Here is a 572,752-nt window from a genome sequence, read left to right on the forward strand (position 1 = left end):
TTAGCTTCATGATCAATACATCATTTCCACGTTCAGACGAGGAAACAAAGTCTGAGGGAGATGAAGTCATTTGCTCAAGGCCATGCAGCTAATAAATGATGAGGCCGGTAAGTGGAAAACATGGTCTCTGAAAAACAGCAGAGGTCAAGATGAATGGATTCCCTTCTGTCAGCCTCCTCACCCCTCTGTTGGGCCTTGGAGCAATAAAGACACAAGAGATATTAAGGAGTTGGCATGAGGTCTGACTAAGAGCGAGTGTCCTTGCAGCAACCAGAACCCAGTGTGCCTGATTCCACCCCAACAAGCATCCTCTGTCTAGGTGTTAACATAAATTAGTGGTCTTTGACGGAATCCAAGGGCTTCCCTGGGGGATCCACCAGAGCCAATGTGGAGAGTCAAAGCTCTGGAATTCAAGCCCAAGCCTTGTTTATGATCTTTCCTCCTCCCTGGGGAGACTGTGCTATCTGCTATCTCTTATGCCAGAGCTTCTCCTTTTCCTGAAGGGAAGGTCCCTGACTCCTGGAAAGGTGGACAGGTGCAGGATGTAAGAACCTCTCCGTGTGACCTTGGTGGATGATTCTGGAATTGCTATAATAGGAAGTAGAATATTGAACAAAGTAGGACATGTATCCTCTTGCATACAGAAGATTTGGGCTTTCATCTCTTTAAAAGCAAAAATACAGGGAAATGTTGGAGCAAGTATGGTCACTTTCCTTCCTCAACTCTTCATTGACTCTGTGTTTGAAAATTGGGCCTCATATATCCATCCCACCATGCCTAAAGGGTGAGCAAGATTCCAGGACAGAATCTCCAAGAGCTTCTTACTCAGTGATCATTGGAGACAGACATGCAATGCACCGTGTAGTGTTAACACGCAGGAGGTTAAGTGCAAGCTCTCAGGCCCTTTGATGTATTAAACACCAAGGACTTTAACGTAATAGAACTGTAAACCTCAAATCAGAGCTAATCACACTAATTTGCTGAACTCCAAAACCAAACCAAAATGTTCATTTCTTCTTAAACTAAACCACAGATCCAAGTTGTTTTGATCTACAAATCTATCTAACAAAAGATTTGAGGTGGCTTACAAAAAACTACATGCAATAAAACAAAACTCTAACTAGATAAAAACCAGGATCAGGGGAAAAAAATCAAAAGAATCAAAACCAGAGGGAATATTACAACATAGATATGCAAGACCTATGTAGTAATTTAAGTTGAATCGATGAGTTCCTGAGCCCCCTGGCAGCCAAAGCAATATGGAAGACATATTGGTTACATGACATACATTATTCATAAAGAGAAATAATTTTTAAACAGTCTTTAACTGGTTTAAAATGAAGCTAAATCTCTTCCCATAGTAGGAAAGAAAGATAACAAAATATTCTCTGAATCACACTTAAAGTACTTCATTTGCTTCAAGATCCTGTTTAATACACATAATGGTTTCAAACACATGAATTTATTTACCATTTAGTTTCCATTTCTATTGGCTTTCAAACCTTGCTTAAAGATATTAATATAATTTCCATAAACCCAGTGGGTCCAGATTTTCCTTTTTCGCATACTTGCCTGAAACTATCTCAAGCTCTTGCTGTATTGGTTTTGTACACGACCTCATTGTTTTAGCAATTAAAGGATAAAACTTGCACGCGTGTCTCCAGGGAGATGAGAATTCAAGAGGTTAAGTGTCGGCCTTGCACTGCTGAGTGTGGTTCCTAATCCCCAGAGAGCTCCCCTAAACTGTTTGGATAAACTGAGGAAATGTCAGGGGGAGTTCTGACACTGAGCATGACATTAATCTTCGTAACCATTCCTCCAGATGTGCACAAATGTTCCAAGGATGCTGAATATCCAAGCTCACCACAGCAGCCCACTCTTCTAGGCAGTGGGGGTGGGGAGAGTGGGGCGGGGGGATCAGGAGGGATGGAGGAGGTTGGGGGTGGGGCAGCCATTTCTGTTCTCTTTCCTAAGTATTCTCATGGCTTAAAAAGATCTGTGTGCTTACACTTGCAGAGATGAACATTAACATTATTTCAAGTGACCATGAGAAAACGCTCAGTACCTCCGTTTCATGTAACAATATTTGCAAGTCATACAGCTATAGTTATAGCTATAGCTCTACCTAGATTGGGTGCATATATACTCAAGTGTCAATAATATTCATAAATATTTATTTAAAATAACACCCAATCTCTCTGGGTGGAGGAAATTTTACTATTCATACTTTTCCAAGTTTTCTACAACTAACATACATTGTTTTACAATGACCAAAAAATGACCAAAAAAAATAGTTTTTTCTTTTATACCTTAAATGTAGTCATTTTAGAATATCCAAAGGGTCTCACATCTATTTGTAGCAGGAAACTCTCTGTACATCCAAGATGTATGTATCATTTTTTTTCCTAGTGACCCTATGAGGCTGTGGCTAATATTTACGTGGCGATATACACACTACAGGCCAGGCATCCTTTAAAGGTTTTTAAACAGCCCCACCCTTAAGAGACATTGGAACTGGTTCTCAGATTGTACACTTGCTCTTATTGCTTCTGGGGGGCTCAGATCAGTTTGCAAATACTGTTGAATTTAAAAAGGAGTTTTAGTACCCACTGTGTAATTTGTCCTCACCCCATCTGTCGACTGCAGAAACAAATTAGCTTCTCTCCACATGGTCTGCCGCTCCCCTGTTCCTTCCCCACCCCCCATCCCCAGCTGCAGTCCCTTTCCAAGAATCCAAGACTTGGGAAGAAAAGCTGAGTGCAAAAAAGAACTTTTCTTGCCAAGACAATAAGCAGTGCGGGCAGCATATGTCTGCACGTACATGTGTGTGCATGGTGCACATGCGTAAGTGTGTTTACAAGTGTCTGTGTGTATGGACACTTCTGCAGGTAACCAGTGCACAGTCCTCCAGCTCAAGGCATCAGATGAGGTCACATTTCTGCTAAGAGCCAAATTATAGCATCTCCTGCTTACTGTAAAAAAGTCATTTCTCCCCAGTGGCCCTTCTGTGATGATCAAGTTGTCCAGGGCCTACTTGGACCAGGACATAAGGCCTGGTTACTATCTTCTGGAAGAGAAAACTGGGAAGTCTGATGGTGTCCTTGGCTGCAGCCACATGACGTTTCTGGATAAAACAGGGAGCTTACCACTCAGAAGCAAGGTTTCTCTCACCCCATGTGGGGTGCGGCAGAGAAACAGGCGGTGTGTGGGGTTTTGTCTGCTACAGTGGTGACTTCAGCAGCTTAGACCCCTTGAGTCAGCATTTCTCAGTGTAGAATGGGACAGGAAGTCCCGTGGTTCTAGTGGTGTGCTCAATAGGCCTCTGTGCCAAAGGAGGCGATGCCAGGTGCTGGACCCACAAGGCTGGGTTCAGCATTGGCACACTGGCGGCCTCACCTACCCACAGTGTTGAGCTTGGGTTCCTGAGCCAGACCTCCTTTCCGGCTGGACAGGGTGAGGGAGCGTTTGGTCAAGTGCTGTCCGTCATCAGAGGCCTTCTCACAACTTTGAACCTCAAAGATGAGTGTTGGGGTCTCAGTCCCATTCCTTCCAGAAGTCCTCTGGGCCTGTATGCAGATAGCCTCACCTTCCTCCCAGTAACCATCAAGCCCCATGAAGTAGGAAGGAGTAGCAGGGGAAATGGAGTCCACTAAAAGGCCGAAGCCCTCGGCTCTGATGAAAACAAATACCTACCCGCTTCTAAATTCGAACCCAGACAGTGAATGTCTGCTTGTCTGATGCCCACATAATTAGAAAAACAATTCAAGTGCTTTTGGCTTAAACACAAAAGACCTTTTATGCTAGGAACAGAACTGGATGACACTTTTAAAAATGACAGTTTTTGCTTTTAAAAAATAATAAAATAGAACAATAAAAATAAACCCTGCATCAGTAATAACCCCAGTACATGTGTATGTGAATATATGCCTATAATAATACTTATCACTTAACGAGTGCTATATATGTAGCAGGCACTGAGCCAAGCACTCCACAGGCAACACATTCTTTTATTCTCCAAACAACCCAGTGAGTTAAAAAAAATTTAAAACTATTCTTAGCCCTACACAGCAAATGATGAAACAGAGGCGTAAAGAGGTTAAAATAATCTGTCCAAGGTTGCCCAGCCCAAAAGTTGTATTAAAGGCAACAGGCAAATCCAGGTTATCTGCTTATCTGACTTCAAAGTCTTCATTGTGTGCATGATTTTTTAAACCGATGAACTTCAATTAATAATGTTTACTTTTTAGAATAGTTTTAGATTTATGGATAAATGGTACATAGTACAGAGAGTTCTTGTCTATCACCTCTTCTCCCGCCAACACCTGCGCAGCCTCCCCTTTTAACATCACACATTAATGCTGTTCATTTGTTACAATTAGTAAACCAATGTTGACACTATATGATTGACTAAAGCTCATAGTTTATATTATTAACTAAAGCTCATAGTTTACTCAGACTTCCTTAGTTTTTACCTAACGTTCTCTTTCTGTTCCAGGACCCTATGCAGGTCATCATATCGCATTTCATCATCAACATTTCGTCGTTATGTCTCCTCAGGTTCCTCTTGGCTGTGATAGTTTCCCCCAGACTTTCTTTACTTCTGATGACCTTGACAGTTTGGTAAGTTCTGGTCAGGCACTTTGTAGGATGCCCCTCTATTGGTATTTGCCTGATATTTTTCTGGTAATTTGACTGGGGTTTTTGAGAAAAAGATCACAGAGGTAAAGTGCCACTTTCATCACGTCTTATTAAGAGTACATGCTGTCAGTGTGATTGGTGATGCTGATATTGACCTTGGTCACCTGACTGAAGCAGTGCTTTGGTGTAATTTTGAGACCCAGGCCGAAGTAACTTAGTGGGGGGCAGAGTGTGTTGGTCTTTGCTCAGGATCCTACAAAGCCTTCCAGTCAGCTTCATGGTGGTTCCCTAAGCAGCATCCACCCCTACACCACGGGCCACCAACACCACTCCCTCCACAGGGCTCCAAGCAGCAGGACCAGGTCCACTGTCTCCATAACTGGGATTAAGGAGGATCTTCCCTGTCTGACCCTCGAGTCCCCTCTCATGATTCTCTTTTTTTCCCTTAATTACCACAGACATTCCAGGCTAGACATTCAGGTTAAGAAGGCAGTGATGAGGTCTTCCACTGTTCTTTATTCCAGAACCTAAGGACTGTCACTGAACTCCAGGCAGGTTGCCTGGGCTGGGGCCTAGAACTGCTTTACCTCCATATGGCCACTTTTATTATTTTGTGCTAATTAAAACATCTGATGGGCAGGTACAGGCATCTCTGGTGGTGACTACAACCTAGAAATGTGAAGACACTTTCACCTAATATGCGTACCAGGTTGGAAAGATGAAGTCCTGAAACCAGGTGGTGCTTGGCTTTGAGAAGGTGGGCTCTGTTTCTCAGGAATCATACACTGGCAGCCCAAGGGTCCTCAGATCAAATCCAGCCCATAGGTAGGTTGTTACTTTTTTTTTTTTTTTTTTTTGAGACAGAGTCTCTCTTTGTACTCTAGGTGGGAGTGCAGTGACGGGATCTCGGCTCACTGCAACCTCCACCTTCTGCGTTCAAGTGATTCTCCTGTCTCAGCCTCCCAAGTGGCTGGGACCACAGGTGCACACCACCATGCCTGGCTAATTTTTGTATTTTTAGTAGAGACGGGGTTTCACCATATTGGTCAGGCTGGTCTCGAACTCCTGACCTCAGGTGATCCACCCACCTTGGCATCCCAAGATGCTGGGATTACAAGTGGGAGCCACCACACCCAGCCTATCCTTTTTTTTTTTTTAATTAATAGATTTGATTTTTTGGAGCAGTTTTAGGTTCACAGCAAAATGGAGAGGCAGGTACAGAGATTTTCCTTATTCCGCTGCCCCAACACACGCATATCCTCCCCCGTTATCAATGTCCCCACTAGAGGGTACATTAGTTACAACTGATGAATCTACCCTGACACTGATGTATCACCCAGAGACCATAGATTACATTAAGGCTCACTCTTGGTGTTGGACATTGTATGGGTCTGGACAGATATACAGTGACATGTATTCCCTATTACACTATCATGTGGAGGCATTTCACTTCCCTAAAGGTCCTTTGTGCTCCACATATTCATCCCTCCTTCCCTCCCTTTAATTCCTGGCAGCCAGTAATCTTTTTACCGTCTCCAGAGTTTTGCCTTTTCCTGAATGTCATTCCCTTGGAATCATACCGTATGTAGCCTTTTCAAATTGGCTTCTTTCACTTAGTAATATGCATTTAAGTTTCCTCCCTATCTTTTCATGGCTTGATAGCTCTTTTTTTTTTTTTTAGCACTGAATAATATTTCATTGTCTGGATGTACCACAGTTTATGTATCCACTCACCTATTGAAGGGCATCTGGTTGCTTCTACGTTTTGGCAGTTATGAACAAAGCTGCTGTAAACATGCAGGCTTTTGTGAGGACGTTAGTTTGGATCTGCTTTGAGTAAATACCAAGGAGTGCAATTGTTGGATCGTATGGTAAGAGTATGTTTGGTTTGTAAGAAGCTGACAAACTGTCTTCCAAAGGGGCTGTACCATTTTGCATTTCCACCAGCCATGAATGAGACTTCCTGCTGCCGCACATCCTCGCCAACATTTGTTGTTGTCAGTGTTTTGGATTTTAGCCATTCGCATAGGCAGTTAGTGGTATCTCATTGTTGTTTAACTTGCAATTCCCTAATGACATATGATGTGGAACATCTTTTCGTATGCTTATTTGCCATCTGTATATTTTCTCTGGTGAGGTATCTGTTCGGATCTTTCCCCATTTTTTAATTGGTTGTTCATTTTCTTATTGTTGAGTTGTATGAGTTCTCTGTATAGTTTGGATTAATAATCTGATATCTTTATCAGATATATCTTTTGCAAATATTTCCTCCTAGTCTGTAGTTTTTCCATTCTCTTGATGTTACTAATTTTTAAAGTTTTGAATTCGTTGCCAATATTTAAAAGTTAGAAAATTTCCTATGAAAATCTGATTTCTAACTTTTCCTTAAAACCTCAAAGATCTGACAACACGGGCTGCACCTTCCTGCATGGCAGCACTTGGCTGGAAGGGTCATGGCTACAGCCTGTATAAGGTGCATGCTCTCTGCTGTGCCTCTTTCCCTACTGCTTCAAGTCATTGAGCTCAGTGTCACTTCCCTTGCTTGGCCTTTCCTTACACTGGGCCCTCTTAATTCATTTATGTCACTGTCAGGCTTCTGGAAGCATTTGAATTTGAGTGTTATGTCTTCTTGTTTCAGATGTCAAGTATATTCATTGTCACAAACACAAAATCCTTGAGAGGGAAAATAAGTCAACTTGCTTATTCAGCATTTACCAGGCTCCAGGCACCTAATATGTTGGATATATTCAATTCCCACATCGCCCTTCACAAAGGAGGCATTATTACTTCCGTTCTATACCCGAGGAAACAGGCTCAGAGAGGGGAAGTCATATCTTCAAGGTCACACACCTAGGAAGTGGTGGAACAAGGATTTATATCCAATTCCGACTCCCAAACCCCTGTTGATTCCTCTAAGCCAAGTGGTTTCCCTGGAAGGCAGGCAACCTGGATTTTCCCAATGGAAGAGCTTTGACCCAAAATCAGGGTGCCCCCTGCCAGCCAGTGCTTTCTGTGGCTTGGTTGCTCATCACCATCTTCTGGAAACCATCACCTGGGCTTCACCCTCCACCCAGGGCTCCGATAAGAGTTGTCATATTAGTACAATGTGACCCGACCTCTTGAACCTGCTCTTTGGCATACAATGAGCAAGTGACCCACACCAGGCCAATTCCAATTGTTCCCCATGGATCTGACATTTGGAACTGAACTGGTAGTTGCTGGAACTACTGAGCCTGGTTGTTGTTGGAGGTGAATCCCATAAAGGGCGATGCTATAAGGAAAAGGTTCTGTGAACCCCAAGCATGGAAGACCTGTGGCCACTGGGGTCCTTCTTTTCTGTGACTCATTGTTCTGTGCGTCTTTGAATTCTATGAGAGCTCTTGAATACCCTTCCCAACAACAATTATTTTTAGAAAATCTACTTACAACCAAAATCATGTAACTCATTCACCTCACCATCAAATCATCTATGAATCAGGCTCTTAGATATAGGAATCAAGATGAAACAGGCCAAGGACACTAAAAGGATGACCTAGAAACAGGCTTATTGTCACCCACTCTGTTATGTTATTGGAGCAGCACCTTCTCTTCTGTTTTCAGCTTCCCTGGGGATTTTCTATTTAGACTGATAAGGGGGTGAAGTTGGGAATCCTGAGCCCTAATATTGACAGTGGCCATGATCTTATTGTGACAAGGGAAAAAAGGCCAGCCCTAAGAAGAAGAGGCAAAGATATGATATATAGAGAAAGACTCTTTGCAGTGCTTGAGGCCGTCCCTGTGTTTGATGATAGGTGCTCATCAGTTCCCCCTTTGCCTGAACCTACGTTTTCTCACTTGGCCCCATGAGCCTTCTAATGAATACAGACACTTCTGGCAAGGTTGCTCCTGACTGTGGGCTATTTCTGCCTTTCTTTTTTCTTTTCCTTTTTTTTTTTTTTTTTTTTTTGAGACAGGGTCTCTGTCTCCCAGGCTGGAGTACAGTGGCACAATCACCTCCCAAGGCTCAGGAGATCCTCCAGCCTCAGCCCCGTGAAGTAGCTGGGACCACATGCATGTGCCACCATGCCCAGCTAATCTTTGCATTTTTAGTAGAGACGGGGTTTCACCATGTTGCCTAGGCTGGTCTTGAACTCCTGAGCTCAAGCAATCCGTTCACCTCAGCCTCCCAAAGTGCTGGGATTATAGGCATGAGCCACCGTGCCCAGCCAAGTGCAGTCTATTTCTTACAACTACAGGACTTGGCACACAGTGGACACTTAATAAAGGTTTGTTGAGTGACTGGATCAATGAGCAGAATACAGTTGGCAACTTCCTGCTCCTGGTGATTGGCACCACTGGACTGACTGGGGTTAGGAAGACTGGTGAAGAATGGGCAGAGAAGACCAAGGACTTCAGACAACTTCCTCATCCCAGACTCCTCTGAAGTTAGACGAGGCCCCCACAGTCCCACCCATCATGGTCACAGTGAGCACCAGCAGAGACAGCTGCTGCGGGATGCTACCGTGGTCATTCCTGGGGGTGGGTCATGGTTGGACTTGCCTTTGTATCACACCTCTTGGCCAGAACCTGGCACAGTGCCTGGCACATAGTAGGTGCTCAATAGAGAGTAATGAGGGCAAGAACCAGTGAGTGATCATCCATGGAATTAGCACCTCTGTGTGCCAAGCATAGCCGTGCCTATGAAGGAGGGAGAAGATCCCATGTTTACCCTTCAGTTGAGGAGAGAAAATTAATAACCCAGTAACTGTAAACTAATAATGAAGGATTAAAGTGCAGTGGCTAATGGCACAATCAGACGCTGATCCATTGCTTCAACAGATATCCTTAGAGAACCTACTTTGTTCTAGGTCTGATGTTGGACACTGGGGATTCAGATATGAGTAAGATACAGTCGGGGTAACTGAGGTCTGAGGGGGAGTGTCACAAAAAATTCACTCCTTCAGAAATATCCACTGAATTCGTACTATGTGTCAGGCGTGATGCCAGGGGCTGGCACGACGTGGTGCCCCACAGAGGCAGGGAGCTGGGTCTCCTGCTGAGGCTACGCCATCCTTTATAGTCTCAGGGACGTCTTTCCCTGTCCAGGCCTCCGTTTGTAGACCTGTCAAGTCAAGTGACAAGATCAAATGGCCAATGGGCTCTTTCACTTCTGACAGCTAAGGCTAACCCTGTAGGTAAAGTCCAGCTGAAACCGAATCCCGCCACTCTTTAATTTCCTCATCTGTGAAATGGCCTTGTCACAAACAGCACCTACTTCACAGGGTGCTTGTGATGATTAAATGAAAGAATAGATGTAAATTACTAAGTATGTGCCTGGCATCCTCTCAATGCTGTCTGTTCAACAAGCTCCTCATTCTTGCTACTGTGATTCTATCTGACACCTGCCGCGTGCCCTTCCTTGTGCCAGACACTAAGCCTGGCTCTGTGGAAAGAGCATAAAAGACCCTCCAGGGTACACCCTCCAGGAGTGCTGCATGGAGTGGGTTGAAGGAGGGAATTCACCCAGGGTGGTAGGGTGGGCCTGGAAGCCTCTGAGCTGAGCCGCTCAGGAGAGAGGAGGAGGGGTCACTGGGGTTGGGGGACAGGATTGGGGATCAGAGGAAGCCTCCCAGCGGGGGAGGGGCAGGGCCTGCGCCCTTCCCCTCCGGGAGCCCCCGGTGGCTAGATCTGGTCTGGGCGCAACCCCTGACTGAGGCTGCGCTGGGAGTGCCGAAAGGTGGCCTTGTGGGTAAGTCCTTCCAGCTGCATCCAGGTAATCCCGGCCTTCGAGCGGGAGAGATGATACCCCCCGAGGGCCGGGCCTGGTCCGGCTCAGGATGCGTGCCCTGTGAAAATGCTCAGCAGCCCTCGCCTTTAGGAGTGCTCAGGTCCAGCATGAATCATTCCTTTTTGAACTTGTCTAAATGTGTTTATAAAATAAAGCTGCGGCCCAGGGCTGCTCCTGGCGGAGCGGGAAGGTAATATGTTTTTAATTGGAGAGATTGGGGGAAGGAGGCAGCGGGCCAGGGTGAGCTCACCCCGCATGAATGCGGCTGGGCGGAGAACAATGTACGTTCACATTCTTTGACTACAACGGGCCTCCGCAGGACCTGGCTCGGTGGGCAATTCTCCGGCCTCGGGGCGGGCGTCCGGGCCCGCGCCGTCTGAGGTTAGCGGGAGCGCGTACCCTGGGAGGTGGCCAGAAGCCCTACATTGAAATATCACAGTGGGTCAGAGCAGGGGTCGCAAACTCCAGTGCACCCAGGAACCGCGCAGTATCTCAAACCCACGGACACCCAGTGTAGACCTGGAGAACTGGAAATGCGTGGCCTCTGCAAAGGGGACAGGCACCAGTGGACTCCACCAGCCCCGTCACCAGATTGAATGTTTCTCAAGAAAAACCAGAAATCATATCTGGATGTAAAAGCTCCTCTTTTTAAACGTTGTCTTTATTTAATTTTATCCTATTTTCTTACTTATTTTTGGTTATGTGGGCCAAATAAAACAGATGCCTAGGCCGTATTTAGCCCTGCAGCTGTCCCCTCTTTTAGATCTTGGGAGTGGACCTCATGCTGTCTTTTACCAGCTACCAGGACTTTAGGCAAGTTACTTCACTTCTCTGAGCTTTGGTCTCTTCAACTAGAAATCTGATAGATTAATGCTACTTTTCCTGACTTTTCAAATGCTTTCTATGTTGAGGATAAAGAGAGGAAAGAAGATAATTGTAATATTCATTGGGCATCTGCTATGTGCCGCGCATGGTGTTAAGCAATTTACGTATTTTGTTGTTGTGATGTTTTGTTTTGTTTTTTAATCATCATTATTCTGTAATCTAGGTATTATTCCCATTTTGCAGATTAAGAAATACAATCTTAAAAAGCTGAAGCTGGAATGTGAACCAGTATTTCCAACTTTAAGCTGAAATCATCTGAATTTAAAGAACACATCGTGGTAAGAATGGGGAAATGGAGTCAAGAGTTAACTGGCTGACTTAATGTCACAAAGCCATGCCCAGTGAAGGCAGTAGCCATTTTGGGTCCTAGCTCAGGAATGATTCAAGTAGCAATAGCGTTTTGCAAAGTAAAACAGGCAGAGCTCTCAAGGTTAAATCAAGGGTATAATGGAGTAGGTACCCCCCTGCACTGCTCCAGTTACAGCCCTTCCAAAGGACGACGTAGCAGTATGTGTTAAAAGATTCATATTCTCTAAAAGATTCATCCACTTTCACCCAGTAATTCCTCCTGAAGGAATCAATCCTAGAGAAATAAAAGAGCTGTGGGCAAGCATTTGTAAAAAAAACTAATGCTCAGAAAATCGAACATTCATTATAAAGGAAGAGTTAAATAAGGTAGGTAATGTCCATACCCAGGAATATTATGTAGCCTTGAAAGAATGTGCAATAACGGGAGGAAATGCTCATGACATAATGTTAAGGAAAAAAAGTAGAATGCAAAATTAGGTAAACATGTGTATGATAATCAAAGAAATGTAAAGAAAGAAGATGGGAAGGAAATTCACCCCAATGTTAATTCTCTACGTGGTGGAATTTTAATTTAATTTTCTTCATCCTTGTTGAAATTTTTTTAGATTTTCTCTAATGAGCATATTACATTTTACAATCTGAAATATATATATTTTCAGGATGTTACAGGCCTCATCTCATCCAGTTTGGGAAGTGGATGGGTCTCAAGCCAAGTATCACATTTATTTAAAAAACAAAAGCCCAGAGAGAAACTCTAGAGAGAAAAATACCACAGTGTAAACTGGTTATTACTGGATGATTGGATTATGGGTGATTTTTTCCTACTTCTTTATATTTCTATGTGTTTTTCAAACTTTCTACATCAAGATTTCTTTGAAATTGGCAAACAAACAGACAAATCATAAAATACTCTCTTGCATTTCCAACTGTTCCAGGCAGGGAGATATTCTTGGCAGTAGAGCTATACCAGAATCCAGGTTTTTCTCACACATTGCTCTATCCTCACTCTGGTCTTTGTACTTGTACCCACCCCCACCCCCGCCACCCAGCTACCATGATGATAGATGCTGAAGGGTTTAATATACTTAAATTGGTTTAAAGCTAAGGAACTGTGAAATTAGGGTTCTTTTGTAGTTTATGGAGGAATGGCTTGGCCCAGACTATTCTTGCAACCTGTTTTTGACCACTTTGCCAAGCTAAAAGTACCTATTGCTTATCCTATTAATTGAGCCAAGGCCGTGTAATCAGGGCCTTGCTGGCCTAGAAGGCACATTTATTTCCCGGACATGGCACTATGATCTGAGCCGCGTGGTCACTTCCTATACCCAACCTTTCACGGAGCTGGTCACTCTTCTGGCTTGGAAAACCATAAGGTCTCCAAGTGACCTTACTAAGAGTCAAGATACCTGGGTCCTTGTGGGGTTTACCACCTGATGGTGCTTCACTCCTGACCAAGTCATCATGTTACATGTACCCCCGCCTTTATTTCCTGAGACCCCTCCCTCCCAGGCTGTGTAGCCCAGAGACCGGGAACTGAATCCTCTGTGAACCTGAGCTCACTTCTGCACTTCCCTCAGCCTTCATTCTTCCCTCACCTATAGAAGGGGAGTAGAACACCAACATGGGCCTTTGGGTACAAAATAGATTGTCTTCCTTCTTCCCTCTCTAGCATCCTCTTTCCTTCCTAATTTAGGAGCTTTTTCTAGTCTGCTTCTAAATATGCACCTTGGCCAATCTCGGCACGTCACCAAATCCTCGTGGTGGGCTTTCCTCATAGTACCAATGTGGGAAGTGCCTAACAGAATGCAGAGATGGCTCTTAACCGGGTCAGGTGCCTGGCGTGCCTGGGTTCTGTTTTAGGTGATCCTCACCATGGCTCGTTCTGCAAAGCAGGGGTCAGTCAGTAGTCCCATTTTACAGGACACTGAGGTGCAAAGAGGCACTGTACCATGCCAGCAGGTCTCTCGGTGGGGAGTCAGTGTTTACTCACATTTTCCCACCTCCTTTCTGCTCAGTCTTTTCTTTTTCCCTTCACTGGGTAGTCTTCCAAGTTCACAGAAATGAAAATCTTCCTAAAACAGGAAGGCAAATAAATGAGAATCCCCCTTCTGACCCAAATCACTAGCAATCACCCATGTATTTAGATTCACATGAGCTCCTGACTCTGGAACCTGGAGCTAATTCCCCTAAAAGTCAGTTCATGTAAACTTCTTGTTTACCAAGGTGACAATGGTAATTACCAAGGTGACAAGGGGAAAAGACTAGAATGTTTATACGACTGTTGACGAGATCTGTTTAAATCTAGAAGCATCAGAAAATATCACAATGGGATGGTGTCAACCTCTTTTGGGAGTTTCTGGACCCTCTTCAGTATCTTTTTCTACTTTGGGGGCTCTTGAACATTTCAAAGTTGCTTTAAAAAAAGTGAATTCATCTAATGTCATTCTACCTTAATTTCAAGAAAACAAGCATGGTTTAAGTTAATAGCTAGAAGGCAAGGTCATGAATAAGCAAAGAAAGTGAGGTGCGCAAAGAAAAAAAATAATAATCACCCCAGTGTGTGACCTTGAGCAAGTCACTTAAGCCTTAGTTTTCCTTCTCTGTAAAATAGGGGTAATGATTTCTATCCCATGAGGATGTCTGATGGCTAATTTCAGTGACACAATTTGTGCAAAACAAAGAGAACTCTACTACATGGTAAATGTTCTATTCTGCACAACAACAATAATAATCTCTTCAATTGGGGGAAAATGATCACAGCCTTATACTTTTTGTCACTTATAATATCTTTGCTTCTTTGGGGCCTGGAGAAGAAAAAGCAGCTCAGGATGGGGTAGAAGGGGGTGTAAATGACTTCTTGCAACTTATAAACCTGCAGTTAGACCCTTCCATGCCATACTATGCACTGAAATGCATTCCAGGTGCACTAAAGAACTGAATGTTTTAAAAAATCAAACCACAGAGGGGAAAAGACATGAATATTTATCAGACCTCTGGGAAGGTCTGGTTAAATCTACAAGCATCAGAAAAGATCACAAAGGAAGAGATGGACAGAATTGGCAGCAGGAATATTCAGCACATCTGTACATAGAAAAGACAGGAAAATGCATGCAGCAAAAATGACAGGCAAAGGCATCATATCTTTATTAGATAAAGAGCTTTTACTATCTGTATGTATATATGTATGTGAAGCCATAAGAAAGTTATTCAGACCCTACTAGATAAATGAATAAGGAATTCAAGTAGATAATTCACAAAGGAAGAATATATTTGGGGGAGAAAATGAGAGAAGGCAATCTCATTAGCAACCAAAGAAATAAGTTACCACTTTTCTACCATCAAATAGCACTGACTTTTTAAATAATAATGTTAGCTGTTAAAGAAGGCGAAGTGAAACAGGCATATGCATACATGGTAGTAGAAAGGTAAATTGGTTTGACCCTTTTGGAAAAAAAAGTCATAACATCAAGTGTTATGAAAAAAAGTTGTCTAGTATATGGTTTGGGGAAAACTAGAGAAAACTAAAACTAGATCCCTATGTTAAAGTATGTACAAAGGTGGACTCCAAGGGGACTAAACATCTAAACATGAAAGGTAAAAGTAAAAAGTCAATTGCAGAAAACGATAGGAGATATTCTCCCTCTGACACATATGAGCTGTGTCACCTTGGGCAGGACGTTTCACCTATCTGAGCCTCGGCTTTCTCATCTTAAAATGGGAATTTTAACACCTACCTTACAAGATAATGTCTATAAAGCGCCTGGCACCTGCTTTGACAGAGAGGGCTTTCCTCCTGGGTGCACAGCTGGGTCAGCCTTCCTGGCCTCTCCTGTGTTGGTATGGCGATGTGAGTGAGTACTCTGGCCACTGGAGAGTGGGGACAAGTGATGGGTGTACTTCCAGGGGTCACCCTGCAAGGCCTCCCATGCGTAATTCCATATCCTCTTCTCCATCTATTGGTTGATTAGAGAGGATTTAGGACTATGGAAGAGGGAGGAACAACAAGATGGAAGGAGCCTGGGTCACTGAATCCCTACTTGGAAGTCTGCTTGGCCAAGAAACCCTGATTAGACTATGTGATAAGATACAAACTTCTGTTGGGTGAAGCCACTGATTTGGAGATTGTCTATTACAACAGCTAACAATACCTACCCTAAGTAACAGTGCCCAGTAATTATTCTGCAATTTGACCAACAAATTCCCGTATTGGGAATCTAATCATTGGGGTTCATTAAATGTAGTTTCTGATGAAGCCCTTGGTGGGTGGCAGTGGGATTTCTTAATCCAGTCACTAATCAAAACTGCACACTGCAACATTTCCAGAGAAGTGGCTAATAGAAAAATAGATTCTGTTAGTTGATTTCAGGTTTCTTTCTAAATTGTTAATGTTGGGTTTTGCACACTCTGAGATTGGGATTGACTAGAATGCTTTGACTAGACTAGACAAGCACTCAAGAAATTTTCAAAGGATAAACCAAACCAAAACAAAAGTAGGAAAGGGGAAATATGGAAGTAATCAGGTTGTCTGTATCAGCTGATAATAGTCTGTCCCTGGGCACACAGCCAGAAAATTTGAACCCTGGCCAGCAACTCACACACTCCAGGTGATCTGCCAAAACAGAGGGCTGTGATGACTGGCCTAGGAGCAGGGAGCCTGCAGCTCACAGGGGTACTGAGATGCAAATAACTGCTCTGGCCATGCAAAGGAATATTTAGGGCAGTATTTACATAGTGCAAAACTTCTGAAGAAACGAAATGTCTGTGGCAGATGCTGCTGGTTCTCTACCCAACAGCCATTTCCCCTTCTTCCTTAGAAAACGTATCCCAATTTCATTCTGGCCTCAAAGGTTGACTCGTGATTGTTCTAAGCTAGTCTTTGTCTTTCCATTCCCCCTTGTCAGTCATTGGTCTAGGACTGAATGTGTGATCTACTTCTGGCCACCAAGATGTTAGGGAAGATTTGCTAGGGCCTTTTGGGAGAGATAAAAGACAGAGGGAGATGGAAAGTGGCCTTTCCTCCCACAACCCCCTTTCCTTTTCACTTTGGACTTTGTGGATGAAGATGTGATTCCTGGAGCTGCTGCAACCATCTTGTCACCATGAGGGTAAGGCCAAAGAGACTCATAGAGACACCAATCCAAACTTACTAAGCCTCTGAGCCAACCTGGGAGTTTGTTATATGAAATAATTATGCCTGTACTATTTGCTTTTTTTCAGGGGTTTTGCTGTAGGTTTATCCAGTAGTGCTGTCAGGGTTAAGTTGATAGAAGAATCTTTGATGAAACTTGACTGATTTTCCTGGAGTTACCTAGACATGGTTCCTGACTCTCACCTGGAGATGTCTAAAGGCAAAAGCCTGGTTAGTTTGCCTGTGAGGACTAATGAAAGAGTGGGTGCTGCTGTGGGAGTAACTTGCCCATCCAGAGTTTCGTGGGGCAAAGAAACGTTGACTTTTCCCATGGGCTAAGTGAACGCCATGAGACTAGCTAGGCTAGAGCCTTCTGGAAAGGACCTCTCCTAAAAGAAAGGCCTTCCAGGGCAAAAGGACCCCAGCAGGAGGTCTCTGTGGGGTGCATATCACAAAAGCGTAGGAGCTGGGGACATTGTATGTTGCCAGCCAGGGACTGTCTCTTAAGAGAAAAAATGGGAGTTTCAAGGTCCCCATCAGGAGGTCCCTGAAGAAGCTATAAAAGAGAGATGCAGCATTTGCTCAATGGCTGACCAGAGTATGGAGAACCAATCCTCTATTGCCCAACACCAAAGTAGGCTGGAACATGTGCTTAGCGGACTTCAGACATTACAGGGCATTCGGCCTGTGGGGCTCTTTACTGCTTCTCCCGTTGCAACCCAGCGCTGAAGGAGCCACAACAAACATAGGGAGTGGAGGAGGTATGGAGGGGCAAGGGCCATGGGGTCATGAAAGAACAGACATGCTCACGTGATATCTACCATTGTCTCTTGGCTCCATACCTACCTTCTAGCGTTCGCCCTGCAAAATGGGGTCTGGGAGTCTATAAGCTAAAATTCTTAGCATTAAAAGATGCTTTCTGAGTTGACTTCCTTTCAGATTCTGTCAATAAGAGGCCCTAGTACGAGATCAGAAGGTAGGAGGAGGGGACAGAGGAGTGAACAAACCATTGTTTGTTCTCTCTCTATCTCTCTCTTTCCTTCTTCTGGCAGTGTCTCTGCAGGTGGTTGCATCTCTTCCAAGCCCCTAGCTTCTGAGCACCAGCTCCTCCCCAGTGGCCCCAGCTCTGAAGATGACAAAAATTCTTCCAAGCTTGTAGAATTTAATAACAACACCTTCTCTCTCCCCACTCCATGGCCCTAGGGGTGGCAGCTGCTTCCTGCAGTTATTGATCTCTGTTGCTGTGCCTTCCCCCTTTTTGCTCCTCCATCTTCTAACACCCATTTAATCAATTTCCTGTATTCAGCCCCCTTTGTTGGAAATACCTGGCATGATTTCTGTCTTCCTCATTGAACTCTGATTGATACATCTCTCTTCTTAAGGGCTGATCTGAAGAATTTTCAGGTGAGGCTAGACTGAGGAGAGGAAAGAACTTTTCAATTGGATGAGAAAATCAGTTTTAATATTAGATGTGGCTGAGTTTTTAATAGCTGATAATGATATGTTCTAATGCCTGAAAGCGATTGGGAAACCCAAGATATCATCTAGAGGCAGGGGAGGGAGATGGAACAGAGCAGGTTTAAATGGAAATAGTGACAAAGAATAAAGCCATTTCCTTCCCTGTGAGGTCTGACTGTATCAGAAACCAGTCACACCATGAAATAAGATAAAAAAGCATTACAATAGGGATTGCAACCTGGAAACTCCCACCAAATGTAATCAACAGACTTGTTTGTGTAGTTCAAACAGTGTTTTTCTATTCAAGGTTTCTCAAAGTCGCATTATTGACATTTTGAGCCAGATACTGGGAGGAGGGGGCTGTCTTGTACATTATATTGACATTTTGGGCCACATGTTTTTCTCATACAGGATGTTTAGCAGCATCTCTGGCCTCTAGAAGCCAGGAGTGCCCTCCAGACATGACAATAAAAAAGTATCTAGATATTGCCACATGTCCCTTGGGGTGCAAAATCTCCCTTGATTGAGAAATATTGCTCTAATTGGAAATTTTGCATTAAAAATTAGATTTCCAGTCAGCCTTCCTTGAAAAATCTACAGACTTGTAAACAATGGACCTATGTTTCTACCTGGCTACAATCAGCTATTGTTAATTCCATCTGTTTCTGTTATATGCTATATTGGTTATCTATTGCTGCATAGCAAATTACCCCAAAACTGAGTGGCTTAGAACAACGTTTATTATCTCACAGTTACTGCAGGTCAAGAATCTGGGTATTGCTTAACAGGATTCTCTGGCTCAACATCTCTACAAGGTGGTAATCAAGGTGTTGGCCAAGGCTTCAGTCATCTAAAGGATTCGCTGGGGAAGAGTCAGCTTCCAAGCTCACTGATGTGGTGTTGGCAGGATTCAGTTCCTCATGGGCACCAGACGGAGAGTCTCAGCAAATCACTAGCTGGTGACTGCAGCCACCGCAGTTCTTTATCACGTGGTTCTCTCCATAGGGCAGTTCACAGTGTGGTAACTTGCTTCATCAGAGCAAGCCAGGAAGAAGACCCAGAGACAGACAGAGAGAGAGAGAGAGAGAGAGAGAGAGAGGAGGCCTCTGAAAGAGAGAGAGAAGAGAGAGAGGCAAAGAGAGAATGAGAACTCCAGAAGTCACTGTCTTTTATAGCCTAATCTTGAAAGTGACATTCATCACTTTCACTACATTTTCTTCCCCAGCAGTGCTCAGTGGGAGGGGATTATACACGGCCATGGATACCAAGATGTGGGGGCCACTGGAAGCCATTCTAGAAGCTACTGTATTAGTTTCTTAGTGCTACCATAGCTAATTACTGTAAACAGAGTGGCCTGGAACAACAAAAATCTATTCTCTCACAGTTCTGGAAGCGGGAAGTCTTAAGTCAAAGGATCGACAGGGCCATGCCCTCTCTGAAGACTCTAGGGAAGGATCCCCTCTTACTCCTTCCAGCTTCTGGTGGTTGCCCTCGATCCTTGGCGCTCCTTGGCTTGTTGATGCGTCACTTCAATCTCTGCCCCCGTGGTCACTGGCATTTTCCCTGCGTGTCTGGGTCCAAATTTCTCTCATCTTATAAGGACACCTGTCATTGAATCAGGGCCCATCCTAATTCAGTATTACTTCATCTTAATTTTATTACCCTGTTTCCAAATCAGATCACATTCACAGGTACCAGGGGTTAAGCCTTCAACATATTTTGGGGAGCAGGCACAATTCAACTACAATACCTTTTCTGTCACAGATGGAGCATGTGCATCTCTGTTGAAGCATGCTGCTGTGCTGTGGGACAATTTTGTCTGCCCACTCCGCAATGATGCCCTATGAATCAAGATCCCTGTATCATTGCAGGGGCTCCTTGAGGGAGGATCATTCCTCTACCTCAGTGCAAAGTTTGACAAAAGTGCTCTGTGCTTTGGCCCTGGGCTCCAGCCCTTCCATTTGTACTCATGGGGTCAGCTCTTCTGCCCTGTGCTTTCCTCTGTCATAGCTTTTATTAGTCTGATTTCATGCTAGTTTCTTGCTAGTCTCTTTGACTGTTAAATCCTTGAAGTCAGGGATCTCACCTGATTCATTTCTGAGCTCTCAGTGCCATTTCTGAGCTCCCAGTGCCCACACATGGCCGGCCATCTCGTGGATGAGTTGATGGATCCATTTGACTAGTAGATAAATGCATACATGGAGAGCCAACATACATAGTATGCAAAGTCATGAAAAACAAGGAATGACTGAGGAACTGGCACAGATAGGAGGAGACTAAGGAGGTTTAACAACTAAATCCAACATGGTGCCCTGGAGTGCATTCTGAAACAGAGGATATTAGGGAAAAGCTGATGAAATTCAGGCAAAGTCTGTGAGTAGTTTAGTCAATGGTATCATATGAGTTTTCTTAGTTTAGACAAATGTTATGGAAGATGTTAAAGTTAGGGAAATTGGGTAAAGGGTATATGGGAACTCTTAGTACTATCTTAATAATGCTTTTGGAAATCTGAAATTATTTCAAAATAAAAAATCTAAGTAAATCAGAGTTAGGGAAAGGCAGAAGCTAGGGTCATCAAGGGGATTTACTAAGCTGATGAATAAGTTCGAATTTAAAACAGGAGAAACTGGGAGCAGGAACCACAGAGAACAAGTGCCTAATCAGGGCCCAGTGGAAGGAATGAGCCAGTTTTGTCCAATTTGGCAAACTCTCTTGGCTCCTCATCTGTAAAGTGGGTGAAAACCCAGATGTTGGATGGGGCTTTGACAGCACTTCAGGTCTAACTAGGGTGGCCTGAAACCCCCAATCCCATGGACTGGAACAGACAAGAACTTCCAAGACTTCTGCACATTTGCAGAGGTTTGAGGTCCCATCATTAGCCATGCTTCTTGGTTCCTGCACTATGAGTATACGTATGTGGGCTGATGGCCTCATTCACTGGATACACACACACACACACACACACACACACACACACACACACACCTCACCAGGGACTTGGGAGTATCTAAATGTTTGAGAATCATAGAGCAGGGAGACATCCAACACAGCACAGCCTTCCATTCACTGTCTGGCTCCTCTCCCCTTTACCTCTTCCCTCCTGGGTTATGTCTGGGGACTCCACATCTTCTGTCTCTATTGTGTGGGGGCAACCTAGCTCTCCTCCTGGAAGCCCTGACTCCCAGGGCCCTCAGGATCACTGCCCCCACCCTCCCCTACCTCAATTAAGTTCACAGTAAAACACAATTCCTTTCCTAGAAGGAATCTGGACACCAGCTATTAAAATGCCATTTACTATAGCTCCTTACACAGATGTGAAGCCTGTGCTGTCTCCTTTTGAGCTCATTACAGCCGTGGCTTTGATCCAGTGTCTAGACAAACTTGTGGATCAGAAGCAGTTGGGAAAAGCCTGGCAATGTAATTATAGGCTTACAACAAAGCACTGATAGTTCAAATGATTTGGGTTAAAATTATATAACTTAGAGCATATCCAAGGTTAGCCTCATGACAATGTCATCCCTCCTCATTTGCATTCTAATATGTTCTCTTAAGTGGCATGGAAATTGTGAAACTACAGCTAGCCAGTGGAATTGTGGAGAATACCAGGTACGACAACCTCATTATGTGTGTACCAACAGAAAATAGGTTGAGAACTGCCTCATCAGAGGACCAAGTGAGATCTTTACAAGCTATAAAATGCTTAAGCGAAATTACCAACTAAAGTTCATATTTGACTTGGAAGAGCCTTAAAAGTGAGCTAGTCCAGCCCTGGCTCCTGGCATATTACAGATGGCGGCACTGAGGCCCACAGGAGGGAAGTGGCCTGCCCATAGTTATACCTTGAGCCAATGATAGTCCAGGCCTGGATCCCAGGCCTGCCCCCCAACACATTGAAGCCTCTATTCATACCTGGAGATGTTCAGACGAAAATAGAATGGCCATAGGGTGAGATCAGCAGCTGGGAATGTGGCCCTTTGTTTTTCTCCTGAATTTCTAAGAACAACGGCAGGTGAACATTATTTTTAGTCACTGAGAGACAGTGTTGAGCTGTAACACTTTTGCTCTCACTTCTCACTGGAGTGTGTCTTGTTTGACAATTTTAGGGCTAATTAGGACCAAACGCAAGGAGTCAGCCAAGTTCCACAGAGGGAAGGATGTCGCCAGTTGGGAAGGGTTGGAATCCTGGCTCTGTGATGCCTTTATTGCCTGACCTTGGTCAGGTAGGTTAATTGAAGCAGGCCTTGCTTTCCTCTGCTGTAAAACAGTGGCAGCCGAAGCTCTCTCAAAGGTTGATGTGAAGAATAAGTGTCCCTGGTGCATAGGAGGTGCTTCTGGAGGACTCTCTACTATCTGCCCCAGCCCAGAGCTTGCAACTTTGCTGCTTAAAAGAAGGAGCATTACGGTACCTTACTCCTCTGTTTCCACAGGTGAATGGGCTTTGCTGTCCCCCTCTCCTTCCAAAGACCTCTTCTGTAAGAGATGAAAACACTGCAGGACTTCTGTGTCAGGGCGTTTCCAGAGTGGGGAGGAAGAGCACATGAATGAACTGGAAGTTTTCTTCTTTGAGAAACAGATGCCCAGTTTGAACCATCATATTCATCTCTTCAAGGACAGCCCCTTTGCCCTGAGTTCCACATTTTAACATTGTGCTTTGCGATCCATTGAGAGTTAATTGGCACCTTCAATAATAGTGCATCTTACAATCGATGGCATGTTAGACGCTATGAAACATGGTACCTCAAGCAGCTCAGCAAATTCATTAGCTCATGGAACCACAGAAAGGAGCAGGGGCCACAGCACCCAAGAACTGGGAGTCCGTTTTTTCTCCCAGTCTCCTTCTCTGTCTTCCTCCTCTCACCCTCCCTAGCCCACTTCCCACTTCTCTCTTCTCTACACCCTCTTTCCCTCTCACTGTGTTATCTGTGTGTTATCTTGGCTTCATCCCATCGGGTCAGCTCACCCCACGAAGCTGGATGCGTGGCCCATGCAACTCCAGCCTGTGTGTGGTCTCACAGCGCTGAGACAAGAGAGGAAAAGACAGCTCTTTCCGCCAACTCCAGTAAGAAAAAATCTCAGCAAAGGGACCTGAGTGGGTCATGTGCCCATCCCTGGACCAATCACTACTGAGCCTCAGCCCCACCCCGCCCAGCCCCACCCCTGTGGCTGGCTGGGAAGGTGGTACCCTGAGGGCCCACCTCTGCATGCCCACTGGGGGCACTCTCCCAAGTGCTGGGTCCACATGTTCTGTGGCTCCAGGAGCTCGTGGTACCTTCCCTTGACTTTTGTTCCTCCCCAAATCAAAGTAAGTCAATCACTTCCACTTTAAAACTCAGTAACTATCATCACTATCATTATTGTTATTTATCACTATGGCCCCAATTTGGACTCTACGTTTACTGAGGACAAGCACATTTTCCTTCATTTCTTTTGAGATGGAGGTCTCTTAATGCAATGAGCAGTCACTAAATTACTCTAGAAATGACTAATAGCTAATGTTTATTAAGCACTTGCCGTGTGTTAGGCACAGTTCTAAGTATATTGCATGCATTAGGTCATTTAATCCTGAAAACTCCCAATGAGGTAGAAGCTGTTTTTATCTCCGTTTTATAAGTGAGGCAACTGAGGCATGAGGAATTTGTGTAACTTGCAGAGTAAGTGAGAGTTCCAAGGCAGGCAGTGAGACCACGTCGGGCACACCCTCAGCCACCACAGTGTCCTGGAGGGAGGGCCGAGTGTGTCCATCCTGGAGTCCAAGGCCCTGCTGCCTCCAGATGACCAGCTCAGTGCCAGGGCAGCAGGGAGTTGAAATCCCTCATGGATTTTATTTTAATCCTTAAAAATAATAGTTCCCATTTGTTGGCACTGGTCTAAAAGCTTAAATTACATGATCTCATTTTTCTTCTAAAAAGCTCATTTTGAATATGAGGAAAGAGAGGTTCAGGGAAGGTAGGTATCTTGCCTAGAGACACACAGCTAGGAAGTTGGGGAGCCAAGGTCATAACTCAGGACTGCCTGACTCCGACGCCTGAGCTCCTAACAATGCACTTCTCCCCAGAGCAAAGAACCCCAGCTCTGAGTCTGGAGTGAGGGCATGGGGGCTGGTCATGGGGAGAAAACTTGGGAGGGTGGATTTTCCTTCTCTGCTCACACACCCATGCCCACTCCCTCCCTGAGAACTGCCATGGCCTCAGGGGCAGGGCTGAGAGGAGCTGCCCACTTCCTCCCACACTCCTAAACTCCTCCCAGCCCTGAGTCTCCAAGTATCTGGGAACAACGCTGCTACCACTTCGGGTAACTGTGGCTATGCTTGTGTGTGAACCGTCCCCACCCTTGGTCTGCCATGCCATGATCTGTGATTCTCATAGGACTGACTCCACGGGACCAACGTGTAATAATAACCACAGTTACCCCTTATGAAATGCCTCACAGAAGCCAGGCACTGAGCTAAGGCAGAGGAAATGACCTCATTCATTCTTAATAATGCCCCTTTAGAATGAGCGTTCAGGAAATTGAGACTCAAGGAGGTAGAGTGAGGAACTTGGCTGAGGCTTCACAGTCAGCAAGAGGCAGAGACAGGATTTGAACCCAGGTCTGATTGACTTCAATGTCCATGACTTTAACACCAACTTGCTGCTTCTTAGCCTGACCGAGACAACAGAGATACAGAAGTCACTGTCCTTGTTCTCAAGAAGCTTGGGATCCAGTAGCGGAGTTACATGAGTGAACAAATTGCAATTAGGTGGGAATACCAGAAATGATAGAAGTGACACTAGGTCCTGAGGTGGCACAGAGCAGGGAGGTGTGAACCTGGATGGTGTGTTTTTCATGACTGCTGATGGCAAGTGACAGGACTCCAACTCAACTTGGTTTAAGGAAGGAAAAAGGCAGGGGTGGGGCAGAGATTGATTGGCTCATGTTTCTGAAAAGTTCGGGGCAACTGGCTTCAAGCATGGCTTTATCCAGGAACTCAAGAACGTCAACAGGAGTCTCTCCCCTGCTTCAGCTGTGCTTTCAGCCACACTGACATTATTTTGAAGATGACGCCACTCTCTGACAGGCAAGTTGTCCACCAGAGGCACCCTCCAAGGTCAACATGGTTAGCAACCCCTCTGAAAGGAGAGCCCCTGTTTACTCTTAATTTCAGCCAAATTCCCAGGTTTGAGTGTTGGTGAATTTGCTCAGGTCACATGCCACTCTCTCAATCACTCATTGTAGTCTCCATAAAGATGGAATCATTGATTGACTATTGGCCAGGTCTGGGTCCTCTGCTCAGTCCTGAAATTGAAGGGAGCCAGCCCCATGCAAATCAGGACACTGTCACGGGGAGAAGGGGAAGCAGGATGCCAAGTGGGCAAAGACAGTGGCATTCCACAGGTGAGGGAGGCTTCCGTAAGAGGAGCCCTGGAGCTTAGTCCCGAGAACGAACAGAGCATGCTGGGCAGAGCTGGGGCTGCGAGGAGAGGGTGTTTCCTACCAGAGAGAACAGACTGTGGACGTGTGAACTCATAGTTTGGCATAGCTGGAGGCTATGGTGGGTGTGGGAGAGGAGTGTGAGGTGTGGCAGAGAGGGGCCCAGTGAGGGTCTTCAAACCTGTGGACCACGCAGGCGTTTGGACTTGCTCCTGCAGGTACCCTAGGGAGGTAGCACCTCAGGCTCAGGGCGGAGGCTCTGGACTGGATCCCCTGGCCTGACCCTGCCTCTCTGAGTGACTCAGTCTATCTGATTCTCAGCTTCCCCATCTGCAAAACAGGAAGGATGGAGGACAACTTCACAGAATGGAGGTGAGGGCAAACTGAGGCAAAGCCATGATAAGCAGAGAGACAACATAGAGGAAGTGTTCAAAGACACAGACCATTATTGTGGACCAATCTTAAGCATCAGAGGAACATATCTAATCTCCACTCTAGAAAGCTCCCCCGGGGGTGCAGTGGAGGGTGGGGACAGGAGACCAGTGGGAAGAGGTGAGTTTGATGGTTCAGGTCCTAGAAGATGTAGAGAAACACTGCTTTGGGGGAGATGGAGAACACAGAGAGAGGGCTCAGGGAGAGAAAATTCCATGGCACTTGGCAAAGAATCAAATGTGGGGAGAGGGAAAAATCCAGGATAAAAATAAACACGGAGACAAAAATCTACCCTTGACCTTGGATCCCTTAACTTTTAACTTTTGAACAAACACATTTTCTCTTAAAAGCATTCAACCAATTTCCCTAGGCTTTTTTTTTTCTCTTCAAATACCCTCCCCAAAAAACATCCCTAGACTGCGCGATTCCCAGTGTTGAAATCTTAGGTATCTTTTTCTTTTTTAAATTTCAGCCTGAACATGCCAAGCTGAACATGCTCAGAATGTCCTTCCCACCTTGGCAGCCCCTGAAGCCCACCTCCTCCTGTTTGCCCTACTGGGTAAGTGTACCCAGTTTTCTAGGAAACCAGTGTTTGGTACGATGGGAACATGCGCTTGTTTGGGTGGGTTTACGAGCAATTTCATTCACCATGCTGAGTCTAAACGTCAAGTAGGTTTTCAAGACCCGAGTTCTACTGAATTCTACAAAATAAAAATACATTCAGTATTTATTATGAAAAAAATAAAAATAAAAAAATAAAAGAAGAAAAGAAAGGAAATGGGGGAGAAAAGAAGTAGGAAGAAGAGGAGAAAAAGAAACAGCAGCAGCCATGGTGAATTCAAAAGAAAACAAAATTTTAATCCAAAAAGCCCCTCAGTCACTTCACAGAATATTTCACAAGAGCTATTTGATGTCCAAATGTAAATAATCATGGTGCTGAGATTTTGTGTGAAACTTTGTCATTTCAAAGCCATTTTTACAGTCGTAAATTAGCTAATCAGCAAATGAATCAGAGACATACGGGTCATATTTCACTCAAATCATATGATTTTAAATTGGAGAGAAACTGCTGTTGGAAAACAAATAGTAAAAGTGCTTTTAAACAGATTTTTATTTATCTATTTTAATGTTTTGATTTTGTGAAGGCCCGGAGCTTGATAGCTGGATGAAACGAGGTTGTACACCAATAGGATCGGGTTGCTCATCACGTTTAATGAGAATATAAACCTCCGATTTCCATTACGGCACCTATGCTTCCCTGGGTGGAAACACTCGAGGGAAGGAAGGGGTAAATAGGCATGCCTACCTGTCCCTGTACCCAATAAAGTCTCAGAGAGAATTTTCCCTGGGGAACCAGCTGCTGAGTAGACCAAACCAGATTCACCTGGGATACACGTCAAAATGATGTAGACGTTTCTCTAAAAAGGGCTTTGAGGCTGGTGGCCTTTATACACATTACTCTCTGCTGACAGCTGATGGGCAGTTTCCAGACATCTGAGGCCTGGTGGTTAGTAAGAATCATAACAGGTCGGGCACGGTGGCTCATGCCTGTAATCCCAGCACTTTGGGAGGTCGAGGCGAGAGGAACACCTGAGGTCAGGAGATCAAGACCAGCCTGGCCAACAATGGTGAAACCCCGTATCTACTAAAAACACAAAAATTAGCCAGGCGTGGTCATGGGCGCCTGTAATCCCAGCTACTCCGGAGGCTGAGACAGGAGAACCACTTGAACCCAGGAGGCGGAAGTTGCAGTGAGCAGAGATCACACCACTGCACTCCAGCCTTGGCAACAGAGTGAGACTCCATCTCAAAAAAAAAAAAAAAAAAAAAAAAAAAAAAGAAGAATCATAGCAATATTAGCGGAAGCCTACTACATTGTTACTAAGTGCCAGGCACTATTCCAGGTGCTTGGCATTCATTAACTCATTTAATCTGATGATGACCCTATGTACTGTTTTCCCCTCTATGTGTAGTTCAGGAAGGGGAGGTTAAAGATGGTCATGTTATCCAAGATCACCAGTTGTTATATGCTGAAATGATGTTCAAACCCAGGCAGCAGGGCTCCAGAGTTCAGGTTGTTAACCGCTGGGCTAGACTGCCGCCCCAGGCACAGTGGAGGTCAGGAGAGCCTCCTCTCCTTGCCGCCCAGCACCCGTGGGGGAGTTAAGGCATTCCTTTGCAGTTGTTCCCCAGCACTGCCATCTGCCTGGGTTTCTCCCAAAGATGTCATTTCATGAACTTGGCTTCTCCAAGGCCAAGTCTGGGGACCCTCTTGGTCTTTCTGGGCCCTGGAGAATGAGCTCTCCCCTGGGCTTGGCCTCCCCCTCCTCCTGCACAGGCCCTATCTGTTTCGCTGACAGAGTGGAAACCTCTTAGACGGGGAGGAAGATTGAGAGGGAGTGGGCAGTATATACTTCCAGAAAAGAGCCTCATTTTTTGTTCCACGTCCCAAGTCTTCCATAGTGAGAAGGGCCCTGAGCTCAGAGGAGGCTGAGAGAACAGGCCTGAGGTTGCCTCCTGCACCGGCCCCACTCCTCCTCCCTCATGTTACTCCAGCCACACTGGCCTCCTTTCTGTCCTTCAAAACCACCAAGCACTTTCCTACCTCCTGCCTTTGCCCATGCTTTCCCCTCTGCCTGGACACCTCTTCCCTAAGGCCTCCAGACTTCTACTTACAGCACTTTGGGAGGCCGAGGCAGGCGGATCACGAGGTCAGGGGTTCAAGACCAGCCTGAACAACATGGTGAAACCCTGTTTCTAATAAAAAATACAAAAATTAGCCGGGCGTGGTGGTACGCGCCTGTAATCCCAGCTACTCAGGAGGCTGAGGCAGGAGAATTGCTTGAATCTGGGAGGCGGAGGTTGCAGTGAGCAGAGATCACGCCATTGCACTCCAGCCTGGGCGACAGAGTGAGACTCCATCTCAAAAAAAAAACAAATGCCTCCCTTTCCCAGAAACCTCTCACCACATCGTCCGAGGCACCCCCAACCCTCTACTTGTTGCTCCTGGTTTTTCCGACTGGTGCCCTTAGGCAGTTTGCAACATTTATTCATTCGCACATCTAATTGCTCACTGACTTGTGATTCTCCCTTTTCGCTTTTGCCCTCCAGGAAGCTGTGTCTCTATGCACCTATATAATAGTATCCAACAACACAATATCTAGCCCAGAGCCCCACGCTAAACCTGGAACACAGTACATGCTCAAGAAATACTTACTGAACAATAAAAAGATCAATCAGATTCTGGTTTCAGAGAGGAGCTCTAATAAAAGAATTTTCCTCCTCTTCATCTTCTGTTTCTGGGCTTCAAACTCCATGAGAGCTGGACTGGAGTCCCGAGATGCATATGCAAATTTATTTTCATTTCATTTTAATTTGACAAACATGGAAAGCTGGGACATGGAATCCAGGTCTACTGGTTCCTGCCCTCAGGGAGCTTCAACTTGGTGAAGTGGGCAGGGTGGGAGGGGGACAGACAAAGGAGGCAGGGTGTCCCCAGCAGAGGAGTGGAAGATGCAAAGGCCTAGAGGTGGGAAAGATCATGGCGTATTTGGGGAGCCTCTGTGGCTTGGCATGACTGGATCAGGAGGACAGGTGGCAGAAAACAAAGCTGGAGAGTCCTTCAGTGTGTCAGTGTGAAGGACAGTCAAGTCCTTCAGTGTGTCAGGCTTACACAGTAGGGACCCCTGAGGGTTTTGCACCTCCAAGTGTGGTGGGGTTGACCAGTGTGGAGCGGGCAAGACAGAGGCAGGGGGTCCCACAAAGGGGCAATGACAGCCATCCAGGCAGGACGAGGACTGAGCGTGCTGACGGGAGAACAGAGGTAAGGGCTATTCAGAAACAAATGTCGGCCTTTCCATGACGCAGTCAGGGAGAGGAAGAAGAAAGGGCAAGGAAGACCCAGAGGTTCCCGTGGGAGACTATCTCAGGGACCCACACTTCCCAGTGGCACCCTGGCCACTCCCACAGCTCTCATCTGAATAAGCTTTGTCCTCAGAATCCTGAACTCATTGTCCCCTGGCAAACCCTCCTCAAGCACACAGCTCCTTCCTGCGCCTGGATAGTGTTTCTGGAAGACCCTGAAACGTCAAGGTCTTTCCCAATTCATCATCGCTGGGGCAAAGCCGCCCAGCTCTCTACCCACAGCAATAACTCTTGGGTTCGAGGGCTGCAGGGAGTGTGATCTACTCTTTGGCAGCTGAAATAGCCATTTCCCTCACGATATAGAACCCCCAATTCACGAGGGTGAGCAGGCAGGGCTCCAAGAGCAGAATACTGCTTCTTTGCTCTCGGTTCAGGGCCAAGATTTAATTTTTAATTTTCAAAAACGTGAGTGGTCAGACCACGGCTTGAAAATTGAAACCATCCTCTGAGCACCTCTGCGTCTCCCGCCTAGACCTTCTCCACTGCAGAGCATGACGTGGCTTGGATGGGGCAGCATTTCAGAGTTTCCCAGCTATCAAGAGTAGGTTTAGGTTTCCACCTTGGGCTGCAGCTGACACTACCTGCCCAGCTCCAAATTCTCTAGCTCTCTGTGACCTTGGGCGTGGTTTTCAACTTCTTCGAACCTCAGTTTTCCCATCTGGTAAAAAGAAGCCTTAAGACAATACTTGATAGAGCTGCCGTGAGGAATAAAAGAGATACGAATGTTAACTCCTAAGACATGTCAGCCAGGCACAGTGGCTCACGCCTGTAATCCCAGCACAGAGAGTTAACATTCTCTTAAGACATATCTTAAGAGCTAACTCTTAAGACACGCCTGCCATAATGGGGAATAGTTGCAATTTCTCTGAGTTATAAACTGATCCAGGACTTTTTAGAGGAGCGAAAATTATATAAACAGTACCTTTACCCACGCATGCTCTCATTTCCTCACTTCTCTGGCCAGGTCTACAGAAACTCTGAGAAGAGTAGGAAGATGGGAGGTTCTCTGATCATTGGCAAGACTCTGAATCTCTCTGGATCTTAGTCTACTCATCTTGGAAATGGAAGCAATAATGCCCAACTTCAGGGTGTAGAGCCAGGTAGGGAAGGGACCTACCATTTATCTAGCGCTGAGGGAGATATTCTCTGATGGAGGGATGAGCTGTGTGAAGTATTCAAGAGGTCTCGCCTTGAAAGAGTAAGAGGATTTCCTCCTTTTCTTTTTCGAGAAGGAAAGGAAGGCTTTATGTCTTGGAGTACCAAGGTTTCCTTGTCCCATGGGGGAGTAAGGGCCTGTACTTTCAAAATCTTAGGTTCAGAGACACAAATAACTGGCTTGCCTAAAAGGGGCTGTTTCCACGGGATGAAAAAGGGGTGAGATTTCTAAGAGTGAGCGTGTGGTTGGGGGAGATGGCCCCACTTGCAGCCAACAGGCCTCCCACCCCCGTGAAGGCCCTGGGAGGGTGGAACCTCCGAGGATAATGACACATTGTTGGACTCCTGGAGAAGGACTGGCCTCATAATTTCCAGAGCCCAGCGTATAATGCAACTGTGGGTCCTTTGTTCAAAAGTTGTTCTGAATTTCAGGATGGTGGCAGAGAGAATGAAACCAAGAGTGAGGCCCTTCTGAGCATGGCGCCTGGGGCAGTGGCATAGGCTGGACACTTGGGAAGTCAGCCTTGCCTCCCTTGGGCCTCAGAAGCCCAGTGAAGACTTCATGGCCCAGATGGGCACTGAGGAGTGGATGCCACAAGCAGAGGACTCCTTGCCTTCCAAGAAACCGTGGCCCAAGAAGATCAGATGACTGGCTCTCATTTTCAGTCTGAATGAGGTTCCTGGAATTCTTTTACAAGTTTAGGGAAAGGAAGCCTCCCCACTCCCCACCCCTAAAGCATTGAGACTGAATATCCTGAGTCAGATTTCACATGACACAAAGTGGAGAAACAAGCCTTGCGTCCGAGTACCATGCGGCAAAGGCTGCTCAGGCCGCATTGCATTTAATCCCCACAACAGCCCTGCTGGCACCAAGCCAGCACTTGTTTCCATGAAGGCTCTCAGCCTCCCAGACTCTCAAACCAACCAGCCAGAGCCTGGGCATATGGTGCGTGCATAGGGGATGTGGGGCTGGAAGGCAGAGCCCAGGCCCCTAGGAGGAAATGCCCCCTAAGGACAGGCACCTTCTGGGGAAACGATGAGTGTATGAGGGAGGTCAGGGCACGTGGCAGGGATCAGAAGATGCTCCCCCATCTAATATCAGTAACATTAATAACGATGGTACCAGCAATAGACAACATTTACTCAGCACTCACTAGGCGTGTCATCTCATCTATTCCTCAGCACAGCCAAGTTAATAGCAACGCCATGGCCCAGAAGAGGAGAACTAGTCTGGGTTCTCCAGAGAAACAGAACCAATAGAATGTTTACATATATCTAAATGTCCATATAGATACACATGTACTATATATGATAGATAGATAGATATGATAGAGTAGATAGATGATAGACAGACAGATAGATAGATACAGTAGATAGATGATAGATAGATAGATATAGATAGATGATAGGTAGATAGAAATGACAGATACAGATGACAGAGATAGATGATGATAGATAAATATAGATGATTGATAGATAGTAGATAGATGATAGATAGATAGATAGACAGAGTAGATAGATGATAGGTACATAGATAGATACAGTAGATAGATGATAGAGATGATAGATATAGATGATAGACAGATATAGATAGGTGATGATAGATAGATAGATACATAGATAGATAGAGATGATAGATAGATAGATAGTAGATAGAGATAGATGATAGATATAGAGATGATAGATATATAGATACAGTAGATAGATGATAGATAGAGATGATAGATATAGATAGGTGATGATAGATAGATATGATAGATAGAGTAGATAGATGATAGACAGATAGATAGATACAGTAGATAGATGATAGATGAGATGATGATAGATATAGATGATTGATAGATAGTAGATAGATGATAGAGTAGATAGATGATAGATACATAGATAGATACAGTAGATAGATGATAGAGATGATAGATAGATATAGATAGGTGATGATAGATAGAGATGATAGATATAGATGATAGATAGGTAGATATAGATGATAGAGAGATGATAGATACATAGATAGATACAGTAGATAGATGATAGAGATGATAGATATAGATAGGTGATGATAGATACAGTAGATAGATGATAGATAGATAGATATGATAGGTAGAGATGATAGAGATGATAGATAGATACAGATAGATAATGATAGATAGATAAATATAGATGATAGATAGTAGATAGATGATAGATAGATAGAGTAGATAGATGATAGATACATAGATAGATACAGTAGATAGATGATAGATATAGATGATAGATAGATAAAGATGATAGATAGATATATATAGGTGATGATAGATATAGATGATAGATAGATAGATAGATAGATAGATAGATAGATAGATAGTAGATAGAGATAGATGATAGAGTAGAGAGATGATAGATACATAGATAGATACAGTAGATAGATGATAGAAATGATAGATAGATATAGATAGGTGATGATAGATGGATAGATAGATAGATAGATAGATAGATAGATAGATAGAGATTTACTTTAAAGATCTGGCTTGTGCAATTTCGGAGCGTGGCAAGTAAAATCTGCAGGGTGGGCCTGGCAGGCTGGAGACCCAGGGAGGAGTGAATGTTGCGGTTTGAGTCAGAAGGCCATCTGCTGCAGAACTCGTTCTTGCTGAGGGAGGTCAGGCTTTCTGTTCAATTCAGGTCTTCAGCCGAGTGGATGAGGCCACCCACTATCAGAAGGTCAATCTACTTTACTTAAAGTCCATCCATGTAAATGTTAATCTTGCCCAAAAACACCCCCACAGAGACATCCAGAATAATGTTTCACCAAACATCTGGGCACTATGGCCTAGCCAAGTGGATACATAGAATTAACCATCAGGTGAGGTGAGCACACCAAGCAGGCAGTGGCCCCAGCTGTAACTCAGGAGGTCCAGCCTTAGGCCCACGCCCTACTGCCCTCCTTGGTGTCCTCTCAAACCATTGCCTGTAATAGATGACTTCAAGAGGCGCATGGATGGACTGTCTATGAAATGGTAGTAGGTATGTATCCACTCAGGAAAACAATATAACTAGCACGTCGACCCCATGAATTTTTGGACGTTATTTCATAGGAAGAGATCAAAGTCAACAAGTGAATCTATTTTAGGATTTTAAAACATGATATTAAGTGAATATTATTAGGTTGAACCATGTGATATTGTCATTTTTGTAGGCAAAAATGGTCAAATAGCAGCAGTTTTCTATGGCTCAAACCTATTGGAAGTTCCGTTTTTCATCGCACTGCCTCCTCTCTAATGTAGCAGAAATGGTTCACAGACTGTCTGTTTTCACCTTCATGTGGCTGCAAAGGGTCTGCTCACCAGAAAGTTCAGATCCAACATCCCTGGCTACTGCACACTTGCCAACATATGGGTCCGGGGATGGAAGGTTGCTCCCATGCAGATGCACGTAGGCCAGCCATGCATGGTGACATGGTATCCTGTGATCAGCCATCTTAAACAGCAGAGAGGCCTCAGGCTTGGGAAGGGGGCACATCAAGACCTAGCTAGTGTTTGCTAGCTTATTAGCTGTGTGACCTTGCTTGAGTGGCTTAACCTATCTGCATCCCCTTTCTCTCCATAAGTACAAAGGGAATTGGGGGCCCAGAAAAATAATTGTCTGTCTCATGTACTTCTAGACAATGAAAACCACATAATCTGTTTCTCTCTGGCCTGGCCATTAGGAAGCTCAGAGCTATACTCCAGGTTTAATTTTCATAGTTTCCACAACTCCTCATACAGCTGGGTGCTGCCTTATCTGTCTCCACACTATATTGTGAAGTGTTTAAGGACATACGTCATCACAGAGGTGGCACATGATTCCCCAGGCCCTGACCCAGAGCAGGTGCTCAGCAAGTGTGTGCTGATTCAGCAATAATACCCGTATTCTAAGCCAGGCACTGTGCTTCTTGCCTTGGCCCAGTTAACCCTCACAACCATGAGCCTATGGGATAGTCACTGCTATTTGTCCCACTTTGCAGATGGGAACACAGAGACCAAATACTGTTCCCAAAGTCCAAGAACTCTTAATAGTAAGTGGTAGTGCTAAGATCGGAGCCTAAGCATTCTGGCTCCAGAGGCCCCTGCTTAACTACACTGCAGGAGAAGCAGGTGAAGGAGAGAGCGACTATCTTCTCTAGGCCTCGTGGTGTAACTTCTCTCCTCTCCTCCCATTCTTTTTTATCTTTTGCCCTGCATTGCTGGGTCTTAGTCTCTGTCACTCTAAGGCTCTTACTGTTGGAGCCATAAACACCTTACAGAAGCTGATGGAGCCATAGTAATAATCACGGGAACTGATCCCCTACAGGCTTTGCTCACTCATCCCTGCCAGACCCTGTGTCCAGCCCCTTTTCACTTAGAACCCCTCACAGCTGCACAGGGGAGGGCATGGTAGTCCCATTTCACCTAGGAGGAAACTGACACTCAGACAGCTGGAGTTGCCTGGTTAAGGTCACTCAGCTGGGATTGAACCCAGGTCTGGGTGACCCCACAGTCAAACAAACAAAAGGCAAAGATTTTTGTGGATTTTCTTCAACAACGAAGTAAAGCAGGAAAAGACCTGGACTTCTCCCCCCTCTGGCCTCAGCTTCTCCGTATATAACACAGAGCATTAAGCCCATTAAGTTCAGTTGTCTCATTCAAATTCCAGCACTGCTGGCTGTGTTACCTCGGGCATGTTACTTAACCTCTCTGAGCTGCAGTTTCCTCATCTGTAAAATGGGAATGAGGATAGTAACTGTCTCTACTTCGTAGGGTTGTAAAGTTAAGTGAGATTAAAGCAATGTAAAGCATTCAGCCCAGAGCCTGGCATATGGTAGGCAGTGGGGAATTTGGGATATTCTTATGAAAATGAAAGTTTTGAGATCTTTTCCAGCCAGGTTGAGATCTTTTCCAGCCAGGACCTCGTATAGCCTAAACACAGGCCTGAGCCCTGGCCCCTGTTCCCTGCAGCCTTGGGGCAGAAGCCCAGCTGGGGTGAATACTCCCCCATCCTCATTGCCCCTGTATGGGGGCACTGGTGGGAGAGGCAACTGCCTTGCCCTGTGCATGAGCCTGGCAATGACCCAGGAGGTGTTTCCTGGGCATGAGGTAATGGAAGGCTGGAGCCTGCCCATCATCACTCGGGCAGGGCAAAACAAGAGTGACAATGCGCCAGGGCTTCCCACGGCCAAGACAGGCACAGGCCAGCCCAGGTTCCAGCAGGAGGAAGCCTGAAGCTGCAGCATGCACACTGTCTTTGTGTCTTAAAAGGAGATGACCAGCAGGCAGCAGATTAGTCTTGCAGTGAACCAGCCTCCTGCTGGGGGACCTGGGCTGGACTCAAACAACTGAAGAGACCCCATAAGCAAATGCCTGACTCAGGAGTGGCCCATCCCCATTCCTAGCCTGGAAAAGAGAGATACAAACAGAATCAAGTCAGAATAAATGTGTGGAGTGAGTCTGGGCTTTCTCCTCTGTCAAACTGGCCAGGTGTCTGACTCCATGCCTGGCCCTTAAGGTTCAAGAGGCAAGAGAACCTGACCCTGAACTAGCAGGTGTTCAGGCATGGAGGTGAGACAGGCTTTGGAAAGTTCAGTGGTGCCCTTTATGATGATTGGGGCAACAAAGGGGAGGAAAATCAGAGAGGGCTCCTCAGAGGAAATGACCTCCAAGCTGGGTCTTGAAGGGTGAGTAGGCTGTCGAGGCAGTCGTCACAAAGAGGGTGTTCTAGGCAGACGGTACTGTATAAGCCAAGGCAGGGAGGCAGGAAATAGTAGCAAGCACTCCAGGATCTACAGGTGCTAGCTGTGAAACATACGAGTAGGTAAGAGAAGGACAATGAGGCTCGTGAGGTTGTCAGTGGCCACAGATTTGTCACTTGTTGGAAGCTTCTTGGGGAACACAGACATCATCTCATTTCCTGTGCCCTCTTTACAGACGAGGGAACTGAGGCTCAGGAAGGTAAAGCAGTTTCTTTCTCCAAGGTCAACTAATAGTAGGGCATCTGAGACTGGAACCCAAGTCTACCTGCCCTCCAGCTGAAGGTCTTTTTTTTGTGTGCAGTGGCGCAATCTTGGCTCACTGCAACCACCGCCTTCTGGGTTCAAGCGATTCTCCTGCCTCAGCCTCCTGAGTAGTTGGGACTACCGGTATATGCCACCATGCCCAGCTAATTTTTGTATTTTTTAGTAGAGATGGGGTTTCCCCACACTGGCCAGTCTTGAACTCCTGGCCTCAGGCAATCTTCCCACCTTGGCCTCCCAAAGTGCTGGGATTAGAGGCATGCGCCACCACTCCCGGCCAAGCTGAAGGTCTTGACTGCTTACTCCATCACCTCTTACCACCCTGGGACCCTCAAAAGCCATGGTAAGGAGCTTGGATTTTACCTGAGAGTAATGGAGATCTAGAGAGGATTTAAGCAGAAGGAAAAGGCGGCCACATTTGCAATTAGCAGCCTCACCCTGGGGCAGAGCAGAGAATGGACAAGAAGGATCCAGAGTAGAGTAGGTCAGAAAATCAGGCGAGCCCAGTGAGCACCAGCCCTGGTGTCAAGCCCTGCCCCAAGGACCTCAGCCCCAACAACCTGGCCCCTGCTTCTCTTTCCAGCTCCTTTACTCCCCGGCTTCAGCCATGTGAAAATCATTCAGCTCCCCTCTGCTGTGGGGCTTCTGTCGTCTTTTCAAATCTGCTATTCCCTCTGCTCGAGCCTTCTCTCTGTTGCTGCTCACCTGACTAATGTCCACTCCACCCCCAGGTTCCAGCTTGAAGATCATTTCCTTCAGAAGCCTTCCTTGACCACAGGGCCTGATATCTGAGTTCTGTGACCCCAGTCACCCTACTTCTCCCCTGGAACATCATTCATTGTTTTCTCCTTTGAGAAAGGGAGGGCACTTGCCCTCGCCCACCCTGGCCCCTCAGTGCCCAGCACAGGGAGCAGTTCCTGGACATCCAGCCAAATGAGGTCTCTGAGGTGGCAAGGCTTCCTCAGATGACATTCAGTGTTGTGTGCCTCCCTCAAACACTGGACTGCCCACCCCTGCCCTCATTGACAGTGACTCCCCAGTCATACAGACATTGTCTCATGAGCCAGGCCCTGGCCACAGTTTTAAGGGAAATTTTTAATCCCGAGGCCCAGGCAATTAATAATGTCATCGTGAGACTTGGACAACAGTGGTCAGTTTAAGGGTGTTCTACTCTGAGAAGACTGCCAGGCCCACTCTCACCCTGTTCGGCCTCTGTCAAACTGGGTCAAGGTCCCTTCTTGGGTTCCACCAGCACTGAGCCATCTCTTGGGGTTTGCATGCCTGTCTGTCCCACCAGGTTTGTCCTATTGAGCCCCATTTCTGAAGCCCAGCACATGGATGAAGCCTGGAACATGGCCAGATGGATAAATGGATGGATGGGAGGGTGGATGGATAGATGGATGGGTGGGTGGGTGGATGGGTGGGTGGATGGATGGTGGATGAGTGGATGAGTGTGTGGATGGATGGATGGATGGAAGGGTAGATGGATGGATGGATGGATGGATGATGGGTGGATGGGTGGATGAGTGGGCAGATGGATGGATGGTGGATGGATGGATGGGTGGATGGCTGGGTGGATGGATGGATGGATGGATGGATGGACGGATAGATGGATGGATGAGTTGCCTAATAAGCATGGGCCATCATAACGAACAGCTCAAACTGAATGATGTCCAAGGTTTACTGTGGACATGGAGGCTGCCCTGCTCAGCTTGGATGGACTGGAGGGGCCCACATAAGAGCCATCTCTACCTCTGATCAGGACAAGGATGAGCAATGCCTATGAATGACAGAGACTCACTTGACAAAAATGAGATGCCCTCCCTTCTAGGGCATCCCTTGCTCCTGTAGACTGGTTGCTTCCATTCTTGATTCCCATCTGGGTGGGCCATACAGTGTCAGCCCACATCAGCCTGCTGTGGGCATCTTCTAGCCCAGACAGATGGGCACAGGACTGGCCCCCTATCTCGGAGAGACCCACAGACTTGCCTTCCTTCATCTTAGGAGGTGGAGGGAACAGGAGATGCCAGATGATACCTATTCCTAGAAATATTGGGACAACCACTGCTTGGAATGGAGAAGGTGGGCCCTAAGGCACAGCCAGATTTTTCTGTGTTAGCAAGGAGATGGGGAATTAAAATCTGTTAACACCTCCCATGTGCCAAGCACTTTACACACTTTGTCTCTAAGCTATACACCAGCTTTATAGATGGTTACTTACATACACACACATGCACAGACACACACCGATTTTACAGATGTGAAAACTGAGGCTCAGAGAGAGGTAGAGTGGCAGGTCCAAGATAACACATTGAATTAGTGGTGGAGCTAGGGTTTGATCCAGGTTCCATGTGGCCCCACAGTGTTTTCAGGGACCCTTCAGCTAGCAAGAACCTCTACCTCGAGTGTCCTGTACCCTCTTCTGTCACAGAGACAGGAGTTCCTGGCCTCCTCCCTCTTCTCTTGCTGAGGCTGCCCAGTTCTCGCTGCTGCTGCCAAGTGCTGAGACCTGATTTGAATTTGGGGTTCTCTCCACTGCAGCCCAACAAAGGTTTTTATTGGAATGCCCCTTAGATTTCCAGATTTTGAAGATGTTTCAACAATGCAGTAAAAGGCAGGTCTTTGCCACAACAAAAGGCAGAAATATCACCAAGAAGTAAACAGAATTCCTTGGCCACTTCAGAGCATGTGTCAACATCTCTTTCCCCTCCTCTCCCCCTGCCCCTTTTCTTGTCTTTTCTTTCTTTACTTTTCTCTTCTCTTCCTTTCTTGTCTGCAGATTCAGATCTTGTCGGTAAAGGTAGCTTGCTGACACGAATGGGCTGAGCCGTGGTTTGCCCTAAACTCAGCAGCTCTGTCTCAGAACAGATGCCGGGGCTTTGGTAAACTGAGAAAGCATAAACTGCTGCGAGACGCTTTCCTGATGACCACAATTACCCACATGGAAAAGCCATTCTGCAGCTCCAGTCCCTCGCCCTACCCCCTGGCACACACATGTAGTGGCCTCAGCTTCAGAAACAGGGCTTCCCAGAGCAAAAATATATGTGACGTGTACAAAACGGCTTGCTTTCAACCCATGGATGGAAATTGAATGCATTTGGAAAGTCCATGCTTAAAAACAATCTTGGTAGAAAGCGTGCCTGTTGACAATGGTGCCTCTAAGTGAGGCCTCACTCCCCAGGCAGGCTTATGAGGGGCTGAGAACAAGCAGTCGGGCCCCACCTGGGACCCCCTCTCACTCAGGAGACAGTCCCCGGGGCAGAGTGTGTGGGAGTGTATAAGAGTGTGTAAGTGTATGAGCATATGGCAGTGTGAGTGCATGTGGCGTGTGTGTGTCTGTGCGTGAATGTGTAAACGGTGAATATGTGTAAGCATGTGTACAGCCTGTGAGAGTGTGTGTGTGTGGCAAGTATGTGTTCACTGCATGTCTAGTCTGTGAGTGTGTGTGTATCCACGTGTGAGGGCATGTGTGTCTGTGTGGGGAATGTGAGTGTGTCTGTACGTGTGTGTGAATGGGTACAATGTGTGCACAATACACACATGCTTGTACAACTGTGTGCATGGCTGTGTGTGTGTGAAGAGAGACAAAGAGGGGCAAGATGCAACCCTTCCATCCTTTTCCAAGGAAGCAAATGTCACCGAGCACCTCCCTTGTGCCTGAAGGAGGAGGAGCTGGGGAGAGTGTTGATCTCAGGAAAGGTGGGGTCGTGGCCTCTCAGAGCTTAGAGGAGATTTTGAGACAGAGACCAGGTTAAGGACATCATCGAAGAGCAAGCCGAGACCATTTTGAAGGGTGCACTGGAGAGGGGAAAGAGGAATGAAGGGATTAGGCATAGACAGCATTGGCATAGAATGGCAAAGAAACCTAAACTCAGACCAGTTAGTCCTGAGTGTGGGCTCATCTCTACCCCTTCCTGACAGTGAGATCTTGAGCAAGTCACTTTTTCCCAGGCCTCAGTTTCTGCAAGTAAAGTAGGGCTAAGAAAACATCGCATTCATGGAAACATGGAAAAGAATGTGTGCAAATCAACTGTAGGCCAAGCATTCAAGAAGTCGCAGCTGGTATTCTTATTATAATCACGTTCCCCGGATGTGACCTGGGAGGAAGGCATCATTTCCCCATTTTAGGGATGAGAAAACTGAAACCCGACGGCCTCACAGCCACATGGTGACAGAGTTGGGGCTGGCCCTCAGAGCCATCCGGCTTCGAAATCTACCGCCTCACCTTTTCTGCTGAGGCTCTGACCTCCAGAAATCCTGGAGGTGGCAGAGCTCAGCCTTCTGTGAAGCCCTCTGAGATTCTGTGGGAAGGAGAGGCCCAGCACAGGGCAGGGGCTTCCCTGGTGGGAGAACATTTTGGATACCAAGACAGGAAGTGGCCTCCAATGAGGAACACTCTGTTTTGGAGTAAGCGGGGAGCAAGCTCCTATCTGTGAGGCCCAGGAAATGCCCTGGGGGTTGAGAGGTGACCAAGACGCAGACCGGGACCCTTTAAAACACCGTAAAACCCTGGCCGTACCATTCCCCTGACCAGTGGTCATTCAACAGCTATTAGCCCCTTCCCATGAAAAGGGGCTCCAGACCACGATTAGACGCCATTGCCCTTTCCAACGTTTACAGTGGTCCAAAAATAGAATGGACTTTGTGAGGGAGTGAGGTTCCCATCAATGGCAATCTGGGATATGGTTGTAGAGCTGAACACAGTATAGAACATTCAGCAATTCAGTGGCTGATGCAATTTAGTGTGACATTATCTACCAAGAGGCTCTATTCATTCCATCAGACACACGACATGCATTTATTAAGCACCTGCTGGATGCTGAGAACTGTGCTGTGCACACAGGAGATGCAAAATTAATATAACATAATCCATGCCTTCAAGAAGCCTCTGTTCTAGCTTAAGTCTCTCTCTCTCACTTACGTCCCTCGCTGGTTCTCATTTTGTTTTAGTCATGGATGAAGTTTGGTGGGTCATGGCTTTAGCATTCTAAGCAAGTATACTGCATATTTGGTATTCATTGTTCTGTTTTTTTAAAAAGTATTTAAGACAAGTGACTTAGGTTGTTTTTGTGAACATGAGGCTTGATCTGACTGCTTTTCTTCTAAAGCAGGACTTCTCAATCTCCTCACTAGTGACATTTGGGGCTATAGAATTCTTTGTTTTGGGGGCTGTCCTGTGCTAATGGCATCCCTGACCTCTACCCTCTAGATGCTAGAAGCACCCCCTCCCTAAGTTGGGACCATCGAAACATCTCCAAGTATTGCCAGATGTCCTCGGGGACAAAACCATGCCCAGTTGAGAACAACTGTTCTAAAGGAGTCTCTCCACTAAGGCAAGGCCCAAAGTGAGGAATAAGATACATACAGTAAATCCAGGGTCCCTGCACCTGAGGACCTTCTAATCCTATAGTGCCTGCATTAACTAAACACATGGAAGATAAAGTATGACCATGGATGGTGTGCTGAGCACTGAGCCACCGCCCGCTGGAGAGGAGAGGGCCTAGGTGCTAGGCCTGGAGGCCGGATCATCCAATCCCACGGAAGAACTGTGGGATTTGAATACCTGTTTCCTCACCAGGAAATGGCATTATTGTGAGAATTTGAGTGAAATCCAATTTGTACAAAGCACAAAGTAGGTGTCCCATCAACATGAATTACCTTCCTTTTTTCTTCAACTCCAATGCCACTTTTCCTAACTCCAGGATCAGCAGCAGCAAATGCCACCAGCTAGCAACTTCACTGTCCTGCCTCACCCCCTCTCTCTGGACAAACGGCAGAGTAAAACAGTGTCCTCTTGGGAGTCCAGGCACATAGACACCCGAGTATCTCTGAGTTGGGGATGTGTAGAGCCTGGAGCAAAGGCATCACTCCCCTGACTGCCCATCTTTTGTTCCACACACAGGGCAGTTTTCAGACTCATCAAACAAACAGGAAAAAAAAAAAAGGTTTCCACAAGCCAGACTTCGAAAGCATAAAATCAGCTGCAGAAAACTTCTGAACTTGAGCTAGCATGTTATTGGGCAAATTTTGAGTGCCATTTGCATTTGTTGCAAACAGCTCTTGGAGGGTTTCTTGGAAACCTGTTGAGCAGTGATTTTTTTTTTTCATTAGCCACTAGTTGCTAAATGCATGGGCATCATAGCACTCTGGGCATCATGGTTTGTAAGCAGCTGAAAACCTGAGATCAAGTGCAAGGAGGACTCTGGCTGCCAAATTTCAGGGCAGGGAGAAATAAAAGGAAAAAAGAGAAATGTGGAATGTGTTTCTACTTACTGTCCATTCCAGTAAAATGAAAAGATCTCTCCTCCAAACATATGTTACTGCTTAGGCCAGAAACTGTATATATTGGTCTAAATCCAGAATGGTCTGTGTGACATATTACTCTGTATGACAAAATTACTACAACCTGCATTCGCTATAGAAATGCCTGCTGCAACAGTAAAGGATGATAATTTGTTGTACAACAGAAGTACATAATAATTTCATGTCAGTGTGGGCCAGGCCTTGGGATTTTCAAAAGGAAATCTCAGATGCATGTGGACCAGTGTTGAATAGGCACCCCCGATCCCTCCTCCTCTACCCCCACCCCCCCAACACTCATATCGTGTGTGATCAGAATAGGAGAAAGTGGGGCTTTATTTATAACATACCATATTCCACTTGAAAGTGACAAGAACACACACACACATACACACACAGACATACACACACAATCAACACTAAAAATAAAGTCAAGTGGCAATCTGGTGTTCTCATGCATGAGGCACCAGTGGTCAGAGCTGGTTCACCAACCAAAGGGTGAAGGACGGTCAAGGAGCCAACAGACAGGAATGTTCATCTTTCAGCACTGAGCTGCTTCGAACCCGTCCAGAGTGAAGCCACGTGAATTCCTCAAGACCCCTCCTTCCTGCACCCGACAAACCACAGCCCCCTCTTTGGCCCTTGTCTGGGCTAAGGTTTCATTACAAAGCCCGGGCCCCATTCCAATCCTCTCATCTGTCCCTCTAATGGGCTCCGACAGATCACTCCACAGTACACGGATTCTCGTTGGGATAACGTCTTGGAGAGTAGCAACCTGAAATATGATCTAGTCAGAGTGCGTTAACGGTAAAGCATTTCTTTATGACACTTTTCACAAAGCAAGGTTGCAAACCAGGGAGAAATATACGACTAGAAAAATGGAATGCAGAACACAAAAGCAGCCCAGGTGCTGAGACATGTTAGCGCGTGACACAGTGTTTCCCGATGTGGACACTTCAGTTCCAGGAAAATGTTAAAACATTCTTTTCTCTTCCTTCTCTCCCTTTCCTTCCTTCCTTCCCTTTCTTCCTTCTTTCTTTGTCTTCCTTTCTTCCTTTTGCTCCTGCCTTTCTTTCCTTCCATCTTTCCTTCCGTTTCCTGTCATGTTGGGCAGATTTTCAGAGTGGGAAAGAAGAGACTTCCCTGGGCAGCGTTATTGAAGTGTCCTTTTCTGGGTGTTACCCCGGATAATCTGGTCATCCAAGCACTGCTGTCCTCCCAGATCATATCATCTAAATTTCAAACCTATTGTTCCACTAGAAAATTAGCTAGGCTCTTCTCAGACACACTTAAAATGTTCCTACAAAGGAAAAGATCCCATAAAACCCTTTTATATCTCAATTACATCAAAATCTCACTTAATTTGTCTCTCCTATCAGGGGCAATGACTTAAGCTACCGTGGCTTCAGGGAACCAAGCCTTCTCTGCTGTCAGCTGGGCAGCCAGACCTGTATTCTGGGTTTGGTGACCGTCGAAAATCTATCTTCTTAGAGTTTTTTGGTTCAATAAAACCTGAAACATATTTTGCCTGGCGTTTTTCCTCAGGATTTTTAAGCCCGTGTGTACTTTATGGCAAATGGGATCCATATGTCCCTGATTCATTGATACTTAAGCCATTAGGATGCTGTGTTGTAAGAACACTTTGATGTCCAAGGGCTGTCTTGCCATTTGCAGGACTTTTTTCTTCACAAACAGGAAGTTTTCCCTTCTCAAGGAGTACACAAAGCAAGAGGCCGGCTCCCCCAGAATGTGTGACAGTGAGTGGGAGGCAGTCCCGGCCTCCAGGATGTGCTTGTCTGGCCCCCAGACCCTGCCCCGGGGTGGGGAAGGAAGGGGCCTTGTGTAAGGAGCCTTGGAGCCAGGATTGGGCCTGCCCCTGGCGCCTGGGTCATTAGTCCCCTGCCCGGCAACCCTGCGACTCAGAACTGCCTCCCGGAGTGGACTCAGCGTGCCTTGGCATGTTTACTGCTTTTTAAGGGACATCAAAATAACACTCAAGAAAAACAAACAGCCAAGCACCATGGCTGAAGAGAAGGTCAGGGACGTCACTTGCCCTCCTTTCTTCAGGACTGCTGTGGAGACTGCCTTGGGCTTGGTTCAGGGGATAGACCAGTTCCAGGTGCAGCGGACACCATTCCCCAGGGCATCTGCAGGTTCTCTCGATGATCACTCTTTTGTCAGGGACCAGCGCATACCTCACAAGGTCCAGACGGGCCTCATGACCACCAGGTAAAGGCAGGAGACAGCCAGGGCTTTGGACACTGGCAGGCTTAGGTTTGGGATCCCAGCTCTGCCACCTACTGCCTCGGGTGCATGACTTCACCCACTAGAGACTCAGTTTCCCTTTCTGCAAGCTCTAAAAGCCAGCCTGCAGAGTTGTTATGAAAAACATGCCCAGAGGTGGATCAGCTGCGGTACCAAGCCCTCCTCACTTCCGTCTACACGGACGTGGTCACCTGTTTGGCTTTCCAGCCTCTCAGCCTGCTCTCTCCTTCTGCCCGTGGCTCTCTCTCATGTGTTTTCTGGGTGGGAGTGTGGGCTCTCTCCCTCGCCCAAGAGGCCAGTCAAGGGCAGGCCCATGACTTAGGCCCAGCCAGAGGAGGACTGCATGTGTGAGTTTGCGTTTCGAGCTTGTGACCTCAGCACATGAGGGTGGCGGGGGTCAGACTCAGTGCAGCAGCAGTGGCACTAGGCGGCCAATGTGTTTCTGCTGTGTATTCCTGCCTCCTCCATCCCGAGACATTCTTGGTCCCATTCACAGTCCAGTCCCAGCTCTCCAGCCTCCTGTCAACTCTGGGAGTCTCCGAAGTCCTGCTGATGGGAGTCCTTATTGCTCAGGATGGAGAAAACTTTTGTTTCTTGCAGCAAAGAACCCTGACAAATCCATACCCTTAAGCCCAGCTCACACATTCATTCTAACATCTACCCTGGTGATAATCCTTGTTCAATGTTCGCCACAGCCTCTGCTCTTCCTGCTCTCTCACTCCCTCACAACCTCCACACTTGTCCGTCACCTCCTCCCTCATGGCCTCTTTTCCTCTGCTCCCCATGTGTAGAAGACACCCACACCCTTTGGGTCTCAAGTAGAGCTGACTCTAGGGGTAAGCACACAACCCAGACATGGCCAGTTGGAGAACTGCACCCCTCTGGACAGGCTCATTGGCTCAGGAATAGGCACATGACCTAAGTTGATCCAGTAAGTTGATCTTGTATGACATTTTCTGGAACTCTTGGAGCATGAAGCACTCTTTAAGCTGGAGTTGCTAAACTAGTTGGTTATAGACCTGGAGCTGTAGCGGGCAAAGATGGACACTGCAAAGGGACAAACTGCCTGAAAAGGAAGCCAATACAGGAAAGTAGAGTCCATAGATAAAGACAGTGTCTTGATGACATTGTTTAAACCCCTGGATCCAGCCATGCCTGAAACCATCACATCCCTAGACTTGTTGAATATGTAAGCAAATCTACTTAAGCCAGGTAAAATTGGGATTTTGTCACTTACAACGGAAAGAGTACACTGCCTTAAATCCTACAGTTGCTTACTTGAACCAGTCCTTTGCCAATATATGTAACTTCCTTGGTTCCATTCTTCTTCTACTACCCAACCTAGGAAAACCCCAGTCCTGGATGACTCCAACAATCAACCTTCCTGGCTCCAGCTCCCAGGCTGCAGAGAGCTGCTAGGGAAAACCACAGCAGATGTACTGGCTGCATTTCAACTACTTGGTCTCCAAATTCAACCCGGTCCTCGATGGTGCCCTATAACACTACGGGTCACTGGCCCCAGCCCAATGTAGCTCTCCGCACATGAAATTCTTCTTTCAAACCCCCAGACTCATCAGTTCTCTTCTGCTCTCAGCAGGTGTTCCTACCTCTTGCTTCCTTAAGAAGCATTTAAGGCCACCTTCAACTTCTGCCCTTTCTGTCCACACACTAGCCCCACAAAATTCTACCTGTAGGTACAGCTATCCTTTCCTTCTAGGCTCCTGCCTCGGAGGGAGAGGTGGACTGCCTGTTGTCCAAGGCTGAATCTTCCTCCCTTCTGTTTTGGCTTTGGGAAAAGACAGACCTGAGTTCAGCCCCAGCTCTGCCACAAAACTAGCCACGTGGTTTATGGCCACCATGACTTGGCTCCCTGTGATCAAGCTTTCCTGGGCTTTGTGGCATTGCAGAGGACAGCACCTATTCCCAGAATGGGCATTGTCACATAATCACAATGTGACTGTTCATTTTAAAAGTCACATCCTTATTATATGATTATGCAGCAATATGGTCCTGTTGTTATGGGAACATATTATTCCTGTAATCCAATTCTTATAACTGTACAAATATTTGTGTTGGAGTTCCTGGGGGAGGGGGCTGGGAATAGGGCAGTAGACAAAAAGCCTGAAAGGCACTCACACAAAGCTTCCCACCACTTGGCGGGACCCAAGACTGGACAGGCAGAAAACCACCCCTGCCATCGCCCAAAGGCATCCTTTGAAAGGGAGTTGGGAGAAGCTGAGAAGGCATGCCACCTGCATCCTCTGACCTAACGTCACCCGGTGTTCCTCACTGTGACCAGCCCCCTCGTCGCACTGCCATGGACAGCATTGCACAGATGTGAGTGTGCCAGGTACTCACTCTGCCACCAGTGTTCATCAACCCTCAAATGCAGCATTTCAAAGAAGCTTTCACTGTGTGATCTCCAGCAAGCTGTTTCACCTTTCTGAGTTTGGTTGCCTCATCTGCAGGATGAGAATGACGTGACCCTCTCCTCCCAGGGCAGTGGGAGGCATGGAGGAGGGTATGGAATGTAGCCCTCCACATGGCTCCTGGTGTGCGGGCAGCACACACGGAACAGTGCCTGCTGTTGCTCATCTCATTCCCTACCCACCCCATCAGGATGTGTGGCCTCTTCCATCCCATTAACTCCTCCTCCTCAACCTATCAATCCATTCTAGTTTCTCAGCTCTGAAATTAAAATAAAACCAAAACCTCTCCTCACACCACATCCAATTCCCACCACCGTCTCCCTCTTCCTTTCTACAATCACATTTCTTGAGTATTTCTTCCCTGACAATGTCTACGCCTTTTTTTCCCGTTCATACCTCAAAGCCCACTCAAGGCCAGCAGAGATTCTCCTCAGATTTACCAAGGATGCCTGGGAAAGCCTATTCTTATATGTACCTTAGCAGCACAAATACAGAGGAAGCTGGCAGAAGACTGAGGGATGTGTTGAAAGAAAGCAGCCCCAGTAGGGCTGAGACTAAGGTGTGGTGAGTGAGGCACCCAGGGTGCAAAGTTTCAGGAGGCGCTCACTCTCAGAGTTGTGCAAGAATGAGCGCCTCCTCAAATTCTGCAGCCAAGGCACCTATTTGCCTTACCCTAGTCATAGCCCTGCTTCTCAAAATAATCCAAAGTTTAGTTTATTTCTAACACAAAAAGCATACAAAAAAGGATACCATGCGGTCACTAAAAGGAATGAAATGGATCCTTTCATACAGCTTTTATGCAGCTACTCCCTCTGGCCACTCGTTGCCATAGGAACAGAGGCCCAGGGTCGCTGGAGGTTCTAACGTTTCAAGAGAAGTTGGAAATGTTAATTTTTATGTGAAAGCTTATGACTTTGGAAATTGCTAACAGAATAGATTTCAAGTGTTCTCACCACAAAAAAATGGTAAGTATGTGAGGTAATAGGTATGTTCATTAGCTTGGTTTAGCCATTCCACAGTGTATACCTATATCAAAACATGCTGTACACCATAAATATATATGACTTTTATATGTCAATTAAAATAAATAAGTAAATAAACCAAAAAACACACAAAAAAGGAAGCTCATGACTTTCAAATGTCATCAAAGTCAAATTAAATATCGAACACTTCATCTGCCAAATAAAACTTATCACTAGGCTAGATTCAGCCTTCATTCGGCAGATCACAGACTTCTAGGATCTGCTGGCTAAAGAGATGATGATCAGGGTCTGGGAGGTGTAGATGTGTGTTGAGGGTGGATGCAAAAAGAGGCAAAGAGTAAGGAAAGTGGTATCTCTGGTTGCTGGGAGGGCAAGGAATCAGGCCCCCCACCCACAGCAGTAGCATCCTAGGGGATGGCAGAACCCCAGAAGTGGCTAGGTGGTGCTATCCTACATACTGGGGTTTCCAGTCTCAGCAAAGACTCCATCCCCATGTGGATCTGAAGAGAACATGCCGGCCGGGCAACAAGTGTCTCCTTGGCAGCCAGTGTGCACTGGGGGAGATGGATGACCAAAGGCTCTCCCTGACATAACCCAGGAGTAGGGGAGCCCCAGGGATGACTGAAGTTGAGTTTCCTGTTAGGCCATCAGAATGGGACCTTCAGATCATTTTAAAGCTGATCAAAAAAGATAATAGGAAATGGTTATTTCTTGCCCACCTGAGATTCACATTCTCTATGCTTTTAAGTGCATTTTTCTATTTTTGTCTATATTTAGCCTTTTAAGTAATTTTTTTAGAGTTGTGCCCTGGCTAAGAACTGCCATTCTTCATATCTGTCTTCCTCACCACCAGATCCTGAGAGCCTTTACCACAGCATTACCCAATAGAAATAGAATGTGACCCACAAATGCAAGCCACATACAAAATTCTAAATGTTCTAGTAGCCACATTTAAAGAGCAAAAAGAAACAAGTGAAATTAATTTTAATAACATATTTTAGTTAACCCAACAGATCTAAAGTAAATCATTTCAACAAATATTTTAAAAATTGAGACATATTCTAAACTGCTAAGTCTTCAAAATCCCTTGTGTATTTTCTATATACAACCCATTTGTCTGCAAAGGGACAGCCACATTTCATGTGCTCAGTCATGTGGCCAGAGGCTGGGTGTGGCAAGAGCAGGCCAAGCCCAATGTGAGTGCCCAATGAATTAATAACTTGGGGCCCTTGAAGAAGTCACTGAATCGTGCTAAGCCCCAGGATTCTCATCAGGGGATGGCACACACCTTGCAGGCTGCTCTGAGGATCCACTGGGGTCACCCCTAATCCAGCAGGGCCTGGCACACAGGTGCCAAAAGAATTTTGTAAAATAAATAAATGTTAGCTATTGTGTTGTTATATTTGTCTGAAGTCGTGATTCTTAACCTTTTTCGGGGGTGACAGGCCCTGCTGCAAATCTGATAAACACTCCTCTTAGCAAAATATATCCAAACTTAAAATATTGGATAAGATTTCATATTCACAGCCAGGTGTAATGACATGCACCTGTAGTCCCAGATACTCAGGAGGCTGAGGTGGGAGGATCCCTTGAACCCAGGAATTCAAGACCAGCCTGGGCAACATAGCAAGACTCTATCTCAAACAAAAAAAGATTCTATTTACAGAATCTCTACAAACCGACCACAGACTTCCTGGTGTACAGACTCAAGTAAGAAATCTATGGTCTAAAAACATATCTCTATTTCCAACAAGTGACTATATGAATGATACATTTTCAAATGTATATATCCTGGGCTCAAGAGATCCTCCCATCTCAGACTCCTGAGGAACAGGGACTACAGGTGCATGTCACTGCACCTGGCTGTGAATATGAAATACATTTTCAAATTTATACATTGTTCATACTCTTTATGCTTTATTAAAAATATTCCTGCCTTCAATTGGTGAGTTTCTCTTTTCTTTTTTGTAGAGTCATTTTTTAAATTGGAAAGCAGCCAGTCTTCTTTCCAGCTGAGTGAGGTGCGATGGTTTTGCCAGTGAGGGAAAGATTTTGGATATGTCCATCAAAAATCCATGTTTCGCTATATACCTTGATTTTTTTTTCAACATCTAAGTCATGTACCAGGACTGTATCACCAAATACAAATCTGATGGTCATAAATCATTTTGTCAGACTCGTTCAAATAACACATACTTATTAAGAGAAAATACAATAAATACAAACTAAAATGTGTAAAAATAAGAACAGGGATAATACCACAAATGGTGCTTACCACTCAGACATCTGTTTATGTTTCAATGTATTTTTCCAGCATTTTTTCTATGGATACATTTTTGATAATCATTATATGTTTATCTATATTTTATAAATTTACATTTTATATTTATATTTGTATATTTACATTATTCTATGTTATACTTACTTTTATATATTGATATATTTATATGTATTTTAAAATTTCATATATGTATTTGTGTGTGATACATGCATATTTATTTATTTACTTATTTCCTGCTTTTTAAAATCTTATTATTTCTAAGCATTTCCCTGGATTGTCTTAAACTCTCCTTAAACCTTATTTGAAGTGACTGTCATATATTCTAATAGTCTACAGAATGGAGGCACTGTGCTCTCCCTAATCCTTCCCCTACTGCTAGATTTTTAGATGTTCTCAATTAGTTGCTCTTTTTTTTTTTTTTTTTTTTTTTTTTGAGACAGAGTCTTGCTCTATCACCCAGGCTGCAGTGCAGTGGCATGACCTCAGCTCACTGCAAGCTCTGCCTCCTAGGTTCACACCATTCTCCTGCCTCAGCCTCCCGGGTAGCTGGGACTACAGGCGCCTGCCACCATGCCCAGCTAATTTTTTGTATTTTTAGTAGAGATGGGGTTTCACCATGTTAGCCAGGATGGTCTCGATCTCCTGACCTTGTGATCTGCCTGCCTCGGCCTCCTAAAGTGCTGGGATTACAAGCGTGAGCCACCGCGCCCGGCCCTCAATTAGTTGCTTTTATAAAGAGCCCTGAAATGAATATCTTTCTGTAAAAAAGCTTCCATCTCATTGGGCTGAGGGATCTGTTATGGTCTGAACATGGTCTCCAGAATTCATGTTGAAATTTAACCTCTATTGTGGTGGTATTAAGAGGTGGCACTTTTGGGAAAATGATTAAGTCATGAGGCTTCTACCATCATGAATGGATTTGAGTGGGTTACTGCCTTAAAAAAATGGGCTGGAGGGAACTTGCTTAGGCCCTTTTTGCCCTTCTGTCCCTTCCACCATGTGAAGACACGGCGTTCGTCCTCTCCAGAGGGCGCAGCAGCAAGGTGTCATCTCAGAAATGGACTCCAGGTCCACATCATACACTAAACCTGTGAGAGCCTTGATCTTGGACTTCCCAGCCTCCAGAATTGTGAAAAATAAATTTCTATTATGTATAAATTGCCCAGTTTCAGATACTTTGTTACAGTAGTGCAAGTGGACTAAGACAGGATCTGATCTAAATAAAACATTTTACATGTGTCGCCTTACTCTTTCCAATTTATACTCTTTTCCCAATTATATCTTTCCCATGAGCAACACCAGAATCAGCCAGCCTAGAGCAAACGCTTTGGATGACATCATACTCCAGGTCATCCCCAAGGCTCTCAGGCACCGGCCAGGCATCTGGGTAGCCCAGGCACCCTGGGAGCCTGTGACGAACATTTTACAAGTATTCCTGGAAGTGCAGGGAAGAGAGAGCAGCACACCCGCAGCATGACATTCACCCCAAATCACCTTCTTTTCTTTCAGCAGATATGCAAAGCACTCCTGTGTGCTGCATGGCAGCAGGAACTGGTCACAAGACTGAGAGCAAAACAGACATGCTCTCCCTCTGGGAGTTTACATGCTGCTGGGGGAAACAGAGGTGAAAGAAATAAACATATATTAAAAATGGAGATAGAAATAAGTGTAAATTATGACTGGTGTAATGGAGGAAAATAATAGAAGCATGCCTAATTTAACCTAAGGCCCCAATGGCCTTGTTTTGAGCAAAATCTGAAAGCGTTAAGCAAGTTGGATTGGCGAAGAGCTGGTGGAAAGGTGGTTTCAGGCAGAGGGAACTGCACGAGTTGAGTTCCCAGGGCAGAAAGAGCTCAATATGCTCTAAGAACTGAGAGGAGCTCAGGTGGTGGCCTTGTCACAGAGGGAGGGCAGAGGGCTGGGATGAGACTGGAAGGGTTTTCAGGGTCTGGCCCCACAGGCCTTGTCAAGGGGTTGGGCTTTGCCCTAAGAACAAGAAGAAACTAGTGGCTAACTGGGCAATGGCATGGTTGGACTCACTTTTGCCAGACTGGATGCCGTGTGAGGAGTACATTGGTACAGACAAGGTTAGAGGCCAAGAGATTACATAAGGCCAGTAGCCATCATCCAGGCAAGAAATGACAGTGACTCAGAGGGACATCCACAAGGGTTGGGATTGATTAGATGCAGGTGACGAGTGTGAGTGAGGAGTCAGCCATGACTCCCAGGACCCTGGCATGTAGGCCCTGCTCCCTGAACTGTGGGTGGAAGGCAGGCACAATAGAGAGAAGAATAAGGGTCCTCACTGGGTCCCTACTCAAGGGTTTCCACTGAGTTTGCCCTTGAGACAAGGGAAAGCTGCTGTTAAAGATGCAAGTCTAAGGAAATAACTCAACTCCAGTTTTTCAAAAAGTATGTTGTACCAATGACCCAATGCTCTTGGTTCAATGAATAAATAAGTTTGGAAATGCTGTAGACCATATATCTCCCAATTAGAGCTTCACAATCCAATGGGGCACATACAGCTTTCCTTGCAGGAAAAAAACCTGCTTAACTTTGTTTATTATATATTATTTGATCTGTGCTTCATATATTATTCATATATTATTTGATCAAGTTGCTTCATGTATTATTTGATCAAGGAATCATGTGTGTCTACAGCACCTATTAAAATTCCCTGGCACTGAAATTCTGTAGAAAACCATTTAGGAAAAGTTGATCTAACTGTATAATTATTAGTAAAACATATACACACACACATACACACACACACACACACACACACACACACCACAAGCAAACAAAAAAAAACCACCTTAATGGTCTCCTAACCAAGGCAGACCCACAATGAAACACAGCTGAGAAGCAGTTTGTGATAGTTATACCCACTTTTATTTATATGCAAATTAAAGAGTGGTTTATGCAGAAATTTCTAGGAAAAGGGTGTTAATTTCCGATTCATGGGGTGGTTGCTATAGAAAGGGATGGTAACTTCCCAGTGTTGCCATGGCAATGGTAAACTGACATGGCCCACTGGTGGGCATGTCTTATGGAAAGCTGCTTCCGCGCTGCCCCTGTTCTAGCTGGTCATCAATTTGGTCTGTTGTCTGAGGACACCTTCGTTGCCAAGTCCCGCCTCCTACCTCACTGGCCTTGGAGTAGGACTTTGACAACTGAATGGGTAGTTTGCAAAGAGAAGGGAGACGGAGAGGACAGCATAAAGGTATTTGGGAGGAAAAGTCCATGTCCTTAGGCTTGTTATAGCAGCTGCTTCCTTTATAAAAGGAAAGACCCAGGGACACTGTGAGACCCTGCTTGCTCTCCCTGCCTCCACTGTGAGACTCTCCAGTCCTCTCTGCCACCTGCAGCCCAGATCATCTTTCAAGGGGAAACCTGGTCATATCACCTATCTCCTGAGAAGTCTTCGATGGCTTCCCAGAGCTTTAAGATAAGGATTGAAATCTTCCAAATGGCCTGTATGGCCCTGCCTGGCCCACCCTCAGCCTGCCTCTCATTTCCTTCAACCTCTTACTGCTCTGAGCTCCCCCATCCTGCTACCTTAATCTCCATCCTCAAACCTGCCATTCTGCCTCCATGTCAAGCCCTTCACTCATGCTGTTCCACCTGGAATGCCTGCCTTCTTAGGCCATGCCCACACTCCTTAGTTGAGTGCACTCCTTCCTTCTGAGCTTGGTTCCCATGTCACTTATCAGGAAAACTGTCCCTGACTCTTCAGATGATATCAGCTCTCCTCATAGGCTTGTGAGCTTTTCCGTCATAGCACTTATCATAGGATGTCACTCCACATTTGCTTCTCTGATCCTTTGATTGAAGCCTGTCTCTTCCACTTGTTCCAGAAGGTCAGAGACCATTTTTATTTGTTTGCTGCACAGTAACTGGTATATAATAAGTGCTCAGTAAAAATGTGTAGCATACATTAGTAAACAGAAGTGGAATATAAGGGACTGTCACAGGTGGGGAGCTTAGGGACAAAAAATAGGAAGAGGATAAATGATATTGTTCAAGCAGCAAAGCAGAATCACTAGCAGATACACATTAAGAAATACATGGCAAGGAATTGGCTTACACAACTTGGGGGCTGGCCAGGGAAGTCAGAAATTCACAGAGCAAGCCCTCAAGAGCGGCAGCCTGGAGCTCTCGGCTACAAGCCAAAGCTGTCGCCCACTGGCAGAATTTCTTCTTCAAGGAAACCTGTTTTCCTCTTAAGGCCTTTTAACTAGTTGAATCAGACCCACCCAGATTATCTAGGATAATCTCCCTTACTTAAAGTCGAATATGGACATTAATCACATCTATAAAATACTTTCACAGCAACACCTAGATAACACATTGATTGAATAACTGGAGGCTGTAGCCTAGCCACATTGACATATCCCAACACCATCACAGACATTAAACAAAGTCTAAAGTCTTTGCTTCAAAACTGGGAGGCAACAGAGAGAATGCAAATTACATTTAGCTTCAGAATCAGGTTGACCGTTCACCTTCTGTAACTTCTAGCTAAGTGAGCCCAGTGTGGCAGAAACTGGCTGGCTCTTCAGCAAAATTGTCTCCTTTTCTTCCTGGGCACACAGCAAGGCTACCTTTCCCAGCATCCCTTGCAGTTAGATTTGGCCATGTGACTGAGTTCTAGCCAATGACACATGAGAAAGGGGTGTGCCAGTTTCAGATTGGTCCATGAAACCTCCCTACCCTTCCCTGTGCTCTTTCCCCCTTCTGTCTGGCTGAATGGAGATGACCCCAGGGCAAATTTGGAATTTCCATGTTGAAGATAGAAGCACCTCCATTATCCTGAGTCCCAGATGGTCGAAAAGAAAAGGCTACCCTACTCACTTGTTACTGTAAAGTGAGCAAGAAATAAACTTCATAGTATTTAAGACCCTATTATCTTTGGTATTGGGTCTACTTGTTACAGCAGCTAGTGTTATACTAACTAATACACTTAAGCAAGTTACTACACCTTTCTGAGCCTCGCTTTTCTCATCTTAACCTAAGATAGAAGCATGTTCTTACAAAAATGCATATGTATTGGTTAGGGTCTCTTTTACAGCAACAGAACTCATGTTAGACAATGTGGAGATCCATTTATGTCTCACATGAGAATTCAGGCATAAGCAATTCTGGGCTGTTATGGTGGCTCCATGGTGTCACGATCCTAGATTCCTTCCCTCTTGTTTGTTCTGCTATCTCTAAGGCATTGCTCTGTCCATGTGCCCCAAGGTAGCTTGCTGTCATGTTTGCATTCCAGCCTGCATATAGAGGGAAAGGGGCATGCTCTTTCCTTTTAAAGGCATGATATTGAAATTGCATGTATCTCTTCTCCTCACATCTCATTAGCCAGAACATGGTTCTACCTGGGAAGAAGGAAGAGGGTAAGATATTCTGCCTTTATTCTGGACAACAATGTGCTGAGGTTAAAATCAGGGGTTCTACACCCAAGAAGGGAGAATGGATACTGGAAAATATCTTGCAGTCTCTGCCCAGATGTAAAGCATTTAGCACAAGGCCTGACCAGCAGAAATGGCTGGATAGATAGATGGCATTGATAATTACCCCACCAACCACTCCCCTGACTCCTCAGTTTTCTGGGCCACCTTCTGCTTCCTTCTCACCCCTAATCACTCAGACACTGTAACCCCTCCAGTGTGCATTGAGACAAGATTGTTAACAGGCTTTCATTCAACAAGCCACAAGACACCAAGCTGGACAGAAACCTGCCCCACCCCTCATGCAGATGCTTGATGGGCTCAGCCTACTGACTGGCCTGGGTGACTTGGACACGTCCTCAGTACTTGTTTCTCTGAGCCCAGATGTCAGCCACATGAAGCCTAATGGTCTGCAGCTGGTCCTTGGCCATCCTTGGACTCCCAGAGGCCCAAGCCGGGGAATGATAATAATTATAATCATAATTGCTACTGTTTAGTGTTTGCCAGCAGCTTGGGTGTCAAAGAGGGTGCACATGCTTGCTCATTTGCACATACAGACTCAGAGTGAGGAAGTGTGTTCTCCACTTTAGAAGTGAGACAGCTGAGGCTGCAATAAGTGGACTTGCCTAAGCCCACATAGCAAGTAAGTGGTAGAGGCAGGATTGGAACCCAGGTTTTTCATACCACCCATCCCTGTTCCCTAAAACACCAATAGCAGAGGGCCTGAAGCAACTCATAGGAGGTTTCATTCATGTCTTCCCCAGCATCCCTCCCCTTTTCCTCTTGTATGTGCAATGGAGGATCCAGCACTCTCCCACCCCCAGCCCATGTGGTTTGGATGAGGCTCCATGCCAACCCAGGAAAGCATGGCCCAGGCCTAATCTAGTTAGTGCATTACACCCCCTGGCCACACCAATGGGTGCAGGAGTTGGCTTGTGGCCCAACTAAGAGGGCTGTGGCTTGGAAGGTGACACTGAATAAGAGAGTGTGTGAAGATGGGCCTCAGGCCACCAATCTGTGAGGCCTGAAGAAGGAAGGCAGTGAGCATTGACTTAGGAAGGGACAGGGAGAATATCTTGGATTCTCCGGTCCTGTTTAGCTCCTGTTGAGCTGGAATTACCTGGGCTATGCAGGGACATGAGCCCAGGGCTGCACATCTAGGAAAGGGCCAAGGTGGTATCTAAAGGAGGTCTGGGGCACCTGTTCACACACAGAAGGAAAGGTAGACAGTAGCCACACTACAGCCTGAAAGGGATGGATGCTGCTTTATCCTGCAGCTCGCCATCCACCCACCCTGCTGTTTTACCTTTTCTCATCCTCTCCTGGAACCCCCAAGGCAGTCCCAAGGCTTATCCATGTACAGCCAATGGGGCCTTGAGCAAATGACTAGAAATTCCTTTATATGTTCAGAGTAGGCAAAGTAAGAACAAAAAGACATCACCTCTCTTATACTGTTTTGGAACTGCTGACTGCCCTCACCACATTGTCCTTATGTATTCGCCCATGGAATGCTGGAGGTGCCATCTTCAGCTGCTGGGAGTGCCGGGAGGTTTCCTGATGGTGCTCGATAACACTGCAGAGTTTCTGGTGTCTCAGGGCTTACTGTTTACTATGCATCAGATGCTCTCCCAGGTGCTAGACAGCCAAGGGTAAGCAAATGCAGAAACCATGTCTGCCCTCGAGGGGCTCACAGTCTAGTGCCCCATGGAAACCACAAGACTTCCCTTCATGAAGGAGTTCAGGAATTACCAGTAGAAAACTATATCCTGCAGCAGACCTAGATCTGTGTTTTTGCATCCAGGCTTGGCAATGGAAGTCTTCAGCTTTAGCTAGTTATGGGCTGGTTTGGTGCCTAGCAGGTGTGTGCTTGAGTGTTTGGCATGAGGGAAAATAACAAGAAACCTGACTTTTTAATAAACTGAACTTTTAAAAATACCTGCAACTGGGTGCATCATTTGGGGTCTCAGGAGGAAACAGATGGCACAGTCCAAAGGGGTGTCAGCAGAGAATTGAATAAAGGGACTGATTTTAGCGGTGTGGAAGCCAACGAGAAATTGTGAAGCCCCCAGGAAAGTAGTAGTGGGAAGTTGCTACTGCTGGTAGAAAGAAGAGACAAGGGAAGAAAGGAGAGGATGCAGGACCCAGAAAGAACCCAGTTGTGGTTTTCCTGAGGATCTACACACATGTGACTATGGCCATTATTGATGCACCTCCCAGTTCTGTCTAAAGCTCAGCCTTTTCTCCAGAGCGTCATCCCCTCCAAAGTCTGATGAATATCTCCATCTGGGTTTCCCACAGGACATGCAAATACAACAGGTGCAAATCAGAACTCGGAGCTGGATTACTACACAGGCAGATGAAGCAAGTGTCCACCAAAGCAGGGGGAACAAGAAGAAGAAGAATGGAAAGTATTTAAGTATATTGTTATTTCATAAAAAAGTATTAAAGTGTGCAAGTGTTTACATTAGTGACAGAATGACTACAGAGCTATAAGGAAAAAAGTAAACGTTGCATGCATAAAATATAACTCACGCCATGCATAAAATATAACTCTTATAAAAGTTAAAAGATTCTAATTGCTAGAAGAAAACATAGGAGAAAATTTTTATATATTTTGGATAAGCAAAGATCTCTTAGATGAGGAGAAAAACCATGAGCCATAAGAAAAAAATTACAAATGGACTTTATCAACATTTCAATTTTTTCTTCTTCCAAAGACAACATTAAGAAAATTAAAAGGTAAATCACAGACTTGGAGAAGTTATTCTCAAAACAATTACCTGACAAAGGACTTGCATCCAGAATTTAAAAGAACTTCTATAACTCGGTAATAAGAAGACAAATAATCGAATTTGTTTTAAATGGGCAAAGACTTTGCCCCTGAAAAAAGTTTATATGAATCTCTAATAAGCACATATAAAGATGTTCAACATTGTTGGTCATCAGGGAAATACAAATTTAAACCACAGTGAAATACTACTTCATATCCACTGAAAAAGGCTAAAAAAATGTTGTTAAAGGTCTGAATACACTAAGTGTTGGTAAGGACAAAGAGCAAATGACTTGCTCATGTGCCACTGATAGTAAAGGAGAATGGTACAATCACCTTGGAAAGCAATTTGGCAGTTTCTTTTAAAACTAAGCATATACTTTATGATCAAGCCATTCCATTCCTAGGTATTTACTGAGAGAAATGAAAATATATGTTCTCAAAGGGCTTGCACACAAATATTCATAAGTCTTTTCATAAAAGGCAAAAACTGAAGACAACCCAAATAGCCACCGACAGATGAAGGGATAAACCAACGGTGGTATAGTCATACAACAGAGTAATAAACACACTACTGATATTCACAGCAACGTGATGAATCCCGGAAGTATGAGGCTGAGTAAAAGAAGTCAGACACAAAAGGATATTTTCAGAGTAACTGCATTGATTTGAAGTTCTAAAACAGGTAAAACTAATGCATAGTGATAGAAGCCCGATCAGTAGGGGATGTAGGTATTGTGTGGGAAGGCTCAGGAAGGAAACTTCTGTAATGATAGAAATATTCTATATTTTGACTGGGGTGGTGGTTACACAAAAGGTGTACACATTTTTCAAACTCACTGAAACGTGCCTGAAACATGCATGTATTTTATGTAAGTCATTGCTAAATAAAGCCTGTCTTTATAAAAAGCATTGAAGTCATTATCCTAGGAAAAATAAGAATACTGTAGGACTTCCTTTGGTAAGAGCGACTTTCTGAGAGTGCACCATCATCTTTCCAGTGACCAGGGTCCCACAGTCCCAATCCAGTTCTACCTAAAGTTGCCATCCTCTCCTCACTCCCCTAAACACTTCTTGGCCCTCGTTGGCTCTGGCGTGGAATCGGTGTCTATGCTGGAACACGGATGTATCCCGACAATTCCTTCTCTTCCCCCCTCACATCCTGTCCATCACCAAGTCCTCTTGGTTCCCCCTTCACATTGCCTTCTCCGTAGCCCCACCCAGACGGGAATCAGGCCCCTCCACACCCCTCCCCCACCTCCTGTTTGCCTTGCTCTTCACAGTCCACAGCTGCTTCTCGTTTGTCAGAAGAGACATTTCGATATTCTAGTGCCTACCCATTCTTCTCTTCTCCTTTAGGAAAATAACCTGATTTTGATAGGATTGGCAATGGGCCCAACTGAGAAATTACATTTCCAAGCCCTTTCAGATCCAAGTCTGAAACTTTTGCCCAAAGGCATAGAGATGGGAGCCACTGGTGGGGAGAAGAGCTTCTAGAAAAGCACAGTTACAAAGAGGTTGACTCAGCTGTGCGGTCTTTTGGCCCTTCTCCATCCCCATTCCTCTTTCTTCCTGACTGGAATGCTAATGTGATGGCTGGAGCAGCAGTGACCAGGAAGGGACCATAAGGAGATGCTGAGGATGGAAACAGGTACTAAGGATGGCTGCAGCTGAGAGATTTAAAAAAAAAAAAAAAGAGTCTGGGATGTTAACAACATTGAGGAGATCAGTTAACTGTCAGTTGCCTACTTTGGGTTCTTTTACAAGAGAGAAAAATGAATCTCTACCTGCTTAAGCCAGAGTTATCTGCACCTCTTTTATACTGAGCTGAAAGTCATTCCTACCTGTTGTAGTATCCTCACTGCCCTCTGGATGAAGTCTTGCCTTCCATGGCATGGCTTACAAGTTCTTCATGCCCTGGTCCTCTGGGTTTCTATGGACGAACTTCAGTAGGTTCACGAAATTAGACGCAAAATTGTTTGAGCATGTGTGCATTTTCCCCTAGAAAGAGGACCAACAGTTTTCATCAGATTCCCAAAGGGACCTGTCGCCCTCTCCCCAAGGTTTTTTCAACCTTACATGACAACGCCACTTGGTAGGCCTAATTGACCCCTTTTACACTTGAGGAAACAGATTCTGATCACTTCAGCACCTTGTAAAATGCTGGATTCTTTCTTTCTTTCTTTCTTTTTTTTGAGATGGAGGCTGGAGTACAGTGGCGCAATCTCGGCTCACAGTAACCTCTGCCTCCCGGGTTCAAGCAATTCTCTTCCTCAGCCTCCTGAGTAACTGGGATTACAGGTGTCTGCCACCACGCCTGGCTAATTTTTTGTATTTTTAGCAGAGACGGGGTTTCACCATCTTGGCTAGGCTGGTCTTGAACTCCTCACCTCGTGATCCACCCCCCTCGGCCTCCCAAAGTGCTGGGATTACAGGCATGAGCCACTGCGCCTGGCCTGGATTCTTGAGAAGTGAAGGGAGAAGGAATAATGGATGAGTCTGGAGAAAAAGGTGCCAGGAAAGAAGTGGACTATTCCTCGTGTTTGAAGCCAGGGCAGAGGGTCTGCATTTGCACTCTGGGCTGGGGCTTTCTGAGGCTTGCTGGGTGTCCTGCCTCTCAGCTAGTGTGGCTTTGACGACCAAGGGCACTCTTTTTCGCATGTTACCTGCCTTAAGCTCTGCTTGACTAATGTCTCCAGTTGATTTCTCAGTAATTGAGAGGCTCTGGCTTTTGAAGTCATCTCGTCAGCCTGGTTTATTGCTGCTCTGTTCAATTGGTGGTTTACCCTGGATTGGTGCACAGCCCCCATATTTCCAGAGCATGTGCTTGGAACCCTGTCCAGTGGCCACAGGGATTGGGGGATAAGAGGCCCAGTGGATTTTCTTAAACCCCTGTCTTCGCTCAGTTCCCGAAGAAGGTCAATGCAACTTCTGAAAAGTTACAATGTTTGCTGAGCTCCTGGTTGGCTGAGCCCACGTCAAGGCTCACAGACTCCCGTTGAGAGCATCTTCTCGGACTCTCAAGATGTTATGAAGGATTTTGCGTAGTGGATATTTTTCTTCCTATGTTTAGCTGCCCAGCATCTGAGCCTCCTTCCTGTGTTTGGGGCACTCCGATTTCATGATTCTTAGTGAAAGACAGGGGGGTCCACCTCCCTCTACTGAAGCTAGAAAGGCCAGACTCTCACTTTCTCCACCTCCCTCACAGGGTACATAGCCAGCGCACCACCAGCCATCTCTCCATATTATCAGCGGGGAACTGGTGACACCAAGAAGAGGGACAATGGAGAGACTGCCTTGGTAGGAGCAACCAGCACAGTGTGGGACAGTAGGAAGGTACTGTGACATCTATAGAGGGGTGGCTCTGGCGGTAGCCGCATCCTTGCAGGGCAGGTTCCGTGCTTGATGGTGGCCAAGGTTCTGGGAGACTTTCATGCCAGCCTGGCTCTCTCCTTCATTTTGTAGGTCAGGTAACTGAGGTGCCTACAATAGAAGTGACCCACATACCACAGACAGGCAGCAGTTTAGGACTATCATCCACGTCTCCTGAGTCACAGTCAAATGAATACACTCTTCTCTAATTCCCTCCTTAAACTTTGAAGTCAGCTAGGAAATACCCTAAAGCCACATAATAATAGAGATCCTCAATTCCATTCCATGAGGCTATCTCATTCCACAAAACAGGCATTTATGTAGCACTCATTATATACTGGGAGAATGTATCAGCTATTGTTCTTAACGAGACTATCTCATTCCACCAAACAGGCATTTATTTAGCACTTACTGCATACCCCATAACTACAGACACTGGGAGAGTATATCAGCTATTGTTCTTACAACAAATCATCCTTACACTCAATGGCTTAAAACAATAAGTATATATTATTACTCTTGAGTTCTGCTGGTCTTGGCTCATTCACGCCTCTGCAGTCAGCTGTGTGCCATCCAGGTGGCTCTGCTGATCCTGGCTGGGGTGGCTCACACACTTGGGGGTTGGTTGGCTATAGGATGGTCTGCAATCACCAAAATCTAGAGGAGGAAAATCCTACATTCCGGGGAGATGTCAAGGCTTCGAGAAAATAATGTTGAGGGCTGCTGGGCTCTCCCACGGCATGCTCTTCCTCCTGACACCGCCCTTCGCTGGCCCTCCACCTCCCCCACAGCCGCGAGTGTCTCCATGCCAGAAGGTGAAGCTTACTTGTCCCTTGATGGTTCCAGAGATTGGGTGCTCAGTTTAAGTCATTTATCTCCTCAAGGTTTTTTCTTTTGGGTTTCCCAGCAGCCGAAGTAGGGGTGGGGGAGCATCAATTGCCTAATATTTATTGTAAAGAGAAAATAACTCCCAGCAAAGCTTCTCTTTAACACTTATTTCTGAAATAAAAATTCATGCAGAGCTTCATCTGGGTACCCTAAATCACATAGAGGACCAAGTCTCCACAATAGCCCTACAAGAACGGAATGCAGGATATGCGGAGCTATTTCTTGGGCTGCCTCTGGATGAAGGCTAAGGGGTAAAGATCGACCAACACAAGGCCAGAGTGCAATCCAATATGATGCAGCAGTCACATCCGACTCTGTGTGGCTCTGTAAAGAGACAGAAGCCCCTGGTACAGAAAAGCAGGTGGCACTCTGCATAAGGAAGACAAAGCCTGGCCTTTGGAGGCTCAATCTGCCAGACACTGTGCTAGATACCATGCATCCGGAATCTCCTTCACTCTCCACGACAGCTTCCTGTAGCAAGCATTTCCTCTTTTACACCAAAGAAAACAGACCAAGAGAAGCTGAGTGACTTGTCCAAGGTCCCATGATAGCAAGTAAGCAGCCAAAGCCCGTCAGATTCATATCACTTTTTTACCCCTGGGCCACGGAGCAAAGCATTCATCTCCTCAGGGACCCCAGCTGTTAGATTAAACAGAGAGCTGTGTGGATCAGAAGAATGAAAATGCAAAGCTCCTATAATTCATAGCAATACCTGGATTTGAGAGCCTCTGCCTACTTTTTCAGTTTCAACTTAGAGAAAATGTTAACGTAGTTACCAGCTCTTTCTCTTCTATAATCACTTTTACAATGGTAATAATTATGGACACATTTTATTTGTTTGTTTATAACATGCTTCTTCCATTAAGAATTTGGGGTGGTATAAAACAAAAACATGTGATGTGTGTGATACACAGAAGAACCAAAGAAAAGGAAGATGAACCAATCACAAGGTAGTGTGAATAACTTGAAATTGACCTTTTAATCTGGTTCTGAGCTTCCAGCCAGCCAGAGCAAAAAGGAATACAAGATTAGTTCTTTGTGTTTATTTGTTTTTTGTTTTGTTCGGTGTTTTGAGACAGAGACTCTCTCTGTTCTGCAGGCTGGAGTGCAGTGGCATCATCTCATCCCACTGCAACCTCTACCTCCTGGATTCAAGCCATTCTCCCACCTCAGCCCCCCAAGTAGCTGGGACTACAGGTGTGCACCATTATGTCTGGCTAATTTTGGTGTTGTTTTTTTTTTTTTTTTTTTTTTGGTAGAGACAGGGTTTCTCCATGTTCCCTAGGCTGGTCTTGAACTCCTGAGCTCAAGCCATCCACCTGCCTCGGCCTCCCAAAGTGCTGGGATTACAGGCATAAGCCACCACACCCAGCCTCAGGAATGTAAGATTAGTTATTCACATATTTTCAGAAGAGGAGAAGAGTATATCCTTCTCTCAGGTTTCTCCTAATACTGAATTCTGAAAGAAGTTTACTTATGAAAGCACCACTGAGTGATACATGTAACAATATCTTCAGTGATATTTTTATAATAAATACATTCTGGAATTCCATATGACTGTCCATGTATGGCATTAAAGCTCAACTCAGAAAATTAAATTCTGAGACAGAAATTCTGATGGGTATTACAGGAAACTGATAGAAATGAGTTCTTTTATATACTGTCAGAAGGCAACACCTAATTCCCTGTTGTGGTATTCAGGCACAGTATTGTTGTTCTTGTTAGATTAAATGCTCAAAATCATCGTCTCATTCCCTTATCACATAGGACCATTTCAGCTTTTAAGCTGCAAGTAATAGAAAATCCAACTCAAAGTGCTTTATCCAAAATAGAATTTTTTATTCCTGTTATTAAAAAGTCTTCAGGCACGGCTGGATCCAAGGGCTCAAGTAAACTCAAATAAGCTTGGTCTCCACAATTAGCATGAGGTGGGCTTCGTTCTCAGGATTCTTATGGTTTCAGAATGGTTCTTGCAGCTTTGAACCTTCTATATGATCTGTTTCAGACCCGAGGGAGAGATTCTGATCCTGCCTCAGCACCCTCGGGAGGAAAGAATCTATCCTCTTCTCATTGTCCCAGGTTTTGTCATGGTGAGAGGAAGTAACACCTGCCTGGCTTAAGTCTCAATCTCTTAACCTGACCACACACCTTGAGAGATACCAGAAGAGAAATGGACAATGAGGAGGTGTACAGCATGGCTCACAGCATGCACTTTCTGCATTCGTGAGCCTACCTGCAAGCACAGAGGGTTTGATCTACAAAATTAGATCATTTTCAAAGGCCTGAGAGATGATTGATGCTTTCCAGAATTTGATTCTTTTTTTAGGGTGGGGGCGGGAGGGGGGGCGGACGGAGTCTTGCTCTGTCGCTGTCGCCCAGGCTGGAGTGCAGTGGCACAATCTCGGCTCACTGCAACCTCCGCCTACTGGGTTTAAGCAATTCTCCTGCCTCAGCCTCCTGAGTACCTGGGATTACAGGCGTGCGCCACCACGCCAGGCTAATTTTTGCATTTTTAGTAGAGATGGGGTTTCACCACGTTGGTCAGGCTGGTCTCCAACTCCTGACCTCGTGAGCCTCGGCCTCCCAAAGTTCTGGGCTTACAGGCATGAGCCACTGCGCCCGTACTCCAGAATTTGTTAAACCATGGTTTAACAGGCAGCCTTTTTTCTTCCTTAGAGACAATACTATAATCATCTTCTAATCAATAACATTATGTATTAATTGAAACATGATAGCACTTAATAGTTGATAAAAATGTACCATTTTGACTTCGCATTTCAACAATAACAGTTGTAGAAGAAATAAGAATAGCAATAGTATTAATGACAATAGCTAATATATTCAAGCACTAACTTTGTGATAGGCACAATGCTAAACACTTTCCATACCTTATATTTTTAGTCCTCTCAAAAACCCTGTGAGGGGCATTTTATCATCTCCATTCAAAAGTGAGGAAATTTAAAGAGCTACAATGAACGGCTTCCACCCCTGCACCCTCCTTCCTAGTAAATTTTAGAACTCAAACAAAGGTCTGTAAATCTGGGACCCTGCTTTATTAAATGATGCTGTCTATTGACAAAGTTTCTCTTTTTATTTTATAAATATCACATATCTTTTATTTCAGAATATGCACTATACTTCATAGTAATAAAACTTTTTTTTTTTTTTTTGGTTTAGTCATTTAGGCTTTCCACTGAAATCCAGGAAGCTTTTATCATTCATCTGATTTAAGACAGTTTCAAATATCTAAATATAGTTAGTTAACTGCTGCCTATAAATATGGCGGAATTTTTTATGTGTATTATCCATAGTACATGATATGTCATTTTTTGTTGTTCTTGCTGAAAAAAAAAAACAAAAAAACGACCATCCTACACACTGTGGGATGATTTATTCGATTGTTGTTATTCATGGCTAGGAAAAACTTAGAATGCTCAAAATAAGCAAAAACATTTCTGCAGCTGCTACAGATGGCCTACTCCCCAAGACTAGGCTGGCCCTGAACACCAACAGTCATGCAGAAGTGCCAGCCTCATATTGAAGCTATTAGCACTTTCAAGGAGCGCATGCTGCGGGTGTGTGTGTTGGGGGGGTGTCTCTGTGAAAATTCTGATGACTGGTAGAGTGCCCAAGCGAATCTTTGACCCTGAAGTCAGCCCCAGTCTTGGGGCCCCTCACATGCAAGAGCACCTTTTCTCATGCAACTGGAGCTGTGTGGAGCAGGGAAGGATGAGGTGTTAAGAGAGTCCTAATGAGCCATGTCACAGATGTGTAAAACAGCTGGAGGGATGATGTCACCACGCTCCAAGCTCACCCCGCCGCCTCTGCTACTTTCTGCCATTATTAGAAACAGACACTGGAGGAGGGCGCCTAGAATACGCGCCGGTCCCCTTCTCAACCACTCTCTGGTCCTAATTAGGTAGGCTGGGCCCCAGCTGTGCACGTAAACCTCACCAGGTGACTCCAAACCGTCTAGGCTTCTAATCCAGATGAGTCCTGCTCCAGCTTGCACTAGAGAGAGGCCATCTTCAGTGGAAGATTGATTGTACTTGTTACATTAAAAGCCTGACCTCCGGGTGGGTGGGGAGAAAAATTAAATTCTTAGGGAAAGGATCTGAAAAGGATTGCAATTAATCACAAACTCTGGACATTTTCAATTAAGAGTGCAATTCTTAACACGCCTGATGTCTGATGATGTCAGACTCTGTCATGGCTGTGAGTTTAAGACTTGTTTTCCAAAACAAACATGAGGAATCATCCTGTCTTGTGCTAACTCCAAACATACACGTTTTCTCCTTCTTTAATCTGGAAAAGGAGCCACTGAAGTGCCTAATATGTGTCAAGTGGTTACATAGAGTGGCTCATTCAATCCTTTAACAACCCTAGGAAAGATTGTTATAGATGAAGTTGAGCTCAGAGAGGAGAAGCGACTAATCTAAAATCACACAGCAAGTAAGTGGAGTGGAATTTGAATCCAGGCCAGCCATCTTACAGATCATGTCCCTGGCTTCCCCAACTACACTTACCACCCCCATCTCCATCCTAGTTCAGTTTCTTTGTTATACGTTACCATACAACTGGATTTCCTTTCCTTCAGAACACTGACCACAGTTATAAGTTTGTTAGTGTAATTAGGTAAATCTTCCCCTTCTGACTGTATGCTCCATGAGGACAGAGCCCACATCTGATTTTGCTAGCCATCCATCAGTCATCTCACCCTCTTTATTCTTGAAAGCTGAGTCAAGATTTCATTCTGTTGTATACTTCTTTTTCAAAGGACTTAAGGACAATCCAATAAGGACAAATCCAATCCAAGTCTAAACCACTCATAGTGGCCCCTTTCCTTTGTCGGCATTTGACTGACAATATGGGCACAAGGGCCAGTTCTGGCCAAAGAAGTAAGATGAGAAGTGAGCTGGTGGAACTCTGGGGAAAGTTTTTCTGCTCTTAAAAGCAAAAGCCTGGGAAGAGCGAGGCTCTCCTCTTCCTCTTGACATTGTCATGTCTGCATCAGACCCTTGATACTGTAGCAGTCGTGTGTCTACAAGAAGAGCCAGTGGAGGAGCAAATCTGTAGAGAAAATAAGGGAAAGAGAAAAAGAGCATGAATACTTGATGATGTGGGAGTTGTGAGAATTAAGTAACATTCATTCATCTTGCTGTTATTTATTGAGTGGCTACTAAATATCAGGCAACAGGAGTGTAACAGTGAACAAAATTAAAATGGTCCTTGCCCTTATGAAGCCTCCTCTAGTGAGGAGGACAGGCATTAAATAAATAAACATATTGATATACAATTACAGGGAGTTACATTTCCAGGAGAGTAACCTGTAGTATAATAACCTTCCTGCAAGTCACAATACACACTCTGGACAAAACAACAATTTGAAGGCAATTGTTACCTTTTTACCAAAAGAAGACAGAAACTGGAAGGAGGTTGACTCCATTTTTGCCTTAAAATGCTTTCCAGTTTATGTATCCCAGAGTGGCTAGAACTCAAGCAAAAAGCCTCAGCTGGCTTGAGGAGTCAGAGGATGCAGTTTGGAGCTGCCAGAAAGGTAGAAAGTGAAGAAGAAATGTGGAAAAAGAGGGAGCAATGAAATGTGAACCCCTAAAAACCTAAATTAAAAACTCTACTTCAAATTCTTGTTGACTCATGCACTGTGCATGTGTAAGGAAGATTTCAAGGTTCTTAGCAAAAAGCAACAGCTGGGAAGTTGGAGAAATTGAGCAGTTCAGCTGTTATTCAACACAAGAAAAACTGAGTTTGGAGTTTGAACTTAACCAAAGTAATGCCTTGCTGAAACAAAAATAATAACACTCTTCAAAGGAAGATAACTGAATCCAGAGGCTCTACAAGGTACTGTTCAAAACCTCCAGTATAGGCCAGGAGTGGTGGCTTATGCCTGTAATCCCAGCACTTTGGGAGGCCAAGGCAGGCAGATCATGAGGTCAGGAGATCGAGACCATCCTGGCTAACACAGTGAAACCCCGTCTCTACTAAAAATAGAAGAAGTTAGTCAGGCATGGTTTTGGGCGCCTGTAGTCCCAGCTACTCGGGAGGCTGAGGCAGGAGAATGGCATGAACCCAGGAGGTGGAGCTTGCAGTGAGCCAAGATCGCGCCACTGTACTCCAGCCTGGGTGACAGAGCAAGACTCCGTCTCAAAAAAAAAACCCTCCAGTATAAAATGAAGCATTACTAGGTATACAAAGAAATGGGAAAGTGTGAGTTGTAATCAAGAGAAGAAAACAGGCAATAGAAACCATCCCCAAGACAATTCAAATGTTTGAATGAGCAGAAGAGCATTTCAAAGCATGAATTAGAAATAAGTTTAAGGATTTAAAGAAAAACACTGTCATAATGATAGAATAGTTGAGGAATCTCAGCCAAGAAACTAAAACTATTTTTAAAAACCAAATAGAAATTCTAGAATTAAGAACGATAATATATAAATGAAAAATTTACTGAGTGGGTTTAACAGCAGATTAGAGATGAAAATATAAAGAATCAGTGAACTTGAAAATAGATCATAGGCATTATCTAATCTGTAGAAAAGAGAGGGAAAAGCAGATAAAATAAACAGAGCTTCAATAGCCTGTAAAAATATATCTACCTGTGTAACACGTTTACCTAGTAATTTTGTGGAAAATGAAACAAAAAGCTCAGAAAACACATGCAGGATAAATACAATTATACCCAGCCACATCACAGTGAAACAGCTGTGATAAATAGAAAATCTTTTTAGCAGCCAGAGGAAAATAACACTATGCAAAAGAATAACTATAAAAATGATTACTAACTTCTCACAAAAAGCAATAAAGACCAGAGACAATGGAAGGGCATCTTTATGATACTGAAAGAAAAAAAAAAAGTGGTCAACCCAGGATCTTAAGCAAAACTATCCTTCAAAAAGGAAGTAAAATAAACATTTTACAAGTAAATAAAAATGTACAGGTTTTTTTTTTTTTGCCAGTCAGCTTAGAATACAAGAAATGATAAACTAAACTTTTTCAGGATGAAAAGAAAGGACATCAGGTGGAAACCCAGATCTACAAGAATGAGTGAAGAGCACTAGAAATAATAAATATGTGAGTGTAAAAGATTATTTTTTCTGCTCTTAATTTTTTTAATGGCAGTTTAAAGAAAAAAACCCCATATGTTGTGGGATTTACACATGTGTATATGCAATATACATTATAATAATGGCACAAAGGATAGGGTTAAACTATAATCTTGGAATAATGTTTCTTATGGGAATTTATACAATATTAATTCAATAGTCTCTGATAACTTAAGGATGCATAGTGTAATCCCCAGAGCAATTTCTACAAAATACAAAGAGATATAGCTAAAAATACAACAGAAAAATTAAAATGAGATTCTAAGAAGTATTTGACTAACCCAAATAATATAGGAGAAGAAAAATAGAGGAGCAAAAACAGACAAAAATATGTAGAACAAGTAAAAAAAGTAATAGGCCAAAATCCAACCATATCAATATTTGCATTAAATTTCAATAGACTAAAAAACCACTTCCATTAAAAGGTGGAATATATGAAGACCCAGCTATATGCAGTCTACAAAAAAAGAGTTCTTAACTGTAACCACACAGATGGCTTGAAAGAAAAATAACAGAAAAAGATATATCTGCAAACCACAAGCAAAAAAAACCGGATTGCTATATTAATTTCAGACACCCTAGCCTTCAGGGAGAGGACAATTACCAGAAATACAGAAGGGTGTTTAGAAATGATAAAAGAGTCAATTCATCAGGAAGATGTAACAATCATAAATGTGAATGAGCCTATTAACAGTGTTTCCAGATACATGAAGTAAAACTAACAGAACTAGGGGGAGAAACAGACCAATTCAAAAATCATGTTGGACATTTTAACACCTTTTTCTTAGTAAGTGATAGACAGAAATCATAAAAATATAGGAGACCTAAACAAGACTATTGACTACATTTACCTAATTGACATTTATAGAACACTACACCCAACTACTGTTGAATAACCAAATGCAGGCCCATAAAACACATGTCAGAGGATTTCAAAAGATTGTACTCTAACAGTATGTTTTATGATGACACTAGAATTAAATTAGAAAGTAATAACAGTATTTAGAAAGCTTCAAATATTTGGAAATTAAGCAACACATTTATATCATTATATTCAAAGAAGAAGTAATAAACCAAATCAAATTGTATTTTGAACTGAGTAATAACAGAAATACAATATATCAAAATTTATTAGATTTAGCTAAATTATCACTTACAGGGAAATGTGTAGATTTAAGTGCTTCTATGGAAAAGGAGAAAAGTTTAAAATCAATTAAGTTTCCACCTTAAAATGTTATGGAAAGGCAGGCAAGTTAAATACAAAACACATAGAAGATAAAATAAGTACAGAGTTCAGTGAGATAGAAAACAGACAAACAATGAAGAAATTAACAAAACCAACAGTTGCTTTTTTAAACAGACTAAATAAGTTGATTAATCCTTAGCAATTCTCACCAAGAAAAAAAGAAAATACAAATTACCAATATCAGGAATAAAAGAGAGTATATAAGTACAAACTCTAAATACATCAAAATGATAAAAGGATATTTTGAAAAATTTTATTGCAATAAATTCCACAATTGAGATGAAATTATCAAATTCCTTTTAAAAATGTCATTATAACTTTGCAGGATAAAATGGAATATTCAAATATCCCTACATACACAGAAAATTAATTATTATCAAAACCCTTCCCAAAAGGAAAACTTGAAGCACAGATAGTTTCACTGGTGAATATTAAAAATCATTTAAGGAAAAGTAATATCAATCTTTTATAAACTTTGAAGAAGTCAACATAACCTTAACACCAAAATATGACAAAAATATTACAAGAAAAGAATATTACAGACCAATCTGTCTCATAAACATAGACACAAAAATCTTTGGATAAAATATTAGCAAATTGAATTCAGTGATACATAAAGAGTACATTACATAATAACCAACTGGGGTCTATCCCAAGAATGCAAGGTTGGTTTAACATTCCAAAGTCAATAAACATAATTAACTCTATTGACAGAATAAAGAAGGTAATTGATGAATAAAAAGCATTGGCAAAATTAAGCACCCATTCATTGTAAAATCTCTCAGCAAACTAGGAAAAGAAGTTTTTCAATCTGATGAAGGTTATCTATAGAAAGCATAAAAGTAAGATTATAGTAAATGGTGAAATATTAAATATTTTTCTTAAGATCAGGCACAGGACAAAAATGTCTCTCTCAACACTTATATTCAACGTATCAGTGAATATCTTCACCAGTGTAATAATTCAAGAATAGGCCACAAAGATAAGAAGGAGGAAACAAGTAAAATTACTTCTGTTTAAATGTGACATCATTATTAATATAGAAGATCCTAAGAAATACATAAAATGACTCTGAGAACTATGAGTGAATTTAGCAAGGTCATAGGATACAAAGTCAATATTCGAAATCAATTGTATGTCTATATATTAGCAGCAAACATTGAAAAATGAAATTTAGAAAGCCCATTTCCAACAGTATCAAAAAAGTAAATACTTAGGGATAAATTTAACAAAAGGTGTGTAAGACCCTTACACTAAACACCAAAATATTGCTAAGAGAAATATTTTTAACTAAATAATGGATAGATATGCCATGCTTATGAAATGGAAGACTTGGGATTCATAATCAGTTTTCAGTTCTTCCTGAACAAATCTACTGAGTCAACGTGATCCCAATCATAATCTCAATAGATTTTGTTCAGGTTGCATTAATTCAGTGTCTGGTGTCTTCTTGCTGTGTCCTTACATAGTGGAGAGGACAAATTAGCCCTCTGGGGTCTCCTTTATAAGGGCACTAGTCCCAGTTATGAGGGACCTAATCACCTCCCAAAGGTCCCATCTCCTAATAGCATCACCTTGAGGGTTAGGATTTCAACATATGAATGGGTGGGAGGAATAAACATTCTGACCATAACAAATGGCAAAAGGACAGACAATTCCATGGAAAAGAACTGAGAGTTCAGAAATAGAACTACATGGATACAATCAACAGGTTGTTGTGTTTTTGTTTTTTAACAAAGGTTCTAAAGACTGGAGAAAAGAAAGTATTTTTTTAACAAGTGCTGCAACAACTAGTTATCTATATCAGAAAAAAAATGACCCCTATTTCCCACCACACACAAGACTAAGAAAATATTTGCAAAAACAAATCTGACAACTGATTAGTATCCAGAATATACAGAGAACTTCTACAACTCCATAACAAAAATATTTTAATTACTTTATTGCCAAAAGACTCAAAAAGACATTTCACAAAGAAAGATAAACAAATGACCTTTGAACATAGAAAAAACTACTCAATATTATTAGTCAGCCAGAGGAAAGCAAATTAAAACAATGAGATATTAATACCTCTACATGGCCACTAGCATGGCTACACTTCAAAATACTGACAACCTTAAATGTAAGCTAGGATGTGAAGCAATAGGAATGCTCATACATTGTTGGTAGGAATACAGAATGGTACAACTACATCAGAAAATGATTTGCCTGTTTCTTATAAACAAATATATGTGAATTATACTTCAGTAAGGCTACTACAAAAAACATGAAAAAAGTTAAATATATATCCACCCTATAATCCAGCAATTCCACTTCTAGGTATTTATCCAAGAAAATGAATATATATGTTCACAACAACACTTACACATGAATCCTCATAGCAGCTTTCATCATTATAGCCCCAAACTGGCAATAACCCAGATATCCTTCAACAGGAGAATAAATAAACAAAGTATGGTATACTTATAAAATGGAGTACTGCTTAGCACAAAAAAGGAACAAACTACTAATACATGCAACAACATAAATTCCTCTCACGAGGAATGTTATAGTGAAGAAACTTGGTAGGCAGCTCTTTAACCAAGTGAGCAGAAGTAACAACACCAACACTGGGACAAATGAACCCCATGTGCTTCCCAGTTTGAGGCCTTGAAAAATACACATCACTTTGGTAGTATTCTTGCCAAGAAATGCATAATGTGAATATAATTGTTAGGAACCAGGAGATAAATTCAAATTTAGAGCCCTTCTGCAAAGTAACTGTCTTGTATTTCAAAAGGGTGATAAGCATGGAAGACAAGGAAGGACAGAGGGCCTATTCTATATTAAAGAAGGCTGAAAGACATGACAATAAATGCAATCCTGGTCCTGAATTGGCTCCTGGACTGGGAAAAAACGGCTATTAACAACTAGATTGTTGGGTCAACTGATAAGATTTGAATGTAGTCTGTGGATTAGATGACAGAATTATACTCATGTTAATTTTCCTGAGTTTGATCATTGCATTGTTGTTATATCAGAGCACACCTTTTTTCTTAGACAAGCAAGACACACTGAAGTATTTAGGGACAAAGTGACATAATATATATATATATATATGCAGAGAGAAAGGAGAATGAATGAATAAATAAATGAATGACAAAGCAAAGGGGCTATATGTAAACAATTGCTGAATCATGGTAAAGAATATTCAAGGATTCTTTTTTTATTTTTTATTTATTTATTTATTTTATTATACTTCAAGTTCTAGGGTACATGTGCACAACGTGCAAGTTTGATACATAGGTATACATGTGCCATGTTGGTTTCCTACACCCATCAACTCGTCATTTACATTAGGTACTTCTCCTAATACTATCCCTCCCTCAGCCCCACACCCCCTGCCCTGTGTCCAAGTGTTCACATTGTTCAATACCCACCTATGAGTGAGAACACACGGTGTTTGGTTTTCTGTCCTTGTGTTAGTTTGCTGAGAATGATGGCTTCCAGCTTCATCCATGTCACTGCAAAGGACATGAACTCATCTATTCAAGGATTCTTTACATCATTCTTGTGACTTCTCAATAAGTTTGAAATTACACCAGACTTAAAAGTCGGCCAGGTGCAGTGGCTCACACCTGTAATCCCAGCACTTTGGGAGGCTGAGGCAGGCAGATCACTTGAGCCCAGGTGTTTGAGACCAGCCTGGGCAACACGGTGAAGCCACATCTCTACAAAAAATACAAAACACTAGCAGGGCATGGTGGTGCATGCCTGTAGTCCCAGCTACTTGGGTGTCTGAGGCAGGAGCATCACTTGAGCCCGGGAGGTCAAGGCTGCAGTGAGCCAAAATCACACTACTGCACTCCAGCCTGGGTGACAGAGTAAGACACTGTCTCCAGGAAAAAAAAAATTAAAAGTCAAAAAGCATGCAATTACACATTTTGATACATGCAATGAAGAGATAATGCATGTAAGGTACTTAGCCCAGGGTAAGCACCTAATAGCAGCTATTGTTCTTGTAGGCAGAAGAAATGGGAAGGAGCTGTGTACCCACTCACACAGAAGGTAACTCGGCTAGCTTTTTGCCCAGCTCTCTCCTTATGGATAAGATAGATGAGACTAAGAGATGGGGAGCTCCTGATGAGTGGCAAAGTTCTGTTTTTTGTTTGTTTTCTACCCTATATCAGGAATATCCACGGTGTCCAGGGAAATGTGAGCTATATGATAATTTACATTAATAATAATGAGGAGATATTTTTAAATAGGCTTTAGCAGTTATATAACGCAATGCAAACATCCAAGTATATCGGCTTTATTTCTGCAGTGATATATGGTGATAGGCCCAGAACTAGTGATGGTTTAATCCTTAAAACGTTGAGTCTACACTCATGTAATCAACATGTCTGCCACTTTCCTGGAAATATTGACTGAGGCTGCAGTGAGCTGTGACTGTGCAACTGCACTCCAGCCTGGGCAACAGAGCGAGACCTTGTCCCCAAAAAGGTGGCAATTGGTCAGGACCCTGGTCAGGACCCCGGTCAAGACCCATTAGGTAGAAAGTGACAGAAAACACAACCTAGAATGGGCTAAGCTAAAATGTGTGTCAATAAAGAGTCCAGGCTCAGATGGTTTCATGCATGGCTTGACTCAGCACCTTAGACCCTGGGAGCTGGTCTTTCTCTGTCTCTATGTTCCACTCTGGCCTCCTGAGTTTGCAAGATGGCAAAACGGCTGCTGTAACTATGAACTTCCCTCATCTAAGGCCCCAACTCAGAAGGAAAGGGTAAATGCCTATCAGAGTGGCTTAAATAACAGCCTTAGGGTAGTCTGTGATTGGCCCAGTTCGGTTTTCTTTGAAACCCGCTCCTCAACCAATTAATCTGATTAGGAATATAACACACAGTGGGTGTCTTGTGCCAAAGTTAAATACTCTATTCTTGGGGCTGCTGTTATCTCTTCTGACCCTTCCCCAACTCCATGTACACACACCTCCAAACCTCAGATAGCACCTGAACCAAACGGAACTAATCCACAGGCCTGCTGAGAGCCAATCAGATCCCCTGTCTGTGACAGAACAATTACACAAGTAATTATTACCCCAAGTCCTCATGCCTCCCAGTAGCCATGCCCTTTGTAATGTGACTTTGTAGCTTCTCTCATCAAGAGGTGAAGCCTGTTTCCCCCGCCCTTGAATCTGGATTGGCCTTGTAACTTACTTTAGACAAGAGAATGCAGCAGAAGGAATGGTGTTATAGTTCTCAGAGTAAGGCCCAAGACCTGAGTCCTTCCACCTTCTCACTTGCTTGCATCTCTGCTTCTGTATGAGGACATGAGCAAGCTAGCCTGTTGGAGGATAAGCCACATAGAGCAGCGCCAAGTCAGCCCATTTGTCTGAGGTGAGGTCCAGACATATGAGAGCACCTATCCAAGACTTACAAAGCCACCCAGCTAACCCAAAGCTGACCACAGATACATGAGCAAGTCCCACCAAGCTCAGGTCAACGCAGCTGAACCACTTAGCAACCCTTAGACTAGTGGGCGAAAATCAATGTTTATTGTTGTATGACACTGAAGTGTTAATGATTGTTACACAGCATTAGTGTGGCAACAGATAACCGATACACTGTCCCCACCAAAAGCATCAGAGAGCCCCAGAGCCAGCAGCCTTGGTGGATGGTGCTGAACTTGTAGAGTCATACGGAGATGAGGCAGGAGGTGGTGCCAAAATCTTGGTGGAGGCCAAACTTGTGGAGACACAGAAACCACAGGCCAGGCACAGTAGTTCACATCTGTAATCCCAGCACTGTGGGAGGCTGAGACAGGTGGATCACCTGAGGTCAGGAGTTCGAGAGCAATCTGGCCAACATGGTGAAACCCCATCTCTACTAAAAATACAAAAAAATAGCTGGGCATGGTGGTGGGCGCCCGTAATCCCAGCTACTCGGGAGGCTGAGGCAGGAGAATTGTTTGAACCCAGGAGGCGGAGGTTGCAGTGAGCCAAGGTCACACCATTGTACTCCAGCCTGGGCAACAAGAGTGAAACTCCATCTCAAAAAAAAAAAAAAAAAAAAAAGCAAGAAAGAAAGAAAAAGGAAAAAGATAAAGAAACCACAAAGAGGCAGGGAGGCTGGCCTGCTGCCTCCCAGAGAGAGCAGAGATGGGACCACAAAGGGAGAAATGGGAAGACGAGCTGTCAGCCTGCTTTCTAGTTCCCACAGGTTGAGCTTTACTCTCTGTGCTTTCTTCTGATGAGAATCCCCTTCTTAATCCTCAGTTAGTCACCCTTTTATATGAGTGATTTTAAATGGGTTTCTGTTCTTTAAAGCCATCCTTTATTACTATGGGGTAGATAGAGCTCAATGTTTGCCACCCTATAAAAAAAGAATGAACTTCACATATACATGGGAGCCCAAACACTACCCAGAGCTTGACCACATGGTGAGAAGCATCAGGATATAGTTCTAGGATCTATGCTCACCTCCACCAGCAAAGCCACTGGGGCTTCTAGTAGGCACCATTTTCATTTCACCCCAGCAGGTCTTCTTGAAACTCAGCCACACAGATAATTCAGGTGTCCGATCATCAGACCCATCTCCAGGTCTGCACAGCAAAGGCAGCCACTGAAACCTTCCCCAAGAAGTCTGAGATTCGGTCCTGAAAGCAGATCCATTTCCACAGAATGGCTGTGGGTCCTTCCAAACCTGCGATTCCCAAGTGGTCAGGGTAGTTGGGCAATGAAATATGAACTCAGCTTCCAGTTGCTGAACGCATGCATCCAGTTTGAATGTGGATTTCTGCAATTCGGTTGACAAAAGAGTGTGTGATAGGGTTTCTTTTTCCTGCACTCTCAACTACAGATTTACTCAGATGTCTTTTCACATCATTAAGAAAGTACAAAGCTGGGCGTGGTGGCTCACACTTGTAATGCCAGCACTTTGAGAGGCCAAAGCGGGAGGATTGCTTGAGCCCAGGAGTTCGAGGCCAGCCTGGGCAACATGGTGAAAACCCAACTCTACAAAATAAAAAATAGAAAATTAGCTGGGCGTGGTGGCATGCCTATAGTCCCAGCTACTTGGGAGGCGGAGGCGGGAGGATCACTTGAGCCCAGGAGATCAGGGCCGCAGTGAGCTATGATCACACCACTGCATTCCAGCCTGGATGACAGAGTGAGACCCTGTCTCGAAAAAAGAGAATAAAGAAAAAAATAAAGTATAGTTATGAGGAGTCACTGGAGAGGCGGTTGGGGCATGAAGGCTGGGGGATTGTTCAACAGGTCAGGCCTCTTGGAGGTTCTAAAATCTCAAAATTCTTGGATTTGAGGAATTCCAAAATTTCCCCCAGAAAGCTGCATAAAAGTAAATGGGTTCTTCATACGCAGCTCAAACTTCTCTCAAATATCCCCAAACTGACAATAGAAAGGCACAAATATGAAAGAACTCACCATTTCCATGGATTTCCTCTGCCCTCACATCTTGCAATGAATCTCATCTGTGGAATTCACAGCACAGACCTTTCTGATACTTGAAGGATGAAAGGAGAATCTGGTGGCCTCATTTTCTGACTCAAGGAAAGGGTTAAAACCATTTTTCCTTTTCCCTGCAGGTGCCCCCTCTGGGGCAAATGAACTCAGCTTTTCCATGTTTAGAACAAAGGCCTCAAATTCCTTCCTGGCAGGTGTTCATGTATGTGAGCAAATTAGATTTTGAAAGTCTTTTTTGCCACAAGTCTCAGGCCATCAATGTAGGCTGTATGTTGGAAGTCCCAGGCTAGCCAGCGCCACCTCTCCGAGGCACTGCAAGCTGGAGCAGAAGAAAAAGGCAAGTAAGAAAACATGGAATTCAGAATCAGAAAAGCCTGGCTTCAAATTCCAGCATTGCCACTCTGCAGCTGGGCAACTTTTGACACATCACCCAGCTCCCTGAGCCTCAGTGTCCTCATTTGGAAAACAGGGATAATAACGCTTTCCTCACCGGGGTGTTTGAGGATCTGACAAGATGTCACATGTCAAGTGTCTGGCTCTTACTTAGTATTTAATAAGTGGTTGTGTGTTATGCTGGGTTCTTGATTGCAAGCCATGTGGTAATCAAGTGGAATTTATTGGAAGGCTATCAGGGGCTCATAGAATTGGCAGAGAAGAGTGATGAAGTCTGGAAAATGGCCAGAAACCAAGGGCTTGCCAGAGAGTTAAGCAACAGGGGCCTTAGCAAGGTCACGAGAATGGGTGGCCAGCACGCCACCGCTGCCGCTGGCCTGGAGAGCCTCCAGCCGCTCCTCCCGGCCCCAAATCACTCACTCAAGGGTCCAAGTCCTGGAGGGAACATGTGGCTACCCTAGCCTGGATTATGTGCATACCGTTTGGTTGCAGCTGGAGAAGAGAGGGGGAGAACTGGGTGTTTGTGCTTCTGTGTAAGGGGCAAGTTCATCACCCACTGTGCCGTGATGGCACACAATGGAGGGTGGGTCTCCATAGGGAATGGAAGTGCTGCTGGCCACTGAACAGTCCCAAGCCCACAAATGCTCACCACAAACGTTACTATTTAAATCCAGAAGAGAAGGCAGGTGCTTCTTGATAAAACCAGGGCAGAGTTACATGGTGTGGAGGAAAAGGGTGGGCTTGAGTTTCTGGCAAGCTCCATATGTAAGGGTTAAAATCACCTGAGGTGAGGGACTCTAAGAGGCGCAGTGCTCAAACCTCCACTTGTACTGACTGTGTGACCTTGAGCAAGTGATTTCAGCTCTCTGAGCTTCCGAGCTCTGAAGGCCCAGTTAGATGATACACCTAGAACACGCCTGGAACGAGAGCGGGTACATGGCAAACACTAAGGAAGATCTAGCTACGGTGATTGCAGTGTCTTCTGTTTAGAGAAGAGGACTGGCTTCTCCTGCACCTGAGGCCTGGAGGGTAAAGCAGAGGAGCAGAAGCAATAAACATGGGTAAGTGAGACTGATGTGTCTGGGGAAGTAAACAGCTTTCTCAGAGAGGCTCAGCCCCCTGTTAAGGGAGCTGAGTCCAAGCTCCTCTGGGGCTTCCAGCAATAACACACTGTTATGAGCAACTCCACGAGCCTGGGGCATGAATTTCTCGCCTAACATAAAGATGTCTCTGAACCTAAAATACTCCCCCAAATCACACTCAGTTCTGTCCTCGGAGGTTTTCCAGGGACATTGAGCAACTTACCTATTTTGCAGCTCGGAGCTTCCCCATCCCACCCACTCGTGACTCTGCTGAAATGTCACAGGAATCTCCTGCCCAGCTTCTTGTAACCCGAGAGTTGCCAAGGGCAGCTACCCTACGGAAAGAGATTCTGGTTCAGAGAAAATATTCTAGACAGAGCCGACATACATGTCTCTTTCTTTTTTCTGGAAGATGATTTTCCACAGTGAGCCACAAGATCCTTTTTCTAAATGAGAAAATAACAGCTTGCATGTAGCAATTGAGAGTCATCTACCCCTTATTAACCCGCAGCATTAATTAATTACTTATTCTACATGGCTCACTATCTTACACACCCTTTGAGGGATGATGGGGAAACACCAAACAAACGTAGGATTTGGTTGTCACTCATTTTCTCCAGGGTTCCAGGTTTCCCACCTTCACTGATTCCCAACAACATAACACAGTGTTACCTTATCGCATCCTCATCACATCCTCCTAGAAACCCTTGATTGGCTTTCCATTACCTTCAGGGGCCTCTTAGCACCACGTACAGTCTTCCAGGCCTGGCACCTGCCCACTTCTCCAGTCTTTCTTCTTTCCCCATCCCTCACGTCTTCTACTCTCCAGCCATTCGCTCATTCACTTTCCATTCATTCATTCTTCAAATGCGTACTGGGCAGCCACTCCAAGTCAGATGCTGTGTTAGCTGCTAGAACCACAGTGCACAGTGGGGGGACAAGACAAACAAGAGCCTTTCTCTTAAGAAGCTTACATGCCAGGGAATGTAAATAACAATGAGAGAAAGAAAGAGATGAGAGCATTTCTTTCTTTCTGTGAAAAGTGTTGCTAGGAGAATGCCACAGGGCGATGTGATTGAGAGTGAATGGAAGAGGCCGTGTGCCTTTAATTGGGTGGCCAGGGAAGGAAGGCATGAGTTGAGAACCAGCCACTCCAAATTTCTTGCAGTTCCATGATCGTCCCAGGTTTCGTCTATCCTCTGTGCACGTGCATACGCCACTGCCTCCTCCAAAATGCCCACTCCACCCCAGCCCCACAATCCCTCGTCTACTTGTAATCCTGGCTCAGTTTCATCTCCACAGGGAAGCCATTCCCAGTCTGCCAAGGGCTGACTTGGGCACCCCTTCTCAGTGCTCCCCAGATTCCCTGAGCCTTAGTGCCCACTCCACACCTACTCCATCCCTATGACGCCCAGCATCAAGAGAGCAGGACCCAGAAGTCACCCTTGCTTCACGGCGAGTACCTTGGGAAGGAGAGAAATGCTAAAGCAGGATTGGAGGGCACCCAGTTGGGGTCTGAGCTTGGTGGACATCAACGATTTTTCCAGCAATTTTTGTTTGATTAAATCCCAAAGGACATTTTTTCCTCCAACTCTTTTTCCTTTAGCATTTAAGCCATATGGTTCTGATTCATTTATACTTAACTAATTACATTGGTTTGGTTAGAGCTATTTGATGTCCGTGAGTCTTCTGAGCCTTTTCATACAATTTTCTAACTCTTTTTACTGTGAAGCCCAAAGTGGTCTTTTGCCAGCTGTAAACAGCACCAGAAGGTTACTGTTTGGTCTCGGTTTGGTCACTAGGCTGAGGCCCTGTGGTTACAAGGCCTCTGAATTTGGCAAAATGTGTTTTTTGACTCCCAGTGAAATTCTAAGAAGGTTCTCAGAAAAATATTGAGATGAGAACACATAAATAAGATATCCAGCTCTGGAGCAAGGCCCCTCCCTTTAGAGAAGCCCCCGTTGGGGTCATGGCTTCCGCCTACCTTCCCCATCCTCCCAACAGCAACTGGCAGTTGGGTCACTCAATGAAGTCCTGAGGCATTTCACTTCATGATCCCACCCTGTCTCTAGGATCTTAGAAAGTGGCATTTGTGTAACAGGTAGGATTTTATGGAGATGCCAGTGTTCTGGCCAAGTTGGCCGCAAAGCAGCTCTGTTTTTGTTACAGGAGATGGAAGGATCTGAAACCAGCAGAGGGCCCACGGTGTTTCAGGCCCTTTTCAAGGATAAAGGTGTACAAAGATGAAGAAACACAGTCCTTGCCTCCAGGGGTTTAGAGTCTAGTGTTCCTATAACGTGTAATAGCAATACCTGTTATTGATCAACTTACAATATACCAGGCTCTACACTAAGTGTTTCCAGAATATTATTTCAGCCAATGTTTGTGATAACTTCAGAGATTGGTACTTGTCTTAGTCCATTATCTGTTGCTTATAATAGAATATCTGAAACTGGGCAATCTATAAAGAAAAGGAATCTATTTCTTACAGTTATGGAGGCTGCGAAGTCCCAGGTAGAGGGGCCACATCTGGTGAGGGCCTTCTTGCAGGTGGGGACTCTCTGCAGAGTTCCAAGACAGCTCAGGGCATCACATGGTGAGGGGGCTGAGCTTGGAAACTTAGGTCTCTCCTCCTCCTATAAAGCCACAGTCCCACTCCCATGATAACCCATTAATCCATTTATGAGGGCACAGCCCTCATGACCCAATGGCCTCTTAAAGGCCCCACCTGTCAATACTGCCATATTGGGGATTAACTTTCAATATGAGTTTTGGAGGGGACACACATTCCAGCCATAGCAATACTCATAATATCTCCCACTGGCCCATGAGGAAAGTGAGTCTCCAAGAGTTCAAGTGACACAAGTGCTAAGCAGGAGAATTGGGATTGGAACCCAAGTCAGCCTAATCCCAAAGACCACAATGCATGGAACATGAATAGCTGCTTATAGAGGCTCATGGATTCTGAAAAGGTGCATGCCAAGAATCAGACCAAAGATCATCAATGCCAAGGTCAAAGAACAAGGCATGAGGCAGGGGGTGGAGGGAGCAGTAGACAGAGACATGAACTAACATCATTGAAGACCAGGCCCAATAACCCAGCAAGGTCAGCACTATTTATATCCTCATGTTTGTAGATGAGGAAACTGGGAGTCAGACTGGTGAGGTCCCTTGCCCAGGGCCTGACAGCCAGAAAAAAGGAACACAAGAGCTTGGACCCCGTTCTCTCTGACTCCAAGGTTCTCTCCAACATATCCTCACAAATGTGATCTGTCTCCCTATGGGGTTAACGATAAAATCACAACCTCCCCCATTCAGCTAAAAATCTCCATAAAGCATAACAGTTCAGATGAAATTAAGAGAAGGTCTATTTAAGGCAAGTGACATAAATGCTAAACAGGGTAAGGAACGCTGCCCGAGAAGGGCTGAAGTAATGGAAATGGGATTCAGAATGATGAACAATGCAAAAGATTTATGAGATGGAATACTCCCAAACAGTCTATGTGCAAAGTTCTCAACAAAAGAATGAGGAGGGGCCAGGCATGGTGGTTCATGCCTGTAATCCCAGCACTTTGGGAGGCTGAGGCGGGTAGATCACTTGAGGTCAGGAGTTCGAGATCAGCCTGGCCAACATGGTGAAACCCCGTCTCTATTAAGAATACAAAAATTAGTCAGGCATGGTGGCAGGCACCTGTAATCCCAGCTACCCGGGAGGCTGAGGCAGGAGAACTGCTTGAACCCAGGAGGTGGAGGCTACAGTGAGCTGAGATTGTGCCACTGCACTCCAGCCTGGGCAACAGAGCGAGACTCCATCACACACACACACACACACACACACACACACACACACGAATGAGAAGAGAGCATACAATAGCCAAATCTGGGTGTAAGCTGAGAGAATAGAAAAGTGAAACCATGAGTCCAAAACGTACCTAGGTTGGTCAAGGGAGAAGAGAGTTTGCTGATGGATGACAATTTCCTGTTTCTTTTCTAAAAAAAAGAAGAAAGGAAATCTTTACAGATGTCTGCCAAGACGCAGCTGTTTTCAAACAGGTTTATCTTATTTAGCCATTTTCTTATTTAATCTTTACAGGGTCTTTCAAAAATTGGCTCAATTGTCATCTACATTTTACAGAGGAGAAAAAAAGGCTCAGAGATATAACATGACTTTCCCAAGGCCACAGGCCTTGAAAGTACAAATTGGATCATCCTTATCGACACCTTCCTGTGGCAATCAGAATAAAACATCGATGTCGGACCAGGACCTAAGTGTGATACGAGTCCTGCTAACATCTCTGACGACATTTTTTTTTTTGAGACAGAGTCTCCCTCTGTTGCCCAGTTTGGAGTGCAATGGTGTGATCTCGGTTTACTGCAACCTCCATCTCCTGGGTTCAAGCAATTCTCCTGCCTCAGCCTCCCAAGTAGCTGGGATTACAGGCACCCACCACCACACCTGGCTAATTTTTTGTATTCTTAGTAGAGACGGGGTTTCCCCATGTTGGCCAGTCTGGTCTTGAACTCTCGACCTCAGATGATTCGCCTGCCTCGGCCTCCCAAAGTGCTGGGATTACAGGTGTGAGCCACTGCACCTGGCCATCTCTGACTACATCTTAAAACTCTCTCTCTCTCACCCAGAATGTTCCAGTCACAAAATCATTTTTAGTTCCTCAAATACAGTTTCATTTCCAACTTGGGGCTTTTAGATATGCTGTTTCTCTGCCTACCAGAGTGATCCATCTGGATCCTTTGGTCAAACTTTAGCTCAAATGACGTCTCCTCCAACAAGCCTTCTTTGACTGCACACTCTGCAATGGGCCCTCCCACAGCTATCTAGGACAGTCACTCATCTTTCATCACTGACCATGGTTAGTGTAAATGGGAGTGTCCTCTCATCCATTGTCCATCTTCCCACTTCAGCTATAGCTCCATGAGAGTAATTTGAGCCCCCCATGAAATGTTCCTATGACTCACTGACAATTAGGTATGGTCCAAATAGAGCCTTTCTTTCACACAGAGATGTCAACCCCAGCATGGCCCCCTCACAGCTCCTCCTGAAGGGGAAGCCTTAAGTGAGCCACGTGACAGCACAGTTGATTCAATACTGCATGGCATCAGACCTACCCAGGACCCCAGGCACAGCTGTCGGGACCTGAGATGGACAGCAGGCCTAGGAATCCACAGACCAACCAGCAACCCGAGATGTGTCAGGAAGGGATGAGCTGGGCTAATCCTATTCCTCCTTGGGGAGTTTCCAGTGAGAACCGAAATGGAAAGGATATCACATGCTGGAGTCAGGGCTGTGGTGGACCATCTGCTCGTGGAGATTTGAGGGAGCAGAACTCATGAGAAGGCAGAGGCCCCAGTTAATGAAACTGGAACAGAGTGCACAAGAGCAGAGAGAAACAGAACTGCCACAGAGACACATAGAGCCTCCGGCTCCAGGGCTGTCTCAGTTCCTGCCTGAACCCCAATTCCAGTTCCCATCAAGGGAGTTCCTTCAGTGAGTCTCCCTTTCCAGGAGGTAACTAACAGTTACTTGCATCAAAAAGAGCCAAACTGAAGCAGTCTCCAAACCAAAGTTACATACCAAAAAAGTGTTTGAGCTTGTGGTGGGAGGGTGGGGATGACAATCTCCTACGAACACGAAAATATGAAACAATTTTTTTCTAGCACAATTTGTGGGGCAATCAGTATATTTTAAGCATATCAGTCATGACTCTTCCCATTACAGGAGACAGCACTGGCTTCAGGAACTGATGGATCCAGGTGCTCACGTGTGTCTTCCGTCACCCCTCTGCCTCAGCTTCTCAGAAAGCCTTTCACATTTAGTGGACCCAGTAGCCCACCAGCAGAAAAGAAGCTGTCTTCCCCAACAGATTCACAAAAGTCCTAGGATTGCAGAACATTAGACAACTTGAACTTTGGTCTGATGAGAACACTCTGATTCATCAAAGCTAGATTATGTGACCACCCCTAACATGTGGGTGGGAAGTGGGGAGAGAAGAGAGGAGGTAGTCTCCTCAAACACTTTAAGAGTGGAGTTGAGGTGATTTCCCCAAAGGAAAAATTGGGGTGCTGTCACCAAAAGAAGAGAGGATGGATAATGAGCAGGCAAAAACCCCAAATGTTCCCCTATGGGAGTAAAATCCACTTGAGGCATAGGCCACTTGGGGAGAAGACCCGTAAGCTCCTTCTCCAGGAGGGTTATCTGATTATAAGAGGAGGCTGGTAACCACTGAGTCTGCACGAAAGCTTTTCCTAGGCCTGGTCCTTGGGGCTACAGCTTTATTCTAGGGCATGTTTATTTGAGGAACATGGGCTCCTTGAGAAGCACTGGAAACAAGGGGACAGAATGGCTTCTAAATAAAACAAATCCTAGCCTGGAAGTTCTGATCTCTACTCTGCCACCTACCAACTGGGCTGACCTTGGGCAAATCCTCTCACTTCTCTGAGCCTTAGCCTCCTAATCTGTGAGATGTCAGTAATAGTACCTACCTTGCATGTTCGCCACAGAGATTCAATTAATTTAAATAGGTAGAGGACTTGGGGCAGTGCCTAGGACAACATTACACTCAGGGATGGTGATGATGATGATTATAATGATGATGATGATGTTGATGATGATGATGTTGATAATGATGATGATGATGATGATGATGATGATCATGATGATAATGGAAAAGAAGATAGAGGAGGTAGAAGAGGAGACAATCATGATGTTGGAGGTAGACTCCAATCTTCAGAATCAGAAGCTCAGGGTTGGAAAGGACCTTAAGTAGTCACCCCGCCAACTTCCACAATCCACCCCAAGACCCTAAGAAATAGGATTTGACATTGCTCAAGTTGAGGAAACTGAGGACGAGCTTGCCCATTGCTGGTCTTTTAGCCAAAGAAGTGGGAGAGATGGCCATGAAACCCAAGACAGTTAGCTTCAAAGCCTGGGCTCCCTTTACCAGAGCCTTCTGCCACGAGGCATGTTGATGACTTCTACAGTCTAGAATGAAGAACTCAGGGTCTCCAAACGAGCCATCTGTGACTTTGTGACTTTGCACCCATGCATTGGCGGAGGAAGTCATTGCATTATAGGACCCTTGCATCTTTTCCTTTGGGCTTTCTTTCTACCCTCAGTGAGCATCAAACCAAAGAAAAGCTTCTTAAAAAAAAAGAACACAAGTTATAAGAGCCACCAATATTTCAAAAACAATTTCACATCTGCACTGAAACTCCTCTACTTACAAACATTCACAGATAAGAACAAAGCCATGCACTAAAGGAAAAGTAGGCCAGCTCCGCCTGCTTCCCCACAGATGGTGAGCAGCAGTCATGCGCATCCATTTTAGTCTTGGCCATCACGTTAGTCATTAGTGTTGGCCCATGAGCTGTTTAAAGAAGTGTCTTCTTACCATGAAAAGAAGAAAGTCAAAGTAAAAACATCTTTGGATACATTTCTGAATCGCTGAAAAGCACCAAGTAGAGCCAGAATCAATGCCAGCACATCACCGGTCCTTTTGAGAAACTCAACTTTATACAGACATGTATACTGCAGAGACTTAGAAAGAAATAGACTTAAACACAGCCTTTTGGATATGATGTATTTGTACATGAATGATTTCTAAATTTCTAACAGCAAAAACAACACTGAGTATTACTTTTAATGCTTTTATTTTAAGCAATGAATGGCATTTTCTAGAATGACCCTACTTTGGCAGTTGACTAGACTAGAATGACTCTGACTATGGCAGACATGGTTAGTTGCCTATTCAACAGCTATTCTCCTACACTTTCTTCCTTCCTGGTGAATTTTCTCTCCAATAGTAGAAGTTGGAAATGGCAGATATTTTCTCAGGTTCCTTTGCATATGCAGCACTGACCAATGGAAATATAAGAAGAAATCTCTAACCTTACAGACTCCTCAATTAAAGAAATCGATGCAGGAGGAAAGGCCTTGTACTTCCTGGTTTGGATACTGTCCAGTGAAGGCGTGATGTCTAGAGCCACCACAACTATTTTGCAGCCATGACATGACAAGTCTAAAAACAAAAAGCAACAGGCTATGGACGGCAGAGCTGAAGAACAAAAAGATGCTGGCTTCTTGATGACAAGGTTGAGCCATAAACCAATCCCAACACACCTACTCCAGACTTCTTGTTATTGAAGAGAATAAAGGTATTTGATAATTAAACTACTTTTAGTTGAGTATTCTTTTACTTGCAGCTGAAACCATTCCAACTAATATGTTCATGAAACCTTTCTATGTATGTCTGAGCTGAGACAGAGAGAGGGCCAGTCTGCCCAGCTCAGGTTTGTACCACATTGACCCCACCTCCCGGCCACAGCTGACTGGACCAGGAATGGACTCCTCATCCAAGCTGAGTTCATCTGAGACTCTCTGCTGGGAATTGAGGATTGAGATTCAGAGACCATTAGATGGTTTCTGCACATAACTTTGGGAGCTATGTACACAGAAAGACATGGAAAGCTCATGTGTGCACATGTAAGAAGCAGCACAGAAGATAAACTGATTGGCTTCAGAAAAGAAGAGCAAGATGGAGTACATAGTTGCCTGGTGACCTTGACCTTCCATTTCCTGGTTCCGGGCCTTCACGACTTTCCATCTATTTACTTTCCACTTTCAGGTCCCATGAAAGACTTCCATTTCCTTTGCTTAAGCTGCTTTGAAATAGGATTCTCTTTATCTCTAACAGCTTTGCCAAGACCCCAGGGAGTTGATGGCCAGGCTAGGGTGGAACTTACATGTCCTGACTTGATGCTGCACCCTGCTACCTGCCAAAACTACAACTCATATTTATTGAGTATTTGCCAAGCACCACGAACTCTTCTAAAGGACGTCTCATGTTATTTTTAATCCTCACAACAATCCTATGAAATAGGTCCTGTAGTAGCTCCCGTTTTGCAGAGGAGGAAACTAAGGCACAGAGATTTTAAGTAAATTGCCTAAAACCACACAGCCAGCATGTGTCTGAGCCAGCATTTGAACTCCAGAGCTCAAGCTTGTCACCACTTTGTTTTACTACCTCCCCTTCCAATTCCTCCTCCCCTCTGTACTGCCCTGTAGACTGACAAATTATCTACATGTTTTCAGTGAGTGCATCTGAACTATCTCCTGACCTCCTACGGCCCTCATAATAGCTCCACCTGGCAGCTACTCACTGCCTGAGGAATCCAAGAGGGCTTCCTGAAAGAGGTGCTATTTGAGTAGATTGTGTAAAGATGAGTCGGAGTTTGCCAAACATTGGAAGAAAGAGAGAGAGTGCCTTAGTCAACTGGGACTGCTATAACAGAATATCACAGACTGGGTGGCTTATAAACACCAGAAATCAATTCTCATAGTTCTAGAGGCTGGGAATTCCAAGGTCAAGGTGCTGGCAGATTCGGTGTCTGGTGAGGACCCCCTTCCTGGTTCATAAATAGACATCTCACTGTGTCTTCTCATGGTAGAAGGGACAAGGAAGCTCTCTGGGGCCTTTTTTACAGGGCACTAACCTCATTCATGAGGGCCATGCCCTCATGCCCTAATCATCTCCCAGAGACCTCACCTCCAAATACCATCACACTGGGCATTAAGATTTCAACATATGAATCTGCAGGGAACATAAACATTTTCTACAGAGAAGGGCATACTAGTCAGAGTTCATAGTTGCAAGTATAGGTGCTGAATCTGGCTTTTTTAAACAGGAAAATAATTCATTAAAAGGATGGCAGGAGCTCTCAAAACTGCTGGGAGGGATGGATAACCACGTTCTAGGCAACAAAGCTGAGAGCATTGCCCTAAAGCATGTCACAGAACTGATCCAATGAGGATATCACTGCCACCTCACCCCCAGCACAGGACACCACAGCTTCCATCACCACAGGGGGTTCCCCGGGTCCCTACTATTCTGCTTCAACAGTTCCTGATGTCAAGGCCATGCCAAGTACATCTGATTAGTAGAGTCCGGGTGACATGCCACACCCTAGCTGCAAGACAGGATGAGAAAGTAGGAGTTGGAATTCTGAGCTCTTATTCCAGGGAATAGACTCTGCACTCACCAAGACTCACAGGAAGGGCATTCAGCTGCTGGGGGCCAAAGACAATGTCAAGCATCTACTACAAGGGGCATTGAAGGCAAAGGGAACAAATCGTGCAACGGTACAGAAAGCGTATGCTTGCCTTGGCTCAGAGCGATGAGATGGTCACTGGGCTCCTTAGAGTATATATTTAGTGCTGAATTCTGCCTCCCGAATTGCCGTTTGGACAGCTTGCCTTTGCATTTCAACGTCTTCTGTCTGCAAGGGCAGACTCAGTTCTTGACAGACCTCAGAAGGCCTGGAGGGGGGCCAAATGCTCCAGAAAGAGTCAAATGCTGCTGAGAAAAAGGAGGAGGTAAGAGTGGTAGAAGGACAGCAGTGGAGAGAGGAGGAGGAAGCGGAGAGCAAGCTCAAGTGTAAAGCCATCACTCTCCTCCAGCCAAAGTTCTGGCTCGTGGCCACCATGCAGATCCCTTTTTCCAAGGCCCAACTCCCAAGAAGAGCAACTTCACCAAAGGAGCCCAGCATTCATAGAAGGTCACCCTTGCTCATGAAACCTACCCTTTCCCAAAAGACACGGAAGTCCTGCTGAGAACAGTTCTTCTTAAAGGGCCAGCTGCCTCCAGTCCAGTCCTCTAAGGCCAAGGCCTTCTCTCATGTGATGCTCAGGGAAGGGGCAGTGACATCTTCTCTAGCTCCTCATTCCTCCCCCAGCCATTAACAACCTGACTAGAAACCCTCCCCCAGGCTCTGGTCCACAAGAAGCCAAATTGAACTAATGTCAGATGGTAGCAACAGCATAGCCAGAGCCCCAGCTTTCTGCTGGAAAGATGTGAGGCTGCTCCAGCCAGGGCAGTGACCCATCAAGCCTCTGCTCATTCTCCCTGCCTTGGAGGGCAGCAGCCATGGGGGCTGGTTCTCAGAGATGCTGAGGGACAAATATCAGACAGGGCTGGAGAGGGTGGGGATGACCAGAGAAGGAGGCCTGAGTTCAGAGTATTGGCTTTCGTCCCCGCAGCCACTTGACCCCAGCTACTCCTTGTCCCAGTGCCCTGTCTTTGCTCTTGAAACAGCAGTCTGCACAGTGGTCTGAACCAGAAACCAGAAGCCACCCTCAGCTCCTCCCTCTTCCACAAACCTAATACCCAAACACCTCTCAGACCCATCACTGCCCTCCCTTGCCTCTGCCATCACCCCAGCCCAGACCAACCCCACAGACCCCACGAGGCTCTGGCCTGAGCCGCCTCCTAACCTTCTCTGCCTTAGTCCCTGTGACTCCCCTTCCGGTGCCCAGACCTCCGGCCAAGCAGCTGACCTCAGTGGTCTCTAGTTTTGCCATCTCTAAATGATCATCTCCATGGTCCCAGAATGGTGGGCAATTTTTCCTGTGGTCCTAGCAGAATGCTCCTGTACAGGAAAGCGCTGAGATTTCTCTCTATTCACCTTAAGGTCTTAATTCCCAGACTGAGGCAATTTTACCAACCCAGGAGACATTTGGCAATGTCTGGAGAGTTTTTTTGGTTGTCACAACTTAGAGAAGCATGCTGCTGGCATCTAGTGCATAGAGAGCAAGAATGTTGTTAAAAATCCCACAACCCCTGCCAGTGAAGCATTATCCCACCCCAAATGCCAGCAGTTGAGAAACCTCACATAAAGGTGAAACTGTTCAACTCACTTCCTGGTGGCCCCTCCTAGGCCTCCCAGAGACCGCCACAAAGGTTTGCCCACCAGCACTCCCATCATCCCCTCTCTCGGGCCCTGAGTGTTCCGCCTGGGCCATCACCCATGACTTTCAGGCCTGGGCATCCCCTCCAGGCAGGGAACATGGATGTCCCAGCCCCCAGCCTCACCGCCACTAGAGGTCCTCCTAGCAGGGCCTGTGCCACCTTGGCAGCCCTCCCAGCAGATCCTGGGAGACACGAGACCCAGTGACTCTGACCATTCAGAGACTGGTCCTTCTCCAAAGAGACTGGAGAGGCAAGCGCCTTCGCTGGTGCCAAGAAGAAGGGCCAGGCAAGGGCCTCTCCCTGGGAGTCACTCTGCTTTGGGCAAAAAAATACGCTAAACAAGAACAAAGCCTGAGTCATTCCTTCTGTCTCCTAGGGCCCAGTGTCACACTCACTGCCAGGAGGGTTAGCCAAGGTTGGGGCTGCAGATGGCTGGGGTTAAATGCAGGAAGCTGGGACAATGCTGGCTGGAGCCACCTCCTAACCTTCCCTGCCCTACCCCCTCTGGTTCCCCTTCAGGCGCCCAGCCCTCCAGCCAAGTGGCTGACCCCTGGTTCTGCCTTCCTGCCTCCAGGCCTTTGCTCACAGCAGGCCCTTCCACTGGAAGGCGTGACCCCTGCTAATTCTACACATGCGGATCCTACCTATTAGGTGCCGCCAAGGAAGGCCCCTGAGTCCCCTCCACTAAGAGATAACATAGCATTTTGAAGGCATACGTTCCCCTTGGTTTCTAGTTACGACTGTTCATACATCACCCTTCCTAATGGACGATGACATTCCCAAGGGCAGGAGATGTCCCATTACTCTCTTAGCCATTGATGCCTAGTACAGGGCTGGGCCCACAGGAGATGGACAACTAGTAGAATAAATATGCCACCTCAGCCATGATCCCTCCTTCCTCTTAGCTTTCTCGTGAGCTCTTCCCTCTGCCTGGAACACCATTCCCACCACCCACCACCATGGTCCGTCTCCCCTTACTGGCTTAAGAGAGTCGCTTCCCTGAAGAGGCCTCCCCAGTTCCCTGGCCCAGGTAAGTGCCCTGCAATATGAACCAATAACAGCTGTGCATCTTTTTTTTCTTTTTTTCGTAGCTTTTGACACATTGCAATTAGGCACTCACCTAACCACCTTCTACTTAGGGAGTTTCCCTGCATTAAGAAACTCTCTCTAGTCTCTCCCTCTGGGTAACGTGAAACTGATGCCCAGAGCAGGCTGAGCACTCATGCCTGCCGAGCCTCAGTGCTCTTCATACTGGGCCCCCTTCCCAACCACATTCCCCTTCCCTTCGTCTTTTCTGGCAGAGCACATATCCCTATAAAGAGGCTGAAAATGCCAGTCACCTGCTTTCCCAGCCTCCCTCGCAGCTGGAACACAGACGTGTGACCAATCCTGGCCAATGAGACCAGAGGAGGAGCAGCTGGGGGCTTCTGGGAAAAGTTTCCTTTCCCTCTTTTTTGTTGGGTGAAATTGTGTCCACTTGTAACAACTGCTAGATGTGGAAGCCATTTTGCACCATGAGCGGAGACACTCCTAATTCTCAGAAGATCGCAGAAAGAAGTCTATGGAAAATACCTGTGACCTTGAGGAGGCTGCTGAGCTACTGCAGCATCTCAAGGGCTTCTCCGTCTCTAGACATCTTCCTACATAAAATAATAAATGTCCTATTGGGTTAAGCTGGTGTTTTTCACACTGTGGGTTGCACTCCATTAATGAGACATGAGATTATATTAGTGGGTCATGATTAGCATTTCTAATAGAATTAAAATAGGAAAGAATAGACAAAAATATTAGGTAGCATCACATAAAGTAAAGGTAAGTGCTGCTTGTGAAAATTTGCTTCAGTTTATACTCTTGCATATGTGCTAAGGGACAATTTAAAATGCGTTTTTTTACTATGCACTGAGAGTTTTTTGAAAGCAAAGCTTAAAACTTGTTTCAGTTAAAGATTCTGTTCCTTGCAGACAAATGCATTATGTCCCATAGAGGTATCCTTCAGCAACCCCAAAAACTTCCACTCTCACCATGTGAGTTGTTTACTGACCAAGAGACCATTGCATTTGCTGTCTAAATCATTTATGGCAGATGTATTCAGTACTGTCATTACATAACTTAATTAAATATTATGCCAACGAATGAAATAAGAGCATTAAAGAAACATTGCTGTTTCTAAGTTGACCACTTTGGAAAGAATCAATAAAGGCAAGTCTCAGAAAACATATCTGTTGGATGGAGGTGAGGAGAAAACTCCAAACAACTGGCAACAAGAGCCACAAAATTCTAGAAAGATTATGCACTTGTATTAATTCATACATATTTTGTTTCACTTTAAAGAAAAAAGATACAGAACTTTATTCTGCAAAGTCAGACGCCACAAAAGACTCTTTCCTACATCACACTATTGGTGACTGAATGTATATGTGAATATTTTCAGTAAAAATAAACTGTGTAAAAGTCATATAGGTATTGTTCTTATAATTTCTTATTGTAACAAAGTTTTTTTTTGATTGACTGCCTACCTTTCCATATCATATTTCACATGGAGCTCTGTGCACAATTGTATGATGTCTCTATTCTACAATTGATTGTAAACTCCACAAGAGCAGAAAACATGACCATCTTGTTCATCACTTTATACTCTGGCACAGTACTGGGTACATAGAAGATTCTTAATAGATATTATTCAAGTGTATAATTAACAAAAGAAATGAACAAGAAAACCCATTAAGTATTACCTCACTTTACTCTCAAAAAAGCCTTGTCAAGTGTGGCAATTCCTCAAGGATCTAGAACTAGAAATACCATTTGACCCAGCCATCCCATTACTGGGTATATACCCAAAGGATTACAAATCATGCTGCTATAAAGACACATGCACACGTATGTTTATTGCGGCACTATTCACAATAGCAAAGACTTGGAACTAACCCAAATGTCCATCAATGATAGACTGGAAAGCATAATAATAATAATAATAAAAAGAAAGTAAAAGAACTCACAAAATTAAGCATACAATCCCCACCGCAAAAAGTGTTGGAATAGGTATATTAATATTAGACAAAGCAGGTTTTAAAAAACATGTATTATAAAAGACTAGAGAAATATTTCATAATAGTAAAAGGGTAAATTCAGCAGGATAGACATATGTCAATAATAATAAATGAATCTGATTGCATAACTTCAAAAAAAAAAAGAAAATGTGGCACATATACACCATGGGATACTATGCAGCCATAAAAAAGGATGAGTTCATGTCCTTTGTAGGGACATGGATGAAGCTGAAAACCATCATTCTCAGCAAACTATCACAAGGACAAAAAACCAAACACTGCATGTTCTCACTCATAGGTGGGAATTGAACAATGAGAATACTTGGACACAGGAGGGGGAACATCACACACCGGGGCCTGTCGTGGGGTAGAGGGAGGGGGGAGGGATAGCACTGGGAGATATACCTAATGTAAATGTAAACAAACCTGCACATTGTGCACATGTACCCTGGAACTTAAAGTATAATAATAAAAAAAAAACCTTGTCAAATAGAGAGGAGTTTTATATTTGTATCTTAAAACTGGAGAGGAATTAGTTGTGGTTCAGAAAAGCAAACTGACGTCAGTCACACTACTAGTACCAAGAACCCACCACCCACTACCCACTACCCGTAAAGCCAAGCCCCCAGAATTCTTAGCTCATGGAATTATTCTGCTGCAAGAAGGTTATGACATGAGGCCATGACATTACCAAAGATTCCTTACTGCATTTTCACTCCCAGGGCTATGATTTTGAAATTCCTTTGGAATTCTGCAGAGAATTCTGAGTTTTGTGAGTTTAATTAACATTTTGAGTGTTATTGGTGAAGTTTTATCAGAGAATCGCTTTTTTTTTTTTTTTTTTTACATGTAAGTCTACAGCCAGAGGCCAGTATTTGGATCCCCAGAGAATGTTTCCAATTTTATGGTAGGAATTGATGGGAAAAGATTATTTTTTACAGAAATTCACCTGACAGCAGAATTTCCTGGGTCACATCTCTTCAGTTAAGTAGAAGATTCCTGATTCTGAACAGTCAAACAATTTAATACCAACTGTCAACTAGCATTGAAGATTTTTATGTCCTTAGTTCAGCTTTGTGCTTGACCTTTCTTGTGCACCTCCCTTTTTTATTCTGGGACATTAATGGTTGTTTATAAAAGAAAACATATAATAAAATTGTAAAATCTGTTTATTCATGTATATATGCTCAAAAATGTGTCAAGGCATGAGGAAGTCTTCTAGGGTACGGGACAAATTCTATGTCTTGACCTGGGTATTGGTTACCCAGGGTATACATTAAAAGACCATTGAGCCACTTAAGATCCATATGCTTTACTGTATGTAAGACGCACCTAAATAAAAAGATTTTTTAAAATGTGTCTGGCTTTAATCTTACAGAGAGCCAAAACTTGATAGATGTAACTAGTACATCCTACAGTAAATCAGTTCAAACCTACAAACATTTATTAAGGGCTTACTATGTACAAGGCACTGTGCTGGACCATGAATAGGACAGAATGTAATGATGATACTAATTATAAATGATTCTTGATACACGATGAGCCCTCAAGAGATGTTGTGGAATAAAAGAATGACTTAATTAATCACTAGCACAGGTAGAGGGGCTAATTTTATTTTATTTTTTTTTTTATTTATTTTTGAGACAGAGTCTTGCTCTGTTGCCCAGGCTAGAGGGCAGTGGTATGATCTTAGCTCACTGCAACCTCCACCTCCTGGGTTCAAGTGATTCTCTTGCCTCAGCCTCACTAGTAGCTGAGATTACAGGCATGCACTACCATGCCCAGATAACTTCTGTATTTTTAGTAAAAATGGTGTTTTACCATGTTGGCCAGGCTGGTCTCAAACTCCTGACCTCAAGTGATCCACCCACCCCAGCCTCCCAAAATACTGGGATTACAGGCATGAGGCACACCCAGCCAAGAGGCTAATTTTAAATAGGAACAGAGATGTACTGTCTCCTGATGCTGAAAAAAGGAAGATAAAGCTGTGTGCATCTTTTTTTTCATAGTTTCTGTCACGTTGCAGTTAGGCACTCACCTAACCACCCTCTTACTTAGGGAGCTTCCCTGGATTAAGAAACTCTCTCTAGTCTCTCCCTCTGGGTAACGTGAAACTGATGCCCAGAGCAGGCTGAGCACTCATGCCTGCCAGGCCTCAATGCTCTTCATACTGGGCCCTCTTCCCAACCACATTCCCCTTCCCTTCGTCGTTTCTGGCAGAGCACATATCCCTATAAAGAGGCTGAAAATGCCAGTCACCTGCTTTCCCAGCCTCCCTTGCAGCTGGAGCACAGATGTGTGACCAATCCTGGCCAATGAGACCAGAGGAGGAGCAGCTGGGGGCTTCTGGGAAGTTTCCTTTCCCTCTTTTTTGTTGAGTGCAATTGTGTCCACTTGTAACAAGTGGACTCTATGCCCCCAGGGAGTGAGACGTTGTTGCATAATGGTTACATAGTTTCTGTTTGGGGTGATGGAAAGTTTTGAAAATAAATCATGGTGATGGTTGCACAACATCGTGAATGTAATCAATACCATTGAACTGTACACTTGAAAACCATTAAAATGGAAAATTTTATGTTATATATTTTTAACTACAACAAAAATATTTCAGAAATATGCCTATTCACACACAAATATGTATTATTCATCCCCACACACCACATCTCTCAGTTAATGTGGCCTATCAATCAAAGCTTAATATCTGCTGCTTTTCTTTCTTATTTGGGGCTATCCTCTACCCTCTCCATCGAACTTCTGTCCCCAGAGTACTGACCCTCATCTCCCCTCACCTTCCTAACTGGCTTTTCTTAATCCAAACATTACACACCAATAAGACGAAACTCCAGCAGTTTTAATAATGGCTCTTTTGTGCTCAAGTATCTCTAGTGAGTCTTAGTGAATTCGTACATCATGGAGCTTCCTGAAGTTTATATTCTTGCCTCTTCACCACAGGGCTGACCTATCTTTCTAGCCTCATCTTGATTGTCTCAACCTTCCATTAAAATGGACTTTTTATTTGTGTCCTTGCTTCTGTTTCTTTATTCAAGCTTCTACTCGATGAAAATTGTTATCTCTGTTAACCTCACCTATTGACATAGTGAATCCTCAAGCTCCCATCCCTAAACAAATATCCTCCAAGAAGTTTCCCCAAGGCTCTCCTCCTCTAGAACTAATTCTCTTTATCTGACTATATATCTTCCTTGGGAGTTCATCTTTTTGTTTTTTTCCAAACTCTTTTTAATTCTAAGATTCTCTGATAATTTCTGAAATATCTGTCTCGTAATTAATAAATATTTATTGCTGGACAATGAAATGTACCTGGATCCTTGGAGTGAATAGTAAAGGCAAGCCTGTGGCAACTGGAGTGCAGCTAATTAGAAAGGGCTAATTAACAAACTTTTAAGACATGGTTTGTTTACGTGGAATACTTTGGGTCTCAATAATCACTGTAAAACCAGTTATTTGCAGCTATTAGATACACATTATACAAACACTAACATTTAAAAATGTGTGGTTACACTAATGTAGTAATATACCACCAAAGCGAATTTCCACCAGAAAGTAGGACTTAGAGATACAGAGGAACATTTCATGATGATGGAAGGATCCATTCAACAAGAAGAAGACAAAAAAAAAATTTGTGTGCACTTAATAATACAGTTTCAGAATATATATGTATAGCAAAAGTAGACTGCAAAAAACACACAAAAAAAAGTTTAAAAGAACAGTAGCCGAGCGTGGTGGCTCATGCCTATAGTCCCAACTACTCGGGAGACTGAGGCAGGCGGATCACTTGAACCCAAGAGTTTGAGGCTACGATGATTTATAATCGCAGCACTGCACTCCAGCCTGGGTGACAGAGAAAGACCTTGTTTCTTATTTTAAAAATAAATAAACAAATAAAAGCAGAAATAGACAAATCTACCCATAAGCCAAGATTTTAACACATCGCCGGGTAACTGATATAAGAAGTGGACAAAAATCAATTAGGATACAACAGACTTTTAAAAATGCTATCAACAAAACTGACCTAATTAACATTTCTTGAACACTATACACAACAACTTCAGAATACACGTAAGTGCACACGGAATATAAAACAAGCATTTTAAAAGTCTCAACAAATATGAGAGGAATATAATCATAAGAGTATGTCCTCTGACCACAGAAAAATTAAACCAGCAATTTTTAAAAAGATGACTAAAGTGTTCCCACTCCTCCTCCTCCACCACCCAGCCATTCTCCATCTTAGCACCAATCATAGCATTTATCACAGCTCGAATTTTATATTTTTAATCTTTTTCATTTTCTTCTTCTTTCCCACTGGACAATAAACTCCATGAAGGAAAGATCTCATCTAGTTTCCTACTGTATTCCCCAGTGTCAGGAACAATGTCTGACTGAAGGCAGGCTCTCAAGAAATATTTGTTGAATAAATGAACAGCACTGATGGAGAGGTTAATCTGAAAAAGACTGGATGTATTGTTTCCTGGTACTGAATAAAGAAGATAAGGGTATGTGTGCACATTGATCAGGACATTTTTGGTTAGTAGTAAGAGAAACCGAGTTTAAACTGACTTAGGCAGAAAAAGGGAATTTCCTGGCCCCTTTAACTAAAAAGTACAGAAGCAGCACCTTCAGGAATAGCTTGATCTAGGGATTCAGATGACATCATTGGCTCCCTCTCTTTCTTTTTTTTTCATCTCTTAGAGTTGTGATGGCTCCAGTCTCATGTAGGACCTATCCTCATGGTATAAGCATACTCGTGATTAATGCACAAACTTTACCCTCCTAGCTTAGTCATCCCAGCAGAATGTAAACTTCTCACTCTGAATCATTCCTGAGGTAGTTTCTCATTGGACACTCTTTGGCCCTGTATCTATTCAAAACACAGTCATTCTGGCCAGGGAGATTGACTCTTTTTATTGAACACCCAAATTCAAAGGATATGATCACTCCCATTCAAAACAGACAAATTGAGTAGAGCAAGTGTTTTCCCAAAGGAAAACTGAGTCACTATTACCGGAAGAAAGGGACATGTATACTGAGCAAGCAAAACCTATGGAGGCCCTCTCTAGTGCAGGTGCAAAAAGTGTATGGATTAAAAAATAGGAAGTTGTGAAAGATTTCCCCTAATGGCCTCCACGGGCTGCTGTGAAGGAGATGGTGAAGGTTTGAATGCATCTTTGAAGTATATGGAAGATTAAATAAAAACAAGACAAAAAAGAAACCAAGACAAAAGACAAAGCTACTTTAGAAACTGCAGTGTTTTCATGATGGCACCAGTCTTCACAGCTGCATGAGTTCTAGCTTCAAGCCACTTGAGGACTTGAAAAGGTAGAGAGTGGCATCATCACAGGGCTGGGGGCTTGCCAGGTGGGTGATGTGTAGCTAACAAATGGAAAGGTCAAGGACCTAGGAGTCTCAGGGGGCACAGAGCACGCATGAAGTGTGGGGGGCCAGAGGATGAGACATGAGCATTTTCAGCTTGTGACCAAGTGCAGGGAGTGAGGTTGAAATGGAGTGGAGGTAATGTTATGAAAGTTATGAGAGTTACAAAGGCCCAGGAATTTTGAGGTGTTTGGATGAGTTGTTTAAATGGAAAAGGGATCTCTGAGAATGATGACAGGAGCTGGGGTGAAGAGGCAGATGAATGCTTTCCACACCTCAGTCTTGCCTTCATTTGCACAACATTCACCGTGGAGGATATCTGTAGACTGGCCAGCATCCATTCCCCTTCCCTCTGGAAAAATAACACCTCCTTTTTTTTTTTCCAAGAGAGCCACTCTGCCCTCATGTTTAGTTAGGCGGATCATTTGAAGCTGATCACACCTGGACTTCATAGTAGGTATGTGACAAGGCCTTAAAAGATATCATATTTTATTCTCCTGCCATAGTGATTGAATCAGGATGGACACATGACCCAAACTAGGCCAATTATTGAGACTATTGAGAAAGAGGACTTCTCTTTCTACCAGGATTGTTAATCTACTATAAGTCTGGAGTTTCTAGAGACCTTCTCTGCAACATCAGCAGAAATGCTGTTTGAGAAGCCTATACAGAGTAAAATGGAGCTGAAAGAAAGAAAAAAAATGCCTAACAATATCACTGGTCATCTGGATTCAGCTGTTTCTGTAGTTCCAAATCTATCCTTAGGCTTTTAAGATACATAATCCAGAGACTTTTGCTATACTCCCTCTGAGAAAAGCTGAAAAAGCCAGACAAAAACCCTTTTTTCCTTTTTAACCTGTTTAAAAGTATTGGAAATCTGCTGAAACAACCAGAACTAGAGGAGACAAGAGTCAGAGAGTAGGAAGTGTAAAAAAGTGATTTGGCATTGTGAAGCTACTTTCTCCTTGGGGAAAAAGTTTGTTGATTTGGCATGCAAAAAAAAAAAAAAAGAGAGAGAGAGAATGAGAATCCAGACTTTTCCTGGGCAGAGTTTACTCTGTTTGGGGACAGAGAAACCAACAGAGCTTTTGAATTCTGAAGCTAAACAGAAAGCCCTTTAAAAGCAGGATAGAGTTTTCGGCAATCTCACAGTGCTAGAGAGACAAGGATTGGAATTTTAGGCCTTACTAGGGGAAGGAAGTTCCAGTGAACACATCAGTCTCTCAACTGGCAGTCCTGGAGGACTAGAAACAAACAGTTAGATGGAACCTTACTAAAACTGTAACCTAGCCTTGACTCACCTCAGTTTCATTAGATTAAGGTGATCAGCCCCCACTCTATCTGCCTAGCATAGGAAAGAGTGAAAGAATTTTTCTCTGGAAGAAGATAATATTATCTAGAGATTCTACAATGTTTTGATACCATGTCTAGTGTTTAATCAAAAATTACTAGATATGCCAAGAAACAAGACCATATGATTGAAGACAAAGTGAAATAATAAACTAAAGAAACAAACATGTGAGCCAATAAATTCCCTTTTTTGGCTTAGGCCATTTTGAGGTGGATTTTCATCATGATAGAAAGATTCCTAACTAATATACTCACAGTCCTTCACTGTTCAGATCAGTCATCACAGCACCCATGGCAGAAATTGCACCATAATTTTCCTGTATATTTTGTCCAGATTTGAACTAGAATAGTTTAGACTACAGTGTCCTAATTTTTCAATATTAAATTTCCATTACAAAAGTTGCCATATATTTAGGTTCCCTGTTACCTTAGTCTATTCAAGTTGCCATATTCAAGTTGCCAAATTATCTTAGGCTGGATGACATAAACAACAGAAATGCATTGCTCATGGTTCTGGAGGCTTGGAAATCCAAAATTAAGGCATTGACAGATTCAATGTCTGGTGAGGGCCTGCTCTCTGCTTCATAGATAGCACCTTCTTGCTGCATCCTCATGTGGCAGAAGGGCAAACAAGGTTCCTCAGGTCTCTTTCAGGAGGGCACTAATCCCATCCACAGGGCCTCCACCCCTATGACCTAGTCATCTCCCAAAGGCCCCACCTCTTAACACCAATACACTGGGGATTTGATTTCAACCTATGAATGTATGGGGGACACAAATATTTAGACCCTAGCACCTGTCCTTCAGCATCAATAGCAATAATGCTAGGAATTTATATGGAGCTTTATCATTTATGAAATGCTTCACATATATTACCAATAGTCAAAATCATATAGAATTCTTAAGGTAAATATTAGTATCTCCATTAACAGATGAGTAGCCTGAGTATGTGGTTATGTCATGGCTATAGATAAAGAAGCTGAAGATTAGAGGACATGCCCAAGGAAGTTAAATTACTTGCACAAGGTCACACAGAAGTGGCAGAGTGGAGTATTGAACCCAGGCTTCCTTGGTGCCTTCCAGGACTCCACAGGGCAATAAGTCCAGTAGCCCTTGATCCTGGTCCTAGCTCCCGCGTTTTATGGCTTCATAACCTTGAGATGGTCACTTCACCTCTCTATGCATGAGCATATTCATCTGCCCTCCAAGGCTGGGCCTATTGCCCTTGACCTTCCCGGCATTCTTCAAAATGTATCCAGTTTGTTTCCAACTTTTAGACCAAGAAGATCTTAATATAAGATCTCTGGATTTCTATGTCAATGGATCCATTAGTACCATGGAATTACAAGTAAATTTCATGTGAACATAGGGATGTGCATTTTGTGAGGGCACATCAGAGTCACAAAGGGTTCCATGACCCCAAAAGTTTAGGAATTCTGCCTTAGAGCCATTGCTAGATGAGCAGGGACATACGACGTGCCTTAACATGTTTCTCCTTCTCTGGTAGGATTTGCATTTGAACATGAACTTTCAATGCATAACCCAAGGTAATGACAAATGTCAGACATTTCCGTTATCAGGGCGGAGCTAATTCAGAGGATAGCTTGAAATGGGAAGTTTTCATTTCCTTCAATAAAAATAATACTCATAATAATAATGCCTATAGCACTTACAACAGATATATCTCAAATTTGTTTTTAATCATTACTAATCCTGACATTAAGAAAGGAACAGAAGTAATATCTCCCCCAGTGCATGGTTCCAAGAGGTTAAAAAAAATTGTATAAGTTCAGCAGTCAGTGCCTGGTCCCTTCTTTTTCTTTCCTCAAAGGCAAAGCCAGGATTTGAAATTGGGAGTTTCTAATTGCTGGCCATGTGGGTCCTTTATTCATCCCTGGAGTGGAATCAGTGCAGTGACAAAGGGGCAGAGTCCTAAGCACATATCTTCCCTCTGCCCACACTCAATAGGCAGCCCCATGTGGCACCCCTCCCAAGATCCCATTCTCAGGCACAGAAGGATGGCAAAAGTAGCTGAGATCCACAGTACGGCGTTAACAAATTGCATTTTCTTAAGGGCATCCATCCCCTTAAGAAAACATGCGTGTTTGTGGGCATGCTGGAGATTACTAATCAAGTGCAGCTGGCCTCAAGCTGACAGCCAGGACACACGTGTGCACACACACACATGCACACACGCGCGAGCGTTCACACACACATACACATGTTTAGCGGATGCCTGCTGCCAATTTCTTGCCTGGCAAACCAGAAACATTTTAGTGGTTTATAAATATGAGCCCAATCCATCTTGGGACACTTCTCAGGTTCAAAGCCATCTGTGTCAGGTGCCCCCAGGGCTATGAATCCCTTTCCGTCCACACCCACACTCCACCCCAACCAGGCTTCCAAGTCCCATGATACACAGCAAACTCCTCAGCATCAAACATCTGAATTGGACAATTTCACAGCCTGCATCAGTCATGTCTTGATTAGTTCTTTTTTCTCTCCTGTTATTGAAATGTTATTTTTTCCACTCACATACCACCACCTCTCGCCCCTCCCAAATCAGCCTGTTGGAAAAGATGTTTATTTTGCTTTTCTTTGGCATAATTTAATATCAGACAAGTGCATCCCTGATGCACACAGTATATTCTTGGGGCATACATTTGAGATTCTGGTTGATTAGAATTACAAATTTGTCATGCAGTCCTAGCCAATTTGGAATTTGGCACCCCGGCATCATGTTTATGTCCTCTTGGCCTTGCCAGTGGTTGCTAGGACTGTCGGGGGGCTTTTTTCAGCAATAAGTTAGGATTTCATAAATAGTTGGCAGTGCTTTCAAAGAAGCCTGCTCTTTAACATGAGATAATGTATGTTTTCTTTCTACTTACTTGGAGTAGGTTGGATTGGGAGACACCCAAGTTCACTTTTAAATCATTTCTCCGCGTGCCAGACGCGGCTTTTGAAGTCGTCTGCACCAACCCACAGGGAAGCCAGCGCCCTGGCCCCAACGAGCGGCCCCACTGTGTGCCCTGTCGCCCATAACAGGAAGTGTGTCAGAGCCGGGTGGGCACGGGGTGGGTGGGGCAGGCCCACGGGGCTCAGTTCCACCGAGCGGAAAATCATCTGACGTGTCCTCGGTGTATGTGTCTGGAGCAGAAGCAGGTCAGATGTCGCCCTGGCCTCCAAGTCTCAACACGCCTCTCTGGTCTGCCCCGTTGGCCTTCAGAGGCGGCACATGGCATAACAGGAGGCTTTTTCAAAGTGCAGGCCACAGGAAATCACATTTGAAGTGCCTGGCATGGAGGGTATTTTTATACCGTTCACTTTTTCCCTTTTCTTTTCATCTGTTTTCTGCATTTTTTCAGTTTGCTTTTTCTTCTTGATTTATTGTTGTATTATTCTATTTTTAAACCAAGACATACTTTCCCATCAGACACTTTAATATAACTCATATGAAAATTAGGGATGGGTGGACCTCAGACGGTGCAGAGGCTGGATTCAGTAGGAATCAGCTTCCCAAAGTGCAGATGCTTATCTGAATCTGCACCAGCTGCTGGGGTCCAGGGGAGCAGAGCAAGGAGGAGAAAGGAAACCCTTCCATTCCTCCCTCACTAAGTAATCTGGGGCTCAATCGTGTGAGCCCCTGGCCCCGCCTTTTGCACATGTAACGAATGTCACTTGCACAGGTAACGAATGTCACGAGTTGTCTGGACCCCTCTCGTGGCTAGGAAGTCACTGCTGACCTCCCCTTCGGTGTGGGAACACAGGTATTCCAGTAAGGATCATGAAATACCCAAGACACGAATACCCAAGAAAACCAGTCCAGCCCAACCCAGCTTGAGTACTGATGGCCCTTGAGCCAGATTTCCAAGCAGGATAGGGGGAGAGGTTGGGGCCATGCGCAACCCTCTTTGTGGCTCTTCCATGTACCAAGGAGGCCAACTCAACCCTGAAGTCAGGGAGGCCTGAGCAGAAATTCCTGGTAGCCATGTGGCCGGGGCAAGCCTCTTTAACTCCCTCTGCCACAGGTATCTGTAAAATCAGAATGAAATACTTCTAATCTAGAGTTGTAAAAACTAGAGAAAGCATTTGTTGAACAAATGGTAGGTGCTCCGTAAAGTAGTAGCTGGTCGCATGATTCCAAGATCCATTCCCACCTTCTCCATTCAGCCTGAGTTCATCTCCTCTTCCCACATCTTCCAGCTGAGGACAGCAGTCTCCCTTTCATTTTTTCATGTCTCTCTCCCTACTCTGCCCAAATTGGAGAAATTGAGAACGGTAAGGACCATACACTGTGTAGCCTGGCAGTTAAAAACCAGACTTCAGAGGCCCAGCGTCTGCCTCCACTGCGTCTTAGTGCACCGGCTCCTCTTTCCAGCCTGGGCTGTCCTCATAGAGCACAGCAAGTGTGGGCCCTGCAGTGACATCCCCGCTTCTGCCCTCTTATTTCAGCCACAGCCACAGCAGACACTTCCGTACAAGATCACCTCGGGCTTGCAGCCTCCCACCTACCAGGTGCACTGCAGGACATTCTGCTCCCCGCCCCAAGAAATTTTCTGGCATAAAAGGGGCCTCTTAGAACCTTCTGTAAATGCAGCACAGAAGTGTAGGGCTAACACTCCTGGGGGCTGCCTTCAATCAATGGGGGCAAAAGCTGGCAGATAACCCTCCAGCCTCCCATCCTTCATGTAGGCAAGTCTGGGAGACATCTCGTGCACTTTTCTGAGACCCTAGGGGAATCAAGGCCCTGCTGCCTCCAGCCACAATCTCAGCAGCACACCTTGCATTGGCTTTTCCTCTTTCCCGCTTCCACTCTCCCTGCTCTCTCCCTCCTCCTTTCTGGGAGCACCTCCCAGATCTACTTGCACCTAAACCCTTGACTCAGGCTCTGCCTTCAGAAGGCAATCTCTGCTCTTATAATGCTCATAAGCCAATCTCTGCTCTTATAATGCTTATAAGGCAATCTCTGCTCTTATAATGCTTATAATTTGGTGAGTGTAGAGAGACAGTAAGTAAATTAATAAACAACAAAGTCATCACATAATATTAAATGGTACACAGAGAATTAATATCGGATGAGGTGAAAGAGGATGAGTAAAGGGCTACTTTATGCTGGGTGGTCGGGAAAGGTCTCTCTGAAGCCACAGGAAGGCACCATGCTTCTGACATTCAGGGACAGCTCATGTGGCAGCTGGAACAGCTGAGACGAGAGCCCTAGGATGAGAATGATCTTGGAACGGGATGAGAATGATCTTGGAACAGCCAAAAAACTTGAAGAAGGTCGGGGTGGTTGGCGCATGGGGATGGGGAAGAGAGTGGTCTAGGATAGGGTCAGAAAGGTAGACAGGGGCCAGGTCAAGTAGGTTTTAAATCTGACTTCTAGTGTGATTAAAGTAGATTAAAGATTTTAAATCTGACTTCTAGTATGATAGGGAGTCATTGTGAACTATTAAGCAAGATAATGTGACACAATCTGCTTTACATTAATTAACCTCTTTGAACCCCAGTTTGCTCAACTGTAATTATCTAGAGCTCTGGTGGTAATGAGGATGGAATGGAATAAAGTGTGTAACGTGCTCAGCGCACAGCCTGGAACATTTTTGTTCCATATATATGTTTGTTATAACTACTATTATTCCTATTTTAAGTCCACTGCTTATTCTACAGTGCCCAGAACAAAGCAGGCATTTAAATATTTATTGGGTGGCTTAAAACAGGAATAATGAAGGTCAAAGAATTTGTTACACTATAGACGATTTTAGGGTTCCACAGATTCAAATCATAGCTCTGCCACTTAGGAATACATTATTTCCCTCTTTTGGAAGACTTGCTTACATCCTCTGCAAAAGAGAGAAAATAATAGCTATTTCATTGGACTGTTGTATGATGATGCATTTATCACATAAGGTAGATATGGTTTCTAAAAGGTTGAGGGCAGTGATGATGGAAATATAGCTTTGGATGTACCCAAACCCCGTATAAAAACAGAGCAACCAGGTAGAAAACCCCAAACCCACGTACAATCTTTAAAACAAACTAGGTAAAAATGAATGCCCACAAACCCCAGAGCACCAATAGCCATAAGAGCTACATGTTATTGGCTTCCATTAAAGAGAAAGTAATGGAAGCAACAAGGCATCTAATGGCCCCAAGAACCAGAGGACCCTAAAATAGCCAAGAGGCATTCATGAGAAAGTGTGACAGACCAACTTGGCCACAGCAGCTGAACCTAGGAGGGCCTTTGCTGACTTCCAAAAGGGATGAGTAGAACCAGTAAGCAAGGGAGAGATTGGTGCAGTCTCATTCCTACACAATCTCAGAATGGACCCACCAGAACTCCTTTCTGGGACAGGATCCAACACTGAGGAGAAACTTCTGGGAAAAGAATCAAAATTAAATAGGACAGGGGAAACAGATAAAGGATTGAAAAAGTACAGGTAAAGTGAAAGAGGAGAACATAGCCAAGAAGTTTCAAAAAGCAAAATCCTATAATTTTTTACTTTACATGAAAATAACAGAAGAGGAACCTAAGAAGTTATAAAAGAACAACTAACTTTCTAGGAGTTCAGGAAAATTAAATTAACATAAAAAGGATAAACATTAAAGACATTAAGGACAAATGCTGTACAGTGTTAGTGCAAGAAAAAAGAGATTCAAGAACTGAAAAATAATTCTACAGTTAATAAGAACACACCAGAAAAATCCTTTAAAAAGAAATAAAAATTCTAATATACTATTTTGAGATAAATAAAAGACCTTAAGACAATGATAGAAGCACATATATCAAAAATTTAAAACCTCAGAAGTGAGATGGCAGAACTCAAGACAGAATTAGAAATAAAGGAAAAGAATGATTTTATAAATGAAGACTAAACTTGGAAGAAGCACAGTGCAGACAACACAGCAAATAATGCCTTAAGATAAATACAATATGAAAAAGAGAAATAATTTTAAAATAAAGATGTTAAAAAAGAGACTAAAAATAATTTGAGGGGAAGTTGCAAACACTGAACATAGACCAAGAAGATCCAACATATGGATAAAAGAATTCCCAGAGGAAGAAAACTAAAGTAACAGAACAAATGCTAGAATCCATGATTCAAAAATTTCCTAAACTAAAAAGAATTGAAACTATGTATTGAATGATGACACCACGTACCTGAGACTTTATTGACCCAACGTGACAAAAACCAGATATATTCTAGTAAAATCACTGAACATTAAAGAAAAAAGAAAGCCCTTCAGGCATATGGGGAAATAAAAAAACATGTGACTTATAAGATAAAGAAAATGTGATAGTCATCAGACTTTTTGACACCAACATTTTATACCAGAAGACACAGGAAAGAAAAGGTGAGCCAAGGATTTTATATCTAGCAAAACTAACCTTCAAATATAAAGGGTACAAACTGTTATCAACTCAAGAAATATTATTCCCATGAGCCTTTTGTGGAATCTACTAGAGAATGATCTTCAGACAACAAAAATGACAGAAGGGACAACTATGCATAGAACTAAGGCTAAATGAGAGTCAAAAGGGAAAGATGATAGTAGAGAATGGTTCTTTGATCTGACTATGTGGATATAGTACAACAGTTTTTTTTCTTTTCTTTTTTTAATGAAGAAGAGTGAAGCTACTATATGAAAGAAAATGAGCCGTTTCAGCAATTTTAATCCATGGTGGTAACTTTAATATTGTTATTTTGCGATGGTTGTATGTATGAAATGGAACAAAGCAAATGAGTAATTATGGTTTATTCAGATTTTACCAACTGCTGTGTCCTTAAGAACCAGGGTTCTCGGTGTGGAAGCAGATACAAATATAACATAGAGAAGCCTAAGTAATATCTCTGAAGTGCTGAATTTGAATTGGACATATCAGTATAAACTCACAAGGTATTTGTGTCTGCATGCACACACGTACACACGTATTGTTTCAGGGAAGAGGTCTAGGAACAATGAGCAGCCCTGTCACAATGAACAACAAGAACACTCAGATTGTGGTCTCTAAACACCACATCCTATCAGTAGAAACAGGGCTCCTGGGAGAAATGGCTGATTCCAAGCCTGGACCTGGAAATATACTAGATGAGCATGGAATATCTTGCATACCAGACAGCTTCAAAGCTATCAAAGGCTACTAAGTTATATCAAAAGGAACCAGAAGCCAATGTGAAGTGGCTTCCACTTGCCAAATATAGAATAATTGGAGCTTCAGTAAGGTTGAAAGTTGCAATGAATTGGAAACCTATCAACTATGTTTAAATCTGTGAGTTTTTAATTTTATATATATATATTTTTTTTTTTTTTGGAGGCGGAGTCTCACTCTGTCGCCCAGGCTGGAGTGCAGTGGCGCGATCTCGGCTCACTGCAAGCTCCACCTCCTGGGTTCACGCCATTCTCCTGTCTCAGCCTCCCGAGTAGCTGGGACTACAGGCACCCACCACCACGCCCGGCTAATTTTTTTGTATTTTTAGTAGAGACGGGGTTTCACTGTGTTAGCCTGGCTGGACTTGATCTCCTGACCTTGTGATCCACCCGCCTCGGCCTCCCAAAGTGCTGGGATTACAGGCGTGAGCCACCGCACCCAGCCTTTAATTATATTTTTAAAACTAATTTGTTGCTTTTAGTGGATCATAGGAAGGAAACAAACATTTATCCTGCCTTTCCCTTTATATACTTTCAAACAGGAAATCAAACAGCAAGTCAGGGAAAGTAACTTCTTAAAAAAATATTCTAGCCACTATACAAAGACAAAATGGTAGCATTAGGTTATCTCCATTTTCACAACCCCCAATCAATTAACAGATCTAGTACTGGGCAGCAATGGCTGCCAACATCACAAAAAAAGCAAAAATTAGATTCTAAGCCTCCTGATGATAAGTACACACTACCACCTCTAGTCCTGCTGACACACTGAATCTGATCAAGCCTCTGCCAGCTGTCAATTAGCAGGGAATATATGGGACAGGTGAACATGTCCAACTGCGCCAAGAGAATGCAAAAAAGAGCAAAATCCCAAGTGTGGAAAAACAAACAGGTCACTCAATCCAGGTTCTTGAACACATAAAATCATAAGAAAAATAAAAAGATATAGGGGGAACCTATAAATGAAAGATATTTCAAAGAGATATGTTTTTAACAAATGAATAAAACTAAAGTATAGCATCTAGGATTGCACATTTGGGTGATAAAACCATAAAGAAAAGTGTGGAAGAGATTACTCCAAAAGTCAGGATACTGGTTCCCTTTGGGAGGAGGGAGAGGTTTGATTTCAGGACAGGGCACATGGAGGGGCTTCTGGGTGGCTGGCAAAGTTCTATGTCTTGAACTGGGTGATGGTTACAAGGGTGTCCACTTAATAATGATTCAGAGGGTATGCATTTGTTTTGTGTGATTTTTTTTCTTGATCTTTATTCTAGTTTACAATTAAAACATTTTAAAAAGAAAAGAAAAAGAAAGTGTCTGCTGCACAGTAGGCACTCGAAAGTTAACTTTTTTTTTTTTTTTTTTTTTTTTTGAGACAGGGTCTCGCTCTGTTACCCAGGATGGAGTGCAGTGCCACAATCTCGGCACACTGCAACCTCCACCATCCAGGTTCAAGGGATTCTCCTGCCTCAGCCTCCTGAGTAGCTGGGATTACAGGCATGTGCCACCATGCCCAGATAATTTTTGTATTTTTTAGTAAAGATGGGGTTTCACCATGTTGGCCAGTCTGGTCTTGAACTCCTGACCTCAAGTGATCTGCCCGCCTCGGCCTCCCAAAGTGCTGGGACTACAGGCGTGAGCCACTGCGTCTGGCTCAAAAGTTAACTTCTCTTGGTTCAAAGGATGACTGATACTCTGATCCAATGACTGGAATGAATAACTCAGTTTCTCAGGAGCAGAGACCTCCTCTGTCTTTTTGCATTGCTGCATCTCCAGCACCAGCAGTGCCCAGCAAATCATCCGCACTTGAACACCCATGCTTTCTGCCCTCCACATCTTAACCACGATTATGATGCAAAACGTCTTCCTTCCTTCTCTCCAAATCCATCCACCTCACCTTCCCAAGGGTGCTGCCTAATTAACCAGTGCACCCAGAGCTCTCTCCTCTGTGCTTGCTTTCATATAACTCCAAAGCCATCCCCACAGCCTTCCTGCATAAAACCCCAGCTGCCTAACTGGACGTCCAGGCTCCAGCATGATCAGACCCCTCCTGCCCTCTGTGACTTTGTCTTCCACCACTGCCCTCCTGCAGCCAGTCTAAACTATTTGCAGTTCCTCAAATGCCCCATGAGGGCTCCCTGACATCGCATAAGCTATTCCCCAGGCTGGCCTGTAACACCCTCCCCATGCCTTTCTTACTAGCGCATTTCATTAAGATTTAACTCCTTCAGAGGCCCTCTTTGGGGGCCCCCTCCGTAGACCTCAGGCTGGGGCCCTCCTCCATGTTCCCTGGTATCTGCCATAACACTTATACTATAGTGTGACAGTCTGCCTACAGTCTGCAGACTGTGAGCTCCTTGAAGTCAAATTGGGTCATCTATGTCTGTGCCCACAGTGCCCAGCAGTGCGCCCTCAAATCTCCATTCCCTAAGGCCCTATAAGTGCCCTTTGCTAATATCCCCTTTTATTTATTTATTTATTTATTTTTATTATACTTTAGGTTTTAGGGTACATGTGCACATTGTGCAGGTTAGTTACATATGTATACATGTGCCATGCTGGTGGGCTGCACCCACTAAATCGTCATCTAGCATTAGGTATATATCCCAATGCTATCCCTCCGCCCTCCCCCCACCCCACCACAGTCCCCAGAGTGTGATATTCCCCTTCCTATGTCCATGTGATCTCATTGTTCAATTCCCACCTATGAGTGAGAATATGCGGTGTTTGGTTTTTTGTTCTTGCGATAGTTTACTGAGAATGATGATTTCCAATTTCATCCCCTTTTAAGATACTATGAGACTCTCTGACGGTGGTGCTCTTCCTTGCCCAACAAGTTTGATAAATCTGGCTTAGGCCAGGTGCAGTGGCTCACACCTGTAATCCTAGCACTTTGGGACGCCGAGGCAGGTGGATCGCCTGAGGTCAGGAGTTCGAGATCAGCCTGGCCAACATGGTGAAACCCCACCTCTACTAAAAATACAAAAAAAAAAAAATTAGCCAGGCGTGGTGGTGGCAGGTACCTGTAATCCCAGCTACTCGGGAGGCTGAGGCAGGAGTATTACTTGAACCCAGGGAGCAGAGGTTGCAGTGAGCCGAGATTGCGCCACTTCACTCCTGCCTGGGCAAAAGAGCGAGACTCCGTCTCAGAAAAAAAATAAACAATAAACAACAAACCTGGCTTGGTATGGTCAACAAATTCTCCGAGTGGTCTTCGTATGGAACTTCGGGAGAACCTAAGGCAGTGCCTGGCGCGTAGTGGGTACTCATATAAATATTTGAGAGAAGGAAGTGAAGGAGAAAGCAGGGGGTGAGATTGAGTATGTGGACCAATAATGAATGCATGGGTTAAAAAACTGACATTTTGTTATTATTAGTGATTTTTTAAGGGTACAGGGAAGGGTAGTTTGAATTGACAAATACGTATTTACCTTACTTTAGCTTAGAGGTAGCCAACCTATTTCCCAGCTTAATCTATTATTTTAGAGGCAGAAAGTTAACTTGCTTATCCTGAAAAGAAGTGCAAATATATCCCAAAAGTGCCATTCTTTCATTCATCCACTCAAACAGATACACACACACACACACACACACACACACACACCCTTTTCACCCCTTGGTAGTGTACAGTCTCTGAGTTGTAAAAAATAGTCATTCCTTTCTGCTTGAAAGACTGTATTAGCTACTCAGGGAATACTAGCCCTTTCCTTGGACTCAAAAAAGTATTTTATCCATTAAAATCTAACCAGGGTGTAGTAACCATAAAAATCCAGCCACTCTGGTAGGAAGACGGATATCCTCAAAGATTTATGTCTGGCCGTCTCAAAGAAAATGTGTAAGATGGAGTTTTCTCAGAGACTTCCTGGCTGCACTCCACCCCACACATAATTTCTGTTTGTATAAACCTCAGATCAAAATTCAGGAAGGGTTAAGGGAAACCTTTCTGAACCACAGGTTATGTCTGCTCACCATCCTCAGTTGACCGTTTGGAATGAATTAACCAGTCCCTAACCAGCCTATGACTGCTTCTTGGATGGAATTAACCAACCTCTTCAGTCCAAATGGTTGAACCATTTAGGGTCTCAGATTCCATCCAGATGTGGGGTGAGGGTTTAGGTCACAAACTATATTCAGAGTCATTTGCATATTTTTATTATTGTGGTGAGAGATAATGAAAACACACCACTTTATTAGTTTCAGGATATGGTGAAGACCATTGGAAACACCAGCATTCGGGAAGGGGTGGAGAAGGAGGTGTGACTATTTTGAATGAACCTGAAAGAAAATACTTCCCGAACCTTCTTTCAGAAGGCGATTTCAGTTCCAATTTTTCATAAGGTTGGAAAAAGTTAAGCAAACTAGAACTATAGACACTTGTTTATAGAAGGTTTTTCTCTTTAATTACTGTTTTTGTTTCATGAAAGAAAAGTCTCATAAAATAAAAGCTCGTTTTGGGTTCAGCGAGGCAGCGAGACTCCTGAGAACGCCACAAAAGGGCTGACTTGACCTTGGCCAGCCAAGGAGTCCTGACGACTTGAACGTCTATGTATTTCCACAGCAAGGTATGTGCCTTTCCCACCCTCCACCCTAAAGGTCTCTCCATACATTTGAGACAGTTTTAAAAATCTGAACTGTGGGACCGTCTGGTCGCTGGCAAGCATTCCAGACAAGTGGTTTTCTCAGAAGCCAAGTTCTGGTTTGACTCTTTGATTGGAAAAGTATCTATTTCACTAAGGGTGATAGGCCCCTGGATGCATTCTCACCAAGAAACCCATAAACCAATACTTGAAATGCCAGCAGCGAGTTGTAGGGAATTCTTTTGGTTTGCCTTCAAGGACACAAAACATCGCAAAGGTCTTCTCTTTGGCAGAGAGGGGCCTGGCGTGGAGAGCTGGCCCAGGGAGTATGTGGAAAGAGTCAGATGTGGGAGTCAACAGACCTGGGTTCGAATCCTGACTCTCCTGCCAGCAAGCTGGTTCTGACCTTAGGCGGGTCTCTTCGGTTCTCTTGAGTCCGACTTTCCTCATCTGTAGAATGCGGACATTGACCTCAGTCTCAGGGAGGTGGTGGGGGCTCAATGAGATGATACTCCCATGATTCCTTCCACCATGACTGCTGCACAGCAAGGGCTGGATAAACACCAGTCTTACGTCCACCATGGTAGAGCACTGGAGATGCACGACCTTTGAGGTCACTGAATCCCTTCCTCTGAGGTCACTGAATCCCTTCTGAGCCCCCTGTCTAGGGCTGCTTGCTTTTGGTTAATCCAATTAACAGATAATTACAGGGCATGCGCCCTGGGGCCCACACAGCCCCAGACAGGAGGGATTCTGAAGATGTGGAAGGCTTTTCCCTCACATGGGAGCTGGTGCCCTCACGGGGCAGACTGAAAAATGCACAGAAAATGTTTGCCAATGATTCAAGGCATTGTGATGAGACAACCAAATAGAGGGTAAGACTCAAGCCAGATGCCCTCAAGACCAGGCAGGCATAGTGTCCAGTAGCCAGCAAGAGCAGCCAGGCCCCATCTAAAGGAAGCTAGGCTGCCCAGCTTCAGGCAAGTGTTGGCATGCAGGAACATAGGTCATTGTGGCCAGATCGCTCATTCTTCAAGAAAAGCCGTGAAATCTAGATTGTATGAGAAAGCTCCTAATTTTTAAGACAACTTATTTTAAAAAATTAAACATCTGTCTGCAGTCCAGATGGATAAAGAGACATCCCTGTGGTTGGAGGACTACACCAAGGAGGTGGGGCTCATGCCAGGCCTTGAATGGTGAGTAGAATTTACATACGCCATTTGTGCATTTCTTGTGTGTGCACTTCGCAGGAGGCAGTGTGTGGTTTGGTGGCTATGGGCTTTGTGTCTGATTTCTTGTCTGACAAAGAGAAAAAAAATGGCATCTATTCAGAAGGCATTTGTAAGGATTGGGTGAGATCAAACTTGTTAGATCCAACACAATCAAGATTTTGGTGACATTAGCTGTTACTGTCCTAACACCTGGTTGTTGCGATTGCTGTTGGCATGGAGAGCAGGGATCGATGGCATGCAGCTCTGTCACTCTCCACCCTGGCCCATCCCATTCAGAGATCCCATGCTTGCTCCACCTTGACATAATGGCCTGTGAAATAGACAGTAATGTTGTTCCTGTTCTACAGATGAGGAAACTGAGCCAGCAGAGAGACAGGAAGGAGCCCACGCAGGGTTACACAGGCAGTTAGCAGAAACAATATGGGAACCCAGGTCTGCTCGGCTGCACAGCTCACCGTCGGACCTCTCCCCCAATCCCCATGGGCCTTGCACCTCGGATGGCCGAGGGGATCCTGGATTTCAGCAGTCCCACGCCCCTTGTGGGTTTGAAGTTCCTTGCGGGTTTATCTTGCGTAGGCCCATGGCACACTGTCCCTACCCTGCCCTGCCCCACCCCACCCCACCCTCCAATTCCTTCACAGGCTCCTTTGAACTTGGTCTCAAGGCTCGCCCACAAATCCCAGGAAGTGTCTTGGATGCAGAAGAGTTTCATGGTGTTCCTTATAAAAGCACAACCTGACATGCAGCTATTGTGTCAAGAATCCCTCTATTCCCAACTGCCAGAAACTCAAAACAGCTTAAGACAAAAACAAACTGGCTCAAGGTCTGTGGGAGCCTTGTCTTGGGCCGTGTCTACAGGCCCACTCTGTTTTTATTAACGTGGCCTGAAATTTTGACCCACAGGTCTCCCAAGTGCAGACCCAGGAGGCCCCTCAGGAGACCCCAGCTGTCTTCAGACCCCTGGGGAAAGGGATGCCGGGCCTCTGGTGGTCAGAGAATGAAGTCAGAACAGAGGCAGGATTCTCAGCCCAGAAACATGCCATACACGGATGTTTTGATCCTGTCTTGAAGCCATTTCAACCTTAGACTGCTAGTTACCAACTCCAGATGCTCGCCCTCCACCACGTTCATTTGACAAATAGACACTGAGCCCTCACTAGATCTGCTGGGAGCACCATGTGCCCGCCGCCCCTCTAACAGGGTCTTCCCATCCCGTGGGCCCTTGGCCACCTTCTTTCCTCAAATTCAAATGTACACAATTGGAGAGAGAAAGAAACATCTGGAATAGACCAGGAGGGCGCTGCCTCACACTCCAGCACCAAGAACTGAGCATTCCCCCCAACCCCCACCTCCCCCTCCTTCGGGCCCTGCTGTCACGTGTCTCCTGGAGCAGACCTTGCCCCTCTGAGGGTAACTCTACCGTGTGAAAGGATCTTGTTAGTCCTGCAACCACTCTAGCTTGTGCTCAAATGAAAACACAGTGGTCCTCCCCATCGCCACAGGAAGAGGAGGCAGTGGTGGACTTTGCCTGAGTCTGTCTCCTCCAGTTTGACTTACCGTAAGTGCCTCCCCTGAAGACCCTGATCTCCAGGGGAGGCAGTAGATGTTAAGAACTCAGGCCCTGGAGTTGTGGGTAAGGCCCCCAATGTCCCTTAGCCTCAGTTTTCTATCTGTAAAGCAGACATGGTTTTAGTTTCTATCTCATGGAGTTGCTGCGAGGATTCTATAAGGGAATGAATGCAAAGTGCTTAATTCAGTGCTTAACAGTAAATGAATGTGCAAGAAAAGGAAGCCCACGTTATCATCGCCATGCGTCAGAATTTTACACAGTATCTTTTTTTCCCTTACGACAACCCTATAAGGCACGTATTTCATTTTGTTTTGTTTTGTTTTTTGAGACGAAGTTTCACTCTTGTTGCCCAGGCTGGAGTGCAATGTGTGATCTCAACTCACTGAAACCTCCACCTCCCGGGTTCAAGCGATTCTCCTGCCTCAGCCTCCCAAGTAGCTGGGATTATAGGCATGAGCCACCATGCCCGGCTAATTTTGTATTTTTAGTAGATACGGGGTTTCGCCATGTTGGCCAGGCTGGTCTTGAACTCCTGACCTCAGGTGATCCACCCGCCTTGGCCTCCCAAAGTGCTGGGATTACAGGCGTGAGCCACCGTGCCTGGCCTAAGGCAGGTATTTTTATCCCTACCTTACAGATGGAAGAACAGAGACCTCTCAAGGTACAGCGTGCAGCCCACGGTCTCACAGTGAGCGGGGGAGGGGGGGTTGGGGTGGGGTGAGATTTGTCCTCAGGATGCCAGGCTCTGCAGCCCAAGCCCCAGACCACAACACAACGCGCCCGAGGCACATGTAACCACCCCTTCACTTTCACGTACATCGTCACTCTTGGCAGTTTTTGTTGGCCAGGGCAGAGCTAAACCCATCCCCCACTTTCCTGCATCTGCAGAAGCCATTCTGTCTGCCAAAAACCCCGCGTTCAACCAGGACTTCCAGGAACAGCGAAGTCACACATTTCACACCCACATGCACCAGGCAAAGGGTCTCGAATGGCATGGGAGATGCTTGCCTTCAAGCCACCAGAAGACCACTGATAGGGTCTCAGGAGCACATCATCATCATCTCTATGCCCATGTACAGAGCATGCTTACTCCTCAGATTCTATCAGTCCTGAAATCAAGCATCTGGGCTGTCACGTCTCAAAATTCTATTCCTACGTTAATTTTCCATAAGAGTCTTGGATTCGGGAGCAAGCGAACTGAGGAATTCAACAACCCCACTGGGGTTTCTCCCTCACCCTCCAACCCAAGACCCAATTTAACACACTCAACTAATTGAGGGGCGCTTCACACTCCAACCTTTTCCAGTCCTGCTCCTGCAGGTGGCAGCTGAAGTCATGGGCGGAAGGGCCCAGGTGCCTGAGGAATTCTCAGAGCCCTGCCGTTGATTCATTTGTCTGCAGACATTCTAGACTCCATGTCTCCAAGACAGGCCACGACAGAGTGCATGACGGGGTGAGCCTGCCTTATTTTTCCCTCCAGCTTCCCCCTCCTTTTTTTTTTTTTCCTTCTTGGCCTCAGAGCCCAAAGTATTCTGGACATATTTTTCATTTTTCCAAATATCAATTGCTCTTTTATTCCCTCTCCGAAGCAGTGAGTAATAAGAGTTGTGTCTGGTCCTGAAATTCCGACTGTAATAAATTAGCCCAATGACCAACAGGAGGTGCCTAGAACAATAACAGCGGAATACTTGGCATGTTACAAAAGGGCCCCTGGATGTCGAAGTACAGTAAGTCTAGAAGCACATTACAGAGCAGCATCGCCAGAGCGGGTATGCAATGAGCCATCCAGGCAGCCGAACGCCTCATAAATTAATCCTGTTTTTTTTTCCTTTTTGGTCCACTGTTCGCAGTTCTTTAGCCCTCTGGTTACGGGGCATGCAGAAGGGTATTTTTGGTGTGGCCTGTGGCCCTAGCAGGCAAGCCTATGCCAAGGCTGTGTGTTCATGTGTACATTTGCCCCTCAGCTGGCCTGGCCTCCCAGCCTCTGCTTGCCACAGTGAGAGAGAACAGAACCTGGAGGCAGCAGGCTGTGAACAAACACTGAGCTTCTACTCAGTGGCAGGTGCTGCGCTAAGTTCTGGAGTGCCACGGACTGTGAGAGGGAGATAGACCTGCCCTCCTGGGGCCGAGAGCTCGGACATCCCCCAGCCTCTCAGAACTAGGTCTCCATCTCAGTGCAGAATGGAGGAGGGGAGAGCGGCAACACTCAGCTGCTCCATCCCTCCTTTCCTGGAGGTAATCACCCATCAGATGAGTCTTGGGGGTGACACAGCCTTGTCTCCCACTTCAAGAGCAGCAGAAGCCTCCAGCCTCCTCCCTACCTCAGCCTAGCAGCTGTCCTTGCCCAGAGCTTTGAATCTGCAGGGAGCATCCCAAAGACACAGTAGTGGGCTGAGAAAAGCCCCCAAGAGATACTCACATCCTAATCCCTTGAACCTGTGAATATTACCTCATATTGCAAAATAGGACTTTGCAGATGTCATCAAATGCAGGGTTTTAAGACAAGGAGATTTGGCTGGGCACAGTGGCTCATGCCTGTAATCCTAGCACTTCGGGAGGCCGAGGCGGGCGGATCACCCAAGGTCGGGAGTTCAAGACCAGCCTGGCCAACACGGTGAAACCCTGTCTACAAAAATACAAAAATTTGCCAAGCATGATGGCAAGTGCCTGTAATCCCAGCTACTTGGGAGGCTGAGGCAGGAGAATTGCTTGAACCCGGGAGGCAGAGGTTGAAGTGAGCTGAGATCATGCCATTGCACTCCAGCCTGGGTGACAGAGCGAGACTCCATCTCAAAAAAAAAAAAAAGATGAGATTTTCCTGGATTATCCAAAGGGCCCCAGCATGATCCTATGAATCCTTATAAAAGGGAGATGGGAAAATTTCACACACACACACACACACACACACACACACACACACACACACACAGATAGAGACAGAGAGAAGAGGATAAGGCAATGTAACCATGGAGGCAGAGATGGGAGTGCTGTAGCCACAAGCTAAGGAATGCTGGCAGCCACAGATGCTGGAAGAGTTGAAGAATGGGTTCCCCCTGAGGGAGCACAGCCAGATGCATGCTTTGAGAGTTCAGCCCAGTGCTACTGACTTTAGACTTATGGTTTCCAGAACTACAAAAAATTAATTTCTGTCGTTTCAAACCATCCAGTTTGTAATAATTCATTATAGAAGCCATAGTAACTAACACAGACACCAAGAGAATTTAGAATTCTTTCATGGCATTGGAATCCCACCACGCAGGGTATACATTTACCCCAGTATTCCTTTCTGGTTCAGTGTCTGCCTGTGGTATGCCCCTGCCCATGGTCCCAACGGCTATTCTTCTCCCTGGAGTTTCAGCCTTCCCATCAAATTCAGGAGGTCCCTCTCTCCTCTCCAAGACTGGCCGTTTCCAATTTTAGTTAGCCATAGGGGCTTCTGTGGCTCGCCATAGCAGGTAGCAAGCTCCACAGAGCAGGGCTGTTTCGAGGATTAGGGACAAGCCTCGTTTGAGCACAGCAGACACACAATAAGAGAGTTCACAAATTGATGGCGTACGTTGGGCTCACAAAGTGAATTTTTTTCTAAGTTGAATTTGTTGCCAACATTTACAAGCCAGGAGGTTTCATACAAAAGACTGAATTTCTTACTTCTCTTGAAAATAAATCAGAAGTTCTCACCACACTGAACCCCACATTCTCATGCAACAATTGGCTGGCCTTTCTGGACACACGTGTTATGATTTTGCCATGGTCCCCACCATGCCCTTTCGTTTCACACCCAGACTACTTCTCTCATTTTATTAACTGTTCAGTACCTGTATGCATCTGAGTTTGCAATGTTTGTTATAAATACAAGTCTTTATTCTGTAGACTAAAGGCAGGCACCAGACCCAGGCTAGGACTGGGTTCTGGTTTCAGGCCCAGGTTGTGAGGTCTTTTCCCATAATTCTCAGTCTCCCCAGACATCCTTTCTTCTCCCCTCCAGCTAGCCAAAAACACCTCCTCCTTTATGAAGCCATCCAGTCCTCTTCCTTCCATAGTCCCCACCCACTCCTGTACAGGCTTGCCAATTATGTCATCTCTATCAGTTTTCTGGATAGACTTTTCATATAAACTCTTTGCAATCTTACATTACTGGGAGAATTAAATTGAATTGGCATGGGGGCAGCCCATCAAATACTTGGAGAAGTGAGGAGGAGAAAAGGAGGCAGGAGTGGGAATGAAGCGAGGAAGGCAGGGAGAGAGGGAGAGAGGAGAGGAAGGAGAGAGGGAGGGAGGGAGGAAAAGAAGGAGAGAGAGAGGGAGAAGGGGGGAAGAGAGAGAAACTACCTGAGGTTCCAGTTTGAGCCAGGCACTATCCAGTTAGTTCATCTCGTTTAGCGCTCCCAGTAACCCCGTAAGACACATATTATTATTATTGGCCTCACTTTTCAGATAACTGAGACTTAGAGACATGATGTCACTTTCCCAAGTGAATGTTACAATGATACCAGGATTTGAACCCAGGTGTGTTTGGGAGACAGGACTCAAGCACAAAGCACTGCTTGGTCTCCACTTATTAGGTTTGGGGCAGATTTCTCCCTTGGCAGAGTGTAATTTTTCAAGACTGATTAGTTATTCCCCTGGAAATCTTTATTCATTCACACATTTCCATTCATTCCCTGCCCCCGCCAACTCATTCTCACATTGACTTGCTCCCTAATTCCCTCCTTCAAAGGCCTCTCTCTCCTTTCTCATCCTCTCCCTCTTCCTTTACTAGGAAGTGTGAAGCACCCAGTGCTGTACTAGACCCTCTGCCAGTCCCCCGCCCACACCAGCTACTGGGCCAGTTCTCTGAGGGCCAGGTGGGGAAGCTCTTCCTCCCTCTCCTCCCTGCCCTGAGACCAAATCCTGGAAGCTCTGCCTTCCGAAGGAGTTTCCTGGAAGAATTTATTATGTTTCCTAGAAAAATGTGACTGTAATTCATTACTTTTTTTGTGTGTGACTGTAATTTTTTTTACTGTAATTCATTACTTTTTGTGACCATAATTCATTACTTTTGATGTGCCATAATTAGCTTAATGAGCAGTCCTTACGTACCTGCATTTGACATTTCAAATGTGTCCACCAGATAAAGCCCAAGAGCCAGCAACTGCATGGGTGCCTGCAAGACCATCAAGATGATGCAAATGGCCTTTGGAGGGCCCTCAAGTGGGAGGCAAGAGACTTGAGTTCGGTACCTTTCCTTGGACTGTCTTGGGTTGGACTCTTTCTTTCTCTGGTCTTGAATCTTCCCAGGGAAGGAGCAGTATCCAACGGCCACCAAGAGCCAGGGTGCTGTCACAAGAATGGTAGAGTCCAAATCTCAGCCCTGCCTCTTACCAGCTGAGTAACTTTGGAAAAGTGTTCAGTCTAAGCTTCAGTCTCCCCATCTGTAAAATGGAGACAAAAATATGATTTACTACCTAGAGTTGTAATATTTATATGGTGAACCAATGCATGTAAAGCACTTTGCACAATGCCCAGTACTTAGAAAACTCTCAAAATATCTTAGTTGCACATGGTAATGATACAGGAGTTAAGAAGAAACTAATTAGTCAGATAGTGAGGGTGCAGAAGTCCTCGGTAAGGTTTTCCTTTTAATGAAAAGCAGCCCCCAATTATTTTCCTTTCTGACAAAGAACAGCCTGTAAAATCGAGCTGCAGACATAGATGCTGCAGTTGTGCCAATCATGTTCAAGATGGCGGCTCCGTCTTCCCTTCTCTCTGTCTGCCACATGTATACTAAGGAGCAGACAAGACAGCCCCGGCTAAGGGGAAAGTTCATTTGCATAATAAGATTAGGGTGGGGCAGCTAGCCTTCCCCAGCTATGTAACTGTCATACCTCATGGAACCAATCTGTGAGCCCCATGTAAATCAGACACCACCTCCGCAAGCCTAACTGTAAAATTCTGGTGCATCCACCACCGGCTGGTCTTTTCCTCTGAGAAGTGCCCCCCCCCGTCTCTAGAGCTGTTTTTCTTTCTCCCTTTTTGCCTATTTTGTGTGTCCGTGTCCTAAACTTACCTGGTATAAGACGACGAACCCTGGATATTTATCCCAGACAACGTAGCTGCTTTAGTAATAATAATAAAGATATGCAGAAAAGGCAAAAAGGAGTGGAGATTGCATGAAATGCCACACGCACCAATCTGGGATAGTCATGGAGTTGGAAGTGAGAGGTGAGGCCAGCTGGACTCCCTGGGTCGAGTGGGGACTTCCAGAAATTTTCTGTCTAGCTAGAGGATTGTAAAAGCACCAATCAGCACTCTGTGTCTAGCTAAAGGATTGTAAATGCACCAATCAGCACTCTGTAAAAAATGCACAGTCAGTGCTCTGTGTCTAGTTAAAAGATGTAAATGGCCCAATCAGCACTCTGTAAAATGGACCAATCAGCAGGATGTGGGCGGGGACAAATAAGGGAATAAAAGCTGGCCTCTGCAGCCAGCAGTGGCAACCTGCTTAGGTACCTTTCTAGGTTGTGGAAGCTTTGTTGTTTCGCTCTTCACAGTAAATCTTGCTGCTGCTCACTCTTTCGGTCCACCACCTTCAAGAGCTGTAACACTCACCGTGAGGGTTTGCAGCTTCATTCTTGAAGTCAGCGAGACGGTGAAGCCACTAAAGGAACAAACTCTGGACACAGAAGGACAGGAGGGAAGATGGTTATGTTGGATATTCAAAAAGTCTAATGGAAATCTCACATCTACTTACGGACAGTGAAGCCACAAAAGACAAGAATGGCCACTTTCTTTGTTTTTAGCTGAAACTACATTAACTCCTTGTGGTAAACGAGAAGACGTTGGAGTTAAATAGACCCATACTAAGGCAGGGTATGTGCCACTGGGTAAGGAGAGTAACGTTCCCAACAGAAACTAACAGTGCCGGCCTTGCCGGGCAGTTAGGAGAATTAGATGAAATAACGTGTGGAAGGGACTTACCCTGGGTCAGGCGCACAGTAGGTACTTCGTTCATGACACCCACTAATTCCGATACCCTTCCCTAGCCACCCCGGACCTCGGCTTCTTCAAAACGTAAAAATCATACCACCTGCTTTACTCATTCGGCAAATATTTACTGAGCCAAGTACTGTGAATACAAAAATGTATTCACCAGACAAAGTTCCTGGCCTCTCAGAGCCTGCAGTTTGAGACCGTTCATTATTCATCCTTTCAACAGGTATTTTTACTGAACATTTACTATGTAACGGGCTGCGTAAGGGGCATCAGAAATGCAATGTTTAGTAAGACAGATTTAATTCCCCACTACCCACAGAATTAATAGCCTAGAGAAGCTGTAGTAAAGTAATCTAGTGAAATGCCTAGTGTATAGCCGGCCTCCGTATGTAAGTTATCTGGGTGCCAGTCAGAGCTCTGTATGTGGAACTTTGGTAAAGTTAATTCACAAAATGTGGAACATTGATGATTTCTTAACACATGAAATTTGTTTGGCACATGGGGGCTTTTAAAGTATAAGGAAAGTCCAAAGAATATGAAATATTTAGGTATATACCTAACAAAACATGTACAAAAGCTATATGCCAAAAATTACAAAGTGCTGGTTAAAAAACAAATGAAACGGAAGACCTAAATAAATGAAGAAGCATACTGTGTTCCTGGGATAGAAGACACCACATAGTAAATATGATAATTCTCCCCAAAGTGATTCATAGGTGTGATGCAATTCCTATCACAATCCCAGCTGGCAAAGTATTTTGTTATGAAGTTTATATGGAAAGGCATAAGCCCTGTGAGAGCTGAAACAATCTTGACAAAGAAAAACAAAGTGGGAAAAATCACTCTACTTGCTATTAAGGCTCACCGTAAAGCTACAGCAGTCAAGACAGTGTGGTATTGATGCAGGGACAGATACATAGATCAATGAAACAGAATACAGAACAAATGGTCCTGGAGCAACTGGACATCCATAAGCAAAAAAATTAACCTTAAACTCCACACTTTATACAAAAATTGATTCCAAATGAATCATGGGCTGAAATGTGAAGCGTAAAGCTATACAACCAAAAAAACAAAAATAGGAGAAAATCTTCGGAACCTAGGGCTAGGTGAAGAGTTCTTAGACTTGCCATGAAAGAGCACAATTCATAAAAGAAAAAGTGATAGACTGGATCAAAACATAAAACATTTTATCTGCAAAAGTCCATGTGATGAAGTTGAAAAGATAAGCCACAGACTGGGAGAAAATAATTTGCAAACCATATATCCTAAGAAGGACTAGTATCTAAAATGAGCAAAGAACTGTCTCAAAACTCAACTGTAGCAAAACCAATCCAATTAGTAAATGGGCAAAAGACAGGAACAAATGTTCCACTGAGGAAGGGGTGCAGATGGCAAATAAGCTAATATGAAAAGACGTTCGGGCAGGGCATGGTGGCTCACACCGGTAATCGCAGCACTTTGGGAGCCCGAGGTGGGAGGATTGCTTGAGCCCAGAAGTTCAAGACCAGCCTGGGAAACATAGCAAGACACTGTCTCCAGCAAAATAATAAAAAATTGCTTAATAAAATTTAAAAAAAAGAAAAGATGTTAAACATCATTAGCTATCAGGGAAATACACATTAAAACCACAATGAGATGTTACTAAACACCTGTCAAAATGGTTAAATTAAAAAATAGTGAAAACAGCCGGGTGCAGTGGCTCACGCCTGTAATCCCAGCACTTTGGGAGGCCGAGGCAAGCGGATCACAAGGTCAGGAGATCAAGACCATCCTGGCTAACACGGTGAAATCCCATCTCTACTAAAAATACAAAAAATTAGCCGGGTGTGGTGGCGGGTGCCTGTAGTCCCAGATACTCGGGAGGCAGAGGCAGGAGGATGGCGTGAACCCGGGAGGCAGAGCTTGCAGTGAGCCGAGATCGTGCCACTGCACTCCAGCTTGGGCGACAGAGTGAGACTCTGTCTCAAAAAAAAAAAGAACAAATAGTGTAAACAGATATTGGTGGGGATGAGGAGAAACCAAATCACTCATACACTGTTAATGAGAATGTACAATGGCACAGCCATTCTGGAAAACAGTTTGACAATTTCTTATAAAACTATCATGCCATGATGCTATGGCCCAGCAACTGCACTCTCAGGCATTTATCCCAGACAAATGAAACTTACGTTTACCCAAAAACATGTACAAGCATGTTCATATCACCTTTACTCGCAAGAGTCAAAAACTGGAGGCAGCTGGGTTTTGAACAGGTTTGGAACGTGTCCTTCATTATGGCATACACATATCACAAAATACTACACAGCAGTCAAAAAGAATGAACTACTGATACATGCAACAAATTGGATGAATTTCCAGGGAATTATACTATGTTTTTTTTTAAAGCCAATCCCCAAAGGTTAAATACTGTTTCATTCCATTTATGTAGCATTTGGAATAAACAAATTTTAGAAAGAGAGAGCAGATGAGTGATTTCCAGGAGTTAAGGACAGTGTGGGTGGGGTCGGGAGGCAGCAGCCATCACGAAGCAGCACAAAGCCCCTTGTAGTTTTGAAACTCTTCTGTGTCTTGACTATTGTCCTAAGTAAGCAAACCTACACAAAATTGTTTAGAATTAAACACACACACACACACACACAAATGAGAACAAGTAACACTGGGGAAGTCTGCGTAAGATTGGTAGAGTGTATCAATGTCCACATCCAGGCTGTGATCTCCTACTGCAGTGAGGCAGGATATTACTGTACCACTGGGGGAAAAATTCATAGAGGGTACACAGGATCTCTCTGTATTGTTTCTTACAACTGCATGTGAATCCACAATTATCTCCATACATTTTTCAATTAAAAATAGCTTTTATTGTTTTTTTTTTTTTTGTAATTTTTTAAAAATAGAGACATGGTCTCACCATGTTGCCCAGGCTAGTCTCAAACTTCTGGACTCAAGCAATCCTCCAGCCTCAGCCTCCCAAAGTGCTAGGGATTACAGGTGTGAGCCACTGCACCCAAACTATTGTTTTTATATTTTAGAATTAGCATTTTTATTAAAAACTTGCAAATATAGAAGAAAATAATCAGAAAAATCATCATCCTGAAACATAATCTTTTGATGCATTTCTTCCTGATCTTTGTTTTCTACACTCATGTGAAAAATAAAAATGAGGGAAGGGACTAAAAATCAGGGTGGTGGAAAGGTGGGAACCTTGCTGTCCCTACCTTCTGTGACATCAGAACTCAATGTTTGCAGGATGCCTGGTGACCACAGGTGGGGGAGGGGAAGGGTGCCCTTCTGTCTGTTGAGTGTGGTCCACCCAGGCAGCCAGATCTGAGGCCATGGCAACCCAGCAAGTGGACAGCAGAAGGCAGGTGGCAGCAGAGCAGGTGGCAGCCCAGCTGCTTGAACGGAGAAGGGGCAGCCACTGTGATGACGAGAAGCAGGTGAGGCCAGGCCAGGTACATGCTGCTTTCCTCCCATCTGGGCTCCTTTTGCCACTCCAGACAGACTAGAAGTCCCTCAAAGCCCGGAATGAATCTTGGACCCAACCGTCCCTGGATCCCACTCTGATGGAGCACAGTTTAGGGGCCTAGGCACTTCTTGCCGGGGCCATCACTGACACTGTCTTATTAAATTCTCAGCACTGCCAGCAGAAGGTATGTTCCAGGAGGACTGGGCTTTTTGTTTAGTTCCCTGCTGAATCCCTAGTGCCTAGCATGGTGCTTGGTGCCAAGTAGATGCTGAATGAACGAATGAACTGATAATACTCCTGAATTGGAGCGCTCCTGGAGGATTCATTCTCAGGGCTGAAATTCAAAACTCATGTGGGATTTCGTCAAAATGGAAAACATTAATGCTTGCTGCACACAGCCTGGTGCATCCACACCCCATCTCTTAGATGCTATCAACCTCGTTCACAGAGGGTAATCTGAGGCCCAGAAAGGCAAAAGGGCCGTACAACTGGGACATATCAGGATTTGAAAACACATCCATCTGATTTTAGAACTCCCTGAAACCAGGTTCATCTGCTATGAGAACCCTGAGCAAGGGTTTATTCTGAGGATAAGAAGAAGCTGTTGACGGGTTTTAAGCAGAGCAATGAATGAATGAGCTCTGCTGTCTCTGTTTTCAAAAGACTTGTTCACTCATTAATTTACTATACATGCACCGAGCGCCTTCTATATGCTGGACCTTGTAGCGTATAACAGGGGCCTTCATGGGCACCCATCATGCTGCGGCTTTTCCTAAAAAGTGTTCCATAGACACCAGACCCCAGGAATGCTCCTTTTAGAAACATTCTTTACAGAATTCTGTGGCTTGGGGAAGGCTGCATACCCGCATCCCCTCCTGAAGACTGACGCTGCTCATTCACGTAAGGAAGGCTCTGAGAAGTCCTGCAACAAAGAAGTCTGCATAGCTTTGTTTACCACAGCATTTCCCACCTTGATTCTACCAGAGTCCCATTGTTTCCTTTTTTTTTTTTTTTTTTTTTTTTTTTTTTTTCTGAGACGGAGCCTCGCTCTGTCACCAGGCTGGAGTACAACAGTGCGATCTTGGCTCACTGCAACCTCCTCCTCCTGGGTTCAAGTGATTCTACTGCCTCAGCCTCCCGAGCAGCTGGGACTACAGGCGCCCGCCACCACACCCAGTTAATTTTTGTATTTTTAGTAGAGACAGGGTTTCGCCATATTGGCCAGGCTGGTCTCGAACTCCTGACCTCATGATCCACCCGCCTCCGCCTCCCAAAGTGCTGGGATTACAGGTGTGAGCCACTTCTTCTTTTTTGAAAGACTTTGCAGTGTATTTCAAAATCCATTTTACAGATGAAGAAACTGAGGCTCAGAGAAATTATTTGGCTCAGGCCCCAAGACGACACAAGGAAAAGGACTCAAACTCAATCCTAGTCCATGTTCCTCCCTTTGCCTCCATGCAGCACAGTATGGAAACCAGCAGCAAGAATGCCGGGGAAGAAATCAACCTGTAAAATACATTGATAGAGGACTGGTTAGACACATAGAAGAGCTTCCAGGCCACGAAAACTCATCAGCCATTTTAAAGATTGTGACAATTAGTGTGTGTCTTCCATGAAAAGATTCCTAAAGAATATTGTTAAGAAAAGAAAAAGGACCCTAATATTACATGTACAGTGTGATGATTTTGCATTGGGTGTACACACAGATCAAACTATGGAACATTTCTAGCACTGAGGGAGGCTCTTTTGGGGCTCCGCCCACCTGGCATCCCACCCTTCATAGCAGTGATTCTGATTTGTGTCATCATAGCTGAGTTTTCTATGTTCTTGAATTTCATGTAAATGGAATCATACCATGTATACCTTTGTGTCTGACTTCTTTCTCTTATCATTGTGTCTGTGAAACTCAACCAGTTGTTGCTATGTAACATTTTTTTTTTAAGTTAATAGTAATGTAGTTGCTAGTATTATAAAGAAAATTATCTGGGGAAGAGGCAAGTTAGACACATCTTTCATCTTCCTTGTTTAGTACTGGGTCTAAATGTCACTTCACATACTTGGGTGTGTAAGAAATTTATTCTTTCTTTAAGGCAAACTAGATCTGACTCAGCCAACATCTAGTGAGTTTGGGGAAAATTCAATGTCAGTCAATATGCACACACACACAAACACACACACACACACACACACACATATTTGAAAAACAAGAAAACTTTAAAAGCCATGGTCAAAATTTCCACATTAGCAGAAAAAGAAGAATTAAACTCAATAGTATAAAGAAATAAATAATAAAGACAAAATCAGAAATTAATGAAATGTAAAGCAGACAAACAATAAAATTAATAACCATTTTTAATTGGTAAAATTAAATTAAGAATTGGAAAACTTCTAAATAGACTCAACAAAAAACATACATAGAAAGAAAACACAAGTTACCAATATCAAGAATGAAAGAGGTCTCTTGTTTCCTCTCTTGACCTCTTTTCTTTATATATATTTTTTAAAAAGAATAAAAGAGGATTATTATCATGACTCTTACAGGCATTAAAAGAATATTAAGGTAATATTAGGAACAATTTGATGCCAATACATTTAACTTAGGTGAAATGGACAAATCTTCCTTGGCAGTACAACTTACAAAATTGACTCAAGAAGAAATAGTCTTAATAACTACAGGCCCAAAAGTTTTCACCAATAAATTTTATCAATCCTTTGAGATGAAAATAATACCAATCTTACACAAATTATTTCATAAAATAGAGGAGGAGGGAGTTCTTACCAACTCATTTTAAGGGGGCAACAAAATCTTGATACCAAAACTTGACAAACGTGTAGAAAAAAAAATTTTTTTTGAGACAGATTCTTGCTCTGTCACCCAGACTGGAGTGCAGTGGCGCAATCTTGGCTCACTGCAACCTCCGCCTCCCAGGCTCAAGCGATGCTCCTGCCTCAGCCTCCCGAGTAGCTGGAATTACAGGCACCGGCCACCATGGCCAGCTAATTTTTGCATTTTTAGTAGAGACGGGGTTTCGCCATGTTGGCCAGGCTGGTTTCGAACTCTTGACCTCAGGTGATCACCACGGCCTCCCAAAGTGTTAGGATTACAGGCGTGCGCCACCGCGCCTGGCCTAGAAACAATTTTAAACCAATCTCTTCTGAATATAGAGGTAAGAAATCTCAACAAAATAGTAGCTTATCAAATCACATGATATATAAAAAGGCTAGCTAATGCATCATGAACAACTAGAGTTTACTGAAGAAGCTCATTTGGCTCAATATTTAAAACACAATTAATGCAATTTACCACAAAAATGGGGACACATATAGTTGCTCAGTGGGTAAAGAAAAGTCATTGGTGGTTTCTTATAAAATTAAACATACATTTACCATATAACCCAGCATTTGCATTTCTGAATATTAACCCAAGAGAAATGTGAACATATGTTCACATAAGGAATTGTATATGAGTGTTCATAGCACTTTTATTCATAATAGCCCCAAACTGGAAACAAGCCAAAAGTCCATCAACAGGTAAAGAGACTGATTGTGCAATATTCTATGTTCATATAAAATAAATACTCATCAATAAAATACACAATATACTCATCAATAAAATTGAGCACAAAAAAATAGAGGCATTTCGAAAACATTGTCTTAAGCAAAAGAAACTAAATGCAAAAGCACACACACTGTGTAATTCCACTTATACAAGGTTATGGAACAGGCAAAACTACTCACAGTGACAGAAAACAGATTAATGGTTCTCTCCAGGCAGGGCAGGAGTGAGGATGGAATTGACTGCAAAAGGAAACTTTCTAAGATGACGGAAATGCTCTACATCTTGATTGGGGTGATAGTCTACAGGTATAGACATTCATCAATACTCATCAGACTCATCAGACTATACATTTTAAATGTGTGCGTTTTATTATATGTAAATTATACCACAATGAAGTTGATTCCTTTTCAAGATCAATTAAAATGAAAAATGTTTACATGAGAGAAAATGCAAATTGAACATCAGTAAGTTGCAGTGTTATCTATTTCTTCAAAGTTTGGGAGTTTTGTAGTAAGTAAGTGTGACTTAGATAACTAGAACAAAAGTTAAACTCAAAAAACTGTCTTATAAGCATTCCCATGTCTGGCCCTTTGTGATGGAAGCAGGGGGACCTGGAGAGAATTCATCCTCATGTTCTTCCTCCTCTTCCTCTTCTTGCACCCTAGACGCTGTTGGCATTGCTGATCTTGGTGCTGTACTTGAGCACAGAGATATGGGGTGAGCATTCTGGAATCTGAGAAAGAAGGAACCAAATCCACATGAAGCTTGGTGGAGTGTTCCAAAGATGGTTGTATGTTAAGGGGACCTCCATAACCCACCTTCTCCCACTGACCCTTCATCACACTGGGATAACTAACCATGTTTATTTCAATTAGTGCTCATTTGCTCTTCAGAGGTGATGTTTGTGCCTGTTTCAGGAAGCAGTTGGGAGGTGTCAGAAAGGATCAGAGAATGTAACTACTACCAGAATCTTGCAGTTCCCCAGGTAACATGTCCAGCAAGGTACTGAGGTGAGGCAATCTGGGAAGGCTTTCCAGAGGAGGTGTCATTGGCAACATGGGTCATGAAAGATAAGTAGTCGCTTGTCAAGTGCAGAAGGTGGGAACAGGTACTACGAGCACAATGAGTAGCATGTGCAAAGGCCCAGGGATCTTTTTGAAACCAGTGGGGATGGGGAGGAGGGTCCTATCTGAGAAAGCACAGGATGCCACTTCTGTGTCTGCCTTCCAGGGGCTTGAATATCAGACCAACGAGCCCTCAGAAGAACCGATAAAGACCATCAGGAACTGGCTGAAGGAGAAGTTGCATGTCTTCTCGGAGAAGTTAGAGGAAGAGGTGCAGCAGCTGGAGCAGCTAGCGTGGGACCTGGAACTGTGGCTGGATGCTCTTCTGGGAGAGCCACACCAGGAGGAGCACTGCTCCACATATAAAAGTCACTTGTGGGAGTGGGCCTGGGCCCTGGGGAGAGAGCACAAAGGTGGGGAGGGGTTGCTAGAGATTTCTCTAAGCGGGGCAGAGCTCTGACTCTTGAAGTTCCAGTCAGGCAAGAAAATAAAGTAGTTGGGAAATGAAGTCCGCTGTTCACATTCATGAATGCTGACAGAAACAGCGTTGGCGGAACACCAGAGCCCGGCTGAGATATTCTCCCTGGCACCATGACGTGGCCCCCTGGAACAAACACGGGCTTCAGAGCCAGCCATAGGTTCAGGACTCTTCTACTTTCTTGAGACGTTGTGTAAATTTCCTTAACCTGAGACTCAGTTTCCTCACATATAAAAATCGGGGAAACACACTTTGCCTTATAGGAAGACAATGTATGTAGGGTGTGTATACAGAGTGCGTCTGGCACAGAGCAGGTATCGGATAAATAGCTCTTCCTTTCTCACATGCCTTTTCCTTCCTCCCTGGAGTGTGGTAAGAGGATACTAGCTCTGGCTAAGTGTGTGGCTATTATGCGGCATTCAACCCTCTGACTCTGCTGGTGGAAGTATACGTTCCTAAAATCTCTATTTGGTGATAGCTATCAAATTTACAAATGCATTTTCTCTTTGACCCAACAATCTGCTTCAAGGAATTTATCCCACAGCTGCATTTGCCCACACATGAAATTACATGTGTATAAGATTATTCACCCCAGCTTTATTTGCAGTAGCAAAAAAATGGAAGCAACCCAAATGATACCAGGAGGGCTCTGGTTATATAAGTTATGGTACAGCCAGACAATGAACAATCATGTAGCTATAAAAGAGAATGAGGAAGCTTTCTACTATGGTGTGAATATGGGTGACCCCCAAAATGCATATATTGGAACCTAATACTCAATGTGACAGTGTTAAGAGCTGGAGCCTTTCGGAGGTGATTAGGTCATGAGGATTCTCCCCTCATTAGTGAGATTAGTGCCATTATATTAATAATAGAGGCTTGAGGAGCCTGTTTGCCCCTTCCACCATGTGAGGACACAGCTAGAAGTTCCCTTTTATGAGGAATAAGTGCTCACCAGACACTGAATCTGCTGGTGCCTTGATCTTGGACTTCCAAGCCTCCAGAACTGTGAGTAATAAATGTCTATATTTACAAATTATGCAGTCTAAGGTATTTTAACTGCCCACATGGACTGATACTTTCCTTCTGCTAAAATGGGAAAGCCTGAAAGATATGTAGTTAAGTGAAAAAAATTAAGGTATAGGCCAGGCACAGTGGCTCACACCTGTAATCCCAGCACTTTGGGAGTCCAAGACAGGCGAATCACTTGAGGTCAGGAGTTCGAGACCAGCCTGGCCAACATGGTGAAACCCCGTCTCTACCAAAATTACAAAAAATTAGCCCAGCATGGTGGCATGCACCTGTAATCCCAATTACTAGGGAGGCTGAGGCAGGAGAATTGCTTGAACCCAGGAGGCAGGGGCTGCAATGAGCTGAGATTGTGCCACTGCATTCCAGCCTAGGTGACAGAGTGAGACTCCGTCTCAAAAAAAAAAAAAAAATTAAGGTGCAAAAAGGGAGCAGAAGATAAAAATATATATTTTGTTGTTGATATTGATGATGATAATGACGTTATTAAATATGCATAAAAACTCTAGAAGGATACAAGCCTGCCTGGGAGTGAGGGGATTTGAAACTGGGAGATGTGTAACAAGGATGGGAGGAAACTTTTCAGCATATATTTTTCATACTTTCTTGTTTTCAAACTATGTGAATGTTTTGCTTATTCAAATATTTTTTAAAAACAAATTTCTATTTTGCATGCAGACAAGAACTGGAATATATGTATATAAGCAAAAATAACAGTATCATTATGATGAAATTATGATTGAATTAATTTTTAAAAACAGTCCCAAAAGAAAACCCTTCTCTTTTGATTACTTTATTTTGATTAAACAATGATCATTTTTTATCTAGGACTTCCCCTTTTTCCTATTACCTCCAGGAAACTTATAGTTGTTTGTTACTGGAATTTTATCAGCCTCATTGTTTTGGGTTATTTATTTTCCCCTTTCTATGACTTTTTTGTTTTCTATTCTGATGGAGCTATTATACATGTACCAATTATTAGAACCACCTCAAATCTTTGGATAGTGATGAGGGTTTCAATTACACTAATCTCAGAGGACATCTGACTTACAGGGGATGGCACAGCAATTTGTTTGCCAGGAGGGATTAATCAATTGCCATTTGGGATGGAAAAAGTCTTTGCAAATTATGATCCCAATTTTCCACTTTGAATATTTGGCAGGAGGTTGGGACCAGAATCTATTTTTTCACATTTCCAGCTATTTCACCAAGAGTTCTACGGGAAAGGTCTGATTGATATTTGCTTGCATTTATAGTTACATATTGCCATAGAGTAGTTATGTATGTTTATATTATATTTATATATTATATATACTTATATGTTTATATTGTATATGATACATTTATAAATATATTCATAAAATATATATTTTATATATGTATACAAAATTGGGGGATACATTTTAAAAAAAAAGAAAATGAGGCCAGGCGCAGTGGCTCCCACCTGTAATCCCAACACTTTGGGAGGCCAAGGTGGGCAGATGACTTGAGGTCAGAAGTTCGAGACCAGCCTGGCCAACATGGTGAAACCCCATCTCTACTAAAAATACAAAAAATAGCCAGGCATCATAGCACATGCCTATAGTCCCAGCTACTTGGGAGGCTGAGGCAGGAGACTCTCTTGAACCTGGGAGGCAGAGGTTGCAGTGAGCTGAGATCTTGCCATTGCACTCCAGCCTCGGTGACAGAGTGAGACTCTGCCTCAAAAAAAAAAGAAAAGAAAAGAAAAGAAAATGGAGCTTAGACCTTTGAGGAGTTAAACCACCTCTGCGGGTATTAGAACCTTTGAGAGGAGCTAGCTATTTGGAACCTCCCCTGTCCCCCCCCAGTGCTGGTGTGGGCCCCCAACCCATTGATGGTGGCTACTTTTGGTGTGTTGGCTTGTGAGCCCATAAAGAACAGGGAGTCACTTGGGATAACTCAGGCAATAAGGGTTTATTGTGGTGCTACAAAGGAGCCAGAATCTCCCCCCAAATCCAGGGACATACCAGGACCTGGGATTGTGGAGACTGGAATAGGGAGGTCTTTGAAAGTTCAGGGTGGCTCCAGCGCCCAGCTGCAGGAATTCTGGAGCTTTCCCCTAGCACGCCACCTTTACGTTGCCGTTCTCCAGTGTTGGATTCCTTTGTGTGTCCGCTCCATCTCTTCCTGCTTCCAAGCTTTGTATCTCTTCTTCAACTTGGGGCTTCTGCTTCTGATTCATCATAACTCTGATATGTCCCTACCCCATGTGGCCACTTCCGCCTACTTTCCAACTTCTACTGACTGTGTGATTCTGTCCACATTCCCCAAGTCAAATCCCAGGAGGAGTGGGTGGGATATGGCTGACCCATATGGAAGAGACAGGCTTGGTCTTGTTACAGGGAAAGTGGCCAGTTGGGAAATTGTCATGAAGATCCAATTATCTGCATTTCTTTTCTTTGTTTCAGGCACCTGGAGCATGAGGTCAGCATCAGAGATCATTGGCTGGGGCCTCCTGTGCCAAGCCAGGCTCTACACGGCAGCCTGCCTTTGGGATGACCTTGGGGTGATCACCACAATGCAATCAGCAGTGGCAGGAGGGAGAGGGGAGGACCAAGTGATCCAGAACAGAGCTACCTCAAACAGGAAGCAGACTGGGGCCATTTCCCTCCAAGGGACTCAGGGCTGCACTAAGATGCCTTGACACGTCACCCAGGGTGGTCATGAATGTGGCAGAGAGTATACTTCTGTGTCCTGAGAGTCAATACCAGGGCAGCAGAATTGCATGAGACAGACACTCAGAGGTCAGACCCTGGGAAGATTCCAGACCTGAGCTAGGGCCAGTGTGAAGGGAGGCAGATGAAAACAATTGCCAAGAATGAGGTGGGAGGTGCTTGGCCACCAGAGTCCCCACAGGTGAGTGGGCCATCCTGCCTCAAAAGCACAAAATAATAATTGGGGGATATTTCACTCCCTGTTTTCCATTCCTGGGTGTAAAAAAATACAAATTACACACTTAAAAGGAAGCATATTACTGCCTTTATGACTTTGAAGTCTGTTATAATTTGAATGGGGTTAGCAAAATGTTGCCCCGTAGACCTATTAAGAAGCTCACTTTCATATCAACAAAGTAGATTTCCCTTTGGGAGATAAAATGTCCTTTGCTTGAGGAGGCCACTATTCACAGCTCCTTCCATTCAATCAAGAAATATTTATTGGGCCATGCATGTGCCAGCTGCCGGGAATGAGAAGTTTATAGGCTAATGGGGGAAACAGATAAAAAACAAGTAGAAAAGTCAAGACAAGGTGATTTCAGAGGATAACAAACAAGACCACTTAGCAAGCACTGCAGTTTTCCAGGTGAGAAACAGAGGTTTGGCATACACTGCTAGGCTGGAGCTGGCAAGAAACCCAGAGACTCAGGGTGCAGTAAGTTTAATCCACCCAGCCAGGGAGTTGGGTCTAGACAGCTACTCACCAGGCCACAGGACTTCTGCGCCAAGATTTCAGGTTCTGACCCAGGTAGCTCACGAGAGTACAATGGAAGAGACAGGCTTGGTCTTGTTACAGGGAAAGTGGCCAGTTGGGAAAATGTCATGAAGATCCAATTATCTGCATTTCTTTTCTTTGTTTCAGGCACCTGGAGCATGAGGTCAGCATCAGAGATCATTAAAAATGTTTAATTAATTTTAATTGGTGGCCATCTCCCCCATCTCTCTTTTACTTCATGGGCATATTGGGCAACCTTCCTCATACTCCCTCAGGTTCTCCTATTTTGCTTACATTGGTTTATTCCAGATTTTTCTTTTGTTTGTATTTTTTTATTGGTTTTGATCAGCTCCTTTTTTCTTCCTTTAAGGTGTATAATGAGGAGAAAAAAGCCACAACCATTCAGGTTATTCATGTTTTAAAGATAAGAATCTGATACTCTAGACAAAAACTGGATGTGGTAAAGACTACCTGTGTGTCTGCATGTGTATTTCTTAAGAACATAAGGCTTATTTGGAAGAAATAATAAAATCGTGATAGCTGACGTTTAGAGGATGCGTCCCTCATCGCTATTTTAGGGTTTGGTCAAGTGCTGTTGCTTTTTCTAGATTATGAGGTAGAAACTGAGGCACAGAGAGATTGCATCACGGTTACCATCACATGCTCAGTAAGTGGGGAGCCAGGATTCTAACCTGTCTGGCCTCAGAGCCCTCACTTTAAATCAGTGTAATCAATGCTCCTCATAGCCTACCCTCCATCGAGCCCAGCCAAGATGATGTCTTTTCTCTCTGGAAAAGTTCTCACTTTATTGTTAAGTAATCATATGCCGATTAAATTTATAAGGCCATAAATATTCATTGCATGCTACTACGTGTAGGGTACGCATATACAGAGAAGTAGAAATCACGTTCCCTGTCCGCTCTTAGCTTGTCTTTCTGCTGGAAAGCCAAGAAGCAAAGATGGGGGAAGTGAAATCTCTATGTCGATTTACAAGCCATTGGATGCAGTGCCAAAGGCACCTAATTAATTGCCAATGAGCTACATAAATATTTATTGGCCTAACTAAGAGTTCAAGGAAGGGATAGAGCGCTTGGATTGGCACTAAAATGAAAATCTGCTAGAACAGCGATACAAAAATGCTGGAACTTACACCAGGCTATGGCCAAGAGGAAATCGCAGGGAAACTGGAGAGAGAGAATGATGGGGTGAGGGCAGAAAGGAATCACATCCCAGATGTGGGTGCCCAGCCTCAACATAAGGTCCAGATTCCAGGTCTCAGAGAAGATGTGGGGACAGGCTTCCCAAAGGCCTGTGAGAAGCAGGGTGATGGGAAACAACAACAACAAAAACAAAAACCTTTGAGAAGCAAGGATTTGGGCTCCACTCAATCTATTCCAAGGCCAGAATGTCCCTTTCCTGTCTGTGTGTCCTATTTTTGATGGTGTCAAATAAAAATGTGGATTTCATTTTTGTTTTCTTAATCCACAAATTGGTTCAACAAAGTTGTGAAATTCAATAAATCCAGTTTGGCTCCAATCTGGCTGTCAGGAGGACAATTGAGGGGGATGAGGGATGGAGCCAAAGAATACACGTTTCCTGGAGCACCCAAATTCTTTCTGTTGTGACATTCCCATGAGAGAATGCATCCCTGCCTGAGGGCAGGGGACGACAGAAGGCAAGGGCTTCATCCAGACGCTGAGTTCGCCTTCTTAGTACAGGGGCTGTGCCCTTTGCAGAAAGGGTCTGGAGTCCCTGTGCGCTTGGGCCAAGTCACTTCCTACCTCAAAGCCTTTGTTTCCTCCTCTGTCCTATAAAGCTACTCCCACCTCCTCTGAGCAGCTGTTGGGATATTAAGAAGGTGTATTGACCATAAAGCCAAGTGTGGAAACCTAGCAGATGCTTAGGACAAGACAGCATAATAGAAAAAAAGATAGATCTAGTCCCAGGCTCAGTAAAATTCGGGGACATGGACTTTATCTCTCCACCTCTCAACTCGGCTTGCCTCTGGGCTGGCCCCATTCTCAGGCAGGCCAACCCCACTGTGAGGCAGGGTGGCTTCAGAAGTGCCAGGCTATGATATCATATCTGCCAAGCCTGGCCAGAAGGAAGGAAATGCCTCTTCCCCAATGGCTGTGACCAAAGTTCTGCAATTGGGCCTTGTCTGTCAGACTGCGTCACATGCCCATTCCTGAGCTAGTCCTTGTGGCTGAGGGGACGCACTGCTCTGATTGGCCAGACCTGTGTCCTCTGCCCATCCCTCCAGCCAAGGATAGAGTCAGCTCTATGGAAGCACTGACAGAGTGGAGGAGCTGTGGCCTTCCTAGGGATACTGGAGTGCTGTCCCGGAAAGGGGACAATTAAATGCTAGGAAAAAAATTAAAATACGTTGTTAACATTTCAACGATAATTATTTACATTTTCATCATAGGCTGGTGGAGTAGAAAGTGCATTCTCAGCTGTACTACCTCACTGAGACCTTAGTTCATCTAGACAAGTGATCTTTTTTTAAATACCCTGGTGCATGAGCCTGCTACAGCTTCTCCTGCCTTTGAGCCTAGACAAAGTGCACATCAGTGGAGGTGGCATGAAGAAGTTGAAAGAACCAGGCTTTGGGGGTCAAACAGACCTGGTGCTAGCCCTGCCCCTCACCCCTGCTTCTCCACCATGTGACCTCAGACAGGTGGACTCTACCCTTCTGAGTCCCATTCTGCTCGCCCATAAAACGGGATATGTCTATACATCTCCCGGGCCTATTGAGAGGATTGTGTAATAAGCACCAACTTTTATTTAGTGTTTACTATGCTCCAGGTGCTATTCTAAGTGCTTTAGGGGCATTACCTTATTTAATCACCACAGCAAGTCTGTGATGATTTGATGTGTGATGATGAGACAGTTACTGTCAGTGCCTTCATCATACACATAAGGGAACAGGGATGCAGGATGCCTAAATAGTCCAGGGTCACACAGTAAGTGCTGGAGCCAGGATGCAAACCCAGACAGGCAAACTCCAGGGCCACGAGCTTCAACCCCGCCCTGTGCTCCTTCCGGATTAAATGAGGTAATGTGCATGCAAGAGCTATGTAAACCGTAACACACTATATAAATGTCACTCGTTATTACTTCTCTCTTGCTGCCCTGGTCATTAAAGCCAGGAGGGACCTAATGAATCTACCGTTCAGATATTTTCTCACAGCTCAAGACACGGTCGCTGGTCCTTGAGCTCCCACTTCCTCCCAGCCTGCCTGTGACTCAAGGCTGCACCTAGAGACCCCTTCTCGCTCTTTCTGCTCTAGCGCACCAGCCAAGTCGTGTCTTGGATGTGGCCAGTCATGCTGTAGAGAGGGATCAGCAAAGCGATCAGTAGGAGATGATGAGCTGTGGGCTAAGAACTCTGGTGAGGGGAGTTTGTCTTGCACACGTGCATACATCCATTCAGCAACTCTTGATGAACACAAGGATGAACTGGGGCTGTACTGGACAGTAGCAATATTTTGGAGAGAAGAACCAACATGGTCTCTGCCCACATGAGAGTTCCCAGAGTGGTGGGGGAGTCAGACAAAACAGGACTCCCTGAGATCTGGGAAGAGATTCTGCACCATGTGTAGTATGGTGCATAATAGCAGAACCTGCCTGCTAGGGTGGTTGTGAGATACACGCTAGAGGAGTCGTGCAGGCAGTGTCAGAGCTGAGCACATGTTAGCTGTCGTCACAAAATGAGTTCCGCCGCCTCCCCCCTCTGACATACAGCTCAGCACTCAATGCCATGTAACTTACTTGTTCATTCTTTGTGGCTCTTGGTTTCTGCTTTATTTCACATATCAAAACACATACTTATTAACAAAAATCCAGGAAAAAAATAAAGCAGAAAAGTGTATGTTTTTCAAATAGCAAGAGAATAGAAACTGATATCATATTGGTGGTTGCCAGGGGCTGCTGGAAGGAGGGAAAGGAGAGACTGCTTAATGGGTACAGGGTTTCTGGTTGGGGCGATGAAAATGTTCTGTAATTAGATAGCGGTGATGGCTGCACAGTGGTGGAGATGTAGATAATGCCACCGAATTGTCTACTTTAAAATGGCGCAGTGGCTCATGCCTGTAATCCCAGCACGTTGGGAGGCCAAGACAGGTGGATCACCAGAGGTCAGGAGTTCGAGATCAGCCTGGCCAACATGGAGAAACCCCATCTCTACTGAAAATACAAAAAATTAGCTGGGCGTGGTGGCGGGTGCCTGTAATCCCAGCTATTCAGGAGACTGAGGCAGGAGAATCGCTTGAACCAGGGAGGCAGAAGTTGCAGTGAGTCGAGATCACGCCATTGCACTCTAGCCTGGGCAAAAAGAGCAAAACTCCATCAGAAAAAATAAATAAATAAATAAATAAATAGGCAAAAATTGTGAATTTTATGTTACGTGTATTTTACTGTAATTTTTTTAAGTAGCAGGGGACCATGACCTCACTACCCACGGTCAGTCAAAGCAATATTTTACATATTTTCCTCCAGTTTTTTTCAATGCATATTTTGCAAGAGTTAAAGTCATAATTGCAAGTACAACTTTGTATTTTCTCCTTTTTGAATCCAGCAGTATGTCCTAAGTATTTTCTCCATGTCCTGCATAACACTGCTGGGCATTTAGGAGGTCCTTTTCTTCTAAACAACTCTTCCCTAATATTAGCAAACACATTAAGAACATGAAAGGCACACTGTTGATTGGGAGAAACTATTCATCATACATGTATCTGACAGAAGACTTACATCCAGAATGTACAAGGAATTCCTACAAATCAATAAGAAAAGAACAGACCACTCAGTTGTTTTAAATGTGCCATAAGTTGGAAAAGACACTTAAGAAGAAGATACAAGAATGGACAATAAGCACGAGAAAGGTGCTCAACATCACTGCTCATCCGGGACATGCAAGCTAAAATCATAATGAGATGGTACGGCAATATCACATGTTGGCAAGGAAGACAGAGCACTGAAAATGTCATACACGCTGGTGGGATCCTAACATTGTGCAACTTCACTTCGGGAGGCCAAGGTGGGCAGATCACTTGAGGTTGAGAGTTCGAGACCAGCCTGGCCAACATGGTGAAACCCCATCTCTACTAAAAATACAAAAATTAGCTGGGCGTGGTGGCGCTTGCCTGTAGTCTCAGCTACTCGGGAGGCTGAGGCAGGAGAATCGCTTGAACCCAGGAGGCAGAGCTTGCAGTGAGCCGAGATTGCGCCACTGCACTCCAGCCTGGGTGACAGAGTGAGACTCTGTCTCAAAAAATAAAAAAAAAAAATAAATAAATAAAATAAAACTGTACAACTCACTTTGGAAATCAGCTTGGCAGTTTATTATAAATATACACCTATGCTATGTCCTAGCGATTCCACTTCCAAGTATTTACCCAAAAGAAAGGAAAACTAGTGGCCGCCAAAGCAAAAATGCACAAAAATGGTCATAACAGCTTTATTCATAAAAGACAATAACTGGAAACAACTCAAATGTCCATAAATAAATTGTGGTATATACCTACAATAGAATACTGTATACAGACGTTTTTTAAATGAACTACTGAAACATACAACAGCATGAATGAGTCTCAAAAGCATTGTGTTGCATGAAATAAGCAAGACTAAAGAGTACTTAGGCAAGGCACAGTGGCTCAGGCCTGTAATCCCAACACTTTGGGAAGCTGAGGCAGACAGATCACCTGAGGTCAGGAGTTTGACACCAGCCTGGCCAACATGGTGAAACCCCATCTGTGCTAACAATACAAAAATTAACTGGGTGTGGTGGTGCATGCCTGTAATCTCAGCTATTGGGGAGGCCTAGGCAGGAGACTCGCTTGAACCCAGGAAGCGGAAGTTGCAGTGAGCTGAGATCATACCATTGCACTCCAGCCTGGGCGACAGAGTGAGACTCTGCCTCAAAAAAAAAAAAGGATTTGCTGTGTGATTCCAGGCAAAGCTAAATTATGATGATAGAAATTAAGTCAATGTCTTGGGGGAGGTATACAAGGAAACTTTTTGGTATAATAGAAATACTCTAGCTCTTGATTTAGGTTGTGGGTTACATCAGTGTATACATTTATTGAAATTCATCAAACTGTACAACTTAAGTCTCCTCTTTATTATATGCAAGTCATACCTGAATAACATTAGTTAAAAACAATAAAATAGGCCAGGCACAGCCGCTCTTGCCTGTAATCCCAACACTTTAGGGGCTAAGGTGGGAGGATTGCTTGAACCCAGGAGTTTGAGACCAGCCTGGGCAACATAGTGAGACCCTCTGTCTACAAAAAATAAATTAGCTATGAGTAGTGCTATGCACCTGTAGTCTCAGCTACTCGAGAGGCTGAGGCAGGAGGATTGTTTGAGCCCAGGAAGTTGAGGCTGCAGTGAACCACAGTTACACCACTGCACTCCAGCCTGAGCAACAGAGTGAGATGCTGTCTCAAAACAAAAAAAAATTAACACAGTAAAGTAATACACCAACCCTATGACTCAAATATTTCACTTCCATATATTTGCCCAAGAAAAAAACCATTTACCCACAGAAAGTCTTATATAAGACTATTCATTGAAACTATACTCATAAAAGCCAAAAACTGAAAATGGACTAAGTACTCCAATTAAAACAGAAAGATTGTTAATGTGCATTTTTTTTTTTTTTTTTTTTTTTTGAGACAGAGTCTTGCTCTGTCATCCAGGCTGGATGGAGTGCAGTGGCGTGATCTCGGCTCACTGCAAGCTCTGCCTCCAGGGTTCACGCCATTCTCCCGCCTCAGCCTCCCGAGTAGCTGGGACTACAGGTGCTTGCCACCATGCCTGGCTAATTTTTGTATTTTTAGTAGAGACGGGGTTTCACCGTGTTAGCCAGGATGGTCTCGATCTCCTGACCTTGTGATCTGCCCACCTCGGCCTCCCAAAGTGCTGGGATTACAGGCATGAGCCACTGTGCCTGGCTGTTAATCTGCATTTTTAAAGGTACGTTGCTTACAAGAGATACAAAGACCCAGAAAGGTTGAAAGTAAAAGGATGGAAAAATATATTCATTAAAATACTAAAAAAGCAGATAAGTAGGTAGAAATTTTTAAAAGCAGGTATAGCTCTCCTATCAGATGAAATCGACATTAAAACCAAAAGTATTATAAGACATAAAGAATGACAATTCAGGCCAGGCACGGTGGTATGCACCTGTTGTCTTAGCTACTTGGGAGGCTGAGGGAGGCTGAGACAGGAGGGTCACATGAGCCCAGGAGTTTGAGGCTGCAGGGAGCTATGATCATGCCACTGTAGCCCAGCCTGGGCAACACAGCAAGACCCCATCTTTTAAAAAGAAAGAATAACAATTCATAATTATAGAGGGGTCAGTTCAACAGGAATACATAAGGATCCTAAATGCCAATGAGCTTAATAATATGGCTTCAAACACTGTAAGAACTAAAAGGAGAAATAATGGATTCCATAATCATAGTGGGATGTTTCAACACATGTGTCACAGTTAACTGATAACACAAATAAATACACAAATAATAAGGATGTGAGATTTGAATGACATGAATAACAAACTTACACAAATAATAAGGATGTGAGATTTGAATGACATGAATAACAAATATGATCAGACCCAAACCTATCCAGGCACCTGCCTTATGGCAAAGGCACCACTACAAAGCAGTTGGGGAGAGAACAGTCTTGTCAATAAATGTTGCTAGATCAGTTGTACAACCTTAGGGAAAATATGGGCACTGACTCTTAAAATTCTATTCCAGGTGAATGATAGATCTAAATGTAAAAAGTAAAACAATAAAGCTTCTGGAATAAAACATAGGAGTATAGTTATGACCATGGATAGACAAAGATTTCTTAAACAAAACACAAAGAACATTAATCATAAAGGAAAAGATTGATGAATTCAACCATTTAAAAATTAAGAATTGTTATTCATCAAGACATCATTAAGAGAGTGAAAAGGCAAACAGGATGGGAGAAGGTATGTGCCATCCATGCACCTATTTAAGAACCTGAATAGTGTCCATATACAGAACTCCTACAAACCAATAAGAAAAGGACAGACATCTCTCAAAAAGGCCAAAATGTGAACAGGCACTCCACAAAAGGGCATATCCAAATGGCCAATTAGCTGTCCGTGAATGGCTAATTAAAGCCACAATGAGGTATCAGCACTACAGTGAGTATGTTTAACTATTTTAACCTGACATCAAATTTTGCAAGGATGCAGAGTTACTAGAACTCTCAGATATTTCTGTGGCAGCATAAATTGCTACAATTGCTTTGAAAAGCTGTTGGCAGTACCTACTAAAGCTGAACACAGGCACTTCATGACCCAAAATTTCACCCCAAATGTATCCTCCCAGAAATGCATGTACACGCATGTTCTCACTCATAAGTGAGAGTTGAACAATGAGAACACATGGACACAGGGAGGGGAACATCACACAGTGGGGCCTGTCGGGGAATGGGGGGCTAAAGGAGGGAGAGCATTAGGACAGATACCTAATCCATGCAGGGGTTCAAACCTAGATGATGGGTTGATGGGTGCAGCAAACCACCATGGCACATGTATACCTGTGTAACAAACCTGCATGTTCTGCACATGTATCCCAGAACTTAGAGTAAAATAAAATTTAAAAGAAAAGAAATGCATATATATGTGTGTACGAAAAGTCATGACCAAAAATATCATAGCAGCATTATTCCTACTACCTAAGAACTAGAAACCGTTCAAATGTCCTCAATAGTAGAATAGATAAATAAATAGTATTATATTCATTCCTGTAATGGAATACTATCTGGCGATGAAAAAGAAAAAATACATGTGAAAACAGAGAAATCTCACAGACATGATGTTCACTGCAAGAAGTCAGACGCTGAAGAGTACATTCTCTGTGCTTCCATTCATATGAAATTCAAAGTCAGACAAACGTCTATCTATAGTCATAAAATCTGGGGTGTTGGATACTGTTTGGAAGTAATGATCAGGAGAGAGTGCAAGAGAGGCTTTGGGATGCTGGTAATATCCTATATCTTGATCTGTATGATGGGTGCATAGCTCAGTTTGTAAAACTTCATCATGCACTTCAGTGAAAGCTCATGCATGTAGCTGCATCATATTAAACTTCAGTTTAAAAGTTTGGCAAAACAGAGGCGCAGTGGCTCACATCTGAAATCCCAGCACTTTGGGAGGCCGAGGCAGGTGGATCACCTGCAGTCAGGAGTTTGAGACCAGCCTGACCAACATGGTGAAACTCTGTCTCTACTAAATACAAAAAATTAGCTGGGTGTGGTGGGGCACACCTGTAATCCCAGATACTCGGGAGGCTGAGGTAGAAGAATCACTTGAACCTGGGAGACGGAGGTTGCAGTGAGCCAAGATTGTGCCATTGCACTCCAGCCTGAGCAACAATAGCGAAGCTCCATCTCAAAAAAAAAAAACAGTTTGGCAAAACAGAGCATATGAATATTATTCAAATTCATCATACATATTGCCAAATTACTTTGGAGTAAAATTGTACTGATTCTCACCAGCAGTGTATAAGAGGTGTGTCTCTACTAACCCTCCCAAATACTGAGTGTTATCATTTTCAAAGATATTCTTTCGCTTTATCTTAATTTTTTCCAACAAGCCAGCTGCAATGACTGCAGATTAAACTATGTCACTCTCTCTCCTCTCCCGGACGCCTCCCGGCACCAAGGCAGTGGAAAAGGAGAGGAAGAAATGTAGGTGGCAGAGCCCGCAGGACATAGCATCGGATGGATGTGCCTGTACAGCACTCAGGTCCCTTCCTGAAAGCAGTCTTTAAAGAATTCGGGTCCCGGCGCGGTGGCTAATGTCTGTAATCCCAGCACTTTGGGAGGCAGAGGCAGGCGGATCACCTGAGGCCAGGAGTTCAAGACCAGACTGGCCAACATGGTGAAACCCCGTCTCTACTAAAAATACAAAAAATTAGCCAGGCGTGGTGTCAGGTGCCTGTAATTCCAGCTACTCGGGAGGCTGAGGCAGGAGAATTGCTTGAACCTGGGAGGTGGAGGCTGCAGTGAGCCAAGATTGTGCCATTGCACTGCAGCCTGGGCAACAAGAGCAAAAAACTCTGTCTCAAAAAAGAAAAGAAAAGGAAAAGAAAGAAAGAAAGGAAGGAAGGGAGGGAGGGAGGGAGGGAGGAAGGAAGGAAGGAAGGAAGGAAGGAAGGATAGAAAGAAAAGAAAATCAAGAAAAGAAAGGAAAGAAAGAATTTGGGGAAGGAGTCTTGCAGCAGAGTGCTGGGGCAGGAGTCAGGGGGTTTGGTCTTAGTCCAACTCCACCACAACTTCAAGGTGACCTTCGGCAAGTCCCTTGCCTTGTCGGGGCATCTGTTTCCTGACCTGTAAGCTGAATGATTAGGTTGGCGAATCTCCTACAAGGCTTTTTTCAGTGTGAACTGGCTATGATCACGTATGATTCTGCAGGTCTGGATGATGCTGCTATATGATTTCAATGCTCTGCAAAACACAAATGGATACAGTTATGTATATGTAGAACATTGTATTCATCAGAACTCTCCTTAGGAAGGCAAATGTATTTGTTGGGGGGAAGTGAGTCCCCATGGGGACCTGAATATGCAAGGATGGCACGCTCTCATAGAAGAAAAGGAGCAACTTCCAGAGAAAGGAGAAGGCAGAGGAAGGCCAGGGAGGTCCAGATAGACCGGCAAGGTAGGAGAAGACAATGGTTTGTGGTGCAGTAGCTTCCTGTGCCCTCACCAATCATCAGTAATGGTCCTAAACTCATGATGTGCTTGGGGGCAGATTTTCCTGTGGAAAGTGGTAAACGGGCTGAGCTTCCTGCACAGACTGACATGAGCCAGTCCCAAGGCAGCTCTTGGAAACACAAGGACCAAGAGAAAGAGGGACGAGTGAAAACACTTGCCCAGGACCTGGCACGGGGTGGTACAAGCACTGAACCACCATTGAGGGCAGAGAACCGGGATTTGAATCTCATTGAATCCAATCTCCAGGGCACAGGACAGCCATAGGTGACAAATACATCATGTTTTCTCTGCCGATGACTGCTACCCACTGCCCTCAACCTGCATGAAATGAATCTTGAGGGACAGTCAGGGCTGGTCTCATTTCCCTCCTGTCCTTTCTAACTAGAATCCGCTCACTAGCACAGGTGCTGCAGCAGCATCTCCACAACCCCTCACCCCCCACCCTCACCCCACCTACCTCCTGTTTGGGGGCGCCCCCACCTTGGCAGGGCAAGTGCCCCTGAGCCGGCCGTGGGTGCTCTGTCATCGGAGGGTGAAACATAGCACTCTCCCCCCAGCACACGGGCTTTGCACCCTGGAAACCATTTCCCCCTCCCTTGATTGGAAACAAAGTCGAATTCATAATTTTACAATTTTTCAAAACTGCCTAACTCCAAGGGGGGAAAAGGGAGCTTTCAGTAACCCCTATTCGGTAGCCAAGAATTAGCAAGGAAAACACTGCTTCCCACTCTCTAATTGATGCCTCTGCCAAGGGCCCCAGGTATGTCGGATCCTGAACACGCGTCTTTGGGGAATTAGTCTCAAGAAACATATCCTCCCAGGCCACGTGTGCTTCCTGTCGCCCGCAGGGCTCCTGCGGTCCCGCTCGATTCTAATTTTCTTAATACAAAACCATTTCTTTTTTTTTTTTTTTGAAATGAAAAATGACTTGTTAAACCCCTCCCGGGTCTCTTTTTTTTTCCTCCCAGAGAAACACATTAAATAAACAAAAGTGAGACGTAAAATGAAAACAGGGGCCCCCGTAGCACCTGCAGGGTTTTACCAGCTCACATTACAAAGCCCCGTCTGAAGTGTCCCGAGCACTGTTTCCATTACAAATAGCCAGTTCTCTTGAAAGTAAGGCAAAAGCCAAATTAGTCAGATTACATCAGGATATATTTTCCTGTAGCATAAGTTCTTTGGAAACACCTGCCTGACATATTTCAGACGTGTGCCGAGGCAAGCCCGGCCCTCAGTGGTTTCAGGGCTCGTCAAAGTCTCAACAAAAATGGGTGTTTGGGTTTTACTGAGTAAGACTCGGTGAGATGCCTGTGTGGAATGTGAGTTGCCACGGATTGACTTTCTGGAACCTTTTAGCTGGCAAGGTTTAACTAGCTCTTGTCCCTGGTGCCACGAGGGTCCAGGAACTCAGGCAACCTGTATCTGAACCTTCCTGGAACAGCAGGGGAGAGAGACGTTGTGGTTACGTGGTCAGAGGGCTTGAAGGGCATGGATGGAAATGCTAAAATAGGGAAGAGGGCAGAGTTGACGGGCACAGGGTGGGGAGAGCAGGACACCAGCACACTAAATGGAGCAGACACCTGTAGGCAGGAGACGCTGGGTTAGAGCTGGGGGAGACACCCTATCCCCTTGCTTCTTTTCCTATAACCCAATTAACACTCCGCCCTTGACAACCTTCTCCCATTTAGACTTTATTATTTATTTGCTTACCACTCAGTAACCATGGATAATTTACTTTTTCAAATGATCTGTGTTGCTGGGAAACTGCCTGGTCAAGTGGGTTAAGTAAATCATGGTAATCCATAATACGGAATACTATGTAGCTATTCCAGTGAATGAGGAAGAGCAACAGGGATCCTCCTGGAAAGACCTCTAAAGTAGTGAGCGGAAAAATAATCAAGTTGCGAAGTAATACAGATAGGATGATCCCCTTTATAAAAAACGGGGGTGGGAAGCAAAAGAGTACACATATATACATACGAGTGTCACAAAATGCATAGGAAGTGGACCGGGAGAAGCGATGGCCAACTTTCAGTAGTGACCACCTCTGCAGAGGGATGCGGGGAAAGAGAGAGGAGGAGGGCCTTCTATATTCTCCTTTGAATATGCTCGAAACATTTACAATACAAATGGAGTCATGCATTATTTGTGTAAAGAAAAATACCCATAAAGAATATTTAAAAGTGTGTGTTAATAGCATAGACATGGAATCAAACTAGGTGCCCATCAATGGTGGATTGGATAAAGAAAATGTGAGACATATACACCATAGAATACTACACAGCCATGAAAAAGAAGGAAATCATGTCCTTTGCAGAACGTGGATGGAGCTGGAGGCCATTATTTTAAGTGAATTAACACAGGAACAGAAAACCAAATACCACACGTTCTCACTTATAAGTGGAAGCTAAACATCAGGTACTCATAAAGATGCAATAATAGACACGAGTCTACCAGAGAGGGGAGGGAAGAAGAAGGACAAGAGTTAAAAAACTATTGGGTACCATGCTCAGCCCCTAGGTGACAGGATCAGTTGTGTCCCAAACCTCAGCATCACAAGATATACCCATGTAAAAAAAACTACACATGTGCCCCCGAATTGAAAACAAAAGTTGAAACTATTTTTAGAAATAAAAAATAATATTTTTTAAGTGTGTATGTTGGGAGATGGTACATTCCTGTTGAGTTTCTAAATTCTGAAAACTGAAGAATCCTCAACCCCAATTATGTGATGGGGATAGATGGCTCTAGGGCCTCACTGGGCTCTGAGTCACTGGATTTTCATGCACCCTGATTCATCCAGTGCTGGCCAGCAATGTCCATTGGCAAGAGCACAGGCCATGAGAGTGTTCTCCTGCCATGATGCTGGTGTTGCTAATGGAGCAGTGGCAAGTACAAGCTCTGGGGTCAACCAGCCAGCCTGGACTCAAATCCTGGCTGGGTCACTCACAAGAAACAGGACTTAAGACACCTTCCCTAACCTCTGTTTGCCTACAGTAAAAGCTACCTAAGAAGGGCCAGGAGTGGTGGCTCACGCCTGTAATCCCAGCACTTTGGGAGGCCAAGACGGGCGGATCACCAGAGGTCAGGAGTTGAAGACAAGCCTGGCCAACATGGTGAGACCCTGTCTCTACTAAAAATAGAAAAATTAGCCAGGCATGATGGCAGGTACCTGTAATCCCAGCTACTTGGGAGGCTGAGGCAGGAGAATCACTTGATCCTGGGAGGCAGAGGCTACAGTGAGCTGTGATTACACTACTGTACTCCAGCCTGGGCGACAGAACGAGACTCTGTCCCAAACAAACAGACAAACAAAAAAAGCTACCTAAGAAGGTAAATTAAGTAAAAGCACTTAGCACTGTGCCTGGCATGTGATGAACACTCTAAAATGTGACTTATCATCAACATACGATGCATAATAAGGGTTTTCTGCATTTATGTCTTCTAAAAAAGTACGTGGCAGGGTCCATTTCAATGGATTTTGCAAATGAACATTTGCCCCTAAAATAAAGATGTGGATTTTGCCCACTGGCAGAATAGGGCCACACTAACAGCGCATGTGGGAATGGGGCAGGACTGGGTTCCTCTGCACCGTCAGAAAACTCTTTATTGTGAAGGGAAAGATCCAAGATACACAGACACAGAGAAGCCTCCAGTCGGCCTCAGGTGAGGTGTTCCAATGGGTCACCCAGAGGCCAAAAGCAGACAGCAAAGCTGGAGGAAGGTGCTGAACCAGGACCCCAAAGCCTAGGAAAGGGGGGCCTCTGTGATCAGGGAGCTGGGGACCTCGAGGTTTGCAGGGAGGAGAGTGGGGGCAGGTAGGGAGGTGTTCCACCCCAGCTGCAGCACCTTGCCAGAGAGTGTCAGCTGTTTTAAAAGGCCATGGTTGAACTAAACAACCAGAGTCTGCTGAAAGCCAGGAAACTCTTGACCTGAAGAGCAACCGTAGACGATGGTCAAATGCAATACGTGCCAGGTCTAGCCTGCCTTCCCTCCCAACCAGCAGCGATTGTAACTGTGCAAACTCTGAAACCAGTCCCTGGACTCCTTTGTCTCATACATCACAGCCCAGATCGTCAGCACAATTCCCCTTGGTCGGGTTTTTATGACTGGTGATGATGTAAGGAGGCAGAGAAAACACAGCTGGTCCTGCGTGCCGCTTACATGGAGGGCTTTGGAAGAATGTGCGCCTGTCCCCAAACACCAGCTCTTACAGCTGCTCAGCTCCCCACCGAAGGCTGAGGGTCCCTACCACCTCTCACAGAAGGAAACACGTGGCACAGACCAATGAGACATTACTTTAATAATCAGATGTGGGCATTTTTAAAGCACGGAGATGTTTGGGGTCCTCCTTCCCCACCCCCATCATCTAGTGAATTTCCATTCTTACCAACTTTACCTATTAAATGCCTGTCTCAAATGCATCCCCTTCTCCTCATCCCCAGCCCCCTTGCCTGGATCGGATGTCATTATCTCTCATGAGGATTCTATAACCGCCTTCTGACTGTTCTGCATTCATTCCTGGGTCCTTCCTTCTAACCTCCATCCAGTAGCCAGAGGGAATTTTTCAAACACAAATCATATCCATCTCCCTCTCATTTAAAACCCTTCAGTGGCTCCCTACTGCTTCCAGGATAAAGTCTCAACTCTTTTTGCATGGTCTGGTGTGCTCTTGTTATTCACCACAGTCATGTTCTATAAAATCACCACAAATGCTGATTTAGTGAACACCAAACCATTGTTCCTAGGGGACATGCAAGGTTAGGTTCCTGCAAGCCTCTGGTCACAATATTTTCATCAACAGATCAATATATAATCTTGCCCGTGTGTCTGCTTCTGTTTAATTTTAACATGTATTTCACATATATTGCTGGTCCATTAACAGTGAACTAAGAACGGCCAACAGGACTATAGCTCATGCCTGAATGAAACTTTTCCAATGCACATATTTCCTCTGTAAGGCACATTATATCTTTTTTTTTTTCAAGACATAGTCTCACTCTTGTCGCTCAGGCTGGAGTGCTATTGTGCAATCTCGGCTCACTGTAACCTATGCCTCCAGGTTTCAAGCAATTCTCCTGCCTCAGCCTCCCGAGTAGCTGGGATTACAGGCATGTGCCACCATGCCCAGTTAATTTTTGTATTTTTAGTAGAGACGGGGTTTCACCATGTTGGCCAGGCTGGTGTTGAACTCCTGACCTCGTGATGCATCCGCCTTGGTCTCCCAAAGTGCTGGGATTACAGGTGTGAGCCACCATGCCCAGCCCCATCACATCCTTCTTACATTTACTTGGGAAAACTAGACAGTACTTCAGCACTGGTGTTATACACAGCAAAATCGTCAACAAAAGCACAAAATGTAAGAAACACAGCACTGAATGCACCTTGAAAAGGACACTGGCTTGTGGTGTGACAGCTGAGACAAGGAGATAGAGAGTCACCTTGCTTGGCTTCCACTGGGAATGTGTGCAACTCAGCCAGGCAACTCCAATTTCTCACTGCTCTCTGCATGTCCATGAATAACCACAAAAGCACTGTGAGTAATTTGGGAACTACAAGTAAATTTTAGCACATAAGTGAGTTCACAAAGAAATCTGCAAATAGTGAGGATCGACTGTGTTTATCACTGTCGCTACCCGATACCTCTTTTTCCCACCTGGGAGCAGAGTGACCCACAGAGCCAGTCCTAACGCCCCATCCTGCCCACTGCAGCGATTCATCGGAGATGGGCACTTGCCCCTAACACAGTCAATCAGAAACCTCTTCCTCGATTTTTCTACTGGAACTAGGAGGGAGGATTCTTGAATCTGGAGGATGAACTGGAGAAGATGCCCCTCTGGGCTGCTGATGACCATGTTCCATGCCGTGCTGGCCACCTCTAGTAGGAAAGGTTGTAACTGAGGATGGGGGAGAGCGAGAGAAGGGACGAGGGACTGTCAGGCCTGGGCTTTCTGTATTTCTGCCCTCAATTCTCTGAGCTATGCCAGGATCTTCCCACAAATCCCCCTTTTCACTCAACTTAGTTTAGTTGCCTCTCTTAACTAAAAGAGTCCATACGAACACTGCGTATGAGACCGCTCATGAGCCGGTCCCCACCCATCTTACCTTCATTAGGTTCCCACTTCATGAGTGTCGCCCGGGGACACTGACAGTTCCTGGAGGCACTCCTCCCCTCCACAGTGGCTCAAGCTCTCCCCTCTGCCTGGAACTTTTTTCCTTCACTCTTCAGCTTAACCCATACCTGGCCCTTCTCTGACTCCCATGCCGGGCTATATGCCTCTCTCTTCAGAGCTGCCATTGCACCCGGACCAGGATCCTCTCTTATCTCAATTCATGACATCGAATGTATCCGTCTATAGACCCTGACTGCCTTGAGGGTGGAGCCAGCCTGAATATCACGTAGCAAGAGCCTGGTGGCGGAGTGGTCAATGGTTGGATTTGGGGATCTAAGTCTAAAGATGGTGGAAGTCTCCCATTCTTTGCTGAAGCGCAGAAAACCTGCGGGATTAGGCCTTTATTAAAATATTTCCCATCTGAATGATGCCTTGCAGTTCAGCAAGCCCTTTTACACGCATGATTTCTTTCTAGGCTCACGAGAGCCCCATGAGGCAATGATATCATTCTGTCCCTTTGAGGAAACTGAGTCTCACCAAAGTAAAGTGCTACCATCTCAGTCACATAACTAGGTGGTGACGGAGCAGGACACAAAATGCAGGCTTCCTGGCTTTGGGGTCAGAAAGTTCTAGATGGTAATGAAAAGCTGGGCCCTTCTTAGATTAACTGTTCCTGAAACTCCAGAAGCCTGTCAACCTCATCTGACACAGAGGAAGAATTTGGGTGGTAAATGCCATATATGAGAGAGGAGAGTGGCCTGTCCTATGTTATGAGGAACTCACACTATCTTGAAGGAGGGATCATCTCATTTTTTACTGGCTCCAGTCAATGGGTGCTTGATCAAAAACTAGATGGTAAATAATGTACCTAGCGTTTATGAAATGTCCTTCACATGTCTTAAATACTCTGAAGGCTCTGTCTCATTTAATACTCACCAGGTGACCAGCTCATTTCCCAGGAATGTCCCAGTTTTAAAACCAAAAGTCACATCTCAGGAACTCCTTCAGTCCTGGGCAAACCAAGACGATTGGTCACCAAACCTGGCAACAATGGCATGAGGCAGGTAGTATTGGAATTGTTCCCATTTTACAGGTGAAGCAACTGAGGATCAGAAGGGAAAGTGACTTCCAGAGGTCGCACAAGTAATTAGTGGCCAAGATACAAACCAATGTCCCTATGATTCTAGAGCTCTTAACGCACCTCAGCAAAGCCTCCAATTAATCAGTCATCCAGAATATATAAGCAAATTGAGGCCTCTTGCATGAAGAATGTTGGACCACAAACACAACGCAGCCGTGTCAAAGGTAGCCAGTGCATCCAACCACCATGTTCATTGGATCTATATTTCTCAACAGATCTTAACTACAGCTGTGTCTACACAGGGCTTCAGATCAGCTAGCGGAACAACAAGCTTGACAGATGTTTTTCCCCCACCGAATTGGCCAATGATTTGACTGTACTCAATGCCAAAACAACAGGCCAATTAATCCAATTCCACTGGCCAATACAGTGGAAAGAGAAAATAAACGAAGGCCAGTTGTCTGAGAGAGATGACCCAGTTGAGGACTGTGTCTGGCTGGTTATTTCACTACACTGGGCAGTAAACTTGATTGCATCAGGTCTCCTTGAGGCCTTTAGTAGACCAGCCTGAACTAGTAGAATTAACCAGTTCTGCTGGCAAGGTCTATATGTAGCCTCTATCTCCTCGACTTCAAAAGACTAGATCAAATTAATGATGAGAGTTGCACATTTTCCATGTTATGTAATCATTGTCCATGTTAAATGCTTGCTGGGAATCATGACTTTCAAAGGCCCTCTGAGCTGCATGTAAGAGTTATGTAAGAGGCACTTGCTCATGCGTTATGAGCAGACTGGGGCAAAAATGACATTTAAGATATTGCACAAGTTTTAAAATGAGCGGCTCTACGAATAAACAGAGATTTTTAAAAGAAAGGGGAAAAAAGAATTTATAAACCCAATAAAGATGTGACAGGGCCCAAGCAAGATGAAAAGAAGTTTAAAGCTGTGGTGAGCCACCTTCCGATGCCTTCCGAACACTCAAATCCAGGCTAATTCCTCTTGCAGAAGGAGGACGGGGTGTGTGCTCAGACATGACAACAGCCACTTACTGTCCTACTGCCCCACCCATCACCACCACTGAGTTGTTTGGATTCAATGTAGAAAGCAAGAGAATTCCACATCAAGGACTAACCCAGTTTCCATTCCTTCTCTGGCCTTTTAGGCAGACTCAGCCCAGATACCTAGCCCAGCTCACCCAGGAGGAGCTGAGAACCCCAAGGTGGGAAACAGACCCCTGCTCTGCTTTTCCACACATCCAGATCACACCAGCTAACCCATCAGAGCAGCCAAGAGTGGGAAACATTTATTATGTACTTACTGTATATCAGCCCTGTTTAAGCATCTTATCTACATTATCTCACTTAATTCTGAAAAAAAAAACCTCTGTGTTAGATGCTCTTATTAAGCCCAATTTAAAGTAGAGGCACGGAGAAGTAAATGACTCACCCAACCCTGGTCTTAACACTGGTGGAGTTGGGATTTGGAACCAGAATTCTGATTCTAGAACTGAGACTCCCCATGTTTCATTCCAAGTACCCATCCTCACCCTCCTAGACTCTCTAGTCATTGGTGCCATAATCTGCCTCCCATTAACTGTCTCAGGTTCTCCTTATTTAAGTATCCCGAGGTGGAACCCTCAACTATGATTGAGCTGAGGCTGAGTGTGCAAGGGTGGTCACCACGGGTGGATTTGTGGGGAGTTTTGGTTAGAGGAGAGAGGAGATATTTGCAAACAGCAAAAAACTAAGTCTCCTGATTTGCATCTGAGTCTTTTCAAGAGAGGAGCTAAAGACAGAAGTTAAAGAGAGCTGCATAGGGTCAAAAGGCTTCAACTAGCAAATAAAAGAAAACCCAATTCAAACTGGCTTGGACAGTCTAGTTATCTGTTCATATATGATTAAATTTTGTGGGGGGTGGGGAACTCAAAATGTCCTTGATCTAGTGTCTCAACAACGTCAAGAAGGACTTGGGGCCTTTCTGCCCTTCCATCCACTGTCCACAGTGTCACCTTCATCCTGAGACTGCTTATCTGTGTCTGTGAGATGCTTTCAGCAGCAGGTATGGCTACTGTCTGTCCTCAATGTGTTTGGTGTGAGAGAAGGAGAGCCTGGCTGCCTGGGGCCCTCTCAAGACAGCGAGAAAGCTGCTTTTCCCAGAAGGCCCCGTCATGCTCTGCTTGGAACTCATCCTGGCCCCTATACAGATGGGGCCCAGGAACACTGACTGAATTGCCCCTTGAAGGGTTGTAACCCTGGGAGCGACGAGGGTGCAGCATCCTCATCCAAACATCTCCATCGGCATTGACATTGGCATTGCACTGCCCTCAGGTAGTTTTTTGGGCAGCAGACATTATTAAGGGAACTGGAGAGTCATCTAAAAGGCTGGGTTCACATGAGACACCCCTAGAGATTCCCAGAAATAACCAGGCAGACCTCAGAGAGCCCAATGTCCTACATTTCCTACATTGTGTGAATTGTAGTAAAAGTCTGTGAAAGTTGATGCATTTGCACCATAAAACTGGGATTCCTGGGAAAAATCAAATTACGTTTGCTTTAATCACCCTTTTAGAGCCACCTGTATCTTTACCTGACCCTCAGCCCTCTCCCAGACATACCCATTACATGAGAGCAATGGGTAAGAGACCCCCTCAGCCTGCACCGCCTATTCCAGGTGATCACTGATCTCTGCTTCCCAGGCAGGGGAGAGGCTCAGACACCAATAATTCAATTTATTCAACACCTTCACAGCCCAAGCAGTGTAAAAGGATGTTGGCTTCAGTAATCAAGTTTCTAGTCTGGCTCCAATCATTCCAATAACCCCATTTCTTCTCCCTTCAGCTTAATAGTCCTTTGTCTGACTCTACCCAGATTGTGTTTACTAGGGAAATGTGAAGGGCAGAAAGTGATCACCCACACAACCAGTGAACAGGCAAAGAGAAATTTAACATCAGACACTGGTAGACCTGAGGCCACTTGTGAGACCAAGGAACAACTCATTCCTCACACTGGCCAATGGCTCACATCCTAGGCATGGCCCTTGACAAAGACTCTCTCTTTGACCAAACTTTATTTAGGCTCCTCTGAGCCCTCTTCTTGACCAGGCTTCAACTTTGGGCTTCTGGGTCCATCTCTGCACGTTTTTTGAGTCCAGTCTTAGCCAGAATCTTGCTAAGTCAGTTTAGAATGAATCCCCTCATCCCTTAATATCTGACCACCCATGATACCTGGTCAAGTTCCTTATCTCCACCTTTGATGTGAAGGTTCTTGGCCTGCCTTTAGCAAGAATCCTGTTAGGCAAGTTTGGTGAGAATCCTCCTACACTTGATCTCTCCTCTTCAGCATTTTTCATCCCTGATCCCTCACCCTGCTCCTTGCCTATAAATCCCCTCTCATCCTTGCTATATTCAGAGTTGAGTCAGATCTCTCTCCCCTATTGCAATAGTCTTGAATAGCCTTTCTCACCATTTTCACAAGTGTCAGAATAATATTCTTCTTTATCACCCTCAGCTAAAGGAAACTGCCTCATCGGCAGCTATTCCCCTCCCCACAGAAGCCCATATCACTTGACTGTTAGTGCTAGGACACCAAGGCCCAGCCTCCTTGCCTCAAATCAGGACATCTTTGAAAGGCATCTCAGCTTCAGAGTTCCCAGGGGGATCAGCTGAATCCCCTGCTGCAACTGCATCATGGTTCAACCTTCCATTGGCTCAGTCTTGCTTCTCTCTACACAGGCTCTGTTCCTGAGAACCCCAGTAAGCCAGCTGCTTGCAAATCTGTCTCAGGGTCTCTTTCCTGGGGAATCCAGCCTAAGATAGATGGGATGGAAGTAGACTCTAAAATGGGATTTTAGAGTTGGATTACCTGCTGTCCAGCTGGAAGGACCCTCCTCACCATGGCGAATGGAGGAAAGTTAGCCCCTGGCGTGAAGGTTGCAGTGTCATGGTTACAACCTTTACCAGTCATGTGAGAGGGGATGGCCGGGCAAGGGAGGCACTAGTGGGTCCACTGCCTTAGGCTTCTGAGAGGTTTTGGGAAGTAGCAACTATCAGCACAATGGAACAGGATAGTGGTTGCTGCACACCATTGATGCCTGGAAGAAGGCAATGAAAGGCTGGGCATGATAAGTAATCACCAATGGAAAGCATAGTGTGAAAACCAGAAGGTCTTTTTTGGCAGTACACAGAGACTCTCATTTTCTGCAGGAGAGCTCAGAAGAAGCTGTGGATTGGGCTCAGAACTTCACAGGGAGAGCAGAACTCCAGAAAAGGTGGAATTCTCTGTGCCAGCAAGGCTACTATGCCAAAGTCAGGGCCCCGATTGGGGAGGAGGATAACTTTGAGTCGAGATGGAGACATCTGGGTTGATACAGTTGAAAATCATGAATCCCCAGAATCCCCTGAAACCACTGGCCTGCAGAAGTGGCCCATTGCTCCCTGCTAAAGGCTAGAATTCTTCCCTTACTTGAAAATGATGCAGAGGTGCCTTGCCAGAAAGCACACTGTCTGAGAATATGCCCCCTTGCCCCTTCTGGCCACTACACCAATAACTAGGTTTAAGACAACATAACCCAATCAGGGAAGAGTTGCACCTGCTAAGGGTAGAAAGGCACTGTCCCCTGAAGGAGCTGTGAGACCTAGCCATGTGAACCAGCAGGAAAAGAGATCATATGCTGGATAAAGAGGCAGAATATGGTCACTGAAATGAAGGTTTATCCATACAGGCACACTGTCTTACCATACAGGACTTACACCCTAGAGAGGACCCCAGGTGCCAACACTAAAAACGTCCCTTGGTGGCTTTTGGAATGGCTAGCACTGAGTCAAACAGAAATGTCAGCGCTGTTATTATAGATGATTGAAAGAAGGAATCAGAGGACTCGGAGACGTGAGTGTGCTGGAGTAGATATGTTCTCCTACTGTGTCCTCCCACTCTGCTCTGCAAGTGAGTCCAGAGGATGCCCCATCTACTGATGCAATAAATAATGCACTGGGAGGGACAGCAACATAACTGAAGGTCAGGGTGGCTGTTCTCATGGCCAGTGCTCTTGGTAGGAGATGCTGTTACTGGAACAGGCTCCATGATAGCAACTGAATCACAGAATAACAGAGGCCAGGCAGCAGTGCTTAACCATCAGAGGCAAGGTCGGTGGTGGCATAGTGATGAGTGGTAGGATGGGGTGGAAGCAGGGAGCCCACCCCACGGAGCCCTACAGAAAGGGTGAAGAGAATGCAGTGCCCCTGGGGGCAAAGCAAAGGTATCTTCCCCAAAAGGGCATTTCTCACTGTATACAATTAAAGGAAATCAAGGATGATTGATTCAGGAGACTAAGAGAGGTTACCTCAATTAAATATCATGGTCCCTTGCTCAGATTTTAGACCTAGAAACTGCCAACTGCAGGAGTAGAGGGGTCCTCATGAGGAAAGGCCCTGGAACACCACAGTGAGTGTTTGCAGTCATGATGCCCTCAATCACTCCCCAAGGGCGTCTAGTGCCAGGTGAGATGTCAGGGAAAATACCCAGACATTTCAAGGACTGCTGGACACCAGATCTGAGTTGCCACATCAACATAGTCCCCAGTAAATCTGGCCCAGGTCTGGCTCACAGTGGATGCAACCAGTGGTCCTTTCGCTGGTTCTCAAATGCGTGAGTGTAATGAATGCTTGTTGTAGTTAGGAGAACCCCCACATTCGTTCCTTGGCAGATGGAGCCATTCTGGTGAAGGAAGCCAAAGTGGAAGCCTTCAAAATTGCCCTCATCCCCCAGCCATGACGTTAAATCCAAAACAAAATCACAGCCCAAGGAGAATGACAGTAATTAGTGCCATCCTTAAAGACCTAAAGGAGCAGCAGTGGTAGTCCCCGTAATATCCTCATTTAACTCACCCATCTGCTCCCTACAAAAACCAGACGGATTCTGGAGGATGACAGTAGACTGCACGAGCTCAACAATTACAGCAGCTGGTCCAGATGTGGCATCTTTGCAAGAGCAGACTAACACAGTTCAGGTGCATGGCATGCAACCCCAGCTGGGATCAATGGATTATTTTCTGTCCCTGTTAAGAAAGAGTACCAAGAGCAGTCTGCATTCCCATGGAGCAGTCCACAGTGTAAACTGACAGTCGTACTCTAGGGCTATATGAGTTGTCCCATTCTTTTTCATGATATAGTCCAAAGGGATCTAGACCCCATCTGCACATTCTGCAGAACATCACATGTAACAATAACAGCCATGGCAAATATCACCATCTCGATGACGTTGTATTAGTCAAACTAAATGAGCAAGAAGTGCCAAGTAGGCAAGAGGCTCTCACAAGACACATGGGCTCTAGAGGTTGGAAAATGAGCCTTAAAAATTCAGCCAGGTGTGGTGGCTCATGCCTATAATCCCAGTTACTCCGGAGGCTGAGGCAAGAGGATCATTTGAGCCTAGGAGTTCAAAGCTGCAGTGAGCTATGATCGCACTACTGCACTCCAGCCTGGGCAACAGAGTGAGACTCTGCCTCTTAAAAAAATAAAAATCAACAACCCCCTATATTGGTGACATTTTTAGTCCTAAGCACGGAAGAGTGGGCCTTACTATGTAAGGGGCCATCCCCTCCAAAATAAAAGACAAATTAAAGCATCTCCCACCTCCCACCACTCAAAAGGAAGCACAAAGCCTGGTGTGCCTTTTTGGGGTCTGGAGGCAGCAGATTCCACAGTTGGGGAAACTTCTCCGAAACAGTTTACTGAGCGACACAGAAGTCTCCAGGTGCGAATGGGACCCAGAGCAGGAAAGGGCTGGGCGGCAGGTCCGGGCTGTGAGCAAGCAGCCCTGCCACTTGGGCCATATGACTCCGCCGGGCCTCCGATATTAGAGTTTTCCATAAGAGAAAGAAGGCGCCATGAGGAGTTTACTGAAGGCCCCAGTAGAAGAATCACAGCATAGTTCCCTGGGCTTCCAGAACAAGACCGTGCTATCTGTGGTGGAGAGCTATGTACCTTTCAACAAACAGCTCCTGGCTTACTATTTGTCTGCTCATTACGAAGCACTTGGCCATGAAATATCAAGTGAACACGCAACCAGAACTGCCCGTCATGATCCATCAAGTCACGAAGTTGGACAGGCCCAGCTATAGCCTGTCGTAAGATGATGGGAGTGGCACATTCCAGATTGAGCAACAGCAGGTCCAGAATGCACAATTCAGCTCCACGCACAGGTGGCCCAGCCACCATCCCGCTCAGCAATGTCATACCCATACCTCTCCGTCAGTTTCATGGCGGGCCAGGAGTGGGGGAGGGGGGTGGTTCCCTTCATGGCAGAGAAGGCTCATGAACAGGTCAGCTCAATACGAAAGTTCACTTGCATGCTTGCCCTCCTCCTGGCCCCGGCCCACACCATCTGAATACATACCTGAACAGGGCATTTCTTCCAGGTGAGGTAATTTTATGTGATGAGGCAATTAAACTGAGTGGTTAAGAGATGACTTTTGGAGAGAACCAGTTTGAGATCCAAATCCTAACTCCAGCACCATCAGATTGTACGAGCTGATGTGAGTCTCTTCACCGGCATGGGACCCATGGCCTCACCTGTGCAATCTGGATAAGGCTCCTCAGCCCCCAGGTTTGCCCGAGGTCTCAGTGCATGAGCATATTCACGCAGGACCGGGCTCTAGGTGAGGGCATATTGAACAGACGCTCCATGCTGAAAGATGTATGTGTAGGTGGGTTACAGAGCCCCATCCCCTGTCTTCCAAGTTCCTGCCGAACAAAAGTTGAGTTGTCTACTCTCTTCCAAACTCCATCCAGGAAACACAGTGAACATTCAATAATAACCCAGCGTTTCCTCAAGAGGATTTATATATCCATCAGGAGAGCTTATGAAGTCAGGTTGGGGTTTTTTCCCCTGAACTGTGGCTATGTTTGGAAGCTGGTTTGTGGTGTGCACACATGCCATCCTCTCAGCCTGCCTGGCCTCTGAGGGCTCCACACCCTCTCCCTGAGTTCTGCTCGGTGGCCACTGAAACAACAAACATCCCTCCACTAGTACACAGGGAGCTAGAGACAGGCCAACTCTGACCAATTGCCACTGTTTCCAAGTTCACCCAGCAAGCTCGCTGGCCCTGGTTCATGTTCTTCTGAGTTTCAATGGGGGGCGAGACTGAAAATTGGCCTCTCAAAGCACCCTTGGCTGAACTAAGTTCATGAAAAGAAAAAAAATCCTGTGAGACAACAGCTCCAAAAAAAATTTCCCCAGGCTGCAGTGTGTCCCTCCATTGACCTTTTCCAAAGCGGAGTAACCATCTTTATAAAAAAAAAAAAAAAAGGTGTCCCAAAGCAAGGGCACAGCACGTGTAGTCATGGAATGTAATGGTCTTAGTGTCAAAAGGAGCTAAATTCAAATCCTAACTCTGCCTCCTTGTAGCCTTGAGCTATCCACAGCCTCAGTTTCCACTTCTGCAAAGGACAGAGTGGCTAGGAGGTGCCTGGCACCCAGCAGACGCTCCTGGAGTCCCTTTACCATCATTGGATCAACTTTCACAGAACCAGAGCTTGTCAGAGTTGGGAAGCACCAGAGAGAGCATTCTGTCCAAATTTCAGTTGAGGAGTCCATTCTTACAGCCCCTGAGGCTTCCGTCTTATGGCTGACCTCATCCAACATGGGTAGAGAGGTCTCAAGAAAGGAAATCAAGACAATATTTTATTGAAAAGAAAAATATTGAAAAGCATGTCCCCCACCCCAGTTTCTGAGATTTTGCTGTCATCATGGTTGCTAGGCTGGTCTGATATATGGACCAGAGCAGGGGAGAAGAATGGTGTAGGGGAGGGGCTGGTCCTCAGCAGGCATGCAGGGATCCATGACCTCCTCAACATGTCCCCTGAGCCCAGGGCAGGGGCATAACTCAGAGACTGCATCTGCAAGATGGCCTGAAAATGCTTCCAAAGAGAACATAGAGGAGGTAGAAGCTCTCTAAATCACTCAGGAACAGTGCATTCCTCAATCACACCAAATGACTGTGTTAACGTATTAACTCCTGTGACTGAGAAGTCCAGAGGAGGGATAGGCTTCAGCAAAACTTTGTTAGCAGCTCTGCAGAGTCTCCAAGAACTTCATTCCCTTCCATTTCTCCACTCTGCCTCCTGCATCTGCCTGCCCTCCCTCTTGGCCACAAGATGGCTGCCAGCAGCCATGAGGGCTTCCTAGTCCAGTGGAAAAGAGGGCAGCTCTGTGAAGATAGTTTCTGTGAAAGAACAACCGAAAAAGCTTCCTTTTCAGAACTTCCCAGCAAATGCTTCCCTGAGACACCTGCCAATCGCTGATGCCAGGGCATTGAGCTGTAAGCACAAGCTTAGGCCAACCAGGGCCACCTTCTGGAGCTGGGATTTGGGCCTGCTTCCCTTGGAAACACAAGGGCTACATGGGGGACAGCACCCACATGAAAACTGGGGTGCTGATACCAAGATAAAGGAGTAGCTGCTGGACCTACAGCAGCAAATGTGCATGACACCATCCAATGCTGCATCCTCCCTAATCATGTATCAGCTCTGATCCTTCCACAAGTGCCCACCGCTGTCTGTTCTCGTGCAGGTAGACAGGTAAATCTGACCAGTTTTGGTTAGTCCAGGGTAGATGCAGCTTCTTGACAACTAATGTTTTAGTGGGAGGGGCCAGGGGCTGCCCACTCCTTGAACTCATTGATTGCCAAACTTTGCTCTAAGGAGCACTTTTTTTCTGTGGAGCAGCCTCAGGGGAGCATTGTAATTGCAACAAAAAGCGGGTGCCTGGGGATAGAGGAGGCCAAACAGGTCAGGGTCTGGCCACCCTTTTCCACTTTAGGCTCACACACCTGCCCCTGGCCCCACCTTAAAACTGGTCTCTGATACCTACTCGTTTTTTGCAGCCTTGATGCTGGACTTTGACCCCGCCCCACCTCCTATGCAAATGTCAAATCCTTACAGCCTCTGCCTTCTAGAGCTGGTTCCTCAGTCCTCAGACCTGAAATTTGCTTCCTTCATGGCCCTGAGCTGACCCCTAGGTCTTCTACAACACCACGACACCTCTGCAAAAGACAATCAGCACTCCCCAGGCCAACCTGAAACTAGCCTGCCGTGGCAACTTTCTACCCATGAGAGATCACTTCACCTCTCCCAACCTCAGTTTTCTTCTTTATTAAATTGCAAGAACAACCCACAACTTAGACCAAGAATAATGCTGCCTACTGGGGCACTGGGTTGACTGTTACATTTGCAGAATCTCTCTTTTTATTATCAATAATAGCTGGAACTGCTTGACCTGTTCAACATTCACGTTAACAGTATCCAGGCTCCGTTTAAAAAATATAAAAAAGCTCTTTATAAAGGGAATTGGAGGCCCCTAAAGACAACACTGGCACTAAGTGGGCTATGAGTGGCCCCAGGCTGGCTCCCCAGAGCTCCATAACTTTCTAGAACCTCTATAAATAGGATGCTTTAAGCTAAGTCTCCACCCCAAAGTCTGCTTTGCAAGCAACATGCCTGCTTCTCGGAGTTGCTTTCTGCTGCTGCTGGCGATGGCAACCTTAAAAGTTGATTAAGATGAGCAGGTCTGGGTCTTGTCATTGCTCCTTCATTCCTTCTACCTTTGGAAGCTCAACTTCAAGGCTCACCCAAAGTCCTGAAGATGAGCGGAAAGCAGCATGGAGGAAATATATACATAATTCACTCACCCTTTCATTCATTCACAGCCACTCTGTACAACCTGCTCTGTACCTGAGTTTGAGGATGGGTAGAGTGGGAACTATTTGATGGTGTCACCACAAGGACCCAGGAATGCCTGGATCCTGCCTTTTACTGTCACCACCACCCTCCCCACACAGAGAACCTGAAGAGCAAGGGTGGAAGAGAAACCAGAGGAGCTGCTCCATGAACAGCTGCCCAGGTGAGCCTTCTACCCTGCAGAGCATCCTAGTGAGGGTTCAGGGCCAAAGTAAGGCCAACTCTCTATGCCAGATGTTCATCTTTAAATGATCATGCCAATGCAGGCTGAGAACAAAAGCAAGAGAGAGACAGAGAGAGAAAGAGAGAGGTGAGAGGAGAGAAAGAGAGAATACCCAAAGAGAGAACCAAGTACCAAGAGGGGCCCTGAATCCCCATGATCCACCCATACCTATGGAGAGGAAAAGAAAGACAAATAAGGATGTCCTCCCTGATCTTTTGAGCCAGGCCTTGCTTAGTCAGGAATGATGCGATAGGGTTGACCAAATGTATGAGACAGGGAGGAGCATCCTAGGTCTGTGGAATAGCATGTGCACAATATGTAGCATGTCCAGGGAACACGCATGGCTATAGCAGAAGTACCAAAAGAGAAGAAGAAAGAGGTGAGGCTTACCTTCAGAGGCAGGTAAGCTCTGCACCGTCCAGATTGCAGGGGACCTATTATACAACTCCTTGACCCTTGCCATGACCCTCAGAGTGCACTCTCTTCACCTTGACTTTGGGCACAACTGTGTGACTTGCTTTGACCTACGGACACTAGCAGACAGGAGGGGAACAAAAAGCTTGAAATGTGCTTCTAAGGTTAGAACTGACCTCTTCTACTCTTGCCTTTTGCCATGACAAGAACATCCTTTAGGCCATCACTGACCTAGAAAGGTTGAGAGACACATGGGGTAGGCCTGGGACTCAACACACACCCAGAGACCAGCCCAGGCGAGCCCAGCCAAGATCAGCCACATCCTCACCAACCACGCATGCATGAGCAAGAGCAATGAATGCTTATCAAGGTGGACATGCCACTGATGTTGTGTGGTTATTTGTCACACAGAAAATGCTGACTGAGTCAGCCTTGGGTGCTTGGGTAAGATATTTGGAATTTATCCTGGAAGTGGAAGAAAATCATTTAATAACTTTTTGCAGACAGTCCTCTCACAACCTTCCGAGCTAAAATATGGGGAATGAAATTCACCCTCTCTGCAGTCCCTGGCACGGTGTTGGACATGTGGAACAGACACACTAAATCCTTCCTGGTGAATTCAGGGAAACGTATGCCTTTGCTCAAGCTGTTCTGTCTCACTTAAAAGACCTTCCCCCACCACAGCCACCTAATAGACACATTTTTCTACTTCAAGCATCCTGCTTAGAACCTTGCCAGAAACTTCTGTAAGCTGGATCAAGAACTCCAGCAGATATTCCACAATAGACTTGGTTTCTCCTCTTCTAGACTCTGAGCTCCTTAAGGGACAATGTCTATTTTCTCTTGGGTCCCCAGCACCTAGGATAGTGCCTGACATACAGTAGGTGACCAGTCAGTCTGTTCAATGAATGAACAAGTGAACTCCCCCACAGCTTCTAGCACAAAGCTGGGCCAGTGGTCCTCATGCAGCAAATACTAAGTTGCTTGGCTGCCAATATTTGTCCTAATTAATTAATACCCTCTCCTGTTACTTCTTTCTTCTCCTATTTAGAATCTTAAACTCCCTCCCCCGAGCTACTCAGCCTCTGCTACAGTAACTTCTTTATTCCATTTTAATAATACCTAGACTATGGACAGAGTGACATAAAGGAAACCCGTGAGTCAAAACATCTATGGTAGGAAAAATACAGGTGACCTATAAAGTACTTCACCAACTTTCCTGAAGACTTCATGCTTGGACCTTATAAATCATGGGCGCCTGTCCCGCACAGGCTGGGCCAACACACTGCAGTGGGCTGCCCATCTTTAAGAGGCCTGGTGACACAATGGCTTGTTGATGCAGGGTATTTATACAGAATTTCCCACATCAATCTTGGTGTAAAAAGGGAGGTGATGTCATTCAGCGGTGAAACAAGTATCATCTGTAGAAAATCCCAAGCAGCCTCGGGGACACAGTCACACTTGTTTATTTATTTAAGGTTGCATGAATCGTAAGATGAACACTGAAGCTGTGCTACAAAGACCAGGAGCTTTCAAAACATCCAGACCCTCTGACCCAGAAAGTATTCCCCTTCTAGGAATCTGTCCTAATAAAGTCATCAGGGAGGTGTACAGAGAGATGCACAAAGATTTATGTTTATAGTTTGATTCCTGGAATGGTAACTAGAAAAGGAAAAAACATAAATAACTCTACTTAATACAGCTGGGAAGCGGTTAAGCAAACATGGAGGTGGTGTAACTAGGTGGTTACATCCACATCACGCAGTGTTTTACAGCTGTTAAAATTGATCATTTGTGTTCTTTCTCCTTTTTTTCCCTTCCTGATTGAGTCTAAAAGCCATCATGTGTGGCTGAGCAAGGTAGGAGTCTGCAGAAGGTGAAGATGGGAGTTCTAGAACCTGAGACAGGTAAGGAGCGTGTCTACACAGAGTGGTGGATGTGGCAAGGATAGCCTGGCCCAAGGTGTCTCACCAGGTAGGGTAAGAAGGGGACTCATGAAGGGAGGCAGTGTTGGTGACAGCCTAGCATGGGGATTCAGAGTCTGAGTGGGTGAGGAGAGTGTCTCCATGAGTAGTGGCAGCTGCAGTGGACCAGCACAAGGTGTTGGAGCCACACTGAGGGGAGGAGGGCATCCATATAGGAGGAAGAGAGATGCATCCCAGCACGTCAGGTCAGAGCACGAGTGGGTCAGGAGGTAATTCACACGACCGTAGAATAGGTAGCAGTGGCAGTAATAACAGATTGGTTACTTGCAGGAGCATTAAGCAAATTAGTAAATATGTTCTGGGTTTCTTACTGTCCAAGAAGTGTTACAAATACGAAAAGGCAGAAAACTAGGATGAACTTGTTGTATTGGCTTGAAGAAATCAGTGTGAATTCATGAAGACAGAGAAAAAGAGAGATGATTAGATGCATAGAGATTAGAATGTGCGTGTGTGCGTGTGTGCGTGTGCGTGTGTGCGTGTGTGCGTGTGCGTGTGTGTGCGTGTGTGTGTGTATACATGTATTCCCTAGCTCTGTCCACCAAGTGCATCTAGAAGCAACAACTCAATAGAATGAGCAGCTTAGCAAGTAGATCTTGGTTTCTAAATACCATCCTCCACTAAAATAAACCAAGAGTCAATGGAGAAATGGCTCCTGAAGAGGCAAATTGCTATAGGCCCAAGAACACCTGCACATTCTTGCTTGGTGTGCCAAGAATGGAAGACCTGATTACTCCTTCCCAGGCCCATATCACGATTGTGTTTGCAGTGAGCAACTTTGCAGAGCAAGTAATGTCTCCTTCCAGAATAAAGATTAGGCTTGCTTATTGTTTGCTATAAAAGTGGTGGATCTGGGCTGGGGGTGGTGGCTCACGCCTGTAATCCCAGCACTTTGGGAGGCCGAGGTGGGTGGATCATGAGGTCAGGAGATCGAGACCATCCTGGCTAACACAGTGAAACCCTGTCTGTCCTAAAAATACAAAAAAATTAGCCAGGCGTGGTGGCACGTGCCTGTAGTCCCAGCTACTCAGGAGGCTGAGGCAGGAGAATTGCTTGAACCTGGGAGGCAGATGTTGCAGTGAGCCAATATCACGCCACTGCACTCCAGCCTGGGTGACAAAGTGAGACTCCATCTCAAAAAAAAAAATTGTTGGATCGGACTGGGCGTGGTGGCTCATGCCTATAATCCCAGCACTTTGGGACACCGAGGCAGGCAAATCGCTTGAGCCCAGGAGTTCAAGACTAGACTGGACAACATGGTGAAAGCCTGTCTCTACAAAAAACAAAACTTAGCTGGGTGTGGTTGTGCACCTCTGTAGCCCTAGCTGCTCAGGAGACTGAGGTGGGAGGATCACCTGAGCCCTGGAGGTCAAGGCTGCAGTGAGCCATGATTGTGCCACTGCACTCCAGCCTAGGTAACAGAGTGAGACCCTTTATCAAAAAAAAAAAAAAAAAAAAAAAGTGGTGGATTCCTCAAGCTCGGTGTTCTTTTGTTGCCATGCAAACACACTCCACACATGACATCCATCCAGGTCATATCACGTTGCTCCCCTAGACTGGGGTGCAGAAAAACCAATGAATTATGCTATTGCTCATGTTACTTCCTGTGTCATAAGTAATAAAGTCCTTTGCCTTGGACTCAGGAGTCTCATGTATTCTGCCAACATCCATGAAATACTAATAGTCTCTTATTAGCTTGTAGGTAGGGTAAAATAAAATCACAGACTCAATGAGGACTGATTCCAGGGCTGGCCCAGAAAAAGTTAAGATTTATCTTTTACCAAAACATAAAGTAGTGCTTAGAGAAAGATAGGGACTCATCTAAAAAGATACAGAATTCAAGGTGAAGGGGCTCTCACTGCCCAAATCTGGGACAATTTTATTATCAAATAAATGAGGATAGCAACTGATTGTAACCTGTCGAATAAGATAGGAACCCATAAATCCAATCAATCAATGATATTTCTTGTACTGAAAAAATTGTTCAGAGGAAGTTTTAGAAGACATGGGCAAAATGACCTGCTCTCTATATAGAATGGAAGACATTAACTCTTCTTTATTTGTTTCTTTATCAGAATCCATTCCCCATTTCCCAATATTTGTTTGTGGTTCTCCCCTCCTTTCTCAGGCCATGAGTTCTGGATAAAAATCCCTGTTTCAGGGGTAGAACACATAACCCAATCCTGGCCCATAAGGCACATCATGCTTTGGGCCATTTGAACTAGTTCAGGGATGAGTGCTTGACCTCACCAGTCCAATTAAAGTGAATCTCAAAAGTTTTGTGGAGGTAAGGGGGAAACTCTTACTTTTTTCCATTGGGATTGAACTTGATGTGAGTTTGGAGCTTCTCAGCCCTCTTGTCACCATAAAAGAAGAGCCTGAAACTTTTGCAGACACCACGTACAGCCTGTGAATAAAGCTGATGTGTAGATTTGTCGTGTTCTTTGCTGAACATTCTTAATATGTTTATGGAATTTTCAGCCTTATGAATCTTTTCTCTCTAAGGTAGAATTCAGAAAACTTATTTCTCTAGCCCCCTTTGCACCTAGCCGCTAGTCTATTCTAGGTGCCACCAACAAGATGTATTCATGTAGACTTTGAATATAATGTAAGAACATGGAAAAGGAGGCTCTTCTCAAAATCCAAGTTGCTAGAGAAGGTAGCACCAGAAACATCTGGTTGTGAGGGTGTTGGTAGTAGTTTAAAAGTGAAATTACTAGAACAGAAATAACATCAGTGCTGGCAGCAGTATTCATTGCACTGAAGTTGAGTTCCTGACAGCATTGTGAGATACAGAATTTAGTGCTTGGTAGTAGCAATGGCCACAGTTTTCTCAACAGATCAGTTCTCCAGCATTTTTAGGAATATTATTTCTGGAAACTTAGCCTTGAGCCTGATTCTTCTGCCTTTGCAACAATTCTACATTATTGCTATTCTTTCATTAAGCTCTTTTTCTGCTTATTAAGTCAGAGTCAGTTTCTATCATGCACAACTAAAAGTCTTCTCTGATTAAAAAAAATTTTTTAATTGGTACAAGGAGTAGGGTAATGAAAGTAACAGAACCTAAAATATGGCAGAAGAAGGATCTGATTATTACTGACAGAAGCTGATGAACATTCTTATGCAGTTGCAAACATTTGGTCAAAGTGCTGCCTGCTCTGCCTTAAGACATTATATCTATTAGGGATATGGAGTACAAAGAAATTATTGAAAATTCCAGAGTATTAATCCATGCTGGCCACTTCTTACTATTTTAACAGAGTCCTACAAGAGAGATGATTGCCAACAAGAGCTAGCCAGTCTTCTTCAAGCCAGTGGAAAAGATACAGCTTTGCTAAGGGAGGCACTATCTGACTACAACCTCTAATCTAAATTGACTGAGAATCCCATAATTTGAAGTCTGGTGGGTTGAAAAAGCTCAAGTAACAGCACAAACAACAGCCATAAAGCCACAGTGTTAGCAGGAAATTATATCAGTGCCAAAGCTGTTGTCTAGTACCTTCCCTTAAGAGTTTCCTGCCAAATAAAGAGGGAGCACCAACACACAAAGATCAAATTAAAGGAGATGTTTCTCCACCCAAGGTTGCTATTTTAAATTGCCCTGAAGAATCAGCCAATAAACCAAGGGCTAAAGGGCTGGATAGGGCACAGAGAGAGACAATGGGTTAAAAAAAAAAAACCATTTAGGCTTACCTACTCTGTCTAGATAAAATCTTTTGTGGTTACTTACATATGGAAGTCTCTGAAACCAAAGACTGGATCTCTATTACATTTTTGAGGAATGTATATTTCCAAACAATCTATGATAGCCTGTGACTGTTCAACTCTAAAAATAATCCTTGGGGATCAAACTTCTACCAAGAAGAAATGTGCAGTCCCCAGAAAAGACAGCAACCCCAATATCTTTCAGCTGTAGCTAAGGTAATAAGCAGGAAGTATCCTCCCACATCTTGTCCTGATGAGTGGACTGCACATTATTACTCAGAGATCCTGAGTTTCAAGATGGATGCAGTAACTGCCTTTGGACTTTGGACTGTACATAAAGTATATGTATAGAAATAAAAGCAAGTGGATGTTGGGTAACTAAAAGGGTGAACTATGGCAGACATTTTTAATCGGCCACCTAAAAGCCATTCATAACCTTCTTCCTTAATTTTCTTGGCAGCAAAGTTAAAATATTCACCTTCCCAGACACCTCTGCTGCCAAGGGTGGCCATATTACCCAGTTCTGGCCAATACAATCTAAGGAAAATTGCTGGACAAGGCTTCCAGGGAAGGTTTTTAAAAGAAATAGTTTCAGATGACATAAGTAAGGCAATTAACATTTTTCTTTCAAAAATAACAAAAATATTACATACAAAGTTGAAGACTCCTTCACCCTTCAACTCTAGTCTTTTACCCTCCCCTCATCTCCTGTTATCAGTTTAGTGTGCACCTTTCCAGACCTTTTCTCATGCATTTGAATACATACATACCTATACACACACACAGAGAGAGAGATAGAGAGAAAGAAGATATGTAATATTGTTGGGAGTTACCTAAATGGTATCATGCTAAGGGTATAACTCTGCAACTTGCTCTTCTTACTCAGTAACATGTTTTGGAGATATTTCCATACCATACTTGTAGATTGATATGGTTTGGCTCTATGTCCCACCCAAATCTCATCTTGTAGCTCCCATAATTCCCACATGTTGTGGGAGGGACCCAGTAAGAGATGACTGAATCATGGGGGCAGGTCTTTCCTGTGCTGTCCTCATGATAGCGAATGGGTCTCATGAGATCTGTTGGTTTTAACAACTGCAGTTTCTTTGCACAAGCTCTCTCTTTGCCTGCTGCCGTCTATGTAAGATGTGACGTGCTCCTCCTTGCCTTCCACCATGATTGTGAGGCCTCCCCAGCCATGTGGAACTGTAAGTTCAATAAACCTTTTTCTTTTGTAAATTGCCCAGTCTCAGGTATGTCTTTTTCAGCAGTGTGGAAATGAACTAATACATAGATCTTCCTCATTCTCTTTACCAGCTACATAGTTTCCCATAGTATGAATGCTCCACAATGTATTTTTTAAAAATAACTTTAACTTTTATGTTAGATTCAAAGGGTACATGAGTAGGTTTGTTACCTGGGTTTATTGTGTGATGCTGAGGTTTGGGGTGCAATTGATCCCATCACCCAGGTACTGAGCATAGTACCCAATAGTTAGTTTTTCAATCCTTTCCTTCTTTCCTCCCACTGTAGTAGTCCCTAGTGTCTACTGTTGACACCTTTATGTCCATGAGTCCCATTGTTTAACTCCACTTACAAGTGAGAACATGCAGTATTTGGTTTTCTGTTCCTGAGATAATTCACTTAGAATAATGGCCTCTAGCTGCATTCATGTTGCTGCAAAGGACATGATTTTGTTCTTTTTTATGGCTGCATAGCATTCCATGGTGCATATGTACTACATTTTCTTTATGCAATCCACCATTGATAGGTACCTAGGTTGATTCCATGTCTTTGCTATTGTGAATAGTGCTGTGATGAACATACAAGTGCATGTGTCTTTTTGGTAGAAAAATTTGCAAAATTTATTTAGCCATTTTTAAAACTGATGAGCACTTACACTCTGTCTCAGTGTTACTATGTATTATTTACTCTTGGAAACAGCGCTGCAATGAAAATTCTTGTATACAGTTCTTTGTGCACATGTGCAAGTATTTCTCTAAGGCAGATACTCAAAAATGTAATTTCTAGGTCATAGGCTATGCACATTTTTAATTTTTATGTCCTTTTAAAATTTTAATATGTCCTGCCAAATTTCCCTACAAGGTGGCAGTACAAATTTATAGCCTCTCTGCAGGGCGTGAGAATTCTCCACACTCTCACCAACTTACATTTTCTTTTCCAATCTGATGGGTAAGAAATGGCTTCTGGTTGTGTTCATTTGCAGTTTTCTGAGGAGCAGTGAGTTCAGCTTCGTTTATCAGACTCCTCTCTCAATCAGGTCTTTCCTGGAGCCTCAGCAGCTCAGTGGATTCTTATCAATGATCTGCATCATGTAAAGGGATGGACTTCGGAGTGGAAACAACAGAGTCTGGTCCTAATCTCTTTGCTGTAGTAACTCAGGGAAGTTAATGAGAGTGATGAGGAGATTAAAGGAGACAATGCATAGAAGGGATTTAGCCCAGTGCCTGATGCATCAAGAACACCCAATAAATGCTGGCTATCCTCACCAGCCTTATTATTATGATGATGATGACTATTATTATGACTACCATCTCCACTTCTCTCATGTGTGACAGATAGCTGCTGACATAATTTCCAGTGATCCCCACCCCATAGTATTCATGCCGTGTGTAATCCCATACCTTGAGTGGTGGGCTGGACCTAGTGTCTTGTTCCTAACAAACAGAATACACCAAAAGTGATGGAATATCACTTCCATGGTTAGCTTTAAAAAGACTGTGGATTCCATCTTGCTGACATGTTCCTATTGCTGTCTCCCTTCTTGTACACTTTGATGAAGCAAGCAGCCATGCTGGAGAGGCCCACATGGAAAGGAACTGAGGGAACCCTCCAGCCATCAGGAAATGAGGAGCTAAAGCTGGCAGCCTACCAGGAACTGAATCCCACCAACAACCATGTAAGTAAACTTGGAAGCAGATCTTCCCCAATCCAGCCTTCTGATGAGTATAGCCCAGATGAAGCCTTGTGTGCTGCCTGTGAGATACCCTGAAGCACAGGACCCAGCTAAATGATGTCCAGTTTTCACACCTACAGAAATTGTGAGATAATACATGTTGTTACTTCAAGGCACTAAGTGTTGGTGTGATTTGCTACACAGCAACAGCTTACTAATATATGATGTAAATTTCTTAAGGAAACAGGTTCCATTAACCATCTTTCTTAATCAGTAACATAAAATTCAGAATCACTCCCTAAAACCATGGCAATGGTGTATCTTTTACTGAAATAAACCTATTGAATACTTCCCAAAGACAAGATATTGTGAGTTATTTGGAAGAAAAGTGCTTCTGGGTATTTTAATAGCCCTAGCTTGATGTGTCACCTCATGTTTACAAAGGCAGAAGGCAAGGTAGTATGATTATAGGAGCAACGCTTGATGGTCAGACGGACTTGGCTTGGCTTTCAAGTTCAGCTCCTGGTGGCGTCACCTTGGGCTGTGTCACTTCTCCTCTCTGAGCCTCCAATTCCTCAACCACCCAGAGAGGTTAAAAAAGGAAAAGCTCCCCAACCACACATGGTTTTACTGTGGGAATGCAGAGATATATAACATCCAAGCACCTAACCCTCAGCAGGTACAGAAATACTACTCATTTTTTCCAAGACTTTTTTGACCTTGACATTTCTGCCCCTTCACAAACAGACAAAACACTGAAAAACATGTCACTGAAATGGAGAAGGAAAATGCCAGCTCTGTCGAGCTTGTATGAGAAGAAAAGGGAGGTCCAGGCTTTGCCACAGGATTAGGAATAAAAGCAGATGAAAGGTGGGACTCTATCCAGGAACAGGCCGTATTGAAAGGGAATTTTATCAAAATTGCAGTAAACAGTTGCCCTCTCTTCAGCCTTGGAAAGAAAAAAGAGAGAGAGAGATTGGAGTGTTACCTACAAGGGTGAGAGTTGATTTTTCTTTTAACTTTTCAGCTAATCTGTCACCTTCTATGTAATAAAGGGCTGAAAAATAAAAATCTATCCAGCTTTGGAGAGAACTTATCTGGGGTACTTTTACTACTTTTTTCCAAAAGAAATGCTGTGTCTAAAACCACAAACTTGCACCTGTTTCCCTTGACTTAAGGGCCCGAAAAGTGACGTTTTCAATTAGTAGATGCTTTTCTTTCCAAAACTGATCTTAAGACAAAGTTTTATAGCTAAAAAATTAATTTTCTTTCACTGCCCCAAAACCAAAAGATAAGACAAAAGAAGGAAAAGAAGAAAGAAAAAAGAAAGAAAGAAAGAAAGAAAGACCCTCTGTTTCTTCCCCCTTCTACTAAATTTTTCACTGTAAATGTTCAAGCTTTTCCTCTGCTAGGAGCACAAATCCTTTGAAATAGGAGTGAGAAACAGCCCAGGCCAATTCTGGCTGTGGCCCAGAGACAAGGCTCATCTGAGATGGCTCAGGAAGGGCTGGCAGTGATGGCTTGAGTTTCAGTTTGGCCAAAGCCCGCTTCTGTCTGCTCTCCTCCCTATCCAGAGGAGCAAATGCTGTCTAGACAGTCCAGCCCATAGATTATTTCCACTTCAGCTCCACTCCTTCACCTGCTCATGAGCGGCAAGAACTCATTGGTAAGAAGATCCTTGGATTCTCCGCATACAAGATGACCAGCAGGGAGAGGATGGGCGGGATGGGAAGGACCTATCTTTTGTGCTATGAAAAGCGGGCACAGACAATGAATGACTGTATGAGTCATTCCTACCCTCCAGGCCCTCTTTGAGTGAAGGCAGCTTTGAAAACCAATCGGGCAGGTGACTTTTTTAAAATGGGGAAATGGGACAGGCAGGCATGGTGGCTCACACCTGTAATCCCAGCACTTCGGGAGGCCGAGGAGGGCAGATCACCTGAGCCCAGGAGTTTGAGACCAGCCTGGCCAACATGGTGAAACCCCATCTCTACAAAAAAAAAAAAATTACAAAAATTAGCTGGGTGTGGTGGCGCACGCCTGTACTCCCAGGTACTCTGGAGGCTGAGGCAGGAGGATCACTTGAGCTCAGGACTTCAAGGCTGCAGCAAACCCTGACCATGACACTGCACTCCAGCCTGGGTGACAGAGTGAGACCCTGTCTCAAAAAAAAAAACAAAAAAAACAAATAGGGGGACAGGTTTAAGGAGTCGCAGTTGTATGTGCTCTTTTTCCTCTATTTTCCATCCAAACAATGTAATCAATCCAATCCAACAAGATTGACATTCTTACCCCAGAAGTGGAAGAGACAGAGTTCCTCCCCACCAGGCACCAGAGCAGGGCCCAGCGCTCTGAGTGGGGCGGCTAAGTTAGCAAATAAAAATACAGGCTATCCAGTTAAATTTGAATTTCAGATAAATAACTTTTTTCTACTAAAAAATTTTTTTCAATTATCTGAAAGTAGAATGTCACTGGGCATCCTGTATTTTATCCAGCAGCCCTGCCCATGGGGAGTTTGACTCTGGGAGGAGAGACCTGAAGCTACAGAGCGAGAGGTGACTCCCAGAGGCTTCCAGGCAGTCAACAGTCCAGGGAGCACAGCAAGACCCAGAGCCTGTAGTGCCCATGGTGGGAGTATATGTCCCACAGTGATGGTGCCAGTAGTGACATGTGAAAGGGACCATCACTGGGCAGGGTCTGCCTTCTGCCTCAGTTTCCCCCTTCCTGCCGAAAGGCCGTCTCCAGCTTTCCTCTTGATCCTGAGAGCTACCTGATAATCATCCATGAGATTCCTTCCATTATTATGCATTCTTCACTGCAGTTTTCCCAAGTGTATCCTCCTTCCCAGTTCCCAGGCCAGTCCCAGCACAGCGGTGAGGGTCAGAATCCCCACCTTGACCCAAATCCCTTAAAAAGGGCTGGCCACATCCCCAGGAGGCCAGTTCTCAGGAATACAGGCGGCAGCTCTGCTTGCTCTTGACCTTGGAGAACTCGGCCATGCTGTAGAAATCTTTCTACTTGGCCCTGGCCACCTTCCTCTCTGCTGTTCGTGGGCTCATGGGAGAGGGGCCATTTGTCAGGTGGATTTTAGTGCACCTCTGGGGCTGCTGTCCCAGTGCCCACTGCTTTTTATTTGCCTCCGAAGGCTGGTGCTGGCAGGGGCAGGAGTAGGCTTTGCACTCCATTTTTTCCCAATAAAGAGTCCCTCGAGTCCTCTTTCAGCTCAACTGAGAGTGGGTCGATGGAGCCACTTCCTAAAGAATCCTGAGGGGCACGGAGCAGGGGACACAGCACCTGCCAAATATGAGAGAAGGCGGTGGGGCCTGCCCTTGTGGCTCATTCCTAGAGGCCCCACCCCAGTCGGCCCAGGAACGCACCCTCTACCCGGTGACTCTGACCCTCCATCCCTCCTTCACTGTTTCCTGCATACCACGCTATTTAAAAAGAAGGGGCCTACACTGTGGCACACGTCTGTGGTCCCAGCTACTTGGGAGGCTGAAGCGGGAGGATTGTCTGGGCCCAGGAGTTGGGGGCTGTAGTCAGCCTTAATTGCCCACTGCACTCCAGCCTGGGAAAATAAAAAAAAAATAAAAATAAAAATTTTTAAAAAAGGGATTTGGAACAGTACAAATTCAGGTTTGAACCCTGGCTCTACCTCTCCCTGGCAGTAAGATCTCAATGGCTATACCTTGATGAACCTCAGCCTCCTCATCGTCAAATGGGGTAATAAATGAATCTAGTTCATGGGGCGTGGGTATGGGTGCAGTGAAATGACACAAGTGAGGTGCTTAAACAGTGCAGAGGGCACTCCTAGCCTTCCCTCATGCCCCCTCCTGCACCATAGGAGTCTTACTCTATCCCTGGAGATAGAGTTTGCTAAGTGTGCCAGAGACAGTGGTCTTGTCCTCCCCATCCTGACCAGAAACTCACATACAAGTGTGTCTACAGGATGCCACAGAGAGCAGCCTCAACCAGTGCTGGGTGACGGTGAATCATAATAACAATAAAAGCTGATCCCATTTATTTAGTGTCTTTATGTCCCAGGAACTGCAGAGGGGATAAATCAATAACAAAACCCCTTGCTTTCATGAAGTTTACATGTTTTATCTGTCAATCCTCACATTTGCCCTAGGAAATAAGTACCATTGGTGGGTTCATTTTACAGAGTAGGACACTGAGGCTCAGAGAGGGTGAGTGACTTGCCCAAGGCCACCCAGCTCAGTTAGTAAACTGGGATGCAAACCCAGGGACTCCAAAGCCTATCCCTTTATGACTGCTTGGTTTCACTTAAGCCTCAGGAGAAGGCTGTGAAGTTGGTTCCATTTTGCCAGTGATGAAGGAAAGAGGCTCAGTCAGGTGAAGTCACTTGCCCCAAGTCACCAGGTAGGTCAGGCACAGAGCTTTCAGTGAATGCCAGTGTGTCTGACTCCACAAGGCCATGGGCCCCTCATCTTACCACTAGAAGGGCCACCTCTCAGCATCCCTGGAGGAAGCCAGCAGAGCATGGAGCTGAGGGTCCCTCAAAACACTCTCATTGAAAGAGATCCCAATCCAACTCAGCGGCATTGAGAAAGGCAGCTGCACACCTTAGAGGAGCCTCCTCCTCCAGACATGGCCAGCTCCCGGGACCACCAGGGAGCCCGCCCAGGAGGGAGATGCTGACTTTTTCCAGCCACATTTCTAGTTCTCCCCGCTCCTTCCTTTTGGGAGGCCAATGGGCACCACGTGGACCACAGCCCCGCCCTGCTCAGCCCAGGCATGAAGCCTCAGGAAGCCCAGCCCATCGGAGTACTTGCTCAGTGGCTCCTGCCCGAGTCCATATCTGCTGGAAGAAAGCCGCCGCTCCCCCGAGCTCCCCTCTGGGCACCCCCTAACAGCACCTGCCAACCAATGAAGTGACGTCTGGAGCCCACTCTCCACAGCCCCTACTCAAAGCTTCCCAAAATGATTTTTCCCTTCTGGAAAGCTGTTTTTTGTTTGTTTGTTTGTTTGATTGATTGATTGACTGATTGATTTTGAGACAGGGTCTCACTCTGTCACCCAGGCTGGAGTACAGTGGCGCCATCTCGGCTCACTGCAACCATCGCCTCCTGGGTTCAAGCAATCCTCCCACCTCAGCCTCCCAAGTAGCTGGGATTGCAGACACACAGCGACTCTCCTGGCTAATTTTTGTATTTTCTGTAGAGACGGGGTTTCACCACGTTGCGCAGGCTGGTCTCAAACTCCTGGATTCAAGCTATCCACCCGCCCCAGCCTCCCAACATGCTGGGATTACAGGCGTGAGCCACTGCGCCTGGCCTAGAAAGCTCTTTTTCTTTTTTTTTTAACCCAAACTACATTTTTAATTTTCCCCTGCCAGCACCCCAGCCTACTGCACACATTAGAAACATTGGTAGGAATAGTAGTTTCTCCAGCCCTGTCCTACATGGCTTCAGAGCTAAGGTGGGAATTCCTGCTTAATGGAAGAGGCTAGTGCAAACTTGGCTCAATTTTTACCATATTTGCTACCTCTAGCTATTAGAATTAGACATACCTGGGTGTACATACAAGCACTGTCCTTGCACATGGTGATTAAATTAGGGGTGGGCTATTTTAATAATTTGTTAACTAGTTCTCCTGTGTATTACTCAGGAATTTTAACTGTAAGTGACAGAAATCCAACTCAACTAGGTTCAAGAGGGGAAAAAAAAGGAGAGGTGGGATTTAGGTACTTATTGGATCATGAAACTCAAGAGTCCTGGATAGTATTAGTTTCAACTTCAGGCACAGCTGGATCCAGGAGCTCAAACAAAGTCAAGCCTCAGTCTCTTACCCCATCTCTGTGTTTTTTTCTGTGTTAGCTTCTGTTATGCGCTGAATTGTGCTCCTCCCACCTCCAGTATGTTGAAATCCTAACCCCGGGTACTTCAGATGTAACTATATTTTCTGACAGGGTCTTTAAAGAGGTAATTAAGGTTAAGTGAGGTCATTAGGTGGACCTTAATCCATTATGAGTTGTGTATGGCCGGGGCACAGTGGCTCACGTCTGTAATCCCAGCACTTTGGGAGGCCAAGGCAGGCGGATCACAGGGTCAGGAGTTCCAGACCAGCCTGGCCAATAAGGTGAAAGCCAGTCCCTACTAAAAATACAAAAATTAGCTGGGCATGGTGGCTTGTGCCTGTAGTCCCAGCTACTCGGGGGGCTGAGGCAGGAGAATCACTTGAACCAGGAGGTGAAGGTTGCAGTGAGCCGAGATCAGGTCACTGCACTCCAGCCTGGGGACAGAGTGAGAGACTCCATCCCAAAAGAAAAAAAAAAAAAAAGGAGAAGAAGAAAAGGAGGAGATTGGGACACAGACACACACACATACAGAGGGAAGACCATGTAAAGACACCAGAAGAAGACAGCCACCCATCTACAAGCCGAAGAGAAGCCTCAGAAGAAATCAACCCTGCTGACACTTTGATCTTGGACTTAGCCTCCAGAATTGTGGGGAAATAAATTTCTGTTGTTTAAGCTCCCCAGTCTGTGATACTTTGCTATGGCTGCCCAAGGAAACTAATGCAACTTTGTTGTCAAGCAACCTGTCTTCACATGGTGACAGCATGGCCCCTGCAGCTCCTGGTGGAGATACCCAGCTCAGCAACCTCAGGAGACAGTCTCTTTTCTGCAACAAGTCTAACAAAAATCTCAGAACTGAGTCTCATCGGTCGGCCTCTGGTCACATGCACCCTCCTGAGCCAGTCCCTGCAGCCAGGGGGATGGAAGAGGCTGATTGGCCAGACCTGAGTCATGTGCCACCCCTCAAGCAGTCAGCATCAGTGAAAACACCAGGCCTCAGAACAAAGGAGGTTGTCTCCTGGGGAAGAGCAGGTGCTAGGGGGCTGAAACAGCAGGTGTCCACTTTCCCCTGCCTCTAATCTTCCCCCACCTCTCAAGCCATTCTCTACTGAGCTGCCTGGGAGCTCTTCCTTTTTTTTTCCTTCTTTTTTTTGTTTTGTTTTCGTTTTCTTTGTTGTTGTTTTAGAGATGGAATCTCACTCTGTCACCCAGGCTGGAGTGCAGTGGTGCCATCTCGGCTCTCTGCAACCTCTGCCTCCTGGGATCAAGCGATTCTCCCTCCTTAGCCTCCCGAGTAGCTGGCATTACGGGCACCCACAATCATGCCTGGCTAATTCTTGTATTTTTGTAGAGACGGGGTTTCGCCATGTTGGCCAGGCTAGTCTTGAACTCCTGACCTCAGGTGATCCACCAGCCTTGGCCTCCCAAAGTGCTGAAATTACAGGCGTGAGCCACTGCACCCCGCTGAGAGCTCTTTCTTCATTTAAAATCGGACTACCCAAGCCACTCCTTCAAGAAAGGATCAGAGTCTGGCCCTGCCGGCCTCTCCTCCACTTCCCCTCTCAGGAAACCTCCACCCCTTGCCACTCTTGGCACGTGACAGGCACTTTCAGCTGTTGGGGCATCTTGCTGTGGCCTCCTCTACCTCTAAAACTTCTCTACTTCCTCCTCAAGGCCCACGTCCAACATCACTCTCTCTGGGAACCCTTCCCTTTTGAGGCATAGCCGCCTCGTTTCCAAAGTAGACCTGGATACCATGACGATAAAAAGCTGGACACACTGCCTCGGTGCAGATCTGCTGGCTGTGTGATCTTGGGTAAGTTACTTACATCTCTGTTCCTCCATCTGCTTAGTACCTAGTCCCCAGGGCTGTTGAGAGAAACAAATGATTAATACATGAAAAGCACTTAGAACCGTGTCTGGTACATGGAAAATGCCTAGTAAGCGTTAGCTGTTATTACCTCATGTTTGAACACACCTCTGCTGGGAATTATCTGTTGGCCCATCTGTTTCCCTTATCAAGTCTGCACGCTCCTCTAAAGGAGGGCATCTTCGCCAGCTCAGGCTGCTGTAACAAAATACCAGAAACCGGGTGGCTTATAAATAATAGAAATGTATTTCTCACAGTTCTGGAGGCTGGAAGTCTGAAATCACGGTGCCAGCATGATCAGGTTCTGGTGAGGGCCCTCTTCTGGGTTAAGGCTGACTTCTTCTTGTGTCCTCACATGGTGGAAAGAGAGCCAGGGAGCTCTTTTCAGTCTCTTTTTTAAGGGCACTAATCCCATTCACAAGGGATCCACCTTCAAGACCTACTTACCTCCCAAAGACCCCACCTCCAAATACCATCACTTTGGGAATTAGATTTCAACACGGGAATTTGGCCGGGGACACAAGGCTCAGTCCATGGCAGAAAGAGAGCTTATTCATCACACTGGCTGCATGGTACTTAGGAGGTATGAGGTGTGCTGTATCCCCAGCACAGAGAAGGTGCTCAGAATTTCATAGCTTTCAATAAGTGAATGAGTGAGTGAGCGATTAAGCGAGTGAGTGAATGAACATAGAGGAAGAGTCTTGGACAACAGATGGAACAACCTTCTCCCTTGATCTGCGCAAACCTCCACCTGTCCCTGAAACAGCCCTCAACCCTGAGCCAACCCCACCCCTTTCTCCTCGAAACCATCTTCCTCTTAGTCCCTCCTCCTACTTCATTCAGCCGACATTCAAGTGCAAACCACCGGGAAAACCCAAAGAACGTTCATGGGATAAATCACCCAATTACTAATCAGGTCCATCCGTCCACCATTAACCACTATTTTCCCTGCAAAAAGTAAACACGCCTCCTCCCCACAGCCTGACACGAGGGCCATTAAACCCAGGAAGGGCGTGTCTCCACAGCAGCCCAGAAACAACTTGAAAGTGGAAAAATACGGTGGACTCGGTGATTCAGTGGTCGTTCAGATATAGCCAAAATGTTTGGTTTCAGCCTTGACGGAAGCCATTGCCCTCCTATTTCGTCTCCTCTAAGATCGGAGAGTGTGGACTTTGATAAGACGTCCTTCTCAGGTCCGACAGCTTTGTGCTTTCCCGGATGAGCTTGTCAAGCACTTGAGTTTCTTTCAGACTTGGCTCCTGCCCTGGGCTAGGCATGGGGGTGCCCAGAGATTCTGGCGCAAGGCAGGTGAATCTGAACAGTGCTCCCCAAAGGAAGCCGAGGTGGTGCTTCAGAAACCAGGGAGCGCAGCCCCCATACTTGGGCGACACATTTGGCTCTGGCTTCTGGCAGCTAAGGCAGAAAGAGAAGCACATGGGGTTGCATAGTTTTCATTTTCCAACAACAGAAAGCATGTTCAGACCTCGGCAGAGACAACATTTTTCCTGGAACCAGGCTCTAGAAGGAATGTATCGGGGCCCTGCGGGGTTAAGAGCACCAGGTGACAGAGCAGATGAGTCCTGCCCCTGTCCCTGCATTCGTTCGTTCATTCATTCAAGCAACCAACACCTGTTGAACCCTCATGCTGTGTCTGGCCTCACCTGGGGCCACAGAGAATGCCTGACACAGTCCCTGCTACTCAAGGTTTCCAATTCTCCCCCTCTACCTTCAGCCCCACACCCCCACTCCTCAGTTGATCACACCCATCCTCCCATCAGGAGCAACCATGACAGCAGTGTTACCCCAAGTGCTGGATTAGACTTCCTCCCTCATTTCTGGAATGTAACCATCTGGAGAGGAGATGGGGGCCGGGAGCTGCCTAGGTCCCCTCCTGCCCCCAGCAGCCAGCCTCCCACTTCCTCTTTGCTAACAGAACCCCAAGTGTTAGCAGGTGCCCTAGGGGATGCACGCTTGATCTAAGAAAGCCAGGCACTCCCATTCCCCTTCATTGACTGATCCTTTCCCTTTCCTTATAGCTAGAGATGGTCATGTAATCCAGTTCTGGTCAAAGACACGCCTGGACTCTGCAGAACCTCTGTTCTTCTTAGTAAATGAGGAGCCCCTACTTTCTGCCTCGAACACAGCGTCCGAAGACATGATGATCCAAGCTGTGGTAGCCTCTTGACTGTGAGGGGATATGTCTGGACTCTTCAAGGAAATACATTGAGGACAGCAGAATAAAGAGAAAGAGAGAGTTTGATGCTAACTTCAAGTCATTGGACCAACCTGGGATTGACTGCCGGCCTGCAGATATCTAGTATAAGATGTTGGCTGTGTGCCATGGCCCATGCCTGTAATCCCAGCACTTTGGGTTGGGAGACCGAGGCAGGTGGATCACGAGGTCAAGAGATCGAGACCATCCTGGCCAACAAGGTGAAACCCTGTCTCTACTAAAATACAAAATATTAGCCAAGCATGGTCACGTGGGCCTGTAGTCCCAGCTACTCGGGAAGCTGAGGCAGAGGAATCGCTTGAACCCAGGAGGCGGAGGTTGCAGTGAGCCGAGATCACAGCACTGCACTCCAGCCTGGCAACAGAGCAAGACTCTGTTTAAAAAAAAAAGATGTCTTGATTGTATAGGCCTCTGTTAGCTGGTTAATCCTATTTGCTTACAGCAGAATGCATCCCAATGAATACAACAGGTATACGTGCAATGAAAGAGAGTTCAGTCCTAGGGAGACTGCAAGGGGGAAAAAGTAGGCTCTGGGGTAAAATAATTAAATAATTCTTCCTTTCATGGTGGTCATGAAATGGTAGCTAACATTTATTTGCTTTGTGTTTTTTTTTTTTTCTTTGTGAAGCACCTGTCTGCTATTGGTGCTATATGTTTTTGAAAATTCATTTTTACCTCTCCAAGCCCATTTCCTCACTGGATTCATGGAAAGATGAAGGAGAGACTGCATGTGAAAAGGGTGGACATACTTTCTGTCTGGCTGGCTGCCTGTCTTGTTCACTGCACTTTCCCAGCACTAGATAAAGTTTTTTTTATTTTGTTGTTTTATTTTTAGAGACAGGGTCCCACCATGTCATCAAGGTTGGAGTGCAGTGGCACAATCACAGCTCACTGTAACCTCAAATTCCTGGGCTTAAGTGATCCTCTCGCCTCAGCCACCTGTGTGGCTGAGACTACAGGGACACACTACCACTCCAGGCTATTTTTTAAAATTTTTTGTCAAGACAAGATCTCGATATGTTACCCCAGCTGGTCTCTAACTCCTGGCTTCAAGCAATCCCTCCCACCTCAGCCTCTCAAAGCACTGGGATTACAGGCATGAGCCATCCCTAGTTAAAATTTGGTAAAGAATAAAGCTCTTTCCCTCCGGCTTATAAAATCAGGACTCAGTAGTTATTGCCAAATGTGCCCCATTGGTTAATTTGGATCTTTCCCCATTCCTTGCATGTCCATTGGCCATTCGGGCTTCATTCCTAGAATATATATTTTTTGGGGGAGATGGGGTGGTGGGGATGGAGTGTTGGTCTGTCACCCAAGCTGGAGTGCAGTGGTGTGATCTCGGCTGACTGCAACCTCCGCCCCCTGGGTTCAAGCAATTCTCCTGCCTCAGCCTCCCAAATAGCTGGGACTACAGGTGCCCACCACCACGCCCGGCTCATTTTCGTGTTTTTAGAAGAGACGGGGTTTCACCATGTTGGCCAGGCTGGTCTCAAACTCCTGACCTCAGGTGATCTGCCTGCCTCGGCCACCACACCCGGCCCACTCTTAGAATATTTAATGAAGATTATCTTGATAAATGTTATCAAAACATTCAATTGACAAACACCAAATCAGTGTTTTTATTTATTTATTTATTTTTTGCTTGTTCCAAAGTACTTTCTGTATATATGATTGCACTGCCTAAGTGTTGTTCTCTCTTTGCATATGAGAAAACGAAAGCTTAGAGAGGTCAACTGACTTTCCCAAGGTCATTTGCTGATAATAGAATCAAAGGACAAGAGGCCAGGCTCTCTTGTGCTGAGCCCTGGCCTGGCTCCCCACTGCCTTGGGGTGGTGGGGTAGGGCCTAGTGGGGAGGTGATGCTGAAGGTGGTGTGGGTGATGGATGGCAGTGCCGCAGGGCTCTTCTTTAAGGAGGCCCACCCCTGCCTTTCACTTCCTGCTCCAGCTCCACATGCCCTGTCATTTAAGCCTCAGCACTTTGAGAGGCCTCGAAGGCCGACCCCGTGACTCCCCCAGAAATGCCTGTGCTTCCTTCCCTGTCATCTCAATGCAGAGAGCGCTCACCTCAGCAAGTTCAGACTGTGCAGGCTCGGGAGGACCTTCCGCTCAGCCAGGAGCATGGCTGGTTTGTCTCTGGATCCTCAGCACGCAGCGGGCAGCCCAGAGCTGGGCAGGGCGTTGCTGCTCCATGCGCTCTGCACTGACTTGATGACGTAGAGAGAGAGAAGGCCGCCTGTTTCCCAGGTGGAGAAACTGCATGGGGAGAACATTTTTTTCTTAGACACCTGGGGAATGAAGCGTTAACTAAGGTGATACAACTTGGAGTCCGGGAAAGGGGATTTGGGCAGAGGCTGTGGAGGGGCCTGTGGGGTGGAGAAGGCTGCAATGATCCCAGGTCCCCAGGAAAGAGTGGATCCACCTGTGTGCAGACTTTCCCCACCCTAGGAAAACAGGATGCAGGCCTTACCTCCTGTCTTTGAGCCAAAAGGAGGGAGAGCCACCACCTGAGTGTCCCATATGAGACTGCTTTGCCCCAGGAAGGGGGAAAATCCTATGTCACTGCCAAGAAGGTCCAGCTAGCTTCAGTAGAGAAATCATGACATCCAGTGGACATATGTGTCATCCCCAGGCTCAGGCAATGGCCTCCAGCCAGGAGGCCTTCTAGGGCTGGGCCAACAAGGCACTGTGGAGTGAGCGCTGGGAGGCTGAGTCTGAATCCTGATTTTGCCTCTTAGCTACGTGACTTGGGTAAGTCTCTTCCCCTCGCTGGGGCTCTGTTTCCTCCACTGAAGTGGAGAGTGTCTAAAAGCATGTTTGTGAACTGTGATGCAAATAGGTTCTCCCATGATCAGAAGCTGTGTTTCTTGCTAGGAGTAGTTTCAAGGCAGTGCTACCTAGGAGAGGGAGGGCAAGCTTGAATGATGAAGCACGTAACCATCTCCCCGGGCACTCCTGCACAAATGGCTCGCAGCTGCTCCCAACCCTACAGGCTGTTGCCAGGATAAGATGAGACCTCTTGTGGGTGCACAGGCAACGGCACTCCTGAAATATGGGGATGCAGATGTTCCCACCCTGGGACACAGGATGAAAGCGCTGGGTGTCAGCGCCTGTGAAAACCTGCAGAGGGCCTCAAGGGATCCGCATTTCCTGAGCGGGGCTCCTGCAGACCTCCCACTACATCCAGGCTGACATCTCACGGGGCTCCAGGGCCAGCACCAGACAGAGGTCAAGGCCACCGTTTGGTAGAGCAGTCATCAGACCCAGGGAGCCAGGCTGGAGAGAAGGGGCAGAGCCAGAAGAGAGCCCCCCATCCCCCGCATCCCACCTCCACCACCCAGAGAGGGAGGAGGAAACCTGAATTACAAACCCAAATCAGAGCTTAAATCCCTGAGTTCCAGCCAGAAGAGAACTGGATTAAGCAGCCTGTGGTGAGGCACATGGAGTGGGTGGGAAACCAGAGTTAACTGCGTTCTGGACACAAAGTTGCATTTTTGCACACCTGAGTTTGTGACTGAGAAATAAATATTCTCTGTTTAAGCAAAGCATCTGGACATAGTAGGCCCTCAGGAGAGCGTGCCTGCCTTTCTGTTTCCTTTCTGTCCATGAAATGAGCTCCAGATGGTGCAGAACCCCGTAGGTCCACCTCCCACTCCCAGCAGGTCTGCATGTGAGAAGGTGCTGAGCCATTCATCCAGTTCACCTTGATTTCCCAGAAGAAAAGGAATGTGTGTGACCCCTCTGAGGTGAGCCCAGTCTGGGCATGAGACTAGTTCTCAACATGAACAATAACTTTGTTGTGCACCTACTATGTGCTGAGCACTTTACAGGCAGCGTCTCATCCCCCAGCAAACCTGAAGGGAAGTGTCATCCCCCACACTGACTTTACCCCCTTTGAGGGGGTGTAATGTTCTTTCAAGCTGCATACGCTTAGGAAGTTGAGGCACTGGAGTTTGAGCCTGGTTTCTGGCCACTTTCTCCCAATAAGGACTCTGGGCTTAGCCATATTCACTGAACCCTGGCTGTGTGCAGGACCTCATGTTGCCACTTCACAGTAAAACAGGAAAAGTTAACATTTACTCAACAAGTCTTGCATGCCAGACACAGGCTCTGTGCTTTCTATACATTCTTTTATTTATTCCTCACAAAATTCCTGTGATCTCCTCTTTCCTCCCATCTTGCAGATGAGGACCCTGAGGCTCATGGAAGTTACAGAACTCACCTGGGGCCAGTCAACCACTCAGCAGCAGGGCCGGGTCTGCCCCAGGTCTGTGTAGTGTCAACGTCCTCACTCTTGGCCACTCTGTGATTCTAGGAGAGAAGCCATGCTGTAAAAGATTCCAGGTCATGCCTTGACAGGTTACAGTGACCACATCCAGGAGATCTTTAAGGCCTTAATTGTGCCCTTCAGTTCCTGTCATCATCATTATCATTATCTCCACCACCACCATCATCATCATCTACATGCCTGAAACTGGCGTATTCTTATGCCATGAACTGTAAAATATTTCATTTATTTTCCCTACTTTAACCAGCCTTGTGACCTTGTTCAAGTAACCCCACCTCTCTAAGCCTCAGTGTTCTCATGCATGAAATGGGGCCTGTAAATTCCATTTGCAAAAGGACAGTGAGCTGTTGTTTTCATCCCCAATCCCTCTCCTCCCTGAACTCCCTCCCTGAACTCCCTCTCCTTCCTCCGTGAAGTGCCCTCCGCCCCCAGGGCCTGGATTCCGGCCACCAGCTCTCCTGCCCCGGCTTTTAACGTTGGTCCCTGCAACAGGCCAGAACATCTGCCTGTGAACGCCATGGAACTCTGCCCCTGCGCTGGGGTCCTGCCAGCAAAGAGTTTAAACAAACAGAACTGGGCAGAAACGAGATGGTCCGCCGGTTGTAAAGGGTCGCACCTCATGCGCACACGCTCGGGTTTCATGATAATCCGAGTGATGGTTCTCCTGAGGAGGATTAGGAAGAAAACGTTAGGGGGCTCTGCGGGGAGCAAGAAAAAGTGGTTGTGTACCCAAGACAAACACTGCCAAGAAAGTGGCCTTTGCTGACCAATAAACCAAAGTGTGGGAGGGGGTGGGATTGGGGTACTGGAGGAAAGGAAAATTTGGGGCTCTGTCCAACTCTTCTAGTGCCTAAGTCAGACCTTCACCAGCAGAAGACCGTTCCACTGAATGTGTGGAGAGAGATTACAGCAACCCCAAACCACTGTGGTCAGAGGCTGGCGGGAGCTCCTGCATGTGGGGGAGGAGCAGCAAGCCCATGTGCCCTCCAGAGCCAGGCAGGTAAGCCAGGAGGGGCGCAAGGGACACCGCAGAGCACACACAGTGAGCCACAGCAAATGACACCGGCCTCAGCACTGGGAAGGTATTAGGGAGTGGTGGGGACTGCATCCAGCTGGAGGAACACACCCCACCCAAAGCAGGCACCTGGGACTGAGCTGCAGCTCCAGCCGGTCTCTGCCAGGCAGGAATGTAGGCCCAGTGGTGCCAATCTTCTCTGATTTTTTTTTTTTCAAGAGAAGCAGAAAAGAACAAATTTTGTTTTTTGATGTGCAGGTTCTCAATTTTTAAACATTGGCAATGAGTTCAAATGGGTTTTGAAATACTATGTGGGCCAAGCAAAATATATCTGTTAGCCAGATTTGACTCACAGGCCACTGGTTTGCAATTTTCTGAAGTTTTGGTACCGTAATAAAAGCAATGGGTCCTGCCTGGATTCAAACACCAGTTCTCCCATCTGCTGGCTGGGCAACCTTGGGCAAGTCCTCTAGCCTCTCCAGGCCTCAGTTGCTCCATCTGTAAAATGGGGATAATAGTAGTGTCTACTTGATATGATATTTGAGAAAACTTCATGAAATCATGTCATGGAAATTCCTTGATATCTCTCTCTCTCTCTGGAAATGTTAGCTTTATTACTAATGCACCCTCTGCAGGCTCCCTGGGGGGATGGAAGATAAAAACAGCGGCAACGGGCAAAAACGGAGGTGAGGAAAATGGACCAAGCAGGCAGAACAGAGCCAAACCAGAAAACGCCGGCCAAGCTTTCCCTTACTTGCTGTGTCAGAATGGCCCTTCAGGGATGATTGGCACAAGCTGACATCAAATTGACAAGAAAAGATTGGGCAGTGGCCTGAAGAGTGGCCCTCCAGTATCTGTCCACCTCTTTCCAAAATAGCAACAGGCGACCTTGGGAGACCTTTTGGATTGCAGCAGGAAGAAAGTCAGTTACAGAGGGTGTCCTAGAGGAGGTAAAAGGATGCCTCCGGTCTGTGGCTCAGCCACTGCCCCACTCTGTGACTTCAGCCAAGTCATTTCATCTGCCTCTGAGACTCCACTTACCCATCTGTAAAATAGGTTGACAACAGCTGCCTCTCAGGATGCTGGTGGTGATTAGCGATCACGCAGTATAGGTAGGGTCTGGTACAGAATTCATGTTCGACAAGTGGGAGCTGCCGTTATTGGCTGTCGTTTAGTTATTTTTATGAATGAGGCAATAGAGGTGCTTGTCTGACCAGCATCCGCTGACCTCTCTTCAAGTAACTGCCCCGTTTGCCTCTAAAGAACCATTCCTCTCCTGTTCCCCACCAAATGGTTCCGTTGGTGTTGGCTCCTCCCCAGGCTCCAGGGACAGGCGTGTGAACCCGGCACAGCTAATGAGAATAGCGTAGTATCCCAGGCCAATGGGAATCAGATCCAGGACTTGCATTCAAACCATGAGGGAAGAGAAGCTTTCCCTTTCCACCAGATCTGTTCTAGTGAGGAGTAGGCCGGAGCTGCTGGCAGCTTTCTCACTGCCACATGGGAAGAGCCTGTCTGAGAATGATATCAATAATGAGGAAATCAGAGCAAAGATTTGGAAAAATTCTTGTTTCTTGATAACACTGCTTAAGCACCTGGATCCAGCTGTGCCTAAAGTTAGCACTGTGTCGGACTCTTCAGTTACCACAGCCAAAAAATTCATTTTCTGGCTTAGACCATTTTGGATTGGGTTTTCTGTAACTTGCAACCAAGAAACTCAACAGATATACGAGCCTTAAGGATGAGTTACGAAAACACCCCAGGGGAGAGTTTCATTAGCTGGCACGTCTTATAGGCTCTCAGACCATGCTTTGAGCATGATAGCACTACTTCCTTCTTCCAAGAGTATGATAAAAATCCTTCCAAGAGTATTCCAAAAGCCTTGCACAGACTTTGGGTAATCTTCTCTTAAAGCAGTGGTTCTCAATGGGAGAGGGATTTTGTCCCCTAGAGGACACTTGGCAATGTCTGCCTACATTTTGGGTTGTCACAATGGGGAGGCAGGAGGGATGATACGTGCTACTGACATCTAGTGGGTAGAAGCCAGGGATGCCGCCAAATATCCTACAAGGCACAGGACAGACCCCACAAACAATGATCCCATCCAAATGTCAGTCGTGCTGAGGTTGAGAAACCCAGGAGAAGTGATACATCATCCCGTGTTCTACTCCTACCAGCCCCACCATACTTAAAGACGAAAACCAGGCCACTTAATGGGAGTATGGGAACTTTATATACCTCATGATGTTTTCTTAGGGTATGCAATGCTGTGATTCAAGCCCAGTTGAAAGAAAGACATTGCCCAAAGTTTACACACAGATATGCCTAATCCCCTCTGGGGTCTGCAGCCTCCCTGCTATCACCATAACAATCACAGCCCATAACTACTGGACGAACAGGAAGAGCAGGAAACCTCTCTGAAGATGGACAGTCTAACACATGCCTGCTCTCCCACACCCAGCAATAATGGATCCGACAAATAAGCAAATTATACGAATCCCACATAGCCAATAAAGGGGGAAGACAGCATTTCCTCTCTGTCTAGAGGACCATTTCTCAGTGTACTGCTCCTCAGAACACTAGTCCTGTGAGATACTCAAAGGGGAAAAAATAATGATTTCAAGGTCAAAAAGGTGTGGGAAACACGAAAGCCCCTGTTACCTTTGTGGATGGTAACAACATCCATGAACACATGAAAGGCTCTGATAAGTCCCTCAGCAAATAAACCTGCTTCCTTTTCTTTAACTTGCTATTTCCCAAACTCACTTGATCTCAGAATCCCTTTGCACTATAATACTTAATTAATATTCCACTGAACTATTGTCCCACAGGACACACATTGGGAAACATTGCAAGGGAACTACAAAGAAAATGAAATATAAGATATTAATGAGATGTAATAGCTGATCCAGGGAAACCAGGTGACGGTGGAAAGAGACCAACCGCTTTGGCAGGAGAACTGTGCCTTAAACTTCTCAGTATTGCTCATCCCAACCTCCCTGGGGCACCCACTTATTTATGGCTACTCCAAGAAAAGTATCCTGAGGGCCAACCAAGTGCCAGGCATTGGGCTACCTACTGGGATTTAAAGATAAGTCATGGGCTGGCCGTGGTGGCTCGTGCCTGTAATCCCAGCGTTTTGGGAGGCTGAGGCAGGAGGATGCTTTAGGCCAGGAGTTCAAGATCAGCTTGGGCAACACAGCGAGACCCCTTTCTCTACAAAAAATTAAAATATTAAAATTAAAAATAAAAAGAGATAAGTCAGACTCCAGTAGACACTGCGGTAATGAGTAGGAGTCAGAGACCTGGCTGCAGAGCTGATGATGTTGCTCTGTGAATCCAATGCCTTCCTGCTGAGCCCTCTCACTTCCAGGAGCCATGAAACACGGGCGCATTTGTCCCTTGGATCTCAGTCAGTTATACTGACCTTGTCAAAGCTTAGCAAGGAGCTGGGGTGGATGGGGAGGAGCAGAGCCTCCTGGCGGAGTTTGGGTCCTGATCTGTGAGTGATGGTGTCAGCCACACCTGAGTGCCCTCCTAAGGGAAACCATCCCATCAGGAGGCCCAGGGGGAGGGAAATGGCTTTAGGCTGCGCTTGAACAAGGAATGCCCCCTGATTGGTCAAAAGGGTCCCCTGAACTCAAGAGCAGCGCATCCATTGGCTGCTTGGTGACCTATGAGGACGCTGGAACAAAAAGCCCCACCCAGGAGTTTCAAGTCATGGAGCTGATCAGGCTCTGTCCCTTTGGATTTAAATAGGAAGAGACTGAGTGAATCAGCAAATTGGTGGCGGAGGAGAAGTTGCTCAAGAAACCAAAAGCTGACACTGGAGTGATGCAGCGAAGTTTTTGTGAACTCCGGCTACGGAGGGATCTGAGAGCTAAAAGCCTGCCCAAATTCCTGACCTCGTGGCACAACCAGGGCAGACCCCAGGCAGGTGGCCCACGGCCCTGGCTCTTATTCCGTGAGTCAGCACGGGAAACTTGGGGTTCGGCTGCTCCTCGAAGAGCCAGTGCCAGCTCAGCCTGACTTCGCCCAGGGAAAGGCACCGTTTTGGAACCCCACAGTCACCAAAAGTGGGACCTCAGTAGTAATGACAGTCCTGTCCAAATGCTGCTGGGATGGGTCTGGGCTTCAGCAGGAAGCCCCTTCGCCTCTGAGGGCACCTGTGGAGTCTAGGACCATTTGAACATCCCAGTTCCTTTCTTCCCAGTTCCTTTCATCCCATGTCTGCCATCGTGACACATTCTGGCTGAGATCACACCCAGAGGGTTGACAAGGCTGTCCCAGAAATCATGTGGTGGGCACCGCAGAAGCACAACAATGAACCTTGTTCCTGGAAAAATAAGGCCACGTGCTGTATCCAGAAGTTCTAGACAGGGCTGAATGGGGTTTGGGAGGTGGGGGTCAAGATGAGGAAGGTAATCAAGGTTATGTACTTGCCTGGGTAATGAAATTATGCCACCAAGGCTTACAGAAAGGGGGCCAGGGTCAACTTTGCTTTCCTGAATTCTGCTCTCCAACCAATAGAGTTACAGAGGGGGCAGCAGCCACAGGACCACATCTTTGGATACTCATGGACACCAAGATGGCAGGAGTAGACACTGGGGATGGCTAGACGGGGGGAGGGAGGGGATACGTGTTGAAAAACCACCTATTGGGTATGAGCTCAGTACCTGGGTGATGGGATCAGTCGTACCCCAAACCTCACCATTATGCAATATGCCCAGGTAACAAATCTGCACATGTGCCCCCGAATCCAAACTAAAAATTGAAATTCTTGAAAAAAGGGAACCATGTTGTATACCCCTTGAATTTCACTTGCAGTTTTAGAACCTAAGTCTCAGTGACTGCTGTCTCAGGGCATGAGGGTGAGAGCCAGTTTGGTGAGGCCACCAGTGGGTCCCACAGGCAGCAGAGGCCCAGAACTCCTCTACAGCTTTCCAGGAACCATGCATCTATCAGCAAGACTTGGGTTCAAATCCCACTGGGTTCACTGAGCCCCCATGTCCTGCTATACAGGCTCTTCCATTTAGTTATGTGTATGATCACAGTTGTTCTCCCCACAACAAAGCTTCCTCACACATAGTAAAGCTATGACAAAGGCTACATAGTAAAGCAGAACGGGGCCGGGCATGGTGGCTCATGCCTGTAATCCCAGCACTTTGGGAGGCCAAGGTGGGTGGATCACTTGAGGTCAGGAGTTCAAGGCCAGCCTGACCAACATGGTGAAACCTGGTCTCTACTAAAAATACACAGTTAGCTGGGCATGGTGGTGCACACCTATAATCCCAGCTACTTGGGAGGCTGAGGCAGGAGAATCGCTTGAACCTGGGAGGCGGAGTTTGCAGTGAGCCAAGATGGTGCCACTGCACTCCAGCCTGGACAACAAAAGTGAAACTCCATCTCAAAAAAAAAAAAAAAAAAAAAAGCGAATGGAATGAAACTTGCAGGCAATTTAAAATTTAGGATTTACCCTTTTCTTGTCTCCCTCTTCCTTCTCACTTCCCTATCCCTCCCAATAGTTAGTTTAAAAGCAGAATCATTTGCATGACTGAGTGCTTGCATGTAGACTTTTCTCTTTTTGCCCTTGGCCAGCTTGATGGTACTCAAACTCTCAATGGGTGCAGGAATCACTGCACTGGGTCCCATCCATACACACTGTGTACTGTATTGAAGCCACATTTTAAGGGTTTTTCAAGCATCTTGGACTCTATGGTTTTCCACCTGCAGTGCTCACTTTAGAATCTGAGCATCATGAAAGGGGAAACTCCACTGCATGCCCAAAGTTCTGGAATCCAGGAGTTTGTTCATTCAACACATCTGCGTTATTAGTACCTGCGACTGGGGCTGAAGACACAGAGAGGACCAAAACATGGGTCCTGGCATGGAAGAAATCAAAAGTCCTCCATAAACCCTGGCTGGGCTCACTTCATCTCACTGAATGCTCCGAGCAGGTCCGGGAGGGAGGACTGATTAGAAAGGAGCCGCGCCCTGTCCTTGGTCACCTTACCCCTGAAGAGCGTCGATGAGATTCAAACCCAAACTTTTCTGACCCCAAAGGCAGACTATTTTGACCCTTTCTGCTCGTGCACATTAAAAGCTAAAATACCAAAGAGAAAGTGAAAACGGCTCAAAAAGAGTTCAGGGGCTGAGGGCTTTTAGCTCCTGCTCTGTGGACCAGGGAGGAGGTGATATTTGAGCTAGGCCTTGACGAACATGCAAAAGTAGTCATTTCCCACAGGAAAAGGCGTGCCTAGTGGCAGCAGCAGGGGACACTGGCCAGCCTCCATTCCCCTTTTTGCTTGGACCCCAGAATCCTAATCCTCTGGGGATCTGCCTCCCTTCCATTCTCAGCCCGTGTGGTTTGTGTGGGGTCGACCCCAACCCTGACCACCAGGGATTATTTCCGTGGGTTTTAAGGGTGGGCACATGATTCTACCTGAGCCAAGGACACTTAGTCCCATGACTCTTTGGGGCTGCTGGGAAGAGATTTTGCTCCACCACAGATGCTCAAAGGATAGGACATGCTCTTGCGGCTGCTGGGAAGAGATTTTGCTCCACCAGAGACACTCAAAGGATAGGACATGCTCTTGGGGCTGCTGGCAGCCACCTGGATACCATGTGGAAGCAAGCCTGCTTTAGAATGAAACTGTGAGAAAGGAGAGCCAGACAGAGAGGCAAGGAGGTGAGGCCCAAGAGCTGATGACACAGTTGGAGCTCCTAGATCCAGCCATGCCTGCGACCAGCCCATTCCTTGGGTATGTGTGACACAAGCCAATAAACGCCCTTCTTTGCAGAAGCCAGTTGAATGGGACTTCTAGCCCTGGATCAATAGAGTGAGCAGAGTGGAGGGCTGGGAATACTGGTCTGAGAGGAGGAAGCAGCTGAGACTACATGGGTCATTGCTATTCAGTTGGGACTGCAGAAATCAAAATTATTTTTTAACCTCTTATTTATCACCTCTTATTGAACGTAATTTACAGAGGGGTTGGTCAGAAGCCAGGATAATAGAATTGTATGTGCCTTAGCAGATCTACTGTGGCTCATATTCTCATTTTGACGAGGAAACTGGGGCTCAAAGAGTCAAAGGATGTTACCCAACGTGTTGCAGACAGCAAGTCACCCTACTGAGAGCAGGATGCTAGAGAACAGCCCCGGGATAAGCCAGCTGGGATGTAGGGAGTGGGGGAGGACCTAGATATTGGGCTGAGGAGAAGGAAGTAGTGGGGAAGGCACCTGGCAAGATGCCTGGGCCGGGCAGGCGGCATGGATGGCCAGCCTCAGCGTCAGAAGGAGCAAGGTTCAGATCCTGGCTCTGCTGTTTTACTAGCGGAGCAATCTTGAAAGCCACTTCCTGTCTATGCCTCAATGCAATTGTTTATAAAATGTGGGCTCAGTTCTTCGTTTAACTACAATTTCTTGAGCTCTGTGATTACCACTTCCCAAAATGGTCTCTGAACAAGACAAACAAGGTCCTGGTACTTCAGGTGACATTTCTGGTAAGGAAAGTCAAGAAGCATGGCATTTGTTCCTCATCCGCCTTGCTGTGTCATAACGTAGGCTTCCTGGAGGCAGGGATATTTGTCCGTTTTGTCACGGCCTAGCTTAGCACCCAGCACATAGTAGGCCTTCAATAAATGTGTCTTGAATAAATACAAGTCAACAAATAAAGTAATGGTAAGTACTATAGAGTAAGTGGAACGCAGGATGCAATAGGGGGTAATGTGGGATAATTTAGATTGTCTGGTCAGAGAAGCCTCCTCTTTGGGGGCAGTACTTGGGCTGAGACCTGAATGATGAGGAAGCAGCCGTGCAAATAGCTGGGGAAATGCATGCAGTGCGTGCAAAGGCCCTGAGCTAGAAAAAAAGAACGGAAAGAAAGCTCATGTCGCTGGAGTGGGAGTGAGAGAGGAAAGCATGACATAAAATGGCATGGAAGCAGGGAAGGCTCAGATTACTGCAGACCATAACAAGGAGTTTGAACTTGATTCTAAGCACAGTGGCAGTCACTGGGGAGTACTGGGCAGGGGGGTGACATGCTCTGACATGTGCCCACTGTGTGCTAGATGGATTTCAGCAGGAAAGACCATAATGTATGTTACCCACAGCGTCTAGCACATAATAGGTGCTCAGTGTGCAAGATATCCGTCACTGCCCCAATGCCACATCCACATGGTTTGCCAACATCCAATCCAGGCCAAGAATCATGTTCTTATCCTGGGTTCAGCCTCCCTCCAGCTACCCTGTATACTGGGACAGTCCCAGGGAAGCCAACAGACTAAGCTTTGGGGAACATCCTCCTGTCTCCTTTTGGTTACGGTAACAACCCAGGAGAGACTATGGAGAGGCCGGGGGCGAAGGCGGGAGTGAGGCCTTCTGTTAAATGTTGAGTTGCTCCCAACATACTTTTCAGACATTCGTTCGCTTTGCCCAGTCTCCTCCGTAAGAGACATGCTTTCGGATGTGTTTTGAAAAATATTCCATATGCTAATGGAATGTCACCATCTGCCAAAGAAGGCAGAGCTGTTTTTAAAGGAAAAACTATTACAGAAATGAGGTATTCACAGAGGGGCACTAAAGAGCCCAAACGTCGCTGACCTGAGTCTGACCTGGGCTGCCTCGTGTTACCAACATGAAAAGGGAGTGAGAAAATCTGAGGCCAATTAACTTCTCTCCCTCTCTCTCTCTTTTTCTCCCCTTGCCCACCTCTCTCTCTCTCTCTCTCTCTCTCTCTCTCTCTCTCTCTCTCTCTTTTTTCCCCCTCCTCTTCTTGGAGACATGATGAAATTTCCTGAAACAAAAACTCGCAGCCCGTTCAATAAAATGCTTTCGCCTTTGGTGGAAAAAGCCCCGATGGTCCCTTTTATCTCTTCATTCCTGAGGCACAGACCTGGCCCCCGTCTGTTTGTGCAGATGGGCTGCAGGGAGCGTTCCCAAGGACAAGCCAGGCAAGGGCCGGAGTGGAGAAGCTATTCCCGGGCGCCTGTTTGTTATTGCTGCCAGAGCCCTGGCCGTTAGGAGAGTGTGGTGCTGTCTTGGAAGAAGTGTGAAGCGGGATTAGGTGTCCTGCGGTGTGATTAGTGGACAGGCATTGTTCCCCAGGAGGCCCAGGCAGCTTGGAGGCAAGTGTTTGCAAAAGAGAGTTTCCAAGTCCTGAGAGCGTCCACAGGCCCTGCAAAGACTGCTGGGTATCACGCTCCTGCCTCTCCCGCTGCTCCTTCCCACCTTTGTCACAGGCTTGTCCTCCCGTGCCCCTTTCCTAAATGCAGATGTTCCTCTGGGCTCTTTCTTCTGAAACCACCACTTCTCTCCTTCTCTTCTAGGCAGCCCAGGGGCTCCACTCAAACCTCTCTGGGGCCCCTCCAATGTCCACATCCAAATGCATCCCCCTTCCACCCCCCGGATCAACCCCAATTCCCTTATCTGGGAGAGCTGGACACCCCTGCAGCCCATTGCCCACTCCAGAAATCCCCACCTCAAGGCCTTGGCGTGTGTCCACGCCCGCAGCCTAGAACATCATCCTGTCCCAGCTCAGTGCATGACCAGCGCCTGCTTATTGAGATCTTGGATCCAACGTCCCCCAGGCCACACCTAACCACTGCCCAGTGTAACCTCTTCACGGCAATCAACACTATCTGAATTTATCTTGTAAATGCATGTTTGTGGACACTACAGCAATCACTGCGCACTGTTTCTTTCTTCTAGAACGGAAGCTTCCTGAGAGCAGGGACCTTGTGTCTTCTTCCATTATAGCCCCATCTAGTGGCACCCAGGAGACACGCACTGAATATGAATGCTGTTGTCAGCGCCTCCAGCTCCCTCCACACTAAGCCCCGTGGCTCCCAACACCCTCTCTCACCTCCTCATGTTCCCTATTCTGGACCTTAGCATCTCTCTCCTGAATCTTAACTCTAGCTTTCTAATTGGTCACTCCTGAGCCTAAAACCAGCCAGTGGTTGCCCCTGCCCCCAGGATGGAGCCCCCACCCCTCAGAATGGCCCACAGGGCCGGCCACAGTCGGGTCCCCCTGCACCTGTCCGGCCCCTTGCACTCCATCGCACTTTGTGCACTGTTGAAGACACACCAAGAACATATGCCAGGGACATATCAGTGGAGGGGAGAAGAGAAGGGCAGAGGGTCTGTGGGTGCCAAGGGACCACACAGTCTGAGCCTGGCTCTTCAGAGAGACTCTGCGGGCATCCAGGGGCCCACGGAGCATGAAGAGGGAGATGCTAGGGCAGCGCGCTAAGAGGCCAGCTGTGGCCCCCAAGGCAGACCAGAATCAACACTAAGTTCAGCCGCTCCCAAAGACAGATCCAAGCCTCAGTATCTTCAACCATAAAACGGTAAGAACATAAACCATGCAGGGCTACTGGAAGGATGAGAGTACACAAAGCCCTCACCAGCAGCCTGGCACCCACGAATCTTTATTTTTTATTCACTCACTTATCTTCATTCTTGCTGTAGCTGGCATGATCCAACCTCTTCCCCACCATCACCCACCACCTATACACACCCTGAAGGCATGAAATTTTCCCGTCCCCTCTGGAGACAATACAATTCACTGAGGACAGTGACATGTTTAGACCTCATTCTCTTCCCAGAAATACTAGCTGGGGATATGATAGGTTGACTACCTTTATAATTATTTGTAATAATAAAACTAACAAATATAACTCAGTATAAACCTATTCACTGGCCCATCTCCCTTTCTTCCACCCACTGAACAAACCAGGCCCTGATTACAAACTCAAGTCCTCATTGGGACCAGTCCTCAGGGTCAGCTCCTGTATTTCCCCTCAAGAGGTCCAGACAGGCTTCAGGTTTGCCTGAGCACGTTTATTTGACAGCACGACACCCCAGATTCCACTAACTCCTGTCCCTTCCTCCCCTCTGAGCATTCTGTTCCCTTTGTTTAAATGTCTAAGTTGAAGCTGCAAGGCACTGTGCTAGGCACTTTAGAGATGTCATTTCATCCCCATAGTAATCTTAAAACACTGTCTCTGCTCCCCAGCTGAGGAGTTTGGGTTCAGGATAATAAATGCCCTTGCCCGTGGGACCTGCTGCCAATTAGGTGGCAGGGCTCCAATCCTGAGCTAGATCTCTGGGCCCCAAAGCCCAGGCTCTTTCCTCTCTGCCATTCGGTAGAGAAGTGGCCCCCACAGGATGGTCTCAATGGTGTTCTAAGAACATCCCTCCCACTGGGCGTGATGGCTCAAGCCTGTAATCTCGGCAATTTGGGAGGCTGAGGCAGGAGGATCCCTTGAGTCCTAGAGTTCGAGGCTGCAGTGAGCTATGACTGCACCACTGCACTCCAACCTGGGCAACAGAGCTAGATGCTTAAAAAAATAATCCTTCCCAATCCCCTGCGTTGGTGGTATTTGGAAGTACAAACACAGCCTGCGAGAAATGGCAAAGTCCACTGGATCTGAAGGTGGTGGTGAAGGGTAGAGACAGCTTAAGTTGTACACACTGAGATCTCACCAGAACATCAAGTTTAAGCTGTTCCTAAATCTGTCCCCACTCAAGTCTTTGGCCTTGTAATTTCCAGGTTCTCCCAGGCCAGTCCAGTAATAACTCACATACTCTGAGCAATAAAATCAAACAATTCCTAGAGAAAGGATAAGCAGATGACCACAAAGCTGAAAATAATGTACAATCTCATTTATAGGATTCTACTTTCCAGTTTACCTGGCACGCACTAAGAAAAAGTTACTTATGACCTGCCCTACAAATCTTTCACATGGCTACACCTAACCAATATAATTTTTAAATTACTGAATTAGTGCATTTGGTGTATGGGGTCCGTCGTCCTATCTGTGGGCAGGTAAACACCTTGAGATGGCCATATACTCAGTCATCCCACAGATGCTGACTGAGTGCCTACAAAGTGTTGGATTCAGCTCTGTGCAACAAGCCAGCAGGAGCCCCAATATCTTAGCACTACAAGACAAGCTCCCAGAGTCTTCACCGGCTGGAAGAGCAAGCTGTGTATAGAAAAGAGGGTATCTATTGAAGGACATGAAAGAAACTGGTTAACCATCATTTGAGGGACTGGGGGTTAAGGGGGAGAGGAAAAATTACTTTTTACTCTTATCTTTTTGTGATTTGTAAATTGGTTCTCTTAACCACATGCATGACACATTTGAAAAACGTTTTCTACAAGAAAAACGGGTGGGAACAATTACATAGAAATACTCTAATCTCATGCAAAAAGTCCGCATTACCAACTGGGTTGACTAATGGGGGAAGTTTAGCCTAGCTATCAAAAAAACTCAGCTTCTACTCAGTCCTACTGAATAGAATTTCTGAGTAGAATCCTACAGATACTAACTCGACTTTTTCTGCTTCAATACTCTACCAGTGACACACTTGCACACACAAAACTATTCATTTCTGATGCTATGGTGGAGAGGGCTGCGAAACTGCCCCTCACACCTCCATGGCCCTTCTTCAAGAAGGGGAGGATCCACTCACACCTGAAAGCCACTTGGGATGTCTCAGAGGCCATTTTCATGTTGACAGTAACTTGTGAAGCAATTAATTATGTGTGGGAAGCAGATTTGCAGGGCAAGAGTTCTTAGCTAGCCCTCAGCTAACTCCTGAAGTTCAAGCTAGCTTTCGGCAAAAGCCCAAGACAAGGAATCATATCATCTACTACAACATTCTCACACGCCAAAACCAGTTTGCCTTCAAACTCATTTTACAGAACAGATGATTCTAAAGATCTATAAATTTTAATTGTATGTCACTGAATTCCTAACAGCACTTAACAGTTTCTTTGAAAAATTTCTTAACAGAACGTCAGAGTATTGCAACACTTTATTAAGAGTATTGGCTTTGAATCAGTAGCTGAAGTAACAATTGCATGAAGCCAGATTAGGTGCACTGCATAATACCCATACTCGATTTATTGACATTACTTAGCAATTTACTGGACAAAAGTCAAACTTTTTTGTTTTTTATTAAGCACATTCCACAGTACAAAGCTGTCATGAATAATATCTGTACAATTTAACAGTTTCAATAGCTGTTCAGACACAAATTTATTTCAAACAGATAATTGGCAAACATAATTAATTACAAGTTAGAATTAGACTATCCCAGTGCTTTAAAACATTAATATAGCAGTAATTTACATTTGCTCAGTTATGGTTAGCAAAATAAAGTCCAGAGTATGGCTGGGAATTACTATTATAATCCCAGAAAGTCAGAACTCCTTGGGTGCCAAAGTCCCCTGCTATAATTTAGTAGGCACAATTCAAAGGTTGTCTGCATATTCAAAGGCCATCATCTCCCAAGGAACGAGGGGAACTTCTATATTAAACATGCAAAAACAACAAAAAATCCATTCATTCATTCAGAATTGCCTCCTCCCCTGCCCCCTCCCTTCCCCCTGGGCTTTCCTAACCAGTTTGATATTGAAGCTGTAGGATGAAAAGTGGTCAAAGCTAAATCACTTTCACAACCACCATCAAGCTTACAACATCCACCTTATGAATGGAGGTTTATTGTTTACACTTTGAGACTCAACCTCTCAAAAACATAAATTAATTTAGTAACATGGGAAGGAAGGATTTTATTTTTAAAAGAAAAACTAAAAAAGCAAAGCCAACTCAATAAACAAATCACATACACACACACTGATCCCCACACCGTTCTCAATGCAAAGGACAAATCAGAGCCCAGGGCCTTCCCTTTAGTAGTAGAGTGTGCTTCCACGGGAAGAGGTTTACTTTATAGGAGGCTGTTTATTGGTCCTTTAAAATGTTATTGACATTCCTTGATCTTTGGAAACAATGGCGAAGGGCAAATCAAACCTAATATTGAATAAGGGAGAAGGAGTGCCAATTGGATGCCAACGTCCTTTCCATGCACTGTCAGGGCAACAGTGCCATTTACACATTTGGGCTGTGTCGTAGGGAGGACTTGGGAGCTTTGAGAACCTGCTGGGGCCACAGCAGCAGCTGACACCAGAGATGACTGGGGTGGCATTCATGGGCTTGAGGCTTCACTCCACTTCAGAGCACCCACCCCTCAGCATGGGCCTCTGAACCAGCCTGACCTGCCCTGCAGGCTCCAACACACCAGCAGGCCCTGCCAGAACCTTGGCAAGGCCAGGATGCATGAATTCCAGAGCCAAGACAGCCCGTCAACAGGGCCTTCTTATTTCCCCTTCCCAGGGCCACGACTGCACAGAATAATGATTTTTGACAGCGAAGCCAAATGAATACTATGGGAGGTGACCACTTGTACTCAGGAGTACTTATGAGAAAAAGAATAAGAACAAAAAATGTTTAAGGTACCTCTCTATTGTATAATATATACTCCACAACAAATAAAACATTTTGGTGTTAAACCTTAGAAATTACATTTTAAAACAAGATTCTCATTAAAAACACACACAAACCACACACACGCAATGACAACAACAAAATAAAAACACTGTATGAATACTGCAGGAAGGGTTCTAGGTAATCCACATCAACCCAGGTATCAGGTTCTTGAGCCCAGCCCATGGCTAAGTGCGAACACACTCTGTATTAGTGTCTCAAGCACAGGGGGCCCTGACTCCAGCAACTTTGAGGTTAAACTGTTATGTACATTATATCTACATGCGAATACAGTATTTTAAATTAGGAGGCAAGCACACGTATAAAGGTGTTACTCTACCAAATATCAGGAGATGGTTGGGGGACAGAGAACAGTTAATAAAAGAAAGAGCTATATTACCTGTTGGTAGATAATATAACTGACTTATAGTTCTTTAAATTAAAAGAAATTGGTACAGAAAGGAAGTATAATCCCAAAAATATTACTAAAACAATCCAGAGAAAATTTTCCACTGTCCAACATGTTCCTAATACAACAAGTCAGAATTCATAATGACTTGGACGGTCAAAAGGAGAATGCTAACTTTTGAAAATGAAAGCCCTGGACATTCTGGGTAGGTGTTTGGCACCCAAAATTTCACTGAAGAAGAATGCTGTTTCTTAATATCAAACCAAAGTGCAAAGCAATATAAATTAGAGGCCAAGTCTTCTCTTGACGGTCGATTTACTTCTGTAAAACAGATTCTATGTTCCTTTTCTATGAACAATTTACATTTGAAACATTAGATTTTTTCACTGATGAGGGAAGGAAACGGGCTTCTGTTCTACTTGAAGCCGGGGAAGCTAAGGTCTCCTTCTCAAAGGAGAGCCGGAATCAGAGGTGAGAAATGTCGGTACTTGAAGAGTTAGGCTGCTTTGCATCTACCCAGCGTCTAGAACCAATTCCAGCTTCATAACTCAGCTGTGAACGAACTCCCTTAGGCATTTGGTAGCCACGTAGCCAGTAGTTCAAGACTAGAAAACCCTGAGGAAAGAAAAACAGAAGCAAAGGGAGTGTGGGTGAACATTCCGTTTAGATGAGAATACACACACTCCACTCCACCCCCTGCACACAGCTACATGCAAAACTTATTAGCATTAACAGCAGAAGCTGTAAGTTGTTCTGAGTGTACTACATACCAGGTATCACATTTATTTCAACCTCACAACAATCCTGTGAGGAAGAAACTATTATGACACCTGCTTCACAAATAAGAGAACTAAGGCTCAGAAAGGCTAAGTGTTTGGTTCAAAGAGTCAACAAGTGACAGAGAGGGGATTCAAGGAGAGGGCTGACCCTATAACCTATCACTCTCTCAGTACTGCTCTGAAAAAGTACACATATAACAAAAGATGCTTCACATTCGATTTTATATTTAGCATAATCTTTTATGACATTCAGAACCTACAAGAGGCCAGTCTCACATCCTCACGAGAGCCCTCATCGATCACAAGGAAACAAAAATATGCAAAAATTAGCCTTTCTAAAATAGAATGCTAGTAATCAGAAATTACTTCCTTTTTAATAAGTAAATCATTGGTAAAACAACAACAGTATGGGGGAAAGGCCACTGAATGTTCCATAATTTTTTGACTATGGCTTTGAGTCTGAAACACATTTTAATCACAATTTCTACATTCATCATGTATGTAAATATGTACACACACACACAAAAAAACAATATTCATGAGAATACTGATATTCACAATATTTATCATTTTTACATACAATGCAGGCTGACATTTTCTATTCTAAATCAAAATAAAGTCAAAACCCACTCAGATACTGTCACAATAAGTGATGCACTAAACCACTGGCCAGAAAGTCTAAAGTCACCTTAGGTGGCAAAAAAAAAAAAAAAAGCAAGAGAGACTTTTTAAAGCTTGAATGCTTTTTTTAAAAGGTGATTTTCCCAGAAAGTTGTCAATTTACACAAAGATCAAGAATCTTAAGTCTTCTCAATGAATTTAAGATTCAATTTCATTTGCTACTGTTTTCCCATTAAGGATATTTAAGGGAACCTGAATTATTTCAAAAACATTAATGCCCCAGGACCAGAAGTGGACACTCTCAAATGCTGCTGAGGGGAGCATAAACTGACTGAACTCTTCTGGAGGGCAAAATGACCTACATACGCACATGTACCCTAGAACTTAAAGTATAATTAAAAAAAAAAAAAAAGTCTTCAAACGTGATACCTTTTAACCCAGACCCTCCAGACATTTCCAGAATCCCTCCAAAGATGATAAAGGGTTGGACAAATATTAGGTTAAAAGAATGATCATAGCATTGTTTTTTATAATCACTAAAAACTGGGGGTTGGGGAGGATAAATATGTAACAACAGAGCATATCCAAACAATCTAATATAATTTGGCAATTAGGAATAATTTGGACAAATACATTACTAACATGCAAGCATTTCACAATAAAGAAGAAAAACACATTTGAAAATGTACAGTTATAAAGCGTCATTTTAAAAAGCCTGAAAGGATCTATAAAAAGGAGTTAGTGGTAAACCACGAGCAGGAGTTTACTTTCTTCTTTTGGCTTATCTACTTTTTCAAATTTCCTAATAACGATCTTATATTGTCTTGTAGTAAGAAAAAACAATAAATTTTGAGCTACTGAATATATAATACAACATACAGCTCTTAGATGTTACTAATTTTTTTAAAAACGACTCCGCAGATAGATCTACTGCTGCATTTGCTGACATGGAGAGACTCTCACCTGATATTTTACGGGTGAGTATTTTACTGCAAGGTTAAATCATCATTAGGGTAGTGTTTCTTATTATGCATAAATCTTATGGTATCACATGGCTATAATTTTTTTCATGTTACAATAAATGAAAAGCATTTGGGGCCGCACGCGGTGGCTCACTCCTTTATTCCCAGCACTTCAGGAGTCTGAGGCGGGCAGATCAATTGAGGTCAGGAGTTCGAGACCAGCCTGGCCAACATGGTGAAACCCCATCTCCATTAAAAATACAAAAATCAGCTGGGTGTGATGGCACATGCCTGTAGCCCCAGCTACTTGCAAGGCTGAGGCAAGAGGATCACCCGAGCCTGGGAGGCGGAGGTTGCAGTGAGCCAAAATTGCACCACTGCACTCCAGCCTGGGTGACAGAGCAAGACATTGTCTCAAAGGGAAAAAAAAAAAAAAATTAGAAAAGAGCAGTAAAATCTATAAAGTTGACTGCCAAGGTTGTTAAAAGTAATAAAATTGAAGAGACAAACACATTTGTGGTCTCACTGCTTGTGCTGGGATACAGGGAACCTCCAGCTTAAGCAGATAAGATTTTTCCATTGACTTATAATTGATCACAACTAGGCAGTTGTTCTGAGGTTTCCAAAAAAGGTAGGTAGGAGGGAGGGCCTGGAGGAAGTAACACAAGTTTCCTTTCTACCACAGCCAATAAGAAACAGCATTGGTGATCACTGCTTCATCTCTCAACCAAAGGAATCTTGTTCAGGGCACTTTTAGGTAATATATAGATGTTGTCAGTTCATCTATTGTAATACACCAGAAAAAGAAAACCATAATATGGATGTCTTGAATTTTGCCATATGCCTCTTTAAGCAGTTTTTACTTGGGTCCATTCCTCCTTCCCTATATTTTCTTAGGCTTATTGGGAGGGGAGGTCAGGGGGAGGAGCAATCACTCAAGAGATCCTTGTCTCCTTCCTCTGTAATTCCTATTTTAAAGCTCCATTCAATAATTACAGTAATTCTGCCACGTGGATTTTTCAACTGACTTATGAAGCATCTATCCAGAAAGAAAGCAGCAGGGCAGAAGATTATGATCAGGAACAGTCTGAACACACTCGAGACCCATAATAGCAAATAGGTAAGTGGCTTACAGGTCACTCCTGCAAGGCAGACATAACCAACCACAACCAGTCCTTTGGGGTCCACGTGGGGTCCCAGAATCCTTCCAAAGGCAACACACCCACCAGTCACTACTGACCAAACTGAGTTGGCATGAAGAAAACACTTATTTGCCATTCCTGATGTAGACCCTTGGTTTACCGCTAATAGATGGAGCAGGGGCAAGACCAGAAGTCAGCCAACTTTTTCTGAAAGGGCCATATGGTAAATATTTCAGATGTTGTAGGCCATAAGGTCTCTGTTGCAACTACTAAGCTCTGCCACTGAAGCACAAAAACAGCCACAGACAATACATAAAGGAATGAGCATGGCTGTGTAGCACAAATGTTTATTTATGAACACTGCAATTTAAATTTCATTTAATTACTGCATGTCATGAAAAAAATTCTTTTAATTTTTTTAAGCATTTAAAAATGTAAAAACTATTCTTAGCCTGTGGAGACAGGAAAAAAAAAAACTTAATGGATAAGCAGAGACTAATTAAAAAAAAAAAAAACGGGTAGTGAGTTAATTTTGGCCCCTGGTTATATAGTTTCTTGACCTCTAGGTAAGACAAACTTCCTGGTGGAGTTCTATTTATTGGATCTTGGAATCTTGATGAAAGAGTATCTGAAAAGATGGTAACTTAGTGAATAGGTACCAAGAGTTCTCAATCTCTCCATCAAAAAAATTCCTAATTCTGCACATGGACTTTCTTATACTTTTGAAATTCAATGAACAGGAAAATATGTAATGATAAAAGACCACTAAGAATTAAGTAACGATTTTAAATAAATACAAATTTTATTAATCACAACAGTCTTTATATACATATATCCATAGTAGTATGTTTATATGTAAACATTTATTCAATCTACAAAGTTTAATGTGTATAGAATTCACTGGCCCTCAGCAGAACACAGAGTTGTCAATACTGTTCCTAAGTCATCAGTTCCTAGGACACAGCCAAGTAAGACTTCTCATCTTCCAGACTGAACACGCTTAGTAATAATCAAAACATTCTGTCATCAATGGTTATAATGACTTTCAGTGTTCCTGTAACCAGAGGAAAGGACTTTGCTTCTCAGTGTATCTGTTGTGTTTCATGGAAGCAGAATAGGTTTTAGGGGTCTCTCAACAGATACTCTTCTCTGATTCATCCTTGAGGAAAGGATGGTGGTGGGTGGATTGTGGTAGTGGGGAAGAGAGGGATTTTGAATGTTTTGTCAGATGGTGATTTTTTTTTTTTTTTTAATAAAAGAACTGAAGGACAGGAAAGAAAGAGAAAAAGAAGATTCTTGTACCCCAAAATAAAATTCAAGACATTTTACTGGTGTTAAATTGATTATGACCTAAGAAATCATTTAGGAACAGTTTTTAAAAACAGGAACCATGTTCATCATCTGCCAAGATGAAAACCCACACAATAGGCAGGATTCCAACTCAAGCCTTGTATGGATGTGACTATAAAGATCCAGCCTTACACTTGAACTCTGCAAAAGTTGACACGTCTAAGAGAGACCTTGGTTCACACATCACCAAGGAACCCAAATCACAAAATTTCCCCAAAGGGAAGGTGAATTCAATCAGCAAAATTGGAAGGGGAGAGGATAGTACTCACCTGAAACGGGTGAAAGTGCAGACTGTTATCTAGAGATGTAAGTGTATGTTCTGGAGGGAGAACGGGTCTCATTCTGGGCACTGGGAGGCACATTTAAGAAATCCCAAATCAAAATAGTGTCATCATGGGAGCTGCTGATGATCTGAAACTCATCAAACTGGAGCCGAAACACACGTCCAGAATGTTCCTATGAAATACAAAACTTCATGAATAAAATGAGATCTTTACAGCCCCTGATATCTCACAATGAGAAACTGGGCAGAAGATGAAAATGCAGCCACTTAAACAGACTTCCTAAACGACTGTACAGAGCTCACTGAACTGTGTCCTTCATCCCAAGAACAAATGTTCTTCTTTCTTTTCCTGCTAGGCCTTTTCTTTCATTAAACTTTGTATCTTAGACTCTAGTCTACCAATATTTCAAAGATCATCTCAAAAAGGGCCTTATAAAAGTAAACAACAATACATAATACCCATTCTTGATACACTCTAAAAATCCACTGGAAAACCTAGAACCAGAAAGACAGTTTGTTTTAACATGACCAGGATCTACCTCAAATTGCTGCCAGCATCAAAATTCATGGTGAAATAATAATATAAGAGTTCCCATTAAAATCAAGAAGACAGTTCTGCATCTTCTAGTAAATGCAAGAAGTGAAGAAACAGAAATAAAACTACTAAAATCTTTTTTAAATCTACCAATATTTCCAAATGACTATCTCTTCAAAAATATAACAGTACTTATAAATGGTATAAAAATTTATATATAGTATAAAAATGTGCTGTTATTAAAACATAACCACAAATAGCCATATTAAGAAATCTTCCAAACCTACAAGAAGGAAATATTGCTTGCCCTATGAGGAAACCAGTCCACCTACAAATCAGGAAGCCTGCCTTCATATCTTAAGCTGCATTATGTCTCCCCTTAGGAAAGTGCTCACAGTAATGTAAACATCAAATATTCTCTGGTTTTGGCTAAACAAAATGAAGACTGAAATTCTCTGAAGGCATCTTGTGAGACACACAAGCGTTCCTGTGATACACCTAGACAGGACTATCTGCAAATGGTCATCCTCCAGCACAGGGAACCAATTCCCGTCTCAAGAGATCACATACCACCAATGTGCGCAAACACAATGTGCTTGCTGGGGCTCGAGGGTCAAGAGCAGCTTGCAAGTCCCAAACTTTAATTTTCCTAGAAAGGAAAATGAGATGTGATTAGTGGAAAAGTGAACAATTTATATGCTGTCAAACATTTCCTTGAAAAAAAGTAGTGCATCTGAACTGCCTATTTATAAAAGCTAATGGGGAACATGCTTATGTTTTTACAAATCATCTGAACCAATTACACTTGATTTTGGAAAAATTAAGAACCTACACATTCTCAGAATTGCTGAAATTTTAAAGAAATATTATTTTAAGGGAGATAAGAAAACAACTTCAGGTTATCTAAATTCAGTTCCGGACTTGATAACCTATGTCACCAAATTCATTCATCAGGGGACTCTCTAGGGCTGAGTAGGTGCTGCTGACAGAAGCTAGGGCTCTGTGTGAAATTCCAAGGATACCTTTCTCCAAATTAAGCAAATGCTGGAAGTTAGTAATAGGAGTACAAACAGACCAACTAACCCATTTGGGAAGTATATATAAGGTCATCTGGAAAGATTTACAGTTGCCATTTGCTCATTTAAAATGTAGTGAGGTGTTTTAAAGAGGGTTTGTTCAATTTACCAAAAAGGGAAAAAAAGGGAAAAGAAGAAACTTATTGTTGAACGAACACACACACACACACACACACACAAAGAGCCTGGCTTAATTTAGGGATAAAGCAAAGAAGTCAATACCCCCACATCAACTATTGAAACCTAAGCTATTGCTGGAGTTGACAGCGATGATTCAAAGCTAAGTTTAGGAACCACAGTGACTCTCCCTCTGTGTGATTTGGGGTAAGATTTAGTTCTTCTTTCTGGGCCTGAGTGTCCTCACCTAAACAACAGGTATAATAATACCTGCCATCCACCATTACACAGAAACCTACCATAGGACCTGGTACATACAGAGTTGCTTAATATATAACATTTCTCTTTCTTCTTGATACAGTTATAGCAGTACATCTGAAAATCTGAAAGACATACCCATCATAGGCCCCACTGACAATCCTCTTGTTATCAAACCGGATGCATCGGACCAATTCTTCATGTCCCTCTAGGACTCTTAAACAGGCACCACATTCAATATCCCAGAGCCTTGAATGAAAAACAGACCTCTGTGAAACAAATTCCCACACACGATTCACACTATCCGTAAGTTTTTTATATCTGTTCCATACAGATACAATTTTTCACTATCTTGGAGCTCTTTATTTCTATCTCACTTCCAGTACACACCACACATATAAAGCTGTATGTGTACATTTATACCATCTGTGTGTTTCCAAGCACTAACCTAGGAAGAAGCCTTACTTTTTATTCTATTTCCTTTTATATGATTTGAAACTGTTTTTAATCATGCGTCTGTATTACTATTTAAATAAAATCAACAAACAAGAAACTTCAATTCTATTTAATCCTTAGGCATTCTCTTGATGTCTGAGTTGATAAAAACCATGTAGACAAATGGTGTAGGAAAGACTCTTCTGGGGAGACAGGGATTGTAGGCAGTAAAGGAGAAAGAGCACAGATGAGACAAGGTGGGAAAGGAGATATCACGTACAGCCAGGGGGTTAAGCTTCCGCCCCAGGCACTTCTAGCACAGTGGAGTCCATAAGGACCACTGAGGTTAGAACTGGCGGACCAGCAGGGGAGGTGGCTGTCTCTTGATGAGGCTTGGGGATACCCCTTCCTTGATACTATATGCTGAATACTGGGATTGACGGTTTACAAAGTCAGAGTGGGAGACTTACTAGGTACACGCAGTGTTCTGGTGGAAATATAAACCCATTGACAACACCAAGTCTTTTTCTCTGCATATGATTTATGTAACAATTCTGGAGTTAGAGATCTTTTTTCCTATTATGACTGATTTTCTACAGTATTTGTAGAAAAAAATCATAGCTAGTTAGCATGTACAAAATAAAGTGAGCAAATTAATTCTATAACTTTTTCTTAGCCTCTCTACCAGTAATTCCTATGATACATCCAAAGAATGTATTTTATTACAGCTGCCCTTAGCAAATCTTCTTAGTACCCGTGATGATAGCATCTCTAATCTGTGATCAAAGCCATTCAGTACTGCCACTATGACTCCAAAGTAGTTCCCTTCTATAAGCTGGAGAGTAATACACATTACTATCTTGTAAAACCTTGACAATTCCAATGAGGAAGTTAAGAACTGTTTATTGATGAAACATTAAGCAATACCACAAAGCATGATGAATATAAGAGAATCAAGATTTAAGCTCTAAACTAAATTTATGGTATCTTGAAGCCTAAAGTGATAAAGCAAACTTAAATAGCTTTTTTGTTATTTGCTTGCCTTAAAAAAAAGTTTTAATAATCTTAAACCCAATCTTTATTTTGACCAAACATTAGGCAATTATAAACGCCAAAGTTTAGTCACTTATGTAAAGCTACTAGCATGTGTTTGCTTGCCTGCCTTTAAAAAACAAAAAACTTTTTTTAATAATCTTGAATCCTATCTTTATTTTGACCAAACATTAGTCAATTTGATTATAAACCAAAGTTAAGTTTAGTCACTTATGTAATGCCACTAGAGTGTGTTGAGACAGTGGGGAAATGGCATGGGATAATGAAGTAGATATTGAAGGGATGTTCTTAGTAAGATACAAAATGTCTAAGGTTAGTCAGATTTATTAGAAAGCAGGGAGGCCGAGTGCTGGGAAGGAAAAAGAGAGGTAAATGACCTGGCAGGAACAGATGCAGTCTTGGGAGAGGAAAATAAAGTACACTCCCATGTGTTAGGTAGGGAGGTGGGAGCTCACAGGTGAGGGAAATTGGAGCGAGCTGGGCTGCACTGCAGCACCCTAGCCTGTTCTGAAGTGCTCTGGTATTAAGTGATCCCAGGTGGAGCTGAGGTTAAAAAACTTTGTGTACTGGGGGAATCTTGGAAGAACACCCAGGGCACACACGGTTTTCCCACTTGAGTATACAGAGCCCAAATACATTTCTAAAAGTTACCTAAAGCTTTCTTATCTGAAACATCCCATTTACCCTGAGTTGTTTTGAGCATTAGAACTAGGAGATGAGTCAACAATGTGGCAAAAATCAGCCTGCTCTGTCAGCACACCAACTTCTACCCACCTAATGGTATTATCTGATGATCCACTAACAACCAGGCGATCCCTGTACTGGAGACAGGCAATGCCCCGCTTGTGCCCATTGAGAGTACGAACAAATTCACAGGTGCTCGTGCTCCAGACCTGTATAACAAATTAACAGTATTTTAAAGAATGAACACAGGAAAGTCCTCTCACAATATACCTTTCTTAAAAAGACAGAGCTTCTGATAATGACCCAAATATGTGATTATAAAATACGGTGTCCTCTAACTCAAAGTTGGGAGGCTGGGGGGCAGACTAGACAGCATAAAATTTTCTTGGCTGCTGAGTAATAACACTGGAATGAAACACGGAGGGAAGTGAAGTCTCCAGTCTTTGAGATCTTTACAAAGAGAACATCTCCTGAATGGTTCAAACGCTCATTTACCTGGAGGAAAGAGTTTGGGCCAGATTTTATGTTTTTACACCAGCTGACATTTCAAACCCCATGGAGCTAATGTAATAAAAAAGCTTCCAGCTGGGTACGGTAGCTCACACCTAATCCTAGCACTTTGGGAGGCTGAGACAGGAGAATTGCTTGAGCTAAAGAGTTCGAGACCAGCCTGGGCAAAATAGTGAAACCCCATCTCTACAAAAAATAAAATTAGCTGGGCATGGCAGCATGCACCTGTGGTCCCAGCTACTCAGGGAGCTGAGGTGAAAGGATCATTTGAGCCCAGCAGGTTGAGGCTGCAGTGAGCTGTGTCTGTGCCACTGCACTCCAGCCTGGGTGACAAAGCAAGACTTTGTCTCAAAAAACAAACAAAAAGTCTCACCTTTCATATCATCCTCTTTTCCAGCATATTTTCTGGAACAGCTCCATTTGTTTTGACACATTACTTCTAATTGTATGTATGCAGAATAAATAATCCCCTCTTTTGTGGTATCTGACTTAGATGTTCATAGACAGCTAAACATATTATTAGACAAATAAGGAGACACACAGCAACCAGAGTGCCCTGAATTATCTTACCAGCTGCATTTGTAGCTGAATGGGATAGATAAATAGATCTCCACAAGTAAAAGAATGGCACTGGACCCCTACCTCATACCTTAAACAAAAATTTAACTCAAAATGGATCAAGGACCTACACATAAGCACTGAAACTATACAAGTCTTGATAAATTGAACATCATCAAAATTAAAATCATTTGTGCATCAAAGGACACCATCAAAAAAGTGAAAAGACAACTCACAGAAAGGGAGAAAATATTTGCAAATCATGTATCTGATAAGGGACTTGTGCCCAGAATATATAAAGAACTTATAACTCAATAATAAAAAGGCAAATTACCAATTTTTAAAGTGGGCAAAAGATTTAAATAGACATTTCTCCAGAGAAGGTACACAAATGGCCAATAAGCATACAACAAGTTGTTTAGCATCATCAGTAACAAGGGAATGCAAAGCAAAACCACAGAGTACCACTGCACAATCACTAGGGCAGATATAATAAAAGAGACAAATAATAGGAAGTGTTGGCAAGGATATGGAGAAATCCTCCATGCTGATATTATGAAACAGCTATTTTGTAATAAAGCTCAAACCCTCTCAACTTCCAGGCACTGGTCTCATACCAATTGGTGTGACTGTGGGAGTAAGTTGCCGCATATAAATCCTAGTTGTTTAGCTTCCCAGCTATCCAATGCAAAGCCTGATGCTACACACTTCGTGATTTGTGGGGCTAGGTATAAGAGTGCTATCCAGTGCTGGTTATGAAAAGGAGGTTCTTCTGAGCAAGCTGAAACCCTCATATACCACTGGCAGGATTGTAAAATGGTACAGCGCCTTTGGAAAACAGTTTGGCAGTTCCTCAAAATGCTAAACACAAGCCTGGGTGACAAAGTGAGACCTGGTCTCTACAAAAAAAAAAAAAAAAAAAAAAAAAGGGCCGGGCCTGGTAGTGCCTGTACTCCCAGCTACTCCGGGAGGCTTAGGTGGGAGCCTCAGGAGTCCCTGAGCTGGGGGACTGCTTGAGCCCAGGAGGTCAAGGCTGAAGCGAACCATGACTGTGTTACTGCACTCCAGCCTGGGTGACAGAGTGAGACCCTGTCTTCAAAAGGAAAAAAAAGCTAAACACAGAGTTACCATCCTAAGAAAATTAAAAACATGAAAACTTCTACACTAATATTTATAACAGCATCATTTGTAATAGTCAAAAAAATAGAAACAACTAAAATGTCCATCAACTAATAAACAGATGAACAATGAAATTTTATTCAGCCACTGGAAGCAACAAAGTACTGGCTGGGTGTGGTGGCTCATGCCTGTAATCCCAACACTTTGGGAGGCCAAGGACTGCTTGAGCACAGGAGTCCAAGACTAGTCTGGGCAATAAAGCAAGACCCCATCTGTACTTTTAAAAAAAAAAAAAAAAAAAAGAAGGGACAAAGCTGATGATACATGCTACAAAGCACATGGATGAACCTTGAAAACATTATGCTAAGTGAAAGCAGCGAGAAATAAAAGGCCACATAAGGTATTCTTCCAATTATATGAAGTGTTTAGAATAGTCCAATCCCAAGACAGAAGGTAGATGAGTGATCACCAGGGACTGGGAAGAAACACAGGCTGACTGCTAATGAGTGTGAGGGTTTTAGAGCGCGATGAAAATGTTCTGGAACTAGACAATGGTAATGTTATAGAATGCTGCAAATGTACTAAAGGCCACGGAATTACACCCTTTAAAATGTTCAATCTTATGGCATGGAAACTATATCTCGGTAAAGATGTTATAAAAGCATAGGAAAGCTAAAATTCAAAAAAGTTAGCTGAGATATTGGAATCAGGACTGCATTTACCATATCCTAGGGAATCACCCTAGACTTCAACTCCTTGTTACAAGTCTGCCTCCCCCTTCACCGCATGCTAAGCTTCTTGAAGGCAAGGACATGTCTTCTTCATCATCATATCCCTAGCATCCGGCCCAGAGTCCACCGCACTGCGAGTCCTCAAAATTAGGTGAATAAATAAAACATCTAAGCTCTGCCACTAACTAGCTGTGATGATCACCAACACAATCCTTTACTCTCTGAGCCAGATGTGTAAAATGGGGCCACACCTACCTTAAAAGTGCTGAGTGTTAACTGAGACCATAATGTAAAGCTCCCAACACACAATACATGATCAACACGTTAGCACTCTTCCCCTTAAAAAGGTGATCAAGAATTTCATGTCATGAAACAGAAGACTGTTCTCTCTTCTGGACCGATGGCTTTTCCTCCTACCTTGCCTACAACTCTACAGATATACAGAGTGGGATGGCCTCAAGGGTTCATAAGCACAGAGGAGAATAAAGATCTTGCCAGGTACCAGGTTGGTATAAGCCACCTCTGCTTTGTCTCTGTTCTAAAAGGGACAGGAACAGGTAGGGTTATGACTGCAGACATACTTACTTTGATGGTCCTGTCACCAGAGGCAGACACGATGTACTTGTCGTCAAAGTCTACTACATTGACGGCAGCCCGGTGGCCAACCAGGACACGGCGTAAAGTGATGTCGGTCGCAGAAGCCATGTCCCACACAGCAATGGAGCGGTCCTTGGAACAGGTCACCATCAGTCCATTGCTGAAGCGTAAGTGCAATACAGCCTCATTGTGGTGGATCAATGTGTTAAGAACTTCACCCGTGTTCACATCCCACACTCTAGGAGAGAAGAGAAAAGCATGATGCTTAATTATGGAGACAGCCAGGAAATGATTCTGGTATCTGAGCTCTGTCTGGGTCTGCAATGGTTTGGATATAGTTTGTCTGACTCTACCAAATCTCATGTTGAAATTGATCCTCAATGTTGGAGGTGGGGCCTGGCAGGAGATGTTTTGGGTCATGGTGGTGTATCACTCATGAATGGCTTGGTGCCATTCTCATAGGAGGGAGTTCACTCTTAGTTCCTGAGAGAACAGGTTGTTGAAAAGAGCCTCCTAGCACCTCCTCCCTCTCTCTTGCTTCTCTCTCACATGTGATCTGCACATGCTGGCTCCCCTTTGCCTTCTGCCATGAGTAGAAGTAGCTCGAAGCCCTCATCAGAAGTAGATGCTGGTGCCATGCTTCTTGCAGAGCCTGCAGAACCATGAGTCAAATACACCCCTTTTCTTTATAAATTACCCAGCCTCGGGTATTCCTTTATAGCAATACAAATGGAGTAAGACAGGGTCTATTCTTAATGAACCTAAGGACATGATTAAAAGGGGCCCCTAAAAGCAATTTCTTTATTTGCTGAGAAGTGCTGAGATGGTTTCAGAAAAGGTGGCTAATTCTGGCTCTGCCTGAGTTTAGGTATATTTAGCAGTCAGGTATTTAGGGACGGTGTTTGCAGGCTCGTGCTGATGGCAAAAGATGATTCCTCTAGATAGTAGATTTTGTATTGAGTCTGAGATGACAGGAAGAAGGAGGCTTGTTGGCTGAAGAACTGAGAATGGTTCCAAGCTTAGTTCTTGTTGACCTCTGACAGGCCTCTGAGTCTATCAGTTATCCACTGCAAACTGGGTAAGTCATGATGCCTCATCAATCACCGCATCCACTTCTTTACCCAGCTGCTTTATGGACAAAGCCAGGGTCTCCCAACTGCTTTGTAGATCCAGGGATCTGGAAGCAGCATTTCCACATCACGGCTTTTCTGTAACCCTCATCTCCTAAGAGGACAAGTTCACATAGGGCAGAGGGGGAAAGACTCAGGCCTCTGAGGCTGAGACATGATCTCTGGCAGAAGCAGGGGTACGGAAGCACTGAGTCCAGGAGAGGATACTAAGCATGCTTCAAGCAGGGGTGGCGATGCTTCCAGCAGGGGTGGCGAAAGAGTCCAGGAGTGACTCCTGGAAGTGAGTGTCTCCTCTCTGCTCTGGACCACATAACCAAAAGAAGAAAGCCAGCCTAATACTTGGTATATGCTCTTACAGGAAAGCATGTTGTCATCTCTACAATGAACAGCAATAGGAATAGAACACCCTTAACAAAAATTAGCTTTCCTGCCTAATTTGCGCAAACATGTCTACAATAAAAGTAGTTTGAAATACAGCATGTAAAAATGTAAGTTTGTGTATGCCTCTCCCAGAGGAGGATGTCAATCTCAGACTTTCTCAGGGAAGGCTTACAAGTTAAGAACAATGAAGCCAGATCACTCACCTCACCGTAGAATCTGAAGAGCCAGTTACAATGACACGCTCATCATACTGCAGACAGAGGACAGAGCCTGTGTGTCCTGTTAACACTTTCAAACATTCCAGGCTGGTTTTATCCCATATCTATTGAGACAAGATTAGCCACAAACGATGATTAATTATACTATATTTTGATGAATGTTACTGTCCCACCTTATGTTCTGATTATAAAATAAAACACACTTGGGTTACAGTAAATAAGAAACACTGAATAACAAACAGGTAAGAAATGACAAGAAGGAATACAGACAATAGTGATTAACTACTAGGATAGATGTGCTATTTTGCTTAATTTGAACCCTTAGCTATTGATCTCAGTATACTTATCAACAGCCTCATAAAGGGGACTTCTTAAAAATAAAATCTGTGAAAAGAATTCGCTCACTGACTGGGTGCTGTGGCTCATGCCTATAATCCCAACATTTTGGGAGGCCGAGACAGAAGGATCGCTTGAGCCCAGAAGTTAAAAGACCAGCCTGGGCAACATACCAAGCCAATCTCCATAAGAGTGTGTGAGTGTGTGTGTGTGTGTGTGTGTGTGTGTGTAAGAGAGAGAGAGTGTGTGTGTGTGTGTGTGTGTGTGTGTGTTTTAATTAGCCAGGTGTGGTGGTGTGTGTGCCTGTAGTCCCAACTACTCAGGAGGCTGAGGTGACAGAATTGCTTGAGCCCAGAAGGCAAGGCTGCAGTGAGCCATAATCACACCACTGTACTCCGGCCTGGGCAACAAAGCAGGACTCTGCTTTGTCATTTTATTTTTATGTCTCATAAAAATATTAATGAAAAAGAATTGGCTCACTCTCTGGAAAGCAACATGACAACGTCTATTAAGAGGTTTTACAAATGCATACCCCTACGTTTACAAAAACAAAAAGTGGAAAATGAAATGTCCAGCATTTCATAAAAGTCTCAAAGTAAACTATGAAGTGTTTAATGAGAAAATATCATGCTTTATTACAAAGTTAAGCATTTTAAAAATCAGAACAAAAATTATCTGTAAAGTGACACAATGACTATGTATATTTTAGAAAAGGAAGAAAGGATTAAAGGAGGTAAAATGTTGTGAACAGTTGTTTTCACACTCTGAGTGTTCCTTTTCTCGCTTCTTTTACTGCCTCCATAGACTTGTCTTTTCTAGAATGTCACAGATTTGGAATCATACAGTATGTAGCCTTTTTAGATTGGCTTCTTTCACACAGTAATACACACTTACGGTTCCTCCCTGTCTTTTCATGGCTTGATATACATTCCTTTTTAGTGCTGAAAATTATCCCACTGTCTAGATGTACTACAGTTTATTTATCCATTCACCTACTGAAGGACACCTTGGTTGCTTCCAAGTTTGGGCAATTATGGGTAAAGCTGCCATAAACATCTGGGTGCAGGTTTTTGTGTAGACCTAAGTTTTCAATTCTGTTGTGTAAATACTAAGTGGTATATATGGTAAAAGTATGTTTAGTTTCGTAAGAATGCCAAACTGCCTTCTGAAGTGGCTGTACTATTTTCCATTTCCAACAGCAATGAATGAAAGTTCCTGTTCCTATTGCTCCACATTCTCACCAGCATTGGGTGTTGTCAGTGTTCTGGATTTTGGCCATGCTAACAGGTGTGTAGTAGTGTCTCACTGTTATAATTCACATTTCTCTGATGACTTACAATGTGTAACATCTTTTCACATACTTACAATATGCCATCTGTATATCCTTCTTTGGTGAGATGTCTGTTAAGGTCTATGCCTTATTTTTAAAAATCAGGTTAAGCTAATTGTTTTTTTTCTTACTGTTGAGATTCAAGAGTTCTTTGTATGTCTTTTGCATACATTTTCTCTAGTCTGTGGCTTGTTTTTTCATTCTCCAGACAATGTCTCTCACAGAGCAGAAATTTTTAATTTTAACAAAGTCCAGCTCATTAATTCTTTCTTTCATGGGTCATGGCTTTGGTATTATATCTAAAAAGTCATCAACAAATTCAAGATCATCTAGATTCTCTCCTATGTTACATTCTGTGAATTTTAAGATTTTGTGTTTTACAGTCAGGTCTTTAATCCATTTTGAGTTAATTTTTGTGAAGTATATAGGATCTATGTCTAGACTGTTTAAGGGTAAGGGAGGCAATATGGTGTCTAATTGCTTCTGCCCCATTTGTTGAAGACACAATCTTTTCTCTACTGTATTGTCTTTGCTCCTTTGTAAAAGATCAGCTGACTATATTTATGAAGGTATATATTTCTGGGCTCTCTATTCTGTTCCATGGATCTAGCTGTCCATTCTGTTGCCAGCACCACACCACTGTGATGACTGCAGTTTTACAGTAATTCTTCAAGTAGGGTAGTGTTAGTCCTCTGTCTTTATTCTACTTCAGTATCATGCTGGTTTTTGCTTGTCCATATAAACATTACAGTCAGCTGGTAGATATCCACAAAATCACTTGCTGGGATTTTGATTGAGACTGCATTGAACCTACAGACCAATTTGGGAAGAAATGACTGACATCCTCACAATAGTCTTCCTACCCATGAGCATGAAATATCTCTCCCCATTTATTTAGTTCTTTGATTTCTTTAATCAGTTTTATAGTTTTCTTCACATAGATCTTATAAATATTTTGTTAGATTTATACCTAAGTATTTCATTGGTGGGGGAGGTGCTAATATAAATGTTATTGTGTTTTTTGAGATGGAGTCTCACTCTGTCACCCAGGCTGGAGTGCAATGGCGCGATCTCGGCTCACTGCAACCTCCGCCTCCCAAGTTCAAGCTATTGTCCTGCCTCAGCCTCCTGAGTAGCAGGACTATAGGCGCCCACCACCACACCCGGCTAATTTTTGTATTTTTAGTGGAGACGGAGTTTCACCATGTTGGCCAGGCTGGTCACAAACTCCTGACCTCAGATGATCCACCCACCTCGGCCTCCCTAAAGTGCTGGGATTATAGGCGTGAGCCACCGCGCCCAGCCATGTTATTGTGTTTTTAATTTCACATTCCACTTGTTCATTGCTGCTATATGGGTAAGCAACTGACTTAAGTATATTAACCTTGTATCCGGCAAACTTGCTATAATCATTTATTAGTTCTAGGAGGTTTTTTTTGTTGATGCTTTCATTTTTTTCTACAATCATGTCATCTACAAGCAAAGACAGTTTTAATTCTTCCTTCTCAATTTGTATACCTTGTCTTAGTGTGTTATCTAGGAGTTCTAATACAATGTTGAAACATAGTGGTGAGTGGGGACATCTTTGTCTTATTCCTGACCTTAGTGGGAAAGTTTCACATTTCTCAGCACTGTGTGTGACGTTAGCTATAGGCTTTTTGTAGATACTCTTTATCAAGTTAAGGAAGTTCCCCTCTATTCATAGTTTACTAAGGGTTTTTATCACGAAAGAGTGTTCAATTTTCTCAAACGCCCTTTCTGCATCTATTGACGTGATTTTCTTCTTTGGCTTATTGATATGACGGATTAATTGATTTTTGAAGGTTAAACATGAAGATATTGGTCTGTGGTTTTCTTTGAATGTCTTCATCTAGTTTAGTACTAAGGTAACAATGGCCTCATAGAATGAGTGATGAAATATTCTCTCTTCTTCTATCTTCTGGAAGAGATTGTAGAGAACTGGTGTAATTTCTTACTTAAATGTTTGACAGAATTCACCAGTAACTCATCTGGGCCTGGTGCTGTTTTGGAAAGTAATTAATTATTGACTCAATTTCTTCAACAGATAAAGGCCTATTCAGATTACCTATTTGTTTTTATGTCAATTTTGGAAGACTGTGTCTTTCAGGGAATTAATTCATTTCATATAAATTATCAAATTTGTAAACAGGGAGTTGATCATATTATTTTATTATTCATTTAACGCTCATGAGAGCTATAGTGATGTCTCCTCTTTCATTTCAATATTAGGAATCTGAGTGCTTTTTTTTCTATGTTAGCATAGCTAACGTAATTATCAATTTTACTCATCTTTTCAAAGACACATCTTTTGGTTTCCTTACCTATTTCTATGGATTTCCTGTTATCAATTTCATTGATCTCTGCCCTACTTTTCATTAACTCTTTTATTCTGCTTACTACGGATTTAAACTGTTCTTTTTCTAGTTTCCTAAGGTGGAAGCTTAGATGACTGATTTTTAGTCTTTTTTCTAATATATGCACTCAATACTATAAAATTCTAAGCTTTCACTGCATCCCACAGATTTTGATAACTTGGGCTTTCATTTTCATTTAGTTACACCCACCCACACATGCACACATGTGCACACACACAGCGAAGGAGGAGGGAGAGAAAGTCTCACACCGTCACTCAGGCTGAAATACAGTGACACAATCACAGCTTACTGCAGCCTTTGACCTCCCGGGCTCAGGTGATCCTCCCACCTCAGCCTCTTGAGTAGCTGGGACTACAGACGCATGCCACAATGCCCAGCTAATGTTTTTTAATTTTTTTGTAGAGACAGGGTCTCCCTATGTTTCCCAGGCTTGTCTCAAACTTCTGGGCTCAAGCAATCCTCCCACCTCAGCCTCCCAAAGTGTAGGGATTACAGACGTGAACCACTGTGCCCAGCCTCAAAATATTTTTAAAATTTCTCTTGAGATTTCTTCTTTGATCCATGTGCTATTTAGAATTATGTTATGTAACCTTAAAGTATTTAGGAATTTTTCCAGCTTCTTTTTTTTACTGATTTCTAGTTTATATCCACTGTGGTATGATTGGACATTGTATTAATTTCTAGCCTTTCTTTTTTTATTGCTTTTATTTTTTTATTTTTCCATAAGCTATTGTACAGGTGGTATTTGGTTACCTAAGTTCTTTAGTGGTGATTTGTGAGATTCTGGTGCACTCATCACCCAAGCAGTATATACTGCACCATATTTGTAGTCTTCTATCCCTTGCCCCCCTCCCACTCGTCCCCCCAAGTCCCCAAAGTCCAATGCATCATTCTTATGCATTTGCGTCCTCATAGCTTAGCTCTTACATAACAGTGAGAACATATGATGTTTGGTTTTTCATCCTGAGTTACTTTGCTTAGAATAACAGTCTCCAATCTCATCCAAGTCACCGCAAATGCTGTTAATTCATTCCTTTATATGGCTGCATAGTATTCCATCATATATATATCAGTCACAGTTTCTTTATCCACTCGTTGAGTGATGGGCATTTGGGTTGGTTCCACAATTTTGCAATTGTGAATTGTGCTGCTATAAACATCCATGTGCAAGTGTCTTTTTTAAATAATGACTTATTTTCCTCTGGGTAGATACCCAGTAGTGGGACTGCTGGATCAAATGGTAGTTCTACTTTTAGTTCTTTAAGAAATCTCCCCACCCCACAACAGGCCCCAGTGTGGGGAGGCGGGAGGGATAGCATTAGGAGATATACCTAACATTAAATGACGAGTTAATGGGTGCAGCACACCAACATGGCACATGTATACATATGTAACAAACCTGCACGTTGAGCACATGTACCCTAAAACTTAAAGTATAATAAAAAAAATAAAAGAAAAAGAAATCTCCACATTGTTTTCCATAGCAGCTGTACTAGTTTACATTCCCACCAGCAGTGTAGAAGTGTTCCCTGTTCATCATATCCATGCCAGCATCTACTGTTTTTTGATTTTTTTATTATGGCCATTCTTGCAGGAGGTGGTATCACAATGTGGTTTTGATTTGCATTTCTCTGATCATTTTATCATGTTTGTCGGGCATTTTTTCCTGTGTTGAGCATTTTTTCATATGTGTATTGACTATTTTGTATATCTTCTTTTGAGAATTGTCTGTTCATGTTCTTAGCCCACTTTTTGATGGGATTGTTTGTTTTTTTCTTGTTGATTTGTTTGAGTTCATTGTGTTTGTTTTTTTCTTGTTGATTTGTTTGAGTTCATTGTAGATTCTGGATATTAGTCCTTTGTCAGATGTATAGATTGTGAAGATTTTCTCCCACTCTGTGGGCTGTTTACTCTGCTAACTGTTCCTTGTGCTGTGCAAAAGCTCTTTAGTTTAATTAGGTCCCAGCTATTTATCTTTGTTTTTGTAGTATTTGCTTTTGGTTCTTGGTTATGAAATCCTTGCCTAAGCCAATGTCTAGAAGGGTTTTTCCAATGTTATCTCCCAGAATTTTTCTAGTTTCAGGTCTTAGGTTTAAAGTCCTTAATCCACATTGAGTTGATTTTTGTATAAGGTGAGAGATGAGGATCCAGTTTCATTCTCCTGTATGTGGCTTGCCAATTATCCCAGTACTAGTTGTTGAAAAGGGTGTCCTTTCCCCACTTTTATATTTTTGTTTGCTTTATCAAAGATCAGTTGGCTGTAAGTATTTGGGTTTATTTCTGGGTTCTCTATTCTGTTCCATTGGTCTATATCCCTATTTTTGTACCAGTACCATGCTGTTTTGGTGACTATAAGCACTATAGTATAGTTTGAAATCAGGTAGTGTGATGCCTCCAGATTTATTCTTTTTGCTTAGTCTTGCTTTGGCTACATGGGCTCTTTTTTGGTTCCAAGTGAATTTTAGAATTGTTTTATCTAATTCTGTGAAGAATGAGAAAGGAATGGTTATGTCCTTTCCTGGTTTTGGTATTAGGTCGTATTTTGACAGGGACTGCATTGAATTTGTAGATTGCTTTTGGCAGTATGGTTATTTTCACAATATTGATTCTACCCATCCATGAGCATGGGATGTGTTTCCATTTGTTCGTGTCATCTATGATTTCTTTCAGCAGTGTTTTGTAGTTTTCCTTGTAGAGGTCTTTTGACTCCTTGATTAGGTATATTCCTAAGTATGTTATTTTTTTGCAGCTATTGTAAAAGAGGTTGAGTTCTTGATGTGATTCTCCTCCTGGTCACTGTTGGTTTACAGAAGAGCTACTGATTTGTGTACATTAATCAAAAGGAAATGCTATAAACAGGCCTTCAAGAAGGGAAGCGTTCTATAGTTCCATGACTAGGTCTGAGTCTTTTAGTGAGCCTATACCTCTAGACTTCACAAGTACTTCTCAGTTCTTCCTCACCCCTTTATGCGTGACCAAATGGATGAGGGGGCTGGAGTTGTGTATTTCCCTTCCCCAGGTCAGTCAGGTTCTATAAAATCTCAGCACTTTAGGCTCTGGCTAAGCAGTTTCTACTGAAGGTAGACCTTATCAAGAAGTACAGAATAACCTAGTATAGTTTTAAAAGTTTCTTTTCCCTTCCCGCTGCTGGAAACACAAGGAGATTTTTCTGGGATAATCACTGAGAGAATCTGGTAGAGCTCTTGCAGGTAAAACTCACAAAAGTGTGGTGGGGAGCCTGATGACTGGGTCCTCCTCAGTTTATATTTCTCAGACTTGTCCCACACTGAGCCTCCAGCAATTTTTCAATTACGGTTCAGGTTACCCTACCCAGGCACTGGTTCTCCCGGATGTTTCTGCTCCAGTGAGTTATGATTCTCTGTATTTGCCTGTCTCTCCAATTTGTGGGGCAGCAGCTTCTCCTGTGACCTCACTTCTCTTATGAATCTAAGTAGAATGGTTGATTTTTCAGTTTGTTCAGATTTTTACTTGTTGTCAGGACAAGTAGCAACTTCTTACGTACCAAACCCACTCCCTTCTTTTAATCTTTCCAGTGTTCCCAAGTTAACAATATTGTTGATATTTAATGGGAGATGAGAATGTTTTCAAAGATTGAACTATTTAAAATAGACTCTGTGCACCTATTTCTTGACATGTACAATACTATCATAATTTGTAGTGACTCTACAGTTTACTGCAAGTGAACAAGATTTTATAAATGAGGTAGACACTGAAATATAATATCTACAATAGCAAAGCTTGCTTTTAACTTCTGACCTAATGGAACCTGAGTTATTTTTTAAAGTGATTAGTGATCAAGGATTGGTGCAGAATAGAGCAAAAAAAAGGTTTCCAACCACTGGTCTAGATAATCTCTTCAAAGCGCACTTCTGCTCTACTATTCTATGTCTTATTAAGTCAAATGGATGTGCCACAATTAAGAGAATTCTTCAGAAAACACATCTAGTGTAAATGAATTCCAAGCCCACAGCCAGACTATGCTTTGACAAAGTTGTTATAAACCATTCTTAACTATTCCTTAAAGAAAAACTACCAGTATTATTGCAGCACTATTCACAATAGCAAAGACTTGGAACCAACCCAAATGTCCAACAATGATAGACTGGATTAAGAAAATGGAATACTATGCAGCCATAAAAAATGATGAGTTCATGTCCTTTGCAGGGACATGGATGAAGCTGGAAACCATCATTCTCAGCAAACTATCGCAAGGACAAAAAACCAAACACCGCATGTTCTCACTCATAGGTGGGAATTGAACAATGAGAACACCTGGACACAGGAAGGGGAACATCACACACTGGGGCCTGTTGTGGGGTTGGGGGAGGGGGGAGGGATAGCATTAGGAGATATACCTAATGTTAAACGAAGAGTTAATGGGTGCAGCACACCAACATGGCACATGTATACATATGTAACAAACCTGCACGTTGTGCACATGTACCCTAAAACTTAAAGTATAATAAAAAATAAATAAATAAATAAATAATAAAATAAAACGATATATTGATAGAAAAAAAGAAAAACCACCAGTATTAAATAGTAGCATATGTCACACTTTCTAGAGTATACTGGTAGCCACAGGTTAGGGCTATCAAGTATATATAAAAATAGAGTTCGGTGGGCCAGGAGCAGTGGCTTACACCTGTAATCTCAGCACTTTGGTAGGCCGAGGCAGGAGGATCATTTGAGGTCAAGAGTTTGAGACCAGCCTGGCCAGCATAGCGAAACCTCATCTCTACTAAAAACACAAAAAATTAGCCAGGCCTGGTGGCAGGCACCTGTAGTCCCAGCTACTCAGGAGGCTGAGGGAGGAGAATCGCTCACTTGAACCCAGGAGGTGGAGGTTGCAGTGAGCCGAAATCATGCCACTGCACTCCAGCCAGGGTGACAGAGCGAGACTCTGTCTCAAAAAGTAAGAAAAAAAAAATTAAAAATAGAGTTCCGTGGTCAAATAAGTTTTGGAACTTGGGAAACACTGGGTGTCTGTCTCTATTGTAGGCATTCTCAGAGCCTTTATATGCTACTGTATCCTGTGAATTTCTAAGCTGGAGACACAGCATGCAGTGTTATCTAAACTTCCTTGGAGGGCATTATTATTCTCTGCCTAGAATGCCTGCCAACATCCTCTAGATTCACATCCACAGAATATCTTTTGGCAAACACTGCCATACATATAGGAAACCAACAGAACAGTTTCTTATATTCTATAATTCAGAGTGCGTTTGACCTAGGTAGCTGAATTACTAAAATTCCACTATTTCACTTTTTAAAAAACAAACAAAAAATAAAAATTAAAAAAAAAAGCAGAAAAGCTTTATTTCACCCAAAATAGAACAATAACAGAAAACAGGGCCAAGATGGAGAAAGCCCACTACAATCTATCTCTCCAGTTGATTATAACTAAACACTCCTGATAAAAACTAGTTAAGAACTCTGAAAAGTAAGGGGAAAGAGGGGACAACAGGTAGATGTGGCAAGGGGTCAAAATGTGAAGAAACAATCTGCATGGGGGTGAATTTGCCATTATTTTTCTTTGTTGTTTTCTGTTTTCTTTCTTTTTTTTTTTATTTTTTATTGAGACAGAGTCTTGCTCTGAATTGCAGTGGTGTGATCCTGGCTCACTGCAACCTCTGCCTCCTGGGTTCAAGCAATTCTCATGCCTCAGCCTCCCGAGTATCTGGGATTACAGGTGCCCACCACCACGCCCAGCTAATTTTTTGTATTTTTAGTAGTGACAGGGTTTCACCATGTTGGCCAGGCTGGTCTTGAACTCCTGGCCTCAAGTGATCCACCCGCCTCAGCCTCCCAAAGTGCTGGGATTACAGGCATGAGCCACCACACCCGGCTTTTTCTCTTTTCTTCCTTCTGTGGCTTTTGCTCAAAGGCAGGCCCTTGACCAGGAAGCTATACAGTGAAATAGCAAAACATGCAGCTAAAATTCTGAAAGAAATCCCTCTAGGCAGAGGGGCTGGAAAAAAAGAGATCCCTGGGGGTTTCTTTTCTCTCTTCTCTCACAGGGCTCATGGCTCCAGTCATGACGACACACTGCAGAACAATGGAAAAGATAAAAAAATTCCAAGAGTGACCCAATTTTTCTGGCCAGAGGAAAAGGAAAAAAGTGTCCTTATGGGCTGAAGAGACTTAGGGAAATCCAAGAGGAAAGAACTGGAAATAAAAGAACCCAAACAACACATGACTTGGGCTTACCCTTGAGCTGTATATGCGCAGAACAGACTGAACCAGCACAGCAAAGGCTGTCTCAATGAGCTGATATTTAAAGCACTGCTGAAGCCTCAGATTAACCTCTAAGTAGTGAAAGCCCATGACAGACGCAAAGTGGCATATTGCAAAGGCTTTGAACAGTGGAAAAGAGATTAGAGCCATCCCCGCAACCCCTCTGATGATGTCAAGACAGAACTTGTGTTCTGAACCCAACTAAGTTGACTAACTGCTTAAAAACACACTTACCCAAAAACATTGTCCAGAGGATTATAACAGGACCCACAGTCTTTACAACATAATATCCACAATGCCCAAAATACTAGTTTAAATTACCTGGCATACAAAAATCAAGAAAGATGAACAATCTCAGGGGACTGGACAATCAACAGATGTCAAGCTGGAGGTTACCCAGATGCTGACATGGTTAAAGATGTTAAGCACCTACTCTATACTCCACAGGATAAAGATAAACGTGCTTGAGGTAAATAAAAAAGAGAGAATTCTCAGCAGAGAAATAGAAACTGTAAAATATCATACCTGAAATTAAAAACTCACTTGATGGGGCGGAGGGTAACAGGAGAATAGAGATGAAGAGATGAAAAATTCAGTCAACTTGAAGATAGGCCAATAGAAATTATCCAGAAAAGGGAGGAACAAAGATTGAAAACAATGTGGAACAATATCAAAAGATATAGTATTTATGTGATTAGAGTCTCAGAAGGAAAGGAGAAATTGGTACAGAAAAAAATATTTGAAAAAATAATGGCTGAAGACTTCTGAAATGTAATGAATGAAAGACGTAAATTTACACATTCATGAAGCTCAGAGAAAGGCTTCTTGGATATAATATCGAAAGCATGATCCATAAAAGAAAAAACTGGTAAGTTGGACTTCATCAAAATTAAAATCTTCTGTCAAGTACAGTGGCTCACGCCTGTAATCTCAGCACTTTGGGAGGCCAAGGTAGGCAGATCACCTGAGGCCAGGAGTTCAAGACCAGCCGGGTCAACATGGTGAAACCCCGTCTCCACTAAAAATACAAAAATTAGCTGGGCATGGTGGCTCATGCCTGTAGTCCCAGCTATTTGGGAGGCTAAGGCACAAGTATTGCTTGAACCCAGGAGGTGGAGGTTGCAGTGAGCCGAGATCATGCCACTGCACTCCAGCCTGGGTGACAGAGTGAGACTCCATCTCAAAAAAAAAAAAAAAAAAAAATTAAAATCTTTTGCTCCATTAAAGAGATCATTAAGAAAATGAGAAAATGAAAAGACGGCCAGGCATGGTGGTTTACGCCTGTAATCGGGGCACTTTGGGAGGCCGGGGCAGGTGGATCACCTAAAGTCGGGAGTTTGAGACCAGCCTGACCAACATGGAGAAACCCTGTCTCTAATAAAAATACAAAAAAGTAGCTGGGCATGGTGGCTCATGCCTATAATCCCAGCTACTCGGGAGGCTGAGGCAGGATAATCGCTCAAACCCGGGAGGCGGAGGTTGCAGTGAGCTGAGATCGTGCCATTGCACTCTAATCTAGCCCAGGCAAGGGTAAAACTCCGTCTCAAAAAAAATTTTTTTTAAATAAAAAGAAAATGAAAAGACAACTCACTAATTGGGAAAAATATATGCAAAACATATCTAGCAAAGGACGTATCTAGACTACATAAAGAACTCTAAAAACTCAGTAATAAAAAAACAAAGAACCCATTTTAAAATGGGTAAAAGATCTGAAAAGAAACTTCACCACAGAATATAGAGATGGCAGGTAAGCACATAAAAAGATGCTCACTATCATCACTGGGGAAATGTGAATTTAAAGCAAAATGAGGTATGTTCACATACCTATTAGAATGGCTAGTATCAAAAAAAACTGAGATGATCAAGGGCTGACAAGGATACAGAACAAAAGCAACTCTCAGGCCAGGTGTGGTGGCTGCTCACGCCCGTAATCCCCGCACTTTGGGGCAGGCGCATTACTTGAGGTCAGGAGCTCAAGACCAGCCTGGGCAACACGGCAAAACACCATCTCTACTAAAAACAAAAAAATTAGCTGGGCGTGGTGCCACATGCCTGTAGTCCCAGCTACTCAGGAGGCTGAGGTAGGACGGCAGGAGAATTGCTTGAACCCAGGAGGCAGGTGACAGAGAGAGACTCCGTCTCAAAAAAAAAAAAAAAAACTCTCATCACTGTAGATGGGAATGTGAAATGGTACAGGCACTTTGGAGAACAGCTGGGCAGTTTCTTAGCAGGTGAAACATACACTTACCATATGAGCCAGTAACCCCACTCCTCAGTTTTCACGCAATGAACTAAAAATTTATGTTCCCCAAAAAACCTACAGGTATATAATTATGGTAGCTTTATTCATAATTGTCAGAAACTGGAAACAACACAAACATCCTTCAACAGGTGAATGGGTAAGCACAGGAAAGAGGCAGAAAAGCCCAGGATAAGAAACGGGCAGGACAAGGGAATTGGGGGAATGAGAGAGCTGCTCCATATCGTGATTTTTGTAACAGTTATACATGTCTGTGTGTTTATCAAAATTCACAGAATTATACAACAAAAGAGCAAACTTCCCTGTTTGTAAGTTATAATGTTTTTTTACAAAGTTTAAAAAACATGTTTTCTTAAATATGAGGACATAAGATACAAACAATGTAAAATAAAATCAGATCAGATCAGCCATCAAACAGATTAAACATGGAAAAATAATCCAGTTTATCTACTACTGAAAAGTTAATGAAAACAATATAAGTTGCTCTATCATTCTGTGGTATTATTATTTGAGTCCTTCTCAGGAACCATAAAAGGTAACACCTTTGGTTTATAAACTACCAATACCAGCTGGCAAAGTAATCAAGAGCCCTGTGATACTGGGATATTTTCTATTTACACCTAATACAGAATATAGAATGTGAATGTGCTTAGAGAAGGATAAGAAGTGAGACAATCCAGGGTCTTGTATTAGTTTCGGGGAAATGCTCTGGCTCTAGTTCTTTAGAACTACACTGAGAGCTGCCAAGATTGAGTGGAAGAGATAAAAACCAATCTAGAGTAAATGGAAAGATTGTCACATCTAGTGTCTAACACATAGCCACGATTCTAAAAATAATACATAAAAAATTCAGTCATTCACCTTAATAGAATTATCTCGTAGGCCACTGATAATTTTTTCATCATCGTACTGTAAACAGTAGACACCTTTACTATTTTCAGAGCGGCACTGAATCCTCTGCAAGTTGTGTCGTCCACACCGCCAGTTAGATTCTATAGTCTAGGGAAAAAAGGAGGCAAGAGATGAGTTTTTATGAATCAACTTACTCTATTAGGTTTCAGACTTTGGCGTTGCTTCCAGAAACAGCATACCACCGATACCCCAATCTTGGTTTGCATAACTGTCTGTGGATAGGATCATGCTCTTTTCCAAGTAAGACATTAACCCAACAATGTTTTTTCTTAAACTTTCCCTGCCCATTTGGCAACCGTCATAGGATTTCCAATGAGTTTTGGACTGGGCTTGAAAAAACTGGCCTAGACAGAATTCAGTATGTTTAAAGAACGCCGTTTGCACCCAAAACATGCAAATAAATAGTAACTCATTGGGTCGCTCCCTAATGCCAATTAAAAAACCATCATTAAGCATATATTGACAATCTACATATCCAAACAAAGAATTGTCTTGATCACTGAGGAAAGATAGTGAGCAACTACTATAAGCCAACTACATAGGAAGAATTTTATCATTTTTAACCTTCCTAATGTTTCTGTAGAGTAAAAATGGTACATTTTAGCCCTAGATTCTTATTCCTCTTATCATTCATGCAACATTTGCTGAGATGTTAATATATTCCACATAGTGTGCTAGGCACTGAGGATAAAAAGATCAACAGGAGACATACTGCATTCAGGGAGGCACCACTCCAATATCTAGGCCCATGGTGTCTGGATCTAGAGAGACACTAAACTAAGTGTATTTGGTTAAATGATCCATACAATAACCTTGGAAGGAAGGAAGTACTTATTATTTCCTTTTTACAAACAAGAAAACAGAGTTTAATTTGCCTGCAGCCACAAAATCAGTAATCGGACTAGCTGGAAATCACACTCAGTTCTTTCCGACTCCAAACCCATGCTTTTGCTACTAACATATTCAATGCCCACAAAGCAGGATGGGCCTGCCTCTTGCGGCAGTGCACACAGAACGTAAGAAGATCAGTAACAATTCCAAAAGTGCCAAATGAGTGATAAAAATTCTAAGTGCTGCAGGACTTAAGGGAGATAATGAGCTCTATAGCCTGAGACACTGGGACAAGTTTAGTGAAGAAGTAGGTCATACCCAGAGCACCAGAAGACCTAACCTCTGGTAGTAGACATAAGTGATTTTTTAAGGCTCAAAAGATACAATGTCTCTACTAAGAGTAACTAAAGTCTGAATTCTTGATCCTTGAAATTAGGGGACAACAGGGATTTCTATAACCTGTTACACTTCAGTTCAGGATATAGTTTCTCTCTGAGTAGCTAATTATTTCTGTACAGCTAAAAGTCTAATTATTTGCTTTGTTGAAGGAGTACTTAATTACTGGCTCTGCTGACATCTAACAAACTGTATTTCTTCTTATTTTGAAGATAGTATCCTTCTGTGCACTCTAAAATGTTACAATTTACTGAAAGCTACATGCCAGGCACTATGCTTTTCTAACACTATACCACTCACTTTATATGTTTTGTAGCTAATTTAATCGTGACTCTGAAGCAGGAATCATTGTTCGCATTTTATAGAAAAGGAAATGGAGGGTTGGAGATATCGATACACGTATACTTAAAAAGCGATTATTTCCATCATTTGTGGCCCCAGTGCTCAGCAAGAGTCCTGGAAATACGGTATCTTCCCTCAAGGAGCTCCCATACACATCCTGAGGGCAGGATGGTATATTTCCAATGCTCAGGAGATACAAGGAGGTGCCATGGAGATGCCAGGAGAGGGGAAATACTCATTTGTCCATCTGCCACCAAATCAGAACTTCCTAGCCTGGGTCATCATCTCTAGTGACTTGGTAAAATATTAGACATACAAAAGCACACTTCAAAACCAAAAAAAAAAAAAAAAAAAAAAAAAACTAACCCAACCATCTCTGCTACCTCTATCAAAGTAGACAACAGATCTGTCCGGATAAGCGACTTTTTAAAAAGAGGTCCAGAATACAGGCATTTCTTAAGCAGAACTCAACGCATGGAATCATTTAGAGAAACAATGTATTTTTAGATAGTGACTGTGCCATCTCAGCATGCTAAGCACTCCAGGAAAATGCTGATTTAGTAGGCAGATGTACTGGTAACAAGTCTAATTTGTGGCCAGTGACTCTTGGCAGTAGTTACCAATGTTCACGTTATACCCTCTGGGGGCCCACAGAGTTGCTACAGAATGTATGATGTCATATTACAAGTATGACAGAGATGAATACATAATATGTCTTTACATATATGTCAAGTGTTATCAAGCTGTTCTTAGGTTTAAGAGGTATACAATTGCTTTAAAATGACACTGAAGCAGTAAGTAGCTTTGTTATGCTCTATATTTCAATGACTAGAAAAAGCACATTTACTACCGCATGAGAGTCTGAGGGGGAAACAATTATTTTAATTTAAAAGAGGGGATGGGGGGGAATCTCTATACCAAAAAGAATTTTCTCCATGCTCTCCGCTGCTCTAAAATGTTTCCTAGAAGTGGGTGATGTGGTTACAATCTTTAACTGTACCCAAAACCCTGAAGACGCAGCAGAGAAGACTACACAGAGGAGCCAGGGTCAGGTACATACTCAGCCTGTGATACATCAGTCCCCTGAGATGTCTGGACAGAGGACGACAACAACATTAAAGGCTGGGCTATACCCTCTATCCCCAACCCTCAAGTAAGAGCTAGGGAACAGGACCTCTCAAAAGCTCTGCTAGATACCAGACTTTCATTCTAAGTTGAACAGAAGTTAGCAAATGGCTTAGCTTCTCAACACTTATAAAAAGCCTACTTTTCTCAAATAAGTTTCTGCATTTTAAAAGAAATAGTTTGTCAACCAATTCTTGATGTGTCATTTTACAAAGTCCTCGCCTAGGCCTGTTTTAGAATCATTAGTTTCTTGAATCCCAAAGTGCAGCTTGCTTTGAAAAGCCACGAAAGAGACACGGAGCCAGATGAGGGAGTTGACTGCTTTGCTGCGCACCAATCCTGGGTAACTCCTCTTCTCAATTCCCAAGGCCACCGGCACAAGAAAGCAGCACTTCCTGTCAACTACGCCGGCCTAAAAAACTGCCCCCATGATGTCTGACAACCTTGACTCTTACTTGAATGCTTATAACCCAGGTCTTTTTTTTTTTTTTTTTTTCTAGAAAAACCAGACCTTTAAAACTGGCAGGTAGCCCACTGTGGTAGAAAATACCTAGGTCAAGTAGTAACTTTGGCAAAGGACTCGCTGCTGTAAAGATGGGAAGAGTAATATCTACTCCCTCAAAACCACTGTAAGGTTCAAATGAGATTATGTATATAAGTTCTCATTATGGTGCCAGCAAATGGTAGCAGTTATGTTCTTCTTCAGTTGTTGAAAACGTTAACCAAAAAAAAGTGGGCTGCAACAACAAATACATATATTCTCACAAAGTTGCCAGAAATTGTTGTCTCAGTCTAGGCTGATATTTAATGCTAATAAGCCTGAGCCTTCCCTAACCATTCCCAGGAAGAGGCTCAGCCTTCAAATGGAATCCAACTATTACCTTAATGCCAGCAGCAGGAACAGAGGTCATACACAGGTGCACCTCTTTATATGGATACCTATCATTTCACTTAGCCATCATGTGGTATGGCTACTGTAGAGGAATATTTCATGTTTTTGAGAACTTGTAAAATCCCCTTACCCTGCGCAAATTTTCAAAATACTGGGAAAGTAGCCATGATACACAGAGTATACAGCGGCATTTAAATTGGCAATAGAGTGAAAACAGATGTCTGAGTATGGAGGAATAACATTATTTTTAGAAGCCTAAACACAACTGGGTGGGTGGGCAAGTTTTGACATTTTCTGGTCAGGACAATGTTAATATCAGGTTTGCAAACCACAAAAAAGCTCCCCACTTTCCCTGAATAAAATGTGGCTTATTAAAAGGTGTGATACAACACACCATCATCTTCCCAGTGTCTGTCCAAGAAGAGCACTTCGGAGGCGTTAATGCAATGAATGAAGAGAGGAAGAAGGTAGATTACTTGAAGGAGTTTGTCACTACTCAAATGGCAAAAGAGAAAAATCCAAGTTCAGAATACCAGAACTCTAGGGCTGTTATAACAACTCCTATCTCTCTGTTAATAGACAATTGGGGGCACGCTAGAGTGAAAGCAGCATGGGCTTTGAAGTAAGAATCTCAGCTTTGACAATTCGAGGATTAAATTAAATCACTTGTAGCAAAGTATCCAGCAGTCAGCCCACCATTAATGGTAACAACAACAATAATAACAGCAACAACTAAGACTCTAGACAGCAAAGGAGAATATGGCTGCTTCTTTTAGGAGCGAGCCTCAGGTTTTCTAGGAATTCCTTCTCAATTCAGAGGCCCTCTAAACCCTCTCTATGTGTGGCAAGAACACCCAGGCGAGATGAGCCTTTGCAGAAAGCTTACAATACTTATTTATTCTCCCCAGACTCCATTTCTCACATCCTCATTTCCTGAATAACAGGAGTTGGCTGCACTAAGCCAGGTTCTCTATTTTCCCTTAAAATTAAGCCAATTTTCGGTGGGTCAATGTAGAAGCGCAGATTCAGAGATGAACATTTCCTTTCTCCTCATCAGAGCCAAATCTGGGAACGTACAGATTACAGGAGCTGGCACATAAGCCAAGCTGTCGAGGTGGAGGAAGAAGGAAAAAAAGAAAAAGGTGTTGTGAACTGGCAACCTTGCAAAGTCTAAGGGAAACAACACAAGAGACTCTGAAGCTATGTACAGGCAACTGGGGAGGGAGGGGGGACATAAACAGCCACTTGACATTCCAAGTGTCATTTATCTTTCTGCAATGTGCTTAAAACCCTACTACTTTCCCATAACTGGACTAAAACAGGGCCCACTAATCAGATCTTAACTCATACCCTTTTTTCAACGAACAGTCAAGGACACTGCGTATTCACACAATTAGAGAAAGAGGCAAAGGCCACCTTGAAATTCAGCAGGCATAAAACATGCCTCTTTCTCCCTCACTTCCTGAATTTTCCACTCTGAAAATGACAAACAACAACTCTCAGCCTGGATAGAGCTAGACAGACCTCAGTTAAAAGCCCATCCCATCTCTTCTACTTAACTATGTAGCAAGTCCTAAAACTTCTTTTAGTCTCAGTTTCCCCTTATTATAAAGATAATAACATGCACCTTGTTGTAAGAATAAAAAACAATCATCTATGTAAATCACCCAACGTGGTTTGATATATGCAAAAACTCGAAGTGGGTATTTGTAATTATTATAGTCTGCTTGTGAGGATTTCATACCAGTCATACGGACAGAGCCAAGCCCGTGAGAGGCTCTCATTTGATCCATGGATCACTGGAAGAACTCTCTACATAAAACTCTATATATTCTGTTTTATTCCAGACAGAATAAAACACACTCTCAAAATGGGAGTAAAAAAAAATCTATTTTGAGGTGGTAGCAGTGGTCTATTGTTAAAAACTCGTATTAAGGGTAGAAGGGTACATGGTTGATCACAGACTCTCAATTACCCACTAGCTGTGTGATCCTGACTAAACTGTTTAACCTTTTTAACCTTCTAAGGTTTCCTCAAATTTAAATAAGTACTTGGCCTACCTTTCAGGTTTTGTCCAAAATGTTAAAAGAGAAAATGCATTATAAAGTAGTTAACAAAGTATCTGGCATAAGTAAATGCTATTAGTGGTACATTACTTTTATGATTATTACTAGTAGCACATATATCAAAGTATAAACATCATCCCTTATATCAAGAGGTCTAGCCCACAAAAATCTGGAGAAGACTTTTGTGGCCAACCAGTGGGTTTTTCCAAACCACACTTTAAGAACCACTGGGTAGACCACCATGATGTAGAGGCTGTGTCGCACAGGGTTTTCCCACAGAGCTGTTTCCCCTCACACCTGCCTCCTCTCCTACTTTAAACTATCATTTCAGCCTGAAGAAGTGATGATGGCAGGTGGTGTCAGATACTGTCATGCCACAGAATACTGAATTCACATTGTCAATTCTAACAGCAGTCATGAGGATTCAATCAAACTATCTATGTTGCCACATCTTCAACCTGATCAGAGTTCTTCAAGGTTCCTGTTTGTTCATAATTAACTTTAAACATCATTCTTTTCAAAGAATTTTTTTGATAAAATTATTCAAAGAAGTCTGGAAATAACTTTGTAAATAGTTGCCCCTCATCAAGTGAAAAAAAAAAACAGAGGGTAATGTAGTTTATAAGATGTGTACATAAGAAATGCCTTAGTACAACTACCTGGGGTAAGAGACAGCCCCATCTCCCCTACAATACACACACATCAACCTAAGATTAAAGTTAACACCATGTCTCAGCCACTAGCACTGTAGGGGCAACTTATTCTAAGTTTGGAACTGCCAATGGTCAATTAATTCTTAAACTTTATGATTTATCTAGTGAAAGTTTTTATTTAACCTCCTTAAAGGGTTACTTTATAGATCATTTCAGAGAGCAGAATATTCAAGACAGTTTGGGCTTTAAATAATGATATTCCAGTCACATTCAGATTTACCATTAATGGAATGATTCCATTATTCACATCTGCCTGGAAGGGTGGTGGGGTCTGAAAAAGCACATGTTTCTCCGTTAATGAATTTTGGCACAATAACTTTTATGTCTATCACCTGGGGGAGAGGATTACTTCACATTTGGGAAACTGAGTATAACTTTATGGGTGATATTGCATTGCCTAGCAAAGGCTAAAGTTTTCTGCCAAGGAGGAAACAGTGAAGTAACCAAGACCTGCCAAGAACACATGTGAAAGAGTTAATGAGAAATGCCTGTGCATGTCTTTCCTGGTTCAAGGAAAAAGGCTAAAATAGTAAAACTGAACTAATTAGAACACATGAACGATATCAAACATCTCCAATGTTTCTCATCAAGTTTACAGAGTTTTACTGGTCTGGTGAAGTTACGCTCAAATCCAAAATGGTCCAGGAGCATAATTTGCCCTATAAAATCCACTTAACTATTGCTTAGAATGATATCTGAGTCATGTTTATGAAAAACTATGAGTAATGTACAGAGAAAACTTGAAATGTGCCTTCTCTAGTTCTCTAGAGATGGCTCAAAAATGTAAAACAATGCTTACTTAAAAAAACGGGGCCTTGGATTTTGGAAAATTTATCAGCTTAGAATAAAAAGATGATTTTAGATTAAGGTTTGAATTAACCGGCAGCCTTGCAGAAGCATTTCATGTTTTAGAAAAGTTAGATATTCTTTGCAAAAGACATTATTTTCTCTGCAGAATAGCTGCAGATTATATACAACATGACACATTTACTCCAAAAGCTCAACTTTTTAAAAAAAATTATTAGTTCTACGATTTTAGACCAAAAGAACACTCTAAGGCAACATAAAAAGTTGAGAACAAGAAACAAAGAGCCCATAAAACAGATAAATCATAAAGTTACCTCTATATCCTGGATAATCTTTGGGTATAATGACCTATAAAATGAATTTGGAGGGCCATCTGTGGGTCTGTTTTTAAACAGGTACTGATCCCTGGCAAATAAAAACAAACAGATGTTACATTTTTGCACATAAAAGGGTGAATTTTATCTAAACATGGTGCTGACAAAGATATATCTTTCATGTCTTTTAATTTGCATTGAGTTTTAACAGTTCAAAAGCAGGATTTCTGACAAATTTACATGTTACAGACAAGTTTAGCTCAATTCACAGCTCTCTAACAAAATCCTGATCGTGTTTTCTGAGTACTAATATGTAACAATCTAGCCTTTCATTCCATAGAGTTTAATAAAAAGCGCTAATGTAGCTTTGTGAAAAATCTAACTTAGTACACATCAAACTTCCTCCCGTAAGGAAAATACAGCCCTATATGCACCTCTGTCTGTAGCTCTCTCTCTTTGCTAACTGGGCCATACAGCATACAGCTAGCTATAAAGCTGCATCAGAGTTATGAGTTTTCTCTGAAAAATCCTATCACTGTTATTACTTCCTCAACCAGCAGTAATAACAAACAGCAAAATGGCACTATCTGACTTTCTCATATTTTTGTCATATCTATATTTTGGTAATGGTATCATCAACTAAGCAAAATGTGAAGGAAAAAACATAAATACATAGCTTTGAAACGCCAAATCCCATCAAACTATATAATACAGTTCATAAAGGAAATACACATTTCAGAGGGAGAAATTTTAACAGCTTTAACTTTTTCTTCCAACTTTTGACCACTCATTTTCCCCCCTTTTTAAAAATAGGCCAGCACATTTGCAAGTATAATTGCATTTTTGAGTAATCAAGCTGACTCTATGTCAATAAAATTTTTTCAAGGGAACAAGCAACCCAAGTACTTACCACCCTCTTCTTTCTGAAAGTCCTTTCCATAGGGGATCAGTGCGTACCATTCGTTCAATCAGCTTCTTCCAAAGCATTCCTTCTGAGATCACTCGCTGCCATTCTTTACATACCAGCTCTGCTGCACACAGAGACCTGGCATCCAGGTACGAAAGAATGTTTTCTGCTATGTGATCTAAGCCTTGCTCTACAAAACAGAAAAGGGAATGAAGGAACGGGAAGAGAGATAGAAAGGTACCAGCCATCATTTCCTTAAAGATAAGAGGAATAAAGAAATCCTGAACCAAGTAAAATATTTTAGTCATATCAAAAGTTCTACAGATACTCAAATCCATGAGTACATAAACATATACACTTCTTTTTGGTTCTGATTTTTTACGATAAAACAATTGATAGCAACTCTTCTCTGTGTGTAAAAGCTGACCTTGGACAGTTCTGTTATTTGTCAAATATTAAGATAAGACTTTTCATTTTCTTTTATATAACTCTCACAGCACTCCTATAGGGCAATGACGCCCCAAGTTTGACAGATGAAGCACAGAAAGGTAAAGAACTCAAGATTTTACACTCCCTTGGCTTTACTACTGGAACTCGGATTTCTTGCTTCAAAGTTTGTGTTCATTCCCATCTTACTCACTGTCTCTCATAACAAATCATATCCCCATTAATCCATACCCGGTGTGAATCCCTGGGAGATCAGAAGACAAAAAAGGCAAAACACCGACTCATCTTGAAAAACTTATGAAAAGTTAAATGGCAATCCAAGAATTAAAGTCGATTGTGCTTAAATGTATTTTTGTCAATCTTTTCATCTCCCTTTCGTGAGTATCCATTTTCTGTTCCTAAACAGATGGGACAATCCTCAAAAGCAATAGCCCCATGTCTACAAATCCTAGAATCTTAGAGGTCATTGGCTTCAACCTCCCACGATACAAGGATACTCTCAAAGAAAACCACTTTCAGCCTCTGCCTGACATTCACAATGGGAAGATGATCAACATGGCCACCACTGTTGCCACCTGTAAACTCCCATCCTGTGGCGGTAAGTATGTCTTCTACAGTTGCAAGAAATAAAGCTTCTCCCCAAGCTTATTCTGTGTAGGGACGAGAACACAGAACTTATCATCAGAAAATTCCCATTTCAAGTCCCAGGTTCACCACTTACTAGTTCTATGACATGAAACAAACACTGAAACATCCCTGTGCCTTGAATTTTTGTGCCCTAACATACAAAATGGTAATCACCAGTAACAACTATCCTTTCTTACACTGTCTGTCAGAATCAAATTCAACAGTTTTATGAAAACATTTTATAGACAAGCACTCTACAAGGTTAATATCTGTTCTCTTTTCTCAAAATAATTAGAAGTAGTATAATAGCACTAAACTTGGTTGTTGAAAGGCCAGATGTAGGTAAATTATTAAACTTTCAGAGTCAGTTTCCTCATCTGTATAAGATTACGATAATCTCTACTTGATTCTGAAAATATCAAAATGAGATGATGCATGAAAAATGCTTTACAAACTAAAGTTCCTTCAATTCTAAGAATGACTATTATTATACCATTGGTTATAATTTCCAGGTCCTTCATATACTAAAATTCTCTTACTCTGGACTAGATCAAAGACCCAAGCTATGGTCTAAGAATAAAGACTACACTGGGACCACTGTCCTTTCCTGCATGTCATTTACAGTTAATGTGGTCAAAGGCTGCACTGCCTTCATCTGATAGTCATATCACAGAAGACGCCTAAGATGGCAGTAAGTTAGAATAAAATCCCAGGCCTCTCCCCCAAAAACATCTATTGAAACAATTTCCCCGAATGCTCTATTTGCACAGCTAGTTGGAAAGGTGGGGGGCAGCTTTGTGCGGTTTATATTTATCCTTACTATAATTCACCTTCAAAGCTTTGTCTGACCCATCCATTTCAGTCTCTAGAATTCTGATTTTTGTCACACCCAGAAGAGTGGGTATTCCACACCAGACCTGCATGATGGGCTAAAGTACTAAGGCAAACATGTTAAACCATGTTGGCAAACACGTTAAACGGGTCAGAACCAAGGACAGCACCCATGACACTAGCTATTAGTACCTATTATTATAATATTTCCCTCCAAGCTAGCACTGATGCCGCATCAATATGCCCAGGGCACCCACACTGCGACATCCGGTCTGTAGTCATCTATATGTGCCATTGCCCAGTCCATATCTCTCTATTCTGTCCTCGGAGGTATTTGGAAAAATCAGCAGATGATGATATTACCATCTATTTACATCATTCTTCAGACCTACCTACTAGCCTGGTAACTTTATCCAAAAAGGAAATAAGGTGAGGAGGGTATGGCTGCTTTCATGTTCCCGTGCTGGGGTTTACTACATAAAGTTGTATTGCAATTTTTCACTTACATGTTGACACTAGCTGCTTGGTAACCCTTTTAAACATATCTAGTTCATGTTCATTATAGAAAATTTATAAAGTGTAGATGAGCAAAAATTTTTAAATCCCTAAACCCCATTTCCCAGAGAAGGGAACCACTTTTCACATTCTGTATACATCCTTCTAGGTTTACACAACCATACACAATCTTTTCAGAGGCTGATTAGCCTTTGAAACTCATCTAAGAATTCTGCTAAAGCACAACATCAAATTTAATAGCTAAATCCCCCAAAAACACCTTCTCCAGTTCTTAAAACCAGGAAGTCTGCTCATCAATCATCTCTGGTGCTATCATGCAAGACTACCATGTGCAACTGTACAAGCTGTACAGGGCACAATTGTACCCAATAGTTCTGCATACTGATTTTCAATTGCTTCACAATGTTCTACAATTTGAAAAATCACAACCACAGGTTTTGCCACTATCCAGGCATACAATGTATTTAGGCCTACTTGTCTATAGGAGCTATGTGATTGCTAAATATCTTCACATCTTTCTCAAACACAACTTTGCTAACCTTTGTTTTAAAGCCATTATTCTTGGGTTGGGGGGATGGTGGGATTAGGTTAATGGGAGTGAAAATATGTTGTTTCTTTCTATTATCACTATACTATCTATTCTAAGCACACTATCCCTTCATCCTTTATAATCTGGCTCCAAATAGTTAATTATTTTGTTTTCAACTCTTTCAATTTACTTCAACATTTTGGACAATTTAACATTATTTGGAGTTTGGTCTTCTTGGTACCATTCTCAAAGGTTTCACAGGGACTCACTCTATCACCCAAGTTGGAGTACAGTGGCACAATCATGGCTCACTGCCACCTCAAACTCCTGGGTTCAAGCAATCCTCCCACCTCAACCTCCCAAGTAACTAGGACTACAGGCACATGCCTCCACACCCAGCTAATTTTTTTTTATCATTTGTAGAGATGAGGTCTCACTATATTGCCCGGGGTGGTCTCCAACTCCTGGGCTCAAGCAATCCTCCTGCCTTGGTCTTGAAAGTGCTGGGATTACAGGCGTGAGCCACTGCGCCTGGCTGCCTTTCTTCCATCTTCTATGTTTACTTAAAATCAGGGAAATCCAAGGATAATCACGTGGGGTTCTGCTTGTGCCTCTCCATCACTAGGATTGACAAATTATTCATCAGAATTTCAAACTGCAGAATCCGTCAGCCTTCTTTTATCACATTTTTGTTCAGTCTCTAGCCGTGGACTAACAGACTTAGCTCTTTCAATCTTTCTAACGCTGGGGTACTTATCTATCTTCCTTTTCTGATTTCTACACTTAATATTAGAACATAGCTAATTACAGCATCTCACTCTGTTGCCCAGGCTGGAGTACAGTGACATGATCATGGCTCACTACAGCCTTGACCTTCCAGAATCAAGTGATCCTCCTGCCTCAGCCTCCCTAGTAGCTGAGACTACAAGTATGCACTACCATGCCAGGCTAATTTTTTTTAAAAAAAATTTTAGTAGAGACAGGATCTCACTATGTTGCCCAGGCTGAGAACATAGCCACTTTTAAAGTAATGTAAACTTCACATCATTAACCCAAATCCTCCTAACTGGTTATAAACACATCTCAAACTAATTCCTCTCTAGAACCCTCTGCTCTCTGAAAGGTGAAACAAATGGCAAGACAAGGATGCATTAGGGGCTGCATGGTGGCTCACACCTGTAATCCTAGAACTTTGGGAGGCCAAGATGGGCAGATCGCTTGAGTCCAGGAGTTTGAGACCAGCCTGGACAGCATGGCAAAACTCCATCTCTACTAAATATACAAAAATTAGCCATGGTGGCACACGCCTGTAATCCCAGCTACTTGGCAGGATGAGGCGCGCGAGAACCACTTGAACCTAGGAGGTGGCGGTTGCAGTAAGTGGAGATCATGCCACTGCACTCTAGCCTGGGTTACAGTGCAAGACTCTGTCTTTTTTTAAAAAAAATAAAAAATAAAAAGAATGCATTAGATACTCGCCTTTTCAAACCTCAAAGGCTGCAACATCCCCATCATCTGTGACGGGAAAGCAGCACCCAAACCTTCAACCTATCTGGGTGGTCTATAAGCCTGTGTGGTTGTATCTGACTCAACTCAGGGTTACTGATTTTCAAAACAACAGCAAAAAGAAAAGATCCCCCCAATCTTCTCCTGACCTACAAAATCAGAATCTCTAGACGGTAAGGCCCAGGAATCTGGGTGTGGTTTTTTTGTTGTTGTTGTTGTTTTTGGAAACAGATTCTCACTCTGTCGCCAGTATGGAGTGCAGTGGTGGGATCTCAGCTCACTGCAACCTCCACCTCCTGGGTTCAAGCGATTCTCCTGCCTCAGCCTCCCGAGTAGCTGGGACTACAGGCGCACACCACCATGCCCAGGTAATTTTTGTATTTTTAGTACAGATGGGGTTTCACCATGTTGGCCAGGATGGTCTTGATCTCTTGACCTCATGATCCACCCAACTCGGCCTCCCAAAGTGCTGGGATTACAGGTGTGAGCCACCGTGCCCAGCCAGGAATCTGTATTTTTAAGAAGTGCCACTAGATAATGCTGAAGTATTAGGAACTATTGGTTTATAGCAATGATATCCCTTTTAGTCCTCTTTGATTCCCCCATCAATTGCTCACAACTAGGCTATCATGAGTTTTTACAGAAATAAATCCCTTACTAATACTTATTTCTTCCTCTTTCAAATGCCATCAGTCCAATTAAGCAACATCTCAGTGATATCTATGAGATTTGACCTATTTCCTTTGTCTGATACTTTAAATGCATTTCCTCCTTCTATGAGGCAGCATGTTTTAGTCTTGTGAAAAACACACTGCCTGAAAGTCAGAAAAACTAGGTTGCATCTCAGTTCTGTCAACTGCTAGTTGTGTGACCTTAAGCAGATCAGTTTTCCTTTTAGGATCTCAGTCTTCCATAATATCAGAATGATATTAAATGTCTGAAATAAATTACATCATATAATCTTCACAATAACCTTCTGAGATAGGTACTCTACATACCCTCATTTTACATAGAGGGAACCTCCCAGTCTTGCTGCGAAAGTTTAAAAAACAGCATACGTAAAGAGCTAGGTAAATAAGAAGTTCACTCAAGAAATATCAGTCTTTGTTCTACTCTCCCCCAAATCCTCTCAGCAGATATCAATGGACAAGGCCGATACACAATATTCTTCTTGTTACCTTCTGCAGAAAAAATACTACGCATCTCCTCCAGCAAAAAGCTAACCCCCCCCCCTTTATTTTCTTGGTATAAGTCTCATGGCCCCTTAAATGTTTTGAGAAGAACAGGAATCACACAATCTCTATTCAGGTACCTTAGAGTGGCCACCCTCAGGAGCCATGCAGAGCATGTAACTTTCTGGTTTCAAGCCTATTCAGGACAAAGAGGTTACTGAATAAGGTGGTCCATTTGCCTGGGCTAAAAAGTGCTTTGAGGTGTTAAAACTAAGCATTTTCTGAAGTACCTATGTCTGGCTCTCATTACTCTATCATGCTGAGACTCCCCCATCTCTCACCACCACCCCCTCTTCCTAAGGCAACAAGAGGACACATTACAGCCTCAGAAAATTGAGGCCATAATACTTCGCACACAGTGCTGAAGACATGCTGCTGTTGTTAATTACAGGAACCAGATGAAAGTCTGGAAAAACTTCAATAATAAATTAAAACAATTAAAAGGCACAAATTTCAAAGCTCAATATGTAAATAACACTGTATCAAAACTCAAATGTCAATTAAATGCCCTTGACTACAACCAGTTTTAACACAGCTGCTTAGATCATACAATTACAGAAACTTTTATTATTTTAGAAATGCATTTCAAAGAGCAGCTGCAAAGAAACTTCCTTTCCCACCCACCCGTGTTATCCCTTCCCCCTCCCTAGTCACAAATCTAGTTGTAAAATCTGAAGTTCTAAACGTTTTAAAAGAAAACAATGCAATTGCTAACAGCAACAGTCCCTCAACGGATGCCTTTCACTTGGAAAACACCAACCTAAGGTTTCAGACAGAAATGAAGTGAAAAGAAGCTCAGGTCACAAAGTCTAACATCTTTTTTCCATAAAACACCCAGGAAACAAAACAACAAAGTGACAGACACCTATATGATGTCAGAATGAATCAATTCGGGAATCAGTGGGTGAATAATTAAAATTTCCTACCAATAAATCTTACTACCTCTGGAGAAGCAGGTGTTTCCTGCCTCTCTGGGCTTTTTCTTAAGCTGCCATCCTCAGAGTACCCAATAGATGCCAGGCATATTATAACATATTATCATTAATCCTCACACAATACCCATAAAGTATTACTATTATTCCCACACAGAGGAGGAAACTGAGGCTCCAGAAAGTGGGACCACACAGCTGTAAAGTGTAAGGGCTAGGATTCAAACCAAGGGCCTGTGTGACTCCAGCACCCATGCTTTTTCCTGTCACGCTGCTCTGGCCGTGTACCCATCCTAAAGCCTTATCTACGCTCTGTTTCTTCCACATCTCCTGGGACTTTTAATCTAATCTCTGTCACATTTATGGTCCATAATGGCTTATCATCCTTTCTTGGGGATAAGACAATTGAATAAACCAGGGCCAGACAGCCAAGTGTTTCAAAACTCTTAATTGCTTAGACACCTCAACAAACCGATCACCAATGCTTATCATCCTTTTTGAAGTACAATCTGTCCCTACTTTACATGGTATGAATTTTCCCATTAACAACAGTTCTTACAAACCGCAAACTCAGCCTGCAGAAATTGACATTGCAGACTAAACATTTACTATGATTTTTAGAAAGGCATATCATAATTATCACTTTTTCCACTGAGCCAAAAGGAGCCAGAGACCACAAACATTTTCCATTTTCCCTATACTGACAGGTATGATATTCACAGCAAGCATTTAAAAGCTATAATTATAATTTTTACAGAATTAATGGTTTTCACAATCAAATGAAGTCGTAAGTTGACTGTCAATTTCAATAGTGTAAAAACCTCAAACTCAAGATGATGTACAGTAAAAATGAAACACCAAACTAGTATAATGATTCATAAGTTGCTCCACACATTATTAAATCTAAGTATGAACATGGACACAGACCTGTTTCTCCTGTGATGCTCTTAAAGCAGAGTCTGTGTTAAGGAACTAATGCCATGTTTAATCTAGGTCTACTAGATACTAACTAACACAATCAACTTGGCCAGCTCGTCCTCAGCTATTAGATTCATATGTATGATATACACTGACATATGTATATATGTTCAGATCAAGTCCTGTTAAAACAAATAGCATTTTAACTAAAGTATTTCCATGTCCCAGCCAATGGTCCATTCATTTCATGTAATATTCAATACCACAAAATTCCACTTTAACAGAGATATGGACAATGCCTTAACATTCGCTGTAATGAAAACTGAATTGTATGCAATTATACTAACCATATTTATATACATAACACATGTTCATCTGTTCTGCTTCTTCTCCAAGGCTGTATACTCCCTAAGAGATGGGGTTGCCTCTGAACTATACTCTGAAAAATCAAGAGAACTTCAACAGTGCCACCTTGTGGCTACTCTGCAAATACAAGGTGAGTTCCCTGGCCCTCTAAAACGTTTGAGAAGCAAATTACAGGGAAGAAAATAAAACCAAAACGGTGGAAAACAAACAATAAATTGAATTGCTTGAGAAAAATGAAGGCATCCTCTCATCAGTTAAAATCACTTATGAGGGACAAATACAATCACCAACTTAAAAAAAGACTCTGTCTTTTCTTGGTGTGAGATGCAGTCTGATTCTATAGGTTTCTGGGTTTGAGTTCTGCACATACAGAGAAGCTGCATCATATGTACATGCCTCATCTTACTTCCATTCACCTGTAATTCTCTCTCACGCAATCAAAAGCATGTCTCCATCTCCCCCTCCCTGGATCCCTCCCTCATAATTAAAAGTGAGAATTATTGAACTGAGTTGTAATCCTTACATTCAGTACTTGGGGCCAATTTAAGGAATTTTCCTTAGCCGTTGTACTAATTTTTGAACCAACCCCTACCATCATTCACATCACCACCACTATAATCAAGATGTGTGATTCTGGGCATCTCACCCAATTAACTTCTCCTTGGCTTCCTAATCTACACAATGAAAAACAGGACTAAGTGATGGCTAAGATCCCCTTCAGCAATTAAATAGTATGATTCTAGAAAGAGAGGATTTACGTTTTGCTTTCCTAGAGATTCTAATGGAAGAAATGAGCAAGTCATGCTAGATTTCAGCATAAAAAGAACGGCAGTGTCAAATTTTTCTAAGCTAACTCTCAAATATCCTTAAAACTCCCATTGTAGAAGGTAAACTTACACGTTTTGGAAGAGAGATTAGAAATCAGAAGCTGGTTTGTCAATTTGCAGCCTCAGGTTTCAGGCCTGAGGCCTGAGCCTGGGTCTTGTTTGCTGTGGAAGTACTTAGAACATGAGTCTTGTTTGCTGTGGAAGTACTTAGAACACGGAGTCCTGATGTTCTATAAATCACAGATAGGCTAAGGGAGGAGCTACTCTTTAAGAAGCTATCCTGTAGCTCTGACAAGGGCTAGGGTTGTGGTAATGGTACTGGCTCATCCCTGGCTACTTCTAGGCTTATTTTGACATGGCAATTTTAACCACACACTACACTGGCCACATCAGAGGAAAACATTCTGGCCAGCATTCTCTATAGGAGTGAAATCTCTATATCTTACCTAGCCAAATTTAAATTGAGAATTTTTTAAAAAACAATATAGAAACAGAAAAAAATTCATGATTAATCATATTCAAAGGGGAGTTCAGCACAGTGGTGCATGCCTGTAGTACCAGCTACTCAGGAGGCTGAGGTAGGAGTATCACTTGAGCCCAGGAGCTCAAGGCCAGCCTGGCCCACACAGCAAGATGCCACCTCGTTGAGAAAAACAAAAAGGTGGTACAGAACACAGCAAATTTTAAATTATTTTTTAAAAATCAAAGGGAAATAAATAGGTGGAGCACAGTGAAACCATTCTGTAGGAGACTCTTAAGGCAGATATATGTCATTAGACATTTGACCAAACCCACAAAATGAATAACAGCAAGAGTAAACCCTAATGTAACCTATGAATTTGGGGTAATAATGATGTGTCAGCTTAGGTTCATGAATTGTAACAAATGTACTGCTCTGCTGTGCAATGCTGATAGTGGGGCAGGCTGAGGGAACGGGTTATGTGAATATGGGAATTCTCTGCATTTTCCCTTCAATTTTGATCTGAACCTCAAACTGCTCTAAAAATATAAAGTCTACTTTTAAAAATCAAAGTAAATTTAACCAGATGTGTGTGTGTGTGTGTGTGTGCACGTGCGCGCGTGCATGTACACACCTATGTGTGTATGAGACATATATGGGAAGACAGTAGTGAGGGAGAGGATGCAGAAACAGCTTTTGAGAAATATAATAAAGACATGCTACCAGTTTTCCCAATGTATTTTTGCCATTCCTTAAGTGCCACTTCAGATACAAATGAATGCCCTAAACTTTTGGGACACTTCCCAAACATACAAACTATGTTTGAAGGGAAAAGAGTACCAGTTTTTTTAAAATTACATACAAAGGCAAAGTGCAGACTCTAAACTACATCAAAATAAAAAGCATATCATTAACTCATTCAACAGACCAAATGAAGCAACAGTTATGACCAATAATGAACACTTTTTTTTTTTTTTTTTTTTTGAGACAGAGTCTCGCTCTTGTTACCCAGGCTGGAGTGCAGTGGTATGATCTCGGCTCACTGCAACCTCCACCTCCTGGGTTCAAGCTATCCTCCCACCTCACCCTCCTGAGTAGCTGGGATTACAGACATCTGCCACCACCCCCGGCTAATTTTTGTACTTTTAGTAAAGACAGGGTTTCACCATGTTGGCCAGGCTGGTATCAAACTTCTGACCTCAAGTGATCCACCTGCCTTAGCCTCCCAAAGTGCTGGGATTACAGCTGTTAAGCTACTGCGCCTGGCCAGGAATGAACATTATTAAAGATACTGCCTATATTTCCTAGATAGATACTAAATTATAATTCCTCGAGTTCCATATATTAAAGTATGCGTCCCAAAGAAATGCTGCCTCACACAGTACTCATTCAATCATTTCATAAATATCCACCTAGGTCCTTGGGCCGGGCATTCTTCAACTGCTCAGCTTTTGAAAAGACAAGTACAGTTACCTGGTAAAGCGGTAATAAAGTCCCGCTGCAACATGGGCTTCAGGTAAGAGTTAATATGTCCATGCTGATAATGACACATTCGTGAAATAAGATGTTCCACAAATTCCACTTGATCTGATTCAGACCACTGGTCAAAATATTTAATACACAAGTCTTTTTCTTTTTGATAGTTTCCTTCTGATGGCCTCTTTCTGGAGACGATCACAGATGATGTTCCATTACTTATCTATTTTAGAAAAACAAAAAAAAAATTAGTTTAACAAGGAAAGAAACCTAATTAATATTTCATTAGAAATATTTTTCACCCTGTGTATTTAATCTTAAAATGCCACTTTTACCCTAAAGCCAAACTCATTCCTTTACTAATTCATTCAGGAATTAAAAATGTATTCAGGGTCTGTGTCCTCAAATTAGTCACTACAGGAAATGCCAAAATTGTAGCTATTTCTAAAAGGCACCTTAAATTATCATTTTCCAATGCTTACTACAAAATGATGCTCCAAAGGTATATACTGGGTATCTCTATACACGGGATATATATGAATTATCATCTCCAAAGATAGCTAATGCTGGAGATAACCATCTTAGAGAAACTGCTCAACTTGGCAAAGTGGCAACTGATTATTAACAGTTTGTTTTACTTCCTCAAAGTTCAAAGTTAATGCTACATACATTTATGCTAATGGTTCTCAAACTTGAGCTAGCATCAGAATAACAGGAGGGATTGTTAAACACACAGATTGCTGGGTCCCACCCTAGAGGTTTCGGTTTTATTAGTCTGGAGTGGAGCCCATGAATTTCTATTTCTAACAAGTTTCCCAGCAATGCTGATGCCACCCGTCCAGAGACTACACTTTAGGGACCACATGTTGAGAACCACAGGTCTATATAACAAAGATAAGCTGTGTTGTGTTGAAACCTGAAAGCAATTCAATCCAAAAAGCTTCATTTTACCCAACAGTTTCAATCTCCTCCATACTTTCCCAGGGCTACTAATCTGGCAGAACGGTTTAGACTTTCCCATCCTTCTTTTGATTACCTTCTCAGAAAGTGACCCAAGGTAAATAAACCATGTATACCTGAAAAGCTCTGCATCTTACGTAGGTGGTTTATGGACAACTCACAGACTCTTATACTAACAATGCATTTCTCATCAAATCTTCCTACAAGTCCTTACATAAAATCAGTACATATTTTTTAAAACTGAAACTACATACACTGCATCTGGACAGTAACATTAAAAATAATCTCAATCACTAGACTCAAACCACAACTACTATGAAGTGCAGTAACCTCCCTGTCTAAAAACAAAATAACCTCAATACTTTTGTCAAACATTTGTCAAGCTATCTATTGACCACTATTCTGACAGCCTCCTCATACATAATACCAGAAAAAATAACACAAAAGATAATTCTAAGAACTGAAGAGCTGAATTACAAATACCTATTAATTCCGTTAGGAACTTATCTCAGGAGTCTTACATGGAATGAACCAAGAGCTTTCACTATCAGTATGTCCCCTAACTTAAAGTGGACTAAATCCATCCCAGAGAAAACATCCTTTATAAATATCCAAAGGAGTCTTCAGTTTTCCTTCACACAAAATCTTGTCTGAAGTTCTTATGTCCATATTTAGAGGTATGAGATGGGAAGGCATCTATCTTCCACTCAATTTATCCTAGCGCCCCACTGTCGAGGAATGTTTCTTCCCTTGTATCTTGGGTGAGGAAAAGCTCACTGACACCAGGTACCACCAGGGGGAAGCATTGAACAAGGATTTTGAAATTTTGCTTTTACTAAGACATTTGAGTCTTAACAGATCCAAAAAATAAGAGTTCAAAACAGAGATGAAAAGTCTTTGCTGTGATGAATATTGGCAAGAATAAGGGGCATCTAAGTTGCTTTAAGCATAAGAATGTCCACCACAATATAACAAGGAAAAGTTAGAAATAACTGCCCAATTACAGGCAACTATTTAAAACAAATTCTAACTCATCACCATTAAGAGCTATAATGTAAGCCACTAAAACTAGCATATAAAGTAAGATTTTGGCCAGGCATGGTGGCTCATGCCTGTAATCCCAGCACTTTGGGAGGCCAAGTTGGCTGGATCACTTAAGGTCAGGAGTTCGAGACCACTCTGGCCAACATGGTGAAACCCTGTCTCTACTAAAAATACAAAAAGAATTAGCCAGGCATAGTGGTGGGCGCCTGTAATCCCAGCTACTCAGGAGGCTGAGGCAGGAGAAATGCTTGAACCTGGGAGGCGGAGGGTGCAGTGAGCTGAGATTGCACCACTGCACTCCAGCCTGGGGTGCACAGCAAGACTGCGTCAAAAAAAAAAAAAAGTAATATTTTTATAGCAACAGAACATGCTTATGAAATAATATCAAGAAACAAAAGGCAAGATCCAGGATTTTATAAAACATTATGATCACAGTAATTCATGACAAGGGGAACACACCATGACAGAGTAAAGGATATACATCAAAATCTCAAAAGTGCCTTATCTTAAGAAAAAAAACTATGTATGCTTTCCTTCCCCCTTTATTTCTATATTTGATTCCAAATAACTTGCCAAAATAATGGTTCATAACAGGTTAAATATAATGATAACAACTTGCATTTGTGTACTGCTTTATAATTTACAAAGTACTTTCACAGCCATTAATTCATTTGATAAACAAAAGTGTTATTTTATTTACAGATAAGTTCCTAATCATCTGGCCTCCCTAGAGTGTTTGTATAACTATTAACTAGTTGACTGAAAGATAAATGAAAGAAAAACTGAAAGCTAAAGTGTGAAGAACCACTGCCAATTGAAAAATCATAGTAAATGAAGAGCATCCCACTGCAAAATAATAAACGTGGAGGGTACAAAACTCAGTCTGTACACAGTGTTAAGAAGAAAATAACAGCATGTGCACTATTCTATAGCACATTTTCAATATGCTATTTCCAGCCACGTGCTCAGCCCAGCAAGCTCTTCCTAGCATTGTTTTTCTTTGCTTCATTTCCTCTTAAATGTGTTGGATGCACTTTGTTCCTGCTAACTAATCTATCTTTTCAGTTTCAAATCAAATGAACCCAGAGAATTTATTTTTACATTATTATCTTCAGATTTAGATTTGTTTTGCTTTTAATCCTGTCTTCATGAAGGGGAAAGCCATGTGTACCAGCATGGTTGATAAACCACCAAATCGTGAAACTTTGCTTGCTCCCCAAACCCCCAACCACACACACATACACACACACACACACACACACACACACACACACACACACACACACACACACACACAACCTGGGAAATTGGGAAGAAAACTGGCAAACCTTAAACTAGAGCCAAGGGAGAAGGAGACAAGCTTAAAAGGAAAAGGCAAACCAATGGAAATGGGAGAGAAGAGTAAAGGTTGAGAGCAAAAGGAGAAAAGGTCATCCATGTATACACTGGTGTGTGGCATGGTGCCATTCTGGTGACAAAGGATGCCATCACTGTCCATCTTTGGCTTAGGCAGAGGCCACAGACAGAACATTTTAGGCTACAGCCAACTTCAGAATCTTTGTGGAAACTCCAAAATTATTTAGCATATTTGTAATGACAATTCCCTATGGAATGAAGATAAATTAGGGTGGATTCTGAAACTAGCAAAACTGCACAAAAGAAAACAAAATGCTTGGCTCTTGATTCCACTGAGGACATTAACTGAGGGAGCATCCTATCTACAGTAAGTCAGTTGCTATCTAATCTGTGCGCCGTCATTCCTACCTGCCAAAGAGTATTTTTCTTTGGGGACTCATCTTCATTTTGATCTTCCATAACTGAAGTGTTCTAGGGGGGGAAAAACAGGTTATTTGAATTATACCAAGTTTTGCAAATCCTAAATAACTACAATAAATAATTTTGAAAACCCAAACTAGAGTGTACCAATACAAACCCAAGAACTATTTGGCTTTGTGGCTAACACATGCCATTTTGGGTCAAGGGAGATGTGCTCATCTTTCATAAATCGATAAAGTTAGTGGTTAGACAAAAGCAAGCATAAAGTCATTATTTACAAAGGTTGGGTGTGCTTAGAAAAAAAGGCTAAATTGTGGGAGTAAGGCTGAGGCTCAACCTCCGTCATCACTGTTTTTGTACTTGTGACAAGAAATTCCAAAGACCCATGAGGTTTCCGATGATTGCACAAAACATTTACTAGAAGGTCTGCTATTCAGTAATGCACCCCAAGGAATCCGCAATTAGAAGTAGCAAAGCCTTGGAAGCCCCCCTGCCTTCGTCTTTCCTCCCCTGATAGCCTTGTTTTTCTGGAATGGCTTTGCAATCTCTGCTAGCAAGCATAGCGGGTGCCCCAACCTTCTCCCTGAAGAGGAGGATGCTGTTAGCCAGTAACAATCTGGCTTGCCTTGGGAATGCATTAGCTTTTGATTTTTGTGCTTACTGCACAAAGAGGTACTGTGTAATTATTCTTTCTGGTGATCCAGTCGCTCAATAGATGCCCATTAACTAGAGATTATACATGATTGGATTTTCCCTTTTGAAGCTCCCACCTAATGGCTAAATGGAAACTTAATGAGAAGGGGAAGTGGGCTAGTTGTGCTCTGAAAAGAGTAACAACTCATTTATGGATAGCAGTCTCTCTAAATTCCTTCCAAAACCTAAAATTATAAGACTGGGGTATAAAATTTAAACAACATTTGTCTCATAGTATTATTCAAAAGGATATTATAGATCTATTTAAGGTATCAGTGTTTTACAAGATCCTGTTTGTTGTCTTTAGGGAATAAGCCTCTCTCAAATTTTCCCTATTTTTCCTTTATGTTCTACAAGTCCTAAAATGTTTGGACTATTTATACAGTATTTCCAAACAATCCATTTGAAAATACCAATGTAGGTAATGATGTAAGAATCACCACTGAACACTAGCTGCTCTACAGGTCACAAAACTGGCTCTGATCAGGAATGCAGTATGATGGAGTAGGAAAGTCAAAGGCTTTGAAGCCAAAGAGAAGTTGGATTCCTGATTTGGTCACTCATTCTGTGTGTGTGTGTGTGTGTGTGTGTGTGTGTGTGTGTGAGCCTGAGCAAGTTCTTTTACCATGGGAACAAATACAAACACACAGAGTTGTTGTGGGGATGGAGACTGCCCTACACAATGCTTAGTGCATAATGGGTATTCCAAAAAACATTACTTCACTCTCCGATTTGAAGATGCTACTTTTCACTGTGGCATTATTCACAACAGCAAAGACTTGGAACCAACCCAAATGTCCATCAATGATAGACTAGATTAAGAAAATGTGGCACATACACACCACGGAATACTATGCAGCCATAAAGAAGGATGAGTTCATGTCCTTTGTAGGGACATGGATGAAGCTGGAAACCATCATTCTCAGCAAACTATCGCAAGGACAAAAAAACAAACACTGCATGTTCTCACTCATAGGTAGGAATTGAACAATGAGAACACTGGAGACACAGGAAGGGGAACATCACACACTGGGGCCTGTCGTGGGGTGGGGGGAGGTGGGGGGATAGCATTAGGAGATATACCTAATGTAAATGACGAGTTAATGGGTGGAGCATACCAACATGGCACATGTATACATATGTAACAAACCTGCACATTGTGCACATGTACCCTAGAACTTAAAGTATAATTTAAAAAAAAAATGAGAAAAAAAAAAAAAAAGATGCTACTTTTCCCCTGTGTTATCTTCTTATGCTTTTCTAATTTCAGAGATTTTGACAGGATGCTCCAGATGGCCGCCTATGGGGAAAACCTGACTTTCTCAGTAAAATCTTATAAACCCCACAGCATCAAGGTCCACAATGAGGGAGAGGGACAGGAGGGTGGGGCTCTATGTGAAAATCAACCATGAGCTAGAGAGGAAGGCAGTGTGTCCAAGAGTCCAAAACAGGACTGGAGTGGTGAAAGCAGTAAGTAATTCTGAATGGGATGAAGAACAAGGAAACAAAGGTAGTATTTATGGAGGTCTCTCCATGTAATCTTTTCATTGCTATCTTGAAGGGACCTAAGAGTTTAAAGCAAGCAGGTTTCCTCAGGGGAATAAAGAAAGGGGGAGCAGTGACTCAGTACAGCATCCCCTGAGTTTGGTAGTTACAAAGCCGTCTTGCAAGGCCACAATGTCTGGGTTCTAAGAGTGGTAAGGAGAACAAATGGCTGGAAACATGAAAGGTGGAGCACGGAAAGGAATGAGGAATTAAGTGGAAGAGAGATGGGAAGTCAGTCCCCACCCCATGTCTCCAGGTACTGCAGAGGAAACATATGAGGGATGTATATATGGTTTTGTTTTGTTTTCTGTTTTTTGTGGGGTTTTTTTGTTTTGTTTTGTTTTTTAAATACGGAGTCTTGCTCTGTCGCCAGGCTGGAGTGCAACGGTGTGATCTCAAATCACTGCAACTTCCACCTCCCGGCTTCAAGCGATTCTCCCGCCTCAGCCTCCCAAGTAGCTGGGACTACGGGCACACACCACCATGCCCAGCTAATTTTTGTATTTTTAGTAGAGACAGGGTTTCACCATGTTGGCCAGGATGGTCTCGATCTCTTGAACTCGTGATCTGCCCGCCTCAGCCTCCCACAGTGTTGGGATTACAGGCATGAGCCACTGCACCCAGCCAAGAGATGTATATATGTTTTAAACTAAAAGCTTTTGAAATATAGGAGCCAGAATCCTCCAGAGCTATTGTGACCTAAACCACCTTAATATTTTCTTTACTTAAGATGGAAACACAAGAAATGTCAGACTTCCCTGTACACTATACATGAAACAACTCTTCACAGTGAGAAAATTTCACTCTTCATTTATTCCAAAACAGAGAAATGATGTTTACTTATATGGTTGATAAGGAAACAACCCCCTGAAGAAAATAGCAGCTATTGCCTTAAGGCTTCATAAAGAAGGCTAGACATACAATTTAATAAAATTGTTTTTAATAAAACCATGGGGGCTGCAATAGTTCTCCCATCCTACATACTTTTCCACTTCTTTTATAAAGGTTTCAGAAGACACCAAAGGGAAAATGCTGCTCTCAAGTTACACTGACCAGAGGATCCAGAGGATTCCAGGCAATGCAAAAGATGTCTGGAGAAAAAAGCATCCAAGAGTCTAATTAGGTTTAGAAATTAGAGAAATGCTATACACATCCTTGCACTCTAGACTCACTCTGTGTGTGTGTGTGTGTGTGTGTGTGTGTGTGTAAATATATATATTCAATTCAGAGATATATTTTATATATATGTCTCTCAGAAGTTACAATACACTCCATTAAGATACAAAAGGTTCTATAATATACTATTATTTTAAAATTAGGTTAAATTCATTTAATCCAACTTTCCCAAGTTTGTTGGACATGGACAGCCCCCATTTTATAATAATATCTATTAATAATAGCTCAGCACATATTGGCAAACACTGGACTAGAGCAACAGCCTGGCGTAATTCCTTCCTCTCTCTTCACCAAATACTTTTGGGAGACAAAGGAAACACCCACTTTGTTAAATACAATACAGTCCTCTCCTATTCCCCATCATCTTTCTCAGCCTGCTACAGGTTGAGCATCCCACATGCAAAAATCCTAATTCCAAAAGTATAATACAGATATTCTAAAATCTGTACATTTCCAAAATCAGAAACACTTTTGGTCCCAAGCAGATAAGGGATACTCAATCCGTACACAGGGTCGCAGGAATAAGTGGTGATGGCAAAAATAGAAAATTCTCTTATGGAAGCTATAATTTTTTTAATCACTTTGAATTTTATTCCTTAAAGGCAAGAGACAAAAGGTCACAGGTTCAAGGGTGAGGTAAGAAAAAACAATGAGCTTCCCAAGAGAAAAGAAAGGTCATTTCCTATATCCAAACTCTCATGTGAAACCATGGCCAATCTGAGAGTTGAAATCCTCTTTAAGTCTCCAACACTTATGAGAAGGAAAAGTTATTTGAAATACCAACCAGTTTACTTTCTACCCTTCTCATCATTTCCTTCCTCTTATGTCTACCAAGGAGCATCACACGTAAATAGATTACAATGCAGACCCTCCTATTATTCTGATACTACTACCAATCAAAGATATAACCTAGGAAGAAGAAGCTAGACTCTCAGGCAGATCAATTTTAGTACTATTACCATTTTGAGATGGATATTTCTTTGTTGTGGGGCTGCTGTGTGCATTATAGAAGGTTAGCAGCATCCTTGGCCAGTGCCTGTGCCAGGAGCATTCCACACCCTCTGAACTGTGAGAATCAAAAATGTCTCCAGATCGCCAAATGTCCCAGGGAAGGGGGCTAAATCACTCTCTCCACTTGAAAACCAGTGCTCTAGGGATGTGGGCTCCTAAACTTGACACCGTGGGAGAATATACTAAGGCACTACCATCTCAGGCCTGGCCCTTCTTTCTCCTTAGCCATCTTTCCTTGGCCCGTGTGACAGTCTGTGATGCTATTCACATACATCCTGACCTCGCCATGGTAGGGTAATTCACGAAGTATGTTGATATCTAAATTCAGGGCTACGTCCTGCTTGCCATTAAATTCATATTTGGAAAACCATGGTTATCAGTGGTTCTTTACTAGAGGTCCATGGACTTGGGGCATGAATGAGGACTATAAATAACAGGAAGCCATATATATACAGCTGATCATGGAGCAGATGGAGCCTAGGCATACGTTTTCCTTTCAAGTTCTCCAAGTAATTCTGATCTATCTCTGCTCAAAAATCATTGCTATGGCAAAATGATGCAGCCCATGTGGTAGCACCAACCTAAGTAAGGAAGCTGCACTGATGGTATCATGACAGACTCCATCCCAATATGTGATATTTCATAACTACCAAATACCACAATACTCTAACGCCTGTTCCTGGGTGTCTTTTACAAGGAAAAATTATGAAACCAGTCATTCACTGGATATTAAAAACATGACCAACTATATACCTTATCAAGTAGCTCCAAAGAAGAATAGAGAAAATAATTGTTATTTAATGATTGCCTATGATGGTCAGGCATTGTGATAGAAACTTTATATAAATTACCTTTAATGATGACCTTGTATGATAGCACCTATATCCTGTTTTACACATTGGGGGAACCATAGCTCAGAAATGTTACACAACTTGCCTTGGGTTACACATCAAAAAGTACCAAGATTCAAAGCTAGACTCTGTAAGACACTACCTTCCCAGTTAGACTGCATATATATTATAGCTATTTGCAGCACAATGAAGATCCTAATCTTGTTTCAAAGACACTCTTCCCACCATCACAAAGAAAACACAGGCTGGGCGCAGTGGCTCATGCCTGTAATCCCAGCACTTTGGGAGGCTGAAGTGGGCGGATCACTTGAAGCCAGGAGTTCGAGACCATCCTGGCCAACATGGTGAAACCCCATCTCTACTAAAAATACAAAAATTAGCCAGGCATGGTGGCACATGCCTGTAGTCTCAGCTACTTGCTACTTGGGAGGCTGAGGCAGAAGAATCTCTTGAACCCAGGAGGCAGAGGTTGCAGTGAGCGAAGATCGCACCACTGCACTCCAGTCTGGGCAACAGAGCGAGACTCTGTCTCAAAAAACAAAAAAAAAGAAAAGAAGAGAAAACACAGGCACAGTTACTCTGTCTTCATAAACTGAATTCTGAACATAAGTGGAAGTAGCGTAAGCTTCCATTCTAGGGATGACTGGTTTGGATGGTGTCTGGTTAGTTCATTTAGTCAGGTCTCCATTATCCTCAGAGTCAGATTTGGAAACTTCATGCCAACTGATCACAGATATGTTCGGTGAAGGAGGATGGGAAGCATAATCAAATTCCACACCGCTATTTAAAAAAAAAAAAAAAAAACCCTGAAGGGCTGGGCACAGTGGATTTACTCCTGTAAATCCCAGCACTTTGGAGGCCGAGGGAGGAGGACTGCCTGAGGCGAGGAGTTTGAGACCATCCTGCACAACACAGTGAGACTCTATCTCTTAAAAAAATTTAAAAATAAGCCAAGCCTCGTAACTATTCAGGAGGCCAAGGCAAGAGGATCTCAGAAGTTTGAGGCTTCAATAAGCTAAGATCATGCCAATGCACTCCAGCCCGGGCAACAGAGCAAGCTTCATCTCTATAAAAAAGCAATAATACTAATAAACAAAATAAAAAATAACTGAAAATACATATAGTGTGTTTTTTTAATATGATAAACAGATTAGCAAAAGTAACTTTCCTTTTTATCTGTGCATTTTCATGAACATGGCGACCCCAATGCAAAAAGTCTTCGCCCTGGGAAACGAATGCATTCTAGGTAGCCGAGATGTAAATTACATTTCTGAAACTGAATTCTATATAAAACCAAACAAAACCTGAGAAAGTGGACCCCATTGCATCATCATTCTAAAACAAACAAACAAAAAAATCCCACAATATTGTGACTTGAAAACTTGTCAAGATGTTTTCATCAACTGGGTAATTTAGTACAGCAATACTGTGTCTGCTATGGAATCTCAGCTACCACTTAGAATTCATTCTTTCTTCAGAGCATTTCAATAATCCTAGAATCTCTTCTGTACATTCCCCCTTCTCTCTTTCATACCAATCAACGGAAGTGGTAGGCTGGTTCCAATGACCTAGCCTCCAGTTTCATTTAGTTTATGTATAGGTACAACAGGCTCTTAGCAGTGATATATGTTTAACATAGGAGCCACGAACTGACACAGAATATATTTCAATTGGAAAACTCTCTACTTTGAGAATTATATGAGGAATCAATTTCCTGCTTTAAAAATGCTGCAAATTCTGCATTAAGTAATTAACAGTTAAGAGTCACACAGCTAGTAAATGAGAGACACAGGATTCAGACCTAAGCCTGTTCTACTCAGAAATCAATGTACTTTCCACACAGAAAAATGTGTCTTAGGTGTTTTCCAACTGCTGGTTTTGGCCTATGAAATCAATTTAATAGACTGCAAGCAGAATGTTTTAATAAAACAAAGCTGAATTGAGAAGATCCCCTACACACAAAGGTAAGCAAAATAACAAATTCATATAAAAAAGCCTAAAAGAAATGAGCAAAAACATAGAAAAATTCAAATTAAAAGGAAAGCAAGGGTCTTTATTGCAAGGAGAGCAATATTTACATTTTAAATCTCTGAAAAGCAAGATTCAAAAAGAAGAGTGCTTTTTAAGAGTCAGGGTTCCACTTTGTCACCCAGGCTGAAGTACAGAGGCATGATCATAGCTCACTACAACCTCGAACTCCTGGGCTCAAGCAATCTTCCCACCTTAGCCTCCTGAGTAGCTAGGACTACAGGTTCACATCATAACACCCAACTAATTTTTTAAAATTTTTCAGAGACAGGGTCTTGCTATGTTGCTCAAGCTGATCTCAAACTCCCAGGCTCAAGTGATCCTCCTGTCTCAGCTTCCCAAGTCACTGGGATTACAGGTAAGTCACCACACCAAGCAACAGTACATAAAGGGGAAAAGTTGGAAACAAACAAACAAGGGAGGGAGGGAGGGAGGGAGGGAGGGGCTTGATTTACTAGATATATCTCAAACTTTCTACCCAATAAGAGACTACATATTATTCTCAATTTTCCATGGAGCATTTTGTAAAAACTGATATAGGTCACAGAAGAAAATTCCAAATATAGTTAGAAATCAGGAACAGATTATTACATATTTAAGATTAGGCCAAGTAGAAAAATCTAAATATATTCCGCCAATTATTACTTGCTATAAATTCCAAAGATAAATACATAGAACAATGACTGGTAAAGGCAAACCAAACAGCTTTTCATTGTTCTTGTTACCTACACGTAGGCCCCTAAAACCCAAATCTTGCCAACACATTGCTGGGAATTAAAATCACTAGAAAGCCAGAAGTATTCATTTTGAAAAAGAAGAGATAAATTTGTCTAAAATAGCAGTTCCTATCTCTCAAACAAACAAGGCAATTCAGAAGGAAGAAGGCCATATGTGCTCATACATTAACACAACCACCATCAAACAGCTTGACTGGAAATCTTCTCCCCTCTCCGGACAAACACTAAAATATAGGAATATACCAGTTATTTTCTTTCTGCCATCTCATAAAAATGTAAACCACTAATAAATTTTAAATCCATTAGGAGTTTGGTTGAAATTTGTTATATGGATTATTATAATACAGTAAGTTCTCTTCTAATTAATCTAAACTGTAGTTCCACTCAAATTTGTAACAAGTATTTCATTGTTATTGACATTATACGACAAGAAATGATACCAAAAATACCTTAAAGAATGAATGTGGACGAATGTTTTTCTTCTTTTTGTCATCACCAATCGTGTGTGTGCGTGTGTGTGTGTGTGCGTGTGTGTGTGTGACAGAGTCATGCTCTGCTGCCCAGGCTAGAGTGCAGTGGCACAATCCCAGCTCACTGCAACCTCTGCCTCCGCGGTTCAAGCAATACTCGTGCCTCAGCCTCCCATGTAGCTGGGACTACAGGCGTGCACCACCATGCCCGGCTAATTTTGTATTTTTAATAGAGATGGGGTTTCGTCATGTTGGCCAGGCTAGTCTCGAACTCCTGGCCTCAAATGATCTGCCCGCCTCAGCCTCCCAAAGTGCTGGGATTACAGGCTGAGTCACCACACCCAGCCTGGATAACAAAGCTTTTAATCAATTTTTAGTTAGACTTTTTCTTACTGATTTCTAGAAATTCTATATATATTCTAGAATGAACTCCTTTCTCAAATATATTATTACAAAGGTCTTCTCTCAATCTGTGGCTTAACTTTTCATTCTCTTAATGGTGTCTTTTGATAAACAGAAGTAATAAAGTTTAATGAAGTTTAATTTGTCAATTGTTTCCTTTCTTATTTATGCTGTCATCTTGCTCAAGAAATCTTTTTTCTTCTAACGTCATAAAGATATTCTTCCACACCTAGGTTTTATTTTACCTTGTACATTTTCATTTAAAATTCATCTTTACTGATTTTTAAGTAAAGCAGAAATTAAGATTCATATTTTTAAATTTTAAGTCCATGTTTTTCCAACTGGAGACTGCAATCCATTATAGTTTAAAATATCAATTTAAGGGATAACCAGCATTTTTTTTAAAACTGAAATAGAATAGAGCACATATTATATCCTCTACTTCATCAATTCTAAGATGTATTTTTTTTTTTCACATTTTAACGTCTCTGAAATAGAGATGTTTCTTATAATCAATATCTTACAATTAAAAATGGCGGCAATTTTCCTGACTATACAGACATAACACATACACACGTGATAGCAGCAGAAGGCAGACAAAATCCTAGGCAGACAGGGGAGGGTCCGCGGTGAAACCCCACCTTTTTTTTTTTTTTTTTTTTTTTTTTTTTTTTTTGAGACAGAGTCTTGCTCTGTTGCCCAGGCTGGAGTGCTGTGGCACGATCTCAGCTCACTGCAACCTCCGCCTCCTGGGTTCAAGCAATTCCCTGCCTCAGCCTCCCGAGTAGCTGGGACTACAGGCACCCGCCACGACACCCAACTATTTTTGTATTTTTAGTAGAGATGGAGTTTCACCATGTTGGCCAGGCTGGTCTTGAACTCCTGACCTCGTGATCCACCCACATCGGCCTCCCAAAGTGCTGGGATTACAGGAATGAGCCACTGCACCCAGCCAAAACCCCACCTTCAAGCTAAAAACAGCCTGAAGCCTGAAGACAAGGCTGCTGGTTCTGGATGAAGCCCACGACCCAGAGTGAGAATTTCTATTCCTGTTTGCCAGCTCTTTCCCAATTGTTTCTTTCTGGATAATGCCTTTTAATCAAACATTGCCTTTTCCAATGCTACTTACTGCCCGCACCTCTCCCATTCTGTGACTATTAAAAACCCTGAACTCAGCCACACTGGGGGACTATGCCCATTTTGAGTGCCCTCTCCGCTGAGAACTGTTTTGTCGCTCAATAAAACTTTCCGCCCTGCTCACCCTCTGGTTGTGAGCATAACCTCATTCTTCTTGGATGCGGGACAAGAACTCAGGACCTACCGAACATGGGTAGGTAAAACGCTGTAATACTGTAGCCCTCCACCCTCTGCCGGTGCCAGGCAGCAGCCCCGCATGACAGGAAGCAGCCACGGGGCCAGGCCAGCCCAGGAGCCGTGGGCCAGAGCAGGGCGACAGGATTAAATGAGCTGTAACATAAGTGGGCTGAAACACGTCCCACCCCCCCACCCCCGCTGATTGGTAGTGCTGCAGAGAGGAGAGAAGAGCTACAACCCTTCTGGGGCCCCAGACCTCGCCACTCCCAGAGCCAGAGTTGCGACATGCTGTAACACCCTCTTTGGGGTCACGCGGATGCTGGTGTCTCCAAAAGTTTCAAGTGCCACCGCATTCCCCCTTGTCTAGATGCCGGTGCCCAAGGCAGAAGCAGGCTACAGCACGCCTGGCCCCGGCACAGACTGAGTGCGGGATCAGGGCCAGGGCGCTAAGAGCAGCCCACCAGGCCAAGTGGGCAAGATACCTCCAACAGCAAGCCCAGGGCGGAGCGCGGCCCTGGGCAGGGGCACTGCCAGCTGCAAAGTCTCCAGCTGGCGAAGCAGCACAGAAAACATCCTGCATCACATGCATATATATAAAAATTACCACACACACACTAGGTATAAACATAAATTTCATTTCTTACATTGAAAACCCCTGAAAAACCCTGCTAAAGGTTAGCAGAGTATAATAAATCCCATACTAAAAGTTACTACCTTTTCAGTTTGCTTTCAATTCTAATTTCATCAAAAGATATTTTCACACCTCTCTAATATCTGCCATCACCTGTTTTTAACAAAAAGAGCCAGGCTACTGTTCAATTTTCTGTAAAAAACAAACAAACAAACAAACAAAAAAAACAGTATCTGGCTAAAACGTCATATGGGTTTTTGGTTTTTCGTTTTGTTTTATTTTGTTTGAGACAAAGTCTTGTCCTGTCACTCAGGCTATAGTGCAGTGGCATGATCATGGTTCACTACAGCCTCAGTCTCCTGAGCTCAAGCAATCTTCCAGCCTCAGCCTCCCAAGTAGCTGGGACCACAGGTGCATGCCACCGTGCCTGGCTAATTTTTTTATTTTTCTTTTATGGAGACAAGATCTCAGTATGTTGCCCAGGTTGGGGTTTTTTAATGGTATTTACTTTTACACTAATCTACGCCAGTAAGCACCACTGATTTTCCAGTCATGTAGTGATTACAGTTCCCTTTTCTGATTTACTTTACAAAGTAGATTTTTAAAACATGGTCAGCAGGTAAAAGAACAAATGGTGTGCAGACATGTCAAAAATTGTGAGGTTTGTACTCAAACTGCCCAAAGTCAGGGAAACACTATTTTAGAAGAACAATGATAGGGGAAAAGGCCTAAACTATTTTAAGTGGGAAAAAAGCAAGTCACAATATATCTGTACAATCTCATCTTTACAAATAAAATTTATTTTACTATTTACAAAAGCAACCATGTGCTTACAATATTATCTCTGTAATTTTTATTTGATTTTTGCTTACTTATCCTACCTAAATTTTCCTTAAAGTACACACGTATCTTTTTAACAGCAAGGAAAAGTGATTTTGAAGTTAAACTTTAAAAGTAAGTAAAAGATTCACACCAAGACCCCAGATATATATGCTGTGGTCTAGGGAAACAGAAACTCTTACTGAAAGGTCCAGCAGTGCTGTATTCCACTTGACCTCTCTGTGCCTATGTCCTCATCCACAAAACTGAGGTGAAAACAGGGCCTCCCTGGCAGAGTAAGTGAGAAAATTTTAAGAGATAATCCTGGCACCCAAGCAGGGCTCTGACACAGTTTGCATCTGTGTCCCCACCCAAACCTCTTGTCAAATTGTAATCCCCATTGTTGAAGGTGAGGCCTGGTGGGAGGTGACTGAATCATGGGAGCGGTTTCTCATGGTTTAACACCAACCCCCTTGGTGCTGTCGTGGCATGAGTGAGTGAGTTCTCACGAGACCTGATTGTTTAAAAGTAGCACCTCACCACTCTCTCTTCCTCCTGCTCCGGCCACACGAAGTGCCCGCTTCCCCTTCGCCTTCTGCCATAATTGAAGCCAAGCAGACGCTGCCATGCTTCCTATATAGCCTGCAGAACCATGAGCCAATTAAACCCCATTTCCTTATCAATTACCCAATCTCAGGTATTTCTTTATAGCAGTGTGAGAACAGACTAATAGAGGCTCCTTTAGTCAAATTTAACTTCCATAAGGCAGAGATATTTGGTTGTATTATTCAATCTGTATCCTTAGCACTTAGAATAATTCCCAGCATACTACTTAAGTACAGAGGTATAATAAATATCTATTGATAAATATTAGCTACACACTTCAGTGCAGTGGGAAAAGAATGGTCTTTTAAATAAAAGACTCTATCAACTAGATATTCTTAACATATTTTGGGCCCTACCCTCTCACATGCATACAAAGAAATACAAAAAAAAATCCATTCTAGATAGACTGAAGATCTAAGTGTAAAAGACAAAGCAGTAAAGCTTTTAGAAGAAGCCATAGGACATCCTCAAGACCTGGGAATAGGCAAAACTTTTTTAAACAATACACAACTGCTAACCACAAAGAACAATGTAATAAATCAGACTATATTAAAATAATTTCTGTTCATTGAAAACATTCAGAGATTGAAAATGCTTGAAAACTGATTTATGGTGATGATGCATCACTGGACTACATATGTGGATTAGTTTTGTGATATGCAAAATATACCACAATATACCTCAATTCTTTCAAAGGAACTAGATGTAGAAGAAAAAAGGCAACTTACAGAGCAAGAAAAGAGTGGCAATACACACAGAATTTTTTTTAACTCACTTCAAACCAAGGAAGAATCACAATCACACACATACTAAATTTTTAAATGAGCAAAAGACTTCCACAGGCACATCACAAAAGAAAATACACAAATGAAGTTTTTTTAAAAAGGAAAAATCAACCAAAATACTGCCACCTAGGGATGACCACTGGACCATTTTGGTACACAGACTGAAAACTGCATATATGTAAGTGAAAATTGTTTAAAACATGCTCTTCGGTTAACTGTTTTTTCCATGTGTCATGCACATCTTTCCACATCATTGTAGTTCTACGTTTTCATTTTTAAGGGCTACAGTTCACTTCATCCCATAATTTCCTTACTCAATACAAGTAGTAACAAACATTACATTTTTTACTATTAAACACAACACTGTAATGAACCTTCATGCCTACTCTGACAATTACCTCTTGGTCAAATTTAGAAATCCATGAGATCCAAAAGGATGGCTGAACTGAATTTCCTTTGCGAATTCCTTGACTAATAATCATTTGTTTTCATCAGAAAAGACTTCATACTACAAGTTATTAAATCTAAGGGTCAATTCTTATTCCTCCTATTTCTTCACCGATCAGCAAGGTTGAGCACTTCCATCTTCTTGATATACTTCATTCACTTGGCTTCCAGGACTCTGATCTAATTCTCAAACCTTCACTACAAGAAACGTTAAAGTTCTTCAGACAAAAAGAAAAGAAAAATTGGATATAGTAAAGGAATGAAGACATAACTGAAAAGAAAAATAGTAAAAATGAGAGTGCATATACATTAATTTCTTTTCTTTAAATTTATAGAAAATATGACTAACTGAAAAGTATAAAATATTGCAGAAAAAATCAAAGAGACAAATAATAGAAAACACAATTCATGTTCATGGATTGCAAGACTTAATATTAAGATCTTCGTACCACCCAAAACTATCTACAGATTTAATGCAATCCCTAAAAAAACCCAACGATGTTTTTTGCGTAAGTAGCAAAATCAACCATAAAATTCATTAGCAATCTCAAGGGACTCAGAACAGACAACATAATCTTGAAACACAAGAATTAAACTGGACTTCAATCAGCTTTGAAAAGCTGGTTTCAAAATTTACTACAAAGCTATTGTAACCAAAACTGTGGAACTAGCATGAAGACATATGTATAGACCAACGGGACAGAATGGAAGATTGTAATCGGTGCATTTCAAGCATTTGACAATATTCAACATCTATTCATGCTTAAAAACACTCAGATAACTTCCTCAATATGATAAAGGTCATATAATGAAACATCATCATACTTAATGTTTAAAGATGGAACATTTTCCCCTTGTCCTGAAGGACAAAGCTAGAATATCCATTCACACTTCTAGTGTGAATTCAAATTTGTGAATTTGAGCCGGGCACAGTGGCTCACACCTGTAATCCCAGCACTTTGGGAGGCCAAGGCAGGCAGATCACTTGAGGTCAGGAGTTCAAGACCAGCCTGGCCAATGCAGTCAACCCCCGTCTCTACTAAAAATACAAAAATTAGCTGGGCATAGTGGCATGTGCCTGTAATCCCAGCTACTTGGGAAGCAGAGGCAGGAGAATCACTTGAACCTGGGAGATGGAGGCTGCAGTGAGCTGAGGTCGTGCCACTGCACTCCAGCCTGGGTGACAGAGCAAGCTCCATCTAAAAAAAAAATAAAAAATAGGCTGGGCAGTGGCTCAAGTCTGTAATCCCAGCACTTTAGGAGGCCAAGGTGGGTGGATCATTTGAGGTCAGGAGTTCAAGACCAGCCTGGCAACATGGTAAAACCCCATCTCTACTAAAAATATTTAAAAAATGAGCCAGTGTGGTGGCACGCGCCTCTAATTCCAGCTACTCAGGAGCTGAGGCACAAGAATCACTTGAACCCTCAAGGAGGAGGTTACAGTGAGCCAAGATCGCACCACTGCACTACAGCCTGGGTGACAGAGTGAGACCTGTCTCAAAAAAAAATAATAATAAACCAATCAATAATTTAAAAAATTGAAAATTCGTGAACTTGAAATTGAAAATCACAAGTTTCACTATAGTCAATGCAACAGAGCAAGAAAAAGAAATAAAAACATAAATAACAAAAAGAATGTAGATGGTATGACTGTCTAACTAGAAAATCCTGCTGAATCTACAAAATAAAAGTGATGGGATGGCCGGGCGTGGTGGCTCAGGCCTGTAATCCTAGCACTTTGGGAGGCCGAGGTGGGCAGATCACGAGGTCAGGAGATCGAGACCATCCTGGCTAATGTGGTGAAACCCCATCTCTACTAAAAATACAAAAAAATTAGCCGGGCATGGTGGCAGGCGCCTGTAGTCCCAGCTACTCGGGAGGCTGAGGCAGGAGAATGGCATGAACCCGGGAGGCGGAGGTTGCAGAGAGCCAAGATCGCACCACTGCGCTCCAGCCTAGGCGAGAGAGCGAGACTCTGTCTCAAAAATAAAACATAAAAATAAAAATTAAAAAATAAAAGTGATGGGATATTAGTGAATTCACAGGACACAAAGACTGACAAAAAAAATGAAGCTACGTAAAGCTCAAGCTCTCAGTATAACTAAAAGGCACAGAACATAAGTAGAAATTTAAATCCTAGTACATCCTTATGCTCCAGCCATAAATCTTCATGAAGATCAAGGGCAGTTCAGGAAAACTGTGCAGAATAAAAAAAGAAGGAAACGAGCAGCAGATAAAAGATTGACATAAAATCACATTATGTATGAAAATACTTAAAAAGCGTCCTGCTAGTTCAGAGTTGATTACAGATAAAGAGGATGCAAGATGCAAAAAGGCAGTCTTCAAAAGATCAGTTTTTAGGAGAAAGGAGTGTACAAACAAAAGGCAAATAGAGGAGAATTTCCTCAACGTGATAAAGAACACCTGCAAAAAACCTACAGCTAACATCATACGTATTAGTGAAAAAGTTGACACCTTCCCACTAAAATCAGGAACAAGGTAAGAATGTTCCCTCTCAACACTGGTTTTCAACATCATCCTCTAAGTTCTAGCTAATGCAATAAGACAAGGAAAGGAAATAAAAAATATACAGATTGAGAAGAAAGAAAACTGTTTTGGTTCACAGGTGACATGATTGTCTATGTAGAAAAACTGAAAGAATTGTTAAGAGTCATCACCACTCCCTAATCTTAAGTACCCAGGGACACAAACACTGCGGAAGGCCGCAGGGTCCTCTGCCTAGGAAAACCAGAGACCTTTGTTCACTTGTTTATCTGCTGACCTTCCCTCCACTATTGTCCTATGACCCTGCCAAATCCCCCTCTGCGAGAAACACCCAAGAATGATCAATAAAAAAAATAAATAAAAAATAAAAAATAAAAAATAAAAAAATAAAAAAAAAAAAAAGAAAAACTGAAAGAATTAACAAAACAGCCCCTGGAACTCATAAGTGATTATGGCAGATCTGCAGTATACACAGTTTATATACAAAAAGTCAATCACTTTCCTATATACCAGCAATGAGCAAATGAAATGTGAAATTAAAAACATATTACCATTTACATAAACACCTATAGATATAATTAGGTATAAATCTAACAATATACACAAGATATCTGTAAGGAAAACTAGAAAATCCTGATGAAGGAAATCAAAGAACTAAATTAATGAAGAGATATTCCATGTTCATGGAAAGGAAGATTCAATAAGGTCAAGACATCAGTTCTTCCCAACTGGATCTATAGATTCAATACAATCTCTATCAAAATCCAGCAAGTTACTTTGTGGATATTGAAATGACTCTAAGGTTTACATGGAGAGGCTAAAAAAAATAAATAATTCAAAATAAATAAATAATAACAAACACAACTGAAGGAGAACAAAGTTCAAGGAATGATACTGTCTGACTTCAAAAGGCACTACAAAACTACAGTATTCACGAAAGTGAAAGTGTGGTACTGGCAACAGAATACAGAGCTAGGTCAATGGAATAGAACTGAGGGCCCACACAATAGACCCACACAAATACAGTCAACTCATCTTTGACTGTGGAGCAAAGTCAATACGATGAAGAGTCTCATCAACAAATGGACATCTATATGCAAAAAAAATGAATCTAGACACTCAGCTTACACATTTCACAAAAATTAACTGAATACAGATTACAAGCCTAAATGGAAAATGGAAAGCTCTAAAACTCCTAAAAGATAACATAGGAGAAAATCTAGATGATCTTAGGTTTGTTGATTACTTTCTTAGACATATCAAAGGCACAATCCATGAAGAATTATTAAGCTGGACTTCATTAAAAATAAAAATCTCTGAGAGACACTGTCAAGAGAATTGAAAAAATATGCCACAAACTCAGAGAAAATATTTGCAAAAAACATATATGACAAAGGACTGTTATCCAAAATACAGAAACAATTTCTCTCTCTCTCTCTCCTCTCTCTCTCTCTCTCTCTCCCTCCCTCCCTCCCTCCCTCCCTCCCTCTCTCTCTCTCTCTCTCTCTCTCTCTCTCTCTCACAGGGTCTCACTCTGTCACCCACAATGCAGTGCAGTGATGCAATCACCACTCACTGCAGCCTCAACCTCCCAGGCTCAAGTGATCCTCCCACCTCAGCCTCCAGAGTAGCTGCGACCACAGGGGTACACCACCATACGTGGCTAATTTTTGTATATTTTGTGGAGATGAGGTCTTGCCATGTTGCCCAAGCTGGTCTCGAACTTCTGGGCTCAACTAATCCATCTGCCTCAGCCTCCCAAAGTGCTGGGATTATAGGTGTGAGCCACCATGCCTGGCCTAGAAACAATTCTTCAAACTCAACAAGAAAAAAGTAAACAACACAATTTTTAAAATGGGCCAAAAACCTTAACAGTCACTTCACCAGAAAAGATATACAGATGACAAATAAACATGGAATATGGAGCATCTCTTCATAAGTCATCAGGTAAATACAAATTAAAACAAAATACCACAACACATCTATCAGCATGGCCAAAATCCAAAATGCAAACACCATGAAATGCTGGAGAAGATGTGGAGCTATAGGAACTCTCATTCATTGCTGGTAGAAATATCAAATAGTAAGGCCACTTTATTTTTTTTAATTTGTACAAATTTATGGGGTAGATGTGAAATTCTGTTACATGTATATAATGTGTAGTGATGAAGTCAAGGTATTTAGGGTTCCCATCACCAAAGTACAACACATTTTTGTAACTATATTCACCCTACTCTGGTGCAGTCACTTTGGAAGACAATTTGGCAGTTTCTTACAAAACTATATATACTCTTGCCCAACAATCTAATATTCATCCTCTTTTTTACTTGTCCAAATGAAGTGAAAACTAATATCCACAGAAAAACCTTAACATGGCTGTTTATAGCAGCAGTTACACATAACTGCTAAAACTTGGAAGCAGCCAAAATGTTCTTCAATAGGTGAATGAATAAACTGTGGTAGGGCCAGGCACAGTGGCTCATGCATGTAATCCCAGCACTTTGGGAGGCCAAGGCAGGAGACTCTCCAGCCCAGGACTTGAGACCAGACTGAACAACATAGGGAGACTCTGCCTCTACCAAAAAAAAAAAAAAAAAAAAAAAAAATTTAGTCAGGCAAGGTAGAATGCACCTGTTGTTCCAGCTACTTGTGAGGCTGAGGTGGGAGGATTGCTTAAGCCCAGGAGGTTGAGGCTTCAGTGAGCCACAATCACACCATTGCACTCCAGCCTGGGAAACAAAGCAAGACCTTCTCTCAAAAAAAAAAAAAAAAAAAAAAAAGTGTGGTACATCCAGACAATTGAATGTCATCCAATGAAATGAGGCATCAAGTCATCAAAAAACCTGGTGGAAACTTAAACATCTATTATTAAGTGAAAGAAGCCAATATGAAAAGGCTACACACCGTGTGATCCAACTAGATGACATTCTGGGAAAGGCAAAACTATGGAGACATTAAAACAATTAGTGATTGTCAGGAAGGATGGATAGGAAGCACACATAGAATTCTTAGGGCAGTGAAACTATTCTGTATGATACTGCAATGATGGAAACATGTTATTATATCTGTCCAAACCCAAAGAATGTACAACACCAAGAATAAATCCTAATATAAGCTATGGACTTCGGGTGATAATGGTGTGTCAAGGTAGGCTCATCCATTGCATCAAATGTATCCCTGTGGTATGGGATGCCCACATTGTAAGAGGTTGTGTGTGTATGTGGGTAGAAGGGATCCTAGAATCCCAGGAGGAAGTATTCTAGGATCCTGCAAGAAAAGAATTTTTAATAACATCCAAAGGATACAAAGCCTTTCCTCCCACCATCACCTGCTTATCCTGCAAAGGAAGCCATGCAGTAAAGAAATAATACTTTGATAAGGAATGCTCTTAAGCTAGGAATCTTATCAACTTAAACTACCTCAAACTGCCAGGTCTGTCTCAAAAAAATGTAGAGACACATGCAATTTTCATCTATTTAAAAAAAAAACTATACAGGGAAAAGTTCATTAAACTCCTACATATAAAAGAAGAGGCAGGGAGTAAGGGAAGGAGGGAAAAACAGAGAGAACTAAACAACATCCCAAACAAGCCTTTCTTAACTAAGGTTCTGTGAGATCATGAAGCCCTTATGAGAGTAATTTTGCAGACAGTTTTCTTAATTTCCCTAAGGATGGTACATAGATAATACCATTCCTGTCATGTATGAGAGACATTAATTCACTATATACAATGTATGCCTTAGTGCGTAAGCGCATACTGTTTTTGAGAAACCTGGTTGAAAAGAGCTACTGCAAACTGATTTAAATATGATCAAACAGGCATGTGATGTTACTTAAAAACACTCTGAAACACTGAATCAGAAATTGAAAACTTAAGACAGAAATGTACCAAAAACCAGAAGAAATGTAATAAGAATTGACCTAACTCAAAAAATAAAAACAAAATTATAACAAACAAGAATACATTAAAATACCCCCAAAACAGATAAAGCAAATGAAAATTTTAAAAATTTGAAAAGTAGGTTGGGCACATTGCCTCATGCCTTGTAATCCCAGCACTTTGGGGGCCGAGGCATGCAGATCACTTGAGGCCAGGGTTCAAGACCAGCCTGGGTAAAATGGTGAAACCCCAACTCCACTAAAAATACAAAAATTAGCCAGGTGTGGTGGTGCACACCTGAAGTTACAGCTACTTGGGAGGCTGAGGCACAAGAATTGCTTGAACCCGGGAGGCAGAGGTTGCAGCGAGCCAAGATAGCGCCACCCTACTCCAGCCTGGGTGACAGAGTGTGACCCTGTCTCAAAAAAAAAAAAAAAAAATAGAAAATTATTAGGAAACATTGAAGACAAGCAAGAAAACAACCCAAGAGAATAAAAATGAGATGAAGAAATAAGCAATATGGGCAGTGAGAAAGTAGTTAACATGGAAAACAAAGGAGATCCAACCTAAATATAATTGGAGTTTCTAAAGAAAAAAATAAAATAAAAATAACCTTTAAAACTATAATCCAAGCGGTTCCTAGGGTTGGATGGGTGAGGGATATAGGGAATGACAGCCTAAGGGTACAGTGGTTTTTTTTGTTTGTTTTTTGTTTTGTTTTTGAGACGGAGTCTCGCTCTGTAGCCCAGGCTGGAGTGCTGTGGCTTGATCTCACTGCAAGCTCCGCCTCCTGGGTTCATGCTATTCTCCCGCCTCAGACTCCCGAGCAGCTGGGACTACAGGCGCCTGCCACCACGCCTGGCTAATTTTGTTTTTGTATTTTTAGTAGAGACGGGGTTTCACCGTGTTAGCCAGGACGGTCTTGATCTCCTGACCTCGTGATCTGCCCACCTCGGCCTCCCAAAGTGCTGGGATTACAGGCGTGAGCCACCGCGCCCAGCCGGTAGCGTGTTTCTTTTGGTGGTGATACAAATGTTCTAAACTGACTGTGGCACTGGTTATACAACTCTGTGACTATACTAAAAATCACTGAATTGTACACTTTAAATGTGTAAATTTACAATATTTGAGTTATGTCTCAATAAAGCTGTTATTTAAAAAGAAAAAAAAACGATAATTCAAAAAGCTTTCCAGAGATAAAAGGAAACCTGAACTACATGTTGAAAGGGGCTCCAGGTAATAGGGGAAACTGGCCCACAGCAATAAACTCCAAGAGATATCCTAAGACAATTGTTAGACTTTAAAAATAAAGAAAAAATGTTTTCAATCCCCACCCCAAATTTTTTTTTTAATTTAAGAAGAAACCTTTAAAGAGAAAGAGCATTAATTGGATTGGCATCAAACTTCTCGAAACAACACACCAAGCAAGGCATCAGTGGAGCAGCATCTTCCAAAATTTTAGAAAATAAAGGGTAAAGGTTTCCTTGAGTAATCCTGAGATGATGCAAAAAATTGTCAAAAAAATTAATGGTAAACATTTAAAACAATTATGGCTCTAAGAATAAACAAGTCTGAGCCAGGTGTTGTGGCTCGCACCTGTAATCTCAGCACTTTGGGAGGCCAAGGCGGGCTGATCACCTGAGGTCAGGAGTTCGAGACAAGCCTGACCAATATGGTGAACCCCCATCTCTACTAAAAATACAAAAATTAGCCAGGCATGGTGGCGGGTGCCTGTAGTCCCAGCTACTCGGGAGGCTGAGATAGGAGAACTGCTTGAACCTGGGAGGCAGAGGTTGCAGTGAGCCAAGATTGTGCCACTGCACTCTAGCCTGGGCAGCAGAGCTAGACTCCATCTAAAAAAAAAAAAAAAAAAAAAAAGAATAAAACAAGTCTGAAGATAACAGAAGAATCACATGTCATATTCAGACAAAGAAATAACACAACTTTAAAACTGCAGGCCAGGTGCAGTAGCTCATGCCTGTAATCCCAACACTTTGGGAAGGCAAGATGGGAGGATCCCATGAGCCAAGGAGTTCAAGACCAGCTAGGCAACACAGCAAGACCCATCTCTTAAAAAAATTTAAAAATTAGCCAGATGTGGTAGCCCGCACCTGTAGTCCCAGTGACTTGGTAGGCTGAGGCGGGCGGCCCCAATCACTTGAGCCCAGGAGTTTGAGGCTACACTGAATTATGATCATGCTACTGCACTCCAGCCTGGGCAACATAGTGAGAGCCTGTCTCACCAAAAAAAAAAAAAAAAACAGGAAATAGAGGCATTACAAAAATTATAATTAAAACTAACAAAAATACAAACCTCTCTATAAAAAGAAATTTCAAAAATAAAAGAGCAAAGAAAGCACATCATGAACAGAAACAAACTAAAAGAAATGCAGAGAGACATGGATATAAATACACTATACACACTACTCTCACTACAAGACAGCTCAAGAAAACAAAAAATAAAAATTCATAAGCATCAGTAAGGCAGGCAGGTCTTACAGGATATGATAACCTGTTTACACAGACTAAACTTGCTTTTCCAGCACGTGTAAAAAATTTCTGAAAGCTTATCATATATTAGATCACAAAGAAATAAGTTCAATAAAAAAGAAAAATTAGAAAATAAGAGCCTCTGATCAAAAGATAATAAAACTAAAAGCAATTCCTAGAAAAAGAAGAACAATTCCTTCAATCAATGTTATGGAACAATTTATAGAGCTTCTGGCCCATTTGTTCTTTAAAGGTCTGGTGGAATTCTCTGTGAATCCACACTGACCTGATACATTTTTCTGATTTAATTCTTTGACAGGTTTCTCTATTCTTTTCTTCATAACTATTGTTGGATAAGAGAACTCAACATTCGAAAGATGACAGTTCTCCCTAATTTATAAGTTTAACATTTCCCCAATAACCCCACAAGAAAATTCTTTATGGAGCTAGACAAAATGATACTCAAGTTCATATTCAAAAGCAAACTTACATGAGTATTCAGTAAAAAATACAAAAAAAGAAAAGTGGGGAATCAGTCCTACCAGACATCAAAATACACCATAAATAAGCCTCTCTACTGAAAAGCAAGATACTTTCATAGCACATGAATACACAAATACTCCAGAGTAGGGTTGGCAAGCTTTTTCTGTAAAGGGTCAGATGTAAATATTTTGAGCTTTGCAGGACTCACTGATTTTGTCACAACTACTCAACTCTTCTGTTATAGGATGAAAGCAGCCACAGATGATATGTAAGTGAATGAGTGTGGCTGTGCTCCAATAAAACTTTATTTATAAAAACGCAGTGGGGGCCGGATACAGTGGCTCACACCTGTAATCCCAGCATTTTGGGAGGCCAAAATCATTGAGCTCAGGAGTTCAAGACCAGCCTGATCAACATGGTGAAACCCCGCCTCTACTAAAAAATACAAAAATTAGCCAGGCATGGTGGCACACGCCTGTAGTCCCAGCTACACAGGGGGCTGAGGTAAGAGGATCACTTGAACCTGGGAGGTTGAAGCTGCAGTGAACCATGATTGTGCCACTGTACTCCAACTTAGGTGAGAGAATGAGACCTTGGCTCAAAAAAAAGCAAAAAAAAAAAAAAAAGGAAAATTTAAACTAGATAAAAATTTTAAACTTTTGCACAGCATTTTTATTAACTACCATAAACTAAACCTTAAATGACAAACTGGAAAAAAAATTTGCAGCCTATGTCACAAATAAAAGAACTAATATCCCTAAAAATTTCTTTAAATTGAGGGAAGTAAAAAAAACACCAAAATCCCAATAAGAAAATGAGGAAAAGTCATAATCAAACTTTGTTTTGTTTTGAGACAGTCTCACTCTGTCGCCAAGCCTGAAGTGCAGTGGCACGATCATAGCTCACTACAGCCTCACTCTTCCAGACTCAAGTTATCCTCCCACCTCAGCTTCCCATGGAGCTGGGACCAAAGGCACATGCATGCCACCATGCCCAGGTAATTTATTTTTATATTTTGTAGAGACAGGGTCTCCCTATGTTGCCCAGGCTGGTCTTGAATTCCTGGGCTCAGGCAATCCCCAGCCTCAGCCTCCCAAATCACTGCGGTTACAGGCGTGAGCCACTGCACCTGGCCATAAACAGATTTTCAAAAAACATAACATGACCCTTAAATAGGAAAAGATGTTCAGATTTACTCATAATTAAAGAGATGCAAATTAAAGCTACACATTTCTCACTTAACATATTGGCAAATATGTAGAATTGATAACACATTCAGTCAATGAAGCAGTGAGGAAATAGGTGCTCTTGTGTATTTCTGGTGGGAAGGCAAATGTGTCACAACCCTTTTGGAAGAAAATTTGTTAATATTTAACAAAACTAATTGTGCATTTACTTTTTGATCAGCAATTCCACTTACAGGAATTCTCCCTGAAGATACACTAATTCAGTAACAATATGAAAATACATATATACAAGGTTATTCAGTCATTGTTTGTAATTTCAAAAAAAATGGAAACAACCTACATGCTCATACGAAAGACACTGGCTGAATAAACTATGGCATATGAACACAACAGAGTACTATGCAGCCATAAGAAAGAATAAGGAAGGCCCCTGTTGACTGATATAGAATAACTTTCAGTATACACCTTTAGGTGAAAAGGCAAAGTGCAAAAGAATATATACTGTATACTACCTTTTGTGTAAAAAATAAGCAAAGATAGGCCAGGCGCAGTGGCTCACACCTGTAATCCCAGCACTTTGGGAAGCTGAGGCAGGTGGATCACGAGGTCAGGAGTTTAAGACCAGCCTGGCCAACATAGTGAAACCTCATCTCTACTAAAAATACAAAAAAAAATAGTGGGGCGTAGTGGCAGGAACCTGTAATACCAGCTACTTGAGAGGCTGAGGCAGGAGAATCACTTGAACCCGGGAGGCAGAGGTTGCAGTGAGCCAAGACCATGCCACTGCACTCCAGCATGGGTGACAGCAAGACTCTGTCTCAAAAATAAATAAACCAAAAATAAACAAAAACTGAGAAAGAGAGATGTAATACATCAGCAGAAACAAATGAATAACATAATCATACTTAATGGAAGAGGGTGAAAACCCACCCAAGTGACTCTTGAACTCAGTAATGGGACTACACAGTCATAAACATTATTTTTAAGAACTATAAAGAAATCCCCAGGCGTGGTGGCTACACCTGTAATCCCAGCACTTTGGGAAGCCAAGGCAGGCAGATCACTTGAGCCTAGGAGTTCAAGACCAGCCTGTGCAACATGCCAAGACCCCGTCTCTAAGAAAAATGACAAAAATTAACAGGGCATGGTGACATGTGCCTGTAGTCCCAGCTATTTAGGAGGCTGAGTGGGGAGGATCACTTGATCCCAGGAGTGGAGGCTGCAGTGAGCTGAGATCGTGCCACCGCACTCCAACCTGGGCTACACAGCAAGACCCTGTCTCAAAAAAAAAAAAAAAAAAAAAAGAAAGAAAGAAAGAAAACTGTAAAGAATCTTTAGTATGGCTAGTGTTAGTACATGTATTTTTCAGTGATGTTTGCAAGGCGTGTCATCCCTCAGTGTCATCCTCAGGCATCAGTTTCAGGATACACACACTCTTCCCGCTATGGATATCAAAATCGACTGGTGCTCAAATTCCTTATATAAAGTGGAATAGTATTTGCATGTAACCTAAGCACATCCTCTCATATACTTTAAATCTCTATAGACTACTTATAATTCCAAAAAAAAGTAAAAGCTATGTAAATAGTTGTTCTACTGTATTTTTATTTGTATTATTTTTTACTGTTATATTATTATTTTTATTGGTTTTTCTCCCAAATATTTTCAATCCTAGGTTGATTGAATCCATGGAATGCGGAGGGCCCACTGTAATTCTAAAACTACTTGATATGCATTCTGGGGTTGAGCAAGTGAGTAAATATATTGTGGAAAACCGGAGTCAGGTTTCTCACTGTTAGAGAAGCGAGTACTAAATATGAAAAGGGTTTCCTTCTGGAAGGCTAGAATGAGATCTGTGAGACTAGACTAGAATTGGATATATCAGTATGGACTCACAGTTTCTAATACATAGAACAAGGAGGGAAGTATTTTTATATAGACAAAAAATTATACATACATTTCCTAACACAGTTGGCTGAGAGGGCCTAGAAGCAATGACATTCCAGTAGCACTAAGCACACTTGCCACCCAGATCTAATACCATTCCTCAGTGAAAGGAAACAAGGCTCTTCGGAGAAATGGCTGGTTCCAAGGCTGAGAGTGGGAAAATACAAGATAAGCCTGGAACATGTTGCAACAGAAAATAAGGAAGTACTTAAACAATTATGAGAACAGATCAAAAGGATACAGACAGGCTGGGTGCGGTGGCTCATGTCTGTAATCCCGGCACTTTGGGAGGCCAAGGCAGGCGAATCAAGAGGTCAGGAGTTCGAGACCAGCCTGACCAACACAGTGAAACCCCGTCTGTACTAAAAATACAAAAATTAGCCAGGCGTGGTAGCACACGCCTATAATCCCACTACTCAGGAGGCTGAGGCAGGAGAATCCCTTGAACCTGGGAGATGGAGGTTGCAGTGAGCCGAGATTGCACCACTGCACTCCAGCCTGGCGACAGAGCAAGACTCCGTCTCAAAAAAAAAAAGATACAGACGCTGACCTGAAAAGGCACCCACTGCCTAAACTTTAAACACTCTGACCATCGAAATAAATAATGATAATAAAAGATTAAAATAACGTACTGAATAAAATAGGAAAATATAGGTGTATACTGATAGAATAAATGAAAAACTGAAATTCTGATGAAAACAGGATATTTGTGGAGTTTCAAAGTACCTCCCCACCCAATGCATAATTACAAAGGGAAAAAGAATAACTTTACAATGAAGAAGGCTTGATAGACATTTCCTTACTCAAGTGATCTAAGTGATCACCATTCTGAATGAGAGAAATCAATATTATGTACTACCTGAGAGGATGCAATGAGAAAACAGAAATCGCTTTTATGATATTCATTTAAACTAAATCTAACCATAAGGAAACAAAGGACAAACCTAAAGTGACAGACTATGAAACAGCTGGTCTGTAATCTTCAGAAGTGTCAAGGTCGTGGAAGTCCCGCAAAGACCAAATAACTCTTCCAGACTGAAAAAAACTAAAGAAGTGTGACAACTAAAGGCAATGCATCATTCTGAACTGGGTAGCTCTGCTATAAAGGAAATTATCAGGACCTCTGATGAAACTTAAATAAGGGCTGAGAATTAGTTGGCAGTAACCTGTCAGTGCTAATTTACCGATTTGATTCTCGTATTATGACTATGTAGAACATCCTCCTTTGTAGGAAATACACAGTAAAATATTACAGCATGAGAGAAGCATTCGGTCAGCTTTACTTTCAAATTGAGAAACAAAAGGTTCTGTGTGTTATACTAATAACTTTTCTATAAGCTTGAGACTGTCTCAAAATAAATAAAAAGCAATATTTCAATGGCTTGTTTACATTAATTATTACCTAACACTTCAAACTATGAGCTCATATCCCCAGGAATAAAGGTGCTAAAAATCCTTTGTGACTTTTAGGTTGGGAAAGACGCATGAACCTGTAGTGTCAGTCAGTGCTAGTTTGAGAATATTTGTTCATTAAGATCATGTGATTAAAATGTGGTGGTAAAAAAGTCACAAAGGATTTTTAGCACACTTATTCCTGGGGATATGAGCTCATAGTTTGAAGTGTTAGGTAATAATTAATGTAAACAAGCCATTGAAATATTGCTTTTTATTTATTTTGAGATAGTCTCAAGCTTATAGAAAAGTTATTAGTATAACACACAGAACCTTTTGTTTCTCAATTTGAAAGTAAAGCTGACCGAATGCTTCTCTCATGCTGTAATATTTTACTGTGTATTTCCTACAAAGGAGGATGTTCTACATAGTCATAATACGAGAATCAAATCGGTAAATTAGCACTGACAGGTTACTGCCAACTAATTCTCAGCCCTTATTTAAGTTTCATCAGAGGTCCTGATAATTTCCTTTATAGCAGAGCTACCCAGTTCAGAATGATGCATTGCCTTTAGTTGTCACACTTCTTTAGTTTTTTTCAGTCTGGAAGAGTTATTTGGTCTTTGCGGGACTTCCACGACCTTGACACTTCTGAAGATTACAGACCAGCTGTTTCACAGTCTGTCAATTTAGGTTTGTTCTTTGTTTCCTTATGGTTAGATTTAGTTTAAATGAATATCATAAAAGCGATTGCTGTTTTCTCATTGCTATTGTGACAGCTACCACCTGTAATCCTAACACTTTGGGAGGCCAAAGCAGGCAGATCACTTGAGCCCAGGAGTTTAAGACCAGCCTGGGCAACACAGTGAAACCCCGTCTCTACAAAAAAATCCAAAAACACTAGCCAGGCGTGGTAGCACACACCTGTAGTCCAGTTGCTCAGAAGGCTGAGGTAGGACGATCACCTGAGCCCAGGAGGTTGAGGCTGCAGTGGGCAGTGATCACACCACCGTACTCTGGCCTGGGTGACAGAGTAAGGCCCTATCTCAAAAATTAATTAATTAATCAATTAAATTTTTTAAATTTAATTAAAAATAAATTATTATTTTTAAAAATAAGGGGTTCATCCATCTATCTCTTTTCTGTGAACTCTACCAGATGCCCTGGGCAATGTTTCTTTTGACAGTCTTTTTCTTTCAAATTAGGTGACAGTTTCTTCCTATCTACTATCATCAGAGCTACCATTACTTTAACCCTCAATTTTTCATTTCTTATTGTCTTAAAGATGAAGGATTTAACATTTGCCTTCTACTCCAAATTAAGTAACTAAGATGCATCCTGTAATGTAAAGATTTTACAGGGATGCCAATAAGTGACTGTTGGTTTTCTAAAGAGAGGAACCTTCTTTATATTAGGGTAGACAGTGTTCATATGCAATCTGTCTACAACAATTGGCAGCTTGTTCTCTGCATGTAACATAAGGCATGGGACATAGTAGGACTCAGAACCATGGTACATAAATATGTCCAAGATATAAGAGTGATTCTGTTTTCTTAAGTAGTTTGTGAGTAACTCCATTCTAAGTGAATGATCTGAATTTTGAAATCTAGTTGTAGCAGCCAGGCAACTCAATGGCAGGCTGTTGTTAGGTGTTTGGACATCTCTTGACATCCTTTTCTTGGCCAAGCACAGCAGCACAGATCTTCTTTTTTAGTTTTTATTTTTAGACAGAGTCTCGCTCTGTCGCCAGGCTGGAGTGCAGTGGTGGGATCTCAGCTCACTGCAATCTCCACCTCCCAGGTTCAAGCGATTCTCCTGCCTCAGCCTCCCGAGTAGCTGGGATTACAGGCATGCGCCACCACACCCAGCTAATTTTTAGTAAAGACAGGGTTTCACCAAGTCGGACAGGATGGTCTCAATCTCCTGACCTCATGATCCGCCCGCCTCGGCCTCCCAAAGTGCTGCGATAACAGGCGTGAGCCACCGGGCATGGCCTAGATCTTGTTTTAGTAGGCCATGCCTTAGCTGACTCAACATATATTCAAACTGCTCAGGGGAAAGAGTTGCCACTTGTAAAGAGGTTTGAATTTAGAGCATGCTACTAAATTATACAGAGCAACAGGCTTGCTAAAGCTTTTCAAAATAAAAATGTTCAATCCTAGTGAAGGCATAATGAGACGTAAACACTCCGGGAAACAATTTGACAAGATATATATGATGTATCTCCTGGAAATATATCCTAGCTAATTCAAAATGAAGCCAAAGATTTACGCACAAAGATGGTGATTAGCTTTTTGGATAATTAAGAATAAAGACTCTAAGCACCCAAAGAAATGACAAGTTATGGAAAGTTCATAAAATATATAAGACAATGTCAAATTATGCTATGAGAAATTATAGGAATACATTAATACACTCATTCTATTAAGTATACAAAGCATAGAAAGTAAAATTATACATCTATTTATATGCATATAATAAATTATATATATAATAATCCCAACTATGTAAAACATATGCATAGATTTAAAAGTAAAAGAAGGCCGGGCGCTGTGGCTCACACCTGTAACCCAGCACTTTGGGAGGCCAAGGCAGGTGGATCACGAGGTCAGGAGATCAAGACCATCCTGGCTAACATGGTGAAACCCCATCTCTACTAAAAATACAAAAAATTAGCCGGACGAGGTGGCGGGCGCCTGTAGTCCCAGCTATGCGGGAGGCTGAGGCAGGAGAATGGCGTGAACCCCGGCAGGGCGGAGCCTGCAGTGAGCGGAGATCGCGCCACTGCACTCCAGCCTGGGCGACAGCGAGACTCCATCTCAAAAAAAAAAAAAAAAAAAACAACTAAAAGAAAACATGCCAAAAATATTAAGAATGGTACTCCATAAACTGTGGTTTCTCATTTTTCTTTCCACTTTTACCCCAATGGTCTATAATAAATAGTATTAATTTTACAATCAAAAGAGAACTTTTTAAAGCAAAACAAAATACAGTCTGATTTGAAGACTTTCAAATCAAAATCAGTTTTTTTCAAGATAATCTTTCAACTCACAGGAATACTTACATTCACAGAATTCAAAGAAAGAAGTCCAAAGTAGTCCTAACTATGACAGCAAATAATATTATACCAGATAATCCTAACCAAGCTTAGAAATAGCCTTTCCTTCACATTCCAGCTTATTATGCTTATTCTTCATTCAGTAAATAATTATTGAGCACCTACTACCTGCTGGGACTGTTTTAGAAACAGATGTGTTTACCAAGCAGTGAAAAAGAAGACATGACCCGTTTTCTCATAGAACTTGGATTCTGGTGGGGGAAAAGACAACAGACAGGAGGAAAACAAACAAACATGGAATATAATTTCATACAGTGCTAAGCACTATGAAGGAAAAAAATAAAGCAACATAAAATAACAGTGGAAAGCAGGAAGCTATTTTCAATTGGGTGGTCAGAAAAGGTCTCTCTGAAGAGGAGATATCTGATCATGCAAGCTACTGGTATAACAACATAAATAGCATTCCTATTGCGTAATTGACCTGGGATTTAGAAAAGTCTGTTTACAACTTAAAATATAAAAATCATCCCTATGAAAATAGTTTCTACTTTAAGAGGCAGTAAGGTATAATAGAACTAGAAAGACTAGGTTTGAATCGTGGCTCCACTACATAGAAGGTAGATACCCCTGTTTAGGTCACAAGCTCTCTCTCCCTCAGTTCAGTTTCCTCACATATAAAACAGACAGAATAGTGCCTAGCTTATAAAGTTTATAAAGTGAAGAAAGATAATATATGGGAAAGAGCTTAGTAACATGTTTAGGCATGTAGTACTCATTAACTGTAAGTTCCCTACATACTTATAGTTCTTCCACAAATTGAGCACTATATACTAATGGTTCTCTGCGAAGCACTCACTATTTCACTATTGCAAGTAGAAACGTATCACATTTTTATCTTCCAACCACACCGAGGCTCCAAAGTCCAAATCACCGCTGACTAAATTCTTGTTAGATATTGATGCTATAAATGATACTGGCTTAACAAGATTAATATTATTTTTACTAACCTCATACTCACCTTTTCTTTCATTTCATCATGAACTGTTTCCATTTTGAATCCCTAACTCCAAAGTGTGGCCTCCTTCCAATCTGCTTGTGATGGTTAATTTTATGTGTCAACTTGGCTAGACTAGGTTATATGGCCAGTTGTTTGGTCAAATACTAATCTATTAGCAGATATTGGTGTAAGGGTATTGTTAGGTATGATTAACATTTACAATCAGTAGACTTTGAGTCTATTACCCACCATAATGTAGGTAAGCCTCATCCAGTCAATTGAAGGCCTAAGAGAAAAGACTGGGGTTTCCCAGAGAAGGATAAATTTTGCCTCCAGGCTGCAACAGGGAAATCTTGCCTGAGCTTCCAGCCTAATGGCCTGTCTCATAACATTCAATCTTGCCAGCCCCCATGGTCATGTGAGTCAGTTTCCTAAAATATCTATCTACTATTGATTCTGTTTCTCTGGAGAACCCTGACTGACATGCTGATCAATCTTAGAGTTGGTCTCCCTGCTTCCGCCTCTTCTTTCTATGTCTACACAGCAGGTAGAGGGATCCTGTCAAGACATTCAATGACCCCTCTGGTAAAAATTCTCTAATGACTTCCCATCTCATGCAGAATAAAAGCCAAAGTCTACGAAACTCTAGAAGCCCCACAGAATTTCTATGACCTTCCTCCTTCCTTCCCTGATTTCATCTCCTACTACTTTCTCCCTCATTCCACATTCCAGCCAGACATTAGCCTTCTGGCTATTTTAACATGCCACAAACATTCCTACCTCTGGGGCTTGTTGTACACTTGCTGTTCCCTCTACCTGGGATTCTTTTCCTCCAGATAACTGCACAGCTTGCTCCCTCATTTCCTTCAAGTCTTTGCTCAAATGGCTTTCCCTCTTCGCTCTATTTAAAACTGAAGCCCTTCCCAAATCTTGGGGTGCTCTATTCCCCCCTTTTCTCCACAGAACATATTACTATCTAACATCCTGTGTACTTTACTTTTTTTTTTTTTTTTTTTTTTTTTTTGATACAGAGTCTCACTCTGTCGCCCAGGCTGGAGTGCAGTGGCGGGATCTCGGCTCACTGCAACCTCCACCTCCCGGGTTCAAGCAATTTTCCTGCCTCAGCCTCCCAAGTAGATGGGATTGCAGGTGCCTGCCACCACGCCTGGCTAATTTTTGTATTTTTAGTAGAGACAGAGTTCACCATGTTAGCCAGGCTGGTCTTGAACTCCTGCCCTCAAGTGATCTACCTGCCTTGGCCTCCCAAGGTGCTGGGATTACAGGCGTGAGCCACTGCACCTGGCCGTTTTACTCATTTTCTTTCACCACTAAAATGTAGGTTCTGAGACAACAAGGCTTTTTGTCTGTTTTGTGCACTCCTCTATTACCAGGCCCTATGCCTAACACATAGTAAGAACATCATAAGTCATTTGTTGCTTGAAGAAAAAACAAAAGAGTGAAGACTGATTTTTAATTTACTCTTTGTGTTTTCCTATATTTCCCAGTTTTCTACATTGGGCATTTATTTCTATTATAATCATACATTGCTGATGATATTAAAAACTAGAATAATGTTTTTGCTAGTAGATTAAAAGGCTTAAAGTCCAGGGCTGGGTGTGGTGGCCCACGCCTGTAATCTCAGGATTTTGCAAGGCCAAAGCGGGCAGACCACTTGAGCTCAGGAGTTCAAGACCCCAGTCCGGACAACATAGGGAGGCCCCATCTCAATTATTAAAAAAAAAAAAACAAGGTCCACTTCCTTTGACTCAGAATTTTTTCAGTGAATAAGATAATCTAAGGTATGAAGCATGAATGTACACTAAAGTTTAATGACCTTAATGTCCATTAATAAGAGACTGATTAAATTATTGTATACCCAGACAATGAAATTGCAGTTATTAAAAATGTACCAGCCTGGGGAACATAGGGAGACGCCATCTCTACAAAAAATTTAAAAATTAGCCAGGAGTGGCTGGTGTGTGTCTGTGGTCCCAGCTACTTGGGAGGCTGAGGTGAAAGGACTACTTGGGCCTGGGAGGTCGACGCTATAGTGAGCCATGTTCACACCACTGCACTCTAGCTTGGGCAACAGAATGAGACCCCGCCTAAAAAAATAGAAACTTTATTTTTAAAAATAAAAATGTAGGCCAGGCATGGTGGCTCACACCTATAATCCCAGCACTTTGGGAGGCCAAGGTGGGCGGATCACGGGGTCAGGAGTTCAAGACCAGCCTGGCCAACAGAGTGAAACCCCATCTCTACTAAAAATACAAAAAATTAGCTGGGCATGGTGGCACGTGCCTGTAATCCCAGCTACTAGGGAGGCTGAGGCAGGAGAATCGCTTGAATCCGGGAGGCAGAGGTTGCAGTGAGCCAAGATCATGCCACTGCACACCAGCCTGGGCGACAGAGTGAGACTCCAACTCAAAAAAAAAAAAAAAAAAAACTGGGTTATACTTCAGTGTATGGAGTATAAACCTATATAAAAACAAAAAGTATAGATAGATAAGCATATCTATATAGAAACAAAATGACAGAAAACAAAGAACAGATATTAAAGTGAAGTGAGATTATGATTGACTGGTTAATTTCTTCTTCATGCTTGTCCACTCTCTAAAATCTCTGCCATTAAAAAAAAAGTGTTACTAGCCAGGCATGGTGGCTCATGCCTATAATCTCAGCACTTTGGGAGGTAGAGGCAGGAAGATCACTTGAGCCCAGGAGTTCGAGACCAGTCTGGGCAACATAGGAAGATCCCATTTCTATTTAATTAAAAAACAACAACAACAACAAAAATCAAACAAAAAAAGTTATTTTCATAAACAGAATGAACAGTAAATATAAACCAACAGAAATAAATAAACCAAGCACTCTTACAAGCAACATAATAAATGTCTATAGTATCAGGTACATGACATTTTTGTTCAAGAATTAAAAAGACGTTTTTTAATGTGTTCTGAATTCCATTTACCCACGTCCCTATCCTCAAATTATACTGTGAAACCTTAATCTATCATACACATTGTTTTGGAAACCATAAATTACAACTGCTAGTAAGGCAAGGTATAGTTTTCATTCTCCCATAGCACAGGCTCTCTTCCAAAGGGAATGTGATTTCTTAGTGCTAGTACTATATGCAGGCATTGTGTTATCATTAAAACTTTCTCTAAAATATTAATTTATTTGCTGTTTTTCCTGCTGCTTCAAATTCTCAGATCACCAAGTCATCCTCACTGTTTTCAGAAAATATGACATGGAAATTTCAATGCATAGGAATAACGTTTGACACTAAACTTTCAAAGTCCATATCATCAGTAAGACACTTTCAAACTAGTACAACATATAAAAGACAGCATGATACAGTTGTGGATGATGAGCTTACAAAGGTTGATGGCTGATGATAATAATAGGAAGGTGAAGAAGAATAAAAGCTTGAAGAAGGCTTCGGTGACTTCACATCATTGGACACAAGGAAGTGAAACATGCGCATATGATATCAAATCAATGAAAAAACACTAGATCAGTAAATAGTATGCAGACAACTGATAGGTCATTCAGAAAGAATGTGCATCCCTAATTCACAGCATATAGGAAAATAAATTACAGAGAAAATGAAAGATTGCAAAGCACAATGCTATAAACCACTAGAAGAATATTATAAGAAAGGAACAAGTATAGCCACACAAAAAGTAAACATTTTTTCAAAACTTTCATCATGGCCAAAACCATTATTAAAAAACTGAAAGGCAAATGTCAAACTGGGAGAAGTATTTGCAATAAATAACAGTTAATATATTTAATATATAAAGAGTTCCTATAAATCAGATTTTTTAAATAAGGCCATCATTAGAAAAATGGAAAAAAGAACATGAAGAGGTAACTCATATAACAACCACAGAAATGGCCAATGAATATTTTTATGTATACATATATTCCAACCCATTAGCAATTAAATGTACATTATAACAAGATACCATTTCTGCATTTTCATCCATCAAAATCTCAACAAAGTACAAAATTAAAATATTCAATGTCATCTAGAGTATGAAAAGGGATCTCTGATGGGCTGCTTTTAAGAGTATAATTTTACCCAGCTTCTCAAAAGTACAAGTTAGCAACCTAAATGTGCACACTGTCTTACCTAAGAAAATAATCACAGAAGTATACAAAGACTTAATTACAATGATGCTTAACTCCACATGGCTTAAAATGTCTCAAAACTGGTAGCAGTCTTAATATGGAAGGGAAGTTTTCTTAAAATCATTAATATATTTATTAAATGGAATATTATACAATGATTTTAAATGATGATAGAAAATCTTAATTCATCATGTTACTATTTGCCAGTTTTTATTTATTGGTTTAACTTTGAACAAGTATGTTATTTTTAGTAATACTTTTAAAGTACACCTTAAACATTTTTAAATGATATTCAGGGGTTATGGCAATGCTTGGAATATAAATGGGTCTATCTTCCATGAAAGCAATTTAGCCATACCTATCAAAATAAAGCACTGTTCACTTTAAGATAAATCACTGAGCTGTACACACTTAAGATTTTTGAACTTTTCTATATACACTTTATACTTCAAAAATGGAAAGAAAAAAAAAAACACCTGTACTCTCGCCTCCACCCCTAAAATCTAGGGATGATAAAAGTACCATTCATGAAAGAGTTAGACTTTACTAATCTGGGGACATGTCTATAACATAATGTTAAATAAATAAAGCAAATAAGTGACCCCGTATTGTGATTTTTCTAGGGTGAGCCCATTTCCTCTATTCAAAAAAAAATGGCTGGGTGCGGTGGCTCATGCCTGTAATCCCAGCACTTTGGGAGGCTGAGGCGGGCAGACCACCTGAGGTCAGGAGTTCGAGAACAGCCTGGCCAACGTGGCAAAATCTCGTCTCCACTTAAAATACAAAAAATTAGCCAGGCGTGGTGGCGCACACCTGTCGTCCCACCTATTCAGGAGGCTGAGGCAGGAGGATCACTTGAACCTGGGAGGCAGAGGCTGCAATGAGCCCAGATCATGCCACTACACTCTAGCCTGGGTAACAGAGTTAGACTCGGTCTCAAAAAAATACATAAATAAATAATTTTTTTTTAATTTAAATGAGGGAATTCTGATAGTTGTCAGATTGCATACCCTCCTATGAACAAAGAAAACAAATATACAATGATAAAGAACAAAATGTTAACATTCGTTTCTTAGGGGGAAGGAAGGGATTAGAAGGGAGAGATTACTAAACTTTTCTGTATATAATTTAATTAAGTCATAATAAAATACTGATATTCCTTGACCAAGCAATTACACATACAAAATCGTACAAGCCTAAAGATACATATGCAATGAAATCACTGAAGTTCCTATAATACAACCCCCGCCACAAAAGACAAAAAAAAAATTGTAGTCTAAAGGCCCCTCAAAAGGAAAACTAGCCACCGGGATCAGTGGCTCACACCTGTAATCCCAACACTTTTGGGAGGCTGAATTGGGAGGATCACTTGAGACCAGAAGTTTGAGACCAGCCTGGGCAATATATCAAGACCCTGTCTGTACAAAAAACTGAAAAATTATCTGGGCGTGGTGGCACATGCCTGTGGTCCCAGCTACTCAGGAGGCTGAAGTGCGAGGGATCACTTGAGCTTGGGAGGTCAAGGTTGCAGTGAGCCATGATCCTACCACTGCACTCCAGCCTGGGCAACAGAGCAAGACCCAATCTCAAAAAAAGAGAGAGAGAAAAAAAGTGGCTATTTTTTTTTGAAAATAAAAAAATGCTAAAGCCCTGTGATGTAGCCTCCCGAGTAGCTGAGATTACAGGTGCATGCCACCATACCTGGCTAATTTTTGTATTTTTAGTAGAGACGGGGTTTCACCATGTTGGTGACCTCAGGTGATCCATTTGCCTGGGCCTCCCAAAGTGCTGGGATTACAGGTGTGAACCATCATGCCTGGCCTTTATTTTTAATTTCTTGAAGCTTGTTTAAAAATTTTTTAATGCTAGCATGAAACAGTGGTTTGTAAAACTTTGAGGCATTTTAGGTTTGCTTTTAAAATGCCCCAAGAAAAACAAAATTGAAGAAAAGTTGAACTAAGATTAGCATAATTTTGAAAACTGTTCAAGATTAAGTTGAATAATTCTCTTATTTTTGTGTGTTTAGCTATTTCTATAAGGAGAAAGTTTTTAAAATGAAATCTTCCTAAGAGCCCCATTAAGTAGAATAGATAAATCCAGAGCCATTCTAAGTGAGATCGAAGTAGGAGGCACACTGTGCTAGCCCCTCCTTTATCCCTCTAGTGACTCCAAAGTCAAGCTGGGGTTCCACAGGGCATTAAAAATACCACTGTTAAAATCAGCAGCAGCAGAATAACACTGCACAATTTGATGGATTCCTCCCTACCGAACAGACAGGAGGAAGTAAGGCCCTAAAATAGCAACAAATGTTCTCTCTGGGTGGTAGATGCTCACGCTACCAATGGACGTTTTCTTCTTTTTCAAAGTCTATTTCGTAAATTTTCTTATAAAGAGGAAAGATGTGGTTTTTTTTAACCATATATACATACACATATATGTGTGTGTATATGTGTGTGTGTGTTGTGTGTACATACATATATATATATATATATATATATATTTTTTTTTTTTTTTTTTTTTTTGAGACGGAGTCTCCCTCTGTCACCCAGGCTGGAGTGCAGTGGTACAATCTCGGCTCACTGCAGCCGCCACCTCCTGGGTTCAAGCAATTCTCCTGCCTCAGCCTCCCAAGTAGCTAGGATTACAGGCGCCCATCATCATGCCCAGCTACTTTTTGTATTTTTAGTAGAGACAGGGTTTCACCATGTTGGCCAGGCTGGTCTTGACCTGACCTCAAGTGATCCGCCCACCTCGGCCTCCCAAATTGCTGGGATTACTGGCGTGAGCCACCGCGCCCAGCCTATTTATATATTTTTTAGAGCAAACCCGTGGCCTGCAGGCCCCCAGGACGGCTTTGAATGAGGCCCAACACAAATTCGTAAACTTTCTTAAAATATTATGAGATTTTTTTTCTTTCGCAATTTTTTTTTTTAGCTCATCAGCTATCGTTAGTGTTAGTGTAATTTTATGTGTAGTCCAAGACAATTCTTCTTCCAATGTGGTCCAGGGAAGACAAAAGATTGGACACCCCTGTTTTAGAGACAAGGTTCTTGCTCTGTCACCCAGGCTGGAGTGCAGTGGTGTGATCATAGCTCACTGTAACCTCCAACTCCTGGGCTCAAGGGATTCCCCAACCTCAGCTCCCAGAGTAGCTAGGACTACAGGCACATGCCACCATGTCCACCTAATTTTTTATTTTGTTTTGTAGAGACAAAATACAAAAATAAAATGTTTGTAGGGCCTTGCTATGTTGCGAAGGCTGGTCTCAAACTCCTGCCCTCAAGCAATCCTCCCACCTGGGCCTCACAAAGCACTGGAATTATAGGGGTAAGCGACCATGCTCAGCCAAAAATGTAGGTTTTAGTGTCTATAAAATACTACAGATTCTACCACTGAGCAACCCAAAACGTTCACATTATCAGACCCAGAGTGCTATAGGATAATTAAGATAATCAACAAGAAATGACAAATCCCTAATGCTTATTAGAAAACAGACAAGAGGCAATGAATTCAAACAGCCATGTCTGACCTTAGACAGACCGACCCTGAACAAAAACAGCCTTATCATATGCATGGTCTTTTAGCTAATCCTTACCTAGCCCTGGAATCTAAGACTGAAATTCCTTCTTACATGGAGAACCAGGAGCAAGTAAATTTAAAAAATGGATTTCATACCCCCCAAGAGTAAGAATCAGTAAGAGGTGGCAATTATCTTTCTCTACCTCATAAAAACCCTTTATGATTTTTAAAGATGAGGAAACAGGGGTTCGGGAAAATAAAGTAACTTGCCCAGTATCACAAAGTCATTAAGTAGTAGGAACAGGACTAGAATAGAGGTTTGTCTGCACCAAAGCCAGGGTTCTTTCTACCAAGCTATCTCCCTCCTCTAAAAAATATTCTCTTATATCAAAAGCTATGATAAGTTCTGTGGCATTCTCAGACCACTGTGGCTCACTACACCTATTAAAAGTAAAAAAAGAAACAAGAAAGGCAGCTGTCAAGAAGTTGTGCTACTTACTGCCCAGCACTATATGCACTAGAGCTTGGAAGGAGGCACTCAAACTCAATTCACGTGATCCTCACTGTCATTCCAAGCAATCAGTCCTACCCCAGCAAAAGGCTTATCACTAACACTCTCCCCCAGCTGAGGCTGCAAATGACATTCCCAAGACAACTTGCCAGTCTATTACATCATGCTGCTGTGTTGGCTTTAAATTTTTAACTCCAAAAATTAAGGGGAATTTGTTTCAACCTAAAAATGGCAGTTGCAAGTTAAAATGGCAGTTGTCACTACAGACTGGTGACTAGAGCACTGGCTTTGCAGTCATCCAGATTATGTTCCTAACCCAGTTCTGCCACTTAAATAAATGTGTAACCTTAGGCAGGTCAATTCACCTCTATAATTTCATATACAAAAATGGCAAGGTAGATAACTTTTCCATAAAAGATCAAATGAGATAATCCAATTCCTAGAGTCCAACACATAGAAAGAACGTGGAAAATAAATGATACATACTATTATTAACATTGGTATGATTCTCATGCCACAGGAATCTGGGCAAATCAATAATCCACATGGTCTGAATTCCTGATTATTTGCTATAACAATCAACTGGTTGAATCAGGACATCTGAGGCAAATGAAACACTGACTCAGTTCAGCTTGGTTGAGAGATAACCAATAGAGGCCCTGGCACATACCAATTGCTCAGTAAATATTTATGGAATTAAGTTTGCAGAAAGTCCACTCAGGAACCTCACTAGCTGTAAGATTCAGGAGGGCTCATTTTGGCAAAAAGAATGGCAACTTTTTTTTTCTACAGAATTTGGCAGGTTTTTCTTTTCTTATTTTCAAATAATATTAATAACTAAACAAACCATATACCAGGTGTCAATAGTGAGGTTTCTACAAATAAAACCAACATGGAAAACTACAAAAGCAGCATTCCAGAGTAGAGGAAAGAAAACCAGTTTGGGAATCAGGCAAGTGTGTGATTCATATGCCAGTAACTTTACAGTTATGTAAACATTATCTTGGGCCAAATAGTCACGTCAGACTCAGTTTCCATATCAGAAAATTGGAGATAAGAACACCTACTTCACAGGGTTGTCATAAAGCTAATATATGTGAAGCACCATGTAACAGTTGGTAATGAGTGATTTTTAAGTCTCTGATACCTGTTTTCCCTTCTAGACGATGGTAGAAACTTCCGGAATGGGTAAATTATGCCTAAGGGCAACTACTATCTTCCCTCCGGCTTTTTCGAAAGGTAAACTAAAATTCAGCCATATAGACAGGTCAATGGGCTCAAGTTGCAATTATCAGTGGGTCCACTCTGACAATTTTAAGGGGGACTCTTTCATGGAACTTCAGAGACCAGGAAAGAACCAGGCTCTGTTCTCTCCAGGTAGCCTAACTATTCCTTCCCTTCTCAGGCCTGCTCTAATATGAGGTTGCTAAAAGGTGTGCAAAGGAAGAGTCATCTTTGCAATAAACCAAAGATGCAGCATATAAGCAACAGGCCTTCTTTGAGAGCCCAAACCCAAATTAAGGCACGAAATTTTAGCACTGTTTGGAGACTGGAGGTAAAGGGGAGAAATGTTGGCATTAAAATAATACTTAAATGAGTACAGAGGAAGGAAGTCTTCCAGGCTCATTAATATTAATACATGTTTACTTTCCATTCACATGTGGGACAAAACAGAGTAATGATTTGCTAATGCCAATGAGCTGAGTACTTAGTTCATTTTACTATGCTGCATACCCTCAATTATATACTAGCAAAAATTAAACCTAAGTAAACAGAATACTCTACACGTCTCTAAAGACAATATTGCTCCACTCACTGAAATAAGACCCAATCAAGGCAAAAAAAAAAAAATCTTTTTTTCCTTCTTAAGTGAATTTCACTAAGAAAGATGAGTCAAGGAACTTTTAACAAATTTGGATTTCCATTTTCAACAAGGTAGGAACCCGTGTACCTCCTCCCACTCACCCCACCTCCAGAGAACTCACAATACTGTTACTAAAATATATTGAATGATGCCTTCCATTGGCCAATTACTTTTAACTGAATGCAATAAAAAGAATCCGCACTTCAAGACCTCACTAACAACTACAATTTTTCCCCCTCTTAAATTTCCAGTTCTGGAAAAAACTCGGTCAGCCCACTAAAAAGCAACTGTAACATTCCTTTTAATCCAGAAAAATAGAGACAAAAATACACCTATTATAATACACCTATTATACACCTATTATAATAACGCAAATATCCATTATACAGCATCAAGGAGAGCACATGCAATAATGGCTGCCATTCCAAGAACATTTTTGTTAAAAGTTACATCGCATGCACAGAAGCTGCTTTTCCAAAAGTAAACATATATTCATTACACTGAGCCTCACTGAAGCATCCTGTTCTTGTAAGGTGAGACTTGTAACCCACCTTTATATACAGAATCTAAAGACAACTGGGCCTTATATTGAACTCGCTCTCCAGTTAACTGTGTTAGTGAGGTTCCAGTACAGTTCCCCAAAGAAAGCAATTTGAATCAATAACCACACCAGTGCTACTCTGAATGTTTGCCAATAAGTAAATAAAATGCCTGACTCCAATATGAAGAACATTTTCCTCCTTCCTGGCTCCCCAGCTCCATTTAAAAATTGTAAACATGAATAGAAAGATAAACTTGAGAACAGCAAAGTCACCCATGCCATCAATAATATCCCTCTAACTCAGTGCCTAATTTTGCAGTTTTCCTCAAACAGGACAGTCTCAACCAGATGCCAGGAATTTAATATGGCTTTTCAAAGATATATCAAACTGTCTGGAATATGCAGTGATGAAAACTGAATATTGCTACTGAAACCATATTTAATTAAACACATGCTTGCTCAGAGCTTCAGAAATAAAGCTACAATGTTTTCTTCCTTGGCTCTCTTAGAAGCCACCCCAACAAGAGAGGGTCACCAGCTGCACTCCTGCTAACAGTTCTATCCTGAGCAACCCTTTCCCATCCACCCCCAAAAAGTTTTACTTTTATCTGTGGAATTCTCTGCCGGCCTCGGCCTGGAAAACTGGGTGGACCCTGAGGACAGGTGTCAGATCTGGCCTTTGGGAGGTGGCCCAAACTGACAAATTATTGGCAGCATAAAGCTATGATCTTTATAAACTTCAGTTTGAGGCTTTATGCCAGTAGTGATTCCCTCCCCGCTCCTTTTTTGAAGAGGGGAGAGAAAGCAAGCCAAAAGGATGAGTTTCAAAATAGAAAAAAATCACCACTTTAATTATGAAACCCTCCCAACTCAACAAAGAACTGTTAAAGGTAGCCAAATGGAAAATGTCAGGAGTTTTTTTTGGCACATGCGCAACTATTAAACATGAGAATTACAACCTCAAGGTGAGGGGAAAAGAGTAAAAAGCAGGAGCAGAAAAGGGGAGGACAGGGCCCAGCCAAAGACCCGTTTGCTCAAAAGGGCCCCTCTTGGTACTAACTCCTCCATGTGGGGCACCCAGGCTGGAGGAAAGCAGAGGGTTACACAGAACATTTAGCAGACTTAACATTGGATTAAACACACTACTGCAAGTTTCAACAAATGTTCATGGCATACGTAAAAACACATTTACAACAAGAAAGAAGAGAGGCACCTGGAGACATCTGACACTGGGCATGCTCTGCAGGCAACTCAGTGCGCACATGCTCTCTACCAGGTTGGCGCAGCCTAGCCACAAAGACCTTGGCACAGAACACTGCAGGATGACAAAAAGGAAGGAAGAGAAGAAGCAGTTAGAGGCCGCAACAAATCACTCCTTCACACAGGCAACTTGAATGTTAGTTGGGGCAGGGGGTGCACCCTTGGCAGTTTGGAGGTTAGGGATGGTCCCAGACAGCTCACTGAAACCTTGGGGGAGGGCCCACTTGATGTTCTATGGAAAGGAGGTTTCTGCTGCCAACCACTAATTTCTCAGGGTACAGTGAATAGAATCAAGAGGGACAGAGAGAATGTTTAAACAAAAACCCACCAAAGGGAACTGTGAAAGTTTGAGTGCAAAACAAGATTAGTGGTGAGATTGTCGACTACAATTTCATCAGTGCCACAGTTTCTCGTCTATGTCACATAACCATAATTGTCATCGTTGTTTAAGAACCTACAAAACCACAAAAAGTGCTATTTGCCCAGCACTTTACATTTGTTCTCTAATCCTCATATCATTGTAAGGAAACCGAGGCTCAAAGGTTAAGTGATTCGCGCAAGGACACACAACAAAGGAGGGGAGAGCCAGAATTTCAAACTTTGGTTTGTCTGCTACCAAAACCCACATTCTTTCCACAAGACTATGATGCTGCTATTGTGAAAACTTATATCACCCCAACTTTTATCATGTGAGTAAAGTTTTGCACCTCCCTAAGGTAAAATCACAGGAGACCTAAAGAATAAGGCAAAAAGAACAAGAAAGATGGGTGACAGACTGATAGATAAAGGCAATAAAAGAGGTGATTTAAAATGCATGATTTTCAGTGTCATCACATCTCCACCTTCCCAAAGGAAAAACATTGGAACGTCATGATTTTCATTTTAGACTTTGTTTACAAAGTCCGTCTGACATGACTAAGAATTAAAAAGCTTATTTAATTTACCTCTTCGATCCTCTTTTAAAAGCTTGCTGATTTTAAAGGAATTAAGAAAAAAAGTAAAATATAAAATGAACATATGTACTACGGCTACTACTTAATAACCATTAGACCATACTGTAAAGTTAATAACCATTAGACCATACTGTTCAATCATTCAGATATAAAGTCAATTAATTTACTATGGCAAAATCAATACTCATGTAACAAAAATTAAAGGTGAGTGTTTGGGTTCAACCAAAACATCCCAGAAGTCTTGGACCCAAGCTCATAAACTTGTTTGTTCTAGCTATAATTAGAATAGCCAAACACCCTCATTTGCCTGAGATAGTCCTGGATGACACTTATTGTCCCCTCATAACTTTCACTCTCAAAAGTGTTCTGGTTTAGTGGATAAATTCTATTATCACCCAACTGCAATACAAACAAAGATAGCTTTGCTTGAAATCAGAGAGACCTGGGTTCCTATCTAGTATCTGTCACTTACTAGTTACAGTTCACCTATGATACACGGAATATTGAGATTACTTAGAAAAGGCATTTAAAGAATACAAAATCAGAGGAACCAAATGGAATAAAAAAATTGAGCAGCTTTCTGGTAGCAATGAAAATGACACACTTCCAAGGTGTGCCTTTATTCCAAAGCCAATACAGTGGCAATATATCATTGAAACTCCAGGTACACAAATTTTGTTGCCTCAACACTTTGCAGAGTACCAACCACAGAAGGTGCTGAATAAAATAATGAAATAAAATAATGAAAGTAGTTGCCATTTATCAAGCTTCTGTTATGTGCTAGACAGCTGAAATAGTAAACTCTCACAATAACCCTGTAAAATAGGTATTATTCCATTTTATGATGAGGAAACTGATGATCAGGAAAGAGATATCAAGCAGAGTCCCATGGAATTTTTTTTCCATTAAGAAAAAAATTTTTTTAATTAAAACAGAAAGGAGAGCCTGATTTGTTAAAACAGCAACACAGACCAGGAATGGTGGCTCACACCTATAATCCTAGCACTTTGGGAAGCCAAGGTGGTCAGATCACTTGAGGTCAAGAGTTGAAGACAAGCCTGGCCAACATGGTGAAACCCCGTCTCTACTAAAAACACAAAAATTAGCCAGGCGTGTGGTGGCACACACCTGTAATCCCAGCTACTTGGGAGGCTGAGACAGGAAAATTGCTTGAACCTGGGAGTCAGAGGTTGCAGTAAGCCAAGACCACGCCACTGCACTCCAGCCCAAGCGACTGAGCGAGACTGCCTCAAAAAAAAAAAAAAGAAAAGAAAAGAAAAGAAAAAAAACCAGCAACTTGTCCAAGGTGCAGGGGAATAAGGGCTAACTGATGGCAGAATTAGGACTAGTAAATTAAACCTGACAAGCTGATTTTCTTTCCACTACAACAAACACTCTCTATCCAGAGATATTCTTACACATGTTTAATAAAAGAATACTTACATCAGCATACATCACAAGTGGATGGGCAAAGAAGAGAGTTTAAGGACTACACCTAGCCAGGTGAGGTGGCTCACGCCTATAGCCCCAGCACTTTGGGAGGCCGAGGTGGTGGGATTACTTAAGCCCAGGAGTTCGAGACCAGCCTGAGCAACATGGTGAAACCCCACCTTTACAAATAATACAAAAGTAGCCAAGCATGGTGGTATGCACCCATAGTACCAGCTGCTCGGAAGGCTGGGGTGGGAGGATTGCTTGAGCTTGGAAGGTGGAGGTTGCAGTGAGCCAAGATCGCAGCACTATACTCCAGCCTGGGCAACAGAGTGAGATCCTGTCTCAACAACAACAACAAAAAAGGATTACATCTGGATTCAGCAACTAATATCAAATTAACACCAAAGCTCATACGTAAATCAATTTTTACTTATTCAGTAAAAAGTCAGGTTCCCTCTGCAAGGGTTAATAGTATTTGCCTCAAAGGGTAAAAACCATGAAAGCATAAGGTATTGATTAGATTCTGCTAATAAGTTGGAATCTAAAACTTTTTAAAAGGCAATTTTTCACATTCAGTAAATCAAAAAATCACAGATTGTGAGAACAGGAAGGCATTTTAAATACTATTTAGTATAACCTCGCACTGCTAATTTTAGATTAAGAGGTGAAGAAATTAAATCCAAATTAGAAAAACAATGATATTATCAAGGCTTTTTAACCATTTAATGATTTAATCAATACTCATAACAATGTGGAAAACAATCAACATAAAGAAAATTTTCAGTGAACTTGATTTTAAAACATTAGCCATTTATTAGAAGACTGATATTTCAAAGCTTTTTGAAGCTTGTTATTTAACTAGTATATTCAGGGAAAGATTTTTAAAAGACCCTCTGAGGGTCAGATTTCCAAGATTTTCTCTTCATAATATCTATGGTAGATACTGTAAGATATAAAGAATGATGCCAGTATTTATTAGATGCTGACATCATGCTAAATACTTTATAAAGGATATCTCATCTCATTTTTACAATAATCCTACACAATAGACATTACTTTCCCCTTCAGAAGAGGAAACACAGGCTCAGAGATGAAGTAATTTACTTATCCAAAATCGCATAGTGCTGGGTTGGTGCTAAGGTCTGAGGCAAGAGTACTCTTCACTGAGACAGCTTGATCCTAGGCAGCACCCAAGCTGGTGTGTGATGCAACTGCCAATATCTACTAATCAGAAGTCTCAACTCTCAGATCATCCCAGGACTGGGAACTTCCAGTTTCAAGACGAGTGTTGTTTTCCATTTGGTAAGAACACAGACAGTGGTTAAAAAGTATTACAACTGCTTACTTTCACACTCAATAATTACTTTGAAGCTAAGTGACCAGCCACATTGCTGAAAATCATCTCTACTCAACAGAAAATGCTATTCTAGGAAATACACCCACCTTTTAGTAAGAAAGTCTGTACCCGCTAGCCAAAACAAGGTAGGTTCCTCTTAGGTCTTAGATCTAATAGATCAGGAGGACATTGATCCAATTTGAAAATAATGGATAAAAATAAAAGTTCCACATTCATCAACCTAAGAGCATTAAATTACAGCTAGGACCACAACAGTAATTGATTTTTTTTTTCTTTTGAGATGGAGCCTCGCTCTGTCACCCAGGCTGGAGTGCGGTGGCATGATCTTGGCTCACTGAAACCTCCATCTCTCAGGTTCAAGCAATTCTCCTGCCTCAGCCTCCCGAGTAACTGGGATTACAGGCACCTGCCACCATGCCCGGCTTATTTTTGTATTTTTAGTAGAGACGGGGTTTCACCATGTTGGCCAGGCTGGTCTTGAACTCCTGACCTCAGGTGATCTGCCTGCCTTGGCCTCCCAAAGTGCTGGCATTAAAGGCATGAGCCATGGCTCCTGGCCGTAAGTGATTCTTGAAGCTTCAAATTTTTAATTTAGGGACATGGCTGGAAACCCATGTTGATCATTCGAGAATAACTATTATCCATGATTGCTTAACTATTCAGTTAGAATAATGAAAAGATTTCTTCATATTAGCTAAATTCACAGTACAGACGATTGTCCTTTTTTTTTAAGTGAGCAGTGTTCTTTCATATTGCTAAAATATGTCTGAAGAATACCCCTGATACCATGGGTATTTACCAATTTTAACAAATACTTATTGACCTGCTTATTAAGCCAACAATACACACTAAGCCTCTTTCCCCTTAAGACTTTAGCCTTGAGCTCAAGAGAAACAACCCAGGAGGATCATAGTGGGGATACTTAACAGAAGACTTTGGAGGGTCAAAAATTGCCAAGATACATTTGTTATAATTTCGTATTTAGCTACTTGTAATGATTAATATTCTAATTTAGGGTTGTTCACAGAGAACAGGAAATGATTCATAATGGGTTGTGATATTAACAGCTAATACCTAATTAGATTGTATATTTGTAGGTTCTATAGCTGAAGAAAATAATATTAGCCAGGGAAGCTGACAGTGTTTATTACTTTTGCCATATCCACCGTATAATCAAAAAAACCTAAATCGAAACCATTATGCTGAGAAACACCATAAGTCAGTAAAGACAAAAAGAATAATCTCTTTTGGCATTTTTCAAAAGCAAAAAGTTTATTAAAAGAGGTAGGAGAAAAATGTCCTAGGCTCTCTTCCTATTACCATAGGAACCACAAATCAAAAGGAAAAAGTGGTTGCAGGCACCTTGTATTCTGATTGGCTCACTTGAAGAACTCACAAAAGCTAACTTCGGTCTGTTTTTAGATGGGATTGTTTTGAATCTCCTGCCCTGATTCCTTCTCAAAGAAGCAGTTCTTTTAAAATTTCCCCAAAGAGGTATTTTATGTTAATCATCTCTCTAATGTTATAACCTCTGATTTAGAAATCTGCCTTATTATAGGTTTTCTATAACTCCCCCCACCACCAATCTTTTTATTTAATCCACTTCCCACAGAATCATTACCAGCTTCTTCTCACTCCTGTCATCATGATTGAAGTAATCAAGTTGAGTGGCTGTTCCATTAACCAAAAAACTTATCTGAACTTATATCTATCTGCACATAGTAAAGCAATTAAGACATTCTCTTTATTCTCCAGGAGCTCACAGAAGGCAATCTTAAACTTATAATGTAAATACACATACACACACACACACACACACATATATATATACATACACACACAAATATGAACTTAACCCACCCAAAGGAAGAGGATGCCTGAACTAATTCATAAAGGGTAAGTAGGAGGCAGCCAGGGGAAAAAGAGAAAGACATTCCAAGAAGAATACATAGCATAAGCAAAGCCAAAGAGGTAAAAAATGAAACATCCTATGCAAGTATCTGCAATTAATTTAGCATTAAAATACTTAAGTGTGAGATGAGAAAGGCTTAATTAGAGAGACAGGGAGGGACCAGAGGTCTCTCTATCAAACTTGTGACTTAATCCCGTAGAACAACAGGTCTTAAACTCTGTGCTACAGCCCATCAGTAGTTGGCCCAATGCTTCTCAGCTGTGTCATCCAATTTTACATCAATGTGAATGACTTTTTTTTCTGCAACTCAGCAGATACACAGTTTGTACAATATCTGTCAGAGAGGAATAGAAACAGATCATGCAACACAGAGATGGAGGTGGAGGTGGACAGGGGATGGAGGTTTTTAGATTAAGAGGTAAGGGGTGAAGCATAACATCAAGCCAAAGCCAAGCCAAATCAAGCCAGCAACAAAGAAATATCCCATGTTTTCTAGAACTCGTGGAGAATATTTGCCGCAAACGATAAAAGAAGTCTGCTCAACAGTAACCCAATGACAAAGAGTGTAAGCAGATAGTACAAAAACCAAGGATGTTTTTATAGATATTATATTACGGATTTTGTTAAAGACCAGAGTGTTCTGAATGTGTTAAATTCCTTTAAGTGAGACATCCAAAATTTTAATATTCAAATCACTGCTACAGACAATGATGAGACAGCTATTAAACTGTTTTAAGCAAAGGAATGACCCTTGGCAGCTGCAGCCAAGCATGATTTGCAGAGAAATAAGGATAAGTCTCTTCGAGAATCTATAAGATAGCAGCTCATTTTTGTTTTACAAACAATGCAATTTCTTTCAGATGGGCTACAAAGAGTAGACACAAGAACCAGCACTTACCAACTTTCATACTCAGTCTAGGTCCTTTTTTCTCCCCCCACAAAACTTCCACCAGGCCCTACTGATAGAATATCAAACAAAGAGTGCCATGATAATGATGAAGAAGAGAAATAAAAGATCAATTTCATGGGGTAACCATTTGGCAGTAATGCCCTTTCCACTGGGAATCTCTAGCCATGAGTGAGGACTGGGTCTTGATGAATCAGACAATAGGTGGGCTCAAGGGGAGTACATAACTCCAGCTCTCTAAACCTAGACTTGACAGCTAGAGTCCCCATTCAGTTTCTGCTGAAGACTGCCAAATAAACTAAGCATTAAAGTTAACCCAACTTAGGAATTATCCTATTGTGTCTCATCTCTCAGCCTGTTGCTTTTCAAGAAGCAGCAGTGTTTGTAATTAAAGTAAGGACAAAGCATTCAGAAGAGTCTTCTAAAATTCAGAACCTAGGCTTCCACTATTAATGTCTGATGGCAACCTATAAGAAAGAGCACTCTCACCACCATAAATGCATTGTTTTTAAAACCAAGAATCACAATGTAGCAATCAGGTTGTTAAATAAAAGTTAATTCACGGTTTAAGGCATTTTCTATAACCTTTTATAGAACTGAATATTGGCCCATTACCCTAATGTGCAAAATACTTTCTTTTCCTTATAATGGCATTTTATTATAACAGAATTTGATAGTAAACATGTGACATGTAACCAAAAAGTTTACATTTTAATTCTTAGCAACTGTATTCTAGAATTATGTTCTTGTCATAATATTATATCACAGGGTATATTCAGGCTGGGATATATGTTAAGGGAAGAAAAGGGGATGCAGAGAAGTAGGCAGGAAGGGGAGAAAAAAAATAAGGATGAGAAGAATGAGGAAAACCAAAATTTACTATCTGCCAAGTTTTTAGATTCAAGAACAGCCCAAAAGTAGTGGAATCAGGACTCAAAGTCAGAGGCCAAACTTTGCTTAAACACCACTATAATTTTTTTAATTAATGTCCAAACAATTTTCATCTTGAATTATTCTAAGGTAAGATATTAGAACCCATCCAGGCAAGATGGCTCATGCCTATAATCCCAGCACTGTGGGAGGCCAAGGCAGGAGATTACTTGATGTCAGGAGTTTGAGACCAGCCTGGCCAACATAGTGAAAGCCTGTCTCTACTAAAAATTACAAAAAATTAGCCAGGCAGGTGGCACGCACCTATGATCCCAGCTACTCAGGAGGCTGAGGCACGAGAATTGCTTGAACCCAGGAGGCAGAGGTTACAGGGAGCTGAGATCATGCCATTGTACTCCAGCCTGGGCAACAGAGTGAGACTCTTGTCTTTAAAAATAAAAAAAAAAAAAAAAAGATATCAGTACCCAAAAGCATTAAAACTAAAATGGATCTTCACTGTAATCTCTCTGGTAGAGAGATGAAGGGTAATGTTCTTTTCAAATTTTTATTCATCCATATTTTCCGATTTTTCTCCAATGACCACCTAGTACTCATATTAATACCTTAATAATACCAAGTATAATTTTAAGTGATGACTTATTTTGTTTAATTATAAAGAGTAACTTGACAATTTTTTTTTAATGGGGCAGTTCACAACATATTCATGTAGTTTGGCTCTGTGTCCCCACCCAAATCATATCTCGAATTGTAATCCCCACGTGTCAGGGGAGGGGCCTGGTAGGAGGTGGTTGACTCATGGGGGTAGACGTCCCCCTTGCTGTTCTCGCGATAGTGAGTTCTCACAGAATCTCATTGTTTGAACATGTGTGGAACTTCCCCCTTCTCACCCTCTCTCCTGCATCAGCGTGGTAAGACATGCTTGTTTCCCCTTTGCCTTCAGCCATGATTGTAAGTTTCCTAAGGCCTCCCAATCATGCTTCCTGTTAAGCCTGCAGAACTGTGAGTCAATTAAACCTCTTCTTTATGAATTACCCAGTCTCAGATAGTTCTTTACAGCAGTATGAGAACGGACTAATACACAATTTAAATAAAAACATATTCTTTTACCAGGAATTAATTTTGAGTCCATCTTAAACATCCACAGTTTAAAATGTGTTTAAATGCTCAGTGCTAGAAAAATATTTCACCTAGTGGCCCTTGGAAACATCAAAATCATAATGGTTTATTCCTGAGGAAATCCAAAGGAAAAAAAAAATCATCCTTGTCCACTTTACAACTACCACCCATGATTCAAAAATGTCACCAAGTTTTTCAGAGCTCTTACAGAAGCTGGAGGAGGAAAGAATTAGATGTTTGAGGTGGGAAGTGGAATCTCTATTCTAAGCAGCATGACAGAGAACAGGATGTAACAAAATAATCTATTTCCGGCATAGCCACATGGATCCTCAGTTGTACTAGGACCAGCGTGAGGTTCAGCTGCCAAGGGGGAACAGAATCCCCCAGCAAGCTCAAGGTTAAATCAGTCTGAACCCAATCCCAATGAGGTTTTTCCAAGATCCATAAATCCTGAGCCTGGAGATAATTTAACACCTAAGTACATCTGGGCCTTTGTTGGTTAGCAGCTGTGGTCCAACTAGGAAAGTTGTTCAGGACTAGGGCGAGACCTCTCAACCCTAAGTTTAATCTTTTTCAATAAAAATGTTAAATGACATGAAAATTAACAAAGAAGGATAAATTGGGAGGGGGTACAAAGTGAGTACCCTATGGCTATACCGTACTCATTAACTCTCATACCACCTCTGGCCAAACAAGCAGCTGAGTTTTACAGACAAGAAAAACTAAGGACCACAGACATCAAATCACTTGCCAGAGGTCAAGAATGGCAAAACTGCATTCTATCTGACTCTAAAATCCCTGCTTTCTTCCCTTATCTATAATTGCCCGTCACTTCCTTTACCTGACATTAAACTCCGTAGAGCAGCAAGTTTCCCTGATTTATTTTCAAATTTTATCTACCTGTCACTCATCTATATTGCTGATTGATACAATCTCTGGTATGCAACTCTGCAATACATAGTCAAGACTTGAAACTCATGCACATCATTTGACTCAGCAATTTCACATGTAAGAAATTTTATCAAGGAGACAAAATAAAGAAATGTCCAAAAATATAGCCAAGAAGATGTCATTCACATCACTGTTCATAATAGCAAAGGGAAAATGCTAACCAAAGGGACAGGTTCCACAGATTAGGGATTACCCATAAGACAAACTATTGTGTTTCTGCTAAATAGAAATCATGCTATACGAATATATTTACAGACACTAAAGGAAGTTTAATGCATAGAAAGAAAGTTACAATACACGGAAAGAATTCAAGAAACACTAAGTGAATAAAGGCAACAAACCAGGACTTACATTATGATCCCATGTTCATTTAATAAATATAATATATACATAGGCCGGGCATGGTGGCTCATGCCTGTAATCCCAGCACTTTGGGAGGCCGAGGCAGGCGGATCACCTGAGGTTGGGAGTTCCAGACTAGCCTGACCAACATGGAAAAACCCCGTCTCTACTAAAAATACAAAATTAGCTGGGTGTAGTGGGGTACGCCTGAAGTCCCAGCTACTCAGGAGGTTGAGGCAGGAGAATCGCTTGAACCCGGGAGGCGGAGGTTGCTGTGAGCCAAGATCACGCCACTGCACTCTAGCCTGGGCAACAAGAGCGAGACTCTGTCTCAAAAAAAAAAAAATGCATATATATATATATATATATATATATATACACACACACACACACACACACACACACACACACACATATAAATCTGGAATTAAACACAGGTGATTTTTATTTTATTCTTTTGGGCTGCCATATTTTTTCAGATGAGGCCATACAATTGACAGCTCAAACTTCTCCATTCCCTCTCCTCTGAGCCACCTCTAAACAGAATATTGGCATTTCCACAGTTACTTAGGGATCTTATCATAGCAACTTGCCCCCTGACTGTAGTAGACCATTCTCCTAATGAAGGTGGAGAGCAGGTAGGGTTAGGACAGCTATAAGAATTTGGTTGCCGGGCGCAGTGGCTCACGCCTGTAATCCCAGCACTTTGGGAGGCCGAGGTGGGCGGATCACGAGGTCAGGAGATCGAGACCATCCCGGCTAACACGGTGAAACCCCTCGTCTCTACTAAAAATACAAAAAATTAGCCGGGCACAGTGGCAGGCACCTGCAGTCCCAGCTACACGGGAGGCTGAGGCAGGAGAATGGTGCGAACCCGGGAGGCGGAGCTTGCAGTGAGCGGAGATCAGCCATTGCACTCCAGCCTGGGCGAAAGAGCCAGACTCTGTCTCAAAAAAAAAAAAAAAGAATTTGGTTGCACTTTGAGGTAACAAAGACACTCTCCTCCATTCATTTCAATGCTTCTGGCTTCTAGATAGCTAACAGATGATCTCCAGTCAGAAAACTCCTAAGTATCTTCTAAGTTACTACTTCTAAATATGTGACAGTATATAGTCCATACCGCATGACATCTGAGAGGTCTTCCAGGTGACAAAACTAAAACCCCAATTTGTTTTTTAGACATTTTCTAGGAACTGAGAGACATCTGCTCTCATTTATACTAGTGCCCCTGTCCCCACCCTCAGTTAATCCAACTTCCCCTTCCCTAACATCTAAGACACTAGTGCTGGCTGCATCGCTTCCTGCTCCTTCTACCCACCATCATGAGTCAAAAGACTTTAATCAGAGAATTTCTGGAAATATGTGCACAACGAGATCCTGATTGTCCTCTAATATACCAAGCCAAAATCCTTACCCTACTTTCATTTAACAGAGGGCAAAGTTGACTACGTTTTTAAAAGAACATTAGAACACACGGAAGGGGCCGGGCGTGGTGGCTCATGCCTGTAATCCTAGCACTCTGGGAGGCCGAGGCAGATGGATCACGAGGTCAGGAGTTTGAGACCAGCCTGGCCAACATGGTGAAACCCTGTCTCTACTAAAAAAACAAAAATTAGCCAGGCGTGGTGGCACATGCCTGTAACCCCAGGTGCTCAGGAGTCTGAGCCAGAAGAATCATGTGAACCCAGGAGGCAGAGGTTGCAGTAAGCTGAGATCACGCCACCGCGCTCTAGCCTGGGCAACATAGCGAGACTCTGTCCCCCATCACCCCCCAAAAAAAAGAATGTATGGAAGGGAAAACTTTTTCTCCTGATGTAATGAACATTCTCATTTTTTTCTAAGAAGAGATACCACTTTCTGGAAGATGACCTGAGAAATGTATCTTCTCTCAATAAAGGTTTGACCCAATTATAGTCAGACTACATCATATTTCTATTTTATCTTTTTCATTTTAAACTGCTTAGTCATTTAAAAAAGTTTACTAAACATCAAGTATACTAAATGCTTTGATAGACAAAAATTCTCAAAACTATATATTCTGGTATTAAAAATTATTTCTGCAAATAAAGCCATATTGCTTAAATTATTTCCTGGTTTGCTAAACGGAAAAAGATGGCTAAATTCCTAAAGTATGAAACATTTTAAATAAATGCAGTTCCACTGCCTTCAAGAGTATTAAAACTTAACTAGCAGCTTTTTTTGTTTTTGTTTTTCAGACAAAATTGCGCTCTGTCACCCAGGCTGGAGTACACTGGCATGATTTCGGCTCACTGCAACCTCTGCCTCCCAGGTTCAAGTGATTCTCATGCCTCAGCCTCCCGAGTAGAGCTGGGATTACAGGTGTGCACCACCACACCCAGCTAATTTTTTCTATTTTCAGTAGAGACGGGGTTTCACTGTGTTGGCCAGGCTGGTCTCAAACTCCTGGCCTCCAGTGATCTGCCCACCTCAGCCTCCCAAAGTGCTGGTATTACAGGAATGAGCAACCACGCCTGGCTTAATTAGTGGTATTTTTAACATCTTTTGTAGACTTAACACTTCCAAAGACTTTGAAAGTCCATCTAACATGCTACTTGTCTCATTGAGAGCTCTGAAAAAGTACCTGCAGAATAAAAGTTGGCCCTGTTAAAAAATCTTTTGAATTCTGCTATGTTTTGGCTTCATGTCCCCACCCAAATCTCATCTCCCATTGTAATCCCTCGAAGGAGGGACTTGGTGGGAGGTGACTGGATCATGGAGGCAGTCTCCCCCATTCTGTTCTTGGTATAGTGAGTGAGTTCTCAGGAGATCTGATGGTTTTATGAGTGTTTGACAGTTCCTCCTCTCTCACCTGCCACCATGTAAGACATGCCTGCTTCCCCTTCCACCATGCTTCTAAGTTTCCTGAGGCCTCCCAGCCATGCAGAACTGTGAGCCAATTAAACCTCTTTTCTTAATATTTATAAACCACCCAGTCTCGGGTAGCTCTTTATGCAGTATGAGAACAAACTAATACAAATTCAAACCTTACATCATTTAAACAAGCCCTCTACTATTTTATAAACACTACTCATTTCTTGAATACATACAACATTTATTTTCAAAGACTTAACAGGCCCCTACACCAAATAAATACATGTTCCAAGTTAGTAGTGTTTTAATTTTATATACATACGCCCACACAGAGATTTGGAAAACAATGGTAATAAAAATTTTGCTTCTTTAGCTAAGAACAGCATGAAAAGCGAGTTGTCAAAGATAATAAAGTGGCACATTTTATCATCCCTTAATTTTACAGTAAAGTTTACACTTGCTCTTCTTCATATAGTTCATTGTTCTTATATCCTAAGCTGACCTTGGTTTCAAATAAAAATAAAATGTGTGCCTTACAGTCCACTGGGCTCTAAGAAATTAATTTGTCTTTCAGGCAGGGGCTAGGACAGCCTTAGAGTAAGGGACTCCTGCTGCTTGCTGCACAGCAAGGATGTCTTTGATTCCCTTCACATTGTTTGAATCCTGCAGGCAACTGGAAAAGGGGAGTTCTCACGACTTGAAGCAAGGAATTTCGCTAAATGCTGGAGCTGAAAGGGACCTTACAGACTTTATAGACCATTTTGTCCATGTTCTTAAAATATTTTTCTAGTCTAGTTCCTCTAAATCTCTCACACTGTGCTGTCAGTACACACCACTTGAAAGCACCCAGTCTTAACAGCAGATAGTTATGGCTTAACACCTGCAACAATAAAGTCAATCTATAGGTTTACAGATGCTTTTTGCATGTGTACACATGAATATGGACAGAAAACAACACTCTGGAACTTCTCACAAAGGAATATATTTATCATCTAAGGTTACAAAAGTCTTATAAACTACTGCAGAAACAGAGTACTACTATTACAAGCAGAGTCTCATCTGTGCCCCTCCTTTAAGACCCTTTTTCCATGCGTTGTATGTAACTTTACCCCTGACTTCATCTTTTTGTCCTATTTTTCCTTTCATCTTCATTTTCCCACTTATTTTGTTTTTAATCTTCCTACACTGTATATGTCACTGTAATCACTCAAATCCTTTTTCTGAAATAAACTAAGGTTTCTGTATATGTTACCAGCAGCAAAAGTCATTACGTTTTTGCAGGCAGTGAGGAGGAAAAAAAAAAATTTATTACATTTTTGAACTGAGAAAAAGGGAAAAGTTGAAAATTAACAACTATAGGGAGGCTGGGCATGGTGGCTCACACCTGTAATCCCAACACTTTGGCAGGCCAAGGAGGGTGGACTGCTTGAGCACAGGAGTTCAACACCAGCTTGGGCAACACAGTGAAACCTTATCTCTACAAAAGATACAAAAAATTAGCTGGGCCTGGTGGTGTACAACTGTAGCACCAGCTACTCAGAAGGCTGAGGTGGGAAAATCACCTGAGCCTGGGAAGTCGAGGCTGCAGTGAGCCGAGATTGTGTTATTGCATTCCAGCCTGGACAGCTCACACCTGTAATCCCAGAATTTTGGGAGGCTGACACAGGAGAATTGCTTGAGCCCAGGAGTTTGAGACCAGCCTGGGCAACACGGTGAAACCCTGTCTCTACAAAAGATACAAAAATTTAGCTGGGCGTGGTGGTGTACACCTGTAGCACAGCTACTCTGAAGGCTGAGGTGGGAAAATCACATGAGCCTGGGAAGTCGAGGCTGCAGTTAGCCGAAACTGTTACTGCATTCCAGTCTGGACAGCTCACACCTGTAATCCCAGAATTTGGGGAGGCTGAGGCAGGAGAATTGCTTGAGCCCAGGAGTTTGAGACCAGCCTGGTCAACACAATGAGACCTCGTCTCTACAAAAATAAATAAATAAATAAATAAATAAATAAATAAATAAGCCGGGTGTGGTGGCGCACACCTCTGGTCCCAGCTACTAGGGAAGCTGAAGTAGGAGGATCGCTTGAGCCCCGGAGGTCAAGGCTACAGTGAGCCAAGATCATGCCACTGCACTCCACCCTGGGCAACAGAGTGAGACTCTGTCTCATAAAAAAAAAAAAAAAAAAAAAAAAAAGTTAAAACTATAGGACTAAAACTTTTTTTTTTTTGAGACAGAGCCTCACTCTGTCACCCAGGCTGGAGTGCAATGACGCGATCTTGGCTCACTGCAACCTCCGCTTCCTGGCTTCAAGTGATTCTCCTGCCTCAGCCTCCCAAGTAGCTGGGATTACAGGCGCCCACCACCACACCTAGCTAATTTTTGTATTTTTAGTAGAGATGGGGTTTCCCCATGTTGGCCAGGCTGGTCTTGAACTCCTGACCTCAGGTGATCCACCCACCTCGGCCTCCCAAAGTGCTGGGATTACAGGCGTGAGCCACCGTGCCTGGCCAGGACTAAAACTTTAATACCAGTTGTTAGTGCCATGAAATGTGTCATCATTGACTTTGGCAAACTAACAACCACCTGTGGACATTCCAGCAGCCAGGTTATTGCTTCACCATCTATCATAAATAAACTGTGTAGGCTTTAACTCAGAAGAACGCATATGCACAGAAGTACTGTGCTTTCAAGGACCACTTACTTGGAAAGAATACAGAATATCACAAAAGAGAGAGTACTGTGGCACAGTGGAAAGATCACAGGTTTGTTTTGGGTTTTATTTCATTCTGTTTTTTAATTGAGGCAAAAACACACTGAACTTGAATCTAACCAGCCTCTGATCTAGCTAAAATTTATAAGAAATACAAAGAGGAACAAAATATGTAGACCAAATGAGAACATAATCTGCAACACCCAGAAAGTGGGAAGTTATACAGAACAAATAAGCAACCTAGCTTCTTCAATAAATAAATGGCAAGGAAAAAAAGATGGGAGAGGCGATTTTTATAGATTCAAAGAGATATAAGAAACTATTCACTATAAGCAATCTGTGACCTAAGTCTGGATCCTGAATTCAAAAGACAAGCTAATGCAATAATTTGAGGAAAGCTAAAGACAAATTCCAATAGAGGGCATCCTACAATGTACCTGAGTGGTACTCCTCAAAACAGTCAAGGTCATAAAAAAAGAGGACAGTCTGAGAAACCATAACAGCCAAGAGCAGCTTAAGGACACACAACAGCAAAGTGTAAGGATGGTATCCTGGATGAGATCATAGACCAGAAAAAGGACATTAAGTAAAAACTAAGGAAATCTGAATAAATCTTGGACTTTAGTTAATAATAATGCATCAATACTGGTTCATTGATTGTAACAATGTATCACACTAACATAAATGCTAATCATAATGAAAACTGGGGAGTGTTGGGGAGGTAAGGGGGATTGAGAATTCTGTACAACCTACTCAATTTTTCTGTAAGTTTCTGTAAATCTAAAACTGTTCTAAAAATAGACTATTAATTTAAAATATATTTATGAAACAGGCAAATATGAACATTATTTGATATTTAAAAATTATTAGTTTTTTAGATGCAAATAATGGAATGATATATATGTGTGTGTATGTTTTTAAGTCTTCGTTTTTGAGTACTTATCTTTTACAGAAATTCATGGATAGATGGATGGATCAAGTTAAGAGGGGAGATTAGAGCAATGTTTCCCAAAGTTTGGTACTCAAGATGATTTTTGGTGGTACATGAAGATTCTTTTAATGTTTCATAGCTACATGTTTAATTTAAATATATATTGTAAAAACATAGGTCAGGCACAGTGTCTCACGTCTGTAATCCCAGCACTTTGGGAGACCGAGGGTGGCGAATCACCTGAGGTCAGGAGTTTGAGACCAGCCTGACCAACATGGAGAAACCCCATCTCTACTAAAAACACAAAATTAGCCGGGCGTGGTGGCACATGCCTGTAATCCCAGTTCCTTGGGAGGCTGAGGCAGGAGAATCACTGGAACCCAGGAGGCGGAGGTTATGGTGAGCCGAGATCACACCATCGCACTCCACCCTGGATGACAGGAGCGAAACTCCGTCTCAAAAAAAAGAAAAAAAAAAAAATACACACACACACACATATATACAGGTAGCACATCAAACACATGATTTTATAGGTTTTAATTGCTTATAAGTTTCCCTTATACATAAATTTCTTGAAGCTAAAAAAAAAACAGGAAGAAGCCGAGCATAACCTATGCCTACAGTTTCAGCTACTCAGGAGGCTGAGGCAAGAGGATCACTTGAGGCCAGGAGTTAGAGGCTGCAGTGTGCTACGACTGCACCTATAAATATTCACTGCACTTCAGCCTGGGCAACATAACAAGACCTCATCTCTTAAAAACACAGAGAGAGATATCATTGTCAAAAAAACATGCAAAGGTTGGTTAAGATCCCAAGTCTAACACTATGTGACCTCTTTTGAGAATTTCGATCTTGTTGCCCAGGCTGGAGTGCAACGGCACTTTCTCGGCTCACTGCAACCTCAACCTCCCAGGTTCAAGTGATTCTCCTGCCTCAACCTTCCAAGTGGCTAGGACTACAGGCACGCGCCACCACGCCCGGTTAATTTTGTATTTTTAGTAGAGACAGGGTTTCACTGTGTTGGTCAGGCTAGTCTCGAACTCCTGACCTCAAGTGACCCACCCGCCTCGGCCTCCCAAAGTGCTGGGATTACAGGCGTGAGCCACCACGCCTGGCAATACTATGTGACCTCAAGCAAGTTATATAACCTAAGAGTCAGCTGTTTAAATGGCTGGAGAGGTACAAGACCTGCTATATTAAAAGAGACATCCAATAAACAATAGCTGTGAAATTACTAAATAAAAATCAACCTAAAACTCCAACAAAGAAGCCATATGCCACTAGAAAAGAATGGAGCTGGGAGAACAAGGAAGGGAAGGAACATGAGAGTTTACAGAGGCAGTTTAGGCAGAGGCAGTCAAGGCTTCCCCCTTTTCTTCTCAATCTACCCAAATGCAGAGAATCTGCTGCTGGCCAGCCACAGCCTGGAGATCCTGCTGCTCCTGAGCCTCAGGCTCTCTCGAGTGCTGCTGGCTAAGATGTGGTTATTACAGAGGTGGGGCCTCTAGAACAATCAGAAGAGTTTTTCTTACCCCATGCTGGTGTGAGAAAGAGCACAGGCATTACAGTAAAAATGAATAAGTAAAATGTAAGTAAATAAAATCTATCACTTTGCTATCTACGTGACCTTGGGCAAAAATTAATCACCTCCAGTTCCTACTTCTTCCCATGCTAAAATGTGGAAAACAAGTCTACCTTTCAAGGTTACAGTAAAGGTTAAAAGAAACAGGGGGTGTAAATCTGGCAAACAGTAGGTATTTAACAAATACTAGTTCTCTCCTCCCTCCTTATTTTGGCAGGATGACAAGAGAAACTCTTGGTGAATAAAAGGGATTAGGGCGAACAAAAATCATAAAGAATAGCATTTCCAAAAGTGTGTCTCTTGGATCACACAGATTTCGAACCAAATATATGGGGGGAGGAATTCTGGGATCAGAAAGTTTGGGAAATGTTGGGAAACACATTATTAAAATGATGATTATCAGGTGAGTTTCCAAAAGGAGACTATATACAGCATTTACTAACAACTCACAGGAATAATCAACCTATTAATCACTAAAACACATGAGGATGGAAGGATGGAGAGAGGGAGGGGAGGAAGGGAGGAAGAAGGAGGGGAAGGCAGCAGTTAAGGCCATGACAACTCCTTCAAAATGATAGTTGAAGTAACAGTGAGATAAAACTATCTGGACGACTTACAAGTCAACGACAGTTTTAAAATCTGGTTTAGAACCAGAGAGGGGAGAGGGGATGCTTTTTCAACTTCTGAAAGAAGTTTCTGATGCCAATTATTTAATTTTCAGGATCAAGTCAATTACGAGATGGTACTGAAACAGAAAACACCAAGAGTTTAAGTAGCAAATATACTCACTTTGGAAGTAGAAATAGCCTTTTGATATAAGATAGTAATTCTCATTTGCTCTTCCAAATTTATTCCCTCATTCGACTGGGCAACTGCTTGGCAAGCACTGTGATAGATGCTGTTATGGATTGCATATGTCCTCCAAAAAGCATGTGTTGGAAACTTAATCCCAAATCTAACAGTGCTGGGAGGTGGGGCTTAATGGTAAGTGTTTAGGTCATGAGGGCTCCACTCTCATGAATGGATTAATGCCAATTATAAAAGGGTTTCAGGCTGCAAGTTCAATCTCTTGCTCTATCAAGCAAAGCTCTCTCACGCCCTTCCATCTTCTGCTGGGATAATGCAGCAAGAAGGCCCTTTTGAGATTCAGGTCCCTTAACCTTGGACTTCCCAGCCTCCAGGTGAGCTCTAAGACATAAATCTCTGGGCCGGGTGTGGTCGTTCACGCCTGTAACCCCAGCAATTTGGGAGCCCAAGGCAGGTGGATCACCTGAGGTCAGGAATTTGAGACTAGCCTGACCAACACAGTGAAATCCCATCTCTACTAAAAACACAAAATTAGCCAGGTGTGGTGGTGCATGTCTGTAATCCCAGCTACCTGGGAGGCTAAGGCAGGAGAGTCGCTTGAACCTAGGAGGCAGAGGTTGAAGAGAGCCAAAATGGTGCAGCCTGGGCAACAAGAGTAAAACTCCAACTCAAAAAAAAAAAAAGAAATCTCTGGCCAGGCAGGGTGGCTCACGCCTGTAATCCCAGCAATTTAGGAGGATGAGACAGGAAGATCACTTGAGCCCAGGAGTTTAAGACCAGCCTGGGCAACATAGGGAGACCCCACCTTCACAGAAAATTTAAAAATTAGTCGGGTATGGTGGCACGTGTGGATCGCTTGAACCCTGCCTAGAAAGGTGAGGCTGTAGTGAGCCATGACTGCACCACTGCACTCCAGCCTGGGCAACAGAGCAAGACCATGTCTCAAAAAAAAAAAAAAAAGAAAGAAAGAAAAGAAAAAAGAAAGAGGAAGAGAAAGAAATCTCTGTTCTTTATAAATTACCCAGTCTCAGGTATTTTGTTATAGCAGCACAAAACAAACTAAGACAGATGCTGGGAATGAATATGCCATGAACTGAAGATGACAAAACAGATATGATCCTCGCCCCCATGGAGATTACTTTCTAATAAGAGCTGATTGTCTAGCAGGGGATTACGCAATACATTTGTGTATCAGTCCGTTTCATGCTGCCAATAAAGACATACCTGAGACTGGGCAAGTTACAAAAGAAAGAAGTTTAACTGGACTTACAGTTCCACATGGATGGGGAGGCCTCATAATCATGGCAGAAAGCAAGGAGGAGCAGGTCACATCTTAAGTAGAATGGCAGCAAGCAAAGAGAGAGAAGCTTGTGCAGGGAAACTCCCCTTTTTAAGAAAGATCAGATCTCGTGAGACTTATTCACTATCACGAGAACAGCATGGGAAAGACCTGCTCCCATGATTCAATCACCTCCCACGGGGTCCCTCCCACAACACATGGGAATTCAAGATGAAATATGGGTAGGGATACAGCCAAACCATATCAATTTGTAAACTACAGTTACATTAACAGCTGTAAAAATAAAAAAAGAACTGACTGCTGCTAGAGCATGACAAGGGAACTTAATCTATAAGGGTACCTAGGGGACCCAGGCATGGCTCCTAAGGAGTTGACACTTCAGCTCAACTCTAAAGGACAAGCAGAGGTTAACTAGACAAGGAAGAAAGGGTGACCCCTCCCTAATAATGAGAACAAATTATAATGCTTGTTGTAACCCTCAAGCAGGTTCAGAGGAACAGAGAAAAAGAAAAAAAAATCACTGTGACTCAAGTGCAGAAAGCGAGGGTGAAAAAGAGCAAAAATAGACAAGACTCAGGAGGAAAACAGAGGTGTCAAAGTTGGGGTTACTGACTGATGCAACCAAAATCATCAAAGGAATATCAAAGTAAAAGACAAACTACATTGGCACTTGAAACCTGTCCAGTGGTGCCCTCCACATATATAAGTTTTTTCAAGGTATTTCTATAAACATAATACAGGAAAAAACTGGACGAGAAATAGGGTTCAGTGCATATTAAGAAATAAAAGCCCACCTGAGAAGGGGAAGGAATTCCCAACAGAACCCCACCTCAAAGCAGCAAAGGCTAGTAGTAGGAGTGAGAGTCCTTGAAGCTGTCAGTGAAGCCAACAGCAACTGATCCTAAAGTGTCTCACAGAGAGCATCCAGAGCCAGAGTCTACGCAGAGAAGGGACCCAATTTCCATTTGCCATGGACAGTATGCAGAGTGAGGCAAACACTTCCACAGCTGGCTTTTAACAAAAATGGCCATTTCAATCACAAAAGGGCAGCAGCAGTGCCCCAGTCACGACAAAATCAGAAGTTCCTCACCCTAGTGATTTCCTTCCGCTACACTCCCCCATGCACCTAGAAGCAGCAGAGCAGAACTACAGCTAATTTTAACACTTCTCTTTCTTCACAAAAGAAATACGAATAGCCACAAACATTAGAAAAATACATCCAATGTCACTAGTAACTTAAATCTTTAAATCTTTAATTAAACTGAGATTTTTTGATTTATTAAAACCCTAAAATGGCATAAACATGAAGAAAGCATGTTTCATGCAGAGAATATAGTCTGTCATGTCACATCATGTTCATAAAGGTTAAGAACAGTGGGTAAAACCTTTGGCTATATGAAATACTCATGCTCTTAAAAAAAGTTAGAGACCATCCTGTGCAACATAGGGAGACCCCATTTTGTCTCTACAAAAACCCTATATTTTGTCTCTACAAAACTTCAAAAATTAGCCAGTCATGGTGTTGCATGCCTGTAGTCCCAGCTACTCAGTCAACTGAGGTGGATCACTTGAGCCTGGGAGGTCAAGGTATGAGCCACAATCATGCTACTGCATTCCAGCCTGGGAAACAAAGACCCTCTCTCAAAAAATAAATATATACATACATAATACATACATACATACATACATATGTACATGTATATGTATAGATGAAGGAAGGGAAGAATACATACCATATATTAATAGTAGTTATAATGGAAACTTTGTTCTTTTTCCATCTTACTTTACGTTTTTCATTACATTTTTCCATCTTATTTTACATTATATTTATTTTCATTTTTTCTATAATAAATGTGAATTGCTTCTGTAAAAAAAGGTAAGTTCCTATTCAATAATTTTGCAATTATTTTTTAATATATGTGTAAATAATGGTGGTGGACTAACTGGTTAACAACATGGGGGAAAAACGAACTTTGATCCCTACCGCAACCATAAAAAACAATTATTTTGAGATAGTAAAACCCTAAGACTTGTTTGAAAGCCTTGTTCCCTGGTGCCGTAAAGAAATGGCACTTGAACATAAATTTAATTTTCTCAGCAAGGCCATTTTTCTATTTTCTGCAGAAAGGGTACACTCGCCAGCAGCTTAGCCACGAGAGTACACTGAACAAACGAGACAGGGTCATTTATAACCTGACATGTCCACCCTACTGCCGTGTCCAGTTTCAATTGGCTGGAACAGGACCTCACATTTTGTATTTGTCCCGATTGGCTAGCAACTTAGAACTTTTTAAAAGAGGCAAAGGCAGAGGAGAACAAAGGAAGAAGGAAGTAACTTGTGGAATGCTGAGAAAGGTAAAAACACCTTCAAATAAGGAAGAGGAACAGGCTATGACCTAATGCTTGCTTGGACCAGTATAAGCATGCCAGGGCAAATACTTAAGCTAAATTGTGGGAGCTAAGAACATAAAGTATATTGATTTCTTTATTACAGCTAGCAGATATTTAAGAATGATGGTACAGGTCTTTGAATAAATTTTGCTTTTAAGAGAAGTTACTATTTATTCCTAACTAGATGGGGAGGAAAGTCTTTGAAGACAAACCTCTACTTTACTTTTTACAGACTTCTAGAAATAAATAAAATTACCTTGAAGACCTTAAAATTTATCAAACAGGACATGAAATACAGTAACCATGAAATAAAAAATTGGACTTCATTAGTATTAAGACCTGCTATCCATCAAAAAACATGATTAAGACAGTGGAAAGGCAAGCCACAAAACAGGAGATGTCTGCAATATACGCATCTGACAAAGGACTAATTTCCAGACTATAAAAAGACTCATAAATTAGTAAGAAGAAAACTCAATTTTTTTTATAAAGTCAAAAAAGGCGTATCTCTAAAAAGGATATTCAAGTGGGCAATAGGCACATAGAAATGTAAATTAAAACCACAATGAAATACCATTTCACACCTATGAGAATGGCTAAAATTAAAAAGACTGACAATGCCAATTGCTGACTAGGATGTAGAGCAACTAAACTCATATTGCCAGAGGAAGTATAAGAATGTACAACCACTTTGGGAAAAGATCTGGCAGTTTCTTGAAACACAAAATATACATCTTGTGACATAAGAAACATATATTTGATCTTTGCTGCCCTGATGACCCCCATTACTGGCACAAAAGCGAAAATTCTTGGAATTGCCTGAGTGATAGTATTGAGAGGAGCATCTTTTGTTATTCAAAATAAGCCACTTTCAACCATACTAGAGTTTATGCTAATAAGGTGACTCTTGGAAGATGGGGGCTGGCTGCTAGAGGAACCATGATCCAAATTTTCACTGCCCCCACCACCATCTCCGGGAAAAGGAAAGGGACTGGAGACGGGAGAGGAGCTAGGAATTGAGTTAATCACCAATGCCCAATGATTAATCATTAATTAATCATTAATCATTCCTAGGTAATGTGACCTCCATTAAAAAAAAAAATCTTAAAGGGCAGGGTTCAGAGAACTTCTGGGATGGCAAACATATGCCTCTACCAGGAGGATGGTATACCCCAACTTCACAGAGACAGAAGCTCCTGCACCCAGGACCCTTCTAGACCTTGCCCTACATACCTCTTAGTCTGACTATTCAGTTGTATCCCTTATAATGTTCTTTTTAAAAACCAATAAATGTAAGTAAAGTATTTCCCTGAGTTCTGTGAGCCTTTACAGCAAATTACTGAACATGAGCAGGTGATCATGAGACCCCTCAAGTTATAACCAAAAGTACCCTGGCAACTTAGGACTTGTGACTGGCACCTTAAGTGGGGGCAGTCTTTTGGTTAATTTAAGGGATCTCACTAGCTCCAGGTAAATACAGTCAGAATTGAATTGAACTACAGGACACCCAGTTGGTGTCTGCAAATAACTGAAGAATTGCTTTGGTGTGGAAACAAAAAACATTTGGAGTCAGGAATGATGTTAGCGTATAGAAAAATAGTTTGTTCCTTTACATTTACTCTATCTCAGCAATCCACTACTAAGTATACCCAAGAGAAAAAAGATGTCCTCACAAAGATCTGAATACAAATGCTCACCCAAGTTTTATTCATAATAGCCAAACGCAGGAAACAGCCTAAACATCCATCAGTAGAATTGGTAAACAGTTATATACTCATATAATGCAATGCTACTAAGCAATAAAAAGGAATGAACTGATACAACAAGAATGAATCTAAGATAAGTCAAACATAATAGAGTGCATACAGTATGTGCATCTTGTATGATTCCATCTTATATGAAATTCCAGAACATATTTAACTAATCTATAGTTATAGAAGGCAGGTTATTTAGGGCTGGGGCAGAGAAATGACTGAAAAGGGGAACAGGGAAGTTTTTTGGGGTGACGGAAATGTTCCATATCTTGATAGCAGTAGTGGTTATGTGAGTATATATATTTCTCAAAACTCAAACAGTACACTTAAAATGAGTGGATTTTATTGAATGTAAACCATAATAAAGCTGATTAAATAAAAAACAGAAACCACAATACAGATACTACCACGCACCCATTAGAAGGGTTAAATTTTATTTTATTTATTTTTATTTTTATTTATTTATTTATTTTTTTGAGACAGAGTTTTGCTCTTGTTGCCCAGGCTAGCATGCAATGGCATAATCTCAGCTCACTGCAACCTCCGCCTCCTGGCTTCAAGCAATTCTCCTGCCTCACTCAGCCTTCCACCAAGTAGCTGGGATTACAGGAATGCACCACCACCCAGCTAATTTTGTATTTTTAGTAGATACGGGGTTACATCTTGTTGGTCAGGCTGGTCTCAAACTCCTGACCTCAGGCAATCCACTCCTAAAGTGCTGGGATTACAGGTGTGAGCCACCACGCCCAGCCAGAAGGGCTAAATTTTAAAGGACTAAAAATACCAAGTGATGGCTAGAATGCTCTACATTAGAGATGGAACCAACTGGAGTACAGACATTTAGAAGACAGTTTAGCAGTGTGGTGTTATGACACATACATACTGGTTTTCATCCAATGCAGCAAAACTCCCACAGCCCTTGTTACAGTGTTTTGTTATAATGTTAGGTAAGTTAGGCCTCAGGAAACGGAATCTCGGTGACCTTCTCCAGCCCTCCTTTGACCTGACCCGAGGCACGACTCTAATCTTTAAGATCCTCTGCAGAGAGGGTCCTGCCTTATACCCCAGGGGAAGGCATGCCGATGTCATGAAGCTTCCATAAAAACCTAAGATGTGAGCAGTGGCTCATTCCTGTAATCCCACCACTTTGGGAGGCCAAGGCAGGTGGATCAGTTGAGCCCAGGAGTTTGAGACCAGCCTGGGAAACATGGAACACCTGGTCTATACAAAAAAATGAAAAATTAACCGAGTGCACACCTGTGATCCAAGCTACTCAGGAGACTGAGGCAGGATTGCTTAAGCCCGAAAGGTCAAGGCTGTGGTGAGCTGTTTGTGCCGCTACACTCCAGCCTAGGCAACAGAGCAAGACCGTCTCAAAAACAAAACAAAACAAAAAAACCAAGAGGACAGGGTTCTAGACAGATGAACAGGTGGAGGTTCCTGGAGGGTGGCACACTCACAGAGGGCATGGAAGCTCTGCCCCATACCTCACCCTACACATCTCTTCATCTATATCCTTTGTAATAATATCCTTTATGATAAACTGGTAAATGTTACCTGTTTCCCTGAATTCTGTGAGCCTTTCCAGCAAATTAATTGAACCCACAGTATGGGTAGCGGGAACCCCAACTTGAAGCAAGTTGGTCAGAAGGACAAAAGCCCAGGCTTGCCACTGGTATGTGGGGTAGGGGGGCAATCTCGGGGACCAAGCCCTCAATCTGTGGGATCGGACACTATCTCTAGGTAGATTGTGTCGGAATTGAATTGGGGAACACACAGCTGGTGCCCGCTGCAGAACTGATTGCTCACTAGTGGTGGAGAGAAACCCACTCCCACACATTTGGTCACAGAAGCCTTCTTCTGTGTTCATGACTGCTGTTGTACTGGTTTGAGAGCAGAGGAAAAACATGGTTTGAGAGTTTTTCCCAAAACAAGCAGTATCTATTAAAGCTAAATATATGCCTACCCCCATTACCCAGTAATTCTGTTGGGTTCTCATACCCAAGAGAAACAAGTGCTCATGTCTACCTTAGAATTGCTGTCCACAGTAGCAGACAAAAATTAGAAGCAACTCACGTATTCATCAATAACAGCCAAGTACTCAGCAACCCAAGCATTTCATCAACCAAGTAAAACAAACAAACTGAATATTTACAATGGAATAATGCATAGAAAAAAAAAAACTACAGCCACACATAATAAAACGGATGAATTTTACAGACATAATAATAATGAGTGGGGGAACAAAACCACAAGAGTATATACTCTATAATCCTATTTACATAAATTTCAAAAACAGACATAACTAGCCTACAGTGAAAGAGGTCAGAAAAGGCCTTTAAGAAGAGAGTTCATTGACTGGATGAGCTACAGGCAAGAGGAAGCCTTGAAATGCTCTGGAAAAGGTCTATAATTTGATCTAGGTAGTGGTTACACGATGTGCTGTGCACACATGTAAAAATTCATTGAGCTGTACACTTAAAACATGTATTCTTTAATGTAAGTTATACACAATAAAACATACCTATACAAATGCTCTTTTAACCAATCTCTGTTTATCCTCCAAAGCCGGAAGCTTATTACACAGTAGCCAGGCATGGCTTGTCAGTCAATCTCACTTCTAGTCTACCCATTTACATGTACTTCATGTCTATCTCCCTCAGCATGTGTGGGCTGGAGGTAATACTAAATATCCAGAATAATGGCACCGGTAATGGAACTAGATAAAGTCATGCTCCAATCAGGGAGAATTTCTGACAAAATAGTTATAAACAGTCTAGATGATCATAATATGGTATAATTTTAAGTGTGGGGGAAAGGACCTTATGAATTCACTATCCTTTTAACTTCTAGTAGCGATTGTAGGAAAATTAAATACATGCAGCAAGCTCCTTAAAAATAAGTATATAGCTTTCCAATCTTGTTTAAAAATTTAGCTCCATAATTATAAGGAAAATTATAGAAAAAAAGAATCGCACTATAAATATTTACTTTATGCACAATTTTCAAAAATAAAGGCAGGTCGAAGTTACATTTTTTGCAGAAGCATGTTATTTGCATATTATAAAACTAAGCTTTACGGTGACGACATGCCTAAAACTATTACTACTGCCTTCCAAAATTAACCAACAGGTTATAAAAACAAGCAGTTAACTTTCAGACACTGATTTATGAAGGCAAAGCTTTTCAGAAACAGGACTCTCTTAATAGTCTGATTTACATTCATATCAATACAAACACACATATACGCACAGCTATCAACACAGTCATCCACTCTACATCTAAAATGTCTCATTTCCTCCTCTTCATACCATCTGTTACTATCTCATCTTTCCTTCCCTGGGACATTCCAACAGTAAATGAATCAGTCCCCCTGCTCCAATTTGCCCTGCTCTAAAGCATCCTCTAATCTGACAACTGGAGTGATCTTTGTAAACCACAGATCTTGCTCTAATGTTCACAGTCACCTCCCTTCTCAACCACATCCACCACCCTCATACCTCCTCCAATCTAGGCAGGGATCACACGCTCAAAAACTTACATGTGGCTCACACCTGTAACCCCAACAGCTCAGGAGGCCTGGGCAGGAAGATTGCTTGAGGCCAGGAGTTTGAGACCAGCCTGGGCAACAGTGAGACCCAGTATCTAAAAAAAATTATAAAAATAGACCAGATGCAGTGGCTCACACCTATAATCCTAACACTTCAGGAGGTTGAGAGATAAGGATCATTTGAAGCCAGTTCAAGACCAGCCTGTGCAACACAGCAAGACTTCGTCTCTACAAAAAAAAAATTAAAAAATTAAAAAATTAGCTGGGCATGGTGGCATGCTGCTGTAGTCCCAGCTACTTGGAGGCTGAGGTGGGAGGATGGCTTGAGCCCAGGAATTAGAGGCTGCAGTAAGCTATGACTGCACCTCTGCACCACTTCAGTCTGGGGAACAGAGCAAGAAGACCCTGTACCGAAAAATAAAATATGATTTTAAAACTTAGCCAGACATGGTGGCATGCACCAGCAGTCCCAACTACTTGGGAGGCTAAGGCAGGAAAATAGCTTACGTCCAGGAGGTCAAGGCTGCAATGAGCCATGATCACACCACTGTACTCCAGCCTGGGTGGCAGAACAAGATTCTGACCCAAAAAAATAAAAATTAAAAATGTATATGACCAATTAGATAAAGTGAAATTGGTCTCATAGGAGTTACGTACAGGAAAGTACAAGCTCTGACTCAAAAGGACAGCTACTACTGAGCTCCAATTTTCAAACAAAACCACAAATTAGTGTTTTCATATGAAATGTCCCAATTTTTAAAATCTGGCCAGGAGCGGTGGCTCACATCTATAATACCAGCACTTTGGGAGGCCAAGGCAGGTGGATCACTTGAGGCCAGGAGTTTGAGACCAGCCTGGCCAACATGGTGAAACCCCATCTCTACTAAAAATACAAAAATTAGCCGGGCATGGTGGTATGCACCTGTAGTTGCAGCTACTCAGAAGGCTGAGGCCTAAGAATCACTTGAACCTGGGAGGTGGAGGTTGCAGTGAGATCACACCATTGTACTCCAGCCTGGGTGACAGAGTGAGACTCTGTCTCAAAAACAAATAATAAATAAATAAATAAAATCCGTGTGGACCAGGCCAGGTGTGGTGGCTCACCCCTGTAATCCCAACACTTTGGGAGGCCAAGGAGGATGGATCATCTGAGGTCAGGAGTTCAAGACCAGCCTGGCCAACATGGCAAAGCCCCATCTCTGCTAAAAATACAAAAATTAGCCAGGCATGGTGGTGTGCGCCTGTAGTCCCAGCTACTTAGGAGGCTGAGATAGGAGAATCGCTTGAACCTAGGAAGTAAGGGTTGCAGTGAGCCGAGATGGCGCCACCGCACTCCAGCCTGGGCAACAGAGTGAGACTCCGTCTCAAAAAAAAAAGAAAAAAAAAATCCGTGTGGACCACATAAAATATGTTTGTGAAGCTCTACCTATCCACAGGTTATTAGCTTGCATCTTATGACATAAAGCAGGGATCCCCAACCCCAGGCTGTGGACTGGTATCAGTCTGTGACCTATTAAGAACTGGGCCTCACAGCAGGAGATGAGCAGGAGGCAAAGCTTTATCTGTATTTACAGCTGTCCCCTAACACTCGCATTACCACCTGAGCTCTGCCTCCTGTCAGATGATCAGCCCAGGCATTAGATTCTCACAGAAGCAGGAACCCTACTGTGAACTGCGCATGTGAGGGATCTACGTTGCATGCTCTTTAAGAGAATCCAGCTAATGCCTGATGTCTAAGGTGGAACAGTTCCATCCCCACTCCCCGTGCCTGGTCTGTGGAAAAACTGTCTTCTAGGAAACTGGTCCCTGGTGCCAAAAAGGTTGGAGACCAATGACCTAACGGGATAAAGTTCAAGATTTAGTTATAACCTGCCTTTTCAAATTCATCACCCATACTCCCTTCCACACAAGCAATACTCCGGCAATACACAGAATTACTTACTTGTCTCCCAGATAGACAACAAACACCACTGTCTGCAAACCGTTGTTCACTTGGTTCCCTTTGCTATGAAGCTCCACTATCCCAATACATCCATGTTTACGTCTAACTTCTGCTCGAGCCTCAAAGGGTAAGTTTTTTTGGGTTTTTTTTGTTTGTTTGTTTTTTTGAGGCGGAGTGCCACTCTACTGCCCAGGCTGGAGTGCAGTGGCACAATCTCAGCTCACTGCAACCTCCACCTCCCGGGTTCAAGCGATTCTCTTTGCCTCAGCCTCCCGAGCAGCTGGGATTACAGGCACCCACTACCATGCCCAGCTACTTTTTTTGTATTTTTAGTGAGACGGGGTTTCGCCATGTTGGTCAGTCTGGTCTCAAACTCCTGACCTCAGGTAATCCGCCCACCTCAGCCTCCCACAGTGCTGGGATTACGGGCGTGAGCTACCGCGCCCGGCCAAGGGTAAGTTTTTAAAATATCCCTTATGAAATTTCCTTCCTTTTCTAACTCCTACAACACTGTTTGTCTACTTCCCGTGATCCTTACAAGTTTTCACACTATGGTATACTTTTTTATGTAAAAGACTACAAGCTTCTGGAAGCAAGGTATGCATTTGATTCTGTTCTGTATTCCCCAAACAATACCTAGAACAGAGTACATGCTCAATAATGAATGGATGAAACTATTTATCTGCCTATTTAAGTAACAATGTGTATCTCAATTTGATGGGGCCATGATACCGACAAGGTCCCTTAGATTTGGAAAATTAAAAGGCTAACAGAGTCAGAAAAAAGTCTCTCTAATATTACATCTGAATCAGAAATAACATGAACTCACGGTTCTTTTTAAACATATTTCTTAGTTCTGTCCACTGAAAGGGTCTAGAAGCAATGACAACCCATGGCAATGATTTTAGTTTCTAAATACCATTCCTTACTAAAAAGAACCAGAGCCTTGGAGAAATGGCTGATTCCTGATCACCTTATGGAAATATAAGGTGAGTCTGGGACATCTTGTTGTGCCAAAAAAGCCAAGGGAAAACAAACAAACAAACAAAAAAAACAGTGATGGGGTCATGTCAAAATGAAACAGGAGGAGCTACCTAGAAAAAGTTATCAGTAGCCAAACCTGAGACAATCTGAGCATTAGCAAAGACTGTAATTGATTGTTAACACTGAATAAATAAAAGTCCAGGAGAGTATGGTGATATAAAAAAGGAAGGAAGAAAAATGGGGGCAGCCTGTGGGAGTGGCAATTTAAAAACTACAATTCTGGCACGGTGGCTCACGCCTGTAATCGTAGCACTTTGGGAGGCCAAGGCAGGCAGATCACTTGAGGTCAGGAGTTTGAGACCAGTCTGGCCAACATAGCAAAATCCTGTCTCTAATAAAAATACAAAAATTAGCCAGGCATGGTGGCAGGTGCCTGTAATCCCAGTTACTCAGGAGGCTGAGGCAGGAGAATTGCTTGAATCCAGGAGGCAGAGGCTGCAGTGAGCTGAGATCACGCCACTGCACTCCAGCCCGGGCAACAGAGCGAGACTCCACCTCAATAAATAAATAAATATATACATACACACATACATTCATACTACAATTTTGGCCCAGCATGGTGGCTCACGCCTGTAATCCCAGCACTTTGGGAGGCCGAGGTGGGCGAATCTCCTGAGGTCAGGAGTTCAAGACCAGCCTGGCCAACATGGCAAAACCCTGTCTCTACTAAAAATATGAAAATTAGCCGGGCGTGGTGGTATGCACCTGTAGTTCCAGCTACTCAGGAGGCTGAGGCAGGAGAATCACTTGAACCCAGGAGGTGGAGGTTGCAGTGAACTGAAATTGCACCACTGCACTCCAGCCTGGGCAACAGAGTGAGACTCTGTTTAAAATAATAAAATAAAAAATCTACAATTTTGCAACCCCTATTGTAATAACCGATTTCAGGATCAGGATAATGAAACCAATGAGTGAAAGGCTGTAATGAAACAGGGTATTTACAAGGTGCCAAAATAGTGTCCCATAGATTCCTCTCTAATAGCAGAAGAGAAAATTTTACCTTCATTATGGAGAGATCTGGCTGCGCCAAGGAATCAAAGTTAGCATTGCTCATAACGGGATAACCCGTCATTAAGTGCCTCCTGATATGACTCAATGTGAACTGCACTTCACCTATGATGAAGCATTCTCGTCAAAATGTTTAACCTGGATGCATCTCAATTAACTTCCAGTTTACAGGAAGTAGAGGAGCTAGAGAAACCAGTTAAATGACACCACGAGGAAATAATGAATGCACAAGGTTACACATCCTACAAGACAACCAGAGCTGGTCTCTTCAAACAAGTTAATGCAGGCAAAGGAAGGAAAAGGGTAAAGGAACTGTTCTTAAAAAAGAGTACAAGAAACATAACCAAATACAAAGGATGTACTTTGTTTGGATCCTGTTTTGTCGGTTTGTTTGTTTTAAAGAAGTGAGAGTGGTATCAAAGACATTCTTGAGACAATTAGGAAAATTTAGATTTAATTGATGCTTGATATTATATTATGGAATTACTTTAATTTTCTTAGATGTGAAAACAGTATTGTGGTTACACATGCATAAAGTATATGTGATTATATATAATGTGGTTGTATACACGGAGATATGGTTGTGTGTATGCATGTAATGGTTTGAGACAAAGAGAGAGAAACTATCCTTATTTTAGGAGATACATGCTGAAAACTTAGGGGTTAAGTATTATGATGTTTGCAACTTACTTTCAAATTTTTAACAACAAAAAAGGGAGGTAGGGAGGAAGGAAAAGACAGAGTAAGAGAGGGAAGGAGAAAAGGAGAGAAATGGGAAGGAGGGAAGAAGGGGAAAGAGGAAGAGAAGGGAGGGGGGTAGCAGAGAAATGACTCAAATATGACAAAATGTTAACAATTGTTGAATCTAGGTCAAGAGAGTATATAAATGTTATACTTTTTTACCTCAACTCTTAGATGTATATGATATTTTTCATAATAAAAAGTTAATGGAGGAAAAAGAGAAGAACAATTTAAAAAGCAAACAGTTTAAAATTCATGTAATACCATGAGACTGTCAGGAAATAAGAGCACTGTTACTCAAGATCTGTGAGAGTATAAATTGCTGCAATGTGACTGGAGGGCAATGTGGCAATGTCTATCAGATTTATAAAAGCACCTAGTCAGTATGCCCAAGATCCTGTCCTGAAGATACCTTCCATATGCACAGTTCTTCTTTATAGCATTAACTGTAACAGCAAAAGACTAGAAATCATCTACACATGCATCAGTCCAAACTGGTTACCCAAATTATGGCATATTTGTACAATAAATCAGCATGTATCTTTTAAATTAAATTATCTCCTCAAAAAATATGACAGCTCTTTGGGAACTGATATGAAAGATAACTGAGTCATATTTTACTTAAAAAAAGGTGCAAAAATAATGTGTACAGGATACACGTATGTATAGAAAGGTTACACAAGAATGTAGTTGGGTGGCTAGAAGGAATGAGAAACTTTTTTTTTTCGCTGGTTACTCCCTTTTGCACTTTTTGAGTCTTGCTCTATTGCCTGGGCTGGAGTACAATGACACAATCTTGACTCACTGCAACCCCCCACCTCCTGGGTTCAAGCGATTCTCCTACCTCAGCCTCCCAAGTAGCTGGGATTACAGGCGCATGCCACCACGCTTGGCTAATTTTCGTATTTTTAGTAGAGACGGGGTTTCATCATGTTGGTCAGGCTGGTCTTGAACTCCTAACCTCAGGTGATCCACCTGCCTCAGCCTCCCAAAGTGCTGGGATTAAAGGAGTGAGCCATGGCACCCAGCCCCTTTTGTACCTTAATTTTGTATCACAGATATAGTAATTCATTCAAAAAATTTGTCGAGTATTGATTGACTGTAGCTATAATGAACTCTTCATGTCTCCATGCTTTCACTATCAAAACTTAGTTACAGTGGAGTCGCAGGAGGCCTAGGAATTAGGGTCTGAAGTGAATATGTAAGGTGAAAATAGCATACGACAAAAATATGCCTCAAAAATCCCTTAAGGATATGCCATACTTGAGACCAACACAGCATCTCAATAATTCTAACACCACTAATTTTTACTCCAGCATTGGAACAGTTCACAGTTTCTTCAACTGACTAGCAGATAAAATAGCTGGCTTGTATTTAGGCCTCACGTTGTGATGTTAAAAGTGTGTGTCTTTAAAATACCATAAGCACACATATCACAGCAAGCTAAAACGCACTCAGGACTCAAGACAGACTGAAAGAACAGATTCCCATTTCCCATCTTAACGTTTGATCCACAGTCTTCACTGTTCAGGTTCTGTTTCTCTTATTTTTGTCACCAGATGCATAAAATTTGAGTTTGCATAAATGTACATAAGATACGTTCTCAAAAACACATTTCAAAAATTAAGCAAACTATTACAGTAGAAGAGAAAGTCACAACCCAAATGTTTGCTGACTAGGAGTAAGTAATAGCAGGCTGTAACAAAATTCTCAGGTCAAGATGAAAAGGAGAGGGTGTGGCCGGGAGGTTGGCTCACATCTGTAATCCCAGCACTTTGGGAGGCCGAGGTGGGAGGATCACTTGAGGTCAGGAGTTCCAGACCAGTCTGGCCAACATGGCAAAACCCTATCTCTACTAAAAATACAAAAATTAGCTGGGCGTGGTGGTGCACGCCTGTAGTCCCAGCTACTCGGGAGGCTGAGGTGGGAGAATCACTTGAACCCAGGAGGTGGAGGTTGCAGTGAGCTGAGATCGCACCACTGCCTTCCAGCCTGGGCAACAGAGTGAGACTCCATCTTAAAAAGAAAAAAAGAAAAAAAAAAAAAAAAGGAGGCCGGATGCGGTGGCTCATGCCTGTAATCCCAGCACTTTTGGAGGCCAAGGCAGGCAGACCACAAGGTCAGCAGTTTCAGACCAGCCTGGCCAACATAGTGAAACCCCGTCTCTACTAAAAATAAAAAAATTAGCCGGGTGGGTTGGCATGTGCCTGTAGTCCCAGCTACCAGGAGGCTGAGGTGGGAGAATCGCTTGAACCCAGGAGGCAGAGGCTGCAGTGAGCCGAGGCCATGCCATGACACTCCAGCCTAGGTGACAGAGTGAGACTCTGTGAAAGAAAAAGAGAGAAAGGGGGAGAGAGAGAGAGAGAGGAAGAACGAAAGAAAGGAAAGAAAGGAAGAAAGAAAAGAGAGAGAAAGAAAGAGAAAGAGAAAAAGAAAAAGAAGGAAAGGAAAGGAAAGGAAGAGAGGAGAGGGTAGTAATAACACCTCTTGGTCAACATGACATATGATCTCAGGTTCTGACCTTAGCTGTAGCCCATTCCTTTATGTTGCCATTCCCATACACCAATACATACATTCTTCAGTCTATACTCTGAGTAATCATGTAACTGTACTAAAGTCTAGTCAGCTACCACTGCACCTAAAAACTCCCCAATATTTCTCTCTAACCCTGCCCTCTCTAATGAACTCCAGGCCAATATTCCTACTAGATACTTCTCTTCTTAGACAATCCATCCATAGGCAACTCAAATTCACCATAACCCAAACTGAACTCACTTTAATATAAAGAGGCCACAAGGAAGCAAGGAAAATTCAACTGTTTTCTCAGAGTTGAAAATGAACACAAAATGGATTACAGCAGTGATAAAGGAACCTTAAGGAAAACAAAGGGCTTCCCAAACCTGTAAGTCAAGTGTGCATTCAAGCTGAATGTACTAATCTGTCTAAAAACAAATGCCTTAATCATAAAAGGATCTGGGAAGCAAAAGCAAGCAGAAGAGGTGAACGAAGAGGCTTTACCACAGGGAAAAACCACCATCCCTAAAAGTAAGCTGAATGAGGGTGTCTCAGTCCCAGGCCAACAGACGTCTTACTTCCCTGATGGAGTCTTCCTATATGAAGAGAATATTCCAGTCATTTGGCTTGAGTCTTCAGGTCTCTCTGACTTGTTTGAAAAAATTAAACTAGCATATTAATTAGGACCTAGTAAGTAAATCTGCCTATCAAAAAACAATATACTCTGGGTGTGGTGGCTCACACCTGTAATCCCAGCACTATGGAAGGCCCAGGCGGGTGGATCACAAGGTCAAGAGATCGAGACCATCCTGGCCAACAATGGTAAAACCCCCTCTCTACTAAAAATACAAAAATCAGCTGGGTGTGGTGATGCGTGCCTGTAGTCCCAACTACTCAGAAGGCTGAGGCAGGAGAATCGATTGAACCTGAGAGGCGGAGGTTGCAGTGAGCCACGATCGCGCCACTGCACTCCAGCCTGGTGACAGAGCGAAGACTCTGTCTCAAAAAAAAAGAAAAGAAAAGAATATACTAATCATGCCAACACACATATCACTGTAAATTAATAAATTAAAATTTAGGTTTTACACATCAGTCTTGTAAAGTTGGTTAATGTTGGTCCAACCCTGGGATAAGGGGATGTCTAGGCATGCTGAGCAGATCAAATTTCTGTGAGTGTTAAACCAAGGACCAGATCTAGGATGATGGTAAATTATAAATCTCCACATGTAGCTATTTAAATGTCAATTTAATTAAAATTAAAAATTCAGTTACTTTGAGCCACACTTCAAACCTCTACCATATTGAACAGTGCAGACACTGAACATTTCAATCATTGCAGAAAGTTCTATGGGACAGCACTGTACTAAAAGGTAACCTCAAACTAACCTATTCCAAGTTGCCTTAGGAAACAGCCTGACAGCCCGAGATGGCTAATGCAGAACCTGAGAGCTAGACTGTTTTCTACAGAAGGTAAGAAATATATAAAACTGTTTCCTTTTGCAATGATTTCTTGAAATCAGAATATATAGTTTTAGTCTTTAGGATTTCTGCCCCTTTATCACTGGATGATACTCTAATCTACAGGTAATATAGAACAGAGGTAAGAAGCACATTCTCTGAAGCCAGACTGCCTGGGTTCATATCTCACCTTTGTCCCTTACAAGATGTGTGACCTAAAGCATGTTATTTAACCACTCTACCCTTTAGTTTCCTCACCAGTAGGGGGGAAATAATGGTACCTACCTCATTAGGTTACTACAGGTTGAATATCCCTAATCCAAAAATACAAAATCCAAAGTGCTCCAAAATCCAAAACGTTTTGAGTGCCAACGTGATGCTCAAAAGAAATGCTCATTGAAACTTTTCAGATTTCAGATTTTAGATTAGGAATGCTGAATCAGTATACAGCAAATATTTGAAAATCTGAAAAAAATTCAAAATTCTCAACACTTCTGATCCCAAGCATTTTAGACAAGGGATACTCAACCTGTATAAGGATAAAAAAAAGTTTATATGTATAAAATATCTAGAATCATGCTCAATAAAGAATAAGTACCCAGTATTAACTATTACTTCTACTACTAGTACCATTACTACCACCACCACCACCACCACCACCAGACTGTCCTGACTATCCTTCAGAAGACAAAGTGAAAAATGGCTCACACCTGTAATCCCAACACTTCAGGAGGCCGAGTCAGGCAGATTACTTGAGGCCCGGAGTTTGAGACCAGCCTGGCCAACATGGCGAAACCCCATCCCTACTAAAAATACAAAAATTAGCTGGGCATGGTGGCACGCACCTGTAATCCCAGCTACTTAGGCAGCTGAGATACCAGAATCACTTGAACCTGGGAGGCAAAGGTTGCAGTGAGCCACAATCTCACCAGAGGAGAAATATTAGCAAATGTGAAAGTATTAAATTAAAACAAGGATCACGAAGTCAGAATGTCCGTCTACAATAAAAAGAAAATTTTTTTAAGATGAAAGGGAGTAGGATGTTCTCCAGAAAGAATATTAAATACCGAAAAAAGTCATGTTTTCAAGAATGTTGCCTGACAATGCCTTACTTGTAAGGATGACAAACCACAGGCCAAAAGAAGTCTACATAATGAACTACTGAGCTATTTAAATAATAAATACTGAGGAGGAACTGAGAAGATATAGGTTTGAGTTCACTGGACCAAATGATACTTCCCTGTATAAAGCACATCTTGATATTTAAATGCATTGTCTCTCCTATACTCCCTAAATTACCTTTACATTCACTTGATGAACTGACTGAAGATCTGATTTTTCAGTAAGCAAGCATTTAATCATATTAAATGGGCTGGGCGCGGTGGCATTTAATCACATTAAATGGGCCAGGCGTGATGGCTCACGCCTGTAATCCCAGCACTTTGGGAGGCTGAGGTGGGCGGATCACAAGGTCAGGAGATCGAGACCATCCTGGCTAACACGGTGAAACCCCATCTCTACTAAAAATACAAAAAAATTAGCTGGGCGTGGTGGTGGGCGCCTGTAGTCCCAGCTACTTGGGAAGCTGAGGCAGGAGAATGGCATGAACCAGGGGGCGGAGCTTGCAATGAGTGGAGATCGCGCCACTGCACTCCAGCCTGGGCGACAGAGCGAGACTCCGCCTCAAAAAAAAAAAATCATATTAAATTATTAAAATACCATGCCAAACAATGACCCACCATGTGTTCTTTGAGTGGAAACGTGTTGTAGAAAATCACACCTTGCTCTTGCAGACAGGCAATTTGAAAATCTAAAGGTTAAAGTACAAACTTCAGCAAGTGTAGTAAGACAGAAAGAGTCAGAGCTTTGAGGACACCTAAACCCAAGCTTAAAGCTTGGTTCTACCATTTACTAGCTGTATGACCTGAGTAACTGGCAGTTTATGCTTACGAGCTCCATTTCACTAGCTGTAAAATGCAGGTGAAGCATTGTGCCAATTAAGTAATATATGTAAAGTGCATACAAGGGTAACTGGCATGTAGCACTCGCTCTCAATAAGCAGTTGCTACAGTTAGTAAACCTCCCCAAGACGACCTGCCAAGAGACCTCAGAATAAAATATCACCACTTTACATGAAACCGCAAAAAATATTTTGACCAGGTATTAACTATTATATAAATCATGTGAGAATGCCTCAAAGTTACCATTTGTTTTCCATATTTTACAAGCTATTCCCTAAACAACATATGTCTCTGTTTACTGTATTTCCTATTAGACTATGAATAAAAACTATTTGGGCTTACAATAAAAATAACTGAGTTAGGCGTGGTGGCTCATGTCTGTAATCCCAACACTCTGGGAGGCCAAGGCAGGCAAATCATTCGAGCCCAGGAGTTCAAGACCAGTCTGGGCAACATGGTGAGACCCTGTCTCTACAAAAAAGAAATTAGCTGAGCATAGTGACATGTGCCTGTGGTCCCAGCTACCTGAGAGGCTAAGGCAGGAAGATCGTGTGAGGCCAAGAGGTCAAGGCTGCAGTAAGCCATGTTTGTGCCACTGCAGTCCAGCCTGGGCGACCTGATGTCTCAAAGATAATAATAACTGCACTTCTTACAGTAAAACAAAGTTTTTACCAGGAATTCAGACACATAGACCTTCACTGATCCACACTCAAACATGGCCAAACATGACACTACGCACAAACGTCTAATATTTCTCCCTTTCCCTATTAATGGACAAAATAAATAAGGGAAAATATTTTTCAAAATTTCTTTCAGCGAGTTGAGTTCCACAAAACAAAACAATACAGGGTAATTGCTTACCTGGAAAATATTTTGTACTTCAGATCCACCAATCCAGAATGAATGGGGGTTTTCCCTTTCAGACTAGTCTGAGAAAAGACAGCAGTCAAGCATCTTCCAAGATTCTTTCCGTTTACTGTATCCAGCTTTCTTCAACAAAATCCCAAACATGCACTTCGGTAACTGTTGAAAGACAGAAAGCAATCCATACACCCACCATGGCACCAGCGGCAAAGGACAGCCTCCAAGAAATGGAAGGAAGGGTCAATGGAATGGTGGATCTGAGGCACAGGAAAAAAGTTATAACCCCTGAGTCAGCTATTTGGCATAAAATGCCTGCAGCAGCATTCCTCACCTCTGTGTTGAAAGGATACAAAACTCGTAACAAATAATGGAACATCCCTAATGTTAATATTTACTCATGATAAACAGCATGCAACTTCCAAATGAGAGCAGCTAAAAAATACCTACCCTATCATCCATATAAATTGTCCTAGACCATTCAGCTACACTGAACTTCCTTATCCATTTTCTAAGACAGCTCCTCCACCATTAGAAAAATAGTTTGTCAGCCAAAAAGAATGATACGAGAGGGCTCAAATATCTACCATAAAGATATTTATTTACGTACCTAACAAAATGTTTTGGTTTGCTACATATAAGACATCATATCTACATATTACCCAAATCCTCTACCCTTAGCTAAAATATAGTGTGCTTCAAAACATATAACTGAAGACTGAACTTCTGACTCAGTAAAGGCCAGTCCCGTACAATGGCCAATGATCACGTAAACTGGGAAAAATCATAAAGAACGCTAATATACAATTTACTAGGTGACACCATTAAATATTAAGTCCTGTCCATATTATATCAATATTCTTTTTCTACCATATCAAATTAGACTGCAAATTCTAAACAAACTAAAAGGGAAAGAGAAAAAGCATTCAGCAGAACAACAAAGATAAAAACAAAAAGACTGAACTTACTCGAACATAAATTTGCTACTTCCACAATTGCTACATTATAGCCAAAATGCTCCTGCAGTAATTATAGTAATACCTACCTTATTGAAAAGCTACTAACTGGCCAAGCCCTTTACATTAATTACCCATATTTAATTCTCAAAAAAAGATGAGCAGAAAGAAGTAACCTATCCAAAGTCCCACATCTACTAGGTAGTAGAGCCCATGCCCTTTTCATGGAGCACTATGGACTCCACAGTTCAAGGGTCAGAAAGCCCATGATTTCTGAGAGAGGAGAAGAAATCAAGCTTTACTCTCAAAGGTCCTAAATTAATTAACATCAAAATGGAGAACAATGAAAATACAGAAGAGTAAATATTTCAGCCTACATGAATCAGTTGGGCCATCCTGAAAGGGTAATTCCCTAGATCTTGCCACTTAAAAAAGCATTTAATTAACAAAGAGCCATGCAATTCTACAGCCCATGATATTTTTTTCTTGTCTTTTTTTTTTTTTTTTTAAGTAGAGACAGGGTTTCACCATGTTGCCCAGGCTGGCCTCGAACTCCTAAGCTCAAGCGATCTGCCTACCTTGGCCTCCCAAAGGGCTGGGATTACAGGTGTGAGCCCCCATGCCCAGCCTAAAGCCCACAATATTAATGCTAAAACAAAACACATTATAGGCTGGGCTCGATGGCTCACACCTGTAGTCCCAACATTTTGGGAGGCCGAGGCGGGCAGATCACTTGAGGTCAGGAGTGTGAGGCCAGCCTGACCAACATGGTGAAACCCCATCTCTACTAAAAGTACAAAAATTAACCGGGCCTGGTGGCACATGCCTACAATCCCAGCTACTCGGGAGGCTGAGGAAGGAGAATCACTTGAACCCGGGAGACAGAGGCTGCAGTGAGCTGAGATCGTGCCACTGTACTCCAGCCTGGTTAACAGAGCAAGACTCCGTCTCAAAAAAAAAAAAAAAAAAAAGACTGTGGCAAGACATACTATAATGGTACTCAAGTAGTCTTTGTGTTTAGCAGCAAAGATTGTAACTGTGACAAAGAATCTCAAATCCAGCTGAACCCAAGTAATTTTTAAATTCTAAGATTTGTTGACAGTCCACAGGCAATGACTCTTAAAGATGTTCTGATTGTTCATATTGTAGGTAAGGCAATTAAAGTGACTGAAATACCGGTCTATGATTAACCTCGCCATAACAATCAGATGAAAATACCTTAAGACTCACAACTTTAAGGAGATCACAAAAGTAAAATCCCAAGCAAATAATGAGTTCTCAAGTTTTTCCCATTAAGTGGTATTACTCCTAAGCCTAAGAATAAACTGGAAACCCAATTTTGACAGAAGTAGCTAGGGAACTATGGCTAGTAGCGAACTGCTAAAACAGTATACTATGCTTTTCAAGGTACGACTATCCAAAATGCAAAACAAGTTATAGCAAAACACAACCACAGCAATTTGACTAACAGACTCATTTCTGGACCTCTTGAATCCTCAGGCTTTTCCCCTGTACTAGTGAGTTAATTTTTCTCCCTTCCCTTCAAAAAAAAAAAATATATATATATATACACACACATATATATTTCTTCAATCCCTAATTGTATATATATATTTCTTCAATCCCTAATTGCTGGCAGGCCTTATGCTAGTAATACAAAGATTAACAGATGCCAGGTGAGTAGTGTCAGGACTGAGTTCTTCCTGCCCCTCTGCCCCCTTTCTCTTTGAATCTATCATGTAGTCATTTCAGAGGGCCAAAATATATTTTATTGTTAGTTACCAAAACTGGTTCAATGTTCTCCAGTTAACTCCTAAAAAAATAAACATTAAAAATTACTCAAGTTCCTTTTTCACAATAGTAGAACCTCAGTCTTTCTTTTTCTTCTGTGGATCAGAGGCTTTTTACTATACAATGGTTTCCTACATTCAATATGCTTATATTTACACACCTCTCTATCACAAGCCAAAGAGCCAAAGCTTTTTTTTTTATTTTTCCTATTAATGTCCCAGTGTTTATACTTCACAGCTTTCCATTTTGTGAAGCTCTTCATTGTTAACTCAACCTGAGAGGGAATTTCCTAAAAACGCTTCCCGCTGACATCACAGAACTCTTCCATCTTTTAGTTTCATTAAAACACTAAGAACCAGGTAAGAGATACCCTACTGGATTGTCAGGTCTTCCTGGTCTGTCTCTCATTTGCCTACAAAGACAAACTTCCTCTTAAGCAATTGCGATCAGCAGAAACTAACCAAGGGTAACGAGCACATTCTTAACCAACACGTTTCTTCCCCCATTGTCATCTAATTCAATGAACAATACAACTCAGAAGAAAATCTTGTATGAATTCTCACTGCTTATTCTGTTAAGGTTAAAACCATCAGCTTTGATGATGGTAAGAATAAGAATTCAAAAACCACAATTTGGTCAGTCTAAACTAAACCGATCAAACATAAATCCCAATGCTCAATGTCAATATAAACTAATCACCAGTCTCTTTCTGTCAGGATACCAGGCATAAAAATAGGACTGGGTGGGTTCTCTCTGTAGTTACAGCATAGATCTAATTACGCCAAATTGGTAGTCATTGAAATAGTACCTCCCAGATTTTCCAAGACAGTATTGACTCTGCATGATTTCATTGTTTTTCCCAAAGATGGCTCATTAAATGTATGGCTAAAAGCAACTAAATGTTAGTCTTCTGTAAAGCCTCACAAATAAATACATGCGCAACTCAGGAGAAAGACCTTTTCCACACCATCGGTCTTGACTTCGCTTTAGGGTCCCTGTACTTGTGGGGAAAGTTAGTATGGTCAGCATTTGAAGAAAAGCAAGCCTCTGCAAAGTCCTTTCACACACATCTCTCATATAATCCTCCCAACAACTCAGACCAATACCTAAGTTTTCTTATTTATTTTTACATATAATCAAATCATACTGCAGAAAGGTTACCTTTCTTTATGTCACACAGCTAGCAAGCGACAGAGCTTGGATACAAACTCAGGTGTTTCACTTCAAAGCCCATGCCCTTTCTGCTAAACCATGCTTTTCTAAGGTCATGGAGCCCTTGGAGCTTATCAACTATTTGGCAAACCTGCACCAACTGATGCAAAAAGTATTCAGTTTCCTCAGTTCTTTGCTAACAACCAGTCTCTGAGTTCTATGTAAATCAATCTGTATGTGTGGAAAGTCTGTAAATAATGGTTAATATGTCTATGGATGTCCTATAAACAACACACCACCCACCTCTTCCCCCTCCCCATCTTTCTTCTCTATTCATCTCTACCTTTGTCTTAAGATATTCAAAAGGAAATCTTAAAAGGTTTCACTGCATGAAAGAAAGAAAATCTAACATTAATTTAAATCCATATTGAGCACCCATGTGCTGAGGAGTAACAGGGCAATCAAACACAGCCTCTAGAAGAAGAGTTTAGGCACAACCACAAGTTTTTATAATATAATAGGATGATATGATAAGTCCCATAAAAATTTGGAACTGATTATTGTGAGAATTAGTAATGTGGGTGAAAATGTTTAGAAAAGAGGATAGTTAAGACACAGGCAAAAGGCAATAATGTCTGAAAATGATCACCAGGAAAATTCAACCCAACATTTCCTGAAAGCCTACCACAAAGAAGACACCGTGTGTATGAAGGAACTGTGTGTCACTGGAAGATAATTAAGGTCCCAGCCCTTCCCATGAGGAGTTTATCATTCAACAGAGGACACAAACAGGTAACTATATTACAAGCCTGAAATATGTTAAGTGCTACAGGATAAATACAAAGTGCCAGAATTCATTCATTTCATTTGAGTGTCATATAGGCAGTGCTATACAGACACAAAAACCAGACAGTCTCTGCTACCATAATATAAACTGACATCAAAAGAGGTGGCACCTATTGTGTTTTATGGGTGGATAGGACTTCATTAGCATAAATGAAAGAGAAGATTGCTGAGATATAACCTAAGCCAATTTGGCCAGAGAACCACCTATTAGATCCTTTTGATAAATATCAGTAGCCTTCAATAAATGGGCTTAGGTCCATTCCTATCAGTGCTGACAAAGGAAACGTGTGAGCAGAATCTGGAGGACCATGGTCCTCCATGTGCTAGAATATACAGTAAGCAAGGAAAGTAGGCAGAAAAGCCATAAGGGAGAATGGAATACAAAGGAAGACTGGAATTGGAATCACTAGGACTTAAAATGCTTTGTTTTCTATGAAGAACAAATATCACAAGGTAGAACCCAGGATCCCACAGATCTTACAGGGCAGATAATTTTGTTTCTAGAATTCACAGGCTCAAACAACACTAGTAAGAGGCATATATGTGCTGTTGTGAATCTATGTAATGGCTGAGTGATTCTCCTGGGCTAGCTCCCTATTTGCAGGAGACAGACTATAGCAGTCAAGAGCCCAGAATGCCAAGACTTGTGTGCAGGAACATGTTTATCCATGTCAAATCTGAAAGGATATCTAACCTACTGCAAAATCAGGGGCAAAAATTGATATATTTGAGCCAATGCCTCTTTAGGCAGGTCAGTGAGGTCCATATATTTTATATAAATGTGTGTGTGTGTGTGTGTGTGTGTGTGTGTGGTTTATTCATTTGGACCCTATTGAAACCTGTGTCCACTGAGTCTGCATTCAGTAAGTTAGCACCCCTAGTGGTGTGCTACATGAGGAGAAAGGTGGTGACAAAGTAATATCCAATTTCTTGATGAAGTCACTAAACAACCCCACTCACCCCGAGAAAGTCAATGACAGGAAGAAAAAAAAAAGATCCAAAAAGAAAAAAAGACAACATTTCCAGTAACTTCATTTATTCGTTTCTTTCTTTTTTCTTTTCTTTTTTTTTTTTTTTTTTTTTGAGAGTGTCTTGCTCTGTTACCCAGGCTGGAGTGCAGTGGCACAATCACAGGTCACTGCAACCTCAAACTCCTGGGCTCAAGCAATCCTCCCCACCTCAGGCTCCTGAGTAGCAGGGACTATAGGAGTGAACCACTATGCCTGGCTAATTTTTTTATTTTTTGTAGAGACAGGGTTTTGTTATGTTGCCTAGGCTGGTCTCTAACTCCTGGGCTCAAGCAATCCTCCCACCTCCTAAAGTGCTGGGATTACAGGCTAGAGCCACCGCACCTGCCCACACCTTCTTAATAAGGATCAGTGTATTTTAACCTACATTACTTCATTGAACAAGTAATACAGCCACTTAAGAGATAAGACAGAAGGGAAATGACTCACTTAAGGTCACTTAGCAAAAAGGGAAGTCATTTAACAATTAATTATAAACCATCCATTAATTGTGTAAAGGGAAGAGGGGATTCACTCACACCCGTGGAGGAGGCAGGATCGCCTTTCCTAAAGTGATAGCATCAATTTCTGCTGGCTTCTTACAGGGTAATCTAATCATCTTTCTCTTCCAATCAGAAGCTCTTGTGAGTGCTTTCTAGTGATGAGTGCCTGAAAATCAAGTCATATTCCTAACTCAAAGGTTAATAAATACCACGTGATACATATTGTACAGTTCTCATTCTTCCCAATGAAGTCCATTGAACATAGCCGGATAAACTTTACATATTTCCAAAATGAATTACTAGTTTTCTGCCTCATTCATAAGGCGAATTTTACCAAACTCAGAAGTTTGGAAAAATAGGCCCACTAACAGGTATAGCCCTGGGCCAATATAAGGCCCTAAAAGTCATCTGGCGGTTAAATTATTTACCATTAGTAACTGTAAATTCAGGGTCTAAATTAAGAGCTTATAGACTTTACTAATATTCAAAGCTGAATCCTATAGAGTGGGTCAGGAGGAGAAGCAACCTGGGTGGACCCAGGCCTCAGGCAGCGGTAGGAGTCAAAGTGGGGGTTATATTTTAGAAATTTAACTATTCTGCTATCACCAGCTTTATTTCCTAATATACTTATCAAAAATGCAAGGAAAAACAGAAGAATCAATATTAAGGAAAGTACAGGGATGAAGATTAGAAAATGGAGATAACCAAGAAGTCTGTTTCCTCTTTTTAATACAGCACACTTTGGAACAGCAAATGAAAGTTATCTTGTTAAGCATTAAGTGCCAAACTGGTACAAGCAGCACAATCACAAATATTTGAGTACTGAAGCTGACTCATAAAAATCTAAAAATATTTCATGCTTTAGGCTTTCAAAACACCATCAGTTTAACCCCTTTTCCTCCATCAATCGTATTATCTTGAAACCAATGTAAAAAATATTTTTAACCCAGTTCTGGAAACTGTAATTGAAATGCAGTGAAAACAGAAAGCCACATGCAATTAGATTCTAAGGCATTATTTCCTACATTTGATCCTGGATTTACTCAATCAGTTGTTAAGCACCTGTGCTACTTTACTAAAATAAATACACATATTTAATTTATGATAAGGGTTGTCTAAGAGTCTTAACTGATATCCCTTTCAGGAAATATCAAAATCCTTAAATAAAAGGCCATTTTAAAATTAATCGTAATATAACTAAACTCTGTTAAATTTTCAAAGAATTCCAGTTTAAATCCCAGTTTATAATGTCCTTAACAGGCTGAAATCTCTTTTCTGATCAAAACCAAGTGCTATCATGTAAAATCAAAACTTTTTAAGTTATAAGCATAGGAAGCCAGTGAATTTAGGCCAAAGGTTTTTATTTTTTTATTTTGTAACCATACACTGACTTGGGTTACAACGTATTTCTTATAATTCTTTTGAAAATAAATACATTTTCGTTATTTTTTAAAGGAATAGAAATGGAAGGAGCTGGGAACAGCCAATTTCAAAGAGGCACCAAGTTACAATTTTTCGATATGAAGTACTTCTGTTGTAAGTACATGCACTGTGTGTACATTCTTAAGAATATGTAATATACTTAGTCGATTTAAGATAGTTACCAAAATAACCCACTACAAAAGTTACAGAATACCAAACACTTGACTACAAGTATGATAAATTATGCTGAAAAGGAAAAATCACTCAGTATGTGACATCCCTTTGAAAACAACCCCACGTGCACACACACACACACACACACACACGCATGCAAAAATCAAAAACTATCAGTTTCTTTTTTTCCCTCCTAGTTTTCAAGAATGCTAGAGAAGTCCAGTTCTGTGAATTATGCAAAGGACAGCAAACATTAAGCTGCCTCCATATTTATGCTACTGTACTTCCATTTTTAAAACAAGCATCTCAACTCCCCAGACACCATCATCCACAGAAACCATGCAGCTATCCAACAGACTTTCAGTGTCACCATTTATTATTTATAGCGTTAAATGGGGGAAGTGGCTCTGATGTCACCAACCCTACCCAGTGGAATCACTGACTCAATAAACATTTTCACACTGAAGAAAATCTGGCTAGGAAAACATTTTGCTGGGTTAAGTAGATTCTTCCACCTCTCCTCTCAACCCTGGGGAAGAAGTTGTTACCGTGTTAGGAAAGATACAAAGAAACTGTCAAGGCTTCCATAGGAAGAAATCCTGGACATGTCCATTTGCTGATGCAGACTTCCTCTTCCCAGCTCTCCAGAGCCCAATTTGATTTCCCTCATGTTCACGTTGGCAGGTAATATCTGCCATATTTTATTTCTTCCACCAAATCATCCATCAATTAGCAAATTCTTCACTTCTAGCCACTCTCTCACTGTCCTGTTCCTAAAAACCCCTTCTGGTTTCAAATCCTAAAGCTTCGGAGGAGGGTGGAGGGTGTCCACGGACCGGGAGTCTGGCCTGGCTGCCAGTGGTTTCTAACAGAAGAGTGGTCGCTTCCCCCGGGGGCCAAGGATTCCCCTCTTTTTTTTTTCTTTCTGAGAAGAAAGACCTCGCGGCAGTGATGAGGATGGCTCCCTCCCCAGTCATCTCCAATTTCCCAAAGCAGCTCTGGAAAACGTGAAGTTGCGCCTTCTCTTTCCTGGAGGATGGAATCCAGAGTACCTGGGCCCTTGCTATGCAAACATCCCTCTCCGCCGGGTAGGAAACCCTTTGTCCGAGAAGCCGGACACCACAAGGGCCCGGGAAAGAGGCCTCCTTATCCGCCACAGCCTCAAACCCGAAAGCTCCCTGCCCCCCCAGCTCTGTAGGGCCTATCCTGGCATCCACACAGACCTAGGCTGGGGAGTGGGTGCTGAGACCTCTCCTAGGACGCGGAGGCCCAGGCGGCCCCAACCCATCTCCGTACTCCTTCCCACCATCTCACTCGGCCTGAGTGGGGCTTGCAAGCGCGGTGCGGGCCTGGGCCGAAACAGAGGAAAGAAAAAAAAATCCCTTTCTAAAAGAAGGAGAATGGGGTGCTAGAGCGAGTGCGACCTAAGTCTACAGCATAAACGAGCGAGGGTCGTCCGAGAGCTGGGACCGGAGACGGGACCAGGGGGAGGGGGAGAAGCGAGGGGCATGGAGGGGGCCGGGCCAGGACCGGCCGGAGATGTCGAGGGATCAGAGGAGCCCGCGCCAGGTCCGAGGCCAGGGAAGGCTGGGGGCCCGGGTCTGGGTCGAGGCGTCTGGGAAGGGCCAGAGCCGGCCTCGCACCGGACGTTGAGGTGGGCAGGCCCGCCCGGGGCCGGACGGACGGAAGCACAGACGGTCCAGCGGGCCGCACTCACCATGAGCTCGATGGTCTTGTCCTCAATCACCGAGTCGGGCTCCATGGCGGCCCCGGCGGCCCCGCCTCGCTCTCCCCGCGCAGCAGCGAACGGCCCGGGCGGAGGAGGCGACGGCGGAGGCGGCAGAGGCGGAGGCGGCTATCGCACCCACTCTAGCTGCCAGCCCGCCCGGGCCGCCGGCAGCTCCGCCCTCCCCCTCGGCGAACGCAGTACGCAGATCGGGGACTACACCTCCCAGCAGGCGCCGCGGCCCGCAGAGCGTTGTGGGACCGAGCCTCTGACACCAGGTTGCTGGCTCTTGGCAGCCCGAAGCTGAACTCCGAGCTGAGAGTAGCACTGGACGGTGGGCGTAGGACGTGCAGACCTGAAGAGTTAAGAGCTTGCTCATGGCAGGGCCTCGAGAGCGCCACGACTACGTGTCCCAGAAAGCCGTGCGCCCGGGTTGTCCTTCCGGCTAGCTTCTCTTGACTTCCTGGCAGCCCAAGGCTGCCCAGACCGGGACGGAAACTCCGAGGCAACTCCTCACTTGTCGGAGGTCCTGCGTATGCGACCCATTTCCGCACATGCGCGGTCCATGCCGCAGTGCTCCCTAGACGCCTAGGTAGCTGCGCGGCCCGTCCGGCAGTGTCTGATGGTAGGGGCAGATGGTGGAGACAGGTGGGTTCTAGGTGCGTTAGGAAGGTGTATAGACCTGGGGCTCAGGTGTGGGAAGGGGCCAGCGAGTGAGAGAAGCTCGGCCTGGGGAAGAGGCTCTGAGAGGATGGGCATCCCAGGAGTGAGAGTTTCGAGATTTCTTCGGGAAAGACGGGGTTTTGGGAAATGTGCTGTGGTGCTGTCTGTATGTCACACGATCTGCGAGGAGCTGCGAGATTAAAGGGGACGTGCGTATATCGAGCCCCTCATTCATTCGTTCAGAAAATGGTTATTTTTTAAGCATCCAGCTTCCGCTGCGTACCGTTCTAGGCGCTGAGAATCAGCTCTGAACATGACAGACAAGGCTCCTGTTCTCATGGAGCTTAATTCTGGTGGAGGGACGACAGACACTAACCAAAAGAGTGGCTAAGAAGGAACACACAAGCGGAGACTCCTTCTAGTGAACTCAGCCTCCAACTCTGTGTAACTTAGGTCTGTCCGTGCCCTCTAACCAAATCCCACCAGGAAGACACGGATCGTTGAACAAGCTGGGTTTATTACTAGTTGCAGTGACTGAGAACACACATTGAGGAACGATAGGGCCTCTCGGTAAGAGTTGTTAGTGATTTGGGAGAGGGTTTAAGGAAGTGAGAGCTTCACTGGATTAGATACTGTCAGGAAGAGAGGGTCGTTCCATGATTGAGCATCTCAGTTCATCTTATCTAGAGGAAGGGAATTCTAGATTGAGGCTAAAGCTGTGCAGATAAAGAAACAGCAGCCTGGCCGGGCGCAGTGGCTCACGCCTGTAATCCCAGCACTTTGGTAAACCGAGGCAGGCGAATTGCTTGAGCGCAGGAGTTCCAGACCAGCCTGGGCAACATGGCGAAACTCTTCTCTACAAAAAATACAAAAATGAACCGGGCCTGGTGGTGCGCGCCTGTCATCTCAGTTACTTGGGAGGCAGAGGTGGGACGATCGCTTGAGCCCAGGAAGTGGAGGTTTCAGTGAATGGAGATCGCACCACTCCACTGTACCCTGAGTGATAGAGCCAGACCTTGTCTCAAAAACGAAAAAAAAAAAAAAAAGTGCAGCAGCAGCTCCCTCATATTAGCCAAGTGGGGATGTTGAGTCATTTTTTGTGGTTTGGACAATCATCAGGTTTTATCTTTTTATCGTGTTTAGACCTGATTATAGAGTGGTCTTGTATTTGTCTGGATCTATCATGGTCACAGAATGACCTCGTCTGATGTTGATGTTCTTTGGAATTGTTTTTGTTCTACAGGAAAACACAAAGCCTAGCTATAAGGGCCAGGCTGTGGTCTAGTAACATCATGGCATGGCTGATTGTACCAGGCCAGCTTCCAGATATCAGAGGCTGCTTTTCACTTTCTCAAAGTGTTTTTGCATTCTCTGCACCTATAAAGTCAAAGAGGCTGGATGACCTAGAAATCTTTCCATTACCAAGGACCAAGTTACAGTAATTTGCATGCATTCAGGACACAGTATAAGTTCCCTGCAGGTAGACTTTGAAGTTTCATAGTCCTTACCTGGTGCTTTTCACCAAGGGAATTGAAAGAAAAGCAATAGGAAGAGCACAGAATTGGAAAGTTCTTACCACTGTCATGCTATCTGAATTTCACCAGGTCCGTTCCACTATGGCCCTTAGGACATTCATTAGTAAAACAAAGGGATTAGATATGACCTCTATTTCAGTTACCTGTTGCAACACAACAAACCTCCGAAGACTTAGTAGCTTAGAATAACAATGGTTTATTATGATTTTACAATTGTGTGGGCTGACCCGGGCTCAGCCGGGGCCCACATGCAATCAGCTGGGAACTCATTCAAAATGACTTTTCATCTTCTAGGGCCTCTCCTCCCTGTGGCTTTTTATCATTCAAACGTCTGCATAGTGACTTGAGAAAGGACAAGCCCCAGTGAACAAATGCTTATCAAACCTCTGGTATGCACCACACTTGGTAATGTCCCGTTGGCCAAAACTAGTAGTATGGCCACACCCATAGTCAGTGTGGGAAAGGATTGTACAGGGGCATAAAAACAGGCATGGGGTAGGAGTCACAAGCTGGATGTGACCCTCCCCCCGCCGACCCGGCACATACATATGTTTGTCCTATACCGTCTTTTTTACTGTTTTTAAAATTTGATGTTCAGGTTTTCAAAATCTGAATTTCCAGCTTTTCTTGAAAAATTAGAATATCTGACAATTAGATCTACATGGCAACAATATGCAGGGGTTAAATAGCAACTACCTTTATTTAAGCATATATTCTATGGTTTTCCACAGTTGCCATCACTCCTTTTTGCCTTGTATCTGCATGCTTCACTCATTTAAGTTGCATCCCTAACCTGTATAGATATTTGAGTTTGCATCCCCTGGCATTGGAACTGTAGTGGAGATAAATCAAGGTTTCTGTCCTTTTATTAAAATCGTATACCTGGGAGCATAGGGAGGGGCTACCATCTCTGTGGCTGCACCATGATCTACAAAAAAAAAAAAAGAAAATTGTATGCTGCCTTAAAAGGAAAAAAGTACTAATATTATTAGGTCAAATTCCAGGAGCTCAGTGGGGTTAAAAGCTCATACATAGGAATTAGCCAAGTATGATGGCTCACGCTTGTGGCTGCAACTACTCAGGAGGCTGAGGTGGGAGGATCACTTGAGCCTGAGAGGTCAAGGGTGCAGTGAGCCATGATTGCACCACTGTATTCCAGCCTGGGTGACAGAATGACCAGCTTGGGTACCAGACCAGCTTGGGTGACAGAACAAGACCCTGTCTCAAAACAACAACAATAAATAAATAAATAAACACTATATATATGATAAAAGAAGTCTTATCCAAGCTACGTAAGAGGCAAGCTGAGCCAAGGCTTTATCACCTTGCTCTCACCTCTTCTCAAACAAGAACTCAGGTGCTCTTATTGCTTCAGGCTTGATGGCAGCTGTTGATTAGATTTGGTCATAGACAAAGGCAGAACACCCTGAGGCATATTTTCCCACCGTGTTTCAGATAGCTCTTCACTGAGGTTTGCAAGACATGATCATAACAAAGTGGTACAGGTCGTGATTCCCCTGAGGTCCAGTTCAGAACCCAGAATTGCTTAGATTGTACAAAGGCACAATGGTGCATTACATAAACTGTACAATGTAACACTCCTTCTGGGGTCTCAGGACAGCACTCCGTAATCAAATACCTTCTTCTGCAGCAGAACATGTATGTGCCTGCCATCAATTTATAACCTCATAGCTCCAAATCTAACCTTCTTTTCTATGCTTTGAAATACTGGAGCAGGATCCTGTAAATACTTCTCTGCCAGCTGGCACAGTGTTTAACTTTGTCAGTAGAGAGCACTAGAGGAACACAGCAGAATGAAGGGGCTTCTCATCCTGGTTCCAGTGTACTTTCTTTTCCTTCTTGCTTTGTGGCACATGGCAGCAAATGGCTTATAGAACCATCCCTTCCTCCCCACACACAAAGGGGGCTGGGACATTCAGAGGGTGGTGGCTTCCCGGTGAGTTTAGTGGCACCTCAGTAGGCAATTTCCTGTAACTATATATATATATATATATATATATATATATATATATATATATATATACACACATACATATATATAATATATACATATATATATGTATGTGTATATATATTTATATTTTTATATATTTATATATTTATATTTATATATTTATATATATTTATATTTATATATTTTTATATATTTATATTTTATATATTATATTTATATTTATATATGGAGTCTCGCCCTGTCACCCAGGCGGGAGTGCAGTGGCCGTGACCTGAGCTCACTGCAACCTCCGCCTCCCGGGTTCAAGCAATTCTCCTGCCTCAGCCTCCTGAGTAGCTGGGATTACAGGCGTGCTCCATCAAGTCTGGATAATTTTTTGTATCTTTAGTAGAGACAAGGTTTCACCATGTTGGCCAGGCTGGTCTTGAACTCCTGACCTCGTGACCTACCTGCCTCGGCCTCCCAAAGTGCTGGGAATACAGGCCTGAGCCACCGTGCCCAGGCTTTTTTTTGTTTCTTTTTCTGAGACAGAGTCTAACTCTGTTGCTCAGGCTGGAGTGCAGTGGCGCAATCTTGGCTTACTGCAACCTCCGTCTCCCAGGTTCAAGAGATTCTCCTGCCTCAGCTGCCCATAAGTAGCTGGGATTACAGGTGCGTGCCACCACACCCAGCTAATTTTGGGGGTTGTTTGTTTGTTGAGACAGAGTTTTGCTCTTGTTGCCCAGGCTGGAGTGCAATGGCACAATCTCGGCTCACTGCAACCTCCACCTCCTGGGTTCAAGCAATTCACCTGCCTCAGCCTCCCAAGTAGCTGGGATTACAGGCGCCCACGACCACACCTGGGTAATTTTTTGTATTTTTAGTAGAGACAGGGTTTCACCATGTTGGTCAGGCTGGTCTTGTACTCTTGACCTCAGGTGATCCACCCGCCTTGGCCTCCCAAAGTGCTGGGATTACAGGCGTGAGCCACCTTGCTGGGTGGCAACCTCCTGTAACTCTTTTTTTTTTTTTTTTTTAAGACTGAGTCTTGCTCTGTCACCCAGGCTGGAGTGCAATAGTGCAATCTCGGCTCACCACAACCTCCGCCTCCTGGGTTCAAGCCACTCTCCTGCCTCAGCCTCCCAAGTAGCTGGGATTACAGGTGCATGCCACCACGCCCAGCTAATTTTTGTATTTTGAGTAGAGACGGGGTTTACACCATGTTGGCCAGGCTGGTCTTGAACTGCTGACCTCGTGATCCACCCACCTCAGCCCCCCAAAGTGCTGGGATTACAGGTGTGAGCCACCACGCCCTGCTGGACCTCCTGTAACTATTAAGCAAACTTTGTGCGGCGGGCCACAACCACCCTCTCTCCTGTGAGGTCTGAATCTCAGCCTAGGGGGTGTGGGGTGATCCTTCCTTGGGCACTTGCTCAGCCCTAAAGTTATTGGCTATTCCCTGTAACTGCTAATTCTGTATTCTTTTTTTTTTTTTTTAAAGACAGGGTCTTAAAAAAAAAAAACACAGGGTCTTGCAATGTCACCCAGGCGGGAGTGCAGTGGCACAATGATAGCTCACTGCAGCCATGAACTCCTGAGCTCAAGCAGTCCTCTCACCACAGCCTCCTGAGTAGCTGGGACCACAGGCGCATGCCTCCACACACACCTAATTATTTTTTTTTTTTTAGTTTTTGTAGACACGGAATCTTGCCAGGTTGCCAAGCTGGTCCTGAACTCCTGACCTCAAGTGATCCTCCCGCCTCAGTCTCTCAAAGTGCTGGGATTACAGGCATGAGCCACTGTGCCCTGCCCTGTTTCTTTACAGTTGTCTTTGCCCCTTTGTACTTAATGCCTGTACATTTTTGAGAGGGAGTTTTGCTCTTATTGTCCAGGCTGGAGTGCAGTGGCATGATCTCGGCTCACTGCAACCTCTGCCTTCCGGGTTCAAGTGATTCTCCTCCCTTAGCCTCCCCAGTAGCTGGGATTACAGGCCCCTACCACCACACCCGGCTGATTTTTTGTATTTTTAGTAGAGATGGGGTTTCACCATGTTGGGCATGGCTGGTCTCGAACTCCTGACCTTAGGTGATCCACCTGCCTCAGCCTCCCAAAGTGCTGGGATTATAGATTGAGCCACCTCTCCTGGCTAAATAGTCTTATTTTAAACTACTAAGTGTTGAGATAATCTGTTACACAACAATAGATAACTAATAGAGACACCAAAACAAGAGCTACTTCAAAATACTAGACTCAGGGAGACCACTTTTAATGAAGGCATCATAAACCTTTGCGCAGGGCTTTATGTCCGTATTAGTCTATTTGCATTACTATAAAGGAATACCTGAGACTTGATATTTTATAAAGAAAAGCGGTTTGGGCCAGGTGCAGCGGCTCACGCCTGTAATCCCAGCACTTTGGGAGGCCTAGGCGGGCAGATCACCTGAGGTTGGGGGTTCGAGACCAGCCTGACCAACATGGAGAAACCCCATCCCTACTAAAAATACAAAATTAGCCAGGCATGGTGGCGCATGCCTGTAATCTCAGCTACTCGGGAGGCTGAGGCAGAGGTTGCAGTGAGCCAAGGTTGCGCCACTGCACTCCAGTCTGGGCAACAAGAGCGAAACTCCGTCTCAAAAAAGAAAAAAAAAAAAGAAAATAGGTTTGGTTGGCTCACGGTTTGCAGGGTATACAAAAAGCATGTTGCTGGCATCTGCTTCTGGTAAGGGCCTCAGGAAACTTACTATCATGGCAGAAGGGGGAACAGGTGCACCACATCACAAGAGTGTGTGCAAGAGAGCAAGGCGGGTAGGTCCCAGTGAACAGCCATATCTCACGTGAACTAGCCGAGCAGGAATTCACTTATCACCAAGGTGCTGATGCTAAACATTCTTGAGGGATCGGCCCCCATGATCCAGTCACCTCCCACCAGGTCCCACACTAAGAATCACATTTCAACATGAGATTTGGAGGAGACAGATATCCAAACCATATCGGTGTCTCCCTTTTTTACGAATGCTATTGAAGGTAAAGAGTGACTTTTTTTTTTTTTTCTTTGAGACAGAGTCTCACTCTGTCACCCAGGCTGGAGTGCAGTGGCATGATGTCAGCTCACTGCAATCTCTGCCTCCCAGGTTCAAGTGATTCTCCTGCCTCGGCCTCCCGAGTAGCTAGTATTACAGGTGCACACCACCACGCCCAGCCCATTTTGTATTTTTAGTAGAGACAGGGTTTGGCATGTTGGTCAGGCTGGTCTCAAATGCCTGACCTCAAGTGATCTGCCTGCCTCGGCCTCCCAAACTGCTGGGATTACAGGCATGAGCCATCATGCCTGGCCAAGAGTGACATTTTTAAATGGTATATTTTAACCTTTGAAGAGTTTTCTGAATTTAGATACATTATAAAGAGGGATGGTGTAGTGAAATTTTGACTTAACTCATTTCCAGCTAATATCCAAGAATGAATTTTCTTGAGGGGGAATATTGTGAAACATAGTATTGGTAAGAAATTTGTCTGGGCACGGTGGCTCACGCCTGAATCCCCACACTTTGGGAGATGGAGGCAGGCGGATCACTTGAGGCCAGGAGTTCAAGACCAGCCTGGCCAATATGATGAAACCCCGTCTCTACCAAAAAAAACACAAAAATTAACCAGGCATGGTGGCGCATGCCTGTAGTCCCAGCTACTCCGGAGGCTGAGGCAGGAGAATCACTTGAACCTGGGAGGCAGAGGTTGCAGCGAGCTGAGATCACTCCACTGCACTCCAGCCCACGTGACAAAGTGAAACCCTGTCTCAAAAAAAAAAGAAAAGAAATATTAGAGGTGGTAGCACCCTATTTTAACCACATGACAAGGCTCCATACCTTATCCCTCTATCTGTAGAACCCAGAAAAAAGGATAATTATGAAATACATTATTAGCACATTTATTCAACTTTTTCTTACAGAGTCTAATTTTGCTGTTTGTTATTAAGGACTGGCTTTACCAATAATTGATTTTAGGTGAGTTAAATCTTTAGTTCCGTGACTTTAAGGAAGATATATTTAAAGCGCCTAAAAACATTTCATCAGTTAATTTGTTTGCAAACATGTATTAAAATTAATATTTGTATTTTTCCAACCCTTTTTGAGTTTATCAGGTTAAATAAGATACCTCCAAGTTAAAGAGTAGAGACAAGTTGTATTAGAATAGAATATGCTGGCCAGGCACAGTGCCTCACGCATGTAATCCCAGCACTTTGGGAGGCCGAGGCAGGAGGATTGCTTGAGCCCAAGACTACAAGACCAGCCTGGGCAACATGGCAAAACCCCGTCTCTACAAAAAAATACAAAACTATCCAGGACTGGTAGTGTGTGCCTGTAGTCCCAGCTACTGGGGAAGCTGAGGTGCGAGGATCACTTGAGCCTGGGAGGTCGAGGCCACAGTGAGCTGAGATCACACCCACCATACTCCAGCCTGGGCAACAGAACAAGACCCTCTCAAAAAAAGAATATACTGTGCCACAGTAGCAGATTAACCCTGCATGTCAGTCAAAATTCAGCCAAAGAATTAGAACCAACAAGAGTATATTACGGGATTTTTTTCCAGGGAGTTGACCTTCTATAATTGTAAATCTAGTTTAGCCATCTCTGTAAGGCTATTGTCTTCACAGCCACTGCTGGATCTTAAGAGTCAGTTAGTCAGAGAAGATGGATATGAAGTGGAAGGGAGCAGGCATTGGCACAAATGGAAGCCCATGAGGACAGGGGGACTGAAACTTATGTGAGTGCTTGTCCCCTCTGACCTGGGTGATATGGGTGTCATGCAGAGGCTGGAGCCCATTGTCACAGAGTGAAACACACATAGGGCCCAGGAATCAGAGGAACTGAAGGAGGCTCGAAGGGAAGATAGAGCAACTACAGACCAAGCCACTACCTCATACCAAGCAGGGAGTCAGCCGATCACCAGCAATGTATATGGGCCACAGAATGACTAATGCTTCACCTCAATGCTCCAAATCCTGCACGACAGTCTCTCAGTGGCTTTAAACAGAAACACAGAGGAAAATAATTCAGGGAAATGTAGCTCAGCTTGGGCAAACTGACACTATGTGTCCGCTCCCTAGAAACATGGTGGCTTAAAACATCTTTTTCTTGGGAAGTCCAATCTGAGTCCATGAGCCCTCCATGTTATAGTTATACCATCTAGAATTTATGGTGTCCAGCATTGCTGGGGAAGAGCAGGCATACAGGGGAGGCTCGTCAGTGAGTGACTGCCGAATCTCAGAAGTACATTCTTCCTGCTCATTGTTCATTGGTCAGTTCTTACGCACATGGCCCTAGAAGCTGCAGGGGAGCCTGCACGATGTACTTTTCAAAACTATATACCCAAAAAAAGGGAAATGAAGTAGAATTTGGTAAGCATATAGGGTTGTCTCTACTACACAGGTATACTTAATCTTCATTTAGTATATATTAGTAAAGCCATTTTGGTATGCTCCCCAGAAATTGAGAAAATGAATTTCTCCAGTGACAATATAAAAAAAAAAAAAAAACATTGGCTGGGCGCGGTGGTTCATGTCTGTAATCCCAGCACTTTGGGAGGCTGAGGTGGGTGGATTACCTGAGGTCAGGAGTTTGACACCAGCCTAGCCAACATGGTGAAACCTATCTCTACTAAAAATACAGAAAATTAGCTGGGCGTGATGGTGGGTGCCTGTAATCCTAGCTACTCGGGAGGCTAAGGCAGGAGAATCACTTGAACCTGGGAGACGGAGGTTGCAGTGAGCCAAGACTGCGCCATTGCACTCCAGCCTGGGCAACAAGAGTGAAACTCTGTCTCAAAATAAATAAATAAATAAAAATCCTTCTACTAGTCAAGTGGTTTCCAGTACTTTGCTCCCAACAAAATTGGAGGAGGATTGAATTGCGTTTTATGATAAAAAAATAATTTTGCTGAGAGATTACTATGTAATTTTTGACATAATAACTTGGAAAGCATCCAAAAAAGTTGAGTAGCATCGCTATAAGACAACTTTCATTCATATATGAACAAGTCTTCTAAGTATTGATATGGTTTGGATCTGTGTCCTCACCCAAATGTCATGCTCAATTGTAATCCCAAATGTTGGAGGTAGGGCCTGGTGGGAGGTATTGGATCATGGGGGTGGATTCTTCATGAATGGTTTAGCACTAACCCTTCGGTGATATAGAGTTTTCCTGAGATCTGGTTAAGTGTGTGGCAGCTCCCCTCTCTCTTCCTCCTGCTCTGGCAGTGTAAGACACCTCCTCTCCCTTAGTCTTCTGCCATGACTGTAAGTTTCCTGAGACCTTCCTGGAAGCTGAGCAAATGCCAGCATCATGCTTCCCGTACAGCCTGCAGAACAGATGAGCCCATTAAACCTCTTTTCTTTATAAATTACCCAGTTTCAGGTATTTTTTATAGCAGTGTGAGAACAGACTAATACAAGTGCTAACATCTATAAAAATAAAACCCAAAAATAAAGTTGATGCAGAATTCCTTCTGTCTCATTCCAGCAACAAGTAATATTTATACACAGATATGTAAACTTCTAAAAATGATTTATTGGCCGGGCGCGGTGGCTCACGCCTGTAATCCCAGCACTTTGGGAGGCTGAGGCGGGCAGATTACCTGAGGTCAGGAGTTTGAGACCAGCCTGGCCAACATGGTGAAACCCCGTCTCTACTAAATATACAAAAATTAGGCAGGTGTGGTGGCGTATGCCTGTAATCCCAGCTACTCACGAGACTGAGGCAGAAGAATTGCTTGAGCCTGGGAGATGGAGGTTGCAGTGAGCCGAGACTCTGCCACCACTGCACAGCAGCCTTGGTGACAGAGCGAGACTCTGTCTCAAAAAAAAAAAAGAAAAAAGAAGAAAATTATTTATCAATGTAAAAGATGTAGCTCTAATATAATTTTATGTCTATGTTTAATCATTGCCAAAATTTTAATTTTATTGCTTGATGTGTAGTGTTTAATAATGATTATAATAACTTGATCCAGGAGGACTTTTTGGCTAACATTTAGAGGCTATGATCACAGAAAATGAGAATTACAACACAAAAGAAAATTGTGGCCAGGCACAGTGGCAGGCGGATTACTTGAGACCAGAAGTTCGAGACCAGCCTGGCCAACATGGCGAAACCCTGTCTCTACTAAAAATACAAAAATTAGCTGGATGTGGTGGCAGACGCCTGTAGTTCCAGCTACTCCAGAGGTTGAGGCAGGAGAATCACTTGAACCCAGGATGCAGAGATTGCAGTGCGTCAAGATCATGCCACCGCACTTCAGCCTAGGTGAAAGAGCAAGACTCTAGCTCAAAAAAAAAAAAAAAGTTTCAAACACAAATAATAGGATATTTAAAAACAGGATAAAAATCTTTGGGGAAAATGGAATGGAAATACAAGTTCAGGGACAAAAAAAGAATGGTATAAGATTTCCACCTGGCCGGGCGCAGTGGCTGACGCCTGTAATCCCAGCACTTTGGGAGGCCAAGGTGGGCGGATCACCTGAAGTCAGGAGTTCGAGACCAGCCTGGCCAACATGTTGAAACCCCACCTCTACTAAAACTAACAAAAAAAAAAAAAAAGATTTCCACCTATTAGAAAATAACTTTTTATATAATTTTAAAAGGACAATGACATAAAATTGCTATTACATTTAGATTTCATTGTGAAGATAATGGAACAATTTTATTTTTAAATGTCAATACTTATAAATACGCAGAAAGTTATATTATTTTCAATGATTTAAATTTATGCTGAAACATTTTAGATGTCAATTTAAGAAATGAGTAATTACATAATTTTCAAATTTCTTCTGGGGCTACATAAACACAAAAGGTTAAAGATCACTACTCTAGAGCACTGTGGTGACTACAGAAAGGGCCTGGTACCCTAAGGGCCAGAATCTCAAGTTTGCCATGTCAAACAAGACTAAACATCTGCCAAGAATTCCTGGTCATAGATGCGAAAGAATTGGACTTGAAAAATATATCCCCTCAGCTGGGTGCGGTGGCTCATGCCTATAACCCCAGCACTTTGGGAGGCCGAGGCGGGTGGATCACCTGAGGTCAGGAGTTTGAGACCAGCCTGACCAACATGGAGAAACCCCATCTCTACTAAAAATACAAAAAATTAGCCGGGCGTGGTGGCGCATGCTTTTAATCCCAGCTACTTGGGGGGCTGAGGCAAGAGAATCACTTGAACTCAGGAGGCGGAGGTTGCAGTGAACCGATCGCGCCATTGCACTCCAGCCTGGGCGACGAGAGCAAAACTCCGTCTCAAAAAACAAAAATCTCCCCTCAATACTGACCAAAGACATACCAGTTAAAATAACCATCAGATAGCCAATCTGTTTGTCCCACTCTCTACTCAGGTAGCTCCATGCTACTAAAGGGCTTTTAACAATCTGACTTCAATACACCTTTCTTGTTTTATTTGTTTGTTTGTTTTTTGTGGGGGGTTTTTTTTTTTGTTTTTTTTTTTTTGAGACAATCTCAACCTGTGGCCCATGCTGGAGTGAAGTGGCATGATCTCGGCTCACTGCAACTTCAGCCTCCCAGGTTCAAGCAATTCTCCTGCTTCAGCCTCCCAAGTAGGTGGGATTACAGGCACACACCACCATGCCCGGCTAATTTTTGTGTTTTTAGTAAAGATGGGTTTCACCACATTGGCCAAGGTGGTCTCAAAGTACTGACCTCAGGTGATCCGCCCGCCTCGGCCTCCTAAACTGCTGGGATTACAGATGTGAGCCACCGCACCCTGCCTCAATATACCTTTCTAATCTCATTTTCTGCTACTTTCTCCCACTTCATGTTCTGGCTCCTCATATTTTTCTAAACAGATCATTGTCCCTCACAGCTCATGCGTTCATGCTTGCTTGTCACTCTCTCAGTCAGTGCAGAATTCAGCAATCATGGTGCGAACTCTTTGGGCCAGAGCCTATCCCAAGCCTTTCTAGAGGCTCTAAACAGCGTGGAGAACTCCAAGGACAGTCATGCGCTGCATAATAGCATTTCAGTCAACAATGGACCGCCTATACAACAGTGGTCCCATAAGATTATAACGGAACTGAAAAATTCCTATCACCTAGTGACATTATAATGTCATATTGCAATCCATTAGTCACATGTTTGTGGCGATGCTGGTATAAACAGACATACTGCCCTGCCAGTCGCATAAAAGCATTGCACATACAATTTTATATAGTACATAATATTTGATAGTGATAACAAATGACTCTTACTGGTTTATGTATTGAATATATATATGTATATATACATATATATTTTTTCTTTTCTTTTTAAGACAGAGTCTTGCTCTGTTGCCCAGGTTGGAGTGCAGTGATACCATCTTGGCTCACTTCAGCCTCCGCCTCCCAGGTTCAAGCGATTCTCCTGCCTCAGCCTCTCAAGTAGCTGGGATTACAGGTGCATGCCACCACACCAGCTAATTTTTGTATTTTTGGTAGAGTTGGGGTTTCACCATGTTGGCCAGGCTGGTCTCGAACCCCTGACCTCAAGTGATCTGCCCAACTTGGCCTCCCAAAGTGCTAGGATTACAAGCGTGAGCCCCTGCACCCAGTCTTTTATCATTATTTTAGACTGTACTACTTATTAACAAAAAAAAGTTAACTGTAAAACAGTCTCAGGCAGGTCCTTCAGGACGTATTCCAGAAGAGGGCATTGTTATCATAGGAGATGGCAGCTCCATGCATGTGATTGCTCCTGAAGACCTTCCAGTGGTACAAGATACAGAAATTGGAAAACAGTGATATTGACGATCCTGACCCTATGTGGGCCTCGGCTAATGTGTGTGTTTGTGTTTTACTTTTTAACAAAAAATGTGTGAAAAGTAGAAACAAAGACAAAAAATTTTTTAAATAGAACAAAGCTTATAGAATAAGGATATAAAGAAAGAAAATGTTTTTGTACAGCCATACCATGTGTTTGTTTGTTTATTTATTTATTTATTTATTTATTTATTTATTTTTGAGACGGAGTCTTACTCTGTCGCCCAGGCTGGAGTGCAGTGGCACAATCTCGGCTCACTGCAAGCACCGCCTCCCGGGTTCACACCATTGGAGACAGAAGCCATAATGCCACAAGTGTGGAGTGGGCCCTGCTGGCACATTGCTGGTCACCAGATGAAGTGAGGGCCTCAACCCAACACAGCCTTAGCTTCCTCAGAAAGACTGAGCACCTTGGCCACAGCTGGAGAAAGGAGGTGTTGTGTGTTTTGTTTTGTTTTGTTTTTTGAGACAGAATTTCGCTCTGGTTGCCCAGGCTGGAGTGCAATGGCACGATCTCTGCTCGCCACAACCTCCACCTCCCGGGTTTAAGCCATTCTCCTACCTCAGCCTCCCAAGTAGCTGGGATTACAGGCATGCGCCACCATGCCGGCTAATTTTTTGTGTTTTTAGTAGAGACAGGGTTTCTCCATGTTGGTCAGGCTGGTTTCGAATTCCCCACCTCAGGTGATCCACCCACCTCAGCCTCCCAAAGTGCTGGGATTACAGTTGTGAGCCACCGCACCGGGCCAGGAGGTGTATTTTTTAATTTGTATTTTTTATTGTTGTATTGTTGCTGTCTTTTCAGTATTTTTTATCTGTGGGTGGAGGCAGATCCTGTGGGTGCAGAGGGCTGACTGTAGTTGGTATGGGCCATTAGAAAGGAGAGCATCTGAGGCCGGGCTTGGTGGCTCACACCTGTAATCCCAACACTTTGGGAGGCCGAGGCGGGCGGATCCCGAGGTCAGGAGATCGAGACCATCCTGGCTAACACGGTGAAACCCCATCTCTTCTAAAAATACCAAAAAAATTAGCCAGGTGTGGTGGCAGGCGCCTGTTGTCCCAGCTACTCGGGAGGCTGAGGCAGGAGAATGGCGTGAACCCGGGAGGCGGAGCTTGCAGTGAGCAGAGATCGCGCTACTGCACTCCAACCTGGGTGACAGAGTGAGATTCCGTCTCAAAAAAAAAAAAAAAAGAAAGAAAGGAGGGCACCTGAAAGCCAGGGAAGGAGAAATTTATAAACAGGGATCTGGGTGGAGCATTAACGGTGTCTGTTACAGATCATGCCATGCACTGCTCAGGTCTTCTCACATCAGGTCTCCTCACATCTTACATTAACTTCATTCTGTCACAATTTCTAGCACAAAACTTAGAGGAGGAGGGTAGAGGGATGAGCTTCAGCCCCCGTTGCTGCAGTGGTCTCAAGGCTATACATAATCATATCCATCATCTTCCTCTCTGAGTGTTCTAGGTTCCTCACACCCTTGACTTAACACTTTTGCTATTCTCGATGGCTTGTCTTGTAGGATGTCCCACACCTTCATCCTGAGGGATGTGAGGCTCGGGATCCTCATGCCCTTATCCAGCTGGGATTGCTGTAATTGGCCATTCACCATTACAACCATCATGGGAGCCAGGTGCAATGGCTCACACCTACAATCCTACTGCTTTTGGGGACCGAGGTGGGAGGATTACTTGAACCCAGAAGTTTGAGACCAGCCTAGGCAATATGGTGAGACCTGCTCCCTACAAAAAAATTTTAAAATTAGCTGGGCATGTGCCTATAGTCCTAGCTACTTGGGAGAGTGAAGTGGGAGGATCGCTTGAGCCCAGGAGTTTGAGGCTGCAGTGAGTTATGATTGCACAATTGCACTCCAGCCTGGGCAACAGAGTGAGACCCTGTCTCTTAAAAAACAGACAAGGCCGGGTGCGGTGGCTCACGCCTATAATCCCAGGACTTTGGGAGTCCGAGGAGGGTGGATCACGAGGTTGGGAGATCAAGACCATCCTGGCTAACACGATGAAACCCCGTCTGTACTAAAAATACAAAAAATTAGCCGGGTGTGGTGGCGGGCACCTGTAGTCCCAGCTACTCGGGAGGCTGAGGCAGGAGAATGGCATGAACCCGGGAGGCGGAGCTTGCAGTGAGCCGAGATGGCGCCACTGCACTCCAGCCTGGGCGACAAAGCGAGACTCTGTCTCAAAAATAATAATAATAATAAAATAAAATAATAAAAATAAAAATAAAAAACAGACAAAACCGCCATGGGAGTACTAGGCTCATGAAGGCTAGTACCACTAAGGGAACATACCTTTACCTCAGTCCCAACTTCACTCATAGCCCCACTTCAGCTTTTATAACGATGTATCTCATCCACCTGGGCTTCTCTATGAGAACCTTCTGTTCCATTTCTGCCTCATTTCCCTTCAGCAGTCTCCATGTATGTATTGATTTCCTATCACTACTGCAACAAATTACCTAGAACTTGGTGGCTTAAAACAACAGAAATTGGCCAGGTGCAGTGGCTCATGTCTGTAATCCCAGCACTTTGGGAGGCCAAGGCGGGCAGATCACTAGGTCAGGAGATCGAGACCAGCCTGGCCAACATAGTGAAAACCCATCTCCACTAAAAATACAAAAATTAAGCCGGGCGCGGTGGCTCACGCCTGTAATCCCAGCACTTTGGGAGGCCGAGGCGGGCGGATCATGAAGTCAGGAGACCAAGACCATCCTGGCTAACACGGTGAAACCCCGTCTGTACTAAAAATACAAAAAATTAGCCAGGCGTGGTGGCGGGCGCCTGTAATCCCAGCTACTTTGGAGGCTGAGGCAGGAGAATGGCATAAACCCAGGAGGTGGAGCTTGCAGTAAGTCGAGATTGCACCACTGCACTCCAGCCTGGGCAACAGAGTGAGACTCCGTCTCAAAAAAAAAATACAAAAATTAACTAGATGTGGTGGCGCATGCCTGTAGTCCCAGCTACTCGGGAAGCTGAGGCAGGAGAATCGCTTGAACCCAGGAGGCAGAGGATGCAGTGAGCCAAGATCTCACCACTGCACTCAAGCCTGGGTGACACAGTGAGACCCCATTTCAAAAAACAACAGCAGAAATGTACCGTCTGGAGACCAGAAGTCTGAAATTAAGGTGTGGGCAGGGCCATACTCCCTCCAAGGGTTCTAAGGGAAAGTCCTTGCATCTTTTTTTTTTCTTTTTTTTTTTTCTTTTTTGAGACCGAGTCTCACTCTGTCACCCAGGCTGGCCATGCAGTGGTGCGATTTCGGCTCACTGCAACCTCCAACTTCTAGGTTCAGACAATTCTCCTGTCTCAGCCTCCCGAGTAGCTAGAACTACATGTATGCATCACCACACCCGGCTAATTTTTGTATTTTTAGTAGAGATGGGAGTTTCGCCATGTTGGCCAGAATGGTCTCAAACTCCTGGCCTCAGATGATCCACCTGCCTCAGCCTCCAAAAGTGCTGGGATTACAGGCATGAGCCACCACTCCCGCCCTTCTTTTCTTTTTTTAAATTGTGATAAAATACATATCACATTTATCATTGTAACCATTTTCAAGTGTACAGCTCACTGGCATTAAGTATATTCACATTGTTGTGCAACCATCACCACCACCCATCTCCAACACTTTCTTCATTTTCCCAAACAGAAACTTTGTGCCCATCAAACAATAACTCCCCATTTCCGTCTCCATCCCCTACGCACTCCCAAATTCTGGCAAGTACCATTCTGTCTCTATGAATTTGACTAGTCTAGGTATCTCATTAAGTGGAATCATACATCATTTGTCCTTTGGTGACTGGCTTATGTCACTTAGCATAATATCCTCACGGTCCATTCATGTTGTAGCATGTTTGAGACAGGGTCTCACTCTGTTGCCCAGGCTGGAGTGCAGTGGTGTGATCTCAGCACACTGCAACCTCCACCTCCTGGGCTCAAGCGATCCTCCCACTTTAGCCTCCCAAGTAGCTGGGGCTACCATCACACCCCACCATGCCCAGCCAATTTTTGTAGAGATGGGATTTCACCATGTTGCCCAGGCTGTTCTTGAACTCCCAGGCTCAAGCAATCCACCCACCTCAGCCTCCAAAAGTGCTGGGATTACAGGTGTGAGACACCACACCTCGCCAGAATTTCCTTTCTTCTTAAAGACTGAACAGGATTTCATTGGATTGACCTGCCACATTTTGTCTATCTGTTATCCATCAATGGACACTTGGGTTGCTTCCCCCTTTTGGCTATTGTGAATAATGCTGCTATGAACATGGGTGTACAAACATCTCTTTGAATCCCTACTTCCAAGAGAATCACTTCAACCCAGGAAGTGCAGGTTGCTGTGAGCTGAGATCGTGCCACTGCACTCCAACCAGGGCAACAGAGCAAGACTCCCTCTCAAAAAAAAAAAGAATTAACATTGTAACATTTCACCTAAAACATAGACACCCTGCAACTGTATGTATCCATTTATCCTTTCCCATCTTTTATGCCATAGATGTCATATGTATTATGTTTACATACATTGTAAACCTCAGAAGACAAAGTTATACTTTTTGCTTTAAACTGTATTGAAAAGAAAAAATTGTCTTTTATATTTACCCAGTTGTTTACCATTTTCAATGCTCTATTCTTTCCTGAATATCCGATTTTCCATCTGGTATCATTTCCTTTCATCCTGAAGAACTTCCTGTAGCATTTTTTGCAATGCATTACTGCTGGCAGTGTATTATTTTGTTTTTCTTTTATATGAAACAGTCTTTATTTTGTTATCCTTCTTGAAGGATACTTTAGCTGGATTTAGAAGTTTTTCTTTCAACACTTTATAGATGATGGTCTTCTGTTGTATGCATTTCCTGGGCTACCATAAGAAATTACCACAGGCCGGGCGTGGTGGCTCACGCCTGTAATCCCAGCAATTTGGGAGACCAAGGCGTGTGGATCACGAGGTCAGGAGTTCAAGACCAGCCTGGTGAAACCCCATCTCTACCAAAAATACAAAAAATTAGCCCGGCCTGGTGGCAGGCGCCTGTAATCCCAGTTACTCGGGAGGCTGAGGCAGAGAATTGCTTGAACCTGGGAGGCAGAGGTTGCAGTGAGCCAAGATCGTGCCACTGCACTCCAGCCTGGGTGACAGAGCGAGACTCCATCTCAAATAAAAAAAGAAATTACCACAAACTTGGTGACTTAGAAAAACATAAATTTATTCTCTCAGTTCTAGAGACCAGAAGTTTAAAAACTAGGCCGGGTGCAGTGACTCATGCTTGTAATCCCAGCACCAAGGCCTTGTAATTCCAGGCCGAGGCAGGCGGATCACTTGCTCCCAGGAGTTTGAGACCACCCTGGCCAACATGGCGAAACCCTGGCTCTACCAAAAATACAAAAAGTTAGCCGGGTGTAACAACATGTGCCTGTGTTTCCAGCTACTCAAGAGGCTGAGGTGGGAGGATCACTTGAGCCGGGGAGGCAGAGGTTGCAGTGAGCCAATATTGCACCACTGCACTCCAGCCTGGGTGACAGATTGGGACCCCCATCTTGAAAAAAAAAAATAAAAAAGAGTAGGTAAGGCCACACTCTGTCCAGAAGCTCTAGGGAAGAACCCTTTCTTGCCTCTTTCAGCCTCTGGTGGCTCCAGGCGTTCCCTGGTTTTTGGCTTCATAGCTCTAACCTCTGCCTCCTTCACACAGCCTTCTGTTTTGTGTCTGTGTCTTCTCCCCTAAGCCTTGGTGTTTCTCCTCTTACTTATAAGTATACTTGTCATGTGAGCTAGGGCCTGACTGGTTCATCCAGAATGCTTTCATCTCAAGATCTTTAACTCAATCAAACCTGCAAAGAACCTTTTTCCAAATAAAGTCATATTCACAGCTACCAGGGTTATGATTTCATTGTATCTTTTGGGGGGTCGCTATTCGACCTATTGCATGTCTTCTGGCCTGTATTCCCTTTTTTTTTTTTTTTTTTCAGATGGAGTCTCGCATTGTCGCTGGGTCTGGAGTGCAGTGGCACCATCTCGGCTCGCTGCAACCTCCACCTCCTGGATTAAAGCGATTCTCCTGCCTCAGCCTCCTGAGTAGCTAGGATTACAGGTGCCCGCCACCACACTCAGCTAATTTTTTGTATTTTCAGTACAGATGGAGTTTCACTATGTTGGCCAGGCTGGTCTTGAACTCCTGACCTCGTGATCTGCCTGCCTTGGCCTTCCAAAAGTGCTGGATTACAGGCGTGAGCCACCACGCCCAGCCTTTTTTTTCTTTTTTGAGATGGGGTCTGGCTCTGTGGCCCAGGCTGGAGTACAGTGGCATGATCTCAGCTCACTGCAACCTCCGCCTCCCGGGTTCAAGTGATCCTCCCACATCAGCCTCCCGAGTAGCTGGGACTACAGGCACACACCACTACCCCGGCTAATTTTTGCATTTTTTGTAGAGACAGGGTTTCACTGTGTTGCCCAGGCTGGTCTCGAACGCCTGAGCTCAAGAGATCTGCCCAGCCTGACCTCCCAAAGTGCCAGGATTACAGGCATGGCCACCATGCCCTGCCTGACAGGGTCTCGCTCTGTCACCTAGGCTGTAGTGCAGTGACATAATCACAGCTTACTGCAGCCTCGACCTCCCAGGCTCAATGGATCCTCCTATCTCAGCCTCCCAAGCTGGAACTATAGGGCACACCAGCACACCTGGCTAATTTTTGTATTTTTTGTAGAGATGGGGTTTGCCATGTTGACCAGACTGCTCTCAAACTCCTGGACTCAAGCAATCCTCCTGCCTCAGCCTCCCAAAGTGCTGGGATGACAGACAGGCATGAGCCACAGTGTCTGGCTGGCCTTCATTCTTTCCCATGAGAAGTCAGTAGTCGTTAGAGTTGGTGTTCTCCTCTATCTGTCATTTTTCTATGGATGCCTTCAAGATTTTCTTTTTATTTTTGCTTTCAGCAATTTGACTATAATGTGCCTAGGCATGGTTTTCTTCACATTTGTCCAGCTTAACAGTTGTTAACCTTGATTCTGTAACTTGATGTCTTCACAAATTTGGGGCAATGTCAGTTATTTCTTCAAAAATTTTTCGTCCCTATCCTCTCTCTCTCTTCTCCTTCTGGATGTTGTCTCATAGGTCCTTTTCCCATCTTTTTTCCCTCTCTCATGTAGATAAGATAGTTTCTTTTATTGACTCCTCTGTCACCTCCTTTGTGCTATTAACCTTATCCAGTGAATTTTTAAATTTTAGATATTGTGTTTTTTCAATTCTAGAATTTCTTTCTTTTTTTTTTTTTTTTTTCCGAGGTGGAGTCTCGCTCTTGTTGCCCAGGCTGGAGTGCAGTGGCATGATCTCAGCTCACTGCAACGACTGCCTCCTGAGTTCAAGCGATTCTCCTGCCTTGGCCTCCCAAGTAGCTGAGATTACAGGCATGTGCCACCACACCCAGCTAGTTTTGTATTTTTAGTAGAGACGGGGTTTCATCATGTCGATCAGGCCGGTCACAAACTCCTGACCTCATGTGATCCACCCGCCTCAGCCTCTGAAAGTGCCGGGATTACAGGTGTGAGCCACTGTGCCTGGCCCAATTCTAGAATTTCTATTTGGTTGTTTTCTATAGTCTCTATTTTTCTGCTGTGATCTCGTCACTTTTCATTTATCGCAAACCTGTTTTTCTTTATGTCGGTGAGCATAATTAAAATAACCTCTCGAAAATCCTGTTTGCAAATTTCAAAATCTGGGTCATCTCAGAATTAGTCTCCATGGACTATCTTTTCTCTAGAGAATGGGTCACATTTTTTCCTTGTATTGTAAGTAATTTCAGACTGTGTCCTGCATATTCTCAAATTCATGTTGTAGAGACTGGATTCTGTTGTTTCTCTGAAGAGTGTTCGTTGGCTTTCTTGGTTTTTGTTTTGTTTCGTTTGAACAGGCAGTTAACATGGTTGGATTCAAATTGCAAAGTCCGTCTCCTGGGAATCAGGTCAAATCTCAGTTCAGTTATTTTACCCTTAGCCAAGCTACTTGCAGTTGGCCCTGTAAATGCATAGTTCAGGGGTCAACTAGAGTTTGTGCAAAGTTTATACACGTGGTTTGGGGCTTCTCCTCTCTGACTCCTTTCTTTTTGGGGTATCCCTCCCCACTTTGCATTAGCATAGTTGTTCCTTAAGTTTGTTCTCTGGTTTTTCAGGCCAGGAAGACTCAGAATTTTCTGTCATAGTTTTAGCTGCCTTGCGCAGCACCAACTGCATCCTACCCTTAGGCTAAAAGTCACGAAAACGGGAAAATCATATTGTGCTGTTCTCCCTTTCAATTTTAACTGCCCTCTGGGATATGCTCATTTGTTCACTCTCCAGTGTCTTCAGGTAGTTTTGTTGTTGTTTGTGTTTTCTTGTTGCATTTGATCCAGAGTTTACTGTTGTTTATGGGACAACTATATGTCAAATTTACCCATTACTTAGCTACACTGGAATATGCTCGAGTTTCTTCCTCACTCATGAGTTGGATGTAGAGGGCCCCCCTCCTTCAATGAGGCCATAGACATCAGCGGAAGAGAGGCATTAGTAGGGCTCAAAGCTGGCAGCCTACTAAGTTAGCCAGTAAATGGGTTGGAGCAATATTCCCAAGCGTAGAATGTGCTGTCTCTGAAGCCAGAAGAGGCCTGCCAACACTGTGCTTCTTAATGTTAGAAGCTTCACTCTGCAATAATTACTATACCCTAAAGGGGATGTCCTGGCATGGCATGCCCCAGATCATTAAGCACTTCTTTATTTTTATTATTATTAATATTTATTTATCTATTTAGATACAGGGTTTCACCCTGTCACCCAGGCTGGAGTGCAATGGTGTGATCATGACTCACTGCAGCCTCAAACTCCTGGGCATAAGTAATCCTCCTACTTCAGCCTCCCAAGTAGCTGGGACTACAGGAATGTGGCACCATGCCCAGCTAATTTTTTTTTAATAGATGGGGGTCCCCCCATGTTGCCTAGGCTGGTCTTGAAGTCCTGAGCTCAAGCGATCCTCCTACCTCAGCCTCCCAAAGTGCTGGCGTGAGCAACCACACCCAACTGTTAGGCACTTCAAAACTACACTGGTCAGCTGGGCATGGTGGTTCCCACATTTTGAGAGGCTGAGGCGGGTGGATCACTTGAGGCCAGGAGTTCAAGACCAGCCTGGCCAACATCGCAAAACCCTGTCTCTACTAAAAATACAAAAATTAGCCAGGTGTGTGGTGCATGCCTGTAATCCCAGCTACTCAGGAGGCCAAGATGGGAGGATCACTTGAGCCTGAGAGGCAGAGGTTGTAGTGAGCCAAGACTGCTCCATTGCACTCCAGCCTCAGTGACACAGCAAGACTCTGTCTCAAAAAAAAAAAAAAAAAAAAAAAAAAAAAAAAAAAAAACAGAACAAAACAAAATTTAAAAAACCTACACTGATATAGCAAGGTTTTTATCTCCCTACCTCTGGAGCACATAATCTTATTGGGACATCTGCAGTAATTGCCACCTCTTGTGCAGCAGGTCCAGTTAATGTAATGTATCAATATAGTGAACCAATGTAATGTTACATTGAGGGTCCAGGAAATCAAGTCTTATTTGAACTATATTTTGACAGAGAACAGGAGAGTTAACAGGACAGTCCTGAAGCAAGATGTAAATGTATACTGTTGTCCATCCCAGGTAAATGCAAACTGTTTCTGACCTTCCTTTCTGGTGGATATTGTAAGGTGCACATTTATTAGATCAATAGACACATAATGTGTAAGAGAGGTTATTTGCTTCATTCTAGTACAGGTTGAACATTACAAATTGAAAAATATAAAATTCAAAACACTCCAAAATCTGAAACTGCACTGCTATAACACTCAAAGGGAATGCTCATTGGTGCAATTCAGATTTTGGATTTTTGGATTTGTGATGCTCAAATGGTAAGCATAATGCAAATATTCCAAAACCCCAAATAATAAAAACTACAAAACACTTCTATTCCCTGGCATTTTGGATAAGCAATAACCAACCTGTATAGATAGCATACCCAGCACAGCAATTACAGTGTGGCTACCACTTAGTTAAGTTTGCAATGTAGTTTACTGTCATCTGCCATGATCTAGCTGATTTTGCAGGGTCTAGAGTGGGAGATTAAAATGGAATATAATGAGTACTACCACCCTCGCTTCCTTTCAGTCTTTTAGGTTTAGCATACCATTCTACCCAAGAGACAGTGTTGTTTGTGATTTACTATCTTAGCCAGATTTATGGATAATGGAGTGGGGTAGGGAAGAGTAATTCAGGGGCTTTCACTTGGCCTTTCTTACTACAATAGTCTTTATTCCATAGGGTTATGGAACTAATGCAAAGTTCTCCTAGATGCTAGGTATATACAACCTGATTATACATTTGGGTACCAAGTGTGAGAATGAGTCCATTCTCACACTGCTCTAAAGAACTGCCCAAGACTGGGTAAGTTCTAAAGGAAAGAGGTTTAATTGACTCACAGTTCTGCAGGGCTGGGGAAGCCTTAAGAAACTTACAATCATGGCAGAAGTGGAAGCAAACACATCCTCCTTCACATGGCAGCAGGAAGTAGAAGTGCCAAGCAAAGGGAGCAAAGCCCCTTATAAAACCACTGGATCTCATGAGAACTCACTATCATGAGAACAGCATGAGAGTAATCACCCCCATGATTCAATTACCTCCCACCAGGTCCCTCCCACAACACGTGGGGATTATGGGAACCACAATTCAAGATGAGATTTGGGTGGAGACACAGCCAAACCATATCATTCCACCCCGGTCCCTCCCAAATCTCACGTCCTCACATTTCCAAACACAGTCATGCCTTTTCAACAGTCCTCCAAAATCTTATCTCATTCCAGCATTAACTGAAAAGTCCAAGTCCAAAGTCTCATCTGAGACAAGTCAAGCCCTTCCACCTATGAGCCTATAAAATGGAAAGAAAGTTGGTACAGGGGATATAGGCATTGGGTAAATACATCCATTCCAAATGGGAGAAATTGGCCAAAACAAAGGGGCTACAGGCCCCATACGAGTCTAAAATCCAATTGGGCAGTCATTAAATCTTAAAGTTCCAAGATCATCTCCTTTAACTCCATGTCTCACATCCAAGTCATGCTGATGCAAGAGGTGGGCTCCCACAGCCTTGGGCAGCTCTGCCCCTGTGGCTTTGCAGGGTACAGCCCCCCTCCTGGCTGCTTTCATGAGCTGGCATTGAGTGTCTGCAGCTTTTCCAGGCACATGGTGCAAGCTGTCAGTGGATCTACCATTCTGGGGTCTGGAGGACGGTGGCCCTCTTCTCACAGCTCCACTAGCAGTGCCCCAGTGGAGATTCTGTTTGGGGACTCTGACTCCACATTTCCCTTCTGCAATGCCCCAGCAGAGGTTCTCCATGAGGGCTCTACCCCTGTAGTAAACTTCTGCCTGGACATCCAGGCATTTCCATAAATCCTTTGAAATCTAGGCAGAGGTTTCCAAACCTCAATTCCTGACTTCTATGCACCCATGGGCCAACACCACATGTAAGCCACCAAGGACTGGAACTTGAACCCTCTGAAGTAATGGCCTGAGCTGTACATTGGCCCCTTTTAGCCACAACTGAAGCCAAAGCAGCTTGGGACACAGGGCACCATGTCCCAAGGCTGCACAGAGCAAGGGGCCCTGGGCCCGGCCCACGAAACCGTTTTTTTCTCCTAGGCCTCCAGTACTGTGATGGGAGGGGCTGCTGTAAAGATCTCAGACAAGCCCTGGAGACATTTTCTTCATTGTTTTGGTGATTAACATTCAGCTCCTCATTACTCATGCAAATTTCTACAATGGGTTTAAATTTCTTCCCAGAAAATGGGTACTTTTTTTCTATTGCATCATCAGGCTGCACATTTTCCAAGCTTTTTTGCTCTGCTTCCTCTTGAACACTTTGCTGCTTAGAAATTTCTTTCACCAGATACCCTAAATCATATCTCTCAAGTTCACAGTTCCACAGATCTCTAGGGTGAGGGCAATAGGCCATCAGTCTTTTTACTAAAGCATAGCAAGAGTCACCTTTATTCCCGTTCCCAACACATTTCTCATCTTCATCGGAGACCACCTCAGCTTGGACTCCATTGTCCATATCATTATCAGCATTTTGGTCAAAACCATTCAACAGGTCTCTAGGAAGTTCCAAACTTTCCCCCATCTTCTTGTCTTCTGAGGCCCTCTAAATCTCTAGGAAGTTCCAAACTTTCCCACATTTTCCTGTCTTCTTCTGAGCCCTCTAAACTGTTCCAACCTCTGCCTGTTACCCAGTTCCAAAGTCACTTCCACATTTTTGGGTATCTTTATAGCAGTACCTCAGTCTCTGTTGTACCAATTCACTGTATTTATCTGTTCTCACACTCCTACAAAGAATTGCCTGAGACTGGGTAAGTTATAACAGAAAGAAATTTAATTGCCTCACAGTTCCACGGGGCTAGGGAAGCCTCAGGAAACTTAGAATCATGGCAGAAGGGGAAGCAAATACGTTCTTCTTCACATGGCTTCACTTGGTTCTCAAGTGCATCTTCGCAGGAATCCCCATCCAAGTCTCAGGGTTCCATTTCTTCCCTATCAGGGGCCTGATTTTCATGGAGAAAACTTACTGGGACTACAAAGTTACCCACTGCTGAAGTTCTGCTACTCTTACAATACAATACAGTCCTATGCCTGGACTTCACATGGCACACGTCCTTCTTCACAAGGAGGAGTGCCAAGCAAAGGGGGCAAAGCCCCTTATAAAACCATCGGATCTCTTAAGAACTCACTATCATGAGAACAACAGGGGAGTAACTGTCCCCATCATTCAATTACCTCCCACCAGGTCCCTCCCATGACACGTGGGGATTATGGGAACTACAATTCAAGATGAGATTTGGGTGAGGACACAGCCAAACCGTATCATCAAGAAAATGATTAACAAGTATTATCTGTGAAGTCTTACAGACCCATTGTAAGAAAGACCTGGGTCAGGACTACATTCATGCCTGACCTGTAGAATCCCTACTCTAATGATGAGTCTTTGATGGTGCTTTAGTTTTGGAACTTTTGATCTCCTTTTCAGCACTCTGTCATGGTAGTTTCAGCATATTACCTCATATAACACAGGCCATTATTTTTTCCAAGTACCTAAACACTCTTCCTCTGTTAATTATAACTTCAAGGCCCCTTGTCAGGCTGTTAAATATTGCGTTGTGGAAGAGAATCCTCATATCAGCAAACACTCCTTTAGCCAGATAAATATTCTACCACCCCAATTTCTGTTTCAGCATCCTCAAGGTACATTTGTAAGCAAGCACCCCGTATTCTTGCTAGTACATACTAGTCTGTTCCTACAGATCCTTTGGTGAATAATCCTTTTCTACCCTTAGCAGAACCAGCACTTCCCCAGGTGGGTCATGCTGAGACTTAGCCCTAGTTGTTTGCCTACTGTCCAGGAGGGGTGTGGGGAAAGATCTTGAGGAAGGCAGATATTGTTTTGCAGGTTATCTGCCTCAGTTCAGGCCCCTGCACAGTTTCTGCAAGGAGGGGGCTGCTGTTGTCCTCTAACAAGGGCAAACATTTGCCCAGAATGTTCAAGGGAATCTAAGAGTTAAATGTTCTCAAGTGCATCTTCCCAGGTATCCCCATCGAAGTCTCAGGGTTCCATTTCTCCCCTATCAGGGGCCTGATTTTCATGGAGAAAACTCACTGGGACTACAGAGTTAGCCATTGCTGAAGTTCTGCTACTCTTACAATACAATACAGTCCTATGCCCGGTCTTCAGCACAGTTCGCTTTCCAGCTACAGTATATGGCAGTCTTTTTTTTTTTTTTTTTTTTTTTTTTTGAGATGGAGTCTTGCTCCGTCACCCAGGCTGGAGTGCAGTGGCGCCATCTCAGCTCACTGCAATCTCCGTCTCCCAGGTCCAAGCGATTCTTCTACCTCAACCTCCCGAGTAGCTGGGATTACAGGTGCCTGCAACCATGCCCAGCTAATTTTTGTATCTTTAGTAGAGATGGGGTTTTACCATGTTGGCCAGGCTGGTCTCAAACTCCTGACCTCAGGTGATCTGCCTGCCTTAGCCTCCCAAAGTGTTGGGATTACAGGCGTGAGCCACTACGCCCAGCCAACAATCTTTTTAAATGCTGCTGAAGAGGACTTCTGACTTCACATCTTGCCTTAAACTGGTAACTGTCTCACCTGAGCCTGTCATTTTCTCTCATGCATCAACAGCATCCAGCAACAATAAACGAATTCTGCAGTCCCTTAAATTATTGCTTCCTCTGAATTGTACAAGCCAATGCGACCCCTTCCAGCTGTATTCAATTCTAATTTTCCACAGGTACATATTTCACTAATGGCAACGATATAGCATACCAGGCACTAACAACACTTCCCTTATGATCAGTAATAGGGTCCTTATTGCCATCTGGCCAGCAAGTGATTGAATTCCAAATCTCATCCTTAGAGTCCATTTCCTAGGACAATTACCAGTTCCAAATGTCTTAAGTAGGGTTATTCAGAAGCAGAATATGAAATGAGAACTTGTGTGCAAGTGATCTATTAAGGAAATGCTCCCGGGAGAAATTGGAAAATGAATAGGTGAAGGAGGATAATGGAGGGAAAATGCAAAGCAAGGGTGCAGTCTCAAGCAAAGTCCTGTGGGTGGGTAGTTTCAGCCTGATCCCACAGGGGAATTTCAGAATATAAATTATGCCTCAGAGTTTGTCCTGACTTGTTGCAAGGGAGCTGGGCTTTCATACTCCCACACCAGCCAGTCACTGGCTGAGACCCACCCATCTCAGGGTGGGTGGATGTAAATTCTCAGGCACTTCTGACTCTGACTCCAGTAGCCAAGAGCAGGCCTTTAAAGAGAGCCTCAGGTGTGGACGGTTAGAAGCAAAAGCCTCAGGAACTGGGGCGAGGCAAACAGAAACCATAAAAGGGGATCTGGGTGGAGCCCAAACAGTATCCACTATGTGCTTGTTATTTTTCCTCCCCAACTCTCTTTTCACTCCTCTGACCCTGGAGGAGAAGAGCAAAGTGGCAGAAACGGTGAAGACACAAACTACATTAGAATAGGCTAGGTTAAGTTACAGCTGTGGTAACAACCCTAAAATCTCAGCAGCTTACCCCCATTCAGTTTACCTTTTGCTTATGCCTTGTGTCCTGTGTGGATTGTGAGGGGCCCTGCTCTCCATGGTCACCAGGGGTAAAGTTGTTGGAGGTTCTGCTGTCTTGTTCTGCACCATCTAAAATCCACAGCCTCCTCGTGTGCTTTAATAGGAAGAGAGAGACCAGAGGGTCGCGCTTGGCTTTTCTTTTTTTTTTTTTTTTTTTTTTTTTGAGATGGAGTCTAGCTCTGCCGCCCAGGCTGGAGTGCAGTGGCGCGATCTCGGCTCACTGCAAGCTCCGCCTCCCAGGTTCATGCCATTCTCCTGCCTCAGCCTCCCGAGTAGCTGGGACTACAGGCGCCCACCACCACGCCCAGCTAATTTTTTTTTTTTGTATTTTTAGTAGAGACGGGGTTTCACCGTGTTAGCCAGGATGGTCTCGATCTCCTGACCTCGTGATCCACCCGCCTCGGCCTCCCAAAGTGCTGGGATTACAGGCGTGAGCCACAGCACCCGGCCTGCACTTGGCTTTTTAGTGTGCTTCACCATAGGTGTGACAATCATGTCATTAGGCAGAATGGGTCACCAGGACTTGCCTGACTGCAGGGAGGCCAGAAATGTAGAGGATCCAAATGGTGCATTTGGTGAGAATTGTCCCAACCACACCGGTCTTTGTCACTATGAGCTTCTAAGTTTAGTTTAAGCTTGAGCTGGGTGAGAAGGAGGTTATTTTTTTGAGACAGGGTCTCGTTCTGTCACCCAGGTTGGAGTGCAATGGAGTGATCTTGGCTCACTGCAACCTCCACCACCCTGGCTCAAGCTATCCTCCCACCTCAGCCTCCTGAGTAGCTAAGACAACAAGTGTGTGCCACCACGCCCAGCTAATTTTTTGCATTTCTTGTAGAAACAGAGTTTCATCATGTTGCCCAGGCTGGTCTCAAACTCCTGAGCTCAAGGGACCCACTCGCCTTGGCCTTCCAATGTGCTGGGATTATTGGCATGAGCCACCATGCCTAGCCTGAGAAAAAGTTTTATTTTATTTTATTTTATTTATTTATTTATTTATTTATTTTTGAGATGGAGTCTAGCTTTTGTCACCCAGGCTGGAGTGCAATGGCACGATCTCGGCTCACTGCAACCTCCGCTGCCCAAGTTCCAGCAGTTCTCCTGTCTCCACCTCCCAAGTAGCTGGGACTACAGGCGCCCACCACCACACCCAGCTAATTATTGTATTTTTAGTAGAGACAGGGTTTCACCACATTAGTCAGGCTGGTCTCGAACTCCTGACCTCAGGTGATCTGCCTGCCTTGGCCTCCCAAAGTGCTGGGATTACAGGCGTGAGCTTCCGCACCCAGCCGAGAAAAAGTTTTACATCAATGTGAAAGTAAAACGTGGTAACTAGACTTTACAAAGTGATTTTGGAAAAGGTATGAGATTTGCCAGATAATTTTTTTTTTAATCATCAAGGTAGAGGGAAATGGTTTTACCTAGCACAGAAGATATGTAGTCACATGAAAGAATAAGATTCCTAATGAAAAACCAGAAAATAGCCAGAATCCCTAACTGTATAGTACTGATTAAGTAGATAATAAACATTCATAGGGTGGTGGGTTAATTAGCCACTTAAAACGATGTTTCTGGCCAGGCGCTGTGGCTCACACCTGTAATCCCAGCACTTTGGGAGGCCGAGGTGGGGAGATCAGCTGAGGTCGGGAGTTCGAGATCAGCCTGACCAATATGGAGAAACCCTGTCTCTACTAAAAATACAAAATTAGCTGGGCATGGTGGCGCATGCCTGTAATCCCAGCTACTCGGGAGGCTGAGGCAGGAGAATGGCTTGAACGCGGGAGGTGGAGGTTGTGGTGAGCCGAGATCACACCACTGCCCTCCAGCCTGGGCAACAAGAGCAAAACTCCATCTCATAAATAAATAAATAAATAAATAAATAAATAAAGTTTCCAGAGAACTTTTAGTAACATTGTTAAATGTTCATAATGTAATGTAAGTGAAAAAACTCAGTATATAAAGCTGTATATGAAAATCCCTTCCCATCTTTTACCTAGATTACTGTAAGCACCCTGATTGTCAGCCACCCTCCAGCCCCTGTCCCTCCAATTTGTTTTTTTACAGTGCAGCCAATCATCTGCCTACAATATCAAGCAGAGGCCATACCTTGTTTGCAGGATAAAATCCAAATTCCTCTTCATGGTTTGCATATATCTCTCCCTAGTCAAGCCTCCTCTCCAACTTTATTTTTGTCAACTACCCATCTTATGCTCTAGTCTCAAACTTATAACCTCCCAGCCGAGATATTTCCTCTGAGCACCAGATGTGTGTACACAAATGACATCTCTCTGTGGATGTCTCATAGGCATCAAATTTATTATTTTACTTATTTTATTTTGTGAGATGAAGTTTTGCTCTTCAGGGTCTTTCTCCCATTATCTTGATGAATAGTACCTGGCTCCCTTCTAGTCATTTAATCTCTTTAGGAAATTGTCACTTAGCCACACCCTTAGTATTCTCTCCCAAGCTTACTTTTTCACTCTTTACATGGCCAAGCTGAGAACTTTCTAGATCTATTCTGCTTCTCTTTTAATTATAAATTCTGTCTTTAAGTCATTTCTTTGCTCTTGCATCTCACTGTATGTCATTGAAAGCAGCCATGCAGCAGCCTGAATGCTTTGTTGCTTAGCTGCTTTTTTTTTTTTTTTTTTTTGCCAGATACCCTAGTTCATTGCTCCTAAATTCCATAAAGTCCTAGGACACAAACAGAATTCCACCAAGTTATTTTCAACTATGTAACAAGAATGGCCTTTACTCCAGTCTCTAATACCTTGTTCCTCATTTCCATTTGAGACCTCACACAGAATGGCATTTACTGTCCATATTTCTATCAACATCCGGGTCATGAGCATTTAAGTAATGTCTTAGAAGATTCAGACTTTCCCCACGGCTCTTCTCTCCTGAGCCCTCACCACAATCACCCTTAATGCTCCATTCACGGCAGTGTAGGCTTTTTCTAGCCTGCTTCTTCCCATTTTTCCAGCCTCTACCCATTACCCAGTTCCAGAGTGGCCTCTACATTTTTCACAGGTGTTTGTTATAGCAACAGACCACTACTCAGTACCAATTTTCTCTCTTAGTCAGTTTTCTGCTGCTATAACAGAATACCATAGACTAGGTAAATTGATAAAGAACAGAAGTTTATTTGACTCACTGTTCTGGAGGCTGGGATGTCCAAGAGCATAATGCCAGTGTCTGGCAAGGGTAATCCCATGGCACAAAATAGAAGACAGAAGTGAGCACATGAGACAGAGAGAGGGAATTGGGCAAACTCATCCTTTTTTTGGGGTGGGGAGGGGGGAACGGAATCTTGCTCTGTCACCCAGGCAGGAGTGCAGTGGTGCAATCTTGGCTCACTGCAACCTTCGCCTCCTGGGTTCAAGCGATTCTCCTGCCTTAGCCTCCTGAGTAACTGGGATTACAGGTGTCCGCCACCACATCTGGCTAATTTTTGTATTTTTAGTAGAGATGGAGTTTTCACCATGTTGGCCAGGCTGGTCTTGAACTCCTGACTTCAGGCGATCCACCCACCTCAGCCTCCCAAAATGCTGGGATTACAGACGTGAGACACCATGTCGGGCCAACTCATCCTTTTTATCAGGAATCCATTCCCATGATAACTAACTCACTTCTGCAATAATGGTATTAGTCCATTCATGAGGGCAGAGCCCTCATGACCTAATCACCTCTTAAAGATTCCACCTCTCAATATCCTTATAGTGGCAATTAAATTTCAATGAGTTTTGGAGGGGACATTTACACCATAGCAAGGCGTCAGCTAAAAAGTCCTACTTCCGGCCGGGTACAGTAGCTCACGCCTATAATCCCAGCACTTTGGGAGGCCAAGGCAGGCGGATCATGAGGTCAGGAGTTCGAGACCAGCCTGACTAACATGGTGAAACCCCGTCTCTACTAAAAATATAAAAATTAGTCTGGCGTGGTGGTGGTGCATGCCTGTAATTCCAGCTACTCAGGAGGCTGAGACAGGAGAATCGCTTGAACCCGGGGGGTGGAGGTTGTAGTGAGCCAAGATCACGCCACTGCACTCCAGCCTGGGCGACAGAGCTTGATTCCATTAAAAAAAAAAAAAGTCTTACTTCCTCCCCTCATGGAGCCTGCAGTCTTCCCTTTCCTTCTGAAAGCCTCAAACCTCTGTGGCCAAAAAACTCTTTTAACCTCATCTCAGTCTTTTTCAGCTGGTCTCTTGAATTGCTAAGGCCATGATTTCAACTGTCCTTCCCCTGAGTAAACTCCCCTTCTTCTGACTGCCCTTGGGATAGATAAGTGTTTTAGCCTGGCATGTTAGTCTGGACCTGTCCATCTCTTCAGCCTCATGACCCATAAAGCATTTACCCTAAACGATATCGCAGTCTCTGAATGCACACGTTCTGGCACATACTAGTTTGTCTTCCAAGACTCAGCATCACCTTCTCTGGGAAGTCTTCCCTGATTCTCCCAGGCAACGTCAGTCTGAACTTACACTCTGCTTTTCCAGGTCTGTTTCCCTACAAGGACAAGGAGACAGTGTCAGTGTCTTACTCATCTCGGCATCTCCAGCACATGGTGCTTAAGAGGTGTCGAATGAGGAATGATCTCATTTCCCGAGTCCTAAGAATCCTCTAATGCACTGTTGTTTTGTCAGTTTCATGAATTATTTTTCACTAGAACCTCAATCATTTTTCTAGCCCTTAATGGCAGGCAGGCCGGCTGCTTATTTGTTTGTATCCCCCAGACAGTAATCAATGTGAACTCCGCACTGACCTTGTGGCTGCGGCCTGCCCCCTGCTGGTCAGAAGGTTTCTGGGACAGAGACAACTCAAGGCTGAAGAAACAGGGGTTCTAAATCATTTTTTGCGCCGTGGACTCCTTTGGCATTCCACAAAGAATATGAATCCCTTCTCAGAATAATGCATATTTTTTGAGACAGTCTCGCTCTGTCGCCCAGGCTTCAGTGCAGTGGCACGATCTCGGCTCACTGCAACCTCTGCCTCCTGGTTCCAGCCATTCTTATGCCTCAGCCTCCCGAGTAGCTGGGAATACAGGTGTGCCACCACGCCTGGCTAATTTTTGTATTTTTAGTAGAGACGGGGTTTCACCATGTTGGTCAGGCTGGTCTCAAACTCCTGACCTCAAGTGATCCACCCGACTCGGCCTCCCAAAGTGCTAGGATTACAGGCTTGAGCCACTGCGCCTGGTGGCTTCTCAGAATAATATTTTCAAGTGTGTAATATAAAGCACATAGATTACAAATGAAACCAATCATATGGAATACAGGTAACAAAATACTGGAAAACCTGTATATATTTTGTATGTGATATATATGCCCATGTAATGTGATATATGGATGTATATACACATATGCACGTTAAATAACAAGATCTAGTAATAGGTCTAATAGCTACTGTAATTTCAAAGTGATAAAAATATTTTGAGATCTCTACCACAGCTGCAATGTGATATGAAATATCTGGGATTTCTACTGGTGACAGTCACAGCTACTGCTAATACTACTACAGTTTGTAGTAAAACTAAAGACCAAATCTTTTGCCATCCAGATACCAAGACACCCTGAATTCTACATATGGATCCATTGTGGGAAGAGTCTATGGACCCAAAGTTAAGAAAGCCTGAATCGTGTTTCAGAGGCATGGCAGACAGATTCTTTTAAATACGGCAGGGATGGCTAGTGGCTAGGCATCTGTACGACCCTTGATTAGTTCAAGTGGCAGTTGAGTGAGACACGGGAGGTATGCCAGAAACACCTCTGGCAGAAGGTCCAGGTTTGAACCTTATAGGCGTCACTTACAGTGTTTTGAGAACTGGCTTGACCCTTCCCTTTGCCTAGTGCCCATTTCCTCATCTAGAAAATGAGAATGAGCCTGGTGTGGTGGGGGGTGGCTCACACCTGTAATTCCAGCTGTTTGGGAGGCTGAGACAGGAGGATTGCTTGAAGCCGGGAGTTTGAGACCAGCCTGGGCAACATAGTGATCCCCCCTGCCCTGTCGCCTGTCTCCACAAAAAAAAGCCAGGCACCGTGGCTCATGCCTATAATCCTAGCTACTCAGGAGGATAAAGTGGGAGGATCATCTGAGCCCAAGAGTTTGAGGTTACGGTGAACCATGATCATGCCACTGCACTCCAGCCTGGGTGATAGGGAGACCCTGTCTCTAAAAAAATAATAAATACATAAAATGGGAATGATGGTGTCTTCCTCCGATTGTTGAAAGGATTCAGTACATTAACAGGTGAAAACTTTTTGGGGTCAATGAATGTTTGTTGTTAAATGAGAATGATATTAAATGTCTGTAGAGAACATGCCCCATGACATGCTCTCTCTCAGCCAAGCATAATGTCTTTCCAAAGAGAAACCCGAAGTCTGAGCTGCCGTATGACCTGGGAGGCACCTGCGTACTTGGAAGATAAGCCCTTTCTTGCCGGGTGAGTATGGTTAAGTGTGCCCTGCTTTCCACCCCAATCCAAAAGAACAACCTGAACGGCAAATAACCTTGTTATTTTATTAGAAGCATATTTACATTCTTGTAGTTAACTTTCCAGAGAACATTTTACAAAAATTTTGTATAAAGTCTGGAAACTACATAAAAATAATTTCTATCTTTCATAAAGGGAAAATAAAAGTTAGTTACATTTACTCTAAAACCAGACAGAGGAAAAAAACCCAGTTCTGTCTGTCCCTTATACAGAAAGCACTAACACAGGGCACGAGGAATACCGCGTGGGCCTCTCAGAGATGGGCATTGCACGGTGGCTCCACGGTGAGGCTAGGTGACCCCGCCAGTCCCCATCCAGAAAAGCACAGGGGAGCTCTGAGGGCTCAGGCGGCACTGAGCGGGGACGCGGCAACTCCTTGAAGGGCAAAAGTGATGTGAAGGACGAGCCACGAGGGGAATGATCACAGACTTTCACCTGAACCATGAAACTGGCATTTCACCTAATACTTTCTCACACGCCAGGCTACACATGGAAATACTGTAAGCAAAGCCCAAAGCAGCCCTGTCTGGTGGTTCCCAACGCTGGCCTGGCCTGGTAGAACTGGGTCTATGTTCTGCAGTTACACTGCCGCTAGTTCATGTTTCCCCAGCACCAATGCACCAAAGAGAATAAAAGGAGACAATTGTTTCGCTTGTCTCATTTGTGAGAGACCTAAAAAACACCCCCATCTGGGTCAAATTCTGCAGCAGGCAAGCTAAATGCTCACTAACCTGAGAACCATTGCTAGCTCCAAGAGAATCTTGACTGTGCATTTAAGATTTGGGCAGTCCCCTTTTCCTGTTGAAGGGCTGCCCCTCCCTTCCCAAGCATTCAGTTATAACCAATGTTGAGAAAATTTCCAGGGAATTGCTTTAGAAAGACAGAGTATACAGAACCTTAACCTAGCTGGGTGCAGTAGCATGTATCTGTCGTCCCAGCTACTCAAGGTTGAAGCGGGAGAATCAGTTGAGCCACGAGTTTGAGATCAGCTTGGGCAACATATTAGAGACCCTGTCTCAAAGAATTTTTTTTTTTTTTTTTTTTGAGAGACAGAGTCTCGCCCTGTCACCTAGGCTGGAGTGCAGTGGTGTGACCTTGGCTTACTGCAACCTCTGCCTCCTGGGTTCAAGCGATTCTCCTGCCTCAGCCTCCCGAGTAGCTGGGATTATAGGCATGCACCACCACGCCTGGCTAATTTTTGTACTTTTAGTAGAGACAGGGTTTTGCCATGTTGGCCAGGCTAGTCTCGAACTCCTCACCTCAGGTGAGTCACCATGCCCGGCCTAAAAATAAAGAATCTTAAATCTGTAGGAGTGAAGGCGGAAAAAGTCCTCCCAGGAAGTCTCAACCACTCTACCACCAGCGAAACACTACCCAGACTCAATATGCCCGCATGATTACTCCAAATCATTACCAGTTTTGTGTTGTTGTTCTTGTTTGTTGTTTTAAAAAGCAGATATCTTCCTGGAGAAACCATACATTTTATAGTTGTTTCAATAAAATAATTAGAAATCAGGGTGAAAAAAGGTTTCCTTGTAAGTAAACCCGCATACTGGTTCAAACATTTGCTTTTATTGCGTTATATACATTCTGCAGCTGTAGAATCAGAATCTGGGGGAAGCCAACTGAGACCCCGAAGGCCCAGCAGGAGTCCATCTGAGGTACAGAACCTGTGCTTCTGCCATGTTCCTGGGGCAGGGGCATTCCATTTCCCCCTGATGCTTTTTCTTCCTGAAGAGAAGTCCAACAGACTGCCAGCCCAGGTCTGAAATGCAAGGTGGGACTCCTGAACACAGTCGGGGGGATGGGGCAGAGGCAAACAGCCCTCCTGTTTCACCTGCAGACAGGGTGGGCCAGAGTGCTATGGAGCAGACTGGGTTGTGGAAGCCTCGTGTGCTGAGGAATCAGTCCCTGCACACAGGAGCCTGTGCGGGGGCCAGCACGCATCGCAGCCTGGCAGTACAGCCTGTGCTTTTCCATGCCTCCGGTGCCAACACCCCGCACGTGCCACACCAACTGCTCCACCTAACATGCTCAGTGGCACAGGCTCAGGCAGCAAACGTGTTCCAACCCACCTGGGCAGAAGAGGCCAGGCCAGCAGACCAAGTCCTGTGTGTACGCGTATGTGTGTGCATTCACACCCATGTGCAGGAAGGGGGACGCGAGATGGCATGAAACACGGGAGAAGCAGAATAAACATTTCAGCCTCCCTCTTTCCCCGGTCCCCGCCCCCCACATAGACAAGGCTTTGTCTTAAGTGGAAAGCAAACTGGGAGAACAGGAGGAATGAGGCCATCTCCTGAGCAGCCAGCTGCAGGCCTGGCTCCTCTGGGAACAGAAATGGCTGTGAGGGACTTGATGATTGAGTGACTCTGCAGGGAATGGCTGAAAAACCAAGAATTCCAGCCCGGATGAGCCCACGGGGACTTCATCAGCAGTGCTTTGTCCCACAGAGAGCAAAACTGGTATTTTCGCAAACAGGAGAGGACTCGAGGCCACAGAACACCCATTCCTCTTGGACCCTGACCCCACCAACAGCCCCATCCCTTCCAGCTTGAAGGGATCTGGGGCTCAAGGAGAATATACATTAGGTTCAGGTGACAAATAATTACACCTCACCCTCCACAGGCCAGCAAGAAGTCAGGAACGCTGGGGCAGGTCTATCAGGCACAGTTGGGGTGGCACAGGGCGAGGGGCTGGATTTGAGCTGGCACAGACGCAAGAGGGAAAAGGGGTCCTGAGTTACATGTTCACAGAGAATGAAGGAGAAGGCCCTGGGGCCCACCAAGCTGCCAGCCACAGCCCCGGGCGGTTGTTAAGAAGCATCCGCAGAACTGTAGGGGAAGAACTTGGCGGCCTTGCTTGGGGTGGAGGGGTTTGGGCACTCCGCCTCCTCGCTCAGCTTGAAGAACATCTCCTGCTCCCGCTTCTTCTGGTTCAGATCCTCTTCCAGAGCCTAGGGAAGAGAGAGGATGGATGGCACTTGGTGAGATCTGCAGGCCACACGTGGGTCTCCCACTCACAGGACCCCCACTGACATGGCCTTCTCTGGAACATTCCCTTCCAGGCCTCAGTGCTTGAGAAACTACGGCTTCCCTATTTCCTACCCTAGAGCTCCTCCCACAGGAGGTAAGTACCACCTCCTGCCACCGCCACTCAGAAGCTCCCTGTGGACTGAAGGGTACAGTTGGGGGAAATGTCAATCTAGACGGGGCAGGGAGGAAAAAAAAGCAGATGCAAATCCCCTGGCAGGAAAACAGCCAAATGACTGGAGAAAAACCCGAGGGAGAAGATGGAGAGAGACTGAGCAGCAAAGGAAGCAGAGATGTCAGAAGTTTTTTTTTTCAAAATACACATGCCTGAGTTGAGATTGCGCCACTGCACTCCAACTTGGGCGACGGTGCGAGACTCCATCTCAAAAACAAAAACAAAAACAAAAACAAAATACACGTGCCTTTGCCTAAACCCAGAGGTTCGGATTTTGAAGATCTGTGGTGGGACCAAGGCCTTCTGTACTGTACAAACTCTTCAGGTAACTCAGAGGAGAGCTCTAGTTGAAAAGCACTGCGGGAGGTTCCCTTGGGCACAAGCAAGTTTATCTAGGTAAATTGGATCCTACCAGAAATATTTTTCTTTTTTTTGAGACAGAGTTTTGCTCTGTCGCCCAGGCTGGAGTGCAGTGGCACTATCTTGGCTCACTGCAAATTCAGCCTCACAGGTTCAAGTGATTCTCCTGACTCAGCCTCCCCAGTAGCTGGGATTACAGGCACCTGCCACCATGACTGGCTAATTTTTGTATTTTTAATAGAGAAGGGGTTTCATCGTGTTGGCCAGACTGGTCTCAAACTCCTGACTTCATGTGATCCACCCACCTTGGCCTCCCAAAGTGCTTGGATTACAGGCGTGAGCCACCGCGCCTGGCCTAGGATTTTCTAAAGAAACTGGAAATCAAGATTTTAATGTAAAATCTCCTTATATACTTAAAAGTGGACATCTTTTAAACAATTTACAGGCCAGGTGCGGTGTCTCAGCCTTGTAATCCCAGCACTTTGGGAGGCCAAGGCGGGCGGATCACCTGAGGTCAGGAGTTCAAGACCAGCCTGGCCAACAAGGCGAAACCCCATCTCTACTAAAAACACAAAAATTAGCCAGGTCTGGTAGTGTGTGCCTGTAATCCCAGCTACTTGGGAGGCTGAGGCAGGAGAATCACTTGAGGCGAGGTGGAAGTTGCAGTGAGCCGAGATCGTGCCACTGCACTCTAGCCTGGGTGACAGAGCAAGACTCTGTCTCAAAAAAAAAAAAAAAAATTTTTTTTACATCACTATGTTGGCCAAACATACCATGCCTGTAAGCCAATTCCAGCACATAGGCTATCAGTTTGGGACCTCTGCTCTAGGAATACCAACAATTTAATAATAATAGCTACTACTTTTTGAGCACAGAATGGTTTAGTAACTTGCCCAAGGTTTCACAACTAGTAATGGAGGAGTTAGGACTTCATCCCACCTGTGTGACTCCAAAGCCTGGGCTGTTTAAGCATTATTCTGTTCTACCCACCACATATATTTCTCAATACAACCTTCTTACGCCAGAGTCAGCGATCTTTTTTCTGTTATGTGACAGATAGTAAACATTTTTGGCTTTGCAGGACATATTTGGTCTCTATTGTGACTACTCAACTGCCACTGTAGTACAAAATCAGCCACAGACAATCTGTAAATGAACGAGCATGGCTGTGTTCCAATAAAACTTTATTTACAAATATAGGTGGTGGGCCAGATTAGGACATTGGCAGTGGTTTGCTAACACCTACTTTAAGGAAATAAATATTATCTACATTTTACAGCCCGAAAAGCCAGGGTTCAGGAGGGAAGATTTGACTTGTTTGAGGCCACATTCTGTGTGAACACTGACCCAAGCAACACTTCATTGACTCTACCAGATATTCCGTACTTACTCGAAATACATCTGAATTTTTCTAAAAATACTCCACAATGTACAATCATCTCCCTGCCTCCATACAAGGCAGGGGGTTCACAGGCTGCTGACCGTAATGCAAGAATGTAAAAGACCATTTATTCTCGAATGAAAATCATCACCTCCGGGTCATTGTTCCAGCAGAAACCCAAGCAGCTAATGACAGAAGAATTCTATAAAGAATTCTGCAAAGAGGCAGCCCCCACAGGCAAAGTCCAATGCTGGCTTCCCAACTGCACACTCGTGGTGCCTCCCCTGAGCCCAGGCCCCTCTTTGAAGCGATCTGAGACATAAGGCAATAGCTAGAGGAAACGCGATCATTCATTTTCAAACTCTCTCAGGATAGGCCAAGGGTATAGAACCCCCAGGTAAGAGAACCAGGTGGACGTTCATTTCCTGATTGCAGAACCAACCTATGTCAGCAGGAACATTATTGACTTGACTGTCAAGTATGGAAAGTCCCAGCAGACCATGGTTACAGAAACTGATGAGCGTGGGCCTAACAGGAAGTCTGGGATCTTGGCCAGCTTCCAGCCAGAAAGCTCCATGAGCGCAGGGAGGGAGGCCTCAATTCAAGGACTCCCAAGGCCATCACACAGCTGAGATGGGCAGTTGCCTCCTGTCCAGACCACAGTTACAGTAAGCAGAACTGATGTACGATGGCAGAACAAACCTCAGGACTTCAGGACCCGTGGGCATGAGATTAAGAGTAACTTGGGCAGTTCTCTCCTCAGAGAGTTTAGGGGAATGAGTATGTCCTTGGCCTGTACTATGTGCTGGCAACTTCTGACATAACCTTGCAGTATTGATAGCTTCACTGTACAAATAACCACACTGAGGTCCCATGTTTTTTGGGTTTTTTTTTTTTTTTTTTTTTGAGACGGAGTCTTGCTCTGTCACCCAGGCTGGGGTGCAGTGATGCGATCTTGGCTCACTGCAACCTCCGCCTCCCGGGTTCAAGCCATTCTCCTGCCTCAGCCCCCCATGTAGCTGGGATTACAGGCATGCGCCACTGTGCCCGACTGATTTCTGTGATGGTTAATTTTATGTGTCAGCTTGGCAAGGCCACGGTATCCACCTGTTTGGTCAAACACCAGCTAGATGTCACTATGAAGGTATTTTCTAGATGTGATTAGCATTTCAATCAGTAAACTCTGAGTAATGCAAATTACCCTTCATCATGTGGGTGGGCCTCAATCAGTTGAAGGCCTTCAGAGAAAACAAGAGAGAAGGAATTCTGCCTCTAGACAGCAACAACAACTGGGTCTCCAGCCTGCTGACCTGTCCTGCAGATTTCAGACTTACCAGCCCCCACAATCGTGTAAGCCAATTCCTTAAAATAACTAAATCAATTTCCCTCTCCCTCTCCCTACACACACACACACACACACACACACACACACACACACATCCTCTCTCTATCTTGGTTCTGTTTCTCTAGAGAATCCAGACTAATACGGCCCAGAGCGGGGAAGATGGCTTGCCCAAGATCCCAAAGCTGGTGACCAGCAAGAACGTCTAGAGTGCCAGCTAGAGAGGAAATGGACAAATTCCCCCAACCTCTGATACCATCCTAGTTCAAGATACCACCCTAGTCCAAGCTGCCATCATTAGTCACCAAGGCTATCACAATGGTTTCCTGACTGGTCTCTCTGCCTCCACTCTTGACCCCTGAGGGCAGCCAGCGGGATCCTTTTCAAAACATGAGTCAGACCACCTTGTCCTCTGCTCAGAACCCTCCAGTGGCTTCCATCTCACACAGAGTAAAAGCCAGACTTTACGCAGGCCCCCCACCCCTCTGACTTTACCTCCTATCACCTCCCACCGTCACCACCACTCTCTCCGGCCGCAGGGGTCTCCTTGTTTCACGAGCAAGGTGTCCGGGCCTTTGCAGTTGCTCTTCCCTGTGCTGGGAATGTCCCCCTGAAAACCCCCACGGCTGCACGCCTCCCTCCCTCAGGTCCTTCAGATCTTGGCTCAGATGTCATCTTCTTAGACGACATCTTCCTGCCACACCGTCTGAAGCAGCCTCACTTTGTGACCCCCCCATGCTGTTTCCCTCCCTGCTTCTTGGCCCCTTACTAGAAGGTCGGTTCTTCCGGAGGGCATGGACTTGTCCCTTTTGTTCAATGCAGTGTCTCTAGAGTCTGAAACAGCGTGGGGCACTTAGCAGGTGTTCAAGAAATATGTGTTGCATTAATACACAAACGAATGAACCATCAAGCTAACGATGACACACAAATGCAATCCCATGTGATAAACACCATGACAGGGGCAAGGACGGGGAGCCCAGAAGACACCATACAGCCTCCGTGGGGGAGGCCTGAATAATGCAGACAAACAGAAGTTGGCCAAGCAAAGGCTGGTGGGTAGAGAATTCCTGGCAAGGGGAACAGGCTGGGCAAAAGCCCAGCAGGGAACGAGGGAAGCGCATATGGCATGGAGATCTATTTGGGTACTGAAATCTGCTCAGAGCACAAGTCGGGGATGAGACTCACGGGAGATAAGGCAAGAACAGTAGTTCTCGAAGTGTGGTCCACGAACCCCTAGGGGGCCCAAAACGCTTTCTGGGGGTGGGGGAGGGGCAGCAAGCTCTAGTTTCCTGCTAAGACACAGTTTGCTTTTTCATTGTTTTGATATTGGTGCTAATGGTACAAAAGCAATGATGGGTAAAACTTCTGGAGCTTCTGGAGGATTAAGACAATGGCCCCTCCTAACTGAATGGGTATTCTTCACCACCGTGCACTCACATGTGTTTATTTTTATTTTTATTTTTTGAGATGGAGTTTCACTCTTTCGCCCAGGCTGGAGTGAAGTGGTGAGATCTTGGCTCACTGCAAACTCTGCCCGCCGGGTTCAAGTGATTCTCCTGCCTCAGCCGCCCAAGTATCTGGGATTACAGGCATGCACCACCATGTCTGGCTAATTTTTGTATTTTTAGTAGAGACTGGGTTTCGCCATGTTGGCCAGGCTGGTCTCGAACTCTTAACCTCAGGTGATCCACCCGCCTTGGCCTCCCAAAGTGCTGGGATTACAGGTGTGAGCCACCATGCCAGGCCCACTCATAGTATTTTAGAAAGTTTTTCAATTAAAACAATAAAGCCAATTGCACTTAAGATCACCTTGATGGTGCAACACAAATGGTTCATTTTATTAAATCCTGACCTTCAAGGTCACAGCCCTTTAACGTCCTGTGTGAGGAAATGAGAACTATGCATAAGGCCCGCCTGCTGCCGGTCAAAGCATGATGGCTGTCTAGAGATCCTGTTCTTGTGCCTGGTATTGTTCTTGTGCAATCATCTTGAGTTGTGGGCTGAACTCGCCACTTGATTCTGCAGAATATCATTTTGATTAAAAAACAACTCACAACTGGGCATGGTGGCATGTGTTATAGTTCCAGCTACTTGGGAGGCTGAGACAGGAGAACTGCTTGAGCCCAGGTAGTCGAAATGAGCCTGGGCAACATAGCAAGACCCCATTTCAAAAAAAAATTACTGACAAATATGGGTATTTAGCAAACACTCTCTTGAAAATGAACAAACTGAGCTGATCACGTCAAGGGAAACAAACTAAGGATATTTACTGCCAATGACAAAATTTGAGCATTCAAGCAAAAATGAGAACTTTGGAAAACCTGTGTCCACCAGCCTGAACTTGACAGCTTCTCAATTTTTTTTTTTTTTCTTTTTGCGAGGGTCTCAATCTGTCACCCAGGCGGGAGTGCAGTAGTGCAATCATGGCTCACTGCAGCCTTGACTTCCTGGCCTCAAGCGATCCTCCCATCTCAGGCTCCAGAGTATCTGGGACTACAGGCATGTGCCACTGTGCCCGGCTAATTTTTGTATTTTTTGTAGAGATGAGGTTTCACTGTGTTGCCCAGGCTGGTCTCGAACTCCTGGGTTCACACCTATAATCCCAGCACTTTAGGAGTGGTGGCGGGTGCCTGTAATCCCAGCTGCTCAGGAAGGTTGAGGCAGGAGAATCGCTTGAACCTGGGAGGTGGAGGTTGCAGTGAACCGAGATAGCGCCACTCCGTCTCAGGAAAAAAAAAAAAATCCGCTGGTCTTTCTCGCACTTGGATGTAACTTTGCTCCAGCCATGATCCTGTAACATCATGCATTGGTCACTTAGAAAATATTGGTTTACTGAGTTATGCAGATCTTCCAAAAGTTGACACATTTCATTATACAATATTTAAAAAAAATTATATCTCCACCAGGCACAGTGGTGCACACCTGTAGTCCCAGCTAGTCGGGAAGCTAAGGCAGGAGAATCACTTGAACCCAGGAGGCAGAGGTTGCAGAGAGCCACGTTCCCACGCCTGTAATCCCAGCACTTTGGGAGGCCGAGGGGGGCGGATCACTTGAGGTCAGGAGTTCAAGACCAGCCTGGACAACATGGTGAAACCCCGTCTCTACTAAAAATAGAAAAACTAGCCAGGCATAGTGGCATGTGCCTGTAATCCCAGCTATTCAGGAGGTTGAGGCAGGAAAATCATTTGAACCCAGGAGGCAGAGGTTGCAGTGAGCTGAGATGGCACCACCGCACTCCAGCCTTGGGCGAAAGAGTGAAACTGTCTCTAAAATAAAAAATAAAATAAAGAAATCAACAGATGGGTCACGAGGGACGTTGCAAAGGGGCTAGTGACAGAGAAGAAACCCAGCAGAAGGTGGGCCTAGGAGGACAAGGCAGGCGAGGAAGAGAGTGACTGGCAGCACTGGCTGCCACCAGGAGGTCAAGTCCAGCCAGCCGTATCCATGCGAGTCAGCCACCAGGATGTTGGTATTGACCATGCCAGCAGCGGCTGCAGTGGGCTGAGAAAGGAATTTCTCAGTGGGTGGAGGAAGAAATTGTGACAGGGCTTCGCAGAGAAAGAGAGAGACAGGGCAGTAAAGAAAGATGTGGGACTGAGCGAGGGCATGGGGTTTGAAGGTGAAAGTATGGCAGGCACCATTCAAAAATGACCCCTGTGACTCTCTCTCATATAACTCTCCCCGCTCCTCTGCGTGTGGGTGGAACCTCTGAATGTGGTATCATTCCTGCAAGCAGGGAGGCTATCCCGTGACCCTGATTTAATCACATGAGCACAAAAGGGTTTTCTCTAGCTGGTGGCAGAAAGGGATATCAGAGACATTCAAAGCACGAGGAGGTCTGAATGCATGCTGGCTATTTGAGGTGGAGGAGGCCACGTGATAAGGAGTGCCGGTGGCTTCTAGAAAATAACCCGTCTGAGGTCAGCAAGGAAACAGGGACCTCAGACCTACAGCCATAAGGAACTGGATTCTGTCGAAAGCTGAATGGGTTTGGAAGTGATTCTTCCCCAGAAACTTCAGCTAAGAGCCCAGCCACGCTGACAACGTTGATTGCAGCCTGGTGAGACCCTGAGCAGAGAACCCAGAGAGCCCACCCAGACTCTTGAACTCCATCACTAGGAGAGAGTAAACGGGCGTTGGTTTAAGCTGCTAAGTGTGTGGCAGTTCATCACACAGCAACAGAAAACTAAATTGGCAAGCAGTTTATCTTGTGCTGCGTTCTGACTCCTCAGAATAACTTCCTCTAAGAGAAAATCCCCACAGGCTGGGCTTCTGGCCCAGCAGCGTGGCTGGTTTGACTCACTGCAGCGTCCTCTGTGGACACATGGCAGGAGTCCTTCGGTCCATGAGAGGGAGCTAAACAAGAGGCTGCCCTTCCAGAGGTGGAAGCTGCAGGGCGTTCAGCCACAAAGGGTTAGAAAGTTCCCCTCTCTCTCAGGCTGGAGATCCATTTGATGGTGCCACAAAGCAAGAGTCCACCAAAATAAGGAGACCTAACATGTCCTGGCCAGAGGCCTGTGCATGGCACAGAGCAGAGCCCGAGACTGAGCCCACCAGCTCGGATAAAGTTACCTTCTTGCGCGGCCGAAGCTTGTCCCGCCATTCCTTCAGGTTCTGGTTATGGCTCTCATCCAGGGCCTTCAGTTTCTGGGTTTCGTGCTCTACCAGGAGGTGGCACTTTTCATTCTGGAACAGATTCCAGGCAGAACAGGTGAGAAATCAGAAGACGCAGGCCCTGAAGACTGAGACACACCTCACGCTGTGGCTACGAGGGCACCAGCATCGTTCATTTATTATTTCTTCTTGACTATAAATCCCATTTATTCAAACTCTATACGTAAATCACATGCACCAAGAAGTGCCTGGAGGAATAGTCCAGAATATGTTAATAGTTCTTATTAACTCTGTGGTGGGGAGGTATAGTAAATTTGCAACTTTCTGTGAGGATACAGCAAGAAGGCAGCTGTCCGCAAGCCAGGAAGGGAGCCCTCACCAGAACCCCACCCTGCTGGCACCCTGATCTCAGACTTCCAGCCTTCAGAACTGTGAGAAAGAAGTTTCTGTTAATTAAAGCATCATGGTTTGTTATGGCAGCCCGAGCTAAGATACTCTGTATGTCTCACATATAATTTCCTCAGGGAGATCTGTGGCAAGGAATGAGGGTCACTGACATGGGTGAGACTCTTCTAACCTCGCTGTTCTTTCTCTGAGGTAAGTTATCTGCTTTACAAAATGTAAATCTCTCTCATAGGCAGCAGTGACAAGTCCCTGTTGATTTCTTGCAGGGAATCAGTCTTGTCATGAGGAGCTTATAAAGCAGGGGGAAGTGCCTTTATCCAGATACCACGACCCTACTGGGTTGGAAAAGTAGAATCCTTTGGGAGATTTTCATTTTGGGTTTCATGCTAGAGGCTTCTGGGAGTTTAGAACTTGGCTGAGTGAGAAGTAATACTCGCAGCAGCGCTGCATGCCTGTGGCCTGCCAGGAGCTGTGCTCGGCACTTCATACGGGCTCTCTCAGTGCTCACACTGAGGCAGGGATCACCCGAGGCAGGGATAGGAAAACGGATGCGGAAGGTGAATGGCTTGGCCAAAAGTCACACAGTGGTAATCAGCAGAGCCGTGCCGGGCAGGCCTCAACACCTGGAATGTTTCCTCCATGCCTCCCCACCTCTCCAGAAATTGCCCGATGGGTCCAACAGCCTGAGCAGTTCCTGAGGTTCGAATCAGCCCCGTCCCCACAAGGGGGCTTCAAGTACCAGCTCCTGGGGCCAGGACCCTCAGGCATGGGGCAAACCCAGGGGCCAGGAAGCTTGAAGAGGTCAGGAATTACCACAGCAAAAGCAGCCCACAAGGGGCTCGGCCACACCCCAACCACCTTTGCCCAAAACACAGTGATGACTCAGAAACCCTGCAGCAGCCCACTGCCAGCTCCGTCACTTCATTCACAAGTCCTTGCCCCAATCCTGCACAGCAGGAATGGTCATCCCCATGCCCATTTTAGGGGTGTGAGAGCTATGGCTTAGGAGGGTGATATGATTTGCCCAACCTCACAGAGCCCTAGAGCAGCATGGCAGGGCTGGAAACCATCCATCCCGGGCGTGTCTGATGAAGATCCTTCCCTGCTGTGGAGTTTCTGGCCCCCTGAGATCTGATGGCCTTGGGGAAACTGAGGCAGCCTGGGGGCAGGGGCAGGGGCAGGCAGGGCGGTACCTGCAGCTGCTGCAGCTCGCTCATGTTGCTCTCACACTGCGCCAGCATGTCCCGCATCTGGTTCTCGTGTTTCTGCTGTTGCTGCAGCCGCTCCGACTTCTGCCTCTTCTCCTCCTGCTGGGAGAACTGCACCAGAGAGAGGGTGGGTGCCTCAGGGGACCAGGGCCTGGCTGGTTGGGTAGGGAGCCCCACTCAGCCCTGGCCCAGGGAGACCCCTCAGGGGGACTGGTCTGTGCACAGCCCCAGTACCCAGCACCACCTCAGGCTGTGCCCGTGTTAAGTCCTCACCCTGAGCTGAGACCCAGCCCCAGCCCTCGAGGAGCCCCCAGGCTGGTGGGGACATGACACTGCAATGTGACACACGCCAGGAAAGTGTGTGTAGCAGGCAGGAATCACAAGGGCCCGTGTGCCCGAGCCACAAGGGCAACACAGGATGTGGGGAAGCTGGCCAAATAAAAGTGTGGGAGTGCGGAAGGGAAGGGTGCAGGAGAATTGGCAACATAGCACCAAGCTCTACCTCTGTCCACACACAGAGGTGAATTCACCATGAGGCTGATGAAGCTTCCAGGGCACGCATGGTGACTCGCACACCCCCTCCCAAGACCTTATGGCGGGTGGGTCGGAGTGCATCTTTCTTTTTTGTTTTTTTAAGATGGAGTCTCGCTCTGTTGCCCAGGCTGGAGTGCAGTGGTTCAATCTTGGCTCACCGCAACCTCTGCCTCCCGGGCTCAAGCGATCCTCCCACCTCGGCCTTCCAAATAGCCACCACACCTGGCTAATATTTTTAAAAAATTATTTTTTTGTAGAGATGGGGTTTTGCTGTGTTGCCCAGGCTGGTCTCAAACTCCTGGGCTCAAGTGACCCGCCCGCCTCGGCCTCTCAAAGTGTTGGGATTACAGACGTGAGCCAGCCTGCATCTTGTTTCATATTCTCCAAAACTGTATAAGGCCCAGGTCCCGCCAAACCTGGCCCTGCCTACACCCCAGCACACTTGCAGACCCCGCAGGCCCGGCCCCCACCTGCTTGATCTTCTCACGCTGCTCAGCTGCGCTGCCCCCGCCGTTGATGTGGAGGCTCTTCTTGTACATGGCCATGCGCGTCTTGCCCTCACTCCTCTGGATCTTGGGCAGCCGCGCCTTTTCCTGTTGCTGCCGCACCTTCAGCTGCTCTATCATGCGCTGGTTGTAGCGCTGCATCTGCTCCCGCTCCTGGAGAGGAATATCCAGAGGGGCTGAGGGCAGCTGCACTCTGGACTCAGAGCGTGGTCACAGGCTAAAGGTCCCCACACTCCACTCAGGGGCCCAGGACCAACGCAGCCCACAATGTTCAGCAGATCAAGGCTGGTGTTATTTTGCTTCTACACTAATAACATTATTTGTTCTCACTTTAAAAATTCTTGTTAATAATATCTTGGATTCTTACCTTCTAAATGCCTTTTCATCTAATCAATGATGGCATGCCATCATTAGCTAATATCTCAAAGCAAAATGTACACGAAAGGGGATGGTTTACCATTAGTGATGGCAGATATGAACTTATATTTTAAAAAATCCTGATAGATTTGAATTTTTTCCTTCCCCTAACACCTATTTGTATTTCAAAGCTCAGCATGGGCATCACCTCCTCCAAGAAGCCTTCCCCGATTTCTTCACTTGGTTGGGTAGCCTTATTCTGAACTCCCATGGCCCTATACTGACTTCCATCACTGCATTTAGATAAGAAACTGGAATTATACACAGCTGCTGTGCATCCAGACCTTGGTCTGTCTGTCACTGTCCCACTATGGAGGCTGAACTGAGACAGACAATTCCCGCAGGAGAGGGTGCTTTGGCCACACAGAGTAGGGGCCCTCACCAGCTCTGGGGAGTTCAGGGAAGGCTTCCCAGCAGAGGTGGTGTTTAAGTGGAGACCTAAAAGTATTGAGGGAATGCACAAGAAAGAGAGAAATAAAGACAAAATGGAAAGGGAGGACAAAAAGAGGGAAAAGAGAAAAAAGAGCAAAAGAAAGACACACACCGGGCAGGCACAGTGGCTCACGCCTGTAATCCTGGCACTTTGGGAGGCCAAGGCGGGCAGATCACTTGAGGTCAGGGGTTTGAGACCAGCCTGGCCAACAGGGTGAAAGCCCAACTCTGCTAAAAAAAAAAATACAAAAATTAGCCAGGCATGGTGGCAAGCACCTGTAATCCCAGCTACTCGGGAGGCTGAGGCAGGAGAATCACTTGAACCCAGGAGGTGGAGGTTGCAGTGAGCCTAGATGGCGCCACTGCACTCCAGCCTGAGTGAGAGAGCGACTCCATCTCGAAAGAAAGAAAGAAAGAAAAGAAAGAAGAGAAAGAAAGAAAGAAAGAAGGAAGGAAGGAAAGAAAAGAAAGAAAGAAAGAAGGAAAGAAAGAAAGAAAGAAAGAAAGAAAGAAAGAAAGAAAGAGAAAGAAGGAAAGAAAGAAAGAAAGAAAGAAAGAAAGAAAGAAAGAAAGAAAGAAAAGAAGAAAGGGAAAAAAAAGAAAAGAAAGAGACATACACAGCAAGTAACAGTCAGTGAGGGAGCCACTTGGGCCATTGGCTTCCCTGCATCGTTTCCCCTATTCCTAGCCCCTTGAGCTGAAGCAGGACGCCCCTGGAGAACCTCCTGGGGCCTCACTGCAGCCAGCCCTGGCTCCTCTTGGGGGCACTTGTCATCCAAAGTGTGCACCCAAGAGGTGCCCCATCACATACAGCCTCATGGCTCTCCCAGGTCGGCCCGGCAGCAGATCCGAGCCCCGTGCCACCGGCAGCCTCACCTTCTCATGCTTGCGCAGCAGCTCGTGCCGCTGGAGGAAGTACTGGTCTTTGAGCTGCTGCTTCACCAGCTGGTGCCTCTCCTGCAGCTGGTGCTCTTCCATCTCCCACAGGGCTGCTTCCCGGTCTGCAGAGGACATGCCACCGAGCTGGTGAGGTGCTGACAACCAGAGACTCGACAGGCCCCCTGCCCCCCACCTCTGCCTGGCCTCCTCATGCTGGAGATGATAACCAACCTGCTGGGCTCAGGAATTGCCACATGTTCTACCTCATTAGACCATGTTGGCTGATCTGAGCTGAGGCCTAGAAACTTCCTTTAAGCCTAAGGAATGAGAGCTCCCAGGAGCATGGTATAGCAGGAAGTATTCAAAGTCAGGAGCCACAGAAACTGCAGCTATAGGCTGGAACCCAGCTCCATCGGTGGGATTAGGAATGGAGAGGTTCTCTAGGCATCAGCTGCCATGTCTGCCAGATGGACACAGCTATACCATGGAGGGAGGGGACGTCCTTGGGAGAAACTTTGAAGTGCAAAGTTTCCACACTGCATCTCTACCTTCCTGATGGGCACCTGGGAAGAGCTCAGATGGAGACCCCATGAAGAAGACAGAATGGCCTCTTGTCACTATTTCCTCCTTTGAAAAATGGGTGAGATCCTCCTTGTCTCCTGCACGTCCCAGGCATGCGTTATGAAGACAATGAAGATACTGGCATCTTAACACTGGAGGTCTATTAATCCACCCCTGTGCACAGCACCCGGGTGGGGACCTGGGGTCAAAGGGAGAATCTCACGCCCTTCGAGACAGGAGATTATGCTTGGCTCAGTGCGAATGTTGTTTATTTCACTGCATTCCTGTTCCGTGCAAAATGGTATCTGCTTTTGGTATATCAGAATAGTGATTCTGGCTTCCACCCCAAAATCAGAACCACAGTTCTGTAAATAGGACGGTTCTTACCAACATCATGGGATAGGAAAAGGAAGTGAGGGCTTTTCTCAAAACAACTGTGCTCTATTCAGAATATTGAAAACTCAAGAACCCTGTTTTGCTGATCCACATCAAATAATAAGAGGTTTATCTTGCTTAACTGCACTGGTCATCAAAGGCCTGGATGAGGCCTGTTTTATAAATGAGCCAAAAATTGCCCTGGGATATTGGCCTCGTGTTGTTTACTTCCTCACAGCAGGCTTGGACCGTCAAAAGTCCACAGGCACCAAACTCAAATTTGTACCCATCCTCTTGTTATTTTTAAAACATAATATGTACGGCCAGGCACAGTGGCTCACACCGTAGTCCCAGCATTTTGGGAGGCTGAGGTGGGCAGATCGCTTGAGCCTAGAAACCTGAGACCAGCCTGGGCAAAATGGCGAAACCCAGTCTCTACTAAAAATATAAAAATCAGCTGGGTGTGGTGGTGTGCACCTGTAATCACAGCTGCTCAGGGGCCTAAGGCATGAGAATTGCTTGAACAGGGGAGGCAGAGGCTGCAGTGAGCCAATATCGTGCCACTGCACTCCAGCCTGAGTGACAGAGTAAGACTTGGTCTCAAAAAACAAAAACAAAAAAAATGTATATAGTTACATAAAAAAGCTCAAACAGGGCCAGGCGCGGTGGCTCATGCCTGTAATCCTAGCACTTTGGGAGGCCGACGCAGGCAGATCACAAGGTCAGGAGATTGAGACCATCCTGGCTAACACGGTGAGACCCCGTCTCTACTAAAAATACAAAAAAAAAAAAATTAGCTGGGCATGGTGGCGGGCGCCTGTAGTCCCAGCTACTCAGGAGGCTGAGGCAGGAGAATGGCGCAGTGGCTCACACCTGTAATCCCAGCACTTTGGGAGGCCAAGGCAGGTGGATTGCTTAAGGTCAGGAGTTCAAGACCGGCCTGGCCAACATGGTGAAATCCCATCTCTCCTAAAAATATAAAAAATTAGCTGGACATGGTGGCGCAAAGCTGTAATCATCCCAGCTATGAAGGAGGCTAAGGCAGAAGAACTGCTTGAACCTGGGAGGTGGAGGTTGCAGTGAGCTAAGATTGTGCCACTGCACTCCAGCCTGGATGACACAGTGAGACAGCGAGACTCTCCATCTCAAAAAAAAAAAAAAAAAAAAAAGCTCAAACCAAGCAGATATTTAGCCATTTGGAGCCTGCCTACTTTGCATACCCCATGAAACTGCACCTAACATCTGCCAGCCATAGAGATGGAAGACCCAAGGGCTCCATAAAGACCCCAAGCCACCGTTGCCCTTTGCAGTTCTCTGACCCAGAGACGCCCCGTCTGAGCTCCCCACGCTGGACGACATCATCTAGACATGTGAGCCCCCTCTCAGTCCCCTTCTTGCCCAAGAGTTCCTTTGCCCTCTTCCCCTGCTGGATGGTGGCCCGCACCATCATCTCCAGAAAGCCTCATTCTGTAAGGGACCCCCTCAGCGTGTCAACTTGTCAAAATGCCCCCCAAGCAAAGCTGCTGGTATGCTACTGCCATCTTGTGGTCATTTATTTTTCCTCAATCAGCCCAGAAATCCCTTGAACTCCCAACAGCACCAGGGTAGGCCCGGCTTCCTGATATTGTCATCCAAGGCCCAGCTCTATCACCCATTAACTGTGCAACCTCAGTGCTATGATCTAAACGTTTGTGTCCCCTCCCCAAATGTGTATGTTGGAATCTTAACCCCTGAGGTGAGGGTATTAGGAGATGGGGCTTTTTGGGAGGTGATTAGGTCATGAGGGTGGAGCCCTCGTGAATGGAATTAGTGCCTTTTTATTAATAAAAGAGACCCCAGGCTGGGCACGTTGGCTTATGCCTCTAATCCCAGCACTTTGGGAGGCTGAGACAGGCAGACCACTTGAGCCCAAGACTTTGAGACCAGCCTGGACAACACAGAAGACCCCATTTACACAAAAAACACAAAAATTAGCCAAGCGTGGTAGCACGTGCCTGTAGTCCCAGCTACTTGGGAGGCTGAAGTCAGAGGACTGCTTGAGCCTCAGAGGCAGAGGTCACAATGAGCCATGACTGTGCCACTGCACTCCAGCCTTGGCTACAGAGCTAGACCCTGTCTCAATAAATAAATAAATAAACAAAAATCCCCAAAACCCAAAAAACCACAAAACCCCAAAAACCCAGAGACCCCAGAGCTAGTCTCCCTTCCACTATGTGAGGATACAGTGAGAAGGTGCCATCTATGAAGCAGAGAGTAAGTCCTCTCCAGACCACAAATGTGCTGGCACCCTGACTGTGGATTTCCCAGCCTCCAGAAGTGTGGGAAATGAATGTCTGTTGTTGATAAGCCACCCAGTCAGTGGTATTTTGTTACAGCAGCCTGAATGAACTAAGATACTTGGCCAAAGAATAGTAACTCTCCAAGCCTCAGTTTCCTCATCTACAGAAATGGGGATAACCTAGGCCCTGCCTCACAGTGTTAGGTGAGGATTTGATGAGATAAAGGTAGAAAAATGGACTGGCACATGGCCTGGCAGAGTGGTTGCTCAGTCCACGCCAAGCTCTCTCCACCTCCCGTAAATCCAGCTCACTTATTAACATACTCTGCCTGTTTCTTTCTTTTCTTCTCTTGACTTCTGGAATAATCTCAAATAGTCTTGGTGACAACTGGTGTCCTTACCTCGTTCCTTACTTCAAGTGGGGCTTTTCCCCAGGTTTCCCCATGAAGAATGATGTTTAGTTTTGGGGATGGAGAAGGCCTGGGAGGTTCTTGTTGCCCACCCCACTTCCCAGGGCTGGGATGTCCACAGCGACTCTGGGCCAAGACAGCGCTGCCACTTGCACACCCCCACCTCGAAGGAGCTCCTGCTTCTTCATGAGGCACTCGCGCTCCTTGTCACAGATCTCCCGCCTGTTGTCGGTGGTGAGCCTCTTCATGGCCAGCTCCAGGTCCTCCTTCTGCTTGGCTACAAAGTCCCGGTCCTGTGGGGAGAGAGGAGGACAGGCCTTTATCCAGAGCCGGCTTGGGCACCTCCATGTCTCTTCCTATTATGGGAGAAAAGCCCGCGTGATCAGAGAAGAAAATGCAGGAACAGAAAAGAAATTGGTGGAGGAGAAATTTAAGGGAGACTTAGAGACGCATCAACCAATTTCAACATGTGGGCTTCATCTGGATCCTGGATCAAAGAACAGTCTCGGTCTGTCACCAGAGCTGGAGTGCAGTGGCATGATCTCGGCTCACTGCAACCTCTGCCTCCCGCGTTCAAGTGATTCTCCTGCCTCAGCCTCCTGAGTAGCTGGGATTATAGGTGAGCACCACCACTCCTGACTAATTTTTGTATTTTTAGTAGAGACGGGGTTTCACCATGTTGGTCAGGCTGGTCTCAAACTCCTGACCTTGTGATCTGCCTGCCTCGTCCTCCCAAAGTGCTGGGATTACAGGAGTGATTGGAAACTGGAATACTGACAACATGACGTTGTTCAGCAATTATTGTTGAATTTGCTAGGTGTGTTTATGGTATGGTAGTTATTTCTGTGATGTTTGACAGGTAAAATAATATGATGTCTGGGATTTGATTAAAAAGAATACCTTGGGGTCAGGGAGTGAATGAGTGGACATGAGGTGATATTACTGAGATTAGGTGACAGGTATATGGTAGTTCATTATACCTATTCCCATGTTACTTTTCTTTTTTCTTTTTTTTTTTTTGAGAGAGAGTCTCGCTCTGTCACCCAGGCTGGAGTGCAATGGCGTGATCTCAGCTCGCTGCAACCTCAGCCTCCCAGGTTCAAGTGATTCTCCCATCTCAGCTTCCTGAGTAGCTGGGACTACAGGTGCACACCACCACACCTGGCTAACTTTTGTATTTTTAGTAGAGACGGGGTTTCACCATGTTGGCCAGGCTGGTCTTCAACTCCTGGCCTCAAGTGATCCACCCGCCTCGGCCTCCCTATTCCTGTGTTTTTAATTTTCCATAATAAAGGGTAAAAAAAATTAAAATAAAAAAATTTAGAAACCACGGAATTAGTAAAACTCTCCACTCATCTTATCCCCCAGAGTTGGCAGCTGCGGTAGGTATGTCTATACAAGTGTATCTATAGCTATTGTTATTGCTGTGTTACAAAAATTATTAAAAAGGGCTCAAAGAGATATGTGTGCACCCAAGTTCACAGCAGCATTATTCACAACAGTCAAGGGATGAAAACAGCCCACGTGTCCGTCGATAGATAAATGGATAAATCATGTGTTATATCCACACAATGGAATATTATTCAGCCTTAAAAAGGAAGGAAATTCTGACACATGCAACAACATGGATGAACCTTGAGGACATTACGCTAAGTGAAATAAGCCAGTCACAAAAGGACAAATATTCTATGATTCCACTTACATGAGGTACCTAGAGTAGTCAAATTCATAGGGAAAGCAGAATAAAGTTACCAAGGGTTGGAGGAGAAGAAATGGAGAATTACGGTTTGATGGGTGCAGAGTTTCAGTTTTACAAGACAAGAGAGTTCTGGAGATAGATGGCGGAGATGGCCGCACAATGTGAATAGGCTTAACGCCACTACACTGTACACTTAATAATGGTAAAGATGGTAAACTTTATGTTATGACTATTTTACCACAATTTTAAAAAATTATTTTAAGAAATCTTTCCATGTTATAATGTGATCTTCTGGCCAGGTGCAGTGGCTCATGCCTGTAATCCCAGCACGTTGGGAGACTGAGGCAGGCGGATCACCTGAGGTCAGGAGTTCGAGACCAGCCTGGCCAACATGGTGAAACCCTAACTCTATTAAAAATACAAAAATTAGCTAGGCGTGATGGCAGGCACCTGTAGTCCCAGCTACTTGGGAGGCTGAGGCAGGAGAATTGCTTGAACCCAGGAGGCAGAGGTTGCAGTGAGCTGAGATCGTGCCACCGCACTCCAGCCTGGGCAACAGAGTGAGACTCCATCTCAAAAAAGAAAAAAAAAAAACTGGGATGAAACTCCCAGTTTTGAAACTCCGTCTCAGATAAATAAATAATGTGATCTTCTATCACATGTGTTTGAATGGCTGAAAATATTTCATGCTATGGATGTTATTTATCCAATAAACAACAGGGTGTCTCTAGGTTTTATCTATTTTAAATAGCGCTACTTCATATTCTGGTAGCTAAGTATTTGTGAACCTCTGTGATAACTCCTTCAGGATTTTCAGATTCCCTCAGGATTTCTAGAAGCAGAAAATCCAAGCCAAAGGATGTGTACATCTTCAAAGCTCTCCATGCAACTGCCTCCTCCAGGCCAATCTGCTGTCCCTCTGCGTGGATGAGGGCCTGTGTGCCCCGCCCTCACCAGTCCTGCGTTCTCTTCCTAATCGTGCTGTAATGGGACAGACAGGTCATAGGGTGTCCCGGAGAGAACACAAGCTTGAGGCCTCGACCCCCTCCCTGAATGTGAACTCAGCAATGTTACCTCTCTCAGCCTTTGTTTCCTCTTCTGCGAATGGGAAAATGAACAGCTCCTACCATAGTAAGCTATGAATGCTGAAGCAGGTAATATACAAAGCATTTCTAAATATGGACTCAAAAATTCTTTGCTTTGGGGGCTGAGGAAGCAGAACACACAAAGACCCCCTCGTGGGGGAAAATAGGAGCATTCCGGCAAAGGATGAAAAGAAGGCTGGGGAGGCCGGCCAGGGCACAGCAAAGAGGCGGCGCTTATCTTAGGGACAATGTGGGAGCCACTGAAGGGTTTTAAGGCACAGGGCTGTGGGGGGAAGGGTGCTATTATCAGACTTGGAATTCACATTGATCACACGCAGGCAGGAGAGAAGAAACTGCAGGGGAAAAACAGCTACAGGAAGCCTCGCTGGGAGGCCACTGGACAGTGGCTGGGGGATCATGGAGATGGTGACGAGTTCATAGATCCAGAGACAGGAGATAAGAAATATACATACCATGCTTCTGGAGGTGACGAAGGACTGGAGGGAAAGGAGGCGTCAGGAATGATGGGCCAGAAAGGAAGGAAAATGGCACCCCCTCAGAGCATAACAGGACCAGGTCTGGGACATCACAAGTTTGATGTCCTTCAGACTTAAAAGATGCCAAGTGGGCAGGGGAATATACTGGGTTGGTCAAGGAGATGTGACTTACAAATAAATAACCCTAAAACAAGGTAGGAGGTGCTAAGGGTTTGGGAGGTGGTCAATGTAAAGTGTTGGGGTATCCAGAGATGGAAGAGCTTACTTCCAGATGGAGGCAGGGCAATCGAGGAAGGCTGCATGGAGGAGGGGATAATGGGGCCATGAAGGATGAGGCCAGATTTAGGTATTCAGAACGGGGTATTTGAGGGGCAGGGATTGGGCAAAGGCAGAGAGGGGGCCTGGTCACCATTCCAGGTCTCGCACCAGCCCCTGCGCTCCCCAGCTGAGGCCAGGGACTCACAAGAAGCTGCTTTTTCTGCGTGTGCTCCTCCATCTTCTGCTTCATGCTTTCCTTCCGCTGCTGTCGGGGGAGCTTCTCCACCTCGTTCTTCACCTGCAGCAGAGACAGCAGAGAGTAGCTGGGTCAGGGTCCTCTCCATGCTTCCTACAGTATAATCTTCAACGCAGAACCCCCGGGCCAGAGAAACCAAAGAAGAGGCTCAGCTTTGCAGCGGCCAGCACCCTACGCGGCTCCCCACCAAGCCCCTCTGAGCAGGTGCTCCACACTGGCCTACTCCTGCCTGCCGCTGGTTTCAGCTTCCAACTCCCCCAGAGTGGGCAGGTGCTGTTTTCAGCAGCTTGGTATCCACCCCCCTCTTCTGGTAACAGCACCTCAGTTTCCTGCAGGGAAGTGTTTCTCAACCTTTTTAAAAAATTACAGTCCCTACAGAAGTTCTTTTAGACATTTTTCCCTAATCCCTCTCCCCCCATGAAATACTAGTCCAACAGACAATATCGTCAATCTGACAAACCATTGTCATATTTCAGTTATTTTGCTTCCTTTAGGGTAACACTAGCCGGGCTGAAAATGCACTTTTTTTTTTTTTTTTTTTTGAGATGGAATCAAGCAATTCTCCTGCCTAAGCCTTCCAAGTAGCTGGCATTACAAGTGTGCACCACCACACCTGGCTAATTTTTGTATTTTTAGTAGAGATGGGGTTTCACCATGTTGGCCAGGCTGGTCTCAAACTCCTGACCTCAAGTGATCTGCCTGCCTGGGCCTCCCAAAGTGCAGGGATTACAGGCATGTGCCACCGCGCCTGGCCGAGAATGCATACTTTAGTATCCCCCTTGTCAGCCCCTGAGGTCCAGGTGAACTGACATCCCTACCCCCGCTGGCCCTGGGCTGAGCATCTGATCCAGGCTGGCCAAGCAGCATATTCCATGCCCTTAGCCTCAGGAACTGATTCAGAGATAAGCACGTGACCCTCACTGGTCCAGTGTGAGCTTTGGGACGTTTGCTGGAACTACTGAAGAAAAGCTACCTGCTGTCCTCTGGGGTTGTTAAACTGGAGGGATGAAGGCCAAGGTGAGTCACCTTGTCAGCCCCTGGAGGGGACTGCCTGAGATGAACTCAGCACAGGGAAGCAATGTCCAGAGATGAGAAGAAGAATCCCTGGCAACACTCCTGCCCTCCTGGTCAGACGCCAGCAAGTGTTCTTTCCTTCTTAAGCCAGCTGGGATTGGGTTTCTGTCTTTTATAACAGGAGGGAGAAGAGATCCATGACACTTCTCTCTAAGGACCTTAGAGTTCCTCAGACAGTTCCTTCCCAAGAAACCCACACCTTCACAGGTGCCTAATAACCCAAAACCTGCATTGACAGAGGGCTCTTAAGAGCATCTGATGGGGGGAAAGGCCCGCCTGTGATCAAAAAGAGAGCATTCCAGGGAGTTCTGGCATGGTGAGGTAAGCCAAGACAGGCTGTGTCTCCTGATAATTACAGTGAAAACTCTGCATCAAATATGAAAGCAGCTACTTGAGGACTCTGAAAACCAAACAAAAGCAGGTGGCACGAAGGGGAGTCAAAACTTGCAGACAAGACTGGTACAGGGGATAAGTTTCCTATTTTTTTTTTCACCCTTTTGCTCTCCTGGCTTTGCACCAATTCCAGACCTGCCCAGTAGTGCAGTAGAAAAGCTGGCTAAAACTCTGTAAGAAACCTTGTGTTTCTGGCCAGAGAACCAGGAAAAGAGGCCTGTGCAGTCCAGTGAGTATGGGATGAATCCCAAAGAGAAGGGCACAGAAGGCCAGGCGGAGTGGCTCACGCCTGTAATCCCAGCACTTTGGGAGGCCGAGAAAGGTGGATCACTTGAGGTCAGGAGTTCAAGACCAGCCTTGGGCAACATGGTGAAACCCTGTCTCTACTAAAAATACAAAAATCAGCCGGGTGTGGTGGCACATGCCAGTTATCCCAGCTCCTTGGGAAGGAGGCATGAGAATCACTTGAACTCAGGCGGCGTAGGTTGCAGTGAGCCGAGATCATACCATTGAACTTCCAGCCTGAGGGACAGAGCGAGACTCCGTCTCAAAAACAAAGAGAAGAGCGCAGGAAAAGGGAAATTCCTAACTGTGTGTGTGAACACAGAGATTCACCCCTGAGCTGAGTATGAGTGAGACAGGTGCCAAGCAGTATAGCAAAAAACAAAAAAAGCAAAGACCCAACTAAACTAACACTGAAACCACTACCCACAGAAGATCAGACAGAACCTGTGGTCTGCAGGGTTTCCTGTTAAACAAAAAACATCTACATTCTTCAAAAGATTATAATACGGACCCACAGTCTACAGAACATAACACTGAAATGTCAGGGATAGCCAGGCACGGTGGCTCACACCTGTAATCCCAGCACTTTGGGAGGCTGGGTGGATCACCTGAGCTCAGGAGTTCGAGACCAACCTGGGCAACATGGCAAAAACCCGTCTCTACAGAAAATATTAATACAAAAAACTAGCTGGGTGTGGTGCCAGTGCACCTGTAGTCTCAGCTACTCAGGAGGCTGAAGTGGGAGGATCACTTTAGCCCAGGAGGTTGAGGCTGCAGTGAGCTGTGACTGCACCACTGCACTCCATCCTGGGCAACAGAGCAAGACCCTGTCTCTAAATAAATAAATAGAATAAATAAATAAATAAATAAATAAATAAATAAATAAATAGAATAAAATGCCAAGGAAACAATAAAAAATTACTCTACATACAAAGAATCAGGAAATAGAACCAATTTTCAAAGAAAAAGGCAATCAATAGATGTCAGCTCCGGGATGACACAGATGTTGGGACTGGCAGAAAGAAACTTTAAAGCAGCTATTATAACTGTACTCCATGAGGTAAAGCCCTTTAATATTTCAAGTATGGAAAGATGAAAGTTCACAGCCCAGAAAAACTATTTTTTAAAAAATTAGAAAATTTAAAACTAAACAATACAATGTCTGAAATTAAAATAAAACAATAGTGGAATGGTGATCACAGAGGAGGGTCATTCATTTGAAGACTGATTAATAAAGATTATATAATATGAATGATAGAGAGAAAAAAAGATGAAAAAGAGGAAGGTTTCAGGAACTTATGGGAAAATTATCAAAAGCTCAATGAAACCCAAACAGGTTAAATTAAAAGAAAACCACCCTCATACATATCATAATAAAACTTGAAAACCAAACACTAAAAAAATTCAGGAGAGTAGTTAAGAGAAATGTGACATATTAACACAGGAAAATAATGACTCCAGTGACCATGGATTCCCCAACAGACACTAGGGAGGCCAAAAGCCACCGGAGTATCATCCTTAAAGTGCTGAAAGAAGGGCCGGGCGCGGTGGCTCACGCCTGTAATCCCAGCACTTGGGGAGGCTAAGGCGGGTGGATCACGAGGTCAGGAATTCAAGACAAGCCTGGCCAAGATGGTGAAACCCTGTCTCTACTAAAAATACAAAAAAATTAGCTGGGTATGGTGACAGGCGCCTGTAATCCCAGCTACTCAGGAGGCTGAAGCAGAGAACTGCTTGAACCCGGGAGGCACAGGTTGCAGTGAGCCGAGATCACACCACTGCACTCCAGTCTGGGCGACAGAGCGAGACTCTGTCTCAAAAAAAAAAAGTGCTGAGATAGGTATGTCTAGTGAAACTATCCTTCAGAAATGAAAGTAAAATAAAGACATTTTCAGATGAAGGAAAGTAGGAAACTTTGTGGTCAGGAAGAAAGGCTACATTGGAAGTTCTTCAGGTTGAAAAGAAGTGAGCTGAGAAGAAAACTTGTATCTTCAGTAAAAAAGAAAGAGTGACAGAAATGGTAAATATCTGGATAAACATAATCAACACTTTTTCCCTTAAGATCTTTAAAATCTCAATGACCATTTAAAGCAAAAGTTGTCACATTGTCTGGTATGGTTTTTAATATATGTAGATATAATACATGTGATAGGCCAGGTGTGGTGGCTCACACCTGTAATGCCAGCACTTTGGGAGGCTGAGGTGGGCGGATTGCTTGAGGCCAGGCAAGACCAGCCTGGCCAACATGGTGAAACCCTGTCTCTAGGCATGAGAACTGCTTGAACCCAGGAGGCAGAGGTTGCAGTGAGCCAAGATCATACCATTGCACTTCAGCCTGGGCGACAGAGCAAGACTCTGCCTCAAAAAAAAAAAACAAAACCAAAAACGTGACAATTATAACAAAATTGAGAAAGTATCAAGAAATTTACATGGTTGTAAAGGTACATTTTACTTAAAGAATTACAATATCAACTCTAAATAGATGCTGAGATAGGTATGTATATTATAATGCCCCAGAGCAACCATTAAACACAAACACACACACACACATAAAATATAAACTAATTCATGAATTAAAAAATAATACTAAAAATATTCAAATACTTCAAAAGGAGGTAGAAAAACAGGGAAGAGAGGAACAAAAACCAAAGGAGACAAAACAGGTAATAATTTAATTAAATATAAATGCCATAAACACCTCTACTAAAAAACAAAGATTTTCAGATGGGATTAAAAAAAATGAAAGCACAACTATATGCTGTCAACAAGAAACCCATGTTAAATATAAAGATTTAGACAGGTTAAATTGAAAGGATGGGAAAAGATACTGTATGCAAACACTTATCAAAAGAAAGTAGGATTGGCTATTTATTAGACAAGGTAGACTTCAGAACAAGGAATATTATCAGGAATAATGATGGGCATTATATAATTATAAAAGGAAGACTCAGTTCACTAAGAAAATATGACTATTTTAGTCTTAGCTAAAGTCTAGGAGGCTGAGGAGGATCACTTGAGCCCAGGAGTTTGAGGGCACTCTGGGCAACATAGTTAGACTTCCATTGCAAAGAAAATAAACAAATAAATAAATAAAAGAAAATGTGACTATTTAAAATAACAAAATAATTTCAAAAATGTGAAACAAAAGCTGACAGAACTGAATGAGAAATAGATAAATCCACAATTACAGTTGGAGATGTTAACATTCCTTTCTCAGTAGCCAGTAGAACAAGTGGTCAGAAAATCAGTAAGAATAGAGAAGACCTGAACAATACTATCAATTAAGTTGACCTACTTGACATTTATAGAATACTCCACTCAACAACAGCAGAATACACATCCTTTTCAAGTGCACACGGAACACTCAGCAACACAGACCACATCCCGGACCATAAAACAAGCCATAATACATTTTTAAAAACTGAAATCTTAAAAAATATATGGGCCGGGCGTGGTGGCTCATGCCTGTAATCCCAGCACTTTGGGAGGCTGAGGCATGTGGATCACCTGAGGTCAAGAGTTCAAGACCAGCCTGGCCAACATGGTGAAACCCTGTCTCTACTAAAAATACAAAAATTAGCTGGGTGTGGTGGCATGTGCCTGTAATCCCAGCTACTTGGGGGGCTGAGGCAGGAGAATCACTTGAACCCGGGAGGCAGAGGTTGCAGTGAGCCGAGATCATGCCATTGCACTCCAGCCTGGGCGACAAGAGCAAAATTCCACCTCAAAAAAATATATATCTATATATCTATATATCTATATATATATGTTATTTGATTTGATCATAATGAAATCAAACTAAAAAACAATAAGAGAAAGATATGAGAGCCCCAAAACATTTTAAAATTAAACAACAAGCTTTTAAATAACCTGGGTCAAAGAGGAAGTTGCAAAGGAAATTAAAAAGTAATTGGTATTGAATAAAAATGAAAATACAACATATAAAGATTTGTGGAATGAAGCTAAAACAGTGCTCCATTTATAGCATTAAGTGAAATTTATAGCATTAAGTGCTTAAAGAATAGTCTCAAATCAATGTTCTAAATGAGCTTCTACATTAAGAAACCATAAAAAGAAGAGCAATTTAAACCCAAGACTAATATAACAGCAGAAATCAATAACATTGAAAAGAGAAAAATCAATGAAACCAAAAGCTGGTTCTTTGATAAGGTCAATAAAATTAATAATTAGACTGACAGGGAAGGAGGAGGAGAGGAGGAGGAGAAGGAGGATGAGAAGATGACAATACAAAATACCAATATGAGGGATGAAAGAAAGAACATCACTATAGATGCTACAGGCATTAAAAGGATAGTCAGGAAATATTTAATGCCAATAAATTTGAGTATTAAAATGAAATCTACAAATTCCTTGAAAGACAGAAGCTACTAAAGTTTACTTAAGAAGAAACAGGCCAGGGGCGGTGGTGTATCCCAGCACTTTGGGAGGCTGAGGCGGGCAGATCACCTGAAATCAGAAGTTTAAGACCAGCCTGGCTAACATGGTGAGAGCCCATGTCTACTAAAAATACAAAAACATTAGCCGGGTGTGGTGGCACGCACCTGTAATCCCAGCTACTCAGGAGGCTGAGCAGGAGAATCGCTTGAACCTGGGAGGCAGAGGTTGCAGTGAGCTGAGATTGCACCACTGCTCTCCAGCCTGGGCGACAGAGTGAGACGCTCTCTATCTCAAAAAAAAAAAAAAAAAAAAAAAAAAAAAGAAATAGGTATTTCATTGGAAGGCCATGTAACAATGAAAAGTTTAAAAAAAAAAAAAAGAAGAAGAAATAGATAACTAAAACTGAGGCAGGATAGGTAGCAAAAAAAAAAAAAAAAAAAAAATGACCAGGTTCTCTGGACACAGCAACTATGGTGACCATACAGTCAACACCATAAGCCTCAGCATTCTCATTGTAATTGAGCTCATTCAAGCACAGCTATCTTCAGTAGGGGATTTTCCCTGTAGGGAGCAAGCACATTTTGATTTTACCTGTCCTCCGACTGACTCTTTGTTCATTGTAATAGTAAAAAACACATCCCTGGGTAGAGATGTAAGATGCTAATGAGACAGTGACAAATGAACAAGCATGTACAGCTACTACAGCTGTGCACCCAGAGGACCACCCAGAACATGCTTCCTGGCAACGCCTCTTCCCACCTACTTAGGAACCATCATGTAAGGCTCCCTTTAAAAGAGTCTCCCTAGTGCCAGTCTTTGCTGTCTCGTCCTTACAAGCAGCCCACTCTGAATTCTCTCTCTCTCAGGGTGTACTGTCTATTCTATACCTAACTTTCAAAATATTATTTTCCTTTTGCAATAAATCACTCTATGCTGCATCTCCTTTGCTGTGTGTCTCATGTTTAAATTCTTTAAAGCCAAGAAGACAAGAACCGAGGTATCACAACAGCTGTCAACAAAACCAGATAGACATCACAAGAAAACCACAGATCGATATCCTTCATGAACACAGACCCCAAAATCCTCACCAAAATATCAGCAAATTGAGTCCAGTAATATATAAAAAGGAAAATATACAATAACCAAGTGGTTCTTACCCCAAAAAGGCAAAGCTGATGCAATATTTTAAAATCAAGCAATATAATTTATATCAACAGACTAACAGAAGAAAAACCATATGATCATATCAATTGATACATGAAACCCATTTGATAAAATTCAACACCTATTCATAATGAAATTGATTGGCATACTAGGAATAGGAGACTTAAAAAATTTTTTTTCTTTTCTTTTCTTTTTTTTTTGAGATGGAGTCTTGCTCTGTCGCCCAGGCTGGAGTGCAGTGGCGCAATCTCGGCTCACTGCAAGATCCGCCTACCGGGTTCATGCCATTCTCCTGCCTCAGCCTCCCGAGTAGCTGGGACTACAGGCGCACACTGCCACGCCTGGCTAATTTTTTGTATTTTTAGTAGAGATGGGGTTTCACCCTGTGTTAGCCAGGATGGTCTCGATCTCCTGACCTTGTGATCCGCCTGCCTCGGCCTCCCAAAGTGCTAGGATTACAGGCGTGAGCCACCGCGCCTGGCCTCTTTTCTTTCTTTTTAACCTCAGCTTCTGCGTCTGTATAAAGAGACTTTCTTAATCCAATGAGGGCAGCTATAAACAGCCCTATTGCTAGCATCATACTTAATGATGAGATATTGAATGCCTTCCCCTTAAAATGGGGAACAAGGCAAAGATGTCCTCTCTACTATTCCTATTCAACATCCTACTGGAGGCCTTGGCTAGCACAATAAAGCAATTAAAAAATAAAAAGCATACAGATTGAAAAGGAAGCAATAAGACCGTTTCTATTTGTAGATATGATGTCTATGTAGAAAATCTCAAGGAATCTACAAAGAAAGATACGAGTACTAATAAGTGAGTTTAACAAGATTGCAGTACAAGATTAATATATAAATATCAATGTATTTTTACAATCTAGCAATGAACAATTAGAATTTTTCTTTTCCAAGTTGGGTTTTACTTTGTTCCCAGGCTAAAGCACAGTGGTGCAATTATGGCTCACTTGCAGCCTCGAACTCCTGGGCTCAAGTGATCCTCTCTCACCTCAGCTTCCCAAGCAGCTGGGATTACAGGTGCATGCCACCACACCCAGCTAATTATTTATTTATTTATTTATTTTTTGAGATGAAGTCTTGCTCTGTCACCCAGGCTGGAGTGCAGTAGTGGTGCGATCTTGGCTCACTGCAGCCTCTGCCTCCCGGGTTCAAGCAATTCTCCTGCTTCAGCCTCCCAAGTAGCTGGGATTACAGATGCACACCACCACATTGGCTAATTTTTGTATTTTTAGTAGAGATGAGGTTTCACCATGTTGACCAGGCTGGTCTTGAACTCCTGACCTCAAGTGGTCTGCCTGCCTCAGCCTTCCAAAGTGCTGGGATTACAGGTATGAGTCACCGCACCCAACCTAATTTTTAATTTTTTTTTTGTTTGTTTTAGAGACAGGGTTTCAGTATGTTGCCCAGGCTGGTCTCAAACTCCTGGCCTCAAGTGATCCTCCCATCTCAGTCTCTTTAGTTGCTAGGATTATAGGCGTAAGCCACTGCATCTGGCAGAAATTGATTTTTTTTAAAAAGTATGTTGCATAACAGCACCAAAAACATGAAATAAATATAATTCAAGGCCGGGAGCAGTGGCTCATGCCTATAATCCTAGCACTTTGGGAGGCTGAGTTGGGTGGATAATTTGAGGTCAGAAGTTCCAGACCAGCTTGGCCAACATGGTGAAACCCCATCTCTACTAAAAATAGCAAAAAAAAAAAAAAAAAAAAAATTAGTCAGGCGTGGTGGCACACACCTGTAATCCCAGCTACCTGGGAGGCTGAGGCAAGAGAAACGCTTGAACCTGGGAGGCGGAGGTTGTAGTGAGCCAAGATCACGCCACTACACTCCAGTCTAGGTGACAGAGCAAGACTCTGTCTCAAATAATAATAATAATAATAATAATTCGAATATAAATATAAAATATATAGTGAATCTGTATGCTCAAATTAAAAACACTAAGGAAATGTAACAAAGAAGACCTAAGTAAATGGAGAGATATGTTATGCTCAATATTGTTCAGATGTCCTATCTCTCCACACTGATCTATGAATTCAACTCAATCCCAATCAAAAACTCAGCAGGTATTTCACAGAAATCAGTAGGATGATTCTAAGGTTTATATAGAAAGGCAAAAGAACTAGAATGGCCAAACAACTTTAAAAAACAAGGACAAAGTTGGAAGACTCACACTACCTGATTTCACGGCTTTTATAAAGCTACAATCGTCAAGACACTGTAGTATTGGTGAAGGACAGACAAATAGATCGGTGAAACAGCAGAGAATCCAGAAATACCACATACAAGTATATGTGGTCAACTAACTTTTCACAAAGGTACAAAAGCAATTCAGTGGAAAAAGGATAGCCTTTTCAACAAATGGTGCTGGAATAATCAGACATCCATAGGCAATAATTATTATTATAGCAGTAATAATAATAGTGAACCTAACCCACACCTTATATCTTATATAACAATGAACTCAAAATGGATTATATATCAAAATATAAAACCTAAAATTGTAAAACTTCTAAAGCATGTGATGTTGGGTTAGGCAAAGATTTCTTGGATATACTGCTAATAGCATAATCCCTAAAAGAAAAAATGATAAAACAGACTTCATCAAAAACAAAGTACTAATTAAAAAATTAGCAGCCGGGTGCGTTGGCTCACAACAGTAATCATGGCACTTTCGGAAACCGAAGCAGGCGGATCACTTGAGGTCAGGAGTTTAAGGCCAGCCTGGCCAACATGGTGAAACCCTGTCTCTAATAAAAATACAAAAATGAGCTAAGTGTGGTGGCGCATGTCTGTAATCCCAGTTACTTGGGAGGCTGAGGCAGGAGGATTGCTCGAACCCACGAGCTGCAGGGTGCAAGTAAGCTGAGATTGCACCACTGCACTCCAGCCTGGGGGACCGAGTGAGACTCCATTAAAAAAAAAAAAAATTAGCTGAGTGTGTTGGTATGTGCCTTTTGTCCCAGCTACTTGGGAGGCTGAGGTGGGAGCCCAGGAATTCAAGGCTATATTGAGCCATGATTGTACCACTGCATTCCATCCTGGAAGGCAGACCAAGACCCTGTCAAAAAAAGAAAAAAAAAAAAAAGTACTTCTGCTCTATACAAGACACTGTTAGGAGAAAAGACAAGCCACAGGCTGGAAGTAAATGTGGGCAAAATACAACATATTTGAGAAAATACTTGCATACAGAATCTAAAAGGAACTGTTGATATTCAGTAGTAAGAAAAATCACCCAGTTAAATAAACGGCCAAAGATCTGACCCAATACTTCACTAAAAAATACATATGGGTGCCAGGCGCGGTGGCTCATGCCTGTAATCCCAGCACTTTGGGAGGCCGAGGTGGGCGGATCTTCTGGGGTCAGGAGTTCAAGACCATCCTGGCCAACATGGTGAAACCCCATCTCTACTAAAAATACAAAAATTAGCTGCGCATGGTGGCAGGTGCCTGTAGTCCCAGCTACTCGGGAGGCTGAGGCAGGAGAATCGCTTGAACCTGGAAGGTGGTGGAGGTTGCAGTGAGCCGAGATCGTGCCATTGCACTCCAGCCTGGGCGACAAGAGCGAAACTCCATCTCAAGATAAATAAATAAATAAAATAAAATAAATACATATGGGTAGCAAGTGAGCACACGAAAAGATACTCAAATCATTAGTTGTTAGTGAAATGTGAATTAGAAACCACAATGAAACACCACTTTACACCTATCAGAATGGCTAAAAAACCTGACAATTGCAAGTGCTGGTGAGGACCTGGAGCAACTGGAACTCTTGTACCTCGTTGTGATGTAAAATGATCCAGCTCTTTTTGGAACAGTCTGGCAGTCTCTCATAAAGTCAAACATGCACTTACCACCTGACCCCAAAATCCCAGCAGCTATTCTTGTCTCTTCTTTCAATTCTTGGATTTATTTTTTTCATGGTCTTAGATTTGTAATCTGAATCCTTCTCCTATGTTCTTTGGCCTAATGGTCTTAGATCAGGGTTTTGCAACTTCAGCACTACTGACCTTGAGGGTGGAGAGTTCTTTGTTGTGGGGGCTGTCCTGTGCATTTGTTGTGGGGGCTGTCCTGTGCGTTAGTTGTGGGGGCTGTCCTGTGCATTTGTTGTGGGGGCGTCCTGTGCATTTGTTGTGGGGGCGTCCTGTGCGTTAGTTGTGGGGGCTGTCCTGTGCGTTAGTTGTAGGGGCTGTCCTGTGCGTTAGTTGTGGGGGCGTCCTGTGCGTTAGTTGTGGGGGCTGTCCTGTGCGTTAGTTGTGGGGGCTGTCCTGTGCATTTGTTGTGGGGGCGTCCTGTGCATTTGTTGTGGGGGCGTCCTGTGCGTTAGTTGTGGGGGCTGTCCTGTGCATTTGTTGTGGGGGCGTCCTGTGCGTTAGTTGTGGGGGCGTCCTGTGCGTTAGTTGTGGGGGCGTCCTGTGCATTATAGGAAGTTAGCAGCATCCCTGGCTTCTACCTGCTCAATGCCAGTAGCACTGCTCCCTTATTTCCCCAGTGGTGACAACCAAAATGTTTCCAGATATTGCCAATTGGCCCCCACGGAACAAAATAGTCCCCGGTTGAGGATCACTGTCTTAGAAGTCCTAGTAAAATATTTAAATCTTATTTGTGCCACTTCTGCTTCCATATCAAAGGGTCGCCTTGGAGATGCTATATAACCCTAGTTCAGCATCTGGCTGTGGTGTCTGCCAAAATGCCTTTCGACAGCACCATCTCAGGCATCATACAATTTAAAGGCCTCACGAGCTTAAAACTGTGCTGTTGCAAGCATGATTTCTTGATTTTCCAGGACAGACAATTAGAAGCAGCAGTTTAGTAAAGGATTTCTGCCAAAGGCACCAAAAACACGAAGAAACGTCACACCACTGACCATGGAGGGCGAAGGCAAAGGAACAGTAAAAGTAGAGTCACATGGGACCACTTGACAAAGGGGCACAGGACTTCCATCCATCAGTATCCCCCGAGGACATTCACATACCAGCACTGCTCTCCCGCTGAGATCTACTGACAGGCAGGGGCAGGGGAACTGCATGCTGCTGGATGTCAGAAAACCTGCATTCTAGTCCAGCTACGTGTCTTCAGAAAAGTTACTGAACTCGTTCGAGTTCCTCATTTTCTCATCAGGAAAAGCCATCTGGCTTTCAACTAAAATTTCTTTAGGGATCCTTCGAGGGTTACAATTCTGTGGTGTTACAGAGATCCAAACTATTTAATAGCTAAATTCTGTTTATTGAACTTTGCCCGGGAAGGCAGGAAAACAGAGTTCTGGAAAGATTTCCTTCAAGACTGGTTATATTTGTTTTCAGATTTCAGTGATCTAAGAAGTTACAACTGTCAAGCCAGTTTCTCATGGATGCTAGAGATTACTTGGTATATAGGAACTGAGTAGCAGACCATCAAGTCCCTTCTTACAGAGTTGTGAGAATGTATCCACATTAATTGTATATGCATATATACACATACACAGGAAGATGCAGTAAATTACTTGAAATTGACATGAAGAATAAATAGGTCCCTGTTCAACTACCTTGCTAATAATTATTTTTCCTATATGTGTATTTCCTTATTGAAAAGTGATTAGCATGATAAATATCCCACACCAATTGCTGTAATACTGAAGAGGGTCCCAGGAGGCTTCTCAAATCTTATTGGTTTTTTTTTTTTGGTGTGTGTTTCCCACGCCTGAATTTAAATTATGACATGCTCTCTCACACTGATTGGATCGTAGGGAAATGGACAGGGTACACACTTCCTTGCTCTGGGCTGGTTAAAGGAAAGTGCCTGTTGCATATGCGTATGGTCTCCCTCTCCAGCATCCACGTGTGAATTACTCTGTTGCAGCACTGGAATGGCTGATGCATCTGTAGGTAGTTCAGAGGCTGCTCACCTGGTGGGGGGGGTCTCGTCCCTTCTAATTCTGTCCATCACCCCTGCTGCTGCATCCTGACCACTATGTCAAGGGCAATAGGCCAGACCTCCCATTCCTACTTGGAATTCCTACTTCCTCACCCAGCACCTTGCAGCCCTCACAGAGGTGACCTTTGGAATCAGAGAAGGAGTTCTTAGGAGTGTGGAGTAGGCAATGGCAAGACAGTGCCATCTGGGATATCTGGGGTTGCCATGGAGCAAAGCCTCTCACTGGCCTCCTGCCATCGCTGTGTTACATAAGTAAACTGCAGAATCAAAGCAAGAAAGTTTGCCTACACAAAAGACCAGTAACTGGGACACCATCTTACTAAACGGTGTGAGCCCTGTCCTCAAAAAGCCAAAAGAGTCTGGGTGCAATGGCTCACGCCTATAATCCCAACAGTTTGGGAGGCCGAGGCAGGAGGATCACTTGAGGCCAGGAATTCAAGACCAGCCTGGGCAAGTAAGTGAGACCCCTATTCCTACAAAAATTTTTTTAAAAAATTAGCAGGGTCCCAAATACTCAGGAGGCTGGAGCAGGAGGATCACTTGAGCCCAGGAGTTCAAGGCTGCAGTGACCCGTGACTGTGCCACTGCATTCCAGCCTCATCATTAAAAAAAAAAAAAAAAAAAAAAAAAAAAAAGCCAAAAGAGCAAAGAAGTTAAGCTCTTTCTTTCCATGAAAACTTCTTGAAGAAAAACACCCATAGAAAAAGATATTTGAAAAAACTGAATGTGAGCGGAACCCCAGGTGCCAGATCCCACGCTCTGCCTCGTTCAGAGGCAGGCTCGAGAGCCTTCCTGGAACCCTGCTGGTGAGGAAGTCCAACTTTGTTAAGGGCAAGTTCTGGGAAAGGGTGAGGAGATCTGTGGCTTCCCCCATCCCCTCCTAAACTAGGCAACTTCCTCTGTCGCCTCCTCTCTCTCCCACTCTTATAAGTCCACACACACACACACACACACACACACACACACGGTGTGCACATGTGACAGGGCGCAGAGCCAAGGAGGGAATGGGCATCTACCCAGCTCTTATTCCAAGCAGATACTGGGTCTAACCCTGAATGTACTTCTCATTTAATGCTAAAACATCTATGTAAGGACAGGATGTTAACAGGATTATTAAAATAGCACACTCCTGCCTGTGGCCCACTGCCCTACGTGGTCTCTGCCTACCTGTCTGATTCTACCTTGTGCCAATCTCCCCTTTGCTTCCTAAGCTCCTGCTACATGGATGGTTTTCCAGCTCTTTGAACACTCCAAGCTCTTTCTCATACCTCAGGACCTCTGCAGGTGCTGTCCCACCCTCCTGGAAGGTTCTTAGGCCTCCCAGCATCCTTCTGTACTCAGCTTACATGTCATACACTGAGAGGCTTTCCCAGACCCATCTAAAGCAGATCTCTCCAGATCTCTAGTCAGCCAGTCTATATGCTTCCCTAGCATGTTGGCAACTGTTTTATTTGTTCAATATTGGACTTTTTGTTTGTTTGTCTGGCTTCTCTGGAAATTAACAGATCCGGAAATTAATAGAATATATACATATATTTATTTATTTATTTATTTATTTATTTTTGAGATGGAGTTTTGCTCTTGTTGCCCAGGCTGGACTGCAATGGCATGATCTCGGCTCACTGCAACCTCCGTCTCCTGGGTTCGAGCAGTTCTCCTGCTCAGCCTCCCGAGTAGCTGGGATTAAGGCACCTGTGATCATGCCTGACTAATTTTTTTGTGTTTTTAGCAGAGATGGGGTTTCACCATGTTGGCCAGGCTGGTTTCGAACTCCTGACCTCAAGTGATCCGCCCGCCTGGGCCTCCCAAAGTGCTGGGATTACAAGTGTGAGCCATGGCACCCGGCTGCATTAAAATTTTTTTTATCTTGATGACTGAGTTTTTGGGTCCTCTGAAATGTGCAGGTATACCTCATTTTTTCATGCTTCACTTTATTACACTTTGCAGATACTGTCATTTTTACAAATTGAAGGTTTGTGGCAACTCTGTGTCGAGCAAGTCTATCAGTGTCATTTTTCCAAAAGCATGTGCTCACTTCCTGTCTGTTCACATTTTGGTAATTCTCGCAATATTTCACATTTTTTCATTATTATTATCTCTATTATGACGATCTGTGATGAGTGAGCTCTGATGTTACTCCTGTAATTGTTATAGGGTGCCACGAGCCCATATAAGACAGCAAACTTAATCAATAAGTGTTGAATGTGATCTGACTGCTCCACAGACTGGCCTTTCCCCTGTCTCTTCCCCTCTCCTCAGGCCTCCCTATTCTCTGAGACACAACGATATTGATATTAGGCCAATTAATATCCCTACAATGGCCTCTAAGTGTTCACGTGAAAGCAGGAGTTGCGTGTCTCTCACTTTAAATCAAAAGCTAGAAATGATGAAGCTTAGTGAGGAAGGCATGGAGAAAACCTACTGGGTCAAAAGGAAGGCCTCCTACACCAGACGGTTAGCCAAGTTGTGAATGCAAAGAAAAAGTTCTTGAAAGATAAAAGTGCTACTCCAATGAACACGAATGATGAGAAAGCAAAACAGCCTATGCTGAGATAAACTTTGAGTGGTCTGGGTAGAAGATCAAACCAGCTATAACACTCCCTTATGCCAAAGCCTGATCCAGGGCAAGGCCCTAAATCTCTTCAATTCTGTGAAGGCTGAGAGAGGTGAGGAAGCTGAGGAAGAAAGGCTGGAAGCTAGCAGAGGTTGGTTCATGATGTTCAAGAAAAGATGCCATCTCCATAACGTGAAAGTGCAAGGTGCAGCAGCAAGTGCTGACGGAGAAGCTGCAGTGAGTAATCCTGAAGACCTAGCTAAGATCATTGATGAAAGTGGCTGCACTAAACAATGGATTTTCAATGTAGATGAAACAGCTTTCTGTTGGTAGAAAATGCCATCTAGGACTCTCATAACTACAGAGAAGTCAATGCCTGGCTTCAAAGCTTCAAAGGACAGGCTGACTCTCTTGTTAGGGTTTCATGCTGATGGTGACTTGAAGTTGAAGCCAATGCTCATTTACCATTTTGAAAATCCTAGGGCCCTTAAGAATCATGCTAAGCTGGGCATGGTGGCTCATGCCTATAACCTCAGTACTTTGAGAGGCCTAGGCGGGCAGATCATGAGGTTAGGAGTTTGAGACCAGCCTGGCCAATATGGTGAAACCCCATCTCTACCAAAAATACAAAAATTAGCCAAGCGTGGTGGTGCGTGCCTGTAGTCCCAGCTACTCGGGAGGCTGAGGCAGAAGAATCGCTTGAACTCGGGAGGCAGAGGTTGCAGTGAGCCGAGATTGTGCCACTGCACTCCAGCCTGGGTGACAGACTGAGACTCCATCTCCAAAAAAAAAAAAAAAAAAAAAATCAGGCTAAATCTACTCTGCTTGTGCTCTAAAAATGAAGCCACAAAGCCCAGGTGACAGCACATCTGTGTACAGCATGGTTTACTGAATATTGACTGGCTTTATTGCAGTATTCGCTTTATTGCGGTGGTATGGAACCAAACCCACAGTATCTCCGAGGTATATCTGTGCCTAAGGTGACTGCCTCAACTGCTCAGCTGGCCAGGAACCCTGGCTCCCAGAGGCAGCTTCCCAAGGCCTCTGGGATGCCCCCGAATGTCATGCCCACCATGGTAAAGTCTGGAATCTGGGCTCTGAGGTCCTCTGAGGACCACCCTCAGAGGCTGCTCATCCACTGCTACCAGTTGGGAGACTGGGAACAGCCTGGACTGGCGTTCCTGCCCTGGGGGCTTCCAGCCTGCTTGTCTCCTTCCTCCACAGAGGGAGGCATGGGCTGTTCTTTGACACTCAGATGCCTCTCTCCAGAGCAGCTCGAGAGATGTGCCTCAGGACCACATACCTCCTTCCATCCTCCCCTTCCCCTTCCAACATGGGGAGGAGGAGGAGGCAGAGAGGGTGGAGCATAGAGGGCATGTTGTATGTGCCTACCCACCCAGCACCCACTCGCCCTTCTGGGAACAGCATCTCAAATTCCCCCGGACCACCAGCCCTTCCTTCTTCCCCGCTCTTTCTCGGCAGGGGTTGCTAAGCTGGGAGGATGTAAAGGAAGCTGCCTGAGGCCACAGGGTGAGGCCTGCCCTGAGCCATAGCAACACAGAGGAAAGCAGAGTTCAGAAGATGGAGAAGTGGCTCCTCATGGCGCAGCTTGGGCACACAGATCCAGGCTCACCTGCTCCCGAGCTCTTCAGCCGTACCCCTCTGCTGCCAAGGTGAGGTTGAGGCCACGATCACTTGCAACCAAGAAGGCCCCTAATACTCCGAGATGCCCCTGCCCCCACTGAGCACATACTCACCTCTTTCTTCATCAGTTTGAGCTGCTCTTGGAACCTGGTGTAGTCCCGATCCTGCTCCAGGCGGATCCGCCTGGCCTCCTCCCGGCGGCGCACGGCATGGTCTTGCTCCATCTTCTCCACTTGCTGCTTTTGCTGACGCTCCAGGTTCTCTAATTCCGTGTCAAAGAACTTCTTCTTGGCCTGAAAGGAGCAGAAATTCTGAGAAACTTAGCGAAGTCACTTTATACCTGGGAGGGACATGGGAAGTGGAATGGGGAGAACTCAGAGCTTGTGATCAGACCTAAGCTTGAATCCCAGCTCTACTACCCCGTTGCTGTGTGACCTGGGGCAAGTTACTTAGCCTGAGTCTCCATTTCCTCATCTGCAAAAGGGAGACCAGACCATGTGTTGTTGCACGGTGCTCAATACAGGTTATTTCCCCTCTGGAGATCCTCCTGTGGGACTCAGGATCGCTGTGACCTTCACGGGGTTCTGTGTTAACAAGTCACTGCCTAACAAGATCGGGAAGCCCCCAGGAATTGGGCAATTGTTGTGAATTACTCTCCACTACCCAATCATTCCCACTATGTAGCTTCCACTGAGAGAACACCTGGAGGCAAGAAGCCCTGCAGGGTCCCATCTTTTCTCGCACTCACGTTGATTTCCTGTTCAAAACGTTTATGCATTTGCTCCAGCTGCAGCTCATGCTTGTTACTCAGCTGGGTCTGGTTCCGATGCTCTTCTTTCTGGAGCAGCCGAAGCTCTCGGAGTTCCTGGCGCCTGAAAGGTTAAAGGATACAGATATTTCACAGTAAGAAACTGGCTTCAGAGATCACAATATTTGCAACTTGGAACACTGAAGGTTGGATCATGGAGCAAAATCACACAAGTCTGGGGCACAGGCATGACTAGAACTCAGGCTTCATTTGATATTTATTGACAGACAAAACCTTAATAATCTTAATAAATAAAGAGTGCTTACAAATCAATAAAAAGGAAGATTATCCTAACCAAAAAAAGTGGCAAAGAACATGAACAGACATGAAGCAAAAGATAAAAAGAAATTTTAGAATCACCTATATAGATATAAAATACAAATGAAAAAGAAACTATAATTTCTTGATGTAGAAAACATAATGCAGAAAATTTGATGTAGAAACTACATTTTCATGATGTAGAAAATTTGATGGTAGAAACTGGTACATTTCTGGAGGACAATTTGGTAATAAGCTTATGTTTTTTGACATAGTAGTTTCCACTTCTGGATACTGATTTTAAAGAAATATTTATAGATGCACAAAACCACTGAATAAGAATATTCAGCTGGGTGTGGTGGCTCACACCTGTAATTCCAGCACTTTGGGAGGCCAAAGCAGAAGAATCACCTGAGGTCAGGAGTTTGAGACCAGCCTGGCCAACATGGCAAAACCCCATCTCTACTAAAAATACAAAAATTAGCTGGACATGGTGGCACACGCCTGTACTCCCAGCTACTCAGGAGGCTGAGGCAGGAGAATCGCTTGAACCTGGGAGGTGGAGGTTCCAGTGGGCCGAGATGACGCCATTGCACTCCAGCCTGGACTACAAGAGCGAAACTCCGTCTCAACAACACAAAAAAAAGAAAAAAAAAAAAAAAAAGAATAATCAGTCATTTAAAATGAATGTTATTTAGTAAAAAATTGGAAGCAAATGTCCATCAATATAGGTCTATGTAAATAAAGTATATTGATATGATGGAATTCTATACAACCTTAAAAAAATCAAGTTTTAGAAAATGTTTAATTACATAAGGAAACATATTAAAAATAATAATTCAGCTGGGCACAGTGGCTCATACCTGTAATCCCAGCACTTTGGGAGGCCGAGGAGGGTGGATCACCTGAGGTCGGGGGTTCAAGACCAGCCTGACCAACATGGAGAACCCCATCTCTACTAAAAATACAAAATTAGCTGGGTGTGGTGGTGCATGCCTGTAATCCCAGCTACTTAAGAGGCTGAGGCAAGAGAATCGCTTGAATCCGGGAGGCGGAGGTTGCAGTGAGCCGAGATAGCGCCACTGCACTCCCGCCTGGGCAACAAGGGCAAAATTCTGTCTCAAAATAATAATAATAATAATAATAATAATATTTATGAACAGATATGGAGTAATCTCTAGGTAAAAAAAAGCAAGATATTAAAGAATAGGTCTGTTATGCCACCTTATCTGGGAGAAAAAGGACAACAATGTCTCTGTACACACATATATGTATTGTTTACTTTTCTAGTATCTCTGGAAGGATTAAACCATAAAACACTAACACAGGAAAGGGAACTGGATTTCTGGTAGGAAAATGAAGAGGGAAATTTTTCACTGTTTATCTTCTTTCTTTTTTTTTTTAATTTCGAACCATGGACCTTATACAGGTAGAGTATCCTTTACTGAAAAAGCTTGGGACCAGAAGTGTTTTGGGTGTCAGATTTTTTTAGATTGTAGAATATTATACTTACTGAACGAGCATCCCTAATCTGAAAATCTGAAGTCCGAAATGTTCCAGTGAGAATTTGATGTCAGTGCTCAAAAAGTTGCAGATTTTGGAGCATTTTGGATTTTGGATTTTTTGATTTGGGATGTTTAACCTTTATTATCTGCTAAAAAATATATAATAAAAATTTGACCTAGGCCATGCGTGGTGGCCCATGCCTATAATCCCAGTACTTTGGGAGGCCGAGTTGGGAGGATCACTTGAGCTCAGGAGTTCAAGACCAGCCTGGGCCACATAGCGAGACCTCATCTCTGCCAAAAATACAAAAATTAGCCGGGCATGGTGGTGCATGTGTGTGGTCCCAGCTACTTAAAAGGCTGAGGCCGGAAGATTGCTTGAGCCCAGGAGGTCCAGGCTGCAGTGAGCCGTGACTATGCCGCTTGCACTCCAGCCTGGGCAACAGAGCAAGATCCTGTGTTAAAAAAAGAAAAAAAAATTGACCTAAGCAACATGCCCTAATTATATATATATATTTATGTTGTCAGTGTATGTGTGTACTCACAGAAAAAATATCGGAGGGATAAGCCCCAAGTGTTAACCACGTTTCTTAATGAGCAAATCCATTAAAAATTGCTATGTAGGCCGGGCGCGGTGGCTCACACCTGTAATCCCAGCACTTTGGGGGGCTGAGGCTGGCGGATCACTTGAGGTCAGGAGTTCAAAACCAGCCTGGCCAACATGGTGAAACCCCATCTCTACTAAAAATACAAAAATTAGCCAGGTATGGTGGTGCACGTCTGTAATCCCAGCTACTTGGGAGGCTGAGGCAGGAGAATGGCGTGAACCTGGGAGGCAGAGGTTGTAGTGAGCCGAGATCACACCACTGCACTCCAGCCTGGGCGACAGAGTGAGACTCCATTTCAAAAAAAAAAAAAAGAGAGAGAAAATTGCTACATATCATTCATATAATCGGAAAAAAAGAAAAAACCAAACTACTACAGAAAGAACCTAGGCCTCCTGACTGAACTGGAGGCTCCTGGCGGCCTCTCAGGGTTGGGGTCCGTGAGGCCTGTGTCCTAGTCCAGTGCGGCACCATGCTGATTCCCATGAGGCCACGCTCTGACCCCAGTGGCCTTCCTCATGACTCGGAGGGGCCATAACTGCTCACAGAACTGCCCCCCAAGAGCAGCACAAGGAGGGGTTGGGCAGTGCAGCGAGGCCAAGAGCATTCTCTGGGGTCGCAGCGCCCCTGTGTGAATCTAGGCTCAGTCAGCTTTCCAGCTGGGTGCCCGCTCGGGGAGTCACTTATCCTTGTGGGACTCACTCCCTCCTCTGCAAAATGAGGCTAACAATCTTTACCTGTTGGGTCCTTTGAAGGATAAATGAGATGACACAGGTAAAGTGCCCACGTGGCACATGACCAGCACTCTGTAAATGGCAACTGGTCGAATTCTACCAAGGAAGAAGAGGCAATGGCTGCCCTGCCTCTGGGAAAAGCCAGAGGCGCTTTCTACAGCCACAGAGGGAAGACTGTCTGAGCCTCTGCTTTTCTGGAAAGTGGGAAGAGAGGAGGCAGGTTTTGAGAGTGTTAACGAGGAAATGGAAATCCTGACTCAAGAGAAACTAAGGTTTAGAGAAGAACTGACAAAAAGCCTAAAAGGAGTACAGAAAGAAGGCAGGCAGCCAGCTCTAGCACTCCCTGGTCCACCTGTGCTCTCAGAAGGAAAGGCAAGCAAAGAGAAGGCTGAGGCTCAAGAGCGAGGGAACGGCAGAAGCCGTTTTAGGGAAGGACAGGAGGAACTCTGCCCGGAAGCCTCATCAGTCTGAGAATGTGATAAATGCTCAGCCACATGGTTCAGATGCCTAGGTGTGACCCAATTCTCCAAAAACGCCAGGGGTCAGGTATGACCAGGGGCCTGGGCCAGCAGGGGATGATCAGGGCCTTCCACACCCCTGTGGTCTGGTGGCCTGGCCTAGTTTACAGGCGCTCAGACCTCCAGACCACGGCAGGCAAGCGAGAAAATCCCGGTTCCTGCCGAGCACCTCTTCACCTCCTCGAGGTCTCCCCTTTTGACCCTGAGTAGCACACAGCTGCTCTGCTCAGGAGGAGGGTGGGGAACCACAGCCAGGGCCAGAGAGCACTGCTTCTCCATGGGGTGTGGCCAATCTAGAATTTATCCCTGAGAACTTCAATTGCCCAGAGGGGAGGTGATGGAAACCCAGCTCTTGAGGTTGAAACTCAGAGTCCAGGGTGCCTCTCAGGTGACCATTAGAACAGAAGGTGGTTTCATCTGCCAAAGCAACCTGTGCCCTAGCCTCCCGACCCACACAGATGACACCAGTGTGTGTGTGTGTGTGTGTGTGTGTGTGTGTGTGTGTGTGTGTGTGGTGTATGCAGATACACTAGTGAAAAGTCTGTTTTTCCTCCCTCTGTCTCCTAGAGGGAGAAGAGATCCACAACATCTAAAACTACTTTTATTTGGTTTTGGCTTATTTATTTATTTATTTATTTATTTATTTACTTTTGAGACAGAATCTCACCCTGTCGCCCAGGCTGGAGTGTAGTGACACAATCTCGGCTCACTGCAACCTCCGCCTCCTGGGTTCAAGTGATTCTCCTGTCTCAGCCTCCCGAGTAGCTGGGATTACAGACGCCGGCCACCACAGCTGGCTAATTTTTGTAGTTTTAGTAGAGACCAGGTTTTGCCATGTTGGCCAGGCTTTTCTCGAACTCCTGACCTCAGGTGATCCACTCGCCTAGGCCTCCCAAAGTGCTGGGATTACAGGTGTGAGCCACTACACCTGGCCTATGCTTTCATTTTTTACAATTTATTTTTTAAATTTATTTACTTATTTATTTTTTTTTTTTTTTTGAGACGGAGTCTCGCTCTGTCGCCCAGGCCGGACTGCGGACTGCAGTGGCGCAATCTCGGCTCACTGCAAGCTCCGCCTCCCGGGTTCACGCCATTCTCCTGCCTCAGCCTCCCGAGTAGCTGGGACTACAGGCGCCCGCCACCGCGCCCGGCTAATTTTTTGTATTTTTAGTAGAGACGGGGTTTCACCTTGTTAGCCAGGATGGTCTCGATCTCCTGACCTCATGATCCACCCGCCTCGGCCTCCCAAAGTGCTGGGATTACAGGCGTGAGCCACCGCGCCCGGCCTTAAATTTATTTTTGAGAGATAGAGTCTTGCTCTGTTACCCAGGCTGGAGTGCGGTGGCATGAACGCAGCTCACTGCAGCCTTGACCTCCTATGCTCAAGTGATCCTCCCACTTCAGCCTCCCGAGTAGCTGGGACTACAGGTATGTGCCCAGCTAATTTTAAAATTTTTTTGTAGAGACACTAGGTTGCCCAGATGGTCTCGAACTCCTGGGCTCAAGTGATCCTCTCACTTCAGCCTCCCAAAGTGCTGAAATTACAGGTGTGTGCTGCTGTGCCCAGCTGCATGGTTAAACGTTTAAAAAAATATGAGTATTAGGCCGGGCGCGGTGGCTCACATCTGTAATTCCAGCACTTTGGGAGGCCGAGGTGGGCGGATCACAAGGTCAGGAGTTTGAGACCAGCCTGGCCAATACGGTGAAACCCCGTGTGTACTAAAAATACAAAAATTAGCCGGGCATGGTGGCGGGCACCTGTAGTCCCAGCTACTCAGGAGGCTGAGGCAAGAGAATCGCTTGAACCCGGGAGGCAGAAGTTGCACTGAACCAAGATAGCACCACTGCACTCCAGCCTGAGCGACAGAGCGAGACTCCATCTCAAAAAATAAATAAATACATAAAATTAAAAAAATTTTAATTCACATGTATAAAAATATGTGATTAATGTTCTAGAAATTTTCTCTACACTAACCATGAATTTACCCTGCAAAGGCCTGGCCCCCAGGGGACTCCGTGGCTCCATGGCCTCCCTAAGTGTTAAGCTCCCCCAACCCCTGCCAGCTACATGGTCCAGTGAAACCTGAAGGAATTCTCACACACACAGACCCAGTTAGAATCTCAGCTTTACCCCTGCCTAACTGGAAGACCCAGGGCAAGTGACTTACTTGCCCAGAAATAGTGTTTCCTCATTTGTTTAAAAAATGTGGAAATAGGGTCTCCCGAAGGAGGGCTGTAAGTGGGGGATGAACAACTGAAAAGTATAAAGCTGATCCTAGCAAACAGCTTTGCCTCACACCTTCCTCCCTGTTCCAGTCCTTTACCAACTCACTGGTTTTGCCTCCAAAATGTAGGTCAAATCTGACCATGTTTTTCCCTCTTCCCGGCCACTGCCCCAGCCTGAGCCCAGAGCCTGCCCATCCTAGTCAAGATCTCCCTCTCTCCCTCCACCAGTCCCTTAAACAAGCTGAGTAGTTATCCCTCAGGGCCTCAGCAACTGCAATTTCCCCTGGGCTCCCCCAGCTCTCCTCCCCTTATCCTTTAGGCCTGGCTCAGGGGCTTCCCTTGGAGCAGCCTCCCCTACTCCAAGCACTCACTATCATGTCACCTGTTACTTGTTTCATGGCATGTACCACAATCAGGGATTATCTTGTGTACTGTATGTTGGCCCATTAGGTGTAAGTTCTACAAGGGCAATGGCCTTATCTATTTGGGTCACCACCTTGTCTCCAACCTGGTGGGTTGGTGGATACATGGATGGATGGATGGATGGATGGATGGATGGATGGATGGATGGATGGATGGATGGTTAGGTAGATAGGTGGAAGGCTGAATGGGTAGATGAGTGGGTGGGTGGATGGATGACTGGATGGATGATTGGGTGGACAGACGGAAAGGTAGATAGGGAGTAGGTAAATAGATAGATGGGTAGATAAATGGATAGAAGGATAAAATGGACGGATGGGTGATTGGGTGGATGGATAGATAAACAGATGGATAATTCGGCAGATGAAGGGAAGGATGGAATGGTGAGTGAGTAGAAGGATGGGTGGATTGTTAGGTGGATAGATGGAAGGTGAGTGAGTGGGTAGATGAATCAGTGGATGAGTGGATGAATGGATGGATGAATGGATGGGTGAATGACTGGGTGGATAGATGGATAGGCAGACAGGTGAGTAGGTGGATTGATGCGTGGATAAATGAATGGAAGGATGGATGATTAAGTAGATAGGTAGATGAATGGGTGGACAGTTGGATGGATGGATGGAAAGTTGAGTGGGTAGATAGGTGGATGGGTGGAGGGGTGAGTGGGTGGAAGGATGGGTAGACGGATGGGTGGATAGATGAATAGGTAGATAGGTGAGTAGGTGGATAGATGGGTGAATAAATGAATGGATGAGTGGATAGATAGGTGAACGGTTGGGTAGATGGGGGAGTGCAGGATCGCAGGCAAAATGAGTTTCCTTTTGCCTCCTTGATTCCCCCACTTCATGCTGTAGACAGACAGCCCTCTCACCAAAGGACCAATGCCCACTCCTCTTACCATAGCCCCACCCTGTTACCACCATTGGTGGCCCTTCCCAGGCTTGCCTGAGAAATCTCATCTCCTCATCCTTCTTCTCATCTTCGCTGATGATCTTGGAGGTGGTGATGCTCACCTCCACACCATCCACCACAAATTTGCGTGTCCGCTTGAGGGTTTTTTTGTACAGTTTCGGGTCCTGGCCAGGGAAAACCATTAGACAAGTCTCAGCATTTCAGCTAAGGACCCATGGCTGTCGCAGCAGGTGAGGCCACAGCTCTGCTGGGCCCACAGCTTCAGAACCACCCCCAGAGAGATGTGGCCATCCATCGTCCCTCTTGCCTCAACTTAACCTAGGAGCTGGGGGTTCTGAGCTTATTCCCTTGCTCTTCCCTGATCTCAGCCTTCAGAAACTGTGCTGAGGCCTCCCCTACCTTGCTGCCAGCACCTCTCATGCATCCAGGACATGGTGTCAGAAAGAGCTGCGTTCTTGCCAGGCACGGTGGCTTACGCTTGTAATCCCAGCACTTTGGGAGGCCGAGGCAGGCGGATCACAAGGTCAGGAGTTCGAGACCAGCCTGGCCAACACAGTGAAACCCTGTCTCTACTAAAAATACAAAAAGTAGCCAGGCATGGTGGCAGGTGCCTGTAATCACAGCTACTTGGGAGGCTGAGGCAGGAGAATCACTTGAACCCAGGAGGCGGAGTTTGCAGAGAGCTTAGATCACGCCACTGCACTCCAGCCTGGGCCATACAGCTAGACTCCGTCTCTAAAAAAAAAAAAAAAAAAAAAAAAAAAAAGAGCTGCGTTCTAACCCTCACTGCACCACTTACTTGCTCTGTGTCTCTGGGCCAGCCTCTTGTCCTGTCTGAGCCTCAGCTTCCTCACCTGTTCAGGGAGGATAGTCACACTACTTGCCTCCCAGGGTGGTTGTGAAGATTCAGTGAGAGAACACATGGCAGGCACACAGAGCAGTGCCCACTCCCGGCCTGTGTTCCATGCTTAGCATTTCTTTCTGACAGTTATTACTGCAGACCACACACAATCCTCGCGCATGGTGCCAAAATCCAAAGGAGCCCGAAAACCAAAGGCTGTTTTTATAACTGGTTTGGTAGCCAAAGCTGACCTGGCCTGAACTCCCCACCTGCTAGGAGTCACCATGAGATTACGCATAATCGTCATCTTTTCCTGTGAGTAATCGCACACGCCACAAGTGATTGTGCAGGTGCCACCTGGGATCCTGGAGGTGTTTGTGTGTCATAATACGTGGTACCCTCTGGAAGTTCTCAGCTCTGATTCTGAAGGTGTCCCCATAACCCTCCCGCTCTGCCCACTGCCTCTGGCCTCTTGGTTGGTTTCAAAGCCTCTTTTTTTTTTTTTTTTTGAGATGGAGTCTCGCTCTGTTGCCCAGGCTGGAGTGCAGTGGCGCAGTCTCAGCTCACCACAACCTCTGCCTCCCGGATTCAAGTGATTCTCCTGCCTTAGCCTCCTGAGTGGCTGGGATTACAGGCATGCGCCACCACGCCCGGCTAATTTTTTAATTTTTTTAAGTAGAGACAGGGTTTCACCATGTTGGTAAGGCTGGTCTCGAACTCCTGACCTCGTGATCCACCCGCCTTGGCCTCCCAAAGTGCTGGGATTACAGGTGTGAGCCACGGCGCCCGGCCCAAAGACTCTTTTTGGTGTAGCCCAGCCCTGCCTTCCTAACACGGGGCCTCCCAGCCCCTGAAAGAGGAGTGAGGAGCCAGCGTGGCAGGTCTCTTGACCCCTTGAAATCTATGCTGAGCTCCACTCCTGCTGAGTCGAGAGGGGCAGACTGTTTTTGCTCCCTGAGGTCTGGGCCCCTGTCTCCTGCCCATGGCACCTCGCCCAGGGGCTCTGGACAGCATCAGCATGGACCCAGCATGCCCGACTCTCATCTCTCTACGGTGACCAGCTCACATGTGCCAGGACCCAGTCAGGATGGGTCAGGCCAGCAGTGAGAAGTAGAGGCCGGCAGGAGTGAGAGTGGAGGGGAAGAAAGGGCACCCACAGCCACAGCCCTCTGCTGAGAACTGCTCCTGGCCAGGGGGCCTCCATCCCTGAAGGAACAGGCTCCTAGTCACGCCAGGGGGTGCCGGCACAGCGGGGGACTCTCATGAGAACGGCCTGAGGTCCCTGACGCAATGCAGTCAACCAGAAACATTCTCCACAGCCTTGAGAAGAGCAGGGGAGCCCCTGCTTTAGGTGGGTCTGTCTCATTAAAAAAACAAATAAAAACACCTTTTTTTCACTCAGTGTCTTCAGGAAGAGAAGTGGCAGGATGCCGGTCCTAAGGAAGACGCTGCTCACAGGTAACAGCTGCTGTGCATGCTTGTCCCGGTGGCCTGTTGGAACTGTGCTTCCCTTCCCTGCCTAAAGCTGATTGGCCGTTGCGGCTCCTGTCACTCCCCTTTGCTTAGCAAATATGTTCGAGTCTCTACTGCGTGTTTTTCACCAAGTACATTTGGGAAGGAAAAACAAAATCATACAGTATTTCCTCTAAAATGAGCTTTGGGTAGAGGGTCAGGTGACCCATGGTGAGTTTAGTAACACCCCGGGATTTATCGGGGAGGCCAGGAAAGGAGTCAGCCCCTTCCAGCTCCCTAAGAAGGAGGCCATGGCTCCCACTGGGAAGGTTTAGAGTTTGGAGCCTGGGGTCTGTCCATCTTCCCACTCCTACCTGGCCCTGGGCTGGCTCCTCACTTCTCTGAGCCTCCATCTGCTTATCTGTAAAGTGAGAGGATGAAGGAGCCTGTCTGTTCTTTTTAAAGCACTTTGTACAGGGTTCGCCTCAAGCCCAGGCCTCTAGTGCGGTGGCTATCGTCATTCGCAACACTGCCCACCTCCAGAAAGGCCCCGGAGGCGGGGAAGATGGCTTTGAGCTGTTTCCTTTAGTTGGATTTACCAGTTATCAGCTGGGTCTCGTGGCTGACCTCTGGATGACAGAACTTCATTTGTAGCTAAGGCCTAAGAGTTCTCTCTCCCAAATTTTACCAGGGCCTTTTACCAAGCTTTGAAATTTAAACCCAAACCAACTGCTTTACATTCCTAAATCCCATATTGAACCCAGATATTTTGGAGATTAAACTATGAGTCAAACCCAAAACCCCCTAATGAACCACTTAAAATGCAAGGAAGCCCCTAAATGCTTTTGAAACCAAAATGGAGCCACAGAACATCCTGCAATGGTCTTGCTGCAAGCCCGTGGTGGCAGAGGCGGTGTTACCTTGATGGACAGAGAGCCCATCTCTTTGTTCAGCGACAGGTCAGTGGAGAGATTGGTACCATAGTCCATGCTCTCAGAGGTGCAGAGGCTGCTGCAGTCCGAGTCCCTCTTGGAAGGCCCTGGAGCTGCCTGGGCAGGTGGCTCCAGGCTGCCATTGGCCAGCTTCTCCCCACCCAAGGTCTCCAGGGCGCTGCTGTTGGGCCGGCTCTGGCTGGCCTTTTGAGATCTGTTGGCTGCTGGGCTGAGGTCCCCACCCTGCTCAGCAACTTGCTTCTCCTGGGCTACCTGAATTCTGGCATCCATTGACACGGGTCGGGACTTCCGCAGGGGCACAGGCACTGCCAGGCCGTTCTCATTTCCAGGGGCCACGACTGGGGGACTGGTGGTTTGGAGGGATCTGTCCCCAGAGGGCTGGCTGCAGGGCTCATTCACACTGTCCTGAGACTGGCTGGGTGCCAGCGGGGTGGAAGGTGACTCCTCGAGAGGCTTGTCAGCATTGAGGCTTGGCGGACTCACCTCAGAGGAGTTCTGAGTATGGTTCTCCAGGGTCTAGAAAAATATATATATATATATTAAAGGCCATGCTGCTGTATGTTCAAGGCAAGAGTCAGAGATGCAGTGGAGAAAGTCAGACACCCTCAAGATGAAGTGGGCCAGCGCCAAGAAAGGAGAGCAGATATCTCCCTAGCCAGTCTTCAGCACTCCCTATTGCCTAACCGTAATACAATTACTACTTATTTTGAGGCATGGCAATCTCCTCACTATCTCTAATCTCAGCTGAATGTAATAGCTGTTATTCCTGCTAGGAGGCAGCTGTGGCCAGCTGGCCAGCTCATGGCCCACAGGGAGGGGTCAGTGGCCGCTCCATTCCAGCCAATTGTGACAATGTGGGAAAATGGCTCCCCTGTGGCCAAACCTTCCCAGTTTTTTAATTTTAATTTTTTATTTTATTTATTTATCTATTTTTTTGAGACAGGGTCTTGCTCTGTCACCCAGGCTGGAGTGTAGTGGTGCCATCTTGGCTCAATGCAACCTCCACCTCCTGGGTTCCCACCTGGGAGTGGTCCTCCCACCTCAGCCTCCCGAGGAGCCTCCCGAGTAGCTGGGACTACAGGTGCATGCCACCACACCCAGCTAATTTTTGCATTTTTTAGTAGGGACAGGGTTTCAGTATGTCACCCAGGCTGGTCTCAAACTCCTGGACTCAAGTGATCTGCCCGCCTCGGCCTCCCAAAGTGCTGGGATTAGAGGTGTGTGCCACCGCACCCAGCCAAACCTTCCAATTTTTTAAGACAAGTTTGAAATCTAGGTTTTTAATGGACATCTCTTAATTTTTAGGTGGCAACTAACTCATATTTTTTAAAAAATCATATAAAGGCCAAGCCAAGCCTGTCTGGGGACTGGATTCAGCCCTTGTGGCCACTAAGTTTTCAGCTTCATTTTTGTTTTTTAGAGTCTTTGTTGGGTGGAAAGTACTGGAAATGTTGCTATGCTAAGGTGAAACAGAACATTCTTCCTGTGTATAAAACATAAACATCCAACTTGGTGAATAGAGTGAGTATCCATGTAGCCACTTTCCAGGTCAGGAGGGGACATTGCTTTGCCCCAGAGGGCCATCCCCTGCCGCCCCGTCCTTCTCAGTGGCAATGCTCTCCCACCTCTTGACATAGTCACTGTCCTATGGTCTCTAAGTGCTACAGATGAGCTGTGCCTGCTTATAAACGTGGTATGAATGGATTTATACTATAAGTATTCCTTTGGGTCTTGCCAGCCACCGGTTTTTAACCTCAGCTATGGCAGCTGGTGGAAGCAACTCCAATCTACCTTCTAGTCAACACCCAGAGTGATGGCTCAAAAACGCAGATCTGATTCTGTCACCTCCACCCCAATACCCAGTCCCTGCCTGAAACCCTTCGGGGCTCCCAATACCCACAGGACAAAGATCAGCCTCCTGCATGCAGACAATGAGGCCAGGTGTGAGCGCTTTCTACCTCCTCCTGGAGCCAGGCCCCACTGAGGTTCTCCTACTCCAAATCCACCCCTGGCCCTGCCATCTATCGGCTCAGCCAGCCACTTCACTGTATCGATCTCAGTTTTCCTGTCTGTAAGCTGGAGCTTGGTTACCCTGTGTCAGAGCTGTAGAGGGCCCGGCAGCCACCAGGGGCTCCATGCATGGCGGGGGTGGTTGTGATGATTCCGCTTGCCCTGCCCTTCGGGCTTTCCTTCTTCACCCTGGTGAGGGTCTGCGCCAGCCTCAGGCTCCACCCAGGACTGAATTAAATTTGAGGAAGCTGCAGTGCCGTCCACAGCACAAGGATGTGGGCCAGCTCCATCCCCTGATGGGTAAGTCCAGCCCCTGCTTCTCTAGGCACAGGGAGCCACCGGGATGGCCACCCTATCCCTGGGAAGAGGCCTCCCCAAGTAAGGCCAGGGATTACGGAGCAACAGCTTGGGCCAGAATCCAGCCCACAGACATGTTTTCCTTGGCTCACAGGGTTTTTACAAATTTAAATTAGCTTTAATTTCAATCTAAATCCAGCAAGCACTGAAGCTGCAAAAGAGTTCCAAATGTGCCCAGACATGGGTCCCCTTGGCACTGAGGGCAGCTAGAGGGGGGCCAGGGTGTTGCCTGTGGCCATATGCAGCCTCCCATATTTATCCCAAAATGAGCTAAAAACAGTCTCATTTGGTATGTGAGCTGTGACAGGAACAAAGGATGGGAAGCCATGAATCAGTTACCAACTTTTAAAAATTGGAAGATTTCATGTGAAAATCTAGATCTCTGGTATCTCCTGAAAACTCACAGGATCGGGATCTGGCCAACACCCCCTGCTGCCTCACCCCGGCCCACATGCCATCTTACGTTACCTGCAGCGTGGGAGTCTGCAACCTCTGAGCTGGCAATAAATTGCCTGAGCCAGAGTCCTGGCCTTCCCTGCCCCTCCCACACCAGCAGGGCCAGCTGAGATCCTGTCCTCCCAGCCCCCGCTAAGCCCCACTCTCCCTGGCCTTACGGAGGCGGCATCCACGGCGTCCTCCTCTTCCCCCTCATCCCGGCCGTCTTCGATCTCTTCCATCACCTCGGCCTTGGCCTCAGCCACCAGCTCCCGCAGAGCCTTGTTACTGGTGATGCTGCTGACGAAGGGATGCTGAGGGGGCAAGATGCACCCAGATTAGAACCACTCTGGGGTCACGGTGGGGTGGAAGAGGCTGGGGGAGCTCACCCCCGGGGCAGAAAAGGCCAGCCTCATTCCTGAGCAAAATGTGCACATGAACTTGGAGACCCAGAGACAGCCTGGAAAGTCCCAAGTGTGTTGGAAAGAGGGCAGATCCCAGCTGTGTCTCTCAGCGGCTGTGTGACCTTGAGCATGTCACTTAACCTCTCTGAGCCACAGGCTCCTCATCTCTCAAGTGGACACGTTAACAATGAACCCACAGGGAGGTCATGCGGATTAAATGAGATCATGCACTTGAAAATGCTTAGCCCAAAGTAGGGGCTCAAGCCGTGTTTGCAAGGGAGGGTGTCTATTTTCCTTTTTAAAAGGTTTTAATATATAGTTTTATAAAATATGCTACATACATTTTGTTGAGGAATAACATTCCTACAGCAAAGTTCACAGGTTGTAAAGCTCAATGACTTTTTTGAGACAGAGTTTCACTCTTGTTGCCCAGGCTGGAAGGCAGTTGCGCAATCTTGGCTCACTGCAACCTCCACCTACCAGGTTCAAGGGATTCTCCTGCCTCAGCCTCCCAAGTAGCTGGGATTACAGGCATGTGCCACCACGCCAGGCTAATTTTTTATATTTTTAGTAGAGACGGGGTTTCACCATGTTGGCCAGGCTGGTCTCAAACTCCTGACCTTAAGTGATCCACCCGCCTCAGCCTCCCAAAGTGCTGGGATTACAGGCGTGAGCCACTGTGCCCAGCCTCAATGACTTTTTACATATATATGCACGCACCGTAACTGCCACCCAGCTCAAGATACAGAACATTTCCATCACCGGGGAAGGCTCCCGTCTCCCTTGGCAGGCAACCCCACTCCCACGCCGCCAGCCTCGGGAGCCTGCTCCTCAGCTTCCTAGAAACAGAGCATCGTGTGTGCAGTCTTTCGCGTTGGCTTCCTTTACTCAGCGTCATGACTGTGAGATTCACCTACATTGTCGCCTATTTCAGTAAACTGTTCCTGTTTTATTTCTGTGCAGGGTCTCACTGTATGACTACGGCACAGTTTGTTTATTCATCCTGCTGCTGCTGGACATCTGGGCTGTTTCCCATTTTTGGCAACTATGAATAAAGCTGCAAGAGACATTCTCGTATATGTCTTTGGGTGGACATATGTGTTTGGTTTTAAGAAAGGAAATACAAGATCTTGAGGCAGAGTGGTGTATGTTCTATTCTAGGTTTTTATACAAATGTCAGAGTCTTATTTAAAAGTGAATGTTCTTTTACGGACCTTGCAAAACGCCAAAGCAAAAGGTCTCAGCGATATTAAGTCAGTGTGAGGTATCCTGAGTGAGGGCACCCGGGTATAGCCAGGGATGTGGGATTCCTCAACCCACCACGCTCACCGAAGGCCACTGGGAAAGGAATGATGGGGTGGGGTGGGAGGCATCATGAAGCTAGAATTTGCTCATTTACAATATACAGGAAGGCTCTGATGAAATTCACTGTTTTTACTCTCAGACAATTTATCCGGGGAGGAAGTGTCAACAAGATTGCTGGGGAAGTATTTAAACGACTAAAAAACAAATTTCTAGCACCTGGAAAACACATTCAGAACGTATATGTTCATCACAAATCATTCTTATCTGTTTGTTCATTTAAAACAGTTCATTTGGCCGGGCGCGGTGGCTCAAATGATAAACAAGAGAATTCCAGATCTTGTATAGCTGAGGGTGGTGGAGACTAAAGTCTGCAGGCAGAGGGGCCTCATTCAAGGTCAAATTCAAGCTGAGACCCAAGGGAAAGATCTGGGCACAGAGAATTCCAGGCAGAGGGAGCAGCTGGTACAAAGAAGGCCCTGAGACTGGACTGAGCTTGTTGGGCGGCAGGAGCCATGAGACGGGCAGGATGGTGGGACACACAGGATGCAGAGGAAGGATGGGCCGTGTGTGCAGGTGAGCCACAGAGACTGTCCTCACAAGCCACCAACAGGCTGCAGTGCAGCAGTGATATTCACTACTACCCTTTAGAGATGTCATTCTGGCTGCTCTGTACTTTTAAGAGGTCTTGAGTGGGGCGTTAAGGGTTTACTAATCATAGGAGGCAAAGTAGCATGCAGTTAAGAGTGCTGGCTGTAGACTCTAGAACCAAGGCACCTGGTAAAATCCAGCTTCCACCAACTTGGGCAAGTCACTTAACCCTGAGTCTCAGTTTGCTCATCTATATATTAGGAACAGCTGTTATAAGCATTATGGTAAATGCTCAGATATGGCAGCCATCATCATCATCATCACCACCACCACCATCATCACCTTCACCACCATCACCACCACCATCACCACCATCATTACCATTACCATCATCACCACCACCACCATCATCACCTTCACCACCATCACCACCATCATTACCATCACCACCATCATTACCATTACCATCATCATCATCACCACCATCACCTTCACCACCATCACCACCATCATTACCATCACCATCATTATCAACATCATCATCACGACCATTACCATCACCACCATCACTATCACCATCATTACCACCATCATCCCCATCACCATCACCATTACACCCATCACCACTATCATCACCATCACCATGACCATTACCATCACCACCATCACCCCCGTCAGCAGCAGGAGCAGCAGCACAATCAGAAAAGCCCGTTATGGCCCGGCACAGTGGCTCACATCTGTAATCCCAGCACTTTGGGAGGCCAAGGCGGTGGATCACCTGAGGTCAGGAGTTCAAGATCAGCCTGGCCAACATGGTGAAACCCTGTCTCTACTAAAAATAACAAAAATTAGCTGGGCATGGTGGTGCATGCCTGTAATCCCAGCTACTCAGGAGGCTGAGGCAGGAGAATCACTTGAACCCGGGAGGCAGAGGTTACAGTGAACCAAGATCATGCCAATGCACTTCAGCCTGGGTGACAAAGGGAGACTCTGTCTCAAAAACAATAACAGAAAAAGAAAAGCCTGTTTTGCATTCCTAGCCACTCCTATTCCCTCCCACATGCCCCCAGAGCACAGCTTTTTGGAACCAAAGGTGAGAACCAAGATCCCAAAGGTGAGAACCAAGATCCCAAAGGTGAGAACCAAGATCCCAAAGGTTCCTAAGCTCCACACTGCGCAATCTAACACAAGTGAACTTGAGCGAAACGCCACAGGACGCTTCACTGCAGTGGCTGAAGCAGACGCGGCAGAAATAAATAAACACAGGCAGGGGCTTCTGGAAACACCAGGTTTTCATCGGGGCACCCCATGTATTGATCAAATCAGTGGCTTTTCAGCACGGCCAGGAACTCTGCTTTCTTGAGGCAGAATCATCTGCCCACTGCCTCCCTGACCACCCCAGCGTCCTTAGGAGGAGGAAGGAGGGCCATGGGGAAGAAAGTCTGTGATGGGTGGGTGAGGAGGGCAGCTCTGCCAGGCACCAGAGCAAGCAAGGCTGGCACACAGGGCCACCCGTCCTATGGCTGATTAGGCCCAAACACTGTTTTACAGACTGCTCTGGGACACAAAACACAGACCACCTCCACCACGGCATCAGCTCCTCTGCCGCCAGAGATGTGTTTAGAGGCCCATTAGAGAGATAACGCCCTGGCTATGCTGCAAGGGAGAATCCTAGCCTGCACCAGGTAGGCTGGTCTGGGCACACGTGTCCCCAGTGGAAGGCTAGATCACAGAGGAACTTGACCTCCCAGTCCTTCCCCCCAGTAAGAGGCACCGGCTGGCTGTTCAGTGCCATCTTTGCTGAAAAAGGCAACCGGCAGCTGCTCTCTAGCCAGGGCCTCCCCTGCCATCTAAACAGATGTCCTTTCCAAGAACTCAAGCCTACTTTTCCTCTATGTGCTTAGAAACCATCAGCCAGAGGGGTCCTATACTCCAAGATGGGCTTTAAAAAACGCCAAAAAGGCCAGGCATGGTGGCTCACACCTGTAATCCCAGCACTTTGGGAGCCTGAGGCAGGTGCATCACTTGAGGTCAGGAGTTCGAGACCACCCTGGCCAACATGGCGAAATCCCATCTCTACTGAAAATACAAGAATTAGCCGGGTGTGGTGGCAGGCGTCTGTAATCCCAGCTACTCGGGAGGCTGAAGCAAGAGAATCGCTTGAACCCAGGAGGCGGAGATTGCAGTGAACCGAGATCAGGCCACTGTACTCCAGCCTGGGCAACACGACGAGACTCCATTTCAAAAAAAATAAAAATAAGAATAAAAACACCTAATAATGCTCGCAGTTTTCAGGCGCTGGCATCTCTTTCAATCCTCTCTCCCTTCTGGTCTTCTTCCCTCCCTCTCTCTTTCATTCATTCGGAGAGGCAGCTTACCAGAGAGGTCAAGAGCACAGACTCTTGAACCCGAGGACCAGGATCAGAACCCAGCTCTGTGGCCTACAGGCTGTGTGACTTTGTGCCAGCTACTTCACTGCTGTGTGCCTCCGTTTTACCATCTGCTCAACAGAGAGCTGAACAGCATCTACTTCAGAGCGTTGGTATGAGGATTAAATTAGGTGACATTTGCTAAGTATTTATAATCGTACCTGGCATGAACAAAGGGTTATGTAACAGTTTGTTAGGTAAAAATAAGTCAATTTTGGCCAGGCGTGGTGGCTCACGCCTGTAATCCCAGCACTTTGGGAGGCTGAGGCAAGCAGATCTCCCCAGGTCAGGAGTTCAAGACCAGCCTGGCCAACATGGTGAAACCCCACCTCTACTAAAAACACAAAAATTACCCAGGCGTGGTGGTGCATGCCTGTAATCCCAACTACTTGGGAAGCCGAGACAGGAGAATCACTTGAACCCAGGGGGTGGAGGCTGCGGTAAGCCAAGATAGCTCCACTGCACTTCAGCCTGGCAACAGAGCGAGACTCCGTCTCCAAAAAAAAAAAAAAAAAAGTCAATTTATTTAGCAAATATTTGCTGAGGGCTCTCTATATACCAGGCACTGTTCCTGGGACCTATCAGCGAACAAAACAAAGACGCTGTCCTCAGGGCACTGACATGCCGGGCAGGGAGCTTGACAACAAACCTAATAAGCAGGCAAGTTATATCCTGAGTGCCATGTGCCATGGAAGAAGGAAGAAGTAGGGCAGGGAAAGGGGACTGGGAATGTGGGGAGTGTAGTGGGTTTGCAATTTCATGTGGGTGGTTGGGGGAGGCCTCACCACAAGGCTGACATTAGAGCAATGACTTGAAGAGGGAGAGTCAGTCACAGAGGGATCCGGAGGAAGGCCATTCCAGGCGGCATGGACAGCCAGTGCCAAGGCCCTGAGGCAGGAACATGCCGTGTTCAGAGCACAGCAAGGCGGCTGGGCAGGCTGGAGAAGAGTGAGGCTGGAGTGTGGGAGCGAGAGGGGCGATGGGGGTCAGCAGGGTGGGGGGGGCGGATCACACAGCACTCTAAGGGGCCCTGAGACTCTGGGTTTTCCCTAGAGTGAAACGGGAGCCACTGGGGAGCTTTGGCCCGGGGAGGACATGAGCTGGCCCCTGTTGAGAAGGTTCACTCTGGCTGCTGTGCTCAGCCCAGACCCAACAGAGAGGGCAGGGGACCAGCGAGGAGGCAGCAGCCCGAGTGAGAGGTGGTGGTGGCCCAGGTAGTGGCTGCAATGGAGGGGTGGGAAAGGCTGAAGTCTAGGCACGTACCGAATGCAGGGACAACGGGATTTCCTGATAGGTGGGCTAGGGAGTGTGGAAGAAAGAGGAGCAAGGGTGCCTGCATGGTTTGGGGCCTGAGCCACTGGAAGGGTGGAGCTGCCATCGGCCGAGATGGGAAAGCCAGTGGTGGAGCACGTCGGCGAAAAGATCCAAGTGCTCAGCGTTCAGTGTGAGATGCCCACTGGACCTCCGGGGAGTCAACAGCTGGACGCGGGCCGAGGCATGGAGCTGGGAGTGCTGCACGCTGGGTGCGTGGAGATGGAGGGAGGGCCCTGTGCACTCTCACACTAATGAGCTGGGGCAAAGGGGGGCGAGCAAAGGCAACGGAGAAGGAGAGGCTTATGACCAAGGGTGTGTGGAGGCCTGGAGGTCGAGTGCCGACAGGAGGAGGAGATCGACTGGGCTGGTGCTGTTGATGTGTTCAGTGAGACCAACACCAAGGCTGACCCATGGCACAGAAACCGCTGACAACCTTGACAAGAGCAGCTGTGATAGAGTGGACGGGTTTAAGAGCAAATTCAGCCAGTATCTACTCAGCACCTCACATGTGACAGCTGTATGTTAAAAATGTTACATACAAAATCTCATTCACTCACACAATCCTGTGCAGCCAGCACTCTCTACATCTTACAGATGAGGAAACTGAGGCACAGAGTGAGAACCATGCAGATTCTGGGTGGGGGGGGCGGGGCATGGCATGTCTGATTTCAGAGCCTGGTTACTAACCACAAGTTGGTCCAGGCCCAAAGAATGTCTGCAGGAGTCAATGAATGAATCACAAACCAATGGGGGCGTGAATCACTCCGCCCAGGGCGGGACACAGGGAGACGTGAGAGCCAGGCACTTCTTGGAAGCCGGTAGACACCCTGAAGGCTGACAGCACTGGAGGTGGGGGCTGGGAAGCCAAGATCTGGGCCCACCTCTGTCACTCAAAGCCAAGCGGCCTGGGGCCAGTCACCTCCCTGCTCTGATCCCGGTGTCCTCCCGAGGGGGTAATGCCATGCCCACCCTCTCTCACTGGAGAGGAAAAGGCGCGTGGGTGAAGCCAGCAGCAGCACAGGCGTGAAAGGTGCTTTATTCATCTCCAGAGATCGCTCCTTTGTTCTGCAACCCTTTCTGCTGGACGGTAAGAATCCTCTGGCAGGACATTTTTTCCAAGTATGGAGCGGAAATTCCTGGCTGAGGCTGCAGCTCCGGAGCTGCCATATGGGGATGGGGGACAGCTGGTCTCTCCGTGGAATGTCCTGGAGGCCGGATGTATCAGGGCAGGAGGTGCCTCTTACAGGAAACAATTGGCCCCAAGCGGCTTGGACAGTGACAGCAGCCCCACTCGACCCCACCCACTTCGGGGGGCCCCAGCCCACTCCCAACAATACCCAGAAAATGAGGCCTTTGGGCACTCCAGAAATTTGCTTTCAAATACGTTATAGAAATGTAAAAGGAACAACTGTGACCCCCCACCCCCGGCAGTAGATAGACCTCATTTTGCATTCTGGTTCTTTTCATTTTTAAAAAAATAAATACCTCAGTCCTATGCATCAAGCATTCCTGGAGCACTGTGCTTAAGAGTTAAGCTAAGCGCTTCATAGTACCTCTTCATTTAATCCTCACAACCACCCAGTAAGGGGACTGCTGCTATTCACTCCCATTTCAGAGTGACAAGCAAGTCACAGAGAGGTTAAGCCATTTGCCCAGGGGCTCACAGCCAGTAAATGGCAGAGCTGTCGAACCCTGGACTTTCCCGCCCCAGCTCACACTCATAATAACTAAGCTGCTACCCCAGAAGGACGCACAGTGGCTCAGAATGCCGACCACAGGCCCAGTGCATGGCACACAGTAGGAAGCTGGGAAAAGCTGGGTGAATACAAAGACTCAAGTGCCTGGTGTGGCGCCTTCCTCCCCTTCCTGCCACTGCACCTCTAAGGCTGTCATGCTGAGGGCAGGACCGGAGCCGACACGGCAGTGAAAGGGCAGCCCTGTTGCATCACCCAGGCCCATTCCTCCCCCTCTTCCATCAGTGGCAGTGACATGGGGACACTGGTCGGCAGATTTGCAAATGACCGGGCAAGTGCTGTGCACAGCCCTCAGAACACTGTTGTGGACACACCGACCTCACCCAGCCTCCAGCCATGACGCCCTAACTCGAGGCATGGGCCCAGGCAAAGAGTGGCTCACAGCTCCCTCCAATAGTTCAAAAAGCTTCAAGGAAACCATTATCCACCTGCCCATTCTAAGGCAGTACAGCCAGCTAATGAGATGCTCAGAGTCTCCTGATCCCGCATACAGCAGCCAGAAGGCAGGAAGACCCTTGTAAATGGATGTCGATGCTGTGTCTCCCCTAATGCACAGATAAAGCCCAGGACCTGGCTCTGGCTTGCAAGGCCCTGCAGGACCCTGTGTGCAGAAAATAACACAGCAAGCTTCAGAAAGGGCCGCTAACAAGGTTGGATCCTCAGCTGGTCTCTGCAAACTAGGAGAGGGCTCCCACCATTAACTAATAAGAGTGGCCCGCTCTGCCTAAACTGTTCTGCAAACAATATGGCTTAGGTGGAATACCTCCTTTCCTTCTAGAGTCTGGAACTCTGGTCTGTGCCAGGCAGGGGGTGCTTATGTGACCACTACCCACTAAAAACCCTAAGGGGCTTCCGTGGTGGACAGCACAGAGAATTAAGCTGTCCTGGTGACTGTACTGGGAGAGGGCTCTGGAAGCTTGCACCTGGCTCCCAAGACCTTTTCCCACACACCTCCTCCTTGGGCTGAGTTCTCTCTGTGCTTTTGCTGTCCTAAGTCTCCTGTGGGGAGAGAATATGCTGAGGCCAGGTGTTCTCCTAGGGAACCATCGAGCCTTGGGACAGACGCCCCAGTGCCTCTCCGCTCTCGTCTCCCCTCCCCTGGCCCCTGTGCTCCTGCTCCCCCACCTCCCACCCCCACCCCCTGGCTCTTCCCAGCATGTGTGGAACATGCTGCTGTCCCAGGCGTTTGCCTCCTCTCCCTCTGGGCCACTGGCCTTGCTCCTTCCCTTCCTGTGGACATCTGCTCACCCAGAGAACCCTTCCTTATCCTCCCTTACAAGACAACAGCTGATCCCAGGCGCCCCACCCCTGCACTGTGGATCTCCTTCCGTGGCACTGGCCACCCCCTGCCACGCACACATACTTGCTTATTTGCCACCTGTATCCCCACTGGAACACACGCTCCATGAGGACAAGGTCTGGGTGGCTTCGTTCCCCAAGGCACTCCCAACACAGAGCTGGCATTCAGGAGGTGCCTGGGGAATACCCGCTGATGGACAAACAGCTGTCCATGCTGTTCCCTGGGCGGGGTGAGAACATGCCCAGCGTCCAGGTCACTGGTGAGTTCATTAGGCTCCACCCTTCAGGGAGCAGAGTGGGAGGGGAATCCACTCACCTCCAGCAGCTGCGCGGCACTGGGTCGGGTTTCTGGGTTCTTATCCAGGGCTATCTTCAGGAAGTCACGGAACTCTACAGACCTGGGAGGACAGGCGTCAGAGGTAAGCATGGAGGAGGCAAGAGCAGAGAGAAGCCCCCCACGTCACAGACTCCACTGTCCCAATCATGCCCCTCAAAGGACAGAGGAAACTTTCACAAGCTAAAACAGTGACAGGGCCTACACGACGCCCTTTTCATCATGGACACCACTGTCCAGATGGGGACCCAGACATCGGCGAGGAGCAGGGACGTGCCCAGGCCACGCAGTGAGGAGACTCAGCAGTGCCGGGATTTGAACCCAGGCCCCCGATGTCCCGCCCAGGGTGTGCCATGTGGCTCCTGCGGCTCAGCTGGGGCTCCTGTTCCCCAGTGGGAGCCAGCTTATTTGGGTGACTTGGTTTGCTCTGGTGAAGATCTCATGTCAAGTGCACAGAGGCAGCACGGTAGCTCACGCCTGTAATTCCAGCACTTTGGGAGGCCGAGGCAGACGGATCCCTTGAGGCCAGGAGTTCAAGACCAGCCTGGGCAACATAGGAGACCTTGTCTCTACAGAAAATTAGCCAGGCATGGTGGTGGGTGCCTGTACTCTCGGCTACAAGGGAGGCTGAGGTGTGAGGATCTCTTGAGCCTAGGAGGTCGAGGTTGCAGTGAGCTATGACTGCACCACTGTACTCCAGCCTGGGCAAAAGAGTGAGACCCTATCTCAAAAAAAAAAAAAAAAAGGAACACAAAGGGAAAAAGAGGCACGAAGGGCCCGGGGGGGCTCAGAAACGCCTGAAGACCCCCAGGCCCCAACCTCTCCTTTGGAGCTAGCAGCACCAGGAGAACGCTACCACTGCACCTCCCCAGCCCCGTCCACCACATATTCCAGCCCTAATCCCGGCGCAGGCACCCCGGCAGGTGGCCCTGCCCCTGCCCCTCACCACTTAGAGGGCGTGAGCAGCGTGGGAGGGTCCGACTTGGCGATCTTTAGCAGGACCCGCATGGGGTTGAGCTCGTGGTGTGGCGGCTCGATCTGGGCCATCTCAATCAGCGTGATGCCCAGGGACCAGATGTCGGCTTTGTAGTCGTAGGGCGTGTCTTTCATGGTCTCACACATGACCACCTCGGGGGCCATCCTGAACCAACCAAGGGACAACATAGGGCTAAGAATCTGGCCTTTACAGGTGCTTCTTGGACATTCAGGGTCAAGGGCCACCACGAGCCACTGTCGGGGTTGGCAGCACTCCCGAATCATGATCTGCGTGACTTTGCATCCCACTGTCTTCCTTAGGACGCTCTTCCACAGAAAAACGCCTCCACGCGGCTCCCCGCCACGTCCTGCTGCAGTTCCGATGCCTACCGCGAGATGGCAGCAGCAACCCGGAACACAGAGTCCTGGGGAGGGGGCGGGTGGGAGCGGAGGGGAAGGTGCGGAGCAAAAAAAAAGGGGCGTGGAGGTGGGTGGGCGAGAAGACACCAGCACAGAGAGGAGAAACAGGTATAAAAGGGGGGAGAGAGAGAGCAAGGGTGAGTAACAAGCAAGCAAGAAAGGAGCCCAAACTACACAATGGCAAGTAATGCACATGAAAAAATTGGAAACACGGCAAACAGAGAGTAGTCAGGCGTGAAATTGAGTGACAGTGTTTTGCTTTTAAAGTAATAGTTCTGGAAAAGAAGGAAACACGACAGACTACAGAAGTCCAGGGAGACTTCACATGACGGTAGGAATTGAACTTGTACTGTTCACCTTCACGGTCCCCATCCCCGGCCCTCAATACATACGTGGCGAATAAATCACGAACTGAATCCTGTTTTATGGATTCTAGTTCAGTTATTAATGGAGTGCCTTCTATGTGCACCATTTCATTTCATTCTCACAGTAGCCTTATTAAGTAGGGGCCATTATATCCCTAATTTTATGGATGAAGAAACTGACGCACGGGAAAGCTAAACAGCTTGTCCAAGGTCACACAGCTAGTAAGCCACGAGGCAGGGCGTGTAGCCCTTGTCTTCCGGCCCCTCTCTGTCTAAAGCGCCTGGTGGTCACCTTGGAGAGTTTTTACATCCAGTCCATTCCATTTCCAGAAGCTACACGACTCACCAGTAAGGCGTGCCGATGAAGGAATCTCGTTTCTGTAGAGTCTTCAGATTCTTGGCAGACACACCAAAGTCAGCTGCAAGACAAAATCTCAGCTAGCGTTTTCCACCCATAGCCCTGGGGTAAAAGCCGGGGATGTGGACTCAGGGGTACACATTCCAAGTCGACTAACAGATGCCATTTTCTATCTAGCAAATTAGAAAGCATTAAAAATGTAAGACTATCTGCTGCTGAGAGGAAGTACCGAGATGAACACTTTCCTCTCTACTAACGAGAGCCTGCACTGGCAGCAGCCTTCAGGAAAGCAATTTGGCAATAAATAGCAAGAACCTTTAAAATACCCATACCATTTTAATCCAGTAATTCCAAATCCAGGACTCTGCCCTAATGAAACAGTCTTAAATTTAAAAAAATGCATAATGATGTTAATCAAAATCCCATTATAATAACAGTGCCATTATAAAATTATAATAATAGTGACACACTGAAAACAACCATAATTGCTTGGCTATCAGGCAGTGATTTTAAAACTTTTTATATAGATTAAGAAAAATGGAGGCCAGGCAGGGTGGCTCACGCCTGTAATCCCAGTACTTTGGGAGGCTGAAACAGGCAGATCGCTTGAGGCTGGGAGTTGGAGATCAACCTGGCCAACGTGGCAAAACCCAGTCTCTACTAAAAATACAAAAATTAGCCAGGTGTGGTGGTGGACGCCTGTAATCCCAGATACTTGGGGGGCTGAGGCACAAAAATCGCTTGAACCCGGGAGGTGGAGGCTGCAGGGAGCTGCAATCGCACCACTGCGCTCCAGCCCAGGCAATAGAGTGAGACTGTCTCAAAAAAAAAAAAAAAAAAAAAATTAGCCAGGTGTGGTGGCATGTCCCTGCAGTCCCAATTACTTGGGAGGCTGAGGTGGGAGAATCACTTGAACCCAGGAGGCAGAGGCTGCAGTGAGCCAGGATTGTGCCACTGCACTCCAACCTGGGCGGTATTTATTACTATTTATTAATTTATTATTATTTTTTTGAGATGGAGTCTTGCTCTGTCACCCAGGCTGGAGTGCAGTGGCGCAATCTTGGCTCACTGTAACCTCCACCTCCCGGGTTCCAGCGATTCTTGTGCCTCAGCCTCCCAAGTAGATGACATTACAGGCATGTGCCGACATGCCCAGCTAATTTTTGTATTTTTAGTAGAGATGGAGTTTCACCACGTTGCCCAGGCTTGTCTTGAACTCCTAACCTCAGGTGGTCCACCAGCCTTGGCCTTCCAAAGTGCTGGGATTATAGGCGTGAGCCACTGCGCCCGGCCTTACTGATTACTATTTATATTACTGTAAAAGGTTAAGTGGGGAGAAGGGGGATACACAGTTGAATATACTGTCTGGTCAGAATCATGCCCCTCTCACTCCAAAAAGGGGAAAAATACACACTGAACTGACTTGGAGGAAATATACCACACTACTTAAATGGCTGTGTGTGGGTGGTGAGACTTCCACACCTTTGCTATGATAAAGTGTATTATTTGCAGGACTAGCAAAAATAAATGAACACTTTTTTTTTTTTTTCATGACAGAGTCCACTCTGTCACCCAAGCTGGAGTGCAGTGGCACAATCATGGCTCACTGCAGCCTCAACCTCCCAGGCTCAAGCAATCCTCCCGAGTAGCTGAGACTACAGGTGTATGCCACCACACCCGGCTAATTTTTGTATTTTTTGTAGAGATGGAGTCTCTATGTTGCCCAGGCTGGTCTTGAACCCTGGGCTCAAGCAATCCTCCTGCCTTGGCCTCCGAAAGTGCTAGGATTACAGGCGTGAGGCACCAGGACCGGCCAATAAGATGTATCTTTACATGCATTCCAACACTCTCAGTCTTTCCTCACACACCCGCTGCTAAGAGAAGAATTCAGCGCTACCAAGAGAAATTTTCTCCAGGGCTCCTGCCTTCTGTGGTGAAGTTTCATCTTGACTGAAAAATAGATTCAGGATGAAACAACACTTTGAGAGAACCCGGGATGCTCCATTTGAAACTCCCTGAATGGAATTTATGAGGGGTGTCCCCTGCTAGATGATGGCTGCCTTTGGACGATTCATCCCAAGAAGCTGCAGCATTATGACAACTTCAGGCCACCCCGGGCACCAGTGCCTGGTCTTGAAATGAGCTGTATCCAGGAGCTCCTTTCAGACTTGCAACGTGAAACAAGGAGGCAGCACAATGCCAAGAGGCTGGGCCTGAATACGGGAGAACTTGGTTCCAGCCTCTGCTCTTCTGCTTCACTGTCCACTCACCCATTCATTCAGGTGCTCACCAGGCTCCATCAGGAGCGAGACACTAGCCGGGATCAGAGAATACAATGAGGACCCTCGGGGAATCCACAGTTTAGTTGGGGGAGCAGAGAGTAAGCAAATAAACAAACATCTACTCCTAACATGGAAAGTGTTGGGAAGACAGGACCGGGGCTACTCAAGAGTGCACAGTAGGGGGTGTGACCTCGAGGGGACGGTCATGGAGGGAGGGCTGGGGGCTTTGGAGGAAGGACAGTTTTATTCAGCATACACTAACTGCACATCTATTATGTGCCCGACACTGTTCTAGGCACAGAGATGAAAGCAACCAAGTCCTGCCTGACATGCCACATGTTATTCCCGTGGTGGCGACAGGCACCTGGCAAAACCCCCGGAATGCCTGGCAGCGAGAAGGGCCCAGGGCTGAGAAGGCAGGGAGAAGAACACAGTGCTGGGGTGCAGGGTGGGGAGCTACTTTAGACACAAACTCAGGATCTGGGGGAGGTATTTCCAGGCAGAGAAAACTGCAAACAGACTGGGAGGCAGGAAACAGCAGGCTGGAGGGACCAGCGGGGACAGGACACAGCCTGGCCGGAAGGAGGGGGCCGGGGGTGGAAGCAGATAAGGCAGGAGACGGGCAGGGCAGTTACAAAGCCTCTGAGCCTCAGTTTCCCCATCTGTGACACGGGGGTGATAGCACAGAACCATTGCGCAGGTTTTCCTGAGGATTAAATGACAAACGCAAAGCACTGTGATGCAAGGTCCACTCGTGGCAAAAGCGAGAAGATGGTGATTCTTTCACCGGCCCATGAGCCAGTCCAGCCTTTTTCAGGCTGGGGCAAGGCTGAGGCTGAACTAAGACCCCCCGGCACCTCCTGGGAGTGGTCAGGAAAGCTGGCTTCTGAGCCCCGGTTAGTGCTAACTGGACAGCAGTTGCTATATCAGGGGACAGTCTGGCCAGCAAGAGGGGACAGGGGGCCCTCAGCCTCCTGAAGTGGGACCAACAGGTGCTGCAAGTGAGGTGCAGAAGCAGGAAACCCAGGTAGAGCCTGGCTCTGCTGATGACTCTGGCAGGCGGCTCCCCTGGGCCTCCAGGGTAAGAATGGGAAGCTGGCCCCACCTTCCTGCTGGGTCAGCCAGGCCCCCCTGTGGGCCTGGCTCCCTCGCAAACACCACTAAGGGCTGGCACATCATCCCATCCCAGGAAACCTTTTGGGAACAGTGACTGCCTCTCAGGCCCAGGGTGAGGATCCCAAAAGGTGGCCACTCCCCGACCACAGGCCCTGCCGATCCCTTCCTGAGAAGAGAGACGAGAAACAGAAACCACCAACGTGCAATGACACACCGTAGGTCCCCAGGGCCTCCCTCAGGCACGCACCAGCCAGCTCTTTGGGTAGCTGCTACTTCCCCTTCTGCCCCACACGATGGGGCCCAGATGGGAGAGTGGGGCAGCCCCACCTTGCAGCCCAGAGAACTGAGCCTGTTTGCTCCCTCCGCAGAGTTTATAAGGGAGTGTCCCTTGATAGCTGATGGCTGCCCTTGAGCAATTCAAAAGGGATTTTCACCATGCAGTCTCTTCTGATGAAAACACTCCCCCTTCTCCTCCCATTTTAAAATGTATTAGAGACAAGGGCGGCGGAGATAAGGGAAATCTCCCTTTCTCCGCTGTAATTTCCATAAAGAAAGAGATCATTTCTGCTGTGGCCACAGTTGTATCCCTGGCACGTTATCTGGAGCAGGAAGCACTCAACAGGTTTATCGAATGAGCATGCTCATAAATAAATAAAGAGACAGAATTTGCTAAAATGCCTTTACTCATATATGTAAAAAATAAAACTGGGTTTTAAAAACTTGTTTGCCAGCAATTCTATTTGTAGAAATCCATCTCTAAAACCAGATCTATAATATATATGGATGCTTATAAAAGCAACAGCCAAAAAGAATGGAAAATTGGAAATCATCCAAAGTGTTGCTGGAGCTTCATTGCTGAATGGTTAGATAAGTTGTGGTTCACCCCAGCTATGAAATAACATGCAGCTCTTAAAAAGAATGAGGCTGTATTTGTATGGACTAACTTGGAAGTGTATCTCTAATACATTAATACATGTCCCAAACATGTTGCTGACTGACTGATGAGTCTTATAAAATGTGTAGCATGATTCCAGAAATGATCCAAGTGCAGGTACTCCAGTAGAAGATTATCTTTAAAGGAATAATATATGCATCTTGTGTGTACATGTCTGCACGCATGTGCATACACACACACACACACCGGTCTGGAAGTCTGCACATCAAACTTAATGTTCATCTCCCTGGAAGTGGGATTTTGGTGGGGGCAGTGCACAGAAGGGACCTTACTTTTTTTTTTTTTTTTTTTTTTTGAGACAGAGTCTCGCATGTCACCCAGGCTGGAGTGCAGTGGTGTGATCTTCGCTCACTGCAAGCTCCACCTCCTGGGTTCACGCCATTCTCCTGCCTCAGCCTCCCAAGTAGCTGGCACTACAGGCACCTGCCACCATGCCCGGCTAATTTTTTTTTTTTTAGTAGAGACGGGGTTTCACCATGTTAGCCAGGATGGTCTCGATCTCCTGACCTCATGATCCGCCCACCTCGGCCTCCCAAAGTGCTGGGATTACAGGTGTGAGCCACTGCACCCGGCCAGGACCCTACATTTTTCACTTTACACACTTTTATTCTTTTTTTTTCAGATGGAGTTTCATTCTTGTTGCCCAGGCTGGAGTGCAATGGCACGATCTCGGCTCACTGCAACCTCCACCTTCCGGGTTCAAGCAATTCTCCTGCCTCAGCCTCCCAAGCAGCTGGGATTACAGGCATGCGCCACCACGCCCGGCTAATTTTGTATTTTTAGTAGAGACGGGGGGTTTCATCATGTTGGTCAGGCTGGTCTCAAAATCCCGACCTCAGGTGATCCACCTGCCTCGGCCTCCCAAAGTGCTAGGATTACAGGCATGAGCCAACGCGCCCGACCCACTTTTGTTCTTTAAAATGTTTTTGATAGAGTGTATTGTTTCTATGGTTTAAAAAACTGAAATGCATATGTAGCAAAGTTTTTTGGTTTTGTGGGTTTTTTTGTTTTTTCTCTATTAAGTAAAACCCAGTAGGGGCCAGGATGTGGTGAAAAGAGAATTGCACACTGCACTGGGGGGGGTGTCAACTGGTATGACCAGCACGGAGGGCATGCCGGCTGCAGGATGAACAAAACCCCAACTCACTGCACACACCCAGCACTCTGCTTCTGAGAATTCCTCTTCAAGGTATGTTACAGAAAGAGACGCAAAGATCCATGAACAAGCACACTCATCACTGCATGATTTCGTAAAGATGATAAACCTCATGAGAAACCCAAGTATCCAATTCAGGGCTTTCCTCAGGGCTCTGATAGGTAAATTACATTTTGTGCCTGTGATGGGTACAAGAAAAACACGAAAATAATCATGTTTCTGAGGAATCTTTAAGGATATGGAGGAATACGCTGATATTCAATGTTAAAAACCAGACTAGGAAACTGTATATATATATAATAATCCTAGTTTATCTTATAAAAACTAATATTGTCACCGGACACGGTGGCTCATGCCTGTAATCCCAGCACTTTGGGAGGCTGAGGCAGGCAGATCACCTGAGGTCAGGAGTTCGAGACAAAAACCAACATGGAAAAATCCCCTCTCTACTAAAAATACGAAATTAGCCAGGCGTGGTGGCACATGCCTGTAATCCCAGCTGCTCAGGAGGCTGATGCAAGAGAATCGCTTGAACCCAGGAGGCAGCGGTTGTGGAGAGCTAAGATCGTGCCATTGCACTCCAGCCTGGGCAACAAAAGCAAAACTCCATCTCAAAAAAAAAAAAAAGAAAAACTAATATTTACTGAGAACTTACCATATGCATAGCACTGTGCAAAGAAACTTATGCATATCATCTGCATATCTATTCCTACACACATCGTTTATATCTATGACCCTTTAAGGCAGGGAAAATTATGACTCCCATTTTACAGATAAGGAAGCTTAACTTAAGAAAGACTAAGTAATGCACAGAAGGTCACCCAGCTGTGCTCTTTCCCACTATCTGATCCGACTTTTCTGCAGACAAAAAAAGACTTGGAGGGAAGCCCACGGAGAGTGGTGGTTTATTCTGGCAGGATTAGGAAGGACCTTAATTCTCCTTTTTGTGGGTCTTATTCCAAATTGTGTACAGGACTCTAGCTACTCTCGTGTGTGTGTGTGTGTGTGTGTGTGTATGTGTGTTTTCTGATTACCAAAGTCATGTTGCTTATTAAAAACTCATTATTTTTCAGATTAAAAACTATAATACTGACAACTAAACATTTACGGGTTTGCTGTGTATAGCTCCAAATTTATGTATATTAAAATTATATATATATATATATATATATATTTTTTTTTTTTTTTTTTTTTTTTTTTGAGACGGAGTCTCACTCTGTCGCCCAGGCTGGAGTGCAGTGGCGCAATCTCGGCTCACTGCAAGCTCCGCCTCCCGGGTTCACGCCATTCTCCTACCTCAGCCTCCCGAGTAGCTGGGACTACAGGCGCCCGCCACCATGCCTGGCTAATTTTTTTGTATTTTTAGTAGAGATGGGATTTCACCGTGTTAGCCAGGATGGTCTTGATCTCCTGACCTCGTGATCCGCCCGCCTCGGCCTCCCAAAGTGCTGGGATTACAGGCGTGAGCCACCGCACCCGGCCGGTTATTTTTATTTTCTTCCGTTTTTTAGGAACCTAGAGACGCGTGCCCATTTGATAAGGGCTTCGTCTTCCGGTTTGACCCCCCACCTTCGGCCTTCACTGACTCTCCTCCTCGCAACACACTGCACTGTCTTCCTGACACCCTCCACGCACTCACCGCCAACCCAGCCCTTTCTTGTTGCTTCCCATCCCTCAAGCTTCTGCCTCACTTACTTCCCCTCTGCTGGGCCTGTGCGATTCTCACAGGCTGGGCAGGGTAGGTAGACCGCAATTTTTTTTTCTGGCCAGTCCGAATCCTCCCTTCCTCTGAAAAACCATCTCCCCACCCACCACACTGCCTCATTGCGGGGGCGAGGGCTACTTCCGTGTTGTCACGTGACCCCACCCTCCGTGCCAGAGACTGAAGACAAGCCGGGCCTGTGGGAGACCCCCTCCTGCCTGGGCCTCACTGATTGGTCCAAGGATTACTATCTGGGCCAAACGGGGCCAGTCAGAGCCCTCCCCTGGGATTATTGATGCCAAAGCCTCCAATGGTGAGTTCGGGTTCAGGCAGCAGCAGATGATGCCGGGAAATGTGAAACTAGATGGTATCCTGAGCTTGGTGGAGAGGGTTGGTCTGGGAGCCGAACCTACATGCACAGAAAGCCAAGGGCCAGGGATACGGTCCTGGCAGCGTTAAGGGCCAGGGATACGGTCCTGGCAGCGTTTATGTTCCAGGTTTCAACTAACTTTAAGGCCCACCCAGCTGTATTTCTTCTCCAATTTGGCTCCATGATGTACACATTTTCCTGTCTGCCTTAACTCTTAGGAAGTGGGTTTTTATCATTTGCCACTAAGAGAGGCGACAAGAGGGTAGTGGTTAAGCACGTAGGCTCTGGACCCAGCTGCCTTGGTTTGAACCCCAGTTGTTCCTCTTATCGGCAATGTGACCTTGGATAAGTCAGTCTTGCTAGGTCCCAAATCCATCCTGCAAGATGATATCAGTGGCTTTTGAGAATGGAATGAGTTAACACATATCAGATGCTGGCTCAGTGCATGGTAGCTCTAGTGAAAGAACCAGGCCCCCAGCCTGCTGGTAGCAGGAAATAGCAATGCTGGGCTGGGTGAAGGCAGCAGTGAGAGATGGGCAGTTGGCTTCCTGACTGGTCCACCTGCCAAGTCTCCAGCACATTGGGCGGGGCATGGGGGTTGGGAGTTGGGGATGCTGAAGTAACTAACCATAGGCTAAAGTGGTGGTCATGCTGGAAGTGACTGTTTATTGAGCACCAACTATGTGTTGTTTGTTTTTTTGTTTTTGTTTTTGTTTTTGTTTTCGTGAAACAGGGTCTTACTCTGTTGCCCAGACCGGAGTGCAGTGGTGCAATCTCAGCTCACTGCAAACTCTGCCTCCTGGGTTCAAGCGATTCTCCTGTCTCAGCCTCCTGAGTAGCTGGGAATACAGGCGTGTGCCACCACGCCCGGCTAATTTTTGTATTTTTAGTAGAGATTGGGGTTTCGCCATGTTGGCCAGGCTGGTCCTGAACTCCTGACCTCAGGTGATCCACCCACCTCGGCCTCCCAAAGTGCTGGGATTACAGGCGTGAGCCACCATGCCTGGCCGAAAATCATTACTTTAAAAAATGCATTGTAGCCATATCATTTGGCGATGCAGAAGTACACATGAGAAGAGCTCAAAGCGCTTGTCTCTGCAGGTGGATGGCAAAAGGAGACACGTGAGGGGATGACACATGTATGTGTTATTTTGGTTAAAAAAATAAAAACATTAAAAATACAAAGAGGAGACATTTAAAGAAGAAGGTTTTGAGCCGGGCGGGGTGGTTCACACCTGTAATCCCAGCACTTTGGGAGGCCGAGGCGGGTGGTTCACTTGTGGTCAGGAACTCGAGACCAGCCTGGCCAACATGGTGAAACCCGGTCTCTACTAAAAATACAAAAATTAGCCAGGTGTGGTGGTGGGTGCCTATAGTCCCAGCAACTCAGGAGGCTGAGGCAGGAGAATCACTTGAACTGAGGAGGTGGAGGTTGCAGTGAGCCGAGATTTCGCCACTGCACTCCAGCCTGGATAACAGAGTGAGACTCTGTCCAAAAACAACAACAAAAAAAGAAGGTTTTGATATATGTGCTTAATGTCCTACTGTTTTCCCTCTGGGGATGGAGCTGGGTCATCCCTCCATCCATCACTCTCATTCGAATTCTCTTGATTAGAAAGAAGCTGGCCAGGCACAGTGGTGCACACCTGTAATCCCAGCATTTTGGGAGGCCAAGGCGGGCAGATCACTTGAGATGAGGAGTTCGAGACCAGCTTGGCCAACATGGTGAAACCTCATCTCTACTAAAAGTACAAAAAGTAGCCAGGCATGGTGGCAGGTGCCTGTGATCCCAGCTACTTGGGAGGCTGAAACACAAGAAGCACTTGAACCTGGGAGGTGGAGGTTGCAGTGAGCCAAGAACGCACCACTGCACTCCAGCCTGGGTGACAGAGCAAGACTGCCTCAAAAAAATAAAATAAAATAAAATAATTGAAAAAAAGCAAAGAATCAAGAGTAGGAAGGGGAGAACTGCTGACATGCCAAGAGGGCGTAGGCGTGAGGACCCCACACCCCCATGAGGTCCACACTCCCACTGGCCTGCAGAGGCCAGGCCAACACCCCCAGGCAGACACCCTGTGGCTCCACCTTTCCCACCCTGAGCCCCTTACCCAGCCTGATGTCTCCCTCGAGGGTCATCAGCACGTTGCCAGCTTTCAGATCTCGGTGGATGATCCTCTTGCTGTGCAGGAAGTTGAGGGCTTCTAGCATCTGGCGGCAAACCACCTGTATCTGGGGCTCCGTGAGGCCTCTGTCCAGCTCTGGAAATGGAGGAGAACGGCTGTCAATTCAGTAAGCCCTGGACACAGGAAACTGAAATGTCAGGCCCACGCCAGGGAGAAATATAAAAGCCACCAACATTAGGCCAGGCGTGGTGGCTCACGCCTGTAATCCCAGCACTTTGAGAGGCCGAGGCAGGTGGATTACGAGGTCAGGGGTTCAAGGCCAGCCTAGCCAAGATGTTGAAATCCCACCTCTACTAAAAATACAAAAATTAGCTGGGCACGGTGGCAGGCAGCTGTAATCCCAGCTACTCAGGAGGTTGAGGCAGGAGAATTGCTTGAACCTGGGCAGCAGAGGTTGCAGTGAGCTGAGATCGTACCACTGCACTCCAGCCTGTGCGACAGTGATACTCCATCTCAAAAAAAAAAAAAAAAAAAAAGCCACCAATATTAAGGAGTGCTCACCGTGTACTGGATTCATTTCTAAGCACATCATGTGCACTGACCCATTTTGTCTTCATAACAGTCCTATGAAGCAGGCACAATTATTGTCCCCATTTTACAGATGAGGAAATTGAGGCTTGGAAAGGTTAAGCCACTCGCTCAAGGTCATGCAGGTGGGAAGACACAGATCTGAGATTCAAACCAGGGTCTGGCTTTAGAGTTCAGGTTTGTAAACATAAGCCCGACTGAGACAGAGAGATCTGTTGTGTCTGCAGACACTGAGAGGGCACTTACTATGTGTCTGGCTCTGTGCTTGGAGCAGGAAGGCAGATGGGACATGGAAACGGTGAGTGACACTTGGAACAGAGTGAGGTGCAGGCATGTGGGATGTCAGAATGGGCAGGAACCCCTTATAGCTGGGGGAACTGGAAGGCTGCCCAGAGGAAATGACATTTGGGCTATGTCTTAAAGGAAGAGAATAGGTGGGGCGAGGGCACTCTAGGTCAAGGAGCCAGCAGAGGCAACAGCTGACATGAGCTGGTGTCTCCAAAATGTCCACTGGGGCCAGACGCAGTGGCTCATGCCTGTAATCCCAGCACTTTGGGAAGCAGAGGCGGGGGGGATCACGAGGTCAGGAGTTCAAGACCATCCTGGCCAACATGATGAAACCTTGTCTCTACTAAAAATACAAAAACTAGCTGGGCGTGGTGGTGCACGCATGTGATCACAGCTACTCAGGAGGCTGAGGCAGGAGAATCGCTTGACCCCAGGAGGCAGAGGTTGCAGTGAGCCGAGATCGCGCCACTGCACTCCAGCCTGGGTGACAGAGCGAGACTCAGTCTCAAAAAAAAAAAAAAAAAAAGTGTCCACTGAGGAGACCCTCTCTTCGGTGACCCATTTTCTCAGCATGAGGAAGCTTTTTCTCTCTCTCTTCTTTTTTGCCTATTAAACTTTCCACTGGCTGTTGGTGGTGGCACCAGGGTATGCGGATGCGGAAGGGCCAGAGAGGCCGGAGGGCTGGTTGCCAAGAGCCTTTTGTTCTTTATGGGGAGACACAGCGCCCACGTGCGCACGCTGCAGATCACTCAGTGTCCACCGAGAGATGGCCAGGGCCCTTCTTCCCTGAGGTTCACAGGTTGAGTAGGTCTGAGCAGGCAGGGAGCGGGAAGGTGGGCAGCAGGAAGAATATTCCTGGAAAGGGGAACAGACTTGTGTGGTGGGAGGGGGCAAATGAAGGGAAAGTGACTCGAGGTCAGAGGTCAGCAGGCCTTGGCTCTGCAGGACCTTCGGGCCATGCTGTGGAGGCTGCATTGTATTTGAAATGCAGTGGGTAGTCCACGAGAAGTTCTGAGTGGGCCAGACACAGTCTGATTTTTGCATTAAAAAAAAATTCCCATGGCTGAGAGCAGTGGCTCAATGCCTGTAGTGCCAGCTACTTAGGATGCAAAGGTTGGAGAATCACTTGAGGCCAGGAGTTCAAGGCCAGCCTGGGCCACATAGCGAGACCCAGCTATGCTTGTAGCATTTATTATATTATAAACAAAATAGGCCAGGCGCGGTGGCTCACGCCTGTAATCCCAGCATTTTGGGAGGCCGAGGTGGGAGGATCACGAGGTCAGGAGATCGAGACCATCCTGGCTAAAACGGTGAAACCCCGTCTCTACTAAAAATACAAAAAATTAGCCGGGCGTAGTGGCGGGCGCCTGTAGTCCCAGCTACTCGGGAGGCTGAGGCAGGAGAATGGCGTGAACCCGGGAGGCAGAGCTTGCAGTGAGCGGAGATCACGCCACTGCACTCCAGCCTGGGCGACAGAGCGAGACTCCATCTCAAAAAATAAATAAATAAATAATAAATAAACAAATAATTCCCTCTAGCACAGCAAAGAGCTTGCTGGGCAGCAGGGGCAGGGGCTCAGCTGGAGGTCATCACAGTGGTCCAGATAGGCACCAAAGCAGAGAGGAGGAAAGCTGCTCAATGGACAGATTAGGGAGGTGGAGCTGGCGGAATGTGGAGGCGGTGGGAGGAGGGGAGTGAGAAGATTCCAAGGTGACAGCCTTGTGCTCTGCGTCCCACAGGACTGTCCTGATTGAGTCAACGTAGCTACCCAAGACCCCTGTGACCAGGGGAGCCACCTCCCTTGGCCTGCCAGGTTCCCAGGCTGTCGGCTTCTAAGCCTGGTCACCAAAGGGCACTGCTCCGAGTCTTCCCTCTGCCTACAACAGCACTGCTGTGTCCGGCTTGCCTAGTGGTGCCTGGACAGGAATCCACAAGGCTCAGCTCTCCCAGCCAGGCCCTCAGGAGTGGTATAATAGACATGCCAACCAGGAATGCAGGTACCAACTGCCCTGCTCTGGGAAGCCAGGCCCCAGACCAGGGCTCCTGGACCAGGGACCCTTCTCTCTGGAGTCCGCAAGCTGCCTGCCCCCTGTCCCTGTGGCCTCATCCTGAACCTCTGTGTCTCCAGCCAGGGGCCAGGATCAGAGCCTGCATGGGCTTCAGGACCACACAGACCGAGGCCGTACCCAGGTGCTGCCTCTCACTAGCTGTGTGGTTACTGGCAAGTCGCCCAAGCTCTCTGGCCCTTCATTTCCTGGTCTGTGAAATGGGATGATTATAATCGACATAGGCAGGGCTCCAGCCATCAGCCATGTTCAGTTCTCAGTGTGGAAAATAGGCAATAAAGGGGGATTATTGCTATGTTGGTTCTAAGATGAGTCCAGGGCTGGAATATGTGCCGCAATCTTTTTAATGGCAAAAATGTGTCTTGCTCATGTCTAATTTACTGATATAAATGAAATAGGAATGACAAAAATACTAATGATGATGATGAAGATAATTATGATCTAATCACCACCATTTTTGGAGCCCTTATAATGTGTCAGGCATGAGGATAAGGACACGGTGCATACTGTCATTTAATCCTCGCAGTAACCCAGTGAGGTGGGAAGGAGATACTCTTTAATTTTGTTTTTTGTTGTTGTTGTTGGGTTTCTTTCCTTTTTTTTTTTTTTGAGATGGAGTCTTGCTCTCTTGCCCAGGCTGGAGTGCAATGGTGTGGTCTCGGCTCACTGCAACCTCCACCTCCTAGGTTCAAGCAATTCTCCTGCCTCAGCCTCCCGAGTAGCTGGGATGACAGGCATGTGCCACGACGCCCGGCTAATTTTTTTGTACTATTAGTAGAGACGGGGTTTCACCATGTTGGCCAAGCTGATCTTGAACTCCTGACCTCAGGTGATCCACCCGCCTCGGCCTCCCAAAGTGCTGGGATTATATGCATGAGCCACTGCGCCCAGCCTAATTTTTTGTTTGTTTTTGTTTGTTTGTTTTAGACAGGGTCCCACTCTGTTGCTCAGGCTGGAGGGCAGTGGATCACGGCCCACTGCAGCCTCGATCTCCCAGGCTCATGCAATCTTCCCACCTCAGCCTCCTGAGTAGCTGGAACCACCGGTGTGTGCCACCACACTCAGCTAGTTTATAAAAAAAATTTTTGGCAGGGCGCGGTGGCTCACGCCTGTAATCCCAGCACTTCGGGAGGTGGAGGTGGGCAGATCACCTGAGGTTAGGAGTTCAAGACCAGCCTGATCAACATGGAGAAACCCCGTCTCTACTAAAAATACAAAATTAGCCGGGTGTGGTTGCACTCCAGCCTGGGGAACAAGAGCAAAACTCTGTCTCTAAATAAATAAATAAATAAATAATTTTTTGTTTTTTGGAGACAGAGTCTTACTACGTTGTCCAAGCTGGTAATCTTGGACTCCTAGCTGCAAGCAATCTCCTACCTTGGTTTCCCAAAGTGTTGGGATTACAGGCATGGGCCACTATGCCTAGCTAATATACTTTTTTTTTTTTTTTTAGACGACGTCTCTGTCACCCAGGCTGGAATGCAGTGGCGTGATCTTGGCTCACTGCAACCTCTGCCACCTGGGTTCAAGCGATTCTCCTGCCTCTCAGCCTCCCGAGTGGCTGGGATTATGGGCACCTGCCACTGTACCTGGCTAATTTTTGTATTTTTAGTAGAGATGGGCTTTCACCATCTTGGCCAGGCTGGTCTTCAACTCCTGACCTTGTGATCCACCCGCCGCAGCCTTCCTAAGTGCTGGGATCACAGGTGTGACCAACCATGCCCGGCCTGATACACTTTTTAAAGTCAGGATTATTGAGGTATAATTTACATATATAAAAAATTCACTTTTTTAAGGTATACAGTTTTATAAATTTTGATAAACATATTCAGTCATGGAACCCCCATCACAATTTAGATACAAAATCCATCCACCATCCTCCAAGATTCCCCTGTGACCTTTGCAGTAAACTCTTCCCGTTTCCAGTCCCTGTGTAATCACTAATTTGTTTTCTGTGCCTATAGTCTTGCCTTTTTCTAAAGTGTCATATAATTGGAATCATACAATATGCAGCCTTTTGAGTCCAATACATTTTTAGAAATAGTTTTCAATTACACAGCAATGCATGAATACCTTCTCCTTATTAAAAAAACTACAACATTGCAAAGTCCCCGTTGACACCACATCTAATTCTAGCCTCTCATCCTTTCCACGATAAGAGGGTGGAGACCCAAGATGTTTGTTTATTTGTTTTGTTTTGTTTTGAGATGGAGTCTCGCTCTGTCGCCCAGGCTGGAGTGCAGTGGCACGATCTAGGCTCACTGCAAGCTCCGCCTCCCAGGTTCACGCCATTCTCCTGCCTCAGCCTCCCAAGTAGCTGGGACTACAGGCGCCCGCCACCATGCTCGGCTAATTTTTTGTATTTTCAGTAGAGACGAGGTTTCACCATGTTAGCCAGGATGGTCTCGATCTCCTGACCTCATGATCCACCCGCCTCGGCCTCCCAAAGTGCTGGGATTACAGGCGTGAGCCACCGCGCCCGGCCAAGACCCAAGATGTTTAATAGCCAGCAAGGCATGGCCAACCATATCTATTCCAATCAGAACAGGCCCTGGATGTTACATAGAATGGCCCCACAGTGACATACCACGTGGGTATTCTCTCCATCTCACAAAAGGGCCAGTCCTGTGCCCCAAAGCCTCCAAAAAGAGAAACCTGGAATGGACCTCAGGGAATGGACCCCTGGGCCCCAAGCTCAGGCCAGTAATGCTTCCCAGCCATGCGGGGCAAAGTGGAGATGGATGGAGGGGCAGAAACCCCTCTAAGCAGGGCAGGCATCTGCAGGAAGGTCAACACTAAACAGAGAGCTGCAACGAGGACCTGGCTCTGAACTTGTCAGCTGTCCCCATTTCAGCTTCTCTTTGCACATCATCATTCCCAAAATGCTCCTTTCACTGCTGCCACCAACAGGGGGAAAACTGCCTAGGGCTGGAGCAGTCAGGACCACGAGGAGAACTGGGACGGGAGCCAGAGAAGGGTTTGTCTGCTGGCTGAGCTGTAGCCTAGGGCACGCCCTAGCTGTGAATGAGGTCGAGGACACAGTACACTTCCATGCCTTTCCATCTCTGATGCTCCCCTCCAGCTAAGCTCATTCAGTTAAGCTGCATACCAGGGGACACAGAGGGGGTGCTAGCTGGCTTCCATTTTCCCCTTCTTTTTTTAGTATCAGCACATATGGCTACCCAGCTAGAAAACCACATTCCCCAGCCTCCATTCCAGCTGTGTGTGATATGCTACAGCCAATGAGACATAAATCAAGGTGCCATGTGGAGCTTTTCTGAAGTCTCTTTAAAAGAGTCTTCAGTGTGGGATGGGTGGTTATTCTACCCTGTTGTCTACCCTGCTGCTTGGAATTCAGATGTGATGGCTGGAGCTCCCACACCATCTTGTTGTCAAGATGCATGCAGAAAACCAGCATGAGAATGGGGCTAACACAGAGGACAGTGGGGCCAAGAGTTGGAGAAAGAAATCAAGTCCATATCACAACTCTTTATTATTTTATTTTTTTGAGACAGGGTCTCACTCTGTCACCTGGGCTGAGTGCACTGGCATGATCTTAGCTCAATGCAACCTCTTCTTCCTGGGCTCAAGCAATCCTCCAGCCTCAGCCTCCCAAGTAGCTGGGATTACAGGTGCAAACCACTAACGCCCAGCTAACTTTTGTACTTTTTGTAGAGACGGGGTTTTGCCCTGTTGCCCAGGCTGGTCTCAAACTCCTGAGCTCAAAGTGATCCACCTGCCTCGGCCTCCCAAAGGGCTGGGATTACAGGCTTGAGCCGCTGCACTCCATCTCTTATCATAACTCTTTAAAACTCCTGGAACAAGCTGTGCCTGAAGCTAGCCATCCCTGAAGTCTTCAGTTATTTGTGCAAATAAATTCCACCTCCCACATCCCAGACCTTTCCCCCACCTAAAAAAGTTTGAGTATTCTGGCTCCTCATAACCTAAAGTCTCAATTCATACCAGACTATCACTTTTATACTGTTAGATTCTATCCCCCCAAATGATAATCTTCAAAGGCAGTGCCTGCTGAGAGAAGGCACACCCAAGAGCCATATAACATGTGCCATGTATCCTCCCTGCTACTGTCATCTACCTGGGAACTCCATGGGGCAGTAAGTGGCTCTGTAACGAAGGCTTGTGGGTCCTACATTTCTACAGCCCGGGATGGGGATGGACTACTGTAAATTTCACACATTCCTGAGATGGGTTTGGATCATAATCCTAAAAGAGACCATCTCAAATACCATAATCCCAAATATTGAAATCCCCAAAGATCAAAATCCCTAAAGTCTAAAATCCTAAAAATCTCAATCACAGGATAGTTGTATCCTGTGAGGTCAACTCTTATGAACGGTCTCTGTGCAACTGCCCGTAATCTCTCCCTGTAATACACTTGGTCATATGTTAAATTTGAAAAAACTAAATGGTCTTTAGTATATATATATTTTTTTCCCCCACTATTTTAAATAGCATTACTTTTTGCAATTCACTATGCTATGTATTTCATCTTCACATCATTTTCAATACTGGAGGTATAAATGGTATAGAGACTTTGAGAGAGTTCTAATTCCTTTTATGCGTTTGTTGCAAATTTGACTCCCTGAAAGTGTATTATCTCAGCATTGCTGGTGTGTAAGCATTGTGCATGTATGGAAAAATGCTGAAAGTTCCTCAGTAAACATAGGGATGTCCTTTTGGTACATCCGCATTTGTGGAAGATAAACTTTCTCCAGATCCTGGCTCTTTCGGCATCTGCATATGCCCTAGTGACCCACTGAGGGTTTTGATCAATCTCGTCAACAGGCTTTGGTTGTTCATTACAGTATTTCAGACAACAGCTATAAAGCTGTGTGTACACAATCACCAATCCTGGTGATATGCACTTATACATCTCCCTTTTTGACCTACCTCTTTATGGGTACAAGTCATCTGCTCATGACTTTTTTTCATTTTTTTTTTTTTGAGATGGAGTCTCACTCTGTCGCCCAGGCTGGAGTGCAGTGGCATCACCTTGGCTCACTGCAACCTCTACCGCCTGGGTTCAAGTGATTCTCCTGCCTCAGCCTCCCAAGTAGCTGGGATTACAGGCGCCTGCCATCACGCCCAGCTAATTTTCATATATTTTGTAGAGATGGGTTTTTGCCATGTTGGCCAGGCTGGTTTCAAACTCGTGGCCTCAGGTGATCCGCCCACCTCGGCCTCCCAAAGTGCTGGGACTACAGGCGTGAGCCACCACACCCAGCCAATCTGCTCATAATTGTTACAGCTGTACCACCATCTTTGGTATAGCTGTTTATGCTTGCAAAGTATGTATGTTACTACTGCCTATTTGATTGTGTAAAGTGGCCTATGAAGCGCCTTGAAGTTTTTATATTTCTCAAATTCCCCTTTAAAATATAAGTAAATATCAAGAATTTTAAAAAAAATTTTAGCATTATATTTTTGGGATTTTGATCTTTCGGGATTGTACTTGACAGGATTTGAGACTTTAGGCATTTTGCTCTTTTTGGATTTCAACATTCAGGTTTATGGCATTCAAGGCTATGTCAGGACTACAGTTGGCTCCCTCCTGAGGTAAACTCAGGGAAAATACCTTGAATGGTGTGACATTATCCTAAGTGCCTCTCCTCTTCTGGGCCATCCCAGAATCCTGGACATGTCACTCAACCTTCCAGGCCTCTCCTCAGCCTCTCTGCACTCACTGCCCTGAAGGGTAGCATGAGCCGGGGATGCTGCAGGATGGGCCATGGTCCATGGTTAGGAGCGGGTCACCCAGACCTGGGTTCACAGCTCTCCTGTGTGATCTGGGTGAGTCCCTTAACCTTTCAAGTGTCAGCCCAATCAAAAATAAAAGTGATATTTGCCTGTAATCCCAGCGCTTTGGGAGGCAGAGGCAGGTGGATCACCCAAGGTCAGGAGTTCGAGACCAGCCTGGCCAACATGGTGAAACCCCATCACTACTAACATACAAAAATTAGCCGGGCATGGTCGTGGGCACCTGTAGTCCCAGCTACTCGGGAGGCTGGGGCAGAAGAATCACCTGAACCCGGGAGGTGGAGGTTACAGTAAGCTGAGATTGCGCCACTGCACTCCAGCCTGGGCAACAGAGTGAGACTCCATCTCAAAAATAAATAAATAAAATACTCTTCCTGATTTTATACCTGAGGATTAGAGGAGGACCGCATATGGGAACGTGGTTACCACACTCTCTGGCATATAGTGACTATTCACAAAGGAATGGCCACTACTAACATTTCACTGTGATCATCGTCGTCATTATTGCTCAAGCTTGCCCAGGACATTGAGACCTGACACTGTCCCCACAGAGCATTTACTGAATGTGTGGGTATCCCCACTTTTCAAAGACCTTCCTCGGGTATCTCGGTTTTACCTCCTGAGAGTGTGTGGGGTCCCGCAAAGAAGGCATCATACCCATCTTAGATCAAGAGGCCTCAAGAGGGAGAGTGGCCAGTTCAAGGACACACGGCTTCTGGAACAGGGAGTGATGGTCTTCCAGCGAATGTCCTGCGTTCTCTTCAAGAACCCAACCCCTCCATCTCTACTAAAAATACAAAAACAAGCCGTGCGTGGTGGCACGGACCTGTAATCCCAGGCTACTCAGGAGGCTGAGGCAGGAGAGTCATTTGAACCCGGGAGGCGGAGGCTGCAGTGAGTGAGCTGAGATCGCACCACTGCATTCCAGCCTGGGCAACAGAGCAAGACTCTGTCTCAAAAAGAGAAAGAAAGAAAAAAAGAACCCACACCCTGCTCCCAAAAGCAGACATAGTAGAGAGGTGCTCAAAGAGGCCATGGGAACTGATGGAATGGGAGAGTGGAGGTCCCAGTCCTAGACAGAGCTGTCCAGCAGTCAGGCTTAGGACTCCAAACGAGTCGTCTGGTCCCGACAATGCACCGAATCAAGTAAGACTCACCCAGCATGATGGCGTCCACGGCTCCCCCTGGACAGAACTCAATCATGATCTGCAGAAAACACAGGGCAAAGTGACAATGAGTGGGGCTGCCCAGCCGTCGAGACGGGAACCCCACAGGCCCATTGGGCAGGGTCCACCCATGCCCAATGCCTGGGTGCCCCTGCTCTCCAGCCCTTCCTCCTCCTGCCTTGGGAGCCCGTCCCCCTCCCCCAGTGGGCCTCAAACCTCACTGGAGGCTCTGACACCCAGAGGAGCTTCTTGGCTGCTTCATTTTCTGAAGAAGGAAAACTAAGTTGCTACGAAGACCTGAAGCTTCAGCAAACAGCCTCTTCAGCCAAGCCCACACCCTCCCTCCTCGCTCCCGCCTATGCGCCTGGTGCCCACCTGCCAGCTGCCCTGTTTCCTATGCTCCACAGCCAAGAACCTCAGGATGCCTTCCCCCGGCCAAGCTGGCCAAGTCCTCTCAGAATCCCAGCACCTGTCTCAGGCTCTCTCCATCTTCCAGAACCCTGGACCTTGCTGGCTCAGAACATCAGGGCCTTGAAGATCAGCTCAGATGGAGAAACTGAGGCCAAAAAAGGGGATGTAACTGACCAAGGCCACAGAGATTGTTCCTGGACTGGAAGCAGAGCTCCAAACCCTCAGGTCATTCATTCATTCATCATACACCTACTCCACACTGACAGGCTGCAGGCCCCGGGAGAACAACCAGGTCTAGGCCCTCAAGGGGCTCCCAGCCTAGTGGAGGGGCAGAAAGGACGATTACAGTAGAAAGGTCCTTCCTGACCTCGTGATCCACCCGCTGCACTCCAGCCTGGGCAATAGAGCAATAGAGGGAGACTCCGTCTCAAAAAAAAAAAAAAAAAAAAAAAAGAAAGGTTCTTCCAGCCCTGGTTCACTCCCATTCTCACTCTTTCTGGCCCACTCCGGGCTCTTTGCATAGATGCTTTTTCTTTTCTTTCTTCTTTCCTTTTTTTTTTTTTTTTTAGACAGACTCTCGCTCTTGTCACCCAGGCTAGCGTGCAATGGCACAATCTTGGCTCCATCTCTGGGGTTCAAGTGATTCTCCTGCCTCAGCCTCCTGAGTAGCTGGGATTAAAGGCACCTGCCACCACACCTGGCTAATGTTTGTGTTTTTAGTAGAGATGGGGTTTCACCATGTTGGCCAGGCTGGTCTCAAACATCTGACCTCAGGTGATCCACCCGCCCTGGCCTCCCAAAGTGCTGGGATTACAGGCGTGAGCCACCCTGCCTGACCTCTTTTTTCTTAAAGTAGGGCTACAGGTGGTTGAGGAAGAGGGATGGCGTCACAAACTTCAGGACAGGCAGAATCACCTCTTAGCTTCCAGCTCCTGGCCCCTGCTTGTTGTGAAGTTCCTTCAACCCAGCTCAGCAGAGGCCCTGGAGAGTGGGGCAGTCAAGAAGACCCACGCTGTCTCTAAACAGGAAAGAAACTCTCAACCATGGTCTAGCTGGACCAGAGACAGCTCTCCAGCCAGAGGAGGGTGGAGCAGCCTCAGGAATTTGATGAAGCCTCCAGTTTGTGGCTTACCTTCCAGGAGCCTCCTGGCAATGTAAATATGACCCTGAGGTCATGTGGGTCCTATGAGGATGTGGTGATGCGTGGCTTTGGAGCCAGTCACGGCTGGGCTCATGGCCCAGGTCCACCGCTCACTAGTGTGGCCTTGGACAGGTCACTTCCGTCCTCTGAGACTGTGTCCTCAGCTGTAAAATGGGGCTGCTGATGCTGTTGCTCTGAACTGGGACCCCATGGCTGGGCTACACTAGGGGTATAAGCCGGGCTGGGATGCACGAAACCACAGCAGATAAAACAGGGGACTTTAACGTGGGCCAGGGATACTAGAGATACTAGGTTCCAGGGGTAGCAACCATTCCAGGCCCTGCCAGGCTTGCCACTTGCCTTGGAGGGCTGTGTGCCACGGCAGAGAGCTGTGGAAGGCGGCACGGCCCACTTCCACACCACTCCCTGCTGAGGAGGAAGGAGGCCTTCTGGGTCACTCTGGTCCTGCCTGGTCATCAACAACGGGCCTGACCTCAGCTTCCCCAAGACTTCTCTCTAACACTACAGTGACCTGTCACCCTTGAATAAAAGTCATCAGAAATGGATCCATGCATGCTGATCCCGAACGCCAAGGAAGAGGTACTTCCTCCATCCACTTGTTCATTCATTCATTCGTCCATTCATTTGTTCCCTCTTACCCAACCACCACCTAACCAGCTTGTTCCCAGTGGCAAGGGAACAGACAGAGGTGACTTGGAAACAGGCAATGACCTTTTGAAGCACAGCATATCATTCTGCCTTGTAGTAATTCTCAGCTCCACGAAAGAGGAAGAAAAATTCTACTAACTGCTAGAAAAAAAACAAGCCACAAGAGGTGATGATGGAAAAGAAGCAAAACTCAGTGACCATGCAAGGCCACTTACTAGCTGGGCGACCTGTGAGATGGGGATGATACACCCTAACCCTCATGGGAATGATAAGCTCATCCAGGCCTTGACACGTGCCTGGCCCCAGGTCGGGACTCAGTTATGTGAGCTGTCACTATGATTCTTTCCTTGAGTTCATGGGTCTGTTTTTCTCATTTATTTTTGTTTGGGTTTTTTGAGGCTCTGTGAAAGCCATCCTCTCCCCTCTCACCCAGAAATGTTCCTGTGCCATTCTATTGAATCCTTCCACATCCTGAAGTTCCATCACCAAACCCTGGCTGGGAACCCCTGGTTAGCCTCCCTAACACCTACCATCTGTATGGCCTTGGACAACCGCCAATCCTCTCCGTAAAATGGGCTAATATTACGTGGCTCTAGGATTTACTGTAAGGAACAGATGAGGTGGTACTTATAAAGACCTAGTCCTAGGCTGGGGGCAGTGACTCACTCTTGTAATCCCAGCATATTGGGAAGATGAGGCAGGCAGATCACCTGAGGTCAGGAGTTCGAGACCAGCCTGGCCAAAATGGCAAAACCCCGTCTCCACTAAAAATACAAAAAGTAGCCAGGTGTGGTGGCGGGCACCTGTAATCCCAGCTACTTGGGAGGCGGAGGCAGGAGAATCACTTGAACCCAGGAGGCGGAGGCTGCAGTGAGCGGAGATCACACCACAGCATTCCAGTCTGGGTGACAGAGCAAGACTCTGTCTCCAAAAAAAAAAAAAACCGAAAAACCCAGTCCTAATACACCGTGGATATGTAACAAGGTCAGACACTTCCCGCTTCTCCAACAAGGTGCCAACACAGAGGAAAAGATTGTAAACCTGGGGTCGAGTCCTGGTGTGCCACTTAATTGACTACATGACCCTGGATAAGTCAATCTCCCTGAGCCTCCATTTCCCCATCTGTAAAATGGCCTAATCATCTCTTGCCTCCAACTTCATTGAGAAAGTTAAATGAGATTCCTTACATGAAAGAACAGCACAAAAGCCACACAGTTAATATGTGTTTGTTAAATCTCTACCAAATGAAATCACCAGTAAGTTTCATGCTTAGATCACGTCACTTAGGATTCCTACAAAAATATGCCTTCCTCTCAGTCTGATTCCTAGGGAAAACAAAACAAAACAAAGAAATGTCTTCCCAGAACTACAATTTCTTTATGTATTTATTTATTTTTGAGAACTAAAAGTTATGGACATGCCATCAGCTGTTTTTTTTTTTTTTTTTTTTTGACAGAGTCTCACTCTGTTGCCCAGGCTGGAGTGCAGTGGCGCGATCTTGGCTCACTGCAAGCTCCGCCTCCCAGGTTCACGCCATTCTCCTGCCTCAGCCTCCCGAGTAGCTGGGACTACAGGCGCCCGCCACCACATCCGGCTAATTTTTTGTATTTTTTGGTAGAGGCAGGGTTTCACCGTGTTAGCCAGGATGGTCTCGATCTCCTGACCTCGCGATCTGCCTGCCTCAGCCTCCCAAAGTGCTGGGATTACAGGCGTGAGCCCCCGCGCCTGGCCTGTCATCAGCTATTCTTAAGAGTCAGTATGAGAAGTGACCAAACCCAGGCAGTTCCTGCATCTTTCAGTGAAACTGTCCCTTACACAACACTCTTATACAACGTCCCTGTGCCCTCTCCAGAGGTCAGCACCAGGAAAGCTCGTGCATTCTGACAACCTGGCTTGCTTCCTCTTCTTTAGTTCAAGAGCTCCACAACCCCTTGAGCTTCCCTTTTATTTATTTATTTTTTTGCCTTGGCTGCTGGGAAGCTCTGGGTTAAGTTCCTCAGCTTTGGTTTGACTCCCAGGCCTTACTTGCTTTTTTTAGTATCTGGGTCTTAACATTTTTACCTTCAGCTTATCAGTGGCAGGAGGGCTACAGGGGATTGGTATTATAAACTTGTCAGGGCTTTTTGCAGAAATACATGGGGTTTAATTAATAAAACAATAGTCTCAACAGTAACAGATAAAATAATAGTTGAATGTATCTCCCAAAAGGCATGTGTTGGAAACTTAATCCCCAATGTAACAGTGTTGGGAGGTGGGACCAACAGTAATGGGAGGTGTTTAGACCATGAGGGCTCCACCCTCATGAATGAATTAGTGCTGATTATAAAAGGGCTAGAGGCTGTGAGTTCAGTTGCTGGCTCTCTCCTGCATGCCCTCTTGCTCTTTCCACCTTCCACGATGGCAAGAAGGCCCTCGCCAGATGCAGGGCCCTCAACCTTGGACTTCCCAGCCTCCAGAGCCATGAGCTAGATAAATTTCTATTGTTTACAAATTACCCAGTGTCAGGTATTCTGTTATAGCAGCATAAAATGCACTGAGACGATGGTAATAAATATGAATAAAATAATAATCTCAATGCTTTAGGAAATTACTACATATGCATGCTTAGAAAAAAGACTGGAAGCACAAAACCCATAGGAGGATTACAGGTAGTTTGTACTTTTATGTATTATATTCAATAAATATGTATTATCAAATTGTATATTAGAAATAAACATGACTTTTAAATTTTTAATTTTTTTAATTTTTTTAATTCAACCTAGGGGCTTTAGTTTTTTTTTAATGGAAAGAACTGGCCTAGAATAACCTACTGCTACAGATACAGCTATTCTTCTGATTGGGATGGGGAATCCGTGCCCACCCGTGATGAAGGTCCCAGTGGTCCAGTCCCCTGCTTCCTGGATAAAGGGAGGCTCCTCAGGATCGGAAAGCTAAAGGCCTCTAAGCCCTGATCAAGTCCAAAGTGAAACCGCCCCAGTGCTAAAAGGACGGATTCCCTGAACCTGTCAAGGGCATAAGCAGCCTATATTTGCAGGTGGCTCACGGTTTTCCTAGGACCTGAAGAACTGAGATTTGTGGTCAGTTTAATGCATTGATCATTATAAACTGAGTGTCTACCAGGGGCCCTACTTTGCTAGGCAACAGTAGGGGACACAAAAGTAGTATGTGATCAACAAACACTATCTGAGCTCCTAGTGCGTGGCAAGCCTGGGGACTGAGGACCCAGGGAGAATCAAACAGGTCCCTGCCCCAAAATCACCAGCTGAGGGAGATATAGAAATGAGTGGTGCAGGCACACGGTGACTATGTAACCCAGAAGCCTGTGGACACGGTCATTAACCTGCCTTAGAGCTATCCCAGAGGAAGCAGATATCCAGGCTGAGTTTTGAAGGGTGAATTTACCACGTGGGGAAGGGTAAAGGCACTCCTGGCAGAACACAGAAGCAGAGGTGGGGCAGCAGGGAAAAGCGTGGAAGCGGGTAATGGCGGAGCATTCCATGGGGTTCCAAAGGATGGGAATCCAGCAGGCTGGAGGTCAATTAGAACTAGAACTTGAACATCTCAAAGTATGAACCTAATCTGGAGAGCTGTGTGTGCGTGTGTGCGTGTGTGTCTGGGGAGATACACCAAAGGGTTTAAGCAAGAGGTGTTGTAGACAGGCTTTTGCTTTGGAAAGATCCCTCTAGATGCATTATTAAGGAAAAAACAGTGGGTTGGGGACAAACAGCGAAGAGGCCATTTCATGAGTCCTGATGTCCTGGGCACCATGGCTACCTCCCCCTCCACATACACCATGTCTTCCTTCCCCTTTGTGAAATAGCCATGAGAACTGGGTAGGACTTACTCATCCCCTGCAAGGGAGGGGTAGAAGCAGGGTGCTAAGCCAGTCAGGAAAATTTTCTGCCTCGTGCCCTGACTCAGGGCTGGTGTCATCAGAGCTAAGCTGGTGAGTTGTGCTTGATGGTGTGGAATGCCACGTCGTCTCACTCTGGAGCTAATTAGGAAGCACACAACTCTGATGGTTGCAGGAAACCATGTTGCAACCACGAGAGAAGTGGGTGTGAAGACAAAGCTAATACACAGAGGAAGACAGAGAGAATCACAGGAAAACGGAGAACAAGCCTGCTCCCTACTGACTTTTTAGGCAGAATATGCAAACGAATTAATTTCTGCGCTGTTTAGTAGGTTAGTTTAAGGTTTGCTGTCACTTGTTACCAAAAGTACCTGATCCCACGCTTGGCAGGAGATGATGAGTAACCACACTCTCCAGGTGGCAGACTCCAGGTTGTACCAGCTGAAAATGCTACACCAACGGCTCTCCAACTTGAACGTTCAGCAGAGTGCTTGTTAAAACAGATCACTGGGTCCCACTCCAGAGCTTCTGATTCAGTGGGTCTGAAGCAAGGTCCAAGAATCTGGTTTCCAACAAGTGCTCAGATGCTGCTGCTGTTGCTGGACCCCTGGTCACACTTTGAGAACTACTGCTCAATGGGAATTTATAAGAGCAAGAGGCCTGGACCCTGGGACCACATCTGTCCTCCCCTTAACAAAAGGCACTGTAAGATGTTGGTAGAGAAACTTGGGGGCAAACTGGCAGAAGTACTGCCTCTTTTATGCTCCTTGTTATCCTAAATTTCATCACCAGTGTTCCTTTTTATCTTGCCTCAAACCAAAGAGTGAGGGGCTTTGGTAGGATGTATGATCATCCTCATCAGCCTTTACCAAGAGATGGTTTGAGAAGCCCTGAGTATTCACACAGAAGCTTTGGGGATCTTCATTATTAAAGACCGTACTGCAGTCTGTTTCAATGAGTTTTTTAAAAAAATATTTCCATATCCTCCCATCTTTAAATAAAAATTTTGAGGACCTCTAAATATGTGTCAAAGGGTATATGGGGGTTAGTAAAAGACCAGATGGACAAAAATGACACCAAAAGCACAAGCAACCAAAGAAAAAATAGATACCCTGGACTTCATCAACATTGAACATATTTGTGCATCAAAGGACAGTATCAAGAAAGTAAAGGCTGGGTACAATGGCTCACGCCTGTAATCTCAGCATTCTGGGAGGCTGAGATGGGAGGATCACTTGAGCCCAGGAGTTTGAGACCAGCCTGGGCAACATAGGGAGACCTCATATTTACAAAAAAAAAAAAAAGGAAAAAAATTTTCATTAGCGGGGTATGGTGGCACACACCTGTGGTCCCAGATACTTGGGGGGCTGAGGTGGAAGGATCATTTGAGCTTGGGAGGTCGAGAATGCAGCGTGCAATAATTGTGACACTGCACGCCAGCCTGGGAGAAAGAACAAGACTTTATCTCAAAAAAAAAAAGAAAAAGAAAAAGTAACCCACAAATGGAAAATATTTGCAAATCATATATCTGATAAAGGACTAGTATCCAGAATACATAAAGAACTCATAGCACTCAAAAATAAAAGAGCAAATAACCCAATCTTAAAATAGGCAAAAGATTTGAATAGATGTTTTTCCAAAGAAGATGTACAAATGGCCACTAAGCATATGAAAAGATGCTCAACATTACTAGTCATTAGGGCAACACTAATCAAAACCAAAATGAGATACCACTTCACACATGCTAGAATGCTCAGAATTAAAAACATGAACAAGGCTGGGCACGGTGGCTCACGTCTGTGATCCCAGCACTTTGGGAGGCTGAGGTGGGTGGATCACCTGAGGTCAGGAGTTTGAGACAGCCTGGCCGACATAGTGAAACCCTGTCTCTAATAAAAATACAAAAGTTAGCCAGGTGTGGTGGCACACGCCTGTAGTCCCAGTTACTTAGGAGGCTGAGACAAAAGAATCATTTGAACCTGGGAGGCGGAGGTTGCAGTGAGCCAAGATCACGTCACTGCACTCCAGCCTGGGAGACAGAGCGAGACTCCATCTCAAAAAACAAAAGATAAACAACAGTAAGTGTTGGCAGGAATATGGAGAAATTGGAACCTTCATACACTGATGGTGGTAATGTAAAATGTGCAGTCCAGGCACTTTGGGAGAGTCCGGCAGTTCCTCAATATGTTAAACGTAGCATTACTATTGATCCAAATGGCAATTCCCTCCTACATATAGATCCAAAAGAATTTTTAAAATATGTTCATTAGCTAAACAGACTAAGTTAAAAACTCAAATTATGGCCAGGCACGTTGGCTCACGCCTATAATCCCAGTGCTTTGGGGTGGATCACCTGAGGTCAGGCATTCAAGACCAGCCTGGCCAACATAGAGAAACCCTGTCTCTACTAAAAATACAAAAATTTGCCAGGCTTGGTGGCACACGCCTGTAATCCCAGCTACTTGGGTGGCTGAGGTATGAGAATCGCTTGAACCCAGGAGGTGGAGGTTGCAGTGAGCCGAGATCACACCACTGCACTCCAGCCTAGGCAACAGAGTGAGACTCTGTCTCAAAATAAATAAATAAACAAACAAACAAAAGAAAGAAAAAGAAAAAAAGAAAAAAAAACCTCAAATTACTACAATCAGAAATGAAAAAGGGGACACATTACTACTGATTTGACAGAAAGGACTATCAGAGAGTACTATGAACAACTGTATGACAACAAATTGAATAAACTAGATGAAATAGAAAAATTCCTAGAAACACAACCTGGCAAGCCTGGATCATGAAGAAACAGAAGACCTGAATAGATGTAACTTCTAAGGAGACTGAACAGTAATTTAAAACCTCCACACAGGCTGGGCGCAGTGGCTCACGCCTGTCATCCCAGCACTTTGGAAGGCCGAGGCGGGTGGACACGTGAGGTCAGGAGTTCGAGACCAGCCTGCCCAACATGGTGAAACCCCATCTCTATTAAAAATACAAAAACTTAGCCAGGTGTGGTGGCAGGCACCTGTAGTCCCAGCTACTCGGGAGGCTGAGGCAGGAGAATGGTGTGAACCCAGGAGGCAGAGCTTGCAGTGAGCCAAGATCGCGCCACTGCACTCCAGCCTGGGCGACAGAGCGAGACTCCGTCTCAAAATAAATAAATAAATAAATAAATAAAGTAAAGAAGTGAAAGAATAGCTATTCCATAGGCAGAGCATGGCATTCCAAAAAATAAGAGGAGGAATGTGCCCACCTAGGTACAATGCTTGCTTATATATAACAAAAATCATGGAGGAGATGTGCTCTACTACAAGGGTTTGTGATAAAGGATTGCTAATCTTTGTGTAACTACTGTCTTTCATGAGAGCCTTTATTATTATCTATTTTTTTTTTTTATACTTTAAGTTCTGGGATACACGTGCAGAACATGTAGGTTAGTTACATAGGTATACACATGCCATGATGGTTTGCTGCACCCATCAACCCATCATCTACATTAAATATTTCTCCTAATGCTATCCCTCCCCTAGCCCCCCACCCCCGAACAGGCCCCGGTGTGTGATGTTCCCCTCCCAGTGTCCACGTGTTCTCACTGTGCATATATTATTATCTTTAAAGTGAGACTTATTTTAAAACTAGGAATGTTTTTGTTCTTAAGATATAAGGACATCAGGACAGTTCCTGGGTCTGTTATATCCTGGGTCTGTTTCTGTTCCCTTAACTATAAACGTCTTAGGGCTAAGAATACCTAACCTCTTGAGAATGTGGCCCAGCAGGTCTCAGCCTCATTTTACCCAGCCCCTATTCAAGATAAAGTCACTCTGGTTTGAATGCCTCTGACATACTGATGCAAAGATACTCAACAAAATACTTGCGAATCATATTCAACTATTAAAAGAGAGATTACACCATGATCAAGTGGGATTTATTCCTGGAATGTAAGGATGGTTCAACATTCAAAAATCTATCAATGTAATATACCACATTAACACGATGAAAGGAGATAAAAAAAAACTACGTGATCATCTCAGTTAAAGCAGAAAAAGCATTTGGCACAGTTAAACACCACTTCATGAGAAATACTCAACAAACAAAATAGAAGAAAACAACCTCAACATATATAAAGGTCATATATTAAAATGCCATATATTGGGCCAGGCGCAGTGGCTCACGCCTGTAATCTCAGCACTTTGGGAGGCCGAGGCGGGCGGATCACAAGGTCAGGAGATCGAGACCATCCTGGCTAACACAGTGAAATCCCATCTTTACTAAAAATACAAAAAAAAAAAAAAAAAAATTAGCCGGGCGTGGTGGCGGGCGCCTGTAGTCCCAGCTACTCGGGAGGCTGAGGCAGGAGAATGGCATGAACCTGGAGGCGGAGCTTGCAGTGAGCCGAGATCACACCACAGTACTCCAGCCTGGACGACAGAGCGAGACTCTGTCTCAAAAAAAAAAAAAAAAAGGCCATATATTAAAGGCCATATATTAAAAATGCACAATTAACATCGCACTTAATGGTGAAAGACTGAAAGCTTTTCCTCCAAGATCACGAACAAGGCAAAAATGCCCACGCTCACCACTCCTATACAACATAGCACTGAGAGTCCTAGCCAGTGCACTTAGGCAACAAAATGAAATAAAAGACATCTAAATTGGAAAGGAGAAATAAAATTATTATTATTATTTTTTTATTGAGATGGAGTCTCACTCTGTCACCCAGGCTGGAGTGCAGTGGCACAATCTTGGCTCACTGCAACTTCCGCCTCCCGGGTTCAAGCAATTCTCCTGCTTCAGCCTCCCAAGTAGCTGGAATTACAGGCATGTGCCACCACGCCTGGCTAATTTTTTTGTATTTTTAGTAGAGAGGGGGTTTCACCATATTGGCCAGGCTGGTCTTGAATTCTTGACCTTGTGATCCGCCCACCTTGGCCTCCCAAAGTGCTGGGATTACAGGCATGAGCCACTGCGCCCAGCCAATAAAATTATTTCTGTTGGTATACAACATAATCTTATATGTAGAAAATGCTAAAGATTATGCAAGAAAGTTAGAATTAATAAACACATTTAGTTGCAGGTATAAGATAAGCACACAAAAATCAACCGTGTTTCTACATACTAACAATGAATAAACAAAAAATTCAATTTACAACAGCATCAAAAAATGAATATACTTAGGAATGTTTATATAGTATTCCTAAAAACTTAAGAAGAAATAAACTTAAAAAGGAGGCAAAAGTCCTGTGCACTGAAAACTATAAATTGTTGCAAAAAAAAATTAAAGATTGGCCAGGCGCGGTGGCTCACACCTGTAATCCCAGCACTTTGGGAGGCTAAGGTGGGCGGATCACGAGGTCAGGAGATCGAGACCATCCTGGCTAACACAGTGAAACCCCGTCTCTACTAAAAAAGTACAAAAAATCAGCTGGACGTGGTGGCGGGTGCCTGTAGTCCCAGCTACTCGGGAGGCTGAGGCAGGAGAATGGTGTGAACCCAGGAGGCGGAGCTTGCAGTGAGCCAAGATCACACCACTGCACTCCAGTCTGGGCGACAGAGCGAGACTCCGTCTCAAAATAAAATAAAAAATAAAAATTAAAGATGACACATATAAATGGAAGACATCCCAGCTTTATGGACCGGAAGACTTAATATTGTTAAGATGTCAATACTACCCAACATGATCTACAGATTCATTGTAATCCCTGTCAAATCCTGATGGCATCTTTTACAGAAATAGAAAAATCTATCCTAAAATATTATGGAATCTCAAGGGACCCTAAATAGCCAAAACAATTTTGAAAAAGAAAAACAAAGGTGAAGGTCGCACACTTCCAGATTTCAAAATGTACTACAATGCTGCAGTAACCAATACGGTGTGGTACTGGCATAAAGACAGACATATAGATCAAGAGAACAGAATAGAGAGTCCAGAAATAAGGCTGGGCATGGTGGCTCACACTGGTAATCTCAGCACCTTGGGAGGTGAGAGGACTGCTTGAGTCCAGGAATTCAAGACCAGCCTGGGCAATATAGTGAGACCCCATCTCTGGAAAAAAAAAAAAAAAAGAAAAGAGAGAGGGAGTCCAGAAATAAAACCTTGACATATATAGTCAAATGGGTTTTGGCAAGGATGCCAACAAGACCAATCAATAAGGAAGGAACAGTCTTTTTGATAAATGGAGCTGGGAAAACTGGATATCCATGAAAGAGAGAGAAGCTGGAGCCCTACCTTACACCATATACAAAAACCAACTCAAAATGAATTACAAAGTGAAGTGTTAAACTTAAAAAAGGAGGCAAAAGACCTGTGCACTGAAAACTACAAATTGTTGCCAAAAGAAATTAAAGATGACACATATAAATGTGTCATAAAACTCCTAGAAGAAATCATAGGGGAAAAGCTTCCTAACATCGATCTTGGCAATGATTTCATGGATATTACACCAAAAGCACAGCCAAAAAAAAAAAAAAAAAACCCAAAAATAAACAAGTGGGATACATCAAACTAAAAAGTTCTGCACAGCAAAGGAGACAATCAGTAGAATGAAAAGGCAGCCTACAAAATGGGGAGAAATATTTGCAAACCATATATTTAACAGGGGTTAATCTCCAAAATATATAAGGAACTCCTGCAACTTGATTGCAAAAAAAACCCTAATATCCCAATTAAAAAATGAATGAAGGACGTGAATGGACACCTCTTCAAAGACGACATACAAATGTCCAACAGGTAAATAAAAAGATGCTCAACATCACTAATCATCACGGAAAGGCAAATCAAAACCACAGTGAGATATGTATCATCTTACACCTGTAAAAATGGCTATCATCAAGAAGACAAAAGATGACACGTGTTGATGAGGATGTGGAGAAAAGGGAGCACTTGCACACTGTTGGTGGGTATACAAAACGGTGCAGCTGCTATAGAAAACAGTATGGAAGTTCCTCAAAAATTAAAAACAGAACTACTTGGCCAGGTGTGGTGGTGCATGCCTGTAATCCCGTCACTTTCGGAGGCCGAGGCAGGTGGATCACCTGGGGTCAGGAGTTCGAGACCAGCCTGGCCAACATGGCAAAACCTCGTCTCTACTAAAAATACAAAAATTAGCCTGGTGTGGTGGCACATGCCTGTAATCCCAGCTACTCAGGAGGCTGAGGCAGGAGAATCGCTTGAATCCGGGAGGCGGAGGTTGCAGTGAGCCAAGATTGTGCCACTGCACTCCAGCCTGGGCAACTGAGCAAGACTCTGTCTCAAAAATAAATAAATAAATAATAAAAATAAAAATAGAACTACTATATGATCCAGCAATCCCACTTCTGGGTATTTATCCAAAAGCATTAAAAGCAGGATCCTGAAGAGATACCTGCACCCCCATGTTCATCGCAGCACTATTCATAAAAGCCGAGATGTAGAAACAACCTAAATGTCCACCAAGAGATGAATGGATAAAGAAAATGTAGTATGTACACACAATGGATCCCTATTCTGCCTTAAGAAGGAAATTCCGCAAAGTGAGACAATATGGATGAACCCTGAGGACATTATGCTACATGGAATAAGCCAGTCACGGAAAGGCAAGTACTGCAGATTCCACTTAAATGAGGAATCTGGTAAAACAGTCAAAATCCTAGAATCAAGAGTGGAATGGTGGCTGCCACGGGCTGATGGTAGAGGAAATGGGGAGTTACTCATTACTGGGCATAAAGTTTCAGTTAAGCCAGATGAATAAGCTCTGGAGATCTGTTGGACAACGCTATAGCTATGGTCTGCACAATGTGCTGTACACGTTAAAATGTGTTTAAAGGGTAGTCTCACGCTAAGTGTTCTTATCACAAGAAAATACAATTTAGGGCCAGGCGCGGTGGCTCATGCCTGTAATCCCAGCACTTTGGGAGGCCGAGGCGGGAAGATTGCTTGAGCTCAGGAGTTCGAGACCAGCCTGGGCAACAAAGTGAGACCTCGTATCTACAAAAAATACAAAAAAAAATTAGCCAGGCATAGTGGTGCGTGCCTGTGGTCCCAGCTACTCAGGAGGCTGACGTGGGAGGATGGCTTGTGCCCAGGAATCAGAGGTTGCAGTGAGCCGATTGTGCCACTACATACACTCCAGCCTGTGTGTCAGAGCCAGACCCTGTCTCAAAAAAAAAAAAAAAAATTTAAAAGAGAGAAAAATAAGGTGGTCCTGCATGGGCTTAGATACAGGTAATACACTCTGGTAAGGGAGGTGCCTGCTCTACCTGGGCCCTCTTGTCAGAGGTGTGGTCTCTGCACCCAGGAACTCCTTGTTTCCCTGGCAACCTCAGCCTATATGCGCTCTCAGAGGGTGTCTGATGGGGGATGTCACAGCAGCCTGTAATCGCCGGCTTTCTTCTCTGGCTGAGGGCCAAAGGAAACTGGACACCTGTGTTCCATGACCCCCATCAGTTTAGATCGAGCAGCTGTCGTGGTGCCGTGTAAGGGTTGGGGCCTTGCTACGGGATCCTGGCAGGCCGCAACACCTCTAAGGTAACTCGTCCATTCATTCATAAATTTATCAGGCACCTGCCCTGTACCAGGCATTGTTTTAGCCACTGGGAATACAGCAGTGAAAAAACAGTTTCCATCTCCTGGGAGTTCACATTCAGGAGGCCAATCTATGGGTCTGGATGGTTATCTCCACCTGCTAGGCGGGGATAAATGAGACAGCACACGTCACACACCCAGCATTAGACCTGCACACCTCAATTTAAGTAATTATTTGCCTTTTTGGCCCAGTGTCCACTTAGAGTTGCCGTGGGACTGATTACTACACAAACGTCTTTAGAGCTGTGCAAATTAGGAATCAGCTCAATATTGCTTAGGACTGACAGAGCTAGGATTTTAAAATCTCTCTTCTCCACCAGACCAGCCCTCTGGGAATAAATATTGACACCAAAGTGCTGTGCCAAGTTGATTTCCACCCTTCTAAGTAATGCGCACAAAGAGAACCCGATGTGTGCAGGTGTTCTAAGGTTTTACATCATGTCCTCAACATCCCCACAAGGCAGGCAGTTAGCAGTTTAACCTGGGCCAACCTCGGTATCCCTATCTACGACACCTAATGCAATTTGAGAGCTTACTCTGTGCCGGGCCGTATGCTAAGTGCTTTCCATGGATTATCTCACACTCACTATTTGAGGTAGGTATCCTAAAAAATGCCTGGACCTCATAAGATTTATTGTGAGGATTAAGTAGGATAATGTATGTCAGAACAAAAGACATTGCCTGGTACATAGTAAGTCAATGCTTGATAAATGTTATCGAGTATTACCAGCACTAGGTATTATTGTATTCCCATTTTACATATGGGGAAACTGAGGCTCAGGAAGATTAAGGTCACAGATAAGTGGCAGAGATCTAAGCACCCCATCCCTCCTCATGCCTCAAGGAGGAAGCCACAAACAGGCTGGGTCACAGCCCCTGGGTGGGTGGGGGGAAAGGCCCCTCTGCTTCTTTGCTCCAGCCCTCTCTGGGCCCTACTGGTCAGCACACACATACCAAGTGAGCTTGCTCACCAGAGATAAGGAAGCCAGGATGTCCCAGATAAGGGTGAGCCTGGACCACCCACAGGGTTTAGACATTAACTTTTACAGCGTATAGGCAGTAGGACCAGCAGGAATTGGGTTGGCACTGTCACAGCCCCAGCTGTCCTCAAGAAAAAACCGAGTGCTAGGCGCAGTGGTTCACGAGTTCAGGAGTTTGAGACCAGCCTGGGCAACAAGGCCAAACCCTGTCTCTAGTAAAAATACAAAAGTCAGCCAGGTGTGGTGGCACATGTCTATAATCCCAGCTACTCGGGAGGCTGAGGCAGGAGAATAGCTTGAACCGGGAGGCAGAGGCTGCAGTGAGCCGAGATCGTGCCACTGCACTCCAGGCTAAGCAACACAGCAAGACACTGTCTCAAAAACAAAACAAAAAAAAAGAAAGAAAGAAAATTAAGGCACTTTGACTCCAGAGGTGAGGCATCAACACGCAGTGACCACACCGTGCTCTGGGCCTGGATCCCCTCACCTCCCTGGGCTTTCCTGAGGCCAAGAGCATGTCCTGGGTACACAAAGGTGCTCAATAAATAAATGTTAGCAAAACTCCTAGAACTCAAATTAAATAAGCCACAGCCAGGAGATGTGGACATGGTCCTGGGTCTGCCACCATCCTTCTGTGGGGCTGTCCTGACCTCTTTCCTGCTCTGAGCCTCCGCTGTTTTCCCATCTGGAAAATGAAGCTCTCAACAGCAATAAGGTCATTTGCAACATGGACTATGTAGGTTCAAAGTGAGCGAAGTCACTTTATCCTTGAAGAAGCAGTTTACATCTAAAAAAATTCCCTTCATACGATCCAATATCAAAGCCCGGGACCTAGTACATCATCATAAGTGTTTGTTGAATAAATGAATGAATAAACATGAATGAAAAAATTCAGTAGCCTTAAGATGCCCAGAAATCAGGGGCAGAACAGCCAAAAGATGGCTAACAGAGATGACAGCCAGATTGTGCAAACGAAGCAGGACAAAGGCAAGCCAGTCCCTCCCTCTACTGCCAACCAAGAGAGAAGAGATGATGGCTGCCATTACTGAGCCGCTAGTGCATACGTGGCATGGCGCTAAGTGTTTGATAAGCATTCCTTCACTTAATTTCATAAGCAATACAAATATTCCTGTTTTACAGATGGGGAAACTGAGGTTTGGTGGGGGAAGGGGCTTCCCCAAAGCCACTCAGCTAATAAGTGACAGAACCAGAGTATAGACCAAGGTCAGTCTGACTCCAAGACACACGGACAGCCTAGCTGTGTAGCCACGGGCAAGCTGCTTTCCCTCTCTAGGCTTGTTTCTTCCTGCGGAAGCAGAGGTAGGCATGACCATCAGCCCCCCAGGCCTCCCTGCACTGAGAGATGCTGTCAGTGGGGCGGTGCTGGGAACCTCCTTAGCCTCTCCAATACAGCACAGAAGACAAAAGTTATCCAACCAAGGCCTCTGCCTGAGAAGCAAGTCCCTGGAGGCAGACACCAAAAAACGCAACAGTCAACACAGAAATGTCCTTAGCATATCTGCAGCCAGCTGCTGTGGGTGGAGTCCCAGAATCTCCCCATCTCTGAGCTCCAGGCCAAACAATGCTGCCATTTACTAGGCAGCCTACACCCCCAGGCCTCCCAGGAACGCTGGGCCAGGCGTGTTCCTCCACCCCCAGCCTCACCCACCACATTCGAAGGAAGCCTGGGGAAGGAATTAGGACTGCCCTTGAGCAGGGTGAACTGAGTTCACCCATGGGCAAGGGCATCTGGAACAGAGGGAGTGACCTTGAGGTTCCTAAGCGTGTACGTGCCATGGGGCCGGGTGGAGGGAGTCCTGCCGAGGCAAAGGGGAGGGAACATCTAAGGGATGACTTAGATACCCCCCACCCCCTTTTACAGATGAGGAGACTCAGGTGGTTGCACACCTAACTACGCGTGCCCAAGTCCCAAGGCACCTCAGGATGGAACCAAGGCGACTCAATTTCAGGGGACCTAACTCCCTCAGGTACTATCTGGCCCACAGGTCGCAAGCACTGGCTCTGGGGTCAAAGTCCCCTGAGCTTGAGTCCATCCCATCTTCCAGAAATGCCAAGATCAGGGCTAAGATCAGACTCTGTGCAGATGCTAACCGGACTTCAGCCCTAGCGGAGAGACAAAGGCAGTTCTGTGTCTGCAGGGACATTTTTCATCCATTTGACCATCTGTCTCTCTGGCCACTGTTCTCTAAAGCCAGCTCTGCTAAGGACAGTGCTGGACACAAAGGGGAAGGAGCCAGGCCCATGCCCCTGCCCTGAGGAAAGTGACCCCCAAGGAGGAGGTCAGGAGATGGACTCACAAATCCCAGGACAAGGGTAAGAAGGGACAGGGAAAAGCACACCAGCTGTTGGAAGGCGGCACATTCAACTCAAATTGCTAAATGTTTTGTAACCTTTCAGTTGGTCCTTGAGGGACAGGTAGGAGTCAAACCAAGGCGGCGGGGGTGGGGCAGTGTGGGGCGGTGGCCACTGCAGGCAGAGCACGCGCTGGCCCGCTCAGAGCCTGCTCAGAAAGCCAGGGAAGAAGCACTTCCCTAAGGGCAACCCCCAGCCTTCCCGGATTCATTAGTCAAGGGACATATGTCTCCAAAGAACCAAAGCTCCCACGTGAACCAAGGTGAGCACTGGGTTTCCACTCTGGAGCCAGACACACCTGGGTCCCAATTATGGCCGGACACTAACAGAATGACCTTGGGACAAGTAACTTCGGAGATCCAAGCCTCAGTATGCTCATCTGTAAAGTGGGGGTGATGGTAGAGGCTGCCTCCCTGGTTGTGATCACATGGGATCACACAGGGAAAGCCTGTAGCTCAGAACCTGGTGTCCAGTGAGTACAGCACAGCCATTAGTAGCATGTCCATGCTGTGTCCGTGCTGTGTCCATGCTGGAAACCGAAATCACCATCCATAGAGACAGCCCTGCACCAGCGCCTGCCCCGTGCAAGGCTGGAGAAACAACAGGTGTCCTGGGCAAGCTCACACCTCCCACAGGACAGTAAAACACTGCGCACACACACACACTGTGTGGCGTCCATCTGTTGTCCACAGCACACGTCACCAACTCACGTCACCAACTCACATACTATACGCCTTACTTTTATTGTCTGTTGTCTGCCTCCCCCTCCTCCCTGCCCCCTGTAGAATGTAAATTTCCAGAGGGCAGGCCTTCGTGTCTGTGCCCCAGCACCTAAACTGCCGGGCCCACAGCCGGTGCTCCCCGGGGAAGCATGTGTTGGTGAGTGAATGAATGACTGAGTGAATCATTGCTACCCTGTCTAAACGAGGGAGGTGGGAGGCCAATCACATGAGATCATGCATGTGGAATGCCAGACACAGGTAGGTATTATCATGACGGGGACAGAGGCCACGATAGCTGCAACTGCTAAAGGTTCCACCAGAGACAACCCACTCCCAAGGCCAGGAAGAAGGAAGCAGCTCAAGAAACACAAGGAAAACGGAACACAGCCCCACAGCCCCCTCTACCTCCTTTGTCTCCACACTCCTTCCCACAGCACTGGAATCATCTGCTCCTATCTCATACAGGAAGGAGCATGAATCCAGAGTGGTCACCTGGCCGGGGCAGGACAAACCAGGGAGCATGTACCTATGTAGAGGGGCAGCCACACCCAGCCTGGCGCACAGAGCCTGCGAGGGAATAGGGCCCGTGGGGCCAAGTCAGATGTCTGGATTCTTATATGAAAGGTGTGGATGTATAAAGGGCCACACCAATTCAAATAGTACAAAAAGCTTGCTGTTGAGGAATAACTTTCAAACCTTGTTTTTCCTCTGTTCTCACACCACAATCATCAACACAGAAGACATCTGTGACCAAATGTGGGGGTTTTCCCCACACACAGGCAGTGGACACCAGCTGTGTGTATTCCGATTCAATTCCGACACTATCTACCGGGAGACAGCGTCAGATCTCACAGGCTGAGGGCTCAGGCCCCGAGACTGCGCCCTCCACCCCACATACCAGTTGCACGTCGAGGCCTCTGGACCTTCTGAGATACTGGCTTCCAGTTGGGGTTCCCACGAACCCTGCTTTGAATTTGGTTAATTTGCTGGAACTGGCTCACAGAACTCATGGAAACATTTACTTATGTTTACTGATTCATTATAGAAGATATTACAAAAGATACAGATGAAGGGATGTGTATGGTGAGGCTGGGGGAAGGGGCAAGGGGCTTCCATGCCCTCCCTGGGTACACCACCCTCCAGGAAGCTCCACCTGGTCAGCTGTCCAGAGGTTCCCTGAACCCTATCCTCTTGGGATTTTATGAAGACTTCGTTACACAGGCATGACTGACAACCGTGTACAGAGACGTGATTGGAAAAAAAAGTGCACGGTCTAAACCCAGCAAGACCTGCTGCTCAGACTTTTCTTTCTTTCTTTTTTTTTTTTTGAGACAGAGTCTTGCTCTGTCGTCCAGGCTGGAGGGCAGTGGCACAATCTCGGCTCTCTGCAACCTCTGCCTCCCGGGTTCACGCCATTCTCCTGCCTCAGCCTCCCGAATAGCTGGGACCACAGGCACATGTCACCATGCCCAGCTAATCTTTTTGTATTTTCAGTAGAGATGGGGTTTCACCATATTGGCCAGGGTGGTCTCGAACTTCTGACCTCGTGATCTGCCCGCCTTGGCCTCCCTAAGTGCTGGGATTACAGGCGTGAGCCACTGTGCCCAGCCTCAGACTTTTCTTGGCCTCTCTGTGTGGCATGCCTTCCTATAAGACCCCTCTGGAATCGGTCTCTTGACCCACAATCAGATTAGAGTCCTGCCTTAGGCAGGTGACAGGAGGACAGGAGAAGGTCAAAGAGAGAGACTCTGTTTCCTGGGGCCTGCTCCTGAGGCCTAACTCACCCAACATGATAACAAAACATTGTAATAAGGGCTATGGGAGTTATGAGCCAGGAATTGCGGATGAAAACCAATATACATGTGATCGTATCACACCTGCCATCTGCGTAGCCTGTGGGCGTGGTTCACACATCTGTTGGCTGATGTGGACTATGAGCAACACGCCTGTCCTGCTAGTTAAGATGCCTGGCTTGGAGTCATACCATGAAAGCCACGAGCAGGTCTGGGACCCTCCTACACTGCTACTGTCTGCCAGCTGGGTTTCCAACCCTGGACACACTGTGGTGATCAGCACTATCATCCCCGACGTCCAGATGAGAAGCCTGGAGCTCAGAGGCACGAAGAGGCGTGTCTGGGGTCACACAGCAGGACAGGGTGCAGGCAGATTCCAATCCCACTCTGTGCATGATCAACTGAAGGAATGAGGGTGTGAGTGACAGGGTGGGGGGCAGAGGGAAGCAGGGCTGGGAGGTGCCCGGAGAGTACTAATGCAGGGGAAGGACAAGGTCAGATGGTGCACTGACCTGACAGGAAGGGCTACATGGACGTGCTTGGTGACATGGTGGGCGAATCCTGGAATGACAATCACCCTTGCTCCTCTGCATGTGAGATAGACAGCCCAGGCCGGCTATTCCAACAGCGGGATCCCAGCAAAGCCCTCAGTTATCCACCTGCTGCTTCACAGCTCCATCTGCTCTGGGCCACCAACCGCACCCGGGTCACTGCCCAAGGGAGCAGCTGGACAGGTCCCCCGGCACAGGCCTCCTCACCACCAAGCCCTGCCAAAAAACATTCTGCCGGACGATGGCCCCTCAAGTGGAAGGGTGGGGGTCACAGATTACATCCTTTGAACTGTTCCCAGTGATGCCCAGAGCCTGGCACCCAGAGAGGGGCATTCCAGGGGGCAGGAGAGAAGGCTTTGGAGCTAGGCAGACCTGGGCTGGAGCCTGGCTCTGACATGTGGGACGAGCCTCTCCACTCCACCGTTCTAACCCTTGGTCTTCACATCTGTAAAATGGGGGTGACAACATCTCAATCTCGAGCCAGGCGTGGTGGCTCACGCCTATAATCCCAGCACTTTGGGAGGCGGAGGGAGGCAAATCGCTTGAGTCCAGTAGTTGGAGACCAGCCCTGTCTCTACAAAAAATACAAAAATTGTCTGGGTGTGGTGGCACATGCTTGTAATCCCAGCTACTTGGGAGGCTAAGGAGGGAGGATTGCTTGAGCCTGGGAGGCAGAGGTTGCAGTGAGTTGAGATCATGCCACTCCACTCCAGCCTGGGTGACAGAGCAATACAAAAGCAAACAAACAAAACTCAATCCCACAGAACTGTGAGGATTTGGTGAGATAGTCAGGAAACAGCCCACCCGGCACAGGCCTAGCACAGAAAACATTCCTGACGAGGCCAACTATCCACATCATCATGTTGCTGCCTCCTTCCTTTTGTTACCACCCCCTGCCTCCTGATTCACCCTCTAGGCCAAGGAGCTGCCAGCCTCCTCCCCCACTTTCCCTCCCTGAGCCTTAGGGTGTCTGTCCCCTCTGTAAAATGGGCATGTCGATACAGTAATAATACACCCACCTCCAGGGCTGCAAAGCCTGTGCAGACTTTAAAGTGCTTTACAAAGTGCTCGTGTGTGTGTGTGTGTGTGTGTGTGTCTGTGTGTGTGTGTGTGTGTGTCCCAACAACCGGGTGCCCCAATCCAGAGAGAGGGCAGGGGTTGGTGAGTGCCAGGGAGCCCGAGGAAGACCAGGTCCCCACGGCAAATGGAAAGGGTTCTGGCACCCAAAACTGCCAAAAAGGGCTGCCCCAGGCCAGGTGACCACAGATCCAGACTTCAGAACTGCAGAGATACAAGGGCCAGGATAAAATGGGCAGACTCCGTTGAAAGACCTCCTTGGGCCGGGCGCGGTGGCTCATGCCTGTAATCCCAACACTTTGGGAGGCCGAGGCGGGTGGATCACCTGAGGTCAGAAGTTCAAGACCAGCCTGGTCAACATGGTGAAACCTCGTCTCTACTAAATATACAAAAAATTAGCTGGGTGTGGTGGCAGACACCTGTAATCCCAGCTACTCGGGAGGCTGAGGCAGGAGAATCGCTTGAACCCAGGAGGCAGAGGTTGCAGGGAGCCGAGATCGCGCCATTGCAGTCCAGCCTGGGCAACAAGAACAAAACTTTGTCTCAAAAAAAAAAAAAAAAAAAAGAAAGAAAGACCTCCTTGGGATCCTCCCTTCCAAGCCCCTAGAGTTATGGATTAGGAAACAGAGGCCCAGGAAAGGAAGCTCATCTCGGGTCACACAGCCAGTTGGTCCCAGGCAGAACTCAGGTCTCCTAGGCTGGGCATGGTGGCTCACGCCTGTAATCCCAGCACTTTGGGAGGCTGAGGAGGTTGGATCACCTGAGGTCAGGAGTTCAAGAACAGTCTGGCCAACATGGCGAAACCCCGTCTCTACTAAAAATACAAAAATTAGCCGGGTGTGGTGGTGCATGCCTGTAATCCCAGCTAGTCGGGAAGCTGAGGCAGGAGAATCGCTTGAACCTGGGAGGCAGAGGTTGCAGTGAGCCGAGATCACGCCACTGCACTCCAGCCTGGGCAACAAGAGCGAAACAACACCTCAAAAAAAAAAAAAAAGAAAGAAAGAAGAACTCAGGTCTCCTGATTCCAGCCCCAGATCCCTTCTGCCACACTGAACAACTTTCTAAAGTACACAGCACTGTCAGCTACTTCCGGGTGTCACATTCTCTTTACAGTTTTGGCTGTTTTGAGGTCAGATATGCAATCTCTGTCAATGACCAAGGGCTGGCCTCTGAGCCCAGGACTACAAGCCACAAAAACCCTGGCCAGCAACGTGTGGTCATATGGGGACACATGTGGACAGCAGGCTCATCCCATCCATGCCCTGCTCTTGATCCTGGGACCAGTACTTCCTCTTTACAGAATGCTCAGTTTGAGGCAAGAAGCCACACTGAGAAAGGCCCACAGTCACTCCTTCAGGGAGGGTAACCACGGCGCCAGCCAACTTCCTCATCAGGAAGTCTTAGGGAGCGTTCTTGGGCTGGGCCACCCCAAAGGGACTTTGGCTGCTCGCGACAGACCCCTGCCCCACCAAGGGCAGGCACGTCCTGTCTCCTTTCATCTCCCCAGTGCATATCTACCATGGACAGATTTCACACCAGGCCCCGTGCCGGGGACCAAAGAGAACAGAAAGTGAAGGAGAGGCACGATGAAGGTGACAGCTGATACTTACCGAAGTTTCTGTGTGCCCAGCCCTGTTATAGACCTTTTCTATTTGTAAACAACTATTAGCTCAATTATTCCTACAGGCACTACTGTGAAGATCCCCATTCTACAGTTGAGAAAACTGAGGCACAAGGACAGAAGGAATTGGCTCTGGTCTCACAGTAAGTGGCAGGCAGGAGACGGATTGCGAACCTGCAGGCTTCAGAGGCCGACCTTTGCGTTTTTCTTTTTTTTCTTTTTCTTTTTTTTTTTTAATTGAGTCAGAGTCTCACTCTTGTCACCCAGGCTGGAGTGCAATGGCACAATCTTTGGCTCATTGCAACCTCCACCTCCCGGGTTCAAGTAATTCTCCTGCCTCACCCTCCTGAGTAGCTGGGATTACAGGCACACGCCACCACGCCCGGCTAACTTTTGTATTTTTAGTAGAGACGGGGTTTCACCATATTGGCCAGGCTGGTCTCAAACGCCTGATTCGTGATCCACCCACCTCGGCCTCCCAAAGTGCTGAGATTACAGGCGTGAGCCACTGCGCCCGGCCCACTTCACAATTTTATATCCATCCTGATCACTGCTGGAGTTATGTGTTCATGCGCTGTTAGTTGTCTCCCACATGTAGACTGGAGGCTCCATGAGGATGAGGACCGTTTCCCTCTTGCTCACTGATGAATCCCCAGCCCCCACCATGGGGCCTTCCACTTAGTAGCTGCTCAGCAGCATGTGCTGCAGACAGTCTAGCCTCGGTTCACGTTACTCTGCCGCTCTCCCTCCACCACGCGCCAGCCGCAACACCTTCTGTGGGGTCCTCTGCAGACTCCTGCCTCAGGGCCTGTGCACTTCTGATTCCCTCTACCTGGCACTTTCTGCCCCCACACATTTGGAGGTCTGCCTCCATCTGGTCTTTTGGCTCTCAGCTAAAATGTCACCTCATGAGAGAGGCTTTCTCTGTCCATCGTGTTTACAGCACCTGCTCCTGACCCTACCCAGGAATGCCTACTGCATTTCCCCACTGATTTTTCTTCCACTCACTTGTCACTTGCCCAAGTCCTCTCATCTACTTCTTCACTGGCCTTCATACCGTCTGTTTCTGCCACTAGACTTTGAGCTCCGTGAGGCCAGAGGCCTTCCCAACTCTGTTAATGACATCGAGTTGGTAGCTTGAAACTGATCAGGTGGACATATGTGCATTCAGAAATGGGCCAAATGCCAGACACCAGAGCTTTTCTTCCCAAAGAACTCACTCTTGCTCCTGTAATACATGTTGGAAAAGAGATCCCCCGGCCATTGAAAGATTTGCCCAGAGACCAAAATCTGGCTCAGGGCTGGGGGTGGAGGATGGGGGTAGCTATTAGCAGAGGACATTCACGAGGTCAGCCCAGGCCTTCTTGCAGTCACTCATTTTGGGCCCTGGGAGTCATCTAGAGCTTCACTGTCTATGCCGTCCAATATGGGAGACACTAACACATGTGCTACTGAGTGTTCGAAATGTGGCGACGGTAGAGACCTAAATGTATTATTCCATTCTCTTCTAATTCATTTAAATTTGAAAACTGAGACTTGGTTCAGTTACTGGGAAACGTTTAAGAATGTTGGAACAACTTGGGTGTGTGAATCTACCTTTCTCAACTGTAAATTTTATGACATCTAAACACAGATCAAGGACTTCTGATGAAAATTTAGCTCCCAAATTTAGATGTGTTAAAAGTGTAAAATATACACTGGACTTGAAGACTTAGAATGAAAAAAAGTAAAATAGCTCAATAACTCTTTCAATGGATCACATGTCAAAATGATCATATTTTTATACACTGGGTTAAATAAATTATATTATGGAAACTAATTTCATCTGTTTCTTTTTGCTCTTTTGGATGTGGCTGTTAGAAATGTAAAATTATACATATAGGCCTGGTGCAGTGACTCATGCCTGTAATCCCAGCACTTTGGGAGGCTGAGGCAGGCAGATCACCTGAGGTCGGGAGTTCAAGACCAGCCTGACCAACATGGAGAAACCCCATCTCTACTAAAAATACAAAATTAGCCAGGGGTAGTGGTGCATGCCTGTAATCCCAGCTACTCAGGAGGCTGAGGCAAGAGAATCTCTTGAACACAGGAGATAGAGGTTGTGGTGAGCTGAAATCGCGCCATTGCACTCCAGCCTGGGCAACAGGAGCAAAACTCCATCTCAAAAAGAAAGAAAGAAAGAAAGAAAGAAAGAAAGAAAGAAATGTAAAATGATGCATGTGGCTCACATTATAGTTCTACTGGTCTAGAGCATTTTGGCTTGTTTTTCTCCAACTTGCACCATTTGATATTCAAAAGCAGAAGTAGTGATAAGGAAGCACAGACGGATTTTGCCATGATTACAAATTCTGAACAAAAATGAGCTAATCTTGTCAAATTGCACATGGGGTGGTGTGGTGAATGACCTCCACCCCACTCGGGGGAAAGTCTGTCCCTGTCTGCCATGGCTACAGAAGGGACCTAAGACACTTGGGGAACAGCCAGTTTCTCATCCCAAAGTCCCTGAGAGCAGACCCCAGGTCCAGAACTGGTTTTGTCAAAGATATCCACATGGAAAAGTGGGCTCCTAAAGCCACAGGGGCCCAGGCCTGGTCACAAGATGCGCCTGAGAACCATCACACAGAAGGAAATATCAAAGGGTTGGTGCATCCTTCAACCTGTATCTCTGGACTTCTCCCTTCTACACTTTTGCCCATTTGCTGGTCCCTCTACTTTGACTGTTCTTCCTTCTCTTATCTCCCCAGAGGACTCCTATGCATTCTGCAAGACCCCGTTCAAATGTCCCTTCCTCTGAAGCCTCCCCTGACCAGATGATGTTCCACATCACATCCTTGGGCTTCTGGCCTAGTCTATTCTTACCACTTCTCAAACTGCCTCCACGTTTTTCTCTTGTCCTCTCAAACCTGACTTCTTTCTGTAACACAGAATATGCCTCTCCCCTGCAAAAAAGTACCACTGGGTCTCCATTACCTAAAACAGTGATTCTCAAGCTTAAACGAGCATCAGAGTCACTTAGATTGCTGGGCCCTACCTTAAAACGCCAATTGCTGGGCCTCACCTCAGTTACTGACTCAATGGGCCTCAGGAGGGGCCTGATAACCTGCATGTCTAACAAAGATCCAGGGTGTGCTGATCCAAGGGTTGTACTTTGAGAACCACTGCAGTAAAAGATGGAGGGATAAGTCTTCACCTTGGCATGCAGGGCCTTCTACAACATGGCCCCCAATTACTTTACCACCCTCATCTTTCACCACATGCTGCCCTGGCCCTAGACTAGCCACCTCCCAAACAGGCTGTACCTTTCATGCCTCCACACCGCTGCCCACGCTGTCTCTCCTGCCTGCCATCCTTTCCCCCTCTTTATCTACCCAGCTCCAGGGCCACCTTCCTTGATCTCATAGTGTCTAAAAGGCAAATCGGAGGAGCTGGGGCCTTCTACAAAGTAACAAATGTAGGCTGTCAGGGCAGCTACAATAGAGGAGGGAAAGAAATGGTCTTGGCCACAGCAGTGGGCCTGGAGGAGAAAGCACCAGCCTAAAGTGACAATTTAGGGACGGAAAAGTCTAGCGTATTTATTTAAACAACAGCATGACAGTCGCAGTCTAGTTACAAACTGTGTTTGGCTCTACCTGGTTTTCCAGCTCTGCCACTTGCTAGCTGTGTGGCCTGGGGAGCAGCTCACATAGCTTTTTTGTTTCTCATTTTCTTTTGTAAGATGGGATAAAGCAACAACCTCACAGAATGAAGATTAAACCACATAATGCAAGTGAAACTCATAGCAAAAGGCCAAGCACACAGTAAACTCTCAATAAATGCTAGCTACTATAAGTAGTATCTTTGGACCTGGGAAAGTTATGAACTTGGTACCCAGCCACAATCAATAACAGGAATAGAAACATAATAGCTATTTTTCTTAATGGGTACATAGTCAGCAGGCCAACAAATGCTGTATGCACAGAGAGGAAGATGAATGGACAGAAAGTGGGTGGCTGGGTGGGTGGGTGGGTCAATGGGAGATCTCCTTTGGTTAATATCAAAAGTGGCTCTGTGAGGCCAGTTTGGCAATAGACATTAAAGACTCTTAAAAATTCTCGCTGGGCACAGTGCCTCACGCCTGTAATCCCAGCATTTTGGGCAGCCGAGGCAGGTGGATCTCCTGAGGTCAGGAGTTCAAGAAGAGCCTGACCAAGACGGTGAAACCCCGTCTCTACTAAAAATATAAAAAGCAGCCAGGCGTGGTGGCATGCACCTGTAATCCCAGCTGCTTAGGAGGCTGAGGCAGGAGAATTGCTTGAACCCAGGAGGCGGAGGTTGCAGTCAGCCGAGATCGTGCCACTGCACTCCAGCCTGGAAAACAGAGTGAGACTCCATCTCAAAAAAAAAAAAAAAATTCTCATAAAAAAGCTCTCAGAGGACACACAAAAAAATCCAAAGATGTCCATCACAGAGTTGTTTATAAGAGCAAAATAAAAATAAAAATAAAAAAAAGAAAGAAAGAAAAGGAAATAGCCTAAATGCCCAACAGTAGAGAAGGGCACAGTCAGAAGATGGATTTCTTTGGAAGAATTAGAAAAAAAAAAAATGAAGAGGACTGGGCATGGTGGCTAACACCAGTAATCCCAGCACTTTGGGAGGCCAAGGCCAGCGGATCACCTGAGGTCAGGAGTTCGAGACCAGCCTGGCCAACACGGCAAAACCCCATCTCTACTAAAAATACAAAAATTAGCTGGGCATGGTGGCACATGCCTATAATCCCAGCTACTCAGGAGGCTGAGGCAGGAGAATTGCTTGAAGCCGGGAGGCGGAGGGTGTAGTGAGCCAAGATCACACCACTGCATTCCAGCCTGGGCAACAGAACGAGGCTCCATCTCAAAAAAAAAAAAAAGAAGTTGAGGGGTGTTGCTGAGTTTGGAAGATGGCGCTTGAAGCTACAACCACACTGTGAGGATGCTGATGGAGAATAGCGGGCTGGTAAAGAGCCCCCTTCTTTAGTGCAGCCATCGAGAAGGATCTCCATGTAACAGCTGTAGCAGTGGCAGAAGAAGTGCTACTATGACAAATAACAAAACAGCCAATACTTACCGGGCTCTTACATGTGCCCAGCACTCTTCTAAGCACCTATCATGAATTAACTCACTTAATCGCAGTAATCACTCTATGAGCTAGGTACTATTATTAGCCCCACCTTACAGATGGAGAAACTAAGGCATGGAGAGGTTAGGAACTTGGTTAGGATTATTAAGCTTGTAAACAGCAGGGCTGGGATTCGAGGCCAGGCCATAGCGCTTTCTGTTCCAAATCACTAGTTCTACTCCCAAGGGGGAGGCACCACAGGAAAGGGTGGGTAAGTGGCCAGGAGCTCCCTACTTCACCATCTCCTTGCCCTAGCCCTCGTCCTCAAAGCAGATGCTGAGAAAGAGCTGAAGACTTCAGGACCAGGCTAGCTCCAGAGCACCAGGCCATGGGGGCTGAGCTGGGACAGACAGGGCGGCAGCCTTACCCACAGCTTCCCGTCGTGATAGTAGGCTCCCAGGAGCTTCACAATGTAGGGGTGGTCGCAGGTGGCCAGGATCTCAATCTCCACGATGTAGTCCTCCAGCTCCTCCTCACTCTTGGTTTCAATGACTTTGGCCGCAGCCAAAGCACCCGTCTCCTTATTCTTGGCCTGCAAAGAGGAGATACAGGAGGTCAACAAGGCATGCTCCGCAGGAAACTGACCTTTGGACGTGAGCCCGCAGTCCTGCATGAGTGTGAAAACAGAGGCCGGATGTCCAGATGCTGAACCGGAACGTACATTGTTCTTAACAATAGCCACACATCATGTCTGTACTTAAGAGTAAGTACCATACACCCCTACAACACTATGGAATAAACAAAAATACAAGAATGACACAGCTCTACAAATACCAACATGGAAAGACTGTTGATTTGTTCAGTAAAAAACGAAGAAAAAAACCCAAGTCATTGAACAATAAAAATGGCACAATACTTTTTGCATAAAAAATGGAAAACTACGCCTTCATACATGCTCACAAGCATCTGTGAATGTATGGAAAACTCAGGAAAGATACTGCCTGACAGCAGGCTGGGGAGGGGCCAGAAATAGGGAGGCATTCAAAGGGTACTTTCACTCTGTTTAAAATTTAAAATCTAGGCCGGGTGCGGTGGCTCACACCTGTAATCCCAGCACTTTGAGAGGCCAAGGCAGGGAGATCACAAGGTCAGGAGTTCGAGACAAGCCTGGCCAACATAGTGAAACCCCATCTCTACCAAAAATACAAAAATTAGCCAGTGTGGTGGCATGCGCCTGTAGTCCCAGCTATTGGGGAGGCTGAAGCAGGAGAATCGCTTGAACCCGGGAGGCAGAGGTTGCAGTGAGCAGAGACCACACCATTGCACTCCAGCCTGGGTGACAGAGTGAGACTCCATCCCAAAAGAAAAAACATTTTTTTAAATCTGTTTAAAAATTTTTTTTGTTGTTTTTTGAGATGGAGTCTCACTCTGTCGCCCAGGCTGAAGTGCAGTGGTGTGATCACTGTTTACTGCAGCCTCCGCCTTCTAGGTTCAAGCTAATTCTCCTGCCTCAGCCTCCCGAGAACTGGAACTACAGATGTGCACCACCACGCCTGGCTAAATTTTGTGTTTTTAGTAGAGACAGGGTTTCACCACATTGGCTGGGCTGGTCTCGAACTCCTGGCCTCAAGTGATCCGCCCATCTCGGCCTCCCAAAGTGTTGGGATTACAGGTGTGAGCCACTGTGTCTGGCCTAAAATTTGTTTAAAATTTATGATAGGAATGTTTGATGCGTTTATTTGCAACATTTCCCACGCACTAACAGTAGAATGAAAAGGCAGACTGCGTAAGTGCCCACCAGTTACAGCGGAACTGTTTCGTAGATGCATGTCACCTAGGCAAAACAAGTCTTCCTTATGTGAGGAATAAGAGGGTAAGAAAACTCCACACACACTAAGATGGCTATAATTTTAAAAAATGGAAAATAACAAGTGTTGGTGAGGACTGGAGAAGTTAGAACCCTTGTGCATTGTTGGTGGGAATGTAAAATGGTGCAGCCAGTGTGGAAAACAGTTTGCCAGTTTCTCGAAAGGTTAAACATAGACCTATCCTAGGACCTAGCAATTCTGCTCATAGGTATATACCCAAAAAAAAAAGCTCAAAGCAAGGACTCAAGGAGATATTTATATACTCATAGCAGCCAAAGTGTGGAAACAATCCAAGTGTCCATCAATAGATGAAGAATATTTGGGAGGCGGAGGCAGGCAGATCACTTGAGGTCAGGAGTTCGAGACCAGCCTGGCCAACATGGTGAAACCCCATCTCACTAAAAACACAAAAATTAGCCGGGCGTGGTGGTGGGCGCCTGTAATCCCAGCTACTCAGGAGGCTGAGGCAGGAGAATCACTTGAACCCAGGAGGCAGGGGTTGCAGTGAGCCAAGATCATGCGACTGCACTCCAGCCTGGATGACAGAGCAAGACTCCATCTCAAAACAAACAAACAACAAAAAAAGATGAATGAATAAACAAAATGCGGTATATCCACACACTAAAATATTCTGCCATAAAAAGGAACAAAAAGGAAGGCAATTCTGACACAAACTACATGGATGAATCCTGAAAACATTATGTAAAGTGAAATAAGCCAGACACAGGAAACATAGTGTATAATTCCACTTACCTGAAGTACCCAGAGTAGCTGAAATCATAGAAGTGGAAAGTAGAATAGAGGTTTCCAGGGGTTAGAAAGGGGAAATGGGGAGTTATTGTTTAGTGGGTAAAGAGTTTTTGTAGAGGATGATGAAAATTTTGAGGTGTAGACAGCAGTGATGGCTACACAGCTGTGAACTGATTTAATGCCACTAAATTTACACTTAAAATTGGCCAAAATGATAAATATGATGTTCTGTATATTTTACCACAATTCAAAAGAGAGAGAAATAATCATGTAAATGGAGCAAGCAATCCCACCCCATTGCACACAAGGAGCTAGTGTCTGGGAAATGGGAGGTGAGGACCCACAGCTCCCCAAGGATCCTGCGAGGACGTTGGTGGGGAATGCTGCAGCAAACATCTCACCCACCCTGCTGCATGGGGTTCCAGTGTTGAACAAGTACACATGGCCAGGCACGGTGGCTCACGCCTACAATCCCAGCATTTGGGAATCCGAGGCGGGTGGCTTGCTTGAGTCCATGAGTTTAAGAATAGCCCAGGCAACAGAGCGAAATCCCGCCTCTACAAAAAAAAATGCAAAAACTAGCCAGGCATGATGGCATGCACCTGTAGTCCCAGCTGCTTGAGAGGCTGAGGCGGGAGGATCACTTGAGCCCAGGAGACGGAGGCTGCAGTGAGCTGAGATCTTGCCACTGCACTCCAGCCTGGGTGACAGGAAAAAAAGAAAACAGCCGGGCACAGTGGCTCATGCCTGTAATCCTAGCACTTTGGGAGGCCGAGACAGGCGGATTGCCTGAGCTCAGAAATTCGAGACCAGCCTAGGCAAGATGGTGAAACCTCATTTCTACTAAAATACCAAAAAATCAGCTGGGCATGGTGGTAAGCACCTGTAATCCCAGCTACTCAGGAGGCTGAGGCACAAGAATTGCTTGAACCCGGAAGGCAGAGGTTGCAGTGAGCCAAGATGGCACCACTGCATCCCAGACTAGAAAACAAAGCAAAACTCTGTCTCAAAAAAAATAAATAAATAAAAAAGAAAGAAAAAGGCCGGGCGCAGTGGCTCATGCCTGTAATCCCAGCACTTTGGGAGGCCAAGGTGGGCGGATCACAAGGTCAGGAGTTTGAGACCATCCTGACCAACATGGTGAAACCCCATCTCTACTAAAAATACAAAAATTAGCTGGGCGTGGTGGCAGACGCCTGTAATCCCAGCTACTTAGGAAGCTGAGGCAGGAGAACTGCTTGAACTCGGGAGACGGAGATTGCAGTGAGCCGAGATTGCACCACGGCACTCCAGCTTGGGCGACAGAGTGAGACTCTGTCTCAAAAAAAAAAGAAAGAAAAAAAAACCACAAACACATTTCCCTACAAAATGGCCCCTAGCCAGGTGCGGTGGTTCATGCCTGTAATCCCAGCATTTTGGGAGGCCAAGGTAGGTGGATCACCTGAAGTCAGGAGTTCAAGACCAGCCTGGCCAACATGGTGAAACCCTGTCTCTACTAAAAAGTACAAAAACTAGCCAAGTGTGGTGGCACATGCCTGTAATCTCAGCTACTCAAGAGGCTGATGTGGGAGAACTGCTTGAACCTGGGAGGTGGAGGTTGCAGTGAGCCGAGATCGCACCACTGCACTCCAGCCTGGGTGACAGAGTGAGATGCCATCTCAAAAAAAAAAAAGGCCCCTAAAAGCACGCTGCTCATCTGGAGACCTTAAACAGCAATCTATTGCAAAGCACAGGGAAAACGAGCTCCTCTGGACTGAATGAACATATTATAGCTTAGTCTCCACCGTGGCACCTTCCTAAGGATAATATTGATCACGCTCCACCCTTGCCTTCCATAACAACTCTGGAACCTGACTGCACCGGAAATTCCGGCTGGCCAAGTTATTCCTGCACATCTAGCACCCTATGGATGACAATGAGCATTCATTCCTGTCATCACAGGGACCCGAGGCTTGGAGTTTCCCCCATTCCACAGACGGACGTGCAAGTCCAGGTTTAGAGGGGAAATGTGATTGGAACTAGGGGAGTGGCACCAGAATTTGCATCAGGATCCTCTAACGTCAAAATTTTCTGCACTTTCCACCACTGTACAAGGTCTCCCTACAATCTCCACCACTTAGAAGTCTCTAAGACCAGATGCCAACAGACATTTAACAGAGCACTACTGGGCCAGCCCTGCACAGGGTGCCCACAATACAGACACAGAGCAACCCTCTCCCTGGCCAGCTCAAAGTCTAGCTAGAGAGACACAGCCCTCTACTGAAAGTGACGAGACAGCATGCTTATGATGGGGTGTGGGAGAGGGCACCTAACCCCACCAAGGAGCCTTCTGGAAGGAAGCAATACTAAGGGGTGGGCCGGGTGTGGTGGCGCACGCCTGTAATCCTAGCACTTTGGGAAGCTGAGATGGGTGGATTGCTTGAGGTCAGGAGTTTGAGACCAGCCTGGCCAAAATGGTGAAACCTCGTCTCTACTAAAAATACAAAAAATTAGCCAGGCGTGGTGGTGACCGCCTGTAGTCCCAACTACTCGGGAGGCTGAAGCAGGAGAATCGCTTGAACCCAGGAGGTGGAGATTGCAGTGAGCCGAGATCACACCACTGCACTCCAGCCTGGGTGACAGAGTGAGACTCCGTCTCAAAAAAAAAAAATAAAAAAATACTGAGGAGTGGTGCAAGCAGGCAATTTCTCTCCACATTTGCTTTCTGTACACTCATTCTCAGTTTAGATAAATATTTCTTTCATTAATTGAGCTGCAAAGTCCCCAGGATCCCATGCAGTGATAATAATATGCCATTTGTCATATTATGTCATTGATAATAATATGTTGGAGTGGACCCTTGATCCACTCTGCATGCAGCACTAGGCAGTGCTGCTTATATGTGTCAGTGCATTTATCTCCTGGATCACCCTACAATGTGGTGCTGTCAATATCTCATAGACAGATGAGGAGACCGATCCGAGGCAGAGTACCCTAGGAATGAGGCGGCAGAGTGGGCTTGGAACTAAGGCAGTCCCATGCCCAGGTGTGCACACTCTTGGTGGCCACATTCTTCCTCCATCCAAGTCCCTTGCAGGCCAGAGCCTGGGATGCCTCCACACTGGGCCCAGGAGCCCAGTTCAGGGAAGGACATTTCATGATGGGCCATTTTCCAGAGCCAGTCATTGTCCTAGAATTTACCAGCTCATGTGGCTCTAACTCTGTGGGGACTTCTCCCCTAAACTCAATTTTGAAAGCTTGTTTAGGCCGGGCGCAGTGGCTCACGATTGTAATCCCAGCACTTTGGGAGGTCGGGGCAGGTGGCTCACCTGAAGTCAAGGGTTGGGGACCAGCCTGACCAACATGGTAAAACCCCATCTCTACTAAAAATACAAAAATTAGCCAGGCAGGGTGGTGGGTGCCTGTAATCCCAGCTACTCGGGAGGCTGGGGCAGGAGAATTGCTTGAACCCGGAAGGTGGAGGTGCAGTGAGCCGACTGCGCCACTGCACTCCAGCCTGGACAACAGAGTGAGACTCCATCTCAAAAAATAAATAAATAAAAATTAAAATTAAAAAAAGCTTGTTTAGAATGCCTTAGCCACCCATCATTTAAGTTATCTGGTGCTTGCTCGCTCACTTGCTCTCTCTCTCTCTCTCACACACACACACACAGTCTTAACTGATTGTGTCCCTGCCTTTTCATTCCTTGTAAAGCTGATTTCTGTACATCCCCACCAGAGGGCTGGAAAGAATCCTTTCCTTCTGCACACATTCCTCTTTCTCTTCCTACTCCTCCCCTTCCTCCTCTCCAAACCCAGAAGAGAGGTTACACCAGCTCTGCTCCTTTCCTGAGAGGAAGGTTGAAGGCTTAGTGGAGTGGCTAGAGCCAGGGCCAGTGACCAAGGCAACCACCTTGACCATGCTGAGCTGGCCAAGGGCCCCCCTTCAATCACTCATCTTTCAGTCCTGAAAGCTGGCAAAGAAGGCCGCATGTCACCTTTACCTGGGTTTCCTGAAAAGGGATGTTGTCTCCTGATGGTGGAGGAGGCCCAGGTGGGGACCATTTTCCAGGAGTGCACAAACCTTGCCTTGCCCACCATCCTGAAAGGCAGCACTGACCAGACGGCCAGGCCTCAGCCAGTACCAGTGTCAACACAAGGCACGCCCGCTACCCAGCACCTCACTCAGATTCCATGGAGACCAGAACCTGCCAGACAGAGGTTAGTAGGAACCACGGACCAAAAAGTGACTTGGCCAAAATTAAATTCTTTCAAAGCCTCGTTGAGGCAGCAATCCATCACCTTGAGGCCACAGGAGATGTAATACGGCTGATGATAAAAACAGCTAACACTGACTGAGCACTCTCTGTGTTCCAGGACAGGACTTAAACGGAATTTCTCACTTCATCCTCCATCCAGCCCTTAAAGACAAATATTATTGCCAGTTTACAGATGAGGAAAAAGATTCAGAGAGGTGGGGTGATGTGCCTCAGGTCACACAGCGAGTGGGGGTGGAGGGTAAAGGCTGGATCCAATTCAAGCCTTCCTTACCTCCAAAACATTTCCCCCAAAGACCTTTCCTGATGACTGTCCAGAGCTCCCTGTTCTATCTCCCTTTGCTAAAGATGAATGACAATCACAGCCAATAGCAACCACTCACAGCAAGGGAGTGCCTGGCAGCTGAGGAGTGCTCAGGCAGCCAGAATGTCATCTGCCAACAAACCGTTAAGGCCAGCGTTAGCCTTGGTGCCGGTTTCCCAAGTGAGCAGACTGAGGCTTGGGAATCCAGCAGGACTGTGAGCTGTCACAGTGGCCTCCTGACTCCCGGCCTAGTGTTCACTACACCACACTGCCAGGAAGCAGCTTATTCCCTAGTCATTCATTCAACCACTATTTACTTGGCTAAATTCTAATGAACAAGACAAGCAATTTTCTGCCTAGGAAAATTTGCATGAGGGAATCACTGCCCTCCCATATCATAATTCACCCTTCCCCGATTTTTCTTCAGCAGGGACCAACCTGCCCTCATTTCCAGTCCCTAAAATACAATATCTAGAAGTGGGTAGGGACTCATCTTGGCCAATCAGAATACCGCGCTCCCTCTGGCCACAGTGATTGGCTCAAGAATAGGCACGTGGCCAGGCGCGGTGGCTGACCCCTGTGATCCCAGCACTTTGGGAAGCCTAGGCAGGTGGATCACCTGAGGTCAGGAGTTTGAGACCAGCCTGGCCAACATGGTGAAACCCCACCTCTACTAAAAATACAAAAATTAGCTGGGCGTGATGGTGCATGCCTGTAATCCCAGCTACTCGGGAGGCTGAGGCAGGAGAATCACTTGAACCCGGGAGGCGGAGGTTGCAGTGAGCCAAGATAGCGCCATTGCACTCCAGCCCGGGCAACAAGAGCGAAACTCCATCTAAAAAAAAAAAAAAAAAAAAAAAAATTGGCATGTGATCAAGTCAGCCAATGAAATGCATTCTCAGAACAACTGCTGAGCCAGCTGAGACTGCTGCAAGCTCTCCTTGACTTCTAGCCTCCAGCCTAAAGCCATCCTGCCCCTAAGGGGGCCTGAAAATCAAACTAGGTCTGAGGCACTAAAGCTGAGAGAGGGCATGAGAAGACCGTTGATCCCTTCAATTAACTTTTACAACTCTCTATTAAGGGCTTTATTTTATATATAAGAAAACCGATGCTTAGAGAGATGAAGTCACCGGCCCAAGGTCACACAGCAGGTTCAAAGGATTAGGAATTGAATTCCGGCCAATGTGGGTTCAAATTCCATGTATCTGACAGCTTTGCCAGAGATGCCTGTATATTCTGCAAAAGTCTCATCTGGGCCTCAGTCTCCCCCCTATATGGGGGAGGATGGATGGTGAAATGATGTCCAACTCTCTCCATGCTCTGATGAGAGCCGTCTTAGGGAGTGGGTGAGTCTTGGAAAGCTAAGGGTGGTCCAAGTAGATGAGGCCCACGTGGGAGTTGGCAGGCAAGGAATAGCATAAAGAACAAGCGGCTGTCTGTGGCCTCCGATGTCCCTCTCTCCCAGCGGCTGAAGCAAGGCCGGGTTCCGGCGCACGATGAGGGGAGCCTTGGCCCAGCCTTCCACTGCTGGCTGGCAGTGACTAACGCCTCAGCCCACACCCTTGCGAGCAGATACACAGTGGCCACTTGTGTTTTCTGGCCCAAGCACCTCTGTGGGAACAATCCTCCCCCTTGTACCCGCAAGGGGCCCAGCCTGGAGGAGGTGGGGATAACCCTCCCAGCCGGGGACACTGCTTCACCCAAGGGGCCCAGCCAGCCCAGTCAGGGGCTGGGGGCTTCCTGAGAGTCAGCTGCACAAAGGCCAGCAGGGGACCCACCCCCAGGCCCTCCCCTTCCCTCCCGGCTGCCCACTGATCAGTGTGTTGCTCCCACCGCTTCCCGGGAAATAGCTGATATCACAGACCTCAGGACAGTGAGAAAACATTAGCCACCCCTCCTTAACTCCAGCTCCCCAACCCAACTCTGCAGATGAGGAAGCTGAGTCCACCAAGGCGAATGCAGAGACCAGGGTCCCATCTGTGACACTTGTCTCATCTGTGACACAGGTGTGCCTCAAGAAGAGTAAATGAGAACACAAGAGCAAAGAGCCTAGAGGGGCCTGTTCCTGGGGCACCCCTAACCTCAGGTCTGGGAGCCACTGGAGCTGCTGGGAAATTGACCCTGGGGCTGGGGAGCAGTGGGGGACTTGGCCAGCATCCATTCCCCCTTGTGGATTCAAAACTCTAGTTGCTTTTGGACACTGCCTCTCCCTCGCTCTGAGTCCAAGGGATTCATAGCGGGTTGACCTCACCCTGGGCCGGGGCATACCCCAGGCCCAGCTAATCAGAGGACTGAACCAAGGGCGCCTGAAAATGAAACTTGTCACAGTCATTGGTTCAGAGATGCCTGGGCATGGTCCCAAGGCAGGCCAACAGGGTCGTGCCTGGGTGGCTCTTTAAATTTGTTTTTGGTTGTTTGCTTTTTTTTTTTTTTTTGAGACGGAGTTTCCCTCTTTGTTGCCCAGGCTGGAGTGCAATGGTGCGATCTTGGCTCACTGCAACCTCCACCTCCCGGATTCAAGTGATTCTCCTGCCTCAGCCTCCCGAGTAGCTGGGATTACAGGCATGCGCCACCACGCCCGGCTGTTTTTGTATTTTTAGTGGCGACGGGGTTTCTCCATGTTGGTCAGGCTGGTCTCGAACTCCCGACCTCAAGTGATCCGCCCACCTTGGCCTCCCAAAGCGCAGGGATTACAGGCGTGAGCCACTGCGCTCGGCCAGTTGTTTGCATTTTTGCTGAAGTTATCAGGACAGCAGCTTTTTCTTTCTCTGGCGCTGCTAAATCGGTAGAATGAAAGGCTGAAGGGTCTTGTAGCCCATCTTGCCACTCCTTCAGAGTGGCTGCCGGAGGGTGAGGCCAAGATGGCAGAAGCAGGGCTCACAAATGGAGTGCTACTGGCTCTGTGGAACACCTGGAGACAGCTGTACCTGAAGGCGGACTCTACCCGTAGACTTCTCAGTTACATGAGCCGATAAATTCCCTTTTGGATTCCTGCCATTGGCCACCAAGAAGGAGATGAGTTCCCTCTCTCTGGGGCTGTTCCAGCAAGGAACAGATATCTAGAGGAGTGCCTCACCACACAACACGCGTGTATCAAGGGCCACCTTCATTCCCAAGCCCACCATAATCTATAAGGTGACATTCACTGAGACCTCACCAAAGAGCTGACTGATAATCTAGGATTTGGAGACCTACATGGAAAACACGTAGGACAGAGGCCAACAGCAACTATGGAATTCTTCTGCCAAAAGAATCTTCCTCCAAAAAAGTGGAAAGGATCATTTTACACTTAATAAATTAGCAAAAACATGCAATTGTGACAACCCAGCACTGGAGACGATGTAGTAAAATGGGTGAACGCATTACTGACAAGAATAGAAACTGATTCAATCTTTCAAAGACAACAATTGGAAATAGGTTTTAAAAGCCATGAAAATACCTTTTCAGCCTATTATCCCTCATTCCTGGGAATTTAAGGCCAGGAAATACTTTTAAAAAGACAACAGGCCAGGCACGGTGGCTCGTGCCTGTAATCCCAGCACTTTGAGGGGCTGAGGCGGGCGGATCAGAAAGTCAGAAGTTCGAGGCCAGGCTGACCAACATAGTGAAACCCCGTCTCTACTAAAAATACAAAAATTAGCCAGGCAAGATGGCGCGCACCTGTAGTCCCAGCTACTCGGGAGGCTGGGGCAGAAGAATCACTTGAACCTGGGAGGCAGAGGTTGTGGTGAGCTGAGATCGTGCCACTGCACTCCAGCCTGGGAACAGAGCAAGAATCTGTCTCAAAAAAAAAAAAAGAAAAAAAAGAAAGGCAACAAAAGAAATGTACTAGGATCATGTTCAGTTTATATTAGTCCATAATAATAGAAAAAAGGTGAAATCACTAAAGACAATGGTTAAATTAACTTAATGGGATATTAAGTAACCCTTAAATGATAAACAAGAAGATAATACAGTAATGAGAAAAAATCCTTAAGCCATAATAGTAAATAACAAAATAGGATAATGAAATTGTAACTAGGCTACAATTTTCCTTTGGGAAAACTGCATGTGCCTATGGACAGGGACGAGCTAAAACACAGCATAATGAAGTCAAGCGATTTATAAAGATGATTTTCACCCAGTGACATCTGGCAATTATCCACAGGGGTCCCAGCGAGGGCAGACTGGGACTGGTGCAAATAAGCCTCCCACATAGAGAGAGACCACTTCATCTGAGCTTGCCTTACACGTTCCAGAGACAGACACCCTCGTTCTTTCGGAACCCACATGAGCTGCACTGTCTGATACAGTAGCTACTAGCCGCACGTGGCTATTTAAATTAATAGATATGAAGCAAAAATTTAGTTCCTCAGTTGCATTAGCCACATTTCACGTGCCACCACACTGTGGCTACCGTATTGAACAGAGCAGGTACATACAGAACACTTCGATCACTGTAGAAAGTTCACCCCCAGCCCTCTCTGGCAGAAAATGCCTCTTCGGAGGTAAGGGAGCATCTAAAACTCACTCCACTGTCCCAGACCCAGATTCTGAAACATGGGTTTCTTTTTCTAGGAAGCAAAAGGGGACATGTGCAAGGAATCAGCAGAGGAACCCCACCCAATGATCATTTGCTACGGAAGTCTCCTAGCAACCTGGCTGAGTGGCAGGTGTGAGGGAAGGCTCCCAGCTGACCTGTCGGATGAAAAGCCTGGGTGTGGGTCAGAGCCAAAGGACGGAGCAGTCAGGGCTCAGGGTTCCTATTTCCCTGTCTTTATTCTGGACGGCCGTGCCAGGCATGTATCAAATATGGTTCAGGCCACTGGAACCAAAGCAGGGCTTGGTCTGGGTGTCACACAATGTACAGCTGTGCTGTCCCTGCCTGAACACAGTTAATCTTTGCATGGTGATGAAGGCGGTCAATCGCAGGAAGGGCTGCGACTCTATTTAGGAGAGAGAAAATCTGGCCCCAGAGAAAACCACGGTCACAGCAGAACTGACTATGTGCAGGAAAAGGGCCCAACATAAAGCCAAAGGGGGTGACCTGAGGACAGCAGACACAGAGCCGGGGTGGCCAGCTGACATGGGCTTGAGTTTAGAGCCCACTAAGGCCCCTGGCTGGCAGGCGTGAGTCAGCAGAGGACAGGAGCCTTATGCACCACGGGCCTGGGCCTTGGGAGGCCCAGGTCCTTGCGGGCTCAGGATGAAAAAGGCCTGTCAAACCCTCTTATGGTCTCTTGCTGCAGGGCAACGAGCAGCCCGCCTTTCTCCAGCACAGGCCCATGAAGTACACAGAGGTACCACCATCGCCTTTTATGGAAGAGAAAAGGGAGGCCCAGGCAGAGAAACTGACTTGTCCCAGGTCACATAGCTAGGAGGCACTGGCAGGCCTGGAGCTCAGCTCTGGCTCTCCGCCCAGTGCTCTGTGCCCTCAGCAGCCCACCAAAGTTGTCATGCCAGGGGTCTCCCGCCCAGCTGCTCAGTGTGCCAGCCCTCCTTCCCCTCTTTCCCTCCGTGGCCTTCAACCAGAAACACTCAGGGTGAACCCTCAAGGGCTCCTAGCTGCTGACAAGCTAACGCAGGAGCTCCCTGGCCCAGCACTCACACCCTCATGACCTGCCCCTGCCCACTTCCCCAGGGTCCCGCCATTCCCTCTCACTCAGCCCCGTGCCTGCTGCCTACTTCCCAGCCCTCTTCATGCTCCCTCCTCCACAGAGAACACCTCCTCCCTACCTGCGTTTAATCAGCCAGCAAAATCGAACTCAACCCCAGCCTAGCTCATGACATCTTCCCCAGAACCCCAGCCCACCTCCCCGACTAGAATCTCTTTGCACCTTGTTAAGGTTTTCATCGCAGACTGCCCTGTCCCCTGGGCATCTGCATCACAGATTCTCTGACCTGGCTGTGATCTCTGAAAGGCTCAGCCCACCTGACTCCTCTCAGTCTACCCTACAGAGCCTGGCACAGAAGAGCCAGTGGGTAGATGGGACAGTGGGAGTGGGAGTGAACGGGAAGATAGGTGGGCAGACAAGCACATGGAGGAGTGAACGGATGGGAGGTAGGGGCTGGAGGAATGGATGGGAAAATGAGTTAAGTGGGATGGTGAATGGATGAGAGGTTGGGTGAATGGATGGGTGGGCAGAAGAATGGGAGGGTGGGTGGATGGGCAGATGAATGGAAGGATGGACAGATGCATGGGAGAGTGAGTTGGCAGGGGCATGAATGGGTGTGCATGAGACTAGGTGGGTATGAGAGGGATAAAGGAATGACATGTATGTCCAGGGAGTAGACAATTATCATCTTCCCTTCTTTCCAAAAGGCACTTGAGCCCACCCTTGCTGGGTTCTATGAACATCAGCCTCTCTCCTTCCTTCAATCCTGTAGCCAATAAAGTTATTGTTACAGGAATCGACCCCGCTCCCTCCGATGTCCCCATCTTGGCAAACTTAGAAATGAGCAAATTTCTATCGAGCAATTTGTGGAAACAGCGCAGGACCTAAGCTCAAGTCCCAACTCTACTACTTACTAGCTAAGTGTGCTTGCGGAAGCCAGGACACCAGGCCTTCGTTTCCTGATGAAGACATAAACAATTTCAGTGACGCACGGGAAAATCAATAAACCACTATGGGTTAGCCAGTTGACTATTGGTTGTTACTGTTCTCTCTTGGAACTGTGTATTTTTTGTTTTTGAAAGCCTAAAAACATGTTTATTTTGTTCACCAATGTATCTATTACTCTGGTCATGGCAGACACTCAGTATGTATCCTTTTTTTTTTTTTTTTCAGTATGTATTCTTAAATGACTAAGGAATGAATGAATAAAACTGGTGTTTGTGCCTCCCTGCAAACAGAGAGAAATGAGGTCCTCCACATAAGAGAGGAAAGGAAAGTGATAAGAAGTCGACTTTCTCCATAACATATTTCTATTTCTGAATCTCTGGCTGTTCTCCAGTTTTGAAAGATGGCACCTCTTTACCTTGCAGGAGCCAAAGCCTTCGACTGGGCCAGGATGTACACAGCTGAGTCCTGCCAAGCAGAGAGAAACCACTTCCCAATCAATCATCACCATGCCAAGTTTCAGCTCAACGACAAGTGAGATGGCCAAGTTTCAGAACAAGTGACATGTAAGGATGGCAAAGATCATGAAGCCCAAAAGCAGAATGACGTGGCTTTCAAAGACGTGCCTTGAACACTGTCTCCCTCAGGGAGGGGAAGCCTGGCCAGCCACCCTGGCACAGCTCAGGGAAATGTTGAGCCGCAAAAGTTCTTGTGAACCAGCAAATAAAATACGGAAACCCAAACGGGATTGGCCCAAAGATACCAAGTCTTGGCCTTGGCTGAAAACGGGAGCAACCTGTCCAACTTGGCTGGGGATGTGGGAGCCCTCAGATGTTAGCTCTCCAAAACCAATGGGGAATCCAACCCACCTATCACTGATAAAGGAGGCGTGAAAGGTGCCCATGGGCTCTGCCTCCTTGCAGGGGACCGCTCCCACCTTTCCCAGGCTCCTCGCTACCCAGAGGAGGACAGTGAGACTCAATGCGGAGTTGCAGAGGGGAGAGGACTCCGGGGTCCACAGAGGAGGAGGAAGTGAGGAAGGAAGCACTTTATGGAGGGCCACCTATGCCCCCTGCCTGCATGTGTTTAAGACACTCATTTAATCTTCACCACAACCTTGGGGGTCGTGTCCATTCATGAACTCTGTTTTAGAGACAGTATCAAACCTCAGAGAGGTTAAGTCGGCCTGTTTATTCCATCAACAGTCCTTGTGGTGCTGAAGTAACATCTGTGCGTTAAAGACAATCTTAAAAATATAATGGTACAAGGAAGAAAATCAAAGCTTTTCATAATCCAAGGGACTCGCCTTTGGTATTCTGCGGTGGGACGTTCTTGAACTGTTTCCCAATCCCAGCTCTAACACTTCCCAGCTGTGTGCCCCTGAGGGGACTTCTTTGTCCTCACTTCCCAGCCTTTTATACCTTTACATAATGAAGATGTAACCGCTCCTCCTCCAGAAGCTGTTGTGAGCATTTAATGAGTTATACGTGAAAGGCGCTTAGAAGAGGCTGGGTCCTTGGCTGCGCATGGTGGCTCAAATGTGTAATCCCAGCACTTTGGGAGGCTGAGACAGGTGGATCACCTGAGGTCAGAAATTCAAAACCAGTCTGGCCAACAGAGTGAAACTCCATCTCTACTAAAAATACAAAAATTAGCCGGGCATGGTGGCACACTCCTGTAGTCCCAGCTACTTGAGGAAGCTGAAGCAGGAGAATCACTTGGACCCGTGAGGCAGAGGTTGCAGTAAGCCAAGATCGCGTTACTGCACTCCAACCTGAGCGACAGAGTGAAACTCTTGTCTTAAAATAAAATAAAATGAATAGAATAGAATAGAATAGAATAGAATAGGCTGGGTCCAGAGTGAAAGTCTAGAAATATTCACTCATTATACTCTCTCTGGCCACAAATATATTCTTCCATACTTTACAAAATTGGGATTAAACTGTATACACTGGTCATTCTTACTTTCACTTAACAGTATAGCATGGCTGGACACAGTGGCTCACACCTGTAATCCCCCTGTAAGGCCAGCACTTTGGGAGGGGAGGTGGGTGGATCACCTGAAGTCAGGAGTTTGAGACCAGCCTGACCAACATGGTGAAACCCTGTCTCTACAAAAATACAAAATTAGCCAGGCATGGTGGCACGCACCTATAGTCCCAGCTACTCGGGAGGCTGAGGCAGGAGAATCTCTTGAACCCAGGTGGTGGAGGTTGCAGTGAGCTGAGATGGCACCACTGCACTCCAGCCTGGGTGACAAGAGTAAAACTCCATCTCAAAAAAACAAACAGTATGGCATGCACAGCCCTTCGGAGCACAAAACACTCTTCCCCAACGTCATCTCCAAGGGTGGCAGAATGTTCCACTGAGTGACGGGACCCTCCTCTATTTGAGCAGCTCCCTATCATGGGGCCATGCCACCCTGGTCGCGTGGTGCCGCATCCAAAAGCATAGGCCTTGATTTACATGTTGTCAAATGCTCTCCAAATGGCAGGACCAAGCTATACCCGTGTTCCACCAACACTAGGTATCATCCAGATGTGACGCTGGGCTTGGGTCAGTTCTGCCACATCTGGCTGTGTGTCCTTGGCACTGGCCTCATGATGGTGCAGGTGTAAAGATGCCTATGTCCCACTGTGAGAGGCACTATTGTCCCTATTTTGCAGAAAAGAAAACCAAGGTTCAGAGGGGTGACATCACTTGCCCAGGGTTACACAGCAATGCCAACTGCTGAGCTGCGACTTGTAAGATGAACAGCATCCCCAGGTCAGAAGCCTCTGAAGTGGCCGGGCGCAGTGGCTCATGCCTGTAATCCCAGCACTTTGGGAGGCTGAGGCGGGTGGATCACTTGAGGTCAGGAGTTCAAGACCAGCCTGGCCAATATGGTGAAACCCTGTCTCTACTAAAAATACAAAAATTAGCTGGGTGTGGTAGCACGTGCCTGTAATTCCAGCTACTCGGGAGCCTGAGGCAGGAGAATCGCTTGAACCCAGGAAGCGGAGGTTGCAGTGAGTCGAGATCGCGTCACTGCACTCCAGCCTGGGTGACAGAGCAAGACTCTGTCAAAAAAAAGAAAAAAAAAAGCCTCTGAGGCGAGGAGACCCGCGTGGGGTGGGCTGGGGTCTTCAGGGGTCCTCTCCTAGCCACTGTAGATGGTCCTGCAGCCAGACCAGAGGCCAGCACCAGTGTCTGGAGCTCCAGTTTCCTCATTAACAGAGGCGCCCCAGTCACCTCTCCCCAGCTCAAAGATGGGTTTCCTATCACCTCAAAGTGGCGGTTGTGGGGAGGGCAGTGAGGGCCCCCAAAAAGAAGGGGTCTTGAGAGGGAGCTCAGGCTTCCCCAACCCCGTATCAGGGCCCTCTAAGATGCAAAGCAAGGGTAGAAAGAATCTCAGGGCTGACCAGGGAGGTTCGCCAGCTCTGACAAGGGTCATTGCCTCAGGGTGACAATGCTGGCTCTGACAGTGGCAACTGCCTCATAGGGCCAAGCGTTGGGCCTGGGCTCCCAGACAAGACTGTGTGGAGCTTTCCAGGAAGGAGAGTGAAGGGAAGCCAGGCATCAGCATTAGCTTCTTTCTCCAGGGCACAAATGCTCCACTTCTGGTGCCCTCAACTACAACTCACCCTGGGGCAGGCACGGAGCTGAGACCTTACACTCATCCCACCAGACCCCCCAGTAGCCCTGTGCCGTCTCCAGGCTGGGATGCAGGCTTATTTTATCTTCATAACAGAGAGAGCAACAAACTGAGGCTGATCCCAGAACGCTTTACATCCCTCCACCCAGAAGCACCCTGCAGTGTAACAGGCAAGGGAGGAGTTCAGGGCCTCAAGGCAATCTGCCTCTGTCAAGCCCCAGGAAGGGGAAGATCAGCTTAAGTCACCCCACAGAAATGGCAACAATCACAGTAACAGCCACATTTACATCTTGTGTGTGAGGCAGGACAGTGAGGGCTGGCCACAAGCATCAATGTTCGCAAAGTCGGGGCAAAGGGCTGTTTTGATTTAGACGTCACAGCTCAAGATGCTGAGGATCAGAGGGGTGAGGTGACTTGCCCAAAGTCACACAGCCAACAGGCAGGGAAGCTAGGAGGAAGCTCAGAACTGATTCCAGCGCCACATCATAACCACAATGCGGCCTCCCGAGTGTAGCCACGTCATAACCACAATGCGGGGCCTGTCCAGGGAGAGGCAACAAGCGAGGCCCGGCATTCACTCACTCATCCTTTCAATTGCTCAGCAGGTATTTTTTGTTGTTGTTGTTGTTTAATTTTTTTTTGAGACGGCGTTTCACTCTTGTTGACCAGGCTGGAGTGCAGTGGCGCAATCTCAGCTCACTGCAACCTCCGCCTTTCGGGTTCAAGCTATTCTTCTGCCTCAGCCTCCTGAGTAGCTGGGATTACAGGCGCGCACCATCACGCCCAGCCAATTTTTGTATTTTTAATAGAGATGGCGTTTCACCATATTGGCCAGGCTGGTCTCGAACTCTTGACCTCAGATGATCCACCCGCCTCGGCCTCCCAAAGTGCTGGGATTACAGGTATGAGCGAGCCACTGCACGCCTGCAGCTCAGCAGTTATGAACTGAACATCTACCCTCCGCGGGCCCTGTTCCAAATGCAGGGGACACAAAGATCACTCCTTGTCCTCAGGGACTTCACATCTGCTGGAGGGGACAGAAAATAAAGAAGGAGAAACACAAGAGAATCCCAGTTTGTAACAACAGCCCTGAAGGAAATCTACAGGCAGCTGCCACCATGGTCAGGGAGCGGTGGTCGGGACAGGCCTCTCTGAGGAGGGAATCTGAGTTGAGACCCGGAGAATGAGGAGGAGCCAGCTGTACAGAGTCACAGGTAGACTGGCAGGCAGGGGACCCGCCAGCGCAATGGCAATGGTCCGGAAGCAGAAAGGAGCTGCGCTTCCCTCAGCTCCTCCCAGAGGCACCACTGGCCTCCACCACCCTGCACCACCTGACCCAGGCTGGCTGGAGTTAACTCTTCAGTCACCAGTGCATTGGTAAAGTCCCTCCTCGTCCCCATCCTTCTCCCCAAGTCTTAGTGTCTAATTCTGGCTCTGGTATAGCCTGTTTTTTCTTGTTATTGTTGTTTTCAGACAACCTGCTTTTCAGTCAGGGTCTTGCCCTGTCACCCAGACTGGAGTGCAGTGGTGTGATCACAGCTCACTGCAGCCTTGAATTCCTGGCCTCAAGTGATCCTCCTGCCTCAGCCTCCAGAGCAGCTAGGACTAGATTTGGTGCCACCACGCCTGGCTAATTTTTTAAATTTTTTGGAAGAGATGGAGTCTTCCTATGTTTCCTAGGCTGGTCGTGAACTCCTAGCCACCCGAAGTGCCAGCCCTGCTATAGTCTGTTAGTATGAAAAAATCGGTAAGCTATGGGGGGAGAAGGGAAAAAATGCATCACAGGGGAAGCAGAGAGAAAGGGGAAGAGAAAGAGTGAAGTGGAAGGTGAGTATGGTGGAGAGAGGGAGAAGGGAGAAGGAAGCCTTTCAGCACTCACCCTCCCTGCTCTGCTGACAAGACCCAGAGACACCCTGCACTGCAGGCTGCTGCGGTCCCAGCAGCCCCACCCACCAGGGTGCCAGGAGGGGCCCCAGGAGCACTCAGCTTCCCCGCCCTGACACCCGCCCTTTTCCCCTGCCACTTCCTGTGCTAGTCCTGCCTGCACCCCTCACCACTTCCTCTGCATGAGAGGCCACCATCCATCGCCATCCAGCTGAGGCACGCTTGCAAAGAAGGGTGACATTCCTGGGCACAGAGACCACAAGGCCAAGAGTAGACACCGCACTGAAGCGACCGTGGACTGCCCAACAAGCCCGTTTGTCTTTCTCTCTGTGCTATGCAAGAGAAAAGAGACACGCTCCTGGCCAGAAAGATCTGGATGCAAGTCCCAGCCCTGCCAAAAAAAAGCTATGTGACCCTGAGTAAGTCACTGTACCTCTCTGGGTCTCTGCTTCATCAGGTGTGGAGTGAGGATATCCCCCTACCTTTCATGGGGATACGAGAAGAATAAATGATGGACATGTAGGAACTGAGCAAAAGTCAACTCCCTACTCATCTATCTTGTTCACTTTGGAACCCACAGGGCCTGGCACAAGTAGGTGCTCAATAAACAATCTAGAGCTAACACTTACATGACTTCTTCCAGTGTCCTAGACTAAGTGGTTTCCATGGGTTGTCTCATTTCATCTTCCAACAGCCCTATGTGATTGTACCATTACCATCACCATTTCACAGCTTAAGAAACTGAGGCAGAGATAAGTAAATTCCTCAGCATCACACAGCCTGCAAGAGGTAGAGCCAGGCTTGAACTGCAGGAATTCCTCCAGGTTCCCAGACAACCTCTGATCCGCAGCAGACACAAGCTTGCCTTCCTGTCTCATCCTCTCTGCTCTCTTTCCATCTCCTAAGATGCCCTAGACTCTTTCATGCCTCCTGTCTCACAAACATCTTCTCAGGCTGGTCACCTCTCACCTGTCACCTCACTCCCTCAGCTCTGATTCGGGTTCCAACTACAGCTCTGGCCTTCCCTCCCACACCCACCTGGTTCGGTCACCAGGGTCGGTCACTCTGGCCCAGCCTCCATTCAGCATGGACCACCTTAGTTTTGGGCAGCCAGGAATCCTGGCTCTGGCACCCTGCAATTGTGTCGCCTCTCTGGTCATGGCCTCCTCCCCCATCAAAAGACAGTCCTTCTCTAATGTTACATGGGCTGACCTGATCAGGCCCTGGGGGACTTAAGGCAGGCAGGACATTTTTTGAGATCAAAACTGCCAAGTCTAAATTCATTGGCTTAGCATTCAAAGCTCTCTTGACTTGGTCCCTGCTATGGTCCGAGTGTCTGTGTCCCTACAAAATTCTTATGTTGAAATCCCAACCTCCAAGGTGATAGCATTAGAAGGAGGGGCCTTTTGGGAAATGATTAGGTCTTAATGAGATTAGTGTTCTTGTAAAACAGACCCCAGAGGCCGGTGCGGTGGCTCACGCCTGTAATCCCAGCACTCTGGGAGGCCGAGGCGAGTGGATCACTTGAAGCCAGGAGTTTGAGACCAGACTGGCCAACATGGTAAAACGCCATCTCTACTAAAAATACAAAAATTAGCCAGATGTGGTGGTGCACGCCTGTGATCCCAGCTACTCTGGAGGCTGAGGCACAAGAATCACTTGAACCCAGGAGGCGATCATGCCGCCAGTGAGCCGCGATCATGCCACTGCACTCCAGCCTGGATGAAGGAGTGCAGTCTTTAAAAAAAAAAAGAAAAGACCCTAGAAGGCTAGCTGTCCTTCTGTCCCTCCCACTATGTGAGGTCACAGCGAGAAGGCACCATCTATGAAGCAGAGCAGGCCCTCGTTAGACACCAACTCTGTGGGAGCCTTGATCTTGGACTTCCCAGCCTCCAAACTATGTGAAATAAAATGTTTATTGTTTGCAAGCCATCCAGCCTATGGTATTTTGTCACGGCAGCCCGAATGAGCCACGCCCCCAAATGCTATTGCAGATCTGGCCTGGCCCTGGCCCATGCCCACTTCCCAAATCCAGTGACCACTGGGTTTGAGGAGGCAACAGTAGAGGCCAGATCTGTCGTGCCCAACATGGCAGTCACTAGCCACATGTCACTATCGAGCACCTGACATGTGGCTGGTGCAGATGGAGATGTGCCATAAGTGCAACACCCACCAATTTCAAAGACTTCGCATGAAAAAGAATACAACACATTGCTTTAATTCTGCATTTATTACATGCTGAAGTGATAAATATACCATTAAAATTCATTTCCCTATTTTTCCTCTGGTTTGAATGAGGTGACTAGGAAACCTGCCATTGCCTGTATAGCCTGCGTAACACTCCCTTGGACAGCATCATTAGCCCAGAGACAGAAGGGACCAACTTACCTGTTTTTGTTTTGTTTTGTTTTGTTGAGACAGAGTCTTGCTCTGTTGCCCAGGCTGGAGTGCAATGGCGCTTTCTCAGCTCACTGCAACCTCTGCCTCCCAGGTTTCAGGTGATTTTCCTGCCTCAGCCTCCCAAGTAGCTGGGACTACAGGCATGAGCCACCACACCCAGCTAATTTTGTATTTTTAGTACAGATGAAGTTTCACCATGTTGGCCAGGCTGGTCTCGAACTCCTGACCTCAGGTGATCCACCCACCTCGGCCTCCCAAAGTGCTGGGATTACAGGTGTGAGCCACCGCGCCCAGCCCAGGATCAAATTATCTGATACTTACAGAGAAGACCGAAATCTGGGATTTTCTGTGAAATCTCTTCATTTAAAAATACTGGCAATCAAGTCAAATTTGGTTCAACCCGCGTGGGGGCCACACCGTGTGGCCCCATCCTCAGGCCACATCAGGCCGCTACATCAGGCTCAACGGCCAGCAGTCAGCAACCTCGGGCCACTCATGGGCCGGCCTCTCTCCTGGCCTGGACTTCCTTCCCTCCACCTTATCACCATCCCGCCTGCCGTACCAGGTGGAAGCTTCCCCGCTCTCGGCTGGCTGCCTGCTTGTCCCTGTACAACTCTCATCTCAGGCAGCACCTTTCGGTCTCCTCCCCCATGACACACTGGAAGCAGCAGGGGAGGCCGCCTTCTTATCCTGAGCACCTACGGTGGCTAACTGGATACCCGCTGTATGAGCTACTCAGGCAATTCTCACAATAGCTCCCGCAGGTGTAGTCAGCCCCACTGTACTCATGGGGAAGCTGAGGGAGGCTGAGACAAGCCACTTGCCTGAAAGGACACAGTGGCTAAATGGCACAGCCGGGATGCAAACCCTGGCTTCTCTGACTGAAAGACCCAACTCTCTCATTGCACACCCAGAGACCTGACAGAGGAGGTCAACAAATACCGTCTGCCGGGCTGAATAAAGGAACGCTCGTCTGCACAAGACAGTGGTTCTCAGCTGGAGCCATTATGCCTCCCTCCCCCATGGAGCATGTGGCAACGTCTGGGGACACTTTTGGTTGCCACAACTGCAAGGAGGTGTTCTGGCATCCAGTGGGCTGAAGCCAGGGATCCTGTGGAACACCCTATAATGTACGTAACAGCTCCATAACAAAGAACGACCCCACCCAAAATGCCAGTAGTGCCAGGTGAGGAAGCGCTGGTATGAGGGCTATGCTATCAACACCGAGGTATTCCTGCCTTGTCCCTAAAGTCATAGTGACAGGTCAGGAGCTTCTCCATCTGACACCAAGAGCAGCAATCATAACACCTCATCGTCATTTCCTGAGCCCTTCCTGGGTGAGAATCAGATGCTAAACACATCACCTCCTCAACTCCTCTCAGCCCTGTGGCCAACTCCACTTTGCAGACACAAGATTCAGGTTCAGAGGAGGAGGTGGTCACCTATTTGGGGTTCAAATAGGGCCAGGACTAGGACCCAGATCCTACTGAGCCCCAAATCTCTTCCCTTCACCACCACCCTGTTCCACTACCCTCAGCAGCAGGGGGCCTGAGAGTGACCACCCAGGGCTGTTCTGGGGGCTATGGGGTGACAACCTCTGGAGAGTCCCCCTAATCTAGGTAACCTTGGCAGGCCAGGCCACAGGAGAGTCCTAGGTGGAGGGCGGGTCCATCTGTTTGTTTCGATCCCTTCCACCGCAGCTTGCTTTCGCATCAGCCAAAAAAAATTCCCAGAACGGCCAGTGTGAAATCAGACCCGCAGGGCTGTGGGCAGGGCCCCACGCAGAAGCCGAAGGGCGTCATCCACGGGAAGTTCAGACCCCCTTGGATGAGGGCTGAGTCACGAGTTAGAAACCCACTCACAATAGCATGGACTTGGGTTTAAAAATACTTGGCTGAGCGGAAACAAGGTTACTGCCTGGGGCCAGATCTCTTTCCGGAGGAGGAGGGGAGGACTGAGACCTTCCCCATCCCCAGAGGAAGTGGAAACCCAAGCTTTCAAACTAGTAGGCAGGAGAGGAGGTGAAAGGAGAAGACTCTGGCTCAGGGACGGGCAAGACGGCCTGGGAGGGCTCCTACCTCACTTAACCTGAGCTTCCTCTCAACCAGGCAGGGAGGGCAGAATGTCACATCACTCCTAAAGCCAGCACACAGCAGAGGCACCTAAGCTCTGAGCAGCAGCTGCCAAGGCCCCCTGTGCACTTGAGGGGTCTAAGAGGACTTGGGAATTGGCTCTCAGCAATAGCAAGAGACAAAGGGGACCTGTATTAATTTATCTCATTTTATTTTTAAAATCACCCTCAAATAGGCATATGCTTTGACCTAGTAATTCCCTTTGAAAGTCCGGCCTAGGCCGGGCGTGGTGGCTCACGCCTGTAATCCCAGCAGTTTGGGAGGCCGAGGCGGGCAGATCACCAGAAGTCAGGAGTTCAAGACCAGCCTGGCCAACATGGCAAAATCTCGTCTCTACTAAAAAATACAAAAATTAGCTGGGCATGGTGGCGGGCGCCTGTAATCCCAGCTACTTGAGAGGCCAAGGCAGGAGAATCACTTGAACCTGGGAGGCGGAGGTTGCAGTAAGCCGAGTTCGTGCCACTGCACTCCAGCCTGGGCGACAGAGCAAGACTTCGTCTCAAAAAAGAAAGTCTAGCCTAAAAGGTAAATTAAAATACAGCAACGGCCAGGTGCAGTGGCTCACGCCTGTAATCCCAGCACTTTGGGAGGCCGAGGCAGGCGGATCACTTGAGGTCAGGAGTTCAAGACCAGCCTGGCCAACATGGTGAAACCCCGTCTCTACTAAAAATACAACAACAACAAAAAAAAAAAACATTAGCCGGGCGTGGTGGCGCACACCTGTAATCCCAGCTACTCAGGAGGCTGAGGCAGGAGAATCACTTGAACCCAGGAAGCAGAGGTTTCAGTGAGCTGAGATTGCACCACTGCATTCCAGCCTGGGCAACAGAGTGAGACTCTGTCTAAAGTAAAATAAAATAACATACAGCAAGAACTCTACAAAGCTGTTCATCAAGATACAGTTGGCTCTGTGAGAACCCTTATTTTGAACCTGCCAACTTTGCTCCAACACCATCAACATACCAGGGAGTGATTCTGCTATAATGCTAAGGTCGTATTTGGTTACATATAGAAACAGCAAGTGAACGCCGCAGATGAATGCAGAAAACTGCACTCAGCTGACTCAGGTGTTGAAGGAATGCACAAAACACACAGGCACACACCTCTGACATCCATCAACCACCTCTGAGCCACACCCATGTGCATCTGCCATCAGATTGCACACACACCTCCTTCCACAGCTCCCTACGCTGCTGCCTTCCCAGCACCCACATCCACCCATGTGGTGCATCTTTTTTCAGGTAAAATGCCTACTTACCGCAGCATGTGCGTATTTCTTCTCCACGTAACTTGCGTAAAACTGTACTACTGGATTTTAGATTCTGAACTTTTTTTAAAAGACGCCACTGATGAAGTTTTTAAGTGCTGTGCCCTCAACCCCATTCTTCCCATAAGGCCTCTGGTTTTTACTGCATGATTTTGCATAGCTCTGTGATTTTTACGAAGGGATAATTGTCTTCTATTACGTATTACGTAAAGCGCCTAGCACAGTGCCTGGCATACGATTATTTAATTTATTTTAATTTTTTTTTTTTTTGAGACAGAGTCTCGCTGTGTCACTCAGGCTGGAGAACAGTGATACAATCTTGGCTCACTGCAACCTCCACCTCCCAGGTTCAAGCGATTCTCCTGCCTCACCCTCCCTGAGTAGCTGGGATTACAGGCGCCCACCACCATGCCAGGCTAGTTTTTGTATTTTTAGTAGAGAGGGGGTTTTGCCATGTTGGCCAGGCTGGTCTCGAACTCCTGACCTCAGGTTATGCTCCCACCTCGGGAGGTGGAGGTTGCAGTGAGCCAAGATCGCGCTAATGCAATCCAGCCTGGGTGACAGAGCAAGACTCTGTCTAAAAGAAAAAAAGAAATAAAACACTACAGATACATATGATTAGAACCAAGCAGGAAAAAAAATTCACCACAACATCAAAAGTCTAGAAGGAAATATATCAACATGTCAACAGACGCTGATGGAACCCAGGGTAATTTTTTTCTTCTTAATTGCTGCTATTTGTTTGGTAAACTCCCAATTTTGCAAAACAATAAATCTTTTAAAAGTTTAAAAAGGCCGGCTCGGTGGCTCACGCCTGTAATCCCAGCACTTTGGGAGGCTGAGGCGGGCGGATCACAAGGTCAGGAGTTCGAGACCAGCCTGGCCAGCATGGTAAAACCCCGTCTCTACTAAAAATACAAAAATTAGCCGGGTGTGGCGGTGCGCACCTGTAATCCCAGCTACTTGGGAGGCTGAGGCAAGAGAATTGCTTGAACCTGGAAAGCGGAGGTTGCGGTGAGCTGAGATCGCACCATTGCACTCCAGCCTGGGTGACAGAGCTAGACTCTGTCTCAGAGGGAAAAAAAAAAAAAAAAAAAGGCTTAAAAACAACAAAAAATCAAAACCAAAGCAATTTTCTATTTTTTGTTTTGTTTTGTTTTGAGCCAGGGTCTCAGGGTCTCATTCTGTTGCCCAGGCTGGAGTGCAGAGGCGTGGGTGCAGTGGCTCACCACAACCTCTGCCTCCCAGGCTCAAGCTATCCTCCCACCTCAGCCTCCTGAGTAGCTGGGACCACGGGCGCATGTCACCATGCCCAGCTCATTTTTTTTTTTTTTTTTTTTGAGACGGAGTTTTCGCTCTTTCACCCAGGTTGGTTTGCAATGGCACAATCTCAGCTCATTGCAACCTCCACCTTCCAATTTCAAGCGATTCTCTTGCCTCAGCCTCCAGAGCAGCTGGGATTACAGGCGCCCACCACCACGCCTGGCTAATTTTTGTATTTTCCGTAGAGACGGGGTTTCACCATGTTGCCCAGGCTGGTCTTGAACTCCTGACCTCATGATCCACCCAATTCAGCCTCTCAAAGTGCTGAGATTACAGGTGTGAGCCACCGCGCCCGGCCAATTTTTTGTATTTTTGGTGGAGATGGGGTTTCGTCATGTTGCTCAGGCTGGCAAAGCAATTTTTAAGAAGGATACCAGGCTCAGTGGCTCATACCTATAATCCCAGCACTTTGGATGGCTGAGGCAGGAGGATCACTTGAGCCTAGGAGTTCAAGACCAACCTGGACAATATAGTGAGACCCCATCTCTACAAAAAATTTAAAAATTAGCCAGGTGTGGTGGCGTGTGCCTGTAGTCCCAGCTACTCTGGAGGCTGAGACAGGAGGATCCCTTGAGCCCAGGAGTTCGAGGCTGAAGTAAGCAATGATGGTGCCACTGCACTCCAGTCCTTGAGACAGAGTAAGACACTGTCTCTAAAAACAAACAAAAAGAAGCAGAAAAATCATCTCAGCCTGCTAACCCAACTCCTTTCATTTCTCCATGCTCCCTGTCCACATTGTGTGCATGAGTACCTGTGTTGCCTGCTGCTATCACAGCAAGCACACCCGCTAAAGTCAGCTTTTCCCACTCAATCTATCACCTTTTCCCCTTTCTACCTCCTCTTCAAAATGAAGATTATTTTCAGTGATAAGAATTTTGAAACCATATAGCTTGTAAACTTTACTTTTTTTTTTTTTTTTGAGACAGAGTTTCACTCTCTTGTCCAGGCTGGAGTGCACAATCTCTGCTCTCTGCAACCTCTGCCTTCCAGGTTCAAGCAGTTCTCCTGCCTCGGCCTCCTAGTAGCTGGGATTACAGGCTTACAGGCATGCGCCACCACGCCCAGCTAATTTTTTGTATTTTTAGTAGAGATGGGGTTTTACCATGTTGGCCAGGCTGGTCTTGAACTCCTGACGTCAAGTGATCCACCAGCCTCGGCCTCCCAAAGTGCTGGGATTACAGTCTACTTTGTATTCTAGTAATTAACTAGGAATGGTTTTCTTTTGAAACCAATTTGTAGGACTGGTTTTCTTTTGAAATCAATTTGCATTCACATAGGCATTGAGTGAGAATGAGCTTGACTTTGCACAAAATCAATCCTATCCTCCTCTTTTTCTCCTGAGGCAGACACATTAAGGCTTATCAGGGAGAGGAGGAAAAAAAGAGGTTTGATATCTCGGAGACTGCTCCTGTGAAGACTCCTCAGGAAATCTGGAGTCAGAGTCCTCTCCTGACACTGTGACAAACTCAGACTTCCAAGGCCCAGAAAGACCTCAGGAAGCCTTCGACACTTAGGCTGTCAGAAGAAAAACAGTGCTACTGGCAGTCCCTCCTCAGCTCCCTGCCAATTGCTTTCTCAGGTGCCGTGTCAAAATGGAATCTCTGGTTCCAGCCATAACACCAAGATGGAATTTTTGGTTTGGGTTACTTCAGTAACCAGGCCAGGGAAAACCAAGTGGGCAGGAGTCGTGGTCCTTGATTAGAGGGGTCTTTAGTAAAAGCAATACCTACTTCGACTTCAGGCAGGAGGGGTGAGTAAACAGCACCTCTCGAGTAGGCAGCCTGGGTGACAGGGATCTCTGATCCAGGATGGGTCTTCCTTAGCTGGTGACTAAGGAAAAAGTGTTCAACTGAAGCCCAGAGCCCTGGATTCTAGTCCCTTCTCTTCTCTGGGCACCGGGACATATGGGGTTGGCTTAGGTCAGAGGGGTACATGCTAAGGCCAAGTAGGTAATAGATTGTTCAGGTCTATCAGCAATCACACAGCTCTCTTGGTCTGGCTCACCCTTAATTAAGAGAAAATGGTGGATTCGGAGGTAGGCGGAGAGGGCTGTGGTGGAGACAGCTCACAACTTTGAGAATTAAAGTCACTTTTTGTTTTTATTGTTGTTGTTTTTGAGACAGAGTCTCCCTCTGTCCCCCAGACTCGAGTGCAGCGGCATGATCTCAGCCCACAGCAACCTCCGCCTCACGGGTTCAAGCAATTCTCCTGCCTCAGCCTCCCGAGTAGCTGGGATTATAGGGCACGCGCCACCACACCCGGCTAATTTTTTTATTTTTTTATTTTTAGTAGAGGTGGGGTTTCACCATGTTGCCCCAGCTGGTCTCAAACTCCTAACCTCAAGTGATCCACCCGCCTCGGCCTCCTGAAGTGCTAGGATTACAGGCGTGAGCCACAGCACCTGGCCCTGGAGTCACTTTTTTAAAAACTGACTTTCCACGTGCTTTGGAGAACCAAGAGGAGACAGTATCGATTGTGGATCGGATGAGTTCCTTTGTATGAAACTTTCAGAGTAGCAGGGGAGTCTTAAGGGACTAAAGCAGGAGGAAACACAACTGAAAATGACAAGGGGAAATCTTACCAGCATGAAAGCAAAGTTCTGCGTTTAAGTTTAAAGGAAGATGAACCCTGTGAAGCCAGGACACACTGCGGGGAAGGGGACAAGAATGCAATTGAAAGCCCCTAACGGAGAAAAAAAAAAGCCCATATGTTTGTTTTGTTTTGTTTTGTTTTTGAGACAGAGTCTCGCTCTGTCGCCAGGCTGGAGTGCAGTGGCGCTATCTCAGCTCACTGCACCCTCCACCTCCCTGGTTCAAACGTTTCTCTTGCCTCAGCCTCCTGAGACGCTGGGATTACGGGCATGCATCACCATGCCCGGCTAATTTCTGTATTTTTAGTAGAGACAGGGTTTCACCATGTTGGCCAGTATGGTCTGAATTTCCTGACCTCATGATCTGCCTGCTTCAGCCTCCCAAAGTGCTAGGATTACAGGCGTGAGCCACCACGCCCGGCCCAAAAAACCCATATGTTTAGCATACGCTAAAAACACCAACTGAACCTTCTGGAGAAAGTGGGTCCTGTGGTGAGCTGACCACAGGGGTCCAGCTGCCCTCACAGTAGTCAGAGCACAGCTGCAGGAGCAGGCTCTGTCTAAGGCAGTCAAGGACACTGGCAGTGTCCAGAGACAGTTGCAAGGCTGAGGATCGTTCTCTGGTGCCACCAGGAAGAAGATGCAGCTCTGAGGAGAGTAAAGAAAAGACGTGCTGAGGACAGGGTGAGCTGGCTGCCCTCAAATATGGGCAAGGCCCTCAGGCAAAGGAGGACAGCAAGTCGGGGCAGTCCAAAAGCACTGCCTCTCGGATCACAAGACCTCTCCCTACCCCATAACAGGAAGTGTGGGCTCAGAGGGGAGGTGGCAAGGAAACAAAACAGGCACCAGGCCAGGCACAGTGGCTCACGCCTGTAATCCCAACACTTTGGGAGGCCGAGGTGGGTGGATCAACTGAGGTCAGGAGTTCGAGACCAGCTTAGACAACATGGTGAAACCCCGTCTCTACTAAAAAAACAAAAATTAGCCAGGCATGGTGGTGTGTGCCTGCAATCCCAGCTACTTGGGAGGCTGAGGTAGGAGAATTGCTTGAACCCAGGAAGTGGAGGTTGCAGTGAGGGCCGAGATCAAACCACCGCACTCCAGCTTGGGCAATAGAGTGAGACTCCGTCTCACAAAAAATAAAAATAAAAAAAGACACTGAGTGGGCCTGGTTGGTCTCAAAATTGCCACCGCTCCAGGTCAGGCAGGGTGGCTCACCGCTGTAATCCCAACACTTTGGGAGGCTGAAACGAGCTGATTTCATGAGCTCAGGAGTTCATGACAAGCCTGGGCTACGTGGCGAAACCCCAAGTCTACAAAAAATACAAAAATTAGCCGGGCTGTGGTGTGCACCTGTAGACCTAGCTACTCCGAAGGCTGAGGCAGGAGAATTGCTTGAGCCCAGGAGGCAGAGGTTGCAGTGAGCCGAGATCGGGCCACTGCACTCCAGACTGAGCAACAGAGGGAAACCCTGTCTCAAAAAAAAGAAAAGAAAAAAGAAAAAACGCCACCACTCCAAGCCTCTAGGGCAGTACTTCTCAAACCTATTTGCTTAGGAATCACCTGGGATCTTATTAAAACGTAGACTCTAATTCAGCAGGTCGGGGCTGGGCATGAGATTGTTCACTTCTGACAAGCTCCCAAATGATGCTATTATAACACCGGTCATCTAGGAACTACTTCGGTAACTAGGCGATAGACCACTTCCAAGTCAGAGGAGAAGGCCTGGAGAAGCCTTCTCTGTGGTCCAGCCTCATAGAACGGCAATCCTAGGGTCAGAGTGCCCTACAAGCTACAGGAGCCCCAAGGAGGAGGATAGTGGCTTAGAAGAGAGGTGCTCTCCTGGAGGTATACACCAATTTAACAAGTGGGCGTCTCCCAGTAAAAATTTTCTTAGGGGAAAGGGGGGAGTCAAGCTGTAGGTGTTGGCTCCCTAAAACAACTCACCACCTCAGAATTAGCTCCCAGGAGCAGAAACCAACGTCCTGCTGCCACACTTCTCTAGACTCAATCAGCTCTGCCCCACCCACTCCACAAAAGCTCTCTGCCGCGTCTTCCTCTAGGGGAGAGGTGACTGCAGGCTGGGAGACTCCCCAGCTGTGACTCAGACCGACGGAATCAAATCTGTTCCCCCAGGCTCAGCATTCACCAGATCCTGACCTCCCCCTCTGACCAGCCCCAACCCACCTTTCCAAGCCCCACCTCTCAGTCCATGGGCCACCCCTCGCCCACCCCACTTCCCTGTCTCTGGCTCATCTTCAGATGTGTCCCTAGCTCCCAACCCGTCCAAGCGCAGCCGAGTTTCTCGGTCCACATCGCCTCGATATTCCCACAGCATCTGTGGTCTCTCTTAAAAAAAAAAGTGTGCCCGTATCGCCGTTTTACGGAACGTCCCTGGAAGGTCCCTCGAGTGGCCCTCTCGGATGCTGAGGTCCTGTCAACGCCCCTTTGTCTCCCCGTGCGGCGCCGAGCGCAGTGCAGGACACACAGGAAGTGCTCCGAAACAGGGCTAGGGTGGGGGCGGCAACCGTGCCCGGAGGGGGCGCCCAGAGCGCAGGGACTCGGCCGGGCCGAGTGATGTTCCCCCCAAAAAACAAGAGTCATCGGGATGAGGGCCAGGGACCCCGAATTCAGCGCCGGGCAGCCCTCGGAGCCGGAGCCAGGCTGGCCGGGTCCGGCTCAGGCATCCCTTCCTTCCGGAGCCCCTCGACGCGCGTCCGGCCACCCACCTCAGCGCCCTCACCTTGTAAACCTTGCCGAAGGCGCCGTCGCCCAGCTCGCCCACGATCTCCCACACCTCGTTGGGGTCCAGGTCGCGGCGGACGTGCTCATATTCGCGGGACTTTCTCTTCTCGAAGGTAGACAGGCGCAGGATGCGGCGGAAATTGGCAAAAGCCATGGCCGGGGGCGCGGTGGCGCCGGCTCGGGCTCGGGCTCGGGCTCGGGCTGTGGCTTCGGCGGCCGCGAGGAGAAGGAGGAGGAGTTGGAGGACGCCGCGTCTCTCGGGGTTCTCCCCAGACCCGCCTTTCCCCGCAGCCCGACCTCGGTCAAGTGTGCCCTGGGCAGCGCCGCGCCGGGAGCACCCGGAACCGCGCAGGCGGCGGCGTGCCCGCCCCCGCCCCCGCCCTGTCAGGTCCCCAGGGCCGCCTCCCTTGTGCCGGCCTCGCAGCTCCTGCCCGGCCCAGCCCTGCCTGCGAGAGCCTCGGACCCGTTCCAGGGGACCGTCCCCGCGCCCGCCCACCGGCCCGGCTCCACCCGCCGCTCCCCGGCAGAGCCCCGGGACCCCCTAATTGGCTGCGGGCGCTCCCCGGCTCCGCCCGTCGCCGCAGGGCACTCTGGAAACTGTAGTCCCCCCACACCACGCTCCGCGAGCCGCGGGCTGGGCTTTGGGGAAGCTTCGGGGACCGCTCGGTGGGACCGCTCATGGACTCAGGAGCCCGCCCGCCGCGCCGCGTGGCTCCCAAAACTTTTATGGGAGCAAGCGGGACGGCGACTTGGCATTTCGCGAGAGCCCACGGATCGTTGTCAGCGCCCAGAAGGTGAACCTGCACTCGTTCATTTAATCCTCCCGCAGCTATTCCGCTAGGCTGCCCTCGCCCCCACTTTTCCGATGGGGACGCCGGCAGGCGAGGGCACTCGCCCCAGGCACACACGCTGGCTGCCCGTCTGCTGCGGGTTCCTCGGCGCGGTGCTGCCTCCTAGTGTGCGACGGGCAACGCCGGTGCAGCCGCGGCCAGTCCCTGCAGGGCCCGGCTTCCCGGCGCGGTCCTTTCCAGGGGCTCCCCGTCCACGATCCACAAACCTGCCAGGATTAGAGGGCTGGGAGAAAGAGCTCCTTTGGCACTGATTTCTCTTATGTTTCCTGATGGGTTTGCGGATGTATTTGCATATTAAATAAAAACTTTATTCTAATTTTTAATTTCCTAGTTTCAAAAAAGATGAGCGCACTACATACAGATCAAACTAAAGTCTTCTTTGAGCACCTTCATTCTCGATCCTGGCTACTTGAGTCACTTCACTGCTACTGTTGCCTGTTTGTCCTATAGACGGTTATAACATGCTTTTACCTGAATCTAAGGAGAGTGCTGGGGGTGGGGGGGGGGGGCGGGCAGTCTGCAAGGGTTATTATTTGGACCGTGTCATAAACAAGTTGAGTCTTCGCAAATGTCACAGTTCAATAGCTCCAACCCCAGAGAACGGCTGTGTTGAGGTGTTTTCGCCCCTTCCTCGGTGCTTTGTTCGAAAACATCCTTTGAACAGTGTGCAAACACCAAGCATGGTTTTCCACTGGGAAAGCCAGCTCAAGAAGCCTGCGATGCTGGTAGTGGTCGGCGCAGAGGGTGTCCTGGTTGCTAAGCCGTTCGGAATGTTTCCACAGCTGCAGGAGTGCCTGGAATTGTAGAGGGTCTTTAAAAGAAGGAAACGCCGCTCGTCGCTGACCGTTCTCATTGAGTCAGGCGCTGTCTGAACCTCCCAAAACATGCTGAAAGGCAGGTCTTTCATTTGTTTCAGACCATTTGGCCAACTGTACGAAGCGGGTGGGGAGACCAAGAGGGTTGCTTCCATACTAGGAGATGAAGGCTCTGACTCCACGAAAGCTGTAGGCCTGGAGGGCTCTGACCAGCTCTGAGAGCTCCAGAAAAGCAAGCAAGCGAGAGAAAGAGAGAGAGAAAGGAAAGAGAGAAAGAGAGAAAGAAAGAAAGAGAAAGGGAAAGGAAAGGAAGAAAGAGAGAAAGGAAAGAGAGAAAGAGAGAAAGAAAGAAAGAGAAAGGGAAAGGAAAGGAAGAAAGAGAGAAAGAAAAAGGAAAGGAAGAGAAGGAGAGAGAAAGAGGGAGGGAGGGAGGGAAGGAAGGAAGGGAGGGAGGGAGGAAGGAAGGGAAAGAAAAACGGAGAGGTTCATTCATTCAATAACACTAAGTCAAAGAAGCCAGACACAAAAGGCCCTGTGTTCTATAAATTTCCATTTATATGAAATGTCTGGAAAAGGCAAATCCATACAGACAGAAAGTAGATTAATGGTTGCCTGGAGCTGGGTGTGAAATGGGAATTAACTGTACATGAACAATAAACAGTCTAATTGGGGTGATGAAAATGTCCTAAAACTGCACAATGGTGACAATTTCATAATTTGGTAAATTTGCCAAAAATAATTGAATTTTAAACTTTCATTTTTGTAAATGGATGAATTTTATGTGTAAATTATACCTCAATAGCATTGTAAGAAATACATTGAGGTTCAATAGAATCAAAGCTACTTCTTTGAAATAACTAATAGACAAGACTAGTCAAAGAAAAAGAAAAAAAGGGTCGGGCACGGTGGCTCACACCTGTAATCCCAGCATTTTGGGAGGCCAAGCTGGGTGGATCACCTGAGGTTAGGAGTTCAAGACCAGCCTGGCCAACATGGCAAAACCCCAGCTCTACGAAAAATACAAAACTTAGCCGGGCGGGGTGGTGCACGCCTGTAACCCAAGCTACTTGGGAGGCTGAGGCAGAAGAATCACTTGAACCCAGAAGATGGAGGTTGCAGTGAGCCGAGATCGTACCATTGCACTCCATCTAGCCTGAGCAACAGAGCAAGACTCCGTCTCAAAAAAAAAAAGAAAAGAAAAAAAAAAAATTGGTGCAAGAAAGAAATATTCACTGGAAGAAATAAAAAATGAAAAGAGAACATCAGATTAGATACTGTAGAAATTTTGATAATCATAAAGTGATATTTTAGACAAATTTATGTGAATAAATGTTTTAATTTACATAAAATGGGTAATTATTGAGAAGAAAATATAAATGATAGGTAAAAGATAATTTCAATAAGAAATAAAAACCTAAATAAACTAGTAACCAATAAAGAAATCAAATCAAGAATCAGGCCGGGCACAGTGGCTCATGCCTGTAATCCCAGCACGTTGGGAGGCTGAGGCGGGTGAATCACCTGAGGTCAGGAGTTCGAGACCAGCCTGGGCAACATGGTGAAACTCTGTCTCTACTAAAAATACAAAAATTAGTCGGGTGTGGTGGTGCGTGCCTGTGGTCCCAACTACTCATGAGACTCAGGCACAAGAATCCCTTCAACCTAGGAGACGGAGGTTGCAGTGAGCCGAGATCACACCACTGCACTCGAGCCTGGGCAACACAGTGAGACTCTGTCTCTAAACAAAAACAAACAAACAAAAACCCAAAAAACAACAACCACAAAAATCAAGAATCAAAAGCTTGTTCTTGGTGAAAGACATCAGTCTGTGTGGTTTTACAAATAATTTCTTTCTTTATATAAATTATTTTAAAAGATAGAAAATGAAGGAAATCTGCCAATTTATTTTATAAGATGAGTTTTACTATTACTAGATAAGGACAGTAAAAGAAAATTGTAAGCCAGGCACAGTGGCTTACACCTGTAATTCCAGCACTTTGGGAGGCTGAGGTGGGAGGATCACTTGAGCCCAGGAGTTCCATACCAGCCAGAGCTATAAAGTGAGACCCTGTTTCTACAAAAAGTCAAAAAATTAGCCAGGCGTGGTGGTGCACACCAGTGGTCCCAGCTACTCAGGAGGTTGAGGCAGGAGGATTCCTTGAGCCCAGGAGGCCGAGGCTGCAGTGAACAGTGATCTCACCGCTGCACCAGCCTGGTCTCCAGTGAGACCCTGTCTTAAAAAGGAAGGGAAGGAGAGGAAAGAGAGAGAGAGAAAGAAAATTGTAGACTAATTTCATTTCATTTTTTTTTTTTTTTTTTTTTGACAGAGAGAGTCTTGCTGTGTCGCCAGGCTGGAGTGCAATGGTGTGATCTCACCTCACTGCAACCTCCACCTCCCAGATTCAAGCGATTCTCCCGCTTCAGCCTCCCAAGTAGCTGGGACTACAGGAACGTGCCACCACGCCCGGCTAATTTTTGTATTTTTAGTGGAGATGAGGTTTCACCATGTTGGCCAGGATGGTCTCAATCTCTTGACCTCGTGATCCGCCCGCCTCAGCCTCCCAAAGTACTGGGATTACATGTGTGAGCCATCACGCCCGGCCTAATTTCAGTTCTTAAAAAGACAGGGAAAATACAAATGCTAGCAAGATCAAACCAGAGGTGAATAAAAATATCGTAACCACAAAAGGTTTATCCAGGAATAAAAGAATGGTTCTACATCAGAAAATCTACTGTAATAGCACTGCATTGGCAGAGTAAAGGAGAAAAATCACATAGTCTTAATAGTCACAGAAAAAGCATTTTATAGTATTCTTAGGTTGGATTCCCTTAGAGACTGACCCTGAGGCAAGGATTTGAGTGTAAGTGGTTTATTTGGGAGTGAGTAGGGAGTAGAAAATTAAGACAGAGGAGGGGCTGGGCACCATGGCTCACACCTGTAATCCCAACACTTTGGAAGGCTGTGGTGGGAGGATAGCTTGAGGCCAGGAGTTCAAGACCAGCCTTGGCAATGTAGCAAGATCCTATCTCTACAAAAAATACAACGTGGTAGCACATGGGCATAGTCCCAGCTATGAGGAGGTGGAGGTGGGAGGATAGCTTGAGCCTGGGATTCAAGGCTGCAGTGAGGTATGACCATACCACTGCACTCCAGCCTAGGAGACAGAGTGAGATCCTGTCTCAAAAAAAAAAAAAAGAAAAAAGAAAAAAAAAATTAATGTCAGGGCACAGTGGCTCATACCCGTACTCCCAGCACTTTGTGAGGCCAAGGCGGGTGGATCACTTGAGGGCAGGCATCAAGACCACCCTGGCCAACATGGTTAAACCTCATCTCTACTAAAAATACAAAAATTGGGCTGGGTGCAGTGGCTCACGCCTGTAATCTCAGCACTTTGGGAGGCCGAGGCAGGCGGATCACAAGGTCAGGAGATGAAGACCATCTTGGCTAACACGGTGAAACCCGTGTCTACTAAAAATACAAAAATTAGCCGGGAGTGGCGGAGTGTGCCTGTAGTCCCAGCTGCTGGGGAGGCTGAGGCAGGAGAATGGTGTGAACCTGGGAGGTGGAGCTTGCAGTGAGCCGAGATCGCGCCACTGCACTCCAGCCTGGGAGACAGAGCGAGACTCCATCTCAAAAAATAATAATAATAAAAATAAAATAAAATAAAAAATAAAAAATAAAAACAAAAATTTAGCTGGGCGTGGGGGTGCATGCCTGTAATTCCAGATACTCGGGAGGCTGAGGCAGGAGATTCGCTTGAATCCAGAAGACAGAGGTTGCCGTGAGTCAAGACTGTGCCATTATAGTCCAGCCTGGATGATAAGAGTGAAACTCTGTCTCAAAAAAAGAAAAAAAAGAGGCAGGGCTCAATGGTTCAGACCTGTAATCCCAGCACTTTGGGAGGCCAAGACGGGCGGATCACAAGGTCAGGAGATGAAGACCATCCTGGCTAACGTGGTGAAACCCCGTCTTTACTAAAAATACACAAAATTAGCCGGGCGTGTTGGTGGGCGCCTGTCGCCTGTAGTCCCAGATACTCAGGAGGCTGAGGCAGGAGAATGGCGTGAACCCGGGAGGCGGAGCTTGCAGTGAGCAGAGCTCGCGCCACTGCACTCCAGCCTGGGTGACAAGGCAAGACTCTTGTCTCAATTAAAAAAAAGAAAAGAAAAAAGAAAAACTTCCTCTCTTTGGCATTATTATACTGTAGTTATTCTAGGCTCTTTTAGTACTTTTCCATGTGTTTTTCAATTTTTCTTCTTTCTAATAAATGATTTAGGCTATAAATGCTCTGAAAACCACTTGGGCTGTGTAGCAGTTTTCCTATGTAGCACATTCTCTCATTCATTTCTGAACAGCCTGTGGATCTCCTTTAGAACTGATTGTATTTTAGTGACATAAGGATAATCACGTTACCAAGAGGTTTCGGACAGCAGATATCTATCTATAGCATAGCTGGAAAAATTAAGAAGCAGCAATTTTAATTTTTGACTGTTTCCTCTGACGTGTTTACCTTCACTGCTGCCAGATCTCAGACACTATATCCAACATTCTACTTCTGAGGCAGGGTTCTGTATTCTATTTCTGGTTGCCAGAGCCTTCAGTTGACACAGTACTAAGATGAGACTGAAGCAAGGATCGTTTCTGTGGTACCTCTATCTGGACAAAATATACTGCTTATTATCCGTGAGAAACGTGAAGGCTTTGGCAGAATATTTTCATATTCTGGACGTGCACGGCAAGAACACCTTGAATGGTCAGTACTTTCAGACATGTCTCCTCTGGGTCCTTACCTGGGTTTTAGCTAATGTGTAAGAAAACTTGCAGAGCCAGAAACTATTTTGTTAGTACATTTTTTTTTTTTTGAGACGGAATCTCGCTCTATTGCCCAGGCTGGAGTACGATGGCGCGATCTCAGCTCACTGCAATCTCCGCCTCCAGGGTTCAAGCAATTCTCCTGCCTCAGCCTCCTGAGTAGCTGGGATTACAGGTGTCTGCCACCACGCCTGGCTAATTTTTTGTATTTTCGGTAGAGATGACCAGACCATGTTGGCCAGGCTGGTCTCAAACTCCTGACATCAGGTGATCCACCCGCCTCCGCCTCCCTAAGTACTGGGATTACAAGTGTGAGCTACCACACCCGGCCTGTTAGTAAATATTTTATCTTCTAGTTGAAGCACAGAGAGAAGTTGCCAACTCAGAATTGACACGGGGGACAGTTCAGCCGGGAGGAGAAAATTGCAGACTCTGGTGGAATCCTGGCTCCACACCCATTATTCCTTGGTGATGTGGATAACACGTCATCGCCCTCTCTAAGTCTCATTTTCCTCATCTAGAGGTGAGGCTTCTCATAATGGAGTCCATCTCATAGTTGGAAAAAAAAAAGATAATGAGAGTATGGCAAATGCTTAGCACAGTGTCTGACACATCGTAAGGACTTAATAAGTGTTTGTTATTATTGTAATTATTATTCTTGGGAGCTGAGCCCCACTCAGGCATTAACTCTGGAGACCCCTCAGCAAGATTTATCTGTCATGTGGGAAGTTTGAATCTGATGAGCTGCAGGATCCCTTCTACTTATTGGTACTTGTGAATGACCAAAAATAAATAAATAAATAAATAAATAAATAAAAATAAATAAATAAATAAATAAATATAAAAGCTGCAGATCTCAGCCATGCTTGTTGAGTTCACAAACTAATAGAAGTCCAATTAAACACTTGAGGTTATTTTTAGGACTGAGTAGAAATAAGGTATCCTATCCATTCACTCGTTCTGACCTCAGAGAGAGAAATGTCATCCGTGAGTAAGGGGTTCCTCCGTCATGATTTTAAGGAGTTCATTCAATTTTTAAAAACAATTAAAAAAGAACACCTTCTTTCTCTCTTTACATAGAGATTTATGTACAGTGCATTGCCAAATCTTCGCAATAACCCTGCCCTAGATAAGGCAGCTGCAGGGGACCTAGTTGTAAATAAAAGGCTGAGATGGAAACGCAGGGCTCTCTGCCTGCAAAGCCCATGCTGAGTCTCTCTGGGATGCTTGAGGAGTTTAAGCTCCCTGGTAACCTCCCTGCTGATGCAGTACCCAGGAGGTAACGCCATGCTCATGTCTTCTGGTCACAGAGGGACTGGAGAGTGACCTGGAAGGGTGAAGGCACAGCCTTAATGTTTGCCTTCCTGTGGGGGAATGACTTAAGGTTTTGGAGACTTGGGTGAGCCAGAGTCCACCGGTTTCAAAACAGTCTTTTATTTATTTATTTATTTATTTATTGGGACGGAGTCTCGCTCTGTCGCCCAGAAGTGCAGTGGCCCAATCTTGGCTCATTGCAACCTCCACCTCCCGGGTTCAAGTGATTCTCCTGCCTCAGCCTCCTGAGTAGCTGGGACTACAGCTGTGCACCACCACACCCGCTAATTTCTGTATTCTTAGTAAAGACGGGCGGGGTTTCACTATGTTGGCCAGGCTAGTCTCTGTTGGCCAGGCTAGTCTCGAACTCCTGACCTCAAGTGATCCGCCCACCTCAGCCTCCCAAAGTGCTGGGATTACAGGCGTGAGCTATCACACCCGGCCTCAAAACAGTCTTTGTTAAGTAATTACTAAGTTGCACATGGAAACATTTCTCAAGCAGCAACTACACAAACATCACTGTGCATATATATGGTGTGTTGTTTCCAGGTGCTCATATCCAGAGAGGCGTGGAGAAGGAACATCAAGAGGCGGTCAGAAGCCCCCAAATCATGACATTGTGACTACTAATTTGCTGTGCTTTTAGCTGGCTTCAGCTGGGACTCCACATTACACAGATACGTTTTACCTATTCAGTGGAGACATTTCTTTTTTTTTTTTTTGAGACGGAGTTTCACTCTTGTTGCTCAGGCTGGAGTGCAGTGGCGCCATCTTGGCTCACTGTAACCTCCGCCTCCTGGGTTCAAGCGATTCTCCTCCCTAGTAGCTGGGATTACAGGCATGCACCACTACGTCCGGCTAATTTTGTATTTTTAGTAGAGACGAGGTTTCTCCATGTTGGTCAGGCTGGTCTTGAACTCGTGACCTCAGGTCATCCTCCTGCCTCGGCCTCCCAAAGTGTTGGGATTACAGGTGTGACCCACCGCACCTGCCCACTGGAGCCATTTCTTATGCAGGAGAGAGTTTCTGTCATCAGTGAGTAAGGGGAAACACATGTAGATAAACGTAAAAATCCCTTGTTACTGTAATTTGTACATACAACTGTAGACAGCCACACACCACTGTGTAAGTGTATTGCCATGCTTGTTTTTTTCATATTTTATTCATGATTAATGAGTGGCAGGCAAAAAACTTCTCTGTACTTGGTTTGCAACAAGATCTTGAAAATGAAAACAACAAAAAAGAAAACAACAAAAAACTTCCCAGTTCTTTAAAGAGTTTTTCAGTATTTTTTCTTCTGAATGTGTATGATTAAATATGCATTAACTAATGCACAAAAGATAGAGTTTCACCATGGAAAAAAACACCACGGTGAGGGAAATCCACACTCGAACCCCAGCTCTGCCACTTGCTATGTGAGGCACAACTTTTTTTTTTTTTTTTTAAACAGAGTTTCACTTTTGTTGCCCAGGCTGGAGTGCAATGGCACAATCTTGGCTCACCACAACCTCTGCCTCCCGGGTTCAAACAATTCTCCTGCCTCAGCCTCCCGAGTAGCTGGGATTACAGGCATGCGCCACCATGCCCAGCTAATTTTGTATTTTTAGTAGAGACGGGTTTTCTCCATGTTGGTCAGGCTGATCTCGAACTCGTGACCTCAGGTAATCCGCCTGCCTCAGCCTCCCAAAGTGCTAGGATTACAGGCATGAGCCACCGCGCCCAACGTGAGGCACACCTTTGCTGCTCAATGTGTGGTCCTCAGATTAGCCACAGCCACATCACCTAGGAGCTTGGAGAAATGGGCAGTCTCAAGTTCCATGCCAGATTTCTTGAATCAGAATCTGTAGTTTTATAATATCCCTCAAGTGACTGGTATCCCCATTACAGTTTGAGAAATGCTAATATAGACTAATTGATATCTGAGACTTACTATAAAGGGTATTGTGTCTGGTGTTGGTTCCTTCTGGTGGGTTCGTGGTCTCCCTGACTTCAAGATAAAGCCACAGACCCTCGCGGTGAGTGTTACAGCTCTTAAAGGTGGCACAGACCCAAAGAGTAAGCAGCATCAAGATTTATTGTGAAGAGTAAAAGAACAAAGCTCCTACAGCATGAAAGGGGACCCAAGCAGGTTGCCGCTGCTGCCTGGGGTGGCCAGCTTTTATTCCCTTATTTGTCCCTGCCCACGTCCTGCTGATTGGTCCATTTAACAGAGTGCTGATTGCTCCATTTTACAGAGTGCTGATTGCTGCATTTACAATCCTTTAGTTAGACACAGAGTGCTGATTGGTGCATTTACAATCCTTTAGCTAGACCTAGAGCACTCATTGGTGTGTTTTTACAGAGTGCTGATTCGTGCATTTACAATTCTTTAGCTAGACACAGAGTGCTGATTGTGTGTTTTTAAAATCCTCTTGCAAGACAGAAAAGTTCTCCAAGTCCCCACTCGACCCAGGAAGTCCAGCTGACTTCACCTCTCAGCATGATGCCACTTTCTCTGTAGGGTTGTCAGGATTTAGTGAAATGTGGCATTTAAAGTGCCTAACATGGCTGGGTGCACTGGCTCACACCTATAATCTCAGCAGTTTGGGAGGCAGAGGCAGGTGGATTGCTTGAGCCCAGGAGTTCGAGACGAGTCTGGGCAACATAAGGAGACCCCATCTCTACAAAAAATTAAAAAATTACCTGGACATGGTGGCATGCACCTGTGGTCCCAGCTACTTGGGAGGCTGGGGTGGGAGGATCATTTGAGCCTGGGAGGTTGAGTCTGCAGTGAGCTGTGAATGTGCCATTGCACTCCAGCCAAAAAATAAATAAAAAATAAAGTGCCTAACACATAAGGTGGTAAATAAGGTTTGGTCCCTTCCCCCTACAGCCAGATGCATTTGCTTTATACAAGCATGAGGCACATCAAGGCGTTTATAGACGGGGAATGACTTTTGTTGTTGTTGTTTTTGAGACGGAGTCTTGGTCTGTCGCCCAGGCTGGAGTGCAGCAGCACGATCTTGGCTCACTGCAACCTCCGCCTCCCGGGTTCAAGCAATTCTCTGCCTCAGCCTTCCAAGTAGCTGGGACTACAGGTGTGTGCCACCACGCCTGGCTAATTTTTGTATTTTTAGTAGAGACAGGGTTTCACCATATTGGCTAGGCTGGTCTCAAACTCCTGACCTCGTGATTTGCCCGCCTTGGCCTCCCAAACTGCTGGGATTACAGGCATGAGCTACTGTGCCTGGCCGAAGGGGAATGATTTTGTATTCCTCATTTTAATTATCTCAAGGGAAAGGCAAAGGAAAAATGTCAGCATCTCCAAGAAAGTGTTCTCAGTCCCCAGTGAGAATTAAGCTCTCCTTTCATACATAAGGAGCACTTTGTGCCCATTTTATATGTTAGCGCCTTGCCTTTTATCAGTGCTGTGTACATATCTGTCTGCTCCATGGAGTGTGTGAGCTGGGGGCAGGAGCCAAGCCCTGTCCACGATCTCATTCTCCACAACTCCAGGTCCAGTGCTTTTCCACAAGCTCAAGGGCGACGAAGGTTTCAGGAACTATAGAAAGTACAGTGGCAAAGCCAGAAACAAAATATTATCATCATTCTTCCTAGATCAATAAGCTTCCAACATCACTACCATTTACATGGCTTCTAGCTGTTTAGCATTTTGGAACTATATCCAAATAACACATCTCCTCACCTGCCCACCTTAACAGATGTGCTGTTCTATCACTTCCTTCATCATGTGACTGACTTGAAAAAGGCACAGATCAACATTGTGTTTGACATGCTGGACTGGAACGCTGTGGGCGAGATCGACTTTGAGAAGTTCTACATGCTGGTGTGCATGCTGCTGGCCCACCAGGCAAGTAGCCGCGCGGCTGCTGCCATCCTCTTGCTAATGGGAGCACTGAATTAGGAATGCATCAGAAGTTTTCCTCCTTTCACTAAAAAGAGGAAGAAAAGATGGGTGGTGGGGAAAATGAGTTTTGGTTCCCGAATGGTTCAGGTTTTTCAACAGCTTCTCCCTGAGGCAGCCCCAGCCTCTTGGCCGCCCTCCTACTCTGCCCACCCTCGTAAAGGACAGATGTGGCCCATCGCATCCCTTCTTGGCATTCCTTTCCTCACTTGCTCTAGCTGGTGATTTTCAGAGAATCACCAGTTAGCTCAAATGCCTCACTCCTTCAATGATCCTTTTCCTCAGAGAACCTTCTGAGGTCTTTTCTTACCGTATATACATTTCCAGTATGTACTTACCCAGTTTCCTTTTTTTTTTTTTTTTTTTTTTGAGACTGAGTCTCAATCTGTGGCCCAGGCTGGAGTGCAATGGCGCGATCTCAGCTCACTGCAACCTCCACCATCTGGGTTCAATAGATCAAGTAGCTGGGACTACAGGTGCACACCCCCACACCTGGCTAATTTCTGTATTTTTAGTAGAGATGGGGTTTCACCATGTTGGCCAGGCTGGTCTCAAACTCCTGACCTCAAGTGATCCACCCACCTCGAGCCTCCCAAAGTGCTGGGATTATAGGTGTGAGCCACCACACCCCGCCTCAGTTCCCATTTTTTTGAGGGAAGGAGGTCATCGTTTTATCACCCACGCCATGATGTTTCACAAGACTTTCACTGAAGGTAAGGAAATGCATTATAGTAACTAGGGTTCCGTCTAGCAGAATTGATTATTACAAGAGGCAGAATTCAAGTTCCTTTTGAATGCAGATGCTGAAGTGGGACTTGCTGCATTTGCTGATAGAACCCTTTCAGCCCTGAGCTTCTGATTTTCTCTTTTGCTTTTAGCTCTCTAGGGAAGGGGCTGGTGAAGATATGTCTTGAGGAAACAAGTTTAGAAAGCAGCATCGACAACACTGTTGCTCATCTCACCTATTTCTCTCGCAATAGAACCATTTGGAAGGACAGTTTATGTATCGTCATTCCCGGCCTGTCTTTGACCTGCTTGACCTGAAAGGGGATCTGAGAATTGGTGCAAAAAACTTCGAAATGTACAGATTTCTCTTCAATATTCAAAAACAGGAACTCAAAGATCTCTTCCGTGACTTTGACATTACAGGTGACAATGTAAGTACAGATCCAAAATGTGGCATGTGTGTGGCAGTCTCTTCCCAAAAGCAGAGAAAAATGTCCTACTACATATAGGAGAGATGGGAGAGGAGGAGGGAGGGAAAAACCTACTCAAATAAGCACATTGCATGGCACAAGGATCAGAAAAAAACTTAAGAGACTTATGGGATCTTGAAGAGAAAGGGTGGACTAACTGCTGTATCATGGCCAGGCTCGGGGGCTCATGCCTGTAATCCCAGGACTTTGGGAGGCTGAGGCAGGAAGATCACCTGAGGACAGGAGTTTGAGACTAGCCTGGCTAACATTGTGAAACCCTGTCTCTACTAAAAATGCAAAAATACAAAAATTGGCCAGGCGTGGTGGCTCACGCCTATAATGCCAGAATTTTGGGAGGCCGAGGTGGGTGGATCACCTGAGGCTGGGAATTTGAGACCAGCCTGACCAATACGGAGAAACCCTGTCCCTACTAAAAATACAAAATCAGCCAGGCGCAGTGGCACATGCCTGTAATCCCACATACTTGGGAGGCTGAGGCAGGAGAATCGCTTGAACCTGGGAGGTGGAGGTTACAGTGAGCTAAATCATGCCATTGTACTCCAGCCTGGGCAACAAGAGGGAAACTCCGACTTAAAAACAACAACAACAACAAAAATTAGCCAGGCGTGGTGGCAGGTGCCTGTAATCCCAGCTACTTGGGAGGCTGAGGCAGAAGAATCACTTGAATCCGGGAGGCGGAGGTTGCAGTCAGTCATGATCACACCATTGCACTCCAGCCTGGGTGACACAGGGAGACTCCATCTTAAAAAACAAACAAACAAACAAACAAACAAAAAATGCTACATCATATAATATGGATACAAAATTATACTTTGGAGGAAATATAATATGACAGTAGTTTAGTGTTGGGGGAAGAGTTTGTAGATTTGAATTAAACAGGAAGAGATTATATGATGAATGGGAGCATGTGAGCATAATCCTAAAGGCTGAGCACTGTGGTGCGCACCTGTAGTCCCAGCTCCCTGGGAGGCTGAGAAGGGAGGATCGCTTGAGCCCAGGAGTTCCAGGCCAGCCCGGGCAACATAGTGAGATCCTGTCTCAAAAAAAATTCCTAAGAGAAAGCTATGGTGAAGACAGTGAATTCTGCCTATTTAAAGAGGAAATCCACATTGGGGAAACAAGTGGCAGCTAAGGTTGAAAACAATGATCACACTGTGAACAACCTTAGATGCCAGCCTGAAGCCTCTGGACTTCACATGGTAATGATCGGTGAAAAAAGTAATTGCGGTTTTTGCCATTGAAAGTTGGCAGGCTGGGGTTGGGCGCGGTGGCTCATACCTGTAATCCCAGGACTTTGGGAGGCCGAGGTGGGCAGATCACGAGGACAGGAGATCGAGACCATCTTGGCTAACACGGTGAAACCCCATCTCTACTAAAAATACAAAAAAACTAGCTGGGCATGGTGGCAGGTGCCTGTGGTCCCAGCTACTCGGGAGGCTAAGGCAGGAGAATGGTGTGAACCTAGGAGGCGGAGCTTGCAGTGAGCCGAGATCATGCCACTGCCTGGGCGACAGAGTGAGACTTCATCTCAAAAAAAAAAAAAAAAAAAAAAAAGAAAGTAATGGCAAAAGCCGCAATTACTTTTGCCTTTTCTACCAACCTAATGGAAGAAAGTGACCTTTGTGCTGGGCACCATGGCTCATGACTGTAATCCCAACATTTTGGGAGGCTGGGGTGGGTGGATAACTTGAGGCCAGGAGTTCAAGATCAGCCTGGCCAACATGGTGAAACCCTGTCTCTACTAAAAATACAAGAATTAGCCAGGCGTGGTGGCACACGCTTGTAAGCCCAGTTACTCGGGAGGCTGAGATGGGAGAATCCCTTGAACCCGGGAGGCGGAGGTTGCAGTGAGCTGAGATCACGCCACTGCCCTCCAGCCTGGGTGACCAAGTGAGACCCCGTCTCAAAAAAAAAAAAGGCCAGGCACAGTGTCTCACGCCTGTAATCCCAGCACTTTGGGAGGCCGAGGCAGGCGGGTCATGAGGTCAGGAGTTTGAGACCAGCCTGACCAACGTGATGAAACCCCATCTCTACTAAAAATACAAAAATTAGCTGGGCGTGGTGGTGTGCATCTGTAATCCCAGCTACTCAGGAGGCTGAGGCAGGGGTATCACTTGAACCTGGGAGGTGGAGTTGCAGTGAGCCGAGATAGCGCCACTGCACTCCGGCCTGGGCGACAGAGAGAGACTCCGTCTCAAAAAAATAAAAGTGGCCCTTGTTCCTTTAGCATCTACAATAGACTCTCTATTCCTGGGTACTCGACTACAATCGGACTATAATTATGTCCCAATTACTGAGTGTCTTTAATTTTCCAAGTTTTTAAAATAGAAATGAATATAATCCTATCATCTGAAACAAAGTATGAAGTTTTTCCTGAAATAATTTTTCTTTCCCCCCCACCCTAACCAAAGCGTCTTAATTATCAGGAATTTAAGCTGTATACAATCATCTACACTGACAAATTACAGAAGAGGCAGAAAACAGAGGAGAAAGAAAAAGGAGAGAGAAAGAGAAGTCTCTACTCAAAATGTCACATCAAGTAGATACAAGCTGAAAGAGTCTTGGAAAAAAATGGGATCTGAAAGTACAGAACATGAACATTGATGAAGACTGTTAACATGTCTAAAAATAAATTCAGAGCATCAAAGTAGATATCTTTATAATGACTTTTTTTTTTTTGAGACTGACTCTTGCTCTATCGCCCAGGCTATAGTACAGTGGGATGATCTGGGCTCACTGCAACCTCTGCCTCCTGGGTTCAAGTGATTCTCATGTCTCAGCCTCCCGAGTAGCTGGGATTACCACCATGCCCAGCTAATTTTTTGTATTTTTAGTAGAGATGGGGTTTCACTATGTTACTCAGGCTGGTCTCGAACTCCTGACCTCAAGTTATCCACCCACCTTAGCCTCCCAAAGTGCTGGGATTACAGGTGTGAGCACTGTGCTCAGCCAGGTTTTGAATTTTAATAACCTCTTGATCTCACACAGAACTCACAATAATGTGGAATAACCACTTTCGTTTTGTTGACATGTCCTAATTCTGCTGCTGCTTTTCAGATCAACCCTGATCAATAGCTTCCGCTGTATCCAACTAATTGCTAACACAACATACTGGAGCCAGGTAGGCGAAAGAAGGTGCAGCTTTCATGATATTGGTCATAGTGGTCCAACAGCCTCCTACTTCTTAGGCTAAGGCCACCTAGGTGCCAGAGATTTCAAATTAGCCAATGGTGACGTGCTCCAACCACACAGTAGTTGACATTTAAGAATATGGAGGCTATGTTCTTCCTAGAATCTTAATTACTCTGAGTTAGGTACTTAAACAAGTGTACCAAATTCACTAGGGTAAAATAATAATTATTATTTTTTGAGACTGAGTCTTGCTCTGTCACCCAGGCTGGAGTGCAGTGGCGCAATCTCGGCTCACTGCAACCTCTGCCTCCCCGGTTCAAGCGATTCTCCCTGCCTCAGCCTCCCGAGTAGCTGGGACTACAGGCGTACCCCACCAGGCTTGGCTAATTTTTGTATTTTTAGTAGAGACGGGGTTTTACCATATTGGCCAGGCTGGTCTCAAACTCCTGACCTCGTGACTCACCTGCCTTGGCCTCCCAAAGTGTGGGGATTACAGGCGTGAACCATCGTGCCTGGCTTGGTAAAATAATTATTATATGCCATTGAATAATTTTAATTTTTTTATGCCTTGAATAATTTAAAAATATTTTTGGGGATGGAACTTATGAATCCTCTCTACCCAATTGTACTGTAATGTTACTGATGACAGCTACCATATTATCATGTGCTTGCTATGGGTTCGGTAGTTCTTTAGAGGCATGATTTATCCTTATAGCCCTATGAATTAGGTGTCATCCTTGATGTGCAGATGAGAAAATTGAGACCTAGGAAGGTTAAGAACCTTACTCAAGAACATAAAGCTCGCAAGAGGGCGGACCAGGATTCAAATTCAAGGTCAATTAGATGCCTGTGCTTAGAGCCAGTATCTGAGCAGCTCATTTTAGTTTCAGCAGATCCAAGTTTTAAGCTGAGATTTCATTGGTTTGGAAATCTATTTTGCATAATGTTATTAATCACCACATCTCCTACTACCATAAATTTCTCAGGGAAGAAGTTAAATACAGCTCAAAAAAAAAAAAAAAAAAAAAGAAATACAGCTCATTTACTATAAACCAAGGATTTCTTAAGGATACATTACATAACTGGCCTTAAGGAATTCCATGAGTTCCAGAGTACTTAATATCAAAAATAAAACTTAATAACTTTGTCAATGTGCAACAGACAAGAATACTGCTTAAGATTGTCATTCATAAGTTAAACTTGTAAATAACAGCAAATAATTACTCTCTCTCTATATTTAATAGACATAGGATTTTGATTTCATGCTTTCAAGTGTGACAAATGTAATTAGCAGCCAAAACTTCTCTTCCCCACAATGGTACCAGAAAAAACAAACCCAACTCAAGATACTTGACCTCTGATCTAGGGATAATGGTATCTACCTCGTGGAACTGTGAAAAACAAAAAGATGCAACGCATCTCACAACAGTGCTCTTCCCTTCCTTTGCTTTGGTGAAGAGTTTGCAATTATTCTCCAAGGAGACTCTCTGGCAAGCAAGTATGGACACTACTACACCTACCCACTGTACTGAAAGATGAGCACTATCTGGTCAGAAAATGGCAGCTAGAGATTAGCCATAGTTCCAAAGTGCCCCACTAAGCTCATCTTGGCATAAACCGTTCCTGCCTCTTGTGGCAGCCTCGATGGCTTTTGCCACCAGACAGCCTTGGGATCTATGCATGGTTTTGGAAGAAGAAATTAGTGAGGTCTCAGGAAGGCTTCTCTGTCCTACCTTCCAGAGGGGTCCTGAGATATATAAAGGGTAACCATGGCCAGGCATAGTGGCTCAAGCCCGTAACCTCACCACTTTGGGAGGCCGAGGTGGGTGGATCACTTGCGCTCAGGAGTTCGAGACTAGCCTGGGCAACATGGTGAGGCCCTGTCTCTATTAAAACCAAACCAAAACAAAAGGGTAACAATGGATATGTATTTTTTCAGACATGGTCTCTAAAGCAATGAAAATACTATACTCTTTATTGTTTCAGAATGGGGGCAGGGAGAAAAGATGGCCAAAGATAATACGTACATATAGGTACTGATTTAGGCTAATTTAAAACCACATCAAATGACTGAAGTTTCAGGAATGAGCAATTTTATAAAAGTTTTCCCCTCCACTCTGGAAACCATTAGGGTGGCTATAAAAGGTATAATTAACCAACTATCAGATTTTTTTTTTTTTTTTTTTTTTTGAGATGGAGTTTCGCTCTTGCTGGAGCGCAATGACGCAATCCCGGCTCACTGCAACCTTCACTTCCCAGTTCAAGCGATTCTCCTGCCTCAGCCTCCTGAGTAGCTGGGATTACATACACCCGCCACCACGCCCGGCTAATGTTTGTATTTTTAGTAGAGATGGGGTTTCGCCACGTTGGCCAGGCTAGTCTTGAACTCCTGACCTAAGGTGATCTGCCCACCTTAGCCTCCCAAAGTGCTGGGATTACAGGCGTGAGACACCGTGCTCGGCCCAACTATCAGATTTTTAAAATGTTCTTCCTTTTAAGAGCATTTTCCTAAACTGGATGCTTCTAGAGTGGTATCGGGAAACTGAGCATCTCTCTGAATATCTCACACTGAAACTTAGTGTCAAAAAGGAAATTTAAACGCACCACTTCAGTGACATTCTTTTGGGACTTAGTAGTACAATTTATAAAACAATCTACTAATGTACACTTTAGGACTTTTTCACAATTACATTCTATGACAACAAATTTTAAATGTGTTTGTAGGTATGTGTGGAGATGCTTCAACTTAAGTTTCACTATTTCCACAGTGAATTCACCCATCAGATTGTGCTTTTAAGGGTAGAGTTTATTAGACAATGTACATTTAGGTATGTTTTTGGATGGTACCAACCCTCTGTATTATTACTAAGTCATAGTTGCATTAAAATGTTTTGGTCAACCAAGTGTGTTCAGGTGGCCTGTGCCCTGGGAAGAGAGCAGCACCTGCAGAGGTAGGGGAATGCAGGCCTGATGGGAGGGAGGGCTGACCCAGCTACAGTTTCAGCCCAGGCCCAGACTGGTTCCTCCATAATCTATATCCGCTACAAAGAGGGAAGACATTTGGAGGAAGCTAACTATAAATCAAGTGAGATCATTTATTAGGTTGGTGCAAAGGGAACTGTTTTTGCCACTGGCATTAAAAGCATTAAACGCAATGGCAAAACTGCAATCCCCTTTGCACCAACTCAACATCTTCCACCAGTTCTTAGAGTTCATGTCTTATCATCTTAAGCCTCATACCAAAGACAATGATTAGAAAGAGCCAAATGAACTGTGCTGACATCTGCTGAGTGGGACAGTTATCCACCTTAGCAGCCTACAGAACGTGGAGCATCAGAGGAGCCACAAGAAACCCAAACAGACATCACAGAAGATTGGCTATAGCAAGGGAGGTTATCAGCTTCATTCTTTCCTCTCCATAAGTGAAAATACTAAATTACAGTATTTGAGAGTTGGAGGTAGACATAATGTATATCTGCTAATTTGTCCAACTGATAAGAAAAGACCATTAAAAAACTATAGTGTCTTAAAAACTTGTCATAAAATAAGGATTTTTTCACATCAATGGGGAAAAGATAGATAAAAGTTATTCAGTAAGTATTATCAGGAAAAGTGGGGTAGCTATTTGGAAAAATAAATGTGGATTGCTACCCTACTTCTTTCACCAAAATAAATTTCATATAACAATGAAACCAAAAAGGAAACACACAAGAAACATTTTTGTAACCTCGGATTGGGGAAACATTTTTATAACCTCAAATTGGGGAAGATCGTTTGAGGTTAAGAAAAAAACTCAGAAACTGTAAAATAAGAGACTGACAGATCTGACCAGGAAAAACTTAAAATCTGCACATGGTAAATTCCACCCAAACAAAAGAAATGACAACACATGATAGAAAAGAACCAATTTCCTCAATAAAGGACAGGTACTCACAAGTCTTGACAGTAAAGACCAACATGCGATAGGAATATGGGCAAATAGAACATTCACAGAAAAAAAAAATGGCCTTAAAATATAGTAAAATGTTAAACTTTGCTCATAAGGAAAATACAAAGCAAAACCACAGGTCAAAGTTTTTACTTATCAGATTGTCAAAGATCAGAAAGGCGGTCAGGGTGTAGGAAAATTAAAGCAGTCATATTGCTGTAGTATAAGGATTAATTGGTAAAATCGCTTTGGAAGACATGTCACATAAATCTATAGAATGCAATTCCTCCATCTATGTATACAAAGATCTTACCTATATAAAAGGAAACTCATTGCAGCATGGTTCACAGTAGCAAAAAACTAGGAACAGCAAAGCCGACCAGAATAGAGACTGATGTAACTGTGGTATGCCCAGACCATGGAGTACCACTGCACCTATGAAGAGGAAGGATGCAGATCTAGATCTATGTATGCGGAATGATTTCTGAGGTTTACCATTTTAGAAAAATCAAAGGTGCAGAATAGTATATGTATTTATGGAAAAAAATGAGGTGGAGTGAATATACCCATATACACTAAAAGAGTGGTTTTTGAGTGTGTCTCCCAGATCAGCAGAAGCAGCACAACCCGGGACCTTTTAAGCATGCAAGTTATAGGGCAACATTCAGATCTACTGACTCAGAACGTCTGAGGAAAGGGTCAAGCAATCTGTTTTAATAACCTTTCAGGTGATTCTGATGCATGCTCAAGTTTAAAGATACACAGAAAATGGTCAAAGTTGTTGCCTCTGGGGAGGAGAAACAGAAGAGCGACAGGAGTGAAAGACTCTTTTTGCTTTGATATATCTGGATTCTTTTACCATGGGTGTGTATTGCCTACTTCATAAAGTTATGAAGTATCACCTGCTTTACATGAAATTTACCCAGGCTGGAATAAAACAGCATGATCATGGGTCATTGCAGCCTTGACATCCCAGCTCAAGTGATCCTCCCAACTCAGCCTCCCAAGTAGCTGGGACTACAGGCATGCTCTATCACGCGTGGCCAATTTTTTAATTTTTAGTAGAGATGCGGTCTCCTCTATGCTGCCCAGGCTGGGTCTTGAACTCCTGAGCCCAAGCAGTCCTCCCGTCTTGGCCATCCAAAGTGCTGGGATTACAGGCATGAGCCACGGCACCTGGCCAGCATGATTCTTAAAAAACAAAAAGAAAAACAAAAACACAGCCGGGCGTGGTGGCTCACGCCTGTAATCCCAGCACTTTGGGAGGCCGAGGCGGACAGATCACGAGATCAGGAGATTGAGACCATCCTGGTTAACACAGTGAAATCCCGTCTCTACTAAAAATACAAAAAAATTAGCCGGGCGTGGTGGTGGGCGCCTGTAGTCCCAGCTACTCGGGAGGCTGAGTTCACGCAGGAGAATGGCGTGAACCCGGGAAGTGGAGCTTGCAGTGAGCTGAGATCATGCCACAGCACTCCAGCCTGGGCGACAGAGCAAGACTCCGTCTCAAAACAAAACAAAACAAAACAAACAACAAAAAAAAAAACCCACAACAACCTATTTTAGACCAAGATTTCAGTGCAGAAGATGAAGCACATTTATAAATTACCATGTATGACTTGGCATAGCAGAGCCTAAGTTTGGTGATAATGAACCTGTTATTTACTGAGCAGAGGTTTTAAAAAGGAGGAAAACCTTCATAATTCTCACTTAGAATGAGGCAATTACCCTTATAGAGAGTAAAAACAATTAGAAACCAATAATAAAGGCAAAGACAAAGAGAAAAATTGAACCTTTTTTTTTTTTTTAAAAAAAGCACATAAACCCTACATACTAAAATTATACACATCAAGTACTGGTCCAATCTTATATCAATCTATTTACAATTAAACAGCACCATGGTTTTCCCACCTAGGTTAGTTAAACATGCCCAGAGAATTGTTATTCAAAGCATATGTTCCTTTAAAATAAAATAAACTCTTAAAAAGAGAGCTCAAATCCTCAACAAAGAAAGACCTTTTACCAATCGATATCATAGATATTGATGACATCACCAAATCTGCTTAAGAAAAAAACAGTTTTAAACACTTTTTTCCAGTTGACAAACTTTGAGAAGTGCTGCTATTCGATGTGGCACACAAATGAACAAAAACTTTGATGACAGGAGCAATATACTGATTTACCCTAATATCTCCACCTCTAAACATAAAAAAAATCTCCTTTGGGATTAATGCTGTGGTCTTCACTTGAATTTAGATTCAATCATCAGCAAATTTAAATTAGATATAGCCACAATCTTTAAAATGATTGCATAAAAATAAGGAAGTAGTTAAAGCTCTCAGAAACATGATGTTACAATTACAGATATATTTAATCAGGCAATAGGAAATTCAATACCATTTAAACATTACATTTAAACTAATTAGCAGTTTCATTTTGTCATTAAAATTAATAATGCACTTCACATCCAAACAGGTGTGGAGGGCTGACATTTTCCAACTGAGAACAGCGTTAAGTGCCTTCTTGTCTGTACTTTTCCATCTCATGGATTCTCAGGGGCACAGTGGTCACATGTTAGCCCCCCTTCTCACTTATGGAACCAACTTTTAAAAGGCTCCAAATTCAACCTAACTCTTGGCAGCTTTACTCCAGTCATAGTATAGAAGAATCAGGTTATCTCCCTGGATTTTTCAGTCCCCTAATCTAACTTGCAAAAGGCTCTTAATTTGCTTCTTTGCTACAAAAGATGAGGGAGGAAAATTGTCATCTACCATGACTAGAGGTAACAGTGAACTGGAAAGCACTAAGGTATAAAGCAATGTTTCATTATTTGGTCTCACTGCTAATGTTTATGTGACACCAGTAAATCTTTCACACTTAAAAATTTTGAGTTGAAATTTCCTCTAAAAGACTGAAAATAGGCACAGTTCTCCCAGGCACAGATAAAATAGGCTTTCCTTACACCCCTCCATGCAAAGTGGAGGAAATCATTTACTTTATTAACTTGAGTGGGAACAGCTATAATTGATTTTGGTGTCTCCTGACCCAGGAACCATGCATTTGGGGGTTATACTTAGCTATGAAAAGTTCCAAGCAGAATAGATAGATCAATGAAGGTACTATATAGTAGTGACCTTCTAAGCCTGGATATAAAAATGGCTTCGTTATACAGACCTTTCAAAATACTTATGCAGCAAGATGACAGCGACTTTTCAACTGAGTATCTGTTGAAACTCAAGAGACCTGACTGTATTGATGAAATTATTGCCTAGTGTTCCAGAAGGGTGCCTGCCACTAATGTGCTGGAAGGCACCAAAATTTAGTGTGAATGTAAATAAGGAGCTCAAGATGTGGGGATGAGGAAAGCAACACTAAAGCACAATTTGCCAGTCTCTACTCATTTATGGCTAAATATTAATTGAGCTAAGAATAAAAAACCAGAATAGAAGCAACCTCAAATACTGCTCTTTTCAGTTTCCATTAACCAAAACAAAACAAAACAAAACAAAACAAAACAAAACAAAACAAAAAGGTTAAGTTTTATATCCATTATTTATGGTTTCTGGAAATTATATAATTTGATATATTTTTCTAAAAAAATTCTGTATTCAAAAAGGTGCTTGGTGCTGTCCTTCATGGATGCAATGTTTCATTTACAGTCCAAGTCACTGAAATATAGCCATTACATAGTTGTTGAGTGTTCTAAAATAAATGGTTATCTATTTCTTAACTGCCTTTCAAATTAGAAATTGTAATTACATGAGTCTCAAAGCCTGGCTCTTTGTGTTTTATTATTTTTGTTGGTCTCCATCACAGATGGAATTTTTCACTGGTAATTCCTCAGAACTAAATCCATTCATAGGGAATTTAGAGCAGTGAAATAGATTTCACGCCGCAGAGTAGGAAATGACAACAAGAACCATAAAAAGGAGCAGAGGGATGTGGGAGCTGGCCAACAGGGCTCAGTTCAGTTCTCCACTGGTGTTGGGTTCTGCACAGGTTGGCTCACTATAACCTGTACAACATAGTCCTTTGGGATCTTCAGCTCTTCGAACTTCATTTTGTCAGTGAGAGGTCTGCCAGAAAAAAACCACCGCTGACTACCTGGTTCCACTCCCTCTGCTGCATGCAACCGTCTCTTCATGTGGAATACTGTGTCTGTGCTGCGAACCACAAGCTTGAGGTCTTTGCCTGTGGAAAGGCGCAAACGAAGCTGACATTCATATCCAGAATTGGGTGGTGGCTCAGGAATATCCAGAGTCTCTATGTCGCTCTTTTCCTCTATCATGTTGATTGGCGGTGCCAAGCAATACACTGGAAGCTGATATCTGTTCCCCAGTTCATCGTAGCACTCTGTAAGTGCACCTTCAGAAAGAGAAGATATGAATAAGAACTTAATCCTTAATGAATGCATTTTTGTTTATGCCTCACAAAATGCTTAAGCTTCTCTTGCTAGCATGGCACTGTAGAGAAAAAACATCACTCTCAGCTGATCATCAATGATTATCAAATCCCATGCCCAATTATTTGAGTATTTAATTTTATATGAACCAGAATGCTAGGTCCTTACGCTTATGCTCTTCTAAGTTATTTCATATCCTTTTCACAATTTCATTAAAATGGCATACAACTCAAATGTACTACTAATATTATTAATGCTTACACAAGACGTAGAGAACATTTAAATTACATTAGGATATCTTTTACAGAAATGAATCCGCTACCTTAAACAAGCAAGCAAATTAAAAAAAATTGATTTCTAAGCTCAATTCACCACAAGTGTTCCAGAGCAGTTTTCTTTTATTCTTTTTCTTTTTATTGAGATGGAGTGTCGCTGTGTTGCCCAGGCTGGAGTGCAGCGGCACCATCTCGGCTCACTGCAACCTCTGCCTCCTGGGTTCCAGAGATTCTCCTGCCTCAGCCTTCCGAGTAGTTGGGATTACAGGTGCCTGGTACCATACCCGGCTAATTTTTTGTATTTTTAGTATAGACAGAGTTTCACCATGTTGGCCAGGCTGGTCTCAAACTCCTGACCTCAGGTGATCCACCCACCTCAGCCTCCCAAAGAGCTAGGATTACAGGCATGAGCCACCGTGCCCAGCCCTAGAGCAGTTTTCTTAGTACCTGGACTTCTTTCTTTCTTTTTGAGACAGAGTCTCACTCTGTTGCCCAGGCTGGAGTGCAGGGATGTGATCTCGGTTTACTGCAACCTCCATTTCCCGTGTTCAAGCAATTCTCCTGCCTCAGCCTCCTGAGCAGCTGGGATTACAGGCGCACACCACCACGCCTGGGTGATTTTTGTATTTTTGGGAGAGACAGGGTCTCACCATGTTGGCCAGGCTGGTCTCAAACTCGTGACCTCAAATGATCCACCTGCCTTGGCCTTCCAAAGTGCTGAGATTACAGGCATGAGCCACCATGCCCAGCCCAGTGCCTGGACTTCCTAAATTGAAGCACTTGGCAAGAAGTCCTTAGTCCAGAGATCACAAATTAGAGATGACAGCCTTAGCAGCTGCCACAGATTCATTGCTTATCTATGAGTCTCATTAGTAAAATTACCACAGAAATGACTGAGGTGTTTTATTTAACCCCAATTAATCTATCTAGTACAGATAAGCTATGGATTAAAAAGGAAAAACAAAAGGGCTATGACATAACGAGCTAGCTCAGGGAAGGGAAAAAGCACTCAAGGTTTTAAAAAAATGCATTAATGGTTAACTTCCTTACAAATCATATATTATAATTTCAAAATCAAAAACAAAATTTTAGAGACAAGGTCTTGCTATGTTGCCCAGGCTGGACTCAAAACTCCTGGGCTCAAGCAATCCTCCTGCCTCCACCTCCTGAGTAGCTGAGACTAGGTGTGTAAACTACATTACAGTTACCAGGACTTCCTCGGGGGAACTTGAAAGCATACCTTTTTTTTTTCTTTTTCTTTTTTGAGACGGAATTTCACTCTTGTTGCCTAGGCTGGAGTGCAATGGCGCAATCTTGGCTCACCACAACCTCCGCCTCCTGGGTCCAAGTAATTCTCCTGCCTCAGCCTCCCCAGTAGCAGGGATTACAGGCATGCGCCACCACGTCCAGCTAATTTTGTATTTTTAGTAGAGACGGGGTTTCTCCATGTTGGTCAGGCTGTTCTTGAACTCCTGACCTAGGTGATCTGCTCGCCTTGGCCTCCCAAAGTGTTGGGATCACAGGCGTGAGCCACCGTGCCTGGCCAAAAGCATAACTTAATGAATGTTTTAAGGTTATACGTAACATATCGTTTCCCCAAACTAGAATATGGTATCAGCTTATTATAAATTTGGATAAAAAACCAAAATGTCTACCAAATCCAGAGCACTGAAAAATGGTTATCAATGAACAAATGAGTTAATGAACCGGTATTTGTGTTTAATGTCAATAGGATGAAAATATAAAGCACCTGAAATGAGTCTGGAATGGTCATCAACCCACCACAGGTCCAATCTGGTCTGCCTTCTAAGTTACATAAGATGGGCTGGGGTGATAGCTTAGTTGGAAAGCAGAACACACGTGAATCTTCCCTCTTCTCTGTTTAGCCTCTGTGTATTCACTAATACTATTGTAGAAATGGATCTACTTCAAGCACAGTTGTGATCACTAGCAGTCCCTATACCAGTAACTTCACACTGCCCTTTCCCTTCTGCCCTTCATCCCAGTGAGTCAGGGTTTAGTTTTCAAATCTCTAAAAGGTGAGAGAGAAAAACTCCATGAAGAGTTACAGCTGGATGGTGTATATTCTTACTCATGCTCTGCCAGTGCTCAATCCATAATGCTGGAAGTAAGCTATTTAGATGGTTACAGAAGCTCCCGTATTTCAGTATTTTTAGAAACAGTAATTTGTTTTTTATTTAATATGGAATTTTCTAGTTTATTCTTTTCGGCACTTCTTTCTACAAAATTATAATCTGAGTTGTAAATATGCTCTAGTTTTACATTAAACTAAAAATCAGACTTTCTGTTTCTAGTCTGGCATGCAAAAAACTTAGAAGTCACCACTCCATCCTAACAAGTAAAAGGCTGAGCAAACTGAAAAATCAACAGATATTCTTAATCTGTGGGAGAAGTAAGGTCACAGGGCAAACCACTGCCCCCGAAATAGGAGAGACAGGCAGGGTAATACAGAGCATCACCATTTACCATAGCAGACACCCAGGAGCTGAAATCTCTGTGGAACCAGTGCAGGGTAGGGAAACCTCAAATGTAACCAAGTGAATTGCTAAAGGCTCAGTGTGGACAAGTCTTAGAGAGAAAGCTCCATGGGGACTTGGTGAAGGGTGTCTGGGAAGAGTGATACCTTCCTGAGTTTTACCTTCTGGACCTCTACAACTTCCTCGTAGTGACAGTCAGAATAATTCCCTGGGTTGGAGGAGGGTGCAAAAGGAACCATTTTTAAATATGCCAGAGAATTCTGCCCTCAGAAGAAACTAACTAGAGTCTATCCTGCTGGGGTTTTATCAGAGCCTAACTAATTTGGGAGAAGAGAAATACCCAGCTCTAGCCCCTTCTAGCCATCTTGTCCCACCTAAGGCAGGGACTATGACTGAGAAGCACTGGTCCAGTTCATGATCCAGAGGCAGAGGCTCACAAAAAGACTAAAACCTCCATATTACCGAAGGCCCATTTCACACAGTTCCTGTATATTATGTCCACCTTTCCCAAAAAATTACAAGATGTACCAAAAGGCAAAAAAACAGTTTTTTAGAGCAAGCACAAAACTAGACTCAGATACGGCAGAAGTGTTAGAATGATCAGACTGGGAATTTAAAACATGATTAATATGCTAATGGCTCTAATGGATGAAGCAGACAGCATGTAAGAAGAACAAATGGGAATGTAATAAGAGAGATGGAAATTCTAAAAAGAACCAAAAAGAAATGCTAGAGAACAAAACCACTGTAACAGAAATAAAGAACGCCTTTGATGGGCTTACTGGTAACTGAACACGAATGAGGAAGGAATATCTGAGTTTGATGATATCTCAGTAAAAATCTCTAAAACTGAAAAGCAAAGACAAAAAAGACCAAAAAACCTTGGGAGGTTGAGGCGGGGGTATCACCTCAGGTCAGGAGTTCGAGACCAGCCTGGCCAACATGGCGAAACCCCGTCTCTACTAAAAGTACAAAAATTAGCCGAGCGTGGTGGCAGGCGCTTGTAATAATCCCAGCTACTCAGGAGGCTGAGTCAGGAGAATTGCTTGAACCTGGGAGGCAGAGGTCGCAGTGAGCTGAGATTGCGCCACTGCACTCCAGCCTGGCAACAAGAGCGAGACTGTCTCAAAAAAAACAAAAAACAAATAAACAACAACTACAACAAAAAAGCCCAAAAAACCCCATGAAATCTAAAAACAAAAAACCCCACCACAAAACAGAGTATCCAGAAACTGTGGGACAAACCAAAGTGTAACATACACATGATGGGAACAGCAGAGAAGAACAAGAGAAAGAAACAGGAAAAATATTTGAAATAATTATGACTGAGAATTTTCCAGAGTTAATGTCAGAAAAACTACACACATCTAAGCATATCATTTTCAAACTTCAGGAAATCAAAGATTAAAAAAAAAAACAAACAAAAAACTCCTGGCCAGACATACTGATTCATGCCTATAACTCCAGCACTTTGCGAGGCCAAGGTAGGAGGACTGCTTGAGCCCATGAGTTTGAGGCCAGCTTGGGCAACATAGGGAAACCCCATCTCTACCCAAAAAAAAAAAAAAAAAAAAAAAAAAAAGCCAGAGGGGGGAAAAAACAGCTTACCCACAGAGGAGCAAAGAAAAGAATTAAATGGCTGGGCGCGGTGGCTCATGCCTGTAATCCAGCACTTTGGGAGGCTCTGATGGGCAGATAGCTTGAGATAGCCTGAGCTCAGGAGTTCAAAATCACCCTGAGCAACATAGTGAAACCCTGTCTCTACAAAAAATACAAAAATTAGTTGGGTGTGGTGGTGTGTGCCTGTACTTCCAGCTACTCAGGAGGCTGAGGTGAGGGGATCACTTGAGCCCGGGAGGTCAAGGGTGCAGTGAGCCGAGATTGTGTCACTGTACTCCAGCCTGGGCAACAGAGACAGACCTTGCCTAAAAAAACCACACACACACACAAAACAAAGACAGAATTACATATCCAACTCCAACTTCTCAGAAACCATGCAAGTATACAGTGAAGTGAAATATCTAAAGCATAGAAAAAACCACCAACCTATAATTCTGTATGCTGTGAAATTATCCTTCAAAACTGAAGGAGAGGCAGGGCGTGGTGGCTTATGCCTACAATCCCAGCACTTTGGGAGGCCAAGGTGGGTGGATCACCTGAGGTCAGGAGTTCAAGATCAGCCTGCCTAACACAGTGAAACCCTGTCTGTAGTAAAAATACAAAAAAAAAAAATTAGCCAGGCATGGTGGTGGGTGCTTATAATCCCACCTACTCCGGAGGCTGAGGCAGGAGAATGGCATGAACCCGGGAGGCGGAGCTTGCAGTGAGTCGAGATCGCGCCATTGCACTCCAGCCTGGGCGAAAGTGCGAGACTCTGTCTCAAAAAAAAAAAAAAAAAAGAAAGAAAGAAATAAGCAAAGGTGAAATAAGAACCTTTAAAAAAATTTTTTTTCTTATTTACTTTTAGAGACAGGGTCTTGCTGTCACCTAGACTATAATACACTGGTGTGATCACAGCTCACTGCAGCCTTGAACTCCTTGGCTCAAGGCTATCCCTCCTGCCTTAGTCTCATGAGTAGCTGGAACTACAGGTATACCCCACCATGCCCAGGTAATTTTTGTATTTTTTGGTAGAGGCAGGGTTTTGCCATGTTCATGTTGTCCAGGCTGGTCTCAAACTCCTGGGGGCAAATGATCCGCCTACCTCGCTTGCTGTGATTACAGGTATGAGCCACCATGCCTGGACCAAGAAGAAATAATAATGTTTAATGGGTATGCACCTAACCGCACAGCAAAGTATGTGAGGCAGAACTGACAGAACTACAAGGAGAAAGAGATGAATCCACTATTATAGTTGAAGCCTTCAACACCCCTCAATCAGAAATGGACAGATCTAACAAGAAGAAAATCAGAAATGACATACTTGAATGCAACAATACCATCAATCGATTTAATGTAATGAACATGTTTAAACTACTTCATCCAACAATAGCAAACTACACATTTTTCTCTCAAGTTCACATGGAACATTTACCAAGAGAGACCACATTCTGAAACATAAAACACACCATAACAAAATGAAATCATACAATGTCTGCTTATACCATAATGGAAATAAACTGGAAATGAATATCAGACAGGTAGTTGGAAAATCCATAATACATGGATATTAAACAATACATTTCTAAATAACACATGGGGTCAAAGAAGAAATCAAGAGAAATTAAAATATATTTTAATTAAAGGAAAACAACTTATAATGTCAGGATGCAGCAAAAGCAGTGATCACTGGGAAATTTATAATGCCCATATTAGAGAAGCAGAAATATCTAAAATCAATCAGTAAGCTTCCACGTTGGGAAACTAAAAAAAGAAAACCAATTTAAATCCAAAGTAGGCAGAAAAAAAATTAAAATAGAAATCAATGAAATGGAAAAAATCAATGAAAAAATAAAATCAACAAGGCTGGGCACTGTGGCCCATGCCTGTAATCCCAGCACTTTGGAAGGCCAAGGCAGGTAGATTGCTTGAGTCCAGGAGTTTGCGACCAGCCTGGGTAACATGCACAAAAAAATTTTTGCACAAAAAAATGCAAAAATTAGCAGGGTGTGGTGGTACATGCCTGTAGTCCCAGCTACCCAGGAGGCTGAGGTGGGAGGATGCCTGTCCCTGGGAGTTTGAGGCTGCAGTGAGCTGTGATCTCACTCCAGCCTGGGCAAAGAGTCAGACCCTGTCACCAAAAAAAAAAAAAATAAAAAAATAAAAAAAAAAATAAAAAATAAAAATAAAAAAAATTCAACAAAACCAAAAGCTGATTACAAGGTTTTATTGACCAAAAGGTCAATAAAATTGGTAAGCCTCTACCCAGGCTAGCCAAGAAAAAAAGAGGACACAAATTACTGAAATGAAAGAGAAGACATCACTACAGATCCCACAGATGTTGAAAGGATAATAAAAGAATATTATGAACAACTCTATGCCTACACATTTGATAAACCTAGATAAAATGGACCCATTCCTTGAAAGACACAATCTGCCAAAACTCACACAAAACAGACAATCTGAATAGGCCTACATCTATTAAAGAAATTGAATCAATAATTAATAACTTTCCAAAACAGAAAAGAACCAATTCCAGATGGATTCACTGGTAAATTCTATCAAACATTTCAGAAACAAATTATAACAATTCTCTGCAATCTTTTTCATTAGACAGAAAAGAGAATACAGCATTCCTCCCTTTACTCACAGTTTTGCTTTCTGCAGTTTCAATTTCTCTTGGTCAACTGTGGTCCAAAAATATTAAATGGAAAAATCCAGAATCACACAATTCACAAGTTTTAAATTATTTAACTTTCTGAGTAGCATGATAAAATCTCTTGCCATCCTGCTCCATCTGGCCTGGGACATGAATCAACCTTTTGTCCGGAGTATCCATGCTGTATACACCACCTGCCCATTAATCACTTAGTAGCCATCTTGGTTATCAGATCAACAGTTGCATTATCGCAGTGCTTTAATGGCCCTAAAACACAAGAGTAGTGGTGCTGGCAATTTAGATATGCCAAAAGAAGCCATAAAGTACTTTTTAAAAATGAAAATGTGGAGGTTCTCAAATAAATAAAGAAAAACATCTGTATGTTGCTGTTGCTAAGATCTAAGATAAGAACAAATTTATTTGTGAAGTTGTAAAGAAGGAAAAAAAACTCATGCTAGTTTTGCCGTGGCACTTCAAACCCCAATAGTTAAAACACAGTGCGTGACAAGCGATTAGTTCAGTTGAAAAAGGCATTACATTTGTGGGTGGAAGACAAGAAAAGAATTGTGTTCCAATTGACAGCATTTAGGTTCAGTACTATCCACAGTTTCAAGCATCCACTGGGGGTTCTGGAACATTCCAAGACCATATCTCCCCATGGATAAGGGGGTACCACTGTACTTCCTAACTCATTCTATGAGGCCAACATTACCCTAATACCAAAACCAAACATTACAAGCAAACTACAGACCAGTATCTCTCATGAACATAGACTGAAAAATCCTCAACAAAATATTAATGAATCAAATTCAACACTGTATAAATAATTATACACCATGACCAAGTAGGCTTTAGTCTCAAGTATTCAAGACTGGTTCAACATTTGAAAATCAATTAATATAATCCATAATATCAATAGGCTAAAGAAGAAAAATCACATGATCATATCAATAGATGCTGAAAAAGCATATAACAAAACCCAACACTGATTATCTGTACTAGGAATAGAAGGGAACTTCCTCAACTTGATAAAGAATATCTACAAAAAAGCTATAGCTGGCCGGGCACGGTGGCTCACGCCTCTAATCCCAGCACTTTGGGAGGCTGAGACGGGTGGATCCCCTGAGGTGGGGAGTTCAAGACCAGACTGACCAACATGGAGAAACTCCATCTCTACTAAAAATACAAAACTAGCCGAGCGTGGTGGCACATGCCTGTAATCCCAGCTATTCGGGAAGTTGAGGCAGGAGAATCACTTGAACCCAGGAGGTGGAGGTTGTGGTGAGCCAAGATTGGAGTGAGCCTGGGCAACAAGAGCAAAATTCCTTTAAAAAACAAAAAAACCAAAAAAAAACCTTATAGCTAAGACATACTTAATGATGAGAAACTCAAAGCTTTCCTACTAATTTGGGAACAAGACAAGGATGTCCCCTCTCATCACCACTTTTAAACACTGTACTGGAAGTCCTAGCTAATGCAATAAAACAAGGCAAGATAAGAAAAGGTATACAGATTGGAAAGGAGAAAATAAAACTGCCTTTGTTTGCAGATGACATACTGTCTATGTAAAAAATATGAAGAATCAACATAAAAGCTACTAGACCTAATAAGCAATTATAGCAAGGTTGCAAGATACAAAGTTAATATACAAAAGTCAACTGCTCTCCTATACATCAGCAATGAGCAAGTAGAATATGAAATTTAAAACACAATTTACATTAGCACCTCAAAAAGAAAATAGGTATAAGTCTAACGAAGTATGTATAAGATATGAAACAACAACAACAAAAAACCTTGATAAAATAATTACTAAATAGAGAAAGAGTCCATGTTCATGGATAGGAAGACTTAATATTGTCAAGATGTCAGTTCTTCCCAGCTTAGTCTATAGATTTGATGCAAATCCCAATCAAAATCCCAGAAGGAGGCTGGGCACAGTGGTTCATGCCTGCAATCCCAGTGCTTGGGGAGGCTATGGTGGGAGGATGGCTTGAGGCTAACAGTTCAAAACCAGCCTGGGTAACATAGCAAGGCCCCATCTCTACCAAAGAAATAAAAAATTAGCCAGGCATGGTGGTGCCTGCCCGTAGTCCCACCTACTTGGAAGACTGAGGAAGGACTGCTTGAGCCCAGCAGTTTGAGGCTGCAGTGAGCTATGTCTGGGCCACCATACTCCAGCCTGGGTGACAGAGTAAGACCCTATCTATAAATAAATAATAAAATAAATAAGTGAGCCAGTAAGTCATGAAAACACATGGCGAAAACTTAAATGCATATTAGTTAACTGAAAGAAGATAGTGTGATAAAGCTATATATAATATGATTCCAACTATTTCACACTTTGGAAAAGGCAAAACTATGAAGACAATAAAAAAGGTCAATGGTTGCCATGGGGTTAGGAGGGAGGCAGGGATGAATAGGTAGAACACAGAGGATTTTTTAGGATAGTGAAACTACTCTGTATGATACTATTAATGATGGATACATGTCAATATAAAGTTGTCCAAACCCACAGAATGTACAACACCAAGAGTGAACCCTGAACTATGGACTTCTGAGTGATAATGATGTTTCAATGTAGGTTCATTTATTTTTAACAAATGAACTACTCTAATGGTGAATGTTGATACTGGGGGAGGCTATGCATGTGTGGGAGCAGGGGGTATATGGGAAATCCCTGTTTCCTCCACTTAATTTTGCTGTGAACTTAAAACCACTCTAAAATAAATAAGGGAAAAATCCATATCATTTACTCAAATACTATTTGATTTCATTTTAAGTCTATAGGTTTATGGGTTACGCTCTTCCTGAATTAAATATCTGGGATCACAAAATATCAATAAAAGTAATATTTTACATTGTAGTCCATAACTGACTATTACTGCAGAATTACCTATTCAGAGCAGACTGGCCCCTTTGTGGCCTAGACTCTTGAACAACATAATCCCAATCCTCCACTATTTAATGGCCCCAAATCTCTACTAAAGACAAAGCTGCACTGATAGTAGTGGTTTCTACCACACAACCTCTTTAGGACCTAACAAGGATCAATAGGAAACAATTCTTACATTCTAGAGTCACTGCATAGACATTTACTGATCATCTTGAAGTGAGTAGGGCATGTCACTGGCACTGAGGAAAGAAGGTTATAAGAGAACCAAGACTGTCCCTGATCTCCAGGAGTATATATTCATGAGCAGATACAGCATACCCATCACAGATTTTAGTACAAATGGATACAATGAAAATCAAACACACGTGCTGAGACATCGCAGAACAGAAAAGTGACTAGAGTTGGTAGAGCCAACATGGAGGAATTCTGTAGAAATGGTGTGTTCTGGGCATGACTTTAAAGACACAGAATAGCAACGAAGGGAATCCCAAGAAATAGAAATGATACGGAAATAAGAATAATTACAAGGTAAATAGAGAATACCATGGGATCTTGTTGAAGTAGAATACAGATTCAATGATGTAAAATTAATAAATAGGCAGTAATAGTGAAATCTGATAGTAAGATTCAGGAGTTTAGGCTTAATACTACAGGAAATTACCAGAGGTGGCTAAAACAGGTAAATTAAACGTTCAACATTCACTGCCTTTTTTATGCTACTGGATATTCTAGGTGCTAAGGTTGTGCTGGTGAACAAGACAAAGCCTGCTGACTGTTTTATCATCTACCTGAAGAAAGAAAGATTGATTGGAATCATGACTGCCTGACTACAGAAATGGAAAAAAATCGAACTGAGAAATTCAAAGACAACTGGCAGAACCAAATGATGGGTTAGATTTGATGGAAAACCAAAAGGAAAGAATCATGTAACTGGAAACTAGAATGACAGAAAAAAATAGATAATTTAGGGTTACAAGATTCTTTGCTTAGCTTTTAATTGTTCCAGGTTCCATGAGATGCTTCAGCTGAATTATCTACAAGTAACTAAAGCAGATTGGGAAAAGTCAGGGTAAAATAAGTTTGGAGAGCAATAATTTCCAACATATAAGATTTAATATAAAAAAGCAAACACTTGGCCAGGCATGGTGGCTCATGACTGTAATCCCAGCACTTTGGGAGGCTGAGGTGGGCAGATCACGAGGTCAGGAGTTCGAGACCAGCCTAACATGGTGAAATCCTGTCTCTACTAAAAATACAAAAATTAGCCAGGTGTGGTGGCACGCTCCTGTAATCCCAGCTACTCAGGAGGCTGATGGAGGAGAATTGCTTGAACCCGGGAGGCAGAGGTTGCAGTGAGCCAAGATCACGCCACTGCACTCCAGCCTGGGCGACGGAGTCAAAAAAAAAAAAAAAAAAAAAAAAAAAAAAAGCACACTTAGGAGTGTTTACCACTGCTAACCCTGTCTAAGCACTTTACATACATTAACATTTAATCCTTACAAAAGCATTATAAGCTAAGTCTATTATACCCATTTTACAGATGGAAAAAATGAAGTAGAAAAAAGTAACTTTTGTCCAGGGTCACAGAACTAGTAAGTGGCCAAGTGTATAATGTATAGGAGGTACAGGGATTGGTTCTCAGATTAGTTAATGAGAAGGAGAAAATGTACTTGGAAGAGAACAAAAGACAGAGGACAAATACAAGGGATAAAAAGTTGAGAAATGAATCACAAGGAGCAAGAAACCAACAGTGCCCAGTGGAGCCCAACAACATATTTGCTGATGATGCCTACGACAGCTTAAAGAAGGAAATGGAAGATGAGCCCAAGTTGGTCCAAAGGAAATGGTGGTGACTGAGAGAAGTTTCAGTGGTATGAGACTGTCTCATCTACAGTATTTGAGAGGAGTGTGTGAAAAAAATGAGGCAACAGAAGATAGATGGTGATATGGTTTGGCTGTTCCCACCCAAATCTCGTCTTGAATTGCAATCCCCATAAACCCCACGTACCTAGGGAGAGGCCTGGTGGGAGGTGACTGGATCACAGGGGCGGCTTCCCCCAAGCTCTTCTCATAATAATGAGTTCTCATGAGATCTGATGTTTTTCATTTCTTTTTTTTTTTTTTTTTTTGAGACAGAATCTCACCCTGTCGCCCAGGCTGGAGTGAGGTGGCACAATCTCAGCTCACTGAAACCTCCACCTCCCACGTTCAAGCAATTCTCAGCCTCAGGCTCCTGAGATTACAGGTATGCACGACCATGCCTGGCTAATTTTTGTACTTTTAGTAGAGATGGGATTTCCCCATGTTGGCCAGGCTAGTCTCAAACTCCTGACTTCAAGTGACCTGCCTGTCTCTGCCTCTCAAAGTGCTGGGATTACAGGCATGAGCCACTGTGCCCGGCCAAGATCTGATGGTTTTATAAGGGACTCTTCCCGCTCTGCTCCTCACTCTTCTCTCTCCTGCTGCCATGTGGAGGCCTTGCTTCCCCTTTGGGGCCTTGCTTCCCCATCATGATTGTAAGTTTCCTAAGGCCCCCTCAGCCCTGTGGAACTGTGAGTCAATTAAACCTCTTTTCTTTGTAAATTACCTAGTCTCCGGCAGTTCTTTACAGCAGTGTGAAAACAGACTAATACAGAGAGGTTTGCTTAAAGAAACCCAGTATGTTTAAAGACAAAAGGGAAGGAACACTCTAAAAGTTGACAATACAGGGATTTTTCTATTTTTCCAAAATCACTTTTAGCTACATTTACAAAATTTACAAAAAATTTTACAAAACGTTTTAATTACCACCCACTGGCCACCAAGGGTGCAGTTCATTTAGCAATTACTAGTTTTAACATAGTTCTAGCCAGGATTGCTCAGATTGCTCACCTAACATCCTCTGTGGAAGGACAGGTTTTTTTTTTTTCTTCTCACAAACCTATTGTTGGCTTCATGTCCTAGCAGAGACAGATGGCCACCAGGCTAAATAAGTGCCAGGGCATCATTTCCCCAGGCCAGGAAGCCCTGAAAGCTCCTCATGGTAGGAAGAAAGCTGCCAAGTCTCCACCTTCTGTTCTGATTTCATACATAATTTTCTGAAGTTGTTTCTATTTATCTTTTATCTAGATGATTGGCTCAGATGTTTCTGTTTTCCTTGGTCAACTGTTTTCTTCTATGATTATTTTAAATTATGCCTCAAAATATTCCACTAGAAAATAAGAACGATAAAACTAAATTAGCTGACAAATAATACCTTTACTAAATGTCATTAGGACTAATGCTTTATACTGTTTTTCAAGCACTCTTTCAGGTTAGAAAGAAAGATGTATTTTTCAGCATTTAAAGGCCTCACTGTTTATCCCTCTGTGCTCTCACTCCCTTAAGACTGCAGCTCAGTGTTAAAAATTTTTACCACGTGAGACTTGCATCACTACATGAACAGGTTTGTAAAAGTTAAAAATCAGTGTTGGCAAGGGTGTGGAAATGTTTGTTATCTTGACTGTGGGGAGTTTTACATACATGTCAAAGCTGATCAAATTGTCCACTTTAAACATGCTGTTTAGTGTACTTAATAAAGTTGACAAACTTAATATTTAGATCACATTGGCAATCTGGTACAGAAAACCATCCTCCCAAAATGAAAGAAAGGGGCAATGTTCTAGAACTCCAAGGTTTTTGTAGCACTATGAGCCTCTTCCAAAGCCTGTAGGAATAAATGTCTTTGCTCCTGACTTCTCTTTTCTGAGTCAGAAGGCTTAAACTCTTTTTTTTTTTTTTTTTTTTTTGAGATGGAATCTTGCTCTGTTGCCCATGCTGGAGGAGAGTGGCACAATCTCAGCTCACTGCAACCTCTGCCTCCTGGGCTCAAGCAATTTTCCTGCCTTAGCCTCCCAAAGTAGCTGGGACCACAGGCGCCTGCCACCAACCCTGGCAAATTTTTGTATTATGAACTCTTCTACTTCTTGACAACCATGCCCTGCTATGGCAAAGGAAAGCCTTAACATTTGAGTTGGAAATTGCTAGAAAGAATGAGAACACTTAAATGACAGAATGAATGCAAAGGAATGAAACAGTGGGGTGAACGTTCAGGCAGTATACTCAAGCCTGATAGAGGGACATAAGACTCCAGGAGAAGCAGTGAGATGTGACAGAAGGAACCATGGCTTTGGAGTCAGTCATACCCCATTTGAATTAGACCCTGATTTTGGATATGGTGAGTCTGTTTCCTCAAGAATTATAGTACCTCCCTTATGAGGTTGTTGTAAAGATTAAATAATAAGCACGTGAAAAATTGCCTAGTACATATAACAAATCCATAGAAAACACACAATAATGTTGGCTGTCTTCTCTCAAGTTTTAAATCTCACAATCAGACTTACAGGGCAACACTCACCAACAGCAATGTCACAAAGGATCAAGGTTTCATAAAATTTGAGTCCATGGCTTCATATTTCATGGTGATTTCCACAAACCTGAATCACGCTAATGTCCAAAGGGCCATCAAAATTATCTTCCATCCAGATATTAGGTGCAGTTTTTCAGGATTGTAGAGATGCTAACAAATTACAGGTTCTCTCATGCAAACACTTTGCTAGGAATTATATATATCAAGTTTATATTTGGCAATCAGGCTTTAGAAGCAGAAGGTCTAGCTATCTCAAACTACCAAATCAGCCATCAAGACTGTGGCATTCAGAAAAACTAAGTCTATCATCTCTTTTAGTAAACATAAGTGAAAAGTGGCTTAACCTGTATACGTATTGTTGATGTCATATGATAGGCAAATCATGATTAAGAGCTTGTGTAACACTGCACCACAGTTTTAAGGGGGACACTGATCTTTAATTTTCAGTGCTCTAAAAGGGATAACGGAGCAGACTAGAAGCACCTGAACACAGTGGTCTGTGTAAAGCTGATCTGGCTTTACAGAAGTAGAAGTTGGTATAACATACTCCCTGGGACCATGTAGAAACCCTGTGTTCCTCTACCTCCACTACCCAGAATGGCATAAAAAGGAGGTCTTTTTCAGAGACAAGCCTTCTGACTCAGGGACAACCTCTCACCTCAGCTGTTTGCAGGCCTTTATTGCTCTAATTGAAGGAAAAGGTTGACAACAGCAGAGGAATAGATAAACTGGAATACATTTACAATTTATAACCCTGAACTATTTTTGTTTGAGGATAGAGAGAGAAAAATGATATAACATTTATTTTATGGTTAATCAGTCATCAGATCCTTCATTAAGGCCCTGTTTCATTTCTAAACCCTACAACAGTCCAGCAAAAATCCCATCTCCTGTGTAAATATATCTTCATGCCTTCATTCCTAAGCTTTATGTTTATGAATTAACTTATCAACTTTGTTAAATGACAAATTTTTTTTTTTTGTATTTTTATTAAAGATGGGGTTTTACCACGTTAGCCAGGATGGTCTCGATCTCCTGACCTCATGATCTGCCTGCCTTGGCCTCCCAAAGTGCTGGGATTATAGGCGTGAGCCACCATGCCTGGCCAAATGAAAAATTCTTTTTTTTTTTTTTTTTTTTTTTTTTGAGACAGAGTCTTGCTCTTGTCGTCCAGGCTGGAGTACAACCTATGCCTCCTGGGTTCAAGCAATTCTCCTGCCTCAGCCTCCCGAGTAGCTGGGATTACAGGCACCCGCCACCATGCCCGGCTAATTTTTGTATTTTTAGTAGAGACGGGGTTTCGCCATGTTGGCTAGGCTGGTCTCTAACTCCTGACCTTGTGATCCACCCACCTCGGCCTCCCAAAGTGCTGTGATTACAGGCATGAGCCACTGTGCCCGGCCTGAAAAATTCTTATAGGAACCTTTAAAGTCCACACCAAAATTCATGGCCTGCTTCTTAATGGGCCTCTGAAACACCTAAGGAAAATAGAAACAAGACTTACACACATGCATTTCCTGTCTATGTCTTAAGAGAATCTGCTTTTTTCTCTTTAACAATTTACTATTTTGAAGTATTCTATATAGTGTGCAAGAGAACTAAAACATTAGACATAGACTAAACACTGAAGATTACTTGTGCAATCACTTTACAGAACAGGGAGATGAAATGACTTGTCCAGGGCATTGAGTTGCATTAGTTACTGTTAGATCCAAGACTTGAGTTCAAATCCCAATTTCAAGACTTATACTTTGGAAGAATGATGCAACCTCTCTGTGCTTCAGTTTTCTGATCTGTGCAAAGTGGGGACTGTTGTAGGTGATTATTACAGGCATAAGAATTAAATGTTAATTCAAAACATGAGGGTGGGCACAGTGGCTCATGCTTGTAATCCCAGCACTTTGGGAGGCCGAGGCGGGTGGATTACTTGAGGTCAGGAGATTGAGACCACCCTGGCCAACATGGTGAAACCCGGTCTCTACTAAAAATACAAAAATTAGATGGGCGTGGTGCTGCACGCCTGTAATCTCAGCTACTCGGGAGGCTGAGGCACAAGAATTGCTTGAACCCAGGAGGTGGAGGTTGCAGTGAGCTAAGATCGCACCACTGCACTCCAGCCTGGGTGACAGAGCTAGACTCCGTCTCCAAAAAAAAAACATAAAATAAACAAATAAATAAAAACAACATGAGTTTTGAGTATTTTATTGCTGATTCTCAGTCCAGTGTTCTTTTCATACGTTGGTTCCTTACACATAACATGCTCTTTATACTATTTGTAAGTGCCTTTGTTTTTTTAAAAATTAAATTTTATTATACATAATGCACATTTAATATATTTTGAGATAAAGAAAAAAACATTCTGGGGAACTCCTTTCCCACCCATATAACAAACTCTGTGAAAAGAGAAATAAAAAAAGTTAAGCCTTTTAAGAATTAACTTTTTCTACCTCCCATACCCCTTAAGGGTTAAGGACAAAAGAAACAGGTCCTCAAAAGCCAAACTGAAGAACTGGCAACATTTAGCTATAATAAGTATGAATAAAATCGGGGTTAAATTTCTGTTTCCCAGTAGAAAAGCATGTTTGAGTAACAGGGAGTAGCTAGCTACTCCATCTATTCAAGGAGGTTAAGAGGAGAGCTTTTGGCCGGGCGCGGTGGCTCACGCCTGTAATCCCAGCACTTTGGGAGGCCGAGGCGGGTGGATCACAAGGTCAGGAGATCGAGACCATCCTGGCTAACACGGTGAAACCCTGTCTCTACTAAAAAATACAAAAAATTAGCCAGGCATGGTGGCGGGCACCTGTAGTCCCAGCTACTTGGGAGGCTGAGGCAGGAGAATGGCGTGAACCCGGGAGGTGGAGCTTGCAGTGAGCCGAGATTGTGCCACTGCACTCCAGCCTGGGCGACAGAGCAAGACTCCGTCTCAAAAAAAAAAAAAAAAAAAAAAAAAGAGGAGAGCTTTTACATTTGAATTGCTGGGATATGGAAAACATGTTAGAAAAAAATATTCTCACTAAAAATTATGAGATAATTGTAGATGCTAAACAAATATCAACAACTACCTTTCTAGAAAATCAGGAGGTAGAGGAAGGGAGTAGGCAATTCCTAAAATCCTTTTAAATCTTCTATATCATAATTACAAAAAGCATTAAGTGTTCATCTTTACAAGATACAGTTTCTGAATAAGCTTTCACTGAAAAGTACTGAATAGTATACTATTCACTACGCAGAAACTGTGTGAAAAGTGTAAATACTACTTGTTTTTTTCTTACCCTGTTTATACCAATTTGGCAAATCGCTGATCTATAACCTGGTTTCACTGGTAAACTACTATATTAAGAATATTTTTAGGATTTGTAGGTAATGGCAAAATAGCAATCAATGAGAAAAAGGAAATAAGCTCTTCAAGAAATGTAAGACAATGAGTAATAACATGCTGTGCAAATCATGAAAAATAAAGCTCATACAGGGCAGGAAAACTGAAAGGTATCAGGTATCAAAATCACATGGGGAGCTTTTTC

The 572,752-nt window shown here is 44.6% G+C and overlaps 5 protein-coding genes and 4 long non-coding RNA genes across 40 annotated transcripts in view, besides 58 other annotated features; 3 read left to right on the forward strand and 6 right to left on the reverse strand.

Annotated features, from left to right (window-relative positions):
* Positions 10,325 to 10,903: an enhancer, noted in NCBI's record as "H3K27ac-H3K4me1 hESC enhancer chr5:171094673-171095251 (GRCh37/hg19 assembly coordinates)". NCBI's record gives its function as "activates a minimal SCP1, AML or CMV promoter by ChIP-STARR-seq in naive and primed H9 embryonic stem cells {active_cell/tissue: H9 hESC(naive and primed)}" and the evidence as "EXISTENCE:reporter gene assay evidence [ECO:0000049][PMID:30033119]".
* Positions 10,904 to 11,481: an enhancer, noted in NCBI's record as "H3K27ac-H3K4me1 hESC enhancer chr5:171095252-171095829 (GRCh37/hg19 assembly coordinates)". NCBI's record gives its function as "activates a minimal SCP1, AML or CMV promoter by ChIP-STARR-seq in naive H9 embryonic stem cells {active_cell/tissue: H9 hESC(naive)}" and the evidence as "EXISTENCE:reporter gene assay evidence [ECO:0000049][PMID:30033119]".
* Positions 22,347 to 22,846: an enhancer, noted in NCBI's record as "H3K27ac hESC enhancer chr5:171106695-171107194 (GRCh37/hg19 assembly coordinates)". NCBI's record gives its function as "activates a minimal SCP1, AML or CMV promoter by ChIP-STARR-seq in primed H9 embryonic stem cells {active_cell/tissue: H9 hESC(primed)}" and the evidence as "EXISTENCE:reporter gene assay evidence [ECO:0000049][PMID:30033119]".
* Positions 40,972 to 41,472: an enhancer, noted in NCBI's record as "H3K27ac hESC enhancer chr5:171125320-171125820 (GRCh37/hg19 assembly coordinates)". NCBI's record gives its function as "activates a minimal SCP1, AML or CMV promoter by ChIP-STARR-seq in primed H9 embryonic stem cells {active_cell/tissue: H9 hESC(primed)}" and the evidence as "EXISTENCE:reporter gene assay evidence [ECO:0000049][PMID:30033119]".
* Positions 41,473 to 41,973: an enhancer, noted in NCBI's record as "H3K27ac hESC enhancer chr5:171125821-171126321 (GRCh37/hg19 assembly coordinates)". NCBI's record gives its function as "activates a minimal SCP1, AML or CMV promoter by ChIP-STARR-seq in primed H9 embryonic stem cells {active_cell/tissue: H9 hESC(primed)}" and the evidence as "EXISTENCE:reporter gene assay evidence [ECO:0000049][PMID:30033119]".
* On the reverse strand, positions 61,389 to 85,136 carry LOC105377724 (uncharacterized). 6 transcript variants are annotated; one of them, XR_941218.3, is made up of 6 exons: positions 80,485 to 80,600; positions 79,633 to 79,990; positions 78,670 to 78,985; positions 77,408 to 77,534; positions 75,629 to 75,712; positions 67,217 to 68,912 (listed from the first exon to the last, which is right to left on the reverse strand). It is a non-coding gene; the product is annotated as an uncharacterized LOC105377724 (long non-coding RNA). The 6 variants fall into 6 exon arrangements; XR_001742983.2 differs by lacking the exons at positions 75,629 to 75,712; positions 80,485 to 80,600 and adding an exon at positions 61,389 to 61,583 and having other exon boundaries at positions 68,560 to 68,912; positions 79,633 to 80,469; XR_001742980.2 differs by having other exon boundaries at positions 79,633 to 85,136.
* LOC105377723 (uncharacterized) lies at positions 81,041 to 85,445 on the forward strand. Its single transcript, XR_941215.1, has 2 exons — positions 81,041 to 81,125; positions 85,240 to 85,445. It is a non-coding gene; the product is annotated as an uncharacterized LOC105377723 (long non-coding RNA).
* Positions 85,524 to 85,583: an enhancer, noted in NCBI's record as "active region_23613". NCBI's record gives its function as "activates an Ori minimal core promoter by ATAC-STARR-seq in GM12878 lymphoblastoid cells {active_cell/tissue: GM12878}" and the evidence as "EXISTENCE:reporter gene assay evidence [ECO:0000049][PMID:35858748]".
* Positions 85,614 to 85,683: an enhancer, noted in NCBI's record as "active region_23614". NCBI's record gives its function as "activates an Ori minimal core promoter by ATAC-STARR-seq in GM12878 lymphoblastoid cells {active_cell/tissue: GM12878}" and the evidence as "EXISTENCE:reporter gene assay evidence [ECO:0000049][PMID:35858748]".
* Positions 85,744 to 85,823: an enhancer, noted in NCBI's record as "active region_23615". NCBI's record gives its function as "activates an Ori minimal core promoter by ATAC-STARR-seq in GM12878 lymphoblastoid cells {active_cell/tissue: GM12878}" and the evidence as "EXISTENCE:reporter gene assay evidence [ECO:0000049][PMID:35858748]".
* Positions 93,233 to 93,732: an enhancer, noted in NCBI's record as "H3K4me1 hESC enhancer chr5:171177581-171178080 (GRCh37/hg19 assembly coordinates)". NCBI's record gives its function as "activates a minimal SCP1, AML or CMV promoter by ChIP-STARR-seq in naive H9 embryonic stem cells {active_cell/tissue: H9 hESC(naive)}" and the evidence as "EXISTENCE:reporter gene assay evidence [ECO:0000049][PMID:30033119]".
* SMIM23 (small integral membrane protein 23) lies at positions 115,293 to 133,792 on the forward strand. 4 transcript variants are annotated; one of them, XM_011534624.2, is made up of 5 exons: positions 115,293 to 115,403; positions 116,539 to 116,614; positions 132,886 to 132,937; positions 133,138 to 133,205; positions 133,451 to 133,792. In XM_011534624.2, the coding sequence occupies exons 2-5, from the start codon at positions 116,612 to 116,614 to the stop codon at positions 133,742 to 133,744; spliced, it is 417 nt and encodes a 138-aa protein (XP_011532926.1). In that variant the 5' UTR covers positions 115,293 to 115,403; positions 116,539 to 116,611; the 3' UTR covers positions 133,745 to 133,792. The 4 variants fall into 4 exon arrangements, with proteins under 4 accessions (XP_011532926.1, XP_011532925.1, XP_011532924.1 ...); XM_011534623.2 differs by lacking the exon at positions 115,293 to 115,403 and having other exon boundaries at positions 116,316 to 116,614; XM_011534622.1 differs by lacking the exons at positions 115,293 to 115,403; positions 116,539 to 116,614 and adding an exon at positions 128,460 to 128,647.
* Positions 123,453 to 124,652: an enhancer, noted in NCBI's record as "MED14-independent group 3 enhancer chr5:171207801-171209000 (GRCh37/hg19 assembly coordinates)". NCBI's record gives its function as "activates an origin of replication core promoter dependent on BRD2, BRD4, P300/CBP and CDK7 cofactors, and independent of MED14, by STARR-seq in HCT116 cells {active_cell/tissue: HCT116}" and the evidence as "EXISTENCE:reporter gene assay evidence [ECO:0000049][PMID:35650434]".
* Positions 133,793 to 136,707: 2,915 nt separating the features above from the next.
* On the reverse strand, positions 136,708 to 178,363 carry LOC105377725 (uncharacterized). Of its 4 annotated transcripts, none has more exons than XR_001742985.3 (4): positions 175,426 to 178,363; positions 148,619 to 148,735; positions 138,231 to 138,392; positions 136,708 to 138,012 (listed from the first exon to the last, which is right to left on the reverse strand). It is a non-coding gene; the product is annotated as an uncharacterized LOC105377725 (long non-coding RNA). The 4 variants fall into 4 exon arrangements; XR_007059050.1 differs by having other exon boundaries at positions 138,231 to 139,550; positions 175,426 to 178,080; XR_007059049.1 differs by having other exon boundaries at positions 136,708 to 139,550; positions 175,426 to 178,080.
* Positions 137,441 to 138,640: an enhancer, noted in NCBI's record as "BRD4-independent group 4 enhancer chr5:171221789-171222988 (GRCh37/hg19 assembly coordinates)". NCBI's record gives its function as "activates an origin of replication core promoter dependent on BRD2, P300/CBP, MED14 and CDK7 cofactors, and independent of BRD4, by STARR-seq in HCT116 cells {active_cell/tissue: HCT116}" and the evidence as "EXISTENCE:reporter gene assay evidence [ECO:0000049][PMID:35650434]".
* Positions 177,761 to 178,055: a silencer, noted in NCBI's record as "tiled region #9260; K562 Repressive non-DNase unmatched - State 21:Repr". NCBI's record gives its function as "represses a minimal TATA promoter and a strong SV40 promoter by Sharpr-MPRA in K562 cells {active_cell/tissue: K562}" and the evidence as "EXISTENCE:reporter gene assay evidence [ECO:0000049][PMID:27701403]".
* A 3,885-nt stretch (positions 178,364 to 182,248) lies between the features above and the next one.
* On the reverse strand, positions 182,249 to 190,774 carry LOC107986476 (uncharacterized). Of its 3 annotated transcripts, none has more exons than XR_007059052.1 (3): positions 188,565 to 190,774; positions 188,162 to 188,350; positions 182,249 to 185,275 (listed from the first exon to the last, which is right to left on the reverse strand). It is a non-coding gene; the product is annotated as an uncharacterized LOC107986476 (long non-coding RNA). The 3 variants fall into 3 exon arrangements; XR_007059053.1 differs by having other exon boundaries at positions 190,317 to 190,772; XR_001742987.2 differs by having other exon boundaries at positions 183,417 to 183,861; positions 183,954 to 184,060; positions 188,162 to 190,768.
* Positions 204,205 to 349,294, reverse strand: FBXW11 (F-box and WD repeat domain containing 11). Of its 13 annotated transcripts, NM_001378976.1 has the most exons (15): positions 349,114 to 349,294; positions 339,546 to 339,707; positions 300,253 to 300,354; positions 256,999 to 257,061; positions 253,228 to 253,453; positions 242,570 to 242,756; positions 241,660 to 241,750; positions 234,123 to 234,260; positions 220,667 to 220,785; positions 218,941 to 219,190; positions 215,528 to 215,646; positions 213,404 to 213,514; positions 212,385 to 212,463; positions 211,266 to 211,452; positions 204,205 to 206,757 (listed from the first exon to the last, which is right to left on the reverse strand). In NM_001378976.1, exons 3-14 carry the CDS (start codon positions 300,301 to 300,303, stop codon positions 211,291 to 211,293), a joined length of 1,596 nt encoding a protein of 531 aa, NP_001365905.1. In that variant the 5' UTR covers positions 300,304 to 300,354; positions 339,546 to 339,707; positions 349,114 to 349,294; the 3' UTR covers positions 204,205 to 206,757; positions 211,266 to 211,290. The 13 variants fall into 13 exon arrangements, with proteins under 13 accessions (NP_001365905.1, NP_001365903.1, NP_001365906.1 ...); NM_001378974.1 differs by lacking the exon at positions 339,546 to 339,707; NM_001378977.1 differs by lacking the exon at positions 300,253 to 300,354.
* Positions 265,182 to 265,682: an enhancer, noted in NCBI's record as "H3K4me1 hESC enhancer chr5:171349530-171350030 (GRCh37/hg19 assembly coordinates)". NCBI's record gives its function as "activates a minimal SCP1, AML or CMV promoter by ChIP-STARR-seq in naive H9 embryonic stem cells {active_cell/tissue: H9 hESC(naive)}" and the evidence as "EXISTENCE:reporter gene assay evidence [ECO:0000049][PMID:30033119]".
* Positions 265,683 to 266,183: an enhancer, noted in NCBI's record as "H3K4me1 hESC enhancer chr5:171350031-171350531 (GRCh37/hg19 assembly coordinates)". NCBI's record gives its function as "activates a minimal SCP1, AML or CMV promoter by ChIP-STARR-seq in naive H9 embryonic stem cells {active_cell/tissue: H9 hESC(naive)}" and the evidence as "EXISTENCE:reporter gene assay evidence [ECO:0000049][PMID:30033119]".
* Positions 268,858 to 268,917: an enhancer, noted in NCBI's record as "active region_23616". NCBI's record gives its function as "activates an Ori minimal core promoter by ATAC-STARR-seq in GM12878 lymphoblastoid cells {active_cell/tissue: GM12878}" and the evidence as "EXISTENCE:reporter gene assay evidence [ECO:0000049][PMID:35858748]".
* Positions 286,205 to 286,704: an enhancer, noted in NCBI's record as "H3K4me1 hESC enhancer chr5:171370553-171371052 (GRCh37/hg19 assembly coordinates)". NCBI's record gives its function as "activates a minimal SCP1, AML or CMV promoter by ChIP-STARR-seq in primed H9 embryonic stem cells {active_cell/tissue: H9 hESC(primed)}" and the evidence as "EXISTENCE:reporter gene assay evidence [ECO:0000049][PMID:30033119]".
* Positions 308,421 to 308,715: an enhancer, noted in NCBI's record as "tiled region #1765; HepG2 Activating non-DNase unmatched - State 19:H4K20, and K562 Activating DNase unmatched - State 10:DNaseD". NCBI's record gives its function as "activates a minimal TATA promoter and a strong SV40 promoter by Sharpr-MPRA in HepG2 and K562 cells {active_cell/tissue: HepG2 | K562}" and the evidence as "EXISTENCE:reporter gene assay evidence [ECO:0000049][PMID:27701403]".
* Positions 308,421 to 308,743: a biological region, named in NCBI's record as "Sharpr-MPRA regulatory region 1765".
* Positions 308,694 to 308,743: an enhancer, noted in NCBI's record as "active region_23617". NCBI's record gives its function as "activates an Ori minimal core promoter by ATAC-STARR-seq in GM12878 lymphoblastoid cells {active_cell/tissue: GM12878}" and the evidence as "EXISTENCE:reporter gene assay evidence [ECO:0000049][PMID:35858748]".
* Positions 323,060 to 323,628: an enhancer, noted in NCBI's record as "OCT4-NANOG-H3K27ac hESC enhancer chr5:171407408-171407976 (GRCh37/hg19 assembly coordinates)". NCBI's record gives its function as "activates a minimal SCP1, AML or CMV promoter by ChIP-STARR-seq in naive H9 embryonic stem cells {active_cell/tissue: H9 hESC(naive)}" and the evidence as "EXISTENCE:reporter gene assay evidence [ECO:0000049][PMID:30033119]".
* Positions 325,839 to 326,611: an enhancer, noted in NCBI's record as "H3K27ac hESC enhancer chr5:171410187-171410959 (GRCh37/hg19 assembly coordinates)". NCBI's record gives its function as "activates a minimal SCP1, AML or CMV promoter by ChIP-STARR-seq in primed H9 embryonic stem cells {active_cell/tissue: H9 hESC(primed)}" and the evidence as "EXISTENCE:reporter gene assay evidence [ECO:0000049][PMID:30033119]".
* Positions 332,157 to 332,296: a silencer, noted in NCBI's record as "silent region_16613". NCBI's record gives its function as "represses an Ori minimal core promoter by ATAC-STARR-seq in GM12878 lymphoblastoid cells {active_cell/tissue: GM12878}" and the evidence as "EXISTENCE:reporter gene assay evidence [ECO:0000049][PMID:35858748]".
* Positions 348,459 to 348,578: an enhancer, noted in NCBI's record as "active region_23618". NCBI's record gives its function as "activates an Ori minimal core promoter by ATAC-STARR-seq in GM12878 lymphoblastoid cells {active_cell/tissue: GM12878}" and the evidence as "EXISTENCE:reporter gene assay evidence [ECO:0000049][PMID:35858748]".
* Positions 348,919 to 349,028: a silencer, noted in NCBI's record as "silent region_16614". NCBI's record gives its function as "represses an Ori minimal core promoter by ATAC-STARR-seq in GM12878 lymphoblastoid cells {active_cell/tissue: GM12878}" and the evidence as "EXISTENCE:reporter gene assay evidence [ECO:0000049][PMID:35858748]".
* Positions 349,039 to 349,318: a silencer, noted in NCBI's record as "silent region_16615". NCBI's record gives its function as "represses an Ori minimal core promoter by ATAC-STARR-seq in GM12878 lymphoblastoid cells {active_cell/tissue: GM12878}" and the evidence as "EXISTENCE:reporter gene assay evidence [ECO:0000049][PMID:35858748]".
* Positions 349,039 to 349,805: a biological region, named in NCBI's record as "H3K27ac hESC enhancer GRCh37_chr5:171433526-171434153".
* Positions 349,178 to 349,805: an enhancer, noted in NCBI's record as "H3K27ac hESC enhancer chr5:171433526-171434153 (GRCh37/hg19 assembly coordinates)". NCBI's record gives its function as "activates a minimal SCP1, AML or CMV promoter by ChIP-STARR-seq in primed H9 embryonic stem cells {active_cell/tissue: H9 hESC(primed)}" and the evidence as "EXISTENCE:reporter gene assay evidence [ECO:0000049][PMID:30033119]".
* Positions 349,349 to 349,618: an enhancer, noted in NCBI's record as "active region_23619". NCBI's record gives its function as "activates an Ori minimal core promoter by ATAC-STARR-seq in GM12878 lymphoblastoid cells {active_cell/tissue: GM12878}" and the evidence as "EXISTENCE:reporter gene assay evidence [ECO:0000049][PMID:35858748]".
* Positions 351,061 to 351,688: an enhancer, noted in NCBI's record as "OCT4-NANOG-H3K27ac-H3K4me1 hESC enhancer chr5:171435409-171436036 (GRCh37/hg19 assembly coordinates)". NCBI's record gives its function as "activates a minimal SCP1, AML or CMV promoter by ChIP-STARR-seq in naive and primed H9 embryonic stem cells {active_cell/tissue: H9 hESC(naive and primed)}" and the evidence as "EXISTENCE:reporter gene assay evidence [ECO:0000049][PMID:30033119]".
* Positions 377,840 to 377,909: a silencer, noted in NCBI's record as "silent region_16616". NCBI's record gives its function as "represses an Ori minimal core promoter by ATAC-STARR-seq in GM12878 lymphoblastoid cells {active_cell/tissue: GM12878}" and the evidence as "EXISTENCE:reporter gene assay evidence [ECO:0000049][PMID:35858748]".
* On the reverse strand, positions 384,735 to 530,880 carry STK10 (serine/threonine kinase 10). Of its 4 annotated transcripts, NM_005990.4 has the most exons (19): positions 530,543 to 530,880; positions 499,280 to 499,444; positions 470,029 to 470,077; positions 460,137 to 460,286; positions 450,436 to 450,508; positions 449,276 to 449,470; positions 448,312 to 448,393; positions 439,082 to 439,216; positions 436,068 to 436,616; positions 432,888 to 433,018; positions 425,617 to 425,740; positions 424,982 to 425,161; positions 407,376 to 407,468; positions 403,795 to 403,924; positions 400,005 to 400,129; positions 398,244 to 398,432; positions 397,225 to 397,350; positions 395,585 to 395,698; positions 384,735 to 387,678 (listed from the first exon to the last, which is right to left on the reverse strand). In NM_005990.4, exons 1-19 carry the CDS (start codon positions 530,696 to 530,698, stop codon positions 387,538 to 387,540), a joined length of 2,907 nt encoding a protein of 968 aa, NP_005981.3. In that variant the 5' UTR covers positions 530,699 to 530,880; the 3' UTR covers positions 384,735 to 387,537. The 4 variants fall into 4 exon arrangements, with proteins under 4 accessions (NP_005981.3, XP_047273584.1, XP_047273585.1 ...); XM_047417628.1 differs by lacking the exon at positions 436,068 to 436,616; XM_047417629.1 differs by lacking the exons at positions 436,068 to 436,616; positions 439,082 to 439,216.
* Positions 396,984 to 397,811: an enhancer, noted in NCBI's record as "H3K27ac-H3K4me1 hESC enhancer chr5:171481332-171482159 (GRCh37/hg19 assembly coordinates)". NCBI's record gives its function as "activates a minimal SCP1, AML or CMV promoter by ChIP-STARR-seq in naive H9 embryonic stem cells {active_cell/tissue: H9 hESC(naive)}" and the evidence as "EXISTENCE:reporter gene assay evidence [ECO:0000049][PMID:30033119]".
* Positions 397,833 to 398,334: an enhancer, noted in NCBI's record as "H3K4me1 hESC enhancer chr5:171482181-171482682 (GRCh37/hg19 assembly coordinates)". NCBI's record gives its function as "activates a minimal SCP1, AML or CMV promoter by ChIP-STARR-seq in naive H9 embryonic stem cells {active_cell/tissue: H9 hESC(naive)}" and the evidence as "EXISTENCE:reporter gene assay evidence [ECO:0000049][PMID:30033119]".
* Positions 398,335 to 398,834: an enhancer, noted in NCBI's record as "H3K4me1 hESC enhancer chr5:171482683-171483182 (GRCh37/hg19 assembly coordinates)". NCBI's record gives its function as "activates a minimal SCP1, AML or CMV promoter by ChIP-STARR-seq in naive and primed H9 embryonic stem cells {active_cell/tissue: H9 hESC(naive and primed)}" and the evidence as "EXISTENCE:reporter gene assay evidence [ECO:0000049][PMID:30033119]".
* Positions 409,425 to 409,474: an enhancer, noted in NCBI's record as "active region_23620". NCBI's record gives its function as "activates an Ori minimal core promoter by ATAC-STARR-seq in GM12878 lymphoblastoid cells {active_cell/tissue: GM12878}" and the evidence as "EXISTENCE:reporter gene assay evidence [ECO:0000049][PMID:35858748]".
* Positions 444,502 to 445,288: an enhancer, noted in NCBI's record as "H3K27ac-H3K4me1 hESC enhancer chr5:171528850-171529636 (GRCh37/hg19 assembly coordinates)". NCBI's record gives its function as "activates a minimal SCP1, AML or CMV promoter by ChIP-STARR-seq in primed H9 embryonic stem cells {active_cell/tissue: H9 hESC(primed)}" and the evidence as "EXISTENCE:reporter gene assay evidence [ECO:0000049][PMID:30033119]".
* Positions 453,744 to 454,213: an enhancer, noted in NCBI's record as "active region_23621". NCBI's record gives its function as "activates an Ori minimal core promoter by ATAC-STARR-seq in GM12878 lymphoblastoid cells {active_cell/tissue: GM12878}" and the evidence as "EXISTENCE:reporter gene assay evidence [ECO:0000049][PMID:35858748]".
* Positions 457,515 to 457,824: an enhancer, noted in NCBI's record as "active region_23622". NCBI's record gives its function as "activates an Ori minimal core promoter by ATAC-STARR-seq in GM12878 lymphoblastoid cells {active_cell/tissue: GM12878}" and the evidence as "EXISTENCE:reporter gene assay evidence [ECO:0000049][PMID:35858748]".
* Positions 457,515 to 458,253: a biological region, named in NCBI's record as "H3K4me1 hESC enhancer GRCh37_chr5:171542101-171542601".
* Positions 457,753 to 458,253: an enhancer, noted in NCBI's record as "H3K4me1 hESC enhancer chr5:171542101-171542601 (GRCh37/hg19 assembly coordinates)". NCBI's record gives its function as "activates a minimal SCP1, AML or CMV promoter by ChIP-STARR-seq in primed H9 embryonic stem cells {active_cell/tissue: H9 hESC(primed)}" and the evidence as "EXISTENCE:reporter gene assay evidence [ECO:0000049][PMID:30033119]".
* Positions 486,862 to 487,362: an enhancer, noted in NCBI's record as "H3K4me1 hESC enhancer chr5:171571210-171571710 (GRCh37/hg19 assembly coordinates)". NCBI's record gives its function as "activates a minimal SCP1, AML or CMV promoter by ChIP-STARR-seq in primed H9 embryonic stem cells {active_cell/tissue: H9 hESC(primed)}" and the evidence as "EXISTENCE:reporter gene assay evidence [ECO:0000049][PMID:30033119]".
* Positions 493,464 to 493,523: an enhancer, noted in NCBI's record as "active region_23623". NCBI's record gives its function as "activates an Ori minimal core promoter by ATAC-STARR-seq in GM12878 lymphoblastoid cells {active_cell/tissue: GM12878}" and the evidence as "EXISTENCE:reporter gene assay evidence [ECO:0000049][PMID:35858748]".
* Positions 493,534 to 493,743: an enhancer, noted in NCBI's record as "active region_23624". NCBI's record gives its function as "activates an Ori minimal core promoter by ATAC-STARR-seq in GM12878 lymphoblastoid cells {active_cell/tissue: GM12878}" and the evidence as "EXISTENCE:reporter gene assay evidence [ECO:0000049][PMID:35858748]".
* Positions 494,228 to 494,403: a silencer, noted in NCBI's record as "fragment chr5:171578576-171578751 (GRCh37/hg19 assembly coordinates)". NCBI's record gives its function as "represses an EF-1alpha promoter that drives an FKBP-Casp9 reporter gene in an ReSE screen in phorbol 12-myristate 13-acetate-treated (for megakaryocytic differentiation) K562 erythroleukemia cells {active_cell/tissue: K562(+PMA)}" and the evidence as "EXISTENCE:reporter gene assay evidence [ECO:0000049][PMID:32094911]".
* Positions 507,153 to 508,132: an enhancer, noted in NCBI's record as "H3K27ac-H3K4me1 hESC enhancer chr5:171591501-171592480 (GRCh37/hg19 assembly coordinates)". NCBI's record gives its function as "activates a minimal SCP1, AML or CMV promoter by ChIP-STARR-seq in naive H9 embryonic stem cells {active_cell/tissue: H9 hESC(naive)}" and the evidence as "EXISTENCE:reporter gene assay evidence [ECO:0000049][PMID:30033119]".
* Positions 517,927 to 518,153: a silencer, noted in NCBI's record as "fragment chr5:171602275-171602501 (GRCh37/hg19 assembly coordinates)". NCBI's record gives its function as "represses an EF-1alpha promoter that drives an FKBP-Casp9 reporter gene in an ReSE screen in HepG2 liver carcinoma cells {active_cell/tissue: HepG2}" and the evidence as "EXISTENCE:reporter gene assay evidence [ECO:0000049][PMID:32094911]".
* Positions 521,711 to 521,820: an enhancer, noted in NCBI's record as "active region_23625". NCBI's record gives its function as "activates an Ori minimal core promoter by ATAC-STARR-seq in GM12878 lymphoblastoid cells {active_cell/tissue: GM12878}" and the evidence as "EXISTENCE:reporter gene assay evidence [ECO:0000049][PMID:35858748]".
* Positions 522,051 to 522,754: an enhancer, noted in NCBI's record as "H3K27ac-H3K4me1 hESC enhancer chr5:171606399-171607102 (GRCh37/hg19 assembly coordinates)". NCBI's record gives its function as "activates a minimal SCP1, AML or CMV promoter by ChIP-STARR-seq in naive H9 embryonic stem cells {active_cell/tissue: H9 hESC(naive)}" and the evidence as "EXISTENCE:reporter gene assay evidence [ECO:0000049][PMID:30033119]".
* Positions 527,613 to 527,662: an enhancer, noted in NCBI's record as "active region_23626". NCBI's record gives its function as "activates an Ori minimal core promoter by ATAC-STARR-seq in GM12878 lymphoblastoid cells {active_cell/tissue: GM12878}" and the evidence as "EXISTENCE:reporter gene assay evidence [ECO:0000049][PMID:35858748]".
* Positions 528,703 to 528,752: an enhancer, noted in NCBI's record as "active region_23627". NCBI's record gives its function as "activates an Ori minimal core promoter by ATAC-STARR-seq in GM12878 lymphoblastoid cells {active_cell/tissue: GM12878}" and the evidence as "EXISTENCE:reporter gene assay evidence [ECO:0000049][PMID:35858748]".
* Positions 529,023 to 529,072: an enhancer, noted in NCBI's record as "active region_23628". NCBI's record gives its function as "activates an Ori minimal core promoter by ATAC-STARR-seq in GM12878 lymphoblastoid cells {active_cell/tissue: GM12878}" and the evidence as "EXISTENCE:reporter gene assay evidence [ECO:0000049][PMID:35858748]".
* Positions 529,733 to 529,812: an enhancer, noted in NCBI's record as "active region_23629". NCBI's record gives its function as "activates an Ori minimal core promoter by ATAC-STARR-seq in GM12878 lymphoblastoid cells {active_cell/tissue: GM12878}" and the evidence as "EXISTENCE:reporter gene assay evidence [ECO:0000049][PMID:35858748]".
* Positions 530,273 to 530,352: a silencer, noted in NCBI's record as "silent region_16617". NCBI's record gives its function as "represses an Ori minimal core promoter by ATAC-STARR-seq in GM12878 lymphoblastoid cells {active_cell/tissue: GM12878}" and the evidence as "EXISTENCE:reporter gene assay evidence [ECO:0000049][PMID:35858748]".
* Positions 530,483 to 530,532: a silencer, noted in NCBI's record as "silent region_16618". NCBI's record gives its function as "represses an Ori minimal core promoter by ATAC-STARR-seq in GM12878 lymphoblastoid cells {active_cell/tissue: GM12878}" and the evidence as "EXISTENCE:reporter gene assay evidence [ECO:0000049][PMID:35858748]".
* Positions 530,833 to 531,192: a silencer, noted in NCBI's record as "silent region_16619". NCBI's record gives its function as "represses an Ori minimal core promoter by ATAC-STARR-seq in GM12878 lymphoblastoid cells {active_cell/tissue: GM12878}" and the evidence as "EXISTENCE:reporter gene assay evidence [ECO:0000049][PMID:35858748]".
* Positions 530,833 to 531,640: a biological region, named in NCBI's record as "H3K27ac hESC enhancer GRCh37_chr5:171615213-171615988".
* Positions 530,865 to 531,640: an enhancer, noted in NCBI's record as "H3K27ac hESC enhancer chr5:171615213-171615988 (GRCh37/hg19 assembly coordinates)". NCBI's record gives its function as "activates a minimal SCP1, AML or CMV promoter by ChIP-STARR-seq in primed H9 embryonic stem cells {active_cell/tissue: H9 hESC(primed)}" and the evidence as "EXISTENCE:reporter gene assay evidence [ECO:0000049][PMID:30033119]".
* Positions 536,828 to 546,110, forward strand: EFCAB9 (EF-hand calcium binding domain 9). The gene is made up of 4 exons (NM_001171183.2): positions 536,828 to 536,964; positions 542,039 to 542,187; positions 543,222 to 543,398; positions 545,870 to 546,110. Exons 1-4 carry the CDS (start codon positions 536,829 to 536,831, stop codon positions 545,999 to 546,001), a joined length of 594 nt encoding a protein of 197 aa, NP_001164654.1. The 5' UTR covers position 536,828; the 3' UTR covers positions 546,002 to 546,110.
* A 6,191-nt stretch (positions 546,111 to 552,301) lies between these two features.
* Positions 552,302 to 572,752, reverse strand: part of UBTD2 (ubiquitin domain containing 2) — a 74,472-nt gene continuing 54,021 nt past the window's right edge. For all 4 annotated transcript variants that reach the window (XM_047417875.1, NM_152277.3, XM_047417876.1 and 1 more), the window contains one exon: positions 552,302 to 554,883. In XM_047417875.1, the coding sequence (XP_047273831.1) occupies positions 554,486 to 554,883 (398 nt within the window). In that variant the 3' untranslated portion in view covers positions 552,302 to 554,485. The remainder of the gene's footprint in view (positions 554,884 to 572,752) is intronic.
* Positions 566,475 to 566,524: an enhancer, noted in NCBI's record as "active region_23630". NCBI's record gives its function as "activates an Ori minimal core promoter by ATAC-STARR-seq in GM12878 lymphoblastoid cells {active_cell/tissue: GM12878}" and the evidence as "EXISTENCE:reporter gene assay evidence [ECO:0000049][PMID:35858748]".
* Positions 567,105 to 567,154: an enhancer, noted in NCBI's record as "active region_23631". NCBI's record gives its function as "activates an Ori minimal core promoter by ATAC-STARR-seq in GM12878 lymphoblastoid cells {active_cell/tissue: GM12878}" and the evidence as "EXISTENCE:reporter gene assay evidence [ECO:0000049][PMID:35858748]".

The sequence above is a fragment of the Homo sapiens genome, chromosome 5 (assembly GCF_000001405.40).
Source record: "Homo sapiens chromosome 5, GRCh38.p14 Primary Assembly".
In the NCBI taxonomy this organism is placed as follows: Eukaryota; Metazoa; Chordata; class Mammalia; order Primates; family Hominidae; genus Homo; species Homo sapiens.

Bases quoted from the DNA above. Each gene is read 5' to 3' on its own strand.
- STK10 (NM_005990.4), bottom strand. From the start codon at position 530,698: ATGGCTTTTGCCAATTTCCGCCGCATCCTGCGCCTGTCTACCTTCGAG. The intron at 450,509-460,136 runs GTAAGGGGCTCA...TTTGTCTTGCAG, and splicing joins CGAGGGAGACATCAGGCTGG to CTGACTTTGGTGTGTCTGCC. The intron at 439,217-448,311 runs GTGAGTGGATTC...TTGCCCCCTCAG, and splicing joins GTGCCGCGCAGCTGCTGGAG to CATCCCTTCGTCAGCAGCAT.
- EFCAB9 (NM_001171183.2), top strand. From the start codon at position 536,829: ATGAGACTGAAGCAAGGATCGTTTCTGTGGTACCTCTATCTGGACAAA. The intron at 542,188-543,221 runs GCAAGTAGCCGC...CTCTCGCAATAG, and splicing joins GCATGCTGCTGGCCCACCAG to AACCATTTGGAAGGACAGTT. The intron at 543,399-545,869 runs GTAAGTACAGAT...CCCTAACCAAAG, and splicing joins TTGACATTACAGGTGACAAT to CGTCTTAATTATCAGGAATT.
- SMIM23 (XM_011534622.1), top strand. From the start codon at position 128,528: ATGGCAACCCAGCAAGTGGACAGCAGAAGGCAGGTGGCAGCAGAGCAG. The intron at 128,648-132,885 runs GTACATGCTGCT...CTTGCACCCTAG, and splicing joins AGCAGGTGAGGCCAGGCCAG to ACGCTGTTGGCATTGCTGAT. The intron at 132,938-133,137 runs GTGAGCATTCTG...TGCCTGTTTCAG, and splicing joins CTTGAGCACAGAGATATGGG to GAAGCAGTTGGGAGGTGTCA.
- FBXW11 (NM_001378974.1), bottom strand. From the start codon at position 349,158: ATGGAGCCCGACTCGGTGATTGAGGACAAGACCATCGAGCTCATG. The intron at 234,261-241,659 runs GTAACTTTATGA...TTTTTTCCCTAG, and splicing joins AGATTATCCAGGATATAGAG to ACTATAGAATCTAACTGGCG. The intron at 215,647-218,940 runs GTAAGTATGTCT...TTTGTTATACAG, and splicing joins CTGGTGACAGGACCATCAAA to GTCTGGAGCACGAGCACCTG.